The 487,500-nt window shown below is 44.6% G+C and overlaps 2 protein-coding genes across 7 annotated transcripts in view; one reads left to right on the forward strand and one right to left on the reverse strand.

The window, feature by feature from the left end:
* The first annotated feature begins 129,650 nt into the window (after window positions 1-129,650).
* On the forward strand, window positions 129,651-393,648 carry CASZ1 (castor zinc finger 1). Of its 6 annotated transcripts, XM_075328030.1 has the most exons (21): window positions 129,651-129,839; window positions 130,511-130,635; window positions 197,283-197,376; window positions 366,887-367,408; window positions 372,642-373,512; window positions 374,976-375,038; window positions 375,333-375,423; window positions 375,531-375,695; window positions 380,876-381,048; window positions 381,269-382,086; window positions 382,305-382,413; window positions 382,559-382,622; window positions 382,717-382,874; window positions 382,964-383,086; window positions 383,189-383,506; window positions 383,819-384,017; window positions 384,338-384,509; window positions 387,236-387,384; window positions 387,469-387,685; window positions 387,985-388,278; window positions 389,727-393,648. In XM_075328030.1, exons 3-21 carry the CDS (start codon window positions 197,343-197,345, stop codon window positions 390,836-390,838), a joined length of 5,652 nt encoding a protein of 1,883 aa, XP_075184145.1. In that variant the 5' UTR covers window positions 129,651-129,839; window positions 130,511-130,635; window positions 197,283-197,342; the 3' UTR covers window positions 390,839-393,648. The 6 variants fall into 6 exon arrangements, with proteins under 6 accessions (XP_075184145.1, XP_075184148.1, XP_075184144.1 ...); XM_075328033.1 differs by lacking the exons at window positions 129,651-129,839; window positions 130,511-130,635 and adding an exon at window positions 297,486-297,536 and having other exon boundaries at window positions 197,290-197,376; XM_075328029.1 differs by lacking the exons at window positions 129,651-129,839; window positions 130,511-130,635; window positions 197,283-197,376 and adding an exon at window positions 333,821-334,096.
* A 67,063-nt stretch (window positions 393,649-460,711) lies between these two features.
* PEX14 (peroxisomal biogenesis factor 14) overlaps window positions 460,712-487,500 on the reverse strand; it is an 87,722-nt gene continuing 60,933 nt past the window's right edge. Inside the window, exons 4-9 of the mRNA XM_075328188.1 lie at window positions 484,320-484,448; window positions 473,764-473,849; window positions 472,554-472,656; window positions 466,400-466,497; window positions 465,380-465,471; window positions 460,712-463,854 (exon numbers count right to left, since the gene is read on the reverse strand). Coding sequence (XP_075184303.1) covers window positions 463,434-463,854; window positions 465,380-465,471; window positions 466,400-466,497; window positions 472,554-472,656; window positions 473,764-473,849; window positions 484,320-484,448 — 929 coding nt within the window. The 3' untranslated portion in view covers window positions 460,712-463,433. The remainder of the gene's footprint in view (window positions 463,855-465,379; window positions 465,472-466,399; window positions 466,498-472,553; window positions 472,657-473,763; window positions 473,850-484,319; window positions 484,449-487,500) is intronic.

Raw genomic sequence — 487,500 nt, forward strand, 5'->3', positions numbered from 1 at the left:
CCTCCTCTCCCTCCTCTCTCTCCTCTCTCTCCTCTCTCTCCTCTCTCTCCTCTCTCCTCCTCTCCTCTCTCTCCTCTCTCCTCTCTCTCCTCTCTCTCCTCCCTCTCCTCCCTCCCCTCCCTCCCTCCCTCTCCTCCCTCCCCTCCCTCCCCTCCCTCTTCTCTCTCTTCTCTCCCTCTTCTCTCCTCTCTTCTCTCTCTCCTCCCCATTGACTTACATTGGGCAAATTCCAAATCGGATCCAGACGTCAGTGACAACCTGCGACGGATCCGGATTATTAGCAATCCGCTCAACTCTAGCCTTGATAACTTATGGACAATAAAATTCTTTTAATCCAGCATTTAATAGTCCAGTACTCAGCCAAATAATTCTGAATCGTTGAAGAGGTGAGGACAGTGCCGAAATTGTAGCTTGTTTAATGTTTCCAATATATACGGTATACATTGTGGATTATAGTCATTGCAGAAAACAAATTTTAATTGTGACCTCAGAATTTAGCTAACCTGAGCAATAAAGTAAATAGTGCACTTTTCTGAGTTTTCTGTAGATTGCCAATATTAGTCCTTTTAAGAAAACATTTCTAAGATGCACATTATATTCCTTCTACTAACATTGTACAAGATATCAAATGTCAAGATATAAGAACCTCGGGAGAACAGAGAGGATACAATATCCTATAGATAAGCAAATCTAGGTAATGTATCCCCAAGTATCCCAATCACAAGGACACTATATGAAAACATTATGTTAAGATGAAGGTAAATTACTGGGGCCGTGTTTCAAAGGTATTTCCTTCTTTGGATATTTATCAGTTGTATACACCTTAAATTCAGATCAGCAGATAATCTCGCTGATCAAAAGATAAGTGTGCCTTGTCCTAAAAGGAGGTGGTTATACATGTATGATCACACTCTGCAATATGTATTGGATGTTTTTGAATATCCCTTTAATTTTTAATGCAGATGGACATGCATTTGGCCATCGGAGAACCGGACACTCGTTATTGGGATCAGTAGGGCAGGTGGACAGAGCTTCTGCAAAACAGATCTTTGTGGCATAGTAGAGTGAAAGCTGCATGAGTGACATATCTATGATTTTTTGGTGGCTGTGTATTGTTTATCTGATGGTTGTTTTTCTTCATATGTCCATACACCTGAATCTTCTGCTTGGCCTTATGTTGGAGCTACTATATAAAGGGAACCTGTCACCAGATTTGGGACTTCTAAACTAAAGGTTGCACCTGTGCTGTATTCCATGAAGGTGAACTTACCCTTGACCCCCAAAAATACCTTTATAAATCTCCCGCCCGGTATGTAAAGTTTCCGGGTCCAGTCGATGGTCGTCCTATTCTCTGCCTCCATTCCCGTCCTTTTGCTTTCCTCCTGTGCTGATTGACGTGGATGATGCCTCGGATTTCATCCATGTATGTGGACAAAATCTCCATATTCCCAGCTTGCGCAGGCGTACTTCACTGTGCCCTGTTGCGGGCAGTGCCAAAAACATAAATGTGCCTGCGCGAACCGGCGAGTTCTCTGCGCATGTGTGAGATTTTGCCCAGCGATGTGAACGAAGCAAGTGACATCATCAACATTGCAGGGCAAAATCTCGCGCCTGCGCAGAGAACTCACCAGTTGGCACAGGCGCATCTATGTTTTCAGCTCTGCCCGCAATAGGGCAGATTGAAGTACGCCTGGGTAAGCTGGGAATATGGTTGAACAGGTGAGAGATTTTGCCTGCCTACGTGGATGGCACAGGAGGACGAAAGGAGGGACAGGAAGCACAGAAGAGGACGCTCATTGGACCGGATAATTTACATACCGGGCGGGAGATTTTATAAAGGTATTTTTGGGGGCTACAGGGGGGGTCAGGGGGTAACGTGCACCTTCATGGAATATAGCACAGGCACTGCTTAAGGTGCTAGCTTTAGTTTAGAAGGCCCAAATCTGGTGACAGGTTCCCTTTAATAGCAATGTTTCGTGAAAGACCTGTTATCTGGTGGTAGAATGTAAGTGAATAACAAATCACAGAAAGATCCCTTTAAGGTTGGTTGCATCTGTATACCAATATGTAGTATATGTGTATATATAAGAAAACTCCATAATCCATATCTATAGAATAAAGAAGGAATAAAGCAGGCAATGCAGCTAAGCGAAGCAGGATGGGACTTGCCCCACCACACATCATCCTCAGCACACATATACCTGTATGTCTGCTGCTAATAAAGCCTATCCTATTAATCAACTAATGTATAATTATGTCAGATTCTTTTGGCTATATATGTAATATTTCAGGGATGGGCAAATATTTATAGTGCATATAAATTGCAATTTTATGCAAATTTGTTTTTTTTGCATTCTGTAAAATTCAAATAAGAACATGACTGAAATATTTAATGTGTTCTCTATTGTCTGATAGTTGGAGATGCGTCACATACTCTGTCACAATATATATCTGAGATATACGTCAGTCTGTATGCCATTATGGTGCCTGGATAAGATACCACTCCACGTATAACCTAAAAGTAGAAATCCGTCACTCTTTGAAGATGCAAGTAGTTTTTAATAGAATTGCGATCCAGAACACAAAATCAATGACGTTTCGCTTAAGATATTCTTCAGACAGATTGCAGATGGAGGTCATATGTGATAAAGGGTGAAATGCCCAGGTGACTGTCTCACACTTTGCATCGCTTAAGCGTATACCTAGGGCCACATGGTGACTTGTATATTGTGACCCCCAGTTAGAAGCAACCGTCATGTCAGTTAACAGAAATCCTATCCTGCTAGACTTCTGTGCCACCTAATTAGTTGCAATTACCCACAAGTCGCTGTATAGCCCTAACTGGAAAAAATGGTATGTTACCCATAAACACATACGTAAAAACATGCCTTAAAGGCGCTGTCCACTACTTGGAGAATGACCAGGTAAAATATAAAAGTGTATATACACTTTCCACATGGATGCTGCATCAGATTTCAGTAATGTTATCTCCTGGCGCTCACATGGCATGATATCACGTGCAGTGGCGTACATAGAGTTTGATGGGCCCCGGTGCAAAGTTTGGACCTTGCCGCCCCCCACGTACACCCACGCTCAGGATACGGGATAATGACACTGACACTTGGCTCTTTCCCTCACCACCCAGGTTTCCCATGATCTGGAATCCCTTTTTCTATCACCACCCAGGTTTCCTATGTTCTGATATCCATCTTGTCCTCAGCACCCAGCTTCCCCATACTCTATTTTACATCTTTCCCTCAGCACTGAGCTTTTATCTGAACATGGGAAAGCTGGGTGCTGAGGGAAGATGTATAGCAAATCATGGGAAAGCTCCATGCTTCATTATTGCTGTGTGCGGTGACGGGAGAGGGGGGACCACAGGCCAAATACGTGTGATACACCACCACATTGTGACCAGACCACATATTACCACCACATAGTGACTGAATAGTACCAGATACAAGAGAGAATTGTTGCCACTCCTTGATCAGACCATATAATATTACCACAGTGACTGAAAAATGCCACGTACGAGGAATAAATATTACCACACTGTGACCAGACTACATATTACCACCACATTGTGACCAAATAATACCACATACAGGGGACAAATACCTCCACACCATGACCGAACAAAATATTACCACCATATGATGACCAAATAATCAGCTCTGTATATAGTGTACAGGTAATTGTGATTGTCAGTGACATTACACACAGGATCTTCTTTTATATATATATATATATATATATATATATATATGTGTGTATGTATATATATATATATATATATATATATATATATATATGTGTGACCTTATACACAGGAGCTCCATATACAGTATACTACTTAGCTTGTGTATGCATATTGTATTGTGACTTAGCAGTGCCATCTGTAGTTGAAATAATTTATGTTCGCTTTTCTTCGTTATCTGGTGCAGACCGCCATCACTTCTTCCTGCAAGTACTCGACTCTGCAAGAAATAATACATAGTCGTCTATAACTGATTGCTTCTAAAACACATTCTCACTTTGTTTCTCGACTTCTACACTGCGCCAGATGAAGAAAAAAAGTGACAGTCGCTCTGCACAGGAAAAGAACCCCCCATTTGTTCCCCTACATAGAAAACAATGTCCTCAAAAGTAAAATATATTATAGCAGTAATAATGTTGCCTAATTGGCCCTTACAGTAATTATTTCCCCCACTTGAAACCATAAAGCAATAATCTTTTCTACATGTTCCACATTCTAGCCACCATATAGATAATTGTCACCCATCCTGTAATAATTTCCTCTATTCTGGCCCTCTTCTGTAATAATATCCCCCATCCTGTAGTAATGTCCTCCATCCTGGGCCCCTTCCTGTAATGTCCCCTTTGTGTAATAATGTACCCCATCCTGGTCCCATATGTCATTTATCCTAGTCCCAATCTAATACACAATATTGGTCCCCATATGTTGTTCATCCTGGTCCCCATCTAATACTCCATTTTGGTCCCATATGTTATCCATCCAAATATAATTTCCTATCCTCGTATTCATATAATTTGCCGTTCTAGTCACCATATAATCCCCCATCCTGGTCCAAATATGACTAAAATAAAAAAAGATTCTTCTTATCTGTCAAAGGTCCAGCAGTGTCTTCTTCTTGCTTCATTAGTGGCGAGGAGGCGCCGGCACATGGCAGTGGCCTCATACGTCAGAGATATGCTCGCTGATGTCAGATGCCGGCCTCTGATAGGCCGGGGGTTGAAGCCAGCGAGGTGCGCTGCCATCCTCTGATAGGCCGGCGGCTGATGCCAGCGACTTGTGCACTGACTTCAGCTGCCGGACTACGATAGGCCGGTGGCTTTTTTAACTATTGCTGTGCAGGAAGGGTTTCAACTGAAAGTTAATTTGAGTTTGCTCATTCATTCATTCATTCATTCATTCATTTGAAACCAGCAGTTCTAGGTCGGGGCGCTGCATCTTTCTGGGGAATCTGCTACAATTTTAACAGCCTGATCCCCCTGAACCGGAGAGAAATGGCTGATTCCCACCCATCTATTATTTTTTTTCCTGTCAGATTCAAGTCCTGAGCCCTATGTGTACTGATCATGGGAACATGTTTTGATTTAAATTAGGGCATCTTCATAGTAAATCTCCTAGACTGCTTGGAAGTGCACCCACAAAAAAAGCCCCCATAAGCACCGAAAGCAGACGTGCTGTATGCCAAGTATGATGTTCCTCCTCTTCTGAATTGTAAATCCTTTTGGGTTATCATCCAACTTGGAGCTACTGTTTTGCTGAGCAGAATTATTTGTCACATCGAAGCTAAAATAGATTCCAATTTACTTCTGATGGTTTTTGGAAATAAATGTAGCAATATACCAAAAATATTATGCAAAACCTAAATGGAGCTCTGTTAGTTCCATTCTTAATGGCTATGTGCCCACGGGACTCTGTACCCACGGATTTTGCCGCGGAAACCTGCTGATTTATCTGGATTTTCTAGATAAGTCCGCAGGTTTTAGCAAGTACAGACACTCCCCATGTTATCCTATGGGACATGGGGAGTGTCTTGTGTCCATGCTGCAGTATGTGCGGTTGCGGAATATGCTCCGGATGTCCCGCAGCCGCACATAACTGCATGTCAATTATTCCTGCGGAAATACTTGCAGAAATCCCGCCCACTACTATGGAGATAGAGGCCGGGACATCCGCAGGTTTACCGCAGTTATTTCGCTGGAAATTCTGGGGATCAGCTGCAGGAAACCTGCGATCGTACCTGTGGATATATCCGCGGGTTCAGAGTCCCGTGGGCACATAGCCTTCAATATAAAAAGCTCACATTACACATTTGTTAGAGATGGAGAAACTAAGTATCTTTTAGAACCCAAACTTCATAATTCCAAAAGGAAATTATAGAAAGATTTTGGTACATCCTTGCACTAAATAGTCTGCAGGGAACAATAAAAAGGCCATTTTGCTTAGTGTTATCTTTGTCCTTTGTTGTTTTTTTTGTCCCCCAGGACTACCACTAATTACTGTTCAAACACAATATGTTTAATGCTACGTGTTGCCAAATACCCCCTAATAATTCGTTATAATTTAATTTCCGCAACAAATGCATTACCCAAAACCATGGAATAGTACATGTTGCTTCTTGAAATAATTGAATTTCTGTAAACTTTCCAAAAAGCTTTTTACTTTTTTTTATAGGCTGTTTTGTACAAGCTTGTTTGAAACTTTAATTTAGAAAGCTTAGATTTGTCTTCCGTGTGTTTTAGTAAAATGAAACTTCAACCTAATAGTCACAAAGCAGATAAACTCCTTCGCTTTTTTTTTTTAATGTTACCAGAAAAAAAATAACATTTTAAAATAACATGTTTACAAAATGAACATTTCATGTTGGTGAATATACCAGTAGTCTGATATATCCTAGATTGCTCAGATTTCCATTGCTAATGCTTCCTTAAAGGCATTGTCCATTACTTTAACATTGATGGTCTATCCTTAGGATAGAACCTCAATGTCTGATCGTCCGACACCTGACACCCCCACCAAACAGCTGCTCTCGGTCCCTGTCGATGGCTGGAAATTCTCAGTTCTGGACCTCCCCCTATCTACAGATAATTGCTATGCCCGGATACTGCACATCCATCTCCAATTCAAATCAATAGGAGGTGGATGTGCAGCTCCAGAACTGAGCATTTCCGGCTGCCTGCTGCTGAGAACAGCTGATCGGTGGGGGTGTGAAGTGTCAGACCGTGGCCAATCAGACATTGATGACCTATCCTAAGGATCGGTCTTCAATGTAAAAGTGGTGGACAACCCCTTAAAGGGAACCTGTCACCAGATTTGGCGATTATGAGCTGCGGCCACCACCACTGTGCTTTTATATACAGCATTCCAGAATACTGTATATAAGAGCCCAGGCTGCTCTGTATAATGTAAAAAACACTTTAATAATACTCACCTAGGGGCGATCCGGTCCGATGGGTGTCACTGCTCCCCAGTCTGGCGCCTCCTCTCTGCTGTGATCGCCGTCCTCCTTCTAACTAGCCCAGTGTGGATGACGCATCTATGTAATCCACACAGGCCGACATTGAGGTTCTGCTGGGGGCAGATCAAAGTACTGTAATGCGCAGGCACGAAGAAAGGTTAAAGACTGCCCGCGCAGGCACACTACAATACTTTGATCTGCCCTGAGCAGGGCAGATTAAAGTGCGCCTGCGCAGGACCTCAATGCCGGCCTGTGTGCATCACGTAGATGTGTCATACACACGGGCCTCAGAATAAAAAGGACAGCGATCGCCGCAGAGAGGAAGCGCCAGACCGTAGACCAGCGACACCCATTGGACAGGAGAGCAGTGACATCCAGTGGACTGGAGAACAGTGACACCCATTAGACCGCCCCGCCCCTTAGGTGAGTATTATAAAGTGTTTTTTACGTTCTAAACTTATATAAAGTTTACTAGAATGCTGTATATAAGAGCTCAGTGGTGGTGGCCGCAGCTTATAGTCGCCAAATCTGGTGACAGGTTCCCTTTATAAAATCTTTTTCCATAGGCATGACTTGCCACAGCCTGACCCACTTCTGCCTAGTCTAAACAAAGCTAATGGGTTCTACTTTGTGATCTTTAAATTCAAGCAGACAAAAATAGGGAGCGCGTGCAGCATGTTCAGTAGTAGGTCCTTCTCGACGGTTCGGTCCAGGGTAGCATCATACGTTTTCTTCTTAGTAAACTACTACACAGTAATAACATTAAAACCCCCATAACTGAAGTTTGGGGGTCCAGCTAGTGGTTGTACTAGCATCAAGTTGCTTGTTCCTAATAGGAAACAAATGGATGACCTAATTTTATTTTTTACGTTTGTTTTCATGTCGAATCCTCTTTTAGGCAATTTATTGCTCTTGTGTTGACTCTAAAGGCCCCGTTACATGCAACGATGTATCTAACGATATATCGCTGGGGTCACGGATTCCGTGACGCACATCTGGCATCGTTAGCAACGTCATTGCATATGACACCAACGAACGACCGTTAACAATGGAAAATACGCACCTTATCGTCCATCGTTGACACGTCGTTCCTTTTCAAAAAATCGTTGATTGTTGCAGGACGCAGGTTGTTCGTTGTTCCCGAGGCAGCACACATCGGTACGTGTGACACCTCGGGAACGAGGATCTACAGCTTACCTGCGGCCACCTGCAATGGGGAAGGATGAGGTGGGCGGGATGTTCGGCCCGCTCATATCCGCCCCTCCGCTTCTATTGGGCGGCCGCTTAGTGACGTCGCTGTGACGCCGCACGAACCGCCCCCTTAGAAAGGAGGCGGTTCGCCGGCCACAGCGACGTCGCTAGCCAGGTAAGTCCGTGTGACGGCTCCTAACTAGTGATGAGCGAGCATGCTTGTTACTACTCGGTACTCGCACGAGTATCACTGTACTCGGTCTACTCGGCGGGGACCGAGTAATCTCGCGATACTCGTGCTGTACTCGTGGTCTTCATTTCTGCATGTTGGCGCTCTTTTGAGAGCCAGCCCTCATGCAGGGATTGGCTGGCAGACCACTGCAATGCCACAGCCCTGTTAGTTGTGGAATTGCAGTGATTGGCCGGCCTGCACAGCGTGACCGAGCCTTTATACCGGCGGGCGCGCTGTGCTCTGCTCACAGCTATCCAGACAGTCAGTGCAGGGAGAGGGTCGCTGCTTCAGGGAAAGGTTTGCGGCCCTTTATAGCTATTTCCGTAGCAGGGCTGCAAACAGTGTGACCAAAAGTCCTTCTCAGGACTATTCTAGTTGTATACAGGCAGGCAGGGTATAGCCAGGTCGGAGTACAGTAGCAGAGTCCTTCTCAGGACTATTGTTGCTGTATACAGGCAGGGTATAGCCAGGTCGGAATACAGGCTAGTGACCAAAAGAGTCCTTGTCAGGATTATTGTAGCAGTATACAGGCAGGCAGGCAGGCAGGGTGTATAGCCATTCCTAGTGGTGACCGTATACCAGCCTTCATCATATCTGGGGCTGGTGTACACAGTCTAAAACAGTCCTGATAGTGTCAGACTTCTCAGTAATTGTCGCTCCTAAAAACCTGTTAGGTTCTTTTTGCGTCCGTGCTTGCATTTAAAAACCGCACGTGTGTGCCTGTCGGTGGCAGCGTACAGGTGCACTTGTGTGCGTTTTTCACAAACTATTATATAACGCACAAGTCTAGTGTATAATACACGTCAGTCAGCAGTGGCTGATAGTGTCAGACTTCTCAGTAATTGTCGCTCCTAAAAACCTGTTAGGTTCTTAGTGCGTCCGTGCTTGCATTTAAAAACCGCACGTGTGTGCCTGTCGGTGGCAGCGTACAGGTGCACTTGTGTGCGTTTTTCACAAACTATTAAATAACGCACAAGTCTAGTGTATAATACACGTCAGTCAGCAGTGCCTGATAGTGTCAGACTTCTCAGTAATTGTCGCTCCTAAAAACCTGTTAGGTTCTTATTGCGTCCGTGCTTGCATTTAAAAACCGCACATGTGTGCCTGTCGGTGGCAGCGTACAAGTGCACTTGTGTGCGTTTTTCACAAACTATTATATAACGCACAAGTCTAGTGTATAATACACGTCAGTCAGCAGTGGCTGATAGTGTCAGACTTCTCAGTAATTGTCGCTCCTAAAAACCTGTTAGGTTCTTATTGTGTCCGTGCTTGCATTTAAAAACCGCACGTGTGTGCCTGTCGGTGGCAGCGTACAGGTGCACTTGTGTGCGTTTTTCACAAACTATTAAATAACGCACAAGTCTAGTGTATAATACACGTCAGTCAGCAGTGCCTGATAGTGTCAGACTTCTCAGTAATTGTCGCTCCTAAAAACCTGTTAGGTTCTTATTGCGTCCGTGCTTGCATTTAAAAACCGCACGTGTGTGCCTGTCGGTGGCAGCGTACAGGTGCACTTGTGTGCGTTTTTCACAAACTATTATATAACGCACAAGTCTAGTGTATAATACACGTCAGTCAGCAGTGCCTGATAGTGTCAGACTTCTCAGTAATTGTCGCTCCTAAAAACCTTTTAGGTTCTTAGTGCGTCCGTGCTTGCATTTAAAAACCGCACGTGTGTGGCAGTCGGTGGCAGCGTCAGGCTCCATATTGTCCCTGGATAGAGACGTGCATGATGGCCTGTAAACATGAAGTGCCCATTGTAAGGAAGTGGGTCTATTGTAGTATAGCCCTTAGGCAGGGCAGCCAAAAATTTGGAGGCTCCACATTGTCCCTGGATAGAGATGTGCATGAGGGCCTCAAAACATTGTTCCCATTGCAAAGGAGCGGGTCTCCTGTCGTTGTAATGCCCATTCTGAAAGAATGGGCGAAAAAATTTACCACTGGGGGTATACCTGAAACAACGGCTTAACTATTGTAACGGTCATCATGATGGCGCATGAGGAGAAGGAGGAGCAGTCCAGCGATTAGCCAAAGTCCAGAAGTGTGTTACCATGGGTGAGTGGAGGTACATGGCAAATTCCCGTTACAAACTTTAAATTCCGCTGTCATTTGCTGGTGGTGTGGTGAAGTCTGGCCCAATCCAACCCTTGTTCATCTTGATTAGAGTCAGCCTGTCAGCATTTACAGTTGACAGGCGGGTGCGTTTATCTGTAATGATTCCACCTGCGGCACTAAAAACACGCTCTGACAAAACGCTAGCGGCAGGGCAGGCCAGGACTTCCAAGGCGTAGAGAGCCAATTCATGCCACGTGTCTGTCCAGCTTGGATACCCATTAATTGTAAGGCACAGAGGAATGTCGGAGTACAGTTGTTTGATCTGCAAGGTACTCCTTGAGCATCTGGGCAAACTTAGGATTTCTTGTGGCACTACCCCTCACCTCGGGGGCTGTGGTATGTGAGGGGCTGAGAAAACTGTCCCACATCTTAAAGACTGTTCCCCTACCTCTGGCGGATTGGACTTGTGCCCCTCTCGGCTGTACGCCTTGGTTGTCCACTGATTCCTGACCTATGCCGCTAGCGTTTTGTGAGGGGAATGCTTTGCCTACTTCCGTGACTATGGCCTTCTGGAACTGCTGCATTTTGCCTGACCTCTCCGCCTCGGGAATAAGAGACATAAATTTCTCCTTTTAGCGTGGGTCTAACAGTGTTACCAACCAGTAATGATTGTCGGCCAAGATGTTCTTAACGCGAGGGTCACGAGACAGGCAGCTTACCATAAAGTCAGCCATGTGTGCCAGACTCTTAACAGCCATCACTTCAGTATCCTGACCAACACGATGACTGAACATGCTGTCCTCCTCCTCCTCCTCCTCATCATCTACCCTGTCCTCTGGCCAGCCACGCTGAACCGAGGATATGACTGCATGTCATATCCTCAATTTGGCCAGAGAGTTGCTCCATGTCTTCATCCTCCTCCTCGTCATAGTCCTCCACTGCACGTTGTGATGAGACGAGGCTGGGCTGTGTGTTATCACCACTACTGTTTCTTGCTCAAGCTCATCGCGCTCCGCCTGCAATGCATCATGGTTGTTTTTTGAGCAGAGACCATTTTAGAAGGCAGAGAAGCGGTATGGTGACGCTAATAATGTCGTCATCGTCGCTCACCATCTTGGTGGAGTCCTCAAAGTTTTGGCGGATGGTACATAGGTCGGACATCCATCTCCACTCCTCAGGTGTTATGTGTGGAGTTTGACCCATTTCCCGACGGCTTAGGTGATGCAGGTACTCAACAACTGCCCTCTTCTGCTCACATATCCTGACCAACTTGTGCAGAGTTGAATTCCAACGCGTGGGGACATCACACAGCAGTCTGTGAGCCGGAAGATGCAAACGGCGCTGAAAGCCGGCAAGGCCGGCTGAAGCAGTAGGTGACTTTCGAAAATGTGCAGACAGGCGGCGAACTTTTACCAGCAGATCAGACAGCTCTGGGTATGACTTTAGAAACCGCTGAACCACGAGGTTGAGCACATGGGCCACGCATGGAACATGTGTCAGCTGGCCTCGCCTCAAAGCCGCCACCAGCTTCCGGCCATTGTCACACACGACCTTTCCTGGCTTTAGGTTCAGAGTTGTGAGCCAGTGATCTGCCTGCTGTTTCAGAGCTGTCCACACCTCTTCTGCATTGTGGGGTTTGTCACCTATGCAGATTAGCTTCAGCACTGCCTGTTGCCACTTCGCCGAGGCAGTGCTGCAGTGCTTCTGTGTCGCCCTGGACAAGCCAGGGGCCACAGAGCACAACACTTAAACACCCCACACTCCCTGCAGGCATATCATAGTCAAAACACAAAATCCTTGTTGCCTTCCCCAGGGGCTGTTGTCCACACCAGGGTGTGGAGCCAGGCGGTTGGTCTCCACCCACCAAGGAGGAGGGAAAACACAGGCAGTGAGAGTTAAGCTAAGGAAGTGGAAGGATGAAAGTAGTAGAGAGGAGAAAAGTGACAGCAAAGAGCCTGAAGTTGGTCCGGGTGTGTGGCCCGGACAGGACAGCAAGGTTGGCAGGATGTGGTGACCGTCTGCAGTGGAGGCCGATTGGAGTCTGCCGTAAGGACCGTGGACGGGTGGTGACCCGGCCGTACCGGACCGGTATACAAAGAGAAGCCAGCACCATTGGCAGAGGACTTTCGGATCCCGGCAAGGCTTGGTGTCGCCGTGAATTTGCCAAATCCGTTAGTGAAGGGGACCTCAGGGTTTCCAAACAGCCAAGTCCCGATAGAAGGCAACCGTCCAACCGTGAAGGGGAGACACCACCACCGCCAAGGGCAACCGTCTCCCAGGGCCAGCGCCTGTGGGCAAAAGGGGCTCCTCCGGCCCATATCCAGGTCGGGGAGCGGGTTACCGGTGGGAAACCATCACTACCAACACTGAACTTAGGTGCAGGGAGAGACAGTCATCACTAACCTGCAGGGAGGAACAACCGCAGCCGTCCGAGGGACCCGTCCATCCAGCCACTTGTTTTACCGTGAACTGTGTCATCATCATTGGGCTGAGTGAGTACCTCCGTGCCGTGCGGCACAGCGCTGACCCTGCGACCCTGCACCTCATCAGGCCCCGCAACCCGCCTGTCATCCATCTCTACCCCATCACCGGGCCCCGGGACAACCAACCCCCCTACCCACGGAGGGGAGAAATAACAACAAAGCTGCTCCCTGTCACAGGCTCCCGGGATCCCCGTCCAGAGCAGCGGTGGTGTCCACATAATCACCACAACCGTGGGTGGCGTCACGGACAATATCCCCAAAACCCAAACCACCCCTTTTCACTCACGGGCGAGTAGCGCCGCTCGAGTCCCCGGGATCCGGCCATCGCTCGAGCCAACGAGCAGCAGCAGCCGTAGAGCAGCGGCAGCCAGACCCGAGCAGTGGGAGAGCGCACCGTCCCCTCCTCCGCCCGCGACACTTCCAGCTTGGGACTGGTGTGGAGGATAAAGTGGATCAGGATGCGCAGGAGGAGGAGGAGGCTGAGGAGCATGACATTCCGTAGCTGTAGAGTGTGGGTGAAACCCTGACTGAGGTAGGGCCTGCAAAACTTGGTGTGTGAAGGACGTGTTCCGTCCCTCGCTCAGACTGGGTCCCAGCTTCCACAATATTAACCCAGTGTGACGTCAACGAGATGTAGCGGCCTTGCTCACATGCACTTGTCCATGTGTCTGTGGTTAGGTGGACTTTGGCTGAAACAGCGTTGTTCAGGGCACGTGTGATGTTTTGTGACACGTGGTTAATGGTTATGCAATGCGGGGACGGCACACCGGGAGAAATAGTGGCGGCTGGGGACCGAGTAACGTGGGACAGCTGCCACCATCAGGTCGCGGAATGCTTCTGTCTCAACCAGCCTAAAAGGCAACATTTCCAGCGCAAGCAGTCGCGAAAAGTTAGCATTTAGAAGTGTGGCATGTGGGGCGTTGGCAGTGTATTTGCACCTGCGTTCAAAGGTTTGCTGAATGGATAACTGAACGCTGCGCTGGGACAAGGACGTGCTTGATGATGGTGTTATTTCTGCGTGGGTAACTGCAGGTGCAGGGCCGGAGGAGGCTTGTTCGCAGGCAGCATGGACAGGGTATTGGCTCGCATGCACAACCAGCGAAGACGTAGCAGTGACATCAGCAAGCACTGCTCCTCGACTCTGTTGTACTTCCCACAAAGTCGGGTGCTTGGCTGACATGTGCCTGATCATGCTGGTGGTGGTCAGGCTGCTAGTTTTGGTACCCCTGCTGATGCTGGCATGGCAGGTGTTGCAAATGGCCTTTTTAGAATCATCTGGAGCCAACTTAAAAAACTGCCAGTGTCAGAGTTCCTGGTTTTCCAGTTTTCTTTTGAAAGAGCTTGCCCTTTGTTAACATGGAGTTTTCTGTTCTGTTGCCCTACTTCCTGTCCATCTGTTTAAAAGCCGCCCCTAAAGCTTAGTCCAGTGCCTGAGTATACTGCTTCCTGTGTGCTCCTGCCCTGCTGCTTTTGGTTCCTGATTGTTATTCGGATCCTCTTGGAAAACAACCGACACCGACTCTGGACTTCATCTGGTATCATCGAGCTGTGCCCGGACTCCGTTTGCCGTCTTTGGTCGGCACTTCTGCCCGGTTCCTTCCGTTTAATACCACTCTGGACTCACATCACGTACGGACATTTTTGGACTTACCTATTGCCCTTTTGTGTCCCGGCTGCTGCGCATTTAGGCCTTCTGGGGGGATTGCCAGACAGTCCCTGTATAGGGGTTCGCTCTTGGTGGTCTCCCTGGGGGAGTCCGGTGCGCGGTCCCGTGAATTCCCTTTCGCTCCGTCCCTGGAAGGTATTTCCTGTATTTATGTTCTACTGTGTTTTTGTTCCGTTTATGTACATATTTGCTGGTTGCATATTATAAACGTCTTGCACCAAGAACTCGTCTCTGGTTGTCATTTCCCTAACGCAATCGAAATCCTCAATACATACAATAGTATTACAGCCAGACTCGGGAAGACCTAACATTTGTACAGGCACCTTGTGTCGTGTTGTTCCGGGGAACAGTTGCCTGACGTCTGCCTGGGGCCACCACTCTGCTTCTTACTGCCTGTTGGGATGCTACGCCTCCCTCCCCCTGTGCACTGCTGTCCTCGCTCTGCATATCCTCCTGCCAGGTTGGGTCAGTTACTGGATCATCCACCACGTCGTCTTCCTCTTCCGCACCCTGCTCCTCCTCCTGACTTCCTGACAATTGTGTCTCATCATCGTCCAACCCTTGTTGAGACACGTTGCCAACTTCGTGAGAACGTGGCTGCTCAAATATTTGGGCATCTGTACATACAATCTCGTCATGGCCCACTTCAACAGGAGCTGGCGAGAGGCCAGAATGTGTGAATGGAAACGTGAACGAACAGCTCTTCCGAGTGTCCAAGTGTGGGATCAGTAATGTCCGTGGACGTGTACTCGGCCTGGTGGTAGGAAGGAGGATCAGGTTCTGAAATGTGCGGTGCAGTATCACGGCTACTGACACTTGACCGTGTGGAAGACAGAGTGTTTGTGGTGGTGCCAATCTGACTGGAAGCATTATCCGCTATCCAACTAACAACCTGTTGACACTGGTCTTGGTTCAAGAGCGGTGTACTGCTGCGGTCCCCAAGAATTTGGTACAGGACGTGCGAGCGAGTAGATGTGGCCCTTTGTTGTGGCGAAAGTAGAGCTTGCCCACGACCTCGGCCTCTGCCTGCACCACCATCACGTCCACTTCCTTGTTCCTTGCCAACGCCCTTGCGCATTTTGCAATGCTGTGCTGATGTGTATTCACTAGACTTGTGCGTTATATCCAAGTTTTTGCAAAACTCACACAAATGCAGCGGAAAGCTGCCACCAACAGGCACACACGTGCGGTTTTTAAATGCAAGCACGGAGGCACTAAGAACCTAACAGGTCTCTATCCAGGGACAACGTGGAGCCTCCCAATTTTTGGCTGCCCTGCCTAAGGGCTATACTACAATAGACCCACTTCCTTCCAATGGGCACTTCAGGTTTACAGGCCCTCATGCACGTCTCTATCCAGGGACAATGTGGAGCCTCCCAATTTTTGGCTGCCCTGCCTAAGGGCTATACTACAATAGACCCACTTCCTTCCAATGGGCACTTCAGGTTTACAGGCCCTCATGCACGTCTGTATGCAGGGTCATTGGTGAACCTCAAAATTTTGGACTGCCCTGGCAAAGGAAAATACTACAAAGACTCAGTTCCTCAAAATGGGCACATTAGACTCAGAGGCCTTTATGTACGTCTCTTCTCAGGGACATCGGAGTGCCACACAATGTTTTACGTAAAATCTTTCATGTATTGATCTCAAAAAGTAACATACATTAGCTCTATCTCACTATTGGGTATGTGCCCTTAACATTTCCGCCATGAAAAATCATTTTGGTGTCATTTTGGAAGGTTTTCTGGTGAGTCCGTAAAAATGGCGTAAAACGCGGACAAAATTGTTCACAGCTGTGACTTTTGAGTGATAAATGCTTCAAGGGGTCTTCCCCATGCTGTTGCCATGTCATTTGAGCACTCTTCGGAGACTTTTGTGCCATTTTTAGGGTTTCTACATGCTGCCGGTGGTCATTTCACAAAAATACTTGGGTCTCCCATAGGATAACATTGGGCTCGTTGCTCGGGCCGAGTACACGAGTATCTTGGGAGGCTTGGCCCGAGCTTCGAGCACCCGAGCTTTTTAGTACTCGCTCATCACTACTCCTAACGATATTGTGCGCCACGGGCAGCGATTTGCCTGTGACGCACAAACGACGGGGGCGGGTACGCTCGCTAGTGATATTGCTGCATGTAAAGCCCCCTTAAGATTGGATTGAGGAACTATATAATGTACACTATGTATTTTCAGTTGATAATTTTAATAAAATGTCTTAAATAACAGTAACATAGTTTATCAGGTTGAAGAAGCTGTGAAAAATATGTCGGTAAAGAATGTATTCACCTGTATATAAGAGAGAGGACACGGTGACAGTAAGTGGACTGAAATCTTGGAAGTAAAAGTGAAAAAAAAAAATAACCGGATATTTGGAGGACTCCAGATTATTAACACCCGAGGTCAGTTATTTATTTTGCCTGTAATCTGCCCTTCTTTATTGTAACGAGACGTACAATAATACAATAATGTTCCAGTAACTTCTCTGTACTATAAAGTCCCCGTCTCCCCGAGATCTTGTACCACCTTTACAATATACAGCAGGAATATGTTATTCCATATGATAAATACATTCTTGTCACATGTGCTGCTCATTTATTATGGTCCTGTGATAATATCCAGGCTGACTAATCTGCTTTGAAATTTGAGTTGGTGACCAAGTGTAGATAATAACATAAAAAAAAATGAAATCCATGCTGGTCCTTTGTTCCTGTGAATAATATGAGACCTTTTACCATGAGAGAAGTAGCTAAACATAGTATTTAACCTCAGCCCGGGCACCTCTCCCTGAACTCCTAAACTTTGAAACTGTCTAGATACTATCATGAAGACCTTGGTTAATGCATCCCGAAACATATTGTTTATCCCTCTAATGTATCATCCATTCACAAACTATAGTAACATGCATCAGATTTTCACCTTAAAATGAAAGCATCGGTTCTTTTCTGAAGGACAATTCATTTTCGAAAAGGCCATTAGCTAGTCTAATTAAATATAAAAGGAGCCTGTGAGTTACCGTATATTTTTTTATTTTTGGTAGATATTGGACAGTAGAGCAACCCCTAAGGCAACAGGAAAGAAGGTTAGTGGTCTAAGGTAGTGTGCGGGTTAATTGCCGGTACCTTAATGTTCTAGCGCATGGAGGGAATAATGGCGGCTGGCAGCATCCGGCCAACGGCTCAGCCATGCTGCTGGTCTTATCTGTGAGTCTTAACGAGCGTGCCATCCTTGGGAAGCAGCAGACAGGGGAGCATTGCACTCCTGAGGCTCAATCATGAGAATATCCTTTTAAAGGGAATCTGTCAGCAGGTTTTTGCTTTGTAATCTGAGGACAGCATAATGTAGAGGTTGAGACATGGATTTCAGCAATGTGTTATTTATTAGGATGTGCTGTTGTTTACATCTAATGAAGGTTTTAGCAGTAGGAGATAATCACTGCTCAGACCACAGTGCACAAGAGTCCTCTCCTGTGATAAGCAGCTCACTGTCTATAGACTATGTACATAAAGAGCATGGTGTGGGCAGCGGCAGCTTTCTGAGTGCTGCTACATTCTACATATAAGAATGAATTGTGTCACAATTGCTACACACCGTAAACTAAGTGATACATTGCTGGAATCAGGGTTTCTTTTCCCACACTATGCTGCTCTTTGATGAGGTAGCAAAAACTTGCGACAGATTCAACTTCCCTGATGATTTAGGTCACTTAGAGTGTTGAGGATTAGATAATCATGGTTGCTTTTTTTTAAAGGGTTATTCCCATCTCCAAGATCCTATCCCAATATTTGTATGTATAATAATAATATGAGTAAATTCGTACAGTCAGAAATGTATTGTTTCCCTGCTTAGCCATGTCTCTTACCTCATGTGCAGGGCATTGCAGCTTTAGGTATCCATGGTTACGACTACAAGCAACTAACTGTCACTATATGAGTGGCCGTCACCAAGGATACCTAAGCTGCGATGCCCTGCATATTAGGAGATGGGAATAATCTTTAAAAGGGTGGTTCACCCATATTTTTTATTGTCTAGTTCGATATTATATTGAGAAACAATGTTTCTCTCAAATACCTTGTGCTGGCAATAGTGCCTGTGAGAGGCGCTATTGCAGACCGCTGTTCCCGCTCCAGTGACGTCACCGTCAAGTGCCGCACATGTCACATCCGTCCGTGCAGCCAGCTGCATTCTTCCAGACTCACTGAGCTGTGGGCGGTGTTTCACCGCTGTCACAGCAGAGCCCGTCTGCTCCCTCCTCCCTCACAGCAGAACGCTGCAAGCAAGAGACGCGACGCTCTGTGCTAGGGGGGAGGGGGGAGCAGGAGACGCGCTGTGCTGTGACAGTGGTGAAACACCGCCCACAGCTCAGTGAGTCTGGAAGAATGCAGCCGGATGCAAGGATGTGACGTGTGTAGCACTTGACGGTGACGTCACTGGAGCGGGAACAGCGGTCTGCAATAGCGCCTCTCACAGGCACTATTGCCAACGCAAGGTATTTGAGAGAAACATGGTTTCTCAATATAATATCGAACTAGACAATAAAAAATATGGGTGAACCACCCTTTTAAGTAACAGCGCCATTTATGGGTGGTAGTATTAGAGTAGTATTGCAGGTCAGATCTATTGCTTTCAATAAGGTTAAATTGCAATATCAGAAACAACCCCTGGTTTGGGGGTCACACAGTTTCTGAAAGGAAGCAGAAATGTTTTTTTCTAATTTCTTTTGTGACAGTCAAGTGATGAATGATGGCTTCCATATTGGTGTAGGGCAATGAAGGGCTGGATTGTTACTTCCCTGATTGTGTAGGGTTATTCATCAGATAGGTCATCAATATCAGATCAGTGGAGGTCCGAAACCCAGCTCCAGAAGCGACCAGATATAAACAGCGAAGGGAGCAAGGACACCCCATCTCTGTACATTGTTATTAAACAATTCCATCCGGTCACTTCTGAAACTGGTAACAGCTATCGAAGCAGTGGAAAACCCCAGTGATCACTCGATTGGTACTATGTTGCAGATTTCTGCACAGCAGGTAGAGAGCGATGTTGCTTTGCAGGAATATATAGCATACTAAATAGCCACATACAGATCAGCAGACCATTCACTACAAAAATCCTAGTGATAAACATCAATTCTTCGAAGGGAAAAGTCTTGTTTGTGTAGTCGGCATATTCTTCTTTATTGGGAGATTTGTAATGGAAAAGATCTTTTTTGTAACACTAATATCTGATATTAATTGGATAGTAAAGGGGTAAACCCCTCCTGCAATGCTATTGTTTATGCAATAAATTAAAAAAAAACCACCTTGTTTAACTTCTGGATTGTCACTCCTGCAATGTCAAGAAAAAGGACTTGGGCATAATACTAGATCATAGATTCAACATGAGCCAACAGTGCAGTACTGCAGCTAAAAAGGCCAAAACAATTCTGGGATGTATCAAAACCAGCATTGAATCTAGATCAAGAGAGGTAATTATTCTCCTGTACTCTGCCCTGGTCAGACCCCACCTGGAATACTGGGTACAGTTCTGGGCCCCCAATTCAAGAAAGACATCGATATATTTTTAGCAAGTCCAGAGAAGAGCAACCAAGATGGTAGAAGGTCTGCAAACCATGTCCTATGAAGACCGGCTAAAAGAACAAGGAAAGAGAAGGCTGAGAGGCGACTTAATAGCGGTCTACAAATATCTGAAAGGTGGTCACATTGCAGAGGGAACCACCCTATTCTCATTAGCACAAGGAAGTACTAGAAGCAATGGAAGGAAACTTAAAGGAAGGAGATTCAGATTAGACATTCGGAAAAACTTTCTGACAGTGAGCACAGTCGGAGAGTGACAGGTGGCCATGGGAGGTGGTGAGCTCTCCATCAATGGAAATCTTCAAGCAGAAACTGGATAAATATATAGCTGGGATCATTTAGAAAAACCTGCACTCGCAGGGGGTTGGACTCGATGGCCCTTAAGGTCCCTTCCAACTCTACCATTCTATGATTCTATGATCTTCCTTCGATCAAGTTACATTGTGACCACTGCAGCCAATCAGCAGCCGATGATTCCATGCAGCCATCACTATGCTGTCAGAGTGAAAGTCCGCTATAGTGAAGACTGCAGCCAATCAAACATCTGCTCTGACTGATGAACACTTCAGCAGTCACATAACATAAGAGAGACTTCACTGACATCGAAGGAGCGGCACAAGCCTGGGAAGTAACGGTGTTTTTTTTTTACTATGGACACTTAAGCGTTTATGCAGGAATTGTCCAGTAGGGGCGACCCGTGTAATCATATCTCTTATCTCTCATAAACGTATATACTTGTCAACTGTGCAGCATGAGTGCAAATGTGGTCTATTGTTAACTATAAATATGTATTAGGTGGTTTATCTCATTGTTATATTCTTCTCCAATATCCACTTTACTTTTATGCAACTTTCTCAGTTACTTGAACAATGAAAGGCCGTTCAGTGCGGTGACATTGCAATAATGCTTCAATGACTTTCTTTGTCTAGAAGTAAAGTTCTCATGTCAGCCCCCTACATATGTAAAACTGTGTGCGTATTACTTAAGTGGTGCCATGTAAAAATATTGATTGGAAAAATTACTGCAGCTCCCCTCGCTCTTGAAAGATTTCAACAAAGAAAGTGATGTTATGAAGCCAAGGAGAGTGTCATTGAGGAAATTGATGTGCATTAGCAATTTTACATGAAGGGCTGGGGTACCGCGGGTCATTATATATGAGAAGTGTGTATTATCCAATCATATGTCTTAAGCTGTCACAGTCCTATATCCCTGCTGGACTCGGAATTTAATGGTATAGAAATCTCCATTAAAGGGGTTTGTGTGGTATTTTATTTTTTACATAGTGCTCAAAATAGGGGGGAACACACATCTGCAGGGCCTGGGAACTTGAACTCCATACTACTTTTACACCGGAACATGGGAGAAATGTTTCTTCTTGTCCCACAAATCCATAATAGCGACAAAATCCCGAGACGAGTTTGAAGATTGTCTCTAGATGGTACCGAGTTACTGCGGCTTTGCATAGGTGGTTCCTTGGGGTGTCTAGTCTTTGGTGGAGCTGTGGGCTGGAGGAAGGCACCATGTCTCATATTTTGTGATCGTGCCTGATCCTGAGACCTTTCTGGCAGGGGGTACTCAGCGTGGTAAAAGAAATCACAAATGTATCGGTACCTGCCTCACTGGAGGCAGTGCTTTTGTTCATGTTCCCGATGACCAAGGCCGCCTATAAAAACAAAATCTTTGCTCCGACAACTACAAAAAAAAAATCTTTGCTCCGACACCTATTACAAGCAGCCAAGACAATAATACCCCGTCACTGGAGATCTACCGACCCTCCCTCATTAGAGGAATGGTTCACTGAGATTTCCCTGGCTCACCGTATGGAGACCTTGCTTGCTCAATCCCACCAGGAACATTCTAGTGTTGCTACCGAATGGTTCCATTGCAAGGCCTTCCTCTCCACTGTATCGGACTGTCCTGAGATAGCGGGGAGCCCTATGGTATATACCGACATGCCCAGGGTTGTCGTTGGGTTCGGCCTCAATGGCGGTGGATTCTGGTGTTCAGAGTTCTAATAACATTTTTGGATTTGCCCCTGTGGTTGACTCCAACTTTCCTACTGTTCTTTAGGTCTTTTCTCTCCCTCTTCTTGTTCTATCCTCTCTTCCAGTTCATGGCCACGCACTCAAGTTCACATGTTTATATTGGCACTCCATATGCAATATTGTCGAGTCTTATATCTTTTCTTTAAAAATCTATAAAACTGAAAAATTGGGGGGCGGGGGGAAAGAAAAAGCAATGCATATCCGATCTCCTCTACTCCAGTCCCGATGCTGCCTAGTCTTCCCGCCAGTCTCTACTCCTTGTGACGTTTCATCACAGAGAGATATGAGCACTGCAGCTAATCGCTGGCCGCATCGGGCAGCTGGAAGCAACAAAGGATTGGTGAATTTTTTTTTTTTTTTTTTTTACACAATTCTATGCATTTTTCTAAAAAATACCACTGAATCAAATGACCCTTCCATGTTGGTTCTTTCTACGCTACAGGCAGCCGGCACTCGTCTTTTGGTTCTCACAGTTCTGCTTCTATGTTGTCCACTTGTATCCATAAAATCATATTATCGGGACCCAAGTATTCCAGGGCCTAACCCTCAACCACAGAGAAATGTGAAAACTGTTCCTGCTGTTTACTGATCGCTTTACAACAAGATTTAGCACTTATGAGTCAGTCATGTATCAGGGGCCTTAAGAAATGAGTAATTAACATCTTAGAAAATAAACTAGGACCTTATGAATTACTGTCAATTTACAACATTAATATTTATTTATGCAACTTGCATACATTTTTAAAATGCTTAATGGCTCCAAGCATTGTGGTTTTTACGGTTTCGTTAAGATCTTTGATTGACTAACACACGGTTACTTTACTTGTTGGCTGGGTTAATACATACTTGGGAAGAATCTTGAAGAGTACAGAAAATATGAGTTGACTGCGCAAGAAATATGAGATATACTTTTGTTGTTTGGTAAATAGATCTACGGATGAGAAGGATTGAGGACTTTATGGATCTACTTGTTCAGGGCATAGACGCAATCAGTGACTACTCTACAGCTGAACCACAATGTCTAATGGGAGTTTTATAATAATATTTATTCATTTATATAGTGCTATTAATTCCACAGCGCTTTACATACATTGGCAACACTGTCCCCATTGGGGCTCACAATCTAAATTCACTATCAGTAAGTTTTTGGAGTGTGGGGGGAAACCGGAGTACCCGGAGGAAACCCACGAAAACTCGGGGAGAACATACAAACTCCTTGCAGATGTTGTCCTTGGTGGGATTTGAACCCAGGACCCCAGCGCTGCAAGACTGCAGTGCTAACCACTGAGCCACCACAAGTCTGAAGTGCTAACCACTGAGCCACCACTAGACTGCAGTGCTAACCACTGAGCCACCGTGCCACCCGGTTCCAGGTAGTCTGCAAATGAGCTGAGAATTGTTGCCTTGTGAACAATTATTTTTGTTGGGGAATAGCTATTTCAGCCCCAAAAATGGGGAGTCATAGCAATCAATCACTTGTATTAGCATGTGAAACAGTGGTTCCCCTAAAAAAACAACAACATAATAATCAATTTGTGAACCTCAGCAGAACCTGGAAACTGCATTTTTTGGCCACGCTGTACCCAAATCATGGCCACAACATGTCCTTACACTAAGGCCCCTTTCACATGTCAGTGATTCTGGTACGTTTGTGCTTTTTTTTTTTTACGTACCAGAATCACTGACATACGCAGACCCATTCTAATGAATGGGTCTGCTCACACGTCAGTGATTTGTCACTGCACGTGTCTCCGTGCAGCGTACCCGCGTGTGCGTGATTGCTGCACGGAGACATGTCCATTTTTTTCTGGCATCACTGATGTTCCATGGACCACGCAGTGGTGTGGTCCGTGAAACACGTGCCAGAAAAAAACTTGCTTTTAAAATAATAAACATTTTAACTCACCCGGCGTCCAGCGATGTCCTCTGCAGCCCGTTCTCCCTGCTCCTTCTGTACCGGCTGATTACTGTCGCGCATATTCATTATGCGCGACACAGCCGACCCGAAAGCAGCTCCTGCAGGGGTCACCGCCGGCCGGATGCTGTGTCGCGGGAGGATTCAGCACCACAGACAGCGGGAGCGGGCGCAGGTGAGTGAATCTCTAAGTGCAATCACGGGCCATGGAGAACGGAGCCCGGATTGCACTTAGACAACCCACGTGTGCCGTGATTTTCGGCACACGCAGGGACATGTGCGTGTTTTACACGCCAGTGAAAAACGTCTGTGTTTTTCACTGACGTGTGAAACGGGCCTAAGAGGAATGAACTTGAAATGGAGAACCTGGACTACAAAAACAAAATTTACCTTTTGGTCTGGTTTGCATGGGGTTCTGAAAGTGTGGACTTGATTGGCTGTGTGTGATCCATAGTGCAGACAGGTAGTATTACAACACCTGTTAGACTACAGATAATTCCAACACAAACACGGTGAGATAGGGTACCGTCTCACTAAACGACGTACCAGCGATTCCGACCACGATATGTCCTGGTCAGGATCGCTGGTGCGCCGCTACATGGTCGCTGGTGAGCTGTCAATCAGGCAGATCTCACCAGCGACCAGCCACCAGTGACTCATGGAAACGATGCTGCGCTGGGTAACCAAGGTAAATATCGGGTAACTAAGCAAAATGCTTGCTTGGTTACCCGATATTTACCCTGGTTACCAGCACACACCGCTTAGCGCTGGCTCCCTGCACTCGTAGCCAGGGTACACATCGGGTTACTAAGCAAAGCACTTCGCTTAGTTACCCGATGTGTACTCTAGCTACGTGTGCAGAGAGCCAGCACTGGCAGCCTGAGAGCGGCGTACGCTAGTAACCAAAGTAAATATCGTGTAACCAAGAAAAGCGCTTCGCTTAGTTACCCGATGTGTACCTTGGTTACCAGCGTCCGCAGCTTCCAGACGCCGGTTCTCTGCTCCCTGCACATTCAGATTGTTGCTCTCTCGATGTCAAACACAGCGATGTGTGCTTCACAGCGAGAGAGCAACAAGCAAAAAATGAACCTAGTGTGTAACGATCAGCGATCTCACAGCAGGGGCCAGATCGCTGCTCAGTGTCACACACAGCGAGATCACTGATGAGGTCACTGGTGCGTCAGAAAACCTGTGACTCAGCAGCGATCTTGCTCGCGATCTCGCTATGTGAGAAGTACCCCTTAGGCTATATGCCCACGGGGACAGTGTCCTGCAGATATATCCGCAGGACATTCCGCAGGTGCTCCCAGGAAACCGCACCACAACCTATGTCTGTTTCCATGCTGCGGAATGTCCTCCGGATATGGTGCGGGCATTCTGCATTGAGGATACAGTACCATGGCTTCGGCACTGCATCCTCAATGCAGAACAAGTGCTGCAGTGATCGGGCGTTCATACTTGCCTCCATCATGCAGCACCTCGCTTTCCGGCGGCCGGGTCTCTCTGTCAGTATCTGCAGGAGAAGGTGGGCGGGCCTGAACTAGCTTCGGCGGTCACATGACTGGAGCTCGTGCAGGCCCCGCCCACCTCTTCCTTCCTATACCTGGATCCACCGCGCTGCTGTATACCGGACGGAGAAAGTGACTCCGGTGAGGCAGGTAAGTATATGGGACCCTGCGGAGAAATCCGCAACAATAATTGACATGCTGCAGATTTTTCCGCACGAAAATCCGCACGATTTCCGCTGCGGAAAAATCCGCAGCATGGACACAGCATTTCCCAAATGCCATAGAAATGGCTGGGAAGTAGCTGTGCTGCAGATTTCTGGAAAATCCGCGGCTTTTCCCCGAGAAATCCGCGGTAAAATCCGCGCATTCTCCGCAGCGTGGGCATATAGCCTTATAGTTTTAAAATTATTTTTTTTATTAAAAGATACTAAAAACAATTCAATTAACTTTTTTTAAAAAGAATATATAGTGGTGCTTCAACATCGGAGGGACAAAATTAGTCTATAATTTAGTATAAATAGTAATATAAATACACAAGCACAATTATTAAACATGAAAGTTACGTAAATATCAAAATATTTTTGCTAAAAATGTATATGGTCAATGTTATACCTACAGTATATTATACACATAGCAAAAGTAGTGAAACCAGGAATTTTCTTTCCTATTGATCTGGCATACACAATAGCAACTTATCCACATGCAATTTAAATAGACACAGAGTCCTAAGGTATATTGGTTACTAAGATAGAGCCGCCGTTGACCAGCCCTAAGACCTACGACGTTTCAGTATCAGATGTGTGGTGCGAACTCTGCCAGTTTGCAAATGTATGTTATGTTTCTTCTGTGTTAAAAAATTAATAAAAATGGATTTGACACTAAGACCCGCAATCCAGATCAGCATGGTAATGTGGAAATGATAAAAAAATGTTCCTAAGAAAAAAGTGTACATTGGAAATAAAGTGCTCATGTGCTTGTTTAGTTATTTACCCGCTGTGGTGTGGCTGTATCATCCCTCCACCCGACGTACGTTTCAATTCGCTTTCTTCAGGAGGCAGATGTAATTTTGTCCCTTCGATGTTGAAGCACCACTATATATTATGTTAAAAAAATGTAATTTGAATTTTTTAGTATCTGTCAATAAAAAAATCCTTTTAAACCATAACTGTGTTTGTGTTGGAGTTATCTATACTCTAACAGGTGTTGTTAAATATTCCATTTATAGTGAACTACCTATTCAGACAGATTGTTGATAATTAAGTACTATTACAAGCAATATTCTAGTCTGTAAGATGGACTAGAAAAGTGCACACTGCGATTATTAGCACACGGACCATCGACCTTTAGGATTGGTAGCTTCATTAGGTGCCACTGGAGTTCCTGTCCTCTTCCCCTATGAAGAGCAGAACCAGCACGCTGGACGTGTTGAGACTTCCATGTGATACATTCCCCCTAATGGCAACTGTTGTTTTTAACTTGCTGTTTTTACAATTTAATTATACTTCAGGCTGTGCAAAGTTGTAATTTTTTTTGTCATATACTGAATTTCTTTTTTATTATTATTATTTATTATTATAGCGCCATTTATTCCATGGCGCTTTACAAGTGAAAGAAGGTATATGTACAACAATCATTAACAGTACAAAACAGATTGCTATGGGAGGAGAGAGGACCCTGCCCGCGAGGGCTCACAGTCTACAGGTTTACCTTATCTTACCTCATTCTTTCTAAAATAAAGTGTTCTTTGAAAGCCCAGTTTATGCTCCTTTCAAAGCTCCTTTCAGCTGCTGCTCAGCAAGATCACTATTCTTAAATCAATTGAATTGAACTTTTCCTGTCTGAGCCTCTTTGCTTCTGAGCCCTCTACTCAAATAAATTAATTCTCATAACCTACAATGTTTGAAGGGATCTTGCTCAGCAACTGTTCAAAGCAGCTCCTAAAGGAGCATAAATTAGCTATTAAAACAGGACAGCAGCCTAGTGTATTGAAAAGATTAAAGCAAAATAAGGTAATAAGGTTTTTCATAAAAATTCATAATTTTTTTCATGTTTTAAGAATATTTAAATTGAAAAAAAAAAGTTTAGTCTTTAAGTTTGTTGCATCCTCACTTTCTGAAATATATTCCCGTCTTTATGACTTCATGACTAAGTCTGTATCTCTCTGATAGGAAGTAAGCAGGTGTCCTGGATGGAGAGCCACTGTGTTCAGTGCTATTAAAGGAAGAACATTTCTGACAAAATCTGACAGATGAAATTCAATAAGTTTCATTGGAGATATATTCTGCTGCTGTGAGACAGATTATCCAACGTTCATTCCTTTTACACTCGCTGGTGTCACAATGTCATAAATATTTCACAACTGGGAGTACTCATTTCTGTTCTTGTCCCACTTGGCATGTTCTCTGTGTTTTCAGTAAAGGACAGATCCACGGGAGTATGAGAGAGGATTTCATTATCCAAATGTCTTACCTACCTGTAAGTCACAAAACTCAGAATATTAAGATTGCTTGGTCTCAAAATTGTCATAAAGCTGCGGATTTTGTTCAGCCCCCTGCTGGCTCGTGTTACCACACTCCCAACTCCCATAAAACTTACCAAAGTATAAACGCAAAGAATCGCTGATCAATGAAAGGACAATGGTGACAAAACAAAAAATCCAATTGAGAGATTAAAGTTTCATGCAACTTAAGGGAGTTTTAGGCTTTGTGCAGGTGGAGAGTTTAGAGCTGATCAGTTACAAAACACGCCTAAAAACCTGTTGACAGAATATTCCAATTCATTTTTATTCTAAAACCTGTTTGCTCATAATTTGTAAAGTGTTTTGATTAGGGTTTTTTTTTTGTTGTTTTTTTTTTGCCATTTCAGGATCTGAAAATTACCTGGTGAGGAAAAGAATGAAAGAATGCATGTCCCTTCTATGAATCGTTTTTTTATTGAATCTGCTCAAAACTAGGTGCTGTCAAACCAGAAGGCTGTAAATAAATAAATCAAGAAATAAAAACACTTTAGGGAAAAAATTCTTCCGGAACATTTTAAAAACTCTTCAAAACAGGTTTGCAAAACAAAAAAAACTTCTTTAAATGCAGACAATTTTCAGGAGTTTCCAGCAGAAAACGTATTCTTTTTTAATGCCTAAACAAAAACCAACAAAAAACACTGTGCGCTCGTATCCTGAGAGTTTTACGGCAACTTTGACACATTGCAAAACTGTCATCTCAATCTCTAATATATAGTAACAGAGCACGACTAAGACAGATGGATTAATGCTGGATTTTTATCCCCATTGGCTTATATTTGGCTTTCTCAAAACCTTGCTATTTGAAGGGGTAACACCTTTGCATAGTATAATTTCATTACAATCTTCCTGTTACACATAAGTTATAAATTAAAGCACCACACCAGCAGTTTTTTTAATTTTAATGCTGGAGTGGAGCTTCTAATTTAACGTCCCTGCACTTAAGGGGGCTTTACACGCTACGATATCATTGCCGATATCGCTAGCGTGCGTACCCGCCCCTATCGTTTGTGTGACACGGGCATATCGCTGCCCGTCGTGCACAAAATCGCGCACCCCCGTCACACGGACTTACCTGCCCTGCGACGTCACTCTGGCCGGCGATCCGCCTCCTTTCTAAGGGGGAGGGACGTTCGGCGTCACAGCGACGTCACACGGCAGACGTCCAATAGAAGCAGAGGGGCGGAGATGAGCGGGACGTAAACATCCCGCCCACCTCCTTCCTTCCGCATTGCGGGCGGCCGCAGGTAAGGAGATGTTCGTCGTCCTGCGGTGTCACACGTAGCGATGTGTGCTGCCGCAGGAACGAGGAACAACATCGCTAATGAGTGTTAAACGATTTTTTGTCTTAGGACGACCTCTCCGTGGCAAACGATTTTGGCCGCTTTTGCGATCGTTTTAGGTCGCACAAAAGTGTCACCCGCTGCGATATTTTTAATGACGCCGGATGTGCGTCACTAGCGACGTGACCCCGACGATAAAACATTAATGATATCGTAGCGTGTAATGCCCGCTTTAGTCTTCTACTCACCTTCCGCCATCTTCACCTTCTTCTACCACCAGTCCGGTAAGTCTCCAGCAGTTCGTGATCTGCCTGCTGCTCTGGCATTTCATGGAGAGTTCCGGAGGCCACATATCAATGCAAGTTAACGAGAGCCTCGTTCTGTCCTCATTCTGGTTCTCATAGATTTGCACTGAGATCTTGTGATGTAAATTCTTCCGGCCAGCCAGAAGTTGCGGCCACAAGATAGCTCCGCGGGACTGGCGCGGCGTTGGAAAAAAATGAAAACATCAGAGGGTGAGTATAAGGCCAGGGTTAGACGACGGTATAGCATCCGATATGATATGCTAATGACATTGCCTCAAACTCTACTGCAAGCATGAGCCAAGTGTAATTCTACTGTGCTCCAATTTTCTTGCATGCGAGATCACAGGTGAGGAGAAAATGGAGAGATTAATCTCTCCATCTTCTCCACTTGTAGAATAAAATCTGGAGGAGACAAAATGGCGCAAATGGTGTAACATCCTAGTGATACGGAATAAAGGAGATTTGGAAAGACGCACCTTCGAGAGTTGTGAAGGTCACAACTACCATTAGAGCATAATGTCAAAGCCATGTCTGCTTCTGCGTACCCAGTGAATTCAAATGGTAACCGGAGGGAAGAAAGGGTTAATCTCGATGCCGTGGATATAAGCAGGAGATGAATCTAAGGGTTAATCTTCGTGATTTTTATTATTCAACGCTTTTCAGAGTCCCAAAAATTCGTTCATCAGGAATCAAAAACCACTGATGTACAGTCTTTGAGACTCTGAAACGCGTTGCATAAATATCACGAAGATTAACCCTTGCATTCATCTCCTTATATCCACGGCAGCTCAATTAACCTTTTCTTCCCTCCGGTTACCATTCATCTTCTCCATTTGCCTGTCTCTGCATATAATGGATTGTACATCTGTCATCTGAGTGTAGTCCGATTTTTCACACACACCCATAGAAGGTTATGCGTGTGCGTGAGCCGAGCTACGCTGCCAATCCCAGCATGCCAATCATGTCTATGGTTGCAAGCAAAGGTCAGAAAATGGTTTAAGGAAATCGGGTTCAATGCTGCGCTAAAAATCACAGATCCAAGGGATCTCGTGAATTCCTTTTCTTTATTTTTACAGGTCAACGCGTTTCAAAGGCATCTCCGCCTTCTTCATCAGGACAAAACACAGAAAGGAACAGCAATGCTGATGCTGTTCCTTTCTGTGTTTTGTCCTGATGAAGAAGGCGGAGATGCCTTTGAAACACGTTGACCTGTAAAAATAAAGAAAAGGAATTCACGATATCCCTTGGATCTGTGGTTTTTAGCGCAGCATTGAACCCGATTTCCTTAAACCATTTTCTGACTTCTACTGCATTATCGGGGCTGCGGCTGACCACTTCTGCATTCATTTGTTTTATGCTGATAAGGAGTTGTGCCTGTCACAACCACAGCAGGGGAGTACCTGTTTTATTCCCTGCACTCATTTTATATCTGATAAAACCCTATGTGCGCTTCTTTTCCACAGTCGTTCTGCTATGGTTACAAGCAAAACATCCGACAGCACTCTGGTGTCATCTGAGTGCAGTCCGATTTCCACGGACACAGATAATGGAACAGATACAGAAATTATGTTCTCCATCTTTTCCTCACTTGTGCTCTGATTATCACATGCGAGAAAATCTGATCACAGTAAGCGACACTCAGATCAGAGATTGAGTCGAGTGCCATTAGCTTATGCCAAGTAAACGGGAGTAAATTTCAGTCTACCATAGCCAAGTGATCCAAACCACCTAGGGTGCACGGATGAAGGAAGGGTCCAACCCTGCAGAAGTTAATCCGAGTAAAAGCAAGTTGTAATCCAGCACCCATAGTCCAGTCTTCAGTGAAAATTAAGGCATTCTTTACTTACATGTTAAAAACATACATGTTTAAAATCAAAATGTCTTACGCGTTTCAGGTCATAAAGACCTTTACTCATAGGTCTTTATGATCTGAAACGCGTAAGGCAGTTTGATTTTAAACATGTATGTTTTTAACATGTTTTGTGAATAAAGAATGTCTTAATTTTCACTGAAGACTGGACTATGGGTGCCATTAGCTTATCAGATCCGATTCTTTTGCATGTGAGGACATACGCTCTCATGGGCTCAACCTGATGGACTACATGGTGTGGAAAAAATTAATAACTGGGACAAAGACTTTAATTATATTCCAAGATTCAGGTTCCAAAAGGTTCTCTGCTATGGACAATCCTTATATTAGAATGGTCCCCTGGAAATAAGCTGATGAAATGGTGGCGGTCTAACGAGACCCCTGGGGATTAGTTGTAGTCTGTGGTTTAACCGGGCAGCATTTCTTCAGTGTCACCACAGGGCAAATGAAGCATTACATGGTGTCCATCAGTGGATTGTCCTTGGTTCCTCAAAGAGAGAAATCTCTGTAGTCACTTTCTGCTCTATTAGATGGAGGTCCTGAATGAAAAATTTCAAGGAATGTCCTTTCTGCTTAATGATATTTTTATGGGCAACATTTTAAACTAATATGGTATAAAAGAATCTCCAAATTCCTGTTGTCATTGAGAGTAAATATCAGATTCTAATCTATATTTTAGGGTGAATGCTAGCAGGGTGTGATAGGGAACGCTCAGTACGTAGGAATATCGTTTTGATACTTTGGATTAATATGTGTGAATCTTATGTACTGACCCCTATAGACGTATTCTATATTTGGTTCGGGCACTGTACATCGTATATATTTTATTTCTGTGTTTGTCCTTTATTTTAAATATTACTAGGAAATGAGGTACAGTTTCTATTTATTCTTTTATACAGCACAGACCAAATGTTTGGACACACCTTCTCATCTCTAGAACAACTGTTAAGAGGAGACTTTGTGCAGCAGGCCTTCCTGGTAAAATAGCTGCTAGGAAACCACTGCTAAGGACAGGCAACAAGCAGAAGAGAACACAAGGAATGGACGTTAGACCAGTGGAAATCTGTGCTTTGGTCTGATGAGTCCAAATTTGAGATCTTTGGATCCAACCACCGTGTCTTGTAGAAAAGGTGAACTGATGGACTCTACATGGCTGGTTCCCACCGAAGGATGGAGGAGGAGGTGTGATGGTGTGGGGGGGGCTTTGCTGGTGATGCTGTTGGGGATTTATTCAAAATTGAAGGCATACAGAACCAGCATGGCTACCACAGCATCTTGCAGCGGTGTGCTATTCCATCCGGTCTGCGTTTAGTTGGACCATCATTTATTTTTCAACAGGACAATGACCCCAAACACACTTCCAGGCTGTGTAAGGGCTATTTGACTAAGCAGGAGAGTGATGGGGGCTACGCCAGATGACCTGGCCTCCCCAGTCACCAGACCTGAACCCAATCGAGAGGGTTTGGGGTGAGCTGGACCGCAGAGTGAAGGCAAAAGGGCCAAGTGCTAAGCACCTCTGGGAACTCCTTCAAGACTGTTGGAAAACCATTTCCGGTGACTACCTCTTGAAGCTCATCAAGAGAATGCCAAGAGTGTGCAAAGCAGTAATCAAAGCAAAAGGTGGCTACTTTGAAGACCCTAGAATATAAGACATATTTTCAGTTGTTTCACACTTTTTTAAGTATTTCATTCCACATGTGTTAATTCATAGTTTTGATGCCTTCAATGTGAATCTACAATTTTCAGAGTCCTGAAAATAAAGAAAACTCTTTAAATGAGAAGGTGTCCAAACTTTTGGTCTGTACTGTATGTCCTTTATCCTATCTTACCTTTGTGTGAGTAAGCTAAAGCATATAAATGTATCCTACATATTGTAAAAAAAACTAAGAGGTAAAACAATGAGTTGTGCCTATAGAGATTATACAATTCTAAATGTATAACATGCAGAACAAATGTGAACCAGAAAGAATTTTCTACTCCATTGTAATTCTGCTACATTTAATAAAAAACAGAAGCTGTGATGACAGATAGCACGGAGTAATATCACTTTCCACATGTTCAGGACATGTAATCTGCATCTGATCCGGTGAGTTGGAGACATAACATTTTCTTCTGAAATTTCTGTTCTGTCTGTAGCGACTGTTTAATATCTAGGGGAGGCCGATATTTTGTAGGATCCTGTGCATATGTGCACACAAAACATATTCGGCGCAGAAATTTCGGCATCTCTTGGCAGGAAAATTACATTAAATAGGTGCGTTGTTCCTGTATTTTTCAAGCGTTTTTGGTGCAGATTCAGTAGTATGAGTGAAATTCACAGCAAAAACGCTGAAAGAATTGCAAAAAATTTAAATTTGCACCAAATCTGCAAGAAGAAAATAAGCAACGTGTGCTGGAGACTTCAGGAGACTCATTCGCTTTGCTGCCATCCTCGCTGAAAAAATAACAAATCTGCAACGTGTTTCATGTTTTTGTCTTTTCTGATTTTGTATTTGTTGTTACATACTCAGAAAAATTCTTCAATAAAAAAAAGTATTGTTTAAAAATCTGCAACGTGTGTACAGGCCCGATCAGTGTTTCTAGAATTTAGTCTGTTGGCAACAAGAGCAAAATTCAAGGTATATTAGTTCCCAAACTAAGGGGTATATAGTCAAGTAGTAATGTTTCAAAGGTTTACGTCCCCATAGGCAATTTGTTTTTTCTTTATTTAGAGGGGTTTTCTCACAAAGTTAATTTTAAAGTTGATTTTAGTCAATAGATCTTGGAATAAATAATAATTTCTACAATTAGAAGTGTTTAAAAAAAATGTCCCTGTGCTGAGATAACCATATATGTGTCCCTGCTGTGTACTATGTAATGGAGGTGTCTGACTGTGCAGGGTCATGGTCTGATCATACCACATCTCTTGGGGTGGGGAGGAGGCCAAAGAGTATACAGAAAGCACAGCATGGGATCATAGCTGCTGCTTTATGTGAGGTAAAGCATTTCCCTGCCTGTTTTTTTTTTAAAAATGTTTTACCTCACAGAATCATTTGTGATCCTGTGTTGTAATGTCTGTATACTCTTTTTTGATCCCGTGCTGTAGTGTCTGTATGTTCTCTTTTGCATCCTTCCGAGCCCAGGACATGTGGTATGATCAGAGAATGTCCTGTACAGTCAAACACGGTCATTGCGCAGTACACAGCAGGGACATACAGTCATATGAAAAAGTTTGGGCACCCCTATTAATGTTAACCTTTTTTCTTTATTACAATTTGGGGTTTTGCTATTTCGGTTTCATATATCTAATAACTGATGGACTGAGTAATATTTCTGGATTGAAATGAGGTTTATTGTACTAACAGAAAATGTGCAATCTGCATTTAAACAAAATTTGACAGGTGCAAAAGTATGGGCACCTCAACATAAAAGTGACATTAATATTTTGTAGCTCCTCCTTTTGCAAAAATAACAGCCTCTAGTCACTTCCTGTAGCTTTTAATGAGTTCCTGGATGAAGGTATATTTGACCATTGCTGTTTACAAACAATTCCAGTTCTGTTAAGTTTGATGGTCGCCGAGCATGGACAGCCCGCTTCAAATCATCCCAGAGATTTTCAATGATATTCAGGTCTGGGGACTGGGATGGCCATTCCAGAACATTGTAATTGTTCCTCTGCATGAATGCCTGAGTAGATTTGGAGTGGTGTTTTGGATCATTGTCTTGCTGAAATATCCATCCCCTGCGTAACTTCAACTTCGTCACTGATTCTTGCACTTTATTGTCAAGAATCTGCTGATACTGAGTTGAATCCATGCGACCCTCAACTTTAACAAGATTCCCGGTGCCGGCATTGGCCACACAGCCCCAAAGCATGATGGAACCTCCACCAAATTTTACTGTGGGTAGCAAGTGCTTTTCTTGGAATGCCGTGTTTTTTTGCCTCCATGCATAACGCCTTTTTGAGTGACCAAACAACTCAATCTTTGTTTCATCAGCCCACAGGACTTTCTTCCAAAATGTAACTGGCTTGTCCAAATGTGCTTTTGCATACCTCAGGCGACTCTGTTTGTGGCGTGCTTGCAGAAACGTCTTCTTTCGCATCACTCTCCCATACAGCTTCTCCTTGTGCAACGTGCGCTGTATTGTTGACCGATGCACATTGACACCATCTGCAGCAAGATGATGCTGCAGGTCTTTGGAGGTGGTCTGTGGATTGTCCTTGAGTGTTCTCACCATTCTTCTGCCTTTCTGATATTTTTCTTGGCCTGCCACTTCTGGGCTTAACAAGAACTGTACCTGTGTTCTTCCATTTCCTTACTATGTTCCTCACAGTGGAAACTGACAGTTTAAATCTCTGAGACAATTTTTTGTACCTTCCCCTGAACAACTATGTTGAAAAATCTTTGTTTTCAGATCATTTGAGAGTTGTTTTGAGGAGCCCATGATGCCACTCTTCATAGTAGATTCAAATAGGAGAACAACTTGCAAGTGGCCACCTTAAATACCTTTTCTCATGATTGGATACACCTGCCTATGAAGTTCAAAGCTCAATGAGGTTACAAAACCAATTTAGTGCTTCAGTAAGTCAGTAAAAAGTAATTAGGAGTCTTCAAATGAAGAAATTGATAAGGGTGCCCATACTTTTGCACCGGTCAAATTTTGTTTAAATGCGGATTGCACATTTTCTGTTAGTACAATAAACCTCATTTCAATCCAGAAATATTACTCAGTCCATCAGTTATTAGATATATGAAATTGACATAGCTGCTGCAAAAAGCCAAATTGTTATAAAGAAAAAAGGTTAATATTAATAGGGGTGCCCAAACTTTTTCATATGACTGTATATATAAGATTATCTCCATACAGCAACATTTTATACAACATCCAATTATGGAACTTATTATTATTCCAAGATCTATTGATAAAATTCAACTTTATGGGAAACCCCTTTAAATGATGTGTTTTTGTCTAAAATACATTTTTGCAATGTGGTTTCATTAATAATTGCGCACCTTTTACCTTCTATAGCTTCTGTGTTAACTTATTGTGCAGCCAATAATACACAACTGAGAATCCATCAGTGAGCTTGTTCTGATAGGAGAGATTTTTACTCTTTAAGGCCTCTTTCACACGTCAGTGATTCTGGGATGTTTGTGCTTTTTTTTAAACGTACCAGAATCACTGACATACGCGGACCCATTATAATGAATGGGTCTGCTCACACGTCAGTGATTTGTCACTGCATGTGTCTCCGTGCAGCGTACCCGCGTGTGCGTGATTGCTGCACGGAGACATGTCCATTTTTTTCTGGCATCACTGATGTCCCACGGACCACGCAGTGGTGTGGTCTGTGAAACACGTGCCAGAAAAAAACGTGCTTTTAAAATAAAAAACATTTTAACTCACCCGGCGTCCAGCGATGTCCTCTGCAGCCCGTTCTCCCTGCTCCTTCTGTGCCGGCTGATTACTGTCGCGCATATTCATTATGCGCGACACAGCCGACCCGGAAGCAGCTGCTGCGGGGGTCAGCGCCGGCCGGATGCTGCACCACGGGAGCGATCAGCACCATGGACAGCGGGAGCGGGCGCAGGTGAGTGAATCTCTAAGTGCAATCACGGGCCACGGAGAACGGAGCCCGGATTGCACTTAGACAACCCACGTGTGCCGTGATTTTCGGCACACGCAGGGACATGTGCGTGTTTTACACGCCAGTGCAAAACGTCTGTTTTTCACTGACGTGTGAAACGGGCCTAACCTTTTTTTTTTGTTTGTTTTTCCGAGCTCCTGTCAGCTGAATATGATCAGAACACACAATAAAGCTGAGCTGAATTTTGTTGTCATGAATTACACTGGGGAACAATTTGAAAAAAACATTTCTGTTGAGTTAGGTTTTTGAGCTGATTTATACTAAAATTGGCATGCTGATTCCAAAAATGTAGTCAGTTTTTTTCTATCACGTCAAGTTTTTCCTCCTCAACTTACCTGCCATAGAAGCACAATTGCACCGATTTCTGTATAAAGACTTGTTATCTGAGTACAATTCGACTCATATAGAGCTACGTGGCAACTTGTAAGAGTAGTCACAACTGAGACAGTGCCTATTTCTTATATATTTCATTTTTTGTTCATATTTGTACTATTTAAAAAAAAAAAAAACAACACACTTTTTAGGTACAGTAGTTTACATATTTTTGAGAAGACAAAAATCCTATAGACATGATAGAGAAAAACTGAGATCATTTCTGGATTCAGCATCCAAAAATTAATTAAGAACAGTTGTCTGTCCTAACTCCTAAAAAATTGCGTTCCCCAGTGTTATCTGAGAGAAGACCTGAAAAAGATCAGAATGACAGACTCTCCAGTTAGGGCTCACTGACAGATTCTCTGTTAAAGGGAACCTGTCACCAGATTTGGGGCCTATAAGCTGCGGCCACCACTAGTGGGTTCTTGTATACAGCATTCTAACAAACTGTATATAAGAGCCCAGGCCGCTGTGTAGAACGTAAAATTCATTTTATAATACTTACCTAAAGGGCGGTGCAGACTGGTCGGATTGGTGTCTCCGTTCTCCGGTACCGGCGCCCTCCTCTTTCGGCCATCTTTGTCCTCCTTCTTCTGAAGCCTGTGTGCATGACGCGTCCTACGTCATGCACACAGGACGGCATTGAGGTCCCACTCATGCGAACTACAATACTTTAATCTGCCCTGCTCAGGGCAGATCAAAGTGCGCCTGCGCAAGACCTCAATGCCAGCGACTGTGCATGACGTAGGACGCGTCATGCACACAGGCTTCAGAAGAAGGAGGACAAAGATGGCTGCACCCGGAGAATGGAGACACCCATCTGACCAGTCTGCACCGAACCGACCGTTTAGGTAAGTATTATAAAGTGATTTTTACGTTCTACACAGCGGCCTGGGCTCTTATATTCAGCATGTTAGAATGCTGTATATAAGAGCCCACTGGTGGTGCCCGCAGCTTATAGGGGCCAAATCTGATGTCAAGTTCCCTTTAACTGATTTAGTAGCCAGCAATTTGCCTGGAAAGGTACAGTTCCACTTGCGTATGACTCGTGCGAGTCTCGCATCGGTAGCACCCGGCATGGGCTGACGCTCTCCGGACACAAGCGTGCAGGTGCATGGAAACACATGCTGCCGACCCGCTCCTGTCAGAGTGTGCGGCCATGCCGGGTGATACCCGTGCGAGACTCACACAAGTGGAACTCCGGCCAAAGAACCTGTAAAAGCCAAACCTTGCAACGTTTTTATTGAAACTCTATTGAAAAAATTGACTTTTAGTCCAAAATACATGGATTAAATGAAAAAAACTGGCATTTGATGGGTTAAGCAGCACAAGGCTGCATAATGCTAATATTTTTTGTGATAACATGCCTTAAATAAATAGAGAAGAATGTAATGAAAGCAAATCTGGCCTGACCTTTAGTGTATTTAAGAAAAGCAAATGTAGACCGTAATTTAAGAACTGGTAAATGTCTCCTTACTACTGGATGTTCCTTAATCATTCCTACTTTTTAGCAGTATTCTGCCATTAAACCCTGGCATGTTTATGAGAACAATTTGAGGCATTTAAGGCCAGTAGTAGATCGTCCGTTAATTTATTTGGTCCTTCGGAACCCACAATTTCCATCCACCGCAGCATCGAGCCGACGTGCGAGCGGGCGACGGTGCCTCGCTGCCGTGTTCAGACACACCACTGCCTGCCCGGGCCGAGATGTACGCAGCAGATTACCAATGTACGAATGCTCCGGCATTTTTCGTCTATGTCTTATCAGGTGGATTTTTCTGTTTTGTCACGGTCAGACTCATTTTCCAGTGAGTTAGTTTTGAAAAGATAAAAGGGCAAAGCCCGGCTCTCCTTTCCTCTTTTCTCATTTTTTGAAGTATTCTAAAGAGCCATTGGCTGCTGCCTGAGATATTCCTGCAAGATGTGGCAATTAATTTTCTTTTAATCAAGGTCGGATGAAGTAAATTGGTGCGGCTCTGAAGCCCCTCATTTTCTGTTTTCGCAGTGATGCAAAACAAATATGATCAGATTATGCTCCTTCTCACCTTATTGAATTAAGAAGCGTGAGTGATCAGGGAGAGCCGAGATGTTATATAGGAAACTCGCCCTCCTCCCCTCCCCCAAATCTATCTAGAAGACACCGCAGGCCCTTGTGTAGAGGAGACAGTTTTATCTTCTTGAACACTGTAGATGTTTACAAGAAATCACCCGTAAAATGTATCAGTCAGTGAATTTTTGCAATTTTCCATTGGTATATGTTCATGTATATATCTCAATCTACTGGTGAAATACTGTTTGTTCTATTTACATATTATGGCTTATCCCTTTTATATTATACAGTGGAACCTCTCCCAAATTTGTAGAGAATAATGGTCTGTTATGGGGCATTGTTCCTGGGAATCCTATCCTCATGTTTGGACCGTCTGGATCTGTTCTTTTACATAGTGGTGGATACTCAGGATTCATATTTTTTTTATATTATTAAAAAATGTTGATCAATATGGCTGAATTTACTGTGGTTACTTCTAAAAACAAGAGTCTGCCTCAACAAGACGGCAAAAATGTCAATATTTCCACAAGATAGAGAATTGCCAGCACTTCCTAAACTTAGGGCCACTTTACTCACAGCGACATCACTAGCGATATCGCTGGTGAAAGCACCGCCCCCTGTCGGTTGTGTGTCACGGGAAAATCGCTGCCCGTGGCGCACAACATCGCTAATACCCAGCACACTATACTTACCTGCCTAGCGACGTCGCTGTGGCCGGCGAACAGCCTCCTTTTTAAGGGGGAGGTGCGTTCGGCGTCACAGCGACGTCACTAAGCGACCACCCAATAGAAGCGGAGGGGCAGAGATGAGCGGCCGTAACATCCCGCCTACGTCCTTCCTTCCTTATTGGCGGCAGCCACAGGTACGATGTTGTTCCTCGTTTCTGCGGTGTCACACATAGCGATGTGTGCTGCCGCAGGAACAACGAACAACATCGTACCTGCAGTAGCAACGATATTTGAGATTAGAACGACGTGTCAATGATATGGTGAGTATTTTTGATCGTTAACGGTCGTTCCTGCGTTTCACACGCAACGACGTCGCTAACGAGGCCGGATGTGCATCACGAATTCCGTGACCCCCGACATCTCGTTAGCGATGTTGTTGCGTGTAAAGTGGCCTTAAGTCTCAACTGGTGCAAACTGAACATGACAAATAATATCAAAAATAACTGTTGCACTCAAATAAAGGGAAGAAGACAAAAACGGAAGGATAGACAGCAGACAGGCGGGAAGAACTAGCAAATCCTGACCCACCTATTAGATATTCCGTTGCAGCTATCATCAAATAAAAGTGCATTTCACAAACTTTACTTGCCTATATTTCAGAAAGTATACATCCGATCTCACAACTAAAGGTATGTATAGAATCAGCATCATAGCACTAGTATAGCACTGGCTTTAGTTTATATATCAAAACTCCTGGTGGTTGGTCCTCTTTAAATAAAGCTTTAGAAGATAGTGGCTGCTGCTCAGCTCTCAGCATGCTAGGAACCCACAAGACAGATAATTGGACTCCATGCATTTATAAAATCTGTGGTTATTGATGATGAGCATGCACTACCATGCTTGGGTACTCGTAACTGGTGATGAGCGGGCACTACCATGCTCAGGTTCTTGGTACTTGTAACTAGTGCTCGGATGTTCGGTACTCATAACTAGTGATGAGCGGACACTACCATTCTCTAGTGCTTGGTACCCCCGATTAGTGATGAGCGAGCACTACCATTCTCTAGTGCTTGGTACTCCTGACTAGTGATGAGCGAGCACTACCATTCTCTAGTGCTTGGTACCCCCGATTAGTGATGAGCGAGCACTACCATTCTCTAGTGCTTGGTACTCCTGACTAGTGATGAGCGAGCACTACCATTCTCTAGTGCTTGGTACTCCTGACTAGTGATGAGCGAGCACTACCATTCTCTAGTGCTTGGTACTCCTGACTAGTGATGAGCGAGCACTACCATTCTCTAGTGCTTGGTACCCCCGATTAGTGATGAGCGAGCACTACCATTCTCTAGTGCTTGGTACTCCTGACTAGTGATGAGCGAGCACTACCATTCTCTAGTGCTTGGTACTCCTGACTAGTGATGAGCGAGCACTACCATTCTCTAGTGCTTGGTACTCCTGACTAGTGATGAGCGAGCACTACCATGCTCGAGTGCTCGGTACGCTTAACCAGCAATCGGACGCGACTTGTGAACCGAGTATAATGGAAGTCAATGGGGAACTTGAGCATTGTTCTAAGGCTGCGCACACATCAGCGGTATTCTGCCGCAATGCCGGATCCGTCATAAATGCAGTACAGTTCAATACAGTGGAATTGCGGCAAGATAAGGCCACATGCGGCTGCATGTGACCACATGTAACCTTATCTTGCTGCGATCCCGTTTAACTGTATTGAACTGTACCTCATTTCTGACGGATCCGGCATTGCGGCAGAATACCGCTGATGTGAAGCCGGCGTTAAAGATCTTCAAAATTATGCTGGAGTTCCCCATTGACTTGCATTATACTTGGGTGCTCGAGTCGCATCTGAATGCTGGTTAGAAGGACCGAGCACCCGAGCATGGTAGTGCCCGCTCATCACTAGTTACGAGTACTGAGCACCCGAGCATGGTAGTGCCCGCTCTTCACTTGTTTCGAGTACCGAGCACCCGAGCATGGTAGTGCCCGCTCATCACTAGTTACTAGTACAGAGCACCTGAGCATGGTAGTGCCCGCTCATCACTAGTTACGAGACCTGAGCATGGTAGTGCCCTCTCATCACTAGTTACCAGTACTGAGCCCCCGAGCATGATAGTGCCCGCTCATCACTAGTTACGAGTACCGAGCACCTGAGCATGGTAGTGCCCGCTCATCACTAGTTTCGAGTACTGAGCACCCGAGCATGGTAGTGCCCGCTCATCACTAGTTACGAGTACTGAGCACCCGAGCATGGTAGTGCCCGCTCATCACTAGTTACGAGTACTGAGCACCTGAGCTCCTTTTTCTCTGTTATGACTGTAGTTATGCTACAATTTCTGGTGACTGACCATCACCATACCATGCACGCCTGATTTTGGTTTGCAATGTATTCCTCCTGTTGGTAGCTGTTCAGATTCAGTTACCTCACCCCTTTCCACAGGCAATGCTAATTAAGCACCATTCTTGGATCTGGTCCGCGTTTATCAATGGTTGCTGTCTGGCACTGGGAGGGTCAGTTCTGATATAGTCCTGGTATGTGCAGAGCTTGGTCCACATGCTGGGACCTGGGCTGGCCTCTATCCACAATTGCCTTTTTGCAACATGGAAGCGGCTATATACAGGTTACAGGTATGTGTGCTCCATTATGGTTCTGCTTTTAACTTTATCTAGGAGGCCGCATGGCACATGAAATACGTAATATAGGTTAGGACCCCCCTATTGAGATTTGCCGTGACGTTGGCAGGGGTGGCTCAAAGAATTGATCAATTATTTGCTAAAAATCTCATTTTTTTTATTATAGTACAGTTGGAATAAATCTGTGAATTTTCACTTTTTATATGATGCATGCCAATTTCAGATCGTGCTGGCTCCTTTTTCTTTGCACCTGAGCATGGTAGTGCCCACTCATCACTAGTTACGAGTACTGATCACCCGAGCATGGTAGTGCCCGCTCATCACTAGTTACAAGTACCGAGCACTGTAGTGCCCGCTCGTCACTAGTTACGAGCACTGAGCACCCGAGCATGGTAGTGCCCGCTCATCACTAGTTACGAGCACTGAGCACCCGAGCATGGTAGTGCTCGCTCATCACTAGTTACAATTAACAAGCACCAGAGCATGGTAGTGCCCGCTCCTCACTATTAATGAGTACAGAGCACTCGAGCATTGTAGTGCCCACTCATCACTAGTTAGGAGTTTAGAGCATGGTAGTGTCCGCTCATCACGAGTTAAGAGTACAGAACACCTGAGCATTGTAGTGCTTGCTCATTGCTAATAATTATGCTATGTTAATGGATGGATGGATACAGACATAGATATGTGTTATGTATACATACACACGTGTGTGTATGTATATCAAAGTGTGAGAGTGCAGCCACAGGTTTGCTGCTGTATGCAAGGCCAGAATATTTCCAGGCCAGGTTTATTCGTCTACATATTGATCAAAGACTCCGTCCACTGCATTGTGGAGAGGGGCCTGCCCAAGTTTCCTCACCTCCCACCACCAAGAGGAAAGGAGCACCCTCCTTCATTCACCAAACTCATGGCTATATGTCAGCTGTATTCCTTTATTATTATTTTCTGGCTAACAGCAGAATGGGCCTGTTTCTGTAATATGCTGCTGTTAGATACGACAATAACAATATATTTAGGTGACTGATCCACTTTACTACAGAAAAATGTAGCAGCTGTGAAGCTACTAATAAAGCGGGATTCATACCTCCTTGTGTCAAGACCTTACACTAATCTCCTGATCTAAATGTGTCAATTTTTGTAGGCGTGTGGGAGGGTGCTGCGTTTTGGGCAGTAGGCCCGAGGTTAGTCCAGATATCGGGGTACATACTCGGACTATGTTTCATGGATGTCTGAATTTGGTCTTTTTTTTTTTTATAATGCATCTAGCCATTTGGCATTCGATGCTTTCATGGGAAGTTATTTGTGGTTAGGTGAATGTACCACTGTGTTTTTCAGCCTTAACTACGTTTTTCTATATAGACTTTTAACTACTTCCAAACCACCCAAAGATTTTAACTATCCAGGTTGTTCTAAAACGTCATTGCAGAGTAAGCAACTGCACATGATCATGTGGCCACCGCAGCGGGGAGCCGGCTGTAAGGCACAGCTGAACTCCCCATAGAGAAGGCAGAGATGGTTAATACCATTTCTGCCTTCCTGATTGTCATATACACAGCGTTGAAGGAGCAGTGTACATACAAATTAGGAAGCACTGATATCCCTCCCCTGTCGGGTCCCAGCGATAATGTGATCATTAGATGGCGGGAGGAAGCAGGAGCTGCTGGGTCCTAGCAGACTCTTACTAGCTCTATAGCAGCCAGGAGGAATATATATACAGTATATATTAATATGATAGATATATGGAAATATCTAAAAGAAGCACTATAAAATGATTGTCATAAAAATGGGAATGATGGGCACAATTTTATAATGTTATTGCTCCATTGTGGTCATAAAAAAATGTAGAAAACTAACACGCAGTTTTTCTTTTCTCTCTTTACATCTTTATATTTCCAAAATAATAGATATCTATGCTTAGAAACGTGTCAAAAGTTAGGCCCAGACGATCACAAAAATGGGGTAAATATCATTAGTACATCAGAGCAAGAACAAATTTTTGATCTCTGTATGAAAAATAGAGATTTTCTTGGTCTTGAATGGGGAGAATGGGACAATCTTGAACCTAGTAATATTATGTAGAATAAGAATCATCACATTTTGAAATTGACCTTTCCTAATTATGTCTTTGTGTGATGTCACTCAATTGTAAACATTTGTCTTCCTACTTGTTGCTGCTGCACTTTCTGTGCCAGAAGAGAAGGAAGCAGCTGTCACAAGGGAACTAATCGGTTTCTACTGGGGGTCTGAATATTTTTGTAGAATGAGATGTGACCACTTTGGGTCCAAAGGGACCTTTGTGAGAATTGTACCAGGGACAGCTCCTTATTGGTACATTGGGGATTTGTAGGTCTGGCAAAAGGCATTTTTTTCCTGCCACATCCTGTAGGGTATTAGGACAACCGGGACTTGCGCTGATATTCCCCTTCCCAGTAGGTGTCACTGCCAGACAGTGCTGCCTAGATGCAGTGGAATAACAGTCACAGCTGCGCCAGGGCTCTGCTTGGAGTTTGGATGCCCAAAAGGAAAAACCTGCTCTATGCTAACAACACAGGGAGAGTAGCAGCAAAAGAGAACAATTAATCAGTGCAAGGATAACTTGCGCGTTGTCAGGACCTGTTTGTTTAGCTTCTGATGTGCACTTGTAACTCGCGCTGAACTCCTTCCATTTTCAGATTTTGAAAGGAAAGCGATTCTCTATTCTATTATCTTCTGGGGAATTCAGCACGGGATTGAACACAAAACAGAATTTTCAAATTGTTTGCAAACGACTTTATGACTGGAACACTGCTTGAAGCTCCCTTGCAATTATCCAAATCCCCTGGGTAGAGCCCACAGGCTGGCATGTTTGCTTTACAAATAGTCCTAAGCGCAGAGATCTGCTTCTTGGATTTGGCAGCTCGTTGTGCGGTGACGTCAGCCGTGCTTTATGGATGATACTTTTCTGTGGGGTTCATTTCCTAATATAACAGATCAGTGACCTCATAATTTTTGCAAGAAAATGAACACAAGTTTACTTTGTTTCCAACTTTAATTAGGTTGTATAAGTCCGTTACGTGTCTCTATCGGATGCATTCAGAAGTCTCCTAAATTCTCCCGCTGTTTCTCCTTTATCAGCGCAAGTGTCATATCAAGAATGTGATGAAGAGTGCCAGATTATTTCCTTCACACTTTGTAGGACTGTCCTTCAACATCCTGGCATGCTGCACTATGAACTGTTACAACAGGGGAGCATACAGGGTCTCATAGGGGCAATGGGCATCATACAGTGGAACACAAAATCCCTCTGTATAGGACACCATACAAGCTCAATGCACAGGGCTGCGGCCTGTATACTGGTCTGTGTACCCCTTTAACCACTTCTTAAGACATAATGTGTTCTTTATGCAGGAATTTATCTTTTTTTGGGGGGAGGGCAAATGGAGCTATTAAACTGGTTCTACACTTTGTTGTATATACTTTTATATACTTTGTTTTATACTTTTATATACTTTGTTATATATATATATACTTTTATATATGTATATACTTTTTATATTCCAAACAGATAGACTACACCACCATTGATCATTCAGCTGCTACAATCCACTCGGGAGTTAAGAGATAATTCCGGTGCGATCCTTAAAAGACAAAGCAATCAAAACAGTTGAATGTGCAACATCGAAAATGTAACCACTTAATACAGAATGTCATCATTATAACCCTGTAATGTTATCTTTTATTTATAAGTCTATTCCACTGCACGGCTGGACAATGAAGATGGCAGAAACAATTTTAAGCAGATGAGCTCAGGAAGTAGTGTAATCTGTGCCCGTCCCTATACACTAATCATGAGAGGAGCGTGGGGTTATTGTCAGAACATGCGCTGATGCATATGTGTGTGAGTTTGTGTGTATACATATTTGTTCTATTTTCTTTCCATGAAAAATCCCCCACAAAAACCAAATGCTTAAAAAAAATAAAAAATAAAATATATAATATATATATATATATACATATATATATATGTATGTATGTATAAGTACATACACTCACATGTATACATACACACCCATGTGCCCTGTTAAAACATATATAAATATATATTTTTTTTTAATTTATTTGTTTTTTAAAACAGGTGTGTGTGTACATATATATATATATATATATATATCACACACATACCAACACACACGCCCTGTTTAAAAAAAAAAAAATGAAATATGTATATCTTTTTTTTTTTTTTTTAAACAGGGCACATGGGTGTGTGTGTATAATATATAGATATATGTGTGTGTAATATATATATATGTGTGTGTGTGTATGTATATATATATATATATATATATATATATTTATTATAAATATTCGTGTGTCTATAGTACCATTTTACATTAGCAATAGGTTTGGTTAATGTTTCTCTATTTTTTTTTACTTTTTACAGTAAAGTATAATTTCAATAATTAAATTAGATTTTACTCCTTTTACAGTTTTAGCTCCGATGGTGTTGACAAGTTCACTTTCCTTTCAAGGAGAGAGGATAGGAAAAGACCTTGAAAGTAAATTTATGGAAACGCTACACAACCCTTCACGTCTTTCCAGGAGAAGCAGAACTTGCATATCTCCCCTCATTGCTACATGAAAAAAACCCATTACCTTTATGACCTAACGGAACCAGCGTATCTAATGAAATATATGTGTATATATTTTATCTGTGTGTATATCAAACTTTTTATTTTATAAAAAACATTGCATATTGTGTTCTATAACCTTAATGCTTTGAGGCTTTACTTTCTCCTTTTGTGCCTTTTATCCTGCATTGTTATTTTATGGAAGCAAAAAAAAAAATATTGAGGAAGGAAGAAAAAAAAAAAAAAGACAGAATCAAATTTGCACTCACATGCACATATCCACCCTGGCATTATATCAAGTGTAATATCCATGAATTTTTAATCAATGTGTGTTTCTATTAGGTAATTGGGAGTCTCGGAGAACTTTTTTTTTTTTCCCTTTTGTCTTTGATGATTTTCCCCTTGTATCGGCTCCGTACAGACCACTTAGCACGTACAGAGGTTTAGGGACATGTGCTAGGTTTAGCTGGTGAGTGAACACATATTTCTTTGGCTTGGCAGAGCAACATTTCTGAAATTAACGATATCTATAAAGAATGAATGCCCGTATCAGCGTAACCACCCTGCTCTCTCAGCAGTTCCAATACTTGTCTCCAACACAATTCCTGGAATAAGTGCACATGAAGACTTGATTTTCTGCCACGGCTCTAAGTGGCTTGTGGGATTTTAAGTTGGGATTGACATGTACGGCTCTCGACAAATAGCGCATAGAACTGTGTATAGAAAAAATAATCTAATTTCATTCACACAGGACGGAACTTGCTTTATATATCTGTCTTTGTAGAGAGGGGGCTCATTTTTAATCCCTCGTTAATTAAAAATAGTTCATTTTGGGAAAACCTTTTTTTTTTCTAGAATATTCTTATTATGAAGAGTTCTATCTTCTCTGAATCCGATTTTAAGAATTGCAAATATATTGCTATTGCTCTAATAGATTTAAAATTTGTCCCACAAATAATCTCGATTAGTGATGAGTTCAAATTGTCTCTTCAGGGAGGAAGGAGAGGAACTCTAGTGTCACCTATTGGAGGTAGCAATCCTAAAAGTCGAAAATGGCCCTTTGACAAGCCTGTTCATATGACTTAGGATTTATGCCAGATCAGAACCTCAATTTTCAGATAGTGTTTTGTATGATGATTTGTCCCTCGTCAGTGCAAAGTATGAGATCTAATCTTGCTGTATGAGAAGCTATAGTGGGGTCTAAGGGGAACACTTTTATCCTTGCGTAGACTGACAAACCAATCTGGCTGCCAGTGAGGAGTCTTATAGCTGCAATGCTCCTCTAGGAAATATTCAAATTGTCTCTTCAAGGAGGAAGGAGATGAATTCTAATGCCACCTATTGGAAGTAGCAATCCTAAAAGTCAAAAATGGCCCTTTGACAAGCCTTTTCATATGACTTAGGATTCATGCCAGATCAGAACCTCAATTTGCAGATAGTGTTTTGTATGATAATTGCCCCTTGTCAGTGCAAAGTATGAGATCTGATCTGGCTGTACGAGAAGCTATAGTGTGGTCTCAGGGGAACACTTTTATCCTTGCGGAGACTGACAAACCAGTCTGGCTGCCAGTGAGAGGAGTCTTATAGCTACAATGCTCCTCTGGGAAATATTCAAATTGTCTCTTCATGGAGGAAAGAGACGAACTCTATTGCCACCTATTGGATTAGTGATGAGCGATCTGTTCGGTGTTTAGAAGTAGAGATGAGCGAACCCGTGAAAGTTCGGTTCGGCAGGTGCAGCTAAAAAACGTACCTCAACAGGTTCGAACTTGGACCAAACCCCAATGGAAGTCACTAATTGGCAGTTCAGGTCTCCGCCCACATAAACTCAAGCATTTTTTTCATAAAATCTCCTGGAAAAATACTCAAGTTCCCCATTGACTAACATTATACTCTGTAAACCAGTACCAAACACCAAAATACTTGTTACGCGTACCGAGCGCCGAACAGTTCGCTCATCACTAATCTTAATTTAAATGTTGTTGTCGTTTCGTGTATGCAGCTCCAATGCAGACTTGTAACATTCCCTATGTAGTCTCGTCCTGGCGTCACATGTTAATGTGTCCCCTGCTTTTTACTACTCTACTTTGCATTAGCAGGAAGTAGGGGCAGGCGGGCAGGAATATCGGCATCTTTAGGGCAGCCGGCCGCACCGTCAGATTTTAACATGTCATTCATCGCAATCTGTGTTCTTAAGACAATTTTTCCGTAGATCTGTGAAAGGATCTCTGTATAATCACCCGGTTCTGACATCAGAATGAGATGTTTATACAAATATTAGTTACAGACAATGGTAATGGGAAATTTCCACTGATGTGTAAAATGAATGAATCAAGGGCATTTATTCTCTAGATTTTAATATGATCTCTTTTAAGAAAGTCAATGCTTTTGTTCCGAGCAGAAGAGCAAAGGTGCGAACGTGCCTCAGCGTGATGACTATTATTATCACCGTTTTGATTATTGTTACCTCTGCCGCCATTAATCACGTAGTCAATAGCTGGTAATCACTTTAGCTTGTGGAAGGTTTTTTATAAATGAAACGGAAAGTAATCTTTTCTGATTTTACATGGTATTCTCCAAACTAATTATTTCTTTATTTAGAAAATAATTCCCTGTAACAGAGCTCATTAACTTGTGCTTAGCAGACCCAAATATATGTATTGTGTAGCACAAATATGTAGACGATTATGAAAGAAAAAAATATGAGGAAATTCAGAGTTTATTCATTCATTGTCATACTTATTTTGTGTAAAAAAAACAAACAAACCACAAAAAACTTGTACTTTTAACATTTCAATTTTTATTTTGTTAAAAGTATGTGATTTACTTTTTGTTAATAAGAATAACATTGTAACAAAAGAAAATGGAAAAAAAATTAGATGTATTCATCTAATCCGTTCCAAATAGACCTAATGAATGGCGTGACCGCTATAAAATGGTTTTCAGGCAAAAACATTCCAGATTTTCGTTCTTTGTTTTGCATCTTATAACGGTCATTAAGGCATGATTATGTTGTGTATATATTCTAGACATCAAATCATGTATTATGTGTTCCCTCTTTGTGTATGTGTATTGATGGATATATACATACCCGAGAGTGCGCACCATACTGTGACAATATATGTTAACACTGAATGTATGGAATTTAAACTGCAACACTGATATATAGATGGTAATTATAAAAGTGAGGTACTTAGCTTTCAAATTAGGGAGATCCCATAAGCCAGGACAAGGCGTGTCTTTTCTTGGTGGTACCCTAATCCTATCAGTCTTACCTCTACTGGCCCAAGGCCTAGAAATTCAAAGGGCAGGCAGTATCCAGTTCTAATTAAGAATTGACGCAGTCACCATCTCCAAATATATGCTGCAAAAAAAAAAAATCTGACCAGCACTTCTGAACAAAATAAAGCAAATGTGACCAGGTGCAAACTGCAGAGACTGCAATATATACACACCAAAAAGTACAGCACACTGTGTATGCCAACATACACTAATCAGGAAAAGTTAGGGATATTTGGCTACCGGGTGAAATTTGAGGATGATCCTAAAATGCCCTCTGACCTTTTCAGGTGAACGTAATGTGACCTTCTCTAATCATTTGGATGCTCATGTCTAACTGTTCAATGTTTCAGGACTTTTTGCACAAGTTGCTGTTCTCTAAGAAGGAGCTTAATGGCAAAATTCAAATAGATGTTTGATCCATGAATCACCCAATACATTTCAGGATTCAATTAGAATTGGTATTGAACAGTCCTCCTCATCATGCTATTTACATTTTTACATCATAAGACCAAGACGACACCCAACAATTGATCAGCAGAACCGTGCCATTGTGAGGCATCAAGCCGGATGTTCTCAGACAGAAGTGGCCACTGAGCTTAAAGAGTCACAGAGTGTCACCAGCAGGTTGTACAGAGACACAAAGAGATAGGAAGAGTCACAGAGTATCACCAACAGGGAGAGACTGGAGGAGTCACAGAGAGCCAAAGAAATGGATGTCCTTTGGCCACATCCCACACTGAGACCACTTAATTGTGAACAATGCCCTGTGGAATCGGATGATGAATGCCACACAACTACAGTCACATTTAAGGGAGGCGAGAGGCACTCAAATGGCATGTCAGATCATTCGAAACCGTTTACTTCAACATGGTCTTCATGCTAGACGACCTGCAAGAGTTACCTGACTGCACCACCAGACACAAGCGTTGTCTATACTGGAGGAGGAACTAGTGGCCTCATTGCGATCAATGATGTAAGTTGATTCACCCTGAGCAGAAATGATGATGTTGGAGACATCAAGGAGAGCGCTGTTTTTCAGCCACTTTTGTCACCAGACAATTCTTTGGTAGTGGCGTTGTTACACTGTGGGCCGGTGTGTGGTCAGTACAAAATGGCCCTACACTGTGGGACTGGTACAGTGACAGCCCCTACTACTGGAATAACATCATTAATCCAGTCGTCGTGCCTCTGCATGAACAACACCGGCCTCATGTCATCTTCATGGAGGACAATGCTGCAGCTCATCGAGGTCACATCATTAGGGAACGGCTGATTGAGACTGGGGAAAGTCAAATGTAGCGGCTGCACTTTCTTTAAACCTGAGTCCCATAGAAATCCTTTGGGATCAGCTGAGTCGCAGTGTAGAGGCCGTAACTCTGTACCCCAGACCCACAATGACCTGAGGGCCGCCCTTCAAGCAGAGTGTGATGCCATTCCTCCGCAGACAATAACTCCACTGATGACCAGCAGAAGGCTTCGTTGTCGGCTATGAGTTATGCTCAAGGCCACCTGAAAAGTTATTGAGACGCTGACTTTTTTTTAGGGGGGGGGGTTATACCAAACACTGTTGTTGGCTTTTGTTTCAATAAATTGTTTGAGATGAGGACATTCCTATCGCTGCTTCTACTTCAATACCCGACTTTCATGATAAAATATCACTGTAGGGTGAACTTTTTACCTGTTATATAAATTACACCCAAAATATCTCTTAACTTTTTGTTAGTAGTGCATATGCAAACATTGAATTTATAAATTGTAAACTGCAGTGCTGCCTGTAGAGTATGCTCATAAAATGTAGATACTTAGTGCACAAAAAGATAGATACACAGGCGGTTATGCATGTATAGCTATTGAGAGGATCCAGATTTTGTGTCTATTCTAACTTGATGCTAATGAGACAAGGTTGTAAATCTGTACTACAGCCTATAATCATCACACAGTATTTGCATTGTTTGAATGGCTCACGACAGGGAGGGTGGGGGGGGGGTTAAAATCAGTGTTATCGGATTTAGTGTGCACCAAAAAATAAAATAAATCCCATCCTCCCCCGGAAGTGATCTGTTTATGGCTGACTGTATGTTGGTGGAGACCTGAACTGCCAAATCAGTGACTTCCAATGGGGTTCAGGTCAAGTTTGGGTCCCGAACTGAACTTTAGATAAAGTCCAGCTGAACCCGGCAATCCTGAACTTCAACAGGTCCACTCGTCTCTACTCAACACCACTTCCTAAAAGCAAGAGCTGATTCATGCACTCCCCTCTTGGATCTGATATTGTATTTCAGATCACAGCATTTGAGGAATATAGAAGGTTTGAATATAGTTCAGCAGAGGAATATAGAAGGTTTGAATATAGTTCAGCAGAGGAATATAGAAGGTTTGAATATAGTTCAGTATAGTAATAAGTTTAACAAAGCCGAAAGAGTGTATTCCATATAATCGTAAAGGTAAAATGCAAAAGAGATTTTCTTATAAGAAAAAAAAGAAACTCGAGGTATGGTAATCTGGCCAACCTTGTGTTTCGCCTCACTTAAGCTTCATCTAGGGCTTCTGTCCAGAGAAACGAGGAGCTGAAGTGATTTATTGCACAATAATGAGTTAATGCAGTGGCTATGTGTCGGCCATTGAAGCATTGATTTTAGTTATTCCAACCTTGTAATGACCACGTATAGATGTGCTGCTAAACTCAACATGCTTATACGGTTTTACACACTGTAGATAGTGTATCTTGTCCAAATGGTCGTATGTAATATCAATGATTTTTTATTTATTTCTCAAAATATTTTAATTCTTCTTTTTTTGTCCCTTCCTGAACAATGTCCTTCATCTGAAGCGGGCCGAGCGGTGTCCCTCCAGATGTGGGCTCGGTGCCACTTCATACTTTGGAGGATCATTAGCAGAAATCATTAGCTATAACACAACCTTCTCCATAAATCTCCACTGTACCTGAATCATTTGTCTGTGCTTAATTTCCATCTCCCTAATTTTATGATTTGTTCCTCATTTGATGAGAGTATCTTCCATTAATTGTGTAGTAAGTGAATCTCGTTTCTGCTCAGTTGAATGTTTCAGCTCTGACCCCTTCTTGCTGTATTGTCGGCTTTTTTTTTTCCTGCAGGATTGAGTGCCTGTAAAATCTTTCTGTACTTTACCGGCTCTGTCAGATAACTATGACCGGCGTGTCTCTGGTAATATTCACATAGCATCACTCCCATCATTTTGTACTACTTTTACGGCAGCGGAGTCCATTCTATAAGTAGCTAATGACTGAGACTTGTAACCTCCAGCGTTAGTTCAATAGGACTTTTGTATTTTATGTAGATAGTCTGCTTGCGATGTCCGGTGGGTTCCCCCTCCCTTATACAAATCATTATTTTATTTATTTTATGAGCTTACATATTACTATAACGTCAAAAGGTAAAGAGGATTCTAAGTGTAGGAAACTTCTAAATGCAGCTTACATTGTATTCTTGCTTACCTTCCATGAAATAGAAGTTACATCCCTTTTGAGTTTTTATTTTTTATTGTTTAGAATGTTTTAAAATAACATACTAAGTAATAACCTCCTTATCAATCCACCACGGCGCACCTTCTCCTGGTCAATGGTCACCAATGTTTTGATATGGCCATGTGCCCACTGTTGCCATTTATTGAGGTCATAACTGCAGCCTGAAGAAGGTCTTATGCCCAAGTCGAAACATCATCACCAGAGGCCAACATGTTGTGATCAAACAAGGGGTGACAGAAGCAGCAGGGGATTGACAAACATTTTATCATAAAGCATTTTAAGATGTTGAAAAAAGTAAAGAGATTGCCTGTCCTTTAAGTAAAAGTCTGAAGCCACATAATGCGCATGCTGTCACTATTCCCCGGTATTCTTAGTGGGAGCGGGCAGTCACGAGACCGCATGTATCACAATTAACTTCTACTAGGAGAAAACCGTTGAATGACCGCCTGCTCGCATCGGGAGTACCGGACTGCACAATGTCCCGATTCGGCAGTCTGCAGTCATAGTCCGAAGTCTGAATATGAAATATCCTGGCACTTCTGGCATAGGTCCGGGGTGCACTGGAAGGGTGCAAGTCCATAAGATAAGTAATAAAGCCGGGCACTCGCAGGTGGGTGCAAGTGATGCCACAGCAGCGTCGGACACCGCTGTCATCCTCACACCACCAATGCAGCCAGTTCCTCTCAAGGCAGCATGTGAAACAGATGAACGTCAGACACTAGACCAAAACATCTTTATTTTTCACTGAATTTGCTGCACAAATAAATTCAGCTTATTTGTGCCACGATTTCTCTGTGCAGAGCATCTTGCAGACTAGCAGATGCTTTTCTGCATTTTCCTGGATTACAGACTTGGCAGTGACATGATTCATCTGTGCAAAGTATCTTGCTTTTGGAGATGCGCTGCTGCACTTTCTTGAGTTACTGAGCTAGCAGCTTGATCGACAGCGCAGGATTCCATGTTGGTGCTGATTACTCAGGTGTTCTACCTTCCTGGTAATTGCTCTGCTTCTTTACTGAACATGCTCACCAAGAACCTTGCTGGTTGTATTTTCTGGTTCTATAGTTGTGCTGTTGGCTTGTGTCTCTGCATGTGTTCTGATCTTTGTTCTCTGACCCCAGATTGTTATTTGACTCCCCTCTGCCCTCTCCCAGTTCCTGTCGTGACCTCCTGTCTTTTGACCTTGGACCGTTACCTGATCACGTCTCTGTTTTCTCCCTGAACTTATTACGTGCTCTCCTGGATTTCTGCCCCTCAGATTGTGAACTGATTATGCCTCTGTTTGCTCCCTGTGCTCATACGTATCCTCCTGTTACCAGACCCCGACTTTCCTGACTACTCTTCTGTCTATCTCTAGATAGAAACTCCAGTTATTGGTCCTAAAAGCTTAATTTTTCTGACTATTGATAAGTGCTGTCTGTAAATGGGGGCATGGTGACCGGTTCATTTCAATAGGTAAACCAGTCCCTTATTTAGTTCAATTTTGGTCTCATCTGACCAGAAAATATTCTTTAAACACTCTTGAACCTGCTTTTTGTTTAGCAATGGAGTCTTGCATGGTGGGTGTATATACAAGCGAGTGCATTACGTAGAAACAATTGTATCTCCTGATTCCAGGTCTTTCTGTAGCTCTCCAGAAGAGAGCTCTTTGTCAATCTTCTGATGAATTTTTCTAACTCCTCTGTCTGAAATCTTGCAGGGAGCACCTGGGCGTCGCCATTTATGGTGAGATAATGTTCCGCTTCCTGGTTATGGACCCAACACTGCTCACTGGATCCTTCAGTAATTTAGAAATTCTGTAACCAATGTCATCAGTATGTTTTCCAACAATAAAGTTGCAAAGGTCTTGAAACAGCTCATTGGTTTTACCCATCATCAGATGTTTCTTGTGTGACACCTTTTCATAGGCCTTCCATTGAACCAGCTGGATTGTTTTCTAATTGCTTATAGATTTCATCTGGTGTCATGACTTTTCATGGCCTTTTTACACTTTTTTTTTAATTTTTTCATTACTTTCCCTGTGTCATTTCTCATTGTTACAACTTCAATTATGGACATCTATGACTTGATTTTAATGTCTGTGTGAATTGGATGGGTTGTTACTGACATCTGGTGAGAAATTGATGTCAATACAAATTGGAGACCTGGTCAATACTTCTTTCACCCTCTGTATAATCTGACTGGTTGTGTTTTGACATCTACTGTACTTTTCCTTTAATTTCAAATACTGCTTTTCTTTATGACCCATAGTGTGCCTAGGTTAATGCAAAGGGTAAAAATTGCTGCAAATCTGCATCAAAATGTAGAACAAATACGCATTTCATACGTACATATTTTGTTGCAGATTTTTGAAGATTCACAGTAAAATTTTCAAGAAAATATCCACAGTGGAACATCTAAAAAAGTTGACCCAGCGTCAACCCTGGTGTAAAAGCAGAATAAACTCGTCTTATGAATTAATAAATTATACATCTACATTTTATGTCAGAATGTGCTATAATTACAAATAACTAATAATGGTCATTTTCTTTTTTTTTTATTTTGCCTATAGTTATTCTTGTACAGATTTAGATCAGCCTCTTGCCTCCCGGTGATTCCACCACGCACGCTCTTGGTTGATGTAATGTGCATAGGGTTAGAGGGCAGCCACTCTGAGTGGCCAGTTAATTTGGCTAAATAGCGGGTCAGGTTTATTGTGGAGAATAACTCGCAAACACAAAGTGTTTCCTTCTCAGAAATTTATGATAGCGCCAGGACCTTTTACACTCTTGTCACACTCTTCTGTGTTTATTTAAGCAGTGCAGCTTTTGGTACATATATCTCATGACAGCAAAACACATAACTGCTGCCCATGGCTTATGCACATATAGGCCAATTAGTTTAGGGCCAAAACCAACTAATTAATTTTGGCACACGCACCATAGATACATACACAGATTGATGGATATGAAATAAAAATATACAGGAATAGAGACAGGTAGAGAGATAAATGTGAAATAGATATGGCCCCATATACATCAGATAAGACCCATATACATCAGATAAGGTCCCATATACATCAGATAAGGCCCATATACATCAGATAAAATCCATATACATCAGATAAGGCCCATATACATCAGATAAGGTCCCGTATACATCAGATAAGGCCCTGTATACATCAGATAAGGCCCCGTATACATCAGATAAGGCCTCGTATACATCAGATAAGGCCTCATATACATCAGATAAGGCCTCATATACATCAGATAAGGCCTCATATACATCAGATAAGGCCCCATATACATCAGATAAGGCCCCATACACATCAGATAAGGCCCCATATACATCAGATAATGACCCATTTACATCAGATAAGGCCCCATATACATCAGATAAGGCCCCGTATACATCAGATAAGGCCCCGTATACATCAGATAAGGCCCCATATACATCAGATAAGGCCCCATAGACATAAGATAAGGCCCCATATACATCAGATAAGGTCCCATATACATCAGATAAGGCCCCATAGACATCAGATAAGGCCCCATAGACATCAGATAAGGCCCCATAGACATCAGATAAGGCCTCATAGACATCAGATAAGGCCCCATAGACATCAGATAAGGCCCCATAGACATCAGATAAGGCCCCATAGACATCAGATAAGGCCCCATAGACATCAGATAAGACCCCATAGACATCCGATAAGGCCCCATATTCATCAGATAAGGCCCCATATACATCAGATAAGGCCCCATAGACATAAGATAAGGCCCCATATACATCAGATAAGGTCCCATATACATCAGATAAGGCCCCATAGACATCAGATAAGGCCCCATAGACATCAGATAAGGCCCCATAGACATCAGATAAGGCCCCATAGACATCCGATAAGGCCCCATAGACATCCGATAAGGCCCCATAGACATCCGATAAGGTCCCATATTCATCAGATAAGGCCCCATATACATCAGATAAAAGTCGACTCAATCAACTGATTTTGATTGCACTTTACAATCGGCAACTGAATTGGTAAAATGAACAATCATTCTTTCCATCCAGCAGTATTAGTTTTTGTTCAAAAGATCGTTTGGGGATGCTTTTTTTTTTGACAATCATCGTACATAAAAATCCAAAACACCGATGAAGTCTGAGATCCCCCCTCGATGATTAATGTTCGTCATTATTTAGAGATCACATTTTAGATGGCAGAGATTGTAATAAGAAATATTAGGATGGAGATAGTGAAATGGATATTAAATAGATTATTATGATACAGATATATAGAAGATACAGTTTATTACAAAAGTGAATACACCCCTTTTATTATATCTTTTCATGGGACAACACTGAGGGTATAGCGCATTGATGCAAGGTATTGAGTCAGTGTGCAGCTTGTATAAGTGTGAAATTGGTGCCCTCTAAATAACTCATCACACATCCATTAAAGTCTAAACCGGTGGCAACAAAAGGGAGTACACTCCTAAAATGGCCAAATTGTGCCCAAAGTGTAAATAACTTGTGTAGCCACCATTATTTTCAAACACTGCCTTAACTATATTTGGCTTGGAGGTCACTAGAGCTTCACAGGACCCGCTGGATCTTCTTCCAGCCTCATTGATGACATCCTGGAGCTAATGGGTGTTATAGACCTTGCACTCCTCCACCTTCTGTTTGAGGAGGCCCAACAGATGCTTCATAGGGTTTAGGTCTGGAGACGCTCGACCAGTCCAGCACCTTTACCCTCAGTTTATTTAGCGAGGCAGTGATGGTCTTGGAGGTATTTGGGGTCTTTATCAAGTTAGAAAATGAAAGGAAGGGATCCTGCTCTGCTTCAGTATGTCACAGTACATTTTGACATTCATGGTTCCCTCAATACACTGTAGCCCCCCACAGCCAGCAGCACTCATGCAGCCCCAAACCATGACCCTCTACCACCATGCTTGACTGTAGGCAGGACACACTTGTCTTGGTACTTCTCACCTTGTTTACACCATACACTTGACACCATCTGAACCGAATAAGTTTATCTTGTCTCATCAGAGCACAGAACATTGTTCCAATAATCCATATCCTTAGTCTGCTTGTCTTCAGCAAACTGTTTGCATGCTTTCTTGTGCATCATCTTTAGAAGAGGCTTCCTTCTTGGACGACAGCCATGCAGAGCAATGTAATGATGTGTGGCGTATGGTATGTGCACTGACAGGCAAGCACCCCACCCCTGTAACCTCTGCAGCAATGCTGGTAGCACTCATAAGTCTATTCTGAAAAGATGACCTCTGGATATAACTCTGAGCACGTGCTCTCAGCTCCTCTTGTTGACCATGGCAAGGCCTGTTCTGAGTGGATCCTAACTTGTTAAACTGCTGTATGGTCTTCGCCACCGTGCTGCAGCTCAGGTTCAAAATGTTGGCAATCTTCTTATAGCCTCGGCCATCTTTATGTAGAGTAACAATTCTTATTTTCAGATCCTCAAAGAATTCTTTGCCATGAGGAGCCATGTTGAGCTTCCAGTGACCAGTATGAGAGAGTGTGTGAGCGATAACACCAAATGTAACACCCCTGATCCCCATTTACACCTGACACCTTGTAACTAATGAGTCACAGGACATTGGGGAGGGAAAATGACTAATTGGGCACAATTTGGCTATTTTCTTTTAAGGGTGTACTCACTTTTTGCCAGTGGTTTTGACATTAATAGCTGTGTTATTTTGAGGGCATATATTATATAGATCATTTTTTGATTAATTGTCTTGGCATTCACCTTGGTAAAGTAAGATTATGACATTAGTAGGATTAAAGAATATTTTGGCCTCTGCTTTAATGAAGCTGTAAAACCCTACTTGGGTTTTTTTATTTATTGTCCTGTGTCATTGTCCACAGGGTCATTGCTTCCACAGTGGTCAGCCCCTTTACCGAAAGCTAGGACAGCGAGAGCGGAGCAGGGATGAGATATAATGGAAGCTGGCTTTACCTTTTACTAGTAACATTATCTTTTATTGGTATCCTAAAAAGAATGTCAGGCATTAGGTTTTATTTTTTTTTTTTTCATTACCATTACAGTGCAGCTTTTTTTTTTTTTTTTAATATGTGATCCAAAATGACGCAAGGGCTGAAGAGAATATTCCCTTATCTAGTTTTATAATTGACTAACCCCCGATGTCTTCTTATACTTTTATATTGATGGGCAAACTTTTAATAGCTTTTTTTTTTCTTTTGCATTTGTGATAAAATTGTATAGGTGGCACCATGCCTTTGCCTGACATATCGAGGGTCTTCTGTGACTCCTACCGCTTTTAAGAATGAAGGGGCTAGTCAACTACTACCACTTCTTTACTGATACTCGTTTACATGGAGCGGAGTGTCCGTTTGTTGTATAATGAGTGGAGGAGGCGATTGTGCAGGAGAACAGTTAGGGGCACTTTGCACACTATGACATCGCAGGTGCGATGTCTGTGGGGTCATGTCGAAAGTGACGCACTTCCGGCGTCGCTCTCGACATCGTAGTGTGTAAATCCTAGATGATACGATTAATGAGCGCAAAAGCGTTGTAATTGTATCGGTGTAGCGTCGGTGAAAACCATAATTACCTTGCTGCGATGGTCCGATGTTGTTCCTCGTTCCTGCAGCTGCACACATCGCTGTGTGTGAAGTCGCAGGAGCGAGGAACATCTCCTACCTGCGTCCCGGCCGCCAATGCGGAAGGAAGGAGGTGGGCGGGATGTTTACATCCTGCTCATCTCCGCCCCTCCGCTGCTATTGGCCGCCTGCCGTGTGACGTCGCTGTGATGCCGCACGACCCGTCCCCTTAGGAAGGAGGCGGATCACCGGCCAGAGCGACGTCGCAGGGCAGGTAATGGCATGTGAAGCTGGCGTAGCGATAATGTTCGCTACGGCAGCAATCACAAGATATCATATAAACACGATCAAAGACCAGAGGGAAAAATTCGGTAGGTACATTATATAACCCAAGAATATATTTTAAAGTGATTCCCCAAATATTGGATTAATTATCCGGAAAAACTCCATCTATACAATTTGAAAAAATGTGTATGAACCACACACAAAGGAGTACTGTTTCCATAAAATATAACAATCTTTATTGAGATTCAAAAAGACATACATATATGCATTAAAATATCATTATTCATCAATAAACAAGATGTTTAGAGGTATAAGGAGGACTTCTTACCAGCAATCACCCCCCACATAAGTGTGTGTGTGGATCCTAATCAATAAATGTAGTTGCAAACATGCATAATCTATACTGGCAGCAATAACAAAATATCTGCTTCAGTAACAAAAGTGTCGTCCCTAGTGGACCAGATCTAGTCAGAAAACTGCTGCACATATATATAGAAAAATAAAGCCTAAAGACTGTCCAAGGGTAATCGCCCAACTCTGTATAAATATCAAAGAAGAATTTGTGAATGTATCAAGGCTTACCCATATAAAGGACAGAGAAAAGGCAAAAGATCCAAACTGTGGGGGGAAGACAAGCAGCTCCCAGTCCTGAACGCGTATCGCTCTCGCTTCCTCAGCAGGCTGCTGCTGCTGCTGATTCTTCTTTGATATCTATACAGAGTTGGGCGATTACCCTTGGACAGTCTTTAGGCTTTATTTTTCTATATATATATGTGCAGCAGTTTTCTGACTAGATCTGGTCCACTAGGGACGACACTTTTGTTACTGAAGCAGATATTTTGTTATTGCTGCCAGTATAGATTATGCATGTTTGCAACTACATTTATTGATTAGGATCCACACACACACTTATGTGGGGGGTGATTGCTGGTAAGAAGTCCTCCTTATACCTCTAAACATCTTGTTTATTGATGAATAATGATATTTTAATGCATATATGTATGTCTTTTTGAATCTCAATAAAGATTGTTATATTTTATGGAAACAGTACTCCTTTGTGTGTGGTTCATACACATTTTTTCAAATCACAAGATATCGCAGCTGCGACGGGGGCAGGGACTATCGCACTCTGCATCGCAGCATCGGCTTGCGATGTCGCAGTGTGCAAATTACCCCTTAAAGTGATAGAAATGTTATGAATTGGTGGGGGATCCCAGAGTTTGTACACTCAATAATCATAATTTTATGTCATATAATATGAGAGAGAATATAAAAAAAGAGTTTGACACACACAACTGCATCTCAATAAATTAGAATATCATCAAAAAGTTAATTATTTCAGTTATTCAATACAAAAAGGGAAACATTTTATATAGAGTCATTACACACAGCGGGATCTATTCCTATCTAATATATAAAGCTGAATGTGTGTGTGTGTGTGTGTCCGGAATTGGCATCTGCACCGTCGCAGCTACAGCCACAAAATTTTGCACACTCACACGTCTGGACCCCGAGAGCATCATAGGCTATGTTGTGAGGCGAAACTTTAACCCCGCACGTTCCAATTTACCAATCAATTTTGCCCCTATCTACATAATGGGGAAAAAGTGAAACGAAAAGTGTATCCGCAACGTCGCATTTACAATCACGAAATTTTGCACAGACACCTCATGTGACCCAGGGAACATCGTAGACTATTTTTTGCCAGGAAAATTTAACCCCCGCGTTTTACAGTTACGCTCAAAAAAACATGCCTCCTTTAAAGTAAATGGAGCCTGGAACTACAAGTTATTAGTAGGAGCTGTGATTGGTTGCTATAGGAACAAAAGACATTCATAGTATAAGAAGCTTATATGTGAGGTAATAAGATGTCGGTGCGGAGACTGATAGAGAGAGACAGACAGAGAGAGAGACAGGAAAGAGACAGACCTGGAAAGAGATAGATGGGGAAAGAGACACAGACATGCACACAGGGATAGGGACAGAGACAGGCAGACAGGGAAGGAGGAGACAGCCAGAGAGACAGACAAAGATAGATGGGGAAAGACACAGACCTTGATAGAGAAAGACGGGGAAAGAGACAGAGAAATAGAGACAGACAAGGAAAGAGACAGACAGAGACAGGCAGACAGGGAAAGAGACAGACAGGAAAAGACACAGACAAAGAGATGGGGAGACAGACCTGGGAAAGAGACAGACCTGGGAAAGAAACAGATGGGGAAAGAGACAGACGGGGACAGAGACAGACGGGGCACATTACTTGGCCAATTTAGTTAAATCTGTGTGGAATATCTGTGGTGTTGAAATATATGTTGTGAAATGTTTCTATTAGCTTAGTTTTTGCCTTTTAATAATTACATTTCTATCTATTTGTTTTGTGGTTTCTGTGTGCAGAATAATTTTTTGTTAATACATTCTATTTTGTTAACAACAGTTATTAACCCGGGCGAAGCTGGGGAGTACAGCTAGTATATTATATAGTCATTACACACAGAGGGATCTATTCCTATACAGTCATATGAAAAAGTTTGGGCACCCCTATTAATGTTAACCTTTTTTCTTTATAACAATTTGGGTTTTTGCTATTTCAGTTTCATATATCTAATAACTGATGGACTGAGTAATATTTCTGGATTGAAATGAGGTTTATTGTACTAACAGAAAATGTGCAATCCGCATTTAAACAAAATTTGACCGGTGCAAAAGTATGGGCACCCTTATCAATTTCTTGATTTGAACACTCCTAACTACTTTTTACTGACTTACTAAAGCACTAAATTAGTTTTGTAACCTCATTGAGCTTTGCACTTCATAGGCAGGTGTATCCAATCATGAGAAAAGCTATTTAAGGTGGCCACTTCCAAGTTGTTCTCCTATTTGAATCGCCTATGAAGAGTGGCATCATGGGCTCCTCAAAACAACTTTCAAATGATCTGAAAACCAAGATTATTCAACATAGTTGTTCAGGAGAAGGATACAAAAAGTTGTCTCACAGATTTAAACTGTCAGTTTCCACTGGGAGGAACATAGTAAGGAAATGGAAGAACACAGGTACAGTTCTTGTTAAGCCCAGAAGTGGCAGGCCAAGAAAAATATCAGAAAGGCAGAGAAGATGAATGGTGAGAACAGTCAAGGACAATCCACAGACCACCTCCAAAGACCTGCAGCATCATCTTGCTGCAGATGGTGTCACCGTGCATCGGTCAACAATACAGCGCACGTTGCACAAGGAGAAGCTGTATGGGAGAGTGATGCGAAAGAAGCCGTTTCTGCAAGCACGCCATAAACAGAGTCGCCTGAGGTATGCAAAAGCACATTTGGACAAGCCAGTTACATTTTGGAAGAAGGTCCTGTGGACTGATGAAACAAAGATTGAGTTGTTTGGTCATACAAAAAGGCGTTATGCATGGAGGCAAAAAAACCACGGTATTCCAAGAAAAGCACTTGCTACCCACAGTAAAATTTGGTGGAAGTTCCATCATGCTTTGGGGCTGTGTGGCCAATGCCGCCACTGGGAATCTTGTTAAAGTTGAGGGTCGCATGGATTCAACTCAGTATCAGCAGATTCTTGACAATAATGTGCAAGAATCAGTGACGAAGTTGAAGTTACGCAGGGGATGGATATTTCAGCAAGACAATGATCCAAAACACCGCTCCAAATCTACTCAGGCATTCATGCAGAGGAACAATTACAATGTTCTGGAATGGTCATCCCAGTCCCCAGACCTGAATATCATTGAACATCTGTGGGATGATGTGAAGCGGCTGTCCATGCTCGGCGACCATCAACTTAACTGAACTGGAATTGTTTTGTAAACAGGAATGGTCAAATATACCTTCATCCAGGATCCAGGAACTCATTAAAAGCTACTGGAAGCGACTAGATGCTGTTATTTTTGCAAAAGGAGGATCTACAAAATATTAATGTCACTTTTATGTTGAGGTGCCCATACTTTTGCACCGGTCAAATTTTTGTATCCTTCTCCTGAACAACTATGTTGAATAATCTTGGTTTTCAGATCATTTGAAAGTTGTTTTGAGGAGCCCATGATGCCACTCTTCATAGGCGATTCAAATAGGAGAACAACTTGGAAGTGGCCACCTTAAATAGCTTTTCTCATGATTGGATACACCGGCCTATGAAGTGCAAAGCTCAATGAGGTTACAAAACTAATTTAGTGCTTTAGTAAGTCAGTAAAAAGTAGTTAGGAGTGTTCAAATGAAGAAATTGATAAGGGTGCCCATACTTTTGCACCGGTCAAATTTTGTTTAAATGCGGATTGCACATTTTCTGTTAGTACAATAAACCTCATTTCAATCCAGAAATATTACTCAGTCCATCAGTTATTAGATATATGAAACTGAAATAGCAAAAACCCAAATTGTTATAAAGAAAAAAGGTTAACACTAATAGGGGTGTCCAAACTTTTTCATATGACTGTATATTATATAGTCATTACACACAGAGGGATCTATTCCTATATATTATATAGTCAATACAAACAGAGGGATCTATTCCTATATATTATATAGAGTCATTACACACAGATGGATCTATTTCATTTGTTTATTATACACAGTCATTACACACAGATGGATCTATTTCATTTGTTTATTATACAGAGTCATTACACACAGAGGGATCTATTTCACATGTTTATTATATATTATATAGAGTCATTACACACAGAGTGATCTATTTCACGTGTTTATTTCTGTTAATGTTGATGATTATGGCTTACAGCCAATGAAAACCAAAAAGTCATTATCTCAGAAAATTAGAATAATTACCACAAAACACCTACAACAGGCTTCCGAAGCGTTTTAAATGGTCCCTTAGTCTGGTTCAGTAGGCTACACAATCATGGGGAAGATTGCTGACTTGACAGATGTTCAAAAGGCAGTCATTGACACACTCCACAAGGAGGGTAAGCCACAAAAGGTCATGCTAAAGAAGCTGGCTGTTCAGAGTGCTGTATCCAAGCATATTAGTGGAAAGTTGAGTGGAAGGGAAAAGTGTGGTAGAAAAAGGTGCACAAGCATCCGTGGGGAAAGAATCAGATTTCTCTTCTAAGATATATTCGCTCTTACTACTGATTTATGAAAAGTTTGTTTAAAGTAAAATTCCTCTTTAAGACATCATCAAATTTGATTATTAAAACAGCAGTCAGAGCCAGATACGGCTGTAGCATGTACCTGTACCACGCGTTCTTTGTTGTTTTTTTTAATTCACGGTCATTGCTTGTCCTTCCATATTTCACAATAACGTGGCTTGTTTCACGTTTTGGGTTTTGTAGACACTTTATAGCCCTCTTTATTTGCATCTGCAGTTGTGCTTTTAGTTAGTAATTGACTTGTGATGCCCTGTAACCCCTGCGCCTCGGCGGCCGTGCGCATTTATTCCTCCTCCATTCTTCCCTCGTTCTAGGAGTATGAAATGTGTTAGCATCTTGTCTGTATTGGATCTTTTTGTAACCATATTGTCTGTGGTTTTGTTATAGATCAGCGCAGTTTTCAAATTGATTGGTAATGACTGCACAATTTTGCTTGTAAATCTGTTTATTTGCCAATTTCTGTGGCCATTAGCAATCAATTTGCTAATTGCATTGCTTTGCGGTAAAACTACATCAAAGGCCCTTAGACTGTGTTCCCATGTGTGAAAACGCAGCTTTTCTTTTTCTAAAGGTGTTTTTATTAAAATACACAATAGCAATCTGCTCAGATTATTGCATTTTTGTTTTGTTTCTGCTGCAGGTTTTACATAATGTTTTTTAATGTGTTTTTTTTTTTAGTGCAGAAAAGTTGGGATTCTGCGCTTAAAAACATAATTACATTTTTTGGATACATTCATTCAAACTCTGCATTGAAGCCTACAGGGGGGAAAAATTACCAAAAAATGCAATTCAACAGCATCTATAAATGCAGAGGACAAGAGCTTTCATGGTATCACATACACTTTGCTTGTTATGTTAAAAGCCGCCAATTTTCTCCCCCCCCCCACCCCCCCCCAAAAAAAAAATTATGCAAAGATGTAACATGACTTTACATTTTCAAAGTATTGATTGTGGAATAAAATAGGATGGGGCTGAGCAAACCCTTAAATTTGAGAAGTCGCTGAGCCCCAAAATTTGCTGCTTGCAACTAACCCCTCTCCCATAAAATGTCTTGCAATTCGTGATTTTATGACTGAGCTACTTGCACTTCCGGTTTTCGGATTCGACCACATGTAGCAGGGTCCACAATGTGGCCCAGAACTAATATGTAAGCCAAGCGGGTTTGAATCGCTGCAGAGTTTTGTCAAATACCCAGCAATTTTCTTTGCAAAAAATTGATAATTAATGACCATTGCTTTTTTTGTAGAAAAAAACTGCTTCAGCCACATCATGTCTGTCTCTGGGCACAGTTGCACCGTGTAGCTGTGAACAGGTTAATACTAGAAATTAGAGAGGAAAATGAGATTTGCTAAATGGAACACTTGTGGCACTTGTGGTTTTGTGTCTGTTATGCCCAGCAGGTAGTAATTAAATCATTTTTTCTGCAAAATAATAAGGACTTAAATGTCCCTTGTATATGAAAACGCAGAATACATTCCAAAATGGCAATGCTAAATATTTAAAATATTTGTTGCCTGCTGCTCATAATTTCACACTTACCACAAAAAATGGAGGGGGTGTGAGGCTTGGCTGCAGCTGCAACAACTAAAAACCAGCAAATAAACCAAAATATGAGGCCCAAAGCAACCATCAGCTGCCTCCGATCCACTGTCTGCTCACTCCTGGCCTCCTGTATGCCTCTGTTCCCTGACAGCTCTCCACATCAGATTCTTTTATATTGTGTTTCCGAGGCCCAAATTACATCTTCATATTTTAGTATTGGACAAAATTGTGCATTTTAAATAATATAATTTAAGTTACACTTAATAACAAGTTGTTGTTTTTTTTTTTTGTCTTGTCACGTTTTTAACCCTAATAGGGTAAACTCACAACAAAAAGAGTTGAAAGGGGTTTCTGAGACTTTGATAGTGACTGCCTCTCTTTAGTGTAGGGGCAGGAATATCAGATTGTGGAGGTCTGACACCTGAAACAATCCCCAACGATCAGCTTTTATCATCACCCGCAATGGCCTGATGTATACACCGCAGCTCAGTACACGGTTTAGTGGCCATTTTTAGGTACTGCAGCTCTGGTACCATTCACCTCAGTATCCAAGAACAATGTGACGAACTACCACTAGGTGTCACCAGATGCAACTACTGTCGGGAAGTCAAACAAACCAGAGGTCAGGAGCCAGGAGGTCACATATGGAACACAGAGATGAAGCAAAGCTGAAAGGCAAAAGCTAGGAAGTCACATAAGGAACACTGGGGGAAGCGGAGTCGAGGTCAGGGTATACGCCGGAGGTCAGAAGCCAGAAAGTCATGTAAGGTACACTGGAGAAAAGCGGAGCCGAGGTCAGGGTACAAGTTGGAGGTCAGGAGCCAGGCAACGTCAGAGTCAGGGACACTGGAGGAGAGGGATAACAACAGTGCTGCGGTAGGAGGACAAGGTCAAAGCACAAACAGGAGCCAGAGCACTTACTGCAGGCAGGAACTACGACTGACGGTGTTCCCGGTGAGGTGCATGGAGAGAGGCCCCTCCCAACACCAGCACAGGAACCAAGGACGGGAACCGCCCATCCACCAGCGCAAAATACAAAACAGAACATGGCTCTGCTGGAGAGCAGAGTACCATGGAACAGAACCATGACAAATGGACACTACACAGGGCATAGGATTGTGGGTACTTCTGGCTGTTGTGAGAGAACATAATCCATTTTCTTCTCTTAGTGTCCATCTTGACTTATAACTAATGACGTCATAGGGTTCAGCTAACACTGATGAGCGAGGAAATTACACATTTCTGTTTATGCCTCTACCGCTCGTATTGGTGCATAGTTCAGAGTGAACGTATCCTTTGTCTGTGACCCTATATATACTGCTCACATGTACTAGTAAAGGAGAATTCTTTGACCACACCATACTACGCATGTCTGCTGTATTGATTTCCCGTGCGCTTGTAAAACAAATCAGTAATTTGGAGTTCAAAAGGCAAAGGAGTGTATTTAGCTCACACTGCTATGGGATATGGTGCCAGGATTCTCCCTCCTCCCCCCTCATATCTGATATTAAAGTCATATAGTTTTATAGATAGATCAACCCTCTCAGGAGTGATCTCATTTAAATAAAATACAAATTGTGACCTCAAAAAATTCGCCAAGGACTAGAAAGAGCCCCCCTCTGTGGATGACCTGGCACATTCATGTGTCACACAGGCAGCCATTGATTTCATCACATATATATAATGCTTTCTTTCCCCTGTAGCAGCACTGCAGGGACATTGAGCATTTGCGGCCTGTTTTAGGAGCAGGTTACAGCCATCGCTGGGTGTCCTTTTCTTTCAAATTTTTTTTTTTTCTGAGGTTACGCATAGTGGAACCCCTTTAAATTTATACATAGTAAAGGTTTCAGCAAAGCCGGCTAGACTGATAAAATTCAACATAGTGCCCTAATGACAGGCTGCCTAGCATTGTGTCATTCTGTGTGTTCAGCGCTAAGTCTTCATTCTGTGCTGTTTAGCATAGAGGCAATCATTACTATGTATATATATAATATAGTTTTCCAGTCTAAAGTCCTCTGCTGCAGCCGGAAGGTCGCGTTTCTCAAGGTTATCTCCTCTTTTTCCCTGATTCGGTAAAGTAAGAGTATTCACACTCGCTGCCTGAGAAGTGTTTCTTTTTATAGACCCTGCAGATGACAAATAATGTCTGTTTTTGAAGTCCTTTTAAAGTCAGTAATGTTGGTTTTATCTGGAAAGACTGTCTTAGTGAGAGCAGGTATTGAACAGGCCTCCAACTTTGCCTCTCACCCCTGAGAAACTTCACAGCATTCTGCAAACTCGGTTTATTTTAGGATTTGCAGCTATAGAAATTTCCAGTCCTAAATCTGTAGGCTGCTGTAGTTCTATAAATTTAGGATATTCCTGACGCGGTGCAATAGTCATTAGTTTCAGCTTTTCTTCCCCAGGATAGTGAGAGACGTGGGTGTTTTGTGAGCTCCGTTTATTTTGCATTCATAACTATAAGTGGGTACTGTGCTATTAGTCTCCTCCACAGAGGTGAACGCCTCTAACAGCACCGCTCCTCCAAACACTTTCTTTTACTTGTATATTTTTATAATTACCTTTTACATTCAAGTCAAAGACTCTTCCCAACAACTAACTATAGCACAAATGTAATTGCTGCATATCCACTCTGCGCAAGACTTTGTTACCCCCAAAAATACAGGAACAAGGGCTAGTTCAGAAATGTATTCATTTAATTTTGCTCACTGATCCCTACTGTTTGCAAATAGGGAATACATTTAATTTCCTAATATTTTTTTTCCCTAATTTGTAAACCCCTTTGAATTGCATTTCCCCCAGTATGCCTTAAACATTCTCTGTCTCATTATTCTGGCATTTGGTGATTATAAATAATTTTGGTTCCTAATTGACCTAAAACGGGAAAGGTTTATTCTTATTTCATGTCAGATAGTGAGAAAAACTTGCAGATGTGTCTTTATAGAGACCGGAGGGAAAAACCTGCTGATGTGTCTTTATAGAGAGTGGAGGGAAAAACCTGCTGATGTGTCTTTATAGAGAGTGGAGGGAAAAACCTGCTGATGTCTTTATAGAGAGCGGAGGGAAAAACCTGCTAATGTGTTTTTATAGAGAGCGGAGGGGACAAACCTGCAGATGTGTCTTTATAGAGAGTGGAGGTAAAAACCTGCTGATGTGTCTTTATAGAGAGTGGAGGGAAAAACCTGCTGATGTGTCTTTATAGAAAGCGGAGGGAAAAACCTGCTGATGTGTCTTTATAGAGAGCGGAGGGAAAAACCTGCTGATGTGTCTTTATAAAAAGCAAAGGGAAAAACCTGCAGATGTGTCTTTATAGAGAGCAGAGGGGAAAACCTGCAGATATGTCTTTATAGAGAGCAGAGAGGAAAAACCTGCAGATGTGTCTTTATAGAGAGGGAGGGAAAAACTTGCAGATGTCTCTTTTATAGAGAGCGGAAGGAAAAACCTGCAGATGTGTCTATATAGAGAGCAGAGGAAAAAACCTGCAGATGTCTGTATAGAGAGCGGAGGGAAAAACCTGCAGATGTCTGTATAGAGAGCGGAGGGAAAAACCTGCAGATGTGTCTGTATAGAGAGCGGAGGGAAACACCTGCACATGTCAATATAGAGAGCGGAGGGAAAAACCTGCAGATGTGTCTATATAGAGAGCAGAGGGAACTTCTGATTTCAACTATATTGTTACTCACACGACCATGTAGCCGATGATTATCAGTTCTACGGTCTATTGTGAGGTAGTCTGAAACCCACCTTCTTTTCTCGTTGCAGAGTTATGCTGCTGTTCTATCCGCCTCGCCTTACTTTCTGCCCCTCTGCGTACTCAGATTGGCTGCTATATGTCTTCACCCACCCACCTCCAGCCCACCAGGACGTCCGTGTGCGGAGAACTCCGTGCAACAAAATCACATGATCATTTCTAAAAGGAAAACTATCCGGTCACGGACACCCCTGTCATGGGAAAAGTCCTTATTGAGGTGGGATTTTCAATCGGTTTTATTAATTGTACATTTCCATATAGATTTTTTGCACACTGAATACCATTGATATTATAGATTACAGCTTCCGTTACCATAAAGTCATAATATTTGCATTAGGGGAGTTACAGCAATTAGACTATTAATTTGTCCAGTTCTATGGGACAAGCTCATCAATAAAGGTCGGTTTCTAATTATATCAATGAATTGTAATTTATGTTTTATAGACATTTTAAATGCAAATGTTTGCATCTGGAAGAAAAAGGGTTAATCCGTTTAGTTGTGTAATTTTCCTTTTAATTTTGACCGATTTCTTGTCGTTGCACTTTGCTTTTTTACAAGAAAAATAATCCCTTATCAGTGGTGATAACATTATTCAACAATAATAAATTCAACGTCTGCCGTATTAGGGGAGATTACCTCCACACCCTGATATGGATTTCACTGACTTTTCACATTGTTTCTCTCCGGAGATATTCTGTAATTTTCCATTTTCTTGCAGGGTTGATTCATTATCAGATGTTTATGATTCTTTACTGTTAACGACGTTTTTTTTATGTGTGTGTGACAGACCTTAATTATTGTGACGTTCGAGAGAAATGAGGATTTATTTGTGCCTTCTGCCGACCTTTGATCGCTCCACGTTGTGAGCAGAATATTTTATATCTGACTAGTCATGGTTTTTATAGCATTCAATATTTTATGACCGAATTTGCTTTATTCAATAATAAGAGATATTCCATCGCCGCTTATTTGTGATCCTACTGGATCTCTCTGCTGCATTCGATACTGTGGATCACCAGCTCCTCCTCACTATGCCTTATCTATCGGGCTCAAGGAGACCGTTCTCTCTTGGTTCTCCTCTTACCTCTCTGACCGCTCCTTCACTGTGTCCTTTGCCGGCTCCTCTTCCTCTCCTCTTCCCCTTAGGGGTACTTTGCACGCTGCAACATCGCTAGCCGATTTTAGCGATGCCGAGCGCGATAGTCCCCGCCCCCGTCGCGAACATTATCGCTACGGCAGCTTCACACTCATTTACCTGCCCTGCAACGTTGCTCTGGTCGGCGACCCGCCTCCTTCCTAAGGGGGCAGGTTGTGCGGCGTCACAACGACATCACACGGCAGGCGGCCAATAGAAGCGGAGGGGCGGAGATGAGCGAGACGTAAACATCCCGCCCACCTCCTTCCTTCCGCATAGCCGGTAAGGAGAAGTTCCTCGCTCCTGCGGCTTCATACACAGCGATGTGTGCTGCCACAGGAACGAGGAACAACATCGTACCTGTCGCTGCAGCGAAATTATGGAAATGACCAACACTACACAGATCACCGATTTTCGACGCTTTTGTGATCGTTTATTGGTGCTTCTAGGCTTTACACGTTGCGACGTCGTTACTGGCGCCGGATGTGCGTCACTTTCGATTTGACGATCGCAGTAGCGATGTCATAACGTGCAGAGCCCCCCTTACAGTCGGGGTTCCTCAGGGTTCAGTCCTAGGCCCCCTCCTTTTCTCTCTATACACTGCCCCTATTGACAAACGATCAGCAAATTTGTTTTCCAGTACCATCTCTATGCTAATGACACCCAACTGTAACCATCTTCTCCTGACATCACCCCTGCATTATTACAAAATACTACCCATTGTCTGTCCGCTGTCTCCAACATCATGTCCTCCCTCTATATAAAACTGAACCTGTCAAAAACTGAACTTCTCCTGTTTCCTCCCTCCCCGAACCTTCCCAAACCCAATATTACCATTTCTGCTTGTGGCTCTACCATTACACCTCAGCAGCTCGCCCGCTGTCTTGGGGTTATATTTGACCCCGATCTCTCCTTCACTCCCCACATTCGTTCACTCGCTCATGTCACCTCCACCTCAAAAACATCTCGAGAATTCGTCCTTTTCTTACCGTTGACTCTGCAAAACTCTTACTGACGCTCTCATTCCTTCTCACCTGGATTATTGTAATTCTTTACTAATTGGTCTCCCTGTTACTAAACTCTCCCCTCTCCAATCCATCCTGAATGCCGCAGCCAGGATCATTTTTTTTTCTCTAACCGCTTCACTGATGCCTCTTCTTTTTGCCAGTCATTGCACTGGTTGCCTATCTGCTACAGAATCCAATATAAACTTATCACTCTCACTCACAAAGCTCTCCACGGTTCCGCACCACCCAACATCTCCACCCTCATCTCTATCACCCCACCCGTGCCTCTGCTCTGCACCGCCCTACATCTCCTCTCTCATCTCTGTCCATCACCCCACCGATGCCCTCCGCTCTGTTAATGACCTAAGAATGACATCCTCAACAATTCGAACCTCCCACTCCCGTCTTCAAGATTTCTCACGAGCTGCGTCTGTGCTCCGGAACACACTACCAAGAACAATCCGATTAATTCCCAACATCCACACCTTTTAAGTGGGCCCTAAAAACTAATTTCTTTCTTTAGACTAGCCTTTCACCTCACCGCCCTGATCTAATCTAGTCCCATTCTGCCCTTCATAAAATTTACTTCCAATCCTTGTCCCCTGTATCTTCTGGTTCCTTCATCTTCATGTACTTTTTTACACTCTGTACCTGTATAAATTCTGGCTGGCAACCGGTCCATGCAGCTGGTTTTGAATTACCTATTAAATCGATGGCTGAACCATATATGACAAGCTTTTCTCCCCCCATTCACCTTTTGGTAGGGTTTTTTTTCTTAAATTTATTTTTTTTCCTGGAAGCTTTTACAGGACATCAGCCGTAATTTTGCTAATTGTATGGATTGGTAATTGTGGAATAATATCTGCATAAAAAACTCCACAATTTGATACTTTTTTCCAATTTTACTCCAGATTTTGCACCGTTCAAGTCCCATGTGAGCATAGCTTTAAAGTGAATAGTTAACATTTGCACTTTTCCTAATTCCTAAATGAGCGCAGATCAGCACAAAATTCTGGCCCAATTTATTTCTATGCACCAAACCTTTGTGCAGTTAAGAGTTAAAAATTAAAATTCTGTTTGTCAGTTGTCACCACCAGGGGGAGCTCCCTGCATGTGGTGTATAAACTGAATGCAAAAATTACATACAGTCATATGAAAAAGTTTGGGCACCCCTATTAATGTTAACCTTTTTTTTTATATCAATTTGGGTTTTTGCAACAGCTATTTCAGTTTCATATATCTAATAACTGATGGACTGAGTAATATTTCTGGATTGAAATGAGGTTTATTGTACTAACAGAAAATGTGCAATCCGCATTTAAACAAAATTTGACTGGTGCAGAAGTATGGGCACCCTTATCAATTTCTTGATTTGAACACTCCTAACTACTTTTTTTTTTAAACTTTGAATTTTTATTGAGATTTTCAATTTACGTTTTTCATACATAAAATAAAACATAAAATTCAGAATTCTTATCGAACCTAGACAAACAATGACAGGACAGGTGAGGAGGGTTAGGAGGGGAGAGGAGAAATAGGAGGGAAGAGGGAAGGGTTTCAAGAGTCCATGCTCCTTCCATAGGACCCATAGGCCTCAGTCTCACAGATCCTCCTGTCCCGCAAAGTAGTCCCATGGTGCCCACACGGCCTGGAAACGGTCAACTGTGTCATGCAATAGTGCCGTGAGATGTTCCATGCGTCTAACGTCCAGTAATCTATACTTGAGGCTCTGGAGTGAGGGTGTCCCTGGCTGCCTCCAATTCTTTGCAATTAAGCATCTGGCCGCCGTAAGGATGTGGGACAAAAGCTTAGAGGCCGTTTTTCCCAATCCCCCATTCCCAAGACCCAGAACATAGATCAGGGGATCAAGATCAACCTCTATATATAGTACTTTATGGATCAACCCTCTAACCCGCTCCCAGAAGGGGACTATCCCTGGACAGGACCAGAATATGTGCAGAATGGTGCCCCTGCCTCCCCCGCGTCTCCAGCAACAAGCCGGTATGGAGGGGTCTATGCCATGAAGGAAATCTGGAGTGTGGTACCAAAATAGCAAAATTTTATAGATATTTTCCTTATATAGTGTGCATATTGACGTCTTGGCGGCGTTTCCCCAGATTGCTGCCCATTCCTGAGGAAGTATCCGCCTTCCCAATAGAGACTCCCATTTCCGCATGTATGGAAAAGACCCCTCGGGCCCCTCCCGTGACTCAGAAAGCAAAATGTAAATTTCCGAAATTAGTCCCTTAGTATCAGTGCCCCTTCTGCAAATTTTCTCAAAATCTGTGGGAATCGAGGCCCCTGCCCTGCCAAACAAGGAGCCAGCCAAGTCTCTGATCTGCAGATATTGGAAAAACTCTCGATTAGAGAGAGAGAATTTATCTCTAAGGTACTCAAAGGAATGGATCTGCATTGTACTTCCATCTATAATGTCTGCAAATCTGAATAGACCTGCCTTGAGCCAGGGGTGCACCATGTCCGACTCCAGACTGCTTGGGAGCAAGGGTTGGTATATGAAGGACACCAGAGGGGAGCAGGGGGATGCCAAAGGAAATCTTCTAATGCAAAATGCCCAGAGGTCCCTAGTGAACTGCATCGGTCCAAGAAGAGGGGGGGGCGAATCACACCGGGCCGGGGGCCACAGGAGCGTGTTTGGATGTATAGGCGCCAGCCAAAGTTTTTCAATCTCAGTCCACCTGTTGTATGCCCAAAGGGACACCCAACAGGGGATCCTCCTAAGATGGGCCGCCCAATAGTATTTTAGGATGTCCGGGACAGAAAGCCCCCCCCTGTTTCTCCGAGCCATCAACACCTCCCTGGCCACCCTATGACGTTTGTTACACCAAATAAATCTAAGGATAGCCGCCTGAAGGGACTTCAGCTCCTTTATTGGTACCTTAACTGGGAGGGTTTCAAAGAAATATAATAATTTTGGGAGCAAGCTCATTTTAACCGCCGCAATGCGCCCCATCCACGAAAGAGGGAGGGGCAACCACTTGCTCAAAAGATTTCTCAGCTCTCGGAAAAGGGGGGGGAAGTTAAGGTTATAGAGGGAATCATAAGTAGATGTGAGGTTAACCCCCAGGTACTTGACCGCATCTGTCTTCCAACGAAACTTAAAATTCAAACGCAGGTAATCCAGGGCCACCGGGTCGAGATTCAAGGGCATTGCCTCCGTTTTGCTAGAGTTGATCTTATACCCCGAAAGGCTCCCGTACCTACCCAAGGTGCACATTAAAATTGGAAGGGACACATGGATGTTAGTAAGTGTAATGAGCACATCGTCGGCAAAAAGCGAGATTTTAAACGGTTTATTCCTGACCAGGACCCCCGAGATGTCTGGGTTGCTCCTGACCGAGGCCGCGAGGGGCTCTATGCATAGCACAAAAAGGAGGGGGGACAGGGGGCACCCCTGCCTGGTGCCATTGGAGATGAGAAAAGGCTTAGAGATGTGGAGGGGGAGTTTGATAGAGGCCGTAGGAGCGCTATACAGGGACTTCAAGGCCCGCATAAAGCCACCCGAGATCCCAAAGACCTCCAGTGTCTTGAAGAGAAAAGGCCACGCAAGGCGGTCAAAAGCCTTCTCTGCATCTAGACTCAACACCAACGCCTGTTGCTTCGTCCGATTTGCCACATCCACCAGGTCTATGACCTTCCTGGTGTTGTCACCCCCCTGACGGCAAGGGACAAAACCCACCTGGTCTTTATACACGAGTTGGGGCAACCATCGATTAAGCCTGGCCGCCAAGAGCTTGGTGAACATCTTCAAATCGGAGTTCAAAAGGGCTATTGGTCTATAATTAGCACAGTCCAATGGGTCCCTGGGTGGCTTGGGCAGGAGGATTAAATGGGAGTGTAGCATGGATGGAGGGATAGGGTCACCCTGAAGGAAAGAGTTAAACAAGGCGGCCATGTGTGGGAGGAGCTCCGCCGCAAACACCTTGTAATAAAAATAAGTAAAGCCGTCCGGGCCCGGTGACTTCCCGCCAGGCAGGGCTTCCAGAACTTGCTCCAGTTCCTCTGTAGTAATCTCTTCATTCAAAGCCGCGGCTGCTCCGCAAGGCAGTGAAGGGAGCTCAAGGGCCGAAAAATAGTCCCCAAGTGCCCCAGCCCCGCGCGAAGCCATGCCCGGGGGAACCGGAAGGTTATAAAGCTTGCTGTAGTAATTGAAAAAAATGTCAGCTATTGAAGCGGGGTGATAGTGGATAATGCCCTTTTCGTCGCGCAGAGCCTGAGGGCATGAGGATGTAGCGCGCTCCTTAAGCTGCCTGGCGAGTAAGGTATGAGCCTTATTACTCCTTTCATAGTATCTTTGTTTGGAAAAGGTTAGCAATTTTTCTGCTCTGCCAATTGCCAAGTCTCTCAACTTTTCCCTAAGGCTGATGACTCTCCTAAGAATAGTCAGTGATGGGGCAGCCGCCAGTCTCCCCTCCTGTAGCTTAAGATGGGCCGTTATAGAGTCCCGCTGACTTGTGGCATTCTTTTTAGCCCTGGCGCCCTCTCTAATGCATAGTCCCCTCATCACTGCCTTGTGGGCTTCCCAGAGTGTTGCCGGCGACGTGACCGTGCCCGTGTTCAACTGAAAGAATTCGACCAGTTGCTTATTTAAAAAGGCCCTAGTGTCGGGATTTTTGATCAGAGATTCATTAAGGCGCCAATGCTGAGGCCTAGGTCGAGGACCATCTTTCTTGAAGTCCATTGTGAGTGGGGAATGGTCTGACCACGTAATGGATCCCATCTCCACCCGCTCAAGACGCCCCAGCAGCTGTGAGTCAATGAAAAAATAGTCTATTCTGGTGTGCGTCTGATGCGGATGCGAGTAGAAGGAAAAGGCCTTCTCTCCCGGGTGGTCCACCCACCAAGCGTCGTATAAAGCGCCTGATCTAATGAGCCTACGAAAGTCCCGGGACAAATTTTTCGAAGCACCCGATGGAGGGTGTCCACCCACAGAGAGTCTGTCGGCCACCTCCGAAAAGGGGATGTTAAAGTCTCCCCCCAACACCGTAGAGGCCGGTGCCAGTCCGCCTATCAGATCGAGTATTTTCTTAAGAAAGCGTATCTGCCCTTCATTAGGTGCATAAATGTTGGCCAGTATGTGCGGGGATCCCCCCAGTTGGCCCTCCAGAATCACATATCTACCCTCTGGATCGCAGTGAGAACCCGTAATTTGTAGAGGACAACTGGAGGATATTAAAATAGCAACTCCCCCCCTCTTGGAGCCCGAGTAAGCCGAGTAATGGATGGGAAAGCGGTGGGATGCAAATTTGAAAGTGTTTGATTCCACAAAATGTGTTTCTTGGATAAAGGCTATGTCTGCACCTGATGTTTTCAGTTCCTGTAGCAGCAATTTCCTCTTACGGGGTGAATTCAGACCTTTTACGTTAAGAGAGATAATGCGGGTCATATCTAAAACTTAGAAGTAAGAAAAAGCTAATGGCACACCTATACCGTCGGGGGCATGACTTCCCCTGTGAAGCCGGCCAGAGGAGACGGTCCATACGACAAAGGGCCGCAGCTCCCAGGGACTCTAGAAGGGGTGGTACCTGAAAGGACACATAAGGAAAAAACATCGGGGAGGGGGGAAGACAAGGACAAACATAGAAATGAACATGAATTAAGAACATTAACCAAAATGCATAAACCTTAGGCATAGATTCCCGGGGGGTAAACCCGGAAGGGAGAGACCTAGAGGGAGGTTCCCCAACCCGTCTGGGCTGAGAGAGCCACCCACCTCACTCCCCAGTAGCCCTCCCACGGGGGTCAGTCCAGTGGGCACGGGCCCGTGCCTAAAGGAAACAAGGGAGAAAAAAAAAAACAAAAAACCTCAACCACTAACTCCAAGTAAGGGGACCGGGCTCCCGCCAACCCCCCTACCCCCCACGGCATCATTGTGGCTACAGCCCCCCCCTTATGCAGCTCAACAGACCCAGAGGGCCGCAGATGACACAATGGACAGTCAGAGGCTTGCTGTAGAGAGAGTCACAGTATCACAAAGCATGCTCAGCCACTGGAACTCAGAGGGTATAAGAAATAGGCACCAACCAGGTTAAGGAGTGTCCTCAACGGCGAGCCGGGGAGGGGAGCGACCCGTGGCCCCTACCTCCTCTCCCCCCCAAAGCCCCACGCCCTCCACCCCTCACCTTGGACCACACGGGAGGGGGCGGACATTCCAACCTTTGCAAGTCCCAATCTGGGATACAGACCGCTGGAATGTCCAGTGCTTCACAGAACAGAGTGGTATCTGCTGGAGTGCGAAGGGTCGCCGATTTACCCCCTCTGCGCGCTGTTAGTGCAAACGGGTAACCCCAGCGGTATGGAACCTGGTGCTCCTTCAGGCTCGTGACGAGGGGTTTGAGGTGCCGCCTTTTCTGGAGTGTGATGCGAGAAAGATCCGGGAAAAGCTGGATTTCCTTGCCATTGAACACAGATGCCGTGCGCCTCATTCTAGCCTTAGCCATGATCAGTTCTTTGGTGGAGAAGTCGTGGATGCAACAAATGATGTCCCGGGGTTGGGTGGATAAATTCTTCGGCTGTAAAGCCCTGTGTGCCCTGTCCAGCTTGATGATGTTAGAAGGGGGAGCGTCCAACACTTCATTAAAGATGGATTGTAGTATGGAGTTTGTGTCCTCGGGCCCATCTGACTCTGGGACCCCCCTCACATGGACATTGCAACGGCGTCCTCTGTTGTCGAGATCCTCTATGTGAGACTGCATATCCTCCATAATTTTTTGTTGCGATGTTGCCAGTTTGTGTAATTCTGATACATGGGATCTGGTGATGTCATGCTCTTCCTCCAGGGATTCAATTCTGCCAGACAATTGCTGCAAATCTCTCCTCACTTCAGCTATTTCTGACCTGCAAGTTGCTTTAACCTCCTGTATGAGGCATTGAAAGTCCTCTTTAGAAGGAAGTTTACTTATGAAATCATGCATGTCCTTATAGAAGGTGTCTGGCCCTTTAAGGTGAGCACCTGCAGTAATAGACACTGGAGTTTTAGTCTGGTGCTGGGGAAGCTGAGGAAGTTGATCTCCACACCGAGGCCCAGAGGGGGGAAGCAGGCTGCTCTGTTCCCTGATATTACCAGCTGTAGCTGCAGTCCCTTCTCCCGGCAGTGGGGAGGGCTGCCCCCCGACCTCCACCTTATCTCCCACAGCCACTATGTGCTCCTGGGCCTGCTGCTGCTGTGCCTGAGGATCCGATGCAGTGCAGGGCTGCTGAGCCAAGGCATTCCCTGTTGGAACTGCTGCAGGGATTCCTCCACTTTCCCCTGTGTCCCCGCTCACCCACTCCTCCTTCTCTTGCTGCTTAGCAGGCCGGGCCAGTGCCTCCATTTCCCCTCCATGCTCCTGGAAAGATGGCGTCCGGGCCTCCCCTGGACCCTGTTCCAGGCCCAAGAAAGTATCCAGCACCGTGGTGTGCAGCGGGGGGGGCACCGATGCCTGCTGCGATGGTTTAATCCTCCGTGGTCCCATCCTGAGAGCCGGTGAGTAGGTTTATGCTTATGATAAGTGCTGATTTAGCTGAGGGTCAACAGGAGCTCCTCTTCCCCACGTCCACTCAGCTCAGCATCCTGGACACGCCCCCCCCTAACTACTTTTTAATGACTTACTAAACCACTAAATTGGTTTTGGAACCTCATTGAGCTTTGAACTTCATAAGCAGGTGTATCCAATCATGAGAAAAGGTATTTAAGGTGGCCACTTGCAAATTGTTCTCCTATTTGAATCTCCTATGAAGATCATGGGCTCCTCAAAACAACTCTCAAATGATCTGAAAACAAAGATTATTCAACATAGTTGTTCAGGGGAAGGTACAAAAAGTTGTCTCAGAGATTTAAACGGTCAGTTTCCACTGTGAGGAACATAGTAAGGAAATGGAAGAACACAGGTACAGTTCTTGTTAAGCCCAGAAGTGGCAGGCCAAGAAAAATACCAGAAAGGCAGAGAAGAAGAATGGTGAGAACAGTCAAGGACAATCCACAGACCCCTCCAAAGACCTGCAGCACCATCTTGCTGCAGATGGTGTCAATGTGCATCGGTCAACAATACAGCGCACGTTGCACAAGGAGAAGCTGTATGGGAGAGTGATGCGAAAGAAGACGTTTCTGCAAGCACGCCACAAACCGAGTCGCCTGAGGTATGCAAAAGCACATTTGGACAAGCCAGTTACATTTTGGAAGAAGGTCCTGTGAGCTGATGAAACAAAGATTGAGTTGTTTGGTCACTCAAAAAGGCGTTATGCATGGAGGCAAAAAACACGACATTCCAAGAAAAGCACTTGCTACCCACAGTAAAATTTGGTGGAGGTTCCATCATGCTTTGGGGCTGTGTGGCCAAAGCCGGCAACGGGAATCTTGTTAAAGTTGAGGGTCGCATGGATTCAACTCAGTATCAGCAGATTCTTGACAATAATGTGCAAGAATCAATGACGAAGTTGAAGTTACGCAGGGGATGGATATTTCAGCAAGACAATGATGCAAAACACCGCTCCAAATCTACTCAGGCACTCATGCAGAGGAACAATTACAATGTTCTGGAATGGCCATCCCAGTCCCCAGACCTGAATATCATTGAACATCTGTGGGATGATTTGAAGCGGGCTGTCCATGCTCGGCGACGATCAAACTTAACAGAACTGGAATTGTTTGTAAACCGGAATGGTCAAATCTACCTTCATCCAGGAACTCATTAAAAGCTACAGGAAGTGACTAGAGGCTTTTATTTTTGCAAAAGGAGGATCTACAAAATATTAATGTCACTTTTATGTTGCGGTGCCCATACTTTTGCACCTGTCAAATTTTGTTTAAATGCAGATTGCACAAAAGTTGTCTCAGAGATTTAAACTGTCAGTTTCCACTGTGAGGAACATAGTAAGGAAATGGAAGAACACAGGTACAGTTCTTGTTAAGCCCAGAAGTGGCAGGCCAAGAAAAGTACTTGCTACCCACAGTAAAATTTGGTGGAGGTTCCATCATGCTTTGGGGCTGTGTGGCCAATGCCGGCACCGGGAATCTTGTTAAAGTTGAGGGTCGCATGGATTCAACTCAGTATCAGCAGATTCTTGACAATACTGTGCAAGAATCAGTGACGAAGTTGAAGTTAACGCAGGGGATGGATATTTCAGCAAGACAATGATCCACAACACCGCTCCAAATCTACTCAGGCATTCATGCAGAGGAACAATTACAATGTTCTGGAATGGCCATCCCAGTCCCCAGACCTGAATATCATTGAACATCTGTGGGATGATGTGAAGCGGCTGTCCATGCTCGGTGACCATCAAACTTAACTGAACTGGAATTGTTTTCTAAACAGGAATGGTCAAATCTACCTTCATCCAGGATCCAGGAACTCATTAAAAGCTACAGGAAACGACTAGAGGCTGTTATTTTTGCAAAAGGAGGATGAACAAAATATTAATGTCACTTTTATGTTGAGGTGCCCATACTTTTGCACCAGTCAAATTTGGTTAAATGCGGATTGCACATTTTCTGTTAGTACAATAAACCTCATTTCAATCCAGAAATATTACTCAGTCCATCAGTTATTAGATATATGAAACTGAAATAGCAAAACCCCAAATTGATATAAAGAAAAAAGGTTAACATTAATAGGGGTGCCCAAACCTTTTCATATGACTGCAGCATATACATAAATTTTACATAGTTGGGGCTTGAGAGGAGAATTTTTCCATGCCAGCAATGGATTCAGAGCTGTGTAACAGAAGACAGAGCCACAATCCATATACACACGTGGTCAAAATTGTTGGTACCCCTCGTCCCTCGTTTATTGAAAGAAAAACCCTCAATGGTCACAGAAATAACTTGAATCTGACAAAAGTAATAATAAATTAAAAAAAAAATATGAAAATGAACAAATGACAGTCAGACATTGTTGCTTTTCTGCTTCCACAGAATTTTTTTAAAACCTAAAACTCATGAAATCGGCCTGGACAGAAATGATGGCTCCCTCCTCATCCTCCTTAACTTAGTATTTTGTTGCACAGCCTTTTGAGGCAATCAAACGATTCCTGTAACTGTGAATCAGACTTCTGCACCTCGCGACAGGTATTTTGGCCACTCCTCAAAAGCAAACTGCTCCTTCTGTCTGGTGTATGAAGGTTGCCTATTCCAGACGTTTCAGCTCTTTCCAAAGATGCTCAATATGATTTAGGTCAGGGCTTATAGATGCCACTTCAGAATAGTCCAATGTTTTCTTCTTCGCCATTCTTGGGTGTTTTTAGCTGTGTGTTTTGAGCCGTTATCCTGTTACAAGACCCATGACCTGTGACTGAGACCAAGCTTTCTGACACTGGGCAGCACATTTCTCTGTAGATCCCTTGATAGTCTTGAGGTTTCATTGTACCCTGCACAGATTAAGACACCCTGTGCCAGATGCAGAAAAGCAGCCCCAGAACATAACAGAGCCTCCTCCATGTTTCACAGTAGGGACAGTGTTCTTTCTTGATATACTTCATTTTTCCGTCTGTGAACGTAGAGCTGATGTGCCTTGCCAAAAAGTTCAATTTTTGTCTCATCTGTCCATAGGATATTCTCCCCGAAGCTTTGTGGCTTGTCAAAATGTAGTTTGACAAATTCCAGTCTGGCTTTTTTATTTTATTTTTTTTTCCAACAATGGTGTTCTCCTGGGTCATCTCACATTAAGTCCACTTTGGTTCAAACAACGACGCATGGTGCGATCTGACACTGATGTTCCTTGAGCTTGAAGTTCACCGTTAATCTCTTTAGAAGTTTTTCTGCGCTCTTTTGTTACCATTCGTATTATCCGGATCTTTCATTTGTCATCAATTTTCTTCCTGCGGCCACGTCCAGGGAGGTTGGCTACAGTCCCATGGACCTTAAACTTCTGAATAATATGTGCAACTGTAGTCACAGAAACATCAAGCTGCTTGGAGATGTTCTTATAACCTTTACCTTTAACATGTTTGTCTATAATTTTCTTTTTAATCTCCTGAGACGACTCTTTCCTTCGCTTCCTCTGGTCCATGTTGAGTGTGGTACGCACCATGTCACCAAACAGCACAGTGAGTATCTGTAACCCTATATACAGGCCACTGACTGATTACAAGATTGTACACACCTCTGATGCTAATTAGTGGACACATCTTGATTTAACATGTCCCTTTAGTCACATTATTTTCAGGGGTGTCATCATTTCTGTAAGCAGAAAGCAGCAATGTCTGACTGTCATTTGTTCATTTTCATAGATTTTTTTTACTTATTATTACTTTTATCAGATTCAAGTTATTTTTGTGACCATTGTGGTATTTTTTTTCATTAAACGAGGGGTACCAACAATTTTGACTGTGTGTGTATGGATTGTGGCTGTTTTCTGGTATCTGAAAGTGATCTGTAATTTTGATCAGTGTTATTTTACATTTATCTCATTTACATTGTTATTATTTGCTTGAGAATAAATTCAATTTATGAAATAAGCGGAAAATCCTGCGAGTTTCCTCATGTCAAGATGTATTCACATAGTACAACACAATAACCGCAACATTTAGGAAATAGTGTGTTGTTCTCTAATTTTGATCTCCAGTGTATATATAATGTGGGTTTCATTCACCAATAATGTTGGGGCATCATAGAAATAAAACAGGAGACTGCAAGTTGTTTTCAGAAAACGAAGGACGGATACACCAGAAATCTCAGATCAATGTTCTTAAAAACCACTATAGTTGATGGAGTATGGTGACATCCATAGTGATCCTATAGGCTCGTCAGTTCTCGATCACGTCAGTTTCTAGTTCAGTCGATGAGTTCTTCGTTAAGTGCACATATACAGTCAGCAAACGGCTGGTGCCCAAATGATGCCCGTTTGCATGTAAAAAGTCCATTGTAAAATAAACGGCAGAAAACTAAGAATTCTTAGTGAGAATGTTATTGTTTTTGAGAATTAGTAGCTCTGGTCGCCTCCTCTGCCAAAATATTAATCATCAAGGATTTTTTTCACTACATCAAATTACATTGCTATATAAATGATATGATCATTAGGTCTTGTACAATATGCCACAACAAATTACCAGCCACTCCACCAGCCGGGCTGTGCAGGTAGATGTGGAGTCAGGGCTGACAGTAAAGCAGAAGATTTTAGAAGCCTCTGCTTCTAGATGTGATTTAATTAATGATTAGTACGATATACGTAAAGCAGGGTTTCCAGTCAGCAATTGTACATTGTCCAGAGGTGAATGATTAAAAGGCATCTTGCATCTACGTATACATAAGACTGCTTTAAGAGAATCTTTCAGTTAGTTTTTGCCAACTCATCTGAGAGCAGCATGATATAGACTCAGGGACCCTGATTCCAGTGATGTGTCACTTATTGGGCTGCTTGCCGCCATTTTGATCAAATCAATGTTTTATCTTCTGCAGATCTCACAGTTCTCTGTTTAGCCCCGCCCACACCACTGATTAACAACTCTCTGTGTACACTGTGCATAGACAGAAAACTGTCAATCAGTGATGAAAGGTGGGGTTGTACTGAGCTTATGAATATGGAGGACTACATTTTTTTCCCCAATTTTCAGTACATTATATGGTAAAAGTACAATTCATCCCTCAAATAACAAGCCCTCAGACGGCTATATTGACCGAAAAAATAATTAAGTTATGGCTCTAGGAAGAAGAGGAGGTAAAAAACCAAAAGCACAAAATTAAAAAATGGCCATGGGGTGAAGGGGTTAAAAGAGTACCGGTCACCACATAAATATGACCAGTTTTTTTTTTTTATTTTGTTCCTATTATTCTCCGTAGGTCGCAGCCTAAAAACACTCCTCCCCAGAGAATCGTGAGCAGCGCCCCACTGGAAAAGACCATAAAAATTACTATTAATTAAAAGGGGCCCATATTTCTGGAACTGGACTGTGGTTGTAAAAAAACAAACACAGAGGACTTGGGGGAACAACAGGGGTAAAAAAACAAAAACAAAAAACTACGCCTGGTGACCAGTCCTCTTCAATTAATCAGTTTAGCTGTGACATTGTTAGTGGAGAAGAAGCAGAATATTTCCATTTCCGCTCCAAATTTACAGGAATTAAACAGCAGAATCTGAGTGGTACATAGTGAAAAATGGCAGCGTTTTTTGCAACTGCATCAGTATACTTGTGCTTCCGAATGGAAAACGTTTTTGCTAAGTATCGATTGAAGTTTTACAAACCTCATCCACATGTGCTTTACCGTAATCTGCTGCAGCCGTGTGGAGCAGAATCTGAACCGCAGATCCGCCATATCTGGGCTTACAGTTACTTTCTACATAGAATAAAGCGCCTGCATTTAATAACGCCTATTCATTCAGAGTACAAGTACATCACCGGCTCTACTGGTCATACCATTATAGGTCCCTAATGGTAAAGTGCTTCGTGCGGGAGCTTAATATGACGCAGGAGTTCACACTACACCCAGGAGACATTCCCTTTTTTAAATTATTGCCACATTGAACAGTTGCTCCATCATGAGATTTTACAGCAAACCTGCATGTTTTTGCAAATTGATTGTTGATGGCCATATGGTTTTGAGTAATACCGCCGTCTACCTGCCAAATTACTATTATGTAGCCATTAAAGCAAGATTTCACTATACAAGTTGCACGCATGCTAAAATTGAACCCTTAAGAGGGTGTTACATGCAGCGACATCGCTGGTGTAAGCACCTGCCCCCGTCGTTTGTGCGTCACGGGCAAATCGCTGCCCGTGGCGCACAAAATCATTAGGAGCCGTCATATGTACTTACCTGAATAGCGACGTTGCTGTGGCCAGCGAACCGCCTCCTTTCTAAGGGGGAGGGAAGTTCGGCGTCACTAAGCGACCCCCCAATAGAAGCGGAGAAGCGGAGATGAGCGGCTGTAACATCCCGCCCACCTGCTTACTCCCCTTCCGCACTGCCGGCGGCCGCAGGTAAGTTGTAGTTCGTCGTTCTCTAGGTGTCACACGTAGCGACAACTAACAACCTGCGTACCCCACAATCAATGATTTTTTGAAAAGGAACGACGTGTCAGCGATGGACGATTTGGTGAGTATTTCTTTGTCGCTCCATTGGGAGACCCAGACAATTGGGTGTATAGGCTATGCCTCCGGAGGCCGCACAAAGTATTACACTAAAAGTGTAAAGCCCCTCCCCTTCTGCCTATACACCCCCCGTGCTCCCACGGGCTCCTCAGTTTTTTGCTTTGTGCGAAGGAGGCAGACATGCACGCATAGCTCCACAGCTTAGTCAGCAGCAGCTGCTGACTATGTCGGATGGAAGAAAAGTGGGCCCATATAGGGCCCCCAGCATGCTCCCTTCTCACCCCACTCTTGTCGGCGGTGTTGTTAAGGTTGAGGTATCCATTGCGGGTACGGAGGCTGGAGCCCACATGCTGTTTTCCTTCCCCATCCCCCTTAGGGCTCTGGGTGAAGTGGGATCCTATCGGTCTCCAGGCACTGAGACCGTGCTCCATCCACAGCTCCTGAGGACTCTGCTGGATAGGAGCCGAGTATCGTTCAGGGACATGGCCCTGCTACTTTGAGGTACTCTGTGTCCCCGTGGGGACCGCGCACAGCAACACTCCAGCATTGCTGGGTGTGCTAGTGCACCGGGGACCGCGGCGCTGACTGCGTTTGTGCCATTACACACTGCAGCGTCGCTGAGTGTGTTAGTGTATGGGGACTGCCGCGCTGACCGCCGCTGCCATTGTTATCACTGCGGCGCGGCTGGGACTGTTAGTGCGCCGGGGACTTCCGCGCCGACCGCGCTTATACGGCGGCCGCGCTTATAACTCGAGTCCCCGGCTTTTGCGGCCTAGTCTCTTTTTCTTCCCGCCCCCAGCCCTGCCAGTCAGGTGAAGGGCGGGACGCTGTACAGGACGGCAGCACTGAGGGCTGGAGCATGCTTTGCATACTCCACCCCCCTCACTGTGCACAGTGGGGCACCAGTTCCCGCACTTTCTGGGTCACGCCCACGGCTCCCTTCTCTCCTCAGGACGCCGGCAGCCATTCCTGTCAGCTCCTCTGACGCTGCAGAGGGGAGACAAGCTCTGGGGGACCCAGGCACGGATTCTGGTGGCCACACAACCGCTTTAAGCGGGCGGTAAGCAGCACCTGAGGTGCTGGCCCCACTTGTGCAGAAGTGTAATTATAGATTATATGTTTATAGGCTATACTTTACACTGTATGGTGCACGGTTGATTTCTGGCTATATACCCTATTGTGTTGCTCAGGGGAGACAACAGCATGGCGCCCACAAGAGGCAGGGGTGCCAAAACACAGGCTTACTATGCTGCCTGCGCCGCATGTACGACCTCGCTACCGGCAGGTTCCACTGACCCTCATTGTGTGCACTGCTCGGCCCCTGTGGCACTTGCTCAGCCAGAGCCTCTGCTAAGGGGGGCCCAGGGGGAACCACCTGCTAACACTTTCCAGGTGACAGGGACGGAGTTTGCAGTTTTTACTGACAGACTTTCTGAGACTATGGCTAAGATTCTAGAAGCTTTGCAGTCCAGACCGGTATCTCAGACCATGGGCACTGTGGAATCATTGCCCCCTGGTTCCCCTCAGTTGGAACAACAATGTTCCCCCGGGGTGTCTCATAGATCCCAGGGTGAGGTCTCTGACACGGACCGCAGCCCCAGACCGCCTAAGCGAGCTCGCTGGGAAATCCCCTCGACCTCATCACATTGTTCAGGGTCTCAGAAGGAGGACTCTCTGTATGATGAAGCGGAGGTAGCTGATCAGGATTCTGATCCTGAGGCCGCTCTCAACCTTGATACTCCTGATGGGGACGCCATAGTGAATGATCTTATCGCGTCCATACATCAAATGTTGGATATTTCTCCCTCGGCTCCTCCAGTGGAGGAGTCAGCCTCTCAGCAGGAGAAATTCCGTTTCAGGTTCCCCAAGCGTACAACGAGTATGTTTCTGGATCACTCCGACTTCAGAGAGGCAGTCCAGAAACACCGAGTTTGTCCAGATGAGCGTTTTTCCAAGCGCCTTAAGGATACACGTTATCCCTTCCCCCCTGACGTGGTCAAGGGCTGGACTCAGTGTCCCAAGGTGGATCCTCCAATCTCCAGACTGGCGGCTAGATCCATAGTCGCAATTGAAGATGGGGCTTCGCTCAAGGATGCCACTGACAGACAGATGGAGCTCTGGTTGAAATCCATCTATGAAGCTATCGGCGCGTCTTTTGCTCCAGCATTCGCAGCCGTATGGGCACTCCAAGCTATTGCAGCGGGTCAAGCGCAAATTGACGCACTCACACGTACGTCTGCGCCGCAAGTGGCGTCCATAACTTCTCAAACGTCGGCATTTGCGTCCTACGCTATTAATGCTGTCCTGGACTCTGCGAGCCGTACGGCGGTTGCAGCCGACAATTCGGTGGCAATACGCAGGGCCTTGTGGCTACGGGAATGGAAGGCAGATTCGGCTTCCAAAAAGTGCTTAACCGGTTTGCCATTTTCTGGCGACCGTTTGTTTGGTGAGAGGCTGGATCCTCACACCGCATCCTCGGTCGGTGGCAGGCTCTCCCGCTTTTCCGACATTTGGCTGCCACAGGTAAGACCGTTGGGTGAGAGACATTCTGTCTCACGGTTACAGGATAGAGTTCAGCTCTCGTCCTCCGACTCGATTTTTCAGAACATCTCCGCCTCCCGAGCGAGCCGATGCTCTTCTGCAGGCGCTGGGCACTCTGAAGACAAAAGGAGTGGTGGTCCCTGTTCCTCTTCAGCAACAGGGTCACGGTTTTTACTCCAACCTGTTTGTGGTTCCAAAGAAGGACGGGTCTTTCCGTCCTGTCCTGGACCTAAAACTGCTCAACAAACACGTAAAGACCAGGCGGTTCCGGATGGAATCCCTCCGCTCCGTCATCGCCTCAATGTCCCAAGGAGATTTCCTTGCATCGATCGATATCAAAGATGCTTATCTCCACGTACCGATTGCTCCAGAGCATCAGCGCTTCCTGCGCTTCGCCATAGGAGACGAACACCTTCAGTTCGTGGCACTGCCGTTCGGCCTGGCGACAGCCCCATGGGTTTTCACCAAGGTCATGGCTGCAGTAGTTGCGGTCCTCCACTCTCAGGGTCACTCGGTGATCCCTTACTTAGACGATCTGCTGGTCAAGGCTCCCTCTCAAGAGGCATGCCAGCACAGCCTCACCGCTACTCTGGAGACTCTCCAGAGTTTCGGGTGGATCATCAATTTTCCAAAGTCAAATCTGACACCGGCCCAATCGCTGACATATCTTGGCATGGAGTTTCATACCCTCTCAGCGATAGTGAAGCTTCCGCTGAACAAGCAGCGTTCACTACAGACGGGGGTGCAATCTCTCCTTCAAGGTCAGTCACACCCCTTGAGGCGCCTCATGCACTTCCTGGGGAAGATGGTGGCAGCAATGGAGGCAGTCCCTTTCGCGCAGTTTCACCTGCGTCCTCTTCAATGGGACATCCTACGCAAATGGGACAGGAAGCCGACGTCCCTCGACAGGAACGTCTCCCTCTCTCAGGCAACCAAAGCTTCCCTTCGGTGGTGGCTTCATCCCACTTCATTATCGAAGGGGAAATCCTTCCTACCCCCATCCTGGGCGGTGGTCACGATGGACGCGAGTCTGTCAGGGTGGGGAGCAGTTTTTCTCCACCACAGGGCTCAGGGTACGTGGACTCGGCAAGAGTCCTCACTTCAGATCAATGTTCTGGAGATCAGGGCAGTGTATCTAGCCCTAAAAGCGTTCCAGCAGTGGCTGGAAGGCAAGCAGATCCGAATTCAGTCGGACAACTCCACAGCGGTGGCTTACATCAACCACCAAGGAGGAACACGCAGTCGGCAAGCTTTCCAGGAAGTCCGGCGGATTTTGATGTGGGTGGAAGCCACGGCCTCCACCATCTCCGCAGTTCACATCCCGGGCGTGGAAAACTGGGAAGCAGATTTTCTCAGTCGCCAGGGCATGGACGCAGGGGAATGGTCCCTTCACCCGGACGTGTTTCAGGAGATCTGTTGCCGCTGGGGGATGCCGGACGTCGACCTAATGGCGTCCCGGCACAACAACAAGGTCACGGCATTCATGGCACGTTCTCACGATCACAGAGCTCTGGCGGCAGACGCCTTAGTTCAGGATTGGTCGCAGTTTCAACTCCCTTATGTGTTTCCTCCGCTGGCACTGTTGCCCAGAGTGTTACGCAAGATCAGGGCCGACAGCCGCCGCGCCATCCTCGTCGCTCCAGACTGGCCGAGGAGGTCGTGGTACCCGGATCTGTGGCATCTCACGGTCGGCCAACCGTGGGCACTACCAGACCGACCAGACTTGCTGTCTCAAGGGCCGTTTTTCCATCTGAATTCTGCGGCCCTCAACCTGACTGTGTGGCCATTGAGTCCTGGATCTTAGCGTCTTCAGGATTATCTCAAGAGGTCATTGCCACTATGAGACAGGCTAGGAAACCAACGTCCGCCAAGATCTACCACAGGACGTGGAAAATATTCCTGTCATGGTGCTCTGATCAGGGTTTTTCTCCCTGGCCATTTGCCTTGCCCACTTTTCTGTCCTTTCTTCAGTCAGGATTGGAAAAGGGTTTGTCGCTTGGCTCCCTTAAGGGACAAGTCTCTGCGCTCTCTGTGTTTTTTCAGAAGCGCTTGGCCAGACTTCCACAGGTACGCACGTTCCTGCAGGGGGTTTGTCACATCGTCCCTCCTTACAAACGTCTGTTGGAACCCTGGGATCTGAACAGGGTGCTGATGGTTCTTCAGAAACCACCGTTCGAGCCAATGAGGGATATTTCTCTCGCACGCCTTTCGCAGAAAGTGGTTTTCCTAGTAGCAGTCACTTCACTTCGGAGAGTGTCTGAGCTAGCAGCATTGTCATGCAAGGCCCCTTTCCTGGTGTTTCACCAGGACAAGGTGGTTCTGCGTCCGGTTCCGGAATTTCTACCTAAGGTGGTATCCCCTTTTCATCTCAATCAGGATATCTCCTTACCCTCTTTTTGCCCTCATCCAATTCACCAATGTGAAAAGGATTTGCACTTGTTAGATCTGGTGAGAGCACTCAGACTCTACATTTCTCGTACGGCGCCCCTGCGCCGCTCGGATGCACTCTTTATCCTTTTCGCTGGCCAGCGTAAAGGGTCACAGGCTTCCAAATCAACCCTGGCTCGGTGGATCAACGAACCAATTCTCGAAGCTTACCGTTCTGCTGGGCTTCCGGTTCCCTCAGGGCTGAAGACCCATTCTACCAGAGCCGTGGGTACGTCCTGGGCTTTGAGGCACCAGGCTACGGCTCAGCAGGTGTGTCAGGCGGCTACCTGGTCGAGCCTGCACACTTTCACGAAACACTATCAGGTGCATACCTATGCTTCGGCGGATGCCAGCCTAGGTAGGCGAGTACTTCAGGCGGCGGTTGCCCACCTGTAGGACGGAGCCGTTACGGCTCTATTATGAGGTATTATTTACCCACCCAGGGACTGCTTTTGGACGTCCCAATTGTCTGGGTCTCCCAATGGAGCGACAAAGAAGAAGGGAATTTTGTTTACTTACCGTAAATTCCTTTTCTTCTAGCTCCAATTGGGAGACCCAGCACCCGCCCCTGTTTTTTTGTGTACACATGTTGTTCATGTTGAATGGTTTCAGTTCTCCGATGTTCCTTCGGATTGAATTTACTTTAAACCAGTTTATAATTTTTTTACTCCTTCTTGCTTTTGCACCAAAACTGAGGAGCCCGTGGGAGCACGGGGGGTGTATAGGCAGAAGGGGAGGGGCTTTACACTTTTAGTGTAATACTTTGTGCGGCCTCCGGAGGCATAGCCTATACACCCAATTGTCTGGGTCTCCCAATTGGAGCTAGAAGAAAAGGAATTTACGGTAAGTAAACAAAATTCCCTTCTTTCCATCGTTAATGGTCGTTCCTTGCTGTCACACGCAACGACATCGCTAACTATGCCGGATGTGCTTCACGGAATCCGTGACCCCGGCGATATATCGTTAGATACGTCGTTGCGTGTAACAGGGCCTTTAGACCTGATGAGACTGGTGGACTTATTTTGAAATGGCTCTATTATCCTCAAACAAAAAAAATGAACCCAACTAGAGAAGGACTAATAAAATATGACTTTTATTATAAGCCAGGGAGTTTTATAATAAGGGTTATATATGTGAGAATGCTCATTTTTATTTCAGGATAATTCAGGTATTCTGATTTGGATTTCCAAAGTAAGTACACCAGCTCTATCAGGTCTAAGGGATCTGTTTAGTGCAGGTTATATTGGGAAATGTGACAAATCTTGAAAAAAATCAAAATAAATCAGTTTGCAGTAAAGTCGATATTGCTGCAGATCTTGGCCATATCTCTGTCAAATCTTGGCCGCCCAGTGGTGGCTCCGTATGGACAGGGTCCTCAGGCGCCCAAATAGACATGTTTCGCCCTCAGTATTTCTTTAAATTGGAAGCTACTACTATATTTTAATGTACAAATGGGCCCATGGCAGCTCTGAAATAAAAACAAAACAAAAAAAAGCATGATTCACTTTTTACATCCCCACTGTTTTCCACCGCTGTTCTTTTTGCAGCCGGTCTGCGTGCCTCCGCTGCAGAAAACAAATGTCTCCTAGCGCTCTCCTGCCTCAGACGGAATGTCGCTGATGTAACAGTCAGGGGTCTGTGATTGGCTGCAGCAGTCACATGATCTCCACCGCCGCGAGAGGGAGAAGAGACCGGTGGGGAACATAGGGTTGCACGATGGGTCCGCATGTGAGGATGTATAAAATGTTGGCTCTCTGGATCCTCAGGCTTGGCTTAGTTACATTGTATTCTTCACTTAATTGGGGGAGAATTTGGGATTCTTTATATGAGTATTTAATGTTCCTCACTCAAAAGCTTTTATCTGTGTAAGTTAATTGAGATTTCACCAAATCTTCTGAGACAAACCTGACATTTTGTAGCTCTTCATCGTGCAAAGTCTCCCAGGAGAAGTTTTCAGGTGAACAGTCCTAAAAAGTATCGAGTTACTCTTTTTGTTAATGTTTAAACTCAATTTGTGAAGTATTAAAATACATAGTGCTCGGGGAAAAAAAAACCCCATATATTTGTAAGGAGAAGAAATAAAGGAGCGCAGAATGCGCCGCCAGCCGGTATTAGTATTCTGAAACCACTGCATTTTATAATAAAAAAACAAAAGACAACAAGTAGAGGGAGCGCAGTTTTAATCACTAATCAATCCCCTTTGTTTGGTGTGAATGTAGCGTTAGGTAGTATACAATTCTATAATCGCTCGATTAAAATTTTCCCCTGAGCTCCAACTTTCTGCATCCAAAAATGAAACAAACAAACAGGCTGGGACCTTGACTATATAAACCTTCACCATCGAGGGTATTAACCATTTAGTAACTATTAACAATTTCCTACAAAACAATGCTAATAAAGAGAACGTATGGAAAATGTATCCAAAGTCACAAGCGTGGAAGTTAAATGCGATCACCTTAGAGGTGACTTTCACAGGTTTTGGCTGCATCTCCAATTCCAAACCAGTTTAATAGTGTTGTGAAACCTTCATATTAAAATAAAGGTTTACCCCCAAATTAAAATATCTGTGTTCATTTCAATTTAGCCTGAAGTTGCTAATTTTAAGGTGGGTGGAGATGAATTTATGTATGATTTATACACGCAGCGTAGCAGCAGGCATTGCAGTAACTGATTTGATCTTGTAAAAAGGCAAATCATAGCCCAAAGCAGGAAAGGGTTAATAATGCCATAACTGACAACTGTAAATTAAGTAAATGTCAGCATTATTTCAATGTAACAAAAAGGAGACGGTTGCACTCTGTAGTTCTAAGATGTGGAATAAAGAATATGGGACTAAAGACATGCATTGCTGCTATGAAAAAAAAATACAAAAATTGAGATAATTAGCACACAAAAACGGCCAGTTTTATGTGAACCCAACAGCCAGCGGCAAGGCGATGTCTTTTTTTGTTGGGTTCTCACCAAACTAATGCCTCTCTTTGAGTTAAAAATACCTACAATTTATGGGCGGACAGGACCCTAACGCATCACAAACACCTATATTTCAAATATAGGTTCCGTAATTTTCGTTTGATAAGATGCACATCAAATTTAAAGAAAAAATAAAAAAATATGTGGTCAATCTTTTATTCTGGGGGTGTTTTACCAGGGTGGCGGCAGCGGTGGTGGAGCGGGATCACAGAAGGCAGGGGCGGTGGTGGAGTAGGATGATGCAGCGGGTGTCCCAGATTCTCGCTGCACTGTGGATGCAAGAGCATCCAGAAACTGTCGGCGGCGCGGGCTTCAAAGATTATGGCGCCTGGAGTCGGCGCATGCGTAAATTGAGTTTTCGACTCAATGACAAGCCCAGATATCATCTGCGCACACGCCAGCTATGGGTGCCATTTTCTTTAAGTCCGCTCCTGGGAGATCAATGGGCTGGAGACTGCGAATGTGCAGAGGAAATCTTGAGCCGATGGGTGCCATTATTTGAAGCCCACATTGCTGACCTTTTCAAGATGCAGCTGCAGCTAGGACCAACACCGTCCGCATCACAGCCCACAATGTACAGCGAAGCCTGCGGCATCGCCCCTGCCTCCTGTGACCATGCTCCACCAATCCCTGGTAAGTTACATTCGGATTATAACATGCAGATTTTTGAGAGGAAATTATAATTATAATTGGAAAAATACGGTATATCAATAACGTTTTGTCAAAGGCAAATACCAAGAAATATAAAAAAAACGCTTTAGTTTAAAAAGGCAACATCAAAAAAGCAGTGAAAGAAAACGCAAGTGACCTATTTTACATAATGAACTCAGAAATTCTGCAACATCAAAAGCTCATGGTGGGAACGTAGCCTTACTCTGAAAAGTCACCTGAAATTACAGGTTAGCACTGGATGACGCATGACAGTAAATTTGGAACATGTTATACAAGTCGGGTTCTCGATGTGATTGCAGAATGGCAATATTTGGCCCAAATTTAACATTTGCTTAATATCCTTGCATTGTCGCTAATCGTTACTTTCATGGCCAAATAATATATTCTGTAGACAAATTATATGCAAAGGGGAACACTGGTGTTAAACTAATTTTCATACCAGCACCATTGTCATATCTCAGTAGAACAACACTGCCTTGTCCTAACATAAAATGACTGATCCCACACACAATAAATGATGGTTACAGGAGCAAAACAAAAGTCTGATCGCCAGGAACAGATGTGATACATTTCTGTGCCCGGCATTCTGGACTTTTGATAAATTTAAGTGATTGCATTTAATGTTCAGCTCTGTTCACATTAATGCTTTATATTTGTTGCATTCTGTTAAAGACTTTGGGGGAGGGGAATATGATTTGATTGACAGCTCTGCAATCACAGATCCAGAAAAAGATGGAGACAGATGGGAAAAAAAGCGGAAGGGAAGGTGGACTTAACGGGAACATGTCATGTCGCCAAGTGCTATTAACATGCAGATATTGAGAGTTAGTCTGCAGGGTAATAGCGTTGTAAAGTTGTGCAGCTGCTGCACTCAATGCCCGGGAACTGGGAGGAAATTAACTTTATTCCTCCCAGCAGCCACCTGTATGATTGAAAGTTGGAGGCTACCAGAAGGAATAAAGTTTATCTCCTCCCAGTCCCAGTATCCCGGCTGTCAATGCAGCTTTAGAACGTTAATACCCTGCATATTAACCCCATAATTGCTGACTAATAGTTTTAGGTGACATGACAGGCTCTCTTTAAATGTTTGGCAATGCATTAATGCATTGAGTACTTGTACTTGTACATTCTGTGCTAACAGTCACTTTAATAAATCCCCCCCCCATATGTGCACGTCATGTTTATAGACGTTTACCCAGTTGATGGATGCTGCAAGAACTTGTTTGGTATCCATTGAGTTTTTATTATGCCGTTAATCCATTCTTCATATGCCACAAAGCATTACATAGGTTTTATTTATTTATCTTTTACTAATTAAAGCTGCACATTGAAATATGATGCATAGATAGGCAGATACAGTTGTGGCTGAAAGTTTTGGCGCCCTTGAAATGTTTCCAGAAAATGAAGTATTTCACTCTGAAAATTATTGCAATTACATATTTTTTTGTGATACACATGTTTATTTGCTATTTTATTTTCCTTTTATTTGTTGGCACCACATATTGTGGGTAAACAAATTTGTTTCAAGCATGTGATGCTTGTTCAAATTCACCTGTGGCAAGTAACAGGTGTGGGCAATATATCAATCACACCTGAAACCACATAAAAAGGGGAGAAGTTGATTCAATCTTTGCATTGTGTGTCTGTGTGTGCCTCAATATAATTGGAGAACATAAAGAGAAGAGAACTGTCCGAGAACTTGGGACGCAAAATTGTTGAAATATATCAACAATCTCAAGGTTACAAGTCCATCTCTAAAGATCATGATGTTCCTTTGTTCACTATGCACAACATAATGAAGACGTTTATAACCCATGGCACTATAGCTGATCTCCCTGGATGTGGACAAAAGGTTGCAACAGAAAGAGGTCCGAATGGTGGGTAAAGGGCACTTTACGCCCTGCGATCTCGCTAGCGAGCGTACCCGCCCTCGTCGGTTGTGCGTCACGGGCAAATCGCTGCCCGTGGCGCACTACATCGCTTACACCTGTCACACATACTTACCTTCCCTGTGATGTCGCTGTGGCCAGCGAACCGCCTCCTTTCTATGGGGGCGGTTTGTGCGGCGTCACAGTGACGTCACATGGCAGCCGTCCAATAGAAGAGGAGGGACGGAGATGAGCGGGCGGAATAGCCCGCCCACCTTCTTCCTTCCTCATTGCAGGCGGCTGCAGGTACGATGTAGTTCCTCGTTCCTGCGGTGTCACACACAGCGATGTGTGCTGCCGCAGGAACGACGAACAACCTGCGTCCTTCAGCAGCAACGATATTTGGGAATGGAACGACGCGTCAACGATAAGGTAAGTAATTTTGATCGTTAACAGTCGTTTCTGCGTTTCACACGCAACAACGTCGCTAACGAGGCTGGATGTGCGTCACGAATTCCGTGACCCCAATGATATCTCGTTAGCGATGTCGTTGCGTGTAAAGCGGCCTTAAGTCCCAATCAAGTTCCAAAGAAATTCAAGCTGTCCTACAGGATCAGTGGGTATCAGTGTCAGCACAAACTATATGTCCACATCTGAATAAAATGAAACGCTATGGAGGAGACCCAGAAGGACCCACTGCTGACAGAGACAGAAAAAAGTCAAAATGTATGTGAATATCGAAAATTCTTGTGGAAAAGTGTCTTGTGGACAGATGAGACCAAAATAGAGCTTTTAGGTAAAGCACATCATTGTACTGTTTACCGAAAACGGAATGAAGCCTACAAAAAAAGGAACACAGGACCTGCTGTCATACACGGTGGAGGCTCAAATATGTTTTGGACATGTTTGACGGCCTCTCTGGTACTGGGGGTCTTGACTGTGTGCAAACATCATGAAATCTGAATATCATCAAAGCATTTTTGGTGGCAACGTAGTGCCTAGTGACAGAAAGCTGCATCCTTGGTCATGGGTTTTCCAGCAGGACAATATCCCCAAACACTTCAAGAAGCCCCAGAAATGGATGGAAACAAAGTGCTGGAGAGTCCTCAAGTGGCCGCAATGAATCCGGATTTAAATCCCATTGACACCTGTGGAGAGATCTGAAAATTGCTGAGAAGAGAAGTAAAGGCACCGTCACACTAGGCAACATCGCTAGCAACATCGCTGCTAACGAACAACTTTTGTGACGTTGCTAGCGATGTTGCTGTGTGTGACATTCAGCAACAACCCGGCCCCTGCTGTGAGGTCGTTGGTTGTTGCTGAATGTCCTGGGCCATTTTTTAGTTGTTGCTGTCCCGCTGTGAAGCACAGATTGCTGTGTGTGACAGCGAGACAGCAACAACTAAATGTGCAGGCAGCAGGAGCCGGCTTCTGCGGAGGCTGGTAACCACAGTAAACATCGGGTAACCAAGAAGCCCTGTCCTTGGTTACCCGATATTTACCTTTGTTACCAGCCTCCGCCGCTCTCACTGTCAGTGCCGGCTCCTGCTCTGTGCACATGTAGCTGCAGGACACATCGGGTAATTAACCCGATGTGTGCTGTAACTAGGAGAGCAGGGAGCCAGCGCTCAGTGTGCGCTGCTCCCTGCTCTCTGCACGTGTAGCTCCGTGCGCTGGTAACCAAGGTAAATATCGGGTTGGTTACCCGATATTTACCTTAGTTACCAAGCGCAGCATCTTCCACGCGGCGCTGGGGGCTGGTCACTGGTTGCTGGTGAGCTCACCAGCAACTCGTGTAGCGACGCTCCAGCGATCCCTGCCAGGTCAGGTTGCTGGTGGGATCGCTGGAGCGTCGCAGTGTGACATCTCACCAGCAACCTCCTAGCAACTTACCAGCGATCCCTATCGTTGTTGGGATCGCTGGTAAGTTGCTTAGTGTGACTGGACCTTAAAGGTGCCTTCAGATATGAGAGACCCGGAGACGTTTATAAAGAAGAGTCTGAGATTTCAGATGAGAGAAATAAGAAGCTTATGGATGGTTACAGAAAATGACTTATTGATTGAAGCTATATATACCAAAGGTTGTTCAACCAAAAATTAAGTTGAGGTTGCCCATTTTTTTTACTTTCGTGTGAAATTTTGTCCAAATTACCTTTTCTTTCTTTTTTTTGTGTTTTTATTTATACACACAAAGGAAATAAACATGTATAATAGAACATGCGTAATTGCAATATTCAGCCATGGATATATAGTATATGCTGTATATATCTAATTTTTAAAGCTGTGTGTGTATGTCTGCTAAAGGAATCCGCACCGCTGCATTTACAATCACGAAATTTTGCACTGACGCCTCATGTGACCCAGGGAACATCGTAGACTATGTATTGACAGGAAAATTTCACCCCACGCTCTACAGTTACTCACCTAAAACATGCCTTCATTAAAGTGACTGGAGCCTGGAACTACAGTTTATTAATAGCAGCTGTGATTGGTTGCTATAGGAACAAAGGACAGTGTTAGTATAAGAAGCTTATGTGTGAGGTAATATGAGGTCAGTGGGGAGATGGATAGAGAGAGACAGACAGACACAGACGGGGAAGGAGACAGACCTGGAAAGAGACAGACTTGGAAAGAGACACAGAGACAGGCAGACAGGGACAGACACAGGCAGACAGGGAAAGAGACAGACCTTTATTGAGACAGACAAGGAAAGAGACAAACAGAGACAGGCAGACAGGAAAAGACACAGACAAAGAGATGGACAAAGACAGACAGGGAAAGAGACAGGAAAAGAGACGGAAAGACACGAGGAAAGAGACAGACTTGGGAAAGATACAGACCTGCAAAGAGACAGATGGGGAAAGAAACAGAGAGAGCCAGACAAAGAAAGAGCCAGACAAAGAAAGAGACATACAAAGACAGGCAGACCTGGGAAGAGACAGACCTGGAAAGAGACAGACCTGGAAAGAGACAGACCTGGAAAGAGACAGACCTGGAAAGAGACAGACCTGGAAAGAGACAGACGGGGCGAGGGACAGACACAGAGTTAGAGAGACAGACAGACTGATACAAAGACAGACAAAGATGGAAACAGACAGACAGAGACATAAACACAGACAGCAAGACAGAGACTGGGAGAGAAACAGTTACTATCCCGGCTACTGCAGCTAATATATATATATATATATATTATATATATATATATATATTATATATTCATCCGGACGAAAGAAAGGCAGCAACCATCGTACTTCAGCGTTCAGAGTTTAATCTTGAACGCAGTTCAGATACATCAGGAGTGGGGGGAGATGGGGAGAGGCAATGGGGTGAGGACGATGGCACGCCGTTTCGCACAAATGTGCTTGGTCAGGTCCCGAAGCACATTTGTGTGAAACGCCGTTTATATAATTATTATAATTTTATTATATATATATATATTATATATATAATTTTTATTTTATTTTTTTTAATTTTAATTCTTTAGAAATGATAGTGCTGCTGGACATGGACCATAGGAGCCTGGAGGCTTCTGATTGACTTCTATAGGACTTAAGCATAATTCTTCCTTCTGACATCCTATCCATTTTGTCCATCCATGCACATTTATTTTTCAAAGGGAATGTATGAGTGAGATAGTGTGAATTTGCAAGTTCTGTGTACATAAGGGACCTGTGGTGTTCAAAAGCCGACAATAGCAATATAATGTTGCATGCTCCTATCAATGCTCAATAACCTCATGACATTCTTTACCCAGGACAAAGAGAAACTTCAAATCAAAGCACTATCCCTTTAAATGTGTTGTGAGTATTCACCTGGCAGCAGACAGTTCATGAGGAAGTGTTTTGTGTCTATTTCCCTAAATACACAGATAAATTGCTCCAGATGCAATCAGAAGAGATATGCACTTGATGGATGTAAAAAATACACTGTTTCCAGTTCCAAATTACTATGTATGTATGTAAATGTTATTTTCAAGAGGGAAGGGAAAAAATAACACAAACACACACGGAATCATCTCTTATGTGACAGATCACTTAAACACACATATCTATCATCTATCTTATCTATCATCTATCCATCTATCTATCTATCTATCTATCTCGGCTTCTTGCTAATATATATAAGGCTGAAGTACGTAAAGCTCTGTGGAATTAGTATCGCTATATAAGTGAATAAATATTATTATTATTATTATGTGAAACATACAGTGTGTAAAGTAAATATTCAACATATCACCAATTTTCTAAGTAAATATTTTTCTAAAGGTGCTATTGACATGAAATTCTCATCAAATGTAAGTAACAACTCATCCAATCCATACAGTCAAAGAAATGAAATCATAGATGTCTATAAATTTAAAGTATTGAACACATGAAGAAAGAAAGGTGCAAGAAGTCATCACACCAGCTGAAATCTATTAATAATTAGAAAGCAATCCTGCCACTTAGTGAAAAATCAGCTGGTTCAAGTGATGGCCTATAAATAGGTGCCTCATTACGAAGGTGCCACACAAGAAACATCTGATGATGGGTAACAGCAGTGAGCTGTCTCAAGATATTCTCAACCTTATTGTTGCAAAACATACTGATGGTATTGGTTACAGAATTTCTGAACTTCTGAAGGTTCCAGTGATCACTGTTGGGACCATAATCTGGAAGTGGAAAGAACATCATTTCACCATAATCCGGCACAACCAGATGCTCCCCGCAAGATTTCTTACAGAGGAGTGAAGAGAATTATCAGAATAGTTGTCCAAGAGCCAGGGACCAACTGTGGAGAACTATAGAAAGACCTGGAATCAGCAGGTACAATTGTATTAAAGAAAACTATAAGTAATGCACTCCCCCTCCATGGCCTGTAGGCATGCTCGCCTGCAGGACTCCATTACTCAACAAAAAGCAGGTTCAAGAGCATTTAAAATTTTCTCAACAATATTTAGACAAGTCTGTGAAATATTGGAGAATATAGACTGGTCTGGTGAGACTAAAATTTAACTCTTTGGATGCTATAATACACACCATGGTTAGAGACCCAAAGGCAAAACCCCATACGACAGTGAAGTGAGGAGGTGGGAACACCATGGTGTGGGGCTGATTTTCAGCATACGGCGCTGGCAAGCTTCATGTACTTGAAGGAACAATTAATGGATAAATATACAAGGACATTCTTGATCAAAATTTGCTGCCATTTACCGGCATGATAATCAAATGAGGGTGGACATTTCAACAAGACAATAATCCCAAACACACAGCCAAGGAAACTCTGAAATGGTTTCAGAGTATGAAAATAAATCTGCTAGAAAGGACAAGCTGATCACCGGAGCTGAATCCAATAGAAAATGTATGGAAGGAACTAACACTCAGCATTCATAGAAGGAGGCGCGACCTGCAGGATGTGAAGACCATTTGTGTGTAAAATGGGCCAAAATCCCACCTGAGCAATGCAGGCAACAAGTGTCTCCATACAAGAGGAGTCTGGAAGCTTCAGCACCAACAAAAGATTAGTACAAAGTATTAAATATAGTTCAGTAAGTGTGTTCAATACTTTTTACTGGTGTCATTTTTCATTATTACACATAATTTATGGACATCTATGGTTTGATTTCATTACCTGTGTGTATTGGATGGGTCGTTACCAACATCTGATGAGAATTTCATGTCAATATTACCTTTAGAACTATTTGCACATAGAAAAATGGTGACGTGTTCAATACTTATTTCACCCACTGTGTAATCTAATGTATCAGAGCTTATTTGTCATTTTATGTTTAAAACTACAGCACAGGATATCCTGGTGCACAAATGACATGATTTAGAGACAAATCTAGCTCTGCTCCATCTGTTTTGATATGCGGACCAATTCTTATTTTGTATAATGTATTGATTGTATTTTTGTGTCAGAATACTTGATGTATTTGGGTTGGGACATGGACAGGATCTGGAAACAAGTCTTTGTTTCTCACAGTCATTGTCTACTAACAGAGAGTCTGGAATATTTGGAGTAGGGGGTGTTCAGCCGATACCAGGTTGTAAAATGCGTTTTTTTATAGCATGAATGACTGATTGAGGACAATCTTGAGTTACAACTGTACATTTTCTGCTTCCATCACTGACAGCAGATTTTCATCTTTTGGCTTTTGCCAACTTACTGTCTAATGTATCTGAAAATTCTTTTTCTTTGGATATTTTGTTTGAGATTTTTAGCCCTAATTTTATACAAGATATATTTTGTTTTGTTTTTTTAATTTCTTTATTTTTATATAATAAAAAAAACAACAACAATATTGTAATTGACCAAATAAAAAAATAACAAAAATTATTTCAGGCCAAACCACTTTACATAGAGTAGTTGTTTGCCTCTACACTGATACTTTGCCTCCACACTGATACTTTGCCTCTACACTGAAACTTTGCCTCTACACTGAAACTTTGCCTCTACACTGAAACTTTGCCTCTACTCTAATACTTTGCCTCTACACTGATACTTTGCCTCTACACTGATACTTTGTCTCTACACTGATACTTTGCCTCTACACTGAAACTTTGCCTCTACACTGAAACTTTGCCTCTACACTGACACTTTGCCTCTACACTGAAACTTTGCCTCTACACTGATACTTTGCCTCTACACTGATACTTTGCCTCTACACTGATACTTTGCCTCTACACTGAAACTTTGCCTCTACACTGAAACTTTGCCTCTACACTGATACTTTGCCTCTACACTGATACTTTGCCTCTACACTGAAACCTTGCCTCTACACTGAAACCTTGCCTCTACACTGAAACCTTGCCTCTACACTGAAACCTTGCCTCTACACTGAAACTTTGCCTCTACACTGACACTTTGCCTCTACACTGACACTTTGCCTCTACACTGATACTTTGCCTAGGTCATTGCTAACTTCCAAGAAGTGGTAGATATTTTAGTTCTGGATCTTGTTTGACATGCTTCGAGGAAAAATACATTAATATGCAGATTCCCATAAACAATTCATGCTTGTATAGACCCCCCATCCTGACTGAGGCTCCATTTTTCAGTTTTTGCAGTGAGGTTATGAATAGTTGACTAAGGAAGGTTCTGCTCATTGCCTTTGGGGATGCAAATCATCAAGATCCGCTGCTGTCAGCTTCTATGTAACCACCGACCAATGATGTCCCAAATATGCTCAATGGGAGATAGGACAAGTCCGGAGACACTGCATGGTGTGTTAGCACATTTAGGCCACAGTAGCACAAGGAACATGTGGCATGGTTTTTTGTGTTGAAAAATGGCTTATGGGACACTTTGGAGACATGGCTGTACCACTGGTTCCACCACCAAATCAATTTATCATTGAGCTGTTATTGTACTTAGAATGAAGCCTAGAGGGTCCGGCAAAAGTACATGATGCCCCCCCACACCATAATCTGGGAGTACAACAGATGTGACGTTCCCTCATGAAGGTGCTCCATTGATCTGATGCCACCGCCCTCATACTGTATAGGCTGTCATGGTGCCGGGAAAAACTGCAATAGAGGGCTGTCCTCTTCAGGGATGAGTCCAGCTTTTGTCTTGGATGCAATAATAGCCGGAGATTGGTTTACACAGTGTAAGTGATGACGAAGCTTTCACTAGGAAATGTCACACCAGTCCTACTCCAGGGATTATGGTGTGGAGAGCATAATCTATGGTAACTAGACCTCTGGACCTTCATTCCAGGTACACTAACAGCTCTGTGTTACATTGTTTTGGTTGAGGAACCAGTGGTTCATCCATGTTTTAACATAACGCCAGGCTGTATGTCCTACTGTGAGCCAAAATGTGCTCCCATGGCTGAAATGTGCTCCCATGGCTGAAATGTGCTCCCATGGCCGAAATGTGCTCCCATGGCCGAAATGTGCTCCCATGGCCGAAATGTGCTCCAATGGCCGAAATGTGCTCCAATGGCCGAAATGTGCTCCCATGGCCGAAATGTGCTCCCATGGCCGAAATGTGCTCCCATGGCCGAAATGTGCTCCAATGGACGAAATGTGCTCCCATGGCTGAAATGTGTTCCCATGGCTGAAATGTGCTCCAATGGCCGAAATGTGCTCCAATGGCCGAAATGTGCTCCCATGGCCGAAATGTGCTCCCATGGCCGAAATGTGCTCCCATGGCCGAAATGTGCTCCCATGGCCGAAATGTGCTCCAATGGCCGAAATGTGCTCCCATGGCCGAAATGTGCTCCCATGGCCGAAATGTGCTCCCATGGCCGAAATGTGCTCCCATGGCCGAAATGTGCTCCCATGGCTGCAGCGTCTCCAGACTTGACTCCCATCGAGCACATCTACGAAGTCTTTGGCAATTGCAAAGGGACTTCCTGTCAGCGGATCGTGATGATTTCTCCAAGTGTTTTCAGCGTCAAAACTTTCCTCAGACGACCATTAATAACCTCAGTGTTAGCAGCTGAGGCTGGAAGTGCATGTATATAGTAAAAGCACGTGGCTCATACGCAATATTGAATAAACTGAAATGTGAACATTTTGTTTCCCTTTTTTGTAATGTGGATACCATTACCATGGCTATCCATCCTCTGGTTTCCATTCTGCCATGACTCTTCCTTCTCGGAGTTTCAATCTGAATGTTGAGGAGTTTACGTTGGGAAATTTAGTTTCACATCTAAATCATCTTAATATGTTGCGCTCTGCTGATGTCACGTGCAGCGGAGCATTACTGTAGCGGCGTCGGTGTGCACTCCTCTACTGCTTGATGTGAAGCATTCAGAAGATTATCCACCCTGATGTCATGATATAATCCTTTATCACAAGACCGGGAGAGATACATCTAGGAAAGTGAAAGAGGTTAAAAGCGCCCTCATTATAAGGCCTGGTGAATGATGCACACATTTAATTGTGTGTTTAATTGTGGGAAGACCTAATTATGAATTCTGTGTGATGGCTGAACCACAGAACTCATCTTCACGCCGTATAAGGAAAATAATGGAAGCGATTCAGAAAGGCTTATTCAGGTTTGTACTCCAGTTAATAGCATTTAGATGATGCCCATGCTCGTACGGATTACTAGAATCATAGAATATTGGGCAAATATCTGCAAAATTAAGATTTAACACTTTTCATTGGTCCATATTAAAGGGAACCAGTCAGCGTTATGACAAGGGTGCTTCTTTGTTAGGTCAGGTTCCAATGAGTGTATGATACAAAATTGTCAGTTTTTATCCTCCCCTGCACCCCCCTGACCATCCATGTGTGCTGCTACCTCCTTCCCCTCCCGGGGCCTATGCAGGCAGCCCAGGTCTCTGAGAGTGTGCTTAGGGCGTGCGCGTTACCCGCCCTCTTCCCTATAGGGTCGGCGCACTATTGACAGGAAATACCTCTCAGCCTATGGCTGAGAAGCACTATGTATTTAAGGAACCCTCCCATTAGGGGAGATACCTGCACAATACCTTTAGTCAGTCAGTGTCCAGTCTGCTAGCTAGTTGTCAGGTTCCCATGCCCATGTCCCGTTTATACCTGTGTCCGTCACCTGTACCTGCCTTCCCATACCTATTCATCCCTGCCGTTCCCATCAAATCTGTCCATACCAGCCTACCTGTCTGCCCGCTCCCTGCTGCCTGTACATGTGCCTATACCTGAGTCTGTCTCCTGTCCTGGGGGTCAGCTGCCACAGTCCCATTCACTGCCCTGGGAGTGGTAACTAGCGTCCTTCTAATGGTAGGCGTTAAGTTGAAACCCTCCCACTAAAGGGTAAGCCCAGGTACCCCCTATGGTCCAGTGGGTCCACTAACCCCACTTGCTGCTCCTGCGGCCTTTACTTTATCCTGTGCCAATCAGTGGCCTCCTCACTTCTGCACATTAACTCTCCTTTTGAGGGCATATGTTTTAGCTTTTTGTGATGTGTGTCACTAAAAATGTGGATTTCTCAAGATGCAGGAAACGGATATAAAGGTATCAGAGTTTAACTTTCACTGGGCCACATATGGATACAAATGGTTTAGAGGTTAAAACTTGCTGACAGAGTCCCTTTAAGACTGCCTTAGGGTCCCGTTACATGTAGCGACGTTCCAGCAATCCTGTCAATGATACGACCTGGTCAGGATCACTGGTACGTCGCTACATGGTCGTGAGCTGGCAAATAGGCAGATCTAATTAACAACGCAGCAACGATGCTGCGATCTGTATAACGAGCTCGGCGGTTGTTGGGACCTTGTCACACAGCGGCTACTCTGACGACTCAGACCTCGATAGAGGCGTAGTCTTTACACCCAGGCATGCCAGCGAGGTTTCTCATCGTTGTTATGGCGTCAAACACAGTGATGCATGCTGCCCAGTGGGACACAAACGATCAAAAAATGAACCAGAACGTTCAGGTACGATCGGCGATATCACAGCGGGGGGGCGGTCACTGCTAGGTGTGACACGTAGCACGATCACTAGCAAGGTCGCTGTTGCGTCACAAAACCTGTGACGTTTCAGCGATCTCGCAAACGACATCGCTATGTGTAACGGGGACTTTAATCCTAGGTGTTAATTGGTTAATCAGGGTAATTTAGAGGAGCGATTGGTGTCCTGTTACTAAGAACCTGCTTGGTGAACCACATTAAAAATACCAGTTTTTCCAGCATTTTGCTGGTTACCCACTGATCTGAAGTTCATATAAGACCCCATGACAATCTCAGGAATAGACCCCTTCGCTAAATTTGTACTGTAGTAATGAAAACTGCATTTACAAAACCACCTTTACTTTGACGAACGTCTTCATAAAATGGATCTTACACAATTTGAGAAACTACATAATAGTGTTGGATACCACAAAGGACAAAATGAATGACATTTCTCCACGAGAAGCCCCCAACCCCTGTTTCTGGCCCTGACCGGTTCATATATTTATGCCCAAGATTCCCAGTTGATCTCCAAAGATGAGACTAGAGGGGAGTCAATTTCTATTTTTGCGCCCTTTTAGTTTATGCCAAAGTTGATGTCTTACATGAGAATGAGAAATACGAATAGGAAACTATACTCAATAACTAAAGAAGGAATTGTGAAGGATGTTAGTTTTCTTGCTGGTTTTCTTTTCCCCAAAAAATGTTTTGAATTCTTACTAGGCCTTAATGTCAAATTAACATTTCTTGAATACATACCTCACCAGTGGGGTTAAACATTAACCATGGCGAGCCTAAGCCTTATCTCTTGTTCTACTAGTATAAAGTTTTCATACAAAAAAGTTCAGCATATTGTCAGTTTTTTTTCTAATCTCATTTTGCTTTTGATCACATTTCCTGGAGCAGAACTACACATGTTCATCCCACGTCTCAAAAATCTGATGGTTTCTAAAACCATGTAAAAATTATACAAAAGCTGCTCCAGCCTCAATGAATGGATAAGGACTGTGTTTTGAGAGCTGGGCACTAATACATGGGTCATCAGTGGCCTCAGGGCTGTTCACTGATGAAAGTTGGTTCACGCTGAGCCGAAATCATGGCCGCCAACAATGTTGGAGATGTCGGGGAGAGCACCGTCACCAGGCAAGCCTTTGGTGGTGGTATTACAGTGTGGGCCAGTGTGTCTAATCTCTCCTTTCCGATATAAACTTTGATACATCTCCACTCTGACCTGTCTGTCACAGCCATATTCATTCTGCAGGTGGTGCTGGGCATAGAGGAAATCTGATGGCCAATATTGGTGGGTGGTGCCGTCTCTGTCCGGACTGTTATACTGGTGTAGCTGGGACCTGTGCTGCCCAGTCAAGCAGCATAGATGTGCATGCTGTTCAGTAGCTCAGCAGGCGCATTCAGCTCCAAAGGTGCAGTGCCACAATCTAATTAAACAACCAACATACTGCAGGGAGTTGCCTGTTATCGTTTGCTTTTCCTAAATCTGTGCTCCAGTCTCTCCGCGCTCCCGTCTCTCCCCGCTCCCGTCTCTCCCCGCTCCCGTCTCTCCCCGCTCCCGTCTCTCCCCGCTCCCGTCTCTCCCCGCTCCCGTCTCTCCCCGCTCCCGTCTCTCCCCGCTCCCGTCTCTCCCCGCTCCCGTCTCTCCCCGCTCCCGTCTCTCCCCGCTCCCGTCTCTCCCCGATCCCGTCTCTCCCCGATCCCGTCTCTCCCCGATCCCGTCTCTCCCCGATCCCGTCTCTCCCCGATCCCGTCTCTCCCCGATCCCGTCTCTCCCCGATCCCGTCTCTCCCCGATCCCGTCTCTCCGCGCTCTTTCCTCTCCGCGCTCTTTCCTCTCCGTGCTCTTTCCTCTCCGCGCTCCCGTCTCTCCGCGCTCTTGCCTCTCCGCGCTCCTGTCTCTCCCCGATCCCGTCTCTCCCCGATCCCTTGTCTCTCCGCGCTCTTTCCTCTCCGCGCTCTTTCCTCTCCGCGCTCCCGTCTCTCCGCGCTCTTGCCTCTCCGCGCTCCTGTCTCTCCCTGATCCAGTCTCTCCGCGCTCTTGTATCTCCGCGCTCCCTTCTCTCCGCGCTCCCTTCTCTCCGCGCTCCCTTCTCTCCGCGCTCCCTTCTCTCCGCGCTCCCGTCTCTCCGCGCGCCCGTCTCTCCGCGCTCCCGTCTCTCCGCGCTCCCGTCTCTCCGCGCTCCCGTCTCTCCGCGCTCCCGTCTCTCCGCGCTCCCGTCTCTCCGCGCTCCCGTCTCTCCGCGCTCCCGTCTCTCCGCCCTCTCGTCTCTCCGCGCTCCCGTCTCTCAGCGCTCCCGTCTCTCCGCGCTCCCGTCTCTCCGCGCTCCTGTCTCTCCGCTCTGATTCTGACTTCACTCTTGACAATTTCTGTACCTGGTTTTATTCCTCCTGATATTACTGACCCACCTTAGTTTGACCATCCTGCCTCAGGCTTCTTCTGCGTTCAGCAGTTACTGCATGTACCCAACCCAGGAAGCCCTGGTTTTAAGTTCACATTCCAGCATAGGGGGGGGGGGTGAAGTGTGAGGGCCCGGGTTCCTATGGGATCTGTTAGATGGAGTGGCTTGACCAAAGCCTGAAGTAACAGTAACTTGTGCCAGACCTTACAAATAAATTCAGGGGCGCTGGAATTAGACACGCGCTCATTTAGCTATTTCTGACAGCAAAGAAGGTGGACTTTGTGGACATGACAGAGGAGCCATGATGTAACATGAGCATCATACACTGAGCGCTCTCACAATCTTGTGGGAAGAGATGTAGTGCGCCATTCAGTGATTTGCGGAGTGTTTACATTTCTCAGAATTTTAAGATCTTTGTTTACTGTCAGTGAAGGTAACAGCATTGCTCACATTGTCGCATATCACAATAATTTTGCTTTAAAGGGAAAGCAGACTAAATCCTACATGATGTCATCACGTCTTGTAGGTGACATCATCAGTTACAGGGTGAGACTAGTTACAGATTTTTAAGTCACTGCCCTGTAGCCTTTATAGTAAGATATTTATCAGAATTTTCCCAATAGATGGTTATTCTTTTTCTTTTGTATCTCTCCTCTGTGTTTGGCAATAAAATCTAGCCCTATGTGCAAAGCCTGTTGTAGGCCTGATTAGTATTCTGTCACAGCCGGGGATAGAAGCTATATACCGACCGTATAGGACAACACAAAGGGAGGGGAAAGGAATGTCCTATCACTAGGGAAAGGGGGAAGTGGTGACTCCTGACAACAACCTGCAGCTCACGCTCACTGCCCTCACCAGCCCTATACAGGTTTCGCACCTATCGATGAGCAGGAAGCCTCATAATAGGCAAACCATGATCTGGACCCTAAGTAAGGATGGAGGGTATGAGCTCTTCGACAACACCACTATCACATGAACTCTTCGTCAACACCACTATCACAAAAGGAAGACACAAGGGAACAATACAGGGGAAACACAACTGCAATTACCAGAACCCTGGTAGATAGTAAAAGACAACACTTATCTGAGCTGTAGTAACCACAGAAGTCTGGAGCAACAGAAGACGACCTTTCCAGAGCTCTGCAAGGAACAAACTATAAACTGCACCCAAATCCCCCCAGGGTGAGGTTTATAAAGGAAGTCAGAGGCTGGCAACTGAGAGGAAAAACTGACAGTTTCCCAGGGTCATAGAGTCCGATGCTGCAGAAACCAGGAATTGTCAAATAACAACATCTTCTGCCAATCTCTGTGATTGTCTAACACACTCTGCCACTGAATTGTGAGCCAGACAATTACACATCCGTGACATATTCGTGTTACATGGATTGTGTGACCACCTTGCTCCTTATTTCCCCACAACACTTAGCACCCTGATATGTATTTTGATAATACTTGGATCACAGTAAAAGGCACAATTGTTTAAAGGGGTGCACATGCAGAGAAACTTTACAATGAGGGCGCAACACTGACCAGAGCTATGGCAGATTTATTTTCCACAGCAGACATCTCCCACTGATCATAAACCATGATATGCCATCACAATGGTAGTAAGACGTAAGATAATCTGCTGCCAGGCAGCTCCTACACTTCATCTCTGGGAAGAACAAGAGGATCAGACAGGAATATACCCGCCGCGGCTGTCCAAAATGGCAGGATTCATCCTCCGCGTCTACCAGGTGACCCTATAGTTTAGTCATTTATGGAACATTTCCTAATTAGAAATTCAATGTCACTCCTCCATTCATTTAGTGGCAAACCCAGTGATTGTCCGTCCTGGACCAGTAATGACAGGAGTATTTACAGCCTGAAACACAGAATCTCTAACATGGCACCAGTACTGATGGAGCCCAATCATTAAGTGGTGGTACTGTGATTCATTGACAGGGAACAATCTTATTACACTATTGACAAAATTGGTCTCCGGACAATTTTTAATGTTTTCATAATTTAATTAGCCTTGAGACATCGGATGACAAGCGCATAAATGAAACAGTCTAATTTATTGCATTTTTACTAAATACAATGCCCAACTTTCCTCAGGCTCCTGACACCCTGCATTATATTCTCCACCAAACTGTGTCATATGTAATAATCTTGTTAGCCGTCTCTCATCTGGCACCGCTTGTTAACGAGAGACATTCTTGGCACCTTAGACCTGGTGGATTTTTTTTTTTGTAACTGCATTCAGGCCCAGTGGAAGGACAGGGACATTTATACAATGTGCATGCTTCATAACACACATGAAAAATGGCGAACGCCCCCCGCGTGTTCCAATCACACGACCGCTGGTAACCTGACACATACAGGATGATGATTATTATGTCCCGGCCTCAGATTTTCCCATTCTCATTGCCTACACATGACCTTGTTTCATTTAGCCATTCCGGACAGGTGAAATATTAAGTGCCTGGGAGAGTAAAATGAATTCTGAGCGACCGGTACAATCAATTTAGTTACCATGGGAACGCCAAACTCTTGAAATTAAGAAAACAGTAATTTGTAAAAATCTATATTACAGTAAGCAATAAATACTATTGTGTAAGACATCCGCGGTATGATATAATTATTGCAGTCATGCCCAAAGGGACAGTTCATTAAAAATAATATATATATTTCAATGGCTTTAGATAATCAAATACCTCATTTTCAGGTGCAGTAATTCAATTTGTGATTTTTATAAAATTAAGCAACATTGTTTTTTTCCTTCTTGTCTGATCCTGCTCCTCGGTGATACCCTGCGATGAGTGTAAAGCCCACTATAGGCTTATCTAATGGCTGTAAATTCTGTGTAAATTCACGACGGGGGAGCTAAGGATAGAGTAATTACCTGCAGCCGAATCCTACCTGGTGCATAGGACTGGGATGTATATAGATTTGGGGAAAATGATTGAAGGCTGGAGTGTGGGAAAAAATGTGAAAAAGTTGCAAAGTTTTGTGTTCAAACATATTGAAATCTGTTTTTGCCGCCCTTGTCGCTTTTCCAACTATGCATGGTTTTGGTTTTTTTTTATATTTTGGGGTAATTTTACACACGGCATTCCATAAATCCCCATATTTAACCAATTCCTGTCCCATCCCTCACCCCATCCCTTTCCATTACTGGTCAGTGCAGGCAGAAAAGCCTTAGAGGGGTTGTCCACTACTTTTAAATTGATGGCCTTTCCGTAGGATAGGTAGTCAATGTCTGATCGGCCGGGGTTCGACACCACGCTGATCAGCTGTTTTCAGTCGGCAGCAGAGGCAGCCAAAAATCCTCAGTTCCGGAGCTGCTCCGCCTTTGGGTACTGCACATCCATCTCCCATTCTAATCAATAGGAGGCGGATGTTACTATTAGAAGAAGAAGCAGCTCTGGAACTGAGCATTTCCGGGTATCTGCTGCCGCTGACGGGATTAGCTGATCGGCAGGGGAGTCAGATGTCGGACCCCGGCCGATCAGACATTGATGACCTATCCTAAGGGGTACTTTGCACACTACGGTGGGGTCAAATTGAAAGTGACGCACATCCGGCATCGCTGTCGACATCGGAGTATGTGAATCCTTTTTACTATGATTAACGAGCGCAAAAGCGTCGAAATCGTATGATCGGTGTAGCGTCGGTCATTTCCATAATTTCGGAAGGACCGATGTTACGATGTTGTTCCTCGTTCCTGTGGCAGCACACATCGCTGTGTGTGAAGTCGCAGGAGCAAAGAACATCGCCCTACCTGCATCCCGGCTGCAATGAGGAAGGAAGGAGGTGGGCGGGATGTTTACGTCCCGCTCATCTACGCCCCCCTGCTTCTATTGGCCGCCTGCCATGTGACGTCGCTGTGATGCCATACGACCCGCCCCCTTAGGAAGGAGGTGGTTCGCCGGCCAGAGCGACGTCTCAGGGCAGATAAGTGCATGTGAAGCTGCCGTAGCGATAATGTTCGCTACGGCCGCTATCACAAGATATCGCAGCTGCGACGGGGGCGGGGACTAACGCACTCTGCATCGCTACCATCGCCTTGCGATGTCGTGGTGTGCAAAGTACCCCTAAGGGTAAGCCATCAATGTAAAGGTAGGGGACAACTGTTTTAAATTTAGCATTTGAGCTAAGAAAGCCATCAGCATATACTGTATATGTCAAATGTATCAATAGTTCTCGATTGGCCCAAAAGATGCTAATTGGTGCCCTTTTGGCAAATCTGGCTGTCACATGTTTATATAAAAATGCTATTACTCTAACTTTAAAGAGGATATATCAAAGTGCTTCTTTTTTTCCCATGTACTTTAAAAATAGTTCATAAAGTGAGCAAATTGGCTCGTAAATAGTAGTATAATTTTTTTTTATTTTTTTTTTATACAGAATAGCATAATGGACGAGCTAGTCTATGCAAAGACATTCCACATATTAATAGGAGGCAGATTCTACTTTATGCCTATACAATGTAAAGAAGCTTTCTGCCAGAGGTGTTTGTCTGGATATCCTCGGGATGTACACCTCCAACACTCCACTCAAACTTCATGTCAACAGAGCCTTCGTGCCAATCTGATTATAGCACTATTACTACTCTGTTATGGATAACCGTACAGATTAGGGATGGGTCTTCAGCCAGTGAAAGAAAAGCAACACTTCCCGGAATAAAAACCACCTGACGGGGAACAATAGAAGGTAAGTGATACATAGAATTGGTAAAATTACTTATTGTTTATAGAAGTTAAAAGAATCTGTGGTCCCCTAGATTACAGGTAATATTGTCTTAGCCATTCATTGCATATCCGCAGTTCATGTCATAAATGTCTGATAAATGCAGGTCCGACATCTGGGACCCACACCCAGCTCCGGAGAAGGACTGTCCTGCCTGGTGTCTCAGCCGCTGTGAATGGAGAGGAGGCTGGGCCTGCCTGGTGTCTCAGGCGCTGTGAATGGAGAGGAGGCTGGGCCTGCCTGGTGTCTCAGCCGCTGTGAATGGAGAGGAAGCTGGGCCTGCCTGGTGTCCTAGCCGCTGTGAATGGAGAGGAGGCTGTGCCTGCCTGGTGTCCTAGCCGCTGTGAATGGAGATGAGGCTGTGCCTGCCTGGTGTCCTAGCCGCTGTGAATGGAGATGAGGCTGGGCCTGCCTGGTGTCTCAGCTGCTGTGAATGGAGAGGAGGCCGGGCCTGGCTGGTGTCCCACCCGATGTTAATGGAGAAGAGGCCGGGCCTGGCTGGTGTCTCACCCGCTGTGAATGGAGAGGAGGCTGAGCCTGTCTGGTGTCTCAGGCGCTGTGAATGGAGAAGAGGCTGGGCCTGCCTGGTGTCTCAGCCGCTGTGAATGGAGAGGAGGCTGGGCCTGCCTGGTGTCTCAGCTGCTGTGAATGGAGAAGAGGCCGGGCCTGCCTGGTGTCCTAGCCGCTGTGAATGGAGAGGAGGCCGGGCCTGCCTGGTGTCTCAGCTGCTGTGAATGGAAAGGAGGCTGGGCCTGCCTGGTGTCTCAGCTGCTGTGAATGGAGAGGAGGCTGGGCCTGCCTGGTGTCTCAGCCGCTGTGAATGGAGAGGAGGCTGGGCCTGCATGGTGTCTCAGCCGTTGTGAAGGAAGAGGAGGCTGGGCCTGCCTTGTGTCTCAGCCGCTGTGAATGGAGAAGAGGCTGGGCCTGCCTGGTGTCTCAGCCGCTAGGAATGGAAAGGAGGCTGGGCCTGCCCGGTGTCTCAGGCGCTGTGAATGGAGAGGTGGCTGGGCCTGCCTAGTGTCTTAGGCGCTGTGAATGGAGAGGAGGCTGGGCCTGCCTGGTGTCTCAGGCGCTGTGAATGGAGAGGAGGCTGAGCCTACCTGGTGTCTCAGCTGCTGTGAATGGAGAGGTGGCTGGGTCTGCCTGGTGTCTCAGCCGCTGTGAATGGAGAGGTGGCTGGGCCTGCCTGGTGTCTCAGGCGCTGTGAATGGAGAGGTGGCTGGGCCTGCCTGGTGTCTCAGGCGCTGTGAATGGAGAGGAGGCTGGGCCTGCCTGGTGTCTCAGGCGCTGTGAATGGAGAGGAGGCTGGGCCTGCCTGGTGTCTCAGGCGCTGTGAATGGAGAGGTGGCTGGGCCTGCCTGGTGTCTCAGGCGCTGTGAATGGAGAGGAGGCTGGGCCTGCCTTGCTTTCTTCATTCACAGCTATGGGGCTCAGGCAGGATGGGTATAGGCGGACACCAGTCCTAGAGGGAGTGCGGGTCCTTGAGGATGAGCCTGCAGTTATAAGATGCTTATGGCACATCCTGTGGATAGATGATTATATCCGTTTAATAAACTATTTCTGTAAGTGACACTTTTACATCCAGTTTCTTCACAGCAACAGATCTGGAACCAAAGGTGGCCATGCTGGTTCTGCTTGGTTTTGAGGAAACCGACTGTTTTCTGTTACGTTACGTATGTTTATATTGCATAGTACTGACGCTACCACTTGCACTTTTATCCTTTGCACTATATGGGGGAATGTAGGTGAAGCACAAAAAGTTCTTTAAATAAATGAAGCAGTAAAAGAAAAAAATCTGCGTTTGCTCAGTAAGACATCATTCAGTGTGACAAATGTCCAATACCACGTATAAGACTTATATAAACCTACATTGCCATCCGTGCTTCACTTTTACAAAGTTTTACCAGGCATGAATTGTCTGCCTGCTGATATTATTCATTCTCGCTACAATATATTCACTAAAATGTGGTGAGCTCTCGAATCTCAAGTGGCTAATTCTCCTTGCGACAACCCTTTGAATGACACTTGTCACTCTTGATAAGTGTGGGATTACAAAAGAGAAATATGCTTCACAGCGAAGCGTTGATTCTTTAATTGAGCAATTCCAGAGCCAATAAAACAACATTATATCACAAAATAAATCTATACATTATAGGTCTTTTATAGCGAGTGATGTAGACGTCCTCTCGATGCCTTGTTCAACACTTGTCCTACACAAGGAAAGCTTCCCATTTTTCATGGCGGTGTCAGCCTAGGGGGTGCTGTTGCCACCCCTTGTTTGGAGATTCCTCCGCGGAATACTGTATATTGTTAACCTGGCCGTTCTATGTCTTAGGGTACTTTCACACATCCGGATTTTTGCTCTGCGGCACAATACGGCGTTCTGCAGAAAAACCGCAACCGGCTTTTGTAACGCCGATTGCGGTTTTTTTTGCATTGGCTTACATTAGTGCCGCATTGTGCCGTAGGGGCTTGCGTTCGGTCCGGTTTTTGCCGCATGCGGCAGATTTAGCCGATGCGGCGGCCGGATCGAACGTACCCTGCAACGTTTTTTGCTCCGGCAAAAAACACCGCATCGCGCCGCATCCGGCCGCTGCGGCGCATTTTTCAATGCATCCCTATGGAGGCCGGATGTGGCGCGATGCGGAAAAAACCGCATCCGGTCGCCGCATGCGGTATTTTCCACTGCGCATGCTCAGTAGCATGCCGCAACCGGAAAAAAACGGACCGGCCGCATGTAAAAACTTATGCAAAGGATGCGGTGTTTTCACCGCATCCGTTGCATAGTTTTCACAGCCGGATTGAGCCGCAGGGCTCAAACCGGATGTGTGAAAGTAGCCTTAGATATATTTACAGGCAGTGGTGTTTATATATTGTCTGGAAGCGCAGTTATGGAGTTTTAAGAACAGCTCCTATGCCCCCTCTTTCTAGAATAACGAGGCTCAGGTAGCCTGATCTTAAATGCAGTCTGCAAAAATTAATTCTGCATCAAACTTAAGTTAATTTTAATCATTAGATCTTAAAATAATAATAATTTCCACAGTTGGATGTTATATAAAATGTCCCTGTGCTGAGATAATCTTATATGTGTTCCTGCTATGTACTGTGTAATGGAGGTGTCTGACCGTACAGGACATGGTCTGATCATACCACATCTCCTGGGACAGGGACACAAGAGAAAAACATTTCAGCATAGGATGACAGCTGATTCTTTCTGTGAGGTAAAACATTTCCCTGCTATTTTTCAGAAATGTTTTACCTCAAAGGAAGAATAATTTGTGATCCTGTGCTGTAATGTTGGTATATTCTCTTCTGCATCCTCCCCTGCCCAGGAGATGTGGTATGATCAGACCATTTCCCTGTACGGTCAGACACCTCCATTACACAGTACACAGCAGGGACACATACTGTATATAGGATTATCTTAGCACAGGGACAATGATTTTATACGCATCCCATTGTGGAAATTTATAATTATTCCAAGATCTATTGATTAAAATTAACTCTATAGGGAAAACCACTTTAAAGAGAAAGTTACCTGTGAGCTGCCAGTAACTCACCACTGAGTGCAGAATGGAGCTTGAGAGTGAGTAATAAAGGGCTTCATTATGGGGACAGCATGACTGACAATAATAAGAGAGGGCACTAGTGGTGCATGGCCCGGGGCAAGGAGAGCTCTTTGGGTTTCTGTAATACAGTGTTTTTAAACTTACTGCAAGGGAAACACTGAAACGTATCCACTCCTGGGGGTCTCCTTCTGCTATTTCTGCTCCTGGGAAACATTATCTTAGAAAGTTCAGTGAAGATGGAGAGTGTTTATGCACAAGGCATCCCTGCATCAATAAGGGAACAAGACCCAGATTTCACTGCTCTGGACTCACTGCGTTGACTTCTATGAGATGGGGTTGTCCAGGATACTACAGTCATATGAAAAAGTTTGGGCACCCCTATTAATGTTAACCTTTTTTTCTGTATAACAATTTGGGTTTTTGCAGCAGCTATTTCTGTTTCATATATCTAATAACTGATGGACTGAGTAATATTTCTGGATTGAAATGAGGTTTATTGTACTAACAGAAAATGTGCAATCCGCATTTAAACAAAATTTGACCGGTGCAAAAGTATGGGCACCCTTATCAATTTCTTGATTTGAACACTCCTAATTACTTTTTACTGACTTACTAAAGCAGTACATTGGTTTTGTAACCTCATTGAGCTTTGACCTTCATAGGCAGGTGTATCCAATCATGAGAAAAGGTATTTAAGGTGGCCACTTGCAAGTAGTTCTCCTATTTGAATTTCATATGAAGAGTGGCATCATGGGCTCCTCAAAACAACTCTCAAATGATATGAAAACAAAGATTATTCAACATGGTTGTTCAGGGGAAGGTACAAAAAGTTGTCTCAGAGATTTAAACTGTCAGTTTCCACTGTGAGGAACATAGTAAGGAAATGGAAGAACACAGGTACAGTTCTTGTTAAGCCCAGAAGTGGCAGGCCAAGAAAAATATCAGAAAGGCAGAGAAGAAGAATGGTGAGAACAGTCAAGGACAATCCACAGACCACCTCCAAAGACCTGCAGCATCATCTTGCTGCAGATGGTGTCAATGTGCATCGGTCAACAATACAGCGCACGTTGCACAAGGAGAAGCTGTATGGGAGAGTGATGCGAAAGAAGCCGTTTCTGCAAGCACGCCACAAACAGAGTTGCCTGAGGTGTGCAAAAGCACATTTGGACAAGCCAGTTACATTTTGGAAGAAGGTTCTGTGGACTGATGAAACAAATATTGAGTTGTTTGGTCATACAAAAAGGCGTTATGCATGGAGGCAAAAAACCACGGCATTCCAAGAAAAGCACTTGCTACCCACAGTAAAATTTGGTGGAGGTTCCATCATGCTTTGGGGCTGTGTGGCCAATGCCGGCACCGGGAATCTTGTTAAAGTGGAGGGTCGCATGGATTCAACTCAGTATCAGCAGATTCTTGACAATAATGTGCAAGAATCAGTGACTAAGTTGAAGTTACGCAGGGGATGGATATTTCAGCAAGGCAATGATCCAAAACACCGCTCCAAATCTACTCAGGCATTCATGCAGAGGAACAATTACAATGTTCTGGAATGGCCATCCCAGTCCCCAGACCTGAATATCATTGAACATCTGTGGGATGATGTGAAGCGTCCATGCTCGGCGACCATCAAACTTAACTGAACTGGAATTGTTTTGTAAACCGGAATGGTCAAATCTACCTTCATCCAGGATCCAGGAAGTCATTAAAAGCTACAGGAAGCGACTAGAGGCTGTGATTTTTGCAAAAGGAGGCTCTTCAAAATATTAATGTCACTTTTATGTTAAGGTGCCCATACTTTTGCACCAGTCAAATTTTGTTTAAATGCGGATTGCACATTTTCTGTTAGTACAATAAACCTCATTTCAATCCAGAAATATTACTCAGTCCATCAGTTATTAGATATATGACACTGAAATAGAAAAAAACCCAAATTGTTATAAAGAAAAAAGGTTAACATTAATAGGGGTGCCCAAACTTTTTCATATGACTGTATATGCTTGAAAAGTGGGATATATGTTTCGTGATTAACTTACTGCAAATATCAATAGTGATCACCATAAGTATTTCTAAATGTAATACACTACTGGTGAAGAGTAACACAGTGATAGTTGCTAATTTGTAACCTCTGTAGTGAAGCCTGGATGTCCTCATCCCGACGCACGTTTCACTGGTCTTTCTTCACCTGTATTATTAATGTGTTTATATGTATTTTAAATATATTTTCAATAAATTGGAATTTTACTATATTGGATTCTTTGAGCACCCTCTTTTTTTTGTTTTGTTTTATTTCTTCCTTGAAAAGTGATTTTTCGATTCTATGTATCGTGCGATCCTCATAATGTTGGGATTCTCAGTATAAAAAGACCTCTGATGCAAAGGATTGTGGAGGTGTCTGTGGGAATTTTTGTCCCTTTAACACAGAAGAGCATTTGTGAGGTGACACTGACTTAGGGCAGAGGCCGGGGTCACAATCTATATTCTATTTAATCACAAAGGTGTTGGATGGAGTTTGAGGTTGTGTGTAGGAGTCATGTTTATTTACACCAAACACCCCCAACCATGTCTGTATGGAGCTTGTGAACTGGGCACAGTAATGGGGAGCAGAAAAAGATCTCCCGCAAACTGTTCCCACAAAGCTGGAATCTACAATTACAAAGTCTCGTGCTGAAGCATTAAAATTTTCCTTTCCTCGAACTAAAGGGCTGAGGTCGCCCCTGATAACAGCCCGGAGCAGTATCCTCCTCCACCAAACTGTACAGCGGGCACAATGCAGTCAGGCGGTAACGTTCCTCAACACCAAACCCAGACTCCTCTATCAGTTGCAGATAGAGAAGTGTGATCCATCACTGCACAGAACACATCTCCTCCAGAGTCCAGTGGTGGTGGCGTCTATCCGGCGCTCGACATTGTGCTTGGTGATGTACGGCTTGGCATTGTGCTTGGTGATGTACGGCTCAGCATTGTGCATGGTGATGTATGGCTCAGCATTGTGCTTGGTGATGTACGGCTCAGCATTGTGCTTGGTGATGTACGGCTCAGCATTGTGCTTGGTGATGTACGGCTCGGCATTGTGCTTGGTGATGTACGGCTCAGCATTGTGCTTGATGATGTACGGCTCTGCATTGTGCTTGGTGATGTACGGCTCGGCATTGTGCCTGGTGATGTACGGCACGGCATTGTGCTTGGTGATGTACGTCTCTGCATTGTGCTTGGTGATGTACGGCTCGGCATTGTGCCTGGTGATGTACGGCACGGCATTGTGCTTGGTGATGTATAGCTTGGCATTGTGCTTGGTGATGTACGGCTCGGCATTGTGCCTGGTGATGTACGGCTCGGTATTGTGCCTGGTGATGTACGGCTCGGCATTGTGCTTGGTGATGTACGGCTCGGCATTGTGCCTGGTGATGTACGGCTCGGTATTGTGCCTGGTGATGTACGGCTCAGCATTGTGCTTGGTGATGTACGGCTCAGCATTGTGGTTGGTGATGTATGGCTCGGCATTGTGCTTGGTGATGTACAGCTCGGCATTGTGCTTGGTGATGTACGGCTCGCCATTGTGCTTGGTGATGTACGGCTCGCCATTGTGCTTGGTGATGTACGGCTGCTGCAGCTACTCTGCCATGGAGCTCCTGGCGGGCGTAGTGTTTGTGCTGATGTCAACTGCAGAGTCCAAACCTCCTCCGGTATTATGGAGACATCAGAGTGGTGGTGACGTTTCTGTCCTCTGCTCCTCAGCACTCGCCCCCCTTCTGTATCAGTATGGGGGGGACTCCACTTTGTGGCTAAGTTGCAGTTCCTTCCACTTCTCAGTAATATCAATCATAGGTGATGGGGAAAGATCTAAGAGTTATTTTGTCACGTTAGTAATGGCAGAAGGCATGGCGAGGGCTTCATTTTATACACCTGTGCTTAAGGCACTAACAGAGTTGAGTTCGATGATTTAGAGCGGTTAGGCCGCTGTCCCACTTGTGATTGCCTAGCATGTATCTCGCGCGAGTTTCGCGGTGCATCACCTGTCATGGACTCACACTCTGCTCCTAGGAGCTGGTCGGCTTCATAGAGATACATGCATCCGATCCGCTCCTGTGAGCAGAGTGTGAGTCCGTGACGGATGATGCATCGCGAAACTCGCGCGAGATACACGCGAGCCAATCACAAGTGGGACACCGGCCTTATGGAATGCCACTCACTTGCACATGTGAATGAAGCGGTACTGATGATTTGACAATCCTAAATACCTGGCAAGATGTGTGCACGATCAGCAGGTAGTAACGGGGCACGTGCATGTTACCTCCGCAGGTGAGGGGGGGTTGTATCACAATTTGCACCATTCAACTCCAATTGGGAAATAAGTGGCATTGAACAACACTCTACTTTGTACCAATATTTTTCTCCACACTGTGTAAATTTTGGGTTTCCTACAGAAGCTAGAGTTTATTTTATTAGTAACTGTAGCTGACTTCTTTCTAAAAATCTCTGCGCCAGATGTTTGGGACACAAACGCCAAAAATATTAAACCCTTCACGGCAGATTACATACATGAATGTCATCGGCCGTGTCCCTACCTTTGATGCAGACTCACACGCTGAGCCTGCATCTTTCCCGCACTTGACAACTAAGTTAATGAACCATCAAGTGCCTCTAACAGCCCCGGATGGACCAGAGATCCACCTGTGCTTGTAAAACAGTTACAGTAGATCATAAAAATGAGTACATTCCTCATATATTTTATTATATAATTTCATGGAACAAAACTGAAGATCTGACCCTTTGATACAATCTGCAGTGTCAGTGTGCAGCTTGTGTAACAATGTAAATAACTCAACACAGTCATTAATGTCTGAAGCAATGGCAACAAAAGTGAATATATCCCCATGTGAAAATGGCCAAATTGTGCCCAAAGTGTGAATATTTTGTGTGGCCACCATTATTTTCAAGCACAGCCTTAACACTCTTGGACCTCGAGGTCACTAGAGATTCACAAGAGCCGCTGGATCCTCTTTATCCTCCATGATGACATCCTGGAGCTGGTGGATGTTAGAGACCTTGCGCTCCTCCACCTTCTGTTTGAGGAGGCTCCACAGATGCTCCTAAAGTTTTAGGTCTGGAGACGTTCGGCAGGTCCAGCACCTTTTACCTTCAGTTTCTTTAGTGAGGCAGTGGGGTCTTGTAGGTGTTTGGGGTCATTATCATGTTGGAATATGAAGGGAGGGGTATGTCACAGCACATGTTGGCATTTATGGTTTCCTCAATGAACTGTAGCCCCCACAGCCAGCAGCACTCATGCAGCTCCAAACCATGACTCTCCGCCACCAACCACCATGCCTGATTGTAGGCAGGACACCCTGTCATTGTACTTCTCTGGTTGCCGCCACACACCCTAACACCATCTGAACAAAATAAGTTTTTCCCGATCTCATCAGTCCACAGGACATGATACCAGTAATCCATGTCCTTAGTCTGTTTGTCTTCAGAAAACTCATTGCGGCTTTCTTATGCATCATCTTTAGAAGAGGCTTCCTTCTGGGACAACAGCTATGCAGAGCAATATGATGCAGTGTGCAGCGTATGGTCTGAGCACTTACAGACAGACCCCCCCACCCCTGTAACCTCTGCAGTGTGCGGTGTTTGGTCTGAGCACTGACATGTGGATCCCCCATCCCTGTAACCTCTGCAGTGTGCTGTGTATGGTCTGAGCACTGACAGGCGGACCCCCCCACCCATCCCTGTACCATCTCCAGCAATGCTGGTAGCACTCATACGTCCATTCTGAACAGACGACCTCTGCATATGACACTGAGCACGGGCACTCAGCTTCTGTGACCAACCATGGTGATGTTCTGAGTGGATCCTGTCTTGTTAAACCTCTGTATGGTCTTGGCCACCATGCTGCAGCTCAGGATCGGAACGTCTCGGACGTCTGACGTCTTTATGTAGGACAACAGTTATTTTTTTCAGATCCTCAGAGAATTTTTTTACCTTGAGGAGCCATGCTGAACTTCTAATGACCGGTATGAGAGAAACAATTGCAGCGTCAAGTCCCCTAAGAAAACTATTAATTACTGAAAAAAGTTAAAAAAAATAATTAAAAATTAAAAAGTAAAAAAACACAAAAGTTGACATCGACACCCCCCTTTGCCTCATTAAAGCTAAAACAATAAAAAAATTACACTTTTGGTATCGCTGCGTTCAGAAATGTCTGATCTATCAAAATATAAAATAAATTAATCGGATCGGTAAACTGTGTAACAAAAGAAATAAAATATCCAGAATAACATTTTTTGGGTCTCTGCAACATTGCAATAAAATGCACTTAGAGGCGATGAAAACATTGTATCTGCCCCAAAATGGTGTCCGTAAAAATGTCCGCTCAGGACCCAAAAAATTAGCCCTCAAAAGCCCCAGATCCAAGAAAATAAAAACGTTATGGCTTTTCGAAAATTGCGACAAAAGTAAAATTCTTTTTTTTTCTTTTCCAAAACTCAATGTTTTTTTCACGACTTAATTAAAAACAAAAAGAAAACTACATGTGTTTGGTGTCTACATACACGAACTGACCTGGGGAATCATATTGCCTTATCAGTTTTATCATATAGTGAGCATGATAAATAATAATAATAATTGTGGAATTGCACTTTTTTTTTGCAGTATCAGCGCACCGCATGTGGCAGAAGGAATGGTGTCATTGAAAAGTATAACTCGTCCCACCCAAAACAAGCCCTTTCGGAAGAATTTGAGGAAAAGCCAAAAATGGAAAATCACCCAAGGTGAAGGGGTTAAGTGAGTCTCGAGAAACAAAAATTGTGAAGGAGGTCAAGTCTTCTGTTAAAGCGATATTTATATTCGAAGGGTTATTCCTATGGTTTACATTAGTAGCATATCCTGAGGATTTTCCATAAATCTTTATTAGGCGCAGGCGCCATCTATTTTATATCCTGCGCTGCTGTTAGTCGCGGTGTGTGCACAGGCGCAGCGCTCTGCAATCTTGTGCTTGGCAGTTGCAAAAATGGGCAAACATGATGGTGGATATGGATCCGCATCTATTTATAGCATATTGTTTCTTACCATAAATGAACAATGGGGAAAATAAAAATAAATCTTTATTTTTATATGGCGCTAACATATTCCGCAGCTTTTTTACATACATCAGGAACACTGTCCCCATTGGGACTCACAATTAATAGTCCCTATCTGTATGTCTTTGGAGTGTGGGAGGAAACCGGAGAACCCGGAGGAAACTCATGCAAACTACCTGCAGATGTTGTCCTTGGTGGGATTCAAACCCAGGACCCCAGCGCTGCAAGACTGCAGTGCTAACCACTGAGCCCACCACAAGACTGCAGTGCTAACCACTGAGCCCACCACAAGACTGCAGTGCTAACCACTGAGCCCACCACAAGACTGCAGTGCTAACCACTGAGCCCACCACAAGACTGCAGTGCTAACCACTGAGCCCACCACAAGACTGCAGTGCTAACCACTGAGCCACCACAAGACTGCAGTGCTAACCACTGAGCCACAGTGGAAACCCTTTTATCATGAGGGCAGATATGGCGTTCACAGGCGATGCTGTGGTTTTCATATTGCCTTGTGAATAACTGTTTGATTCCATCCAAAATAAAAATAAATGTTCAGTAATCAATTTCAACTACATTGGCCCCTGGCCGTCATATGAAGGCGATTTCTAGCCGCATCCTTGGGTCTTCCAGTCTTTCTTTTCCCCCTTAAGGCCACATTCACACCATGAGCTTTGGTAAGATCTAGATGCTGCATATTTTCATTGAGTCTAAAATGTACAGTTCTAGCAGTGGATGGGATTTGTAGATCTCCGGCCCACTGTGCTGTTTTTTAGTCAGTTTAAACTGACCTGCGGTGCGTTATTCTAATCTGCAATATATTTCTGCTGTGAGTGCGCAGAGTTTTATGTGCAGATTTTCCCCATAGAATTGCATCAGATGTAGAAAATCCACAGGTAAAAACATGTAATTTTAGTGCATTTTCACAGAGGAGGAGCAGCGTACAGCCGAGCACGAACAGCCGAACTGCTGGAGCAGTTTACAGCTGCAACGGAACCTTGGTAAGTATTTTCTTTATTTTTTTTATTAATTTATTATTTTTTTTATTTTTTTTTAATTTCTTGAGTACTCGATCAAACACCCAGGCACTTTTGAAGCCACTCGGATCTGGACTTTTACCATCTGGGTCAGCCCATCCCTAATTATAAAATGTTTCCCTTTCTGTAATATTTTATATATCACACTTCTTTTTTTTCAGATGGCGTCGGGGCTAATATCATCAATATCGATTTGCAGTGATTTTTTTTTTTTAATTGCTTTTATTTATTTTTTTCATTTATTTTGCATATTGTGCCTCCCATAAGGTCATAAAAAAACTTTTGGGGGCATTTCAAAACTTAGGTACTTTTCTTTTTTTAACCTCAGTTCCCCTGTAACAGGGACTGATACGTAAGTTACAGTGGATATGCTGCTTCCCAGCTGCATAGCAGAGCTCACTGTGTCTCCTAGGACTTCGCTAGGTATAGAAGAGGAAGTGCCGACAGTGATTCCTATTACTGCATATGCAGCATTTATTCAGCGCTGTGTATACATTGATTAAGAAGGCAGAGACTGTAATAAACCACCTCTGCCTTCTCTGTGGGGGGGTTTCAGCAGTGTCTGACAGCTCCCCGCTCCTGTATGATGGCATGCAGCTGCTGTGCTATACAGTGACGTTTTAGAAATCGAGCACTGAATCCACATGCAGATTAGCCTGTATGTGCATTGTGGCCATGTTGATACTCTGAGAACAGTCACACGCCCCCAATGCACTTCCAGGTTAATTTGCATATGGATTCAATGCTTGATTTCTCAGCAATTTCATTTGAGATTACTACAAAACATGATTTGTATTGTGCTACAAGATCCTATACAACCAAATCTCTAGTTTCAATAGTAACATTGTGCTGATCAAAGATTATATTGAGGTGTGACTGTTGCACATGTGATGATGGTGTCATTTATGTAACAAGAAACAATTCTGGACTCTGAGGTCACCAAATGATGTGGGAAGGATTCAAGCGAATGCCAAATGTACCAGATGCCAAGTGTGGAATAACAGTCTGATAGGAAGGATGGGGATGGATTCAGTTTTTTTTCAGTCATCTGCCTAAATATATGTGCGGAAAAAAAAAGTTTGATTCTGATACTGAAGACACCGGGGTCATATGTAATTGTGTGACTTGTCCTGAATACATGAGGGCAGAGCTGTGGAGACTGAGGTCAAATCACGAGCACCACCATCATCACCACAATCATCATCATCACCATAATCACCACCACCATCATCATCACCACCGCCATCATCATCACCACCACCATCATCATCACCACCATCATCATCATCACCACCGCCATCATCATCACTATCATTACCATCACCACCATCATCATCATCACCATAATCACCACCACCATCATCATCACCACCATCATCATCACCATCACAATCATCATCACACCACCATCATGACCACCGCCATCATCACCATCACCATAATCCCCACCACCATCATCATCACCATAATCACCATCACCACCACCATCACCACCACCATCATCACCACAATCATCATCATCACCATAATCACCACCACCGCCATCATCATCATCATCATCACCACCGCCATCATCATCACCATCATCATCATCACCACCGCCATCATCATTACCACCATCAATCACATCACCATTATCACCACAATCATCATCACCATCATTACCACCATCATCATCACCATCATTACCACCATCATCATCACTATCATTATCATTGCCACCATCATCATCATCACTACCATCTTCTGTCATCACCACCATCATCATCATTATCACCACCACTACCACCATCATTATCACTACCATAATCATCACCACCATCATTATCACCAGCATCATCACAATGATCACTACTACCATCATCATCACCACCACCACGATCATTATCATCATCATCACCACCATCATCATCATTGCCACCACAATCATTATCACTACCATCACCAGCAATGCACACGTTACAGTGCAGCAGGTGGATGCGCTGTGTGCACACTGTAGAGGCAGTTCTGCAGGTAGCAGTAGTGGTGCGCGCATGCTGGGCGCTGTGGTCCGCTGCTGGCTGCAGTGCCGGAGCTGCTGCCGCTCAGGTGTGCCCGGGCACAGGCAGGAGAGTGCCATGCTGCCGCCACTAGAGGTCACAGGCAGCCGCGCCGGGTTTTGCGGCCGTCCCCCGTCCCCGCGCTGCTGGCTCCAGTCCGGGTTTCGCGCTCCGCCCCCGGCCGCCTGGTTAGAAATAGGAAAATTCAATAATAAAACCCCAGGATCAGGCAAGTTAGATGGCGCATGCGCGGAGCCGACGTCCGAAACACACATTTTCCTTTACTTGGAAAGTCACCCAAAGCCGCACAAGTGCAGGTAAGAGAGTTCCCCGCGCTCCGGGGCTGCCGGCATGCCGTGCCCGGGCACAGGAGGGCACACGCGCACCCTCGGGGGGCAGGCTGTGGGGTCAGGGTGGCACTGAGTTGGGGGTGAGGAGTGCAGCTCGGGATGACAGCTGGCAGCAGACTGGAGCCCATGTGTCATGTCCATGCCGGGGGACTCTACACACTTTAGAAAGTCGCCCCTCAGCGGATGAAGTCCCCCGGGGTACACTGTGCGCACCCGGAGCTGCCAGTCACTCCGAGGAGGCGCTGCTGCCGATCTCTCCGTGCAGCTGCCGGAGTGGTGATTGGCGGCCGCCCCTGTGAAGCGGTTCTGCAGCAGCTGTCCCCTGTGGTGGGATGGAGCGGTGCCCGGCGGCCGCAGTGATCGGCGGGGCAGGAGGTGGAGGCAGGCGGCTCGCCCAGGGGGTGTGCGCACAGCAGTGTCAGTGTGCACGGGGTGAGTGGAACCGTGCATTTTTGGTCAATGTCACACTCCTATTTTTGAGCCCGGGACAGGGAACAGGTGCCCGATCTGTCACTCACTCTGCACGGACACAAAACACACTTTGGGGCGTTGACTTATTAAAGAAAAAACAATCTTTTTGACACCAGGTGGATTCCTTGTTTCTTTTCCTTTTTTTATGTTTCTGTGGGAAAAAAAAGGCTGGAAGTTGTGTGAAGTGCAGTGACATCTGATGACAGGAGGAAAGTGCACCCCAAGTCACCGGCTGCTCCTGCCTGGGGGCCCCTGAGAGCGGAGGACAGGACCCCCCACCACCGGCTGCCCGGTAAGTACAAGGCTGGTACTCCCAGCATCCGCACCAAGTGTCCCAAATCAGCCAGGAGCTTGTATTCTTCTGCATGTGTCCAATATGACCCGGCAGGGACAGCGGTGACACCCCCCACCCCCCGCAGAGATTATCACAAAGGGTGTCTGAGCCCAGGTCACAGCTAAGGAGGGGGCAAGACATTCATTTTCTGTTCCCATTTGCATTTCGGGAAGTTACCTGATACTTTACTGTCACTTTAGTGAAGTTTAATTCTATATTTTGTAATATTGGTAGAACTGATCTATCCCTCTATCGATCTATCTATCTATCCATCCATCTATCTATCTATCCCTCTATCTATCCCTCTATCCATCCATCTATCTATCCCTCTATCTATCTATCTATCTATCCCTCTATCTATCAATCCCTCTATCTATCGATCTATCGATCCCTCTATCCCTCTATCCATCTATCTATCTTAATATCCCGGCATCCCTGGTCACATCACATACCCTGCTATTATTTGACGGTAATATTTAATGCCGCTCCTATGGGGAAGCGTTACCGCTGCTGCTGCCGCCGCTCCAATGTCAGCTGAAGACGCCACTTTATGGGGAATATTGCTGAACCCGGAGTAATCAAGTTTCTGCGATCTTGTGCCTTCTCCTGTTTAATTTATTAGACTAGTTATTTATTCTGTTGATGATAATCTGTTGCTGGTTTCCATAGAGATGTCAACGGATCTCTTTCAGAAATCACACTCTGTATAACACCGGGGCATTTTAAAGGGACAGTTTGATGTTTGCAGACAGTAGCTGTGAAGTTTTTCCGAGGTGGATTGAGTCCACAATATATTTTGTTTTCTAGATGGGAGGTTGCACTCTCAGTTCTGTGCCAAGCCGAGCTTATTATGGCTAACACAAAGTCATGGCTTTGATCCTCAAGTTGCATCATTATTTAAAATAGATCATTTTTCTCTCCCCCAGCTGAAAATCTCAAAAACCTTTCAAGATCAAAGACTTTGGCGAAGAACTATTGTTTTAAAAGAAGTGAACTTAAAAACAATAATTTTTTTTTTTCCCCCATGAATGAGGTTTTTGCGATCTGCTCGTTTTGACCTAAATGAGGAATTTTTAGCAATAAAAACAAAGCTCCTCGACTATAATGTTGTTTTATACTTAATCCTTGTGATGTATAAACAACTTCAAAGCTGCCCCCGGTCCGAGCTGTGAAAGCTCAGATCTGGTTATTTTATTCCCGTATTATCCAAGTTTATAGGGAATCAACAAACACAATTATAAACTTGATCAGACTGGTGTAACCAGAAGATGAATGGCTGCAGAGTGTTATATGCACCTCCTTATGTACCCGTGTATTGTATACTTCCGGAGTATGCGAGTGATAGTGTGTGACGGTGTTGTGTGTGTATGTATATGTGTATACATGTGTGTGCCTTTAGTGTGCTCGCATGTACACCAGTATCTATGTTTTTATGCTGTTTCAGTTTACTTATTTGTGGTGTTTGTCTGTGGTGTGATGAACAGTGTACGTTGTATTTCAGAAAACACGTAGGTTTCTGAGTGTACATGTATGTGTCAGTGTTCCAGTGTGTGTGTATGTAAGATTACAAGATTACTTGTGCTACTGTGTGTGTGTATGTATATATATGAGAGACAAAATATTTTTTGTATGTATCGGAGAGTATCTGTGCATGTGAGTGTCTATTTATATGTACGTTAGTGTACCGGTGTGTGTATGCATGTGAATTTACCTGTGTATATACATTTGTATGCATGTAAATATGTGTATGCATGTGAATATACCTGTGTATGTACATGTGTATGCATGTGAATATACCTGTGTATGCATGTGAATATACCTGTGTATGTACATGTGTATGCATGTGAATATACCTGTGTATGCATGTGAATATACCTGTGTATGTACATGTGTATGCATGTGAATATACCTGTGTATGTACATGTGTATGCATGTGAATATACCTGTGTATGCATGTGAATATACCTGTGTATGTACATGAATATACCTGTGTATGTACATGTGTATGCATGTGAATATACCTGTCTATGCATGTGAATATACCTGTGTATGTACATGTGTATGCATGTCAATATACCTGTGTATGTACATGTGAATGCATATGACTATATCTATGTATATGTGTATGCATGTGAATATACCTGTGTATGTACATGTGTATGCATGTGAATATACCTGTGTATGTACATGTGTATGCATGTGAATATACCTGTGTATGCATGTGAATATACCTGTGTATGTACATGTGTATGCATGTGAATATACCTGTGTATGCATGTGAACATACCTGTGTATGTACATGTGTATGCATGTGAATATACTTGTGTATGCATGTGAATATACCTGTGTATGTACCTGTGAATGCATATGACTATATCTATGTATATATGTATGCATGTGAATATACCTGTGTGTATATGTACATGTGTGTGCATGTGGATAGACCTGTGTGTGTGAGTTTATGTATGCCCGTGTTGTATGTTTCAAAGTATCTGTGTATTTGTATTGTTTATGTAAGTGCATGTACCTGTGCGTGTACCTGTTTGTATACTTTTATGCACTCAAGTGTGTCTGTTGTGTAGATATGTATGTGTTAGAGTATATATGTGTTGTGTAGGTATATTTATTTCTACATGTGTTTGTGTGTGTATATGTATGTGTGTATATATATATATATATATATATATATATATATATATATATATATATATATATATATATATATATATATATATATATATATATATATATATATATATATATATATATATATATACAAAGCAAACAACTTATATATATATATATATATATGTATGTTTTTTCGGTATGTCCGGATATTTTTGGTCTGCTGTGTGCATGTAGTGTATGTTGCAGTGTATGAGTGCACTCTGTCCACATTGTGTATTGTATATGTTAGTGTGTGTGGTGTGTGCCTGTTCACGTGCATCTTTCATTTGCTTTCGATGTCCCTTAAAATGACTGGAAACATAAAGTTTATTACAATAAAGGGTCTACGTCTCTGGGTAAACTTCATGAGGAGAGGCTGCTGGAGTCTGGGCTGCTGCACATGATATTATTTTTTTTCTTCTCCAATAACCTATAAATCACGGTTGATCTGTAAATGTGAGATTAGATGTGGCCTTACCCATAACCAGTAACAGAACCGTGTGCGCCCCAGCCCTGATCCCTCTGGAAGGTTTCTTGCTATTCTTCTTTCTATCACTGCGTTACGAGCACTTTGTTACTGTGTAGATATTGCCGTATGTTATTTGTCTTTTTTTTTCTTTAATGATGTGTTTTGTTTGTATTTGTTTGTGTCATTTGGTTCCAGAAATGGCTGTGACAAGTTAGAAAAAAAAAACATAACAAAAAGGCTGTACAGCTTTAAACTCAGGAGTTTGCATATTCTCCTCGGATCTCTCCCCTTTGCTAATTATTGTGTTGTTTTCAGAGCAAATATGTCATATCCATGGCGACCAGGCAGGTTTATTGTCTTTGTGAAGGAATAGCTCACATAAGTAATTAATGACTTCTTTTTTTTTTTTTTCCTCTCTGGCTTAGGTTAAACAGATCATTCAGGGAAAGTCATATCTCCCCCCTTCTGGGTTTTTTTTTATAACACAGTGACACAAGAAAATTAGTTAGAACATGACAATACTTTAGTGGCGAAGTCGACGGCTTATTTTATTTTATTCTTTTTTTCCCCTCTTTTAAAGGCTGTAGTGTCGGCTTTCAGACAGACGAGGTTGTCATCTCTACACTGTTAGCAATTTGGTTTGTGGTGCAGGAAATCCCTGTAAAGTAGAAGTGTTCAGTTGTAGAACAGAATTGAGGCGGCAGCATCCTGAAGGAATTTACAGAGAAATCCTCCCCATGGAACGTACAACATCCAGGCTTCTTCTTCTTCTTCTTCTTCTTTTTCCAGTCGCTATGTTCTTTTTATCCGTTCCTAATTGAAATGTTTACAAGTCAGGGGGGCGCGAGTACAGTCGGTAGTAGGTGTAAATCGTCCGACGTAACGCTAATGCGGCCACTCCTACGCAAACCCAAGGGTTCTATCCAACGTACGTTGGGGGATTACGGGCAGAAAACTTTTTTTTTTTTTGTAAGGTTTGTCTCGGTGACTTCAAGTGCCCTGTATGTGAAATGACTACGCTAGCAGCCGCTTCCTTATTAAAACCCTTAATCTTTTATCTAGCTAACCCAGCTATCCATATGGACGGTTTAGTGGGATTAGCAATTTGTGTTTGTATTCCTTTTATTTAAAAGCCAAGCTTTAAAGAGATCTGCCATCCAAAGTGGTCTGTCCCCCTTCCATCTTTTATCTGTTCATTTCGTGTATAAAACGTACTTTGGGTTGGGTTGCTTTAAAAGAATGCACTTGTTCCTTGCTGTCCCATCTGTCACTCATGTTTACACCCCCCCCCTTTCCCCATTCAATATAATTGACCACAAGCAGCAATTAAAAAGTGGAGTTGCTGTCATCTGGTTGAAATGGTTAAGTGCAATATACAGCATTGCTTGTGCCGGAGCCTTTTACTGCGTGATATCTTCCTTACGGTAGCTCCGTGCTCGTCGGCGGTCCGGCAATGTGAGCAGCATTGCTGTCTTATTTATATCCATGTCGACAGAACCTGGGCACTTTACATTGACACTTGTCCGTCCTGTTCGATAGAAGCAGTCGGTTAACACGCACCACGTTAATATGCATTGAGTGAAACTTGAAGTCGATAAGGTCGTGTTCGGTAAAGGCGTTTATTATGACGTGAGCGCTAAGCTGCATCTTGTGATTATTTGCAGCATTTTTTTTTTTTTTATGCTGCTTATTCAGAATAGTCCAGGCTTTTTATTGTTTTATTTTATGCTTTTGTTTAAATTTGCAGTCTTTTGTATTTTATGCATTTGACTCTCTTGTGTTGAGGATGAAGTTTACTTGCATAAAATGTTCTTTTACACCCCTAATATTTTACCTCCCCATTTTCACTTTCATAGAGGTGGTCCTGCGGTGTGCTAGGTAAGGCCGCCTAGCAGCCAGATTAACCCTCTTTGACAGAATACTGCAGCTTAAATGAAAGCAAGAATAAGAGAGAGAGAGAACATCGTAAATTTTGCTAAAATTAATCAGCCGTTTAAGGGCTTCCCATTAACGAGGTTTTCTAGGCAGGCTGCCTCCTCGCGTCCCCGGTCAAAGTCCGGGAGGGGGATGAGAAATTTGAAGAGGAATAATAAAAACAAAAGAAAGGGTGGAATTATAGAATATAAATCCTCAAGTGTCCTTGATCCATATTGTCAGATTTTTTTTTTTTTTTTGGTCTGATTTGTCCTGTGTGCCTTTGACAGAATAGGCACGTAGAGAAGAGAGCGACAGAGAGAGAGGGAAGGAGCGCGACGTGACGGTCCTTTGGAGCTCATTATCATTCTTAATAAGTCTTAAGGAATAAAGAGGAGCATTGAGTATAAATGCCGGGTAATCCTAACACTCCTCAAGGTGAGAGGAGTCTTAAGGACAAATGGGAAAGAAGGCAGAGGAGAGAAAATAACAGTGGCCCTTAAAAAAAAAATAATAATAAAAACTCTTGGTGAACAAGAAGTACCACGAAAGAAGCACGAGTGCAAGTAGCTTCTGTTTTCCCTAGGAATATATGAATGTCGATCAAAGGGGTGGAAAATTTCTTTGAGGAAGGAGAAAGCACTTAACAGTTTCATTAGAAAAATGAGATGGTTACGCTAGTCTCTTGTCGAAACCCTTTATCCTCTCTGGTCACGGGAAGGAGACTGTAGACCTGAGTGATACGCTGCTGCACTCGCATGATACAGGATCGTTTTGGTGGAGGGGGCTAGGGGTCCATCCTTTTTCTATATTCTATCCAAAACCTGTCCCCCTGTGTCCTGTCAGTAATTCCTGGTTCATGTCCTGGTCCCCAAACATACCCCTGTACAGTGTAATTCCTCCTCACGTCTGTTCTCTTGCCGTGCTGCCGCCTCGTTTCGCAGCTCAGTTCCAAATCCTGGTTCCCCCAAATGTCCTTTTAGATCAGATCCCTTCAAGGAGTTTCCCTTTCAACTAATAATCTTCATTTTCTTTAAGCCTTCTTTACAGCCCTTTCAGCTTCCATTTCTTTCATAAAATAAAAGAGGGGCCCTCGGTGCCAGCGTTTAACGTGTCTATGAACAGTTTTGTCTACACTAAGTTTTTTTTTCTTTCATTATGCAATGGTCTGTAGTCTCCTAGGACTTGTCTCCGCAGGTAAATCACACGCTTGGACCAGTCATAGATTTACTCAGGATTCTCAAAATAGAATTCTTCAAAACACTGTAGGGATGCCAAAAACTAACGGAAGCTGACCTGCAGATGTGCCCAATGGGACCAACTGCTAAATAAGTGCATGTATTGTCCCGGTGGAGGAGAAGATGCCGCCAAGTTTAGTTATGAGAACTGCTTGGACTTATTTCACGTTTGCTACTGTCTTGCAGCGCTGATCCCGTAGAAGGCAAAACAAGCCCTATGAGAAAAGTAACATTTTGACATAATAGAGCATCAACTCTATAGGAATTACAATAAACTCCTTAATGCATCACGATTTCATGAAATCCACCATAGATATAAAGTATAATTCTTTGTTGTATATTTATGGGGTATCAGCCAACTTTCTTCTTTGCCCACTTATGACAATGCTTTAGTAAAGATTGAGGCAAGAAGATGCTGATGACCACAGATGCCAATACAACAAAACAAGTGGCCTCTGGTCATACTGGAAGAAATATACTTTAGAACTTTGTCAGAAGACCATCCTCTCTTACCAGGACCAGATAGTCAGCTATTCTATATATTATGTAAACCAGCCATTATCACAGAATCATAGAATGGTAGAGTTGGAAGGGACCTCAAGGGCCATTGAGTCCAACCCCCTGTGAGTGCAGGTTTTCCGAAATCATCCCGCTAAATGTTTATCCAGCTTCCGCTTGAAGATTTCCATTGATGGAGAGCTCACTTCCTCCTGTTGCCGCCTGTTCCACTCTCTGACTGCCCTCACTCCCTCCCATTGCCACCTGTTCCACTCTCTGACTGCCCTTCCTGTCTCCTGTTGCCACCTGTTCCATTCTCACTGCCCTCACTGCCTCCTGTTGACACCTGTTCCACTCTCACTGCCCTCACTGCCTCCTGTTGCCACCTGTTCCACTCTCACTGCTCTCACTGCCTCCTGTTGCCACCTGTTCCACTCTCACTGCCCTCACTGCCTCCCATTGCCGCCTGTTTCACTCTCTGACTGCCCTCACTGCCTCCCGTTGCCACCTGTTCCACTCTCTGACTGCCCTCACTGCCTCCCGTTGCCACCTGTTCCACTCTCTAACTGCCCTCACTGCCTCCCGTTGCCGCCTGTTTCAATATGACTGCCCTCACTGCCTCCCATTGCCGCCTGTTTCACTCTCTGACTGCCCTCACTGCCTCCCGTTGCCGCCTGTTTCAATATGACTGCCCTCACTGCCTCCCGTCGCCGCCTGTTCCACTCTCTGACTGCCCTCACTGTCAAAACGTTTTTCCTAATGTCTAATCTGAATCTCCTTCCTTTATAGTTTCATCCCATTGCTTCTTGTAGTTCCTTGTGCTAATTTTGTCTACAAGACCAATACAGTATTGGTTGGTCATTGCAAAGAGCTTTCCCTTTCCACCTAACATGACTGGAGCACGATCGGTTTTTCGTCATAAACTAAATGGTGAATTTGGATATTTTGAGGCTGAAGAAAGTTTTTTGTGACTGAAGCAGCATAATGTAGAAAAAAATACTAGAAACCGGTGCACTCTATAGTCTAGTAATCCTGTAAAGAGCCATCGGGGTGGCGCGTCTGTGGAGAGTCATGCTGGTTGTCCATTGGCGCTTGCGGCTATGATGAGGTACCATTTTTGGGGTGACGGTGCAATGTCTTCCCTCTCTGCTCAGACCGTGTAATGACTTAATTCTCAATTATCACATTGCTCGGCCTTGGCGTTCACTCTTGACCCTTGTGCCGGTAGAGTTGAGCTAGTACCTAACTATTCGCACTCGCTATACTCATACCGAGTACTGTCTAATACTCGCATATTCATTCCGAATAGCGGGTACAATGCAAGTCAATGGGGACAAACACGCAATGTAACAAGTAACCCGAATTCCGCACTATTCACTACTCGCACGTATAGAACAGCATTCGGGCTACTCGTTACATTGTGAGTTTTTCCCCATTGCCTTGGATCGGAATTAATACGTGGGTATTCGACAGTATTCTTGAGGAGTATAGCAAGTACAAATAGTTAGCTACTCGCTCAACTCTACCGGCAATGCTTTGCACACCCGTTTGGGGTAATATCGGAAGGGAGAGCGGTCATCAAGAAATTTGCATCGTGCATTTAATGTAGCAGCGAGTTTTCCTAATGAAATTATCACAAGTGGATGGGAACGATGCAGGCCCCTCTTCAGGAAAGTGCGTCACACGGCACTAATTTCATAGCAATATTCATGAGAGAGCCATTTCATAGATTGGCCAAGCAGATGCTTTTACTCCCAAAAATTAAAAAATGTTCTCCGATCCCTGATCCTCTTCGGCAGCTGGTTCACAGTGGATAGTGTCCCCCCTCCTCCCACCCCTCAGAGTTGGGGGCTTCTGCCAGTAGCACTGGATTGGGGGGTTTCAGTAGCGCCGTGCATTCAGGGCTTTGGAAAGATGAAATGTGGTAAGTTTATGAAAGTGTGTATTAAATGCTGTCCTGGGTCTCTCATTTCACTGCAGTATGCCAAAACACTGAGTTTCTTATTTCAGTTAGTGTGATCTTCAGGGAGGTTAATTTCCATGACGAACTGCAGGCCACGCGCTTAAAGGATTTATCTAATTAGAATGACACTTTTTTTTTTTCTCGTTCCCTTTTTGGAGAAATATAAAGGGCTAGAAGGGATATTTAAACAGTGGCGGGAGCAGCATCTGCTCACATCTGGCTCCAGCGTGCCCCTGTCATGTAAGGCTTGTAGGATTTTTTTAATAGACTTTTATAAACAAGCCCTTATGTGCTCAGGTATATCATCTCGCTAGCGCAAATATTTAGTATTTTACTGAATTTATTTTTTTTTGTTTTATCATGCGGCTGTCTTATAGCAGAAATATTACTTTAAGTCAAGTGTTAAAGGGAACCTGTCATCAGAAATTTAGCTTGAAACCCAAAAGTTTCCCCCTCTGCAGCTCCTGGGCTGCATTCTAGCAGGTTCCTGTACTTTTTGTGGCCCCTTTTAAACCAAATGAAATACTTTATAAACTTGTACCTTTTGCTATGTAAATTTTGTAAATCGTCCATGGGGGCGGGCTCTCTGGTGACCGTTGCTGTTCCTCCAGCACATTGACGCCGTCCCCCCACGCTCCATTTCATCCATCAGGACGCCGCCCACTGCGCCCGAGGTGCCGCCCACGCCAGGATCGCTGGTGACGTGTGTCACAAGCACGAGATTATGGGCGGTGCTGTGTTTGCATCACAAGTGCCCGCCCATAATCTCGTGGACGCGCTTTCCCCCACTGCCTCCAGCGTTCTGCGCAAGCGCTCGCCGGCCAAATAACCCGACGTCACCTCCTTCCCATCTTACCCTGCAGCAGGGCAAGATGGGAAAGAGGTGACGTCGGGTCATCTGGCGAGCAAGCGCTTGCGCAGAACGCTGGAGGAAGAGGGGAAAGTGCGGTCACGAGGTTATGGGCGGCACTTGCTGATAACAATCAGAGCGCCGCCCATAACCTCGTGCCTGCGCAAAACGTCACCAGCGGTCACACGTGCACAGTCCCGCTACAGTCGCACAGCGCATGCGCGGGACCACGGGCGCCCAGGGGCGGCGTCCTGAGATATGAAATTCAGCGTTGGGGGGCAGCGTAAATCTGCTGGAGGAACAGCAACGGTCAGCAGAGAGCCTGCCCCCATGGACGATTTCCAAAATTACAAAGCAAAAGGTACAAGTTTATAAAGTATTTATTTAATTTGGTTTAAAAGGGGACACAAAAAGTACAGGAACCTGCTAGAATGCAGCCCAGAAGCTGCAGAGGGGGACACTTTTAGGTTTAAAGCAAAGTTTCTGATGACAGGTTCCCTTTAAGATGCATGGAAAAGGTGTAGTCTGTTTTATTTTATTTTTTTTTGTTTGTTTTTTAATTTCCATCTCCATAGGGAATAATGTTGTTATTGAGATTTGAAGAGGTTTTCCAAGGTTGGCAGAAGAAAATAGGCCAAGAAGGCGAAATATGTTAAATTTCCCGCCTGTGACAATTCCTATTTGCAAAACATTCTGTATTGTTCTGCTATGCTTCCTGCAGAGCCGGTATATGTTGCCGAGCATTCTGCAGGATGAATTCTCTGCTGATTGTTTCACATCACACAGATGCTTCTCGTTCCCAGTGATTGCTCTGCTTCATTAGGGAGCGTGTTAGCTCAGGACGCCGCCAGTCGTACTTCCTGGTTACAGTTGTGCTGTTGGCTCCCGTGGTGCTCAATGTTTAAAGCTTGGCCTCTCAACTCTGGACTGTTGTTGACCCATCTCTGCATGTCCCCCCCCCCCCTGTTTCTGTTATTACTTCCTGGCTTCTGACCTCGGACTTCCTCCTGACCACATCTTCCTCTGCTTCCTGTATTTTGTATGTACTCTCCTGGAACCCTGACCTTTAGCTTGTACTTTGACCTTGTCTCTGTCGTGCCCTTTTGGTTTATGATCTCAGCCTTTCTGACTACATATCCATTTACTGAATGCAAGTAGTGTATAGCACCACCTAGTGACAGTCATCACATCGCCATTACAGCTCCATCTTTTCCGTGCACGCCGCCAGTGTGTGTCCAATTGGCCTGGAAATGATTGTGTGACCACCGAACCTAGTGATTGGCTGTAGGTGTGACGCGGATGAGCTTTGGAATGGCGGCACTGGGTGAGCTCGGAATTTTAGCGTTATTTTATTATTAGAGCACATTTCTTCTCTCCACTCCCTGGTTTATTTTTTGATGAATTTTGAAAACCTCTTTAAGCGCTTTTAGCTTTTTTTCATGCTTATTTGACTGAGACTTTTGAGCATTTATGACGATTATGAAATATCTTCTTTTGATGGTTCAGTTTTTTAGAGTTTGATCATTTCTCTTGCTATAATCGCTGTAGTCAGCTTTTATGCATGGGCTCTGGCTGAGACAGTGGTGGGCTTGTGCTTATACACAGCAGCGGAGCTGAAGAAGCAGAGCTTCAGCGTAAAGAGTAGAAGTATCCACTGAAGCTGAGGATAATTAAAGACTGAAGTTGTTTGGAGGTATAGGTGGAGTATATAGTGTATATAATGAAATAATTCTCATGAAGTACGCATCACTTGTGTGAGGATTGATGCATATAAAACTATAAAAAAGCTTTAGGCAGATTTGCAGAAAAAAAATGCTGAAAAGTAAGAAGCTCTTAAAAGTTAATTTTTATCAATTAACAAATTGAGAAGTAAAACAAACTTCTTCCACTTACACTTGTCAATTGCACACAGTTTGTGAAGAAGCTCAGCAGTGGGTTGTTCCAAACATCTTGACCCCAGATCTTCAGTGTATAAGACTTATGTGGATCCTTCTGTCTCTTGAGCCGAGACAGACGGAATGATAGGAGATCAGGGCTCTGCGGGGGCCGGATCATCACCTCCAGGACTCCTCATTGGTTGTATGTTTGGGATTGTTGTGTAGCTGTAGAATAAATTTGGAGCAAATCAGACTTCTCTTCATGATATAATGGAAAAGTATCTGTATGGATTTCTCAGCATTGAGGTCACCATTAATTCTGACCACATTTGCAACTTCATTTCCTAAAATATAGGACCCTCCAAGCTTCATTGATCCTGTAGACTCTGATTGTTCTGCTCTCCAGGTCTTTGGACAACAAACTGCTTCTGTTACAGCCACATATGTCACATTTTGGCTCCTCAGTCCAGAGCACCTGCTGCCATTCTTCTGTACACAGTTCCAATGTTTTCATGCATAGTTGAGTCCCTTGGCTATGTATCCATGTAGGTTTGGGCTTTTGGCCATTTCTTCAACTATGATCATTTTTGGCCAGTCTTAGGTAGCTGTAATTGGGCTCACGGATGGCTGCCAGTTCTGAACTGATGTGACTGCTGGACATCTTCCGATTTCATAGGGAAGTAACATGATGTGGCTTTCATCTGCCGCACTAAGTTTCCTTGCGTCTACATTCCTCATAGTTGTCAGTTTCTTGGTGACCTCGAAGGCAGATAATAAGATAATCAGATAATCCATCGTGTGATACCATTAGGGAGGGGTCTGATTGGCTCTAAATGTATTCTGCAGCCGGACAACGTCCCCAAACATTCAGCCGATGTCCTTAAGAACAAGGGTCATACTGTATAATGTTGCTATTATTGTTATTTATCTTGCTGTTATATGAAAAGTCAATAAAAAAAAAACAGTTAAAAAAAAAAAAAAAGAACAAGGAGTCCTGGCGGTGATGATCCGGCCCCCACAGAGCCCTGGTCTCGCATCGTCCCGTCTGTCGGGGATCAAGAGACAGAAGGATCCGCACAAGCCTCATACACAGAAGATCGGGGGTCAGTGCTCAATGATGTTTGGAACAATCTCCTTCCAAGCGTCTTTGTAAATTGTATACAAGTGACTGAGCGGAAGCGATGCGGGCAAAGGGCGGTCACCAAGAATTGATAGGATCTAGATTTCTCCTTTGTTCATTCACTTTGCATAATTTTAATTGCTAAAAAAATATGAAAACTTCTAGTTTTGAAAGTTTTTTGATATTCAGCTGCTTAAAACTTTTGCACCAGTACCGTGTGTGACATTGTGTGTATTGTGTTCTTTAAAAGCCTTTTAATCAGGAAATCGGGGGCACATGATTTCTTGGGTGTGAGGGCCACATTGCTAAACTGAACTTCTCCCAGGGGCTTCAAAACTTTTAATATTAGAATTGGAGATATTGGTTTGTGTGATGGGTTTGGGTGGCTTTGACATTTTAGGAGAAAATTAGTCTCTTTCTATCTCTTTTTCTATTTTAAAGGAAGAGATAATGCATGTACGCAGCTCTCTATAATGCTGGATACAGGAGTTGCAGAAACAACCTAGCATATCACAAGGTCTTCAAACTACAATTAAGAGGGCAGCATTCACCTTTCCACCTCATCTACTCTACTGTATGGAGTGTTAACAAAGGCTCAAGAAATCCCATTCCCTCCATATGGCCACACCGTGCACGATTACTGCTCGCACATCACTGCTGTCATTCTACATAGAAACTACATACTACTATGTCACTAGACAGAGACAAGCATGCCTGTGTCCACAAAGTAGAGGACTACACAGAATGAGGTTCTGGGGTTACACTTCACCCTGGTGCGATCCCCCAGAACGTAGGTAGAGGATCACTGGTGCAAGACATAGAGGACTGGTACTATTCAACATTGATACTGATACTATTCATACTGATACTATTGAGTATTCAGAATGAATTAATGGAAGTAATTGAAGATTTAGGTTATGTGCACACGTCTGATTTGCATATTATACATCCATCATAAGTATTGGCACTGTTGAGATTGTTCTAGAAAAGGAAGTTTTTTTCCCTCACCCTATGACGGCACCACGAAATAAGGGTGCCGTCATGGGTTCGGAAAAAACACATTACCGGTAAGTAATTACGTATTTTCTTCCAGAAAATTATTCCAGTTACACTTGTTTTGTTATACACATGTTTATTTATTTTGTGTATATTAGAACAACACAAAGAAAAACATAAAAAAAGGCAAATTGGACATAATTTCACACAGAACCCTAAAAATGGCGGGCAAAATTGTTGTCACCTTTCCAAAATTGAGGATAAATAACTTTTTCACCATGTGATGCTCGTTCAAACCCACCTGTGGCAAGTAATATGTGTGGGCAATATGAAAATCACCCCTGAAGCCAGATAAAAAGGGGGAGAAGTTGACTCAGTCTTTGCATTGTGTGTCTGTGTGTGCCCCACTAAGCACAGAGAACAGAAAGAGGAGAAAAGAACTGTCTGAGGACTTGACAACCAAATTTGCTAAAAATATCAACTATCTCAAGGTTACAAGTCTATCTTTAGAGATCTTGATGTTCCTTAGCCCACGGTACACAATATAATCAAGCAGTTTACAAACCATGGCACTGTAGCTAATCTCCCTGAACGTGGACAGAGAAAAATTGCTGAAAGGTTGTAATGCAGGATAGTCCGGATGGTGGATAAGCACAATCAAGTTCCAAAGAAAGTCAAGCTGTCTATCAGCTCAGGGGCATCAGTGTCAGAGCAAACTATCCGTCCACATCCGAATGAAATAAAACACTATGGAGGAGACCCAGGATGACCCCACTGCTGACACAGAGACAGAAGAAAGCTAGACTGCAGTTTGCCAAAATCTGAGTAACCAGAATCCTTCTGGGAATGCGTCTTGTGGACCGATGAAACCAAGATAGAGATTTTTGGTAAAGCGCATCATTCTACTGTTTACCGAAAATAAAATGAAGCCTTCAAAGAAAAGAGCACAGGACCTACAGTCATATATGGTGGAGGCCAGAGATGTTTTGCGTTGTTTTGCTGCTTCTGGCACTGGAGGCCTTGACTGTGTGCAAGGAACCATGAAATCTGAAGATTATAATTAAAGACTACCAACGTAGTGCCCAGTGTCAGAAAGCTGAGTCAGGGGTCTTCCAGCAGGTCAATGACCCCAAACACTTCAAGAAGCCCCAGAAATGGATGGAAACAAAGCGCTGGAGAGATCTGAAGTTGCTGCAATGAGTCCAGATCTAAACCCCATTGACACCTGTGGAAAGATCTAAAAATTGGTGTTGAGAGAACAGAAGACGCCTTCAGATATGAGAGACCTGGAGACGTTTATAAAGAAGAGTCCAAGATTCCAGTTGAGAGGAGTAAGAAGCTTGTGGATGGTTATGGGAAGCAACTGAATATAGGTATTTATTCCAAAGGGTAAAAGGCGCAGCAAATATTAAACTGAGAGTGCCAGCAATTTCACCCTGCCCATTTTGGGGGTTGTGTGTGAAACTATTTGTGAAACTATTTCCAATTTGCCTTTTTTTTCCCCTCATCTTTTTTTTTTTTGTTGCTTTTCCAGTGCACAAAGGAAAAAAAGTGTAATTGCAACAATTTATCTAAGAGAAATACTTAATTTCCTGGAATACATTTCAAGGGGGCCAACACTTTCGGCCATGACTGGATGTACTTTAGCAAGGATGGTTGACCTTAGGGAGATCAACATCCAACACCGCGGAGACACCATCACGTGTTTCTCAACGCAGTGATTCTAGAGCAATGCCCCCTGGGAAATATTCAAAACAAGAAAGCCTGCGGAGAATCACTGCGCTTAACACTGATGAGGGGCAAATACCCCGAAACAGCTGTCTGTGGATGGATACCATGTTTGGCATAGGTGGTCTCCTTGACTGGAGACTGCCCATCCCGTGGTTGTTCCTTCCCGGTGAAAGACCTGGCTAGTTTCCTGCCAGTGTTGAGAAACATGTGATGGTGTCTCCGCAGCTTTCTTGTTTTGGATATACTTTAGGATAGACTGAGATGAAAGATTTCTGCTGCAGATGTGCGATTTTTAGATTTCGAGAGTGAACAGGAATAAACCTATTTTCATTTAATATTTTTTCATTGCGTGAACAAAAATCCATATCGAAATTTTCTGTAAAGTGAACTGTGGATTCTGGAAACCCCATTCGCATTGAGAACGCTTGCTGATTTTGTCAATCTGCATTGAAGAGGTGGGGGGGAAATCTTGAATGTGTGAATGTATTTATCGCCGTTGAGTAGTGGGACATTTTTCAGTGTATTATAGTACAACTTTTTACGGTACAAGATGAAAGAACAAAGCAAATATCAAAGTAACCCCGGCAAGATGCAAAACTAGAGAAAACACTTCACTTATGGTGTGAAAACTAAAGGGTAACAGTTCTTGTAACTTGTAAGGCTACTTTCACACTTGCGTTGAACGGTATCCGTTACATTGCGTTGTGTGACGGATGCAACGGATGCGTTACATATAGTGGCACAATGGATGCAACGGATCGTACAAAGCAACGGAAAGCTTTTTTTTTCCTTCTTTACAGTTTTACTGGCAGCAGACTATTGTGAACGATCAGCTGATCGCTCTCAATAGCCGGCGGCCGGGCGCTCAGCTAATCGCTCTCAATAGCCGGCGGCCGGGCGCTCAGCTGAGAGCTCTCACATGCCGGCGGCCAGGCGCTCAGCTGAACGTTCGGCCACCGAGAAACAAAATAAAGTTTCTGTGATTTTTTAAAAACAAAAGAGCATGCGCAGTGAAAAATAAAGGTTTCCGCCGCTCAAAAAAAGTTTCGTGCTGCGTTCCTTCTGCCCGACGCAGCGTCAAAATAACGACACTGCGTCGTCCAGCGGATGCAACGCTGACACTTGCGTTACAGTGCGTCGTCCATACAAGTCTATAGAGAATAGCGCAGTGCGTTAACGGACTGCGCTATTCTCCATATTGACGGACTGCGCTATTCTCCATAGTGACGGACTGCGCTGAACGCAAGTGTGAAAGTACCCTTAGATGGTGATCTTAACTCTCCGTAAATCGCCACTAAACTCCACATCTTATCATGGGACATCATAAAGAGCTAAGCTCTTAATGCACAAGTTTGTATATTTGTTCTTATCTCAACTTTTTTTTTTCTGCAAGTCAATTGCGACCATAATAGCCGATCATAAGAAATGTGGGTTCGATGGAATGCATCTTCAGTGTCTCTTTAACGTCCAGCATCCCAGTCTACCGTCCCAAGTTGCATAAGGATTTTGCAGTTCTTTGAGAACTTCTTAAACCCAATTGTAATCAACAAGCTGACGAGGCACTGTGCAGCGGCCTGGCTGACTTTTACTAAGATTAGGTGCTAAGAGACCACGTTTATATAAGATAGTCAGGGCTCAGGGTCCAGCTCCAGTTACATCCAAGAGAAGCTAAGATTACATCCGCAGATCAGAAGCCTGGGGAAGACGTTATCCTCCAGATCAGCTTGCATGACTTTTAGTAAAATTAGGTGCTAAGAAATGGCATTTATGTAACTTGGGGCTCAGGCTCTGGTTTCTTGGGATGGTAGATATCTTGTCGACCCAAGCAGTAAGGTTTAGAAATAACAATAAAATAAGGAGGAATCCGTAATTCCCTAAACAAGAATGACACCGACAATACAATAATTATATTTTAATGTGTGACACCGTCCTGATAATACTGATATTACCCAGGTCCAATATGACTTAATTCAGCCAGGTTAAGTAACATCTTATACTAAGGGTACTTTCACACTTGCGTTGTTTTCCTTCCGTTACAATCCTCCCTTTTGGGCGGATTGTAAGTCTATTTCCCATAGACTTGTATGGTTGACGGATTGTGCCAAAAGGACTTGCGTTGCTTCCACTGGGCGACGCTCCGTTGCTTCCGCCCAGCGGGAGGAACGCAGCATGTAACGTTGTTTTGAGCAGAGGAATCCTCAGGATTTCCCTGCGCATGCTCTTCTTCTTCTTTTTTTTTTTTTTAATCACAAACTTTATTTTATCTCGCGGTGGCCGAACGTTCAGCTGAGCGCCGCCCGCCAGCATGCCCGGCCGCCGGCAACTGACAGCGCTCAGCTGAGCGCCGCCCGCCAGCATGCCCGGCCGCCGGCAACTGACAGCGCTCAACTGAGCGCCGCCCGCCAGCATGCCCGGCCGCCGGCAACTGACAGCGCTCAACTGAGCGCCCGCCCGCTGGCATGCCCGGCCGCCGGCAAGTGACAGCGCTCAGATGAGCGACCGGCCGCCGGCTATTGAGAGTGATCAGCTGATCGTTCACACTAGTCTGCTGCCGGTAAAACTGTAAAGAAGAAAAAAAAAAAAGCTTTACATTGTTTTGTACGATCCGTTGCATCCGTAACACAACGCAATGCTACGGAAGCCATCCAACGCAAGTGTGAAACTAGCCTAAGTTAATACAAAGCCTGTGGTCGCAAACTGTCAGGAAATGTACGAACTGCAAGGAAATCTGTACAGAGTCAACAAATCATGGTGAGAATGGGAGCGTAATCCTCGAAATTCTATGCACTATTAATTGCCGGTGGGCCACCTTCTGTAAACCAGAACAGAAACTACTATTATGTTCCCACATAACGGAAACGTTGCGATTTTTGTATTGAACGTGGATGTGATTGCATAAAAACACCTGGGCTCTGTGGATGAAAAGTCGCTGTTGAACTGTGCATTTTATTTTATTTTTTTTATAAACCATCTTTATTGAAAATAAATCGTTATATGTATACAGTGTGTAAAATCAAATGCAATTTCAGATATATTAGATGCAGCTTCGATTATGTAAATTATAAGACAGTGTTTTCTTAATTCCTAAAAAATCTAGAACTCCCACAAACACTAACCCCCCCCGCCTTCCCCTTTCCCCCCGGAACAAGACATACTTGTAGTATCCTCTTAACTAAGCCTAACCGGTGTGATACCTGCAATGAGTTGTCTCATATACCAGTCGGTAAATTGGAAGCATTCGTGTATCGATTGGCGTCTGTGCGGTTTTTTTTTTAGTTTTAATTCCTTATTGACTCCTGTGAGAAAAAGCAGCGTTTTGGATGTATTTTGAGTGCAGAGTGGGGCATTCTGGATGCTTGCTCTCCCACAGACAAGAGAGGGAAAAGCATCCAAAACATACAAAATAAGTGACATGTTGCTTTTTAGAACGCATCCAAAACGCATTTGAAAACGCAACGTGCATCCAAAATGCTTCATTTCAAAACGCAACATGCGCATGGAATTTGCTTAATTGCCATAGTCTTTGCTGGGTGGACACAACGCATGCGTTTACGCAGCGTTTTAAACTGCAGCATAAACGCATGAAAAAAACTCAACGTGCGCGCACAGCCTTAAAGAGGACCAACCACCAGGATTTTCCTATATAACCTAAAGCCAGTGCTATACTGGCGCTGTCAGGCTGATTCTATACATACCTTCAGTTGTGAGATCGGATGTATACTTTCTGAAATATAGTCAAGTAAAGTTTGTGAAATGCACTGTTATTTGATGATAGGTGCAACAGAATATCTAATAGGTGGGTCGGGTTTTGCTAGTTATGCCTGCCCCTGTTTGCTGCCTGTCCTTCCTTCTGTAATAACATAGGGGGAGGAAGAACAGGCAGCAGACAGAGGCGGGAATAACTAGCAATACACAACTCACCTATTAGATATTTCTGTGCACCTATCATCAAATAACAGTGTATTTCACAAACGTTACTTGCCTATATTTCAGAAAGTATACAGTGCTAACCAAAAGTATTGGCACCCCTGCAAATCTGCCAGATAATACTCAGTTTCTTCTTGAAAATGATTGCAATCACAAATTCTTTGGTATTATCTTCATTTAATTTGTCTTCAATGAAAAAAAAAACAATTGTCATAAAGTCAAATTGGATATAATTCCACACCAAACATATAAAGGAGGTGGACAAAAGTATTGGCACTTTGAAAAATCATGTGATGCTTCTGTAATTTGTGTAATTAACAGCACCTGTAACTTACCTGTGGCACCTAACAGGTGCTGGCAGTAACTAAATCACACTTGCAGCCAGTTGACATGGATTAAAGTTGACTCAACCTCTGTCCTGTGTCCTTGTGTGTACCACATTGAGCATGGAGAAAAGAAAGAAGACCAAAGAACTGTCTGAGGACCTGAGACTCCAAATTGTGAGGAAGCATGAGCAATCTCAAGGCTACAAGTCCATCTCCAAAGACCTGAAAGTTCCTGTGTCTACGGTGCGCAGTGTCATCAAGAAGTGTAAAGCCCATGGCACTGTGGCTAACCTCCCTAGATGTGGAAGGAAAAGAAAAATTGACGAGAGATTTCAACGCAAGATTGTGCGGATGGTGGATAAAGAACCTCGACTAACATCCAAACAAGTTCAAGCTGCCCTGCAGTCCGAGGGTACAACAGTGTCAACCCGTACTATCCGTCTGCGTCTGAATGAAAAGGGTCTGTATGGTAGGATACCCAGGAAGACCCAACTTCTTACCCCGAGACATAAAAAAAGCCAGGCTGGAGTTTGCCAAAACTTACTTGAGAAAGCCTAAAACGTTTTGGAAGAATGTTCTCTGGTCAGATGAGACAAAAGTAGAGCTTTTTGGGAAAAGCCATCAACATAGAGTTTACAGGAAAAATAAAGAGGCATTCAAAGAAAAGAACACTGTCCCTACAGTCAAACATGGCGGAGGTTCCCTGATGTTTTGGGGTTGCTTTGCTGCCTTTGGCACTGGACTGCTTGGCCGTGTGCATGGCATTATGAAGTCTGAAGACTACCAACAAATTTTGCAGCATAATGTAGGGCCCAGTGTGAGAAAGCTGGGTCTCCCTCAGAGGTCATGGGTCTTCCAGCAGGACAATGACCCAAAACACACTTCAAAAAGCACTAGAAAATGGTTTGATAGAAAGCACTGGAGACTACTAAAGTGGCCAGCAATGAGTCCAGACCTGAACCCCATAGAACACCTGTGGAGAGATCTCAAAATGGCAGTTTGGAGAAGGCCCCCTTCAAATCTCAGGCACCTGTAGGAGTTTGCCAAAGGAGAATGGTCTAAAATTCCAGCAGAGCATTGTACGAAACTCATTGATGGTTACCGGAAGCGGTTGTGCGCAGTTATTTTGGCTAAAGGTTGTGCAACCAAGTATTAGGCTAAGGGTGCCAATACTTTTGTCTGGCCCATTTTTGGAGTTTTGTGTGAAATGATCAATGATTTGATTTTTGTTTCATTCTCTTTTGTGTTTTTTTTCATTGCAAGCAAAAGAAATGCAGATAATAATACCAAAGAATTTGTGATTGCAATCATTTTCAAGAAGAAACTGAGTATTATCTGACAGAATTGCAGGGGTACCAATACTTTTGGCCAGCACTGTACATCCGATCTCACAACTGAAGGAATGTATAGAATCAGCATGATAGCGCCAGTATAGCACTGGCTTTAGGTTATATAGGAAAATCCGGGTGGTTGGTCCTCTTTAAGACACAGTAAAAAAGAAAAAGCAATTTCAAGTCCTTATCAAGAATTCATAAAAAAAGGAATAGACAATAAAAATTTGAACAATAATTGGAGCAGATTGTTATAGTGTATTCCTGGGCAGACACCAATGGAAAACATGCAGAAAAATGCAGTGTTTCCAAAAGTGGGAAAGTGGCCAAAAAGTGTCATTTGCTCTAGAAGACTGTATAATGATGGAGAAGGAGATTTTTGTGAATGTTCTCCTGCCCAGACCTGGATGATTGCTAGAGGTCAGAGATTGGACCTGCACTGTCTTCTGATCCTTGCACCAATCTGTCTAAAGGGTACTTTACACACTGCGATATCGGTACTGATATCGCCAGCGTGCGTACCCGCCCCCATCGGTTGTGCGACACGGGCAAATCTCTGCCCATGTCGCACAACATCGCCCGGACCCGTCACATGGACTTGCCTTCCATGCGACGTCGCTGTGACCGGCTAACCGCCTCCTTTCTAAGGGGGCGGTTCGTGCAGCGTCACAGCGACGTCACAGCAGCATCACTGAACCGCCGCCCAATAGACGCGGAGGGGCGGAGATGAGCGGGACGAATATCCCACCCACCTCCTTCCTTCCGCATTGTGGCCGGGAGGCAGGTAAGGAGAGGTTCCTCGTTCCTGCGGTGTCACACGGAGCGATGTGTGCTGCCGCAGGAATGAGAAACTGCTGCAGTAACGATATTTGAGAATGTCACCGATGAGTGATTTTGAACGTTTTTGCGATGATGCAAAGTTGCTCATAGGTGTCACACGCAACGGGATCGCTAAAGCGACCAAATGTGCATCACAAATTCCGTGACCCCAACGAGATCACTTGAGCGATGTCGTAGCGTGTAAAGCCCACTTTATGCTATGTGCGCACACTGCAGAAAATGTGTTCACCAAAAAAACTGCTCCTTGTGGCCGAAAACGCAACAAAAAAACGAATGCATTTTTTTTTGTTCCATGTGTTTTTATTTTATTTTAGTAAAATCAATGGCTGGAAGGGCTAAAAAAAAATGCAGGACAAAAATGCACAAAGAATTGACATGCTGCAGGGTTTTTTTGTGCACCGAAAAAGCAATGTGCGCACAGGATTTCTGAATTCTCATAGACTTTGCTGGGAGAAGGAAAGACGTGCAGTTTTAGGCAACAAACTGCACCAAAAAAACAAGGCAAAAAACACAAAGTGCGCACACAGCCTATTGGGGTTTGAATTTTCAACCTTTTTAAAGGAAACCTGTTATGTGCAATATGCACCCAGAACCACGAGCAGTTCTGTGTTCATATTGCTAATCCCTGCCTAAGCGTCCCTGTATACAGTAGCATAGATAAAGGGATCTTTAGAAAATGTTTTCTAAAGATCCTATATGATATGCTAATGAGGTCAGCAACTAGTCCCAAGGGCGTTAGTTCCCTTGGCTAGTCGGCCCCTTAGCATGTAAGCGCGCTCCTGTGGGTGTGCTATCATGCTAATGAATGCGCAGTGTCAGAGGATGTTCTTACTCACCTCTCCAAAGCCATCGCCGCCCGACGCTGGATTTCGGCTAAGTGCACATGTTCCGGACTTCCAGTCCTGCACACTACACGAGTTTGAAGCCAGGACACGTACACCCGACTTCATAGTGCGCATGACCGACACACCGGGGTCATGCGCACTGAGCCGAAATCCAGGAGTTGGACTCGATGAAAAGCAGAGAGATGAGCGCGACCACACTCTGATGCTGTGCATTCATTAGCATCTTAACATGCCCACAGAGGCGTGCTTCCATGGTAAGGGGGCTGACTAGCCAAGGGAATGAACGCCCTTGTGACTAATCGCTGGCCTCATTAGCATATCATATGGTATATTTAGAAATACTTTTTCTAAAGATCCCTTTATCTATGCTAGTGTATACAGGGACGGTTAGGCAGGGATTAGCAATATACAGCCAGAACTGCTCGTGGTCCTGGGTGCATATTGCACCTGACAGGTTCCCTTTAAATCCCGATTCGCCTCAAGATCTGCTGATAATTTGATTTTGGTTTAGAGGGATTCCTATCCATGTCACCATCATATCCATAGCGGACACTATATATCGGACTGAGTTCTTTGCTATGCCGAGTCTCTTCCACCAGTTTGTCGGGAGTTCTGCCTGGTTCTGAAGTTGGGTTTTCTGCTTTGGATGGGTTGCCAGAATCATTCTGCCGGACAGTCCTCAATATAAGGACTGCGGTCGCTCTGCTTTTCTCATGCCTCTGTTACATTTGTATCATTGTAGTTTTTGTATTTGTTTCTACAATGTAACACACTAATCATTGTAAATAGGCAAGGAGTGAACTTTTATATTTTACCCCCTAGACCCACAGGAAAAACAGACTCCCCAATGACTACTTTATGTCCTGTGTTTCACAGACACTAATTCTTGCAGTAAAACGTGGCTCTCGCTGGGGTGGGTGCAGCTCGATGGACAGCTCTGTGGCTGCTTATCACACTGTATCTAAGCAATTGGGAGCAGAGTTTCCATAGAGTTTAATCTTGTTGAATGTGCTCCGCAGCTGTTCTGTCATTGACAAAGTGGTATCAAATGAAAGCTGCTATGTGATTGACAGGCTGATTTGGGTATTTATTGCATTGATGTCTTTTTCAGCGGTGATTCTGTCCCCCTGTTTGCACCTATGCTCCTAATATATAGCTCGGGGTTCACCTGTGCATTTCAGGTGCCCACACATTCTTACATTACAAGGTGTCCAGAAGCCAAATTGTTCTTCTGCAGTCCCTGACGTAAGCATAGCCATGCACAGAAATCAGCCAGGAGTGGGGACGGCCGTGTAAAGCAGTGACTAGGCCATGGTACTGAAACTGAGAAGGTGAGGCATTAGGAGATCATGTGAGGTCATGTCTGAGCGAGCATGGAGTATGTATGTGTACAAACAGCCAGCAAGCATCTGCTCCTGTGTGAATTTCCTTGGATGTCCTTACAAGCTTCATGTCATCTTCCTCTGCTAAGTGAATTAAAACAATCATGAAGGTGTCATCCCTGATAAACTGCTGCATGGGCTTATCGGTGCAGGCGAGGAAGGGTTTCCGGGAGAGAAGTCGTCTCTTCTGCAAAAAATAAAAAAATTGCAACATTCTTTTTTTCAAATATTTATTTAAGATGAAAACTTTTGTAGTGACGCGTTGTCAGCAGAACTAATGCTATTCTGTACTTTCACCCTTTGTATGCATTAATGCTTTAATGGTGGCACTAAATCTTCCCTGACCACCATTCAGTAGCTCGCCATTATTATTATATGATATGCCATTAATCATGTGTGATATGTCCTTCACAATAAATAGCATATGGTAAAGCCCAGCTGCCGGGGGTGGGTGGGACATAGGGGGCTGTGACCAGGAGTCAGGGGGGCTTAGGAATAAAACAAAAGGGGAGCAGGTAAAGACCAAATCAGATGTTTATATTATATATAATTACTATATTTATATACCTTTTTCATCTAATTTCCACCGGTCTAATATTGGCCTATGAAGAAGACCCTGAAGGTGATCTCGAATATGTCAGCTAAAGTATGCATTCCCAATCTCTTGACTATGGATGAAATATATGGATCTCAGGGGGGTCACACAAGCTTTTTGTAGGTTTTATTGGCTGGGGATATTCACGTAAACCTCTATACATAAAACCTTTGGTCTTTTCCTGTTAACTGGGATGAAGCATGAGTACACAGTGTCATAAAGTAATTTTTATGAAGATGGGGAGGGGGAAATATAACCTCCTAAGCAATTGGTCAGATGAACCGGGAGTCACAGGGATTGCAGTTTTTGGACCCTATGTTCTTATTCTTTTGTTGTTTTTTGTTTGAAATAATAATACAAGAGTGGAGCCAAGAACCCCCCCCCCCCTCAAAAGCTTAATTTTTTGTGTCCATGTTTCAAAGATTAAAGTTAATGCAGTTAATGCCGCTAACAGATCTGTCATTTTTGCTCAAAATATGCACAATCCACTCTCAGAACATGATCACTGCAATGTTATTATATATGATTTAACGCCGCAGCTGAAATTACATTTAAGCAGTGTAAATTACTTTTTTATTAACTTTAATATTCCCCCTAGTTTCAGTGCGGTTTTCATATCTACCCACTTCTCTTGTACGTATAACAGCAATTGACTGAAATATGAAAAAAAACCTCCAAAATGTTTTTTTTTCCAGCTTTGTAATAAAAAAATTGTTTGATAATTTATACATAAACTCCCCCAAAAACTAAATAAAACTAAAACAGTATTAGGTTTTTATCAAGTTTCCACTGTAGTCACTTACGATGATTATACATCCCCCAATGGGGTAATTACAGGGGTTCTGTGGGTGCAACTTCTTGCCACTATACTGTTCTGTAAACATGATATTGTTGCCATATAGTCATAATCAAAAGTTTTGGCACCCTTGAAATTGATCCAGAAAATGAAATATTTCTCCCAGAAAACTATTGCTGTTCACATGTTTGTTATACACGTTTATTTCCTTTGTTCGTATTAGAACAACACAAAAAAAGGGACAAATTGGACATAATATCACACAAAGCCCCAAACATTGGCCAGACAAAATTGTTGCCACCTTTACAAAATTGTGGGTAAGCAACTTTGTATCAAGCATGTGATATTCGTTCAAACTCACCTGTGGCAAGTAACAGGTGTGGGCAATATAGAAATCACACCTGAAACCAGATAACAAGGGGAGAAGTTGACTCAATATTTCCATTGTTTGTCTGTGTGCGCCTCACTAAGCATGGAGAACAGAAAGACGAGAAAAGAACTGTCTGAGGACTTGGGAAACAAATATGGCTAAAAATGTCAACAATCTCAAGGTTGCAAGTCCTTCTCCAGAGATCGTGATGTTCCTTTGTCCATGGTGCGCAACATAATCAAGAAGTTTACAACCCATGGCACTGTAGCTAATCTCCGTGGATGGCAGAGAAATATTGATGAAAGGTTGTATCGCAGGATAGTCCAGATGGTAAATAAGCCACAATCAGGTTCCAAAGAAATTCAATCTGTGCTGCAGTTTAGGGGCATCAGTGTCAGCAAGAACTATCCGGGCACAACTGAATTAAATGAAATGCTATGTAAGAGACCCAGGAGGACCCCACTGCTGTAACAAAGACAGAAAAAAGCCATACTATAGTTTGCCAAAATGCATGTGAGTGACCAAAATCCTTCTGGAAAAGCATCTTGTGGACAGATGAGACCAAGATAGAGATTTTTGGTAAAGCACATCATTCTACTGATTACCGAAAACGGAATGAGGCCTACAAAGAAAATATTACAGCACCTACAGTCACAAATGGTGGAGGTCAGAGATGTTTTGGGATTGTTTTGCTGCCTCTGGCACTTGTAGCCTCTTTTGTGTGCAAGGCATCATGAAATCTGAAGATTACCAAAGGATTTTGGGCGGCAATGTAGAGCCCATTGTCAGACAGCTGGGGGTGCATCCTAGGTCAGGGGTGTTCTAGTAGGGCAATGACCCCAAACACATCAAGAAACCCCAGAAATGGATGGAAACAAAGCGCTGGAGAGTCCTGAAGAGGCAGCAATGAGTCTGGAACTAAATCCCATTGACACCTGTGGAGAGATATGAAAATTTCTGTTAGAAGGCGCATTTAAGTATGAGAGACCTGGAGCAGTTTATAAAGAAGAGTCCAAAATTGCAGGTGAGAGGAGGAAGAAGCTTGTGGACGGTTGTAGGAGGCGACTGATTTCAGTTATTTACTCCAAAGGGTAAAGGGTGTGCAGCCAAATATTAAGCTGAGGAGGACAACAATTTTGTCCTGACCATTTCTTGGGGTTTTGTGTGAAATTATGTCCAATTTGCCTTTTTATCTGTTTTTGTTTTGTGTATTGTTCTATTAGATACAAATGAAATAAATGTGTATAATAAAACATGTGTAATTGCAATTATTTTCTGGTAGAAATACTTAATTTTCTGCAACTATTTCGTTTTACCTTTTTAATATAATGATTCTATGTGGAGAGTGCGCGGTCCCACAGCAGACATTACGGAAATATATTTCAATATCTTTACTTTACTAACTGGAAGAAGTTGGATTTGTATCTTATGCAATATTTGTAAAGTACAGTAATCAATAAGTTATTCTTTCATCTTTTCCTTTATTTGATCCTCAAAGGAGGTAGTGGTCTGGCACCAATACGTAACTCATTCCTAACTCCACGTCATAGTCACCCAAGGGAACCGACCAAGTCCACGTAAAAACCGGCATACAATACAGGGAGGTGCTCTACCTGGCACTCAGTCCAAACATTTAAATCCACGGGAAGAGAACAAGAAAATTGGTGGCACTCACCCTTTAGGAAACTCTTCTTTTATTTAATTTCTTCAAAAAGATAAAATACATACAAGAGGGGGATGCGGGATACGTCCAAAGACGCAGGGCACCCAAAGGATTTGTCTGTGTCCTTTGTGTGCCCTGCGTCTTTGGACGTATCCCGCATCCCCCACCTGTATCTTATCTTTTTGAAGAAATGAAATAAAAGATTTTACTAAAGGGTGAGTGCCACCAATTTTCTTTCTTCTTTTTTTTTTTTTTAATTTGTCCTGTTTAAAACACTTTTCGTCACTGACTTGTGTTTGCAACGCGTTTCGGACATTCATCTATTACGTATCTGCAGCACTTTTTACACTGCACAAATAACGAAAATAGAGAAAAAAATATCCCCTTGTTTAAGATGCTTTCTGATCGATTGTGCTGCCGACTGTATCGGAGGCTAAAGCCGGCAATCTTCTATATGGAACCCTTGATAGGCGTTTTTCCTTTATCGCAACCCGAGTACCTACTAAGGGATCATCAGTTTGAGGACACCTATTTATCTTTCAGTGCTCACATGTTTGTTTTTCTTTATATACCTACCGTAGTTTAATAGATCAAATAAAGGTTTCACCATAATATGGCACAATAAGTATCTCCTAATAGTAACATTCACAGATCAGGTCAACAATGCTGGAAATTGGGGTGCACTTTGGCTGAGTTTTGTTCCCTTATCCATCTGACTTTGTGTTTCAACCAACCATGGACTGAATACCTTTTTATGCCTAAACCAGAATGAGGGGATTTGTCCATGTGAGTCACAAGGTGACTTTTACTATTTCAATATTACCCTTTGTTCTTTGCTTAAATCTTCAGCCTAATAAAAGAAAACATAGTCACAAATTCTAAGATTGCTGTATTTTGCTTTCCCAGCTATTGCCAGTCGGTTCACTTTATTTATCAAGGGTGGAGCAGCACATAAGACAAAAAAAAAAAGAAAAAAAACAAGGTGGAACTCGGACAGATCCCAAGAAATATCAAAACTATTACAAACTTTCTTTTGTTTAAATATAATGTAAAACAAAGAGAAACCTTTTCATGGGGAATAAATCCTAACCAAACGCAAATAAGAAAAAGAAAAAAAAAATCTTTTGTAAATATCAGTTCACTTTTCGCCCTTTGTTGCTCTTTTTGTTTGTTTCTGTGCCATGGTTAATGGTCTTTTATGTACTTAGATGGAGCTCGCAGCAGTTATTATCCTGCCAGTTTGTGACTCTGGAATGATTTTATTGATTACAAGGGTTGTATCAGGTCTTCAGCAATACAGAAGTCTTGTAGAGAAGCTTTATCACATGTACGGGCTAATTAGTTATCAGGCGTCCCGGGGAAGTGTTCACAACCGATGTGGGTGAAATCCTGTTGGATCTCAGTTGGACAGATAGCTACATCAGAACTTGTAGCTAAACGTCATTATAGTTTGCCAAACCCTTCGCTTTACGCAAGGCCGGCCAACCATCCAGTGCACAGATGGATCCGTTCATAAGTTTTTCTTCATACTGGCTTTCCAGGTTTTGGAATTCTCAGTAATTTTGCACTCCGAGCGCCGAGCATTGGGCATCATCCATCCATACATCCATGCTCCTTATTGCACTCCGAGCTCTGACCATTGGGCCTCATCCTTCCATACATCCATGCTCCTTATTGCTCTCCGAGCTCTGACCATTGGGCCTCATCCATCCATACAACCATGCTCCTTATTGCACTCCGAGCTCTGACCATTGGGCATCATCCATCCATACATCCATGCTCCTTATTGCACTCCGAGCTCTGACCATTGGGCATCATCCATCCATACATCCATGCTCCTTATTGCACTCCGAGCTCTGACCATTGGGCATCATCCATCCATACATCCATGCTCCTTATTGCACTCCAAGCTCTGACCATTGGGCCTCATCCATCCATACATCCATGCTCCTTATTGCACTCCGAGCTCTGACCATTGGGCATCATCCATCCATACATCCAAGCTCATTATTGCACTCCGAGCTCTGACCATTGGGCCTCATCCATCCATGCATCCATGCTCCTTATTGCACTCCGAGCTCTGACCATTGGGCCTCATTCATCCATGCATCCATGCTCCTTATTGCACTCCGAGATCTGACCATTGGGCATCATTCATCCATGCATCCATGCTCCTTATTGCACTCAGAGCTCTGACCATTGGGCATCATCCATCCATGCTCCTTATTGCACTCCGAGCTCTGACCATTGGGCATCATCATGACTGCTGTATAATGAGCCAAGAACTGATTGCAGGGATATCTTTGGAATATTTTTCCTGGCTTTCTCCAATCCCCTTTTTGTTACAAAGCGTATAGTTCGCTCCTACGACTGCGTGAATGAAGCCTTACATTTTCCTCTTTTGCCGATAGCACGTGAAATTGGACATTTGCCACATTTTTCTGCAAAATAATGAAGTTCCCAGCACTTGTCTCATTTTCAGAGACAGGCGAAGCTTTATATTCAGTAGATGGTTTAAGTAAGTGTACTTTAGGTCTCCAGTGAGTGAAGGAAATGGGTAAAAAATGTATGGAGATTATGAGATGAGAATGTAAATCTTAAGCAAAAAGGTAATTGAATGTAATAGCCGACACTGTTTGGTCTTTGTTAATTTTCACTCATCCCTCTGCTACAAGGATCTGTATTAGAGTTTTATTACCATGTTGTTTGCACTAATAAAATAGTAAAATTTATTTCAAGGAAGCTGAAGGATGGTTTTACAATGCAAATTTGAAGATGTTGGACATTTCATTTATGTCTCTGCTATTCTAGACCTTGAGCAGGATAAATTGCTCCCCAGCCATGCCGGGGGGATTTCACACAGCGCCAGGAATATTTGTTAAAAGTATTTTATAGGTTGTCTTGTGACACGGGTCCCTCAGGCTTGTTTAGATGTTTTTAAAGCATTTTCCATTTTCACAGTAAAGATATCTCTGGGTGAAGACAAGTTAGGTAATCAAACGTCCAATTTTTATATTAACTGATTGCTGGCGATATAAGGCTCCATTCATATTTGCCACATACTAAATCCGGTGAATGAGAGCTGGACCAATAGATTTCTTAAAGCTCCGCTGCTACTGAAGCCATTGGTTCTCTTATTGTGAGAAAAAATAAATATATTTTAAAGGAGTTTTCTTGGGAACTTGTGATAAATAAATTTTTAAATGTTTCAGACTGTTTTAAATTAAGCAAAATTTACCCTTATCTCATCACTCGAAGCTCCCGTTTTGACGCTTATTCATTCCTGAGTAAGAATACAATTATTTTATCTTCTTTGACATCTCTACTGGGCCGTTCCTCCGTTATTTCTCCTAGAAGTCTTGGACAGCCTGTTGTTACCAGGAAGCAATGTGTCAATGCTCACGGACGATGTCCAGCTAGCACCGGCAGATTCAGGGTGGGTATAGACGCGCCACTTTCTTAAGGGGGATAAGAACACCCAATTGTCAATTTATTCATAGGTTTATAAGAGGAATGTAACATCACAGAGTTATTGGAAAAGACTTTCCTGAAACAGATTTTTTTCCAAGAGCATTTGTCAAAATAGAGGATCCTGCAATAGTTCACGTATTCTTAGGTGTAGGACTGTGGCGTTGGTAACCAAACCTCTGACTCCTCCTCGTTTGCCCTGACGCCGACTCCTCCTCGTTTGCCCTGACGCCGACTCCTCCTCGTTTGCCCTGACGCCGACTCCTCCTCGTTTGCCCTGACGCCGACTCCTCCTCCTCGTTTGCCCTGACGCCGACTCCTCCTCCTCGTTTGCCCTGACGCCGACTCCTCCTCCTCGTTTGCCCTGACGCCGACTCCTCCTCCTCGTTTGCCCTGACGCCGACTCCTCCTCCTCGTTTGCCCTGACGCCGACTCCTCCTCCTCGTTTGCCCTGACGCCGACTCCTCCTCCTCGTTTGCCCTGACGCCGACTCCTCCTCCTCGTTTGCCCTGACGCCGACTCCTCCTCCTCGTTTGCCCTGACGCCGACTCCTCCTCCTCGTTTGCCCTGACGCCGACTCCTCCTCCTCGTTTGCCCTGACGCCGACTCCTCCTCCTCGTTTGCCCTGACGCCGACTCCTCCTCCTCGGTTGCCCTGACGCCGACTCCTCCTCGGTTGCCCTGACGCCGACTCCTCCTCGGTTGCCCTGACGCCGACTCCTCCTCGGTTGCCCTGACGCCGACTCCTCCTCGGTTGCCCTGACGCCGACTCCTCCTCGGTTGCCCTGACCCCGTTTCCCCATTTGAAGAGTAGCTTCACTACTGAGCATGAACATAAAGTACAGAACAGTTTATTCTCAACTAAAAGCCCAGATCCTTAGATCAGTAATAGAACATGAATGTATAGGACATTTCATAACTTTCTCAAATTCTTATGAAAAAAATTGATCTACTATATCCAATATATTACATATTTCCGGAGTCGATCCATTTTATTCCGACTCCATGACCCCGACTTCGCAGCCCTGCTTAGGGGCCCTGAACAACCTGTGGTACTTTTCTGGATATCGGGAGCAGAATAAATATATTGTAAATTCAATGAATCTTTTAGAAAATCTGATTGATTTGTAATGTGTAACATAGAGAGAGCGCAATCTTACACTATATGGTCTTAAAGTTACCCCGACGTATCTCAGGGCCTCCCACTTTTGGCACATCTAGTAGACTGTTTACACCACTTATTAGTTTGTGTCACAAATTAGTTGGATTTCGCAGCAATTTGGTGAATTTCGTGAAGGACATTTTCTTGGCACAAATTGCATCCGAGTTCTGGTACATTTAGTGAAATACATCCCTCCGTAGTTTCCTATTAGATCCTTTATAGTCTTTCACGTGTTTGTTTGCCGTTAATGTTCGTTCTATTTCCACACAATGGCGCTACATATTCCAGATTTCTAAAGTTTGACTCTAATAACCAGTAAGACATACAGCTCCGCTGTGAAACCTTTCTGGAGAGACGCTTTCCACCCATAGACCTTGATCCGTTCCTCTTATTATGCTCCATTTTCCCAAGTACCTTGTGAACAGCTTATCATTACATTGCAAAATGTGTTTGCCGTCTGTGAATCCCAGAGGATGTTAAGATTACATCATTCAGTGGCAAAGATGCCTCGTAGAAAACAAAAATAAGATGTGATAAAAAATATGAATCAGACCTTTTATAAATGTGTTCATCTGTCATTTACCAGTCAGACTCCGAAAACATCGCGCCCTTGTAGGACGCGGAGATTTTATTTATATCAGTCTTTACCTGAAATCTCCCATAGCAAGCAGACAGCGTGTATATTACTGTATAGAGACCTTAGATGTATCTCGCCATTCTCCATCCTCTAGGGTGGCTTATTCAGCTCTGTTGATCAGATCGTACAATAGTGGTAGGTTACATGATCTTTTATGCTTGTCTTCGTCTTTGACCTACGTTATCGGTAAGATTCCTCCCTATATCTTAGACTGATGACACATTTGATTGCCGACTCAGTGGAATGTACCACCAATTATATATATGAATTGAGTTTAGGCCGAAGTAGACCGTACAAGGAACAGGGTTTAGGACATGAGTCGATGCGGCTGACCTAAATATCTTTGTCTTAATGAAGGTAGAATCCAAATGACACACACACTTTTTATGGTTTTTGGAAAAAATATTATAAACAATTCTTTAAGAAATTTTTGGACATCTCTACAATCAAATCTTCTTCCCCTACATTTATTTTTGTGCTGTTGAAGGGTTTCGGTGGTTGGGGAAGGAATTCATGGTATGTTTTTGGATTTTGAAACCTTTGATAAATACAAGCAATTTTGCAAAAATAAAAACAAAAGCTCTTGTTATTATTTTAATTATGGTCTGTTTATGTGACCAAGGATTTGTTATCTTCATAGGAACCTACCATTTAGTTAAATCAGTGTTATAATAATATAGTTATTCTATGGCAAGACTAATGGTACCAGGATGGGTCCTGTGCCTCTTTATCTACACTGTAACGTGATCCGGAGGTGTACCCTGGCTGCTCTCACCAGAGGATGACAATACAATGGACCTCCAAGTGAACATTGAGACCAAATGCCCTTCATTCTTGCCCCAGCCAATGTGAACCTGTTGGCTTTTAGATTGAACAGTGCCATATCTGAGCTATGTCCGATAAAGGGACAGCTCTGGATTAGAGAATTCCTAGGACCTGCAAATGCGACGTTGTTGGTGCCGCGATGAAGAAGCCCTTTAAACTTCTATATGCAATCAAAAAAAAAGCTGTTGATCCCGAGTTGTGGCAACTCCACTGCTGCGGCGCCTCCACTGCTGCGGCGCCTCTACTACTCTGGCACCAACTCTGCTCTGGCACCAACTCTGCTCTGGAACCAACTCTGCTCTGGCACCAACTCTGCTCTGGCACCAACTCTGCTCTGGCACCAACTCTGCTCTGGCACCAACTCTGCTCTGGCACCAACTCTGCTCTGGAACCAACTCTGCTCTGGCACCAACTCTGCTCTGGCGCCCCAACTGCTCTGGCACCTCCACTGCTCTGGCGCTTCCACTGCTCCGGCGCCTCCACCGTTACGGCACCTCCATCGTTCTGGCACCTCCTCTGCTCCGGCACCTCCTCTGCTCCGGCGCCTCCACTGCTGCGGTGTCTGCACTGCTTCGGCGCCTCCACTGCTTCGGCACTTTTTCTTCTGGGACTGTTTACGCACAGAGTTGTGCCCTGTGTCAGTGCTGAGTGTTATAGTGTTATGAAGGTTGTGGGCCTTCTGTTTTTTTTGTTTGTTTTTTTTTCACCTTACACATAGTAAAAGTTTTGTTTTTCTAGTTGGATAACCCCTTTAAATACTAAATGCTCAGTTTAGTATATATTTATATATTATACTTTGTTTCATCTTCATATACCCGTGCTTCCTTCTGTTCTACTGTCTCTGTCAAGAATTTTATATTTCATAATTAAGGTGCCAAAGGGGTTAAAACTTTACAGCCAAATCCAAGAACCAAAAGAAAGAAAACAAGACGGTTCTTCATCTGGTCGATCCAGTTTTGTGTCAGAAAGAGGTGGAATTCATTAAATATCCTGTTTACACTGCGGCTCATTTCTAAGGGATGCTCCCATGTCAGATCTCCCAAGTTTACTATAAGCTTCTAATTAAAAGCTACAACTTTGGAGCCGGTTTCCTCTCTCTCTCGCTCTCTTCTCCTCTGCTGTATAATTTCATTATTTTCTGATGTCATTTGTGAAAACGCCCAACGCAATTACAACAAAGGTGTTTGGTTAATAAACATACGCCTGCAGAATCTGACCCCAAAAAGAGAGGGGGAGAGAAATAAATGCGTTATTTTAGGACAGGTGAGCAAACAGACAGAATACATAGTACAGAGCATTCTGAAAAACAATGCAAATGTGGTTTACACTGCAAAACAGGGTTGGTACTCTTCTGTTACTGCCCGACCAATGGACGTTGTGGCAGAGAATTGCCAAACTGGTCTATCCAATGTAGGATGTTAAATAGTCATGGAAGGTGGCCAGCCCTCAGCTTAATTTCAAAGGGCACTAAGAAGCATAGACCCCTACAGTCCTTTTGCTTGGGACCCTGACATGTTGGGGCCGGGTACCGTAGAAGTGGATACTAAGTGCCCACATAGCTAAAAAAAATATCTCCTCTCGAAATGTGAAATTCATTTCAGAAACCCTAGAAAACATAATATTCCTAACTGTCTGTAATACCCGGACTGGCCGTTTCTATCACTTTTATACCCCTCATCTCATCAATATCCAAAGAGCCGACTGATGGAAATTAGAAAGATGGAATTTCTGCTGATTCTTCCTTATCCATTGAGACTACACAGAAGAAGTCTGAATAGCCATAAAAGTCTACGGAAAAGCAATTCTTATTATTTATTTAGATGGTGTCAGCATCAGCAGCTAATGATTATCTATTTTATTTCCACTTGTATCATCTATCTAATTATCTATCTATCTAGGTATATGTATAAAATGTATCAGTCCTGGTCTCTGGCAGCGCTCGGCATCCCGATTTACCCTCTCTTATCGGTATTGCTTGCAGGACGCTCATAGAGTCGACCCGTAGACAAGAGGCACTGTCTCTGGAGAAAATAAACTTTTATCCATAATGTCATTTAAGCCATTTATATATTTGCATTGGAAATTAAGACTATTATTTTCCCTAAAGTAGATGTTTTTATGAACAAATATGTTTCCTAAACTGACTGAAGTAAATCTGTGTCCTAAGATCGGGTTCGGTCAATGTGCACACTGACCATTGTTGGGCAAGTGTAAAAGTTGAAGCCTACACTATGGACCTCTGTGTGTAAGTGTAACGCCTGCCTGGATCCACAGACTCAGACGGGCTGTAATGAACAGGCTAGAGGGAAGCCACTTGCCAAGCAGGACCCCGAGAACCCTGAAACCCTTTAACCCCTATACAGGTATTTGGAATTACACAGGGCCCTGGAGATCACTATCTGTGGAAGGCTGCAGTCTGAGAGAGTAGTCGTCAGGCAGGGTCAAACCAGGAATTGCGGAACAGGGACAATATCGGCAGACAAAGACGTAATCAGAAACAAGCAGAGGTCAAAACCGGATCGGGCAGCGAGGTACAAAAACAGCAGGCAAGAGGGTAGTCAGGAAACAAGCGGTAATCAGCACACGAAATCACAGGACGACACAGGAACCAGAATTCTCAGAACTATCTCTGGCAGAGGTCAGCAGACAGGAGGGGAATTAAAAAGGGTGTGGTGTCTTCCCATAGGCTGTAGCTGAATGATGGTACCTCAGCTGGGAGACACCTGTCACCTACAGTAAGCCAGTGGCACTGCAGATCCCCAGGAAACCCAGACCAGTGGATGAACGGAGCCTGCGCCAACCGGCGCCGCCGGCATCGACTCCTCTCCCATCACCAGCACCATCCACAGCAGGAACACGGCGTCGCCTGGCGATCGGAGCAGAAGTCGATGGAGCGGACTCCGGTGGTGACATAACAATAAGCACCTGTCCAATCTGCACTATGACCCCCGCCACGTAGGCAATCTTTGGATATGACTGGTCTGTGACTGGTGAAGTTCCTCCGAACCCTACACGTGTATTAGATCATGACCGTGTAGGTGCATTAATCTCACATCTATTGTGTCCGGATGGAGTCACCATAACCGAGGATGTCATTAGAATCCAGTTGCTGCCCCTTAATAAATCTAAGTGTTTTGCACTTGTCAGTGTTTCTGGTGGTGGCGCGGTCCGGTGCGGCGATGAAACACAACCTCACATCACACAGGAGACCTTCTCCGTGAATGAGGTCAGCCCATTCAGAGCTCTGCTTCGCTGGCAGTGCATTTGGGTTAAAGAGCTAAATCTACAAAGCTATTAAAATATAAAACCTCTCGTAAAAAGGAAGGGAAGGATCTATATAGGCGTCAGACCTTAATTTATCACATTGCCGTCATTGCCTATGTTTATTAATCAATTCTTGTCCATAAGACACTGCATAGTTGGACGATAAGTCCTCCCTGCGGAATGCGCAGTCCATTTCTGAACAGTAGATTAAAAAATAAAAGTTCTCTGTCCTTAAAATAATTATCTCTGGCGTTACAGAAAGTTAAGGATATTTACATCTTCTGAATCTTCTAAGATCCAAACTGAGACTCAGTGATTTTGGAGATGCTGATTTTCTGTAGGATCTGAGCGATTCCTTTTAACTTTGCAGAATCATTCCCATGCCGGTGACCCATGGAGACTCATGTTTGTGTTAGAAGTGAGAACCGCGGTTGCCACAAACAGATTTTTAGCTTCTCTGATTAATGTGCTTTTGAATTTGTTTCATAATTATCATTGTTGGAAAGTATTACTATAGATCACTGACACGCCGCAATCACCTATAGCTGTACTAAGGAGTAAATGCATTTCTAAAGTTTGTAGTTCTAAAAACCAAACTTGAGGACATTTACATGCGTCAATGATTAGCAAACTGATAGTTTGTATCCAATCATTGCCCCGTGAAGACGTGCCAGCGGTCATCCTGTAGTTTGTATCCAATCATTGCCCCGTGAAGACGTGCCAGCGGTCATCCTGTAGTTTGTATCCGTTCATTGCCCCGTGAAGACGTGCCAGCGGTCATCCTGTAGTTTGTATCCAATCATTGCCCCGTGAAGACGTGCCAGCGGTCATCCTGTAGTTTGTATCCGTTCATTGCCCCGTGAAGACGTGCCAACGGTCATCCTGTAGTTTGTATCCGTTCATTGCCCCGTGAAGACGTGCCAGCGGTCATCCTTTAGTTTGTATCCAATCATTGCCCCGTGAAAACGTGCCAGCGGTCATCCTGTAGTTTGTATCCGATCATTGCCCCGTGAAGACGTGCCAGAGGTTATCCTGTAGTTTGTATCCGATCATTGCAACGAGAAGACGTGCCAGTGGTCATTGTTTAGTTTGTATCCAATCATTGCCCCATGAAAAAGTTCCAGCGGTCATCCTTTAGTTTGTATTTGATCATTGCCCCGTGTAGACGTGCCAGCGGTCATCCTTTAGTTTATATCCGATCATTGCCCCGTGTAGACGTGCCAGCGGTCATCCTTTAGTTTGTATCCGATCATTGCCCCGTGAAGACGTGCCAGAGGTCATCCTGTAGTTTGTATCCGATCATGTTCCCGTGAAGAAGTACCAGCGGTCATCCTTTAGCTTGTATCCAATCATTACCCCCTGAAGACATGCCAGAGGTCATCCTGTAGTTTGTATCCGATCATTGCCCCCTGAAGACTTGCGAGCGGTCATCCTTTAGTTTGTATCCGATGATTGGGCCAAGAAGACATGTCAGCGGTCATCCTTATGCTGCTAATACACCAATTGTAAGGAGAATGGTCGTACATGTGCCATGGATGCCAAGACTTGGCACGAACAAGCTACTCTGCCACAGGCAAATAAAGGTTCACCGTAACTTTATACAATAGGCTCATTACATCTTGGGATTTGTGCTGGTATCGGCAGTGAAAGCTTCTGCTTCTAAATCATCTCCGAAGTTTTTGATACAACTACTTGTATGACCCAATATAAATCCTACATAAATCAAAGCACTTTTTAAATTACAACTATTGTGTATATAATATATAAATATAACATGTACACTTGCATGTAGTATGTACACATATAGTGCAACAACTTATGTATATACATATGTTGCACATATAAATAAGAACTCCTATACAGAATGTGTGATCTTCCTTAAGGATTGGTGAGTTAAAGCTGCTGCTTATTGGGCCTGTTCCCTGCAGCCAATAATAAAATATGGCTCAGGGTTTCATTATGGGATGTATTGATTACCTTTTGGGACAGATGAATTATGGAGAACATTAAATTAAAAAAAAATGGAAATATTTTAATGAGACTAAGAGGTCGATTGTAGAAATGGCTGACGCACCAGCCATCCCTGCACACTTATACTCTGGTGAGTGAATGGTTCAAGGGCTGCTAAGCTGTGGAAATTATATATATATACACTGACGAGCAAAAGAGTAACAATGTTTTGAGCTTTTGAATTTCAGGCTTTATATCTCACCATCCATTACAGCTTTGAGTGTGAGACTACCTTCATTTTATAGACCATCATATTTGCTTTCTCCTATATATGTATTTGACTTGCAGATATTTAGCATATGATTAGTTATGCAGATTCGTGTCATGTCACGTCATTGTTACTGTTTTGCTTTAAAAATCTAAATGTTAATTTTTATTGTTTTGTTAATCCACTTTTGTCTTTCACCACTCATGATTCCTTCTGGGCAGTCCATCAGATTCAAGCATGTCTCACCAAAATCTGATCCCAGGTCTCTTCTACACGATCCCAATGTTGGTGCCTCTGGTAGGATACTCACATATAGCTCAGGATGGAGACCACCATTGATCCTCGTCAAGTATCCAAATCCTCCCCACATCATCAAGCTTCCTCCACTGAACTTGACAGTACCTTCATTTTTCGATCCCTTAGCCCCTTTTTCTCTTGTTTTTTCCAGACCCATTTACACCCATCAGAGATATTTATTGACTTTCGTCTCATTGCTCCAAATCACCTGTTTCCAATCTTCCACTTTCTAGTTTTCACACTTTTCTGCAAACTCGACGCTTCTCATGATGATATTGCAGTTGAGGTTTCTTCACCATTCCAGACTTGTGTAACGTGCGTCGCTCGGTGCTTGCATGGACGTCAGTGATGTCACTATTATAAAGAAGATGATCCGCCTCCATTGCCGGGTGTCTCCAGAACTGATAGACCTTGTGATGAGTGATTTGTTGACTCCGATATTTTGCCTGGAGGTCACCTCTTGGCTTTTGAATGGATGGCCGAACTTCATTTCGTATTCTTCCACCTGTCATGGCCTCACATGATGCATTTTGTGCAACTTTCTTGTCTGAGAGACCGTTTATTGATGAGCTGGATGATGCAGCTTCTTTTTTCTTGGGAACTCTTTATGGCGGCTCCTTTATTCAAACCATTGACCTTTCTCTTTGGAATCAACCTAATAACACACTGAGCTATTGGGGAGTGTGAGAACAGGTTGTAATTTGTAGTATACAGGATAAAATGAGCAAAACAGTAACAATGCAACAACATGACAAGAATCTGCATTACTAATCATATGCTAAATACCTGTAAGCAAATTTATGTAAGGGATATCCAAGATGATTGTCTATAAAATGAAGGTCGTCTCACACTCAGAGCTGTAGTGGATGGGGAGATATTGAGCCTGAAAGTCACAAGTTCAAGACATTGTTACTCTTTTATGTGTGTGTGTGTGTGTGTGTGTGTGTGTGTGTGTGTGTGTGTGTATACACAGGACAAACCTAAAAAATATAACCCAAACTCCTGTTGCGATGATTTAATCAACAGTGTATTTTAATTATATACAGTAATTATATATTATTGCAGCAGCAAATGGCCAGAAAGTATCTGCAGATGTCTGCGTCGTGCTGCTTTCTCATCTTATCAGTGTGTTTGATGTAAATACAGTTGACTCGTTCCATAATGAAAACTGCAATTTTGTAAAATACTTTATTTCTTTTCACTGGCAGCAATCGTATACCATGACATTGGTGCGAAACTGAAATATAGTTTCCTTTTTATCCAGAAACTTAATACATTGTTCTAAACTATTAGGACAGGATAGAGATTTCTGCTGCTGGTGTATGTAGCTCACATGGGATTATCTGGACGGAGTACAATTGTAGTTTCCCTCCTTGAGAAGAACACTTTGGTTTTTCAGACTCTGTATATATTAAAAAACAGCAAGCAGTGATCCTGAAAGGGATAATAAAAGTTGCAGAAAGTTTCATTATAGGTGTGAGGCATGGTTCCTTCACTTGTCAGGACAAATAGTATCACCATCTATGCGCCATCATTTTTTTATCTTGTCCTTGTAATGTAGGAGTGCTTTGTAGATGTGATCATCGCTGTCCCCATTGGGGCTCACAATGTAAATCAGGATCCAGGAGGTCATGTATGGACACAGAGAAAGCGAAGCCGAGGTCAAGGTACGAGCCGAAGGTCAGGAGCCAGGAAGTCAAGTATTGAACACAGGGAGAAAATAGAATTAAGGTCGAGGTATGAGACGAGGGTCAGGAGCCAGAAAGTCATGTATGGAACAGAGGGAGAAAGCAGAGCTGAGGTCAGGGCACGACCCGGAGGTCAGGAGGCAGGAAGTCACGTATAATATAATAATAAAGTTTATTGATATAGCGCCAACATATTCCGCAGCACTTTACAATCCGGTGGGGGGTTGTATAGACAAAAACAAAACAAAATAGTACATAATTCAACAGCTACACTAGGAATGAGGGCTCTGCTCGAAAGCTTACAATCTATGGGGAAATGGGGGGGGGGGACACAAAAGGTGAAGCACACTTGTATGGAACACAGGGAGAAAGCGGAGCTGAGGTCAGGGTACGAGCCGGAGGTCAGGAGCCAGGAGGTAACATCAAAGTCAGGGGCACGGGCGGAGAAGGGAAAGTAAGGTCTGTGGTCGAGAGACAAGATCAGAACAGTGCACTTACGGGAGCCAGAAGCACTTGCAGCAGAACAGAAACTACGACTGGTGGTGTTCCAGGTGAGGTTGCTCCCTAATGAGGCAGAGCAATCGCCCAAAACAAGGCTCCTGTGAACAGACCCCTCCCAGCACCAACGCAGGACCCAAGGCTGGGAAGCAACCCGTCCACCGGAGCACGATACGTCAACAGAGCATCGGCTGTACAGGAGAGCAGAGCACCGCAAATCAGATCCATGACACACTGCACACGAGATTTTACATCTTACATCCATCCAGTCGCCACATTAGTTACTGAATTAAAATAATTTACTTTAATTAAAGAATTTCAAGTTACACATTGAGGCTCAGCTACTGCGTGTCCAAGTGAGGGCTAAATATGCGGATGCAACGTGTTACCTGATATATGCGCCCATATAATGTACTCTGCACCCCTGCTTTTTATTATTAGGGACTGCAAAGTCTGGGAGCCACAGAGCAGGGGCCTGATCAACCCAATGTGCAGAACAACCAAGTGGCCACGGCACCAATCAATGGCACTGCCCGTTATTCTCAGAAGACCTCATGAAGACAGGATTTACCCTAGCAAAAATGCTAACTTTACAAGATGGAAAAAGCTCTTAATGTTACTTCCTCAAGGGATCACAACATTCTGAAAATGCTGCAGTTTCGCTGCAAAAATTTGTGGTTTAAATCCGCGGCATTAGTGAATGCATTAACGTGCTGCAGATTACGTGTACACCGCCGGTCAAAAGCATCGTATATGAAGTGTGCCAAAAAAAAAAATACACAATGCTGGTATTGTAAAAAGCTGCAGCTGTTTTGTGCTCAATTTTATGGCTGAAAATCCACAGTCAATTTCTCTACGATCTAGTAATGACGCCCGAGCAGATGAGGAGCATCTAGGCTGGCATGCTCCGTGCAGAGAAGTAAGATGAGAGCTTTGCCCGAGGCTCGCTACCTTATTTTTGCAGCTGCACTTACTGCACCCAAGCAATTTTCTATATTTAGTTTTTAGAGGAGGCGCCATCTCACTTTACGGCTCAGGCTGCAAAAATTCTAAAAGCTGCCATGGATGACCCCCAACTGAAAATCATCAGTGCATGCGCCCCCATTACTGCAGTCGTCCCGAGAGCGGACATGCACTTATTTTGCTCCTATTTACTAATTGGCGAGAATCTCGTTACGTTGGTATTTTTATGGTAGTCACTTATTTAATCTCTCGGATGAGTGTTATTGTAATGTTCAAGTGGCGCTCCGGGTCTGAAGAAACAACGATAAACCTTCTGGAGAAAGCTGTGCTGTCCGTGCACGGGCTTACTCCTCAGTTGTTATTTGTTAGCATACATTATAAGATGTGGACGGGTTAATGACGGAGCGTAGATCCCATCCCCTCCACTCACAGGAAAGTTTGTGTGTTCTGTGAGAGTCCGTACAAGGCTGTGGGATTAATTAATAACTGAATCGCAGCTTATTGTCACATTTCCCAGCAGCCCTGAAAGCTTTTGGTTTCACCTGGGCAAAATAAAAAAAAAAAAAAAAAGGTGGCGGTTTCCGTGGATACCAGGTCTTTGTGGCGACACACCCTCTGTATTTTATGTTCCTCGGTTCCCTGGAGTTGATTGTTTTTGGCAAAGAACCTCAGAAAGTCATCCAACTATTAAATAAAATAGATAGGTAGCTGCGAGGGCAGAGCACAAACAGGCTGGGTTACCTGCACAGCTTCCGCCCGAGCGACGGGAGGAGGCGTCCGGCCACCTGTGCAGGACGGGATCGCTCTCATCCCACCATATGTGCAGCAGGCCTCACATAATAGGGGGATTTAGCCACGCAGTCACCATTGTATTAAAAAGCTGTGTGTCAGGTATACGCACCACCAGTGCCAAAACTGGTCTAATTTCTCAGTTGCTGCCGACGTCTCACACTGGTGATTTATGTCACTGAATGTTACACACCTTCTAAGGCCTTGTTCAGACTAATGCATTTTCAGGCTGTGTGGAAAACAGACCTAATGTTGGTCTATATGTTACGTCACAGAAAGCCGGGGCATCCGTCCAAACCCCCCCTGAACTGGTTTCGGACGCATACGGCCATTGACTCTGTTTTCTGCAGGCGGGCAACCAGACGTAGTAGATTTTGTTCGGGTATGCACCTGCAGAAAGCATATACGCCCGAAAATGGTGCAAGACAGAGCACACGCTGACTCAGTCTGCTCCATTATACTCAGTGGCCCTGTTTGCGTATGTGTCCGAAACCCATTTTGCGGGGGGGGGGGGAGGGGGGTTCGGACGGATGCCCCAATGGGACCAGTGAACGTAGGTAAAAACGCACTGTGAAAATGGCCTAAGGCTTGTGAAGAGCAGACGACCACTGCGCTCGACCGATCTTCAAGGGGTCACACGGACCCAGTCACCCCCCAACACAGGGACTCTCATCACTCGTGTTCCCTTTTGTGGGGGCACAGTAGTTGATTAAGGAAATGTGTTAATGGCACGGTCAAAGATTAGCCTCAAATTCTAGTGGTCCTTTGAATGGAATGCTTTCCAAAGACTGCACAGCTCTGGAACTGAGCATTACCGGCTGCCTGCTGCTGAACGTCGGGAGTGCGGAGTGTCGGAACCCGGCCAATCAGACATTGATGATCTATCCTAAGGATAGGCCATCAATGTCAAATTGGTGGAAAACCTCTTTAAGCAATACACTTGTTGGAAGATGTTATTTGTCTTTATGGACAAGAGTATTGGTCTATATAACCTATAGTAATGAAGTCTAAATAGCTACAGCTCGTGTAAGGGCGCACAGGCATATACATCAGATGAGTGTCCACTCAGACCAATGTTATTCTATGGGGCAGTTCTGAACTATGATTTTTCTCAGGCCAATTCAGACTTAGAAAAAATTGGCAGCATGCTGCGATTGTCAGCGAGTCTCGCCTCATTCACACCCATACTAATCTATGAGTGTGAGTGATACATCGAACTGCACTCGGATGTCATCCAAGTGCAGTGCAATATACGCAGAGACTGGCGCTGGAGAAGACGGAGAAATTAATCTCTCCTTATCCACACTTGTGATCCGATCGCAGCAGAACCTGAGCTGAGTCATTACGCTATCGCATCCGGTGCCATACACTCATCTGACCCCCGGCCTAAAAGTAGTCATCTAACATCCAGAAACATTGCTAGAAATTGTTTTATAAGAGCATAAATGAACAAAGAGCAAGACCTGGAAAGATGTAAATGTGGGAAGGCTCTAGATTACTGTAGCAGGCGCACGCTGTCTGTTTTCTCTCATTATTAGCTTTTTGCTTTTATTTGTGTATTGTCAATATTGCCCGAGCTTTTTACTATGAACGCTCGGTGATCACACTGGAAAATGCGTCTCCACTCACTCCAGCTCCCATCCATCGCCACATGTAGAGAGTCGTGTGCTGCGTCCTGGTCATTGCTTCTCCACCTGCATCAGCTGGATAGACTGTGGTTAGAAAACAAGGTTCTGGCGAAACTTGTGATCACAGCAGGCACAATTTAGTGTTTGAGTTATAGCGGTAGCGTATTCTGCGGCGTTGTACAGAGATTGTCAGTGCTCAGATTGATTCTGTCTCGTATGGGACTCTCAATTAAAATTTCAACTTGAACAATTAGTGTGTGTGGGGTTTTTTCAGTGTAGGCAGAAACATACCAGTGCAAGAAGAAAACTTTATCTAGATAGTACGGTATTTATTATAATGCTTGGCTTATATAGCGCCATCATGTTTCACTTTCCAGATGTGATCATCACTGTGACCATCAGGGCTCACAATCTAAATTCCCCATCAGTCTTTGGAATGTGATGAAAAACGGAGGAGACCCCCATTAACTCATGGGGAACGTACAAACTCCTTTCGGCTTTGGTCCTTGGGATTTAAATCCAGCGCTGCAAAACGACAGTGCTGAGCACTGAGCCTCTGTGATGATGTCCATTTTGAATCCAGGAGTTTAGGGCTACAAGGCAAGAGTGCGAACGACTAAGCCACCGCGCTGCAATGCAAGAGTGCAAACGACTAAGCCGCTGCACTGCAATGCAAGAGTGCAAACGACTAAGCCGCTGCGCTGCAATGCAACAGTGCGAACGACTAAGCCGCCGCGCTGCAATGCAACAGTGGGAACGACTAAGCCGCCGCACTGCAATGCAAGAGTGCGAACGACTAAGCCACCGCGCTGCAATGCAAGACTGCAAACGACTAAGCCGCCGCGCTGCAATGCAAGACTGCGAACGACTAAGCCACCGCTCTGCAATACAAGACTGCGAACGACTAAGCCACCGCGCTGCAATGCAAGAGTGCGAACGACTAAGCCACCGCGCTGCAATGCAAGAGTGCGAACGACTAAGCCACCGCGCTGCAATGCAAGAGTGCGAACGACTAAGCCACCGCGCTGCAATGCAAGAGTGCAAACGACTAAGCCGCCGCGCTGCAATGCGAGTGCGAACAACTAAGCCATCGCGCTGCAATGCAAGAGTGCAAACGACTAAGCCGCCGTGCTGCAAGGCAAGAGTGCGAACGACTAAGCCACCGCGCTGCAAGGCAAGAGTGCGAACGACTAAGCCACCGCGCTGCAATGCAAGAGTGCGAACGACTAAGCCACCGCGCTGCAATGCAAGAGTGCGAACGACTAAGCCACCGCGCTGCAATGCAAGAGTGCGAACGACTAAGCCACCGCGCTGCAATGCAAGAGTGCGAACGACTAAGCTGCCGTGCTGCAAGGCAAGAGTGCGAACGACTAAGCCACCGCGCTGCAATGCAAGAGGGCAAACGACTAAGCCACCGCGCTGCAATGCAAGAGTGCGAACGACTAAGCCACCGCGCTGCAATGCAAGAGTGCGAACGACTAAGCCACCGTGCTGCAATGCAAGAGTGCAAACGACTAAGCCACCGCGCTGCAATGCAAGAGTGCGAACGACTAAGCCACCGCGCTGCAATGCAAGAGTGCGAACGACTAAGCCATCGTGCTGCAATGCAAGAGTGCGAGCGACTAAGCCGCCGCGCTGCAATGCAAGAGTGCAAACAACTAAGCCACCGCGCTGCAAGGCAAGAGTGCGAACGACCAAGCCACCACACTGCAATGCAAGAGTGCGAACGACTAAGCCATCGTGCTGCAATGCAAGAGTGCGAACAACTAAGCCACCGCGCTGCAAGGCAAGAGTGCGAGCGACTAAGCCACTGCGACAATAAACTGCAAGAACATTAAAGGGGTTTTCCATTTTCAGATAAATCATCTCCCTAGGCGCAGGTTGGTTTAAAAAAAACTAATTAAGTAAATAAAAAATCCTAAGCTCTACTCTCACTCTGTGGGTCCAGCATTGAGTCTCCATCGCTGCTCCAAAGGTCTGTTGTTGTTTATAGCCAATTACTGAGCTCAGAGGCTCTGCCTGAGTAGTCTGCACGGGCCACTGAGCTCACTGATTGGCTGCAGATCATCAGACGTCACGGGCCACTGAGCTCACTGATTACCTGCAGATCCTCAGACTACACGGGCCACTGAGCTCACTGATTGGCTGCAGATCCTCAGAAGACACAGGCCACTGAGCTCACTGATTGGCTGCAGATCCTCAGACTACACGGGCCACTGAGCTCACTGATTGGCTGCAGATCCTCAGAAGACACAGGCCACTGAGCTCACTGATTGGCTGCAGATCCTCAGACGACACAAGCCACTGAGCTCACTGATTGGCTGCAGATCATCAGACTACACGAGCCACTGAGCTCACTGATTGGCTGCAGATCATCAGACTACACGAGCCACTGAGCTCACTGATTGGCTGCAGATCATCAGACTACACGAGCCACTGAGCTCACTGATTGGCTGCAGATCATCAGACTACACGAGCCACTGAGCTCACTGATTGGCTGCAGATCCTCAGACGACACGAGCCACTGAGCTCACTGATTGGCTGCAGATCATCAGACTACACGAGCCACTGAGCTCACTGATTGGCTGCAGATCATCAGACTACACGAGCCACTGAGCTCACTGATTGGCTGCAGATCCTCAGACGACACGAGCCACTGAGCTCACTGATTGGCTGCAGATCCTCAGACGACACGAGCCACTGAGCTCACTGATTGGCTGCAGATCATCAGACTACACGAGCCACTGAGCTCACTGACTGGTGTCTGCAGAACAACAGAACCTGGGAACAAGGTGTATTTCTGAACTATCCGTGATCCCATAAACTTTAAAGTCCTTCAGAGAATTTTATATTGAGAACTACCTCCGGTCTTTATGGCGGCCGGTGTCTGCTGTGCATCAATGGGAATACAGACTGCCATAAATGATGTCGGTGAGCTTTTATCAGAGGCATGTGAGGTTTAAAAGACCCTCCTAATATGAAAATATTGCACTGATCTGCAATACCAGACATCACCTTGGGCAATAGTGGAGCTGTTTCTGTTTTTTATAATTTAATAAAACCTTTTCAAAAGGACTTTTTCTCGCACCTTTCCTATAGAATTAGTGAGTGCTATTATATACGGTAGTTAGAATCTAACCAGTATCTATCTACAAGTGACTAATCATTATTCTGATAATAGATTGTTTTGTAAAGAGATGGAGGTGAATACAGATCTCCTGTCTCTGCCACGGCACAGTCATGCACGCTCGGAGCACACACCCACGCTGCGGACGAGGCACACCTGAGCTGCACAAACACCAGCACTCGCAGCCAATGGGAAGACGACGCTGGAACACACGAAAGAAAGATGCCAACCTTAATTAATTTAAATATTTACCAATCCAGTTTTTTTTAATTGTGTGTGTTTGCTCTATTTGTGTACAAGAAATACCTGCTGCATGGGCGTACCCGGTGCCGAGATAAAGCCGATGACATCAGCATCAAAAAATGCAATGAAAAACATTTTCATGCCACAACAGATCAAATTGCAGGTTTTTTTTCCTCTTCCAGATGAATTGTCGCTATTATGTATAGAATATATAAATATACATTTAATTTTAACGTCTTTGTGATGTAATCATCAAGGAGAAGCTCTGATGTTAATGTTTGGCTTGTGGATATTTTGTCTGGTTTTGGTTTGGAAAAAAAAATGAAAAAAATAAATATATTGTGTGTGTGTGTGTGTGTGTGTGTATAGTGTAATATATGTAGTGTGTGTGTGTATATATATATATATATATATATATTAATCTATCCGGCGTTGTATGAGACGGCCCCCATAGAGCATCTTTACTGCGTATGTTGGATACATATCCGGCATTGTATGAGACGGCCCCCATAGAGCATCTTTACTGCGTATGTTGGATACATATCTGGCATTGTATGAGACAGCCCTCATAGAGCATCTCTACTGTGTATGTTGGATACATATCCGGCATTGTATGAGACTGCCCCCATAGAGCATCTCTACTGCGTATGTTGGATACATATCTGGCATTGTATGAGACAGCCCTCATAGAGCATCTCTACTGTGTATGTTGGATACATATCCGGCATTGTATGAGACTGCCCCCATAGAGCATCTCTACTGCGTATGTTGGGTACATATCCGGCATTGTATGAGACGGCCCCCATAGAGCATCTCTACTGTGTATGTTGGATACATATCTGGCATTGTATGAGAAGGCCCCCATAGAGCATCTCTACTGCGTATGTTGGGTACATATCTGGCATTGTATGAGACTGCCCCCATAGAGCATCTCTACTGCGTATGTTGGGTACATATCCGGCATTGTATGAGACGGCCCCCATAGAGCATCTCTACTGTGTATGTTGGATACATATCCGGCATTGTATGAGACTGCCCCCATAGAGCATCTTTACTGCGTATGTTGGATACATATCTGGCATTGTATGAGACAGCCCTCATAGAGCATCTCTACTGTGTATGTTGGATACATATCCGGCATTGTATGAGACGGCCCCCATAGAGCATCTCTACTGCGTATGTTGGGTACATATCCGGCATTGTATGAGACGGCCCCCATAGAGCATCTCTACTGTGTATGTTGGATACATATCTGGCATTGTATGAGAAGGCCCCCATAGAGCATCTCTACTGCGTATGTTGGGTACATATCTGGCATTGTATGAGACTGCCCCCATAGAGCATCTCTACTGCGTATGTTGGGTACATATCCGGCATTGTATGAGACGGCCCCCATAGAGCATCTCTACTGTGTATGTTGGATACATATCCGGCATTGTATGAGACTGCCCCCATAGAGCATCTCTACTGTGTATGTTGGATACATATCTGGCATTGTATGAGAAGGCCCCCATAGAGCATCTCTACTGCGTATGTTGGGTACATATCTGGCATTGTATGAGACTGCCCCCATAGAGCATCTCTACTGCGTATGTTGGGTACATATCCGGCATTGTATGAGACGGCCCCCATAGAGCATCTCTACTGTGTATGTTGGATACATATCCGGCATTGTATGAGACGGCCCCCATAGAGCATCTCTACTGTGTATGTTGGATACATATCCGGCATTGTATGAGACTGCCCCCATAGAGCATCTCTACTGCGTATGTTGGGTACATATCTGGCATTGTATGAGACGGCCCCCATAGAGCATCTCTACTGCGTATGTTGGATACATATCCGGCATTGTATGAGACGGCCTCCATAGAGCATCTCTACTGCGTATGTTGGGTACATATCCGGCATTGTATGAGACGGCCTCCATAGAGCATCTCTACTGCGTATGTTGGGTACATATCCGGCATTGTAGGAGACTGCCCCCATAGAGCATCTCTACTGCGTATGTTGGATACATATCTGGCCTTATATGAGACGGCCCCCATAGAGCATCTCTACTGCATATGTTGGATACATATCCGGCATTGTGTGAGACGGCCCTCATAGAGCATCTCTACTGCATATGTTGGATACATATCCGGCATTGTATGAGACTGCTGCTCTCTCTGCAGACAGCGATTTCTCTTGGAGCATCACACACATACAGGTGATCTCGTGCTCCTTGTGCCCAGATAAACAATTTTCTTAATTAGTTCATCATCATTGACTGATAAAATGGACACTTCTGCTATGCGCTCAGTATTTGCATAGTCATTGTGGAACAAATGCATCGGGCTTTTTGAAGGGTTGTCCATAAAAAAATAAAGAAAATAGCATCCCATAATAATTCTGTATATCACGAGTTGCAGCCAAATTGCTGCAGTTTCTTACAGCGCCTACAAGTAGCTAGGACTGGTAGCAGCAGTCACTGGGAGTGCAGCAGTTTCTCTTGTGAATTTGTGATTCGACTTCAAATGTCTAATCATGGTGGCAAAAAAAGTGTTTGAAGACCATGTTTGTTAAAGTTGCCTTTTAGTCTATAGAGTCAGCAGTCACCACTGTAAGGGGCATGGCATTTATAATAATGCTAAATCACCCCCATTAGAATCTGGTCGAGCATGGTGTCCACTGTCTCCCCACCGCCGCTGGTGTCCACCACCGCCGCTATCCCCCTGCCGCTGCTGTCCCCCACCGCCGCTATCCCCCTGCCACTGCTGTTCCCAACCACTGCTATCCCCCTGCCGCTGCTGTCCACCACCGCCGCTATCCCCCTGCCGCCACTGTCCCCCTGCCGCTGCTGTCCACCACCGCCGCTATCCCCCTGCCGCCGCTATCGCCCTGCCGCCGCTATCCCCCTGCCGCTGCTGTCCACCACCGCCGCTATCCCCCTGCCGCTGCTGTCCACCACCGCCGCTATCCCCCTGCCGCTGCTGTCCACCACCGCCGCTATCCCCCTGCCGCTGCTGTCCACCACCGCCGCTATCCCCCTGCCGCTGCAGTCCCCCACCGCCGCTATCCCCCTGCCGCTGCTGTCCACCACCGCCGCTATCCCCCTGCCGCTGCTGTCCACCACCACTGCTATCCCCCTGCCACTGCTGTCCCCCTGCTGCCGTTATCCCCCTGCCGCTGCTGTCCACCACCGCTATCCCCCTGCCGCTGCTGTCCCCCTGCTGCCGTTATCCCCCTGCCGCTGCTGTCCCTCACCGCCGCTATCCCCCTGCCGCTATCCCCCTTCTGCTGCTGTCCCCCTGCCGCCGCTATCCCCCTGCCGCTGCTGTCCCTCACCGCCGCTATCCCCCTGCCGCTGCTGTCCCTCACCGCCGCTATCCCCCTGCCGCTGCTGTCCCTCACCGCCGCTATCCCCCTGCCGCTGCTGTCCCTCACCGCCGCTATCCCCCTGCCGCTGCTGTCCCTCACCGCCGCTATCCCCCTGCCACTGCTGTCCCTCACTGCCGCTATCCCTCTGCCGCTGCTGTCCCTCACCGCCGCTATCTTCCTGCCGCTGCTGTCCACCACCGCCGCTGTCCCCCTGCTGCTGCTGTCCCTCACCACCGCTATCCCCCTGCCACTGCTATCCCCCTGCCGCTGCTGTCCACCACCGCCGCTATCCCCCTGCCGCTGCTGTCCACCACCGCCGCTATCCCCCTGCCGCTGCTGTCCCCCTGCCACTGCTATCCCCCTGCCACTGCTGTCCACCACCACCGCTATCCCCCTGCCGCTGCTGTCCCTCACCGCCACTGTCCCCCTGCTGTCCCCCTGCCGCCGCTATCCCCCTGCCACTGCTATCCCCCTGCCACTGCTATCCCCCTGCCACCGCTATCCCCGTGCTGCTGCTGTCCACCACCGCCGCTATCCCCCTGCCGCTGCTGTCCCTCACCGCCACTGTCCCCCTGCCGCTGCTGTCCCTCACTGCCGCTGTTTCCCTGCTGCTGCTGTCCCTCACCGCCACTGTCCCCCTGCTGCTGCTGTCCCCCTGCCGTCGCTATCCCCCTGCCGCCGCTGTCCACCACCGCCGCTGTCCCCCTGCTGCTACTGTCCCTCACCGCCGCTGTCCCCCTGCCGCTGCTGTCCCTCACTGCCGCTGTTTCCCTGCTGCTGCTGTCCCTCACCGCCGCTGTCCCCCTGCTGCTGCTGTCCCCCTGCCGCCGCTATCCCCCTGCTGCCGCTGTCCACCACCGCCGCTGTCCCACTGCTGCTGCTGTCCCTCACCGCCGCTGTCCCCCTGCCGCTGCTGTCCCTCACTGCCGCTGTTTCCCTGCTGCTGCTGTCCCTCACCGCCGCTGTCCCCCTGCTGCTGCTGTCCCCCTGCCGCCGCTATCCCCCTGCTGCCGCTGTCCACCACCGCCGCTGTCCCCCTGCTGCTGCTGTCCCTCACCGCCGCTGTCCCCCTGCCGCTGCTGTCCCTCACTGCCGCTGTTTCCCTGCTGCTGCTGTCCCTCACCGCCGCTATCCCCCTGCCACCGCTGTCCACCACCACCGCTGTCCCCCTGCTGCTGCTGTCCCTCACCGCCGCTGTCCCCTTGCTGCTGCTGTCCCTCACCGCCGCTGTCCCCCTGCTGCTGCTGTCCCTCACCGCCACTGTCCCCCTGCTGCTGCTGTCCCTCACCACCGCTGTCCCCCTGCTGCTGCTGTCCCTCACCGCCGCTGTCCCCCTGCTGCTGCTGTCCCTCACCGCCACTGTCCCCCTGCCTCCTCTGCCCATCCAGTAGTACACAAAATAAGAATGGACTTGAGAAGAATGAGGATATTCTCGCAGACATTGCCCTAGATTTACTAATCTTTTCTTTTTGGGTGTTTTTACTGACATAGATCAGATACCAATCAGCCACACCTAATTATTAGGAAACACATTCATAATGTCGGAATTTGCTCTTCTGTCGGGAGCTTGGGTCACATCATTAATGTATTTATTTTTATTCTGGTTAGGACGGTTTCAGTGCAGATTATTATTGTCTCAATAACTGGTTGGAACAGTGACTGCTGGGAAGAGATGAAGATAATGTAGGACTCGGTGAATGTCGCATAGGAAGGTTTATTACTTATGAATAGAATAGGAGCAAAAATCCAAACTCTGTAGTGAAAAGCCCAAGTTGTAATCGCGGCAGCCCTTAGTTTGTGTCTTCCTCTGCGCGAGGCTGAGCTATTACTATCTTCCGTGCCTCTTCGGGCAGCTCTGCGTCTGCTTAGCAGCCTAAGGATTGATTTCTCTTAGAGTTACTGATCCCTGGAAGTTAAAGGGATCCGATCTGCCAGGGCTCATTGATTTCCTTCTGCTGCCATGTTTACTGCCTGACTTCCATTCTGTGGTATTGATTGGGGAGGGACGCGCTGCTATGTCTTCATGCTTCTGATCTGGGACGCAGATCTTGGATTTGCCATGTCATATTTGCTGAGTGTTTTTGTAGAATCCTTCCACCAGCCATTTTAACACTTCCATACTTGTCTGGATAATATACTTAGCAGGGGCCCGATGGCTCGTAGTGACAGTCCGTCTCTTCTTCACGGAGTTGTCAATATTCTAATTTTATCCTTTTTTGTATTAGTTTCGTTTCTGTTATGCCGCTTTGAAGATGAGTATTTTCATTCCCAAGAATGTTTTTATACTTTTTTTTAATACACAAGTGTTTTTCCGCTCTATTTTTGATGCAGGGCAAAGGGGTTGCTTTCACATTAAAGGGGTTTTTCCATAAATAAAGTTGAGTTTAATTAATAGATCTTGACATAATAACACAATTGGAAGTGTTTAAAAAAATTCCTATGCTGAGATCTTCTATATGTGCCCCTGCTGTGTACTGTGTAATGGCTGTGTCTGACCATGCAGGGACATGGTCTGATCATACCGCATTTTTGTTTGCGAAGTATCTCAATTTTTACATATTTTTCATAGCAGTAATGCATGTCTATATTCCTATATTCATTGTTCCACATGTAGCACAACAGAGTGCAACTGTCTCCTTTTTGTTACACTACTTGTCTTCAGCACACTTTTTGAGGACTTTCTTGTCCATCATCTTTAAAAGAAGATTCCTTCTGGGACGACAGACATGCAGAGCAATGTGATGCATTGTGCGGCATATGTTCTGAGCACTGACAGGCGGTCTCCTCCGTGTGTGGTGTATGGTCTGAGCACTGACAGGCAGACCCCTCACCCCTGTAATTTCTGCAGTGTGCTGCGTATGGTGTGAGCACTGACAGGCAGACCCCTCACCCCTGTAACCTCTGCAGTGTGTGGTGTATGGTCTGAGCACTGACAGGCAGACCCCTCACCCCTGTAATTTCTGCAGTGTGCTGCGTATGGTCTGAGCACTGACAGGCGGATCCCTCACCCCTGTAACCTCTGCAGTATGTGGCGTATGGTGTGAGCACTGACAGGCAGACCCCTCACCCCTGTAACCTCTGCAGTGTGTGGTGTATGGTCTGAGCACTGACAGGCGGACCCCTCACCCCGGTAACCTCTGCAGTGTGTGGTGTATGGTCTGAGCACTGACAGGCAGACCCCTCACCCCTGTAATTTCTGCAGTGTGCTGCGTATGGTCTGAGCACTGATAGGCAGACCCCTCACCCCTGTAACCTCTGCAGTATGTGGCGTATGGTGTGAGCACTGACAGGTGGACCCCTCACCCCGGTAACCTCTGCAGTGTGTGGTGTATGGTCTGAGCACTGACAGGCAGACCTCTCACCCCTGTAACCTCTGCAGTGTGTGGTGTATGGTCTGAGCACTGACAGGCGGACCCCTCACCCCTGTAACCTCTGCAGTATGTGGCGTATGGTCTGAGCACTGACAGGCGGACCCCCACCCCTGTAACCTCTGCAGTGTGCGTTGTATGGTCTGAGCACTGACAGGCAGACCCCTCACCCCTGTAACCTCTGCAGTGTGAGGCGTATGGTCTGAGCACTGACAGGCGGACCCCACACCCCTGTAACCTCTGCAGTGTGCGGGGTATGGTCTGAGCTCTGACAGGCGGACCCCACACCCCTGTAACCTCTGCAGCAATGCTGGCAGCACTCCTACGTCTATTTTGAAAAGCAGACGTCTGGCTATGACGCTGGGCACGTGCACTCAGCTTCTGTGGTCGACCATGGCGAGGCCTGTTCTGAATGGATTCGGTCTTATCTGCTGTATGGTCTTGGCCACCGTGCTGCAGCTCAGTTTCAGGGTGTTAGCAATCTTCTTATAGTCTTGGCCATCTTTATGTAGAGCAATGATTCTTTAGTTCAGATCCTGCAAGAATTCTTTGCCATGAGGAGCCATGTTGATCTTCCTGTGACCAGTATGAGAGAGTGTGAGGGATAACACCAAATGTAACACCCCTGCTCCCCATTCACACCTCACACCCTGTAACACTAATGACTCACATGACACAGGAGCAGGGAAAATGGCTAATTGGGCAAAATGTGGCCATTTTCACTTAGGGGTGTACTCACTTTTGCTGCCAGCGGTTTAGACATTAATGGCTGTGTTGAATTATTTAGACGGCACCACATTTAGTTATACATGCTGCACACTGATACTGTATATTGTATCAAAGGGTTATATCTTCAGTGTTGTCCCATGAAAATATATAAAATATTTACAAAAATATGAGGGGTGTACTCACTTTTGTTATAGTGCAGTATCCAAATAATACACTAATTCAGGAGACAATCAGTCCTCAAATAACATGCACAGAATAAGGCCTAAATAACACTGCCCAATCAATATAGTAGCAAATGTAGCTGTCATTGTCTGGGTTAGATAGGGCAACAACTGCGGGATCAGAGTGCAGCGTTCGGTGCTCCGCCATCTGTGCCCGGACCCCTGAACCTTGCACCTTGGCCCCACGTCGCTCATCGCTATGGTCTTGCGCCTGACAATACATTTCAAACAGGAGATCTTCTCTGCGAATTGTGAAAGTGGGAATTATATTGTATCATTGGCCTAACTGATGGAATATGTTTTCATTCATTTTCTTAGATGCTTTGTTCTTCATAGCGGTCATTGCCCATTTCCTTGGATTCTAGGACGGGACGTTTCGGAGGTATGGTCCCACGCATACGGGCTCCACAGCCTGGTTTATAGTCATCCCCCTGTAAATGTTATAAATAAAGTAGAAATTGTAAATCCACTTAGAGGAACTGTTTTACGAGCAATTTACACCTGGGGAAAACCCCGTTAAAAGTTCCAGGATGGAGTGTGCCTGTCCTTCAGCCAGATTCCCACAGGCACTTCATGTGTGGCCCTGCTGCTTGGAGAGCTGACAGAGGAAGGCTGCCGAGAACATACAACCCTCTCTCCATTGTCGCTGCAGTCTACTGAATAAGTCCTTACACGCCGCCACCCTGAAATAAAAGGGCATTAACTTTCTGCTTTTAAACCTGCAAAACAGAGGTGTGATAACCACACAACCAAAAACAGAACACCGAACATCAGAGGGAAATTAAGAGCAGGCCTTGTTTCAGGGATTATCCAGACTTAACAATTAAAGAGGAAACTTCAAGGAATTAAAAAAAAACAACAAAAAAAATACCCGGAACCGCGTTTCGTCTAGGAGCAGACCTTCTAATCAGCGCGCAGATGACAAGGCGATGGGTCTAGGGGACTATCCTGCAAAGGAACTTCCAAACACTTCTGAGACTTAAGTGCCAGACAGACACAGAGATGAAAACATCACAGAAGGTCTGGCAGGAAAAATCTGGGATGAGGTTTTTATTTTATTTTTTTTCTTCCTTTGTTACATATTGTAGTAAAAGTTTCATTTTAGAGTTAATGGCACTTTTTTAGTGATTGAAACAAATAGGCAACAATGACCATTTGCCTAGGATGTCCCCAGAGCGTGTTTATATCTGCACTATTTATTTAATTACGAAAGAAGATTTTTTTTTTTTTTATATTCTACCTGCTGGACTGCGCATGTCTGTTTGAGATTGTAATGTTTTACTTGTTGAGGTCAACAAGCGTCCCCGTAGTCGGAGGAGTCTCAGAGGGGAAACTTTGCAAACACGGGCATGAGGTAAGCTGTTGAGGTTTACTTCTAACCTACCGGCAGATGCCTGGGAATGATTTGTCATTTGTGAAATCACTGGCCTCAATAAATTGTTTGTGAACATGGTGAGTTTCGCAGGGGCTGTGCTGATACATGGCTTCATTCAGTGCTGAGCCTTATTCTATGATTGTTCTAAGAACCATCAACTAGGAAAAGAGAACCGACAGTCCATCACTACTATGACATAAAGGTCAGTCAGTCCTGAAAATAGCTTAAATTTTGAAGATATTCTAAAGTGCAGTCCTGAAAAACCTCAATTGGTAGACACAAACTGACTCTCATAAGGATCGCCCCAGCAAAGGAAGAACAAAAATTACCTCTGCTGCAGAGGATAAGCTCATCAAAGTTACCAGTCTAAAAAAATCACAAACTGACAGAACCTCAATTAGAAGCCCTCATAAATGATGCATAGACATTAAGTAGCAGTTACATCTCAACTTTCCAGAGAAGACTGTGATAAGCAGGACTTTATGGTCGAATTACTGCAAAGAAGCCTCAACTGAAGACCACCAACAAGAGACTGGTTTGGTCTAAGCAATACAAAGACCGAACATTAGATCAGTGGAAATCTGTAGTGTTGTCTGAGGAGTTAACATGTTTAGATTTTTGGTACCAAGAAGCGCGCCATTCAGCTGCAGAAATGTTAAGGGAAGGTTTGATGGTGCGGGATTGCTCTGCTGGTGACTCTGCTTCTGTTTTATTCCAAATTCATGACACACTTCCCCAGCATGGCGACTACTGCATTCTGCAACTTCATGCCATCCCGCCTGGTTACTCTTGTTGGGACTAACGTTTGTGCTAAAACAGGACAATGATCCAAAATGCATCCCCAGGCTATGTAATGACCTTGTGGTAAAGAAAGGGAGTGATGGAGGCTACATCAGAGGACATGGCATCCTCACCAATCTCTAGTACCCTATTGAGATGGTTTGGGATGAGTTGGATGGATAGTAAAGGAAAAGCAGCCCACAAATGCTCAGCACCTCTGGGAACTCTTTCAAGACTGTTATGACCACTGCTGGTGACGACCTGATGAAGATGCTGGAGAAAATGCCAAGGGGGTGTAAAGCTGACGTCAGAGTAAAAGCAGGAATATTGTGAGGAATCTAAGGTTTGGCACACATTCTGGCTTGTTTCATACTTGTTTTTTTCCGCTTTGCCTCCGTGTGTTACATTGTTGTTTTGCTGCCTTCAGTCTGAATCTACAATGTGGATATTTCAATAAGAATAAAGAAAACCTTTGACCCGTACATAGAGTATGTTTAATAAAAACTCGTCGTTTTTTGATGCCACCATCCTTTTAAGGATTTATGGATTGCTATGAAAATGAGGGAACTTGGAGTCTTGTCTAATTTATGGCGGAGGACTCGGTGGAGGGAATACTTCCTTCTCAGATTTTAGTGAAGGCAGCAAAGATAAGATAATGTGTCATATCTCTAAATAATTACCACTTGGCTGCTCTGTATTCTGTATTTTCCGTGGAATTTGTCACTGTACATACAGTTTTACAATTCTGTTGAACTGCAAAGATCAGGATATCATCACCTAAGGGACCGACCTTGATACTGACGTCAGTTTTAGGAACCATCTGAAGAAGAGAAGTCGTGATGAAACGCTGAGGCTCCAGAGCGATCTGTTCTCCTCATCCTCAAGATCTACGCGCAGCATATGACTAACGCAATTCAGGCGATAACCCACCCACCTTTCAGTGGCAGATTGTTGGTTGTGCCCACTATTACAGCTGTATTAGGGTCTGCTGTAAATACCCCAAGCGTCCTTTTATTCTACCAGGCTTGGGACCTTTTAGGATGTATAAAGCTTTACACACACAAATGTATTTATAAGTCGAAGAGAAAACCCAAAAATCACATGCACTTGTCAAATATTTAGCATATCTGGCTGTGTTTATTAACAATGGGGGAAAAGTTCTTTTCGTATGTGTCTGAGACAACCTTTGAGAGCTGCCCCGGGCCTTTAGCATCAGGTGAACCACTGACAACACATTAAAAAAAAATAAAATATATATAAAAATAAATGAGGTGAAACAAATGTGTGTTTTGTTTATTTTGAGAACTGTATTTTAATAAACTTGTGAAAGGAGACGGTAGAATTTGTTTGTTGACTTTCATTATGCAACTTGTCCAAAACTTTTAAAACTTTTTTCTTTGGTTTTTATGGAAAACTATAGTTTTAAAACGATCCATATTGAGCCGAAATATGTGTGACATAGACCAGGCTCAGTGTCTTTTTACATTGGGGGACTGCTTTACTTTCTTTTTTTGTTTTCGAGGTTGAGGAGATGCATGGTGTAAACTGGGTTGCAGAGTTTCACCTGGATGATATGGACTGAATGAGAATATTGCACGTCACCGGTGAATAAACCAGAATGTGGCCGATGTGTCTCAGCTCGCCTTTTATAGACATTGGATTAGGTAAATTGGCAGCTTTTCCTCTCCTGCAGTGGATCTGGATACTTTGTGTTTTTGCAGCGTATAATTAGTTTTTTTTGTTGATCTTTACATTGTAAAATATATTCCTGATCTTCGCAAGTTCCATGTATATATCTCTCCAACCCCCAGTTTTGCCAGGCTTCCTCCAGCACCTTCCAGCTTCTCTTTTAAGGCTGAGAACAGGTGTCTCAGAAAACAACCGGGCGTGGGAATAATAAAAAAGAGCATTCATTTTTGCTAATCTGTATTTATAGTAAATAAATGGGAAGAAATCGGTTTGGAATTTACGTTCCACCCAGTCCTGCCTTATGTAAGACAGTGCAGGTCTGTGGCGCAGAGAGGGAAGGGAACATTTCATTCTTTGTGTAGATCTTTCCAAGTCTTTGTTCATTTGTTTATTCACATTACAATCTCCAACATCCACTGCCAAATTTTTTTTCATTTTTTTTTTTATTAATCTATAGAAATGGAGAATTACTGCTGTGTTGAAAGCAGTGGAATAAGTCTTTTGAAGCTGGGTGCCCGGAGATTAGTGACCCAAGGGCCTTGGTGTCCGTCACCCAGCTGGATTGCTTGGGGGTCCGGCACTCAAAAAGAGATCAAATTTAATTATGGACCCCATACTTCTAATGTAGTAAGATTAGTTATCACACCTATGTCTTGGGCAAAAGTTGGGGAGGAATTTTTATTTCATAGACAGGAGCTATTGTAATGCTCGTGGCTGGTGTAGTGGCAGCAAGCGGGACTTGTGGAACCACTAGACCATACGGGGACCCGGGCTTACCCTTTAGTTGGAGGGGTTTAACTAAGGGCCCAAAGTGAGGTAGCTGATGCCCAGGACAGGTGACGTACTGTGGTATAGGCGGAGTGACTCAGGCAGGCAGGATAGGAGGGTACGGATAGGAATGGTGGGCACGATAGGGATAACCAGGTGTGGGAAATCAGGTACTGGAGACAGGGACAATAGGGCAGGAGCTCAGGACCTGACAACTAGCTAGGTAGCAGACTGGGGGTATTGCACAGGCACCTCCCCTAATGGGAGTATGCCTTACATACACAGTGCCTCTCAGCCATAGGTTGAGCATGCCGGCTCTTTAGGAAGAGGGATGGTGTGCACACATGTGTTTTAGGTGCACTCCTGGGAACCATGTGCGGCATGTACAGGGCCCTGGAGGAGGAGGCAGCAGCACACGTAGATGGGCTGGGGAGAACGCGACCCGGCTGGGGCAGTGAGTAAGTTGGTGTCTCTACAGAGACGCTGGCGCTACACCTATACAGAGACTCATCCCATCCAATGCAGATATTTTATTTTAGCCGCCAAAGTTGCTGTGAGCTGCAGTTTTAGGCCGATCCATCGCAACTTGAGTAATTTTGGCCTATCATCCATCCTGAGGACGTTTGCACGAGAAGTCACGTCTTCCTCTCACTGTTGAGCATTTCTGTATTTAGTGAGAAAATACCATCGTTCCAGAAAGAAAACGTCTTTAAGTAAAAATTTAATTGTGGTAATAATTAAGCTGCTTTATTCAGGCTGAAATAAAATTTTTGTCCAGCAATTTGGGCCTCATAAATATTTTATTTGTTTATTATTAAAAAATGATTTCCATGTTTTGCACGATATTCGAATCTTGTCCTTTCTCCAGGATCTGCACATTTGGCCTCGCGTAGGGTTAATAAGCAACCGGGGAATTCATCATACATAGTTAAATGCTATAAAATGCAAAACTCCTCCAAATAAAACATTTTTAGTAAACCGATGCTTATATATAGAGCTGAGCCCTTAACTCGTGCACGTTCTATTTGGCTTCTCGGTTGGTAACAACTTTGTACTTTATTTTTCCTGTAAATGTTAAAGCGATTGTAGCAACAAACTTGCAATTTCCAGTTGTAAAAGTCCTGAGTAAGGCTGCTTTCACACATCCGGATTTTTGCTCTGCGGCACAATACGGCGTTCTGCAGAAAAACCGCCACCAGCTTTTGAAACGCCGGTGGCGTTTTTTTTTTGCATAGACTTACATTAGTGCCGTATTGTGCCGCAGGGGCTTGCATTCGGTCCGGTTTTGGCCGCATGCGGCAGGTTTAGCCGATGCGGCGGCCAGATCGAACGTCCCCTGCAACGTTTTTTGCTCCGGCAAAAAACACCGCATCGCGCCGCATTCGGCCGATGCGGCGCATCTCTCAATGCATGCCTATGGCGGCCGGATGCGGCGCGATGCGGCAAATACCGCATTCGGCCGCCGCATGCGGTTTTTGCCACTGCGCATGCTCAGTAGCATGCCGCAAGCGGCAAAAACCGGGCGGGCCGCATGGGAAAAACTTATGCAAAGGATGCGGTGTTTTCACCGCATCCGTTGCATAGCTTGCACAGCCAGATTGAGCCGCAGGGCTCAAGCCGGATGTGTGAAAGTAGCCTAAGTGACTCTGGCGACTGATCATCCTCACGTGTGGATGTGCGGCCATAACGCTCGGAAGAGACCGGGGTGGGAAGCAGATAGCGGTCGCCCACCATATTGGCTATTATCTGGCCATTTTTTTCTCATTGGGAGTTGGGGGGACTTATTAACAAATTTAAGTAGCCTAACAAAGTAGCCAATTTTGGCACATGTCCCATAGGCACAAAAAAATAGCATCTTTTAATATCTTGTGCCTCTTTGATTAGTAAGCTGGGTCAATTAAGAGATGAGGGGGCATCATCCGCCGGAGAAATTGATTATGAATTTAGAAAAATTGGTGAAAATTAGATAATTCTTAGATAATTGTATACATTTGAGTTTTTGTTTGTGCTGGGGGAGGGGATTAGTGGTTTACTTCTAAACAGGCCAATATTTCCATGTCTTTATTAACGAATAAAAATTAAAGCAACTCATCTAGACAATGTAAAATAATAAAAAGTACCAAAAGTGTGAAAATAATGTTTATCCTTTTGATTTTTTGATTTTTTTTACAGTTTTAAGCCTTGTGCGCACGGTGCAGTTTGTGGCCCAAGTCAGCAAAGTCCGTGAGAATTCTGAAGTGCTCGCACGTTGTTTTTTTTTTTTTTTCCTTGCAGTTTTGAGTGCACAAAAAAGAGCAGCATGTCAATTGTTGGTACGGTTTTTTACTGCATTTTGTAGCCCTTCCAACCATTGATTTCCCTAGAAAACGCATGGCACAAAACGCACCAAAAAAAAATGCTTTTGGTGTGTTTTTCTGCCAGAAGGTGCAGAAAATTTCTGCACCAAAAACTTAGTGTGCACGCACAGCCTAAGGCCTTGTACACACACTGCTTTTTTTTGCTGCATTTTTGGTGCAGTTTGTGATCCTCAACTGCATGTTTCCCAACAAAGTCTATGGGAAAGCTGAAAGGCTGTGCGCACGCTTCTTCTTTTTTGCCTGCAGTTTTGGTTGCAGAAAAAAAGAAGCAGCAGCATGTCCCTTCTTTTCTGCATTTTTCCTTGCGTTTTGCCATTGACAATGCTATAAAAAAAGCCGGCAAAAAAAGCACAAAAAAACAGGTTTTGTTTTTTTTTTGTTGGGGTTTGTTTTCCCTGAAGAAACAAAACTGCAGTGTACACACATAGGCTTATTCAGTTTTTGTCCTAAGTTTTTAGAGTAACCGCACAGCAGCTTCTGTAACAATGTGGCAGAGGGATTTTTTCACCTTGGTCCTGAGCAATTTCTCTTCCAGGTTTCTGAAAAGACCTGAAATAACCCCGGAGGCTTCAGCCTCCTGATTGTCTTCATGCTAATTGTATGGATGATTTCAGCTCTATCTTTACATTTTCATGGACGTTCAGTTTTCTAGTTATATTTCGGTGATTCTAATAGAACGTATTTTGCCCCCTTTATCCCCGGTTTCCAGCGCCGCATCATTTTTAACCTCCATTTATTACTTTTTTTGCTAACCCACAATACTAAAATCTGCTTATTAAGTAGCAAACAGGAAGGGACATTTTTTTTTTCTTTCAAAATGTGAGCAAGAAGCGTATTCAAAACAGGGATTGTCATGGAAACGCCACAATATTTGCTTAAAATGACACAAGGTCTCTTGGTAGCCGTGTTGACACATTTGGCTCCATTTTTGGCTCCGTCCCTATCTGGAATGGATCTTTACAGTCGCCTTTGTTATTTAACAATTAGCTGCTTTTCCTAAACTTTTGTACCTTGTCTCGAAATTAAGAAATGTGGAACAAGTTCAGGATTTTTTTTCATTAAAAAGAAGAAAAAAAAAAAAAAAGAAAGTTAGTCAATCTTCAGGGTCCCGGTAAGAAGGAAACGTGGTAGAGGCCGTGATTGTGAAAATTCCACAATAGAACGGGCGCGCGGACAAGTTTCAGACTATTTTTCTCTCGAATTTCTTGTGGTTAAAGTTGATTAGAAAACTGCGTCTGTTCTGGACTTTGACTGTTGTCAAGGTATAAAGCTGGAAAATATGATTATACTCTGCATAAAATGACATGGCGTAATCTCCACATTACAAGCTGATAATCATAACAGCAAATTAACCAAAGATATGTACCGCGCTCGCATTAGGTGGAAATTAAAACCGCATTCGTTTCATGTTTGTTTTCTTGTGTTTTAGATGTAGAAAATAAAAATGCATTTGTATTCTAATGAAAGACCAATTAAGCGCTACACCTTACGTATGCGACACCTTTCCTTATTGGTACAAGTCACTTTTGGCCAATTTCGAGTCCACTTTAAGGGGTACTTTGCACACTACGACATAGCAGGTGCGATGTCGGTGGGGGTCAAATCGAAAGTGACGCACATCCGGCGTCACTGTCGACATTGGTGTATGTGAATCCTTTTTACTACGATTAACGAGCGCAAAAGTGTCAATCGTATGACCGGTGTAGCGTCAGTCATTTCCATAATTTTAGAAGGACCAATGTTACAATGTAGTTCCTCGTTCCTGCGGCAGCACACATCGCTGTGTGTGAAGCCGCAGGAGCGTGTAACATCGCCTTACCTGCATCCCGGCTGCAATGAGGAAGGAAGGAGGTGGGCGGGATGTTATGTCCCGCTTATCTCCGCCCCTCCGCTTCTATTGGCCGCCTGCTGTGTGACGTCGCTGTGACGCCGCACGACCCGCCCCCTTAGGAAGGAGGCGGTTTGCCGGCCAGAGCGACGTCGCAGGGCAGGTGAGTGCATGTGAAGCTGCCGTAGCGATAATGTTCACTACGGCAGCTATCACAAGATATCGCAGCTGCGACAGGTGTGGGGACTATTGCGCTCGGCATCGCTAGCATCGGCTTGCGATGTCGTAGTGTGCAAAGTACCCCTAAGCACTATCTATGCAGATGTGCCCACAATTGTCATTTCAGGCGACTTTTCAGAATATGTGGTTGTGTGTTACGCTAGGTATGGGGAAGTACCAAGTGCACAGCGGAAGGGAAGAGAAACCCTGTGTCTAGAGAGAGGCAAGATGGTGACACCTGACCAAACCTACCACTGGTTCCTGGGGTCCCTCACAACCCTAGATAGGTTCCGCACCTATGCGCAGAGCCATATACCTGACCCAAATGAAGGGAAAAAAAGCACGGTCTGATAGAGCGCTACGGAGGCCACAATGTAATAGATAGCAACAATAATTTTTACTGAACTATCAGCCACAACGTGTTTCGATATGCACAATATCTTCATCAGGTTGATATAAAACGAAGTGTGGGGGAGAATTATTTAAAGGGGCCTGTATTGTTCCATTGGTGAACACCTGATCAATTAAAATGTTAACCACTGGTGTGACACAAGTATACCTGACCCTAGGTATCCCTACTGCTGGACCCTAAATAGAGAATTGATGTTATGAGCTCTCCGTCAACCCCACTAAACAACTATAGAAGACACAAGGCAGACACACGGAGGGAAAACGCATGAACTACTTTATCATTAGATGACTCAGGTAGAAGTTCAGCATAGCTTTCAGCAACAATACCACAGAGGAGTACAAGCCACCTGGTTGCAACCTCGGCTTGAAGGAACTGAAAATATCGCCAGAACCAGTCCAAAGGAAAGAAGGGGTATATAAACACCCAGGGAATACTGACAATCAACAGCTGGGAGGAAGTCGAGCTCCTGCTGGATCCAAAAGGGAGAGAGATGAATCTAGCAGGAAAGCTACCTATACCAATGAGTACTGACAGCAGGAACAGTGGAAAGTCAGGGAGCATTCTGTACATCCACTGTGACCTTCTATAGCCAGGAACCACATGACTGTCACACGTGACACAGCCGTGACATCATGTGTGTGGAGGAGTAACAGTATTTCTGGCCATTTTATGACTTTTACCTTGTATTTTTCACCAGTTTTTTTCCCTCTTATATTCATATATTAGAGTGACGTGTCCTAGCACCAACCAATATTTTTTTTTCTCAGACCGCACACTGACCCATAGAGTTTCATTGATCCATACACACAAAAGTTTTAAAAACTGTTCCGGGTCTCAGGTCCATAGATCCGAGCCGGCCCTGTTCACATCCGGTTTTTGGATCAGACCTCATCACTAGGCCATGGGGGTCTGTGTAAAATGAATGACAGAATGTGTACAGCAGAGATGTATCTGAGTTTCATCTGATTTTAACTGATAAATTGTTAAGAGTCCGTGAATAAAAACTCCAGACAGTGCCTGCTTCAGAGGAGAAAAAAGAGATGAGGAAAAAACATAAGCAATTAAGACACAGCTAAGAAAAAAAATCAGTCTCTTTCTTGTTGATTGTAACAGTCACATTGATGTATGAACATGGCCTTATTTTCAGTTGTCTCTGAGCTGGTGGGTGGAGATGAGCTGCGATGATGTCTCCCATACACAGCGCACATAGATGTATTTGCAAATCCATGTAATCTGATGTATTACATTTTGTAAGATGGTTATGAAGTTAATATGTATTTCTTTTGAACTTTATGTAGGAATCCAGTTGAGCGAGGCCATTAATATACAGACTGCAGCGCGGAGTGTCACAGGTCGGAATGGACATCGCTGCAGCGAGACTTCATGTCCAAGGTAAGGTTGTCTCCGAAGATCGTATGTAAATCCTAAGTGTCTGTCCAATGTTCTGCTTACATTACCATGTACTGTCCCTAACAATACAACCATATTTTACTTACCATTTGTTTATGTACTTTACTTTGTTTTTTTATTATATCCTTTCTGTACTGAAAATCCGCGCTCTTTCTAGTGAGCTCATGCTCATACAGCACAGCCTGAAGAAAGCAGAGCTGCAGTGTAAATCATGGGGGCAGGTCAACATGCTGATTTTCTCATAATGTAATTAGAGTATACAGCAAAACTTAAAATCTGTAAAAAGCAGCAGAAGGAAGTAGCAACAGTTCAGACCTAAATTATTTTTTGTTTTAATATTCTCACATTTTATGGATTTTACCTCCTGTCTTCCTGCACTATTTTAGTTTGTGTGTGCATGTATGTGTATATGTGTGTGTGTGTATATGTATATGTGTATATGTATATGTATATATATGTATATATGTATATGTATATATGGACTGTGCACACGTTTAGTATTTGGTGCAAAAAAAAGGTCTGCACCATTTCTGCATCTCTTGGCCGAAAAAATGCAACAGCAAAAATGTGGGGCTTTTTTTTGCCACCCTTTTGGTGCGTTTTTGCAACACTTTATATGTGCAGATTTTTCCCATTCATTAGATCTGTAGGAAAAATCCTAAATGAATTGAAATGCTGCAGATTAAATCTGCAAGGAGAAAATACTCAACGTGTGCACGAGACTTCAGGATTCTCATTCACTTCGCTGCCATCAGGAAACTTCAAATCTGCACTCAAAATGCATAAAAAAAAAGATAAAACCGCACTGTCTGGACACAGCCGCTACAAAGCCGCTTCGTGTGACTATCCAGCCTCCGATGCACAGAATTATTAATGTTCTAAATAAATCCCACCATTCCTTCCGTTGCCTTTATCCTTTCCTATGGTTTGTGTCAGCATTTTTTAAAATCTAAGCCCTTTTTATATAGCAGTCCAGTAAATCACATTGATAGGCAATCACTAAGACATTAGGTCCCCGCCGCAGTCACATCTGATAATCTATCCATTTGTAAGTACAAAATCTAATAGAACTTCCTTTGGAGTTGTCTCTGTCCGCCGCCCTCCGCCCGCTCTGTCCGCCGCCCTCCGCCCGCTCTCACTGCTGTCCACCAGCCCTGGTTCCCGGACGATCCAACAATGGCAATTATTTGTTATACATTATGTGATTATACGTATATGTCATAGAATTACTACGTGCCCGAGTATTTTAGCTGTATTTGCTGTAATCCGATAACCCTAATCATATTGTGCTCCGTACTATAAATTTTTAGGGTAAGTTAATGAACTGACCTATAATAACATAAGGGGGGAAGGTTTGAGATATTAATCCATATTATATGCTATTGTGCAGTCACAGTGATGTTGATGATGATGATGATGTCACCTCTCGCTCACTGTTGCTGCTTTTTACTGAATTTTAGCCGAGAATTCTACCATCGTCGCTTTTCTATTTTTGGGAAAAATCATGAGAACCAATATGTCTTTCATTGCTGCTCCCACTTGTGACCGTCATGGGAGGCTACACGTTCGGCGGTAATTTGGTGATGCTGGATTTCATAGTGTTTAAGGTTGAAGGTAGACTTAAAGGGGGCTTTACACGCTACGATATCGTATATTTTGTCATCGGGGTCACGTTGTTAGTGACGCACATCAGGCGTCATTAACGATATCGCAGTGTGTGACACTGACCAGCGACCTTAAGCGACCTCAAAAATGGTGAAAATCGTTCACCATGGAGAGGTCGTCCCACACTCAAAAATCGGTAAGGGTTGTTTATCCAGGTGGTTCATCGCTCATGCGGCAGCACACATCGCTATATGTGACACCGCAGGAGCGAGGAACGTCTCTTTACCTGCCGCCGGCCACAATGAGGAAGGAAGGAGGTGGGCGGGATGTTACGTCCTGCTCATCTCCGCCTTTCTGCTTTGATTGGCCGGCCGCTTAGTGACATTGCGGTGACGTCGCTGTGATGCCAAACGTCCCTCCCCCTTGAAGGAGGGATTGTTCGGCAGTCACAGCGACGCCGCCGACCAGGTAAGTATGTGTGACGCTGCCGTAACGATAATGTTCGCTACGGCAGCGATCACCAACAATCGCATGCGCGACGGGAGCGGGTACTTGCACGCTCGCTATCGCTACAAATTGCTAGCGATATCGCTACCGTGTAAAGCCCCCTTTAGTCCATCAAGTTCAACCCATGACCTAAAATGTTGATCCATGATCTACATCAGATATGACGTGCGTGGCGAACGCTCTACAGATGATCCTCCAATGCGCCAGTCAAGTATTTTTATAAAACCTTTGGCGCTAATGTGATATCTCTCATAGGTGAAAATGATCATGAAGCTTTGCTTTACTCTGCCCATCAATTAGTTGGGATTTTTTGGAGGAGGGGAGGGTTGTTTTTAGAGGATCACTGTCAGCAATTTTTTTTACATGTCTGTTTGTGTCTTCCCAATTTATCACGTATTCACATCACGGATGAGACCCTACCAAAGCCGAGATCAAAGCTCTGAAGGGTCGCGGCTCCATTCAAATTTGGCAGAACTCCATTTTCAGAATTTATGGGGATCCCCGTGATCTGTACTCCAAGTGATCAGCATCTTACGAAGGTGGGACACCCCCTTTAAGGCTATGTGCACACATAGCAGAGTTTTTCTGCACAAATAAAGCCCATGTTTTGGCAGGAAAGAAGCTGCTGCAAAAAAGAGCGTTTATAGGCTTTGTGCACACGCTGCTTTTTTGGTGCAGTTTTGTGTGCAGTTTGTTGTCCTAAACTTGCATGTATGACCTTCCCCAGCAAAGTTTATGAGAAATCCAAAAGGCTGTGCACACGTTGCTTCTTTTTTGACTGCAGTTTTGGTTGCAGAAAAAAAGAAGCAGTGTGTCACTTATTTTCTGCATTTTTCCCTGCGTTTTACCATTGACAATGTTAAAAAAAGAAAAACAAAAGCAAAAAAACCCACAGGGGCAAGAACACGGCAAAAACGCAGTGAAAACGCATGTGTTTTTTTAATGCGTTTTTTTGCCCAGAGGATGCTTTTTTCGCTGGAGAAACAAAACTGCAGTGAGCGCACATAGCTTAGGCCATCTGCCCACAGTGCTTTCTTTTCAGCACAAAAAATTCGCATGTCTTGGAAAAAAGCTGCTTTTTTTTGTTCTTTTTTCATGTTTTTTTCATGCTTATTTTTCATGCTTCTTATCTATTGAGATAGGGGGAAAAAAAGCAAAAATTCACATGCTGCTTTTTTTCAGCAACAAACACTGCAAGGAAAAAAGAAGCCGCGGCGCACAGCAAGTCAGGATTCTCATAGACTTTGCTGGGATGCTTTTTCCTTGCTTTTATTGATTAAAAGAAGCAAGGAAGAAAATATGAAAATAACAACGTGGGCACATGGCCTAAATACATTTTTTTTTCTTTTCCCACTTACATTCTCCCTTTGAAGGACAATTAACAATTGTTAAACCTTTTTTTCTTGGGGCTCTGCATTGAGTTATTCCTCTTTTATTCCTCCTGGAAATGTATAAAAATGTTACCCATGGGGGCTACCATTCTCCCTGCCGGTGGGGCTTGACTTTCCTCATTCAATTCAGAGTTTCAGACTGAGAGGGTTCACACCCTGTAAACTTAGGGATTAGTAGCCCCCATAATTCACACATTTACAGGAGGAATAACAGAGGAATTGGAATGTTAAAAAGTGATCCGGAAATCTTATTTAACAAGGAATGCAAGTATTTACTAATGCATACTTGTCAGGAGAGTGGACGGGGCGGCTTTAAATTCATATAAGATATAGGGCACTATAAAAAAAATAATAATAATAATAGCACTTTAGACTATTAGCAAATGACATGCAAATAACTTGTCTTTACCACAAAAACACCTTTATCCCGCGGCCAGGTCTGCGCCCATCTGTGGGCAGATGCAGAACAGCGCCAGGTATATGCCATCTGCTGCCTTTTCATGTAAGGGGGCTCAGTACGTAAAAGAAAGCACATCTGAGGGGGCTCAGCTAGAAACACAAGATGTCTTTCAGCCTCGTCGTGCACACCAGCGATTTCATTCATTAAAGATGAATTCATCCAATATGACCTTTGGTTTTGAAGTCCTGGAACTTGGGGGTCAGTTTAATGAGGCCCCCGCTGGGACGTGCTTTGCTTGTATGGAGAGCAGGAGCTGGAGACGACACACAAACATGACCATGCAGATCCTCCCGCGCCGACGTGCTGCAGCTGTCAGTCACTAATCTCTTCAGATTACGCCTCATTTCTAGAAATTATAGTCAGATTATGAATTATAAATGAAAGCCAAGATGCCGTTTGCTCGTCTAAAAGAAATACATAGAAATCAATAGCCATGAATTTTTGGTGACGGCCGGTACAGCTGTTTCCCTGCGCAGAACGTGTATAATGTTCACCTGTCATTCCGGCAAGTTTCACATCACGTTCATAGAAGTGGAGGAAAAGCTGCCAGCTCTGCCGGAGGATGTGACCGTATGAGGATGGTGGAATGGTCCGGTGCCTGCTGACATGATGAGGCTGATCTAATGGCTGCTACTCCGTCATCTAACCTCACAAATATCCAGAATTTCACCGGCAATTTTTCTTTCTCATATATTTTATATTGTAATGTGAATTGCTACTTGTAGAGGCCTGAAATTCTTACCTGTTTGTGGAGATATGTGGTTCATGAAACACTGTACAAAAGATATAGGCAGGTGTGGAAAAAATGTAAGAAGCTTCAGGAATAGAAGTGATAAAAGTTTATCAATTAGCAAAGGGACTGAACAAAATCTAATCCCATCAATATTTGATGACCGCCTGTCGCCTCTGTCCTCAGTATTCGGTGACCTCCTGTCGCCTCTGTCCTCAGTATTCGGTGACCTTCTGTCGCCTCTGTCCTCAGTATTCGGTGACCTCCTGTCGCCTCTGTCCTCAGTATTCGGTGACCTCCTGTCGCCTCTGTCCTCAGTATTCGGTGACCTTCTGTCGCCTCTGTCCTCAGTATTCGGTGACCTCCTGTCGCCTCTGTCCTCAGTATTCGGTGACCTCCTGTCGCCTCTGTCCTCAGTATTCGGTGACCTCCTGTCGCCTCTGTCCTCAGTATTCGGTGACCTCCTGTCGCCTCTGTCCTCAGTATTCGGTGACCTCCTGTCGCCTCTGTCCTCAGTATTCGGTGACCTCCTGTCGCCTCTGTCCTCAGTATTCGGTGACCTCCTGTCGCCTCTGTCCTCAGTATTCGATGACCTCCTGTCGCCTCTGTCCTCAGTATTCAGTGACCTCCTGTCGCCTCTATCCTCAGTATTCGGTGACCTCCTGTCGCCTCTGTCCTCAGTATTCGGTGACCTCCTGTCGCCTCTGTCCTCAGTATTCGGTGACCTCCTGTCGCCTCTGTCCTCAGTATTCGGTGACCTCCTGTCGCCTCTGTCCTCAGTATTCGGTGACCTCCTGTCGCCTCTGTCCTCAGTATTCGGTGACCTCCTGTCGCCTCTGTCCTCAGTATTCGGTGACCTCCTGTCGCCTCTGTCCTCAGTATTCGGTGACCTCCTGTCGCCTCTGTCCTCAGTATTCGGTGACCTCCTGTCGCCTCTGTCCTCAGTATTCGGTGACCTCCTGTCGCCTCTATCCTCAGTATTCGGTGACCTCCTGTCGCCTCTGTCCTCAGTATTCGGTGACCTCCTGTCGCCTCTGTCCTCAGTATTCGGTGACCTCCTGTCGCCTCTGTCCTCAGTATTCGGTGACCTCCTGTCGCCTCTGTCCTCAGTATTCGATGACCTCCTGTCGCCTCTGTCCTCAGTATTCAGTGACCTCCTGTCGCCTCTATCCTCAGTATTCGGTGACCTCCTGTCGCCTCTGTCCTCAGTATTCGGTGACCTCCTGTCGCCTCTGTCCTCAGTATTCGGTGATTTCCTGTCGCCTTTGTCCTCAGTATTCAGTGACCGCCCATTACCTCCATCACGTCTTCTCATCACTTGTACACCGGTTATGGAGAAGGTTGCTCCAAGCATGTTGAAAAGCTGACCCCAGATCTTCTGTGTATGAGACTTGTGCGGATCCTCCTGTCTCTTGACCCCTGATCTCCTGTGTATGAGGCTTGTGCGGATCCTCCTGTCTCTTGACCCCTGATCTCCTGTGTATGAGGCTTGTGCGGATCCTTCTGTCTCTTGACCCTTGATCTCCTGTGTATGAGGCTTGTGCGGATCCTCCTGTCTCTTGACCCCCGATCTCCTGTGTATGAGGCTTGTGGATCCCCCTGTCTCTTGACCCCAGATCTTCTGTGTATGAGGCTTGTGCGGATCCTCCTGTCTCTTGACCCCTGATCTCCTGTGTATGAGGCTTGTGCGGATCCTCCTGTCTCTTGACCCCTGATCTCCTGTGTATGAGGCTTGTGCGGGTCCTCCTGTCTCTTGACCCCTGATCTCCTGTGTATGAGGCTTGTGCGGATCCTCCTGTCTCTTGACCCCCGATCTCCTGTGTATGAGGCTTGTGCAGATCCTCCTGTCTCTTGACCCCAGATCTTCTGTGTATGAGGCTTGTGTGGATCCTCCTGTCTCTTGACCCCTGATCTCCTGTGTATGAGGCTTGTGGATCCCCCTGTCTCTTGACCCCAGATCTTCTGTGTATGAGGCTTGTGCGGATCCTCCTGTCTCTTGATCCCAGATCTTCTGTGTATGAGGCTTGTGCGGATCCCCCTGTTTCTTGACCCCCGATCTCCTGTGTATGAAGCTTGTGCAGATCCTTCTGTCTCTTGACCCCTGATCTTCTGTGTATGAGGCTTGTGTGGATCCTCCTGTCTCTTGAGCCCAGATCTTCTGTGTATGAGGCTTTGCGAATCACAGTCTCTTGACCCCTGATCTCCTGTGTATGAGGCTTGTGTGGATCCTCCTGTCTCTTGACCCCTGATCTCCTGTGTATGAGGCTTGTGCGGATCCTTCTGTCTCTTGACCCCTGATCTTCTGTGTATGAGGCTTGTGCGGATGCTCCTATCTCTTGACCCCAGATCTCCTGTGTATGAGGCTTGTGCGGATCCTCCTATCTCTTGACCCCAGATCTCCTGTGTATAAGGCTTGTGCGGATCCTCCTGTCTCTTGACCCCAGATCTCCAGTGTATAAGGCTTGTGCGGATCCTCCTGTCTCTTGACCCCAGATCTCCTGTGTATGAGGCTTGTGCAGATCCTCCTGTCTCTTGACCCCAGATCTTCTGTGTATGAGGCTTGTGGATCCCCCTGTCTCTTGATCCCAGACAGTTGGGATGATGTGAGATCCGGGCTCTGCTGGGGCCGGATCATCACCTCCAGGACTCCTTCTTTGTGATGACATTGGCTGGATATTGTGGGTCGTTCTCCAGGTTCAGAATAAATTTGAAGCCGATGAGACACCTCCTGATGGCATTATATGATGGATAAGCATCTGCCTGGTTTTCTCAGTGTTTTTGATCACCGGTCTCCTCAGGAATCTGATGGCAATAAGTGACCTATTCCTCTTGGTGCCATGTCCACGTAGTGTAGCCGGTGTTCCTATAACTTTGAGCTCAATAACTGTTTCCTTCTGTATCTCTAGGGATGTTCATGGACGGCTGCATCTGTTGATAGATGGATAGATCTGAGGATAGATGAGATTTGGATAAATTGGAAAGACCTGGATTTAGAACAATCTTTTTGGGTCGTTGCTGTGTTAAGGCACTCCACGCTACCACGGGTGCACGATATGGCTTTATCTGCTGTGAGATACAGGTTTACGGACACTGGGGCTTATTTATCGACTACTTAGTATTAAACATAGGACGTACGACATACGTTCGCAGCCTGCAGATTGTAATTTTCCTGCATAGTTAACCTTTAGATAACTCACACTGAGAGTGAAGTGTGGAACATGAAGTGGTTAATGATGGGCAGCTGCTGGCAGCCGTACAGTTGCCTTGTCAGCCAGCCCCGCAGTCACGGCTTCCGGTGTCGTCCTGGCTAGCGGCAGGAAGTTAGAGCATGTCAGGGATGAGGGTTGATATGTCACATCCATCTGCTCTGGACCTGACAAATAGCTCATCCATATTGTTAACATATTGGCTACCATATGGACTGGTTAACTCTCCAGGAACGCATGGGAGAGCAGACCTCCAAAAGTGGCAGCCGAGAGCGTGAAGGGCAGGTTGAGAAGAGCTCTGGGGCCTTGCAACGTGTAAGGCTGCTCTCACTGCATTAGCTGCAGGCTTTTATTTAGTGCGTCTCCTGTGTTCCTGGGCCTGCGCTGGATCATTGACCTTCATGTGTAAATGGACTGGACAGTTGTAAGTCCATCCTTCAGGGCTCCACTGAAGCGTTGTCAGCTGTGCACTCTCAGGCTGCCATCAGCCAAACAGATAAAAAAAGGAGACACAATAACGGAGGATGTGGTTTGTTGAATGTCATGTCCAGGATCAGAGACCAGCTCCTTGAGAAATCAACTAAGTGACATTGGACGTAGGATGCCGGTATGTGTCTCTGTGCTCTCAGGAGAATGCCAGCAATAGGATGCACAGTGACAGCCAGCGTTCAGACACCGCTGCTTCATACAGTGTATATCATTGGTATTCACAGAAATTGAAGAGTTAATTGCATCGAGCTCAGAATCCACTGACCAGAACTGTGCAGATGCATTTGGGTTGCTGTAAGTGAGGCTAAAATGTTGCATCCCACAATGTCAGCATGCCTCCTTTTAGTCAGATTACAATGTTCACTTTTTCTTTATTAAACTGGCATTCATAGCAGCACATCTCACTTACTCGGTCAAAACTTAGACTTCGCTCCGTGTCTGTATGACAATCTGTCACTGCCGTTCCCCACGGGTTACACTTTTGTGCCCGCTTCAGAGAATGATGACACAGTCCTGGCGTACCATGTTGGGGTGATGGTTGGCTGCAAGTATAGATCCTCCTCTGATCAATAACCTGTTGAGGTGATGATTGCCTGCAGCTATAGATCCTCCTCTGATCAATAACCTGTTGAGGTGATGATTAGCTACAGCTATAGATCCTCCTCTGTTCAATAACCTGTTGGGGGTGATGGTTGGTTACATCTATAGATCCTCCTCTTATGAAAAACATGTTGGGGTGATGGTTGGCTGAAGCTATAGATCCTCCTCTGAGCAATAGCATGTTGAGGTGATGTTTGGCTGCAGCTCTAGATCCTCCTTTGATCAATAACATGTTGAGGTGATGGTTGGCTGCAGGTATAGATCCTCTTCTGAGCAATAACATGTTGGGATGATGGTTGGCTGCAGCTATAGATCCTCCTCAGAGCAATAACATGTTAGGGTGATGGTTGGCTGCAGGTATAGATCCTCCTCTGAGCAATAACATGTTGGGGTGATGATTGGCTGCAGCTACAGATCCTACTTGAGCAAAATGGGCAAAATCTTTTCTGCGCCTTGTCCCCTGTGTCAGATTTTTTAATAACCCAATATCAGAAACGCTGAGTCAGAGGAATGCTCCATGCACATCACATGCTAGCTGTGATAGGATATACTGTAGATAGACATGGCATGGGTTAAAATAAGATGCTAAAAAGATCTCAAATGGTTTTACCCTAATTTATCCAATATTTAATCTGGTTGCATAGTTTTTTTTCAACCCATTCCCAACCTTGGATCCAGTAGTGCGTTCTTTGTATGGAGCAGCAACCTGAGCAGGTTCCGGTCACTGCTGTTTAACCATTTAATTGCCACAGTCAATAACAGACAGCTGTAGATAAATGACACATCCGCTCCAATTCAGTACCTCTAACTCCTCCCCAATGTGACCAAAGGCAGGTTCTGGGCTGTCGTGTCAGCTGGGGGTTTGCTGAAAGCCCCCATGACTGCCATCTCAGTTCCCCAGGAGAGGACTATCATTTTTTTATTTTTAAGTACTAAAGTACATTAGTATCGCAGTACATAAAACAATCGCAGACTCAACTCCCCTAAGACAACTTCACACAAAACAAAAAAGTCAACAAATGAAATTAAAATCATATTTTTATCGCAGTGTCTGTACTTTAAATGCCTGGAATATCAAAATATAAAATAATTTAACTCCTATGGTCAACACTCTACAGAGAAAATGTTTGAAACTCCAGAATTATGTTTGGTTTTTTTTCCACATTTCCTAAAATATACAATAAAAAGCGATCAAAACGTGACATATACCCCACAATGGTATCAATAAATCCGCTCTTCTCACAAAAGTTAGGGTACTTTCACACCTCCGGTTTTTCTTCTGCGGCACAATCCGGCACTTTGCAGGAAAATCGCAACCGTTTTTTTTTGCTGCCGGTTGCGATTTTCCTGCATAGACTTTAATTAGTGCCGCATTGTGCCGCATGGCCTTGCGTTCCATCCGGTTTTTGCCGCATGCGGCAGATTTAGCCGATGCGGCGGCCGGATGGAACGTTGCCTGGCACGTTTTTTCGTGCGGCAAAAAAAACCGCATCGCGCCGCATTCGGCCGATGCGGCGCATCTCTAAATGCATGCCTATGGCGGCCGGATGCGGCGCGATGCGGCAAATACCGCATTCGGCCGCCGCATGCGGTTTTTGCCACTGCGCATGCTCAGTAGCATGCCGCAAGCGGCAAAAACCGGGCGGGCCGCATGGGAAAAACTTATGCAAAGGATGCGGTGTTTTCACCGCATCCGTTGCATAGCTTGCACAGCCGGATTGAGCCGCAGAGCTCAAGCCGGATGTGTGAAAGTAGCCTTACAAGCCCTCACACAACTCCTGAAAAATGGAAGAAAAAAAATGAAAGTTCCAAAAAACAAAGTTGATTGTGAAAACCCCCTTTTATTTTACTCTTGGCTTTTCTTTGAGGTGTATAGGTGCCCGGGGTTGTACGTTCATAGCCGTAGTTCACACCGGGCTGATTTTGGCCAAACTAATATAATTGTCAAAAAATTCCTAAAATGTTGTTGTCTATGACAAGTTACACATACCTGTGAATACTATACATCCCGCATTGTATAAACTGGATCTGCGGGCAGCATTCCAGCCTGTTCTTTGTTTGATATTATGATATATACAGTATATTAAGAAACCAGGTAAACTAATCGTTGTGTTATGTTTTAATTAAAAAGAAAAAAAAAACACGTTTAACTCGTTTGCCTGCACACCTGATAATTTGACCAAGTTTCCATTATATCGTATTATGTAAATTTCCAGATTATCCCATGCAAAACTGCACACCGGACTCATTCTTTATATATTTATGATTGTGTACTTTGATCAATTTAAATGTACAAAAAAAAAAAATCTGCAATTCAAGTTTGGCATTAACTAGCATTTATTGCCAGGGCTGGGTTAAATTCCTCTTTCCTCAGCTATTAATTACTTTTCAACGTGGATAATAAATATTATGCCACTCCTTCCCGCCTGGCAGCTTGATGCTGTGATCCCATCACGTGTCCTCTAATTGCTTTGTATGTAGCATAATTTGTAGTAATGTAACAGGTCTAGGGGCTCATTCACACGGCCGGACACTCGGACAGCTGTGCGTCCACTAATATTGAGTGGAGAGAGACTCTGGAAATCTGGAAAGGTTCTCCCATTGTCATCAGCGGGGATCCATTTTTTATTTTTTTTTTAATTTTTTATTTAACAAGGAATCATAAACATATAAGGCATAAAATTCTCTGATCTAACAATCCATTTGCACTCATAAAAGGCACCAAACAAGACCGGTATAACAAATGCATTACATTCTCATAACGGCTGCTCAGACGTATGAGCTGTCTTGATTTCCAAGAATATGAAAAATTGCACAATTTTTTTTTATTATTTACAAGATTCTATAGATCGAAGAGATGAAAAGACGAAACAGGAAGGCAGAAGAAGTAGCTTGCGAGGACAGAATAGAGAAACCGAGTAGGCAGTGTTAGTTAAGTGATGGGAAAAAGAAGAGGAAAAGGAAAAAGAAGGTCAGATATTGGGGAAGGGGAGGGGGGTTTGTCCCCTGTTCACCTCTCAACTTAAGCCGATACATCTCGGTTTGTTGGAAATCCATCCACTCTTTCCAGGTTGCCCAGAATTTCATGTAATTGTCTTGTAGAGAGGAGGTGAGGTCCTCCATGTACATAAGGTCATTGACCTTGGAAATCCATTGTGATACAGTTGGTGGAAGAAGACTTTTCCACCTTTCTGGGATACACGCTCTGGCTGCCATAATGAGAATTTTTTTTAATGAATTTTTGTAAGTTTTTAGGGAAGTCTCGCCGTGATGTAGCAGGAGAAGGGTAGGACCCATCTCCTCGGTGTCTCCCGTGACTTGGCGGATGATATCAGAAACTTCTGTCCAAAAGGGCCGGATCGCCTCACATTCCCAGAACACATGGAAAAGTGTACCCTCCTCTCTACCGTATCTCCAGCAGGCAGGATCTGCCGTGGGGAATATAGCATGGATCCTAGAGGGCACCCTGTACCATCTGGACAATAATTTGTAGCTGGCCTCTTGGAACCTGGAGCTAATAGAGGAGCTGTGTGCAAGAGAAAAAATGTGGTCCCTTTGCCCCAGAGTAAGGCTGATGTCAAGATCCCTTTCCCATTGTAGTATATAGGGTGGAAGAGGTTGGTTAGTGGGGAAGACAACATGGAGTATACTACAGAGAGCGAGTGACGTGCTGGACCTGTACCTTCGCATATGAGTTCGAACTGGGTCTTGGGGAGTCTGAAACACTCCTTAGGTGGGAGTTTGCCGAAGAAGTGCGCAAGCTGTAGGCATCTCCAATGTCCCAATGGAGCTGGATTTTGTCTAGCGCCTAGCATAGCTATTGAAGGCGCGGGGATCCATTTGTGTCTGTGAGGCACAACGCAAAATCTGCAATGTGTGCACAATGCTTCAGGACTGGATCTGTGGATCCTCCGGCACCTCCTTGGCTCCCATGGCCGTACCTCTGCTGCTTTCATTCTGGACTCCTGAGAAGGCCGTAGTGTAAGACGCCATCATAGGAGGGCCGGATATGCAGGGATTGGGAGAGAACTGGGTAAAGGGGCTACAGACAAACCATGGCAGATTTTTATACTAAAATTTGCAAAATTTTTAATTAGTTTTTTGCTTTGTGGATTTAGCTGCACATACAAAACTTGGTGACTGCGCCGGCATCTACAAGTCTCCGTATGCACACAGCATAAAATTTAATTAAAAAAAAACACTAAAAAATGAAAATGTCCTCCAAAAACTCCCCAAGGAGCAACATTTCCTTAAATCGGTTTCCACTGAAAAGGGTGGGGGTTTTTTTACCACCTTAAAAAAAAATTCCAAGTGCAAATATCCTGAGGTGTAAATTCACAAATTGTTGTAGAAATCTCTGCCATTAAAACCAGTTTTATTCATCTGAATGGTTTTTATTTCTTTTTGGCTTTTCTGATTTATGGATGAGACAGATACAGACATTTCTGCAACACAATCTGTAGCAGGTGCATCAACTCAAAAATGCGTTTCGGATTTTTTTTTACTTTAATTTTGGTTGCAATTTTATGAAAATGTAGCAAAATTGATGAGTTTCAATGTACTCTAAAGAAACTGCAACAAGAAAAAAAACCACATTCAAAATACATAGTGTGAACATGATCTATTATGATGCAGATTTTTTCCATTGGAAATCCAGACATGGAATCCTCGGTGTATTCACTGAATTTATGGAAGAACATGGACAGGATATTTGGAAGGCTGGTGTATAGGTAGAAAGTGTATAAGGGCTCCAGGCCAAGCTCTGCTTATGGATACATTGCGGATGATGTCCGTCTGACCGCCTGGTCTCCTGTTTACAGACAGGAGGGTTTCGGAATAACCATACTCTGTATTTTTAGATACTGATTCAACTTTTTCTGGTTTAATGCCTCCATAAATCGTGCGTTACAGAAGGCACAATATGCTCTGTAAGGAAAATTACTTTTTTTTTTTTTTGGGTCACCACAACTTATAGCTGTGATAACTAGACCTCATGCAGGGAAGGTAATTTATTACTCCATTGTCTGTCCTCCTGTGTGCACAGGACCAAAGTGAAGCCGCAGCATCATGTCGGCTGCTTGTGGAACGTCCATAGGATGCTGCACCATCGGCTCAGGAAGGGTTAATGCTGGGCACAGAACTCCCCCATATATTCCATGTCCTGCTTCATCCGAAGTCAGACTGACCGCATGGTCTTCTCAGGCCGATCCGATTTACCTAATTAGTAATCTGACAAGAGCTGCCCAGGGGATTAGCCGCTTATCCAAACGGTACCAAACTCCTGCAGACGAGTCCATCTCTCCTCCGGGTCCTGCAGGTGAAACTGGGAAATGAAGGGGGAAAGGGGTGAACTGTCAGGAGCGTTACTTATTTTTTTAAGTTGCTGAAATTGAAGGGGGCGGCAGGATTTCTGGGGTGTTAGTTACAAATCCCCTGAGAAATCCCGGGCTGGAACGAGATGCAGACGTCTTCTGCCGCGCTACGTGGGGAGTCGCTGCAGAGTATCTGAGGTGACCGGAAAATCCCTCACAGTTTTGTAAGGATCTTGTAGGTTCCTCTACTCATTGATTTGTGTAGGGCTGGGTCCTGACACCATAATCTGGATTTGTAACCCTTGTCCTCAGGTGCTCACTTTCCCACAATTGACAAATGTGTCTTTAATTGTTCTGCCTTAACCTTTTTGCACGACCGAATTATTGAACGCTGGCGTAATCTCCGAATTCAGGACATGGTCTCAAGAAATTATGCGAAGGTGCTCAATATGGAAGATTTAGCTCGTTTGCAACAAAAAAACCTAAAATATTGTAGTAGTGAAGCAGGAGGCACAGGATGAACAATATTACACCTGGTAATTTAAGATCAAGCAGCCCGCCCTATATTAATACATACAAGGTGCAAAAATTAGGTCATTTTACTATTAAGATTGTCAGGATATTATGAAAGTAGAACTTCAGCGTCCGGAGATTCAACGTCTTGGTGACATTATAGTCTCTGACCAATCAATCCTTGTAGATGAGAGAGTTCGGGTCCTATATGACGGATCCTATATACTGATATGAGCACACGACTCGTGTCTCAAAGATCTCTTAAGACCAGCGTTACATATTCCCCGCCGTATTCTGATGCTCTAATGCAGCCGTATATAAATATATGTATACTTTTGTCTTCTCGGGTTCCTCTCCGGTTTATTTGGGAGTATATAAATGCAGAAGAGAACACATTTGCAAGAACTTTTGCATAGAACTATAGATCGGGATATACGGAGCGGGATACAACATGGGCGATTTGCTGCCAGAACTGTGGACCTGTAAAGCAAGTTCTCATATTTTGCCGGCTCCAAACTGACGTCTGTGTACGAGTCTTGCAATTCTGTAGTAAATCCGGGACCGCAGCTTCCAACAGTGTCACAAATGGAAAAAAGCGGATAAAACATTGCAACCGTTTTGGCAGCAACAAGGTTAAATTCCATAATGCTGATACTGGAGGTCACGGCACCTCTTTTTAGTGGTCCATGGTTGTAGATCGCTGTGCCAGCACTTAATAGCTTTTGTTGGCACATGACTGAGTGGGAGAGGAGAGCCCGGCTCGTGAGTGAGATCATGCGTGCACCCCCCGTTCTCCACAGCTACCAGTTGCCCAGAGTGTCTTCTGGCCACATCATTAACTCGGGCATTTAGATTTCATTAACGGCATCAGACCTAGATGGTATTAAAAGCACCACCAATTATGAAACGCTTATTAATCAACAGAGTAGACCTTCAGCACAAACACAAAGCTTTTAAGGACGTCTCCTCTGCAACAATCCCTGGTCCAGAAGTAATTATGGGGCCGACAAGCACGAGAAAAGAAAAGCGATTAACTCCGCGTGGCCACCGGCGTCTGCCGGAAGGGGTTAACCTGCGGGAACGGCGTATGAAGACATGTGAAATAATGCGACTATAGAAATATGGTGATGGCGGTCCCAAACCTATATTTAAAATCTGAGCCTAGGCCATATTTTTTAGGATAACTGATTTGTATGGTAATTAGACCTGTGGAAAGGTTCCTCCGTTACGTTTAAAACTCAACATAATTTAGGGATCTCCGGGCACAACGTTATTTCATATGGAAAATTAGCAAACGCTTACATGCAACTGTAGCAGAAAGTCAGCTCTGCCAAGATAGGTGACTCCCCTCGTCTTGTACAGGAGAGTTTTAGGGTCTGTGCGCACTGGGAAAATGTGTTCAAGTAAAATACGCACCTTCTGGCAGAATTCCGCACCCGCAGCAAAAAAAGCACCAAAAACGCAACCAAAACCCGCATGCGTTTTTTTGCAGTTTTGGTTCGGTTTTTCTGCGGGTTGGTCCCTGCGGTTTTACTGTGGTTTGTTGCAGTTCTGGTGCGTTTTTTCTGCAGGTTGGTCCCTGCAGTTTTTAACCATCATCTATGGCAAAACCGCAGGCACCTGCGGAAAAGAAGTGACATGCTACTTCTTTTTGCTGCAGAAATTCTGCAGTTAAACCTATAGGGAAAAAAAATGCAGTGTGCGCACAACATTTTGGATTTACCATAGATTTTGCTGGGGAAGGACTGCAGCAAGGTAATGAACAAAAACGGCACCTTTTCTGCAGCAAAAACAGCAGCAAATCCACGGCAAAAAAACGCAGTGTGCGCACAGCAATTTGGATTTACCATAGATTTTGCTGGGGAAGGACTGCAGGAAGGTTAAGAACAAAAACTGGACCTTTTCTACAGCAAAAACAGCAGCAAATCCGTGGCAAAAAACGCAGTGTGCACACAGGGCCTTAAGGTTTTGTTACATTGTTCTTTTGATCTTAAAGCTATTGTTCTCCTGTATCACCCATTCTGCTCTGGTACATTTTTTCTTGCGTGGCATTCAATAGGCATTAGGCACCAAATATAGGTTGTGCTAATGGGGCAATATGTGAATCGCAGCAGTAGGTGGTGGCACAAGGGGGCACGAGGAGCTTAGTCAGGGGCAGCGTCTGGGCACTGAAGGCTTGTCACCTCCACCAAGGTGTCTTTAAGAACGTGCAAAACGACGTTGGATCGCGGTCGTCACTGGGATTTAGTTTGGGAACGGCAAAAGTAAATAATCCCGGTGAAGTTCCACCTTCTGTCTGTGGCCAATGTTCACCATGTGTCCTGTGTCTGGTGCATGGCTGCAGATATCCTCACTCTTTACAGCTGCCATAATCCAGGACCAGGCATTACTGCTACCGTATGCGAGGGCTGCAGATGGCTCCTGCTCACATTTTCTTCTTTTTTTTCACTATCACATAGGAGGATGATGGCCACAGATCAGATTCAGCTCGTTACCCACCACATAGCCGAATTCTACATTGGTGGCACGGATACAAGTTCCCTCCTCTCTTTATTAGTGGCCTCATTAGATTGCCACGTGTTCAGACGGTTGACATCATTTTTTGCTCATGGCACAGAGAAGTATGCCATGGCACCATGTGAGCGCTTGTAGGAGTCTTGTATACATTAGTCGTGGTAATTACTGATGTATCATGTCACTAATTAATTAGCCCTGTTAGACAATGACCTATAGGATATTCATGCCGACAGTCTACCCCTTGTGTTTTAAGGCTTAACGGTTTGGATTGAGTATATCCTTCAATTAAATAAAAACTTATAGAAAAGATATTTTGTGACGTCCATACTTTATATTGTTTTCTGCCATTTCAGCAAGTGGCATCGACGCTGACATAAAGTCCTGTGGCTCTGTTGTTCACTTGTGTTAACCCCTAGTGATAGCCATACGGAGGCAAAAATATACAAGGGACCGGACAGACATTCTAAAAGTATTCAAGAGGCTTTTTTGGCACTAGATTACAATGCAAACTGCTTACATTCCTAAATTGATCTTAGTCTTGATGAGGCTGGTTTATTTACTATGAAAATGTGTCAGAATGACCATATATTTCCTATGGAAAGTTTAGCGAATTCTCTGCCCACATATCTTGTTTGACAGCTCCTCAGTGTCCCTCCTCCCTGCTGCTGCTGAGATCGTACGCTGCTCGGCATAAAGCCCCTTTACACGTCTGTTTAAAACATATATGACACAGTCTATTTTGTCCATCCGTGTGTACGTCTGTGTCATCCGTGTTTTTCTGTATGGTTAAAGAAAGAATGAAATTAGAAAGCTTCTCCTATATTTTGCAATGTTAGACACATACAGGAATAAAACTAGAAAACAGAGGCACTGATAGGGTTTTACCAGCTAAACAGAGGAGTAATGTATAACAGTATACACTCACCTAATGTGGTTGTGAGAGTCACAACCACCACAGCATAAGATAATGGCGGCTGCCGCATCCCCATGTGGATATGTCTTCAAAGCAAGAGAGGAGAAGGGGTTAATGCCGTGCATTCGCCAGAAAAAGATGTAGAATTGTTGTTTAATTAATAGGTCTTTTATTCCATAGGTGTACGCGTTTCGAGGTATGAAACCTCTTCCTCAGGACCAGAATATCAACAATACATGAAAATGAGAGAGATGACACACTTTTATATACCACATGTACTGTATATGTGTGTCATCTCTTTCTGTTTTCATGTATTGTTGATATTCTGGTCCTGAGGAAGAGGTTTCATACCTCGAAACGGTGGGCGGAGACTGAAAAGCTATTATCAGGCTGGGTGGGTGGAGACTGAATAGCTGTTATCAGGCTGGGTGGGCGGAGACTGAATAGCTGTTATCAGGCTGGGTGGGCGGAGACTGAATAGCTATTATCAGGCTGGGTGGGCGGAGACTGAATAGCTATTATCAGGCTGGGTGGGCGGAGACTGAATAGCCATTATCAGGCTGGGTGGGCGAATACTGAATAGCCCTTATCACGCTGGGTGGGTGGAGACTGAATAGCCGTTATCAGGCTGGGTGGGTGGAGACTGAATAGCCGTTATCACGCTGGGTGGGTGGAGACTGAATAGCCGTTATCAGGCTGGGTGGGTGGAGACTGAATAGCCGTTATCATGCTGGGTGGGCGGAGACTGAATAGCTATTATCAGGCTGGGTGGGCGGAGACTGAATAGCCATTATCAGGCTGGGTGGGCGAATACTGAATAGCCCTTATCACGCTGGGTGGGTGGAGACTGAATAGCCGTTATCAGGCTGGGTGGGTGGAGACTGAATAGCCGTTATCAGGCTGGGTGGGTGGAGACTGAATAGCCGTTATCACGCTGGGTGGGTGGAGACTGAATAGCCGTTATCAGGCTGGGTGGGTGGAGACTGAATAGCCGTTATCACGCTGGGTGGGTGGAGACTGAATAGCCGTTATCAGGCTGGGTGGGTGGAGACTGAATAGCCGTTATCATGCTGGGTGGGCGGAGACTGAGTAGCTGTTATCAGGCTGGGTGGGTAAGGACTGAATAGCCCTTATCACGCTGGGTGGGTAAGGACTGAATAGCAGTTATCAGGCTGGGTGGGTGGAGACTAAATAGCTATTATCAGGCTGGGTGGGTGGAGACTGAATAGCCGTTATCAGGCTGGGTGGGTGGAGACTGAATAGCCGTTATCAGGCTGGGTGGGCGGAGACTGAATAGCCGTTATCAGGCTGGGTAGGCGGAGACTGAATAGCCGTTATCAGGCTGGGTGGGCAGAGACTGAATAGCAGTTATCAGGCTGGGTGGGTGGAGACTAAATAGCTATTATCAGGCTGGGTGGGCGGAGACTGAATACCCGTTATCATGCTGGGTGGGCGGAGACTGAATAGCCATTATGCTGGGTGGGCGGAGACTGAATAGCTATTATCAGGCTGGGTGGGCGGAGACTGAATATCCATTATCAGGCTGGGTGGGTGGAGACTGAATAGCCGTCTATCCGGCTGGGTGGGCGGAGACTAAATAGTCATTTTCAGGCGGGTGGTGGGTGGAGACTGATACATTTGGACAAGTTCATCTTATAACTCGACTCATTTCTGGATTATACGGCCATTTAGACATCGATATTTCAAGGTTATTCTGTCTTTGAGATCTAATTAATAAAGTGTCCAGTTTTTGTGAAATCTGGTGACGGATCCACTTTGAGATTTTTCTGGAATGTTCATTCCCCAGACAATCCCTTTAATAACCTTTTACTCTGGTTTATGTAAAATTGAGCACATCCTTGAATTGGAGCTGCCCCGCTGATTCCGGAACAGTTTTCCTTTGGTTCTGTCCCCCCTCCGTTCCATAGTTTTACCCCTCAGTAACAATGTGCACATTTTTCTTTCATCCAACCGGGCGTGCACCAAAGAATGTCTCTGCTGCAAGGCCGTGTTTAGATTGCCAAAAAAACTTCTATGGTACACACCCAGTTGGGTGAAGGGAAAATTTGTACTAATATTACCCGGGGCAACAAATTGGGAAAAGACGGGCTCAGTAGAAAAGGAAAACCTGATCCATAATGAGTGGAGTGTTTGGAGGTGATCAGGTGCAATGGAGGAAAAAAATCCAAGGAAAAGTCCACTATAAACATGCTTCTTAACAATGTGACATTGAGAGCAAATACTTTTTTTTATTTTTTTTTTTTAAATATCTTATTTCTGTTTGGAATAACACATTTTCTGGATTTCTGAAAGGTCGGCTTTCTGCTTTAATTGGTGATTTCTACAAAAAAAACCCCCATAATAATAACAAACTGTTGGGTTAGGTTCAAGAAATCACATTTTCTTCCCATTTGTATATTGGAAATCTTGATATATTTTTTCGGACAGGGGTCATTGTGCCCTTGGATAAGAATGGCATGCTGCCAAGTATTTAAAGGGTTATTTGTGAGATGAATTGGCCATTTGGATAACCTCAGTTAAAGGGCACAGAAAGCAGATCTGTATGCTGAAATCTGTGCAGGTATTTCCTCCATCCAGCCCCCCGCAATAATCCTCCAAAATATCCTCCAGGATTGATACTTTTACTGCTTGTGTTGTCGTCTTGGTTCTTCTTAATTCAGTATTTGCTGCTAAACCTTCTGGGGTCAATTTTAGAAGACCAGTAGGGGGCGCAGCAGAAGAAATATTCTCATATTGGCATCCACAGATACATAAGAGTCATTTGTAATGAGATCTTGTTTGCAACTTTTTACTTTCCCAGAATCTTCTCAGATGAACCTTCTATATTTCCCCTTTAATTATAGGTCCATTGTTTTTAAAATCTGGTTCCCTCTCTATTGCTTCCCACTTGTGTCTAAATAATTGATGACCGTGAAATGGTCCTTATTGGTTTTCTCCAGCAATGTGTAATGTACATTTTAAGTGGCTACAGAGTTTCTGTTTCTTCTCCAAACCACACAACAAGGAGGAAGATTCTGAAGTCTTATTGTCCAAGTCCACAGCTCAGGTTCTGAGGTTTTAAAAAGCAGGTTTCCTAAATTTAGAGCACTCTCCATTGCCATCAATGAACAAGTGCTCAGCATCTTCCGACCTTTCTGTAATTTCGTGTTCTATATGATGAATAGTTCCTGATGATTTCCAGTATAAGCCAAATGTCCACCCAATGCCAGGTTTCCTTGTAGTCAGGCGTGGATGGATCATGAAGCCTATCTGACACTTATAGGGTTATTAGTGAGGAACTGATTTATCTGAATCCATAGAAAAGGTGAAATCCTCAATATCCAATACTATGTCCAACAGTGCTCCATGGAGACCCTACTGAAGAGCTTTGGAAGAGCAGTGCCCCTTCCCTGTAAAGTACATTTCTAGCTGGAAACGCCTTTTGTTTGCTGTAAATTGTAAGGCAGATTATATCTAGATAAAAAGGAGTGGTCCCTATTATCAATATCCGATTGTGAGGGTCTGTACCCTTACTGATAAGCTGGAAACCCTGTACCCCACCGATCTAAAAATGATGACTTATCTCAATGATTCGGTAATCAATATGTAAGTCCTGGACAACCCCTTTATTTCACTTTAAATATATTACATTACTTGTCTTCTTTTCTTCTATACAGAGTTAGAGCCTATATAGTCCTGTATTATATTCCAGAGCTGCACTCACTTTTTTGCTGGTGCAGTCACTGTGTACATACATTACATTACTGATCCTGCGTTACATCCTCTTTTATACTCCAGAGCTGCACTCATTATTCTGCTGGTAGTCACTGTGTACATACATTACACTACTGATTCTGCGTTACATCCTCTTTTTTTATACGCCAGAGCTGCACTCATTATTTTGCTGATGCAGTCACTGTGTACATACATTACTTATCATGTTCTGATCCAGAGTTACCTCCTGCATTATACTCCAGAGCTGCACTCACTATTCTACTGGTGCAGTCACTGTGTACATACATTACTGATCCTGAGTTACTTCCTGTATTATATTTCAGGGCTGCATTCACTATGTTGCTGGTGGAGTCACTGTGTATATACATTACATTACTGATCCTGAGTTACCTCCTGTATTATTCTCCAGAGCTGCACTCACTATTCTGCTGGTGCAGTCACTGTGTACATACATTACATTACTGATCCTGAGTTACCTTCTGTATTATGCTCCAGAGCTGCACTCACTATTCTGCTGGTAGTCACTGTGTACATACATGTACTCATTAATTTTTTAAGCAGAAGAAAGTCTTTGGAGTTTTTTCTGGTGGAGCTTCCGGTTATAGGTTCCTGCTGCATTAATGTATGTAATGGATGTTTTGTGTGCTAAACATATATTCATAGCATGGTAAAATATTAATGAGAATGCATAAGTTGTGATGTACTAGAGCCAGTATAGATATTGGCAGGTTACTGGGGGGTGTCCACTATGTTTTGCTTCAGTCCAGTAATGATTGCCCCAGGTAATATTAGTGTAATTTATTGTAAATTCCTTATTTTGACCCCAGCTGGCATTATAATACCGTAAGCTCTATACTAAATAAGTTAATTTATTGCATAATATATTATGGAAAACTGCTCTGTGTGAACGAGGCCTTGTAGTTCAGAAATATAGTGAAGCCGGCCATCACAAAAGTGCATATTACAGACGCTTCATCATATATCCCCGCAAGCAGGCAGGTAACCAGATGGCACAGCCAGATTTTCAAAAACATTAACGAAATCTCCTTTTAGCCATTTAAACATATATACAAAGACTCCACCAATTTAAATCAAGAGGTATAACAAGTGGCAATGGCTCCAGGCTTTTGCTATGATACAGTAAGGGAGAAGCCATCTGAAGGAGGAGACACCCTGCTATAAATAAAGATAGTCCTCCTGGAACAAGTTGTGTGAAATGTATACACATTATGTAATACAGAAGCCAGTGATACATAAAAAGGTGATATAATAAGAATAATAACCGTGTTAAATATAAAGTGTACAAATATCTGATTGAAAAGGAGATCAATATTAGCCAATATAGTCATGGAGGGAAAATGTGGGTTAAGTCCCTTCATGTTTCGCTGGTCTGCATGCTTCATCAGGATCCAGTCCCCTCATGTTTCACTAGTCTTCAGGCTTCATCAGGGCACAGTCCCTTCATGTTTTGCTGGTCTGCAGGCTTCATCAGGGTCCAGTTCCCTTCATGTTTTGCTGGTCTGCAGGCTTCATCAGGATCCAGTCCCCTCTTGTTTTGCTGATCTGCAGGCTTCATCAGAGTTTTCTCCCCTCATGTTTTACTGGTATGCAGGCTTCATCACGGTCCACTCCCCTCATGTTTCACTGGTCTGCAGGCTTCATCAGGGTCCTCTCCCCTAATGTTAAGCTGGTCTGCAGTCTTCATCAGAGCCCAGTCCCCTCATGTGTTGCTTTTCTGCAGGCTTCATCATTATCCAGTCCCCTCTTGTTTTGCTGGTCTGCAGGCTTCATGAGGATCCAGTCCCCTCATGTTTCGCTGGTCTGCAGGCTTCATCAGGATCCAGTCCCCTCATGTTTTGCTGGTCTGCAGGCTTCATCAGGCTCCACTCCCCTCTTGTTTCGCTGGTCTGCAGGCTTCATCAGGGTCCACTCCCCTTATATTTCTCTGGTCTGCAGGCTTCATCAGGATCCAGTCCCCTCATGTTTCACTGGTCTGCAGGCTTCATCAGGATCCAGTCCCCTCATGTTTCACTGGTCTGCAGGCTTCATCAGGATCCAGTCCCCTCATGTTTCACTTGTCTGCAGGTTTCATCAGGGGCTCGGGTTCCATCTGGTGGCTTTCTGATTGCATCATACCGGCTGCGCCTTAAACTATTGGCACTTTGTATGCCTCTATTATGGTTGCATCTTTTGTATGTGTGTAAATTACTCAGTATTGATTTTGTTTTCCAGGCCTTGAAGTTTCTGTGTAATGTGGAAATTGTGTCTGTACTTTTACAATGTAAAGCACCCACCAAAGATTTCCTGATGTATACTCTCCTCCAAACGACTGACATAAGTCATTATATAGGCATATGGGGCTCGTATTGGCCCATATCATACCAATGTAAAATAAAGGAAAATATATGTATATTATATTGTTTTATATATATATATATATATATATATATATATATATATATATATACAGTTAGGTCCAGAAATATTTGGACAGTGACACAATTTTGGCGAGTTGGGCTCTGCATGCCACCACATTGGATTTGAAATGAAACCTCTACAACAGAATTCAAGTGCAGATTGTAACGTTTAATTTGAAGGTTTGAACAAAAATATCTGATAGAAATTGTAGGAATTGTCACATTTCTTTACAAACACTCCACATTTTAGGAGGTCAAAAGTAATTGGACAAATAAACCAAACCCAAACAAAATATTTTTATTTTCAATATTTTGTTGCGAATCCTTTGGAGGCAATCACTGCCTTAAGTCTGGAACCCATGGACATCACCAAACGCTGGGTTTCCTCCTTCTTAATGCTTTGCCAGGCCTTTACAGCCGCAGCCTTCAGGTCTTGCTTGTTTGTGGGTCTTTCCGTCTTAAATCTGGATTTGAGCAAGTGAAATGCATGCTCAATTGGGTTAAGATCTGGTGAATTGACTTGGCCATTGCAGAATGTTCCACTTTTTTGCACTCATGAACTCCTGGGTAGCTTTGGCTGTATGCTTGGGGTCATTGTCCATCTGTACTATGAAGCGCCGTCCGATCAACTTTGCGGCATTTGGCTGAATCTGGGCTGAAAGTATATCCCTGTACACTTCAGAATTCATCCGGCTACTCTTGTCTGCTGTTATGTCATCAATAAACACAAGTGACCCAGTGCCATTGAAAGCCATGCATGCCCATGCCATCACGTTGCCTCCACCATGTTTTACAGAGGATGTGGTGTGCCTTGGATCATGTGCCGTTCCCTTTCTTCTCCAAACTTTTTTCTTCCCATCATTCTGGTACAGGTTGATCTTTGTCTCATCTGTCCATAGAATACTTTTCCAGAACTGAGCTGGCTTCATGAGGTGTTTTTCAGCAAATTTAACTCTGGCCTGTCTATTTTTGGAATTGATGAATGGTTTGCATCTGGATGTGAACCCTTTGTATTTACTTTCATGGAGTCTTCTCTTTACTGTTGACTTAGAGACAGATACACCTACTTCACTGAGAGTGTTCTGGACTTCAGTTGATGTTGTGAACGGGTTCTTCTTCACCAAAGAAAGTATGTGGCAATCATCCACCACTGTTGTCATCCGTGGACGCCCAGGCCTTTTTGAGTTCCCAAGCTCACCAGTCAATTCCTTTTTTCTCAGAATGTACCCGACTGTTGATTTTGCTACTCCAAGCATGTCTGCTATCTCTCTGATGGATTTTTTCTTTTTTTCAGCCTCAGGATGTTCTGCTTCACCTCAATTGAGAGTTCCTTAGACCGCATGTTGTCTGGTCACAGCAACAGCTTCCAAATGCAAAACCACACACCTGTAATCAACCCCAGACCTTTTAACTACTTCATTGATTACAGGTTAACGAGGGAGACGCCTTCAGAGTTAATTGCAGCCCTTAGAGTCCCTTGTCCAATTACTTTTGGTCCCTTGAAAAAGAGGAGGCTATGCATTACAGAGCTATGATTCCTAAACCCTTTCTCCGATTTGGATGTGAAAACTCTCATATTGCAGCTGGGAGTGTGCACTTTCAGCCCATATTATATATAGAATTGTATTTCTGAACATGTTTTTGTAAACAGCTAAAATAACAAAACTTGTGTCACTGTCCAAATATTTCTGGCCCTGACTGTATATATACACATAGAGATATATATATATATATATATATATATATATATATATATATATATATATATATACATAGATATATATTTCTTGTATATGACAGTACCTACCTTGTGCATATATTAGCCCTATTAACCCTGTGCCCTGGTACCACATCACCCTCATCCCCTGTAACAAATGTGTGTAATTCTCCGCGTCCTCGGATTCCTGATCTATGTACATAACACAGCGCTGTTATACTGTGCATAATGCGCTCCGGTGCCGTGTGCTGATGACACTATTAACCTCTCCCTTGTATATTGTGTCCTCTGTGTATACTGACACTATTAACCACATCTTCTTCCCTGTCCTCCTCTGCTGTGTGTATCTGCATGGACATCCTCCTCGGCTCCGCTCCCCTTTAGCAGCCCCAGTCGATGTCTGCCCGGACCCTGCTCCGCTTTCGTGCGGACGGTTCGATAGCGAGCAGCTGACTGGTGTCCTCTCAGACCTGACCGCCGCTCTCAGTAATGTCGTTTAAGGCAGAAATATGGCTTCTAAAGCCGCCCAGCAATGGAAGCAGCTGTCCTTTTCAATAAACAGTGTCCGTGTCGTGCGTGCTCCATCCCCCGCATCACAAATGCGTTGTAATAAACCTGGTCATCTTGCACATGTACATGCGCGGTAACCACACGCGACATCTTTATTATTTCAGGGTTTCCTATAAGAACAGCAGCTGTTATAACCCAGAAGGAATATACAAAGTTTGTGTCTTGCAGCGAACAGCGGAGCCTCCCTTACATGTGCGATTGTGGAGCCAGCGGAGGCGAGCTGTCCAACGGCTGATCACATGGCATGCCAAGTGTATTAAATTTTGCAGACATTTTAACAGCAATATGCTGGATAGTTGGGTGTCCCCTGAGGCTGCTGGATTTTTTTATCTCCTTCATAGAAGGTCAAAGCCCTTTCCTGGCTACTTGTCCTTCTGCTCAGTCGCTCCCCCTCGCTCTCTGCTCTCCTTGTACCTCAATCACATATCGCTTCTTCCTTTTTATTCCCTGGCTTTTTATTGTTTAACCTTTCTCCCCCAGTCATCAGAGCTGACATATTACAAAACCCTGGAGTCCACTTCTTTATCTAGAACACCTTTTTTTGTCTGGGCCGAGGATGGCGGGAATCGCACAGGCAGGGTTAGGCTGCTTTCACACATCAGTTTTTTTTCCATCAGGCACAATCCGGAAAAAAACGGATAAAACAGATTCGGCGCCGGATCTGTTTTATCCCCATTGATTTGTATTAGCGCCGGATTGTGCCTGATGGCCTTGCGCTGCATCTGGCTTTTGCCGGATCCATCGTAATTGGCTAATGCGGCGGCCGAATGGAACGTCTCTTGTAGCGTTTTTTGTCTCTGACAAAAAACGCATCGCGCCGGATCCGGCGCGATACGGCGAGATTTACAATGGAAGCCTATGGATCGGTTTTTTGTAAACTGACCATGCTTCAATGTATTGGAAAAAACGGATCCAGCAAAAAAAAAAAAACGGATGCAAAAACGGATGCATCCGTTTTTGCATATTCTGCGCCGGATCCGTTGCATCATGCACACGCCGGATTGTGCCTGATGCCAAAAAACTGATGTGTGAAAGTAGTCTTAGGCTAGGTTCACACTTCCGTTAAATTGTATCAGTCACAAGCCGCTGCTCTGGTAAACAACGGAATCCGTTTGGCGGATTCCGTTGTTCCCATAGACTTGTATGAGAGGCAGATTGTGACTGATGATGCTGCTTTGCATCCTACGCCCGACTAATCAGTCGTGGAATGACTGACCGCGGGGCGGAAGGAACGCAGCTTGTAACGTTTTTTGAGCAGCGCAATCCGTAGGATTTCGCTGCGCATGCTCTCTCTTTTTCTCCCTGCACACGTAACCAGGATACACATCGGGTTACCAAGCAATGCGCTTTGCCTAGTTACCCGATATTTACCTGGTTACGTCCTCAGCGCCATGGCCCCACTCGCCTCCACTCACCTCGCACTCCGCCCCCCACACACAACGGAGTCCGACAATGAATTCTGTTCTTTGTCGTCCGTTGTACAACACATCAGTCACATGCATCAAGCAATGCATGAGACTGATGCAAAGCAATGGAAATGTGAACCTAGCCTTAAGGGGGCTTTACACGCTGCGACTTCGCTAATGCGAACTCGTTGGGGTCATGGAATTGGTGACGCACATCCGGCCGCATTAGCGATGCCGTTGCGTGTGACACCGATGAGTGATTTTGCATCGTCGCAAAAACGTCCATTCTCAAAAATCGTTACTGCAGCAGTAATGAAGTTGTTCCTCGTTCCTGCGGCAGCACACATCACTCCGTGTGACACCGCAGGAACGAGGAAGCTCCTCTTACCTGCCTCCCGGCCGCTATGAGGAAGGAAGGAGGAGGGCGGGATGTTCCGGCCGCTCATCTCTGCCCCTCCGCTTCTATTGGGCGGCGGTTCAGTGACGCAGCTGTGACGTCACTGTGACGCTGAACGAACCACCCCCTTAGAAAGTGTCACAGCGACGTCGCCGGGCAGGTGAGTAGTGTGACGGGTCTGGGCGATGTTGTGCGGCACGGGCAGCGATTTGCCCGTGTCGCACAACAGATGGGGCCGGGTACCCACGCTAGCGAGATCAGTACCGATATCGCAGCGTGTAAAGCGGCCTTTAGGTTGCTTTCACACATTAGTTTTTTGCCATCGGGCACAATCCGGCAAAAACATGAAAAAACGGATCCAGCGTCTGTTACCGCCGGATCCGTTTTTTCCCCCATAGACTTTTATTAGCGCCGGATTGTGCTGGATGGCCTTGCGTTTCATCCGTTTTTTGCAAAATGTACTTGTCCGGCAGCCGAATGAAACGTTGAAGTGAACGTTTTTGTGTCTGGCAAAAAAAACCCAGATCGCGCTGGATCCGGCATGTTTTATAATGGAAGCCTATGGACACCGGATCCGGCGTAATGCGGCAAAACCGGATCCGGCCGCTGGATCCGTTTTTTTAACTGATCATGCTCAGTATCACACCGGATCTGTCAAAAAAACTGAAGGAACTGATGGAAAAAACTGATGCAACTGATCCGTTCTTTCGCCTGATCCATCGCATCAGTTTTTTCGCCGGATCGTGCCTGATGCCAAAAAACTTTTGTGTGAAAGCCGCCTAAGTTGCAGTTTTGGAGTCACACTAGTAGATACAAAAATAAAAGTGTAAAGATAAAACTGATACTTAACTCTATTTTCTATCCACTTCTTAAATTTGTTACAAAAACTGCATCAGAAGCTGTGACTGCGGCCTAACTCCCAGCACAGGCGTGTGCGGGGCCAGACTGCTTTACGGTATGTATGGATTGTAGGGTGCAAGGCATAAATATGGAATGATCCCCCATTGCACATGGAGTGCACGGATGTGTCTCATATCATGCTCTTCTTATACCGTACACATCAATATGCTTTGAATCTTCCTTTCGCTCCCCGCGTCCCTCTCTATCCGCCTCCCGCTTCCCTTCCTTTTTTCTTTTCTCCAGAAGAAGAAGGCAGGAAGAGATTCCATCTGGCATATGAATAATTGAAATGGCTCAACTTGGTTCCTGTTGCTGTTGTTTGCTCTGAGTTTTCCTCATCTCCCACCTCAGCCCCCCCTTTGTATGACATCTCCCCGCAGGGCACAGTGGTGCTGGCGTTGGGTGGAGGAGACGCGTGGTGACTGATGGCTGCTGCTGTTGGGAAAGTTTATACAAATGTTTCTTTCTTGTCATTTCATACAGAAAGCAAAACCTAAAGGGGAGGAGGGGGAGAGGTTGGCTGACAATGGCTCTGCTACTTCAAACACTTTCTGCCACTTACCAGTCACGGGAGTCTATGTTGTGCCAGTGTTTTACTCTGCTCATTGTGTTGTCATTGAACTGGGCCTCTTACCGCCACTGCAAAATACATCCCTCAGATCTGCAGCCACTGCACAATGCAACTCCGCGTATTTATAGGCACTGCAAAGCATAGCGTACATATACGCACACCACAGTGTATTTATGCGCACTGCACAGCGTATTTATAGGCACTGCAAAGCGTAGCGTACATATACGCACACCACAGTGTATTTATACGCACTGCACAGCGTATTTATAGGCACTGCACAGCGTAGCGTACATATACGCACACCACAGTGTATTTATAGGCACTGCACAGCGCATTTATAGGCACTGCAAAGCGTAGCGTACATATACGCACACCACAGTGTATTTATGCGCACTGCACAGCGTATTTATAGGCACTGCAAAGCATAGCGTACATATACGCACACCACAGTGTATTTATACGCACTGCACAGCGTATTTATAGGCACTGCAAAGCGTAGCGTACATATACGCACACCACAGTGTATTTATAGGCACTGCACAGCGCATTTATAGGCACTGCAAAGCATAGCATACATATACGCACACCACAGTGTATTTATAGGCACTGCACAGCGTATTTATAGGCACTGCACAGCGTACATATAGCCACTGCACAGAGAATTTATAGGCACTGCATAGCATATACATATATACACACTGCAAAGTATAATTATAGGCACTGCACAGCAAAATTTTGGTCTCTACACAGCATATTTATACACACTGCAAAGCTTATTTATAGGCACTGCACAGCATAATTATTTATAGTCCCTTCACAGCATAATTATAGTCACTGCAGTGTATTTATAGGCACTGCACAGAATAATTATAGGCACTGCACAGCGTAATTATTGGCACTGCACAGCGTAATTATAGGCACTGTACAGTGTAATTATAGGCTCTGCACAGCGGAATTCTAGGCACTGCACAGTGTAATTATAGGCATTGGGCAGCTTAATTATAGGCACTGCAGTGTAATTATAGGCACTGCAGTGTAATTATAGGCACTGCACAGCGGAATTATAGGCATTGGGCAGCTTAATTATAGGCACTGCACAGCGGAATTATAGGCATTGGGCAGCTTAATTATAGGCACTGCACAGCGTAATTATAGGCACTGCAGTGTAATTATAGGCACTGAACAGCCTGTTTGTAAGTCTTTACAGTGCACATATTAGCTGGGTAATCCCCATATTTCTTTTCAGTACACTGTCCGTTTTCTCCCTGTTTTCTGGTTATCAGTTGTACATCTTAGGATTGTTTACATTTTCCCTGACATTGGTGAAATGAGATATACAGTCATGTCTAAAAGTGTTGGAACCCTTAAAATTGTTCCAGAAAATTATTATTATTATTATTTATTATTATAGCGCCATTTATTCCATGGCGCTTTATAAGTGAAAGAGGGTATACGTACAACAATCATTAACAGTACAAGACAGACTGGTATAGGAGGAGAGAGGACCCTGCCCGCGAGTGCTCACAGTCTACAGGGAATGGGTGATGGTACAGGAGGTGAGGACAGAGCTGGTTGCGCAGTGGTCTACTGGACTGAGGGCTATTGGAGGTAGAAAATTAAGTATTTCTCCCATAAAATTACTCCACTTACACATGTTGTGCTATACACATCTTTATTTCATTTGTGTGTATTGGAACACCACAAAAAGCTGGGGAAAAAAGTCAAATTGGACATAATTTCACATAAAGCCAAAAAAATGGGCCAGACAAAATTGTTGGCACCTTTCCAAAATTGTGGGTAGACAACTTTGTTTCAAGCATGTGATGCTCATTCAAACTCACCCATGGCAAGTAACAAGTGTGGGCAATATGAAAATCACATCTGAAATTGGATAAAAAGGGGAGAAGTTGACTCAACCTTTGCACTGTTTGTGTGTCTGTGTGTTCTCCATGCTTAGTGTGGAACAGAAAGAAGAGAACAGAATAGAAGAGAACTGTCTGAGGTCTTAAGATTAAAATTGTTAAAAGATATCAACATTCTGAAGGTCACAATTCCATCTCCAGAGATGTTGATGTTCCTTTGTCCACGGTGTGTAACATAATCAAGACGTTTACAACCCATGGCACTTTAGCACATCTCCCTGGTCTCGTGTATGGCAGAGGAAAACTGATGAGAGGTTGAAAATTGTCTGGATGGTGGATAAGCCCCAATCAAGTTGCAAAGAAAATCAAGCTTTGCTGCAGGCTAAGGGGGCATCAGTGTTAGCGTTAACTATCCACCTACATCTGAATGAAATTAAACGCTATGGAGGAGACCCCGGAGGACCCCACTGCTGACACAGACATAAAAAAGCTAGACTGCAGTTTGCTATAATGCACTTGAGTAACCAAAATCTTTTTGGGGAACGTCTTGTGGACAGATGAGACCAAGATAGAGCTTTTTGGTAAAGCACATCATTCTACTGTTTATAGAAAACGGAATGAGGAGTATAAAGAAAAGAGCACAGGACCTACAGTCACATATGGTGGAGGTCAGAGATGTTTTGGGGTTGGTTTGTTGCCTCTGACACTGGGTGCCTTCACATTGTACAAGGAACCATGAAATCTGAAGATTACTAAAGGATTTTGAGTGGCAATGTAGTGCCCAGTGTCAGAAATCTGGGTCTGTGTCCTAGATCAGGGGTCTTCCAGCAGGACTGTGACGCCAAATAAACTTCAGATAACACCCAGAAATGGATGGAAACAAAGCGCTGGAGATTTCTTAAGTGGCAGCAATGAGTCCATATCTAAATCCTATTGACACCTATGGAAAGATCTGAAGATTGGGAAAAGAGAAGAGATTTAAGACGCCTTCAGATATAAGAGACTGGGAGCAGTTTATGAAGAAGAGTCCAAAATTCCAGGTGAGAGGAGTAAGAGGCTTGTGGCTACAGATGAGTGAACCTTTCGCAAGGAGCCTCAATGGATGTCTGTAATTGGGCAGTTTGTGTCTCTGCCCCCATGTAGTCAGCCATGAGCAGGTCACTTCCAGGGTGGGCAGGTTTTTCATATTTTTTTTTTGTGTGTGTACATCTGATCACGCTGATTTTACCCCCAGCGTGAGCCATTCAAACCCTGCACACTGCTCGCACAGGACTGCGCATCCCTCACACCCGAGCTCGGTGCCGCTCGCTTCAGTGGTTTGCACTCGTAACGCACTCGAACATCGAATCCGAACTTTTTTTTTTTTTTTTGGGATGTCAATTTCCGAACCCAAACCTCCGGTTCGTTCATCTTTATTTGTGAATGGTTATAGGAAGCGATTGATTGCAGTTATTTCTTCCAAAGGGCGCACAACCAAATATTAATTTGAGGGGGACAACAATTTTGCCTGGCCCATTTTTGGGGTTTTCAGTGGAAATTATGTCCAGTTTGCCTGTTTTTCTGTTGTTCCAATACACACAAAGGAAATAAAATAACACGTATAATTGCAATAATTTCTGGAGAAATACTTCATTTTCTGGAATATTTTCAAGAGAGCCAACACTTGTGGAGCCCGCAATACTGAGTGTCAATGTCCCCTGCATTTTTGTGCTCCCCAGCGCTGGACCGCCTTCATAATGACGTCCCATCTGCACTTAGGCCTTGTTCAGGCGCCATTGTAACCATTATGCCAGTCCTGTGCCGATCGCAGCTGGTGCTGCACATTATGTGTTTAGCTCAGTGGTCAGTGCGTTACCGGCGTCCGGTCCGTCTCATACACAGACCCTGAACACTGACAGAAGAGAGGCCAATCCAGAAGCCTCCGTCCCCTCTTCACTCCACAATGTGCACTCGTTTGACCCATGGCAATTGTTTTAATCAGGGTGGCAATCATTTATTTTCTGAAAAGTGTCAGTAATCACAGGTGCACAGAATAGAGCGACGCTCGGATCATAGGCATGCATTAGTGTATTAACAGCTGATTCTGGGACGCGGCTCCCGACTGATTTTCTTGAGAACTGTCAGTGGCTCATTTTGTTGCTGGAGCCCGCCGTGCATATGCATATGGAGGGTTTAGAAAAAAAAAATGGTATTTTAATGCTTTCTATTAAATTGGGACTAAAAGTAGTGTCTTAATTTGCATGCATTAGCATATTTGCATATAGATCACTGGGATGGTGGAAGATATAAGAGCGTTTAAATGAAGATTCTGTTAAAGAGACAGACGTAATTTTCTTTTCGTTGCTTCTTCTAAAGGAAGTTATTATTTAAAAGAAATTAAAAACTGCATTATATGATCTTTTTATCCATCTCAGGAGGATATAATGTCTAGTAAATCCAGTCAGTGTGTGCAGTCTGTCATGTGAACCCAGTAAGAGTTGACTTGTGTAAGATTGGGTGTAGACTGGCATTCTGCGGGTATACATCTGCCGTCTGCCAGAATATGGATCGGTAACATTCTGCTGGGTCCTAAAACCATCGCTGTATGGATCTCACAAAGGCTACACTTCTATTCCAAGATATTTGGTTGATTAGTCCTCGAAAAACATTCCAAAGACTCTATAAATGGTGAGAATATATGTATACTACTCATCATCAAATCTATTGGTTCCTGGAGTTTGGTGCAATTTGCGCTTTTAAGTAAAACACTCAGTTGCAGCATGTTTCCCGTTTGTAGCCCAGGTTCTGCTGCAGCGGAGTCATGGCTGCTCCTGTGTGAAATATCTTCATTTTTCATGACCACTGGCCTCCGGCTGCTTGTCTCCCTCAGGGAATATATCACCCTCTTATCTAAATGAGACCGTTCTGGAGGTGTCTGGGATTCATCTGGAAAGTTACAAGCCTGCGAGTAAAGTGCACTATACGGGATCCGCTCATGTCCCAGTTTGGAATTTTCCAGTCAAGAGAACAGGTCTGATAAGAGACGTCTAAGGGGAAAAAAGGTGGGTGATCCAGTCACGGGCACCTCGGGGCCATATTGCTGCACATTGAAATAAATACGGCCCATGCAAGAGGTGGGTGGCTGCCTCAATGGTGCCGCATCGCAGGTGCAATGTTGTAAAGCATGGCCAGCACCCATCTCCAGAATTGTGGAGCGTTTGAGCATTGACGGCTATGAAGATATTTCTGAGCTTGGTGATGGAGAGATCCTGCCATAGTACAGTCATGTAGATGTAGAATCTTAGGGGGTGTAAGTGACAAAAAGCGATGACCTTGTCATTGGAGTGAAGCTCAAGTCTTTCTCCAGGTCAAAGTTCTTCTAGAGTAAGTTCACACATTGCTTATTTGTTGCAGATTTTTCCGCAGTGTGTCTGCAGCAAATCCCCCTTGTTAGGGCTCGGTTCCACTTGCGCATAGCTTGTGATGTGAGAGCATCGGAAGTATTATGCTAATGACCCTCCAGCCAAGGGTCATGCGACTGTGATGAAATCTTGCGATCGGATCGCAGCTGTGGAGAAGAGGGAGGGAGCACTTTCTCCTCATCTCCACTGCCTGTCTCTGCGTACATCACATTGCAGTCGGATGATATGCGAGTGCAGTGCGATATTTCACACGCTCCCATAGTCGTGTATGGGGGTGTATGAGCCGGGACTCGCTGCCAAACGCAGCATGCTGTGATTAATTTCTAATGCTGATATGGCATGAGAAATCAATCGCAGATGGACACTGCCCCATAGTTTTGCACTAGAGTGAGAGCAATCTGATGTTTTATCGGATTGCACTCGTCCATGCAAAATGCAAGTGGAACCGTACCCTTACATGCAGACTTTGCTGCGGCATTTGTTGCAGACTTCAGTCTTTCCATTACAATGGGTGAAACCTGCCCTGATTTGCGCAGAGCAATGAGTGGATGATATTCTTGGCCGGCGGTATATTACACCGTGGAACAGAAAATCCTCACCAGATCCCCACCTTTGCACTTGCCCCTTAGTGTAGGACTTAGTGCGAGGTTCTTCAGGACCGTTGTCCATTTCTTCTGTCCTCACTGGTCACCATTTCTGTAAACTGCTCATCTCTCCTTTAACGCTTGTAATGAAGTTCTCTGGACGTTGTGCTGCAAGAGTTGTTTTACCAGGTAAGAAGATCAAGGAAAATAATGCTCCGTCTCATTTCTCAGGAAATAGCGGCCATCTTTATTTCAGAGGGCAGGAAGTGGAAATACTGTCAGGTATCAGAGCCGCCATTACTCCTCACATAGATGAGCGGTCCGCTCTCTACAAGGGCTTCGTCACCCTGCGTGGTCACCCCGTCTAATGACTAAGACGATTAGTAAACGTTGGTCATCACCAGAGTTTGTCTCTGCACACTTCAGTGCACAAAATAGGAAAAAAGTGCAAAGTTACAAGTCGTGTTCTACGCAGCGACTGATGCAAATAGTTCCCTGTAATCGTAGTAATGGCCGCATTTTCCTGGCCTCGCATCTCCTCACCCCGGGGAACAGAACATCTAATAACTGTATTTTCCACTAGTTACTAAAAGTGTCTGAGCTGTTTATACATTGTGCAGTAATGTGCAGGAGGAATCCGCAGCACCGAGCTGTTTGACTGCGCGTTAATCTGTTGGCGTTGTATGTTTTATTAGGCTTCTGTTTGGGGCAGGACAGAGGAGTGTGAAGCGTACGGCTGCCTCGTCCCAGGCAATATATGGGGCCTCTGCCGGCTCCAAGTCCGGGGTCTGATCTGCAAATGTCTGTTCATTTCCTCTGATTCATGAAGATGACTTAACAACAGAATATTTCCAGAACTTTTTATCTAGAGGTAAAGAGTAGACGCTCACAGCAGCCCAGAGTATTTCAGCTATGGCTGACTGTGGGCAAGTTATCACCTCTGGACACATTGGATCATATTAATTAGTTGATAGTCACATATCTTAGGCTGCTTTCACACATCCGTTTTTTTGCCGTCTGGCAAAAAAACTGATGCATCGGATCCCACGAAAAAAACGGATCTGTTGCATCAGTTTTTTCCATGCGTTCCTTCCATTTTTTGATGGATCCGTTGTGCTACTGAGCATGCGCAGTTCAAAAAACTGGATCCGTCGTTGGATTCCGTCATATGCCGGATGATGACTGATCCAGCTCCATATGGTTTTTCGCCGGAGAAAAATAAACGCTGCAAGCAACATTCCATCCGGCCGCCGGATCAGTTATTTACGCCGGATCCGGCACAACCTGGATGTAACCCACGGCTATGCCAAGCCATACAATCCAGCGCTAATACAAGTCTGTGGGGGAAAGAACGGATCCGTTCTTTCCTTTTTTTACCGGATTGTGCCGCACAGCAAAAAACAGATGTGTGAAAGCAGCCTTAAGAAGAGGAAATGAAGGGGTTAGACAGCATTGACTGAGGCGGGAGGATAAGCGGCAGCCGGACGCCCCTGCTCCTTCACTCCCTAATGGGCAATCTCTGCCAGAGGTGAATATACTGGGTCTCCCCGGCTGATGACGGGGCCATACCACCTTTTATGTTACAGCAGGGCGGCACTGACTTTGTGGCTCCGGCGCAGTCATTCCTACGCTCGGTATGGAATATACTGATTTATGGTGATAGGAATAATCACTTGTAACCTTGTAGCAATTATCTAAGAGGAATTCTGAAGACCTTGGGCAGAAGTTACCTGCAGCTTATAGACATCTCTTGACTTTCACATGGGGAGAAAATAAAAACTTCCTCTGTCCACCAGGAGGCGCAGTAGTCTTAATTCAGTACTGGAGGAAAAGTAGTGGCTGTGCTCGACCTTGGGTAAGTCTCCCCCTAACCTCATGCATCAAACTTAAATCATAATATCTGGGTGACACCTATTAACTTATAAAAGAGAGAATATTCCAGCTGTCCATCTGCTGCTAAACGGTCATTTATATGCTGCGGGGAAGTATCACAAACTGCTGATAGTCTCCCGGCATTTGTTATAGTTTTGTTTAATGAGATTGTGTATTGCTTCACACACGGAGATTCATAAATAAACACATAATCCCCTGGTTAAGTGCTGCTAACTCCTGGGGTGGGTGCACCGAGGGGTTAACCAGAATGGTTAATAAGTTCCATCCTTGCACCTTCCTGCGGAGCCTGCGCTCATTGTGAATATTCACACATACACGACAGCAGAGCCTTTTTAATTTTTTTTTTTCTCTTCTCTCCTGTGAAGGAGAAATTCTCTCTGTCCTGAGAAATTCCGCACAGATGGGCTGGGTGATATGTGGCAAAAATTTGTGAAAAGTTTGTAGTTCAGTTTAGTGCAAATTGCACCATTTTGAAAAGTTTTTAGTAAGAAATAAGAAGATCGGATCCGCTCTGGATCTACCAACATTAATTGTAACTTGTATGCTTGAGCAATAACACGCTTCACTGGCGAATATCTTAATACGAGTCCAAAAATTAATTAATGATGGATCCTCATCGGGGTGCTTGAGTACTCTCGGAAGTCGGCCGGGTATCGCGGGTGCTTGGATGTGTCGTCCGTGAAACAGCGACCACTGTGCACAAGCTGGCTTCACTGCATGATGTGAGTAGGCTCCCGGGGAGAACCGCTCACAGCCTCTGAAAGGCTCTCACTGGGGGGTAAAAACAACGTTCTCAGATGTGGTGTGTCCAAAAAACAACACACACGTCCACCCCCTGGTTACATAGAAGAAACAAAAAGAAAATTAGCTGTGGAAATAAGTGATAGCTGAAAACCCACTAATGAGTCTTCTGTGTCTCCCCCGCAGTCCCACACTAAATCCACTGCAGAAAATCATGATTTGTTCATATTTCGGGTGGGGAAATAGTTAATTTGCTAAAAGCTGCACATGTCAAATAGAGAAAAGACTCTACGTTGCAGGGGCCTCTAGTGCATAAGGTTCACTAACAGCAGGAAAGATTTCGGGACCCTTAGGCCACATTCACACGTTCAGATTTTTATCTCAGTATTTCTAAGTCAAAGCCAGGAATGGAGGGAAATACAGACGTGGCTCTCGTGTTTCTATGATACTTTTCTTCTGATTATTCCACTCCTTTTGGCTACAAATACTTAAGTAAAAAACTCACCAAATACTCAACGTGTGCACAGGGTCTTATACAATAAGTGGAACTCTTAAGGCCCTGTCACACACACAGATAAATCTGTGGCAGATCTGTGGTTGCAGTGAAATTGTGGACAATCAGTGCCAGGTTTGTGGCTGTGTACAAATGGAACAATATGTCCATGATTTCACTGCAACCACAGATCTGCCAAAGATTTATCTGTGTGTGTGACAGGGCCTTTAGCCTTAGTAATTTTAGAGCACATGATGGTTTTTAGGTTTCTGAGAAAGTGTATTCAAAGGTGGTGTCAGCCCCAAGGATGAGCTCTAGGTCTCCACATTTCAATAACCTATTGTCCTAGATAGTTTTCTTTTTAAAGGGAACCTGTCACCACTTTTTTGGCCTACAGGCTGCGGCCACCACCACCGGGCTCTTATATACAGCATTCTAACATGCTGTATATAAGAGACCAGACCAGGGGAATAACATAAAAAACACTTTGGAATACTTAACTAACGGTCGCGCGGTGGGCCTTTATGGGCATCTCCATTCTCCGGTGCCGGCGCCGCCTCTTTTTTGTCCATCTTTGTTCTCCTTCTCTAGCCGCGGTGCATGATGGGTCCAACGTCATACACACTCGCCGGCATTCAAGGTGCTGGGCAGGGCAGATCAAAAGTATTGTAGTGCGCCTGCGCAGGACTGGCGAGTGTGTATGATGTAGCCGCGTCATGCACCCAGGCTTCAGAAAGAGGACGAAGATGGCCGGCGCCAGCACCAGACAACGGAGACGCCTATAAGGCCCACCGCAGCGACCGTTAGGTAAGTATTATAAAGTGTTTTTTATGTTATACCCCCGGCCTGGGCTCTTATATACAGCATGTTAGATAGCTGTATATAAGAGCCCGGTGGTGGTGGCCGCAGCTTAGAGGCCGAAAAACCGGTGACAGGTTCCCTTTAAACTTTTCTTGTCATGCAGCCTACTGGCAAAACGAACAGAATAATCGACACTGATGACTGCTCAGTTTTCTCCTGCTTTGTGGTGGATTTCTATAGGTAATGTGCTTTCCAGGGTGGACCATGGATAAAATTCTCCTCTGTCTAGATCAGGGATGTCAAACCCAAAAACACAAAGGGCCAAAATTAATAATTTGGACACAGTTGTGGGCTAACTCAGTTGCAGGCCTCACATAGTCGTCCATACAGAATATTATGCTCCACATAGTCCTCCATACCAAATAATGGACACCACATAGTCATCCATTCCAAATAATGTGCCCTACATAGTCCTCCATACACAATATTGGACCCCATAGTCTTCCATATAAGTATTGTGGGCCCCATATAAAATAATAATAATACGTCTCCTCGTTTCCGTGCTTGCCCCGGTCTCAGCAGCGAGTTCTCTGAAGCTTGTCACTCTTTGGCACAGCGGATGTGAAATAGTGATGTCATCGCACCCACTGCGTTGGGATGTCAGATGCAGAATGATGGGGGAGGGAGTGGACGGCTTCACTCTTCCATCATTGCTTTCAGTTGTATTGGCATCCAGGATGGCGGCGTCATGGGCCATATAAAATCTCCCTGTGGGCCAAAGTTTGACACGTGGTCTAGATGAACCGTTCATTTCAGGAAACACTAGATTGTATTAGTGTGACACTTAACTATAACTGGAATTCTATATATTGTAATTTCTTTCGAGATAGAAATAAAATGCTCCATCTTGTAGCCAAAATATTGTGAACCAGCAGCGAACTGAAGCTTCCCAGACCCTGCAACATATTACAATGAGAACAGAATGAAGGTGAGGAGAATAATGGCTGCATGTAATCGCTTAGAATTTGCAAAATACCACAAGTAACTCTGCAATGTACAGAAAACCAAAACCTGACGATACAGAATAAGGAAGTGGATCCATCACAACTGACGTAAGTGTAGAAGAAATCCGAGACACCGACAGGTCCTGCAGTCTGTGGATTCCTGTCCTGTCTCCTCCTATACCACTCTGTTTTGTACTGTTAATGATTGTTGACGTATACCCTCTCTCACATGTAAAGCACCATGGAATAAATGGCGCTATAATAATAAATAATAATAATAATTCCCCGAATCTGATGATATTCAGATATAGGGATGGAGAGCCCGCTTCAGCTGGGGCCTGCTACTGACCACATGGGATATCCGGAAAGTCTGACAAAGGGGTGGAGCTAAACCGCTGTCTGTTTCCAGAGGTCACCAGCAGAAGATTGATGAGAGAAACAAAACTGGTCCTAAAACAGAAAAGAACAGTATCAACCAACTTTTTATTAGGATTTAATTGGAAAATATTGTTTTAAAGTAGAAGCGTATAAAAGTGGACGTCCGGGCCGACTGCAGCGCTCAGATGTAACTGCCGGGCTCTTCCATTAGTACCTGGGGTGCGGACGATAAATGACTGACACATCTCTTAAGGAGTCCTGAGTGATGTGCATCCATTGATTATGGAGGTGCGCTCGCCTGTTTTCTGCAGCCCTGATCCATGCACTCGTACATTGTAAGTCACTATTGATCTCAGCCCTCCGGATCTGCACCGTTATCTCACCGGCCCTGTGATATCGTACCTGTCCAATATCCTCTAGGCTCAGTTATGTGGGGATCACTGTAGATCTGTCACAAGCACCAATCCGTCCTGCCGTCGCCTCCTTCCATGACTGTCCTCTACACGGTCCTGCGTTCACCTTTCACTTCCTGCTACTTCTTGGTTTTATTAGAATGCTCCTGTATGAAACATTAAGGAGGGGTGAAAGAGGAAAACGCTTCGATTTCAGTTGGCTCCACAGGAAAGCATTTCATAAACATTTTGCATCAGACTCACCCTTTACCACGTCTCGATGTGAATCACAATATCGTGCAGAAGTTTGTGAACGGCTCTGAATCTGTGGCTCCATTGTGCATACAGGTACATTGATTCCATCACTCTTCTCCAAACTTCTCTCAAACAGCGCCGGGCGTTTTATCCGGGGTGGGGAGGGGGCATATTATTTTGCACAGTGCTGCAGTCTTGGCTGAACCAGGTGGAGGGGAGGTGGTGGAGGGGGATCTGTTTAGCCCGTCCTTTTCCATTTGCCCAGAAATCAGCAGGACAAGGACATAGCACATCAGAGCCAATGTCACTGGATTTCAGTGGATGCATCATGAATTTTTCAGCATAGTTTTATGGATTTCTACCTTGGGCTGAACACTAAGGAGCTTTTACGCATTATAGGATATTTTTGTTGCTTTTTTTTATACGAATGCTCCCCTTTTGAGTTATTTACTGGTTCTTTCACCTTAAAAAATAACCAGTTGATGTTTTTTTTTTCTCTTTCATGTTTATGAATTTAGACGTGCTGCTGTTCAGATTCCCGCTGCATCCAGCCAATATCTGCTCATAAACTAAGGAATATGCTTTGCAAAGTAATTACCTAGTGTTTACAAAATGAAGGTTTTTTTATTTTAATAGTTTCACCCTCCACTTTCCCGCTTCACTATGTGGTTTTATTAGGGTTGTGGAGGTGCTCCGAGCCTGCGGCCTCCATGGACCCTGTGGCTCTACTTTAGAGACTGGAGAGTGTCACCGTGTAATACCCGCATGTTAGGTAAACATTTTTTTTTTTTAATTAATCACTGATATCACAGATTGGGGATAAAACTCAATACCTAATTCATACAGGGTTTCAGCCTTTCCTTGTATGAACAAAGTTAATAAACTTCAAAGGAAACATGGTGTTTGGTGGGAAAGAGATTTAGTGACCCGAGCCGACAAATTGTGTTTTTCCATTTTTTTTGTAAAAATGAGCATAGGTAATGGGTATGAGTAAATGCAGGAGGGCGATGTGTGGCAAAAAGATAGCGATTGGCATTAAAACAAATCTGGTTGTCTTACCATGACCATAGCACTGGCACGTACCTACATTTTCCCAGTGTAGTTGAACTGAACCATCAACATTGAATTATAAAAACCGCAAAATAGGTTTTTTTAATACCTGAAAGGTCTCAATCTATTAAACTGTAAACAAAAGCCTTAAAACGCAAAATCATCTGTCCTGCCATGAAAAACCTGTTCAGAAAACCGGACCCCAACAGAATGATAAACGTTACTCGTCAAAAGGGGTTTGTCAACTGTTCCGCCATTTTTTCCATAGTATATTGCCATCTGGTGTACAAGGTATGCAGTAATGTGCATGTCCCTCTGGTGGGTGAGGGCTGGCGGACACACATGCTCAGTCCTTACCAACTAAGGCGGCTTTCACACATCAGTTTTTTGCCATCAAGCACGATCCGGCGAAAAAACTGATGCGACGGATCCAGCGAAAAAACTGATCAGTTGCATCAGTTTTTTCCATCAGTGCCTTCAGCTTTTTGACAGATCCGGTGTGATACTGAGCATGCTCAGTTCAAAAAAACGGATCCGGCGACCGGAACCGTTTTTTGACGGATTCGGCGTCCATAGGCTTCCATTATAAAACACGCCATATGGCGCTGGATCCGGCGCGATCCGTTTTTTTTGCCGGACACAAAAACGTTCACTTTAACGTTTCATCCGGCCGCCAGAGAAGTAAATTTTGCCAAATCCGTCAAAAAACAGATGAAACGCAAGGCCATCCGGCACTAATGAAACTCTATGGGGGAAAAAACGGATCCAGCGCCAACAGATGCCGGATCCGTTTGTTTTTTTTTTTTAGTTTTTGCCAGATTGTGCCTGATGGCAAAAAAACTGATGTGTGAAAGTAGCCTAAAGGATACGCTTTGTGTCCTGCTGGTCGGAGGAGGAGCGGAATATGGCAGGAGACACTACTTTTGCAGGGTAAGTTAGAAGGGTCTACTGTGGGGACTGAGACAAAGAAAAGGTAAAAAGTGTGTTTTATTATGCTGGAACAACTGTAAATAAATCCAGGGCCACTATTAACCTTTCCCGGAATTTCGGTATGAAGGGTACCCCTGTAAGATCCGCCACCTCCTCATGGTTGTGCGGCATTTCCATATCATTGAACGCCCCTTGTTTCCTTTTTTTGCTTTCCAATTGCTCAGTCTCCGCACAAACAAACAGCGGTGATATAGTTTATTTAACATTGCCATTTATTTTATGTGAAAACGGAGGCTGCCAGTCCTTCGTCCTAATTTAACTCCACGGCTCTTTATTGCATAATGAAGCCGGCTTTCTAGAGGTAGTGGCACTCGTTTTAAGTGTCCTTGTAATTTTTACTAGCTCTGGACAGTAATTACAGATTACAGTCATTCACTTCCATTCCCAATTGGCCTCACAGTCACCTTCAAACACCAAGAGGAAAGAGCGGTGCGCGTGTGAAAGGAAACAATGCGTTGGTAAAGGCAGATAAGTGAAATAGTGGCCGGGGCCGGTCGCCTTCTCAACACTTTTTCATAAGACGCACTGTATGTGAATACTGAAAACTCTCCATGTGTACAGGCCGCTGTTTACCCGCACTCCATCTGCCCAGTATGTAAAACATTAGAGTTACCAACTCCATAAAACACACTATATCCAGTTTTGTTGAACTCCGAGATAAATATTTGTATCCATGTTGTAAAAACTTCTCATCTGTTTCTCAACTTTATAACTTTACCATGTATCCTAATGATGTTGGGTGACTTGGATTCTGGGGTGACAGTCCTGTAGCAGAACCCCCATAACTATTACGTTTGGAGGATGTTATAAAATGTGGTTTATTTACCACGCGTTTCAGATTGATCCTCACTTCAGGAAGCCACCGTGGTGACTGTAGAAAATAAACCATCCACAGGGGCGTGATAACATGGAAAAAAGCCAACTAGTCAGGAGAACTAGCGCCCCTGCAACTGGTCATAGGCCTAATTAGCATCAGTACAGTGAGGTTTAGAAGTGGTTTTTTTTTTTTTTAAACATTCATATTAGTGAATGGTGTTATACAGGGCTGGTGAGGCAGGGAATTTGGGCGCACAGGGATCAATGCTGCAGAGACCTGACCTGTTCCCTTTAAATCTGCACCAAATCTGCAGGGAGAAAATAACCAACGTGTGCATGAGACTTCTGGATTCTCATTCTCTGTGCTGGCATTAGGAAATTGTGACAAATACACTACAGTTCAAAAGTTTGGGGTCACCCAGACAATTTTGTCCTTTCCATGAAAAATCACACTTTTATCAAATGAGTAGCATAATGAATAGAAAATATCGTCCAGACAGTGACGAGGTTAGAAATAATGATTTTTCCTTGAAATAATAACTTTCTCTTCACACTTTGCTTTCGGCACAGAATGCTTCTTTGCAGCAATTCCAGTTTTGCAGACTTTGGCATTCTAGCTGTTAATTTGCGGAGGTAATCTGGAGATATTTCACCCCATGCTTCCAGAAGACCCTCCACAAGTTGGATTGGTGATGGGCACTTTTTGCACCATACGGTCAAGCTGCTCCCACAACAGCTCTATAGGGGTGAAATCTGGTGACTGGGCTGGCCACTCCATTACAGATAGATACCAGCTGCCGGCTTGTTCCCTAAATAGCTCATGCATAATTTGGAGCTGTGCTTTGGGTCATTGTCCTGTTGTAGGATGAAATTGGCTCCAATCAAGCGCTGTCCACAGGGTATGGCATGGGGTTGCAAAATGGAGTGATAGCCTTCCTTATTCAAAATCCCTTTTACATTGTACAAATCTCCCACTTTACCAGCACCAAAGCAACCCCAGACCATCACATTACCTCCACCATGCTTGACAGATGGCGTCTGGCACTCTTTCAGCATCTTTTTAGTAGTTCTGCATCTCACAAATGTTCTTCTGTGTGATCCAAACACCTCAAACCTCAATTCGTCTGTCCATAACACTTTTTTCCAATCTTCCTCTGTCCAATTTCTGTGTTATTTTGCCCATATTAATCTTTTCCTTTTATTAGCCAGTCTCCGATATGGCTTTTTCTTTGCCACTCTTCCCTGAAGGCCAGCATCCCGGAGTCGCCTCTTCACTCTAGACATTGACACTGGCGTTTTGTAGGTCCTAGTTAATGAAGCTGCCAGTTGAGGACCTGTGAGGCGTGGATTTCTCACACCAGAGACTCTAATGCACTTGTCGTGTTGCTCAGTTGTGCAGCGCGGCCTCCCACTGCTCTTTCTACTCTGGTTACAGCCTGTTTGTGCTCTCCTCTGAAGGGAGTAGTACACACCGTTGTATGAAATCTTCAGTTTCTTGGCAATTTCTCGCATGGAATATCCTTCATTTCTAAGAACAAGAATAGACTGTCATGTTTCACATGACATTTCTCTTTTTCTGGCCATTTTGAGAGTTTAATAGAACCAACAAATGTAATGCTCCAGATTCTCAACTAGCTCAAAGGAAGTTCAGTTTTATAGCTTCTTTAATCAGCAAAACTGTTTTCAGCTGTGCTAATATACTTGCACAAGGGTTTTCAAGAGATTTCTAAACATCCATTAGCCTTCTAACACAGTTAGCAAACACAATGTACCATTAGATCACTGGAGTGGGGTTGTTGGAAATGGGCCTCTATATACCTATGTAGATATGGCATTAAAAACCAGACGTTTGCAGCGAGAATAGTCATTTACAACATAACAATGTATAGAGGGGATTTCTGTTTTAATGTTACCTTCATTGAAAAAAAAAGTGATTTTCTTTAAAAAAAAATAAGGAAATATCTAAGTGACCCTAAACTTTTGAACTGTAGTGTATGCACAGAAAAAAAACCATGACAAATCTGCATTGTGTGCACAGGCCTTTACTGTGGAGGGCAGTTAATTTTCTGTGTTTTTACACACCTCTGCCATCATCTTGTGTTCCTATCTGATCCACCTTCATGCTATAATTTGCCTTCATCTCAGCTACTTTTAGACTTCTTTTAGTTGATTCCCTGATAGCCCCTCCTTAATCTTGTACTTGACTCCTCCTAATACTTGTTTTCTAGTACCTCAATAATTGGTGGTTTTTGTACTGCTGTCCTTTTCGCTTTCCTGCATTGCCTTCCTATACGTTTTTCTGCTTCTGCTATCTGTATTCTTCAATCATTTCTCTACAAGTCATCCACTCCTCTTCCTTACCTGACACAACCCATTTAATTCTGGACCCTTCCTAATTATTCTGATTTTGTGCACTTGACTCCTCCTAATGACACTAAGCCCCTTCCTAATTTCAGTTGGATTTTAACATGACTCCTCCCATCTTTTGCTATTTTTTAGCATGACTCTTATCACCTCCCTCCCAATACACATTAGACTAATGACGGCCAAACCTGATGATACTCAAGAGTTCAGCAGACGGTCGAATGTGTATTTGGGCGCTGGTTGACTGATAGTCAAGAGAGATGTCAATCCTGCATGTCTGATTTTGGACTGTCAATCCTATTATGCTCCTGGAGATTAGAGATGAGTAAACCTGAAGTTCGGTGTTCGGTACGAACTCAGACTTTTTCAAGAAAACAAAGTTCGGGTTTGGAGCTTGGGTGGTTTATGAATGTAAACCACTTGCGTGAGCATTGCTGTGCTCGGGTTCACTCGGTGCTCAGCCCGGTGCGCGCTGCTTGCATTGTCTGAGCGGCTTGTTTATGGCTGGCTGCATGTGGTGGAGACCCGAAATGGCAATCAGTGACTTCAAATGAAGTTGGGGTCAAGTCCAGGTCCAAAACAGAACTTCAAAAAAATATCAGCTGCAGTAGCTGAACCTGAACTTCCACAGGTCTACTAGAGATAAGTTGCTGGATAACAGGTCTCGGGAGAACACAGCACTGCTCTTTGGAATGAGCATTGTGTATGGCAAACTCAGCTGAGATGACTGCCGACTGATCAAGTGGCCGAAGTATAGTTTGGCCGACAGCAGTCTGTGTATGGCCAGGTTAAGACTTCTCCCAACTTTTCCTATTTGGCTCCTCCCTAAAGTCAGTGACATTCTAAGACTCCTCTCAGCTTTTGCTCCACCCTAAATTTCAGTGGCTTTCTAAGGCTCCTCCCACCTTTTTATGCCTGAAGTCAATTACATTTAAGGCTCCTCCCACCTTTAAATATTTAGCTCCTCCCTAATTCCAGTAACATTCTAGCACTCCACCCACTTTTTGCTATTTAGCTCCTCCCTAATTTTAGTGACATTCTAGGGCTCCTCCCACCTTTTGCTATTCAGCTCCTCTCTAATTTCACTGGCTTTCTTACTTAACCTTTCATTCTAGGACTCCTCCCACATTTTGCTATTTTCTGTCTCCCTAATTTCAGTCGCATTCTAGGACTCCTCCCACATTTAGCTCCTCCCGACTTATAGTTGCATTCTAGGATTCCTCTCACGATTAGCTTCTCCCTATTTTCAGTGGCATTCTAGGACTCCTCCCACATTTAGCTCCACTCCTCCCACATTTAGCTCCTCCCTAGCTTTAGTGACATTCCACGGGCTCCTCCCACATTTAGCGTCTCCCTACCTTTAGTAGCATTCTAGGACTTCTCCCACATTTAGTTTCTCCCTATTTTTAGGAGCATTGTAGGACGTCTCCCTAATTTTAGTGGCATACAGGGCTCCTCCCACCTTTTTATTTTTAGCTCCTCCCTAATTTCAGGACTTCTCCCACAGTTAGCGCCTTCCTAATTTCATTGGCATACTAGGGCTCCTCCCACCTTTTGCTTTTTAGCTTCTCCCTTATTACAGTAACATTCCAAGCCTCCTCCCACATTTAGCTCCTCCCTAATTCCAGTGACATGCTAGGGCTCCTCCCACATTTTGCTTCTCCCTAATTCCAGTGACATGCTAGGGCTCCTCCCACATTTAGCCCCTCCCTAATTCCAGTGACATGCTAGGGCTCCTCCCACATGTAGCCCCTCCCTAATTCCAGTGACATGCTAGGGCTCCTCCCACATTTAGCTCCTCCCTAATTCCAGTGACATGCTAGGGCTCCTCCCACATTTAGCTCCTCCCTAATTTCAGCGGCAGCCTCCCTTCTTTTGCTGTTTAGCGCCACCCTCCTTTCGTTCTATGTTACTCCCTCCTGGCTGCTTTCTGCTTAGTCCCTCTCTAATTGTTATAACACGAGGGGGTCTCGCTGATGAGTGTAATAAGTCCGGTCCCCCGTTGATTAGAGCTCCGTGCACTTGTAGGCCGGGGATGAGTGGAGCCCCAGCTCCCCAGTCTGATATTATACTGGATATTAAATGGAACATTATATAGTTAGAATTATTCATGGCAGAACAGTATCCACTCTGCGCCGACCTTTCCTTTTGTATCCTGTGAAAGCCGTGTATAACCGCGCGGGTCAGGATACAGCAGCTCAGATTTATTGTTTTCTTCTTAGTGTCCAAGTATTAAAGGGAGATCACAGATCACTTTAACACAATGGCACAATGCAGCGCAGCCTGCACATTACACACAGCAGGGTCTGTGCTTGGTAACGCCGCACAGACGCCCTGAAGTATAAAAGCAGCAGGTCAATGGCCGGCGTGTGGCCGAGGGATGCCTGACGACTACAGACCTGAGCGGAGTCTGCAGCCTGTGAGAACATTGTTAGACTTTATGTCACTTGCAAAGTCGGCTTAAGTCATTCCACCGTTAGGCCCTCCGTGGGACAACCTTTTCCTCTCCCATAGCCCCGGTCTAATCAACCCCTATAATTTATGCAGAAAATATGATTTATATTTAATTTCACCACACTTGCTTTGTTAATTTGAGATGTAATTAACCCGTCGCCACGGCAACTAATTTTGTGATGCCGTAAATTACCGCCGCCTTTTCATCAAAATTCAGTTACTTTGGCTCCTGTGTGCAATGTACTGATGCAATTAGGTTGCTAAGGGCAACTCAGAAGAGCTTGGATTCTTTTGTAAAAACTGCAGCGAGCAGAAGTCAGCCTTTTCTAGCAAAAGTATTGGCACCAAGGTCCCCATAGGAATGTGGCAGTGAGCGGACCCTGCCTGTCACATCTACCTGCTGCGTGCCCTCCCTGGGACAACATTCTGCCGATTTCACTTTTTTTTTCTTTCTTGCACCCGTTCGCCTAGTTTTTGCATATATACTGCATCGTTTGAGAAAGACACAAATTTACCCAAGAGAATGATCATTTTAAAAGAAATATTTCCATACCATATTGTGTAAATCTCCCAGCAAATCAGCGTAAATACTTACGAGTATACAAGAGTATATGGCTGCAGAACAGAGCATCTGTTGCAAATCCCACCTGAGCTGAATATACGCAGCATCCCCCCCTGTACCCAAGGAATCGGGCAGGGGTATTCCATCTCCGGAGATGGTAACTTTTCAATACCGCAAGGGCAGTAATGGCATGAAATAAAAACCTGATACAATGTTACTGAACTATCTACCCGGTGACATTTGTCTTTGACTCTCGGGCTGGGTTACACAGTCACATGTGTCTGAGCCGCCAGGTACAGATGGATGGTCATGAAATATGTCCAGATCCTGACAACTGTAGTAGGAATGGGGGGTAATGGTGAAAAAGAGGCAAATATCTCCGCTTTTCTTCCTGTCCTGCGGAAGAGTTTGTGTGCATCAGTTTTTTTTTTTTATTTAAAACAAAACCCCTCTGTGTTGCTTTTGTCACGTTAATTCCCATTTTGCCAACACCAGGGGCCCAGGCAGACGAGTTACCAAGGAACGCAAAATTTTAATTAGTGTATTTTAATCATTCAGGCTTTTCAAGCTAATCCACATACCCCAGAGAATTCCCAAGATGCTGCTCTATGCTGCGTTACCATTTATTGTTGAGTCTATTATAATTACTGTTAGCAGGTGGGGACTGCAAGATGTTTATTATGAGTTTTTCATCTTTAGTGTAATTACTGAGAAAAAAAAAACACAAAATAAAAAGAAGTGGTGACTCTTTGATTCCTAGACAACACTTTTCACATTTTTTGCTGTTCCTCCTCCTTTTTTTTTTTCATTTTTGGCAACTCCTGGCAGACTAGTGCAAGTGTCTGAAGTTGTCTCCGATACGTCGGTCCACCATTGAGGAATGTGCAGGGTTTTTTTGTGGCTTCAGAAGAAAGGTGGCACTCAGAGCTGAGCATTGGTGATGAGCGTGGTGTTAAACGAGGCACATAATATCATTTTGATGTCTCAGGATCTCCACTCCACACCTTCCAATCTCTCCTACTCAGAGTTAAATTATTTATGAACGCCTCTTATTTTCTGTACTTTGGGATGACAATAGAGAGAGGAGAGGAACTGGTTTCCCTACACTGGGGTCTTTTCATCAATAAAGAAGCAGCTCTTGTCCACATCAGTCACACAAACTTTAGACTTCATGGACATGCTGCATTATGGATCCTTGTACAACTTCATGAAATAGTCCCCATAGACATCTGTGGAGTTATATGGATCCTTGTACAGCTTCATGATCTAGCCCTCATAGACATCTGTGGAGCTATATGGATCCTTGTACAGCTTCATGATCTAGCCCTCATAGACATCTGTGGAGCTATATGGATCCTTGTACAGCTTCATGATCTAGCCCTCATAGACATCTGTGGAGCTATATGGATCCTTGTACAGCTTCATGATCTAGCCCTCATAGACATCTGTGGAGCTATATGGATCCTTGTACAGCTTCATGATCTAGCCCTCATAGACATCTGTGGAGTTATATGGATCCTTGTACAGCTTCATGATCTAGCCCTCATAGACATCTGTGGAGCTATATGGATCCTTGTACAGCTTCATGATCTAGCCCTCATAGACATCTGTGGAGTTATATGGATCCTTGTACAGCTTCATGATCTAGCCCTCATAGACATCTGTGGAGTTATATGGATCCTTGTACAGCTTCATGATCTAGCCCTCATAGACATCTGTGGAGCTATATGGATCCTTGTACAGCTTCATGATCTAGCCCTCATAGACATCTGTGGAGCTATATGGATCCTTGTACAGCTTCATGATCTAGCCCTCATAGACATCTGTGGAGTTAATGAAAAGTAGAGATGATTGACTCACAGGGCCTCGGTGCAGCAGCCACATGCCTGGTCCATGGCAGCCAGGTGAGAGCCCCGTGCCCCATATCCTACCTGCTGACAGCCCTGTAACCTCTTCTGGACGTGTCACCCCACAATGATGATGACATCACACAAGGCGGCAAATTGGGAGAGGGGTCTAAGATTTCGGAACTGTTGCTCTGGACTCCCGTCCAATGGCCACGGGCTACTAACATGGTCGCTGCCTGGACCTGGCCCTATCTCTAATGAAAATCCGTTTTTCTTTGGCTGTCATTAATAAAGGATTCTCCATCACAAGCATTGCATCTGGAGGGGCACTGGCTGCTTAACCATAATGTGGAACATTTTTGATTTATTTTTTATTCTTTGAACTTCATTTCAATAGTAGAAAATTCTTTCTGTTTTTTTTTTTTTTTATATATATATATATATATATATATATATTTACATGTGAAATCAGCCCATAATCCTGTATAAATGAAAGATTATGGTGAAATGGGGAAAATAATGTATCTCTTTAGTTCACATCCTATGCCGGGGTGGATCACAGGGTACAAGGAGGTGGGACGTATGCTACACCAAGGCGGGATGCGTGGTTCGCTGAGATGTTCCCCTTGTTACTCTGGGACAGGATGCGGGGTGCTCAGGGCGGGTCACATCGTATGCCGAGGCGGGAAGCGTCGTACACCGGGGTGGGGGTCACGTCATATGCCGGGGCGGGTCACATTGTACGCCGGAGCTGGTGACCTACATGAATCCATCACATAGTTCATACGGTTCTGCAGACAGATGTTTTTTTCTGATTCTAATCTCTGATTTCTCTGAATTCCTCTATATTTGGTCCATTGGAAGCCATTCTTATCAATTATACTGGTATATTGTGGAACTTTACAGCATTTACAGTGGCCCTTGATGTTGAGTGATGTAATGGACAGTCAGACCAGACTGGAGTTTGTCTTTCCTGTTGTTTGAGGCTAATAAGATATTTATTTGTATTGTTTAATTATCTTTTTATAATACATCATGGAGACTTGTTGGGTTGTCGTGGGGCGAAGAGGCCAAATGCAGCACCAGCCCCAATGATGCCTTTTAGTTCACCTGGACAGTTGGTGTTGGGCAGCTGGTGAGCAGACCTTGACTTGTACGCACTATGCCCCTTGGGAGTGTGTTGTGCTCTCCCGAGTAGCGCACAGTTGAGCTGGATCTGATATGATTGTGCTGGTGAATCTGGAGGTGACGCTCTTTGGAGTTAGGAATTACTTCCATGTCTTCACTGCCTCTTATAATGAGACTGAAGATTTGCAAATACCATACTTTCTATATGGGTGGGGATGGGATTCTTAGCTGTCTCCATCAATACCCTGGCTCTTTACCTACCCTAGTATACTAAAGGGTTTGCCAGACTTGCTGAGATTTTTCTATTTTTTTTCCTGATACATTTCCATACTTCTCCATGGGCTTCATGTGGTTTTGCCTTTTAGTCCATATTAAATGTTTTGGGTTGAGCTACAATGCCAGAAACAGCCAATGATTGGGAGAGAACTGTATTAGAAAACAGGAAAATGTGACTTTTTTTTTTATTTATTTTTTTTAATCCGAAACAATCCCTTTAAGCTGTTGGGACACGTGTGTAGAGAGCTGGTGGTGCGATCGGTGCAGCTCATTCCTCCTATATTACAACTAATTATATTATAATACTTCAGTCTCTTCATCACAAGTTATGAGCACATGGAAATCACAAGTATTGATTTCTGACTTCAAAAATCCATGTGGCACGATGTCACCCCAATATTCAATTGCATAGTCTGATCTCATTTAATGCGTTTCAGGATCCATGTGTATCTGCTCCTAAAGGTTCAGGTTTCTACATGTTACTGTCTGATTTCTGTAGTACACCCTTTAATTCTCTGGCCTGGCTGCTTGTGGAGCTGCAGGTTCAGTGCTCAGTGGGTTTTCTCTGTGAAGCTGCTTTATTATTTGTATTTCTATTTTCTAAATGCTGTGGTCTGCGTCTCTTTTAAAATGGCTTAACAATCTGTAAGAAAATGTAGCTTAAAGGGAATTATACCCTGCCATGTGTGAGTAATATTGACCTGCTGTGACCACAGGAACCTCTACAGGGCCGAGGAGGAGGATAGTAAAAATCCAAGGCGGAGAACAGTTAGAAGCTGAGGCGGAGGAGGACAGTAAGAAGAGGAGGAGGACAGTAAGAAACTGAGGATAGTAAGAAGCCGAGGCAAAGGAGGATAGTAAGAAGCTGAGGCGGAGGAGGATAGTAAGAAACCTAGGATTCACTGTGTTGAGCCCCTTTGATGGCTGCAGACAGTGTTTTCTCTGGCTGGTCTCCCCGAGACCAGTGATTGTTTTGTCTTGAAGGAGTATAGTAAGAAGAGGAGAAGGATAGTAAGAAGCTGAGGAGGAGGATAGTAAGAGCCTGAGGAGACTGAGGATAGTAAGAAGCCAAGGAGGAGGATAGTAAGAAGCTGAGGAGAAGAATAGTAAGCCGAGGAGAATAGTAAAAAGCTCAGGAGGAGGAGGATAGTAAGAAGCAGGGGAGGAGGAGGGTAGTAAGAAGCTGAGGAAGAGGATAAGTAAGAAACTGAGAAGGAAGAGGATAGTAAGAAGCCGAGGAGGATAGTAAGAAGCTGAGGAGGATAGTAAGAAGCGGAGGAGGAGGTGGATAGTAAGAAGCGGAGGAGGAGGTGGATAGTAAGAAGCTGAGGAGGAGGATAGTAAGAAGCTGAGGAGGATAGTAAGAAGCGGAGGAGGATAGTAAGAAGCGGAGGAGGATAGTAAGAAGCAAGGGAGGAGGATAGTAAGACGTTGAGGAGGATAGTAAGAAGCCAAGGAGGAGGAAGATAATAAGCCAAGGTGGAGGAGGATAGTAAGAAGCCGAGGAAGAGAGTAGTAAGAATCCGAGGAAGATAGTAAAGTCGAGAAGGAGGAGGAGGATATTAAGAAGCAGAGGAAGAAAGTAAAAATCCGAGGCGGAGGACAGTAAGAAGCTGAGGTGGAGGAGGACAGTAAGAAGCCAGGGAGGAGGATAGTAAGAAGCCGAGGAGGATAGTAAGAAACTGAGAAGGACAGTAGGAAGCAGAAGAGGATAGTAAGAAGCCGTGGAGGATAGTAAGAAGCTGAGGAGGAGGAGGATAGTAAGAAGCCAAGGAGGATACTAAGAGGCCAAAGAGGAGGAGGATACTAAGAAGCCAAGGAGGAGGATGATAGTAAGAAGCCAAGGAGGAGAAGGATATTAATCCGAACAGGATACTAAGAAGCTGAGGAGGATAGCAAGAAGCTGAAAAGGATAGTAAGAAGCTGAGGAGGATAGTAAGAAGCAAGGGAGGAGGAGGATAGTTAGAAGCTGAGGAGGAGGATGGTAAGAAACTGAGGAGGAGAGTAAAAAGCTTAGGAGGAGAGTAAAAATCTGAGGAGGAGGGTAGTAAGACGCTGAGGAGGAGGAGGATAGTAAGAAGCTGAGGAGGAGGAGGATAGTAAGAAGCTGAGGAGGAGGAGGATAGTAAAAAGCCAAGGAGGATGAGGATAGTAAGAAGCCAAGGAGATGTCCAGGACTCCACCAGGTGTACAGCTGGATCAATCTGGTGCACACACATTTGCATAGGAGCTGTATACACCAAAATAACCTACTACAAAATTCAGCCTCATTTCTTGGCATTTAATGGTATGATAGTTTTTTCTGTACAATGGATGAAGAATGTGTAGTTACAGAGGGAGCAGAGCTGAATTTGTCATGTATCCATCTTGTCTCACTGAGCCGACTGCCACCATAGAATAGGTAACTACAGACTCTGCTACATCTGTAAGAATTGTGCATAGTGCCTCTCTGGGATCCGCTCCTGTAATCCCCAGTGCGGAGCAGTTACCTATAGATCAGTCAGTAGGACAGGTCTGCCTTGTGAAGGAAATCCATCAATTACTCTATTATTCTCTTAAAAGGCATCAGTGTCCAAGAAATCCTTCTACGCTGAAAGAGACGCCCGTCTTATGATTTTCATGTGGCCGATATTTCGCTAAATTGATCTAATCATCGAAAATCAAAGTTGGTGGTACCTGCTCAGCAGATGACACCGTGTGGATGTCAGAGCTCCCTTATTTACTGGTGTTTCGCTTTTGTTGGTGGTTTAGCTGGTAATTCTCTTATCCTGAGGTTTTTTTTCTCTTTACCGGATAGTTTATGTATGATCTGCTGGAGGAGTCGCTGCCACTCATGCAGCAAATGGGGTAATGTAGAAAGTGAACTCTGAGCAGTCCGTCTATGAAGAGCGCTTGTCATTTTCTGAGAAGAAAGTAAAAAAAAAAAAAACAAACACCCAACCCACACTATTCTTTGTGTCCTGAAAGCATTGGAAGGACGTCCATTATAAACCCATTTTACTTTGGTAAGGCAGGGGCCCCCCAGCTGTCCCCAGCATGTGAGCGAAGCAGTTGTTAAACTAGAAGACAAAATAGTTGGCAACTTCCAGAGGTTGTTTTTCAAACTGAAGTTTCTATAGAAACGCTTGGGTCATCCAAGCCGGGGGGACTAAAATATCCCCCCATGCCCCCCTTCAAAACATAAGCTAGCTGATATGATATGAACATGATGGCAGCTGACAGAGGAGCGCGTGAAGGGCGTCTCTTCCTCTCAATTCAGGTCCGCATTTGCAAATTTACACTTTAAAAGTTTTTTGGGGGGAGTTAATTTCTTTTTAATGATGAGTCTAATTTAATAATAAAAAGCCACTCAAAGTGGTAACAAACTAATAATACCGTCTGTCACTTATTGTTGGCATGCCGAGATACTACTCCTATCTGTGCATTAGTAGTAGAGGCTCCAGGTACTCCACCCAGAACTAGATTACAGGGGGATCACTCCTATTTCCCAAGCAATAGGTGATCGAGACAAAGATCCGAAATACTAATGTGCAAGAAGATATTACTATTCTATACATGGCCGCACTATAGGAAGTCAGGGCTCAGCTCTGGAAACCTACCGGCATCATTAATGGATATCCTCTTTGCACAGATTTACCAGATAGGTGAAATGTAGGATAAAACAGAGCATCCATTGCGCTTGTATAATGTGTGACACACAGTGCTCAGCCTCCGTGACTACGTTCCCTTTTGAAAAGGGAGATTTTAATATCTCAATGAACACGAACAATTGCCAAAATTTTGATAAAACTGAGTTTGATAGCACATTACATAAAAGGAAGATTAATAATATAACTTTCATTACAAAATGTTCCGTTTTCCTCAAATTAGTTGATACCATAATTAGTACACCCCACATCAGGTATTTTGTATGACCTTTGTGAATTTTAAGAACTGCACCAAGTCTCTTAGGACTGGAATGAACAAGATGGTGGCGACATGTTACAACATTAATCTTTTTCCATTCTTCAGAAGGAGCTCTTCTAGAGCCTGGATGCTGGATGGAGAGTGATGTCAACTTGTCTCTCCAGAATTCCTCATAGGTGATTGGTTCGGGTCAGATCAGGAGACAGCCACTGAATCACTTTCATCATGTTCAAAAATGCAAAAGATGCATGTTCTGGATCATTGTCGGGTTGGAAAAGTGAACGTCTACCAAAGGCACGGAGTGATAGCGGCATCTTCTCTTTCAATATAGACAGTACACCTGTGACTTCATGATATCATTAATGTAATGTAGCCCCCGACACCGGCAGCTCACGTGCCCCCGACACCGGCAGCTCACGTGCCCCCGACACCGGCAGCTCACGTGCCCCTGACACCGGCAGCTCACGTGCCACCCGACACCGGCAACTCATGTGCCGTGACACCCCCCCCCATCACCAGTAGCTCATGTGCTGTGCTCCCCCAACACCAACTGATCATGTGCCCCCCTCAGCACCTATAGGTCATGTGCCCCACCAGCAGGTCCCTGTGTAAACTGTTTTTGTGTTCAGTGAGCTATTGATTAAAATGTTCCTTTTCAAAGGGGGTGTACTTATTTATGCTGTACACTGTATATATTTACATGTGTAGAAGATTGAGCGCTCCTTTTAGAAGGTCTTTTTTTAATTTGATTGGGCAAACCCCTTTAATAGTGATGTACAGCACCCGGGGAGCAGGATCACTGGTCCTGGTATCGCTCAGGCACAGGCTGTAGGATCTTCGTTAGGTGGATATTAGTAATGCAGCAGGTGTATCTGGATATATATGTATGTGATATATACAGGATTACAAAGGATTACGTGATGTATGCAGCTGTTTTTCAATAATGCCCTCCTTCCCGAACATAATACCTGCATGAGATTTCTTGTATGGACTACATAGATTTTTTTTTTAATATATACAAATTGTGATCTTATCATGGAAACAGGAATTTTAGTTTAAAACTTAAATAAGTAGTGCACTTAGTAGTTAATTTTACTTTATTATTTTTTTACATTTTTTTACATTTGATTGTTATTTATGCCTTTATCACACTTCTGATTTTTCTACATGGCATCAATTGATTTGTGGACCACAACAACCAGTCCCAGGCACTGCGCCCGCGGCAGCCTGTGCCAGCCCCCCCAGCGTGTGACATCCTCCTCATTTTGCTCTCCCTGCAGCAGTTATGTCTTCCAGTGTTGGGCCCCGATGCCAGGGGAACCTCTTGGGCACAGTGGAATTTTAAGAATGTAGACTCGACGCTGGCTGGCAGTGCCTCAGTCACTGATGCCAAGGATGTTTGTTTTTATGCAGGAACATTTTGACCCCCTGATGCCGCTCTTTCTAGCAATAATGTAACAGTCATGTAAAATGCGCTTCTGCACTTGGCCCTGGGTGATGATGACGCAGTGATGGCATCTTCTATACTCTGATTGATTTGCAGCTCCCCACTATCAGTTAGCGCTACTGAGCGTCTCATGCTGTGATATTGTTTAATAATTGCAGCCTTCACATCTGAACAGTCGTTACACGTTTAGGGTTGAGCATTTATCAATAATAAAACGACAAGGGAAAATAAATCATTTATTTCCTCCTGTCAGCATCTCAAGCCAATCTTTGCTCTGCCTAAACAAATCCAACCATAAGTTATAACAGCGTAACCCACAGTGTGAGAGCATTTATTACTGCCAGCACTGCCGCTGATGGGAGCCAGGGCTTGTAATGTGATGCTAGCATCGTCCATGGTGACGTCACACAATTAGGGTATGTGCGCACGCTAAGTATTTGGTTGCAGAAATTTCTGCACCAAATCTACATCTCTTGGCAGAAAAAAGTGTACGTTTTCTGCATGCGTTTGTCACGTGCGATTACATGCATTCTGGTTTGGAAAACAGATGTAGGCCTGCCACTGCAATCTCTGTGCTCCTTTGAAGCTCAGCCATAGGCAATAAACAATCTCCGGGTTCCTAAAGAAAACAAACCCCAAAACCTGAAAAGTACCACCTGCAGTGGTGACATCACGTCTACAGCTCATGTAACAACTGCAGCCAATCACTGGGCTCAGCAGTCCCGTGCTGACTTAATCATCATTGCCGCTGAGCCGAGTGATTGGCTGCAGCGATAGGTGCACTATAGGTTGTGATGTCACCACTGCAGCCTGACAATAAGAACTTGGGCAGTGGTTATGGAGAGGCTGCAATGGGCCAGTGTAACTTACTTTTTACCAGTGGAAAAGGCGGGAGAAGCCATTGTGATTCGGCTTGGGCGACGTCGCGACCTCACGTGAGCCCCGGGAGAGCGGGAGCTGGAATAGGACCGGCGAAGGAGGTGAGAAGAAACTTTTTATTTTAATGGGGCTAAACATGGGGAATGAGAAGTGGATGTCCAAGCAGTGTCAGCTGTAAGATTGTTTTTGTCTCTCAAACCACAATCTGGTTTGATTATAATTCCTGAAGAGAGGACTTGTGATGATGTACAGATATTATATAAAATAATTTTTATTTAAATAGCGCCAACATATTCCGCAGCACTTTATAATTCAGAGAGGTCATGTAGAGAGAATATCAGACATCACTAAATAACACAATTCAACAGAAACCAAGAAGAAATATGTTTTTCGGCCATGATTAAAACTGTGGAGATTGTGAATTAAGTAAATTGTCTCAGGTAGTGCGTTTCAGAAAATTGGTGCAGCTCCTGAGAAGTCTTGGAGACTGGAGTGGGAGGTTCAGATTATAGAGGATGTAAGTCTTGGGTCATTAGCGGAATGCAGGCCAGTGGTAGGGTGATAGACAAGAGATGATGAGGAGATGTAGGGCAGTGCAGAACTGTAGAGAGGACATGTAGGGTGATAGAGATGAGGAGGAGATGTAGGGAGGAGCAGAACTGTGGAGAGAATGGGTAGGGTGATAGGCAGATGATGAGGAGATGTAGGGCAGTGCAGAACTGTGGAGAGGATGGGTAGGGTGATAGAGATGAGGAGTAGATGTAGGGAGGAGCAGAACTGTGGAGAGAATGGGTAGGGTGATAGGCAGATGATGAGGAGATGTAGGGCAGTGCAGAACTGTGGAGAGGACATGTAGGGTGATAGAGATGAGGCGGAGATGTAGGGAGGAGCAGAATTGTGGAGAGGATGGGTAGGGTGATAGAGATGAGGAGTAGATGTAGGGAGGAGAAGAAATGTGGAGAGGATGGGTAGAGTGATAGAGATGAGGAGGAGATGTAGGGAGGAGCAGAACTGTGGAGAGGATGGGTAGTAGATGTAGGGAGGAGAAGAAATGTGGAGAGGATGGGTAGTAGATGTAGGGAGGAGCAGAACTGTGGAGAGGACGGGTAGGGTGATAGAGATGAGGGGGAGATGTAGGGAGGAGCAGAACTGTGGAGAGGATGGGTAGGGTGATAAGCAGATGATGAGGAAATGTAGGGAGGAGCAGAACTGTGGAGAGGATGGGTAGGGTGATAGAGATGAGGAGTAGATGTAGGGAGGAGCAGAACTGTGGAGAGGATGGGTAGGGTGATAGAGATGAGGAGTAGATGTAGGGAGGAGCAGAACTGTAGAGAGGATGGGTAGGGTGATAGGCAGATGATGAGGAGATGTAGGGAGGAGCAGAACTGTGGAGAGGATGGGTAGGGTGATAGAGATGAGGAGTAGATGTAGGGAGGAGCAGAACTGTGGAGAGGATGGGTAGGGTGATAGAGATGAGGAGTAGATGTAGGGAGGAGCAGAACTGTGGAGAGGATGGGTAGGGTGATAGAGATGAGGAGTAGATGTAGGGAGGGGCAGAACTGTGGAGAGGATGGGTAGGGTGATAGAGATGAGGAGTAGATGTAGGGAGGAGCAGAACTGTAGAGAGGATGGGTAGGGTGATAGGCAGATGATGAGGAGATGTAGGGAGGAGCAGAACTGTGGAGAGGATGGGTAGGGTGATAGAGATGAGGAGTAGATGTAGGGAGGAGCAGAACTGTGGAGAGGATGGGTAGGGTGATAGAGATGAGGAGTAGATGTAGGGAGGAGCAGAACTGTGGAGAGGATGGGTAGGGTGATAGAGATGAGGAGTAGATGTAGGGAGGGGCAGAACTGTGGAGAGGATGGGTAGGGTGATAGAGATGAGGAGTAGATGTAGGGAGGGGCAGAACTGTGGAGAAGATGGGTAGGGTGATAGGCAGATGATGAGGAGATGTAGGGAGGAGCAGAACTGTGGAGAGGATGGGTAGGGTGATAGAGATGAGAAGTAGATGTAGGGCAGGACAGAACTGTGGAGGGCTTATGGGTGATAGTAATAAGTTTATATTGTACTCTGTAGCGGATGGACAACCAGTGAAAATACTGGCACAAGGTGGCAGCACTGGTGTAGCGGTTGGGTTGTGATTAGGGCATTGCTAATTCTAGAGTGTTTCCACCTTCCTGACTGCAAGCAGGTAACTTGCACACAACTCGAGTGGGCATTACGCTTTTTTAGCGATATTGGGCATCAGCTGGGCCTACTTAGCACACGTATAGAAGCTGAATATTATAGTGGTGATAGAAAGTGCCTCAATGTTCCCTTCTGTTATACGGTGTGAGTACAGCTCTGTAGGTCTGCATGCTGGAGAGCCCACCATCATCCTCGCCGCCCTCCGGTCTGGACACGTGGGGTTTTAGGTACATGCTTAATCACTATTATCCTGCGCTCTTGTCTGCGCTTACAGCGCCTCTCGGCAGTATATCAGTCCAAAGCTTGTAACTTAGTAGCTGAATGAACTCGATTTCAAAGGTTAATACCAAAATCTGGAGCGGATTAGGTAAAAATTACTTACAACACCATTAAAATTCTGAACTCTTTTTGTTGTGGCTGTAAATTAATTTAAGATGTCAGTTTTTTTTTTCTTTTAAGGGAAAAAAAAAATCCAATAAGAAATTGAGCCAACAGAGCAATCTGTAGAACGTCTGGCAGCAAGGAAAGTGTGGCTTCTATTGACAAGAAAAAATATGGAGCTTAACTAGAACCATATGGCAGCCACTCCGGAGAGAAGTAGCTGCAGAAAGGGAGAGCGGACACCGAGGAGGGCAGACAGGAGTAGATAGGGTGACCGTCTGTCTCCTGATTACCACGGACAATGTTACCACCCCAGGGGAACCGCACACAGCCGCAGTGATAGTGTCAGGCAGCATTACTGGGATATAGGCAGGTGTGTGCGAGGCGTCCACACATCCCAATGCAGAGACTTCATTATAAACTTCTTTTATCTTGTCCGATCCCTCATGCGTGATATACAAGTTTTCAGCTGATAGTGGGGAGCCATCTGTTTCTCTCAGCTAATGGACCTTTGACACCCAGCCCTCCCAGCGATTGCTTTATTCTTTCATTGTCAGCAGAACAGGTCTATCTCCTCCAATATCACTCCAGAAATGCAACAAACTGGGCAATATGGTAAAAAATCTAAACATCAGTGCACCGTATTCTAGATATATAAAACCACTGTAAATTACATCACTGGAGATGCCATATTGTTACTAGTAGCGGGGGGACTACAAATACCAGCATTCTGGCCTCGGCTGACATCCTCTAGTGCGGTCTATTAGTGGAGTGGTGTCTTTTGCTGGGTATTTATGACCGATATTCCGCTGTAGTCACATTTAACAAGCCGTATCAATTCTATCACCTGAGGAGATGTTCCTCGCTGTAGTGTTAGGCTGTGGGGCGCTCTGGTCATTCAGATGCTTGTAGTTACATTGCAGTGAGATTAACAGAACGACTGTTATAAAGAACAATAGATAATAAACAATAGAAAGTGTAACCGAGGCTGTAACGCTGCACAAGGGGCATCTGCGCTTATTACAGTGCAGCGATCTGTGCGGAGACGCAGGAAGACACAACTATTTGTGTAAAGACGTCTATTCCTACATTACATCAATCTGTAGCCAAAGATTTTATATAAATGAGCTTAAAGATGAATAGTGTATATAATATATGTGTGTATATATATATATATATATATATATATATATATATATATATATATATATATATATATATATGAATGGAAACATGTGGAACAACTGAAAATATGTCTTATAATTTAGGTTCTTCAGAGTAGCCTCCTTTTGCTTTGATTACTGCTTTGCACACTCTTGGCATTCTCTTGATGAGCTTCAAGAGGTATTCACCAGAAATGGTTTTCCAACAGTCTTGAAGGAGTTCCCAGAGATGCTTAGCACTTGTTGGCCCTTTTGCCTTCACTCTGCGGTAACCATCTCGATTGGGTTCAGGTCTGGTGACTGGGGAGGCCAGGTCATTTGGCGCAGCACCCCATCACTCTCCTTCTTAGTCACATAGCCCTTACACAGCCTGGAGGTGTGTTTGGGGTCATTGTCCTGTTGAAAAATAAATGATGGTCCAACTAAACGCAGACCGGATGGAATAGCACGCTGCTGCAAGATGCTGTGGTAGCCATGCTGGTTCTGTATGCCTTCAATTTTGAATAAATCCCCAACAGTGTCACCAGCAAAGCCCCCCCACACCATCACACCTTCTCCTCCATGCTTCACGGTGGGAACCAGCCATGTAGAGTCCATCCGTTCACCTTTTCTACAAAGACACGGTGGTTGGATCCAAAGATCTCAAATTTGGACTCATCAGACCAAAGCACAGATTTCCACTGGTCTAATGTCCATTCCTTGGGTTCTTTACCCAAACAAGTCTCTTCTGCTTGTTGCCTGTCCTTAGCAGTGGTTTCCTAGCAGCTATTTTACCATGAAGGCTGCTGCGCAGTCTTCTCTTAATAGTTGTTCTAGAGATGAGAAGGTGTGTCCAAACTTTTGGTCTGTACTGTATATCAGTAAAGTAGTGAGCAATGGGGAAATGTGTGCACACAATAAGGACATTTTCTGAGAATTCCCAGAAGCGGCACTGTGCTGTCCGAGTCCTGGGAGGATTGTGTCTCTTCACGTTCTCGTGGCTTGGACCCGGCGTAGTCCTGATTGTCCTCCGGTCACAGAAGGTGTTAATGCTGATCACCTTGTGGAGGGATTAGCTGCATGAATAGATGTGCTGTTTATTTTCCTCCTGCTTGTGGCATAAATGATGAGTCTTTATCCAGAGACAAGTCTGACAAGTCATTCACTTTTGTTTTGTTTTTTTTTAAGCATTTTTTTTTTAGTCCAGTAAAAAGCCTATGAGAATGATGCCAAAATAAAAAAGGCACAAATAAGTGCTGTCTATGTAGATTTTTCATTAGCACAATATAGATTTGAAACAAACATCTGGACACATCAATGAAAACTATGAAAAACATGGTGTGTGAAGCCAACCTCAAAGGGTGTGATGCACAATCCCTTTTTAATGTGTGGCAGAGCCTGGCAGCAAAGCATACATGTTTTCTGCAGTGCCACCACTGGGCAGATAAAGGATCCCACAAGTTCTTATTGAAGTGGGGCTGTGTGGCACGGATGTGCCGAGTGCCCCGTCCTCCACAGTGACTCCTGCACATTGTGTATATGGAGTAATGTTACAATTTTTTACTTGGGAAGTCGACAGAGCTCATAACGGTCCTAGTTTTCTAATTACTGCGGGACTATTGTGGCCTCTGTAAATTCACACTATGAGAGCTGTGGTAGCTGTCAGTCATGGTGATCAGTAGCAGCTGTAACCCTTCAGTCCCTGCTCACACAGCGCTTGTTACTGACCCGTATGGCTGGAATAATCCTGTATGTTTTCAGCACAGAAGAAAAATGATTTTTTTTTCATGCCTCTCGTGGGGAAGTGGAATTCGCTCCCTCTCCGTCTTGCTCCCCTCTGACATGTGTTGCACATTAAACCTTCATTTCCCAAGATTTACAACACATTAAGTAATTTGTAGGTTATTTCAACTTTAATCCGCTGAACTCAAGAAAACCAGAATTAAATTTAAAACACACAATATCATGAAATGACAGAACAGCTTTTCTTCCCACTGTAGCCGTCGCTTTTGCTCTTCCTCAGAAGTTTGTTACTCTTAATTGAAAAACCTCTTAACTTCTTTGGCTTGAGGGTCACACACTCCCTTTATTTTTTCAGTTTATCCTCCGCAGTTTTCAGCTTCTGTGCCTTCACTTACTGAAGACGTCAGTCTTTACACTGGTAGAACTTCTGTATTTCCAATAATCCTCTGTGAAGGTTGCTGGAGAGGGGGCTGCAGGGTCTTGGAGCATCTATCTGAAGGTGCAGCCAGACCAGAGGCGAATCTGGTGGTCTTCTGACCCATCATAAAACCACGCAACCAGGAATCATTATAACGTTTCAGCCGTTCCCGAAATACAAAGCGAAATGATAAACTGCACAAGCGCGACATTAGGAAGGGGCTCTGTGACATTTCTAGCCGCTGCGTGTAGTGTTTTGTTTTTATACGTTTTAATATTTCTTCTCACTTTCTTGTATTTTGTTATCTCCTGGGGAAACTTATTGCCCAGAGCAAAAACACACATTACATCCGAAGGCTCAATAGATCTCCTTATGTCCTAGGGCAAAAGGACAGCTTTGCTGCTGGGCAGCTTCATCTCCCCTTATAATGTGCCTTCTAATTATAAGCCAACACTGAAATGCCGGCCTTCTCAGGATGGAGCGCCGGGGTCCAGACTGGATACAAAGTGAGAAGGGCGCCCCTGTAACAACTACTATTTGTAGTAATAGAGCACAATATACACCATATGAAGCATGCTCTGTCGGCCTTGTGAATCACAGTGACTTTTATATCGAGACACACTGAGAGAATAAGTTAAAATGTTTACTGATGGTGGCCACCAGATATTGAGGTTAGTGGCTGCTAGTGATGAGCGGGCAATACCATGCTCTGTACTCGTAACTTGTGATGAGCGAGCACTACCATGATCGGGTGCTCTGTACTCGTAACTAGTGATGAGAAGGCACTACCATGCTCAGTACTCGTAACTAGTGATTAGCGGGCACTACCATGCTCAGGTGCTTGGTACTCGTAACTAGTGATGAGAAGGCACTACCATGCTCGGTATTCGTAACTAGTGATGAGTGGGGCACTACCATGCTCAGTATTCGTAACTAGTGATTAGCGGGCACTACCATGCTCAGGTGCTTGGTACTCGTAACTAGTGATGAGAAGGCACTACCATGCTCAGTATTCGTAACTAGTGATGAGAAGGCACTACCATGCTCAGTATTCGTAACTAGTGATGAGAAGGCACTACCATGCTCAGTATTCGTAACTAGTGATGAGTGGGGCACTACCATGCTCGAGTGCTCGGTACTCGTAACTAGTGATGAGCGGGCACTACCATGCTCCGTACTCGTAACCAGCAGTTGGACGGGCGTGACTCGTGTACGAGTATAATGGAAGTCAAGGGGGAACTTGAACATTCTTCCGGAAGCTCTTCTGGAAAAATGCAGTTGAGTTCCCCATTGACATACATAATACTTTGGTAGTCAAGTCACGACCATCCGAGCATCTGACTGCTTGTTACAAGTGCTGAGCACCTGAGCATGGTAGTTGCTTGCTCATCACTAGTAACTAGCTCCCAAGTAAGGTAGTGAAAACTCATCATTAGTTATGAGTACAGAGCACCCGAGCATGGTAGTGCCCGCTCATCACTAGTAACAAGCACCCGAGCATGGTAGTGCTCGCTCATCACTAGTAACAAGCACCCGAGCATGGTAGTGCTCGCTCATCACTAGTAACAAGCACCCGAGCATGGTAGTGCCCGCTCATCACTAGTTACGAGTACAGAGCACCCGAGCATGGTAGTGCCCGCTCATCACTAGTGGCTGCACTTTTATCTGAAGTTCACAAAATGAAGAAAATTGTATTGAGATCCTAATATCAATAGATTAGAAAGAGAAAAGAAAGAAAATGACACATTTTCTCAGAAGCATTAGCAAGAAGAAAACATTTTGTCCCCAAGGTCTCATGTCGCACAGTGCCAGTTTGCGTCCATTCATGGCCCTATCTGGGTTTCATGTGGCACTGTAACGGCACATGGACCTTTCAAGTAAATAAGAGTTGAACTGGTTGCTAGGGGAAGTGTTACCTAACAACCAGATTTCAGCTACTGCAGCCGTAGCAACTGACTCCACTGTTACCCCCAAAACTATAATAGCACTGAACCTACAAAAGAGAGGCAGAAAATAAGGTAAGGTGCGATTAATTCCTTATGTAAGCCTTATTAACCAGCAGAAAACCCCTTTATTATCAAATATTTTATTAATTCATGTAACTATTAAATGTCCATTTAGTTTTACTTCTTTCTCTTGTTGGGTATTCTGCATCCAAAGAGATGTAGTTTTCCTTGGAAGTCTAACGATGTCGTGGCACAGCGCTGTGGTGTACCCTTCTAACAAAGGGTTAATATTGCACCGACAGACACAATAGTGATGCATGTCTGTGCAGGCATTGCAGCCAGTGATTGTGAACACTGCAGGGAAGATAGGGAACCGGTAAGATGTCACATTTAGTCTGTGCCGTCTGAGAGGTGACTCATGTTGTCCCCTCTGGTCTGTGTGTTAACCAAGCGTGTGTCTCTAAGTGGGAGACCCAAGACACTGAGCGTGGCTGTGGAGCTGGCCGTGGCCCCTGGGTGCCCGGGGTTCCCCATTCCCCTTGTGGTGAGGCCCCCTGGGACCCTGCCTCTCGTGAGTCCTGTGTGCTGGAGACAGTTGCCCTGTTTCTCCTTGGAGCACCGCTCCCAGCTTCTCCCCAGCCAGGGATTGTGGAGCTCCAATGAAAATGATGATATGTGACAATCAGTCACAGCAATTAGTGTTTTGGTTAACGGGCCTTTTTTGTTTTCTCTCACCCAGACAGAATGTCACAAATAAATCCTTGCCCGCATTTGCATATTAATTGGATCGCAGACGTCAAGCATCTTTCATTAAACAAAATGATCTGCATATTTGGAGACATAAAATAGTTATTTTGATGGGTTTTTTCCTAAGATCAGGGGGCGGGGGAGGAAGGTGATGGAAGCCATCGAGAATGTTGGTACAGGAGAGGGGCGAAGGCAGGAAAATAAATGGAAACAGATTAACTCTGCCAGCGCCAGGCACAATGCTGATGCTAATACCAGTGTAAATGATAAGGTAATATAGGTAAATCTAGTTACAATATATCCCTGCACTGTGTAATCCGTTACTTCTATGTGATAACCGGGCCTTGGTAACTTTCTTGTCATGTCGCGGGCAGCTTGACTTTCCAGCTCTCCTTGTGCCAGGTTATTGCTTCTACAAACCTACATATGTGTACCTTTCCTGCCAAACTATTTTTTGGTGTCCTTTTTCCACCCCGGCCCCACTCCCCCTCCCTCGCACTTGTCTTTCACTGTCCTGCCGTTAAGTTTTTTTGGAATCCTGAACTTCAGCAGTCGTTGGCATCCAGGCAGCATTATCACACACACTGGAAATAACCCAGAAAGCTGGCAGCCCCATATTAGGGAAAGAATCCCTGTCACAAAGCAAGTGAACACAAAATTTATTGACAAGCCAGTGTGACTGGAGGCAGCTCGCACCGAGCCCTCCCTTACCCTCTGCTTTCCCCATACCAAAGCCTCACACACACCAGCAGCCGCACTGACAGACGACAACACAAAGCCCTGCTCGCTGCTCATTCTTATATTTAGATTATGGTCCATGTCCTTTTCCAGGGCTGTTTACTCTGCTCATTGTTATTTTTTGCACCCATTTTTTCCCATTAATTTTATATCCATACACGTTTTTGTTTGCATTAATTAATGTTCTGATAAAGAAAACTTAATGTTACCAACGAATTGTAAAAAAATAAATAAATAAAAATGCAAAAAGTTGCAACACAATTAGGCGAAAATCAAACCAGACAGTGCAACTTCAACTGCTCCTGGAGTCGCTCATCTGTAGACATTATGGAGAATAGTGCGATAGTTGCCCGACCACCACCTTCCACAAGAATGCAACTAATGTGCCAGAAGGGCCACCTAATATTTTAGTGTAGTGCGTTACTGAAAAGCTGCTGGCCACTTTCCTTGTTAGTGCAGCTTTCCTCATAAACTGCCCAGCACCATGTGACCAGACCAGCCAATCAGCCTCCTCCAATAGAAAAGCAGCTTTCTCATGTGAGGTGTTTTACAATTCAAGAAGACTGATTGGCTGGTCTGGTCACATGCTCTTCTACCAGGAGCCGTTGTATGGACAGAAGCTGCACTAATAAGAGAAAGTGACCAACCCCTTTAAAGGGAAGATTCCACCATTTTTATTTTTGTATTAATAATTATTTATTATAAAAGCAATTATAATTTTAATAAATTCAATTCACTGTTTTAACAGTTTATTATTTTTTTTCTGCAGTCACAGGGGGCTTCTATTTGCATTTGCTGGTGTGTCTGAGCACCTTACACACCTTACATATGGCAGGCCTTGTACATAAGAGTCTGCGGTCGCTGTCCGACTGCATCTCCTACATTGTAGCTGCCTGAGCTGTGACCTGTGCGCGTCCTCTGGCCATCCAGGTCACAACTGTGTGATGAGATCGGTGCCATTTTTGTGAAGCCCCAGTGTATGCTGCAGGCTATACTTTACCCATCAGCGTTCAGTGCTCAGCCTGAGCCGAGGAGTGACAGGAGATGGCAGGAGCGGAGGTCATGGATAAGGTGGGTATCGGTGTCAGAGAGCAGTGATCGCAGCCTAGCATCATTATTGCCATACCAGGCTGCAGATCATTGCTGCCGCATTCAGAGAACGACAGAGAAAGCATCACGCTGCTGTGCTCTGAATACACCGAAAGCTCGGCTATATCGCTGTAAACTGATATTCCAGAGCGGTGTATCTAATACCCATCATGGTGAGTATATGGGGCCATTATACTGTATGGTGCACTGTGTGTGGCTAATTATACTGTATGGTGCACTATATGCGGCCATTATACTGTATTATGCACTATGAGTGGCCATTACACTTTGTGCACTGTGAAGCACATTATAGTACATTAAGCACTATATTGGGCCACTATATTGTATGGTGCACCACGTGGGACCCATTCAACTATATGGAAAGCAATGTGGGGCCCATATTTTTTTTTTTTTCAGAGCCATGTAACTAATGCCCACGATGGTGATTCCCCCCCATGCTTTGTATCTAGTGCCCATTACATTACACCACTGCATCCAAAGAGGTATACAGAACGGGGTTAAACATTTCTAAGGTAGTAGTGTAATACGTGACACTTATATGGGAGTAGTAGTGTAGTGGGCGAAGTGGGGTCACACATTACACCACTGCTCCCATAGAGTCACACATTACACTATTGCTCCCTTAGTAGTAGACAGTGCGGGGTCATATAACACCACTGCTCCCATAGAAGTAGACAGAGCAAGGTCACACATTTCTAAGGGTGTGGTAGAGTAATGTGTAACCCTGCTCCGTCCACTTCTATAGGAGCAGTAACACTGAGCCATGTATCTAATTCCAGCGTGTGTTACTCTAAGTGTATCTAACCCCAGTTTATTCTACAGCGAGCAGCACCGACTAACAGAATCGGCACTGCCATTCTCGGTGACACTGTCTACTTGTTAGTATCACTTTGCAGTCACCAACATAATTCTGCGGCGCTGTGATCCTAAACTTCTCCCCTTCTGGTTGTTTGCAAAAGGGTAAAACAGAATGGAGAGGAGACACCAGACCCGGCCCACATTTACTGCAGTCATAATGTGAGATTACAGTACACTGAAAACCTTTTAAAATTATTCTTTATGAATGTTTTTGTAATTAAAACATTAATACTTAGTGCAGTTATTGGGGAAAAAATTTGATGACCCCTTCCTTTAAATTGTGCACTCATTTAATCGCTACCATGACAAATTTACATACATACACACACTACTCACAAAAACGTAAAGATATTTGGCTTTCGAGTGATGTTTATTTCTTCTTGAAATTTTATCATGAAAGTCGGACATTTAAGTAAAAGCAGCAATAGTGATTTCTTCATCTGAAACAAAAGCCAACAACAGTATTGGGTGTAACTCCCCCAAAAAATATCAGTGTCTCAATAACTTGTCATGAGGCCTTGAGCATCAATTACAGCTGACAAGGACGCCTCTTGCTGGTTACCAGTGGAATTACTGTTAGCTGAGATCGGCATCTCGCTCTTCTTGAGGGGCGGCCCGTGGGGTATATAGTTGTTTCTATCCACTGCATATGTGGGGATATATAATCATTCCAGTACGCCGCCTCTGTGCGATATATAGTCGTTCCTGTCCACCGCCTCTGTGCGATATATAGTCGTTTCTGTCCGCCGCCTCTGTGCGATATATAGTCGTTTCTGTCCGACCGCCTCTGTGCAATATATAGTCGTTTCTGTCCGCCGCCTCTGTGCGATATATAGTCGTTCCTGTCCGCCGCCTCTGTGCGATATATAGTCGTTTCTGTCCGCCGCCTCTGTGCGATATATAGTTGTTTCTGTCCGCCGCCTCTGTGCGATATATAGTAGTTTCTGTCCACCGCCTCTGTGCGATATATAGTCGTTTCTGTCCGCCGCCTCTGTGCGATATATAGTCGTTCCTGTCCGCCGCCTCTGTGCGATATATAGTCGTTTCTGTCCGCCGCCTCTGTGCGATATATAGTCGTTCCTGTCCGCCACCTCTGTGCGATATATAGTCGTTTTTGTCCGCCACCTCTGTGCGATATATAGTCGTTTCTGTCCGCCGCCTCTGTGCGATATATAGTCGTTTCTGTCCGCCGCCTCTGTGCGATATATAGTCGTTTCTGTCCGCCGCCTCTGTGCGATATATAGTCGTTTCTGTCCGCCGCCTCTGTGCGATATATAGTCGTTTCTGTCCGCCGCCTCTGTGCGATATATAGTCGTTCCTGTCCGCCGCCTCTGTGCGATATATAGTCGTTTTTGTCCGCCACCTCTGTGCGATATATAGTCGTTTCTGTCCGCCGCCTCTGAGCGATATATAGTCGTTTCTGTCCGCCGCCTCTGTGCGATATATAGTCGTTTCTGTCTGCCGCCTCTGTGCGAATATAGTTGTTTCTGTCCGCCGCCTCTGTGCGATATATAGTCGTTTCTGTCCGCCGCCTCTGTGCGATATATAGTCGTTTCTGTCCACCTCTTCTGTGGGATAGCTCCTTGTCTCCATTGCTTTTGTAGCGCCCATTATCTGCGTGTGACCACCGCTTTGTAGGATTTCTCAGTTGTGTGGTAAATTGTGTTGAAACGATCCAGTGGAATCCTGTTCTCCTCACTAGGCCCCAATACGCCTGATGTCTTTCCAGCGCCTGTAGATTATTCAGTCCCAATGACATGTGGTCGCTTTTTATAACACTTTCTCTTCTGTGTCCAGCGCGGTTCTAAAGCAAACAAGTTATTAAAATGACCTTGAGCTTCCTGAAGTTTATTTTCAGGCTGGACTCGTTCACAAACCAGTCTCAATATCGAGGGCTCTCAGTAATCACACACTTTCATGCAATTTCTTGGTTTCTCTTGTTTGAATAAAATGAAATGTGCGCAGTTTGTAGGTTACTAGGGCAATTGAAAGGGAAAGCATAAAAATCTGTACAAAAGCCTCGGAGACAAATGTTACTTCATCATGTCCGATCTTCCTGATCCAAAGGCTCTGTGGAAAACAGGCATACATAATTTATGTGCATATAATAACGCTGCTGTTGTTTCAATAACCAATACAGCTGGTACGAGACTGCGATATGATGGCTGCAGATGAACCCGTGCACATTAATTGATTAAGATGGAGCAAAAAGTTGCTTTTGTTCGGGTAAACTTTGGTCATTAGCCAGACATGTTTGACTTCCTGCGAAGTCAAGTGCTGGGAAAACACGTGTAATGTGCAGAGCACACTTCTACATGGGTGTGCCTACAAGAACGCAACCAGGGACTCAAGCTGCCATTTTCAAGCCATCCCTTCATAGCCACATATGGACACATTTGCTCAGGAGATATATTCCCAACATTGGCCACAGTCTGGAGAGATGCAAAGGCCTTCATTCACCATAGGGAGCCATTTATTATTTTTATAAGAATTTTAATAACTGTATTGGTTGCACTTTGCCTAATGTGTAGAAATGAATGGACAAACCATTACTTCTCACAAGTACAAACAAAAGAGTAAGGGGTACTTTGCACGCTGCGACATCGCTAGCCGATAGTAGCGATGCCGAGCGAGATAGTCCCCGCCCCCGTCGCACATGCGATATCTTGTGATAGCTGCCGTAGGGAACATTATCGCTACGGCAGCTTCACACGCACTTACCTGCCCTGCGACGTCGCTCTGGCTGGCGATCCGCCTCCTTCCTAAGGGGGCGGGTCGTGCGGCGTCACAGCAACGTCACACGGCAGGCAGCCAATAGAAGCCGAGGGGCGGAGATGAGCGGGACGTAAACATCCCACCCACCCTCTCCCTTATTGCAGCTGGGACGCAGGTAAGGAGATGTTCCTCGCTCCTGCGGCTTCATACACAGCGATGTGTGCTGCCGCAGGAACGAGGAACAACATTGTACCTGTCGCTGCAGCGAAATTATGGAAATGACCAACACTACACAGATCACCGATTTTCGACACTTTTGCGATCGTTTATCGGTGCTTCTAGGCTTTACACGTTGCGACGTCGTTACCGGCGCCGGATGTGCGTCACTTTCGATTTGAGACCGACGATATCGCAGTAGTGATGTTGCAACGTGCAACGTACCTCTAAGGCTATGTCCGCACGCTGCGTTCTTGATTTGACAAAAAAAAAAATGCAGACTTCACAACTGTAAACACTGTGTTTAACAAAAAATAAAAACACACCCAAAACACGTGTTTTGATGCGTTTTTGTTAGTGCGTTTTTTAAAGGAGAACTAAAATAGGATAGGATAATTGATAGCTAGAAAAAACATATAGTATACATCGGGATGAGCCAGGTAAAATCCCGGGAGTGTCACATCTAATGGATGCAGCAATTCCGGGTGGCTGCTGGTTGATATTTAGGCTGGGGGGCTACCAATAATGTGGGTCTCCCCAGCCTGAGAATACCAGCCCCCAGCTGTGAGGCTGGGTATCAAAACTGAGGGGGACCGCACACCGGTTTTCAAAAATTATTTATTTTAATGTACGATATAGACCCGGCCACCGGCGTCTGTGATTGGTTGCAGTCAGACAGCTGTCACTCAGTGTGGGGACGTGTCTGACTACAACCAATCACAGGCACCAGTGGGTGGGGGAAGCAGTGAATATGAAATGAGCCTTATGAACGGCCGGCACTTTCAGAAGCAGGAAAGTCCGCGGGAGCAGTGTGACAGCCGTGCAGCGCCTGTGATCGAAGCGAGACAGAGAGAATGGAGAAAAGTTGGTGACTTGTGTTTTTGTTGACAAAAATGCATCCAAACACAGTGCAAACACACCGCTAACATTTTGGTTGCATTTTGACACACCTCATTCATTTCAATGGGTGACAAAATGTGACCAAAACAAATGAACATGCTGCTTTTGTTTTTTTTTTGTCAAAGATTTTGACATATTTGCCACACGAAACTCTGCCTAAAAAAAAAAGCAACGTGTGGATGGAAATTTAGATTTTTCATAGACTGCTCTTGAGGCAAAAGCATGCAGTTTGTCAATGACACGGTGCACTGTAAAACACAACCAAAACGCAAGAAAAAAACGCAACGCGCGGACAGACTTTTGAACTTTTGACATTCAGGCTCCATATCTTATCATCCACTACAGCTCTGAGCGTTAGACAACGTATCTTGGCTATCTCATACATAAATTTGACTTACAACTATTTAGCATATGATTAGTTATGCAGAGGTCATGTCGCTGCATTGTTACTGTTTTGCTTCTGGTTTTTGAAAATTATTTTTCTTCCTGTATGCTAGAATTTACAACCTGTTCTCACATTCCCTAATAGCTCAGTGTGTTATTAGGTTGATTCCCAAGCGAAAGGTCGCTGGTTCGAATTGAAGAGCAGCCATGAAGATTTCCCGCAGAGAAACTGCATCATCCACCTCATCAATAGCGGTCTCTCAGACAAGAAAATGTCCAAACTGCATCATGTGAGGTCATGAGAGTTGGAATACTATGAAACAAAGTCCAACCATTCAAAAGACAAGAGGTGACGTCGAGGCAAAATATCGTAGTCAACAAGTCGCTCATTACAAGGTCTATCAGTTCTGACACAAACCGGCAGTGGAGGAGGCTGGTTTGCTTCGTAACAGTGTGATCACAGACGTCCATGCAAACACCGAGCGAAGCACGTTACACAAGTCTGTAATTTTGGCCCAAAAAAGAAGCCTCAACGTCAATATCCTCATAAGAAGCATCTGCTCGAGTTTGCCTGAAAGTATGAAAACTGGACAGTAGAAGATGGGAAACTGGTGATTTGGAGCAATGTGACGAAAGTCAATAAACGGCTCTGATGGGCCTGGAAGAAACAAGGGAAAGTGCTGGCAAAGTGTACCCTTCTTCTTTACAAAGTGACTACATTTAGGATATGTGCTGGTTACAAGTTCCATTTTAAACATTGGTATATAAGTGGAAGGACACAAAATCTTCCAGGTGCCCAAATAAAATGTAGGAAATTGCACCCACGTAGGTTGTAACACTGCCAGCATTACCACAACACAAGTAGACAGCCGGCCCAATCTCACAACGTCTAATGGCCGCTTTACACGCTGCGACATCGCTAGCTGATGCTTGCAATGCCGAGCGCGATAGTCCCCGCCCCCGTCGCAGCTGCGATATCTTGTGATAGCTGCCGTAGTGAACATTATTGCTACGGCAGCTTCACATGCACTTACCTGCCCTGCGACGTCGCTCTGGCCGGCGACCCGCCTCCTTCCTAAGAGGGAGGGTTGTGCGGCGTCACAGCGACGTCACATGGCAGATGGCCAATAGAAGCGGAGGGGCGGAGATGAGCGGGACGTAAACATCCCGCCCACCTCCTTCTGCATAGCCGCCGGCGGCAGGTAAGGAGATGTTCCTCGCTCCTGCGGCTTCACACACAGCGATGTATGCTGCCGCAGGAACAATATCGTATCTCCTATTGGTGCGACAATATGAAAATGACCGACGCTACACAGATCACCGATTTATGACGCTTTTGCGATCGGTTATCGGCGCATCTAGGCTTTATACGTTCCGTCGTTACCGGCGCTGGATGTGCGTCACTTTCGATTTGACCCCGACAATATCGCAGTAGCGATGTCGCAGCGTGCAAAGTACCCCTTAGTCCTAGAACAGTTTGAGTTGTATGACTTTCATATTGATATCCGTACACCTATGAGAAGGTTACTGACCCCTGGTGTAAAGGGTCTATGGTGGATGCACGCAGATACCACCCTGGAAATATGGCAGCAGAATGAATAGGATTTCCAGATTCCTTCACTTTTATTCCAAAGACACAAAGACAAGAAAGTAAAATGGCAGCTAATTAAGCTGTGATATTGAGGAGGAAGCTGGTCAGATAGTTTAAGAAGCGCCTGGCGAGGGAGTGCAATCACTGTCTTATTTTATGGATTTCCCTGTCTCATTGCTAAATACTGGAGTACCAAGTTTATTTAATCCACTTTTAATGGCTGTGCACTTTTGTAAATCAAAATAATTAAAAATAATAAATTTGGGAGTAAATAAATCCCGCATCACTCTGGGCAGTAAAAGTGTATTCTGGTAGGGATAGATCTCAGCTTAGCGAATGGTTTGTGCAGGGGGAGACAAGCTGCTTTCAGCAGCCGAGAGGTTTGGACACCAGCCTTGGGGGGTTTAGGAAAGATGCCCATATCATTGTGGGCTTCCCTGAAGCAGTGCCCTCTGGTTACCAGCTGGGACTCCAGCTGTGTAGAGTTTCTGTGGGTAGCACCATGCCAGCGCCAGCTGTAACTTCAGCTGTGTATTCTTATTCTGTGTGTCGACAGGGATCTCTGTAGCCAGTGTTGCCCGCCTGCTTTGCCCAGAACACTGCCAGCACCTCCCAGCTGTGTTCTCTTACCTGGGATGAAAGAGCTTGTGGTTAGAATAGGGAGATCAGATGTACAGAAGTCACAGGGGCTGATGGCAGCTGATAAGATAACGCACATACAGAGATCTGAGCCAGATAAATCTATCTTCTATAGATATAAATGCCCATGTGTGTTCTACATTATGAGCTATGTCTATACCTGGCCTGTTAATAATGTCTGTAGGACGAAGACCTCGTGCACGTTGGCTGCATTATGGATTTCCGGGCTTGGACTGACCCTTCATATGATTGTCATTGCAGATTTATATTAGAATTGTATTCAGGGAAGTATAGAAATCACCTTCTAGATAACATCCTTTTACTTTGCTCTATAATGTTTCTAATCTTTACGCTCGTGTCCTTTACATTATCTGTTAGGATGTAGCCGTGAGATTCTCACTTTCAGCGATTGCTGTGACACATGTGTGACTGCTGGTGGCGCTAGTTATCACCGGCCACATATCTCTGTCTGTGAGAAAGTTTAGAGAAGTGTGTCTCTTTAAATGCTGCCTATGACAGTGTGATAAGGAATTTGATGGCTTTATCAGAAATGCCAATGCTTTATTTAGCAGGGTGAGGCGTGCTACATTCCCAATCTGCTGATAAATTGTACAAAAAGAAAAGGGCCAGGAACAGGTTCTGGAAAACCAGAAGAGTTTCCTCCTGCCACAAATCTGTATTGTAGTTTTGCACGAACTAGAAAATTGCCCTAAAAAGTAGACGGAGTAACAGTAATTGAAAGCTTACAAGTTTTCTTATCCCTAAGGGCCCCGTGCCCACGATCTGGGTGAGCAGCGTTTTGGGCGCAGGGTGTTTTCACAGCGTTGTACAGTACAAGCACAGTGGATGGGATTATAGGAATCTCTGGCCCACTGTGCTGCTTTTTAACGCTTTGTAAACTGACCTGCGGTGCTGGTTTCCAATCTACAGCATGTTAATTTCTCATGTGGAGACGCTTACGTCTCCTGCATCGGAGAACAAAGTGAATATACCCTGCGTACCCCAAGATGGTTAGCAAATGTACTCCACTGTCTCTTAAGGACCTTTTTACATGGGTGAAGAGCAGATGAACATTTGTATGGAAATTTTGTTCCCGACTTTGTCAGTGTAAATATGTCCGCTAAACACGTTTGTTGTTACATCACATTTTTGGATGCAGATGGTCACTGAGCTGCTTTCTGCGGTTTAGGTAAAACTTATAGTTTTCTCTGCTGCAGATCCAACTGTTCTCTGAATGCTGAGCTCTTTATGAATGGCTAATTTGCTTTACTGGAAATGAGAGGATATAATATTTTATATTGTATAACCATTCTCTTCTTATGCGGAGCATTGTGAAGGACTTGTAGCGCCGGCAGAACACGAAGCGCCTGCGGTTATGTAATATGAGTAAGATCATGTTCTTATGGCCACATTCACACTGCGGTTTCGAGCTTATCCTTCCAACTAACAACACACACAATAATATATATATATATATATATATATATATATATATATATATATTATATATATATATACACACACACACACACACACACACACACACAGTACAGGCCAAAAGTTAGGACACAACTTTTCATTCAAAGAGTTTTCTTTATTTTCATGACTCTAAGAGCTGTAGTTTCACATTGAAGACATCAAAACTATGAATGAAAACATGTGGAATGAAATACTTAAAGTGTGAAACAACTGAAAATATATGTCTTTCAAAGTAGCCAAACCTTTTGCTTTGATTACTGCTTTGCACACTCTTGGCATTCTCTTGATGAGCTTCAAGAGGTAGTCACCGGAAATGGTTTTCCAACAGTCTTGTAGGAGTTCCCAGAGATGCTTAGCACTTGTTGGCCCTTTTGCCGTCACTCTGCAGTCCAGCTCACCCCCAAACCATCTCGATTGGGTTCAGGTCTGGTGACTGTGGAGGCCAGGTCATCTGGTGTAGCACCCCATCACTCTCCTTCTTAGTCAAATAGCCCTTACACAGCCTGGAGGGGTGTTTGGGGTCATTGTCCTGTTGAAAAATAAATGATAGTCCAACTAAACGCAAACCGGATGGAATAGCACGCCGCTGCAAGATGCTGTGGTAGCCATGCTGGTTCTGTATGCCTCCAATTTTGAATAAACCCCCAACAATGTCACCAGCAAAGCCCCCCACACCATCACACCTCCTCCTCCATGCTTCACGGTGGGAACCAGCCATGTAGTGTCCATCCGTTCACCTTTTCTACAAAGACACGGTGGTTGGATCCAAAGATCTCAAATTTGGACTCATCAGACCAAATCACAGATTTCCTCTGGTCTAATGTCCATTCCTTGTGTTCTTTAGCTCAAACAAGTCTCTTCTGCTTGTTGCCCGTCCTTAGCAGTGGTTTCCTAGCAGCTATTTTACCATGAAGGCCTGCTGCACAAAGTCTCCTCTTAAAAGTTGTTCTAGAGATGAGAAGGTGTGTCCAAACTTTTGGTCTGTACTGTATATATTTTATATGATACTTTGTCTTCCTACTTTCTGGCGTTTGGGCAATAATGGGTGATTTGTCCTATAGGAACTGAAGCTGCACTTGCTATCACCACTACTGAAGGTAACTCTTCCATCAGTGGAGAATTTGTATCCACTTTATCTTTGATCACTTTGTGTTGCCCTGTACTGTATAATAAAACTTTTCTAAGTAACGTAATGACAATTTTGTCGGGCAATACATGGTTTTTCCAATCCACGTTACAGCTGTACAAGCCATGATGACAGTATTCGGATGTTCTACTCATCATTGGATAACTGCAGTTTAACTTGCTGTAATGGTTCCCATTATTTCTGTGTAACGCATCAAATATGAATTAGTTTACGCATTTAGAGGAGCCGACGAGAAGTATCATATTAACTGATCAAGAGGGGACAGCAGCTGGTGCTTGGAGAGAGCGGCCCCTTTTATTGTTTGACGTATACACAAGTTTTCAGGAACACTCAAATTACTACTTCAGTCACCTTTCAAACACAAACCCAATCACACCCACACGCTCATAAATATTTTACACAGGTGCTGAACCTTTCAGATCATTTTTGCTTCTTTTCAGAATCTGCCCATTGTTTTCCTTTTGACTTTTATGTTATCTTGTAGCTGTGCAGAGTTTATGTGCTGCTGCTGCTGCGGTGTTCAGGTACTATCATTTTTTTCCCTTTTAGATCCAGTGCTGGATTTAAGAAAAATAAAAAATAAAGGATATTGCATCCTTATATACGTGGCTTTGTTTTGGTCACTGTAATAAGGATATTGTGAAAAGAAATGCATGGTAGGCACACGGTCTGTGATACACTGGACAGGGCATAGCTTGTGAAATTTCCACCCCGTTTTGCTGCGTATTCTGCTGTGGAAATATGGCGATTTACTTCAGACCTCACCTTTTGCAATGAATATTGAGAGCATAAAGTTGATATTATGGCTGCATTGATACATGGCAAGTAATGACTTATGGCACTGGATCGCCACCTGTGACTGAGCGTGGCAAATGTTTCCAAAATTGTTTGCTTTTCTGTTGCTGGTCAGCAGTAAATTGCCATAGACTTCAATGCAACTTGTATATGACAGCAGCTCTTATTCCATTGTCTGTTTTTTGTTGTTTTTTTTTTTTAATAGCAAAGTCACAAGTCTAAAACTTGCACTTGACCGTGAGGCTAGTTGCACCAATATTTTTGGACTTGTCTGAGATTTGCTGTTGACTTAGACCTTAATGACTATGTCAAATCCATAGAGGTGATCGACTTATGTAGCAGATTTTCTCTGCAATGTGTGGATTACATTTCATGAAATCTTATCCACACTGTTAGTACTGTAAGAAGAAGCTGCAGATTTTTGGTTTGAAGGGTCTGCTGCACATCCAAACTGTGTGAACAAGCCCTTAGAAGCGCTATGTGTGGCCTCACCAGGCTCGTATTCCCACAAGAGCTCCACTGCTGGAAGTCGATTACTACTTGCCAGACTTCTGAAAATTCAATAGATATCATGGGACTTGTAGTGCCACCAGTGGAGCTGAACGTCTATTCCTAAATGTTTTGTCACTTAAAAAAAATGCCCCCTTGATATCACAGTCTTGATTGATAGCTCAACATATGGCTGACCGCTTTTTTTTTTCTGTTCAAGGACAGGCTGTTCCAAAATTAGCATATGACATAAAAATATTTGGAGGAACATTTAAGAGACAACATTGCCTTTACATGGCACGTACAAGGCGTTCGAGGGTGGATTGTTCAATGCCATTACTTGTCGCTTTTATGAACTACGCTCAGCATGTTATAGAATGACACTTATCAGCAAAATTTCCGATTTTTCACCCCGACTTTTACAAGAGCCAAGTTGGGGTATATTGAGACATACGGCCCATTTCAATGCCAGGGCTGAAAAAAAACAACAGCAGCATATTTTTAAAATGCACCAAATCGTAGTAATGATGCAGAAAATTGCACCTGTCACTCGGGACACAACTGTGCATTGAGCCGAGCAGCTGTGGAGATGTTAGGAGGAGGGACCCTAATTACTTAGATCGGACAGGTTAGCTTCCCCTGAATCAGGCTAATAGGAGTCAGATGGGATTAGGATTAGCAGCGCAGCACAGAGACAGCGGGTAGCAGTTGATAATCTAATAAATATTCGGAGAATCCTTTAGTTTGAAACACCGGATTAACTGCAGCTCAGAAGGGAGGGCGGCGAGCGACAAGTGTGCTGAAAAGTGTAAAATGCGCAGAATTCCACAAAATGATTGTGCACAGTGAAAGTGACAATGAACCAGTTACTATTACGCTGGCTATTATCTCAGCAGACGGCGGAGAAGACGAGGATGCCGTTTACAGACTGATAGGAAAAGTAAGTGGAAGTGACAGGGTCAGTTGTGGACCCACCCATGGAGCCACCGTCATAACAGAAATCTTGGCCTATGGTTGTCTTCTACACAGTGGGGATATGTGGGACAAGGGAGCGCAGATTTGAGGCAATGTCTGGGAACAGATTCACCCTGAGGAAGGGAATCCCGACCCCTGCAGAGGGAATGAGTGTGCGGCAACCAGTCATACAGGAGAGCGGGCTGTACACGGTGCTGCCTCCATCACAGCAGGCGGCCGCCCTCACTGGAGATGGAGCAGCTTTACTTGTTCTACACTAATGATGCTGTTTTTGTGAAGCGGAACGGCCTCTTAATAAAGTTAGGGCGATTTGACTTTTTTTTTGCTCCTCTTAATTCAAATTTTGGTTTGACTTCAGTAGTCTTGGTGCATTAGACTTTTTTGGAAAATGCACATATTCATGCTCATATCTGTATTCAAATGATTTTTATTAGGTTTAGTGGTTAACAAATCTTGAAATCATGCGTTACAAAATGTAAGGACATATAGATTGTATTAACTAAAGGAGATCTCTGTATAAAGGAGATCTCTGTCTAAAGGAGATCTGTCTTAGCAGAAAAGCTGTTTTGGTTATATCCAAGAGAGGATACAAGACTTTTAGGTGCTAAACAAAGAATAAGATGTGCCACAATCAGCCCACCAAGTCCATTGAATTCAGTTACTATGGTATGAATGTCTATAGACCCAACTCCTAAGGCAGCTGGTATAAAGGACCGCATCCAGTATATTAGGATCAAAGGTGTCTGCCATAGATACTAATGTGAGGTTTTACACCTGGGGGGGTCCTGTCGATCTGAAACTTATGGCACTGGGGCCGCTTTATGACGACCTAATCCAAGTGTAGAAGTGGATGCCATATACTGAGAAAGGCATGCCCTTTGCAAAAACTAAAATATTAAAAAGGAAGATTTCTCCTGATTTTAAGGGGGGAATCCATACAGGAAGAAATGTATCTTTTCGGAGTGAATGCACCTTTAACCACAGCTCTGCCCTCCTCCTCTCTTCCTGCTAAGAGCTTTTGGTCGTACATTGATGGTTTAACCAGGAGCCCTGTCATGTTATTTATAAGCATCAGTAAATATCGATTAAAATGACACTCATACGTTTGGAGAGAGGGCTGCCAAGACGAGGCAGTGACTTCAAATGTTAGAAGTCAGGAATCGAGGCAGCTGTCGTCTTCTGGAACTGATCAATGGATTAATGGATATTAATAATTTTGGAATTTTCTTGTGGGTGGTTTTTCCCTAACTGTGGTTTTCAGCTGAAACAATCAAATCTATAAAGTTTTTTTTTTCCTTGAATAAACAAAGAAAATTAGATCAATCTTATAAATATTCAGCACAGGGTTATTTTTTCTCCTTAGAAATCATATAATATGCATTTAATCAATAGGAAACTAACCATGGCTTCCTTTTAGAGAAAATGTACGTTTACTCCTAAAAATAAACAGCTGATATCTGTATTGTTCCACCACAAAGTCATTTTAATGAGCTAACGAAACCATATAATATGCTTTTACTCGCAGTAATGCCGTGTTTTGTCTTTCTGTTACTCTGCCAAATAGCTGTCAGCATTGCTGCTGCTTTTCTTTAATTTAGTTGTTTGTTTCTTCAGCCATTCTGGGTGGTGAAGGAGTCTTTTCTGTTCTTAAGGACTGTAAAGCTGGTGGTGGGCGCTTCCTTCTAAAAATGCTGGAAGGCTCGACTTGGGGAACACCTGTAGTCGGCTGGGTGCTGGAGCAGGTTTAGCATGAGGGTTTGCTTATCATGCGAGTGGCTTCTGTACCTCTTATGAGGCCCATATCTCCCTTTTAATAACGGCTATGTGTATCTCAAAGGGATCAATGTTGGCAACAAAGACAGAAGTAAACAGCCAGAAGGAAACTTCACTTGTAATGCAATGAAAGAATACAGCAGACCGTTCCGTGCCATATTGGTAGCATGGTTTTGATATTTATACCACAGATTTCTCTACTCTACACCATTTTTTTCCATTACATTCTTATGTTTTAGGCTGGCATCAGATGGCTTTTGTCAGGTGGGTTATGATCGCAAAGTGGCATTCTTGTTTGCTTACCATATGGGCGCAGACTTTATCATCCATTAAACAGGCCAGAATAACACATACTGCAATTCGTGCATTATGCTCATGTAAACTAGCATGCAAACCACAACTGGTCCGTGTGGGGTACATGTGCGGTTCTTACAGAAGAAAAAGATTATCTTGTAAACGAGGCCTAAATGAACCGTAAGATAGCACAGTAAAAAATGCTACATACAAGGGTATGCGAAGGAGGATCAAAGACACTGAAATGGTAACTTGGTATCTGATAATACTAACAGCCCACTGTTCCTCTGCTCAGATACTGAAGCGCTGTCATATTTTAAAGATGTAAGAGGGTAAATATGTGTAAAGCGGTGAAAACTGAAGGGAAGTGAGCGATCATTGCAGGGCTCCCTCTGGACGGCTGCAGGAGACACGAGCACGGCCGATGTCTTTGTGAAATTCCCGCGGGTGGAGGGAGCTGATTTTCTGCCGTTAATATTGCATCCGTTGATGAAGAATTCGTTAGGATAATGGAACAAAGCTAAAATATAAATGACTCTCTGTCAAGAAGCATCTTTTTTTTTTCTTCTTCTTTTTAGATTAGCTGGAAGTCTTGGGATTTACCTTGGTACAAGCCAAGGTGCATAATGTCTGCCACTTTTTTTTAGCGGCATTATTTTATTACAATTCTCTGTAAATGTAATGTGTTCACAGTCCTGTGCAGGAGAGGAGCTGCAGGTTCCCTGTCCATGTCCATCTTCGCAGATTATCTCACCACCAGGACTGAAGGAGCTTCTCACATTAATGTATGTAATTGATTGTTTAAGGGGCTGACTTGTTCCCCTTCTGTACACAGTAAAATCTGCACCGAACAGATTTGTTTGCATATCTGCGATCTGATGTCCTGTGGTACTGCACCGCTAAGTGCTGTCACTATACGTGATCAGGGCGTTGTGCCAGGATAAACTGGAAGCTGGCCCTCATGGTTTATCCTGAGAGGCCCACAAATGCCCAATTGTCTGTGATAGAGTAACAAACCTTTATAGAATCTCGTTATATTTTGCTGCTATTTTAATTGGAAGCAGATTAGTAAATGTTCTGAGACCCCCCTGATCACTCAACCCCCTACCCCACCCCAATAGTTAGGCATCTCAGCAGAGAGGAGCACACAGATCCTGTCTGAGCGTGTGTACACAGAGCAGAGTACACAGTATGGGCTACAAAACCAATACTTTCTATTGAATTCGTACCCCTCTCCGTGTGCACTCAGGCTTCTGAGGTGCATAGCATTCAATGGCTAAGGTGAATGATCACTGGGGGTGTAGGTAAAGTATACAGAAAAATATTGTACAGGTTTACTTATTCTATTATCCCAGTTCAAGACGAGGCTAACCCTTTTTCTTTTTTTGCACATACGTTTTTAAGAGCTTTCATAAAAAATTTCTCGTTCAGCTATTGTAATCATTTTTGCATGTCTCTATCCCTCCCTCGCTCTCTCTCCAGATAGATCCAGAAATATTTGGACAATGATATGTTTTGGCATTTTAGCAGTTTACCAAAACATATTCCAGATACAGTTCTATAATCAATCTTGGCTTCAAGTGCCGACTCTCAGCTCTAATTTGATGGATTCACATCCAAATTGGAAGAAGATTTAGGATTTACAGCTCTTTAATATGTTGCTGCCTCTTTTTCACGGAACCAAAAGTAATTGGACCATTATCTCAAAAGGTCTTTAATGGGCTACATGGACATTTCCCCTGTTGATCCATCATCAAAAAGGTCTGGAGCTGATTCCAGGTGCAGCATTTGCATTTAGAAGCTGTTGCTGTGAACCCTGGGATCAGCGGACAGCGATAGCGCCACTCACAGGCTGAATTGACAACAGAAGGCATTTAGAAAAAGCCTTTGCTCACCGCTTTACATTGATGTGACCACTATGCTTTGTTGTGGACCATATCTTTAATGCAGAAAGCGCCACAAAATAGGAACAACTGAAGTCACCGCAGTAAAGCACGACAAAGCCTCACAAAGGAAGAAACTAGTGATAGTGACGGCCATGGCCGAAAGACAGGTCATCAATGCTGGATTCTCTAAAAAGTATTAAAAATGAACATTTTATTTATAGTAAGCCCCTGAAATGAGGAGACTTTGTAGAAAAATGTTTTCAATTTCTAAGCAAATTGTTTCTTTTCATCCCCTTTAATTAAACCTGAAAGTCTCTCCACATCAATTGCATTTCAGTTTCAGTTTAAATAAAAGACACTGGTCTGCAGAGGTGAAATCACAAAGATTCAGTCACTGTCCAAATATTTCTGGACCTAACTACAGTATATCACAAAAGTGAGTGCACCCCTCACATTTTTGTAAATATTTTATTGTATCTTTTCATGGACAACACTAGATATGACATTTTGCTACAATGTAAAGTAGTCAGTGTGCAACTTGTAGAACAGGGTAAATCTGAGGCCCTTTAATGAACTAAACATACAGCCATTAAAGTTTAAACTGCTGGAAACAAAAGTGAGTACCCCCCCCCCTTTCCGGTAAGTGAAAATGGACAAATTGTGCCCAAATTGTGAATATTTTGTGTGGCCAACATTATTTTCCAGCACTGCCCTGCCTCTTTTGGGCATTGAGTTCATTGGAGCTTCACAAGAGCTGCTAGATCCACTTCCATCCTTCATGATGACATCACGGAGCTAGTGGATGTTAGAGACTTTGTGTGCCTCCACTTTCCGTTGGAGGAGGGCCCACAGATGCTTCATAGGGTTTAGGTCTGGACACATTCTTGTCCAGTCCAGCGTTTTTTACCCTCAGTTTCTTTAGCAAGGCAGCGATGGTTTTGGAGGCGTGTTTGGGTGTCATTATGTTGAAAACTGCCCTGTGGCCCAGTTCCCGAAGGGAGGGGATCATGCTTTGCTTCATTATGTCACAGGAGATGTTTGCATTCATGGTTCCCTCAATGAACTGTAGCTCCCCCACAGTCGGCAGCCCCAAACCATGACCGTCCACCACCATGCCTGGCTGTAGGCGGAACACAATTGTCTTTGCGCTCCTCACCTGGTTGGCCCAACACACGCTGACACCATCTGAACCAATCTCATCAGACCACAGGACGGTTCCAGTAATGTATGTCTTTAGTCTGCTTGTCTTCAGCACACTTATTGCAAACTTTCTTGTGCATTCACTTTAAAATAAAGGCTTCCTTCTGGGATGGCAGTTGTGCAGATGAATGTGCACTGACTGTCGGACCCCCCCTTGTAGCCTCTGCAGCAATGCTGGCAGCATTGGTATGTTAATTTTGAAAATACAACCCTTGGATATGACGCTGAGCACAGGCCCTCAAGTTCTTTGGTCAACGATGGTGAAGTCTGTACTGAGTGGAACATGTCTTGTTAAACATCTGTATGGTCTTAGCCACCGTGCTGCAGCTCAGGTTCAGGGTGTTGGCAATATTCTTATAGCCTCAGCCACCTTTATGTAGAGCAACATTTTTTTTTCAGACCCTCAGAGATTTCTTTGCCATGTCGATTGTCCCGTGACCAGTATGAGAGAGTGGTGAGCAATAACCTCAAATTTAAAATACCTGCTCCCTATTCAAACCTGAAACATTTTAAAGGGAACCTGTCAGGTGTAAAAAAATGCTATTACCTTCAGGTTAATAGCTTTTGAATTTTGCATGGCACCAACACATTGAGCCCCGCTGCGTTCAGGCTTCAGTATGGAGAGCGGCGGCTGTAATCGCGCCCCCTGCACTTACTGAAAGCCGGTCATTATTAGGATCCACTGTCAGTCAGTGAGTGCGATTACAGCTGCTGCTCTCGATACACAGAGCGGTGACTGAACCCGTGCCGCCCCCTGAAACCTAAATGCTGCCAGGAGGATTAAAGTTAATTTCCTCAGGGCAAGATTCAAACGCTATTAAACTGCAGATCAACCCTATATCTGCAGGTTAACAGCATTTTTACAGCTGACAGATTACCTTTAACACTGAGTCACATGGCACAGGGGAGAGAAAATTAATTGGGTACAATTTTAGCCATTTCCACTTAGGTGTGTACTCACTTTTGTTGCCAGCAGTTTTGACATTAATGGCTGTGCTGTTATGTAGAGGGTTACACTGTTATACAAGCTGCACAATGACTACAGTACATTGTATCAAAGTGTCATATCTTCAGTAGTGATAAGTGAGCACTAAGATGCTCGAGTGCTCTGTTCTTGAATCGAGCAGGTCGGTCACTCAGATGGGCTTGACTCGAGTAATGAGTATAATGCAAGTCAGTGGGTAACTCGAGCATTTTTCCAGAAAATCCTAACAAGAGGGCTGCGGAGGCAGGAAAATCACTGATGTGGATGGAAACCGCGCTCAAATGGAATGGGAACAGCATGGGGAAGATGCCTGGACGCATTTGACACAGAGGTTGCTGCTAGGAACAATGTTGTCAGAGAATTACTCCACTTTTACTGACTGACAATAAAACACACAAAACCGAAGACCAAATGGATTTTACGGGAAAATAATGTTAGAAAACATTCTTTCCTGTATAATGTTACTTGCATATAAGGCAAAATTAAAAAGAGAAAAAAAGCCGCCTCCTCCACCCCTTACTAGCCGGCCCATCTCATAGTAGAAGGGGAAATAAAACTACATCCACTTGGTCAGACACATCCTGATTAATTTATGAAGAAGAAACTCTGAAACTCATAAAGCCTATGCGGACAATGCAAGACTTGACAAAATGATAAGGAAGAGGGACTCCGATACACCCCGTATTAGACATAAAGGTAAAAGGAGGGCTTCATACACATTCTCTTAAAATTGTTAGGTAGTGGGACTCCTAGACTCATAAAGTCTATGCAGTAACTGCAAGGACTGACAAATATTAGAAGGAGAGAGTGCAGTACACTCTGAAAGACACGTAGAAGAGGGTCTCATAAAACATTTTATTTCCCCATTTTTAAAATGTGCGATTTCTAGACTGGTAAAACCTTTGCACTTATTGCAAGGGCTGAAAAACATTTACCCCTGAGGGTATACAGCTGTATATGTAAGAGAAAATTGTAGTCATACACATCCTGAAAAAATTATGAAGGAGGGCATCATACACACCCTGGAAAAATTAAGAGCGAGGGTCACAATAATGACCCTCTAAGATTTATTAATGGGGTTACCCTCTAAAAATTTAGAGCAAGGCCCACTTGATTACCCTCTAACAATTTGGAGCACAGGCTGCCTCATGACCCTCTAAAAGTTTTGAGCGAGCGCTGCATGATGACCCTGTTGATATGGTGGAGGAGGACAAGAAAAAGAAGAAACCATGTATTGGGTGGTAAGGTGGGAATACACCAGAAAAAAAGGAACATTTTAATAGTCTGTAGATTCCGATGCTGTCATCCGGTGGGGTTGAGAAGTCTGGGCCAATCCAGGTCTTGTTCTTTTTGACAAGGCCAGAGTCACACTTGCGAGTGACTCGCATTGCATCACCCGGCACGGCCGCACAATCTCCGGACACGAACGGCTCAGCTAAACAGAAATACATGCAGCCAATCCACTCCTGTCAAGAAAGTGTGTGGCTGTGCTGGGTGATGCGATGGAAGAATACTCAGACTGTCAGTGGACAGGCGGATTCATCTATCAGTTATTATGCCTCTAGCGGCAGGGTAGGCCAACACCTAAGGGGTCTCAATGCCACGTGTCCAGCTTGGATATCTAATAGTTGTATGGCACAGAGGAATCACTGAGGACGCTGATACAGTCGGCTAGGTACTCCTTCGCCATCCTCCAAAACTTTTCCCTCATTGTCTATACGGTATAAGGGTATCTAAGCAGTTTTATTCTTATTGCGTTTTTACGTTAACTAACTCTTTCTTCAGTAGAAACACAATAGTTCTTTACTGATTACACAGAATGGATCGTTTTCATGTCCCCCGTTTTCCTCCTGTACCATCATTCTTTATCCTTCACATTGTGTAATGTATGCACTATGCACCTTTAGACTCTCTAATAAATATTCATTATTATCCAGCATTTTTGCACAAGTTCGTTTGTTCATATACAGAATGGATCTGTAGGTTTTTTTTTTTGGTTTTTCTTTTAGTAGCTATCCTGGCACATTATTGTATATCTTAGGCCATTGGTCATGCACAGAAAAGTATATAAAGTGCTGCTGGAAAGTTTGTGAACCCTTCAGAATTTTCAAAATTTCTGCATTAAATTGATCTAAAACATTAGATTTTCATATAAGTCCTAAAACTAGATAGTGAACCCAAATCAAATAAAAAAAAGTCATAAAAATTAGACTGTTTTTAAATTAGAAAAATTATCCAATATCTCATGCCTGTGAGTGGCAAAAATATGTGAATCTTTGAAGGGGAAAATCATCAGATTGACATGCAAGTCCTAAAATTAGATAAATAGAACAAAATAAAAAATTTGTCACAAATATTCGACTTAAGTGAATGCCCAAATCAATGTCCTGACCTCAATCCTACAGAAATGTTGTGGAAGGACCTAAATGGTTTATAAACTTTCCAGCACCACTGTAGAATTAACGTGATAAAACTGCACAAAGTTCCACTACAGAATAAGCCATGTCTTATCAGGGAGGTGCTGGAATTGGCTGGCTCTGCTCAGTCTACTGGTTTTGGTCTGGAACATACATGATCATCAGAAGTTCTGGATTGTTTGATTGCAGGATTCAAGATTCACTACTAACCACAAGCGTCTGTGTGATATGTAGGGAAATTGCCCCACAAGTTTTAGTGATACGTCATTCAGTGGAATCACAAGCGTGCAGGGACATTTAAGATGCAATAAAGAGTAGTGCTGCTTTTTTAAAATGCATACGATGAAAGTTGCTGACTTTGCTTGTTGCCTCTTTGATGGTTAAAAAGCATTTTAAAGAAACATACCGACCACTTCTGCTGAAGCCTCATTTCACAGGCAGCACCCGTTGCTTGTTTTTTTTCCCCTACGAAACAAAAGAAGTTTTTGAAAGCTTTGCAAATGAATTTAACACTTGGACATTCAAGTTACAAGACCGTCTTTTCAGCTCTGCGGCACGTTCCTTGCTGCGTCCTGTCACTATAAAATCATCTTCTCACAGCCCCTGTGTGCCCCTTTTTACCCCGAGCGAGCAGCGTCAAGCTTCCCCTGCGTGTTCCCCTTTAGAAGAACAACACCGTTTTCCAGCGCTCCAGCAGAGAGAGCCACCGCTTGGAGTGGTTTTGTTTCCTGGAAGAAGAAAAGATGTTGAGCTCTAACTTGTCACCTTCATTTCTCCCCTGTTACCTACTTCATCATTATCTTAATCACCATTGTGTTCAATTTGACCGTTTTCCTTTTCACTGCTTCTGGTGTGTAATGCGCTGATGACAGTCACCCCAGGACCTATTGCCTAGGGAACATTGCCGTTAGGCCTTTGCCCTAGACCCTCACCACCCTCTGTGTCACTTTCTATTCTTTGGGGTTTTTTCTCTCTTGTTTTTTTTTCTTTTCTTCTTTATTTTTTTTGTCTTTTAACATGGTTTTACTAAAAAGTTTTTTAATCAATCAAGTATGAGGCATTAAATTGGCTTTGTCACGGCTGGGCTGTGGGTCGTGTGACAATCACACAGTCTCTTGACAGCTCCTGAAAGGCAGGGAAGGAATATGGATATTTCTCGAGGAAGACTCTGGTTTCCATGACACCACTCCATGTTGTCCGTTTCCCCAGCGATTCATTGGGCTCTTGGGGGTCCTGCACTTTCCAAAAGAAACGAAGATCGGTTCGTGCTGGGTTTTTTTTTTTTTTTTTTCCCTACCCAATTCAGGGATTCCGGAGTCGGGCTGGAGAAGGGGGTGCATTTTGGGGGCTATGACAGCTGCCCCTTTTTTGTCTGTCTCCCCCTTTGGGCACAATATACAATAGAGGGACACTCATTACTGTAGGGACAAAAACACACCTAGCTTGAAAATATACTGATCAATGAATATCCCCGTCATCATGTTTTCTGTGTTATTCTGTGCATTGGCCTTCCAATATCGGAAGCTGTAGTTCACACTATACAGGGTCTATGGGCAGCAGTTGGGCTTTTACAGACAGGTTTACCTAGAAGAGAAACAGATCACACTATACAATGGTAATTGAATTTTCTAAGGCAGATCTAGCTTAAATATGCTAAGTGCTTTTAATTTGGTTAGCATTCCTGAAAGGTCATTTAGAGGGGAGTATTTTAACACTGTATCTGCTGGTAAGCATGGCGGTCCTGAGGAAGAAGGAGCAATCACTGTGTTACCTCCTCGCCGGCTGCATTAATGTGCACCGTCTACCTGCTAGACCCACCTCTCACTTATCACGTTTCCCCACTTTTCCCTTCTCTTCTCCCCTCGCACTCTTTCTCCTTTTATAATTAATGATTAGTTTTAATTGGTTTGCTTAGGCAGTCTGACAGCAAATTAGCTAAAGCAAGCCAGCCGCTGCCAAAATGTGATGTGGGATTGCTTTGCTCTTCCAGTAGGTGAGAGAAGACGGAGGACAATTTTCCTTGACACTTTTTTGTGTGTGTGTTTTGGGGTCTCCTATTTTAAAGCTGTTTTTCCCTTTGCAAACCAGAAAAAAATGCTGATTATTACATTGCATTGAATGTGATTTAAAGGGCTATGTAAAAATATGAGGAAACGATTGAAATGTGCCAGGTAATTGAGAAGGGGATTTTAGGCATTTAACAGTTCACCTGAAAAATTATTTAAAGGGATTAGACCACTAAATTCATAGATCACTTACCGTATTTTTCAGACTATAAGACACACCCTGGTTTTAGGAAAATAGGAAAATAACATTTTAAGCAAAAAATGTGGTCATGACACACTTATGGGGCGAGGATCTGCTGCTGACACTGTTATGGGGGTAATGTCTCCAAATTCTCTACTAAGGTACCCCATCCTGGAAATGATCCTCTTACCTTGTATATGATCCCCATCCTTGTATGTCCACCATCCTGGTATGTGCACACATCCAGGTACCGTATATGCCCCCATCCAAGTATGAGCCCATATTCAAATATGTGCCCCCATCCTGGTATAGGGCCCGCACCCTGTGGCACACGAAAAAAGAAACGTTTATACTCCCCTTTTCTCGCTCCACGCAGCATTGCTAGTCTTTCTGTGCCAGCAGCAGCGCTGCTGATCTGTGTGGAGCCGTGCGCACAGGGATGACGTCATCACTGTGCGCACCGCTCTCCACACACATCAGTGGCCGGCAGACAGGAGGTCATCGCGATGCTGCAGGGATCGGTGGCCTTTGAGTATACTTATTCACTGCTCCCCGTGCTGATGATGATGCGCGGGGGAAAGTGAATACAGCCGCACATGATCACTCCAGGCTGTAGTTGCCAGGGATGATCACGCAGGCCGGCTGTTAATTATGCACACACCCCCTGCCCATCACCCCGCCCACCTGTCAGCGATGGCTTCAGCGCTGAGAGATGATGGGCGGGAAGATTAATGCATATGAAAAGAGGCTAATGAGCGGGCCCACGTGGTCACGGCAGGCTGCTACAGCCTGCTTATGCTGCTGATGACCCACTCCACTGCAGCACCCTCATTCCCCGTTGCATACATTCGGACTATAAGACACCCCCCCCCACTTTCCCCCAACATTTGGGGGGAAAAAAGTGCGTCTTATAGTCCAAAAAATACGGTACCTACATTCTAGACAATGAATGGTCACGAGAGGTCCGATTGCTGGGATAACAGCTGATCTCAGTGGCCTGTGAGTGGAGGGTGGTCCTTGTGTCTACTGACCAATTGGAGCGCAAAACAGCTCTCCTGTTTTTACTCTGCACCTGTTGTACCCTCTCTCCCCCGGCTATTCCCAGAATTGAAATAAAGAGACTGTTTTTACTGCAAATAGTGAGTGCCGCTTCCATCTTACTTTTTGGAGATTGTCCTTATGTGTGATGACTGCTCCACTTACTTCCCAATGGCTGTCAGTCCTATCACATTGAGCGGTGTCACTCGTGCTCTGTTGCTTGATTCACACTCCGGCTCCCGTTCTGTGGTCAGATCCCCTCCAATCTCTTGTGGATAGATGATGATAAAATAGAGTTGGAATAAATTGCACCTGGAAAGATATAATTTGGTGGGTTTTGTCCAGTTATCTGACACATCATAGGGTATGTTGTTTGCTCTGTGTAGAACATAGCCCAGCCTTTGTGTAAAAGCTGCTGGCCTTACATAATGTCCTTCTCTGGGACTGTATCCATTGCTCTAGCAGCTGGGAATGTAGGCACTTTGTACACAACTGGTTGATGATCCAACACGGAGAACATTAGAAGCAAAGTGAAGATGGTATAATAGGGGCTGGGCCGGTGATAGATGGAGGGAGGATGCAGGTTTTATAGATCATATTTGATAGGAGGGAATGGGGTTGTTTAGACAAGCAGCGGAGGCAGAGGACAGAATAAATGAGCGTCGTTATTAAATAGAAACATACAATTTATCTCCGATACTTGTTGGCTGTGCTCAGTCTTTGGTCCTGCAGTTGGAATCAATCACTGGGATGTATGTTATCATTTGTAACATGTGCTCAACACATTAAGCACCGGACTGCAGAGGCGCAGGTTTTATCAGATTAACCCCTTTCCATTTGCCAGATACTAACCAAAAAATGTTAATCCAACCCATAGTTTATAAGAACTGTACGAAACCAGCAGGACCTTTAAAGACATTTTCCAGCAACAGAAAATGATGTGTGAACGCTTTGCAAACATAAAGACATACTAATGTGGTGTACGTAGGTGTGAACTATGCAGGTCCCAGATTGTCTAGTTTCAGCAGTGGCTTCCTTACGACTTTTACTACATGACACAAGATTGCATTGAATTATTTAAGTTGACACTATTGAAGAATAGTTAAAGGTGAGACCCATAGAACGAGTGTTTGAAAGTGTAAATCCAGGACACGTCACATCCAGGATTATGTATATTATTGGTTACATGCAATAAAGGTGTATATATACGAAATTCATTATAGGAAGCCACCAGTCTCTTATTAAGTGATGTCATGTCCCAGAATCCTCTGCACTTGGGAAAGTTTGTGACTATATCTGGATGAGCAGGAACAGAATTGGCTTGTGCGGAGAAACCCAGTGCCCCTCACTCTCACTCACATATTCACAAGGCTTTGTGCCTTTTGCCTCCAAGCAAGTTGAGCTGTCGTGTACACTGTGAAGTCAGATGTCCCAGGAGCACGTCTATACATCAAGCGGTCAATATGGCTTCAAAATAGCAATAACTCCTCAGAGGCAGCTCTGTGTCTTCACACCACTACTGCGCTGTCTTTCACTGAAGATCAAATGGATATAGACTGCTTAACGTCTTTAAAATTAATTATCAAGATAGTAAATATGTTTTATATTAGGAACCTCATGTACGACCGTGTCTGATCATTTCATTCCAAGATGCTTCAGCGGTCAGATTGTGGGTGCCTGGACTAAGTTGCCTTTACAATAAGTTAAAGTTTTCGTGAGCGAGACTTGCTGTGCGCGTCAGCAGCTCCAGCTTTGCTAAATATGCTTTGCTGTCTCTTTAATACTTTTTTTGTGGCATTGGAGGGGTTAGGAGACAGGCAGAACATTTGCTGCCTCCCCAGCATCCTCTCGGAGAACTTCACTCCCCAATTGTTATGTGCGATCGGATCTGAAAGTTGCTCTCTAAGCTTCTTGTCACATTTTGACTTAATGAAGTGCAACTGAAGAGGGAATTTGGGTTCATCACGGCAGTCGCACTGCGCTCCCTTGTTGTCAGAAAAGAGGGGCGGTTTGGGACCGCAACGCAGCGCTGCAAGTCGTTATCATTCCGGTCAGTCTGTTTAACACAAAATTAAACAAAGAACTAATTAGTGCCTCATGAATTAATAAATGCACAGTTGCTTGGCTAGAAAAAAAAATAAAAAGAAGGGGTAGCAGGGAAGAAAGGCTGAGAGTTAGTGGCTCTGTGTCTTTGACAGGGGACGCTTTATAATGGTGACATGAATCAAGTCTGGAGACAGTCTAACGCAAGGTTTTTTTTTAAGCTTGGGCCTAAACAACCACTAGAGTTTAATGTATTGTGTGGACATTGAAAAGAAGTAATTTTTACAGATGATTATATGACTACTTTGATATGTCTTCCTTTTCTTCCATATCTTTGTATCTGCTGTGCGGTGTAGCGGTATTACTGTTGTATCTGCTGTGCGGTGTAGAGGTATTACTGTTGTATCTGCTGTGCGGTATAGCAGTATTACTGTTGTACCTGCTGTGCGGTATAGCGGTATTACTGTTGTATCTGCTGTGCGGTGTAGCGGTATTACTGTTGTATCTGCTGTGCGGTGTAGAGGTATTACTGTTGTATCTGCTGTGCGGTATAGCAGTATTACTGTTGTACCTGCTGTGCGGTATAGCGGTATTACTGTTGTATCTGCTGTGCAGCGGTATTACTGTTGTATCTGCTGTGCGGTGTAGAGGTATTACTGTTGTATCTGCTGTGCGGTGTAGCGGTATTACTGTTGTATCTGCTGTGCGGTGTAGAGGTATTACTGTTGTATCTGCTGTGCGGTGTAGCGGTATTACTGTTGTACCTGCTGTGCGGTATAGCGGTATTACTGTTGTATCTGCTGGGCGGTGTAGCGGTATTACTGTTGTATCTGCTGTGCGGTGTAGAGGTATTACTGTTGTATCTGCTGTGCGGTGTAGCGGTATTACTGTTGTATCTGCTGGGCGGTGTAGCGGTATTACTGTTGTATCTGCTGGGCGGTGTAGAGGTATTACTGTTGTATCTGCTGGGTGGTGTAGCGGTATTACTGTTGTATCTGCTGGGCGGTGTAGAGGTATTACTGTTGTATCTGCTGGGCGGTGTAGAGGTATTACTGTTGTATCTGCTGTGCGGTGTAGCGGTATTACTGTTGTATCTCCTGGGCGGTGCACCGGTATTAGGCTATGTTCCCATTTCCGTAGTTTAGGATCAGTCACAATCCGCCGCTCTGATAAACAACGCAATCTGTTTGGCGGATTCCATTGTTTCTCATAGACTTGTATGAGCAGCGGATTGTGATTGATGACCCTGTGTTGCATCCGCTGCATGGCGCATCAGTCGTTTACTGACTGACCGTCGGGCGGGAGGGACGCAGCATGCAACATTTTTTGTTGCGGAAAAAAAAGTACCCCTCTGGATTCTGTTGGAATCCGTCAGGAGGCATAATGTAAGTCTATGGTGCAGGACTCCGTTATCCTGCGTCACGCGACGGATTCCAGTGCAGGAATCCGTCATGTTTTACTGAGCATGCCGGGCCTGTCTAGCAAAACGTCCGAAATCATGTAAAATCAGTTACCCCCACCCCCAACCACGCAGGTTTTAAACTGAAATGATTGATGACAAGAGCAAATTTGTAACTTCCAATCCACATTCAGTTGTTTTTTTTTTACTGCTTTTTTATATGCCCGTCATTAAAGTTACAGTAAATAGTAGCATATATCTATCAGTATTATATTCTCGGAATATTTACTTTACCCTTTAAGTCCTGGAAAATATAACTATGACAGTGTATACAGTACAAGAGTGGACAGTGAAGTCAGTGGTGTGTGTATGGATCCACCTGGGATGATGTGTGTGGCGGGGATGTGCGGTCCGTGTATGATGTGCGGTCCGTGTATGATGTGCGGTCCGTGTATGATGTGCGGTCCGTGTATGATGTGCGGTCATAGTATGATGTGGGTGTGATGACGGGGCTGCTGGTGGTAGTTTGTACGGTCACTGGTATCGCTGTATGCGGATGGTGTATTGTCAGGGAATGCAGATCTCACTCATTGCCGTTCTGTAAGGAGGGGGCTGCGAGGAGCGGGGAGGAGGGAGTCCATCCTTAAGAGGACATGGACATGTCAAGTGCAATTAGTGTTATCTGTCTAAATATGTACTGGGAACACAGCATACAAGAACAGGTTTCTATAGCTTTAATGGAGACATATGCAAGGTCATATTGCCTCATAAAATCCCCCAATCTGATTTTAGGATTACGCATTCTCAGTAAATTGGCGTTGTTCTACTTGCATCACTGATAAGCTACGGCTGAAAGACACACGAGGGGAAACAAAAATCTGACAAAACTCCACACTGCTCCTGTTCTGGATCTGCTCTTACAACCTGCAGAAAGTTCTGCTCCGCGCTGTACGCTGCTTACATTACCTTGTCTCACATTGATCCTTAGCTTTAATACAGAAGGCAACCAGACCCATATATTGGGGTAAGATCATCCTAGATCTGCACATGAACATGCCGCGTGTATGGACGTGAAAGCATTTCACTCCAGATCCCCACATTGCAGGACACTGTTGTCCTGGGCCGCATTCACACACTGAGAACATGGTGTGTTAATTTTTTTTTTTTGTGTGATTTTATTTAAAAATAAATAAATAAATAATAATCATATGCAAAATGTAAATGCAACCTAATAGGAGGGTACAAGCCTCGCGCCCACATTTCACTACTCCTGCGGACCACAGTTTGGAGGTTTAGTACCGCGGTCTATGAAGGAGGCCGAGCCTTTCTACAGACTAGCTCTTATGGCTGATGTAGTTATTAATCCAGAGATATCTTTGTATAACTGTTAATTTAGTCTTTGTGGTATTGGACTGAGGGGCTTAATACAAAAGCCCAAACTGGCTGCTTTATGTATATGTCAGTGAGTGACTGTCACTGTGTCTGTCTTTTGGGAGTTGAACAAAGCTGGATTTTAGCTCAGCAACCCCTTCTAATTCCCAAGATACAAACTGATGTAATTGCTAGTGCTAGAAACCAGAATGGCCCCCAAACCCCTCTCATCCCATGGGACAGTGGTCACAGTGTCACAATTTAGGAGTTTTCTAAGTCTGTAGGGTTGACAGTATGCGCCAAACCATACAGCAAGTAGAATAAAAGGTGCAAGCCAAGTATAGAAGATGGCAACAAAGACTCTATTCTATCACTTGGTATACATTAAAGTTATATATTTAGAAAATCTCATTTTAAAAAGAAAACAAACCCTGTTCATTGCAGTCAGACATAGGCCATTGCAGTGCTATAACCCATTACATGTGCTCTGCTGTGCACTAGCTGCACGGGTCTGCCCCGGTGTGCGGGACGGCGGGAGGCTGTGTAATCCTTAACCCTTACCCATGAGGGGCAGTTTATGGATGGAAACATGTTCTCCAAACTCTAAGCGTAAAAAAAAGAGGAGTGAGGGCGGCAGAAAGAGAATTTTTAATCCTCGTCCGTCTGTTCCTGCGTGGCAGCAGGGGACAGTGTGACTTTGAACACTGAGTTAGATTTCTCTTCTTTAGATCTGCTCGGCTAAAAAAGAATGATACTGTAGATCACATAATTCAAGAGATCCGTTCTGGGAGGATGAGGGTTTGGATTAGCTAATTATCAACAATTGACACCTACCTTGCTGCTATAAATTTAGCAGTGAATCCCCCTCTACTTGGAGCTAAAAGTTTTGCTGTCAGATCTGTGGAACATATGGCTGTAAATAATTCAGTGGCCTCTTCCTGAGTGTGAAGACGGCTGGGGATGAATAGAAAGAGACTTTAGAAACTGTGCAAGTGACATCACCATTCCGTGAGGTCGCAGACGTTCCTCGTGACAGAATCCATTGCTACTATGTGTACATAAAAAAACAGTAAAAAGTTGTGACTTTTTAGAAATGTGTCTTAGTGTGTGCACTCTTCCATGAGGCGGCATGTTTTGCACATTGCGGCGTCCTGCGTGATGCTCTTCTCTGTATACATCTGCCGTACACCCGGCACCTGTGCCCCTCCTGCAGGAATCACTTGACACCTGTTACGTTAGCTGACACTGTGCACTGCTGCTTACCACATGTTACTGCACACACTTTGGAAAACATTTACCTTCTCGCTTTTTATATACAGCTAAAGCTTTTGTTTTTTTTTCTCATTTACTTCAATTAGGATGAAGTGAAGGCTGGGGCAGTGAAAGGGTTTGGGGCGTCTTTTTACAAGGTAAGACCAGTGACTTTTGGTCCTGCAGACATACGAGTGTATGGTAGCCTTCTTTTTTAACCACTTGCTGCCTGATGTTGAAACATCATGCCCATTACAAGATTGGTCAAAAAGGGCCAGAGGTCATATTGTTCCCTACCAGGGTGGTGCTTTAGGGGACACTTCTTTACTTCCCTTGCTGACAGCAGCTCCACTCCAGTGTACATGGCATGAGGCCGCTGTCGGAAGCCCCTTGTTGGCACGGCACATCAACAAGTGTAAGAGTATCTGAACACATTAAAGAGGTTGTCCACTACTTAAACAGTGATGGTCTATCCTTAGGACAGGGTCCGACCCCCATAACCCCTGCTGATCAGCTGTTCTAAGTGCCAGCGGTGGCAGCAGGCGCTCAGGAATGCTCAGTTCCAGAGCTGCTCCATCTTCTGATAGCGGCCGCTGCCGGGTCCTGCACATTGGCCTCCTATTGATTTGAATGTCAGAAGATTATGCGGCACTGCAACTGAGCATTTCTGATCACCTGCTACTGCCGTCAGGTATCTGACCCCCGCAGATCATACATTGATGATCTATCCTAAGGGATACTTTGCACACTCCGATATCGCAGCTGCGATGTCGGTGGGGTCAAATTGCAAGTGACGCACATCCGGCGTCGCAGTCGATGTCGTAGTATGGAAATCCTTTATGATACGATTAACGAGCGCAAAAGCGTCGTAATCGTATCATCGGTGTAGTGTCCGACATTTTCATAATTGCGCTGCTGCGACGGTACGATTTTGTTCCTTGTTCCTGCGGCAGCACACATCGCTCTGTATGAAGCCGCAGGAGCGAGGAACATCTCCTACCTGCGTTCTGCGGCTCACGCCGGCTATGCTGAAGGACAGAGGTGGGTGCGATGTTTACGTCCCGCTCATCTCCGCCCCTCCGCTTCTATTGGCCGCCTGCCGTGTGACGTCGCTGTGACGCCGCACGACCCGCCCCCTTAGGAAGGAGGCGGGTCGCCGGCCAGAGCGACGTCGCAGGGCAGGTAAGTGCGTGTGAAGCTGCCGTAGCGATAATATTCGCTACGGCAGCTATCATAAGATATCGCATGTGCAATAGGGGCGCGGGTACTATCGCACTCGGCATCGCTATCATCGGCTAGCGATGTCGCAACATGCAAAATACCCCTTAGCATCAATGTTAAAGTACTGGACAAGCTTCTGCTACAAAAATGAGGTTATTGGCAGGAAACATACACATTTTTGCTTGTGCTTTTACTTGTGTTTATTACCATTCATTTGAAAGTGTGAAAGAACTGACATGCAGCAGATATGCAAAAACCTTTTGTATGTTCAAATCTGCAAGGAGAAAATAAGCAGTGTGTGCATGAGATTTCAGAACTATTTCCCTTGGCCAGTATTGTAAAACCCCACTTTTTTCCATGGAAAAAAATGTGGCAAAAACGCAACATTTAAAGTTCATTGTAATCAATAGATCATAGAATGATAATAATTTCCACAATTAGATGTTATTAAAAAAAAAAAAAGAAAGTTTCTGTACTGAGATCTTATATATGTGCCCCTGTTATATACTGGTACAGGGAAATGGTCTTATCAAGTTATCATACCACATCTCCTGGGCCGGGGAGGACGCAAAAGAGATTACATAGACATTACAGCACGGGATTTAAAATAATTCTAACTTTAAAGTAAAACGTTCCTTACAAACAGGATGTGGAATGTTTTACCTCACAGAAAGAAGCTGCTTTGATCCTGTGCTGTAATATCTATAGAATTTCTTTTGCGTTCTCCCTGGCCCAGGAGATGTGGTATAATCAAACACATCCATTACACAGTACATAGCAGGGCACAGTTATAAGATTATCTCAGCATTTTTTAATCACATCCAATTGTTGAACTGATCTATTGACTAAGATGAACTTTATTTGTGGGAAAACTCCTTTTAAGCGATATCCAAGACTAGAAGTACATAGGTGCTTTCTTTCAAGAACAGTACAACATGTTATGTCTAGTATTGCCTGCTCATCACTATTGAATAGGACAGCGTTGCAGTACCACACACAACCTGTAGACAGACGTGGCGCTGCCTATTTGTCTAATCTTGTATTTAACATGTACCTATTGATTCAGATTACTGACACAGCAGCATAACCCCCACAACGCAAAACGTCTGACAAGGCCCACAACAGGGGGCAGGAGTCTGTAAGGAATTAGACGCAGAGTATTCTATTATTATGAAAAACTACTTTATACCTCATTCAAAAAATATTTGCAAAAATAATGATCGTACTGCGTTTTTAAAAATGTACACCATGCAAAATCAGACAAGTGTGAACTAGCAGTCTGTACACAGTCTGCTCACATCGCAGAGGTGATCTGAGCCGGAGCACTGTGCTCAGAGGAGATCTTTTTGGCCATTGTAGAACTCTCAACACCCGGACCTCAACTGGAGACGTTTTCTGAAACTACAAGTTCACTTTACAAATCCTCTCTGTTCAACTCACAAGTGAAGTGTGTCCCCAGTTCAGCATATGATGCAGAATGTATCGTGTGTGTGTATGTATGTATGTATACACACACACATATACATACAGTGGCATGCAAAAGATTGAGCACCACAGGTCAAAATTACTGTTATTGTGAACAGTTAGGGTATTTGAAGATTAAGTGATCTCTAAAAGGCATAAACTTAAAGATGAAACATTTCCTTTATATCTTAGGCATAATTTTTTTTTTTTTTTTTTTTTTTTTTTTATCGTTTACATGTTAAAAATTACAAAAAATGAAAATGGGTCGATGCAAAAGTTTGGACACCCTGGGAGATTTGTATGCTCAGATAAGTATGACCAAGGTTCCAGATCTTAATTAGCCTGTTAGGGTTATGGCTTGTTCACTATCATCATTAGGAAAGGCCGGTGATGCAAATTTTACAGCTTTATAAAAACCCAGCCTCCTCTAAACTTGTGCCAAAAAATAGCAGCCATGGGTTCTTCTAAACAGCTGCCTAGCACTCTGAAAATGGTGACGGGACACAAAGCAGGAGATGGCTATAAGAAGATAGGTAAGCGATTTTAAATTGCCCTTTCCGCGGTTCGAAATGTAATTTAGAAATGGCAGCTACCAGGAACAGTGGAGGTCAAGATAAGGAAGAGCAAGCAAAATTCTGTGAGAGCTGCTCTTTTGATTCCTAGAGAGGGAAATCAGAACCCTTGCCTGACTGCTGAGTTGTGGTGCATTGTTCTACTGTTCAGAGAAGTCTGCACAAATATGGCCTTCATGGGAAGAGTCATCAGAAGAAAACCTCTCCTGCGTCCTCACCATAAAATTCAGTATCAGGAGTGTAAAGAAGAACATCTAAACAAGCCTGATGGATTTTGGAAAGATGTCCTGTGGACAGATGAGGTTAAAATAGAATTCTTTCGGTATGTGGTGAAAAAAGGGCACATAATATCAGGAAAAGAATATCTCACCAACCAGTAAGCATGGGGTTAGATCAATCATGCTTTGGGGTTGTGTTGCAACCAATAGCACGGGGAACATTTCACAGGTAGAGGAAGGAATGGATTCAATGAAATTTCAACAAATTCTTGATGCAAAACATAACACCATCTGTAAAAAGCTGAAGTTGAAATGAGGAGAAAAGAGGATGGCTTCTACAGATGGATAACAATCCTAAATACAAATCATGATCCACAATAGACAACCTCAAAATGTGTAAGCTGAATGTTTTACAATGGCCTCACAGTCCCCTGTCCTGATCTGATCATCATTAAAAATCAGTGGCTAGACCTCAAGGCGAGCCAGGAATCTCACAGAACTGGATAACGTCTCCAAGGAAAAATGGATGAATGTCCTTCAAGCAAGAATTGAAAGACTCTTGGCTGCTACAAAAAATGTTTACAAGCTTTGATACTTGTCAGAGGGGGTGATACCAAGTACTAACCATTGAGGGTGCCCAGACTGTTGCATTGGCTTATTTTCCTTTTTTGTTCATTTAAAAAATGTAAAAGATAAAAATAATATTTTTTGCATATGAACAAATGAGAAACAATGAAAAAAAAAGTGCAACCAAATTGACCTTTTAGCAGGTGCACAGTGCACTCTCGAGCCTGAGATAGGTAAAGGCTCTGTGTGATCTCGGGCAGCCTGTCCTGTCAGATCCTGTGTTTCCTTTGGTCTGGCTGGTGTCAGGGGTTAGGAGCGGATCAGCCATTTATGTGTAGTTGCAATGTAACATGCTTAGGTCCTGCAGGCCGTTGCAGGACATCCATCATCCTCCCTGCACAGAAGGCGCATCCAGACATTAGCAGCATGTGCCCCGTTCTGGATCTATTTGCTTTTCTTTTTGTCTTCACATTTTGATGCCCAACTGTGAACCACTTTTTCTTTTGTACGGTCATTTTTTTTTATTCTAAATCTACATAAATATATACATGGTCCACCCTTTTCTCCCATCCAGGCTAAACCCCCTCCTGAATTCAACCATCCTGCTTGTTTAGCTTTCGGCTTCTATTCTGACTTCAAAGCCATCCCCAATCATTGTCTGCCAGCTCCAGGCAGTGGCCTTGAAATAGGAACACAGAGCGAGCACACCGCAGGTCACATTAGGGCATCATGCCTGCCAGTGTGAATGGCTGCTCTCAGATTCTTACTATTCACTGCCATGGATCCTAGTTACCTGCCTCTGCCCCCCTATCCATGGCAGGGCTCCTCAGCCTGATCGTGCTGCAGGACGGTAGTAGTGCTTCAATTTGAGGAGGATGAGAGTGCTAACCATCAAGTAACGTCTAGTTGGCTATGTACTCGTTGGAAATTTTAACTAAGATTTGCTGCCCCTGTAGGTTTGGAGAATTTACACATTTTTCCAACAACCACATGATGCTTCCATTGAACAACACACATTTGTCTATCTGCTGATGAAGTTCCAAAAACATACTGATAGGGAATTTAGATTGTGAGCCCCAATGGGGACAGTGTTGCCAATGTATGTAAAGAGCTGTGGAATTAACAGCGCTATGTAAATGAATAAATATTATTATTCAATGGAGAAGAAATGTTATTTAACTAATGTCCATAAAAAGTGAACAGGCTCAGGTTCACTACCAGTCAGTTCATAGTCGGCATGTAAGTCCCAGACTCTGGACACAGCAGATGGACGACCTCAGATCCCTAATTTCATGTCTGACTATTACCTTGACATTGCTATATCCAGGTCTATGAAGAATTGGAGGGGTGCGCAGTCCCTGTAGTCATGTATCGCTCTTAGGCTAGTTGCGTTGGACGGCTTCCGTAGCATTGCGTTGTGTGACGGATGCAACGGATGCGTTGCATATAGTGGCATAACGGATGCTACGGATCATACAAAACAACTAAAAGCTTTTTTTTTTTTTAATTCTTTACAGTTTTACCAGCAGCAGACTATTGTGAACGATCAGCTGATCACTCTCAATAGCCGGCGGGCAGGCGCTCAGCTGAGCGCTGTCACTTGCCGGCGGGCGGGCATGCCGGCGGGCAGGTGCTCAGCTGAGCGCTGTCACTTGCAGACGGCCAGGCATGTCGGCGGGCGCTCAGCTGAGAGCTCTCACTTGCCGGCGGCCGGGCATGTCGGCGGCGGTGAAAGTTTGGCCACCGCGAGACAAAATAAAGTTTGATTTAAAAAAAAAAAAAAAGCATGCTGGGTCACTAGGTGATAGTCCGCATCGTCTGACGCCAGGATCTGCACAGACAGTGGTAAAACATGAAGCCCAGAACCAATACTTACCGTATGTGTTGTACTGGGTTACATGGGACACTCGATGGAAGCAGAAAATGGTGTGGTGATTAGTATATCTGCACAAGGGTCTTGTGTTAGGCAGACAATGTACTTGTGTAGTTATTAGGAGAATTAGTATGGAAATTCCACTGATTTATACATACATAGCTGCTTCTCTTTGCTCTTCAGCGGTGTCCTGTGGAGAAGAGGTTGGAAAACACAGAATTAAAGATTACTAGATAATGGAGACTCAAAATAATATAGAAATTTCTTGATAATTGCAGCTGCTTATCTCCTTTTAACTCCATTCAGACACTAATAGCCCCCTCCCGCCAGGCGGAAATACTTTCCGGTTGGCCTTTATTGTGGGTTACAAGCCCAGATAGAGAACAGATACAAGTCACATTTTACCAGTTTACAATGGGGCTAATTAGGTGATGCTGAAAAGAATGAAATTTGTGAAGCAGTTTATTGTAAGTAAATGGATAGATGTTTGCGTAGAAAAGCGTAGTTTTCACCCTGCTCTGTTCTCTGCTCTCTGAATGTCAGAGACAATAAATGGGATAACACCATGACCCTCACTCAATGCAACGGGACACAGGACCTCATTTGTGGGATCGGCGGTTGGACCCCAACAATCAAGGAGACGTCTTTAAAGAATTGCCAGTTTTAATTACACAATGCACAGAGCAGTAACCGCTCCACCATCCTAATCAGCATGGCCTAACTGATTTATTTGACAGTCACAAAAATACTGCATGAAAGTTTTGCTGTCTATATTGCCTAATAACAAATTTAGCATTAAAAATAGATTTTAAACATTTGACAGATTGTTTTGTGTATTTACAACAGTAAAGGATACCGCTCATTTCTACATCAGGAGGTGAGCGGCGCTGATCACGTCACATACTGTTGTGACATGGGCACAATCAGCCAGTTTTGTGCACTTGGTCTATTCATTAATCACAGGCCCGATATCTGCTGATTGTCCCTCCATCCTGGGAGGTAAGTGCAGACGTGCATGAGTGCTGCTCCTCTGCCGACGTGGAAGTGAGCAGCGCTGGACAAGCAGAAGATACCGGTCACCAGTCCTGGGCCCTGCTCTTGTTTTATTCTTTTTATGAGGGACATTGGAGACGATTTGCCGCCACAAAAGTGTGAATAATACAGTTTTCATTACCGGAGGTGTGCGTTATATGATAGAATATGATGTAGCTTTACTAGAAAAATTATTAAAATAATAGAATAGTTTAATGTTTCCAAATATAAAATTTCACACAGTGGGAAATAATCCTTTGTCTGCGCGTCATATTAGCAGTCCTGTATTCAATAAGACTGATTTATAGTTGTGTAAAAGTTTAGAATATAGTTCAGGAAAGAAGAAATTAAAGACTATCTGAAATTAATTGTGAGAAAAGTTCAGAAGCAATGTTAGACTATTCTAATCAATGGGTAGTAGGTGCCTCATACAAAAACGGCTAGATGTGGGTGGAAAATGCGCAGTAAGTGAGTGTTTGGCCGACACTACACAGAGGCTCCAGACAAGTGATCATCAGGGAAGATGTCGGGGTATGTCTGATTTCGGACACGTCTGGCGATGGCTCACTCGTAGAGAACGCCGGATCCCTCAGCCGAATGAGCGCTGCTCTGTATGGGAGTGCGTAGAAGGTGGACGATTACTTTTCTATACGTCCTTCAATATCAGCTGTAGAGCTTCATTTAGAAAGTTAATTTTTAGTTTCTGTTTGAGAAAAAAGAAAAAGTATCAAACTCTGAAAACTAAATAATTACCACTAAGACTTTCTGTCTGACTTATTACAAGGTGTAGAATAGATTTCCTGCTCTCTGGTATCAGCTGGGTAGACTCTCCGCAATCGCTGCTGCCCAGGGTGTGTGTAAGGCTGTGTGCCCATGCGGTGTTTTTTTTTTTTCTTTCGGTTTTTGATGAGTTTTTTTCTTGCAGATTGTAATCAATATGCAAGGGAAAACGCATCCCAGCAGTCTATGAGAATCCTGAAGTGCTGTGCCCACGTTGCAGATTTTTTTCCTTGCAGATTGTGGTGCTAAAAAAAACTGCACCAAACAATTGACGTCAATGGTTTCTGCATTTTTTGCAGCGTTTTCCCTTTCTCAAACCATAAAAAAGTGTGTTTTTTTTCTGTAGCATTTTTCCAGCCAAGAAATGCAGTTTTAGGTGCAGAAAATCTGCACCTAAATTTGCAGCATCTTAACATACCCGAAGTATGTGACCTGGAGGTAATCTATGCACGTAAGGAAGCAGTGCATTGACCCCACAGTGTAAGATCAGAGAGCCATAGTCCACATTGTTGATGGGTTAAAGGGCCGAGTAGCCTGCGCTTGTAGAGGGAGCTTCATATTCGGCACATTACGGTAGAGTAGGAGGAACAATAAGTTGCTTTAATGAGACAGCATCATGCTGTGTGTGTGTCTTTGAATAAACAGAGCGCTCTCATAGATGCTGTGTGCAGTGTTTTGCCTGGTAATATATGGTGACCCACTTTCCTCTGGTGGGGTCAGTAAAGGGCACTAATGTTTTTTCCGCCAGTGAAGTATATAATCAGGTATTATGGCTTATTTCAATAACGCAAATGCTAGCATCTCTGTAAATTAACAGGGAGGTGTGGATGCATGGCTGTTGGGGTTTTCATATATTACGAGATCTCCAGTATCCCAACTAAGGCTAGGTTCACATTTCCGTTGTTTTGCATCAGTCACATGCGTTGCTTGACGCATGTGACTGATGCGTTGTACAACGGATGACAAAGAACAGAATTCATTGTCTGACTCCGTTGTGTGCAGGGGCGGAGCCAAGCGGGGCCGTGGCGCTGAGGACGTCAGTCCCGCGGGGACTGCAGGGCTGGGGACAGGTGAGTGTGCGTGTACACATATGGAGTGCGGGAGGGGGCGGAGCCGAGCGGGGAAGTGTCGGCCTCCCTGCACACGTATCCAGGGTAAATATCTGGCAACTAAAAGCAAAGCACTTTTTGCTTGGTTACCCGATATTTACCTTGGTTACCAACGTACACCGCTTAGCGCTGGCTCCCTGCACACGTAACCAGTGTAAATATCGGGTAACTAACCAAAGCGCATTGCTTAGTAACCCGATGTGTATCCTGGTTACGTGTGCAGGGAGCCAGAGAGCATGCGCAGCAAAATCCTACGGATTGCTCTGCTCAAGAAACGTTACAGGCTGCATTCCTTCTGCCCCACGGTCAGTCGTTCCACGACTGATCAGTCGGGCGGAGGGTGCATCACAGCATCATCAGTCACAATCCGCCGCTCATACAAGTCTATGGGAACAACGGAATCTGCCAAACTGATTCTGTTGTTTACCAGAGCAGCGGATTGTGACTGATACAATTTAACGGAAGTGCGAACCTAGCCTAACACACTCCCTTTTTGTGTTTCATCTGATATGATACAGTACTTTCCAGTTATAGCAGTTCTGCTGCTGGTTGCTCATCGGCATTATGGACTAATTTGCTCAACAGCTTGAAAATGACAAAAAAGTGCTTGTCTACATGTTGCGTTATTTTCCACAGCACAAACTCCGTGTTCTATAGTCCAGCAATGTGCATGCAATCTCTGCACGTGCTGCATATTTTTTCCATACAAATTTGAACCTTCAAAGCATTTTTTTCAGATCGGCAGCATGTCAATTCGATCGTTTTTGCAGCATTTTTCATCCATTCAACTGAATGGAAAAGAAAATGCAGCAAAATCCTGCTTGTTTTAAAGTTTTTTCCTGCAAACACTGGTTTTTGCAGAAGAAGAATCTGCTGCAAATACTAAACGTTGTGCACATACCCAAATGCTATCATAAGCTGATTTTTAGACCTAGACTGCATATGACTAATGGCACCCCAGAAGTCATACTGGGGGGGTCTGGCAGCTGAAATTACCATAACCTTTCATTTACAGGTTTCCGATATTCCCAATTATTGTTGAAAGATGCATTACATGGTATATAACATACTACGTTACCCTGATGTATATGTGGACAGCCCTTCTAATTAAGAATGTGTTTTTCTGGAGTTTCAATACTACCCTAGTTAATATCTTTGGGGTAAATATTTACTGTGGGCCAGGCTTTGCCATAAAACTTCATTGTTGTCCTGTTTCCAAATGTATAAGAAAACCTTCCCAAAAGAATAAGCAGTGATCTTAAGTAGAAATGTATATCACGTTGCTTAGAAGTTGCTACTACAGGTAATGATTCCAGGGCCTCAGTAACAGTCTTCCCGCTGTCCAATGCTTCAGCTCTGCCTCATCTGTACGGTGGCGGCGGTGTAGACGAGTCTGCAGTCATGTGTTGAGATTTGTTGCTAGAGAAAGGCACAACAGACAACGAAAGTTTGGTGATTACTAGCGGCAGGAACTAAATAGCCCTGTAACTGGTATGAAGGTTAATTCATGGTCTGCTAAACACAGAAAATATGATAGCTTTGTCAGACAACACAAAGTATGGAGGGGAAAGGAGGGGGAATATACAAGCTAATCCAAAGCCAGCGGCTGCTGTGCCGTAGCAAACAAACATCCAGCCTCACACATACACGGTGACAGTCCTGCGACGTTGTCTCTGTTCCATGGTGTTTGCGCGGTACAAGGAGACAGTACTTAGATTTGCTCTCTTGCTTTGTAAACAACTGTAGACACGAGGCGTATTCAAAAAAATAAGAGTGTAGAATCCGCACACGATGGACAGACCCGACGGCTCTACCTGCTCTGCGCCTGTAGGTAAGGATGCAACAGGAGGGATACAAACGATCGCTCACATACAAATGTGCAGGTTAGGTAAGAAGTGATTATATGCCATTGTCAATGAGGGGTTTACAATCCTGGCAATATGTTCCTTCATAAGACACACAGTCGTCCATACAGTAAAGCTGTCCACATTCACACACAAGAGTATGTGGGCTCATGTTACACTTATCCACAACCTCACAGCTTCTGCCTAAGAAGTGTGTGAGATTACGGTAGTTTTTTTTGTCATTGATACCAGTCTGCAGCACCTGTACTGAAAGGTGAATACAATATCCAATGCCCACTTAGGCTAAGTTCACACATCCTGTGTTTTCAATCCGTCAGGTCCGTCAGCAACGGATCAGTCATTTTCAAGATGTCAACTGATGCAACTGATGTGTTTTTCACAGGATTCCTTTCACAGGAATCCTGTGAAAAAACGGATCACTTGCGTCCGTTACATCCGCTGTGCGTCCGTTTTTTGACGGATCAGTCATGATCCGTCTGTGTTTGGGACAGCCCAGTGGGCGTGCCAAGCATGCTGGGCATGCTCAGTAGAGCATGACGGAATCCTGCGCTGGATTCCGTTGTAAGACGGATTACGACGGAATCCAGCACCATAGACATGCATTACAAGCTTGACGGATGGCGACGGATTCCTGCGCGGCGCGTTAATTTTGACGGCCCGAAAAACGTTACATTCTGCGTTGCTCCCCGCTCGGCGGTCAGTCAAAAACGACGGACCGCGACGCAGCGGATGCAACGCAGGGTCATCAGTCGCAATCCGTCGCTAATAGAAGTCTATGGGGAAATACAGGATTCCTGCAAAATATTTTGAAGGATACCGTAATTCCCCAAGGCGACGGATTGTGACTGATGCAAAACACAGGATGTGTGAACTTAGCACATGGGCCGAATTCTGTCACTCAATGAGCGCTGCTGTACATGGTGAGAGGTCGGTCACAGACCAACACCCACTGTATAGTCAGAATGACTGTTCTGTTCCCATAGAGCGTGCTGCTTGTTACCTGTTCACACAGCCATGTGCTGCCAAGAACGTTTTTTTTTTATGCTCACATGATCCAGTCAGATTGCTCGTTCTAATCAGCAGCATATTTACATGTTTGACAATCAGTAATGAGCATTTAAGGATTGGTACCGGCTCTCCTCACCTCATTGAAAACACCCCCCCATATAATGTGCTCCATCCTAGGCCTCTTCTGGTAATAATGACACCCAACCTGTGCCCTTTCAGTAATACTGTCCAACGTCCTGGGCCTCTTCCTAGTATAATGTCACCCATCCTGAGCCCCTTCCAGTAACATATAAATCCTGGCTCCCTTCCAGTAATGTATATCCACCATCCTAGGCTCCTGCCTGGTATAAAGACCTCCATCCTCATGTAATGTGCCCATCATAGACCCTTACAGTATTAAAGGTCCCCCATCCTGGGCCATTTTCAGGTATAGCAACTACCATTAATAATGGCACCCATTCTGGGCCCATACCAGTAATAACAGCCCTCATCATGGGCTCTATCCTGGTACAATATCTCCATACAATAATCCCTTTTCCCTAGTTTTCCTTCTGGCACTGTTCACTAATACATAAGTGATTATTCTCCGCTTCCTCTGCTCCCCCTGTGCGCAGCGTCCCCCTATAGCTGACGTCTTTGGCATGCCAGCTATGGATGACGCATCACATCACCTGCCATATGCCTCCTGTGACTGGCACACAACGTCAGCTGCTGGCCTCTGATTGCACAGTGGCATGTACTGCAGCACAGGGAGCCGGCGAGTCTCTGCTCCGCAATACATTTTAGCAGTGGTATAACAGGTAGTATAAAAGACTAGTGCATAGACCAATAATATAAATATCTATTAGTTTATATATATAACATATAAATAAATAGTAAAGTGCAAAGTGCTATTTTATATTAGTTATATGTAATGCCAATAGAAAAGGTATAATAAAAGTAACTTGTTGCTATAAAGTGCCAGTGAAGTCCAATATACCTTGAAATTGGTCATGGAAGTCCTGTGTGCCGCTATGCCCCGACGCGCGTTTCAAGTGTTCTTTTCTTCACGGGGTGCTGAGGATACAATGGATTTAGCAGACTTTATTTTGTATGGCCAAATTAAAATAGGCCTATGTGCACTCGTTGAGTATTTGATGAGCCTCTTACCTCAGTATTTGTAGCCAAAACCAGGAGTGGAACAATCACAGGAAAAGTAGAATAGAAACATGTCACCAATTCTGCATTTTTCACCCATTCCTGTTTTTTTCTTACAAATACTGAGGTAAAAACTCACCAAATACTCAATCTGTGCACAGGGCCTAAATGTCTTTTTACAGGAGCCAACTGGTGCCACTTAACAACCGCCGATCAGCTACCAGTTTTACACTGGCTGACTAGCTTCAGATTCCAACTGAATGTCCAGTGATGGATCATTCGCTGATATTGTCGGTGGGTGTATTAAGTCCGGTTTCCACAGGTTAATGTGCTGCCGAGAACGGTGATCTTTTGTGCAATTCAAAAGATTGTTTCACTCAATGTATGAGTTATTTGCTCATTTTTTGGTTTATTGGCAGACTGTGAAGACTGCACGATTATAGCGAAATGAGCGTTTGTAAAAATCATTCAATCTGAATACGCCTTTACATATTCAATAAATTCCGGAATCATCCATTCAACCCCTGGGATATAAGCATGCCCGGCAGCACGTTGTTTCCCTCAACATAATGATAAACAAGCACCTTTGGGCACTCTTAGCATGCATGTGATTATTAGGGTGGGAAAAAAAGCTAGTTTGCATACAGAGGGCCTGTTATGGGAGTGTGGATATGTATTGGTATAAAATGAATGAATAGCTCTCAAAAAATAAATCTCAAACTATAGCTATTTAATGAATAAAAATTAATACGAGTTTTGATGTGTGTGGAAATAACCCAATTCCCTGCAAGATTGCATATTTTTTCTTAATGGCTTCCTCATTAATTAATATCCACCCGCCAGAGTCTTTATCTGTTTTCAACGTCACTTCTGTTGTTCTCCGACACTTTGTGATGTAGTGGTAGCTCCAGTGTTTCATAGAGCGAAGTCTATGGAAGTCTCGTTCTGGCCCTCATAGACTTGTATTGAGCGTTTGTGACGTAACATCTGACTTCCGGCCAGTCAGAAGTTACAGTCAAAAGATGGCACCACGGGACCAGAGCAATGTCGAATAAAGGTGAAATAAGACCTGAATATAAGACCTGGAGCAGGGAGCTCGGGTTTAAAGCACCACTCCAGCACTGAAAAAAAACAACAAAACAGAAAACGCTGGAGTGGTGCTTTAAAGATAGTTTGGTATTTATGTAGCACCGTCTTCAGTTGTGTATATCTCCAACTTTACATCTAATGCCCCCATACACAATAGACTAATTTTTGTCCGAACCCACCCATGTTGATGAGTTTTGTTGGCAGTCTAATTGTGTATGGGGGCCCCAGACAATAGATTGTCAGGGACGTTAAAAATCCAGCCTGTCCAATTTTGGACTACCGAGCCTTTTGTTTTTCTGGAGGTAAGCTGCCACCAGATAAGACTGGAGGCTTCTCTTTCATAGAGACAACATGAGCACTAAGCCAAACTTGTGCTCCTCTATTGTCACGGATGACAGTCATGTGGTTTCTGGCAAAAGAAGGTCACAGCATTTAGCTTTGCAAAATACTCCCTCACTTTCTGTTGTTACTATTCAGTGTATGGATTTTCACCTATTCCCCTTTAGAACCCAGGGGAGTTAAACTTCCATCAAGCTGCTGATTATCAGTATTTCCCTTGTGCTTACATAGTCCCATCTTCCCTGGACTGGTGCTGGTGATAATATTCAGTTCATTCAAGCTCAAGTTGCAAGCTGGTGGCTTGTACTCATCTGTGCTATCGCTGCTGAAGTTTTGCTGAACTTCTACCTGTGTCATCTGTGGATAAGCAGTTCATACATTTTTCCACCGTGTGTTCTCCTTGTGTCTTCCTTTAGCGTTTAGTGGGGTTGACGAAGAGCTCATCCCACCCATGCTCTATTTGGGCTCCAGCACTAGGGATATCTAGGATCAGGTATCCGGCTCGACGCATAGGTGCGGAACCCATCTAGAGTAGTGAGGGACCAACAGTAGGTTTGGTCAGGGGGTTACCATCTCCCCCTTCCCTTTTGCCGCTCGCTTAGTACTTCCCCGTACCTAGCATGACATGTATATAGGAAAGCCGGACAAGAATAGATGGCTGAAGCAGCATTTGGCCGAAGGCCATCTTGTGCGTATGGCAGGCTTATCAATCCAACTAAACATGTCAGATGTGAGTGAATGGTGGAGATAGAGTTGGATGGACCCAATCATTGTCAGTCTGTACAAAGTATTGATGATCTCCTTATCACTCACGTGTTACAGTGGGAACAATACATTCCCATCCCTGCTGAATATTTTCTGTATGCAACGAACATCATTGGCTTCGTTCAGCATTTGTGTCCAGATCATAGTGACAACTGATTCAGATGCCAAAAACAGTAATCCTGATTCCGCCATACGTACTCACTGTATTTTGCAACTATGTTATTGCAAAAGAGACTCTTAAGTTTGGGAGCTTTCAACTGAAACTGATTACTAATTCTGAAAGAAAGGCAAAGATTTAAACAGGAGAATCGAGTCCAACCAGTTTTATTTTTATATGAAGGGAAAAAAAAACCCTTTACCAGTATAATTAATGTGTTTATTTTCTTGTTGCCAAATGCAACTGCCCAAACTCTGTGGAATGAATCTCCGGGTGGAAGTAGGAGCCACGTAGTGAGCAGCAGATGGGAACGGCGTGACGTATTTATACCATAAAGAAAGGTGGCAGACAATATAAAGGAGAGGTGAGGATGGCGGATCGCATATACAGAATTTTACAGTTTACTTCGGTAGCAAAGGCTCCTGATAAATGTAAATAGCTGCGTGTACATCATACGTTTGCCTTGACTCGCTCAGCTTATTCTTCAGATTAGGCTTTATGTCACTGAGGACACAATTTTAGAATATGCGGTCTCCTCGCCCATGGATTGTAATTTGGTAATACTGAACTGATTTACGGATTGTACCAGTGATGAGCAGTCACTCTGCTGGGTTTGTAGCTGAACAGATGTTGAGTTGGTTACTTGGATATTGGGACTTCAGGTGACAACTTGTCCCAGTTATCAGGAGATACTGCCTGACATATAAATGGAGGTGACGTCACGAGTGGGCGGCTCTCCTAGAGACCGGATTATTATACATCACTGGACACTGCAGATCAATAAACCTCACTAATTGGACTTTGTATTTGGTGCGGTCAGGATGGGGTGAGATTTTTGGGGAGGCTTCTGTGGGTTTACAGAACTGGTTTTAGAGTTACATTCTTGGCATCATATGTTATAAAAGCACCTTGTCTGTTTTTAATTTAAAGCCAATATCTAACAAATTCATACTGCAGACTTTGTCCAATGGTGTCTATGATGACAGCCCCTTTATTATATGGTCAGCTGTGTATTAGCTCAACATAACCTATTACTATATTAAAACTGTGTCTTAGGCCCTGTTCTTCAGAAAATTCTGCAGGGTCTGAAAGATTACTGCACCCGCGGTAAAAAAAAACGCACCCGAAAACCGCATGCGGTTTGCCGCGGGTTGGTACATGTGTTTTAATGCATTCAATGCAATAAAGCACATTGAAGAAGAAGAAGAAAAAAAAAAAAAGTCATTTCCTTCTGAGATATAGTAGATAGATAGACAGGTAGAAGAATAGATAGAGGGATAGATAGATAGAGGACAGATCAATCAACAATCGACACACTGCATTTCTCCCGAGCGGTAATGAGTTCACGTTACCGGCCGTGAGAAATGACCTGTGGTTACCTCTGCAGTCTTGTTACGAGGCTGCATTCAGTACAGTGTCAGTCGCAGCTGGATGCAAGCGTCGTGGGACATCGCTGTGGATTACGCCGGAGCTGTGTGTTGGGGGGGGGGGGGGTAATAAAGGGGTGAAAGAGGGGCTTGTGTTTTATTTAAAATGAAGGATTTTTCGGTGTGTGTGTGTTTATTCACTTTACCTACAGGTTAATCATGAAAGCTGTCTCATAGACGCTGACATGATTAAAGCCTGGACTTAGTGGCGGCGATGCGCTGCCATTAACTCATTATTACCCTGATTGCCGCCGCATCACGGCAACAGGAAGAGCCGGGACACTCCGGGACTGCCGCATAATGGATGCGACAGTCCCGGGGCAGCTGCGGGCTGATATTCTCGGCTGCGGGAGGGAGGGGGGCATTAACCCTGGCCCTCGCCCTCCCCAGCCTGAGAATACCGGGCCGCCGCTGTGTGCTTACCTCGGCTGGATGGTAAAAATACACACGTTTTTTAATTTTTATATGTCCGTTTGATTTCTATGTGTATTCTATATGTCTGTGTGTGAGTGTGATCTGTGTGTGTTCTATGTCTGTGATTACTCTGCTCCGCTTCCTCTTCCTGTCATTATGACATCACTTCCCTGCAAACCGCAGGCAGCGATGAACATTATGTCCCGAAACTGCGAAATACCGCAGGGAATAACGCAGGAAAACGCAATATGAACAGCACAGAATTTGCTGCCTGCGTTATTCCCTGCGGGATTTCCCGATTACATTGCAGTCAATGGAGTGAAATGCCGCAGCGACGTGCGGAAAAGAAGTGACATGCATTAAAAAACGTGAATAACGCAGGCAGCAAATTCTGTGCATTTCATTGCGTTTTCCTGCGTTATTCCCTGCGGTATTTCGCGTTTTTTTGGGACATAATGTTCATCACTGCCTGCGTTTTGCAGGGAAGTGATGTCATTATGACAGGAAGAGGAAGATGAGCAGAGAGTAAACACACACATAGATCACACTCACACAGAGACATATAGAATACACATACAAATAAAACGTACATATTACAAATAAAAAAACAAGAAAAAAAAAAACGTGGGCTCCACCGTATTTTTACCGTCCAGCCAAGGTGAACACACAGCGGCAGCCCTGTATTCTCAGGCTGGGGAAGGCGAGGGCCATGGTTAATGCCCCCCCCCGCAGCCGAGAATATCAGCCCGCAGCTCCCCCGAGACTGTTGCATCCCCAGCTCTTCGAGATTGTCGTGATGCGGTGGCAATCAGGGTAATAATGAGTTAATGGCAGTGGATCGCTGCCACTAAGTCCTGGCTTAATCATGGCAGCATCTATGAGACAGCTTACATGATTAACCCGTAAGTAAAGTGAACACACACCGAAAAATCCTTTATTTTGAATAAAAGAAAAAAAAGCCCCCTCTTTCACCAATTTATTAACCCCTCCCAACACACAGCTCCGGCGTAATCCACAGAGGTCCCACGACGCTTGCAGACTGCTGCAGCCGCGTCTGACACACAATACTTAATGCAGCCTCGTAACGAGACTACAGAGGTAATTACAGGTCATTTCTCATGGTCGGTAATGTGAACACAGTACCACTCGTGAGAACTGCAGTGTGTCCTCACAGGGACTCTATCTATTGATTATCTATCCATCTATCTAACTAGCTATCCATCTATCTATCTATCTAGCCATCCATTATCTATCCATCCATCTATCTATCCATCCATCTATCCTTCTATCTATTTATCTATCTATATCAGAAGGAAATTACTTTTTTTTTTCTCAATGAGCTTTATTGCATTGAATGCATTAACACATGTACCAACCTGCGGAAAAACCGCACCAAAACGCATGCGGATTTCGGTGCGGTTTTTTTTCCGCGAGTGCGGAAATCTTTCAGAGCCTGCGGAATTTTCTTAAGAAAATTCCATTTTCTAGTGCGCACAAGGCCTTAAAACTGCTGAAGAGACATTTCCATTACTGATATTTTTAAATAGAATATATTATTAGATACAACCTATTTAAGTTAAGCTCTTATGTTGCATTATTTACAATTTGTGTTCCCCCCCCCCATATTGTCTACATTAAAATAATCCTGAAACAGCATTTTTCACTGACCACTGAGGATCATAAAAAACTGAGACTTCCTTTTCTGTAGAGAAACGTAGCACCTATATAGATATACAGTGCCTACAAGTAGTATTCAACCCCCTGCAGATTTAGCAGGTTTGATAAGATGCAAATAAGTTAGAGCCTGCAAACTTCATACAAGAGCAGGATTTATTAACAGATGCATAAATCTTACAAACCAACAAGTTTTGTTGCTCAGTTAAATTTTAATACATTTTCAACATAAAAGTATGGGTCAATTATTATTCAACCCCTAGGTTTAATATGTTGTGGAATAACCCTTGTTTGCAATTACAGCTAGTAATCGTCTTTTATAAGACCTGATCAGGCCGGCACAGGTCTCTGGAGTTATCTTGGCCCACTCCTCCATGCAGATCTTCTCCAAGTTATCTAGGTTCTTTGGGTGTCTCATGTGGACTTTAATCTTGAGCTCCTTCCACAAGTTTTCAAGTGGGTTAAGGTCAGGAGACTGACTAGGCCACTGCAACACCTTGATTTTTTTCCCTCTTGAACAAGGCCTTGGTTTTCTTGGCTGTGTGCTTTGGGTCGTTGTCTTGTTGGAAGATGAAATGACGACCCATCTTAAGATCCTTGATGGAGGAGCGCAGGTTCTTGGCCAAAATCTCCAGGTAGGCCGTGCTATCCATCTTCCCATGGATGCGGACCAGATGGCCAGGCCCCTTGGCTGAGAAACAGCCCCACAGCATGATGCTGCCACCACCATGCTTGACTGTAGGGATGGTATTCTTGGGGTGTATGCAGTGCCATCCAGTCTCCAAACGTCACGTGTGTGGTTGGCACCAAAGATCTCGATCTTGGTCTCATCAGACCAGAGAACCTTGAACCAGTCTGTCTCAGAGTCCTCCAAGTGATCATGAGCAAACTGTAGACGAGCCTTGACATGACGCTTTGAAAGTAAAGGTACCTTACGGGCTCGTCTGGAACGGAGACCATTGTGGTGGAGTACGTTACTTATGGTATTGACTGAAACCAATGTCCCCACTGCCATGAGATCTTCCCGGAGCTCCTTCCTTGTTGTCCTTGGGTTAGCCTTGACTCTTCGGACAAGCCTGGCCTCGGCACGGGTGGAAACTTTCAAAGGCTGTCCAGGCCGTGGAAGGCTAACAGTAGTTCCATAAGCCTTCCACTTCCGGATGATGCTCCCAACAGTGGAGACAGGTAGGCCCAACTCCTTGGAAAGGGTTTTGTACCCCTTGCCAGCCTTGTGACCCTCCACGATCTTGTCTCTGATGGCCTTGGAATGCTCCTCTGTCTTTCCCATGTTGACCAAGTATGAGTGCTGTTCACAAGTTTGGGGAGGGTCTTAATTAGTCAGAAAAGGCTGGAAAAAGAGATAATTAATCCAAACATGTGAAGCTCATTGTTCTTTGTGCCTGAAATACTTCTTAATACTTTAGGGGAACCAAACAGAATTTTGGTGGTTTGAGGGGTTGAATAATAAATGACCCTCTGAATAAACTTTTCACCATTTAAAAAAAAAAAATAAAAAAATAAATAACATTCTTTTTTGCTGCATTTCACACTTCCAGGCTGATCTACAGTCCAAATGTCACAATGCCAAGTTACTTCCGATTGTGTAAACCTGCTAAATCTGCAGGGGGTTGAATACTACTTGTAGGCACTGTAACACAGGATCAATCATTGGTGATGTCACAGCTCACCTCCTCCGTACAATGACTGATAACCTACAGTGGGTATGGAAAGTATTCAGACCCCTTTAAATTTGTCACTCTTTCTTTTATTGCTGCCATTTGGTAAATACAAAAAAGTTCATTTTTTTTCTCATTAATGTACACTCTGTACCCCATCCCCCATCTTGACAGAACCCCCACCCCCACCCAAAAAACTAGAAATTTTTGCACATTTATTAAACAAGAAAAACTGAAATATCCCATGGTCATAAGTATTCAGCCCCTTTGCTCAGTGTTGAGTAGAAGCCCCCACCCTTTTGAGCTAGTACAGTTATGAGTCTTCTTGGGATCCTGGATTTGGGGATCCTCGGCCATTCTTCCTTGCAGATCCTCTCCAGTTCCGTCAGGTTGGATGGTGAACGTTGGTGGACGCCATTTTCAGGTCTCTCCAGAGATGCTCCATTGGGTTTAGGTCAGGGCTCTGGCTGGGCCTGTCAGGAATGGTCAGAGTTGTTCTGAAGCCGCTCCTTTGTTATTTTAGCTGTGTGCTTAGGGTCATTGTCTTGTTGGAAGGTGAACCTTCGGGCCAGTCTGAGGTCCAGAGCACTCTGGAAGAGATTTTTTCCAGGATATCACTGTACTTGGCCGCATTCATCTTTCCTTCAATTGCAACCAGTCGTCCTGTCCCTGCCCCATACCATGCTTCACTGTGGGGATTGTATTGGGCAGGTGATGAGCAGTGCCTGGTTTTCTCCACACATACCGCTTAGAATTATCACCAAAAAGTTCTATCTTCGTCTCATCAGACCAGAGAATCTTATTTCTCATAGTCTGGGAGTCCTTAATGTGGTTTTTTTTTTTTTTGTGCAAACTCTACGCAGGCTTTCATATGTCTTGCACTGAGAAGAGGCTTCCGTCGGGCCACTCTTGCCATAAAGGCCCGACTGGTGGAGGCTGCAGTGATAGGTGACTTTGTGGAACTTTCTCCCATCTCCCTACTGCATCTCTGGAGCTCAGCCACAGTGATCTTGGGGTTCTTCTTTACCTCTCTCACAGAGGCTCATTTCCCACGATTGCTCAGTTTGGCTGGACGGCCAGGTCTAGGAAGAGTTCTGGTTGTCCCAAACTTCATAATTTAAGGATTATGGAGGCCACTGTGTTCTTAGGAACCTTGAGTACTGCAGAAATTCTATTGTAACCTTGGCCAGATCTGTGCCCTGCCACAATTCTGTCTCTGAGCTCCTTAGACCTCATTATTCTCATTTGGTGTGACATGCAGTGTGAGCTGTGAGGTCTTATATAGACAGGTGTGCGCCTTTCCAAATCAAGTCCTATCAGTTTAATTACACACAGCTGGACTCCAATGAAGGACTAAAACCATCTCAAGGAGGATCACAAGGAAATGGACAGCATGGGACTTACATATGAGTGTCTGAGCAAAGGGGCTGAATACTTATGACCATGTGAAATTTCAGTTTGTCTTAAATTTGCAAATATTTCTATATTTCTGGGGGGGGGGGGGTTCAGCCAAGATGGGGGATGGGGTACAGAGTGTACATTACTGAGAAAAAAAAATGAACTTTTTGGAATTTACCAAATGGCTGCAATGAAACAAAGAGTGGGGCATTTAAAGGAGTCTGAATACTTTCCGTACCCACTGTATAAGGTAGATAACACAGAATCCACGATTTACAATAGACGATGTCACAGCTCACCTCCTCCTTCTGTACAATGACTGATAATACCTCTATATACAGTAGAAAGCACAGGATCCACCATTCACAATTGGTGAAGTGACAGCTCATGACCTACTCCTCCTGTACAACGACTGATAACACCTCTGTATACAGGAGATGACACAGGATCCACAATCCACAATAGTTAATGTCACAGCTCACCTCTTCCCCTCCTGTACAATTAATGATCTCTCTCTCTCTATATATATATATATATATAATTAGCTGATAACACAGGATCCACGATTCACAATACGTGATGTCCCAGCTCACCGCCTCCTCCTGTACAGTGACTAATAACACCTCTATACATACAGTACACTATTCACAATAGTTAATGTCACAGCTCACCTCATCTTCCTCATGTACAGTGACTGATGACCTCTATATACAGTAGGTGACACAGGATCCACCATTCACAATAGGTGATGTCACAGCTCACCCATCCCCTTTTCAGTAACCTTTGCACAAAACATTCTCCTATAGAAGTCAACAAATGATCTCAAGTCTATAGTTTTGCTATGCTCCATTGTGCACTATGGATGCCCCCATAATCATGTACAGAAAATAGAATTAAAAAAATAAACAAATAATTATAACAAATATTAGAAAAAATAATAAAATATTATATCACACTGTTTTTAAATATTACAAAACAATGTAATAATGTCCAAGCAAATATATTCCAAATGTACCGGGCTTGTTGCATTGGTAATGCCTGGAGGAAGGTGCACTTACTAGTTGAAGAGAAGCTAAATAGCTTTCAGTCTTGTCCAAGAATGTAATAAAATGGCTCCTGACACTTGTGTCTTAACTGACAGAGGAGCTGTATCATCAGAACATAAACCTTAGTGAGGTATATGTCCTTCCATTGACCTTGCAGGAAGGACTGAGGCAGGAATAACAAATCCTTTTGCTCAGTCAGGTGAGGTTTTTCCACAGCACACTGAGGTATGTGTGCTAATGCTACAGCTCCTCTGTCAGTTGAGACACAAGTCTTGGCTGTGTTCGATTTTCAACTGTCCATGCTTTTGTTATCTAAGACATTAGCCACTGCTGGAGATGCCCGGAAGCAGCACTCTCAGAAAACACAGGACTGTGTGAGCGAGCACTCCTGTGTATAGAAGCGTCTGTAGAGAGAGCTGCTTTCTGAACGATCAGCCAAAGCATAATTCGGTCCCACAGCTATCTAAAGTGTATTGGGGGGCTTTAAAATCAACTATCCTACTAAAGAGTTAAAGGGATTGTCCCACGAATAAAGTAAATTTTAATCAATAGATTTTGGATGTATTCGAAAAAAAATGTTCTTGTGCTGAGATAATCTTATATACAGTATGTGCCCCTGCTATATACTGTGTAATGGCAGTGTCTGACCATACAGGGACATGGTCTTATCATACCACAGCTCCTGGTCAGGGGAGGATGCAAAAGAAAGTATCGAAACAGGATAGCATGGGATCGCAGCTGCTGCTTTCTGTGAGGTAGAACATTTCCCTGCCTGTTTAAAAACAATGTTTTACCCCACCATGCTGTCCTGTGTGTATACTCTTTTTCTGCTTCCCCATGGCCAGGAATCACAGTACATGCCAACAATATCCCTGCATGGTCAGACACGGCCATTACACAGTAAACAGCAAGGACACATTTATAAGATTATCTCAGCGCAGAAATGTTTTTTGGTTTTTTTTTATAAATCCAATTGTGGAACTTATTAATATTCCAAGATCTGTTAATTAAAATGTACATTGGGAAAATCCCCTTTACCTTTTCTACTGTTGCTATTAACAAGTGATTATTGTTTCTCAAGCTGTTCTATTCTATACATGGAAGCAGTTGGTTTACCAGTTTTTGGTATAGTGAAAGTTATGACAAAAGTAGGATATTTTTGCAATATTGGCAAAGTTTATTGATTTGGGCTAGTGCAAAGGTGAGATTAGGCTATTAACAGGTTTGTATTAATGTTGTGTTTTGTACTATTTTTTTTATTGTTATTGTTACTACAATCAATACAGACATTAGATATCCAAACCACACAACCTTTTTGGATAGATGCATTGGCATTTTTACACTATACAACCTGCTTTTAGAATCCTCAATTCTGTAAACTTCCCTTGTTCTACTGTTTTAGAATGATTGGTAACTGTTAATCTTGTCTGCTTTATATTTGATGGGATTTCACTGCCTATAATCCAGCTAATCTTGTGTAGGATTACACGTTGCATCCAGCTACCACAGAGAATTCTGACCTTTTGTCAGAAATTATTATTTATGTTCTCATGCAACAAACAAACTGTGCATCTTTGGCTCTTATCGTCTTCTTGTTCACTACCATGATGTTAGCTGCCAGAGCTCCCTGCGTCCATACTGTCCCAGATAGGAACTGTGATGTCACTGTGTCATGGTCTAATTGTAAATTATACAATACTGTGCATCAAAGTGCACAAAAGAGAAATGTAAATCAAATATTTACAGTGACTGCACTTTGCCTTCAAAACAATATGAAAGCATTGATTCTTCTAGGTACCCTTCCACACAGCTTTTAAAGGAACCCTGCACAGAGGTTTTCCAAACATCCTGAAGAAGTAACCACAGATCTTCTGTGGATGTCGGCTTGTGCAAATCAAAATACCCAGTAAGATTGAGATCAGGACTCGGTGGGGGTTTACAGGACTCCTTGGTTTTCTTTCAGATCATTCTTAATGACATTGGCTGCTTATTTGGGGTCGTTGTCCAGTTGCAGCATCAATTTAGAGCCAGATGCCTGGCATTGCATGAAGATAAGTATCTGCCTGTAGTTCTGAGCATTGAGGACACAAAGCAATGCACAACCTGGAGAACCATAAACGCATTGGTCGGCCAAGGAAACTTAGTGCAGCAGATGAGACACATCATGGTACTTCCCCTTGAAACTGGAAGATGTCCAGCAGTGCCATCAGCTAAGAACTAATAACAGGAACCAAAATAAAGTTGTGGAATTAATCTGCCTTACTGTGAATATACGAAGGTCCAAAGAGCTGAGTAGTTTAACAAAGGTGGTTTTATTTCTATTCGTTTTGAAGTGTATCTTCAGGTCTTCTTCAGGAAATCCACCAGGATACACTTTGAAACGCGTAAAAATAAAAACAACTTTTTTAACCTAGTCAGCTCTTTGGACCTTCGTATATTCACAGTAGGGCAGACTTATTCCACAACTTTATTTTTGCTCCCGTTATTACGCCTGCCTTCGTGCATGTGGATTCTGCACCAGCTGAATTACGTTTTTACGCCTGGTTGTTTGTCCCACAACCCTACAAGGTGAGCACATAGCCTTTACCACTTCTTGCATGTTATTTGGGTAAGACCATATTGCGCTTTCTGTCCATAGCATTTATCAGCTGAGAACTGGCAGCAACCAGTGGGACCCGGGTACACCCAACTACTGTTCAGAGAAGTCTGATCAGCAGCGGTCTTCATGGAAGAATTAAGGCCAAAATCCATACTCTCAACATGGAAAGAAGACCAAGTGAGGATTTGAAATGTGAAATATTTGGCTGTAACAGAAGCAGTTTGTTCACCAAAGGGCCTGGAAAGTGGCACGATAATGGCTCCGCAGTAACAATGAAGCAGGTAAAGGGTCCTGCAAGTTTGGGGCTATATTTCAGAAAACGGATTTGAGGATCTGGTCAAAATTGATGGTGTCCTCAATGCTGAGAAATCCAGGCAGATACTTATCCATTATGTAATATCATCAGAAGGAATCTGATTGGCTTTAAATTTATTCTGCAACCGGACAACATCCAGCCAGTGTCATTAAGCACGATACGTCCTGGAGGTGATGATCCGTCCCCCGCAGAGCCCTGATCTCACATCATCTCGTTGGTCTGGGATCAAAGGACAGAAGGATCCGCACAAGTAGGATCTGCCTTATACAAAGAAGATCTGGGGTCCGTTATCCAAGATATGTGCAAGTGAAAAGTGACCTAGAAGAACTGATGAAGGAATAGGGCGGTGACCAAATATTGATGGGATTTAGATTTCTATTTTGTTCATTCCTTTTGCATTTTCTCAACTGATTAAAATTAATTAATACCTCCAAGAACACTTTTTTTACAGCATTATTTCCACACCTACCTAAAACTTTTGCACAATACTGTAGGTATGTAAGAGCTGTGCAAGACAATCGGCATAAGGAACCCATAAGAAAACAGGTCTTGCAAATATACCTCCTCCTACCCAGAAATGTCTCACTTATGACAATGAACTTGAAATGCTTTGCATTGTATTTTAGCTGAGAATCGATTTGATAAAATTAACACAACTATTCATTTACATATTTGTAGATGGCAATGAAGTCGCAATTAGTGTCTCAGGGCAGATTAGGGAGGTGAAGCGACAGGTATGGGTCACGGTACACCTTGTCCTCATGCAGAGTACGGTGCAGACATACAGACTGCTGTCATTACAGGAGGACAGGGAGACACTGTCACATTCAGACGACTGACGAACAAATCCATCCAAGGTCTTACGCTGTATTTTTCACTGAAATGCAAAGATGCATGTTTTTTTTTTTTCGGGTCTTCAATTTAGCATTGGAGAATTTTATAATTTAGTAATTAAAATCTCTGATAGGCTTTAGAAATTGCAGCTAATTGAATTTAATGGGAAGATGATTTTCAATTTTATTTGATTATAGGGACCCCTGGCATTGGCATTTATGGGAAAAAATGGAGAACGCACTGTGTGGGCTGGGATGGCAGAATTGAATTGGGGGTAATCTGATTTTCTCATCATGGCTTTCACTATAATTTTCCTATAATTTTCCATTAGATATCTAGTTTACAAATACTCACTAAGAAGCCTAGAGAAAGGAGGCTGCCAGCTAACAGGATTATAGAGAAGGAGAGGCCGGTGTGCCAACAGTGCTTATGTAAACACACTGCCACGCCTAAGTACACAAAGACAGGCTAACGTACATGCACAAACTGGTACACAGCTTACAGACACACAGATTACGCACTAGTGGCACAAGTCGACATTCACACAGCGCAGAGAAGATAGAAAACAAAGCCGGCTACCAATGAGCAGCCTCACACTCCACCACAGCCCATTATTTCACAGTATTTGGAGAATCTTAGGCTGCTTTCACACATCAGTTTTTTGCCATCAGGCACGATCCGACGAAAAAACTGATGCAACGGATCCGGCAAAAAACAGATCCGTCGCATCAGGTTTTTTTTTTCCTATTTCTTTTCAACACAAAAAAGTGCTCTTTGTAGTCAATGGCCTGCTACCTATGACATTTTAGCTGTGGTCAAAATGACAAGTCTTTGCATCTTATGACACTCCACAGCATTGGTTGCAAACCACTGACCCAAAGTGACAAACCTTATAGAGGCACAAGTTGAAATTGTTCTTATTTCTCTTGGGGTCAAGTACTGTACAGACGTCTGTGCTTCTTGTAACCTGTACTCCACCACATTGAGCCAAGTGACGTGGAGTAACGCAGTAAGCCCATGTTCACACAGGGCATTTTTAGTGCGTTTTTTTTAGCATGGTTGATGCTTTGGTTTTCTGCAAATCCATGCTAATAAAACCCAGCATTCACAATCCCAGCAAAATCTATGAGATTCCAGAAATCTCATGCACACACACAAAAGACCTGCATTTTTTTCCTATTTTGTTAACCTCCTTGTTATTTGCGTCATTTTTTAAAGAATGAGCATGTCAATTTTTTTCAGTGTTTTTGCCACAGTTTTTCACCCTACAAATAATTGAGGAAATGCAAATACCGCCGCAAAAATGCCATAAAAACCGCAGCAAACCACAAGGAGACTTCCTGCTACAAGATAAGGTTTTGCTGCAGAAAACGCTCTGTGTGAACATAGCCTTATTCTAAAGGACTGATGGTCAAGTTTGAAAGTAAAAGTGTAGTCACTGTCTCCCTAAGCTCCACCATAATCACATTTATGGTACATTCATGTGACAGGTGCAGGAAAATAGAGGCTGATTAGAATATTTTTTTTTTTTTAGAATTGCCAGTAGCTGCCTAAGGACTGCCCACCACATACACTAGATGGACAAAAGTATTGGGTCACCTACACATTACGAAGTAAGGACCAATTCCATATTGATGCCTGTATATGTGGTTATAATAACAGCTGCCACTCTTTTGGGAAGGTTTTGTATAAGATTTTGGAGGGTGTCTATGGGACGTTTTGCCCATTCTTCCAGAAGAGAATGTGTGCGGTCAGACACGGATGTTAGGCAGGTTAGCCGGACTCTTAATCTCCGTTCTAGTTTATTTATTTCACTCACTTGTAAAGCGCTATTAATTCCACAGAGCTTTACAGATGTGACCATCACTGTCCCCATCAGGGCTCACAATCTATGTTCCCCATCAGTCTTTGGAGTGTGGGAGGAAACCCACGCAAACATGGGGAGACCGTGTCGTCCTTAGTTCAGACCAAAAGTGTGAGGTGGCATTGAGGACAGGACTCTGCATGGCCAGCTAAGGCTGCTTTCGCACTACGTTTTTTTTAACGCAAAAACGGATCCAGTGCAAATGCGTTTTCATTTCAATGCATTTGCAATGGACTCACGTCAGCATGCGTTCACATGCATTTGCGTGCGTTATAGTGAGGATCCAGCGACTTGCAGTTTTTTAACTTTTTTCAAAAACGCTACTTGTAGCGTTTTTGAGCTGCGTCCAAATACTGCAAATCACTGGATCCTGACTATACTGCATGCAAACGCATGTGAACGCTGGCATGCTGATAGACAGGATCCTGCTTGCTCCACTGAGCATGCCCAGAAACCAGCCTGGTGCGATCAGTCCCTCTCCCTCTCTCTCCCTCCTCTCTCTCTCCCCCGCCTGAGAGCAGCGGACGCTCGTAACCAAGGTAAATATCGAGTAACCAAGCAAAGCGCTTCTTGGTTACCCGATGTTTACCTTGGCTACGTGTGCAGGGAGCAGGCAGCCCGGCTCCTAGCAGCTACGGACGCTGGTAACCAAGGTAAATATTGGGTATTCAAGCAAAGCACTTCACTTAGTTACCAGATATTTACCTTGGTTACAGCTTACCGCAGCTGTCAGATGCCAGCTCCCCTTCTATCACGTTCAGTTCCCCTCACTCCCGATCACATGAATCCAATGCCCGCCCATAAACTTCAAGTGACAGGATCCTGCAAAATAACATGCGTTTCCATGAGTTTTTGTTTGCAAAAACAGGATCCGCTTTTGCAGCAAAAAAACGTTCATGACGCATGCTAAAAAAAACGTAGTGTGAAAGCAGCCTAAGCTTCCCCAACCATGCTTTTATGTGCACTGTGTACAGTCATAGGCAACAGAAAAAGGCCTTCTCCAAACTGTTCCCACAAAGTCAAAACAGAGACTTCTCCAATCTTCACTGAAAATAAGGGGCATAGCACAACCACATGAAAAACAATACAAGTCCATACCCCTCCTCTACCATACTTTCAAAAATTCCACAATGTTGTCAGGGGGTAATCTTACCCTGACATTCACCAAACCCAGACTCCTCCATCAGACGCAGATATGGAAGTGAGATCCGTCACTGCAGAGAACACGTCTCCTCCAGAGTCCAGTGCTGTTGGTGTTACACTGCTCCATATGACTTTTCCCATTGTGGTACATTATGTAAAGCAAGAACAGTTTTTTGTTTTTACTCAAATGTGTGTATTCAGAGCAAAAAAAAAAAAAGTGTTGCAGTTAGGTTTTACTAAACATTTTGCACCATTTACCTTCTCCAGCCTCTGTGCTGTACGGTCTATTGCTGGCTGCAGAATTAAATAATGAAAATCCATACACTGCTTTAAAGAAAACCAACCAGCAGGATTGAGCCATATGAAGTAAAGGCAGTGCCATACAGGCACTAAGATGCTGATTGCAGGCGTACCTGTTATAGAAAGATGCAATGTTTGGTTGATTAAATATCTTTAATCAAAGTTGCAAAAAAGCACTGGACTTTGTGTGCAACATGGGCAGGCCTTTGTGGGTCGGGTCCTCGTGTTTATTCCTCCTCTAGTGTCCTCTGGCTTGCCTCCTTTTCTCTATTTGAATATTGTGGCGCCATTGCTGCTGTTGGCAGAGGCGTGCGCATTGCCATAGTACTCAGGTCTTGAGTTTGAGCATGTGCATATTGCAATCTCCGGTGCCATTTTATTGAGCACACTGCGGTAAAAAATATGAGAAGCATAGGCGCATGCGCAGATGTAAAAAAAGCCCAATAATTTGGTCACGTGCCTATGCTTCTCATAGTCTTCACCACAGTGTGTTCAATAAAATGGCACGGGAGATCACAGTATGCACGTGCTTGGACTCTGGCGACATTTTAATGAAGACTTGAGAAAAGTGGCAATGCGCATGCGCTGCCAACAACAGCAATGGCAGCAGGGCGCAATATTCAAATAAAGAAAAGGGTGAAGATAAAGGAAGCCAAAGGAGGATGAATAAACACGAGGACCTTGACCCATAAACACCTGCCCATGTTGCACACGTCAAAGTGCAGTGCTTTCCTGCAAATTTGATTAAACATATTTAATCAACCAGGCATCACATCTTCCTATAACAGGTATGCCTGCAATCAGCACCTTACTACTTGTATGGCACTGCCTGCACCTCATATAGCAAAAGCTTGCTGGTTAATTCTCTTTAAAAAAAAAAAAGTATTGTTACTCTGAACTTTTAAACATTTTTCCATGATAGACCCACAAATGTAAATGTATGTTATTGGGATTGTATGTGATACCAACACTAAGTAGCAAGTATTTGCAAAGTGTAAAGAAATATTTAAAAAATATAAATTTGAAAATTGTGACGTGCATTTGTATTCAGCCCGAGTCAATCCTTCTTGGGACCACCTTTCGATGCAGTAGCTGCTGAGAGTCTTTTAGGGGATGTCTTTGCCAGCTTTGCACATCTAGAGTGGACATTTTTGCCCCTTCTTCGCACGCAACCTCTCGCTCAGTGAGATTGGATGGAGATGACTGGAAACAGCAAATTCAAGTTTTGCCACAGATTCTCAGTAGGATTTCGGGCTGGACTGTTACTGGGCTGTTCACACACATGAATAAGCTCTGGCAGGATGTTTAGGGCCGTCGTCCTGCTGGAAGATGCACCTATGCTCCAGTCTCAAGTTTTTTGCACCTTCTAAGGCTACGTTTGCACGATGAGCTTTTGATGCTGCGTGTTTTTACTGCGTCAAACGCAACATTTTACAGTTCCAACAAAGTGGATGGGATTTATAGAAATCTCCTGCCCACTGTGCTTCTTTTTTTTTTTTACCTTTACCCGCGGTGCGGTTTGCAAATCCGCAGCAGTTTATCTTGTGGGTACGCTGAGTTTTCTGTGCAGATTTTCCCCATAGACTTACATTAGATGCAGAAAATCCACAGGTAGAAACACACATGCATTTTAAATGCATTTCCGCTGTGGAAACTCAGCAAAAACACATATAATCTGCACCTAAGAATGTCAATAAAGTTTTGTCAGAGCCAAATACCAGGAAGTTTCAAAAACAAAGCAGCTCTATTTAAAGCATGACACACCATACAGAGACAAAAAAACCCCAAATCATTGAAAAACACGTTAAAAGAACGTACCCAAAAATGTAATGAAAAAAACTGCAAGTAACCTGACTTACATAATAGGTGCAGAAATTCTGCAATATCAAAAGCTTGTTAGTCTACATAGCAATGTAAACTAACAAGTTTTCCTCGGGGATTCCATTGAATTTAGTTAGCTCCATCCATCTTTCCATCACCTCTGACCAGCTTTCCTGCTGAAGAAAAGCCTCCCCAGAGCAGCATGATGCTGCCACCAACATGTGTGATGGTGGGATGGTGCTTTCAGGGTGATGTGCAGGGTTAGTTTTCTGCCACACACAATTTTGCATTTAGCTCCAAAAGCTCCACTCTGGTCTCATTTGTCCAGAACAGCTTCTTTCACATGCTCACCGTGTCCCCTATATGAATTTTGCAAACGAGAGTTCTTTTGGATTGCTTTAAGAAATAGATTTCTTCTTACCAATCTTCCATAAAGACCAGAATTGTGGAGTACAGGACTAATAGTCGTCCTATCGACAGATTCTCCCCCGGAGCTTTGATCTCTGCGACTTCTCCACTGACCATGGGTCTCTTTGCTGCTTCTCTAATTAGTGCTCTCCTTGGATGTCAGTTTGGGTGGACGGCCATGTCTTGGTAGGTTTGTACTTCAGCCGTACTCCTTCCATTTTTAGATGATGGATTGAACAGTTTTCTGTGAGATGTTCAGACAGAGCTTGGGCTATTTTTTTTTTTTTTTTTTACAACCTAACCCTGCTTTACTCTTTTCCACAACAAGGGAAAAAAAGAGGTGATCAAACATCCAATGCACTTAAAAGGATATTTATTAATTAACAGGTGCAAGGTATGAAGGGAAAGCATAGACAAAAAGGGGGTATATATAACCGGTGATATCCACCAATGCAACAGTGGTAGTAGTGGAGAGTGTCTATAGATCCCCAGTCAGACGATATTTACAATCATTAGAATAATATCACTCACCATTAGGGGTAGTCACCATATCATTGTCTGAATAGGAATCCACAGAGACCCTCCGCGATCAGGGCAGCAGATCAAATCATCATGCCAGTGGCACAGTGTGTGCTGCTTACCAGAAACGCCTCAGACCGCTTACACCGGATGCCCTCCACCTGACGGACGTCAGTTTCGGCGGATGCCAACTCTATCCTGTCTGGTGTGTTCCTTGGTTTTCATGCTGTTTGATCCTTAAAACTATAAGAATTAGGCCTTATTTAGATATCCGTGAATCACATACGTTTTAACTGTGAACATCACAAATAGAACATGTACCCAGAAAGTGAATAGTGCTGTTCAGATGTCTGAGGGGTTTTTATAGTCCATGTGCACAAAAATAATCACAGACATGTATGTTTTTGATCCCAGTCTGTGAAAAATCACGGACTGCATACATTGACATCCTTCTGCAATGCGTTTGCCGTCAGTTTTCAATATTGCAATGAGTAGGAAAAGCTTTGCAACTTATTTTTCCAAATACCAGTAAGTATCGAAAACAAAGCTGCTCTATGTAAGCATGATACATCAAAAAGAGACAAAAACCGCAGCCTCAAAAATGGCATAACAAGTAATTTTAACAAAATGCACACAAATGCAATGAAAAACCGCCAGTAACCTAAGTTACACAATAGATGCAGAAATTCTTCAACATCAAAAACTCAACAAAAGCTCATTGATAGCCTTACAGACTCTACAGCCTTACAAAAATCACATACAGTAAGAAAGGTTATAGTAAAAATGTCTAAACTATGACTGCTCCTGAAGGCCCAAGTATCATGATCAATTCAATACGAATCGACATCTTCCATACAGAAATGCTATGATATGAAACCCATGACCCCCCCCCCCCCAAAAAAAAAAAAACACTGAATGCTGGTCACGCATATGGCGCTCATTTAACTTTGATGCTCAAAGTTACACCTGCTGTTTGATGTGACCTCACAGAAAGAAGCCCAATGGGGTCAGGTCAGGTGAGCGGAGGCCACTCCACACAGCCTCCATACCCAATGACTTGGAAGGTCTCCATGAGGTATCGCTTCACGTCCGCAGCCTTGTGAGTTTTATATGTTCTAATCATAGCATTTCTGTATTGAATTGATGATGCCCTACAACTTTGTAATTTACTTTTTTTTTCTTCTATCTCGTTCCGTTTTTGAGATAAAAATGCTAACTCCGTCGCTTTCCACCAGGTGGCGCTATAGGTGGTTTCATTGTGTAGCGCATGGTTACTTTACTATACCTAGACACCACTTCTAAGCCTATAGCTCCCGCCGTTCTCACGTTAATGGCTGTGGACAGGATATGGGTGGACACACTGTATAACGGCAAAACAAGGTCCAAAATACTGGTGCAACCACAAGTGTGAGGGTGGTTGGTGGAGAGTTCAGTACCAGAAATTTCAAGGTGTCAAAAAGGCCTAGCCTTGATGGAGGTCGTCCTGGCAGCCATATCACTGACTGCAGCTGGATGTGCAGGGATTGTGCGCTTTCCAGCATATTGTAGCATTTATTACCATAGTTGCAGAAAATGTCTGTATGCTATTGTCAGTGTTTGCCGGCTTCCATGATTTCCAGTGTATACAAAGCTGCTACAGGAGCACAAACAGCCGTCACTACAGAATGTCTTTGTAATTAGTTTATGCAACACTGTTTTTACATTACAGAATTAAACCAACTGAAGACTAAAGGCCCCGTCACACGCTATGACATCGCTAAAGTGATGTCGGGGTCACGGAATTTGTGACGCACATCCGGCCGCGTTAGCGATGTCGTTGTGTGTGACACCTATGAGCGATTTTTGAATCGTCGCAAAAACGTTCAAAATTGCTAATCGGTGACATCCCCCCCCCTATTCTCAATTATCATTGCTGCTTCAGGTACGATGTTGTTCGTCGTTCCTGAGGCAGCACACTTCGCTATGTGTGACACCGCAGGAACGAGGAACCTCACCTTACCTGCGGCCGCCTGCAATGAGGAAGGAAGGAGGTGGGCGGGATGTTCCAGCCGCTCATCTCTGCCCCTCCGCTTCTATTGAGCGGCCGCTTAGTGACGTCGCTGTAACGCCACACGACCCGCCCCCTTAGAAAGGAGGCGGTTCGCCGGTCACAGTGACATCGCTAGGCAGATAAGTAGTGTGACGGGTCTGCGCGATTTTGTGCGCCACGGGCAGCGATTTTGCCTGTGACGCACAAACGATGGGGGCGGGTACGCACGCTAGCGATCTCTGTAACGAGATCGCAGCGTGTAAAGCGGCCTTTAGTCTCCCAAAACTTCACTATTCATAAGATATCCTGCTGCTGTCCAATTCCTCTATTGGACCACTAAAGTATCACATAGCTGAACATGCAATTAAAACTGGTCAGGTCTGAGCAAGAGACACTTGGGAGATATTCTCTATACTGTGATACAGAGATGCAAAATGGGTTTTCTATACCACTCAACATCTTAGAGGGGGAATCCCAACCAAAACCATTGATTGCATAGCCATCAGTATGTTCTTAATATGTTATTGGATGAGGGTCTCCACTCCAAGACCCCAATCTGTAGTGAGAATGGAGTCTGGTGTTTCCAGATGTGCTTGACTTTTTCTGTAGGACTCAAGCATTATATATGAAGGGAATTGCAGCAGCCCTGCTCCCGAGCTTCTGTCTGCCTCTGACTAAGATTATATCATCACAAATAGTTTTGGTTAAAATAGAACTTTAAATGAGTCTTTTAGGTAAGATCAAGAGAAAACCAACACATTTACACGGGACACATTACAAACTGACAGATCCTGAAGAAATGTAAATAATCTATAGGATTTCATCTTTGCAAAACACGACCTAAACTCGTGGATATTAGTGACTATTTCCCGCTGCCATTGACAGCTTCATATCTGCACAAAGCCTTCAATGGCTGATAAATAATATCAACCTCTAATGTCATAATACAGGATGTTGTGGTCTTCGTTATAACCCTGTGTGAAAACGGAAATAAAGAAGTTAATGTTACAGTACTGTAAGCCAGGGAACGACTGTCTGCACATGTCACGGAGTTGTGGGAACTGTGGGGCGCAGAATTCCAGTTTAGGGGAATATATTCATAGAAACTTGGATTGCACGTTGCATAATTTTTAACACTCCCAAATTTCCACGGACAGCAAAGATGAAACCGTTTCTCCCCAAGTATTTATTTGACAAAAGTGCTCGGGGGATAGATTATTATAATGCAATCGCTTCGTTAGATTTTTCTCCAGTTTGCGGGAAAGTATCTGCACCTGGATTTTATGCGTATTACAGACATTTGGAATTTATTAATGTCTCAGTAGAGCAGTAGATGTGAAAATGACTTCATTTTGCCGTCTTTTTTAATTGTTGCTTTTTATCAAGCCTGGTTTACATTATAGTAAAGACGTGTAATATTTCCTAATGTTTGTATTTCCTCTTTTCGTCTGTTGACCATTGTAGCTTTTCTTCTTTCGGTGAGGGAGGGTTTGGGATGGGTCGGTCCAGGAGTCCCGGGTGCTGGGGCAGTGGGAGACACTGGGACACCAGTAATGAGTGTGTGTTAGGGAATGTCGTGTGCCGCCTCCGCTGTCAGGGACTCCATGCTCTGGGAAGCAGCCTGTGTAGCAGGAAGGACAGCCCCTGAGAGAGCGACACACTGATAGGGCAGCCTGGCTCTGTGACTGGGCTTGTGTGTGTGGTTTTTTTTTTTTCTCCTTGCAAACTCCATGCTGGGAGCTCATTCACTTCACATCTACCTCTGAGGCAGCACTGTTCAGAGAGAAGCAGATACATACAGGGAAAGGGGCAGGGACACTGATCTTTCACCTGCCCTCTAACCAGTTGGTAAGGCCGGTAGGAGGCGTTGCCGTGTCTGCTGTGCCAATCCTAGCTTGCCCCCCTCTCCACTGACAGAGCTCCCACAGACACACACAGTGACATCAGTCAAACAACTTGTGATCCGGGAAGCAAATCAGCCTCAATTAGATATTAATTAAGTATTATGAAAGTTGATTATTTAAGTGAATTCAGCTTTGGATTCTCTGACTATGGTGAGTACCTGGCATTGCTTGTCTCTTTTCACCCTACCATGTATTAGAAGTTTTAATAAACGAGCTTTTGTGTGTTATTTGCATTGTGTTTCTTCCTGACTCACTGGTGTCGTTTCACTTTGACTATTGTTTGTCTATAGTTTCTGTTTAGCATTCTATAGTAACGTTTATAGTCAGCCCCCCTATAATGTGTGGGGAATGCTGTCTCAAAAAGTTTTGTGCCTATCACGGGGCACAGCAGAGTGACATGGTGACAGGGCGCTGACTCCGGAGAAGTCAGTTTTGGGTATTGTGATTACTCCAGGGCTGGAGGCATAGTATTCAGGAGGGGTGAGCTCAGGCTGCCAGATCAGGGTCTTGTTCTGTTTGTGTGGACTTGTGCCCATTGTGCAATGGTGATGGAGGGGGCCAGTTCCCTGCTGCTATTATACAGCGTGTTGTGGTTGTTATCATGGAGCGCTGTACTGTGTGACTTTTACAAGGATCTGTATGGCTACAGTGGAGACAGAGGCTATGGTAGAGGGGAGAGCTCGGCTCATGTTATTCTATCCCAGGTTCTGGTACTTCTGGTTTGATTTGTGAGACTCTGTGTAACCTGAAAGGAATGCCATTAATTTGGGACAAGGCAGTGGCTGTTGTGAGCAGTGATCATTACTGTAATTTAATATTTTATTTTTGGGAGGAGCCCTGTTTGCTTCCCGTCTTGAGGTGGCTCAGGTGAAGGCAGCACTGGGGGAGGAAGCAGCGGTGGCCAGTCAGTCAGTCGGTGGCAGTTGAACCTTGCAGGCATTGTCTGCAGAGACGGTTACAGCCGCACATGTGCTCAGGGGTTTCCGTGGTGACTGATCACACCCAGGAGATCACGGATTCAGCTTTAAAACAAAAAAAGAGGGACGACGTCTACTGCTCCGAACATCATCCCATATAACGAGCCCTGTACGAGCCTGAGCCTCTCACTGATCGCTTCATTTATAATACGTAATATAAAGACTGTTAATAAAATCTAACATTTTGCACTGACTTATTTAGCGCCATCCCTAAAGTTTCATGTATCGTCCATTATTTATTAATTTGGCAGCGAGCAGTGATGGACAAATGACTTAAGAGCCTGGGAGTGATGGATATGTTCAGTGCTAAAGACGCGGATCCCGAGCAGGCATCATGTGTGCAACATGTGTCTCTGGTCGGACTACAACTCTCAGTCTACATGCCAATTACAGATCATATAATGTGCTGTGAGGTGGCAGGCGTAGACCGTGTAGACGCGCAACTTGGTGGTTGCACCTTCTCATCAGCCACTGACGACTCAGTTCTTTTAAGCAATTTTTTTATCTTTACTGCTAACACGGTACAAAGATATATTCTACCTGTACTTCAAGTGGACACACTTCTCTTCAGTAAATATTCAGATTATAATACTGTTTGACATTTTCTACAAATTTGGTTTTTTTTTATAATGTTTTTTGATCATGGAGATTGATTAGCATTAAATTCTGTGACTCATATTTGCAAGTCAAATGTTAATTTTACTACTGCATTTTGCACTTGGCATAGATGATGGTGCTGCCCGGTGAGGTCCTGGATTTACCTCCGTGGTGGGCGAGATGGCGGTTTTCGGTGTTCTGGGCCTGTGTCCACACATGTCCCTGATCATCTCATTTTCCTGCAGTTCACAAAACACGTTCAGTGCATTGCTGTCAGCAGTAAAAGATGCCACTGTCGTCCCTAACTCACCAGGCCCCAAGATGACAGCAAATTTACATTTTTTAATTAAACGAGTGCTGAGATATTTTTTTCCTCGTGCTTTACGAGAGGGCTGGGTTATGTAAATTAAATGGTTGTGTACCAAAGATTAGAAGAGTTGGAAAATAAATTTTGTGAACACTGTCATGAGAAAAAAAAAAAAAAAAAAAGAGGAAAAAGAAGTATCTGCTTTGCATTAGCCTCTTTTAGTGTGATTTCCCCAGAGGCTGGGAGGAGCCTGGAAAATAAATGTACGTTATAATGTCAGTAATCACTTGATTGTGACATCATATATGTGTTTACGACATGGAGAGTGCGTATTGTGTGCGCACATTATTACATTACATACGGCAAGTATTAGAATATAGCCATCATCCGGTTAAAGAAGATTAGCTTAAATCTGTGGATTTACAATGATACATTTTCACCGTATCAGATTTTCTCAGTGGGACAGGTAGTCTCTGTAATACAAGGTTGTGGTCATGATTGTACATCAATAGTACAAGATTACTGTAAATGTAATCAGGCAAACTTTGCCAACTTGTGTCCAGGACATTGCAAAATTATCAACCAAGTCAGTACAAAACACATTATTGTAAATGCTCGGTGCTTGTATCAAATACTTTCATAGTTGGAAGAACCTCCTGAACGGCAACAAGTGATGAAACTTGGTAGAAAGCGGATATTCAGTGTTTTCATCTAAAGGATGGACAAATGTGACTACTGGATTCTGATAAAATGATGCATTACAATATCGGATTGCTCACTATTCTGCATGTATATGTGAATATGAGGAGGCATGGTAGTGATCAGGCCTCCAGGTACTATTCTCCATGTATATGTGAATATGAGGAGGCATGGTAGTGATCAGGCCTCCAGGTACTATTCCGCATGTATATGTGAATATGAGGAGGCATGGTAGTGATCAGGCCTCCAGGTACTATTCTGCATGTATATGTGAATATGAGGAGGCATGGTAGTGATCAGGCCTCCAGGTACTATTCCGCATGTATATGTGAATATGAGGAGGCATGGTAGTGATCAGGCCTCCAGGTACTATTCTCCATGTATATGTGAATATGAGGAGGCATGGTAGTGATCAGGCCTCCAGGTACTATTCCGCATGTATATGTGAATATGAGGAGGCATGGTAGTGATCAGGCCTCCAGGTACTATTCTCCATGTATATGTGAATATGAGGAGGCATGGTAGTGATCAGGCCTCCAGGTACTATTCTCCATGTATATGTGAATATGAGGAGGCATGGTAGTGATCAGGCCTCCAGGTACTATTCCGCATGTATATGTGAATATGAGGAGGCATGGTAGTGATCAGGCCTCCAGGTACTATTCTCCATGTATATGTGAATATGAGGAGGCATGGTAGTGATCAGGCCTCCAGGTACTATTCTCCATGTATATGTGAATATGAGGAGGCATGGTAGTGATCAGGCCTCCAGGTACTATTCTCCATGTATATGTGAATATGAGGAGGCATGGTAGTGATCAGGCCTCCAGGTACTATTCCGCATGTATATGTGAATATGAGGAGGCATGGTAGTGATCAGGCCTCCAGGTACTATTCCGCATGTATATGTGAATATGAGGAGGCATGGTAGTGATCAGGCCTCCAGGTACTATTCCGCATGTATATGTGAATATGAGGAGGCATGGTAGTGATCAGGCCTCCAGGTACTATTCTGCATGTATATGTGAATATGAGGAGGCATGGTAGTGATCAGGCCTCCAGGTACTATTCCGCATGTATATGTGAATATGAGGAGGCATGGTAGTGATCAGGCCTCCAGGTACTATTCCGCATGTATATGTGAATATGAGGAGGCATGGTAGTGATCAGGCCTCCAGGTACTATTCCGCATGTATATGTGAATATGAGGAGGCATGGTAGTGATCAGGCCTCCAGGTACTATTCTGCATGTATATGTGAATATGAGGAGGCATGGTAGTGATCAGGCCTCCAGGTACTATTCTGCATGTATATGTGAATATGAGGAGGCATGGTAGTGATCAGGCCTCCAGGTACTATTCCGCATGTATATGTGAATATGAGGAGGCATGGTAGTGATCAGGCCTCCAGGTACTATTCTGCATGTATATGTGAATATGAGGAGGCATGGTAGTGATCAGGCCTCCAGGTACTATTCTCCATGTATATGTGAATATGAGGAGGCATGGTAGTGATCAGGCCTCCAGGTACTATTCCGCATGTATATGTGAATATGAGGAGGCATGGTAGTGATCAGGCCTCCAGGTACTATTCTCCATGTATATGTGAATATGAGGAGGCATGGTAGTGATCAGGCCTCCAGGTACTATTCTGCATGTATATGTGAATATGAGGAGGCATGGTAGTGATCAGGCCTCCAGGTACTATTCTCCATGTATATGTGAATATGAGGAGGCATGGTAGTGATCAGGCCTCCAGGTACTATTCTCCATGTATATGTGAATATGAGGAGGCATGGTAGTGATCAGGCCTCCAGGTACTATTCCGCATGTATATGTGAATATGAGGAGGCATGGTAGTGATCAGGCCTCCAGGTACTATTCTCCATGTATATGTGAATATGAGGAGGCATGGTAGTGATCAGGCCTCCAGGTACTATTCTCCATGTATATGTGAATATGAGGAGGCATGGTAGTGATCAGGCCTCCAGGTACTATTCCGCATGTATATGTGAATATGAGGAGGCATGGTAGTGATCAGGCCTCCAGGTACTATTCCGCATGTATATGTGAATATGAGGAGGCATGGTAGTGATCAGGCCTCCAGGTACTATTCTGCATGTATATGTGAATATGAGGAGGCATGGTAGTGATCAGGCCTCCAGGTACTATTCTGCATGTATATGTGAATATGAGGAGGCATGGTAGTGATCAGGCCCCAGGTGAGCAGTACAGGCTGCTGCCATATGGGGGCGTCACTGGTGTTTGTGGGCTGCAGCATACATCACACATTGTTTCTCTCAGAAGAGGAGATGAGCATGTGATGGAAAACCAGATTATATCCCATCCCAAACAAATGTGAGCTCCAGTTCCACCCCCTGTGTACAGGTTGTCAGGGCCCGAGGCTGGAATTAACGGCATCCGAGGCTCTGGCTCTATCACAGGTGGGAGCAGAAGTATCTTCAGGTCCGCTGTGAGGAGATGTGACGTAACCTTAGCTTTGTGTACTGACACCACACCCTGAGAGAACAATATAGATCTATAGGAAAATTACTTATAAAGCTCATCTCTGTCAAACTACAAGGAATGCATATGTCCAAGGTTAATCAGGTGGTTCACACAACAATAAAAGTTACAGTGCTCAAAAGTTTATAAAACAACTTCACTGTAATCCATGAGACAATCAAAAAATAGAAAATATTGTAATTTAAAAAAAAAATGAAAGATTCCGAAAGTCTCAAAAAGTCAGTAAACTGGTGTGAATACAAGCGACGGTGGCTCATACATCTGCTGACTTGTAAATTGTGGATTGCCTTTTTCACACATATTTATCATTGGTGCTGAGAAGTCCAGTTCTCATAAAACATTTTCATGTTTATCATAATCTGTTTTTCCCACTGCCAGAAGCTCTTCATTTGAAAGCTTTTAGGAAGTAGAAAATGAAAACTTGACAAGGAAAGTAATTGCAAGAGTCTTGGCTTCAATTACCTTACTCTATTGAAGGGAATGTGGCGCCCCCTACGTCTCTCCTGCCTCCAGATTACTGTAAAAGGATTGGAATAAGTAAAGATCAGTACAAATATAAGCAAAATGGTGAAAAAGTGGCCAATAAACTGCTGTAATCCCAGAGTTAGTTCCTGCTAACATAGTGATATAGAAAAGGTGAACTACTAGGAGCATTGTCCTTCAGTTCAACTCCAGGAAATCACGGTTCACCAGGGTAGAATATAGAAATAAGTGCCATAAACCTGTGGTTTTCACATGATATTAAATATTAATAAATAGTTCTAATGAAATAGGAAGCAAAACGAACATAAAAATATATTTCATTGTGTTTCCATTTAAAGTTGTCAATTTAGATAGGAATAAAGCCGGACATCAGTACAAAAATTAATGTTAATTGGAATTAAAAAAAGAAAAGTTTTTTATCAGTTCAGTTATTTTTAAAGGTTTTCATGTGGCATACACAATGGGAACAAATGTAGGAGTCGTGGTGAGGAAGCAGTATCCAATGTGAAAACTGTGAGATAATATATGGAATAAGTGTGACAACAAGAAACAGCAGAAATGTCTAGCGAGTAGTCTCCTAATCCATGTGCCTGGGTAGAGCTTGATTCTTTGTGGTCCCTTATTGCCGCTTTGATAGCCATATTTGCCATCCAGCAGCCTGAGGAGTAAAGTGTTGTAAGCATATTCTCCATATTACTTAGAGAAGGGCAGCAGGAGCCGTCTTATGGAATAATGATTGCAGGGAGCCAGCTGTCAGTTTCAGCTTCTGGGGAGGGGGGGGGGACAGGCTGACTTTGTTCTGTGACTTGAATAAAAAAAAAAAAGTGACACTTGATCAGTGCTGGAGAACGGGGGGACACCTGTTAGCTGAGCTAAGTGACTAGGGTGCTTGTTAGATCATGAAGGAGGGGCTGGAGTAGGATCTGCTTGGAGCTTCTTACTAACGAGCTGGAGGTCACCAAGAATATTGTGTGCTAAACCCCAAACTCAGTCTTGTGGGTACTCGGGACAATCCTGTCCGGGTCAGTTGCTGGTTTCTTTTTTTTCGTGAATGAAGAATTAAACAGGGTGAAAGAGCCGGCTCAATGACAGATTTAATGTGTTTTATTAATACCAAGGATGCTGAAGGCTCACAACAAAGATGGCGATTAATTGCTTTACAATATGTGTACAGTACATAGGACAGTAAGAGTGCTAGAGTGCTGCTATCCATGTATGAGAGGGTGATAAGGGCCTGCTGGATGTGCTGATCCTCTCCACCAGGTTTATTGTCCACAGGTGCAGAGGGCTGCACTCCGGGGTGCGCTGAGCATCCACGATGTCAGCACTCTTCCCCGCACACATTTCTACTTGAAGTAAATTTGTTTTGCAAGGGCAACCTGTTTAATCATTCCATTCTCTAGTGACTCTGTATTCGTTTGGTTTCCGTGGTTACGGGACCATTAACTAGGAGCGAGCAATAAGGCAGCAGAGTCAAACAGGTAATAAAAAAATTAAGGCCATTTTGGGCCTGGAAAGGACATAGCGAGGAAATGTGACGAGGCACACGGCAAAGCAACGCGAACAACTGTTTGAGAGCCCGGGTCAGCTGTGTGCCTCCAGCCAAAATGAAATCCTCCTCTTGCTACCCATACTATGAATTGAAACTAATCCTACAGCGGAAAATGGGAGACAACAAGGCTCTGGTAGTAGGTGGGATAGTATAAGCGGTGAATCTTGAAATACACTCAACTTATGGTGAAGTATAAAGAGCATGTAATGAGCTGTGCGGTGGTCCAATGGATCGCAACGGTCGGACGCTGCTCACAGAAGGTTGCTGTGAAGATAATTCCTCCGTCTGAATCACACAGATGATTGGCCAAGCAATCTACAATAATACCCCAAAAAGCGCTTCCATTTGAGATCCAGAGGACAATGTCAGGAAAGGTAAAATGCAGATGCAATTTATTGGGTTAAAACGCGTTTCGGGTATGTAGCCTTTAACAGGTGTAAAACATTCAATAAATTGCAGAGATATAGATTCTGTGTCCTTTGGACGCAATCTATATCTATCTGCGATTTATTTAATGTTTTACACCTGATGAAGGCTACAGAGATAACCGAAACGCGATGTTTTAACCCAATAAATTCCATCTGCATTTTACCATTCTTGGATTTGTCCTCTGGCTCTCAAGTGGAAGCGCTTTTTGGGGTAATTATCTATATATTACGTATACTATAAGGAAACCTGTACATCTTTTTATATGGGAGTGAGCTTTCTTAATTTTTCAGAATGATTAAACAATTGGTAGCATGTCCATACAGATTACTTAAAATGTTAGGAAAGTTGAGCCTGTGTCCATCATGAAAACCAAATATATTGCTTCAAGGAATTTAGAATGAGATGGGGAAAAAAAAGCAACTTTGCAAATTTTTATGTAAAAGTTTTGTATAGTTGTTTTTTTTACAGATCTGTCTCCATGGAAACAGACTACACACACACACCCTGTGTAGTCAGATGCAGTCACATCAGTCCCTCCTAAGAACTTACTTTCATTGACTGCAGTGCAATGTACTTTATAACCATGGAGATGTATAGGAACTGTATACACAAAACAATAGGAGGTTTTAAATCAAAACTATTTGCAAAGCGGCTTCAATTATCAATATATATAGACTGGTTGCTAATAACCTAAACGTTTTTTATTACGGATACTGGAGGATCCCCATAAATGGATACATTTGTACATCCCATGTTTTTGCTGCGTCCCAGGGTGTGTGCATACCCTTTTGTGGTACCCTTTGCCTCTGTGGCCTGTGACTAACCTGATATTTGCAGCTAGGCGACTATAACCTGCATTGCCATAGTGTCTGCCTTTCCCTCTCCTCCAGGGTCGTCTATATGTCCTGATTGTCACTTACTAACTGCAGAATCAGACAGTTGTCTCCATGTAACAGGTGTCGCGGTTTGTCCTTTTGGCTTTGGCAGAGCATTTTCTTAATAACATTTTTCGGCAGACGAGCCCTTGTTTTGGGATTGTGTAGCTTTGTCGGGTGAGGGCAGTAGCACTTTTTACAACAGTTGTGGAATAAGAACAGTTGTTCTGCAAAGTGAGAAATGTCGGGACAACTGTGGATTGTGTAGTTATGAGTTTACTGGCTCAAGGAGGACATTTAGAGGGTACAGGACACATCTCCATTTTTGACTCTGTTATGACAACGAAAAATTATAACTTTATTCTTAAGGGGAAATTAGCAACTAAAGACATAGGAGGGTTAACATATCATTAACACGTGTCCTGTCCGCAGCAGGACTTGAATGAATTGTTTTGAAAGCTTGTCTAGAAAAATCACTGCACTGCTTCTCTACGCAATTATATGAAATCTCAACATTTCGCTTAAAAGGCTGAGCAAGTTCCCGGTAGCTAAAGGGAGCCAGGTATATATGTAATCTCCCTGTGGGAGCTAAACAGTGGCCAGGAATGTCTTCAATAAGTTAGGCCGTGTTCACATGTGTACCCAATGCATTTTTTATGTGATTTCACAAAAAACATTTCATGATAAAATCATGGCGATTTAACGTCATTTAAGGAAAATACAGCAAAAAGTAGCAGATTGTATGAATACAGTCTTGATGTGTTAACTTTCAACGAAATATACAGTGGCATATAAAAGTTTGGGCACCCCTGGTCAAAATGACTGATATTGTGAACAGTTAAACTTTAAGATGAAATGATCTCTAAAAGGCATAGATTTAAAGATGACACATTTCATTTGTATTTTAGGCAAAAAAAAAATCATTTTACATTTTAAAATTAACAAAAAATGAAAATGGGCCGATGCAAATGTTTGGGCACCCTGCATGGTTAGTATCTAGTAGGACCCCCTTTGGCAAGTATCACAACCTTGTAAATTATTTTTGTAGCAGTCAAGAGTCTTTCAATTCTTGTTTGTGGGATTTTCATCCATTCTTCCTTGAAGATGTTCTGTGAGATTCCTGGCTCGTCTTCCAGTTCTGTGAGATTCCTGGCTCGTCTTCCAGTTCTGTGAGATTCCTGGCTCGTCTTCCAGTTCTGTGAGATTCCTGGCTTGTCTTGCATGCACGGCTTTTTTGAGGTCTAGCCACAGATTTGCAATGTTCAGATTAGGGAATTGTGAGGCCGTTGTAAAACCTTCAGCTTGCGCCTTTTGAGGTAGTCTATTGTGGATTTTGACGCTTGTTTAGTATCTTTATCCATTTGTAGAAGACATCCTCATTTCTCCCCTTTTCAACTTCAGCTTCTTTACAGATGGTGTTATGTTTTGCATCAAGAATTTGTTGAAATTTTATTGAATCCATTATTCCCTCTACCTGTGAAATGTTCCCTGTGCCATTGGCTGCAACACAACCCCAAAGCATGATTGATCCACCCCCATGCTTAATGGTTTTGTGGATGTTCTTTTCCTGAAATTCTGTGCCCTTTTTTCTCCACATATACCTTTTTGATCATTGTGGCCAGAATTCTATTAGAATCTCATCGGTCCCCAGGGCTTGTTTCCAAAATGCATCAGGCTTGTTTAGATTTACTTTTGCAGACTTCTGACGCTGATTTTTATGATGAGGATGCAGGAGAGGTTTTCTTCTAATGACACTTCCATGAAGGCCATGTTTGTGCAGGTGTCTCTGAACAGTAGAACAATGTACCACAACTCCAGAGTCTGCTAAATCTTCCTGAAGGTCTTTTACAGTCATGCAGGGTTCTGATTTGCCTCTCTAGGAATCCTACAAGCAGCTCTCACAGACGTTTTGCTTGGTCTTCCTGACCTTCTCTTGACCTCCATTGTTCCTGGTAACTGTCATTTCGTAATTACATTTCGAATTGAGGAGAGGGCAACGTGAAATTGCTTTGCTATCTTCTCATAGCCTTCTCCTGCTTTGTGGACCTCCACAATTTTCATTTTCAGAGTGCTAGGCAGCTGTTTAGAAGAACCCATAACTGCTATTTTTTGGCATAGGGTTAGAGAAGGCTGTTTTTTATGAAGATGTGAAATTTCCATTACCCTGCCTTTCCTAATGATGATAGTGAACACGCCATAACCCTAACAGGATATTTAAGGTCTGAAACCTCGGTCAAAGCTATCTGAGCACAAATCTCCAAGGGTGTCCAAATTTTTACATTGGCCAATTTTCCTTTTTGCAATTTTTAAAATGTAAAAGATGAATATATATTTTTTATTGCCTAAACTACAAAGGAAAAGTGTCAGCTGTAACTTTATGCTTTTAGAAATCATTTAATCTTAAACTTGCTTAACTGTTCACAATAACAGTAATGACCAGGGGTGCCCAAACCTTTACATACTACTGTATAAATACTGCCTGATTTTATAGGTAATGTGTCCTAATGTCAAAGTTATGTTTTTTACACACCACTTTTTTAAAGGGAGTCTGTTACCAGGTTTTTGCCACCTAAACTTGGAGCATAATATTGTAAAGAGATTCTTATTTAAATCCCTGTTTTATCAGCAGATTATTATCATCACTGAGGACTAATAAAGCTGCTGCCAGGTAGTCCCCCATATTCATGAGCTCTGTATAATCCTGCCCCCACCACTGACTGACAGCTTTCTATATACACTGTGCATGGGTGGAATGTAGTGGTGCCGGGATCATATACAGTTCCGCATTCAGACTACTGTTAGATCTGCAGCAGACAAGACAGTGATTTTATCAAAATGACAGCTAGCAGCTCAGTAAGTGACACATAGCTGGAATCAGGATCTCTGCATTGTGCGGCTATCAGATGGGGTAGCAAAACCTTGTTGACAGGTACCTTTAAAGAGGACATTTCTTTGGATTTTTTAGTTTAAGCTGAGTGCATCCTCCAGTTGCTGCTGATTTCAATTCTGGAATTTTTTTTTCTGTGCCGCTCTATTCCAAAGATATACTATTCGTTAATAAAGACAAAAATGTGCCTGCCAACCAACTGGGTGTATAACAGAGAATTTCTGTAGTAGAGGAGTAAAGAAAACACATAGAGACGTTCTATGTTATAAGTCCAGTTGGATACAAAGAAAATGTACTTATTTGTTCCAAAGTAATGCCCCCTGAATAAGCGGGACATAGAAAAAAAACCTATTCTAGAATCAGTAGCACTGCTGAAATTGTGGAAGGTGCTCACATTAAATTAAAAGACTCTGTGAAATGTCCTTTTCACAGGAATCCATCAGCAGCTGTCATGGTCGGTCACTAAACCTGTCCTAGTCCCTGGCTGCTGTCCTTGCACCAGAATCTGGACAAACTTACTATTAGGGCTCATTCAGACACGTATAAGGAAGTATGCTGTCTGAATAGAAATCAACACCACACTGACCCATGTAATTGGTCAAATGCACTATCAGCCCATGTCAGGAAAAAAAAACTATTGTAGCATGCACTATTTTCTTCGGAGTTGCCCATACAAGTGAAAAAAACAACAATCACTTACAGATCACCTGTGTAGTATGTCTTCCAGATACATTGCCATTATAAACCTAGGCCCCAGCCCTCGGCTACATTCACACATTTGTGTCATGTACCCTACTGTTTTCTGGGTTTTTTTGGAACAGCACAGTGGCCCATTAGGTTTCACTGAGCCACACACACATTACTTGTAAAAAGAAATCCACGTCTCTGATCCATGAGATTCTGAACTGGTCCTATTCTCATCTGATTTATATATTAGACTCTGCCATTACAGCCCATGGGATCCATGTAAAACAAGTCACACTGAGGAGATCTTGTACTTCAGCGCTTCAGCTGACTTTCATCCATTTTTAACTGATCCATTGTTAAGAGTTGGAGCATAAAAAATGTGCAATCCACCTGCTTCACTGAAAAGCAAAAACCTATAAGAGAAAAAAAACGGAAGCAACTAGAATGACACCTCTGAAAAAAGTCAATCCATTACTTTTGGATGGGTGACACACAGATGGAAGTTGAGCAAAAATGTTTTGTCTTTTGGTGCTTTCATGCTGGTCTTGGTCTGACTTGTCAAAGTGGACAGACCATGGGCAGGACGCTGTGAAGCCCGGCTCAACTAATTCTTCAAAAGTTACGCCACTTTGGTGATAAAACTTATGCCAGAAATCCACTCCAGGATCTTTAGTAACATTTCTGGTGAAGTGATCTGCAGTGATAGGATGCGCTTAAGTCATTAAGTGGTGTTTGCCTCTTAATTAATTAGGTGCATCTTTCTCCTGGCCACCTCTTCATTAAAGCTGGTGTGTACAATGACAGAGGCTCTAAAGGCCCTGTCACACACACAGATAAATCTTTGGCAGATCTGTGGTTGCAGTGAAATCATGGACATATTGTTCCATTTGTACACAGCCATAAACCTGGCACTGATTGTCCACAATTTCACTGCAACCACAGATCTGCCGCAGATTTATCTGTGTGTGTGACAGAGCCTTTAGAGGCCATTTAAAAAAAAAAAAAAAAAAAAAAAGGTGCGCTAAGACCATTTCTGATCAAGTCAATGGATCTGTTAAAAAGAAACAAACCGCATTTGGATGCTTCATGTGTCATCCAAGTGTTGTCTGTTTTTTACGGTTTAACGGGTTGGAGATGTTTGTTTGTTTTGCGTACGAGAAAAATTAATGGCATACTGATGGTAAAAATGAACACTTACACCAAAAATGGATGAAAAAGCTGTTTTTTTTCTCTTATATTAAAAAACAAAGAAACAAAACCCTGATGCTTAAATGAGGCCTAAATATCTTAGGCTACGTAAAGTTTTTTGAGGCAGTCAAAAATGGTATGATTTTCAAGTGGAAACCACTTCATGAAACTCTCCTTCTTGAAAGGGAACCGGTCACCAGATTTGGGGCCTATAAGCTGCGGCCACCACTAGTGGGCTCTTATATACAGCATGTTAGAATGCTGTATATAAGAGCCCAGGCCGCTGTGTAGAATGTAAAAATCACTTTATAATACTCACCTGTGGGGCGGGGCAGACTGCTCGGATGGGTGGCTCCGTTCTCTGGTACCAGTGCCTCCTCTTCCGGCCATCGTTGCCTTCCTTCTTCTGAAGCCTGGGTGCATGATGCGTCCTGCGTCATCCACACAAGCAGACACTGGGGTCCTACACAAGCAGACACTGGGGTCCTGCACAGGCGCACATTGATCTGCCCTGAGCAGGGCGGGACAAAGTATTATAGTGCGCCTGCGCAGGACCTCATTGCCGGCTCGTGTGCATGACGTAGGACGCATAGGAGGACAAAAATGGCCAAAAGAGAAGGCGCCGCCACCGCAGAACGGAGACACCCATCCAACCAGTCTGCACCGCACCGCCCCTCAGGTGAGTATTACAAAGTCATTTTTACGTTCTACATAGCGACCTGAGCTCTTATATACAGCACATTAGAATGCTGTATATAAGAGCCCACTGGTGGCTGTCCGCAGCTTATAGTCGCCAAATCTGGTGACAGGTTCCCTTTAAAGGGAACCTGTCATCAGAAATTTTGCTTTAAACCTAAAAGTTTCCCCCTCTGCAGTTCCTGGGCTGCATTCTAGCAGGTTCCTGTACTTTTTGTGGCCCCTTTTAAACCAAATTAAATACTTTATAAACTTGTACCTTTTGCTATGTAAATTTTGTAAATCGTCCATGGGGGCGGGCTCTCTGCTGACCGTTGCTGTTCATCCAGCAGATTTACGCTGCCCCCCAACGCTGAATTTCATATCTCAGGACGCCATCCCTGGGCGCCCTTGGTCCCGCGCATGCGCTGTGCGACTGTAGCGGGACTGTGCACTGTGTGCACGTGTGACCGCTGGTGACGTTTTGCGCAGGCACGAGGTTATGGGCGGCGCTGTGAGTGTCATCAGCAAGTGCCGCCCATAACCTCGTGACCGCACTTTCCCCTCTTCCTCCAGCATTCTGCGCAAGCGCTTGCTGGCCAGATGACCCGACGTCACCTCTTTCCCATCTTGCCCTGCTGCAGGGTAAGATGGGAAGGAGGTGACGTCGGGTTATTTGGCCGGCGAGCGCTTGCGCAGAACGCTGGAGGCAGTGGGGGGAAAGCGCGTCCATGAGATTATGGGCGGGCACTTGCAATGCAATCACAGCGCAGCCCATAATCTCGTGCTTGTGACACACGTCACCAGCGATCCTGGCGTGGGCGGCACCTCGGGCGCAGTGGGCGGCGTCCTGATGGATGAAATGGAGCGTGGGGGGACGGTGTCAATGTGCTGGAGGAACAGCAACGGTCAGCAGAGAGCCCGCCCCCATGGACGATTTACAAAATTTACATAGCAAAAGGTACAAGTTTATAAAGTATTTAATTTGGTTTAAAAGGGGCCACAAAAAGTACAGGAACCTGCTAGAATGCAGCCCAGGAGCTGCAGAGGGGGAAACTTTTAGGTTTCAAGCTAAATTTCTGATGACAGGTTCTCTTTAATCTAACTTCCCACAATGAAAATTAAACTAAAGTAAACTAGGTTACTTGTGTTTTGCTTTTTTTTTTTGTTTATCACGTTTTTGATTCTGTGTTTTGCTTTTTAAAGCAAGCGGCTTTGTTGTTTTTTTTATACTTCCTGGTATTGGACTTTGACAAAACTTTATTTGTACTGTCGTGTGGTTTTCAGTGTTTCTGCAGCAGACAAGCAATAATGCAGGGTTTGGTTTTTTTTTTACCTGCGGATTTTCCACAGGTAATGCCATTCTAAGGAGAAAATCCACACACAACACTCAGCGTACTCACAAGAGGAATTGACATGTTAGGGATTTTTTAAAAATAAGCTTCAGGTCAGTTTATGCAGCGCAAACAAAAGAAAAAACAAAAAATTGGATCTTTTCCTTTTGGATTTTGTTTTGCTTAGGAAAATATTATTAATCCAGACACTCAGCACCAATCTGAACAGAGCAAATTTGCAACTTTGAAATTCTGGGGTTCATGTTAACACTTTCTTTAAATGTCTGACATTAGTGTGCAGTTGGCTACAACTCAAAAGTTACTGTGTAAGTTTAAGAAAAATGCAGCACTTGTTACTGACATCTGTCTCCCATGATCTATTATTCTGCGGAGTGTAAAGGCACAGTTTAATTGATGAGTCCGCTTGTGTCGCTAACACTCGCAGTGCTGTAGTACATCATCACACCAGCAATTCTGTTTTTAGTTAGATAAAATGTAACACTGATTGTTATGAACAGCTTCATCCAAGCGATGACAGAAAAAATAACAGGCTCCTATGTGTCAAGCCACATTACCGGCCTGTGCTCTGTAGGGCGCATTTGCAGGAGGTTGGACCTCCTTTAATGTGTATCTTATCTGCTGCCAGTAGGGGAGTATAAAAAAGGCTTTATTAATCAAGCTAAAATATGGCATAGTTGTATTTATTTGTTGCAGTAGGTAAATAGAGATAATTTTTATGTTGAGTGTACATTCTGATGATTTGTAAACATATTCAGCAAGAGGCTACCAATTTCACCCCAATGCTCTTGTCCACTCATTGGCCCCGGGAGAGCGATTCCTAGTTACTTGTGTTGAGCGGACCCGAACTGTAAAAATCCTGATCCGCGCGGTTTCTGCGTCCGATCCGGGTCCGACCCGGACGCGGGAATCCGGCTGCACGATCCGGATCCGGGATATATTTATTTATTTTCTCTCTCTCTTCTCTCTCTCTTCTCTCTCTCCTCCCAGATCCACTACCCATTCACATACATGGGTCAGGATTCCGGATCGGATCCGGACTTCTTTTCCAACCCGCGACGGATCCGCTGGACCCGGATTATTAGAAGTCCGCTCAACTCGACTAGTTACCCATAGATAGTACTTCACTTAAAAGCTTGTCTGGGGGAAATGTGGAGCAAACAATTTGTTATGTACTTGTCCATTCCTATGCTTTTCATGTTGGATAAGCATTACTAGTATTATCTGGAAGCTACTCATCTCCTTGCATATTGGTAGGAGAAGCTAGCTGATATCTAACCTCTGGCGCTGCCTTAAGGCTGCTTTACATGCTGCGATGTCGGTACCGATATCGCTAGCGTGGGTACCCGCCCCCATCTGTTGTGCGACACGGGCAAATCGCTGCCCATGCCGCACAACTTCGCCCAGACCTGTCACACATACTTACCTGCCCGGCGACGTCGCTGTGACTGGCGAACCGCCTCCTTTCTAAGGGGGCGGTTCGTTCAGCGTCACAGCTGCGTCACTGAACCACCGCCCAATAGAAGCGGAGGGGCTTCCTTACGCATTGTGGCCGGGAGGCAGGTAAGGAGAGCTTCCTCGTTCCTGCGGTGTCACACGGAGCGATGTGTGCTGCCGCAGGAACGAGGAATAACTTCGTTACTGCTGCAGTAACGATATTTGAGAATGGACCCCCATGTCACCGATGAGCGATTTTGCACGTTTTTGCGACGATGCAAAATCGCTCATAGGTGTCACACGCAACGGCATCGCTAATGCAGCCGGATGTGCATCACCAATTCCGTGACCCCAACGACTTCGCATTAGCGATATCGTAGCGTGTAAAGCCCCCTTAAGTGAAACCGTTCCTTGGAGCCTCTTACATTATTCTCTTGACGGATGTATCCAGTTTGAGATCTCACGGAAGCATTCAACTCTGTGCTCTGACCTCACACAAGAGTGATCATCTCCCTGGTATTTAATCTGCCTATAGTGAGCTTGTGTCTGTGGAAGTGTGATCCCCTGGCATGGTCCGGACACAGCCCTCCTATGTTGAGTGATCTCTAGACTCTAATTTGATTAAGACATTCATCTACCCCCAAGTGACATGAGCCTTTTCCAACAGTGCCAGCTCACTCAGGCTTCTCATGAGTATGATCCTCTAACTGTATAATCCCCCACATACATCAAGTTCATTGTGTGATATCACACCGCGGAGCACAACCAGGCCTGTAAATGGCTTACTCAAGCCTCCTGGGAGTACGATGTGCTTAGCTAATTCATGTCTCCCAGGAATGTGATCCCGCTTCTCCAGCCTCCTGCGAGTATTGTTGGTTCCCCAACTGTATTGTCAGACTTTCCAGTAGTGCGATGCCCCTGCATTCAGCTCACTCACGCATGTAATCCTCCAACCTCTGTTTTACTCATGCCCCCTGGGGCTATGATCTCCTAGCCCCTGGCTTATTCTGGCCTCCCAAGTGTATGAGCCCCCAGTGATTGACTAGCTTAGGCCTCCCAAAGTGAGGGAGCATGTAGAAGAGAATTGCATGGACGAGATCTGTATGGAAATGAAGAATTTAGGCTAATGGAGCTCAACCATTTCTAATTTTGTGATGGCAGGAGGATTTTGATTGAAAGTAATTAAGCAAGCTAGCTGTAAAATTAATTAAAGCAAAGGGGGGGGGGATTTTATTGGATTGGATAGCGATATAGCGGCTGTCAGATGGGGGACGGATGGGGGTGACCTGAATTCTCTGCCCTCCCTCCTCCCACCCGGGACGTTTATGTCACTTTAATCTCCTTACAGCGGCTGGTGTGCATTTGTTTGAAATAATCAAGGAAATATGGTCAGAAATTGTCAGCTTTCAGATCTAATTTACCTGACAGCCTCGCGCTGGAGAGGGGACTTTGTCTGTGTGTGCTTTTCTGTGTGAACGTCTATGTCTGGCTAAAACAGACCCTGTGTCTGAGCGTCACCTGTATCATTATTCGGCTTCTCTTTGTGTTTTTATTTTAGCTTGTGATGATTATTCCGGTGTCATTTGGACCGGTCAAACCCAACTTTGCTGAATCATTCAAATTTATTTTGCCAGTATTCTCCACCTGCTTCTTCCATCCTCTGTAACCCGCTTTAGGGTTTAGTATGTATAGGATTAGGAAGGTGACTGTAATTCCTATCCCCAGATGGTTGACAACAGACTTAGCAAATGCAAGCAAGTGGAGCTGGTGTTGATAATGTCTGTTCATAACGATTGTAACAGATCCTCCTTTATGTATGGGATAATATAGACACAAGATCACTTTCCTCCTAAGACTTCCACTGACACACACTAGATCTGAGTCTGTCCTCTCTTCTCTGCCTATATAAATACGTCACATACACACAAGTTTTGTCGTTTTTAAACTTTCAACTTATAGAAACTGGAGATCCATATCATACCCTATTCAAATTATTTTGACATATCGCGATACTATTAAGTATAAGATTTACAATGAACATATCTGAAACCACATCTCATCTATACTAATATGAAGTGTGTCTTCTGGTATATTTTTTAGAATAACTCCAATCTCTGAGACCACTGCTGCATCCTCTGTATTCCTGTCTGTGCCATACGATGAATGCGCAGCAGTTTGCTGAGCTGCGTGCCACACACATTTGCCTCCCAAATCCTGACGCTTGGGTCACACAGCGTGTCATGACCCCTGTATCCCAGGTTCCCCACACATCAGCCTCACCCTCTGCCTCTCATCCATCCTCTCGTTCTACAATTTATTTCTCTGGCGCTGCTACAGCCTTTCCCTGCCAGCACAGGGCACTGGAAAGTGCTGGCGCTGCCAAAAACCCAGTGTGTGCTACAGCTCCCCAAACATCCCTTTATTTTTATTGTTCTGTTAATTACTGTTTAAACTTTAATAAGTCACTTCGTCAGGAGGGGACCTCTAGTGAAGAGATCTGTGCAAACAGAGCACTCGGAGGGACCCGCTTAAATCGCAGCCTTTTCTCCAACGTGGGAATGTTTGTTTAAGATGGAAACCTGTTATTTTAGGGACAGTTACAGAAAACAAGAATTGCGACAGTTAAATTATCAAGGCTGTGAAGCAGACAGCTGCAGAAAGCACAGTCGGTGTGAAGCTGTGGATACACACGGGAACATACCCAGCGAGCGTTGTGGAGAAATATGATATAATCCACCGTCCTTTCCCAGACACTACAAACCAATGATACTTGGAAAATTTAACTTTATATTTCCAATCTTAGAATTCTTTGGAAAAAAAAAACAATCAAAAGTTGAGTGACCATCACTTTGTCGACAAAAATATCAATGATTGTATAATCCCTGATTATTTAGGGCTTTAGTAAAACAAGCAGCATCCCTGAAGTAATAGTACAGTAATAGCTACACATACGCCATTATTGACAAACCCAGCTCTGCTACATATATTATACACTGAAAGACACTTAAAAATGCACACATCTGTCCCCTACGGCTAAGGAAAGCATCTAGAAAAAAAAAATGTAAGGAAATTTCCATATTCGTGCAAATTGCTTTAAAAGCATTTTATCTTGTCATAAAAAGCAAGAGTGCTGTGCGAGTGATCCTGGCCTGAGATGATTGGACAGCAGTGCACGGGCTGCTAATGGCCATTTTGCTCCAGGGTGGCTTATTAAAAAATTTATACACAAATGCTTAAAATTGCATAAATTATTAAAAAAAAAAAAAAGAACCAAGTAAGCACTTTAATGACTTGTACCCCCCTTCTGGTACTATCCACATAAAGTGACACTGAAGAAAATAAACTGCAGCATTTGTTGTCTTATGTCGGCTTTTTGTGATGTCCTCGGCTTACAGCCGCCTTGTGTTCAGTGTTTTCTTACATTCCATAATAATATATTGAGGGAAATAATAGACCTATGGCAGTTATAAAGTTTGAGGTTCCATGTTCTGTAGTGTGAGTATTGGATGCGGTTATGCATCTGTATGATGCTCGTGTTAACATTTGTTTAAAATGTAACCCGTTCACTCTAAGGAGTTGCTACGTTTTGCATCGAGACCTCAGATATGTTTTGGCTCCATGTCTTGTAAGAGGTGCAGCCTCAGGTGGGCAACACACACTAGGCCCAGAGCCTCCTTACCCAGCAGCTCTCACCAAAGTTTCTGCTTGGAAACTTGATTTCCCTAAGGTGTTTGGACTGGCAAGTGGCAGATATTTTTTTTTTTTAAATTATTTTAATATATACTTGGTAAACTGCAAATTTTTGCCTTTTTTATCCATTACTGATCATCCATTCTTTTCTGGTTTTATGTTGAACTTCCATTTTTTTTAGAATGAAAAGGTCAAATTTAGAACAATACAGATGTAAGAAGTGGGATCAGATGACAGCGGAAAAGGAAAAGATGAAATTTAAGGGTTTTTTTACGATTATGGAAGTATCGAGTAGCAGGGCAAACTTGCTGTCCTATAATAGAAATGAATGGAAATCCGCCGGTTAGCTCTTTCTTCATCTTTCTATTCTCCTCCGTCATGTGAGCTCGTTTTTCCTTAAAAACTGATATGGTTCAGAGAGAAGTAAAGAAGCAGAAAGAATGACAGACACTTGTACTTCCTATATCTGTACTTAAGTGCCTGGAAAATGTTGTATATTTACTAAATTAGATTAACAAAGTATCAAATAGAAAAAAAAAATTGTATGTGTAGACGGTGTTGTGTGTCTGTGTGACGAGCGGTGCGCTGTGTGCAGCACTTGTATAGCGGTTGTGTTTGTGAGATGCCCTAGCAGGCAGGCAGCGCTGAGCTGGCTGTACATTGATTTGTGTGCATGGTGCAGCTGCCGACCTCTATTGAGGAACAAACATAATCAGCACTGACGCAAATTAGATGGTTATTCGTTTTGAAAATTGACAGAAAAACAATAAAAAAGATGAAATGCTCCCAAATCAATAGATATAATGAAATTCAAATAATCCGAGAGATGAGGTCTCCATGGCAACTGATAATGTGGAAAAGAAAACAATTTAATAAAGGACAGACACACTTTGCAAACAGATTGGCGAAGGGGGGGGTGGGGGGTGGTTACTGTGTCTTCGTGAAGGATCACTGTCCGTCCCAAGGACGGCTGCAATAATTAAGAGGGCCTTTCGGTCCAGAAAGTGCAGATTCAGGTTTTAATACACAAAATTATTTCAGGAGCAGTGAATCGGAAAGTCGTTTGTTTTGACCTTCCAGTGAGGCCTGCAGCAGGGCATGGCGGAGACGCCAGGGCTGGAAGGGCTGAGTTATGGCATATTTGTGTTTTTATAGAGCTGAGGGGAGGGGGAGAGGTTAAACAGTATTTACAGCTCACTTGTTTTCAGAAGGAGAGAGAAATCGAGTTTATGGAAGAAAAAAATGCACACGTTGGATTGATTATTCTCTTTCTATTCTATTGCGAGGAAATTGGGATGGAGGGGACATTATTTTTTTTAGGGATTGAAGCATGTGTGGCTGGTTGGGGCAATGGGATGGGGTGGCAAGCTCTGTAATTTGTTTACAAAGGAGTACATTTATTTATTTTACTCTTAAATAGTGCCACTGACTTCACAGCGCTTTAGCCATCATCATCATCATCATCACTGTCCCCAATCTAAATTCCCCATCATGTCTTTGAAGTGTGGGAGGAAACTGGAGAGGAAATCCAGGGAGAACATACAAACTCCGTGGGGCTAATTTATAAAACATAGTGCAAAGTAACGAGATGGCAGAAAGAATAATGAAGATTGTTTGGTAGTAAGATTTCTTTTCATTCCTATACCTATAGGGTCCTAATGTTGTATAATCACAAGCACCGATTCTGACATCCATGTGAGATGACGTGTGGTGCACCTGACGTGTGTATTACAAAATCACAATAGTAAAGGTGCTTTCAGGCGGGCCGATGGTGGCCCATGTCCATCGTTGCTCGATAACTTGTCTGGTTACAATGGTTGGCGAATCTGGAAACAGAACAATCGTTAACACGATCAGTCTGGCCACAAGCCGCATCAATTCCTCAGCAGTTGCGTATAAAAATAAAACATTCTGCCGATACCGATTATTTTCCTGCCGGAATAAACTATCCAGCCACCAGTACAAGTGTTTTTCACGTTTGTCAAGTGATCGCCAGCATGGTGAAATAAACACTTGTTTACTGATTATCAAGCGGTCTAATTCCACCTGACTGAGTGAAGATATGTTTTTCATTGCTTGGCAATTTCATCCTCTTGGTCATGACTTTCTTTTGCAAGTTGGTAAGGCTGTGTTCATGTGTTACGGCTTTTGGGCACAATTCAGGTAGAACCTCAACATTTTTGCCACATTTTAAGAAAATCATTAATAAATAATGTGTTGGCAACCCCCCCCCCCCGCAATGTATGAATCCAGCCTAATGTATGCATTGAAAATATAACTCTTAATGTTTTGATGCTAAAGATTTTTACAACATACACACCTGATGTCCATGTGCCAGAATTACATCTTACACAACTCTTGATGCTCAGGTTATTGGTAAGACCGCTTTCACACTGCGTTATAACCTACGTTTACTGGTTCGTCAGAGCTTCCGTCCAAACTCCCCCCCCCCCCCCCCCGCAAAATGGGTGTCGGACGCATGCGCCAACAGGACCATTGACTATAATGGTGCAGGCGCAGTCACTATGTGCTCTCCCTTGCACCATTTTCGGGCGTATACGCTTTCTGCAGGCGGACACCCAGACATAGTCTAATACTAATAGTGGTGGAAATTTTCCTTTTAATATCTAGTCTTTGGGCAAGCTTGGATATTGCAAGTTTACAATGTACTACTAACCTCACTGATTATACACACTCTCAAGTTTCTTCATCTATATTTTTTATGAGAGGAGACCATTCTCACTTGGATCAGTAGACCACCTACTGTATTTTTCGGTTTATAAGACACACCATTTTAGAGAAAGAAAAAAAAGGGGGGGGGGGGCAGTCTTATAATCTGGTGGTGTCTTACCTGGGGGGAGGTCTTCAGAAGCAGTGGTGGAGCAGGGACATAGGAGGAAGGGGCGGTAGTGGAGTAGGGCAATGCTGCGGGCATCCCAGATCCTTGCTGCATGCGCTGTGAGGCAGGCAACATCCAGAAGCTGTTGGCAGTGCGGGCTTCAAAGAAATGACGCCCGGAGTCTGCGCATGAGCAGCTTGAGCTATTGGCTCAATGACAAGCCGAGATCTCATCTGCGCACACACCACCTCCTTGCGGCATTATACTTACGTCTGCTGCTGGGAGATCAGTGGGCCGAGGCGGTGTGTGAGCACATGAGATCTTGAGCCGAGAGCTCAATCTGCGCACGCGCTGACTCCGGGCGCCATTATGATCACACAAAAGATAAAAAGTGCTTGTAGTGTAAGGACAGGCCATCAATATAATAAATGCATGCATGAACCAATCACCAGCCAGTACATGTAAAAGTACAGATACAAAGTCCTAATAGTGCATCGTGGATATGTAAAAATTATAGAAAGGACCAGATTCTAAAGAAAAGTTAGGAAAGGAAAAGTGAAGAGTTAGATTAGTGAGGTGGTAGGCCATATTAAACAAGTCAAGAGCAACTTAAAACTTTAGATACTGAGAAAGTAACCTGATTGTCAGGGATAGTTCATTCCAGAGCGCTGGTGCAGTGCGAACCAACAGTAGTTTAGAGGATTATAGAGATATATATATATCTAAATATATATATATATATATATATATATATATATATATATATATATATATATATATATATATCTATCTATTATAGTATTGGATTATAGAGGATGTTCGTATTGGGTCATTAGATTACTGTGGATAGACAAGCGTAATAGGGTCTTGCCCAAAAAAAACAGAGAAGAGCTCAAGAAGGCTGGTTGCTCACATTGTGCGGTTGTGTGACACAACCAGTAATACAAATGTAGTGCAGCTGCCACAGAGTCCACGTGCCCTAAGGCCACACATGAACTACCGGAAACAGAATAAAATCATGGAAGAACAACTGCGATGCTGCAGACAAATGTAGATCCAATTCACCAGATGTGTGGAAGGTGCTTTACTTCTAGAAATTATCCGCTGTATGGATCTACAATTGTCTGCAGAATTGCGGTTCTGGTTCCAGTACTTCTGGTATTAGGTCATTAGCAAAATGCAGATTAGACAGAAATGAAGGAGGCAATGTTGGGCGGTGCAGAAGTACGGAGAGCTTTGTGGGTGAGGGTGTTATGGTAGTATTGTACTCTGTAGCATATGGGCAACCAGTGCAATGACTGGCACAGGGTGGAGGCCTCAGTGTAAAGCCAGGGCAAAAATCTGAGTTTAGCTGTTGCATTCAGGATGGATTGGAAAGGAGGCATTAGTAAGTGGGAGACAGATTTGTAGAGTTACAATAGTCCAGATGAGAATAAATCTGAGCAAGTTTTTGCATTGTCAAAGGTAAGTTAAGATTGAGTTTTGAAGATGTTTTTCCAATACAGGCGACATGAGTACACAAGTCATCAAACATAGGGAGTAAAGGAAAGACCCAAGTCACATAAAACCCCCAAACAGCCAACGTGCTGCTTGGAAGTTATGGTGTTACCAGCCATTGAAATGGCAACATCAGCATTAGGTAGGTGAGTAAAGCGAGGAAACACTAGAAATTCAGTTTTGAAAAGATTCAGTTCCAGATAGAGGGAGGACATGATGTTAGGGACAGCAAGTCACGGAATTGTGTAGTAATGCGGGGATGAGGTCTGTAGATGTGTATAATTGGATGTAATTAGTAAAAAGATGGTACCAGACACCAAATCTGCTTATGGTTTGTCCAATAGGGGTGGTAGAACTGAACCTTGAGGAAACCCAAGGGGAAGAAGAGCCAGCAAATGATAGACTGACGAAGGGGTCAGAGGTAGGAGAAAGTACCGAGAGGTACAGTACAGACCAAAAGTTTGGACACCCCTCATTCAAAGAGTTTTCTTTATTTTCATGACTCTAAAAATTGTAGATTCACATTGAAGGCATCAAAACTATGAATGAAAACATGGAATGAAATACTTAGTGTGAAACAACTGAAAATATGTCTTATATTCTAGGTTCTTAAAAGTAGCCACTTTTGCTTTGATTACTGCTTTGCACACTCTTGGCATTCTCTTGATGAGCTTCAAGAGGTAGTCACCGTAAATCTCATCTCGATTGGGTTCAGGTCTGGTGACTGTGGAGACCAGGTCATCTGGCGTAGCACCCCATCACTCTCCTTCTTAGTCAAATAGCCCTTACACAGGCTGGAGGTGTGTTTGGGGTCATTGTCCTGTTGAAAAATAAATGATGATCCAACTAACGCAAACCGGATGGAATAGCACGCCGCTGCAAGATGCTGTGGTAGCCATGCTGGTTCAGTATGCCTTCAATTTTGAATAAATCCCCAACAGTGTCACCAGCAAAGCCCCCCCCACACCATCACACCTCCTCCTCAATGCTTTACGGTGGGAACCAGGCATTTAGAGTCCATCCATTCACCTTTTCTACAAAGACATGGTGGTTTGATCCAGAGATCTCAAATTTGGACTCATCAGACCAAAGCACAGATTTCCACTGGTCTAATGTCCATTCCTTGTGTTCTTTAGCCCAAACAAGTCTCTTCTGCTTGTTGCCTGTCCTTAGCAGTGGTTTCCTAGCAGCTATTTTACCATGAAGGCTGCTGCACAAAGTCTCCTCTTAACAGTTGTTCTAGAGATGAGAAGGTGTGTCCAAACTTTTGGTCTTTACTGTACATTAAAATATGCTTCATGAAATGAATACCATATCGTATGGAAGTATAATACGGTGGCACATGAAGTACCCAAGGATCCATGACATGGCACTATATTGAACTCTGGGATTTGCTGTATTTTCCATATGCGTGAAACTCAAGACCGGGATTTCCATTTTCATATTCCAAGTAATAGCTACAGGGTTTCCCAATTAAAAAATAAATGGTTATTTTCTTCAATAGAATTGCATAAGAAAAGCCGATAATATTCTGTAAATCATAGTCACAACTACATGTTTGAGAGCATCCACTGTAAATGAAACCCTACCTAGGTCTACATCACAACTGCCACTTCCTATAAAATAAAAATAAAATAAAAAAATAGTTATTAGCTATATAATTTGTCATATTAAATGTTGTCTGGCCAATGTACATGGCTCCAGCACTTTGTATTGTAATACATGGACCTCAGCCTCCACGACTCATGCATTGTGCTGGCTTCATCTGTAGAAGAGGATACATCTTTAGGAAGAATTATATGCTCATCTTTCTTAAGCAGCATTCACACTGAATAAAATGTTTAGAAGTCTCGCCAAGGGGTAACTTTATTTCCTACCAGGGAGTTCAGAGACACACAGACAGAGCTATAAAGCAAAGTACAGGGAGCTGACAGCCGGCCCTGCATTAGAAAACCTATAATTCAACAAGGATGCCTGGTCCGACCCCCTTTCTTTCCGCGCCATGATTTACAGATAGAACAAGGGAGGGGGGTTCATTTCTCTGTCCTAGCCTTTCTCTACTAGTTCAATTGGCAGATTATGAGGGCAGAAATATGGAAGAAGGGAAAAAAAAAGATATGTACACAGTAACCTGGATAAAAAACAAGAAAAGACCAAGCCTGCACTGGAGGGGACTGAGTCGTGCTATAACGCCTGGTAGTGCACTGTGGGTCACCACTGCCAATAGAGAAATCTTTTGAGTGTAGTGTCTCTAATTTGGTCTTGCTAGAAATGAACAACGTAAATGGTTGAATGAGGCTTCCTAGATTATGAGGCTATGTTCACACAGGGCTTTTTTGTAAATTTTTTGCTGCCTTTTTTAGCTGCAGATTTGCCTTGGTTTTATGCAAATCCATGCTAATAAAAAGCTACTTTTTACAGTCCCAGCAAAGTCTATGAAATTTATGAAATCTCACACACACACACACACACACACACACACCAGGTTTTTTTTCCTGACTGTTTTGTCAAATACCTGCATTTTTGGTTAGGTTTTTAAAGAATCAGCATGTCAATTCTTTGCTGCAGATTTGCTGCGTTTTTTCATTGATACAACCCATTTTGTAGAAAAAAAAAAGCAGCAAATCCACACCAAATCTGCCGCAAAAACACCACTATAAAAACGCATGAAAAACGCACCAAAAACGCAGATGACTCAAATGAGATTTCCTGCCACAAGATCAGGTTTTGGTCAGGAAAAAAACTTACCAAAAAAAGCCCTGTGTGAACATAGCCTAACACAGATAAGCCACAAAAAGGTGATTTCAGTTGGTCAAATTCTGGGGTGTGTCGCATGGAGAGGGGAGGGGGAATGGGAGGGATAGTGTTTACAAGTAATGTTTGTAACAAGTTATCAAGGAATGCTGAAGGGGGGTAGCGGAGACTGAATAATGGAAATATACATTGACGAAGAAGGGGAAGGAGCAAATTTGATGACCGTGACAAATATTTGATCGATAAATTGTAGAGACTATGTTATTTGATATTTTGATTTGTTGACCCTTATTTTCTTCATTCTGTACCCTATTTTACCATTACAAGAAAAGAAATAAAAAATTTGGTTTAAAAAAAAAAAAAAAAAAAAAAGGTGATTTCAGTCAGCAGCCTTGGACACAAGGATAGTGGCTATACATATCCTATGAACTACTCGGGTGCCAGGCGTAATAATGGGATCTCACCGTTTTTAAGCCATGTTCACATGAACAATTTTTGCACCATTTTTTTTCTGCAACCAAAACCTGCTTTCTTTGTAGTAAAAGATGCGGGTTTCGGTGCGGGGTTTTTTTTTTTTGTGTGTGCAGATTACCTAGAGTACAGGTTTAATAAAGTTCATTTTATTCACTAAAAAAGAGGCAAAAACTGTTTGCTGCCTTTTTTTTTTACAGTGTTTGTTAACTTACACTTTGTGATAAAATTGACCTGCAGCAGATTTCAAAATCACTGCGGCTCTTAAATTCTGTCAATAAATAAACCAAACAAGCGTGTCCATAAAATTTCTGAAATATCCGAGCTTTTGCTGTAACCGCTGCGTATGAACATTGCCTTACAGATCAATACTGGTTACTATGATTGTAAATTTCCGGTAAAGGCTTTCCATCTCTACGTTACACTGTCACAGGCCCGGACCCTCCATGATGCATTGTGGGAGTTACCGCAGCACCGAGGATGCTTCAGGACGGCCGCCAAAGATTTAATATTTGTTTGAAATGAGAAACGATTCTCAAATGAATTTGGAGAGCTCTGGAATTAATGTCACCTCCCTTTCAATTTCTGATGCCTGCTGATTTGAATATTTATAAATATCAGTAAATTATTTATTGGGGCAATCTGCCGTACCATTTAACAATTGCAGTTAACACTTTGCTTACTGCAGCTGCATATGTAATTGAGTGTCTCTGTATGTACAAATCTTAATGGCATCCTGCACTTTCTGAGTTACGTTGAAGGGTTCGCTTGACCCTTCATTATTAGGGGATTGTATTTACAGCACTTCTCTAATATATTGTGGGCCTGTATGCTTTTGGTCAATGTAGAATCCATCCTAGTAGTCGTAGGCTCTCCTATATTACTTATCAGCTATTGCTTTTTATCTATTAAATGACTGGCTTATTTTTTAAGCTTGATATCTGTTTTTGGTGTTGTGGTTTTTATACAGCTAAAGAAATCTGCAACATCACCTGTTACTACAGCACATGATGGCCGTCAATATGTTGTGTTTGGTGACTTGGTTGTCATCCCTGGGGGTCACTGGCACAATGAGATGAAGGTGACAAGTTCCACTTTGTGCCAGCGATATAAGTGATGCTCATGGGTGAGTTATCTATACTGCAGAGACAGTCCGTTCATCAGATGCAAGCAATTAAGTTTATCTAATGAAAATACACAGGATTAATATTTCATCTGGCCATTTGGAAGATGTGGAACTAACAAGCTATATGAATATGTGAATGACAGCCAGGAATACATGCCCCTCCATTTAAAGACCAGGCCAAACACTGAGGCCTTTCAGATACATTTCAGGTGGCACAATACAAGGTAGAGATTTAATCAAGGGCTTACAGATTTAAAAAAAATAGTATTTTGGATGAGGTATCCTCATAGATACACACGTGGCGCAGTACATGAACATAGTGAATTCACTACTTGGATTTTGTCTTGATTTCATTATTTCAAGATGGTTGTCTGGATCATTTTACTGCATGTCAGCAGTTTACAGTGTGAGTATGCTTCTATCAGAAAATAATCCACAATACAAGCAAAAAAAAAAAAATAAAATGAAATTTCATTGCATCACATTCACTGAAACTCCTACTGTTCTGTAAGCGTAAATCTGTCAAGGACACGAGCAGGGGACAGCGCACGTCCAAGGTCATTTCCTGAACTAAAAGCAATAATGTGTTTTATTGATAATCTGGATGGTAGAATGTGCTCTATATTGTGCAATGTGTTTCATTCATACCGCCTTTATATTAGTGTTTGAGACCACGTCTGCGTGGTCTGTGTGTGACTTTAAATTTTTCCCTTTTTTGCTTCTATGTTTTGATTTTGTTACACAACAACTGCAGAGAATTCTAATGGATGTTACATAAAGATAATATGGATGATCCATATCTACTGAGAATTATTGTAATGGGTTGTGCGAGAATATAGATCATATGGTCTAGTTGTATGTGTACAGTATTGCAGGATTCAAAGAGTGATGAGCTCCAATGCCAGACGTAACGTATGAGCAGAATTGGCACTTGTCAAGTTGGTCTTAATCAGACCTTTAAATATATTGGATGGTAGTCAAATTAGATGGTAAAACTGCAGTCAGTTTCTGCGGAATAATAAAAAAAAACACAACAAACCTTCCAAGAATCGGCAAGGCAAATTGTCTATAAAGTGCTACAACTTGGTTTATCAAGTTCACCAATTAAGAAATTAAGAGCCTAATCAGACCCTAAAAATTACAAGCTTGTGGCTTTTTTCAAGATCCGGCCTGGTTCACACTTTTGGTGCATTATTATTATTTTTTTTAATATAATTAAGAGACAGGTTGTAATCCACTAGTGGCATGTGTCGTCCTAATCTCAGGTAGCCGTGGATTCTTCCGTGGATACAGGCCTTTCCTCTGCATATCCTCACTATTTGCAGGCCCATGAGGCAATTAAACTGCGCTGGCATTGTTCTAAGAGGAAGTTGTGTATGTAAATAAAGTAGCTGGTGAGTTTGTGCTGGGAAAAAGATGAAAACGTTCAGTTTGACAGGCCGGTTTTATGAATGTCTTCCTTATATTGATGTAAAATAAAAGAATTTTTGTTTGGGCAAAATGAAATAAAGCGGGATGTTTATTTTAACAGAGCAATAACATGCTCAGCTCGTTCATCCAGTGTGAGGGCAGCCAACCAATTAACCATTACTAGCCCACTGTACTAATCGCTTATAAACATTAATTTCTCACTTATTAACCATGTGTTACCTACTCAAAATGGTTTCCAGTAGGAATACTCTGAGTCGCATGTAGCATCTTCTCTGTTGTATAAACAGGCTTCCCATTTGGTATTGATATTTTTCTGGCCACATTTGTCTTCCTATCCCCATGGAAGATCCTAGCCGGACTCGTGCACCCTCCAGATTCAGTGCAGCGCAGCCTCCAGGATCTGTCAGGAGCCGGGCAGGACCCGTCCTGGCGGATTCACTGCACCTCTCACCTCCTGTTAGCTCTCGGCTTCCAGGTTAGACGATTATGGTCCTTGGAGAAGTGTATAGGGAGCTAAGGTATCGCCATGTATTTCTAGAGAGATGCTTCTCTTATGGCATCAATGCTGTGTTACCTGGCAAAAGACAAGCAGCTTAACTCACTAAGTAATAAATAAGTACATAGTAAAACCAGGCTTTTTTCATGCTGTGTCTGCAGTGTGTGTTCCAGGAGTATTTCCAGACTGAAACCTTTTGCTGTATATTCATTGGATTCTGCCTTACATATGCTTCAATTGTAAATAAAAAGTATGCATCATATAGTTTCTAGGTGTCTCTATATGAAACATACTGCTGCATTATTTCATACACTGAGACCCCAACTTTTTTACTGGATATATGAAAGCAAAGAGGACACACTTTTGGCCTCCATTTGGTGAATGCAGACCTATGAATCCATTGTACGCGCGTCCTGGGAGATTCCTGATGCATATGGTAAATGTCCATTGCAAACAGTTTAAAAAGTGCTAAAAAGGTGGATTGAAGATTCAGTAACCTTTCTCACTTTTCCAGACTAATGCAAAAAAAACCAAAAACCTTAGCATTCACTATAAATCGCCTAGACAAATACAATGTTCTTTTCAAACTCAAAATGACCTCGAACGAGCGTTGGTTACCAAATACAACCACAAATACAGCAACACTAGCTAAGTGTTAAAGCACCTAAAGGTCCCGTTACACATAGCGACGTACCAGCGATCTGACCTGGATGGGATCGCTGGAATGTCGCTACATGTTCGCTGTTGAGCTGTCAGCCAGGCAGATCTCCACAGCGACCCGTGTAGCGACGGCTCCCTGCACACTCAGACCCGGCACTCGTTGGTCTCCCGCCATCAAACGCGCCAATGCGTACTGCACAGCGGGAGACCAACGAGCAAAAAGTGGTCCTGATCGTTTTGTCACGATCAGCAACCCCGCAGCAGGGGCCCGCTCACTGCTGCTTGTCACACACAGCGATATCGCTGGCGAGGTCGCTGATACGTCACAAAACCTGTAATGTTTCAGCGATCTCGCTATGTGTGACGGGGGCTTTACTCTTGTATTATATCCCCACAGTTACACTGATATAGTGAGTAAACCTATTGTATGTGAACAATGTCTCAATATACAATACTAAAAGTACATATATAAATGGAGGATGTATATGCAGTCACCTGCATGGCTATGTGGGTCAGGGGTCCTGCATTGTTGGCAGATAAAAACTTCCTCAGTAATGTCACGTTCCTTTGGCCATATTGTATTGCTGTAGATTCTGTCCCCCGAAACCTAAGAATCTACAATACCCAGTAAAACATTATCAACTGGCTAATAAGTCAAATGCAAGCTGAATTATTTGCAGACTGGGAGCTGCACACTTTAGTGCTCCTGATAACTTTTCTATTTACTGATGTAATTCCCAAAACTTATTTTTTTGAAGATATTTAGTAAAAAAAATAATTGCACATGACCGAGGATAATAACAAAGAAGATGGATGCTGTTGAGAGGCCACAGTAAGCCAAGAGCCACTCAGCCTTGCAAGGCACCTTTAGCACTTTACTTATTGTATATTTTGCATTATTTTTCTCTTATGCCAAAAATGCACCAAAGAAGCTGATGGGCCAAATGCTGCTTCTGCAGAGGCTTCCCAGTATTATACAATGGATGGATGTAGTCATTCTAAATATTTGCACTGAAAACACAGCCATGGTTATAAAAGAAAAAAGTAACAATTTTAAATCTATTGTAAATAATTGTATCGATAAAAATGAACACTGGCGTATATGGCCTTACCCTGGCGTCAACCAAAAACAAGCTGTCCCAAATCAATTACAACAGCAGTTTTCCCTTTCAGTAGTACTTGGTCTGCTGTTGCTCGGAGCACAATAGTAATGGTGTAGTGTAGTAGTAGTGTGTGTTCATGCCGAAGTATTGTTAGCCGTTTTTATGTTGTATAACAAGTCATTTATTGTATTGTTCCTCTACAGCTGAAAGAAGTGTGTGCACTGACGGAACCTCAGGAAAGCCGAAGATGGCCGCCAAACGGAAAGGCGGCCTGAAACTAAATGCAATCTGTGCCAAACTGAGCCGGCAAGTTGGATCAGAACAGGGATCAGACACAGGAGATACTGAAGTTGCACCTCTAGAAAACAACGAAAGAGATGGAGAACAGAAACGAAAAGTGGATCCCACGGAAGAAGCTGGCACTGATCAAAGAAGTGCTGAAGAAGATAAGCGACGTCGAGAGGTGATAGAAAAATGGGTCAATGGGGAATACACTGATGAACCCAATGAAAGATCGAACAAAGACTGCAAAAGAATAGGACTGTCAGAGCTTCCCCCTGAGGGGGTCTATATGGTGCAGCCTAAAGGGTGCAGTGATGATGAAGACAATGCTGAGGAGTCCAGAGCCTCTCAAAAGAGTAGATTCCTGGAAGAGAAAGAATCAGGCAGGACAGTCTCCAAGGATGCAGAAGCACCTGCAAAACCAACTTCAGGCGCACCCTCAGGTAAGAGATTGCACAATAATAATGCTACCTATATTATACAGTCATAATTAGTGGAGATAAATAAAAAAATATGTTTCATTCTACAATTCAAGCAGAAGTTGACTTCTATTTTGTATTCTTAAGGGCCTTTGACACAGGTCAATAAGCAGCTGTAGGAACATCCCTGTGTTTAGAAGTCATGTGTATGTATTAGGAGTGCAGTAATATCGGTCGCCATCTTCTGCCATTTTCAGCTTACTCCGGACCTTTCCAACACCAAGTGGCTGCATTTGTGACTTGCTGGATCACATAATGTCTCGGGTGGAGCAACGGTTACTTTCTCAATGTAAGGCTAAGTTCACAAAAGTTCATCTTTTGCGGCGTTTTTGAGATGACAAAGATGCACCAAAATGCATACATTTCCTTCTCCCAGCAAAGTCTATGAGATTTCGATTTTGCTGTCAACACTGGGCATCTTTTGTTGTCTGCCTTTTTCAAGATGCAGCATGTCAATTCTTTTTGCGTTTTTGAGCCCTCCAGTCGATAGATTTGACTTAAAAAAAAAACAAAACGCATTGGGCAAAATGCATTTTTGCGGCATTTTAAGATGAACTCAAGATGCACTGACAAAAAAGATGCAGCGTGTGAACATAGCCTAAGGCGGGTTTTGCACACTACGACATCGCAGGTGCGATGTCGGTGGGGTCAAATCGAATGTGACGCACATCCGGTGTCTCAGTCAATATCTTAGTGTGCAAATCCTTTTTGATACGATAACGACGCTTTTGCGCTCGTAAATCGTATCATCGGTGTAGGGTCCGACATTTCCATAATTTCGCTGCAGTGACAGGTACGATGTTGTTCCTCGTTCCTGCGGCAGCACACATCGCTGTGTGAGAAGCCGCAGGAGCGAGGAACATCTCCTACCTGCATCCCGGCTGCAATGTGGAAGGTCGTAGGTGGGCGGGATGTTTACATCCTGCTCATCTCCGCCCCTCCGCTGCTATTGGCCGCCTGCCGTGTGATTGTCGCTGTGACGCCGCTCGACCCGCCCCCTTAGGAAGGAGGCGGGTTGCTGGCCAGAGCGACGTCGCAGGGCAGATGAGTGCATGTGAAGCTGGCGTAGCGATAATGTTCGCTACGCCAGCAATCACAAGATAGCGCTGCTGCGACAGGGGCGGGGACTATCGCGCTTGACATCGCAGCATCGGCTTGCGATGTCGCAGCGTGCAAAGTACCCCTTAGTCTATAAGACTCTAGCCATGTTCTGAAGACTTACATGGAGAAAATGTAAAAAGTGACTTCAGTGTCACAAAAGTTGACACGTGTTGCTGGAGCCCCGCTGAATGGCAGAAGATGACTAATAGAGAGTATATTACTATACTTATTACATACCGTATATACACGATTGCGAACAAAGGGAGAAATCAAACTAAATCACCAAAGTGCTCCTTTAAACATAAGCACCAGTCAAACAGCAAGCTACATAATTAATGCATCTGATCACATCTCTTATGCAGTTATGATAATATTTTGTCGTCAGCACATCCAACAATGTTATATATAATAGGACGAAACAATGTTGTTAACTCTATGGGAAGAGTGAGGAAACAAACAGACCGTTGTTCACATGAAATAATTACAACATGTAAACGAGCACCAACCGACTTGTTACATCGTCGATCAATGCTGGTTTCAGGCAATTTCTCTGCATTTATAGAAAGAGGATTTAAAAACATAACATTTCTTTAATGTAGTGTAGGGATGATGGTAAGTACGATTAGTGGGTGAATCTGGAATGGATAAAAATGAATACAAGTGAAATGGGCAAGTTTAAACATTTTACCAAGAACTGATATTATTTACCGTAACAACAGTTTCATCACATTTATATTAAGTGGAGGATACAATTTTCCCTCATATGAATGTAATAATTTGTAAATCTGTGTCACCCTGCCCTTCAGCTATCATAGAGGGTCTCTAATAATGTCCCTGCACTGGTTTTACTGACCATGAAGCATTTGTTCTTCAATGTGACAGACAGGAGCGAGCTTGTAATCCCTGTCTATATATCTTTGTGTGAGTGTTTAGGCGGTCAGACTGTTGGCTTGGCTGTCTGCTGGTTGGCTGCGAGTGGCAGTGCTAGGCTCATAATTATGCATGAAGATATAAACAGAGCTGTTTAATTATCCTTCACCACATCAGTGACAAAGTAATTAACAAACATTGTGAGATCAATGGGAAGATGTGTGACCTTCAACAGACGCCCATAGGAAAGCATTTCCCTCTATGGGACAAGGTGACTTCGCTCATTGTGTGCACAGATAGTGGCATAAACACACAAAAGACTGCAGGAGCGCGGTACACACAGCCACTACTAGTCAGATCTTGGATCAAGAAAGATTCCTCTGTCTTTACTGTTTTCTTTCCAAATATAGCCGTCAAGCGCTATTTTTATCTGAGTCCTGTGTCCCCTGACATCCAACCAAGGGGCACTGGGGAAGCTTTATCTGCACAATATACCAAGAGATGTGGAGACCTTTTTTTTTTAACTGCTTTTATAATCACATATTTTAAGATAATGTTGGTAATTTTTTAATGTGATCTTAAGATGCATTTACATTGTACGATTCCTAAGAATGCTTGTTGTACAATAATTTTGCAGTTTAAAAAGGTTGCTCTGATCACCCAACATCTGAGCAAAGCACTTGTTTGTCGGTGGAAATGGTCTTTTGGTTTGGACAAAAGACCCTCGTTCTCTGCCGCGCATTGCCTACAGAGGACAACGGCAGCCGACATGCACTGAACGATCCGTCACTGATCATTCACTTCACACCTGAAGCTGAGTCGGCCTGCTTTTTTAACGATAATTTTTTTTTTGTTTTATTAATTTTGCAATTAATCAGCTACAAAAACAAATTTTAGAAATACAGACAAAAGAAGAAAAAAAATAACACACAGGGGTAAGCCTGTTTATACAGGTTATTAAATGACCAGCAAACATGTTGGCAGTCATTTTACAACTACATTTGTAAGAGCTGTGACACTATAAATAAACTGCATCTTCCACGTTCCAGTGAACTGCAGACTGTTTTCTTAGCTGATTAGGTTTTCTTCATCATTTGCTCCATTTCTGTGGTTTTGCTCCAATATAAGAGCAGAATAACAAAAAAAAAAATGACAGTCATAGGATGGATCCCAATGTTGAGACAAATGGTGCCCAATGAGCCCTGTGGACTATATGGAGGTGTCTATGGTTTCCATCCTGGTGGTCTTACTTTTGCAGAGTGTAGTGTGACATGATCTCCTATATGTTTGGTATGTAATTAAAGTGAACCTGTCAGGTGCAATATTCACCCAGAACCACAAACAGTTCTGGGTACATATTGCTAATCCCTTCTTAACTGTCCCAGCATCTAGTAAAAGTATTTCTAAAGATCCTTTATGATATGCTAATGAGCGCAGGTACTTGTCTCAAGGGCATTAGTTTCCCCCAACTAGTCCACCCTCTTAGCATGTTAGCACGCCCACAGGGGTGTGCTAACAATTCTATTCAATGCCCATTACCCAACGTCATCAGCGGTGACGTGCGTACCTGTGTCCGTTGTCACCGCTTCAGAAGCTGGCTTTAGGGTCAGTGCGCATGATAAGTCCTTGAACTTCTGGTCATGCGCACTAGACCTCTCTAACGCCGGGAGGCGTACACCCAGCTTCATAGTGCGCATGGCCGAAATTGCAGGAACTTCTGATTATGCGCACTGACCATAAAGCCAGCTTCTGAAGCGGTGAAAATGGACACAGGTACTCATGTCACCGCTGATGATGCTGGGAAATAGGCATTGAATAGCATGTTAGCACACCCCTGTGGGCGTGCTAACATGCTAAGAGGGGAAACGAATGCCCTTGCAACTAGTCTGTGCGCTCATTAGCATATCATAAAGGATCTTTAGAAATACTTTTTCTCTTTATCTGTGCTACTATATACAGGGACAGTTGTTAAGCAGGAATTAGAAATATGCACCCAGAACTGCTCGTGGTTCTGGGTGCATATTCCATCTGACAGGTTCCCTCTAAATCTGCGTCAAATTGAACATCACCTTATCCAGAATTTATCTCTGTCATGATCAATAGCTTAACGTTTTGTGAACCAGAGAGTGGAATTTCAATAATTCTCCTTTTGAACTGCATCATTTTTGGGGGTAAAAGAGTGCAAATTTAAGAAACTTGTATTTTATTCTGACATATAATATTAATCATATATGTGCTATTATATAAATCATCTCATCTCCCAGTTAACTTTACTCCACATGAAAAAAAGATTTGTGAACTAAAATACACATTCAGTATATGATGAGCCATTTTCTATCCTGAACAAAACTAGATTTTCGATGAGCAAAAATAGGTCGCAAAGTCCACAAATCAGAAGAGGCACAGAGGATGCCGCAGGTAGACCAGAGCACTGCGACCCTCATACTAGCAACCATGGACTATTGACTTTGCCGCTCTACTAGGGTTCTGCAAATGTTTTTGCTCGACTTTACTAGATTACCGTCTACAGATCAAACGCAGGACCTTTTATTTGCTTGTTGGTTACGCACAGGTAAAAGTTTCTACATCTAACATCAAACCTACAATTAGTTTCAAGCTTGTATTAGAGGGTGTAGGGTTCGGAGAATGAGTGCCACAGGATGAATGTCCCCCAACTCTTACCCTAGTTTAATGAAAGTCCACGATCTACAGGACAACACAACCAATAAAACTCGAGTTTTATATTTATTGATGTGTTTTATGGAATCAGAAATATGCAAACCTAGGTTTTTCTATTAAAAAAAAAAAAAGTGTAAAACCAAGCTTATGTTAGGAATGATGACATTTTGTGCAGAATCAATACTCAGACGCACATTACCCAGGAAACATATATTAGAGATTTTCACACATTTTGACAGATAAGACTTGGCTCCACTTCCAGTAAAATGACTCTCTTTCCTATTAGGCCAAGATGGGAGAGCAGAGACATTTATGAAAACTTTGTTTAATGTACTGAAAAGCCGTCGTACAGAACATTCAGGGAATTGATTTTCTTGCCATTGATGAACTCCTTTTTATTTTAGCAGTATTAATTACTTTTTTTTTTTTGTAGAAATTAATTTAAAAGTCATAAAACCTAGCGAGTAAGCCAGATGCATGTGCTAGGCAAGGATAGATCAAGGCTGTGTTCTCCGTGAAACTGAACATTTCATTTTTATGCACACAGGAGAAGCATCCTCGTTGAGAGATTATGCAGCCAACACTATGAGTGAATTTCTGGGGATGTTCGGGTACACACAACCCAACGTGAGAGATGAGCTTGCAAAGAAGATTAGCTTCGAGAAGATGAATGCTGCTACCTCAGAGCCAACATCTGCTGAAGACCCCCTCAGCAAAAGAGCCAGGTTTTCCAAATATGAGGAGTACATCCGAAAACTGAAAGCTGGAGAAAACCTGTCTTGGCCTGCCCATGTTGTAAAACCTGAGGAGATCAACTCCAAAACTGTACAGAGCAAAGAGAGTGCAACAACTTTGCAACCAACGCCGCAGCCAACACCGCAGCCAACGCCGCAGCCCCTAAGTACCAGAGGCCCAGGACATGAGGCAATCATTTTACAAGAACCTAAAACTACTGTTTTGCCTCTGACAACAGCTGGTGGCTCTCAAATGCAAGGCCTTATGTCTCGATCTTCCAAATATGACTTTTTTATTCAGAAATTAAAAACTGGAGAGTCTTTACGGCCACAAAATGGAAACACCTACAAAAAACCCTCCAAATACGACCTGGAGAATGTAAAGTATCTTCATCTTTTTAAGCCAGGTGAAGGGAACCAAGATATGGGAGGATCCATTGCTTTTAAAACCGGAAAAGTTGGGCGTCCTTCCAAGTATGATGTGCGCAATATTCAAAAACTCACTCCACTGAAAGCTGCAGCGGTTGTCCCCAGTATATCTAATGCTCCTCTCACAAGCACTCCTACCACCCCTGTGCCCGCGTCTGAGCAACCAGTCACATTGCCTTTCAACACTCCAGAATATCTAAAGTCAACCTTCTCAAAGACAGACTCCATCACTACAGGAACAGTCTCCACTGTTAAGTAAGTACCCGCTGTCTGACGCCATCCCAGGTGTGCTTACATTGCTGATATATACCGTATTTTTCGCTTTATAAGATGCACTTTTCCTCCCAAAAATTTGGGAGGAAAATGGGGGGTGCGTCTTATAATCCGAATATAGCGGTACCTGGGTGTATTGTCTGTGCGGAGATCGGGTGGCCGGGTGCCTGTGTGCAAGCGGACGGGTACCTGTGCTTGCGTGCGGTGGCAGCCGGGTGCTGTGTGCGGGCGGCAGTCGGGTGCCCGTGCGGGTGTCAGCCGGGTCCTGTGTGCGGGCGGCAGCCGGGTGCTGTGTGCGGGCGGCAGTCGGGTGCCCGTGCGGGTGTCAGCCGGGTCCTGTGTGCAGGCGGCAGCCGGGTTCTGTGTGCGGGCGGCAGCCGGCTGCCACCCTCACACAGGCACCCGCACGCAAGCACAGGTACCCAGCCGCTTGCACACAGGGTGGGCGGGCAGCCTCCTGGCTGCCACTCTGTGCGTGCGGCTGTGCAGCAAGTTACCCAGTTTACCCGCGGTCCCAGTTTCAAATGATGGCGCCGGGAGCGAGCTCGTGCGCAGATGGAGCTCTTGCATGAGAGCTCCATCTGCGCACGCGCTGCCCCTTGGATGAGAGCTCCATCTGCGCATGTGCCGCTCCAGGCGCCATCATTTGAACCGGGACCGCGGACACTGGGACACTCACTGCACCGGCCTGCTGCACGACTCACCCACCGCCGCCACCACCACGGTGTCCCGCGGCTCCTGCCACCCCGGACGCCACCGCGCCTGCCACCACCGCACCTGCAACCACGGACGCCACCGCACCTGCCACCACGGACCCCGCTGCCACTGATCCGCCGCACCTGCCAGCACAACCTCTGCCTCCTGTGACCCCGCTTCACCACCACTGCTGCCCCCCTCCAGTAAGAGAGCATCGGAGTATAAGACGGACCCCATTTTTCTTTTTTTTACCTTTTTTTATGTCTAAATTTGGGGTGCGTCTTATAAAGCGAAAAATACGGTAGCTCAACCTTGCTGACATTAATAGAGCAGAACTCAAGCCATCATTCAGGTTGTGTAGGCAGGAGAGGCGTAGAAGATAGGACATGAAGCTTACATGGGTCTAAAAGTAGGAAGTGTGCCCTAAGATATTGAAGAGGTTCAGGATGTGAAGGGGCAAAAATAAAAAAAATAATTCTTTGCAGCATTTATTATATGATGATGATAGAAATGGTGATTAATAGTTTTGTATACAGGTAAATAGGATCACTTCAGGCAGGTTAAATGTATGAGTGGGGGTGCCTGGCGCAGCAAAGGGGTTGGGGGGGGGTGTCTAGATTATGGATCTCAAGGGTTAAAGTAATTTGGGTGTGGATTACTAACATCCTGATCCGGGAGTGTGGCATGAGACGGAGCTGGATAGGGAGCTAAGTGGACTCTAACCAGCTCTGGCCTGTCTTTCTCACCAGGAATGGACTACCCCCAGACAAGCCCCCTGAAGATGTAAATATTTACCAGAAATACATTTCCAGGTAGGAGTGGTTTGTATGGAGAGGAGAATGTTGCTGACTGTCTGTAGGACCATATGACATAAGCCCATGTGCCCATCTTCACCAACATCCAAAGTAAAATTCTGGAGTCAGCAAGACAGCATACCCAGAATGTGTCTTCTGTGTGTATGTGTGCATTCTCATAGAAGATATACATCACAATCGTAGTACAAGCAGCTATTTAACTGTTTGTGATTAGTCTCCCAGCCCTTTAGGAGTGTTTTACTTAATTTGCATACTTTACACCTTTTCACTCTTGGTATGCTTTTCTTGTAGATTTTCAGGCAGCCAACACTGTGGTCATATTCACTGTGCGTATCAGTATCGGGAGCACTACCACTGCCTGGACCCCGAGTGTAACTACCAGGTAAAATCACCCTTCCATTGCCTCTGCCCTTTAGTTAAAATGTAAAGTAAGTACAGTGGGCAGTATTTGTACATACGTGTGACGGTTTCCTTGTGTTCTTTGCTCAGAGATTTACAAGTAAGCAAGATGTTATTCGTCATTACAATATGCACAAGAAACGAGACAACTCTCTGCAACATGGATTTATGCGTTTCAGTCCTTTAGATGATTGCAGTGTCTATTATCATGGATGCCATTTAAATGGCAAAAGCACACACTACCACTGCATGCAGGTAAGCCTCGGGGCAGGTGGAGACAAAACACTGTAAAAAAAAAAAATGCATAAAAGGGGTTTTCTCATTCTATATAGTCAACTTTTTTTTGTATATAATATATATATACACACACACACACACACACACACACACACACACTTTGTATTAATTCCTTCACATTTTCAACAACCTTGCAGCTAGTGTATAAAAAATATCCTGGAGATGCTGAAAACCTGTATAAACCACAGCCACTACATCAGCCCTCCACACTAAACAGCCTGAATGGCATTACACAACATGTATCACCTTCTCTGATACATTGTAGCAAATGGAATCTGAAGAGGTTGATTAATTTAGCGCACATAGGATTGTACACACCTTTGAGCAGTATCCTAAACTTTTTAACTTTTAAAACGCAGAGGGGTAGATTTTCTGACACTGGTGAATCACACACCAATCTTAGGGTACTTTCACACTTGCGTTCAGCGGAGTCCGTCACTATGGAGAATAGCGCAGTCCGTTAACGCACTGCGCTATTCTCCATAGACTTGTATGGATGACGCACTGTAACGCAAGTGTTAGCGTTGCATTCGCCGGACGACACAGCGTCGTTATTTTGACGCTGCGTCGGGCGGCAGGAACGCAGCATGTAACTTTTTTTGAGCAGCTGAATCCTTTGGATTTCACAGCGCATGCTCTCTCTGGCTCCCTGCACCCGTAACCAGGGTACACATCGGGTAACCAAGGAACCCTGGTTACGTGTGCCGGGAGCCCGACACTTCCCTGCTCGGCTCCGCCCCCTCCCGCACTCCGTATGTATACACACACACACACACACACACACAAAATCGCACACACACACACATTCACCTGTCCCCCAGCGATGCAGTCCCCGCGGCACTGACGTCCTCAGCCATGGCCCCGCTCGGCTCCACCCACTTCGCACTCCGCCCCCCGCACACATTGTCAGCAACCGAACGATTAGCTGATCACCCGGCGGCCAGCTACTGTGAGTGATCGGCTGATCACCCGGCGGCCGGTTACTGTGAATGATCGGCTGATCACCCGGCGGCCGGTTACTGTGAATGATCGGCTGATCACCCGGCGGCCGGCTACTGTGAGTGATCGGCTGATCACCCGGGGGCCGGCTACTGTGAGTGATCGGCTGATCGTTCACAATAGTCTGCCGACGGTAAAACTGTAAAAAAAAAAAAAAATATGACATCAACTCATGCAAAACTGAGCTATAGTGATGCCAATCCCTGGTGTAATATTATGCTAGACCCCACTTTCTTCCATCACTTTTGAAAAGTGACGGGGAAACACAAAATCAAAGTCCTTAAAATTTCTGTTCAAATGTGGCTTCTGCAAAAAGACTGCACCAGAAAGTCTATGATAAATTCCTCCAGACCTTGTTACACAAGAATTAATCTTTATTTACATAAATATGAAAACTCCCTTTAATAATAGTGATATTGGCTACATTCACATTCTGCCAGAACGGCAGTGTTAGGCTACTTTCACACTTGCGTTGAACGGTATCCGTTGCATTGCGTTGTGTAACGGATGCAACGGATGTGTTGCATATAGTGACACAACGGATGCAACGGATGCTGCAAAACAACGCAATTCGTTTTGATTTTTTTTTTTTTTTTTTCCCGGTTTTACCAGCGGCAGACTATAGTGAACGATCAGCTGATCGTTCCCTGCAGCCGGCCGCTGGGTGATCAGCTGATTGCTCCCAGTAGCCGGCCGCCGGGTGATCAGCTGATCGCTCCCGGCTGCCGGGTGATCAGCTGATCGCTCCCTGCAGCCGGCTGCCGGGTGATCAGCTGATCGCTCCCTGCAGCCGGCCGCCGGGTGATCAGCTGATCGCTCCCTGCAGCCGGCCGCCGGGTGATCAGCTGATCGCTCCCTGCAGCCGGCCGCCGGGTGATCAGCTGATCGCTCCCTGCAGCCGGCCGCCGGGTGATCAGCTGATCGCTCCCTGCAGCCGGCCGCCGGGTGATCAGCTGATCGCTCCCTGCAGCCGGCCGCCGGGTGATCAGCTGATCGCTGTCACTTGCCGGCGCCCGGGCATGCCGGCGGGCGGGCGCTCAGCTGAGCGCTGTGACTTGCCGGCGGCCGGGCATGCTGGTGGCCGGTCATTCAGCTGAGCGCTGTCGCTTGCCGGCAGCCGGGCGCTCAGCTGAACGTTCGGCCACCGCGAGCCAAAATAAAGTTTGATTTAAAAAAAAAAAAAAAAAAAAAAAAAAAGAGCATGCGCAGTGAAATCCAGAGGATTCCGCTGCTCAAAATAACGTTACATGCTGCGTTGCTCCCGCTGGGCGGAAGCAACGGAGCGTCGCCCAGCGGAAGCAACGCAGCTCCTTTTGGTACAATCCGTCACCCATACAAGTCTATGGGAAACAGCGGAATCCGTTAACGGATTCCGCTGTTTCCCAAAAGGGCGGATTGTAACGGAAGGAAAATAACGCAAGTGTGAAAGTACCCTTAGTGACACCTATCGTTAGCAAAAGCGGTCAGCCTGAACTAAGACATGAAAAGATTTGACAAATTGCAAGACCCAGGTCATAAAACATCAACATGTAGAGTGGATTTGTGTGATACATATAGAGGCAGCACCCTGCTTTATTATACAGTATACAAATACACCCCACCCAGACCCATGATACTGCTCAGGTAACACCCTACTCCTTGATGCTGCATACAGGTTGTATCTAGCCCAAATACACAGACAACACCCTCCTATATTCTGCACAAAGGTGACATTTTAACATACCCCTTTATCCTTCTCGCAGAATCTTTAGATCGTTTTCATCACTAGATCATAACTGCTTAATCTACAAATGTTTATTACTTATGTGTATAAGTGGCTTTCTTGTTAAATACTGGGTAATGGTCAGTGTGGACCTCTGCTGGCATCCATGCTTGGATTATTTTCTATTAGTTGATAAGTGCAATATTGTAGGGATATAAAGTTGGCTTTTTCCACAGGTCAGGTAGTTTGCTTGCACCTCTGTTAGGGTACTTTCACACTTGCGTTATTTTCCTTCCGTTACAATCCGCCCTTTTGGGAAACAGCGGAATCCGTTAACGGATTCCGCTGTTTCCCATAGACTTGTATGGTTGACGGATTGTACCAAAAGGAGCTGCGTTGCTTCCGCTGGGCGACGCTCCGTTGCTTCCGCCCAGCGGGAGGAACGCAGCATGTAACGTTATTTTGAGCAGCGGAATCCTCTGGATTTCACTGCGCATGCTTTTTTTTTTTTAAATCAAACTTTATTTTGGCTCGCGGTGGCCGAACGTTCAGCTGAGCGCCCGGCCGTCGGCAAGCGACAGCGCTCAGCTGAATGACCGGCCACCAGCATGCCCGGCCGCCGGCAAGTCACAGCGCTCAGCTGAGCGCCCGCCCGCCGGCATGCCCGGGCGCCGGCAAGTGACAGCGATCAGCTGATCACCCGGCGGCCGGCTGCAGGGAGCGATCAGCTGATCACCCGGCGGCCGGGAGCGATCAGCTGATCACCCGGCGGCCGGCTGCAGGGAGCGATCAGCTGATCACCCGGCGGCCGGCTGCAGGGAGCGATCAGCTGATCACCCGGCGGCCGGGAGCGATCAGCTGATCACCCGGCAGCCGGCTGCAGGGAGCGATCAGCTGATCACCCGGCAGCCGGGAGCGATCAGCTGATCACCCGGCAGCCGGGAGCGATCAGCTGATCACCCGGCGGCCGGGAGCGATCAGCTGATCACCCGGCGGCCGGCTACTGGGAGCAATCAGCTGATCACCCAGCGGCCGGCTGCAGGGAACGATCAGCTGATCACCCGGCAGCCGGGAGCGATCAGCTGATCACCCGGCAGCCGGGAGCGATCAGCTGATCACCCGGCGGCCGGGAGCGATCAGCTGATCACCCGGCGGCCGGCTACTGGGAGCAATCAGCTGATCACCCAGCGGCCGGCTGCAGGGAACGATCAGCTGATCGTTCACTATAGTCTGCCGCTGGTAAAACCGGGAAAAAAAAAAAAAAAAAAATCAAAACGAATTGCGTTGTTTTGCAGCATCCGTTGCATCCGTTGTGTCACTATATGCAACACATCCGTTGCATCCGTTACACAACGCAATGCAACGGATACCGTTCAACGCAAGTGTGAAAGTAGCCTTACTTTGGCAGGTGGCTGTCCAGCACTGATGGTTACAACACACTTTTCCATACTAAATATGAAGGTGTGAAGAGCTGAAGCAACAAGATTTGTGTAGGACACACTTTGGCTATGTCCATAATTGGTGTGGATAAATTTCAGGTCCTTGTTTATACAAAGCCCACATTTTTCAAGCTTTAGAACCTAGTGCCACATTGCAAATTATTCCTCTGCAGCTTTTTGTTTAATTCTTTTTTTTCTCTTCTGATCCCGTGGTGGGGTTCTGCTTTTTTTCAAGGTGTCAACAGTGAGTATGCTTTTGTACAGCAAACAGCTGGAGATTTTTTTCGTTTTGGGTATTTGTCAGAGGGTTTTGTTATTGTCTGTTCTCATCAACCTGCTAGCAGAACAGAAGTGAATAGGGAAAGGCACGGGAGGTACATTTTTTTTTTCTTTCCCCTTTCACTTGTGAGATGGTGCAGACTCTGGCACTTGGCTCTTGCTTTCCCCCTTTAGCTGCCGCATTTACAGATTCCGTGCTTTTTTTTTTACTCAATATGGCAAAGTTGCCCGGTTTGCCTGGAGACAGATGCCAGAGGGAAGACAAGTTGAACATTCCATTAGTGACGTGATGACTTTGAGCTTGGACTTGCAGGATTCAGATAGACTTTTAGCTGTAGTTTTGTAGACCCTCGCTAATAATATCTTGTCTTTTTCTTCTGCCTTTACCTAATATAGTGATATCTACCTAATCTAACAAAGGAAGTTAACAATACCAGCTTACGTGTGTTTTTCTCCATTGATTGTGGACTGGATATATAATAATAATATAATATTTATTCATTTATATAGCGCTATTGATTCCACAGCGCTTTTACATATATCAGCAACACTGTCCCCATTGGGGCTCACAATCTAAATTCCCTATCAGTATGTCAGACGCGTATATACACATATGCACACACTTGGCATCAAATCTTCACTGTTTCAAGCAGTCTCCTCTTCTTTATGTATTCATGACATGACCATTTGGCATTAAGGTGACTTGCTCTATTTCCCAGGTGGGATGTAACAAAGTGTACACAAGCACCTCAGATGTGATGACACATGAAAACTTCCATAAGAAGAACACTCAGCTGATTAATGATGGCTTTCAGCGCTTCCGAGCCACCGAGGACTGTGGCACAGTGGAATGCCAGTTCTATGGGCAGAAAACAACTCACTTTCACTGCAGGTAATGCCCATCACAATGTTTATAGGACAAAGCTGCAGTAGTCACATGATCAATACGGACTATAGGTTGCCTACATATATCTCCAGATTGCACATATAGTGGACTTGTATGCACATAGTTCAGTCCACTAGTTGTATTGATATGGTTACAGTTTTGTTTTTCCTCCTCTTAATACAGTTAAATAACACTAGAGACTAGAATGGTTTTCATTTGTTTTCAGACGTCCAGGATGCAGCTTTACATTCAAGAATAAGTGTGACATAGAGAAGCACAAGAGTTACCACATAAAAGACGATGCATATGCAAAAGATGGATTCAAGAAGTTCTACAAATATGAGGAATGCAAATATGAGGGATGTGTGTACAGCAAAGCTACCAACCACTTTCACTGTATTCGCACTGGATGTGGCTTTACCTTCACTTCCACCAGCCAGATGACCTCACATAAACGCAAACACGAGAGGCGACACATCCGTAGCTCAGGGGTGCTCGGGCTCTCGTCCTCCCTCATGGGAGGAAAAGACAATGACCTGGAAGAGTCCAGCAATGATGATCTCATTGACTTCTCTGCTCTGAGCAGCAAGAACTCCAGTCTGAGTGCCTCCCCTACGAGCCAGCAGTCTTCCGTATCCCTGGTCCCAACTGTGTCTGAAGCACCTTCACCACAAACCCATAAATCCACCAGCACCATTCCACCGACAACGAAGATCTCCACTCTTTTATCCCAGACTTTACCTACGAATATGCCTCTGGCTTTGGCCCTGTCTAGCTCAGCAATACCTGTGGGTGCTGGGCCTTATTTTCCAATCATGAGTGGGCGTGGAAGCACCACATTACCTCTAAATGCAAGTAATATAATGCCTGTGGGTGCCCCAGATTCCTCTCCACAGTCGGCTTCTGGGGCCAGCGATCAAAACAGCACTTCCCCAGCTGCTACATCCATTATGGAGAAGATTTCTGCCAGTAAGGGTCTGATTTCCCCAATGATGGCACGGTTGGCGGCAGCAGCACTCAAGCAGTCGCCCTCTCCTGAAGCAGGTGAGCTGCTCTTTTCACTACTAATACGCAATGATTTTCATACATAAAAGTAATTCACAAACTATCATGTCGTTTGCAGCTTGTTTTCTTAAAGGATTCCACAGTAATATGTGGGTTTTATATAGAATTATCTGAGCTTGGTCTTTTAGGTGTGTGATATATTAGAATTACCTGTAGTCATTATTCTACATTGTCTTATTTCCTGAATTTTGGAGCAGGCAATGGTCAAGTGTCCGGTCGCCTTAGCATCAAAGCAGATACTTCAGATGCAGAGGGAACGCTCCAGACCAGCTCCCAGGAGCACAGCCTGGACCTGAGTTTGAACAGGTGGGAATGATATTTTAAAAAAATAAATAAAAATACAAATTTCATTGATGTTTATGTACTAACAAAAATACTGAAACCACCAATTATACTTAACATTTTACAATGTTTTGAAAAGTAACTTTAAACAATTGTTCCTCTTGTATAGTAATGAGCCCAACGGTCAAGACACTGTATGCGATCCGCTGCTTCATCCCTCCCTTTTGAATAAGGTAAGATCCACTTTTAATAAGTGCCAATCATGCACAGCCTTGTCCCGAAATTTTGTGTTTTTTTTGGCTCACAATTTTACATCATTTCTTTTAGCAAAACCAACACTCCAATCCAGGGAGCTCACTAAGTCTAAAAGCAGATGCGGAGAGCAGCGATTCTGGGGCCGGGGAGTCAACGCATTATCTGGGCAAAGTAATGAAAGCCCTTGATCGTGAGAAGAACTCAGAACCTTGGAAGACATACCTGCGAAGGTAGCATGCAAAATTCATGCCAAAGCATGAGCTGTAAGAAATGTTTAAGCCAGTCAGATTTATATTAATAATTCAACCTTTATCATCAGATTTGACCCAGCTGATGTGTGTGACCATCACTGCGATTTCCTGCATAAACTGCACTTTCACTGTATTGTGGAGGAATGTGGAGCTCTTTTTAGTACTCAGGATGGAGCCATAAAACATGCAAAGTAAGCGGTTAAACAAAAACAATGTATCCACATGCTTTATGTAGAATATCTTTTCTGTATCACCAAAATCTGAACTTTCTAATGTATTTTTCTTAACTGCAGCTTTCACTTTCGGACTGATGTAGGAACAAAAGGCAGCTCTGAAGTCTCTTTTCTAGGGGATTCTAAGGTTTCGCCTATGTCAGCATCACCACCTATACCCACAACTCTGACACCCGGATGTGAGGTTCCTGCTCCCTGCCCGGTGGCTGTACCATCCACACCAACTCTACTAGCATGGAAACAGCTGGCATCCTCCATACCACAAATCCCTCACATACCAGCATCGGTCCCCAGTTTAGCTTCATCTCCCATGGTAACGACCTCTCTTGAAAATGCTAAACCTCAAGTCAAACCAGGATTCCTACAGTTCCAAGAGAAGTGAGTTCAAGAATAAAAACAACGGCTTTTAAGTGAAACTAATGTTGCCATAAAATCTTACTCAAATTTTGGTGGTCCATTAGATCTGGAGCACCTTTAACTGATTCCAGTTAAAGAAAATCAATACCTATGGTAATACATATGTATGAACATTGCTTGAAATGTTGTGATGAACCGCCGATCTAAAGCATGGGCTGCAATGCAATGCAGATTATTATCAAATCGTTCAGACAGAAATCCAATTTTAATATTTATACTAAATACATGTTTCTCTTTTTTTTTTTTTTTTTTTTTTAATATTTGTCTTTGCAGTGATCCCTGCCTGGCCACCGACTGCAAATATGCAAACAAATTTCATTTTCATTGTTTGTTTGGAAACTGCAAGTACGTCTGTAAGACATCAGGGAAAGCTGAATCCCATTGCCTTGACCACATCAATCCCAACAACAGTTTAGTGAATGTGCGAGACCAGTTTGCATATTACTCCCTGCAGTGTCTGTGCCCAAACCAGGTGCGTACACAAAACAGAATTGGACCAATTATGAAATCTAAAGGGTGCTTTACACGCTGCGACATCGCTAGCGATCTCGTTAGCGATGTAACACGCCAGATCGCACATACGATTTGCCGAGAACGCACATGTGACCGGCGCTACAAAAATTACCTATGTGCGATCTCGGCAAATCTTATCTGCGATCTGGCGTGTCACATCGCTAACGAGATCGCTAGCGATGTTGCAGTGTGTAAAGCACCCTTAAGTCAAAAATGTGTTTCCATGTAAAAATGTGGACTGTCTAATATATCCCTCACCATTTTTTCCAATATGTTTAGCACTGCGAGTTCAGGATGCGTGGACACTACCACTGTTTAAGGCCCAGCTGTTACTTTGTCACCAATATAACCACTAAGCTTCCATGGCACGTTAAAAAGCACGAAAAGGCGGAACGGAGAGCGGCAAATGGCTTCAAATACTTCACCAAGAGAGAAGAATGCGGCAGAATGGGTGGGTATAATCCAGGAGGCAACCAGTCTCATAATAGATCTACAAACAGCAGAGTGACTGAACGCTGAAATGAACCTATCAGAAGGTTAATGCTGCTCTGGGAACGGCACATAATAGTGACAGACACCTTGGTTCAGCGGTGGGTCACTTTTGTCGATACAATCCTCTGTTTATCGGGTGTAGCGCTAGCCGAGGTGCCAGGTCTCGATACTCATTAACTCCGCCCTCATGGTGCAGATTGACAGCTTTTTCCCTATGCTGTGCAGTGAGAGAGCCTGTCATTCAGGGGCTTAGGCCACAGCTCATGAATATTGAGGACTTGGCAGCATGTGGAGAACACCTGTCTCAGCTTGTGCTGTAGTTGATAGTTATTTCATGATAACAGCCTCCCTCAGAGCAGCACATATTCTTATTGCAAGTATATTTTCTTATGTAAAGTACATGCTTTCATTTCATTACCGACAAACCACTTCAGAAGCTGTTTAAGTGACACATCCCTGGAATCGGGGTCTTTCTTTACATCATGCTGCTGTTAGATTAGGTGGCAAAAACCTGGTGACAGATACCCTATAAGTAATAACCATCAAGCTAGATAATGGCAAACTCCACAGCACCTGTAGGCATGGAGTATCTGGCAGGATGAATCTTCTACTAGTTTAGTTCTTTCATACAGATGTGTCCTAGAAACAGCAAATGCAAATATATGGTAGAACTGCTAAAAAGGCAATTCAAGGAATGTATGAAGCGATGTACACTTTTAAAAGGGTTATCTATCTTTGAGGACTATTGTTTTACTTAAATGCATTTATTCGGAAATGAAAATTATTTTTGCAATTACGGTATGTTTCATTAAAAATTTAGCTCCACTTGGCTTTCCAGGCTTTTGGTTTCCCTCCATAGTACCCTTTGATGTGGTCTGTGGTCATAAATCAGGAGCTCAGAATAGAACAGATCATGTTTTGGCCACAAGTCACTGGGTCCAACTGAAGCCCTGAAAAATGGGGTTCAGGTGCATCCTCTAACAGGGCCATGGACTTGAACGAACACAGAGTCCCTTTCTGCTCTGTCTGAACCAACTTTCAACAGTATCCATCTTTTTCAGACACACACAAAAACGTGGCACCTGAAAAAGGTCAGTACTGCCGAAAATAAAGTCAGAGTGAGCCAAAAGTGACACTATTTTCTTCATCACAGGCAATAGCCCTGATGAAAGATGCACCTGAATCCCCTTTTTTCAGGACTTTATACAGCATGGCTAAAACGTGATGTGAATAACGTTTGAGTTAGGCTAGGTTCACATTTCTGTTGTTTTGCATCAGTCACCTCCTTGACGCTTGTGACTGATGCGTTGTACAACGGGTGACAAGAATTGGAATTCATTGTCACGAGAAAGCGTACTCCATTGTAAAATGAGTGATCGTTTACAATAGCCGGTGTCGGCTTTTGAGAGCGATCAGCTAATTGCCCGGCGGCCAGCTTCTGTGAGCGATCAGCTGATCTCCTGGCCGCCGGCTTTTGAGAGCGATCGCTCTCAAAAGCCGGCGGCCGGGAGATCAGCTGATCGCTTACAGAAGCCGGGCGATCAGCTGATCGTTCAGCCGCCGAGAGAGAACATGCGCAGCGAAATCAAAAGGATTCTGCTGCTCAAAAAACGTTACATGCTGCGTTCCTGCCGCCCGATGGTCAGTCGTTCCACGACTGATCAGTCTGGCAGCGGATGCAACGCAAGGGAATCAGTCGCAATCCGCCGCTCATGCAAGTCTATGGGAAACAACGGAATCTGACAAACGGATTGCGTTATCAGAGCCGCAGATTGTGACTGATCATAAACAACGGAAATGTGAACCTAGCCTTACAGACTTTTCAGTCAAAACGAGCTTCCCGATAGATTCTCAGCTAACTCATTCTGCAGCCTCCAATAGACAGTCCAAGGCAGACGCTAAAGAATGCAAAAAATTGTAAAAAAACGTTAATGAAACCTAACTGCATAAATAATTTTTAGCCCAATACATAAATATTTGAAATAAAAAAAAAAAAGTCCCCAAAGGTGACAACCCCTTTAAGTATATTTCCTTTGATACTAATGCCTGATAGCATTGCGTTTCGTTCTTTTATTAATCACTGGTAACTATTGGAACAGTCCTCTGACAACAAAGCTAATTGTTTTAAATAACAGAAAAAGAACTGGGCGATATTAGTCACCGTGTAGTTTGTGTCTCTAATTTTTCTTGGTTTTCTTGCATAACTAAAACCTTTGCAAACAAACAAAACAGAAGACCTCACCCTGTTAACTCATAAAGTATTTATGTCCCAGGTTAATAGTGGCTTGCAGTAACCACGGTGATCAGTATCAACATACACGAGCCAGTCCCGTGTCCTCTTACAGATGTCAAGAGACAGTTCTTGCTCTTATTTGCTCACCTTTTGGAGCTACAGGTGCCGGGCCAGCTTACAAAGTCAGGCAGCGCTGTCATGGTGACTGCAAGTCCTCACCTGCCAAACCCTCCACCTGTTTGTTCTGGTTGCTAGAGAAGCAACGGTCAGAAAATTAGAAGAACGAACAACATATTTTATCATTCGGAATCTGTGAAATGCTGGGCAGGCAGAGTAGATAAAAAAAAGTCTAATAAGCATGCATATAAAACGCTTGTTAGATTGATCTTTATATTCTATCATACCCATGATATATGTGTAGTATTTAACATTTCTTTCCTTTTTCTTGACAGGATGTAAATACAATCAGGTGAATAGCCACTTCCACTGTATTCGGGAGGGTTGTCAGTTTTCATTCCTCCTTAAACACCAGATGACATCTCACGCTCGCAAGCACATGAGGAGAATGCTGGGAAAGAATTTTGACCGGGTTCCTGGTCAGGTGAATCACGAGCGATACTTTCAGACTTGCATTTACGCAGTGCCTATCACCACACACATTGTAACCAGTTGCAGTTTTTTTTAGGTGGTATCACATAACCCCATGGGTGGCAGTACAGCCCACAGTCCATCTTCTACTGAAAATCCTTTTCAGACCACATCCCAAACCATGATGGACACGGAGACGGATGAGTGCATGGACTACACTGGTTTGGGCAGCCCTGGAGGGATGTCCTCAGAGTCCTCCAACCTTGATCGCAGCTGCTCCAGTACTCCAGTGGGCAATGAAAGTGCTGATCCAGGTAAGAAAGATAAAATGTTACATCTTGTCATACTAAGATAACTTCATACATGGAAGCCCGCAATATATAAATGTTTAATTCATGAATGGTAATCCTCTCCTGTCTGTTTATATTAAAGTTATAGCCCACTCCATTTCACATGTTATCCATATGGTCACGTATTGTGAGTCTGGTTGTCCCTCTTCTGTTGTTTCATTTCATCTCATCATTTTCTCTCTTCAGCTTCTCATTTGGTTCATTTTGTTCTGTTTCTTTTTTCCTTTCTCTGTTCTGTTTTCCTGCTTCTTCACACTTTCCAGGCTACCTGGTCCCTTCTGCTTCTGATGATGCTCTCACCCACAATGCACCTCCACCACCTCCAGCAGCGGCCGTGCCCCATGCTCCTTCCTATCCTCCTGCCTTGGTTAGGCCTCCCCTCTCTTCCCTACCGTTCCTGCTCTCTCCATCCTGTGTCTCATACTCCTTGATCACTGCCAGCCTTGGGGTCAGCAGGGGCATTGTGGTGCCAACAAGCAGCGCTCCAACTTTTACACCAGTTATAGCCACTCCAGCTCCAGTCAAAAGTGATGTCCCACTAGTACAGGATGCAGCAGGTACCTTTCAGCTTCTTACAAATGAACATTTCAATGTGCTTGAATCTTAGTCCACCAGATAATTTGCCGGACTTTACAATGTATTTCAACACATCTATTAGTTTTAAACTAAACGATATTCCGGTTCTATAACCATTGCTTTGATTTTTTATGTTTGCTGCATCACTTGGTCCAAACAAAAGAGAGTTAAACAATTTGTAAAAAAAAATCCCAGAACTGTCCAGATTCTGTTGCATCACTACATTGCAGAGATGGGGCACAAGTGTTGCTTTTGGTGCAAAGTAGGTGAAATCTCTGCTTATAGGTCTCTGGGGGGGTGCACTTTCACCCTTCCCTCCCAAAGAAATTATTTTGCTATAGACTTGGTACTTAAGATGATTTTATAAAAACCTTTTCCTTACATTCAGATTTACTTTATTACAACGAAACACATAATGCACAGGAAAAAATGGTTATTGGGATGTAAGTGCCCCATAGGACAAAACTAAAGGCCCCGTTACACGCAACGACGTATCTAACGATATATCGCCAGGGTCACGGATTCCGTGACGCACATCCGGCATCGTTAGCAATGTCGTTACGTGTGACACCAACGAGCGACCGTTAACGATGGAAAATACTCACCAAATTGTCCATCGTTGACACGTCATTCATTTTCAAAAAATCGTTGATTGTTGAGGACGCAGGTTGTTCATCATTCCCGAGGCAGCACACATCGCTACGTGTGACACCCCGGGAACGACGAACTACAGCTTACCCGCGGCCGCCGCGAATGAGGAAGGAAGGAAGGTGGGCGGGATGTTACGGCCTCTCATCTCCTCCCCTCCGCTTCTATTGGGCGGCCGCTTAGTGACGCTGTGACTTGCCCGTGACGCACAAACGACGGGGGCGTGTATGCTCGCTAGCGATATCACTGCGTGTGACGGGGCCTTAAGCCCAAAATATTGTATCGGTGTATACAATAAAATATTATGCTAACATAGTAATCGCCTATGAATGCACAAGGAGGGAGGGGAGTGGGGTATGATTACAGGGACCCTCGGTAAGCAGTGCCCATCACTGCTACCCTGAAGTCCATGTACAAAAGGAGATATTCAGATTCTCTATATGAGTATGAAGAATGCCAGCACCACTAGCATATAGCCATACCATAAACAACTTGTCACTGTAATACACCTTCCACATACCCCCTATACTTATTCGAATATACATAGCTATCATTCCTCAGCGTCAATATAAAAAGACATGAAATTAGGGGTTCAGTTGCAGTTATTGCTGGTAAAGGTTATACAACTAGTATTTACACAGAAAGTTTAGTTACTGCTTTATCAAACAAGTTTGTAACCTAAATAACTGTGCAAAGAAAAAACAATATGTAAAATCTACAATGGTAAATGTGCTCTCACTGTATATACAATATCACAATGGTGGATATTTGTTTTCTGCAGGAAACACCATCACTATGCCAACAGCTTCTGGAGCCAAAAAGAGATTCTGGATCATTGAGGATATGTCACCTTTTGGCAAAAGGCGGAAGACTGCTTCTTCACGCAAAATGCTGGATGAAGGGATGATGTTGGAAGGATTTAGGCGTTACGACCTGTATGAAGATTGTAAGGATACAGCATGCCAGTTTTCTCTGAAGGTCACACACTACCACTGCACCAGAGAAAACTGTGGCTACAAGTTCTGTGGACGAACCCACATGTATAAGCATGCACAGCACCATGACAGAGTGGACAACCTCGTTCTTGATGATTTTAAGCGTTTCAAATCCTCTCTTAGCTGCAACTTCCCTGACTGCCAGTTCTCTGGCAATAGCACACATTTTCACTGCTTGCGTTGTGGCTTCCGCTGTACCGACAGCACAAAAGTGACCGCTCACCGTAAGCATCATGGAAAGCAGGATGTCATCAGTGCAGCAGGCTTCTGTCAATTTAGTTCCAGCGTTGACTGCGAGGTGTTTGAATGCAAGTACAAGTTAAAGTGCTCACACTTTCATTGCACTTATCCCAGCTGCAAGCACACTGTAGTGGGAATGTCTCAAATGGACTCTCATAAGCGTAAGCATGAGAAACAGGAAAGGGGGGAGCTACCTTCAGTTTCTCCTGGACCAGAGGGGTCTACTCAAGGTAGTGCTGACTATGACCTCCAAAATCCAGCAGTGAATTTGGACAGCTCCCTAAACTTGAGCACAGACACTCACAACTCCCTTCTGTTCCTGCAAAATGCTGTAGGGGTGGGCCTGAATGACTCTCTCGACCTTAGCAAGAAGCCGCAGGATGGTGCTGAGAGTGTCCATAGGGATAACACTCAGATGGCCACTTGTAGAGATGATGATGACATGTCTCAGGATGAGGAAGACGAAGATGAAGAAGAGGAGGAGGATGAAGAAATGAATGAAGATGAAGAAGATGATGAGGAAGATATGAACACAGATTCTGAGGATTCCTTAGCCGATGGTGAATGTTTATCACGGAAAGATAAAGAAAGTGCTGGGGATTCCACAAACCACTGTGATACCTCCAAAACTCAACTGAACCTCCAAACATCCCTCTAACTTCACTTAGAACTGAATGTTTTATAAGTATCCCCCTTTGAGGGCTTTACTCTACTCTCTTCACCCATAACCCCCTTCTGCCAAAAAAGGAAGAAAAAAAAAGTTTAAAAAGAAAAAAAAAACTTAAAAAAGAACAAGTGAAGGAATAGGAACCTTAATAAAAGCAGTTTCTGCAACACTGAACTCAACCAAGTCATCAGTTCCATAGGACTCTGGGGGCATTCTGCTATTCTGGCCTCCTCCGTTAAGATCCACTCACACTGGTGCTTGAGAGCAGTAGGACAAAGGACATCAAATTTGACTCCTTGAGATATGAAGTCCTTGTATTAAACCATTCATGGTTAAAAGGAGGGTGGGGGGAGAGGAGAACAGGAGGTACTTTTACTCCTTATCCTAAAATAGGGGAAGCTCCTATATTGTTATGGCAAGGGAGGAGGTCAGATGGGCTGGGTTGGTGGGTATTTATTGACTAGCATTATCGGGCGCCCTGTGACGAGGCTCTCTCTCCTGTTCTTCCAGTTTCTCTCTGGGCTGTTCCCGGGAAGCTATTGTTTTATTTTATAAATATTTATATAGAAAACTTTCCTCTGCACCAATTGCTATAGTTTATTTATTTATTTTGGCATTGTTTTGGTATAATAAAAATGGGACTTTTCTTACAAGAACAGCCAGAAGAACCTCACATCCATAGAGGAGGCCTTCTGCCCAATAGGACACGCTGTTACTGCTTGTGAAAAAGATTGGAAATATTAGTGTGTGGTTAATACATCGAAGGAGGTAGGATTCCTGTAGCACATCCTGGAGACCGCTCCAAATGCTCAGGGGCCAGCAAGGGCCACAGCTCAATCGTTTTACTGGTTAGCTCAGTTGTAGCACCCTCTGACATTATGACCAGTTACCTCAATAGAGAACTGATCCAAGAGGTCACATTGAGGGTTAAGTAATTACACCACAGACCAAGCACAGGATGTCCTTTCTCTCAGGTAGGAAACTATTCAGTAATGAAACTCATTCATTAGGGCAAGTGCAGATGGATTGTTTTGAATTAAAAAATAAAAATTTCTTTGCACTTAAAAAAAAAAACAAAAACACAAACAAAAAAACACTCTGCTTCCCTGCATCTGTCACTAGATCAGGTGTTTTAGGTCCTATAACCTGATTCAACAACGTTCTCTGCGAAAAGATGCATTGCTAAATTGTTGAATGGATGAGGTGAATCTCTGATCAACATTGTGTGTTTATGAATCATAAAAGATCAGCAAGATGCGATTATACATGCATTATACTGAAAACACTACAGGCCTTCTCTCTAAGAGACAAGGTGATATAGGCCCTAACCACCGTATTGAATCCTTAAATGATTCTTTGTACTCACCCTTCAAGCAGACTGTAAAAAGATTCGGTGGGGAAAGCCTCAAGTGTTTGCAACAAGCGGTGTTGGAGCAACATATTCATGCTGATTAAAAAAAAAATAAATAAATGAAAAAGTTGTACAGTATTTTTTTCTGTAAAGGTTATATATAGAACAAAAAGTAAAAAAAAAATAAATAAAAGTAAGCTTGCATATGGTGGCTGTTGGAGTGTCTCGGCATCATCAGATGTAGATCAGCTCCCAGAACCTGCTCTAATGCCTTTTTTTTTTTTTTTAAAAACGCTTCTGATTTCTCGAAGTTTGACTTCACTTTAGCACTGAAAAGCGTGATTCCGACTTTTAACTTGAATTTTATAAAAAAAATAAATAAATAAAAAATAAATAAATACGTTTCGGATAATATGGAGGATTGTAATCTTCAGATCGTTAATATAAGTTTGTAGTTATATATTTAATTTTGTGGGTTTCTCCCTCAATCAGTGTGCTCCCCCATTAAGTTTTTTTTACATTATTATTGTAATCCGCTGTGAGATGAGCAGGGGAAATAAGCGCCTCCGACTTTTTGCAGCTGAGTTGACCCCACTGTGCTGTCAGACATCGGCATCTCAAAAGTCAAGGTTAATAGTACGAAAACCAAAATAGTTGTACTTTGTACAACAATGCAGTGGTCTCTGAGATCCTTTTTTTTTTTCCAGATACAACTTTTTTTTGTTTATTTTTTCCCCTTCCCTCCCTGTATCTGAAATTCAAACCCTTCTTCTTTTGCATGTAAACATCGGTTGGACCTACAAAAGCATCAGGGATAGAAGATGTTCTGTCCAAAGAAAACTTACCAAGGACACTACGATTTCTAGAATCTGAATACGCCTCCCCCCAAAAATAATCTAAACAATTGTAGTCAATGTAGCTAAAAAAAAAAAAGGGGCATAAAATCAACAAAAATATTAATTGATGAAACGATCAGGTTAAAGATGTTCCTTAACCTGGTATTGCACAGTAGGACATAAGCCATCTCCAATTCACCTGCAAAATTTAATGTCTTTTTTTTTTTTTTTTTCCTGTGGAAGCAAAACTATGATCACCCTGGCTAATGACAGTTTACTATCTATATCTGGATACTTTATGTGTATATTGATATAGGTATAAGCATGTGTACATTTGTATATAATGGGGTATGTGATAGATATATGTTATATATATGTATTACATACAGATATATACTATAACATTATTATTATTAAGCCAGGTAAGAATGAGTTCTTCTAAATACTTGAATTGGACTTTCCCGCATTGATAAGAACTGAATATTTTTCCACTTGAATTTAGTGCTGTTAGAAATTTAATATATGTGTTTATTTATTTTATTTTATTTTATTTTTTTTGCATGACTGATGCAAGGTTTGACATTTTCACTCAATAAAAACTGGAAAAAAATATAGATGATATGTGTCGGTTGTCTTTCTACAAATTATATTAGGCAATCCTCCATTATTGGCCTTCGTTTCTTGGCTACACAAGGAGTTCTTTCTCTTATCGTATATATTAAATGGAGGTTATGATGGATGCCGACAAGAGGAATCGTCTCCCATTGGTCATACTGGAATCCATGTAACAAATATGTTGTATGACAGATATATCAAACAGATGCTATTATAGCCTATGGGGTGACAAGCTAAAAATTGTATTATCTATCAGTCACATATAGGACATGATTGCATCCACATGTTCCATAGAGCAGTCATGAAAAACTCATGACTTTTTCATTAAAGGGAATCTGTCACCAGGTTTTTGCTACCTCATCTGAGAGCAGCGTGATGAAGGCAGAGTCCAACAATGTATCACTTAGATTACTGCGTGCAACAGGTCTGACATCAGAGGTTTCAGGTTTAGCAATGCAGCAGAGCTGAAAAAGCTGCCCCTGCCCACTCCAGGCTCTCTATGTACAACAGTGTTGCCCATCTCCAGTACTCAAGAGCCACCAACAGTGTAAATTTTCAGGATTTCTTTAGTATTGCATCAGTGATAATTTTATCAGCTGCACAAGGTGATAATGCCTTCACATGTGCGATGCTAAGGAAATCCTGAAAACATGCACGGTTGGTGGCTCTTGAAGACTGGTGGAACGCTGATGTGTAATGTCTATAGACAGTGAACTGCTTATGACAGGAGGGGGCGTTGGACCAGAGCTCACGTGCTGATATAGTCCGAGCAATGATATGCTCCTGGTGCTAAAGTAAACAACAGCATGGAGCTTAATAAAAGACGCATCCCTGAAATCTGTGCATTAACCCCTGTATCATGCTGGCTTCAGATCACATAGAAAAAACCTGCAGGACAAATTCCCTTTAAAGACGAACGGTCATCGGGTCAAAAGTGGCAGGATTTTTATCTTACTTTATTCCCACTGTATGCAAGTATTCAGGTTCATGTTTGTTTGTTTGTTTTTAATCTCACATACAGTTCCAGAGATATGGGCCTTTTTAAGGTGTCTGCAGAGTGGGTGTGACTAACCAAATTCCCTGGGGGGTCCTTAGGTTGCTCAGCATAATTACTCTGAGCACTGCCCCCTTGGTAAATACCCTAAAAAGTAGCACTAAATTAAAATTAAATAAAAAAACCCAGATCTCTGGAATTGTGTGTTGGATTTTAAAATGAAAACAAAACGGAATTATCAGGAGAGGAGCGGGAAACAAAATATGAGCAACCATTTTTTGACCTGGTCACAATTCCTCTGACAAGCACACAGGCATTCATTACCAAAAGACTATGGGCCAGTATTCAGTCATAAAAAAAGCTTAGAAAAGTTTCAAAATTTGAGCTAAAATTTTGCAACTTTTGGCATTCTACGCCACTCACCCAGCTCCGAAAAAATGGACAGGGCGAGGCTAACGACAGTCGCCAATTTCATGATTATTTACAGCATTTGCTATTCCAGAAATCTTACTCCAGCAGGGACTGGACTAAAATTTGCAGCGAGGTGTACGCCACTCATTTGACATTCCTGATGAGGCATATTGCCAGTCACGACTAAAGGGGGCTAGCTAGCGATGTCGCTCGTGAAAGCACCCGCCCCCGTCGTTTGTGCGTCACAGACAAATCGCTGCCCGTGGCGCACAATATTGCTAGGCCCCGTCACAAGGACTTGCCTTCCTAGCGACGTCGCTGTGGCCGGCGAACAGCCTCTTTTCTAAGGGGTTGGTTTGTGTGGCGTCACAGCGACATCACACGACAGGCGTCCAATAGAAGCGGAGGGGCGGAGAGCAGGCGCGTGAAAGTCACGCCCACCTAGTTGCCGGAGGACGCAGGTATGGTGTTGTTCGTTGTTCCTGGGATATCACACGTAGCGATGTGTGCTGCCTCAGGAACGACCAACAAACTGCATCCTGAACCAGCAACGACATTTGGGAAATGAGCGACGTGTCAACAATCAACGATTTGGTGAGTATTTTACATAGTTAGCGGTCGCTCGTACGTGTCACACGCAACGACGTCGCTAACGAGGCCGGATGTGTGTCACGAATTCCGTGACCCCAACGACATCTCGTTAGCTATGTTGTTGCGTGTAAAGTCCCCTTTAGAATAGTCTGATTCCAGTACACCCCATAAAGACCAGTGTGAATAATGCCCATCTTGATGAATCCGCACTATGACTTATAATAGCCTCACAGAGACTCTGTCAGGCTATGTGCGCACATTGCATTCTTTCCTGCGTTGCATGTGTTGTGCTTCCCCAGCAAAGTCTATGAGAAGTCAGAAAATTCCATGTACGTTGCTTTTTTTAGGCAGCATTTTGGATGCCGAGCAGCATGTCACTTCTTCAGTGCGTTTTGGTTGCATTTTGCACCCATTGAAATGAATGGAGGTGTGTCAAAAACGCAACCAAAATGTTTAGCTGTGCACTTGCACTGCATTTTTGTTCCGTTCTGCATGCTTTTTTAACAAACAAAACACAGGTCTTTCGGTCTCTCTCTCTCTGTCGATGTCGGGGTCTCTCTCTCTCTCTCTGTCGGTCTCTATGTCGGGGTCTCTCTGAGCAACCCGTATTGCTCTCTGAGCAACTATGCTCTGAGCAACTATGAGCTCACGGAGCAACTGAATTGAGTCACGCTATCAGCAGTGACGTCACTCAGGTTACCCGCGGCCACAGCTCTCAGGTGGAGGACTTCAGCTGTGGCCGCGGGTAACCTGAGTGACGGCACCACTGATCGCGCGGCTCCCTTCAGTCACTCAGGTGATTTGTGTTCACAGGTGAGTCCTTCACCTGTGATAATAAATCAGGCCACGACACAGAGACAGAGCCACGCGATGACAGTGAACCCCGATGAAGCTGACATCACTACTGCAGACCCCTGTGTCCTGGCACTGATCTCTGAAGGTCATCTGAGTTCATGACAGCATACAGAGACAGAGCTGCGGGATGACTATGAAGTCGGGTGAAGTTCATCAGAGTTCATTCTCATTGCGCGGTTCTGTCTTTGTCTGATGTCAGCGGACATGTAGCAGAGCTAAATTGCCGTGGGACTGCATTGTCAAAAATACATCCAAAACGCATGTAATGCGTTTTGGATGCATTTTTTTTGTCAAACGCAGTGTTTACAGTTGCCAGAGGGTGCATTTTTTTTGACAATTACAGAACGCAGCGTGCGCACACACCCTCATAACGCTGGGAACACATTTGGCATGTACTCTGGGGAAAATCCCAGTGTCAAGCTAGCCATACAAATACATATTTATTTTCCAGAAAGCCAGCATAGTTTTTAAATAGCTAAAGATTACTGTTAAACAACACAGTTATAGACTGTATTGATATGAAGTTATCACCCTGGAAAGAGGTTGTAAAAATGCAGTTTTATGGTTTACTGCATATCAATGAGCAACAGTTTGGCTCCTAACACTAGGTATTCAATATTACTAAAAATGTCTCACATTGTAGAGATTGTTTCGGATGTTTTAAATGGATTGTCCAGGACTAGACATTGATGACAACACCTTTTTAGGCTATGTGCGCACGTGTGCGTATTGCATGTAGTTACGCTGCGTTCTGCACCGCAGCGTAACTGCATGCGTCCTGAGTCCCCAGCACAATCTATGAAGATTGTGCATGAGACGTGCGCACGTGGTGTATTAGAACGCAGCGATTCGGCTGCTGCCTGTAGTGTGTGTTCTAAGAAGTGACATGTCACTTATTTCGTGCGCTTTGCATGTTGTCTATAGGGAGAGGCAGCATGCAGAGCGCACGAATTCTGCAGGCACCAGGCGCTTTAGAACGGAGCTTTTCAGCTGCGCTCTGAAGCGGACCTTTTGTGTGCGGTGCGGAGCGCACACGTGCGCACATAGCCTAAGGGTCACACCAGTTTTGTAACTTTTTTTTTTTCTGCAAAGCTTCTTTTGCAAATAAGGGTTTTGCAAGAGAAGCTTATAAAAACATTATTGTTCTTATTGTTCCATCAGCAAGTGGATCTCCCGACATGCACGCTGTAATCACCTTTAAGCAAAGTTCACAAGAGCGTACTAAAAACGCGTTTAATCCAAAAAACAAAATGTTTTTCTCAGTTTCATCTGTATACAGTAGCAGTTAACAAATGTACAATACATAGTTTCCTATGGTAAAGAATTACAATGTATCCTTAAAAATCGAATGCTACATGGTAGAGCCATATGGAATCTGATTTTGTTTTTTTGCACACCCATAGACTTGAATGTGTGAGTTTTTGCCTACACAAAAAAAAAGAAAAAAAAAAACAACTTACAGTGTGTACCAGTGTTTCTTTCAAGAGTAGATTTGGTCTGTGAAGAAAAAAAAAAAAAACACACTCATTTGGTCTGCCCCATTGAAGAACAGTGGTCTGAATGCAATCAGTTTTTTCACGGACAGCACTTTGCCGGAAATACACTTGTGTGAATTTCCCCATGCAGATTATGTTAGGGTACATTAACATGATACATTTTTGCACCGTTTTGGACACATTGTTAACTGTACAACGTTGGGTGTACATTACAAGCACAGTGGATGGGATTTATAGAAATCCCATGCCCACTATGATTCTTTTTTCAACAGTATAAACTGGCATTCGCCGTGGCTTTCCAAGCTGCAGCATGTCAATTTATGCTTGTGGAGACGCAATTGTCCTCAGCGGGGAGAACGCAGAGAATGTCCGCAGCGGCGCGAACCCTGATCATGGACACGGATGCAGCGTTCTCCTGCGGAGAAGACTTGCATCTCCGCAGGAGGGATGACTCCACGTCTAGAATGCAGTGTCTCCGAATCATGTTTGTGTACTGTTAAAGATTTGCAACTGTCGTATTGATCTGATACAATTACATTAAGATTAATGGAAACAAACTTCAGTCCCAAGAATCTCTCCAAAAAAAACAACTCTGCAGACTGGGAATTACACTATGGCAGGAGATACAACAGCATATATCTGAAAATGACTCAAAAACAAAACTTTGAAAATAAAGCAATTTTTTAATGTTTATTTAATTTAAGAATAAAAATTCTTCCTATAGTCTAAGGGTCCAGACATGACACCTTCATACTGATGGTAGGCTAGTCAGGCCAAAATTAACAGGTTTGCGCGACATTCATCATATATATATATATATATATATATATATATATATATATATATATATCATACATATATATAGGTGCATTTAATCCAGGAAATGAGTGCAGAGAAGGAGCTTCTTAAAGAAAAAATAACAGGTCTGTGAGACAGAAATCCTGCTGGTTGGTAGGTGATCAAATACTTGTTTTATACTATAAAATGCAAATTATTTAAAAATTATACGATGTGATTTTCTGGAATTTTTGGGGGATTTTGTCTGTCACTGTTGAAGTGTAGCTACCATAAAACTGAAAATTACAGACCTCTCCATTCTTTGTAGGTGGGAAAACTTACTTGCAAAATCAGCAATGTATCAGATACTTATTTTTCCCACTGTATGTATGTCTATGTATAAATATATACATATACACGTATGTTTTTGTGTGTGTATGTGGCAGTGAGAACGCGCGCTACATATACAAACGTTCCTGTGAAATAAAATACATCTCTCGCTCTTATATGTATAGGAGATATAAATGAATTGGGTAATACTGTTTTTCTAGAACTTTAAAATTTGTTAAGTTAGCGTTTAGGATTACTACACTGCTGGTGAGCAAAGGTGCTAGAATCTGGGTGGGTGTCTTGTTAGAGTACAACAGGCTGAGCTGCCAATCCCAAGATAGCGGCTTACATAAACTGTGATACGTTCATAATTCCTATTCTTACAGTCATTATTCATCCAACAGTTACTTATTTGATGTATACTTCTATATAAAACTTCCAGACTGTAATATACCGTAGTAGCTGAGAAGTCAAAAACAGACAGATGACAAGTAGGACAAAACGGCCCAGAACTTCTGTCCATACAATGGCTGCTGGTGGAAGAGGAGTGACCAAAACCTGAGCATTGATTGGCCTCCTCTGAGGATGCGTGCCCACAATCAGTATTTGCAAAGTTTTGGATGTTGCATGTTTTCGCTGAGTCGAAAACGCTGTTGTACAGTACAAGCACAGTGGATGGGATTTCTAAAAATCCCATGCCCACTGTGGATGTATGGCCCGCAACGAAAACTAAGCTGCGGTGCGACTATTCAAGCCGCAAGCATGTCAATTCTTTGTTGTGGAGTCGCAAGTGTTCTCTTTAGGCAGACACAAGCGAGAGACCGCAGCGCCATGAACCCTGATCATGGGCAGCTGCGGTTTCCTGCATGTGGAGGAGACTCGTGGGCCCGCAGGTTAAGACTCGCCACGTCCAGGACGCAGCGGGTCCTGATCGTGGGCACGTACCCTAATGGTGAAATGCTTCACATGGGAAATCGGGTTTTCTATTGTCACGTGATCCTCCATCCGCAGCCATTTTATGGACAGACGTGTTGGTCAGTTTATGAGGAAAGAGAATCCATCAATGAACCCTTTTTGACAATGTAACAGGAATGTTTGTAACTCCATTTTATCTGTATTTTCTTAGCTCACTTATAAGCATAGATTGCATTAAAGTCTGTGGCCTTTTCGGCTTCCATCTAGCAGGTATATAGGGTTCCTATACTGACGGCTACTGCAAAGAATCACATACCATGCGGTTATCTTTTCCTTACAATGGGTCCCTATGGTGGATGCATCCTGACAGTGGCCACTGATAGGCACATTGCTCTTAAGTTGAACAACGGCCACAGACAATGTATACCTAGCCTGATAGATGTTGTAATGCGATCTTCTGACATGATTGTTTCTCATTAGCTAAGCTGTGGTATGACCTCTGTCTAAAGGATACGGTTCCACTTGCATCGGATTGCTCTCACTCTAGTGTAAAACTATGGCGCAATGTCCATCTGCGATTGATTTCTCATGCCATAACGGCATGCGGAATGAATCCGCGGCATGCTGCATTTGGCAGCGAGTCTCTGCTCACGCACCTTCATACAACTCTATGGGAGCGTGTGAAACATCGCACTGCACTCACAAGTAATCCGAGTACAGTGCGATATACGTAGAGGCAGGCCGCGGAGGAGATGGGGAGAAAGTGCTCCCTCCATCATCACAGTCGCATGACACTTGGCTGACGCTCGCAGCAGAGGGTCATTAGCATAACACTTCGATGCTCTTGCATCGGAAGCTATACGCAAGTGGAACCTTACCCTAACAGGCATGTAGCCTTGTTAGACTCTTGCCAGCCTTTACTAGCCTGATCAAGTGTTGGTAATGGAAGATGGCTTACCTTTTCCTGGCAATCCAATGGACAATGAATATTGCCCAAATTCCTTTCAATCAGGGTCCCACAGAACCCAGTCCTCAGGAACGCTGAGGGTTCCAATGAGCAATACGTTATCCTCCATTCTATGGATAGAAGGCAATCTATTATCTTGAGAAAGCTCCTTTAAAAATTAAAAAAAAAACAGTAACCGAACACGATTGGTGAAAACATTCTCTGAAGCTCAGTAAAAGTCAAGAGACATTTAACTAAAAACACACGTGAAGATATATTGTAATGTAGCAATGATTGTAACTCATAATGTGACAGATGCTCTTAAACTTGAACTTTCAGGTTTAGAGCAGAGTTGGGCATTAACCTCTCAAGAAAACAAAGTGAGCTCCTTACAGCTGTGTGAGATAGAGTCAATCACCTGACATAAATCTTTGTAAAAGGAAAAAAAATCTAACTTTGAGAAAATAATTACTCATAAAAAAAAAAAAAGTTGTCAAGCTATTGTTCATCCATTAACTTCAATCACTGCAATTCATCGCTAGGAGTTCATGTAATGAAATATATTAAAACTGTCTTTATACCCTGCTTAATTGAAATCAGCATGGCAGAGGTAAAGCATAGATTTTACAGCAAGCATTGTATCCACTAAGTACAGTAGGAACACAATGATAACGCAGTTGTACATTAGGTAAACAGTGTGCAAGTCTAATGAAAAGAGAAGACTTTTTTGGACGCCTGGAAGCACTTTCAAAACCTCCGTCACTCCAGCTCTATTACCTGCTCAGCGCTGTCTTCTTCTTGATTTACACCACCTTTACTTGAAGTCACGTAAAATAAAATATGTCAGTCACACAGGACTAGCCACCGGTGGGGAGGAGGGGGACAGAGTTGGAGTGACAGTTATTTGGAAAGAGCTTTCACATGACAAAAGCACTTCGCCTTACAGACACATCAATTCAAATACTGCTTGCTCAGAAAGCCATGTAAAAGGTACTGCTGGAGTTGTCTTTGCACTTATAAATACCTTGAGGTGGTGGATGGACGGGTGAAATCCTGCAGACAGATTCCCTTTAAAAGAAACAGAGAAACATTATAAGTGACTTGGCAGAGAAATGCCCAATATTTACTAATGTATATTTATATTCTAGTAACAATTAAAAAAAAAGTACAGTGCCATAGTAAAGTCACAAGGAAATCAGGGTACATATGAGAAAAAAATAATGACTTCTATAGTTAAAAATAAAACAACATGTATTCTTTTGCGACAGTCACAAAGTTGCATACATTTTGCAATATGTAAACAATCAGGTTGTGTTGCACACAATCACAATATTCCAATTACTTTACCGCACGCAGCTCATGCTCTCTGCTGTGGAGCACTAGCCTAAACCCACAAAAGGTCAGACTAGTCATTTATAAGGAGGACATCACTTAAAACAAATTATTAGCAGTACATACACAGTGGTCCAACACTGATTAGCCGTGCTGGTTTTCATTTCTTTCACTTGCAAAACTGTGCAAATCATTAACTTTTGGATGCATGGTGTTGTGGGAGAATCAGCAGTTTCCTTGCAAAAACTAAGTCATTGCTTTGAAAAACAATCAAAAAATTCAGCAGCTAATCACTGTTCTGTATTGTCTTACCCTAGATTTGTTTTTAGGACAATCTAATTAAAACAAGCCTGAAAAAAATGCCATGTCCACAGGGACAGATGAGTTATTTTAGACAGTCTGGTTATTAGGTATATACAAATTTACAGCCACAGTCAGGCATTTGCTTCCTGACATCAATCTAATATAGCGCCATTAATTTCCATAGCGCTTAAGACATCATCACTGTCCCCATTAGGGCTCACAGTCTAAATTCCCTATCAGTAGGTCTTTTGAGTATGAGAGTAAACTGGAGAAAACTCACCCAAACATACAAACTACTTGCAAATGTCCTTAATGGGATTTTGATCTCAGGACCCCAATCCTGAAAGGCTGCAGTGCCAACCACTGAGTAGTTTGACTCAAATTACTCAGATATTCAGAACATGGCAGAAGTCCCACTAAATGAAGGCAGAAAAGGTGCAAAGAAGTTCCGAAGACACCTGGCCATGGTACTTAAAATTATGTAGAATCACTACAAAAGAGCAAGTACAGTGCTGGCCAATAGTATTGGCACCCCTGCAATTCTGTCAGATAATACTCAGTTTCTTCCTGAAAATGATTGCAATCACAAATTCTTTGGTATTATTATCTTCATTTATTTTGCTTGCAATGAAAAAACACAAAAGAGAATGAAACAAAAATCAAATCATTGATCATTTCACACAAAACTCCAAAAATGGGCCAGACAAAAGTATTGGCACCCTTAGCCTAATACTTGGTTGCACAATCTTTAGCCAAAATAACTGTGAACAACCACTTCCGGTCACCATCAATGAGTTTCTTACAATGCTCTGCTGGAATTTTAGACCATTCTTCTTTGGCAAACTGCTCCAGGTCCCTGAGAGCTGAAGGGTGCCTTCTCCAAACTGCCATTTTGAGATCTCTACACAGGTGCTCTATGGGGTTCAGGTCTGGACTCATTGCTGGCCACTTTAGTAGTCTCCAGTGCTTTCTCTCAAACCATTTTCTAGTGCTTTTTGAAGTGTGTTTTGGGTCATTGCCCTGCTGGAAGACCCATGACCTCTGAGGGAGACCCAGCTTTCTCACACTGGGCCCTACATTATGCTGCAAAATTTGTTGGTATGCTTGAGACTTCATAATGCCATGCACACGGTCACGCAGTCCAGTGCCAGAGGCAGCAAAGCAACCCCAAAACATTAGGGAACCTCCGCCATGTTTGACTGTAGGGACCGTGTTCTTTTCTTTGAATGCCTCTTTTTTTTTTTCCCTGTAAACTCAACTGTTGATGGCTTTTCCCAAAAAGCTCTACTTTTGTCTCATCTGACCAGAGAACATTCTTCCAAAACATTTTAGGCTCTCTCAGGTAGTTTTGGCAAACTCCAGCCTGGCTTTTTTATGTCTCGGGGTAAGAAGTGGGGTCTTCCTGGGTATCCTACCATACAGTCCTTTTTCATTCAGACGCCGACGGATAGTACGGGTTGACACTGTTGTACCCTCGGACTGCAGGGCAGCTTGAACTTGTTTGGATGCTAGTCTAGGTTCTTTATTAGTGATGAGCGAGTATGCTTGTTACTACTCGGTACTCGCACGAGTATCAATGTACTCGGGCTACTCGGCGGGGACCGAGTAATCTCGCGATACTCGTGCTGTACTCGTGGTCTTCATGTTGGCGCTCTTTTTACAGCCATCCCTTATGCAGGGATTGGCTGGCAGACCACTGCAATGCCAAAGCCCTGTTGTGGAATTGCAGTGATTGGCCAGCCCGCACAGCGTGACCGTGCCTTTAGCCCGACACTTCCCCGCTCGGCTACGGCCCCTCCCGCACTCCACTCCGCGTGTATATATATATGCACGCTTACACACACACGTACGTTTTTTTTGCTAATTTAAAGTTTTATGGTTTCTACATGCTGCCGGGGAACATTTCAGAATAATACTCGGGTCTCCCATAGGATAACATTGGGCTCGGTGCTCGGGCCGAGTACACGAGTATTTTGAGATGCTCTGCCCGAGCCTCGAGCTCCCGAGCATTTTAGTACTCGCTCATCACTATTCTTTATCCACCATCCGCACAATCTTGCGTTGAAGTCTCTCGTTAATTTTTCTTCTCCTTCCACATCTAGGGAGGTTAGCCACAGTGCCATGGGCTTTAAATTTCTTGATGACACTGCGCACCGTAAACACAGGAACTTTCAGATCTTTGGACATGGACTTGTAGCCTTGAGATTGCTCATGCTTCACAATTTGGATTCTCAAGTCATCAGACAGTTCTTTGGTCTTCTTTCTTTTCTCCATGCTCAATGTGGTACACACAAGGACACAGGACAGAGGTTGAGTCAACTTTAATCCAAGTCAACTGGCTGCAAGTGTGATTTACCGTATTTTTCGGACCATAAGACGCACTTTTTTTCCCCCAAATGTTGGGGGAAAGTTGGGGGTGCGTCTTATGGTCTGACTATAGGGCTGCGGCCGGGAATGAGGGTGCTGCAGGTCATCGGGGGCACGAGCAGGCAGCAGCAGCGCCTGCCGTGACCACGTGGGCCCGCTCATTACATATGCACGCCCATCCTCCCGCCCATCTCTCAGCGCTGAAGCCGGCACTGACAGGTGGGCGGGAGGACGAGCGGGGATGCGCGCATAGCAAAGAGCCAGCCGCATGATCACCCCTGGCAATTACAGCCTGGAGTGATCATGTGCGGCTGTATTCACTGCCCCCCGCGCGTCATTACCAGCGCGGGGTGCAGTGAATCAGTACACTCACCCGTCCCCGTGTGTGGAGCCGCCCCCCTGCTGCACGCGATGTCTTCCTGTCTGTGCCGGTCAGCTGATCTGTGCTGAGCTGGTCAGCTGATCGGCACAGACAGGAAGACATCGCGTGCAGCAGGGGGGCGGCTCCACACACACAGGTCAGCGTGCCAGAGAGGAAGATGTGATCGGTGCTGCAGGGAGTGAGGAAAAGGTGAGTATAAACGTTTATTTTTTTCTCTGTGCTATAGGATACAGGCCATATACCAGGATGGTATATGAGCACGATGGGGGCATATAGCAGGATGGGAGTATGTGAACAGGCTGGATGGGGGGGGGGGGGGTATGTGAACAGGCTGGATGGGGGGGGGTATGTGAACAGGCTGGATGGGTGAACAGGCTGGATGGGGGGGGGTATGGGAACAGGCTGGATTAAGGGGGGTATGGGAACAGGCTGGATGGGGGGGGCATGGGAACAGGCTGGATGGGGGGGGTATGTGAACAGGCTGGATGGGGGGGGGTATGTGAACAGGCTGGATGGGGGGGGGTATGTGAACAGGCTGGATGGGGGGGGGAATGTGAACAGGCTGGATGGGGGGGATATGTGAACAGGCTGGATGGGGGGGATATGTGAACAGGCTGGATGGGGGGGGTATGTGAACAGGCTGGATGGGGGGGGGGGGGGTATGTGAACAGGCTGGATGGGGGGGGGGGTATGTGAACAGGCTGGATGGGGGGGGGGGTATGTGAACAGGCTGGATGGGGGGGGTATGTGAACAGGCTGGATGGGGGGGGGGTATGTGAACAGGCTGGATGGGGGGGGGGGTATGTGAACAGGCTGGATGGGGGGGGGTATGTGAACAGGCTGGATGGGGGGGGGGTATGTGAACAGGCTGGATGGGGGGGGGGTATGTGAACAGGCTGGATGGGGGGGGGTATGTGAACAGGCTGGATGGGGGGGGTATGTGAACAGGCTGGATGGGGGGGGGTATGTGAACAGGCTGGATGGGGGGGGGTATGTGAACAGGCTGGATGGGGGGGGGTATGTGAACAGGCTGGATGGGGGGGGGTATGTGAACAGGCTGGATGGGGGGGGTATGTGAACAGGCTGGATGGGGGGGGTATGTGAACAGGCTGGATGGGGGGGGTATGTGAACAGGCTGGATGGGGGGGTATGTGAACAGGCTGGATGGGGGGGTATGTGAACAGGCTGGATGGGGGGGGGTATGTGAACAGGCTGGATGGGGGGGGGTATGTGAACAGGCTGGATGGGGGGGGTATGTGAACAGGCTGGATGGGGGGGGTATGTGAACAGGCTGGATGGGGGGGGTATGTGAACAGGCTGGATGGGGGGGGTATGTGAACAGGCTGGATGGGGGGGGTATGTGAACAGGCTGGATGGGGGGGGGGTATGTGAACAGGCTGGATGGGGGGGGGTATGTGAACAGGCTGGATGGGGGGGGGGGTATGTGAACAGGCTGGATGGGGGGGGGGGGTATGTGAACAGGCTGGATGGGGGGGGGGGGTATGTGAACAGGCTGGATGGGGGGGGGGGGTATGTGAACAGGCTGGATGGGGGGGGGGGTATGTGAACAGGCTGGATGGGGGGGGGGTATGTGAACAGGCTGGATGGGGGGGGGTATGTGAACAGGCTGGATGGGGGGGGGGGGTATGTGAACAGGCTGGATGGGGGGGGGGGGGGGGTATGTGAACAGGCTGGATGGGGGGGGGGGGGTATGTGAACAGGCTGGATGGGGGGGGGGTATGTGAACAGGCTGGATGGGGGGGGGTGGGTATGTGAACAGGCTGGATGGGGGGGGGTATGTGAACAGGCTGGATGGGGGGGGGTATGTGAACAGGCTGGATGGGGGGGGGGTATGTGAACAGGCTGGATGGGGGGGGGTATGTGAACAGGCTGGATGGGGGGGGGGGTATGTGAACAGGCTGGATGGGGGGGGTATGTGAACAGGCTGGATGGGGGGGATATGTGAACAGGCTGGATGGGGGGGATATGTGAACAGGCTGGATGGGGGGGATATGTGAACAGGCTGGATGGGGGGGGGTATGTGAACAGGCTGGATGGGGGGGGGGTATGTGAACAGGCTGGATGGGGGTTTATAGCAGGATCATATACAAGGCAGGAGGATCATTACCAGGATGGGGTACCTTAGTAGAGAATTTGGGGACATTACCCCCATAACAGTGTCAGCAGCAGATCCTCGCCCCATAACAGTGTGTCATGACCACATTTTTTGCTTAAAGTTTTATTTTCCCATTTTCCTCCTCTAAAACCAGGGTGCGTCTTATAGTCCGGTGCGTCTTATAGTCCGAAAAATACGGTAGTTATTGCCAACACCTGTTAGGTGCCACAGGTAAGTTACAGGTGCTGTTAATTACACAAATTAGAGAAGCATCACATGAGTTTTCAAACAGTGCCAATACTTTTGTCCACCCCCTTTTTTATGCTTGGTGTGGAATTATATCCAATTTTGCTTTTTGCCATTTTTTTTTTCTCATTGAAGACAAATTAAATGAAGATGATAATACCAAAGAATTTGTGATTGCAATCATTTTCAGGAAGAAACTGAGTATTCTCTGACAGAATTGCAGGGGTGCCAATACTTTTGGCCAGCACTGTATGTACAGTATGTAGTGAGAGGCCAAGAAAAACCTTTACAGGCAGAAAATCACTTATTTTGCAGATTCATGGGGTTGCCCAATACTTGGATAATCCCTTCTCATTTCCCCATATTTCCCCCTATAAAAAGAAATAAGCCTATACTCCCCTGCAATCCAAGTGTGGTTCCAGCAATGTCTGATTTTGCGTTCCTGGTTCCCACGCAACATGTTGACACACGAGCTCAGCGACCAATCGGCAGCGTCTTCCTTCTCCCCGCCTTCATACAGTTAAGTAATTCACAAGATGTGAGTGGCAGGTGCAGCGCTTATAGTTGTTGAGGAGAGCCTTTCCATTAAATACTTAATTAACCTCTTGATAGGGGATTGTGGGAAATATGTCGATTTGCCTTACATAATTCAGTTTTCAGATCATACATATGACGCAGAGCTAAAGATGGCCACCATTTCCTGTTCTCCACACCTTGCCTGGAATGCAAGAAATGTCCAGATGTAAGAAGACCACCATATAAGGAAAAGACCCACTGGCCAACCGAGAGGACCAACCAACAGATGAAGACGTCTTAGACCCGCCCATCAGCATCAAAACGGATCTGTCCATTGGCTAACTCATGAACTGTCCCACTAAATGGAAAAATCCGAACTTGTGTATGCCCCTAGCCTATATCAGTGGCCGCATGCTTCTTCTCTGTCTGTTCGGTTTTATCTTTACTGTGATCAAGAAGAGATTTCACATCTTACTGTGTCTGACGTGATTTCTTTACACATGGACTTGATCCACACCAATTAGGCCAGGCAGCAGGCAAAGAGTTCACCCTAACACAGTTAATCGCTTTAACGTCCGAAGGTGCGGAGAAGGAGGCTGGCGCTGATTGGTCCCAGAGCTCACGTGTCAGTGTCAGGTGGAACCACACCAGCACAGGAGGAGAGTACAGACTTTTATATTGGACAACCCCTTTAATGGTTTACAGAAAAAAAAAAAAACTACCGTTACAGATTTCAGCTGCATTCACACATCCATTATTCAAGTCCATATATTGAGAACACTTTTTTTTTTTTATCAGTTTTCTATTAGTGTTTCATTCATTTTTAAATTATCTATTGCCAAAAGTCAAATGGGGGACAAAAAAAAAAAAAAAAAAAGAAGAATTAGGACGATCTCCCTCCATTTTTTAAAAAAAAGAAGAGGTTCCAACATGCATGTAAAAGAGACATAAGGGTCACACATGGTTAAACACTTTGTTTTTACAGGATGAGAAAAAATTGAAAACTCGTGTGGATGCAGCCTGACACTTTAGAAGCAGCCTTATCCCCCTCTATTAGCTGCCTTGCATATTATAGGGACACCTTATTACATTGTTGATGAATAACTTATTTTATGAATTACAGTTCAGGTTCCCGGTTGGATGTGAGAAATTTTTGGCTAATTGTTTTGCTAATTCAATACCTATTGAGATGCACAGGTTAATTAATTCACCACGCCTATGATTCTCTTTTGCTAAATGTATATGAATAGGCAATTGATTCCCCCATTATACCGAACAGGTAGTTGACAAAACTACGAATCAGGCAAATCCTGCCAAAGCGTCACTTCTGGTAAGGCCGGGTACACATATCCGGCTTTTCACCGGTTTGACTGATGAGGCACAAGCCAGTACAGTGTATACAGTACACTGGCAGTGCAACAAGTGCTGGTCACATGCTGTCATGTGACCGGAGCATGTGACCCAGAAGTTGCACCGCTGCCACTGTAATGTATCATACTGTACTGGCGTGCACCGCATCCGTCAAACCGGCGAAAAGCCGGATATGTGTACCCGGCCTAAAGAACCAGCCATAATCCACTCTCCATAGTTGGTGCCTTCCAGAAAAAGAATCTCACCAATTTTAAGCCCACTCAGGTAAAATAAAAGTCAAACCTGTGCTCCTGAATACTGAGGAAATTCGTTTGATTTGCAAATTTCATACTTGTTAAAAATAGTCTAATTTCATCCAATCTCACTTTTAATGTTTTTCTCGTAATCTCTTTCACACATTGATAATTGTCGACTTGATGAAGCGGTCATTAAAAGAGAACTTGTGACCATCCTGCAGTTATTTGTGTGGATTCACTATTCGGGCAGGTGACTGTGTAAGGCTCAGGACTTCACAGATGGTATTTCTTGCTACACACTAGATAAATGCTATGAAGCGTTGGCACGAGGAATCCAAAAATATACTGACATAAGACAGAAATGAGCTGATAAATGGCAGAAGAGATTTAATGTAGACAAATGCTCGGTAATGCATTTGGGTACCAAAAAACCTCTTAAGTAAAATATTATGAGAATGGAGAAGCGATACATGGCTGTTTAGAGGAAAAAGATCCTTAATGTTTATTGTAGATAAAAAAGGTCTGTAGAGTGTCAGGAGGGCCAGCCGAGATTGCTTGAAACATTCCATTTTAGAGGAGAAAAAAAAGAAATTGTTTCCCGTCTTGAGCTCAGGATCTTGACATAACAATCTAGTCACAACATTATACGGAGAGCTATGGTATACATTTCAGGAGTGGGACTAGCTGTGCGAAGCTCAGAAATGTAAGCTTGTGGATTATATGTTAATATACATTATTGATATTATGAACCTTTCATGATTTTTGGAATATTTACACCCTATAGTTCTAACAGGTGTTTATATATTATAAAAAAAAGTTACATTTAGGAAATACAGAGAAATCATTTGAGCTGTGAAAATTGAATTCAGCAGCCAAAAAGCAGGGCAGGAGTCAGTTAGGACAAAGAAAAACATTAATGCCTTAGTGCACACAGTAACTATGGGAGTCCAATGGTACTACAAGATACAACATGCCCAAACCATTCAGGTAAATCAAAATCAGGATAGGTTACACTGACCAACGCTACAGAGAGCTGCAGGGCACTATTACAAAATCAGATATGAACCTAATAGGTGCAAACCGCTTTATGACATTTAGGAAAGCCATAAATGTTTAATACAGAAATTGCAATAACGCCTGTACAAGCATCACTGACACCTCTGCAGGCTGATTTACGCTTTTAGAAAAGTCGTATGTGTGTTACTTTGTAATAGACGAGAGCGATATTTCTCCTGTAGAGGCGCTCTGAGGCGTCTCCAACGGGGCAGCACACCACTCAGCCTAAAGCAGAGTTAGTTTGCACGGTACATCGTCATGGCGTGGCTGTCGTAATATTTGACGGCTGCAGCATCACCATGTTCTGTGCAGGCGGCAGGGACATCAGACAGGGCCCTACATGCTGTGTACTCACGTAGCTCCTCCTTCTCCGTCCTCCTCTCCAATGGCAGTTTTGACAGCCAGATTGAAGTGTGGTGACTACAGGAGCCGGGGAGAAGGTTATCCCTCCCCGGATGGCCCTGCATCTTGCACACTATTGGCTTGGTGCAGGAGCAGAGAAAGCTGCTGGTCCATGAGGGTGGAGCCTAAACCCTGAGGAGTTAGGTGGGCCCAGAACCCGGTGATGGAAGTAATGAGGTAGGGGGGCTCTTACGTGTGTGTGTGTGTGTGTGTGTGTGTGTGTGTGTGTGTGTGTGTGCGCGCGTTCAGCCCAAACTGAACATCTCAAGCAGCGTTGTTAAATCTATTATCCAAAAAATGGAAGGCGTATGGCACAACTGCAAACCTACCAAGACATGGCCGTCCACCGAAACGGACATCCCAAGCAAGAAGAGCACAAATTAGAGGAGCAGCCAAAAGGCCCATGATCACTGGGGTTGTTTACCCACAATTTTAGAAAGGCGCCAACAATTTAGTATAGTCCATTTTTGGGATTGTGTGAAATTATGTCCAATTTGCCTTTTTTCCCCTCAGTTTTTTTTTTGTGTTGTTCCAATACACAAAGAAAATAAATGTGTATAATAAAACATATAATTCAATAACTTTCTGGGAGAAATACTTCATTTTCTGGAACAATTTCAATGGTGCCAACACCTTCAGCTTTGATTGTATGTTTACTGACCTTGTGTGACCTCAGTAAACTCAGGTTCACAGACCTGCATCTCCTAGCAGAAAACCATGTTTTTTTGCCATGAAATACAGATTTGGTGCTGAAATTTCTATACCATATTCCTTCTCCCAATCTACACCTACTGGCAAAAAAAACAGCATCACAACCGCATCATATCGCATGCGGTTTTAATGCATTTTTTTGCCAGGAGGTGTAGATTGGGTGCTTGAATACAGTGTAAAAATGTCATCATCAAATTTACATCTCTTGGCCCAAAAATGCAAAAACTATTTTTTTTTTCTTCCAGGAGGTGGAAATTTGGTGCTAAAATCTGGTGCAGACATTTCAGCACCAAATGTGCACCTCCTGGCAGAAAACGGCGTGAAAACTTATTTTTTTGAGCCAAGAGTTACAAATTTGGTCATGAAAGTTATACACCATATTCATACACCTAATCTGCACCTCCTGGAAAAAAAAAATGCATCAAAAATCACATGCAGTATGAGGCGTTCTTTTTGCCAGGAGGTGTAGATTAGGTGCAGGAATACGGTGTAAATATTTCAGCACCAAATCTACATCTCTTGGCAAAAAAATATGCTTTTCTGCCAGGAGATGCAGGTCTCACCTGAGGTGAGTGAGGTAACTGAGTTTACTGAGGTCACCTGAGGTAAGGTTACCTGCGATCACAGGTGGAAGACCGTGGGTACCTCCAGCTGTGACCGCAAATAACCTGAGTGACAATGCAAATTATTCCTCTGCCTGAAGCCCACAGTGGGTGGTCATTGTTCTTTGGCCGCTCGATGTGACTTCAGATATAGCAGAGCTGGAATCATTGCGAGACCTCATGTGAATTGTGTCGGACCTGGTAGTTTTGGGGGTTAATAAAGGGGTGAAAAACTAAAAATCCTTTATTTGAAATACAAATTATAAGTGTTTGTTTTTATTTCTTTTCACTTATAGATTAGCAGTGGGAGGTCTCAGTTGCCTCCCATTACTAATCTAGGGCGTACTGGCAGCTGTGGGCTGTCATTAACCCCTTATTACCCCGATTGCCACTGCACCAGGGCATTTGGAAAGATCTGGGTAAAGTGTCAGGACTGTCACCCTGTTTGTAAGGAAGGGGTAAGATGGTGACCCATGGCAAAACCTGCCACTGGCTCCCTTGATGTTCATACACCTACAGTGAGGAAAAAAAGTTTTTAGTCAGCAACCAATTGTGCAAGTTCTCCCACTTAAAAAGAGGAGAGCGGCCTGTAACTGACATCATAGGTAGACCACAACTATGAGAGATAAAATGAGAAAACAAATCCAGAAAATCACCTTGTCTGATTTTGCAACATTTTTTTGCAAATTATGGTGGAAAGTAAGTATTTAGTCACCTAAAAACATGCAAGATTTCTGGCTCTCACAGACCTGTAACTTCTTAAGAGGCTCCTCTGTCCTCCACTCATTACCTGTAGTAATGGCACCTGTTTGAAATTGTTATCAGTATAAAAGAAACCTGTCCACAACCTCAAACAGTCACTCTCCAAACTCCACTATGGTAAAGACCAAAGAGCTGTCAAAGGACACCAGAAATAAAATTGTAGCCCTGCACCAGACTGGGAAGACTGAATCTGAATAGGCAAGCAGCTTGGTGTGATGAAATCAACTGTGGGAGCAATAAGAAAATGGAAGACATACAAGATCACTGATAATCTCCCTTGATCTGGGGCTCCAGCAAGATCTCACCCAGTGGGGTCAAAATGATCACAAGAATGGTGAGTAAAAATCACAGAACTACACGGAGTGACCTAGTTAATGACCTACATAGAGCTGGGACCGTGAAAGCATCAGTAACACACTAGCCAGGGACTCAGATCCTGCAGGGCCAGACGTGTTCCCCTGCTTAAGCCTGTACATGTCCGGGCCCGTCTGACGTTTGCTAGAGAGCATTCGGATTATCCAGAAGAGCATTGGGAGAATGTCATTTGGTCTGATGAAACCAAAATAGAACTGTTTGGTAGAAACACAACTCGTCGTGTTTGGAGGAGACAAAATGCTGAGTTGTATCCAAAGAACACCATACCTACTGTTAAGCATGAGGGTGGCAACATCATGCGTTGGGGCTGTTTCTCTGCAAAGGGATCAGGACAACTGATCCATGTACATGAAAGAATTAATGGGGCCATGTATCGTGAGATTTGGAGTGCAAACTTCCTTTCATTAGCAAGGGCATTGAAGATGAAAAGTGGCTGGGTCTTTCAGTATGATAATCATCCCAAACACACCACCAGGGCAACAAAGGAGTGGCTTCGTAATATGCATATGAAGGTCCTAGAGTGGCCTAGCCAGTCTCCAGATCTCAACCCCATAGAAAACCTTTGGAGGAGTTGAAAGTCCATGTTGCCCAGCGACAGGCCCAAAACATCACTGCTCTAGAGGAGATCTGTACTGAGGAATGGGCCAACATACCACCAACAGTGTGTGCCAATTTTGTGAAGAGTTACAAAAAAAGTTTCACCTCTGTCATTGCCGACAAAGGATACAAAACAAAATATTGAGATGAACTTTTGTTCTTGACTAAATACTTATTTTCCACTATAATTTGCAAATAATATCTTGCCAAATCAGACAAGGTGATTTTCTGGATTTGTTTTCTCATTTTGTCTCTCAAAGTTGTGGTCTACATATGATGTCAATTACAGGCCTGTCTCATCTTTTTAAGCGAGAGAACTTGCACAATTTGTGGTTGACTTTGGCTATGTGCGCACTTACCGGATTTTGCCGCGGATTTTTTGCGGTTTTGCTGCATGTTTCGCTGCAGAAAATGTTCATAACATCTCTGCAGTGAATCACCAGCAAAACCTATGGGCAAAAAAAATCCTGTGCGCACTAGGTGGAAATTGACAGCTGCATGTTTTGCTGCGGGATTCCCGCAGCAAAAACAATTGCATGTCACTTCTTTTCTGCACGTCGCTGCGGGATTTCACTCCATTGACTCCAATGTTAATCGTGAAATCCCGCAGGGAATAACGCAGGCAGCAAATTCTGTGCGGTTCACTGCGTTTTGCTGCGTTATTCCCTGCGGTATTCGCGGTTTAGCTCCGGTAATGTACATCGCTTGTCTGCGGTTTTGCAGGGAAGTGATGTCATAACAGGAAGAGGAAGCCGTGCAGAGAGTAAACACACACATTTCACACACACAGACATCACAGACATAGAACACAGACACAGACACATAGAACACACATAGAAAGAAAACGGAAATATAGAAAACAAAGAACGTGGGCTCCGCTGCATATTTACCTTCCAGCCGAGGTAAGCACACAGCGGCGGCCCGGTATTCTCAGGCTGGGGAGGGAGAGGGGCAGGGTTAATGTCCCCCGCCTCACTCCCACCTCCCGCAGCCGAGAATATCAGCCGCAGCTGCCCCGGGACTGTCGCATGCATTATGCGGCAGTACCGGCGTGTCCCCGGCTCTTCCTGCCGCCGTGTAGCAGTGGCAGCAGGGTAATACAAGGGGTTAATGGTGGCGGATCGCCGCCATTAACTCCAGGCTTGATCATGGCAGCGTCTATGAGACAGCTGACATGATCAACCTGTAAGTAAAGTGAATAAAACACACACAGAAAAATCCTTTATTTTAAATAAAACAAACAAGCCTCGTTCACCATTTTATTAACCCCTCCCGAAACAAAGCTCCAGCGTAATCCACAGCTCCGACGTAATCCACAGGTCCTGCGCTGCCTACATCCAGCCGCGACTGACACACTATGTGCGCACACACAGCTATGTGCGCACGTTGCGTAATTACATGCAGTTACGCTGCGCTCTGCAGCGCAGCGTAACTGCATGCGTCCTGCGTCCCCTGCATAATCTATGTGAAGATTATGCAGGAGCCATGCGCACGTGGCGTCTTAGAGCGCAGCGCTTCGACTGCTGCCCGAAGCGCGCGTTCTAAGAAGTGACATGTCACTTCTTTCCTGCGCTTTGCCTGCAGTCCCCGCTCTGTCTATGGGAGGAGCTGCAGGCAGAGCGCATGGAATCTGCTTTTTTTTTTCCATTACGGACTCTTTCTGCAGCGATTTTAAGTGCACGTGTGCTCTTTAAATCGCTGCAGAAATTTCTGCACTGACAGTACGCAACGTGCGCACATAGCCTTAGGCTGCAGAAACTGAAGACAACTGCTATAAAGTCCAAGGCACCACAAACTCATTACAAGTACCCAAAAATATTTATTATTATTCCCAGCATACAAAAATAAAGGTAGCAACATTCGGCCAACACAGGTCCGACAGAGTTATTTGAATTCTCTATGATTTTGATGACTGGACCATAAGATACAAGCAATTTTTACCATTTACCTTCTGTGCCTCCCATATTTCCTCATAGATTGTAGCTTGCGAGCAGGAACCTCACTCCTCTTGGCATCTGGTGAATTGAGTTATTCTGTGTTGTCTGATATTGTCTTATATGTCCCCTTAATATTATATAGTGCTGTAGAATATGTTGGTGTTATAAAAATAAAAACCATTATCAGACCATGTCCCCACATTGCGGGTTTTTTTTGCATTTTTTCTAGTGTTTTTCCTTGCTTTTTTTAAATCAATAAAAAGACAAAGCATCCCAGCAAAGCCGGAGACCCAGCGGCGATCGCGGGATACATTGCAGAAACCCCCGCAGTTGCCATGACTTAAAAAAAGCACAAAAAGAAGCATGGAAAATGCATATGAAAAAATGCGCAAATGCAATAAAATAAATGAGTTTTTTTCTGCTATGTTTTTCCTGCCAAAATATGTGCATTTAAAAAAAGCAACATGGGCACATAGCCTTACTATTAGAAAAATCTGCTTAGTTCTATAATTATCCAGTCACTTCTCATCGCCTCCTAACATCATTTAATCTGGAAAAAAAAAACACTCAAATACACCTTGCAACTTGGTAAAAGCAACAGAGTTCCAGCACAGTGAGGTATCAGGTTACACAGCATAATGTAGTCTATAGAGAAAAGAAAACTGAGGAGCAGCCACAAATAGAGTTGGGCGGACTCGGAAAAAAGCTGTTAAAAAAAAAAAAAAAAAAAAAAAAATCCGGATCTGGAGATTAAAAATGGTGGTACTTATAGATAGAGGAATGGGAACGTGCACGCACGGTGGACTTACCAAGGCTCCGGCATGGCGACAAGCTGCTCCTAGGCCTCGCATTCACTTCCCGGGCCGCTAATTACAGTCAGACGGGCCCCCACCCTGAGTGCCATCGTGTCAGCTGACTGCATCTAATCACAGGTGGAAGGACAGCCGGTGGGCAAAGAAAGCAGTGTAACTAAAGGAGCCATGCACTCTAGCATCTACCGTGATCCTAGAATGTATGGGCTCATTTCAGGTTAGTGGGCGTGGTGATGGTTCCTCTCGTCTACCATAATCATGCTTCACCCCCCCTGCACTTCCCCCTATCTGGGGGTCTCATCCCCAGACCCCCGCTTCTATTAAAAAGAGCTCGATGCCGACATGGAGTTTAAAAAGAAGGGAATTTTGTTACTTACCGTAAATTCCTTTTCTTCTAGCTCCTATTGGGAGACCCAGACGATTGGGTGTATAGCTACTGCCTCCGGAGGCCACACAAAGCATTACACTAAAAAGTGTAAGGCCCCTCCCCTTCTGGCTATACACCCCCAGTGGGATCACTGGCTCACCAGTTTTAGTGCAAAAGCAAGAAGGAGGAAAGCCAATAACTGGTTTAAACAAATTCACTCCGAGTAACATCGGAGAACTGAAAAACCGTTCAACATGAACAACATGTGTACCCGAAAAAACCCAAAAATCCTGAAGGACAACAGGGCGGGTGCTGGGTCTCCCAATAGGAGCTAGAAGAAAAGGAATTTACGGTAAGTAACAAAATTCCCTTCTTCTTCGGCGCTCCATTGGGAGACCCAGACGATTGGGACGTCCAAAAGCAGTCCCTGGGTGGGTAAAGAATACCTCATGATAGAGCTGCAAGACAGCCCTCCCCTATAGGGAGGCAACTGCCGCCTGCAGGACTCTTCTACCTAGGCTGGCGTCCGCCGAAGCATAGGTATGCACCTGATAATGTTTGGTGAAAGTGTGCAGACTCGACCAGGTAGCTGCCTGGCACACCTGTTGAGCCGTAGCCTGGTGTCGCAATGCCCAGGACGCACCCACGGCTCTGGTAGAATGGGCCTTCAGCCCTGATGGAACCGGAAGCCCAGCAGAACGGTAGGCTTCAAGAATTGGTTCTTTGATCCATCGAGCCAGGGTGGCCTTAGAAGCCTGCGACCCTTTGCGCTTACCAGCGACAAGGACAAAGAGTGCATCCGAACGGCGCAAGGGCGCCGTGCGGGAAATGTAGATTCTGAGTGCTCTCACCAGATCTAACAAATGTAAATCCTTCTCATACCGATGAACTGCATGAGGACAAAACGAAGGCAAAGAGATATCCTGATTAAGATGAAAAGAGGATACCACCTTCGGGAGAAACTCCTGAATGGGGCGCAGCACTACCTTGTCCTGGTGGAAGACCAGGAAGGGAGCCTTAGATGACAGCGCTGCCAGCTCAGACACTCTCCGAAGAGATGTGATCGCTACCAGAAAAGCCACTTTCTGTAGTCTAGAAAGTGAAACCTCCCTCAGAGGCTCGAAGGGCGGCTTCTGGAGGGCAACTAGTACCCTGTTCAGATCCCATGAATCTAACGGCCGCTTGTACGGGGGTACGATATGGCAAACCCCCTGTAGGAACGTGCGCACCTTAGGAAGGCGTGCCAAACGCCTCTGAAAAAATACGGATAGCGCCGAGACCTGACCTTTAAGGGAGCCGAGCGACAAACCTTTTTCTAACCCAGATTGCAGGAAAGATAGAAAGGTAGGCAATGCAAATGGCCAGGGAGACACTCCCTGAGCAGAGCACCAGGATAAGAATATCCTCCACGTTCTGTGGTAGATTTTTGCGGACGTGGGCTTCCTAGCCTGTCTCATGGTGGCAACGACCCCTTGGGAGAATCCTGAAGACGCTAGGATCCAGGACTCAATGGCCACACAGTCAGGTTCAGGGCCGCAGAATTCCGAGGAAAAAACGGCCCTTGGGACAGTAAGTCTGGTCGGTCTGGTAGTGCCCACGGTTGGTCGACCGTGAGATGCCACAGATCCGGATACCACGCCCTCCTCGGCCAGTCTGGGGCGACGAGTATGACGCGGCTGCAATCGGATCTGATCTTGCGTAGCACTCTGAGCAAGAGTGCCAGAGGTGGAAACACATAAGGGAGCCGGAACTGCGACCAATCTTGCACTAGGGCGTCTGCCGCCAGAGCTCTTTGATCGCGAGACCGTGCCATGAAGGTTGGGACCTTGTTGTTGTGCCGGGACGCCATTAGGTCGACGTCCGGCCTTCCCCATCGGCGACAGATTTCCTGAAACACGTCCGGGTGAAGGGACCATTCCCCTGCGTCCATGCCCTGGCGACTGAGGAAGTCTGCTTCCCAATTTTCTACGCCGGGGATGTGAACTGCGGATATGGTGGAGGCCGTGGCTTCCACCCACATCAGAATCCGCCGGACTGCCTGGAAGGCTTGCCGACTGCGTGTCCCCCCTTGGTGGTTGATGTATGCCACCGCTGTGGAGTTGTCCGACTGAATTCGGATCTGCCTTCCTTCCAGCCACTGCTGGAAGGCTAGTAGGGCAAGATACACTGCTCTGATTTCCAGAACATTGATCTGAAGGGTGGACTCCTGCTGAGTCCACGTACCCTGAGCCCTGTGGTGGAGAAAAACTGCTCCCCACCCTGACAGACTCGCGTCTGTCGTGACCACCGCCCAAGACGGTGGTAGGAAGGATCTTCCCTGTGATAATGAGGTGGGAAGAAGCCACCATTGCAGAGAGTCCTTGGCCGTCTGTGAAAGGGATACTTTCCTGTTCAGGGATGTTGACTTCCCGTCCCATTGGCGGAGAATGTCCCATTGAAGTGGACGCAGATGAAACTGCGTAAACGGAACCGCCTCCATTGCCGCCACCATCTTCCCGAGGAAGTGCATGAGGCGTCTTAAGGAGTGCGACTGACCTTGAAGGAGAGTCTGCACCCCAGTCTGTAGTGACCGCTGCTTGTCCAGCGGAAGCTTCACTAGCGCTGAGAGGGTATGAAACTCCATGCCAAGATACGTTAGTGATTGGGTCGGTGACAGGTTTGACTTTGAGAAGTTGATGATCCACCCGAACGTCTGGAGAGTCTCCAGCGCAACATTCAGGCTGAGTTGGCATGCCTCTTGAGAGGGTGCCTTGCCAAGTAGATCGTCCAAGTAAGGGATCACAGAGTGTCCCTGTGAGTGCAAGACTGCTACCCCTGCCGCCATGACCTTGGTGAACACCCGTGGGGCTGTCGCCAGACCGAATGGCAGAGCTACGAACTGAAGATGGTCGTAGAAAACATTGGTGCTCTGTAGCAATCGGCACGTGGAGATAAGCATCTTTGATGTCTATTGATGCTAGGAAATTTCCTTGAGACATTGAGGCAATGACGGAGCGGAGGGTTTCATCCGGAACCGCCTGGCCTCCACGTGCTTGTTGAGCAGTTTTAGGTCCAGCACGGAACGGAAAGAGCCATCCTTTTTTGGCACCACAACCAGATTGGAGGAAAACCGTGTCTTGTTCCTGAAGAGGAACAGGGATTACCACTCCTTCTGCCTGCAGAAGAGCATCGGCTCGGTGGGGAGGTGGGGACGGTCTGAAGAATCGAGTCGGAGGACGAGAACAGAACTCTGTCCTGTGCACGTGGGCACAATGTCCCTCACCCACCGGTCTGTGACCTGTGGCAGCTAAATGTCGCCAAAGGCGAGCGAGTCTGCCATCAACCGCGGATGCGGAGAGATGAGAGAGCTGAGAGTCATGAGGAGACCGCCTTGGTAACGGTTCCTCCGTCTGCCTTCCTTGGGCGTGATTGAGCCCGGCCGGAAGCTGAGCCCCTCTGAGGCTTTTCAGCCCTTTTGGACGAGGACAATTGGGACCTGCCCGAGTTTGGGAAGGACCGAAACCTCGACTGTCCTTCCAGGACAGCATTAATAGGGTAAGTCGCAATGCAGACATTGCGAGGTTACGGACGCCCCTGTGGCACAGATGTACATATACTCAAGACCAGCTGCGCAAGAACAGCTGAAGCTTAGGGTGCCCATACGGCTGTGAATGCCGGAGCAACCGACACGCCGATAGCCTCATAGACAGATTTCAACCAGAGTCCATCTGTCAGACAATGGCATCTTTAAGTGAAGTCCCATCTCCACTGCAACTATGGCTCTAGCCGCAAGCCTGGAGATTGGAGAATCCACCTTTGGACCCTGGGTCCAGCGCTTGACCACGTCAGGGGGAAAGGGATAACGTGTATCCTTAATACGTTTGGAGAAAACGCTTATCTGGTAAGCGTGGTGTTCCTGGACTGCTTCTCTGAAGTCAGCGTGGCCAGAAAAATACTCAATATACGTTTGAGCTACTGAAATGGGACTTCTCCTGCTGTGAAGCTGACTCCTCCGCTGGGGGAGCTGAGGGAGAAAGATCCAACATTCCATTGATGGACGCTATAGGATCATTCCTTATGGCGTCACCATCCGGTGTATCTGGATTGAGAGCGGTGTCAGGATCAAAGTCCTGATGAGCTACGTCTGCCTCATCATACAGAGAGCCTCCTGGGACCCCCCCCGGAGCACCGATTTTATTCCAAATGAGGGTGGCCAGGGAGCACTGATCCAGATTGCCCATGGCCTGTCCGGACTGCAAGTCTCTATCCCATTGCAACTCCGTCCCTGTCCTTGGACAGGGTTGACAGGTGGTTCCTTTGGCCACGTCTAGTAGAGACCCCGGCTGACCAAGTGCTACAGGGGAGCATTGCACACAATGGGGTTCAGTGCCGTGGAACAGTATCACATGCAGTAAAAACAGCATCGAAAGCCTGTGTTGCTTATATGCTGCTGCCGACTAGCCATCTAGGATATAGAGCCAAGAATGGCGACCGTACAGTGCAATGTATAGTATACAAGCATAAAGTACAAATGAACACTGCAGCACATGCAATACAAGCAGCATAGAAAGCCTGTGCCTTGGCACCCCTGCTTTTCTGCTGCTGTAGACTAGCCATCTAGGGGAATATAGCCCAGAATAGCGACCATACAGTGCAATGTATAGCATACAAGCATAAGTACAAATGAACACTGCAACCCCTGCAATACAAGCAGCATAGAAAAAACCTGTGCCTCAGCACCTTTGCTTTTCTGCTGCTGTAGTCTAGTCATTCTAGGCGAAAATAGCCAAGACTAGCGACCGTACAGTGCAGTGTATAGCATACAAGCATAAATACACATGAACACTTCAGTACATGCAATACAAGCAGCATAGAAAGCCTGTGCCTTAGCACCCCTGCTTTCCTGCTGCTGATGTGTCGCCATCTAAGATGGCATATAGCCAAAAATAGCGACCTATGCAGTGTAAGCATAAAATACAAATGGACAACTGCGGTATTTAGTGGGGTCAGCACTTCAGGTGCCGCTTACCGCCCGCCTATAAGCGGGTGTGTGGTCGCCCTAGTCCTGTGCCTGGTTGCCCAGAGTCCGTTCTCTCAGCTCGGACTGCAGGAATGGCTGCCGGCGTCCTTCTCCAGCTCGTGTGAGCAGGGGCGGGCCGTGGGCGTGCCCCAAGTCAGAGCGGGAAACCGGCGTCCCACAGTGTCCAGTGAGAGGGCTGGAGCATGTAAATAAGGCTCCAGCCCTCGGCGCTGCTGATTGTACAGCGTCTCTCCCCTACCCTGATTGACAGGGTGGGGGCGGGAACGAAGCGGAGCTAGGTCGCAAAAGCCGGGGACTGGATTTATAAGCGCCGCCGCCGTAAAAGCGCGGTCGGCGCTAAGTCCCCGGCGCACTACAAGTCCCAGCCGCGCCGCCGCTCCCGGAGCGTCCGGCGCGGTAGTTCCCAATACATAAAGTCATTCAGCTAGGCTGCAGTGACTGTAACCCTTTACTGTCCCCGGCGCACTAGCACACCCAGCAAGTCTGGAGTGTGCTGTGCCTGTGTGTACGGGGACACAGAGTACCTGAATGGTGCAGGGCCATGTCCCTGAACGGTACCCAGCTCCGTATCCAGCAGGTTCAATGGGTCTGTGGATGGAGCCCGGCCTCAGGGCTTTGGGGCCGGTAAGATCCCACTTCCTCAGAGCCCCTCAGGGGGATGGGGAAGGAAAACAGCATGTGGGCTCCAGCCTCCGTACCAGCAATAGGTACCTCAACCTTACAAACCACACGCGGGGTGAGAAGGGAGCATGCTGGGGGCCCTATATGGGCCCTCTTTTCTTCCATCCGATATAGTCAGCAGCTACTGCTGACTAAACAGTGGAGCTATGCGTGGATGTCTGACCTCCTTCGCACAAAGCAGAAAACTGGTGAGCCAGTGATCCCACTGGGGGTGTATAGCCAGAAGGGGAGGGGCCTTACACTTTTTAGTGTAATGCTTTGTGTGGCCTCCGGAGGCAGTAGCTATACACCTATACACCCAATCGTCTGGGTCTCCCAATGGAGCGCCGAAGAAATAACGTTTATTCTGACTGGAAACATTGGACAGCATTTTGAACACGCCCCTATCATGTAATAGGAGGCGTGTTGAAATGACGTCTTCCTGGAAGGAACCCATACACTCTAGCATCTACCCTCAGTATCGTGGTATAAAAAAATAAATAAATAAATAAATAAAACAATTGGTGCAGGGTGCCCCCCTCCACCCAGTATTCTGCTACCGAATACAGATAAAGCCAACGGCTACAGCTCTAGCCCTTCGCTTATTTTGGCTGTGTATCAAAAGAAGAGGAACTGCATGCGGCTTTTTTATTATCTAAATAAATAATTAAAGAAAAAAAAGACGTGCGGTCCCCCCAAATTTTGATACCCAGCCATGATGAAGCCCCACAGGTGGGGGCTGGTATTCTCAGGCTGGGGAGACCCAGCCTAAATATATCAGCCTCCAACCACCCAGAATTTTCGCATCCATTAGATGCAACAAGCCCGGTGCCTTACTGGCTCTTTCCGATTGCCCTGATGTGGTGGCAATCGGGGTAACAGCAGGGGTTAATAACAGCGCACAGGTGCTACTAAACCCTAGATCAGTCATGGCGAACCTTTTACAGGCCGAGTGCCCAAACTGTAGCCCTAAACCCATTTTTTTTTCCGAAGTGCCAACCAATCCTATTATGTAAATAATTGATTGTAACCTTACCTTTGCCATCTTCTCTTCAGCAGGGGGCATCACACTCATGCTTACCACACATTGAAGCTGAGCCCCTGCCCTTTCCAGACACAGCAGTTGGATTATTCCTTCCGGAATAAAAATTGCAGCATATTAGAGATTTTAGCATAGAATGTAATCAGATGTCACCCTGTAATCCACATCTACATTTCAAAGTCTGAACATCTTGAAATCCCATAAAGATGTACGAGTCCCCCCCCCCCCCTTCATTGTGTAGTTCTGTCCCCCTTCCTGGCCACTTCCTGGTAAACATGTCCCCCATCCTGATATATATTTCCTACATTCTGGTATATTTGTCCACATCCTGGTAAATGTACCCCATTCCTGGTAAATGTACCACATTCCTGGTAAATGTACCCCATCCTGGTAAATGTACCCCATCATTGTAAATGTATCCCATCCTGGAATGTTCCCCCATGCTGTTAAATGACCCCATCCTGGTATATGTACCTCATCCAGGCATGTTCCCTTATCCTGGTAAATGTCCCCTTTCCTGGTAAATGTACCCCATCCTGATAAATGTCACCCTTCCTGCTAAATGTTCCCCATCCTGGCATGTTCATGTACCCCCATCCTGGCATGTTTCCCCCCATTCTGGTAAATGTATTCCCCCATCCTGGTAAATGTATCCCCCATACTGGTAAATGTACCCCTTCCTGGCATGTTTCCCCCCATCCTTGCAGCCATGTTTCCCCCATCTTTGCAGCCATCTTTCCCCCATCTTTGCAGCCATCTTTCCCCCATCTTTGCAGCCGTTTCTCTCCCTCTTTGCAAATTTCTCTCCCTCTTTGCACGTTTCCCCCATCTTTGCAGTCATGTTTGCCCCATGCTCCCATGTTTGCCCCATGCTCTGTATGCCCTGTGCTCTGTATGCCCTGTGCTCTGTTTGCCTTGTGCTCTGTTTGTATATGCCCCGTGCTCCCATGTTTGCCCCGTGCTCTGCTTGTATATTCCCCGTGCTCCCATGTTTGCCCCGTGCTCTGTTTGTATATGCCCCGTGCTCTGCCCCCCGTGCTCCCCATGTTTCCCCCGTGCGCTCCATGTTCCCCCCTGTGCTGGCTCTGTCCCCCATGCGCTCCATGTTCCCCCCATGCTGGCTCTGTCCCCCGTGCGCTCCATGTTCCCCCCATGCTGGTTCTGTCTCCCATGCTCCCCATGTTTCCCCCGTGCGCTCCATGTTCCCCTCCCGTGCTGGCTCTATCCCCCATGCTCCCCATGTTTCCCCCGTGCGCTCCATGTTCCCCCCTGTGCTGGCTCTGTCCCCCGTGCGCTCCATGCTCCCCCCTGTGCTGGCTCTGTCCCCCGTGCACTCCATGTTCCCCCCATGCTGGCTCTGTCCCCCATGCTCCCCATGTTTCCCCCGTGCGCTCCATGTTCCCCCCATGCTCCCCATGTTTCCCCCGTGCGCTCCATGTTCCCCCCTGTGCTGGCTCTGTCCCCCGTGCGCTCCATGTTCCCCCCTGTGCTGGCTCTGTCCCCCGTGCGCTCCATGTTCCCCCCATGCTCCCCATGTTTCCCCCGTGCGCTCCATGTTCCCCTCCCGTGCTGGCTCTGTCCCCCATGCTCCCCATGTTTCCCCCGTGCGCTCCATGTTCCCCTCCCGTGCTGGCTCTGTCCCCCATGCTTCCCATGTTTCCCCCGTGCTCGGTATACCCCGTGCTGGCTCTGTCCCCCGTGCGCTCCATGTTCCCCCCATGCTGGCTCTGTCCCCCCTGCTCCCCATGTTTCCCCCGTGCTGGCTCTGTCCCCCCACACTTTGGCACAGCCGCACACACAGCTTAAAAAAAAAAAAAAGAAAGAAAACTCACCTTCTAGCCCCCATCCTCCGCTGCTGCGTCCTCAGTCACTTCAGTTCCCGCGCGGCCAGTCCACAAGACCCCGGCGCCGCCTACTGACGCTCCTCCGTCTCCTAGGCAACAGGTCTGCAGCCCAGGAGAGGAGGCGTGTCAGAGCGAGGAGAAATGTCTCCACTGCAAACACCACCTTGATCTGCTGGCGCGATCACACCAGCATATCAAAGTGGCTCAGTGTGGCGACAGCGCGCGTGCCAACACAAAGGGCTCTGCGTGCCCTGTCTGGCACGCGTGCCATAGGTTCGCCATCACTGCCCTAGATTAACGATGACAGACGTATATCACACCCCCATCATTAATCTGTAAGTGAAAGTAAACACTGAAAAAATCCTTTATTTGGAATAAAATACAAAAATCCACCCTCTTTCACTACTTTAGTAACCCCCTAAACACCCCTGCAGATCTGACATAATCCACACGAGGTCCCACGGCGATTCCAGCTCTGCTACATCTGAATATCACAGCGAGTGGCCATAGAACATGACTGCCCGCTGTGAGCGCAGAGAATGAATAAGCTGCGCAATTAGCGGTGACGTCACTCAGGTTATTTGCGGTCACAGCTGGAGGTTCCCACGGTCCTTCACCTGTGATCACAGGTAACCTGACCTCAGGTGAGGTCACTGAGTTCACAGGTGTAGATTGGGTGCAGGAATATGGTGTAATAATTTCAGTACCAAATTTGCATCCCTTGGCCAAAAAAATGCAAAAAAAGTTAGGTTTTTTTCTGTCAGGATGCGCAAATTTGGTGCTGTAATCTGGTGCAGATGACTTCAGCACCAAATGTGCACCTCCTAGCAGAATACCACGGCAAAAAACGAGGGGAAAAATGCGTTAAAAAAACCCACGGGTTTTTGCCAGGAGGTGTAGATTCGGTGCAGGAAAATTGTGTAATATTTTCAACACCAAATCAACATCTCTTGGCAAAACCCCCCCCCCCCGCAGTTTTCTTGAGATGCCGCCATGACACAGAGCCTCAGTAAGTATGAAGCGCTCGCTTCATTCTTGTATTCTTTATTTTTCCTTTATTTATTTTTTTTAGTTTCTCGAGTGCCGAATCCGGATCAGACAGCCGGGCATCTTTGAAACCGTGCGGATTTGGACTTTAAGGCTATGTGCCCACGCTGCGGAAAATGCGCGGATTTTGCCACGGATTTCTCGCGGAAAAGCCGCGGATTTTCCAGAAATCTGCAGCACAGCTACTCCCCAGCCATTTCTATGGCATTTGGGAAATGCTGTGCCCACGCTGCGGATTTTTCCGCAGTGGAAATCGTGCGGATTTTCGTGCGGAAAAATCTGCAGCATGTCAATTATTGTTGCGGATTTCTCCACAGGGTCCCATATACTTACCTGCCTTGACAGAGACCCGAGTCACTTTCTCCGTCCGGTGTACAGCAGCGCGGTGGATCCAGCCAGGTACAGGAAGGAAGAGGTGGGCGGGGCCTGCACAAGCTCCGGTCATGTGACAGCCGTAGCTAGTTCAGGCCCGCCCACCTCCAGCACAGTGAACCAGACGCTGCCTGACAGTGACCCGGCCGCTGGAAAGCGAGGTGCTGCATGATGGAGGTAAGTATGAGCACCCCGATCACTGCAGCACTTGTTCTGCATTGAGGATGCAGTGCCGAAGCCATGGTACTGTATCCTCAATGCAGAATGTCCGCACGACATTCCGCTGTGCATCTGCAGCATTGAAACAGAGAAAGTTCTGTTGCGGATTTCTGGGAGCACCTGCGGAATGGCTTGCGGATATATCTGCAGGACACTGTCCCCGTGGGCACATAGCCTTACAGTCCGGATCAGACCAGGCCTAGCCACAAAGTAATGCTGTATAATGTTCTCTATGCTGCTCCTGAAAATGTGCTACATATAGACAGGAGACCAGGAATCCCTCATATCTGTGTATAGGGCCCTTATCCCTATTAAAAAAAAAAAAATAATTTGCAAAATGATGTTCCACAAGAGAAGAGGTTGGCAAGGTGCCAGTTTGGGATGATTCCAGGACCACACCTGACTTGTTTTTCAATGCTAATAGATGCAAAGACAATCAAAATCAGATGGACCAAAAATAGATGAAAATCAGATACAGCAGAGTAATGAAAAATAGTCTATTTTCTGTTGATGAGGAAAAATGGACACTTGAACCCAGCCCTAGAGTATGTTCACACATCACATTTTTGCCGCACTTTTTTCTGTCCCAGCAAAGGGAACGAAATTTCTGAAAATCTCATACAAATGTTGCTTATTTTTTCTTGCAGATTTGAAGCAGTTTAAAATCTGCAGCATGGCAATTCCTTCAGTGTTCATCCATTCTAATGAATGGGGGGGAGGAATGTACAAAAAATGCATGCAAAAACATGTATTTTTTTTATTTAATGTTTTTAATGCCAAGAGACATGTTTTTGATGCAGAAAGGTCTCCAGCAAATACCTAACGTGGACACATAATTTGTGTTGCAGATTTTACCAGCGTTAGCTCAAACTCTGCAAATATTCTCACGTCTGAAAGATATCAACCAACTATGAGGCCAGAGCGTATTCTATCCAACATCTGAGTGGCAAATAGAAGCCTTGTGCTCATATCTGGCTTGTTTCACAGTTTTGACGATATATTAAAGGGACTCTCAGCAGATGTTTGCAACTTCATCTGAGAGCAGCAAGATGTAGGCACAAAGACTGTGAATCCAACGATGTATCACTTAGTTTACTGGGTGCTGCATTTCTGACACAATCAGAATTTAGATTTAGCATGTAGCAGAGCTCAGAAAGTTAACCACACCAGGCTCTGCATGTGCAAAGATCAGACCTATTAGAAGGAATATCCAAAACAAATAAAAAGAGAGACTAATGAAAGCCCCTCGAATACCCAAAAACCAAAAGTATATACCTATAAATTAGTATTCAAAAATGGGGAAACAAATGCAAAAACATGCAAAGAACATTTTTGGGAGTGGTGTGGGGGGCTGTGGTCTGCCGTATTTGGGTACTTTTCCACCTCATGTATTGCGGCTCTTATGCCAATCTGGTTCATACTTGTTGAATTCCTATTTTTGTACCATCATTATTATCAATTGTTTAATTTTTACTCACAATAGTATTAGAATGATTATTATTAACTATTTGAGTTTTTATTTTGAGCTACTACTATCCTATTATGTACACATGTGGATAAATTACATTGCATTTACCCATGCAGACCCCTGTCACCCTCTAAATTCAATATATGCTTTTAATTTTATCTCTAGTGCTTTGTATCACTTTCTGTGTATATATTTAATAAAAACATAAAAATATATATATTTGTTCCCCCATTTTTGAATACTAATCTCTATATGCAAAGTTTATAGACAGGGAAATTCTAATCAGAGGGGAATGGGGCATGGTCAGACTAGTGTAGTGCAGGCAATGATAATTGCAGGTGATAAAACCTTCACTATAAGGGTGCGCTCACCGGAGAGTATGAATCGGAAAAGTGCAATGCGAGAAAATCTTGCACTGTACTCGGACCAATGTTATTCAATGAGGGAGAGCAGATGGTCAGCAGATTCTGGATGAGAGAAAAGTCGCAGAATGCTGAAATTGCCTGCGAGAGTCGGGTCACCCGCACCCATATAAGTCTATGGGTGCGAGTGAAATGCGATAAATGCATCAGCTGACAATGGAGGAGATGGGGAGATTAATTCGACCCTCTCCTCCGCAGTTGCATGATTGTGTCACAGTCGCATGACGCTCGGCTCATGCTGGCAGCACAGCAGGAGTTGAGGGTCGTTAGCATATCGCATCCAATGCACTCGCATCGGATGCCAAAGCATCGTGTGAATCCAGCCTAAGTAAACAATAGCAAAGCAGGGTAATAAATGACATTGTTGAACTACCTGTGTCAGCCTCCATCTTCTGCGGTCTTCAGATTACATAACAAAAACCTGCTGACCGATTCCTTTTAAAGAAGCCCCCGCATGAAAGTTTTCTTTTAATAAATCTGTGTACAGCGTATGCAGTGTAGTGTGTGTTAATAGACTCTCTGGGATGCAGCGCCGTTCTGTCCCATTATCAGTCACCGCTCTTCAGAATCTCCGGGTTACATAGCGTTCTATGTGACCCGGAAGTGGCTTATATAGTGTAAGTCTATGAGAACGAGTAGCCTACCCCCACTAATCTGAGACTGATGACCTATCATATGTATACGTCATCAATAACTCAGTCCAGGACAAGCCATTTAATAATAAATATATACATACAGTATAGCTGCTGAGTCAGAGCAGATAATGCCTCAGTCTGGAAGAGGTCTCTAGGAAGTTACTTTAATTAAAAACTTCTCATCTTTATGATATACGTGTCGGGCTGTTATTGCAAAATGTTGGGCCAGGGAAGTAATGTAAGGACGAGTCCAGTTCAACGCCCTGAACTTGCAGTGTGTTTTTGAAGGAGTATTACATTACGGAAATTAAATGATAATAAAATTATACATGTAAACTTTGTTTCATGTGGTTTTGTATATACCACTATCGGTTCGTGCCTACCTGGAGTTAGCACTTGAGTTTTGATGACAGGCTAGCTCTTGCTTTAATAGTGATTTTGTTTATTGAACCCAATCTTTAAGCCATTAGATCAATCTGACTAAAAGTGGTAGAGGTGTTATCACATAGCCGAAAACCCACAAAGACAAAACCAAGTTAATAAAAAAATTAAAATAAAAAGGATTGTCCAGGACTAACAATGATGCCATATGAGCAGGAAAGGTCATGGATATGAGATGGTAGGGATCTGACATACAGCACCCTCACCAATTAGTGGATAACTTGTGACAGTGGCCAGACGTAAAGTAATGCACGGAGTGGAATATCATTGCTCTGTTCATTGCCTAGTGGTGATAGGCAAGTACTGCAGTTTATCTTCCATTCACTTGACCTACGGAGAGGTCACAATTAGAGATGAGCGAACCGGCCGTGGTTCGGCTCGAGTTCGGTTCGCCAAATGGAGGTCTCGTTCGAGTTCGGTTCGGCGAACCCCTCAAACCGCATAGGAAACAATGGGAGGCAATCACAAACACATAAAAACACCCTCAAAGGTGTCCCAAAGGTGACAAACAACTCACAACACAACACAAACACATGGGAAAGTGACAAGAACAAATTCTCATGCGAAAACAAAACAGTGTTACAAGGAAAAGAGGATGAGACACAGATATAGGCATGGCATGCCCTTCTAAAATCATGTAAAACACCGCAAGGTTACTCCAAGCGGAGTCTCCCTTTTTTCCAAAAATTGGGCCACACACCCACCCCTTCAGTGGCAGCAGTTGTGCCCCAGTTGTACACTTCACAGGTAGAGTTGCATCAAGCACATTCAAAAATACGCCATACTTAACTGTCCCCAGGATGACACCGGGGTAGGTAGCAAAGTCTTTCCTGAACCATGACTTATTCATCTTGGCTCCATTTAAAAAACACAGCAAGCAAAGGTTACTCCAAGCGGAGTCTCCCTTTTTTTAAAAAAAATTGGGCCACACACACACCCACCCCTTCAGTGGCAGCAGTTGTGCCCCAGTAGTACACTTCACAGGTAGATTTGCATCAAGCACATTCAAAAATACGCCATACTTAACCGTTCCCAGGATGACACCGGGGTAGGTAGCAAAGTCTTTCCTGATCCCAGCTCTGTTCATCTTGGATCATTTTTAAAAACAATGTAAGCAAGGGTTACTCCAAGCAGAGTCTCCCTTTTTTCCAAAAATTGGGCCCCACACACACCCACCCATTCAGTGGCAGCAGTTTTGCCCCAGTTGTACACTTCACAGCTAGATTTGCATCAAGCACATTCCAAATCCACAAGCATTTACTCTCCCCAGGATGACACAGGGGTAGTAAATTCCTTGTGGATCCATGACTTGTTCATTTTGATGAACGTCAGTCTGTCCACATTGTCACTGGACAGACGCATGCGCTTATCTGTCAGCACACACCCAGCAGCACTGAAGACACGTTCAGAGACAACGCTGGCAGCTGGACACGACAAAATCTCCAAGGCGTAAGTGGAGAGCTCTGGCCATTTTTCAAGATTTGAAGCCCAAAATGAGCAAGGCTCCATTTGCAAAGTCATGGCATCGATGTTCATTTGGAGATACTCCTGTATCATCCTCTCCAGCCGTTGACTGTGTCAGACTTGTTGTCTCTGGTGGCTTTGCAAAGGATGGTCTAAAAAAATTATGAAAAGATTCAATAAAATTGCTGTTACCAGCACCAGATACGGTGCTACTGGTACGGGTAGACTGTTGAAGATGACGAGACCGTCCCATGTTTGTCAAGTTACAACTGGGAGATTCACTCCCTGCACCAGGGTGGTTTGGTGGAAAAGCCGAGCTAAGATCGAGTAACAGCTCTGCTGATACTCCTGCATACGTGCGTCCCTTTCTATGGCTGGAATTATGTCACAAAATTTGGACTTGTACCGGGGATCTAATAGTGTGACAAGCCAGTAGTCATCATCACTTCTAATTTTGACAATACGAGGGTCATGTTGGAGGTAGTGCAGCAAGAAGGCGCTCATGTGTCTTGCGCAGCCATGCGGACCAAGTCCACGATTTGTTTGTGGCATAGAGGTGCTAACCGTTCTTCCTCTGACATCTCCCCCCAACCTCTTTCAACTGAAATTTGACCAAGGTCTCCCTCATCCGCTGAGTCTTCCATGTCCATGGACAGTTCGTCCTCCATTTCTTCATGTTCTCCTGCACCTTCCTCAACATTTCGCCTGCTACCATGCGCCCTTGTTAATCCCTGTCCCCCATGGTCCCATGCCTGCCGCGTTGGTGATGATGAACGTCTGGACCTTGGTGATGTTGTTGTCCCTTGCGCATATGAATCCTCCTGTAGTTCCTCCCCTTCCTGTTGTCCCACCCCCTGACTCCGAATAGAGTTTAGCGTGTGCTCCAGCATGTAAATGACTGGAATTGTCCTGCTGATAATGGCATTGTCAGCGCTAAACATATTCGTCGCCATGTCGAAACTGTGCAGAAGGGTGCATAGGTCCTTGATCTGAGACCACTCCATCAGGGTGATCTGCCCCACCTCTGCATCTCGTTGGCCCAGGCTATACGTCATGACGTATTGCACCAGGGCTCTGCGGTGCTGCCACAGTCGCTGTAACATGTGTAGAGTTGAATTCCAGCGTGTCGCCACATCGCATTTCAGGCGATGAACCGGCAGGCCGAAAGACTTCTGGAGCGATGCAAGTCGCTCAGCTGCGGCGGTTGAACGGCGGAAGTGAGCAGACAGTTTTCGTGCCCTGGTCAGAAGGCCATCTAGGCCGGGATAGTGTGTTAAAAATTGCTGGACAAGGTTCAACACGTGAGCCATACAAGGCACATGTGTCACCTTGCCCAGGCGAAGGGCCGCACCCAGGTTTGCAGCATTGTCGTACACGGCCTTACCAGGCTGCAGGTTGAGTGGAGACAACCATTTACCAAACGCAATCTCCAGAGCTGCCCACAACTCAGCCGCTGTGTGACTCTTATTTCCAAGACATTTCAAGCTAAAGACCGCCTGATGCCGTTGCGCTCTGCTGCCAGCATAGTAATGAGGGGTGCGTGATTCCTTCTGCGCAGTTAGAACGCTGGTGGCCTGACCAGGCAGGCTTGGGGCGGCGGTGGAGGACCCAGATGAGGTGGAGGAGGCACAAGCAGTGGCGGAACTTGGACAGACAGAGGATTGACACACAAGTCGTGGGGATGGCAAGACTTGTGCAGCAGACCCTTCACCATCTATCACCATAGTTACCCAGTGCCCTGTCAGCGACATGTAACGTCCCTGTCCATGCTTACTGGTCCAAGTATCGGTGGTGAAATGCACCCGTTCACACACAGAGTTTCTCAAGGAAGCGGTGATATTGTGTGCGACATGCTGGTGTAGCGCAGGCACACCTTTTTTAGAGAAGTAGTGGCGACTGGGCATCTGGTACTGGGGCACAGCGACAGACATAAGGTCTCTAAAATCCTGTGTGTCCACCAGGCGGAAAGGCAGCATTTCGGTAGCCAAGAGCTTACAGAGGGATAAATTCAACCTCTTAGCTTTGTCATGGGTCGCAGGAAATGGCCTTTTATTTGTCCACATCTAAGGGATCTGGCTGCTGTGTGTAGACAGTGTTGAGTAGGGTGTCCCTGGGAAAATGCAGGTTTGTGAGGAAAGTGCAGGCGTAGACATGATGTTGCCTTCATCCAACGTTGGTGCTATCGATGTCGGAGAGAGCTGTACACACGCACTTGTTTCCCCTTCCAAACCAACTGACGACCTACCAAGCAAACTGCCTGTTGCGGTTACAGTGGTGGAAGTTGTGCGTGGAAAACCAGGTGTGACAGCTGTCCCCACAGTCCTAGAAGATGAAGAGCGCGCGGATGCACTGGAAGGGGCAGGCGGTGAATGGTTCGCTCCGCTAGGCCGCATTGCAGCACGGTGAGCTTCCCACTGGGACATATATTTATTCATGTGACGATTCATGGAAGACGTTGTCAAACTGCTGAGGTTTTGCCCTCTACTAACAGAATCACGACAAATTTTACAGATCACCTAATTTGGGCGATCTTTTGCTATGTCAAAAAAGGACCAGGCTAGGCAAGGCTTAGAGGGCATGCGACCTGCTGATCCACCCCGACTAGTGCTCAGAGGCATTGTGGTGGCTGAGGATGCAGTTGTAGACGTGCTACCAGTACTCCGACTCTGTCCAGGAAGGCGCAAGGTAACTTCGTCGTCAGTTGCATCCTCCTCCACCGCTTCTGTTGACCTCCTCGAGTGCCTGACTGTGGGTTGACAGTAGGTGGGATCTAGAACTTCCTCATCAATTGTTGTGTTTGCACTCCCCTCACCCTCAGACCGAGCCTCTTCTTGCCCTGACCGAATATTTAAGTTGTCATCCCAATCAGGTATCTGCGTCTCATCGTCATCAGTATGTTCCTCATTGTCTATAACAACAGGTGTTACAGTTTGTGAATAAGGGTCAACATTATGCTCAGAAACTTGGTCCTCACGGCCTGAATCAGAGTCACAAAGGTTCTGGGCATCACTGCAGACCATTTGCTGGTCTGTACTCACTGTAGCTTGGGAGCAGACCTCTGATTCCCAGGCTATAGTGTGACTGAACAGCTCTGCAGACTCAGCCATCTCAGTTCCACCATACTGTGCAGGGCAGATGGAGACTTCAGAGCTGGGAGAAAGCAAGTGTGATTGAGATGACAACTCAGAGGACTGGTGTTTTTTGGATGCGGTAGTTGAGGTGGCGGAGAGGGCACTTGTTGGACCACTTGAGATCCATTCAAGCATTTTCTTTTTTTGGCCATCATCTACCTTTGTTCCAGTTGTTCGTGTCCGTAAAAAAGGGAGTACATCGGATTGTCCACGTTAAGTAGTAGACATCTTACTTTTGCTGGAAGATGGTCTATCTTCAGCAGATGTCAATGGAGCTTTGCCACTTTCCCCACGGACAAACCCTTTTTTTCCTTTTCCAACACGCCTCTTCCCCTTTTCCACCAGCATCTCTCATTTTGCCACTCATTTTGATTGGGACAAGATTGTGCACTTAAAATGTGGTAGCAAAAATTGAGAGGGTGTAGATTGCAGCGGTGGTCTATCTTTATTAACAGCAGAATAAACAACAATAACTATCCCTGACAATGCAACTACGGCCCTTAAACTGGCAGCATAGTTTGCTAGTATAATGGCTTAGTAACAATGAGTTTGAGTGTGCAATGCAGAGGTGCTGCAAATAGATTTGCACTAGTGGGACACTAATGGAAGTCCAACAGACACTTTTAGGATGCCACTAAGTTTACTCAGTGTTTGCTAGTATAATGGCTTAGTAACAATGAGTTTGAGTGTGCAAAGGGCAGGAGGGTACAGTGGCAGGGTTGTGGATCAGTGTACAGGAAAGGAAGCCTCACTTTCTATCCCTCCTAATGGGGAAATGCAGCGAGCAAGTCCCTGACCTTAGCTACACAGACGCTGTTATCTTGTGTAGCTGTTAAAATCTGTTTCCACGGACCTGACTGTCACCTATGGCTCTGAGCCTGCTGTAATTAGCCCTTACAAGGGCTAATAGAAACTTCTATCCCTATTCTGAATAGCGCTGCATGTAGAGCGTACACAGCAGTATCGGAGACAGGAGCTACATCAGCGGTGACTGACACCCAGACGCAGAAGAGATAATGGCGTCCGGACGGGCAGATACCCGTTTTTATAATGCAGGGACATGTGACATGGACATCCTATCACACATGCTGTTGCTTCTCTGGCTAAAAGTCCACTCAGCTGTGTGTGTGTGTCTGGGATTGGCTGACATGCTGGCCCGCCCAACTACACGCGCGCGCGCTTAGGGAAGAAAGACAAGGAAAAAAAAAATGGCGATCGCCATTATCCCAGCAGCAGTGAACTGAATGTGCTGTTCCCGCACACTATACGCTGAAATTTCATAATAGTGTGAGTCACAGAGTGACTTACACTATTACAGCGGAAAGCCAGCTAGTAATTAGCTTGGCTTTTTGCTGCTAGAACCGTTTTCGAACGTAACTAGAACTATCGAGCTTTAGCAAAAAGCTCGAGTTCTAGTTCGATCTAGAACAGCCCCCAAAATCACTCGAGCCGCGAACTGGAGAACCACGAACCACGCTCAACTGTAGTCACAATGTCAGTCCCATAACACCATCTCAAAGCTGCTGAAGCAAAAAAGATGCAAAAATAATACAATTTAGCTGTCATAAAAGGTGTTTAAAACCCATCTCTATGTATAGTAGTATTTCTTTCATTTAGCATCTGATAATCTAGCAGTTTGCAAGTACCATTATATTATCATAGGGCATTCTGTCTAAACACTGAAAGTTGTGCTCTATAGCAGTCGCAGAACTACAAGAGCACAACTTATAATTAGAAGTGTAATTCCAGTTTCACAAAAGATTAGAAAAGTCATAAAGGTGTCAGAAATTTTGGTTGGTAGAAGTCGGGGTACTGAAACTCCAACCGATTGCTAAAATAAAGAGGCACAATTGCTTAACTGACTGCTGCTCCTCTGCAATCTTTAGGCTATGTGCCCACGTTGCGTATTTGCATGCAGTTACGCTGCGTATTGCACTGCAGCGTAACTGCATGCGTCCTGCGTCCCCAGCACAATCTATGAAGATTGTGCAAATTCCATCCCCACGTTGCGTTTTAGAACGCAGCGTTTCGGCTGCTGCCAAGACGCTGCGTTTATTAAGCAACATGTCACTTCTTTTGTGTGTTTTGGTTGCAATGTCGGTCTCCCTCTCTGTCTGTTTGTCGTTCTCTCTGTCTCCCTGTCGGTCGGTCTATCCCTCTCCCATACTCACCGATCACTGACCGAACACCGGCGCGGCCCTGCACGGCTGTCACACTGCGGCGGCTTCTCCAGCTTTTGAAAATGCCGGCCGCTCATTAATCCATCTCGTATTCACTGCTTCCCCCGCCCACCGGTGCCTATGATTGGTTGAAGTCAGCCACGCCCCCACTCTGAGTGACAGCTGTCTCACTGCAACCAATCACAGCCGCCAGTGGGCGGGTCTATGTAGTGCAGTAAAATAAATAAATAATTAAAAAAAAACGGCGTGCGGTCCCCCTCAATTTTGATACCAGCCAAGATAAAGCCACACGGCTGAAGGCTGGTATCCTCAGGATGGGGAGCCCCACGTTATGGGGGGTCCCCCAGCCTAAAAATATTAGCCAGCAGCCGCCCGGAATTGCCGCATTGATTAGATGCGACAGTCCCAGGACTCTACCCGGCTCATCCAGAATTGCCCTGGTGCGATGGTAATCCGGGTAATAAGGAGTTAATGGCAGCCCATAGCTGTCACTAAGTCCTACGTTAATCATTGGAGGCGTCTATAACCTGTAAGTGAAAGTAAATAAACACATACACCCAAAAAAAATCCTTTATTTCAAAGAAAAGACAAAAAAACACCCTCTTTCACCACTTTATTAAAATCCCCAGACACCCCTCCAGGTCCGGCATAATCCACACGAGGTCCCTTGACGCATCTAGCTTTGCTACATGAAGCTGACAGGAGCGGCCGTACAACACCGCCGCTCCTGCCAGCTCCACGCGGAAACTGAAGTGAGTCGTACTATCAGAGGAGACGTCACTCAGGTTACCCGCGGCCACATGTCTCGGGTGGAGGACTCGAGCTGGCCGCGGGTAACCTGAGTAACGGCACCGGTGATGGCGCGGCTCACTGCAGTCACTCAGGGGATTTGCGGTCACCGGTGAGTGACCACACGCTACACCCCTCTATAACCCCCCCTCCGCACGCTACACCCCTCTATAACCCCCCTCCGCACGCTACACCCCTCTATATCCCCGCTACACCCCTCTACAACCCCCCTCCGCACGCTACATCTCTCTATATCCCCGCTACACCCCTCTATATCCCCCCTGGGGCACACGCAGAGCCGAGCGATCACAATGAGTTGGGTGAAGTTCATCCGAGTTCATTCTGATCACGCGGCTATGTCTCGCAGCCAGCCATGCTCTTTTTGACAGTGTGGTCCCACTCAGCTCTGCTGCAAATCTATGGGGATGCAGCAGAGCCGAGTGGGACCGCACTGACAAAAATGTGTGTTCTGGAAGCTTCCAGAACGCATTCATTCAGCAGGAATTCTGCAGTTAGAATGCGTCTCAGAACGCAGCTTTTCGGCTGCGTTCTGAGACGCACATGCAGTGACTTACACGCTGCGTAATAGAACGCAACGTGGGCACTTAGCCTTAATCTGCAGGAGAGCAGCGCTCAGCTGATTGGTCGACCTTTTCATTTTGGTGATCTGGGAGACAGTTTTACCATCAATCACTAAGTTTTACTCATGTTTTTAATGTTGCGTATTTTCCAGTACAAGCAAATTGGATGGGATAAAACCTCATGTCCACTGTGCTTTTTTAAGCTACATAAACTGACTTGTGGTGCATTTTTCCGAGCCGCAGCATGTTATCAATTTCTCTTGCGGTTACGCAGACTCTTCAGTGCAGAATTTCCCCATAAACTTGCATTAGAGGCAGATAATCCGTATGTCAACACAAATGCGTTTCTAGTGCGTTCACGCTACGGAAATGCATCAAAATTGCATACAATCTGCACCTAATCCCCCCCCCTCCGCACACTACACCCCTCTATATCCCCCCCCTCCGCACACTACACCCCTCTATATCCCCCCCTCCGCACACTACACCCCTCTATATCCCCCCCCCTCCGCACACTACACCACTCTATTTCCCCCCCCTCCGCACACTACACCCCTCTATATCCCCCCCTCCGCACACTACACCCCTCTATATCCCCCCCCTCCGCAGACTACACCCCTCTATATCCCCCCCCTCCGCACACTACACCCCTCTATATCCCCCCCCTCCGCACACTACACCCCTCTATATCCCCCCCCCCCTCCGCACACTACACCCCTCTATATCCCCCCCCTCCGCACACTACACCCCTCTATATCCCCCCCCTCCGCACACTACACCCCTCTATATCCCCCCTCCGCACACTACACCCCTCTATATCCCCCCCTCCGCACACTACACCCCTCTATATCCCCCACTCCGCACACTACACCCCTCTATATCCCCCCCTCCGCACACTACACCCCTCTATATCCCCCCCTCCGCACACTACACCCCTCTATATCCCCCCCTCCGCACACTACACCCCTCTATATCCCCCCCCTCCGCACACTACACCCCTCTATATCCCCCCCCCTCCGCACACTACACCCCTCTATATCCCCCCCTACGCACACTACACCGCCTCCGCACACTACACCCCTCTATATCCCCTTCCCTCCGCACACTACACCCCTCTATATCCCCCCCTCCGCACACTACACCCCTCTATATCCCCCCCTCCGCACACTACACCCCTCTATATCCCCCCCTCCGCACACTACACCCCTCTATATCCCCCCCTCCGCACACTACACCCCTCTATATCCCCCCCTCCGCACAATACACCCCTCTATATCCCCCCCTCCGCACAATACACCCCTCTATATCCCCCCCCTCCGCACACTACACCCCTCTATATCCCCCCCTACGCACACTACACCGCCTCCGCACACTACACCACTCTATATCCCCTTCCCTCCGCACACTACACCCCTCTATATCCCCCCCTCCGCACACTACACCCCTCTATATCCCCCCCTCCGCACACTACACCCCTCTATATCCCCCCCTCCGCACACTACACCCCTCTATATCCCCCCCCTCCGCACACTACACCCCTCTATATCCCCCCTCCGCACACTACACCCCTCTATATCCCCCCCCTCCGCACACTACACCCCTCTATATCCCCCCCCTACGCACACTACACCCCTCTATATCCCCCCCTACGCACACTACACCGCCTCCGCACACTACACCCCTCTATATCCCCTTCCCTCCGCACACTACACCCCTCTATATCCCCCCCTCCGCACACTACACCCCTCTATATCCCCCCCTCCGCACACTACACCCCTCTATATCCCCCCCTCCGCACACTACACCCCTCTATATCCCCCCCTCCGCACACTACACCCCTCTATATCCCCCCCCTCCGCACACTACACCCCTCTATATCCCCCCCCTCTGCACACTACACCCCTCTATATCCCCCCCTCCGCACACTACACCCCTCTATATCCCCCCCTCCGCACACTACACCCCTCTATATCCCCCCTCCGCACACTACACCCCTCTATATCCCCCCCCTCCGCACACTACACCCCTCTATATCCCCCCCTCCGCACACTACACCCCTCTATATTCCCCCTCCGCACACTACACCCCTCCATATCCCCCCTCCGCACGATACACCCCTCTATATCCCCCCCTCCGCACACTACACCCCTCTATATCCCGCCCTCCGCACACTACACCCCTCTATATCCCCCCCTCCGCACACTACACCCCTCTATATCCCCCCTCCGCACACTACACCGCCTCCGCACACTACACCCCTCTATATCCCCTTCCCTCCGCACACTACACCCCTCTATATCCCCCCGCCGCGCACTCTACACCCCTCCCTCTAACTTCCCCCCACCCCTCTATATTTCCTCCCCCCCCCGGCAATATGACACCCCCCCATAATCAATAATCAACCCCCCCCCTCCCGAAACATTGCACCCCACTATATCCCCTCCAGGGCATATTATACCCCTTTATACGTATCCCCCAGGCACATTACACGCCCCCTATAGCCCCCTTTCTTCCCCCCCCCCGGTACATTACACCCCGCTGTAACCCGCCCAGGAACATTGCACCCCACTATATCCCCCCCTCTGCACACTACACCCCTCCGCACACTACCCCCCCTATATCCCCCCCTCCGCACACTACCCCCCCTATATCCCCCCCTCCGCACACTACACCCCTCTATATCCCCCCTCCGCACACTACACCCCTCTATATCCCCCCCTCCGCACACTACACCTCTCTATATCCCCCCCCTCCGCACACTACACCCCTCTATATCCCCCCCCCTCCGCACACTACACCCCTCTATATCCCCCCCCCCGCACACTACACCCCTCTATATCCCCCCTCCGCACACTACCCCCCCTATATCCCCCCCTCCGCACACTACACCCCCTATACCCCCCTCCGCACACTACCCCCCCTATACCCCCCCTCCGCACACTACCCCCCTCTATATCCCCCCCTCCGCACACTACACCCCTCTATATCCCCCCCTCCGCACACTACACCCCTTTATATCCCCCCCCTCCGCACACTACACCCCTCTATATCCCCCCCTCCGCACACTACACCGCCTCCGCACACTACACCCCTCTATATCCCCTTCCCTCCGCACACTACACCCCTCTATATCCCCCCCTCCGCACACTACACCCCTCTATATCCCCCCTCCGCACACTACACCCCTCTATATCCCCCCCCTCCGCACACTACACCCCTCTATATCCTCCCCCTCCGCACACTACACCCCTCTATATCCCCCCCCTCCGCACACTACACCCCTCTATATCCCCCCCTCCGCACACTACACCCCTCTATATCCCCCCCTCCGCACACTACACCCCTCTATATCCCCCCCTCCGCACACTACACCCCTCTATATCCCCCCCTCCGCACACTACACCCCTCTATATCCCCCCCTCCGCACACTACACCCCTCTATATCCCCCCCTCCGCACACTACACCCCTCTATATCCCCCCCCTCCGCACACTACACCCCTCTATATCCCCCCCCTCCGCACACTACACCCCTCTATATCCCCCCCCTCCGCACACTACACCCCTCTATATCCCCCCCCTCCGCACACTACACCCCTCTATATCCCCCCCCTCCGCACACTACACCCCTCTATATCCCCCCCTCCGCACACTACACCCCTCTATATCCCCCCTCCGCACACTACACCGCCTCCATATCCCCCCTCCGCACACTACACCGCCTCCGCACACTACACCCCTCTATATCCCCTTCCCTCCGCACACTACACCCCTCTATATCCCCCCCCTCCGCACACTACACCCCTCTATATCCTCCCCCTCCGCACACTACACCCCTCTATATCCCCCCCCTCCGCACACTACACCCCTCTATATCCCCCCCTCCGCACACTACACCCCTCTATATCCCCCCCTCCGCACACTACACCCCTCTATATCCCCCCCTCCGCACACTACACCCCTCTATATCCCCCCCTCCGCACACTACACCCCTCTATATCCCCCCCTCCGCACACTACACCCCTCTATATCCCCCCCTCCGCACACTACACCCCTCTATATCCCCCCCTCCGCACACTACACCCCTCTATATCCCCCCCTCCGCACACTACACCCCTCTATATCCCCCCCCTCCGCACACTACACCCCTCTATATCCCCCCCCTCCGCACACTACACCCCTCTATATCCCCCCCCTCCGCACACTACACCCCTCTATATCCCCCCCCTCCGCACACTACACCCCTCTATATCCCCCCCCTCCGCACACTACACCCCTCTATATCCCCCCCTCCGCACACTACACCCCTCTATATCCCCCCTCCGCACACTACACCGCCTCCATATCCCCCCTCCGCACACTACACCGCCTCCGCACACTACACCCCTCTATATCCCCTTCCCTCCGCACACTACACCCCTCTATATTCCCCCGCCGCGCACTCTACACCCCTCCCTCTAACTTCCCCCCACCCCTCTATATTTCCTCCCCCCCCCGGGCAATATGACACCCCCCCATAATCAATAATCAACCCCCCCTCCCGAAACATTGCACCCCACTATATCCCCTCCAGGGCATATTATACCCCTTTATACGTATCCCCCAGGCACATTACACGCCCCCTATAGCCCCCTTTCTCCCCCCCCGGTACATTACACCCCGCTGTAACCCGCCCAGGAACATTGCACCCCACTATATCCCCCCCCTCTGCACACTACACCCCTCTATATCCCCCCTCCGCACACTACCCCCCCCTATATCCCCCCCTCCGCACACTACCCCCCCTATATCCCCCCCTCCGCACACTACACCCCTCTATATCCCCCCCTCCGCACACTACACCCCTCTATATCCCCCCCTCCGCACACTACACCCCTCTATATCCCCCCCCTCCGCACACTACACCCCTCTATATCCCCCCCTCCGCACACTACACCCCTCTATATCCACCCCTCCGCACACTACACCCCTCTATATCCCCCCCCTCCGCACACTACACCCCTCTATATCCCCCCCCCCTCCGCACACTACACCCCTCTATATCCCCCCCCCCTCCGCACACTACCCCCCTCTATATCCCCCCCTCCGCACACTACCCCCCTCTATATCCCCCCCTCCGCACACTACCCCCCCTATCTCCCCCCCTCCGCACACTACCCCCCCATACCCCCCCTCCGCACACTACCCCCCCTATAACCCCCCTCCGCACACTACCCCCCTATAGCCCCCCCTCCGCACACTACCCCCCCTATATCCCCCCCCTCCGCACACTACCCCCCCTATATCCCCCCCCTCCGCACACTACCCCCCCTATATCCCACCCCCTCCGCACACTACACCCCCTATATCCCCCCCCTCCGCACACTACACCCCTCTATATCCCCCCCTCCGCACACTACACCCCTCTATATCCCCCCCTCCGCACACTACACCCCTCTATATCCCCCCCTCCGCACACTACACCCCTCTATATCCCCCCCTCCGCACACTACACCCCTCTATATCCCCCCCTCCGCACACTACACCCCTCTATATCCCCCCCTCCTCACACTATACCCCTCTATATCCCCCCCTCCGCACACTATACCCCTCTATATCCCCCTCCTCCGCACACTACACCCCTCTATATCCCCCTCCTCCGCACACTACACCCCTCTATATCCCCCTCCTCCGCACACTACACCCCTCTATATCCCCCCCCCCTACGCACACTACACCCCTCTATATCCCCCCCTCCGCACACTACACCCCTCTATATCTCCTCCTCCGCACACTACACCCCTCTATATCTCCTCCTCCGCACACTACACCCCTCTATATTTCCCCCCCCCCGCGCACTCTACACCCCTCCCTCTAACTTCCCCCCACCCCTCTATATTTCCTACCCCCCCCCCCCCCCCCGGTCAATATGACACCCCCCCCATAATCAATAATCAACCCCCCCCCTAACGAAACATTGCACCCCACTATATTCCCCACCCACGGCACATTGCACTCCTCAATATCACCCCCGCATATTACACGAACACTATATAACAATTTATTAATGACATTTATATTGTAGACGACTATATTTTATTTAGTACAATACTCTCACCCTCGGCATTATAAACATACACCCCCTGCAGTCTGGGCGAACGGACTTGTGAAGCACAACCTTGGCGGTAACAGTGGAGAAGTGAGGCAGATTAGAAAGACATCACACACGAGGTATTTACCTCAGATAACGCGCACATCCCGAGGGCAGGTGCGGCGGGCGGGGGTCCGCCATTGCGCGTCATCATCCGGGATTCCCGCGCTTTTTTTTTTTTTTTTTTTTTACCTCAGAACCCGCTCAGTCCTCTCAGCGGAGCGCCAGCGCGCGTTGTAGTGTGTCATTGGTCAACAAATCTACCAATTAGACGCCGCGACGACAGCACATCCTGTGAGGTCGCTGCTGATTGGCTGTGTGGCACGGGGGTCAGCGGCAAGGTGACGCATCACAAGCAATAAGAATCCAGGAGATGCTACATGGTTGCTATGGAAGATTTTGTTTAGCGGTTTTTACCTCTCTGTAGTAACCTATAGCAACCAGACATGTAGGTGACGCCCTGCACGGCTGAGGGCTGACCCCAGAGTGAGGCTGGACGGGGCGGTGACAAGGCTGACAAAAAACCTAGTTTCCTATAGCAACCAATCAGCAAGTAGAAGGCATTTTCTCAGGAACACTTTAATGACTAAAGTGGAGCTCTCCTGGCTGCTATGACTAAAACGACACAATTTGACAATTAGGACCCAACATTTAAAGGGATTGTCATTTTCCCGGGGATATTTCAATTACAGAAAATATTTGCCACCGCCTCTATCTACAAGTCAAAATGGAGACTGATTCCATAAGAGCGGCTGCTGCTCACGTAGACTCAAGACGTCCTGCCCCTCATTTCATTGTCAAAAGGGACTTAAAGGCGGTGTAGTGATCCCATTAAGAATGAGCAGCAGCGCCAAACATGGAACCAATAGTGATGAGTGGGCACTACCATGCTCGGTACTAGTGATGAGCGGGCTTCACCATGCTCGGTACTGGTAACTAGTGATGAGCGGGCACTTCCATGTTCAGGTTTTCTGTACTCGTAATAAGTGAGCACTACTATGCTCGGGTGCTCTGTATTAGTGATCAGCGGGCACTACCATGCTCAGGTGCTCGGTACTCATAACTAGTGAGCGGGCACTACCATGCTCAGGTGCTCGGTACTCGGCGTAACTAGTGATAAGCGAGCACTACCATGCTCAGGTGCCCGGTACTCGTAACTAGTGATGAGCGGCCACTACCATGTTCGGGTTCTCTGTACTCGTAACTAGTGATGAGCAGGCACTACCATGCTCGGGTGCTCTGTACTCGTAACTAGTGATGAGCGGGCACTACCATGCTCGGGTGCTCAGTACTGGTAACTAGTGATGAGCGGGCACTACCATGCTCGGGTGCTCTGTACTCGTAACTAGTGATGAGCGGGCACTACCATGCTCGGGTGCTCAGTACTGGTAACTAGTGATGAGCAGGCACTACCATGCTCGGGTGCTCAGTACTCGTAACTAGTGATGAGCAGGCACTACCATGCTCGGGTGCTCAGTACTGGTAACTAGTGATGAGCAGGCACTACCATGCTCGGGTGCTCAGTACTCGTAACTAGTGATGAGCAGGCACTACCATGCTCGGGTGCTCAGTACTGGTAACTAGTGATGAGCAGGCACTACCATGCTCGGGTGCTCAGTACTCGTAACTAGTGATGAGAGCGCACTACCATGCTCAGGTGCTCTGTATTAGTGATGAGCGGGCACTACCATGCTCAGGTGCTCAGTACTCGTAACTAGTTTTGAGAGGGCACTACCATGCTTGGGTGCTCCGTACTCGTAACTAGTGATGAGTGAGCACTACCATGCTCGGGTGCTCTGTATTAGTGATGAGCGGGCGCTACCGTGCTCGGGTGCTCGGTACTCGTAACTAATGATGAGTGGGCACTACCATGCTCAGGTGCTCTGTACTTGTAACTAGTGATAAGCGGGCACTACCATGCTCAGGTGCTCAGTACTGGTAACTAATGATGAGTGGGCACTACCATGCTCAGGTGCTCAGTACTGGTAACTAGTGATGAGCGGGCACTACCATGCTCGGGTGCTCAGTACTGGTAACTAATGATGAGTGGGCACTACCATGCTCAGGTGCTCTGTACTTGTAACTAGTGATGAGCGGGCACTACCATGCTCGGGTGCTCGGTACTCGTCGTAACTAGTGATGAGCGAGCACTACCATGCTCGGGTGCTCAGTACTCGTAACTAGTGATGAGCGGGCACTACCATGCTCAGGTGCTCAGTACTGGTAACTAATGATGAGTGGGCACTACCATGCTCAGGTGCTCTGTACTTGTAACTAGTGATGAGCGGGCACTACCATGCTCGGGTGCTCGGTACTCGTCGTAACTAGTGATGAGCGGGCACTACCATGCTCGGGTGCTCAGTACTCGTAACTAGTAATGAGCGGGCACTACCATGCTCAGGTGCTCTGTACTTGTAACTAGTGATGAGCGGGCACTACCATGCTCGGGTGCTCGGTACTCGTCGTAACTAGTGATGAGCGAGCACTACCATGCTCGGGTGCTCAGTACTCGTAACTAGTGATGAGCGGGCACTACCATGCTCGGGTGCTCAGTACTCGTAACTAGTGATGAGCGGGCACTACCATGCTCAAGGGCTCAGTACTTGTAACCAGTGTCGGACTGGCTACCGGAGGAACCGCCAGTAGTACCAGGCCTGGCTGTGGTTACCTGCATTGAACTCCGGAGTGCAGCCTGGACTGAACTCAGGGTCTGTAGGACTGAACCGCGAGCGCCAACTGATTCCCCGGCGATTGTGGTTCAGTTCATGACAGCTGCGGACAGGCCGGGCTGCACCCCCAAAGCTCTCACCTGAAGCTGTGGGTCTCAGTCGGCCTCCCCCCATGGTAATAAGACTGCAGAGCAACAATGAAGGTCAGAATGAGCCCCCCACCACCAAAGAGTTGTCAATTTTTATTTTACATGCAGTAAATAACACACTCAGGGTTCTTCTGCGTCCATATTTGCTTTTCTTTTCCAGATCCGTAATTCAGCTCCTTTATATTGCATTGTGATAGTCTCAGGCCCAATGTTTAAGCTTTGTTTTATTAAAAAAAAATGTTTTGTTTTTAAGTCTTAAAGACAGACCCTACCCATATGTCGCTGAAGGGTTTGCACAGTAAAGCATTTCCTTTCCTTGGCCAGTTCAATTTCAGCCTGGAGAGATGTAAAGTTTAGCACAGAGCTGGGACCGGCTTCCCCGCAGCACCATCCCGGGTAACGCTCCAACTCAATCATTATAACTTCTGTCCACATTAATGATCACAAGTTAAATCATCTCCCAATGTTCATATTAAACGTGTCCTCTGTAATTAATGTGGGACTTCTTTACATGTGCTCGTAGACCAGGCTTTAATTCACGGCTGTTAAAGGGGAACTGGCGCACATCCTTTTTTAATAAGAGATTGCCCTTCCTGAGACTCAGATTAATATACCATTAAGTGTAATCCTACAATTTTCAGCCACGTCGGTAAAATAGGATCGAGAAGGATCACGAAGCTCATTAATGGAATAACAGGGTAATTTACGGTCATTTCTTTTATAAAAATAATCAGGGTTCTGGGTATATAAAATTGCTCCTGGATGGGACAGTACTGGCTAATGGGACAGTACTGGCTAATGGGACAGTACTGGCTAATGGGACAGTACTGGCTAATGGGACAGTACTGGCTAATGGGACAGTACTGGCTAATGGGACAGTACTGGCTAATGGGACAGTACTGGCTAATGGGACAGTACTGGCTAATGGGACAGTACTGGCTAATGGGACAGTACTGGCCTTCTAGTTTATAAACCACAGCAATAACACTGAAGGTTAAAAAAAACACAAAAAGTTAGAGGTATCAACAGAATTTGTGCCACCTGTGGCCAAGAAATATATAAAAGGTGACCAGATCAGACATCGGCAGTGGGTCCCTGACTCAAAATAAAAAAATACATATATATTTGTGATCTATAAGGCCTCAGCAGAGGACCTAGGAGCCCATCGGTATATTTGGCACCTGCACCAGGCACATATGGCACATAGAAAAGCAGCAGTATTCAAATAGCCTAAAAGATTGTGTGTAAAGGTACTGTCAGCACAAGATGATGGCTCAAACCAAGCACAGGCGCTCGGTGCACCATGAAGGCTAAACATTTAAGTGCACCTTCGCATATGCATATTTTCTATCTATCGCTGCCCCAAAAAAGTCACAGCTATCAATCATAAGGGAGGAGGGTGGAGCTAGAGGGAAAACAAGCAGGTGGGAAGGTGCACTTGAATGTTTGGCCGCACTTTAAAGGGAACCCATCAGCTCCCCCATAGGCCCTCCAACCAAGCAGGTATCAATATATCTGTATTCTGAAATTCCCTCCCTAACCAGCCCTGTATAACGCTATTCACTTATATAAATGTTTAATATGTATAAACTGTGCTGTCCCTATGCCAATTATGGCCTTGACTAGTTGGCCCTCTTTCCAGGTTATCACGCCCCTGTGGCCGTGAACATGATTTCCTTGATCCGGCGTGGATGACGTGCATGCTCATTTCGTCAGTGCGCCTTTGAAGCAAGGTGGACGCCTCCTGGCTTCATTAGGCACACTGCGCATGACCGGAAGTTCAGAAGATGTGTACTTGAGCCGTCTTCTGAACTTCCGGTCATGCGCAGTGCGACTAATGAAGCCAGGAGGCGTCCACCTTGCTTCTGAGGCGCACTGATGGGCCATAATAAGCCACACTCGTGTGAGATTTCTATTAGCTGGCGGAAACAGCAGCTCATGGAAATCATATCACATTCACTGGGGCGCGATAACACAAAGTGGGCCGACTAGTCTGGAGAAACAACACCTCTGTGACTAGTCAAGGTCCTAATTAGCATAGTGAAAGCGAGGGTTATAAGTCATTTTTTTAAACATTCATATTAGGGAATAGCGTTATATAGGGCTGATTAGGGAGGGAATTTGGGCATATAGGCATTAATGCTGCTGGGTTGAAGGGAAGAGGGGACCTGACCAGTTCTCTGTAATGCACCGAGCACCTGTGCTTGGTTTGTACGGTCACTTTTCCGATGTCCATAATGTGACGGATAATACGGTCTTTATTAGTGTAGCAAGATTGGGAGCAACCATGGTTTACGTGAACCCAGCTAGAATCTCCGATCCTTGGTCTACGTGATCACCGGAAATGAGCAATGATTGGAGCGGTGGTGGGCAACTGGTAATTGAACCAGGGAACTTCACAGCCCAGTTAGTCAGATCAGTGATTATCGTAGAGGTGGATCCCCAAGAAATCAGCAAAGTCTAACAAATGTGGATAAAATACTCTTTAAAATAAGTAATAATTGCTGTACCTTCATGTCTCCTCTTGCCTTCTGCAATAATTTACCTTAATAGCTATATGTGCTATTGCAATTGTTATTTGTCAATTTTTTCTTCCATTTTATACACAATGTCCATTGAAATCCATAGGCCCAACCGTACAAGCAGGCACCTTTCATGTCACACATAGAATATTCCAACAAATATCACAGTACTCAAATAAAAATGTAAATGTAGACAATTTTGCAGCTTTTTTGTGAAATATAGAACGTGGAGTTCCCCTTTAAGTGATATTACAGCGAGTATATCTTACACCAGTCTCCCAGTTACATTCTGTATAAAATTCTTTCCATTTTACCCTAAAAGGTAAAAAAAAGAACAAAAAAGGAAACGGCTCTGGCCACAGAATTATAAAATAAATCTGCACCTTCTGGAGAGAGCAGCACGCGCGTCTATATCCCGATACATGGAAATATGTATATTTATGGCTGACATAAACGATGCTTTGCTACAATTCCCGCTGAGAATACGCAGACGCTTAGAATTTGTAGGTGACGGTATTACATGGTAGCAGGTATTGTTAGTGGTGATATTTGCACATTTCCATCGAATGTTTGTATAAATCGCCCACTAAAAGCTTCACTTTAAGTAGTGTTTACGGAGAATTTACAAGTGGCATTTATCTTTGAATATATCGAAGATTTCCGAAAAGTTTTCTCTTAAGTGTAAACATAGATGAACCAAATCCTTAAAAGGTGTAATATCCTAATTTACACAAGTATCGATATGAACAATGATTATATTAAAGCCGCTGGATGGGAGGAATCTGTCCATAACGAGACGTTACAGCAGTGTACATGCTTAAACGGATACTCCAGACAATAGATAGGAATCACCTAACATACTAAAAAGGATATGTATAACGCCCTGTGCGCACGGTACAGTTTTTGATGCATTTTTTTGGTGCAGTTTATTGCCTAGACCTACATGTCTATCCTAATCCCAGCAAAGTCTATGACAAATCAGAAGTGCTGTGCGCACGTTGCTTCTTTTTTCCTTTCCGTTTTTGGTGCAGAAAAAAGTAGCAGCATATCAATTGTTGGTCCATTATTTTCCTGGGGGTTTTTTTTGTTTTTTTTTTGCCGTTCCAGCCATTGAAGTCAGAGGGGGGAAAAAAAAAAAGCACCAAAATGCATGCGTTTTTTGGCCACAAAGTGCATTTTTAGTTGCAGAAAAGTTCTGCAGCATGCGCGCATACACCAAGTCTTCCTTACTGCTTTATGTTTAAAGGAGCACTCCGGCCATGATGAATACTACAGGAACTAAGGGGGGGTGAGCAGGACACATGGTTTCTTTTTTTGTTAATTCTTGTGTCACGCTCTATCCCTTTTAGGTCCTGCAATAGGCATTAGATTTACATTTTGCCTGGAGCCCAAATTAAAAAAAAACAAAAAACTGTGGAAACATGGAAGCGCAATAGGGTCTTACCCGATAGAGAAATCAGATCCCGCAAGGGTTAAAATTCACAAACTGAATAGGTAAGTCACAACCCCTATGAAGCACATATAATGGTGGTAACAGCTGCAGCCCCGAGGTGTATACCATATAATACAGTAGAAGGGGAAATCAGGCTTATGCCGCGCCAATACGCCAATGCGATGTTAGTAAAATATTCATTTATTGTTGTACAGGTCGACGCGTTTCAGAGACAGCCGTCTCCAGGAGCCGTACAGGTCGACGCGTTTCAGAGACAGCCGTCTCCAGGAGCCGTACAGGTCGACGCGTTTCAGAGACAGCCGTCTCCAGGAGCCGTACAGGTCGACGCGTTTCAGTGACATCCGTCTCCAGGAGACGTACAGGTCGACGCGTTTCAGAGACAGCTGTCTCCAGGAGATGTCTGAAACACGTCGACCTGTATGTCTCCAGTAGACGGATGTCTCTGAAACGCATCGACCTGTACAACAATAAAGGAATATTTTACTAACATCGCATTGGAGTATTAGCGCGGCATAAGTCTGATTTCCCCTTCTACTGTATTATTTTGCCTGGAGCATGATTTTCAGTGTCCAATGTTGACCTGATGAACTAGCTGGAAAGCTCCGAGACCCCTCTTTACTTCCCTGTGACAGACGACCATCACCTCTCCTGGAAAAAAAGGAGGTTTGATGTCCATGGGATGTGTCTATGGTTATTGCAGCTTTGGTCCATGTGTTTCAGATCTATCAATTCTTTAAAATGTTTGTATTCCTTAGGCTATGTGCGCACGCTGCGTTTTTGGCCGCTAAAAATGCACAAAAACGCACCTGCGTCGAAAAAACGCATCAAAAAACGCATGCGTTTTTACCGCGATTTGGTGCGTTTTTGGCTGCGTTTTGCTGCGTTTTTTATCTCTGTGTTTTGCTGCGTTTTTCCAATGCATTGCATGGGCGGAAAACGCAGAAAACCGCATGAAAGAATTGACATGTCCATTTTTTTTTTTCAAGCTCAAAAATGCAGCTTATAAAAACAGTTGTGTGCGGACAGCAAAAACGAAAACTCAGACTTTGCTGGGCAAGCAAAGTCATGCAGTTTTGAGGCCAAAAACGCACCCGAAAAACGCGCAAAAACGCCGCGAAAAACGCACTGTGCGCACATAGCCTTAAAGGGAATCAGTCAGCAGGTTTTTGCTCTCCCATCTGTAGAGCCAGACCCCGATTCAAGCGACGTGTCACTTACTGAGCTGTTTGTTGTCGTTTTGATAAAATCAATGTTTTCTCTACTGCAGATTTAGCAGTTAGTTTGCAGTCACACTTGCGAGTGACTCGCGCAAGTCTCACATTGCATCACCCGGCACGGCCTGACGTTCTCCGGCCACGAGAGTCTCAGCGGCATAGAAATAAATGCTGCCGACCCACTTCTGTCAGGAGAGTAAGCGGCCGTGCTGGGTGATGCGATGTGAGACTCACGTGAGTCACTCGCAAGTGTGACTCCATTCTTATACAGAGCTCATGAATATGCTGGACTACCTGCAGCATGCCAAGTAGTCCTGTAATGATAATCTACTGCTGATTAAACAGTGATTTTATAAAAATTACACTAAGCAGCCCAGTAAGTGACACATCGCTGGATCAGAATCTCTACTCCTACATCTACATTATCCTGCTCTCAGATTATGTGGGAAAAACCTGGTGACAGATTCCCTTTAATAATTGCATTCCCCATGAGAGAGTCTGGAGAATCTTTTCTCATAACTGTATTGTGCCCGCTCCTCTTATTGCTATAACTGTATGAATAAATTGTCAATGGGTCTTTTCCATAGTCAAAAGGGACTTCACATTGTCAGTCAGTCTATGCAGTGATGCATCCCTACCCAGTAACACACACACACACACACACACACACACACACGAGAAAAGATGGTGCAGGACTAATATTTCATGGGGAATTCAAGTATTTAGTGAATCAGACAGTTTTCTTTTCAATGAGTGACAAACCTTTCCCAAAGGCCATAGAAAATGTATAAAAACAAAAAAAAAAAAAGTATATGCTTATTTCTCAAACTGGCCCAGTTCCTCCAGTACCCCCTCCAGTCATGTGATATTGGGCACAATGGTCAGTAAGAATCAGCTGATCGCCTACAACTTTTCAGTATTACACCAGAGCAAAAAAATCTGCAGCCGGTCTAATGATGTGTTTTTTATTTTCTGCAGTTGTCCGGTAGTTTACAACCCCTTTATGGCCAGAATCACACTTGCTAGTGCATCGCGTGTAACTCACGTGAGTCTCTCATGGTAGAACCCGGCTTGGCCGCACACTATGCATACAGGAGTGTCTGAGCTGCATAGAGATACATGCAACCGACCCGCTCCTGTCGGGAGTGTGCGGCCAAGCCGGGTTCTACCATGAGATACACGCGAGGCAGTAGCAAGTGTGATTCTAGCCTATAAGTGAAAGATGCTGTACGCCCAAATGACAGAGCACTAAACAGCATCTGAGGTAGCTAAAAAGGGGTAAAACCGGACCGGCCAAGAGCATACTGGATGGTTCACCCATTTTCAGAGTGCTAGGCAGCTGCTTAGAAGAACTCATGGCTGCTGTTTTTTTTGGCACAAAGCTACAGGAAGCTGGGTTTAGCTATGAAATTTGCATTACCTGGCCTTTCCTAACGATGATAGTGAACAAGCCATAACCCTAACAGGCTAATTAAGGTCTGAAGCCTCGGTCAAAATTACACACACAAATCTCCCAGGGTGTCCAAACTTTTGAATCGGTCCAGTTTCCTTTTTTATTAATTTAGAAATGTAAAAGATGAAAATATATTTATATTTTTTTGCCTAAAATACAAAAGGTTGTGTGTCATCTGTAACTTTATGCCCTTTAGAGATCATCTCATCTTGAACTTGCTTAACTTTTCACAATAACAGTAATTTTGACCAGGGGTGCCCAAACTTTTACATATCACTAACACTAATATATATATAATAATTTTATACCCAAAAATTCATATTAATCTAGGAGGGTAAAAAAAAAATCCTTGCAAATTTCTCTGTAAATGAAATGGTTTTGCAGACGTGGCAATGTGTTTTCTGTTTCTTTTAATTTGATAATTAGTTACAGAATATTATTAACAGCAAGTTTCTATTAGTGCGTTGTAAAGCGCACCACATGCGGCAAGTGGCGGGCGAAGAACACAAGGAGCAGAAGCTCCGAGGAGCCAATAGGAGAATCTGCAGCCTGTAATGAATAAACAAGCCGGAGGAGACAGTTCGGAGCTTCTGCTCTGCGCTCGTCCTCTGCAAATATTTTACCTTATTAGGAGGAAATATATTATATTTTTACAGAAAGGCATCTCTTTAAACATCAGGTTTTTCCCCTCTTGGTCTGGTCGGCTCATCAGGTTAAAATCAATATAGTTCTGTGTTGATTCTTGGTGTCAGGGAGTTTAGCGAGGACATAGGACTTGTGCGGTTACACTAGTGCTCCAGGAAAACCTTAAGCTCACTTACCTTTTGGTGCAGCAGATTGTAAGGCTGTGTGCACACAGTGCATTTTTGGATGCAGATTTGGTGCAGATGAATGCCCAAATCTGCATGTCCATCCTTATGCCAGCAAAGTCAATGAGAATTCTCAAGTGCTGTGCGCACGTTGCTTTTTTTTCTTGCAGTTTTGGGTGCAGAAAAAAAATCTGCAGCATGTCAATTATTGTTGCATTTTTTTGTCCCTATCTTTTTTAGCCCTTTCAAGCGTTAGCAAAGAAAAAAAAAAAAAAATTCACAGAAAACTTTTTTTGGTGTGTTTTTCTACCACTAGGTGCATTTTTTGGTGCAGAAAATTTCTGCACCTAATCTTCACCGTGTGCACATACCTTGAACCTTAGGCTATGTGCCCACACTGCGGAAAATGCGCGGATTTTGCCGCGGATTTCTCGCGGAAAAGCCGCGGATTTTCCAGAAATCTGCAGCACAGCTACTCCCCAGCCATTTCTATGGCATTTGGGAAATGCTGTGCCCACGCTGCGGATTTTTCCGCAGCAGAAATAGTGCGGATTTTCGTGCGGAAAAATCTGCAGCATGTCAATTATTGTTGCGGATTTTCGTGCGGAATTTGCCTGTTCAATTGAATTTAAAAAAAAAAAACACGCAAAATCCGCAACAAAATCCGCGTCAAATCCGCATCAAATCTGCGTCAAATCCGCACCTATGAAAAGGTGCAGATTCCGGAGGAAAGCTGCAGATTTTGATGCAGAAAAATCCGCAGATACAGAGTCCCGTGGGCACATAGCCTTAGGCTTAAATACATAAAACGTAATTATTACCTACCAAACAAATAAAAAAAAAAGTGTACTCTCTAAATTTTGTACCCTGGTGGTTTGTGCAAATTCTATAATTTTGTAAAGCGTTAAGAGACCATTGATATACAGGTCTTCTGCATAGACCCATGTTGGTGATTAACTTTTGGCTGACAGCATGCCCCATTAGAGACAACTTGGGGCATACAGTTTTATTATAAAGTTTAAAGCTATAAACTGTATGCAATAAGCTCCCTCTGGTGGTGACCTCAGGAAGTGAAAAAAAAAAATCTAACATTTTACAGTCTGTAATTAGGAAACTGAGCTCCAGATTCTAAAAATATACAAATTAGCTCCGAATTTTGGACCTACTGAACCCTTAAAAAAAAAAAAAAAAAGTGAATAGGATAGACAGATGTATTTTAAAGAGGTTGCCCATTGAAGTGAATGGGAGCTGAACTGCAGTATCCAAAAATGGTCACTAGACCGTATACTCTGTATACTGTGAACTTTAGCCATCCATAAGACCCGAGCTGGCGTGGGATGTGTGGGACCCTTACCTCTCCCTTGAGCAGCAATCCCGGGCGGCACGGTGGCTCAATGGTTAGCACTGCAGTCTTGTGGTGGGTTCATGGTTAGCACGGCAGTCTTGTGCTGGCTCAGTGGTTAGCACGGCAGTCTTGTGCTGGCTCAGTGGTTAGCACAGCAGTCTTGTGCTGGCTCAGTGGTTAGCACGGCAGTCTTGTGCTGGCTCAGTGGTTAGCACGGCAGTCTTGTGCTGGCTCAGTGGTTAGCACGGCAGTCTTGTGCTGGCTCAGTGGTTAGCACGGCAGTCTTGTGCTGGCTCAGTGGTTAGCACGGCAGTCTTGTGCTGGCTCAGTGGTTAGCACGGCAGTCTTGCAGCACTGGGGTCCTGGGTTCAAATCCCACCAAGGACACCATCTGCAAGGAGTTTGTATGTTCTCTCCGTGTTTGCTTGGGCTTCCTCCGGGTTCTCCGGTTTCCTCCCACACTCCAAAGACATACAGCTAGGGACTCTAGATTGTGAGCCCCAATGGGGACAGTGTTGCCAATGTATGTAAAGTGCTGTGGAATTAATAGCGCTATTTAAATGAGTAAACATATTATTATTATTAATAATTTATTTGCAAAGCCATGGATGAAGAATTCATGAATAGATTATTATATTAATATTATTATTAAAAAAAATAATCTGAGAATGGGAAGTAATTTATATGATATAGTTATGATTTTTAATGCAAGCATATTTGTAGCTGCCCATGTACAATGATTGAGGCTTGGCAATTACATTTACCACCGGCCGTTCTAGCATGCTGGGAGTTGTAGTTGTGCAGCAGCTTAAGAGCAACAGGTTAGAGATCACGGCTGGAGCAGAATAAAAAGGAATATATGCAGCTCAAATAATAAAACGTCCTTGAGAATTTACATACATATTGTATTAAAAGATCAAACAAAAAAAAAAAAATTATGAAAAAAAAATAAAAATGGAAGACTCGGTGGTTATAAATCGGAGATGTACGTTGTATATCTGCTGGTATTCTGCACTCAGAAGGCGTTTCGCCTTATATTGGACATTTGTAGAGAGATGTGTCGTGAGTCACAGCGAGAACATTCCTGCGATCTATCTGCCTTATAAGTCCACTCCACACAGAACTGACAGGTTTTAATAACAACAGTTTTTATCTATTCATTTTTATTTTTAAATTAGAGCTTTTTTGGCTTTCTCGAGGGATCTCGTCCTTGAAGAGAAGGATTTATACCTCCGGTCTTTGGCTTTCCGCTCTATCTCGGAGCACAGTTCTCACACAAGACGGGCTATTTATGGGCAAAGGGAAAAAATAATCACCTAATTCTGCTTTCTATGTGTAATTATATTGAAAGACTTAATGGATTTATTTTTTTTTTTTGTAGGGGGGGGGAGAAAAAAAAAAAAAGTGCAAAATGTTCATAAAAGGAAAATAAATCCAGATTATTGGTTTCTCTCCGAGTCACATGGAGGGAGGTGAATGCATCGGCCCTATAGGTAACGGCAACATTGTATCAAGTAGTATCACTGCATTGAACTAATTGAGAGAGCAAATGGGGCTATTGTTTGGGGGTCTCCACCCCCCCGGACATTCCTAATAAATAGAAATAGTATTGAGAGTTTTATAACTTTTTCTAGTATTTATTACCAAGGGTCAGCGCTTCCCCGTCCTGTCTGCACTGCTGTCTGGAAGACATTGGGTGGTCAAGCACGCAGGTTTCTTGCCATGGGGAGAGGGGAGATAAGCAGCTGCCAGGCAATCTGCTGCACTTATCTCTGTCCAACAAAGGGGTCTGTTTATGTTCCCCTTCAGCCGCAGACATGGGTCGGGCTGTCCTCATACAGATTGTCATCCGATCCGGTTGATATTTATATATATTTTAATACTTTTTAAGCCTCTTTACAGTTCTGCAAATCTAGATCTGCCATTTATTGGTGCAAATTACAGTTTGGACATGTTTGACAGCCACGAGATGTGGAAGGGTCTAACCTTACTAAAAAGTTGCACCCCATCTTCATTGTTGCATACTCAAATATTCATGCATCCTAAGGGTACTTTCACACATCCGGATTTTTGCTCTGCGGCACAATACGGCGTTCTGCAGAAAAACCGCAACCGGCTTTTGTAACGCCGATTGCGGGTTTTTTTGCATTGACTTACATTAGTGCCGCATTGTGCCGTAGGGGCTTGCGTTCGGTCCGGTTTTTGCCGCATGCGGCAGATTTAGCCGATGCGGCGGCCGGATCGAACGTACCCTGCAACGTTTTTTGCTCCGGCAAAAAACACCGCATCGCGCCGCATCCGGCCGCTGCGGCGCATTTTTCAATGCATCCTTATGGAGGCCGGATGCGGCGCGATGCGGAAAAAACCGCATCCGGTCGCCGCATGCGGTATTTTCCACTGCGCATGCTCAGTAGCATGCCGCAACCGGAAAAAACCGGACCGGCCGCATGTAAAAACTTATGCAAAGGATGCGGTGTTTTCACCGCATCCGTTGCATAGTTTTCACAGCCGGATTGAGCCGCAGGGCTCAAACCGGATGTGTGAAAGTAGCCTAAGACACTTAATACATCTCCTCCAAAATTACAGCCCCTTAAAGATTAGAAAAAAAAACACATTTTCTTCCATAGTCACACTTGTCTTTTGCAGTCGAATTAAGAATATGGGACACAATGCCGACAGGCCATAGTATCCGGTGCCAAACTCATTATCCTCATATATGCCTATGACACTGCAGAGTTTGGGTTAGGAGACCTGCGGCCTTTACTGGGATAGTGATGCACAGACGTCTGAAATCGGCCAAGGGCAAATTTTCAATGTTTCACATTGTTTCGGTCAGGACATGTGCACATACTGCGTTTTGTTATGCACGTTTCGGTGCAGTTTTGTCACAAAACAGCATGCCAGCAAAGTCTATGAGAATTCTGGAGTGTTTTTTTTTTTTTACTGCATTTTTGGTGAACAAGACTTGTGCAAGTCCACAATTCTCTTCCCGAGAGTTTTGTCAGACCACAGGACATATCTCAAAAAATTAAGATCTTTGTTGTTGTGTGCATTTGCAAACATTAATCTGGCTTTTTTATGTTTATTTGGAAAAATGGCTTCTTCCTGGCAGTGGCTTTTCAGCCCATGTTGACACAGTACTCATTTCACTGTGGATAATGACACAATCTTACCAGCTTCCACCAGCATCTTCACAAGGTCTTTTGCTTTTGTTCTTGGGTTGATATGCACATGTCTGACCAAAGCACATTCATCTCTGGTACATAGAACCAGTCTCCTTCTGAGCAGTATAATGCCTGCAGAATCCCATCTTGTTTGTACTAGCATATAATTGTTTGTACAGATGAACGAGGCACCTTCAAGTATCTGGAAATTTCACCCAAGGATGAACCAGACTTGTGCAAGTCCACAATTCTATTCCTGAGATCTTGACTTTCCCATGATGCTACACAAAGAAGCTGTGTGTTTCAGGTGTGCATTATAATACATCCACAGGTGTGTCTCTAACTCAGATGTTGCCAATAAACCTATCAGAAGCTTCCAAAGATATGACATCATCATATGGGCTGTCCCCTATTGTTTAAAGGCATAGTACTCTTAGTGTATGGAAACCTATGACATTCTCGCTCTCTCATTATTCCAGCATTTGGTAAATATAAATAATTTTGGTTCCTATTTGACCTAAAACGGGAAAGGTTTATTCTGATTTCATGTCAGAAAGTGAGAAAAACCTGCAGATGTGTCTTTATAGAGAGCAAAGGGGAAAACCTGCAGATGTGTCTTTATAGAGCACAGGGGGAAAAACCTGCAGAATATACAAGCTAGGATAACATAATAAATTTGTAACTATATGAAGCCATATGACAGCAATATATTTTAGCGCAGCTCCGGATTTATTATAGACTAATCAAAAATCAGTAGAAGTTGAGTTTAGGGAGTCGCCATATTGTGTAGATTTAGGGCGCAGCCTCCGGTCCGGAGAGGACGGTGCGGTGCAGGGGCACATACCTGGGCACAGATTTGCTCCTTGTTGCGAGTCACCTTTTTCATGATAACGTCTCGCTGATGGTGGAGGAAGGGCGCGCTGGATATTAAGCAAGAACCTATTATTACTTCTAACACAAAAAAACAACAAAATATCCTGAAGACAACCCCGTCGCATAAATTACACCCAAGGAATAAAACAGGCGAAGGCCAAGATTAAATAGTCTAACTCATCTTTATTACAATTATGTACAATTATATTTTTACTGGAAATCTATACATTAGCACACTAATGAGCACAGTTGGCTGATGAAATTAAGGATGTGCGGCGTTTCATTCATGCAATGGATAAAGATTTTCTTATTTTTTTTTCCTGTTCCAGACATAATAAAATTGAGTAGCTCAACCCCATATGGCCTGTTCTGTCTATTTCCAAGGAATATACATCAAAGCACAAATAGGGGAAGCAAAAGAAACTATATCCACGGAAATATAAGAGATACGTTTGTGCTATATTCCGTTATCGCTATTGTTCACACTCTGCGTTTGATTATTTTTGACTTGGGGATGAGAAAGTATTTTCCAGAACATGGAAATTAAATTACAGAATAGGAAAAGCTATTCACAATCCAACAGCTCAGTGGCTTCTATGGTCGGTGATCTAGAACGGCAAGCTAGAAAAAAAGGCAAATCTGTGAGAGGGGATGGTAAAGAAAAATAAATTATAAAAAGAGGGGAACGTAAGAGGGAGAGGAATGACCATGGAAGACCATGAGGGGGGGGTGGACAGGGGGGGGTTGGGGGACGGGTGGAAAGGGGGAAAAAAAAACCCCATCACACTAGATGAAAGGACTAACGAGAAGATCAGATGGGGGCTAAAGAGAACAAATGAAGGGGGCCAACAAGAAGACTTGAAGTGGGGGGGGCAATAGGAACAGATAGGGGCTAACAAGAAGAATGAATGGGGGGCTAATGAGAAGAACAGAAATGGGGGCTAACAAGAATGGATGAGGGTACGGGACGAACGAGAAGTACGGGTGGGGAGGGGACTAACGAGAAGAACGGATGTGCAGGGGGGAGACTAACGAAAAGGATGGATGTGGGTGGGTTGGACTAACGAGAAGGAGGGACAGGGAAGGGACTAACGAGAAGGAGGGACAGGGAGGGGACTAACGAGAAGGAGGGACAGGGAGGGGACTAACGAGAAGGAGGGACAGGGAGGGGACTAACGAGAAGGAGGGACAGGGAGGGGACTAACGAGAAGGAGGGACGGGGAGGGGACTAACGAGAAGGAGGGACGGGGAGGGGACTAACGAGAAGGAGGGACGGGGAGAGAACTAACGAAAAGGAGGGACGGGGAGGGACTAACGAGAAGGAGGGACGGGGAGGGACTAACGAGAAGGAGGGACGGGGAGGGACTAACGAGAAGGATGGACGGGGAGGGACTAACGAGAAGGATGGACGGGGAGGGACTAACGAGAAGGATGGATGGGGGGGAACGAGAAGGATGGATGGGGGGACTAACTAGAAGGATGGATGGGGGGACTAATGAGAAGAATGCAAGGAAGGTAAAGGATTTGACAAAGAAAAGAAAAAAAAGGGAACAGGAGGTAAAGGACAAAATTGAGTGAAAAGGTAAGGCAAACGAGATCGAGAGATGGGGAAAAGAATGGATGTGAAGATAAAAAGAATGGAAGGTAAAAAAACATTGAAAAGTAAGGAGAAATATGGATTTGAAGCTAAACAAAAACAGTAGTTGAGAATGAATGGATAGAAAAGTTGGATGGGAGGGAGAAGAGGAATAGGAAGGAAAATAAAGGTTTGAGCGGAAAAAAAAAAAACAAAAAAAACAAAAAAAAAGGAAAAATGGTCACAGCAGCTAGTTGGATACACAATTACAAGGAGGAAAGTGTGGAGAACAATTGTGAGATACAAGGAAGTTTTAGGTGCATTAGGATACCCGGAAGGATCACCTGCCGAATAAAGGATAACGTTGAAATAGGATAAACCGTCTCCATGGGACGAGGAGCCCGGGGAGCGCTGGAACCACCGGAGGAGATGATGGAAGAAGTGTGGATGATATATGGAGGATGGGAGAATCACTCTCAATGACTGTTCAGCGGCAATTCAGGAGAATATCTAAGTACAAGTATTTAAGGCCGGGGAATGTCTGGCAGTGAGGAGTGAGGTGCCTGGCATGCCTCCAGCCGGCCCGTACAACTGATTTACAACCAATACTGAGCAATAACGTGTGAATACGACGCTAAGACGTGAATGATTAAGGTAACAAAATGACTGAAGATTACAGCCATGGTCAGAGTGAGAAGATATAAAGCGAGTAATAATATGACATTAGATGGTACAGTATGCTTTTCTGTATTTCTCCATTTGCCAATGTGACTAGAAACGTCACCACGTGTAGCACCCACACGAGCAGTGTCCGTGTCACACGCATGCACGCACGCCATTAGTGAGCCGAACGGTGATTAGGGGTTGTGTGCAATTCAAGAGGCGATTTGACATTAATTCAAGGGAACATTTCTTTGTTTCATCTCTATTTTTGGAGGAGGGGGGATGTATTTCTCATAAACTGAGGATATCGGTCGCATCCTGCCCTTCATTGTCATGTTTCCTTGCATGCCAGCGGATCGCTGACAAGTGCACCGGGCCGGCGAGGGCTGGGAAAGTGAGCTGAACTTTGGCGATTCCTTTACACATAAACAGAAATGACTGTGCAGACACAAGTATCGTTGTAGCTGGATGGAGGACACATCGCAGGGCACTAGTAAACCTGGTCTGCAACATCCTTTTTCGTATATAGAATTGTACCACAGAAGATCACAGTTTTCTGGTGACGGGTGCAGGGGACGTCGGAAGGGTTGAGAGGGGGACAGCTAGGAGAAATACTTGGGGCCTCCATCATTTACCATCAGTCCATTTAGTTGCTGGCTCCCTCAGGTCGACGCAACTTATCCACCGGCTCATTGATTTGTCCATCTCCACCTCTTCGGTCTTCAGTCTGGACCCCGATGCAGTCTTCTTCATCCGCTTGTCCTACGTCCTCCTCCTCATCTTCCTCCCCTTCCTCTTCGCCCTGAACTTCCATGCGCACCTGGCTCTGCACATCGATCTCCGGGTCTTCTTCTCGAGTGGTAGGCAAGTGGTGAGAGGTGACCTTCGAGCCTTCGGGGCTGTGGTTCTCCTTCACCGGAGAAGAAGATCCAGACTCGTTACTTACGGGGGATATGTCGCTGCTGCTGTTGTGGTTCAGCGTTGCCTGATTCGGTAAAGAAGGAGGTTTCACTGGGATTTGCCAAGCAGGAATTTTTGGTGCAGATGGAGATGGAGGGAACTGCCGCCTAGTAATGGAAAAAAGAAAACACACAAGTCACATGTAATAAACCGCAGCTCATAACGTCCTGTGTGAGGCCCCTTTCACATTGCGTTTTTCTCTACGTCCACAGGTCCCGTCGGAGCATCCGTCCGAACCGCCCCTCCCCCACTCTGCAAAGCGTGTTCCGGACGCATGCGCCCAACAGGGCCATTCACTGCTATGGAGCGCACTGCGTTAGCGTGTGCTCTGTTTTGTGCCATTTTTTGCACATATACGTTTCTGCAGACGGACACCCGAACGTAGGTGGACTATGTTCGGGTGTCCGTCTGCAGAAACGTATATGTGCAAAAACTGGCACAAAACAGAGCACACGCTAACGCAGTGCGCTCCATAGCAGTGAATGGCCCTGTCGGGCGCATGCGTCCGAAACATGCTTTGCAGAGTGGGGGAGGGGCGGTTCGGACGGATGCTCCGACAGGACCTGTGAGCGGAAGGTAAAACGCAATGTGAAAGGAGCCTTACAAGGGCGGGACACTTTCTAGCTATTTTTACAAAATGTACAGAAAATATATCTTTTTAAAGGGAACCAACCAGCAGGATTTTCATATATAAAGTAAAGCCAGTTCCATACTGGTGCTAGGATGCTGAATGTAAGCATAGCTTTTGTTCTGAGATTGGAGGTTTTATTTCAGAAATATGTGCAAGTAAAGTTCCAGCAATGCCCTGCTATCTGATTGACAGGTACAACAGGAAGGGAATATGTGGGTTGGTTCTTGCCATCTATTTATGCCCTTGTCGGCCTGTCTTGCCATAGAATGTTAAATCCAGCGCATGAAGACAGACAGGGGCGGGAATAGATAGCAAGACCTGACCCACCTATTCCCTTCCTGTTGCACCTGTCAATCAAATAGTGCTGCATTGCTGGAACTTTACTTGCACATATTTCTGAAATTAAAAGGAGGCACATAAGACGGCGCCGGTATTACACACGACACATGGCAGGAGGGATTCTCCACTACGGATTTTGCATTGAGTTGAGATTTAATGCCTAATACATCACCATTGTTGCCAGAGTCATCGCACATGGCGACTGCGCCAAAGTTAGGATATTAGACTTTGAGGATCAGAAAAGTCTATTAGTGGACAAAATATATCAATTTTCATTGAGGTGGGTCATACAATAGTATCAGTAGAACTTGTGTGCCTGCTGTCACCACATTGGTATCTTTTACACCATATGGCACTGTTATGGTAGTAGATTGGTGGCTTAGTCTTTGCCCGTGTCCTGCCTACAATGCAATAAGACATAAAAAGCAATGTAGCCAGGACTATCCTGCCCCAAACATATATCTCTACACGGAGATGTGATGCAATGATTTGGCTTCAATTACATCCCATGTCTCCATCTAAGCTCGGACCATCTCCAGGATACAGGAGACGTCATTCATAGACAGAGGTAGTTTACACAAGCCCCCTTTCCTGCAATACCAGCACATGCCCCCTTATATTACCCCATATGTACCCACGGAGGGATCCGTGATCCCCGGTACCTGTTCAGAAGAAGCCCCTTCAAGGAGTAAATTTCGGACTTTATTTCCTGGAGGCTCTGAGATTCCAGGATTGTATTAGCGGAGCTGGAGAACTAAAAAAGAAAAAAAAAAAGGAGGCAGAAATAAAAAGATATAGAAGAAATGACAATAACCCCAACATTGAAAGATAGCAGATTACACAAATAAAAAGGTGCAGCAAAACGTAGGGCCGGTGCAGACCTGGGAAGGAGAAAATGAAGCCTCAGACCCGCCGTCTGACTAATTACCTCCCCTGACAGCTAAGGGTCCATTAACTCTGGGTGCAGACGGCTATAAAGGGACCGGAGAAAACAGTAAACGTTCGCAGCCGTTCTGTGTTATCATTGGCATAAGTAATGGAGCAGCACAGGATTCCGGATTAGCGGACGAGGCCGGATCAGCCATACTTCCATGCATCCTAGATTTAGGAGGACTTTTTGCTTTAAAAAGACACAAAAATGGAGGCAGAAGCTGCAACCAAAGTCATCAATGTCCACGTCTTAGGTCACCACGTACATACAAGTCATAACCCGATGCCTCGGCGCTGCAATAAAATGTTCTCCTCTTTCCTTATACCATGGGTCCCCAACTCCAGTCCTCAAGGGCCGCCAACAGTGCATGTTTTCAGGATTTCCTTAGTATTGCACATGTGATAATTTAATCACCTGCACAGTTGATGATTCCAACACCCATGCAATGCTAAGGAAATCCTGAAAACATGCACTGTTGGCGGCCCTCGAGGACTGGAGTTGGGGAACCCTGCCTTATACATTTCGAAGGCCTGAGTTACAGGCGGAGAACGTCTACAGTGATGGAGTAATACAAACACTTTTGAATTTGCTACTAATGCTCAGCAGCAGGGAGTCCTCGCCATAAGAGCTTACAATCCATCATCAGCACATCATACTTTGGCATAATTGAGGAGAGCAAGAAATGGGCTCTTAAAGTGTTTGCAGAGCACAGGAGCGGGTGCATGGAGTGTGGAGGGGTCGGGTCTCTCACCTTGGAGGCGGCCAGCTCCTGGGTCAGCTCCTGGATCTTCTGCTGATGCTGGAGGAGCAGTTCTTGCACGGCAGCCAACGTGGTCTGCAACTGGGTCACTAAGACGATGGACAAGACACAGCGACAGGAGGTTCACAGTCTTTGGGTAGACATTATGCATAGCAGCTAAACGCCATCAGCAGCAATTTATATATACGGCACAAGCAAAATACGATGCAGTCAAATACCAATGCAACTGTTACATGTCTGCACCCAGCTTGCCCTGCCCTGCCATTACTGTGGCCTGGCTGATTTCCCACAGGGCTCCCCCATCAATAATAGGTGTGAACACGCAAGGATGGTGACCACCTACTAACTTATAAACCCTGGGATTATCCAGACTAAGACCAGGGTCCCCTCTTTTATATTTACACCCCTGTCTTGCAGTCTCTGTAGGTTTTCCCTCAATCCTGTAGGAAATTAGTAATTTGTATAACGAGTCTTAGGGATTCACAAAAGAAAAACATAACCCCCTTTTTAGGCATAGGCACAAAGGTCCAGTGTTGTTGCATTGGCTGTTACAGCAGATCCCTTCTTTTCATGGGTAAATGTTGCAAGGGAGCCGTGACTTGAAACAAGTGGGAAGAAGGTGGACCCAGGGAATTACAGGCCTGTGAGCCTGACTTCCATACCAGGAAAGATCTTTGAACAAATTATTAAACAACATTTATGCAAGTACCTGGATGAGAATGAAGTGATTAACCAGAGCCAGCATGGGTTTGTAACAAATAAGTCATGTCAGACTAACTTAATTTCCTTCTATGACAAAATCACTGACTGGGTGGATCAGGGAAATGCAGTAGATATAGTATATCTTGACTTCAGTAAAGCATTTGACAAAGTATCTCATACAATCCTTATTGAAAAAATAACCAAGTGTGGAATGGACAAGGCAACTGTTAGATGAATTCGTAACTGGCTTAGTGATCGGAGTCAAAGAGTGGTCATAAATGGCTGCACATCCAGTTGGAAGACTGTCTCAAGTGGGGTACCACAGGGCTCTGTCCCGGGCCCCGTGTTGTTCAAAATCTTTATCAATGATTTAGATGAAGGTATTAAGGGTAAACTGATTAAATTTTCTTATGACACAAAGCTAGGAGGAAAAGCTAATGCTAAAGAGGGAGAAAAGATTCAACAAGATCTAAACAAGCTGGAACAGTGGGCTACAACTAATCGAATGGTTTTTAACAGGAAGAAATGCAAAAGTCATACATCTTGGCAAGAATAATGAAAAGAGCATATACAGCATGGGAGGAATAGAGCTATCCAAAAGCATGTGTGAAAGACTTGGGTATACTAATAGATCACAGACTGAACATGAGTCAACAGTGTTACGCAGCAGCAAAAAAAAGCAAACACCATTCTAGGATGTATTAACAGAAGCAATCTAGATCACGTGAAGTCATTATCCCCCTTTACTCCTCTTTGGTCAGACCTCATCTGGAATATTGTGTCCACTTCTGGGCACTACATTTTAAAAAAGACATCAACAAACTGGAGCAAGTTCAGAGAAGAGTGACCAGAATGGTGACCGGTCTGCAAACCATGTCCTATGAGGAACGGTTACAGGATTTAGGCTTGTTTAGCTTGCAAAAGAGAAGACTGAGAGGAGACTTAATAGCGGTCTACAAATATCTTACAGGCAGTCACACTGTAGAGGGATCAGTTTTATTCTCATTTTCACAAGGAAAGACTAGAAGCAATGGGATGAAACTGATGGGGAGGAGACACAGATTAGATATTAGAAAAAAACTTTTTGACGGTCAAGGTGATCAATGAGTGGAACAGGCGGCCACGAGAGGTGGAGAGTTCTCCTTCAATGCAAGTCTTTAAAAAGAGGTTGGACGGACACCTGTCTGGGATGATTTAGTGAATCCTGCTTTGAGCCGGGGGTTGGACGAGATGACCCAGGAGGTCCCTTCCAACTCTAATATTCTATGAAGTAAAAAAAAATATAAGCGCCAACCCAATGATCCAGCGTCCTTTATGGCACATACGCCCCCGTGGGGCTTTTTGTACCTTTTTTGGCGCCTTAGGCCAGGTGGGTGATTTTTCATTATTACAATTCACCTTCTGACGAGTCTGCAGTAAGAAGACGGCTCCGTGCACTGCTCTTTTGCAGCACTGGGGTCCGGGGCTTAAAGCGCACCAATCACCAGGATTTTCCTATATAACCTAAAGCCAGTGCTATACTGGCACTATCAGGCTGATTCTATACATACCTGTAGTGGTCAGCTCTGATGTATAGGTTTTAAAATCCAAGAAAGTAAAGTTTGTAAAATGAGTATGTTTTTGAATGACAGCAGCTGCCGATAGCTGGGATGGGGTTTGATAGTTATTCCCGTCCTCTGTCTGTCAGTCCTCCCCATGTTATTTATGCTAATGATATTCTAGATTATAGAATCATTTTACTAAGTGCTGAAAGGACTTGTGCTGATGTCATACTCACGTGACCAGAAGGGGCGTGGCCTCAGCCAACATAGCTGATACCAGGAAACAACATTTTTCTTCTGTTGGCTGAGGCCCCGTTCCTGCTGGTCACATGAGTATGACATCAGCACAGGTCCTTCTAGCCACTTTGTAAAATAATTCTATAATCTATAATATCATTAGCATAAACAACATGGGGAGGACTGACAAGCAAGGGGACTGGAATAACTGTCAAAACCCACCCCACCTATTAGCTGATCGGCAGCTGCTGCCAATCAAAAAGCTGCTCATGTTACAAACTTTACTTGCTTGTATTTCAAAACCTAAACATCCAAGCTGACAACTAAAGGTATGTATAGAATCAGCCTGATAGTGCCAGTATAGCATATGGCTATATATAACATATATATGGCTTTAGGTTATGTAGGAAAATCCTGGTGATTGGTGCGCTCTAAATGCAAATTTGGTGAAATCTGCATGGAATCCCGTGGCTGCTCTTTGTACAGGGCTGCGGATTATGCAGGTGCTATATGTCCGAACGTCTGTGTCCCTTCTAACCCAAATGTGAGTTTCCATGTCCCTTTACACGGCGTTCATGTGATTGTACTATTATTATCGGATCCCATCTATAACTCCGCGATGCTTAGGACGTGATGGATTTGGAAAGAAAGGGGAAATAAACTGCTGTCAGGGCGCACACCCCGCGTCTTTACAAGCTGCTCACTAATGTGATGAATGACACTCGGAAATCAACCAGTTGAGCAAAGGCCTAATCATGTGCTCAGTGGCAGCTTCCAGCTCCATCTACACGGAGCCACCGGCGTGTGCGCCTCCTCTGCCCGGGATTTATGCTCTTCCCCATCTAATATCTCCCCTCCCATCTCATCTGTGGGATTTGCAATGTATCACTGTGGCGGAGGGCTGACTGGATTGAAAAGTATAGCTGTGTGTGTCCCTTATCACAGACAGCCATTTATCAATGGCTCTATCTCTCTGCATCTCCGCCGCTGTCTGCTTTATCCATCTATCCTCGGCTGTCATCTGTGACAGCGGCGGCTGGAGGAGGGTGTGCGGTGGATCCTGGCAGGCAGCAGGGCCACGATCAGTGCGGCTCGCTGCACGTAGAAATCACAGTTTACCCTTATAGATTTACAGAGGAAGGATCCCGGAGGAGGCCGCAGCCTCCGAGTCACAATGCACACCACCTCCGCACTACAATGACACTAAGCCCTGTCAGGGCTGGGACCGGAGCCGCTGACACTCTCAGGCTTGGGTTTGGTCGTCTGAGTGACACATTGACAAAAACCTGAAAAGGTGGATTTTTGAAGAGCTAAAACAAAAATAGCCAATTTAAGAAAAAAAAGTAGGGTGGAACGTAGTGACGGCTCTGAGCAAGAAGAATTGTGTCACACGGCATTCCAGATCTGGGCCTGGAGAGGGCTGATGGAGAAAGAACACTTTATATACATTTGTATTCCTTTGGCGGCTTTCACACTACGTTTTTTTAAACATCCGTCATGAACGTTTTCTTAACGCAAAAACGGATCCAGTGCAAATGCGTTTTAATTTCAATGCATTTGCAATGGACTCGCGTCAACATGCGTTCACCTGCGTTTGCGTGCGTTATAGTGAGGATCCAGCGACTTGCAGTTTTATAACTTTTTTCAAAAACGCTACTTTTAGTGTTTTTTGAGCTGCGTCCAAATACTGTTTTTCACTGGATCCTGACTATACTGCATGCAAACGCATGTGAATGCTGGCATGCTGATAGACAGGATCCTGCTTGCTCTACTGAGCATGCCCAGAAACAAGCCTGGCGTGATCAGTCTGACTCTCCCCCTCCCTCCCCTCTCTCTTCCCCGCCTGAGAGCGGCGGACACTCGAAACCAAGGTAAATATCGGGTAACCAAGCAAATCGCTTTGCTTAGTTACCCGATGTTTACCTTGGTTACGTGTGCAGGGAGCAGGCAGCCCGGCTCCTAGCAGCTACGGACGCTCGTAACCAAGGTAAATATCGGGTATCCAAGCAAAGCACTTCGCTTAGTTACCCGATGTTTACCTTGGTTACCAGCGTCTGCGGCTGTCAGATGCCGGCTCCCAGTCTATCACGTTCAGTTTCCCTCACTCCCGATCATATGACTTCAATGCCCGCCCAAAAACTTCAAGTGGCAGGATGCTGCAAAATAACACATGCGTTTTTCTTTGTAAAAACAGGATCCACTTTTACAGCAAAAAAACGTTCATGACGCAGGTTAAGAAAAAACGTAGTGTGAAAGCAGCCTTATGGAGTGTTTTTGCGGTTATTGGGTGGATTGAGAAGTGATAACTGTGCACATCTTTACATTACACTAAGAATATGCCCAGTGCAACGCCATCTAGTAATCCACACAAGGGACCAATATGGCTGCTAGATTTCATATACGACCACTGACCATTCCTCATTTGCCTCTGTTCAGCTTAAGCCTGAAAAGGCTCAGCCGCCCGGGGGCGCCCAGGCATACAGCCGGCCCGGCCCGGGGGCGCCCAGGCATACAGCCGGCCCGGCCCGGCCCGGGGGCGCCCAGGCATACAGCCGGCCCGGCCCGGCCCGGGGGCGCCCAGGCATACAGCCGGCCCGGCCCGGCCCGGGGGCGCCCAGGCATACAGCCGGCCCGGCCCGGCCCGGGGGCGCCCAGGCATACAGCCGGCCCGGCCCGGGGGCGCCCAGGCATACAGCCGGCCCGGCCCGGGGGCGCCCAGGCATACAGCCGGCCCGGCCCGGGGGCGCCCAGGCATACAGCCGGCCCGGCCCGGGGGCGCCCAGGCATACAGCCGGCCCGGCCCGGGGGCGCCCAGGCATACAGCCGGCCCGGCCCGGGGGCGCCCAGGCATACAGCCGGCCCGGCCCAGCCCGGGGGCGCCCAGGCATACAGCCGGCCCGGCCCAGCCCGGGGGCGCCCAGGCATACAGCCGGCGTCGCCAACTCATCCAGTTAACTTAGGCAGATATATCAGGGCCTTGCTGGGTGTAGTAGTGCTGCGCTCACCAGATGAAGCACAGAATATCTTGTCAGAGAAAATAAGTATTTTACTCACTAGCTTTTTGGAACTGTTTAAATTTGGCCCTTTGCTTTGGAACGGCGGTTCCTAACGTCACCTCTGACACTAATATGAAGCTAGTCTTAGCCCCTAGGACAGCTGGGCAACAACCAACATAAACACCATATCAGCTGCTACAGAAGTGTCCCCCAGCTTTTTCAAGTCCTGAATGTGGCTGTAAATCCTCTGGATCCAGGATCTCAGTGTAACTTTCCATTCATGGCATAATATATAATTTTTTTTAATGAATATCCCCTGTGGCAGGCAGTCAGGCTTCAGCAGCGCACGGTAACTGCTGCCCAATCCTGCACCCGGCACATGTGCACACGCAAAACCCACCTTTGCTGTCATGATGGGGAGAATGAAGCTAAACCTCCCTCTTCACTAAAGTGCTGTCACTCCAGCCCCTTATTAATATTCCGAGGTTGGGATCCTTTCCGTAAAAACATAATTAATTGAGGCCGCAGCGACAGTAAACAAGCAATTTCAAATTAAACCGAAATGACGGTGTCTTCATTTGCAAATGTGAACAGATTTTGTGAGCAGATAAATGAAGTTATGACTACGAGGTGGGGGGTGGGGGCCGGGATGGAGTCGTTAATCGTTACCTGTCTGTATGACGCTGCCACTCATCTCCGACACGCTGGACTCGATGCGCTGCAGCTGCTTGTGGCTCTCCTTGTTGCTGGTGATTAGCGGGAGCAGGTACCTCTGCACAAAGCGAAGAAAGAAACCCCATCTTACCGCATTGAGGCCATTTTGGATTTCGAAAAGACACCTCCGCAAAAACTAACAGTTAAGACCCTGCGGAGGCGGAGCTTGATCAGGGAACTGCTCATTGGTGCTCCTGAATCAGTCTAGCCCCACCCCTGCAGATCCTGCAACATTTATCAGTTATGCCTGAACTATTCCTTTAAATTGTTACTTTTCCAACAAAGTACTGAAGTTACAGGGAACTTATTAGCATCCACAGAGCCAGATATTACAATAAATATCCAGTATTTCCATTGCTGGCTACAGAATGAGTTAACTGAGAATCCATCAGTGAGCGTAGTCTGCCGGTCTGGTGGGGAGTTTGTATCGCTTATCTGTCTTTTTCTAATTCGCCCTAAGCGGATTTATGATCACATCACAGGGAAACAAAACTATAAAAGCAAAAAAAAAAAAAGAAACACGGAGCAAACTTTTAAAGAAGCCCAATAGCAAAAATAAAAAAAAATATGAATTTTCAACCTCACATACATGGATTAAATGAAACGTAAAAAGTTTTTTAAAAAAAAATCCCCAAAAGATTGCCTTCCCTTTTAAAAAAAATATAAATACTACAGCCCTGCCAATATATGGCTCAGTGATACATATTCATCCTCTAAGAAAAAAAAAAAAAAAGAAGAAGTCTAAAGGTTTTGCACAACCGAAAGAACGATTGCAAGAAAAACAAGGCATTACTCAGGTAATTAATCAGATTATTTTGGGTGTAACGAGTAAAAGCAGCATGAAATAAAAGGAATGCAAGCCGGGACATGATACATAACCGGAGCCCAAAAACAGGAGAGGCCGGTGTCACAATGACCAGACGAGCCGGACCCTCCTGAGATCAGAGCTGGACATCAAAGCAATGTGGTGGTGTGAGATGCAGCAGAGCTGAGCACAGCATTCGGCGCTGGTGTGTGTGTGTGTGTGTGTGTGTGTGTGTGTGTGTTTTACATAGGGCTGCTGTGCAATTCTATTATTATTCTTATCATTAAGGAATAAATGCCGCTGTGCTACAAAATATTCTAAAAAAAAAAAAAAAAAAAATAATAAAAAGAAATCTTGTACCTTATACAACTGGTGAAAGCCAAAAGCGATGCCAGCCAGAATGACTGCGAGGGCGCCATATTCCCTCCATCGAGAGGGAGGAGGGTCTGTGGAAAAAAAAGAAAAGATGGGGTCATTTACACTTTGCCCATATTACATTATTAATCCGTGATCATACCTGGACCTCCGGCAATTGTTATTATAAGTCCATGAGTGGGGGTGAGAGGGGCACAGAGGGGGGTGGGGGGGGTGAGAGGGGCACAGGGGGAGGGGAGGGGGGGTGAGAGGGGCACAGGGGTAGGGGGGGGAATATTGGGGGCACAGGGAAAGGGGGGGACCTGAGGGGCACAGGGGGAGGGGAGGGGGGAGTTAGGGGCACAGGGAAAGGGGGGGGGCCTGAGGGGCACAGGGGGAGAGGAGGGGAAATTAGGGGGAGAGGGGGGGCCTGAGGGGCACAGAGAAGTGGGGGGGCCTGAAGGGCACAGAGAAGTGGGGGGGCCTGAGGGGCACAGAAGTGGGGGGGCCTGAGGGGCACAGAGTGGGGGTGAGTTAGAGCTACTACTCCATTCAGAGTTGGGGGTCATTTCATTTTATTTCAATGCAAATATTTTTGGTTAAATGTCTTATTTATACTGAGTTTTAATAAAAAAAAATATTGTTCCATTTGCTTTCTGTGCTGGACTGTATTACTAGCTGCAGAGGGAGTTAACTAAGAATCAGTCAGTGAGCTCATTCCACCTGGGTCTGTAACCCTTTCCTACCTTTTCCCCCAAAGTTCCTCTCAAATGATTTAAGATTATATTACAAAAAAAAAAAAAGAAAAAATGTATGTGCAGGACACAAACCTGTAAAAGCAACACAATTGCAAAAATGACATTTCAGCCCCAGATGTGCACATAGATAAAAAGGGGGGGGGGGGAAATTGTCCTTAAAACGTTGGACAACCCCTTCAAGCACCCAGGAGTCTCAAATTCTTCCAATCTAAAAGTTATCAACTATTCTGCAAATATAGGCTAAATGTTAAACAGATGAGATCTTCTACGGCCAGAGATGGACGGAGGGGCAGATTTATTTCCCCAATGCCCCATGTTACCTGCGCAGGGGGGTGGAGGGGCTGCAGAATATAAGGCGAGCTGTAGGACCCTCCGCTAGCAGAGGGGTGAAGGGGGCAGCATTAATATCAGCATTCGAGGCTAACCCCTGGCTCCGGGTCTATGGTGCATCCTGGAGCCGCGCGGTTTTATTGCCCCCTCCTTTTCATTATTAATGAAACGGGACTGGGATGATCTTTCACAAAAGTTCAGCAAGTCTATAAAGCCTGAGCGCTGAAATGCCAGCTCACTCGTTTTACATTAAGTGACACAAGTCTGTCTCGTGGCAAAATTAAAGAAGAAAAACGAACATCAGAAGGGGCTGCCGGGAACGGAGGAGGGGGGGGGGGGGGGGCAGAAAGACAACTTATATTGTCAGGAGGTAATGAATGCCATCGGATCTGGCCAATACCACATTTATAGGGGTCTTTTTCGCTTCGTGTACATAAATCTTAAAGGATTAGTCCCTGGACATTCGGCAATCCCTCAGACCAGGACTGTGCCATTGAAGTGCTGGGGCAGAAATCTGGGTGATCAGTGGGGGTGGGGGTCCTGACGGCCGGACCACCAACATTCAGAAACTTGCTACCTCTCCTGAGAATGGAGAATAACCATTTCATCGTTACAACCTCAAAGTTCTGTAACTTTTTAGGATACTTAGTAGTTCAATTTTCGCCCTCCTCTGTTTGCTGTCATTGAATGGAAACATTTCTGATTACACCCGGGGGTGCAATGGTCAATACAGTGCATTCAGCGCCCAGTCTTGTAACTAAGGACGCGACCAGATCAGGTTTGTAGCCTCTGAATATTTATAAGAAATTTCCCCATTCACGCATAGCAAGCAGAGATTTTGACATTCTTTGAGAAACTGAAACAGGAACAGTTAGGAAGTCGTGTATTGGCATCAATGGTCATTAATTTAATGGTCACTGGTCACCAGTACCCTGGCACCGCTAATTTATTGGCATGATGGTCTTACTGGTTCATCGAGGGGGAACACATAACCCGACGCGACCTGCAATAGCGCCAATCCCCAGCCTGCACCAACCATCTCTGCACATACCCGCGGTATCCATCGTCGTTTTCATACAGTTGCCAAACCAGACACTTATGAGCATTTATCTATTAAAAGCCGAAAGAACATTTTTTGCGGTGACATTCTCTATCCTCCGGTGACCGTCCGGCGGCCGAGGCAATCTATCTTTCTATGCAAGTAAAGTGCTGATTAATCAGTCTCTCCTTGATCTCGTTTGCATACCGGCGGGGACAAACTATATTCACCGATACGTCCCCAACTTGGAATTGACATGCGAAATGTGTCCGTACATAGCGGGAGGACAGAAGGTTACAACAGTGCTGGATATCACGACATGAGACCGAAACGCGTTGGGATAGGATTCATAATACCCAATACTATGGTCTCCTCAAACCATGGGGGAAACGCGTGGAGGGCGACCGAAGGCCTATAAGCACTAATAAAAATGAGACCCCAACCAGCCGCTGCATGACACCAACACACTAAGAAAAGTCAGCCTCTCCCTGCCCCATTTACTAATATATAGCGTATATACCAGAGGAGAAACCGAGGCTCCTATTTTTTACCACAAAAAACTGGGAAAACTTACTCGAATATAAGCCTAGGGTGGAAAATGCAGCAGCTACTGGTAAATTTCAAAAATAAAAATACATACCAAAAAAATGTAACGTGCTCACCCTTGTACCCCCCCCCTTGTAGCAATGTGCCCCCATCCTGTAGCAATGTGCCCCCATCCTGTAGCAATGTGCCCCCATCCTGTAGCAATGTGCCCCCATCCTGTAGCAATGTGCCCCCATCCTGTAGCAATGTGCCCCCATCCTGAAGCAATGTGCCCCCATCCTGTAGCAATGTGCCCCCATCCTGTAGCAATGTGCCCCCATCCTGTAGCAATGTGCCCCCAACCTGTAGCAATGTGCCCCAAACCTGTAGCAATGTGCCCCCATCCTGTAGCAATGTGCCCCCATCCTGAAGCAATGTGAACCCATCCTGAAGCAATGTGAACCCATCCTGTAGCAATGTGAACCCATCCTGAAGCAATGTGCCCCCATCCTGTAGCAATGTGAACCCATCCTGTAGCAATGTGAACCCATCCTGTAGCAATGTGAACCCATCCTGTAGCAATGTGAACCCATCCTGTAGCAATGTGAACCCATCCTGAAGCAATGTGCCCCCATCCTGTAGCAATGTGAACCCATCCTGTAGCAATGTGAACCCATCCTGTAGCAATGTGCCCCCATCCTGTAGCAATGTGCCCCCATCCTGGTCCCCTTGTTGTATTGTGCCCCATCTTGTAGTAATATAGATACACAAAAAAAAACTAAAAAACTTCTCACCTATCCTCAGTTCCTGTCCTCTTACCTGCTTCTTGCAGACCGTAGGCACATAGACCCCTTGATGATCATGTCCGGCGTACGGGGCGACTGCTGCTGTCAGCGATTTACTGCAGTTGAATGCTTTGTGGCGCCGCAAACCATTCAACTGCAATAAAGCGATGAAAGTAGACGGCAGCGGCGGCCCTTTGCACTGGACGAAATCATTGAGAGGTATATGTGTCTGCGGTCTGAAAGAAGCAGGTAAGAGGACACCGCAGGAACAGAGGACAGGTGAGAATTTTTTTTTGTGGGAACCTGATTCAAGTATAAGCCAAGGCGGGCATTTTCATCATAAAAAAATAGGCTGGAAAAACTCGGCTTATACTAGAGTATATACGGTATCCATTTTGTCAATACTACGGTCATATGATATATTGTGCATATAGAGAAAAAAAATTTTTTTATATATATATATATATATATATATATATATATATATATATATATATATATATATATATATATATATATATATATATATATATATATATATATATATATATATATATATATATATATATATATATATATATATATATATATATACATATATATACATATATTATATATACATATATATACATATATATAAACATTGACACCATGAGTCAAAAATATGGGGACAATTCTGCTCCTGTTCTCCACGATCCATAAAGAGAACTGCCCTAAAAACAGTAATGGTAGGGCAGAACACCAGTTTTTCTTGCTAGGTAATCTGCATGGCGCACCCATGGGTGTGTTTCAATGGAAAAATGACAAAAACAACTTATTTAACCCTGTGTCAGTAGCGTTTTTTCTTTGGTATCAGAAGTGACACATTAATTCCTGCTGAATTTAAGAAGCATCCAGACGACAAGGCTGCGAGCCGGCCGCACAGGTCACCTCTATAAACCCCCGAGCTTACAGAAAATGACTGGCGTCAGTGTAAAAGTGAGGAATTTACAAAAAAATGCAGAAGTTGTAAAGCTCTGACTTTATAAGAGGGGCGGGTCACACTTTTTATAACATTTCAAAAGTTTTATAACTTTGTAGAAAACTTTCTGTAACTATTTCCGGGCAGATTCTGGGATGTTCTGTGTCATTTTCTCCATTCACATACAAAGCTGCCCTTAATCTGCTGCGGGTTATCGCCGCCCGACAAACGGCTACGTGACCTGATAGCGGTATACTCATTTTATAGGGATTTATATGGTGGAAATGGGTCAATTATTTTTCGAGATTGGATTACTCTTTAAAAGGGGTATTCATAAAATTCACAACTATAGATAGAGCGCCATGACCCCCTCTGATGAGCACGCCCACTGTCGATCCATTAAAAGCCTCCGGGAGAGCACTCCGCTACCTTCCTCAGTTCAGTTAACGTTCACGTGATCCAAACACGGGTGTGATTAAAGGGGGGATCTGTGGTTCCAAAACAGATGAATGATACAGGTTTATTATGGGAAAACCCCTTTAAAAAGGAGGTCTACTGCCATCTATACACCTCATTTCTACAGACCAAATCATTGCCTCTGCTTATATGGAATCTGCAAAGCTGGATCAAACTTAATTATTCCACTGCTTTCATATTGAAATAAAAAGCAACTTTGCAAATACAATTGAAACCCATAGTTTCCCTCCGCTCTCTATGCGCGAGAGACAGAGAAAGACAGATATGTTTGCAGACAGTAATAAAAATTCCTTAAAAGTCAAAAGTTTACATACGCTAAGAGGATCTGCAGATGTGTCTGTATAGAGAGCAAAGGGGAAAAACCTGCAGATGTGTCTGTATAGAGAGCAAAGGGGAAAAACCTGCAGATGTGTCTGTATAGAGAGCAAAGGGGAAAAACCTGCAGATGTGTCTGTAGAGAGCAAGGGAAAAACCTGCAGATGTGTCTGTAGAGAGAGCAAGGGAAAAACCTGCAGATGTGTCTGTAGAGAGAGCAAGGGAAAAACCTGCAGATGTGTCTGTAGAGAGAGCAAGGGAAAAACCTGCAGATGTGTCTGTAGAGAGTGCAAGGGAAAAACCTGCAGATGTGTCTGTAGAGAGAGCAAGGGAAAAACCTGCAGATGTGTCTGTAGAGTGCAAGGGAAAAACCTGCAGATGTGTCTGTAGAGAGCAAGGGAAAAACCTGCAGATGTGTGTGTATAGAAAGCGGAGGTAAAAACCTGCAGATGTGTCTGTATAGAGTGCAAGGGAAAAACCTGCAGATGTGTCTGTAGAGAGCAAGGGAAAAACCTGCAGATGTGTGTGTATAGAAAGCGGAGGTAAAAACCTGCAGATGTGTCTGTATAGAGTGCAAGGGAAAAACCTGCAGATGTGTCTGTATAGAGAGCAAGGGAAAAACCTGCAGATGTGTCTGTAGAGAGAGCAAGGGAAAAACCTGCAGATGTGTCTGTATAGAGAGCAAGGGAAAAACCTGCAGATGTGTCTGTAGAGAGCAAGGGAAAAACCTGCAGATGTGTCTGTAGAGAGAGCAAGGGAAAAACCTGCAGATGTGTCTGTAGAGAGAGCAAGGGAAAAACCTGCAGATGTGTGTATAGAAAGCGGAGCAAGATGGAATTGCAGCTGTATATTGCTCAGGCCAAAAGACTACTACTACTCCAGCAGGATACAGCTAAACCCCCACTAGGTGGAGGCAACACAGGTGCAGGTGGAGCCATTCACACTCACTTCCAAATATGGAGGAGGTGATGGCTGGATGGTAAAACTGCACACTGGTGGCTTGCATAGAGCACTGTTCACACCAGCAGACGCACAGTCACAAACCCGCAGCCTATTAGGTGACGCCTATACTATTAGATCAGGCGGGCTGCCAAGCCGTACCCCCACTGCGCGCTACGTAGGGACAGAAACTCTGATAGCAAGGCCTAACAAAAAGGGGCCTGGCTGTATCCTGTACAAAAAAGTTTGCAAGCCACCAGTGTGCAGTTTTACCATCCAGCCATCACCTCCTCCATATTTGGAAGTGAGTGTGAATGGCTCCACCTGCACCTGTGTTGCCTCCACCTAGTGGGGGTTTAGCTGTATCCTGCTGGAGTAGTAGTAGTAGTCTTTTGGCCTGAGCAATATACAGCTGCAATTCCATCTTGCTCTAAGTAATGAGATTTTCTTTTTTGCTTTTTTATATTATATATAGAAAGCGGAGGTAAAAACCTGCAGATGTGTCTGTATAGAGAGCAAGGGAAAAACCTGCAGATGTGTGTATAGAAAGCGGAGGTAAAAACCTGCAGATGTGTCTATATAGAGAGGAGGGAAACTTCATGTTTCAACTGTAGGTCAAACTAAAAATCTCCCACCATTTGGTGATACAGTTCCTCTGCAGACTTGTGTCTCCATGGTTACAGACTACAAAACAAACCCTACGTAGTCAGATCCCGGAGCCATAAATGTTATTTTCTTCCAATGACCCCTCTATAAAATTACTAACTTTTAGAGAGTAAAAAAGACAAAAGGCTCAGATTGACTGGAGCACTGGGAGTCCAGGAGCTGCAAGAAGTCTGAATCTTCTTCCCAAAACCCACAAGGAATAGTTAGTTTCTCTCCTGGAATATGCTGGGACCAGAAAAGTAAAGGGAATGTGCTTGAAAGATTTGTTTGTTTTTTTTGCCATGGTTTGCAACTTTTTGTGATGCATAACTTTGCATTGCAGTTGTACACACAAAATGGTGGCAGATTTTTCTATTTTTATTTTCTAATTTTGGGCAGACCAGACAAATAAAACCTGGATTGACTGACCTTGCACGATCGTTTTATATCATTTGGTTGCGACGGTAGAAATTGCAAGCAAAATAAAATCAGGAAAAAAAAATAAAACCCAAAAAAACAAAAACACTTGCGCTGTTGATTTTTTTTTTTCCTCCAATGCTCGGCAATTAGGCGAATTTGTGAGGAAATTAATGTGATTTTTTTTCCCCCTCTCGCGGATTCGGCTTCTCCCGGCTCAGAGTGACAGCGAAGCTTTCCCTCCTCAGATCCCCATCAGGCTGACTGATGCACCCGGCGACTAATCGCACGTCAAACACAAAATATTTTATGTAATAAATTACAGGCAAAAAGTAATTTCGGTGTCATTTATCAGCATTATTATCAGTCCTGTTTCTCGGGATTAATCAAACATATTTTTTTTTTTTTTTTTTCCTTTTTAACTCAGTTTGTATCGTGCGGGCGAGAAATCCAGCCTCCTCGGTTAGCGGCGTTGCACTTGGCAGCTCAGGGGTTAATTATTTTTTTTTTTAGCTGTTGATGGATGGAATAGAATTTTAAAAATGGCAAATATTGCAAAAAAATAAATAAATAAATATTTAATATAAAATTAGCAAAAGAAGAAAAAAAAATGATACAATATATATAAAAAAAAAATAAACTCATTGTGTCACTTTGTTAATAGATGCCTCGGGATTGGGCGAGGTCGTTGCCACGGAGATGGTGAAGCAGAATATTAATAACGACGCCCGCCCTCACTCACTCACAATCTATGGGGTAATTACATTTACATTTTAATTTAGTAAAAACACATCTATTATGATTTCCACCCCCCTCCGCACAAACAAGCGGCCTGATTTACAATTAATTAATAGGGTCAGGATATGATATTTGACAGGGGTTTATTGAACTGCGCAGATCGCACCAGATAAAAGTATCGGGAAAGGTCAGCATTTAGAGCCGCGCTCGCTGAATGTACCGGGACTGCGGAGTTTGCTCATAAACCTGCCCGTCCCTACAAAGACCCCAGTGTACGGTAATCACTTATCCTCCACCATCCCCGGCGTTTATAGCATCCTCCCACTTTCCCAACTTCGTATTCACTGAATAATATATTAAAATTGTCCCCCAAAAGCTGGACCACCCCTTTATTTTCTTTATAATTTGACTTCAGTGCATGTCATCGGGGCCAAAAATCACTTTTAATATTTGTTTTCATTTAAAAATGTTACCCTTTTCCTTTTTTGTAGCTACTGTGTTGCACTGTATTTACTGGCTGCAGAATGAGCTAACTGAGAATCCATCAGTGAGCTCGGAGAATTTTTAGTGCTTTTTTTAGTTGATTTATGAGCACAGAGTGGCACAGAGCTGAATGTGCAGCGAAACAAAGAGCCTGTACAAGTCAAATGGTGCAACCCAAATGCAAAAATACATTTAATATATATATATATAAAAAAAAAAAAAAAAGTTTACAAAGGGAGGCGACTCATTCACATCGAAAGCAAAGTCTTAATATTGCAAATTTTCTATTACCGAAGAGCTCAGGTGACCATTATATACGGAGGGAGAAGCTTTTAGTCACATGACTGTCAGCAAAGATCAGCCAGCTGGTCAAGTGCAAAAAATAAAAAATAAAAATTAAAAAGTTGCGCTGGATGTGATTAGGGAACAAGAAAAAAGAAAAGAAGACGCAAATAAGTCATTTTATGCTTCAATTTATTTAATTTTTTTTATTTTTTAATTTTCCCGCCTTGCAAGGGGAACTGCCCACGCCGCCTTGCAAGGGGAACCGCGCACGCCGCCTTGCAAGGGGAAACCGCGCACGCCGCCTTGCAAGGGGAAACCGCGCACGCCGCCTTGCAAGGGGAAACCGCGCACGCCGCCTTGCAAGGGGAAACCGCGCACGCCGCCTTGCAAGGGGAAACCGCGCACGCCGCCTTGCAAGGGGAAACCGCGCACGCCGCCTTGCAAGGGGAAACCGCGCACGCCGCCTTGCAAGGGGAAACCGCGCACGCCGCCTTGCAAGGGGAAACCGCGCACGCCGCCTTGCAAGGGGAAACCGCGCACGCCGCCTTGCAAGGGGAAACCGCGCACGCCGCCTTGCAAGGGGAAACCGCGCACGCCGCCTTGCAAGGGGAAACGCGCACGCCGCCTTGCAAGGGGAAACGCGCACGCCGCCTTGCAAGGGGAAATGCGCACGCCGCCTTGCAAGGGGAAACGCGCACAGAGCACATTTGCACAGAATTCAGCACCAATTTCCCCCTAGAAAACCCAAACTCCACCTGGCTGGTTAAACTGTACCTCTGCTCACACATACGCTTTTATTTTCTTTTTTCCAAAAGCACTTTAATATGCGACATGTGGAGTAGCGGCACAATGAATGGGGCTGACCCATAAGTGGTCCATTCAGCAGTGTTGACTGTAAACTCAAGGTCCCGCTCTGGATTTCTACCATGAAAATGTGAATGGGTTGTACATGATTTTTCCAAACTAGCGCCACCCTTGTGTATAGGTTGTGTGCGGTATTGCAGATGAGTCCTATTCATTTCAATGGAAGCCGAGCTGCAATCTCTGACAATGTGAAGAAACATTTCTGGAAGGAAATAGCCAAGGAAATGGTCTAATGCGGCCGTCAGATGAGCTTTCTTCACAGTCTGTACGGCCCACAATGTATTGTGTTTCCCGCGGGTCTCGAGCCCTGATCTAACAAGGCTCATAGGCACATGTGTCATATGAGTCCTTTATCTCCGGTCTGGAGACCCGCAGCCGCTCTGAGCATTGTGGTTCACATACGGATCGTGAAATACTCCAGTCTGAACGCGGTCTTATCCGGCACCGGTTTCAGTGTTTACTGGTGATGTGATAAACAGATGATATTTGTTTTTTCCTGATGAAGAGGTTGTTATACCTTGAAACGTGTAGAATATAAATGGTCTCGTGTATCCTGCACCTGTGTTCCGGTTATTTTCAGCAGCGCAGATCATACTCACGCTTATATCCCATAATTCTTTAGATATTTTCCAGCCGTATTTGCAATTTACTTACAGGTTGGTTGCACACAAAAAAAAAAAAAAAAAAAAAGTCACACAGAAAAGTTTATTATTTCTTGACTATTTACATTTAAACATTAATTCACATCATAACATCGCCACCTGGTGGCTACATTACCAAGAAAAAAAAAAAAGTTTCTTTCGCACAAATATTGAATTCTGAGTGTGATATCCTAGAAAGGAGTATAAAATTGTCTCATCGGAATGACTTTTATGCCGCCGAGACTTGATATAAAAAATAAAGTTATTTAATTGCATATTTAGGAATCAAATGTAGATATTAATTTTACGAATGCAAAATGGAGTTTGTATAGAGATGCCGAATGATAGCTCGTCACTCACGGTAGGGCTGGATTGGCAGGTGGTGCGGTGGACCCGGGTGGGGTAAGCCGGCGGTGCCCAAATGTGGGGGATCATCGTGGGTCGTGCCCGACTGCTGGAGCGCCAACTCTACCTCTTCATCGCTTAATCCTGCAAAACAGGGAGATAAAACAAGATCCAGTGACTGTATGCAGGAGCAATATCCTATTATGACACCTTAACATACCATGCAGGTAATAGGCCATCGCACGGGAGCCTATAGACGGAGCGGGGAGATTTGATTTACTTATTCAATTCGCTAAATTTTGCAATAGTTTTATTATTGCAGCTCGAAGCTCAACACAGAACAACCAAAAGGCCATCAGCAGCAAATCCAGCTCGTCTCCATCAGCGGCAAAAGCTCCTTTTTCCCCTTTCCCCCCCAAAAAGAAGGCAGCGGGTGGGAAGCGGCTGAGGATTGTCAGTGGTTACATAGTTGGCACCCCTCATTCTGCTCACGTAAGGCGCAATGAAACCAGACAAAACAGAAGAAAACTAACCAAAGCTAATTATGTAAAGAGGCAGCTCGTTAACGCGCATCATTACTAGACGAGAGGAGAGGAAGTCGACGTTTTATGACAAAAGGAGAAATAAAAAGAAAATCAAACGCACACGGAGCGAATATTGGAAAAAGGAGCAAAATACAAAAAGAATACCAAACAGCCCCGGCAGGAAGATGTGTGGAGAGGGGAGGTCAATCTGTCAGGAACGTTTCTTTGCCGTCATGGCCTGGTTATAACTTTTTGGGTAGATGTCCATGGGATGTTTCTGCGGCGATATTATTTATTGCATAGGATTATATCAGTTGTATAAAATGTGTTGTGGATTTAACATTGGCAGCATTGGTCAATTAAGGCTGCAGATTTTCTCCATCCCATGAAATTTCACACAATCTCCTTCACAATGCTGCTAATATTAATGTGCAGATTTTCTGATTGGCTGCATAGCTGGTCCCGTGGCCGCGATCCATCCAAAAGGGGCAGGCAAATGATGCACATGGTAAAATCCGCACGACTGGTCAATTTATGTGGCAGATTTTCAGAGCAGCACAAGTTTAAGGCCTTGTGCACACGCTGCGGTTTTTAGGGTGCAGTTTTGCCCCCAAAACTGCATGTACTTCTTTCCCCAGCAAAGTCTATGAGATTTTAGTTTTTCTGTGCACATGTTGCAGCTTTCTTTTTGGCGCCATCTTTGTGGTGTGGGCGGCACGATGGCTCAGTGGTTAGAACTGCAGTCTCGTGGTGGCTCAGTGGTTAGCACTGCAGTCTTTCAACACTGGGGTCCTGGATTCAAATCCCACCAAGGACAACATCTGCATGGAGTTTGTATGTTCTCCCCAAGTTTTCGTGGGTTTCCTCCCACACTCTAAAAACATACTCACAGGGAACCTAGATTGTGAGCCCCAATGGGGACAGGGTTGCAATTTTATGTAAAGCGCTGTGGAATTAGCAGCGCTATATAAATTATTATTAATATTATATGTCAATTCTTTCGGCATTTTTGAGCCCTTCCAGTCAAAATAGATTTGACTTTAAAAAACGCACTGGCCAAAAACGCGGTAAAAAAATGCAGTAAAATATGAAACTGAGGGAGCGTGGTTTTTTTTTTTTTTTTGGGACCAAAAACGTGCATCTTTGTAGTCTCCACATAGCCTAAAGATTCTTATACTATCATTTCCAATGCGGCTATTGCAAAAAGCAGTTCCATTCTTCCAAAACATCTTGTACCCCCAGAGAATCCGGGAGGGAAAAAAAAAAAAAACCCCAAAAAAACAAAAAATAAAAACCCAAACTGAGCAGTTATCCTTTGGAGGTCCAGTGTGGTGGCTTGCCGCTGCTCTACTGTAAAGGCTGCAGCGGTGAGGTCAGACACCAGCGCTGCAGCCAATCACAATGCTGATATAGACCGCTCAAGCTGCAGATCTCAGGGACTGGCTGCAGCGCAGTCAAAATGACATCACCACTGCAGCCTGTACACAATCACCAGAGCTGCAATGGGAGGCAGCGCTGTAACAATTGCGGTCTTAGATTTTACAATACAATTTTTGGTGGTTAAAAAAAAAAAAAAAAAAAAAAAAAAAAAATTGATGAGATTGTTTTAACCCAAATTGCTAAAAGATGCCCATATACCTGAACACACACACACACACACACACACGTCCATAAACAATTAACACATACAAACATAAATCATGTCTTACCATCGATATCAATAATAGGAAATGATGTTACTAACCGGTAATAGGTCTTTAATAAATGTTAATTCCCCCCATCACTGCCTTCATGGAGACATGTGCGGCTCACCTGAGACAATTTCACACCAAATTATTCTCTGATACGTGGAGTGAAGTGAAAGCCGCAGCTTTGTGATCAATGATAGTGGTAAAGTGTATAGTGAATATGAGACACGGCTGCCGTACACTGTATAGCGAAGGCGAAATACTACACTATATAGTACTAGAGTTATCAATGTGCAAAAGAAGAGATATAAAGGTTGTAGAGAGATTTACATGTAAAGTGGCTGACCTAAAACCATTACCACAACAAGAATACACAGGAAAAGTGCGTCCTGTAAACAACAATTATAACACTATGTACAAAAACTACTATAATACTGCCCCCTACGTACAAGAGTATAACTACTATAATGTCCCCTATGTACAAGAATATAACTACTATAATACTGCCCCCTATGTACAAGAGTATAACTACTATAATACTGCTCCTATGTACAAGAATATAACTACTATAATACTGCACCCTATGTACAAGAACTACTATAATACAGCCCCCTATGTACAAGAATATAACTACTATAATACAGCCCCCTATGTACAAGAATATAACTACTATACTACCCCTATGTACAAGAATATAACACTACCCCTATGTACAAGAATATAACTACTATAATACAGCCCCCTATGTACAAGAATATAGCTACTATAATACTGCTCCTATGTACAAGAATATAACTACTATAATACTGCACCCTATGTACAAGAATATAACTACTATAATACAGCCCCCTATGTACAAGAATATAGCTACTATAATACTGCTCCTATGTACAAGAATATAACTACTATAATACTGCACCCTATGTACAAGAACTACTATAATACAGCCCCCTATGTACAAGAATATAACTACTATAATACTGC

Source organism: Anomaloglossus baeobatrachus, chromosome 11, assembly GCF_048569485.1.
Source record: "Anomaloglossus baeobatrachus isolate aAnoBae1 chromosome 11, aAnoBae1.hap1, whole genome shotgun sequence".
Classification (NCBI taxonomy): Eukaryota; Metazoa; Chordata; class Amphibia; order Anura; family Aromobatidae; genus Anomaloglossus; species Anomaloglossus baeobatrachus.

What these genes read in the sequence shown, in the direction of transcription:
- CASZ1 (XM_075328029.1), top strand. Translation starts at nt 334,048, where the DNA reads ATGAAAGTTGATTATTTAAGTGAATTCAGCTTTGGATTCTCTGACTAT. An exon ending in AGAAGAATGCGGCAGAATGG is followed by an intron (nt 384,510 to 387,235) that starts GTGGGTATAATC and finishes TTTTCTTGACAG; the next exon opens with GATGTAAATACAATCAGGTG. An exon ending in ACTAGTACAGGATGCAGCAG is followed by an intron (nt 388,279 to 389,726) that starts GTACCTTTCAGC and finishes TGTTTTCTGCAG; the next exon opens with GAAACACCATCACTATGCCA.